Genomic DNA, 576716 nt, shown 5'->3' with positions numbered 1-576716 from the left:
GCCTTTCATTACCTGGCCCTTCCTACCTTTCCAGCCTTTTTTCAGTTTACTCCCTTTTATCCACTATAATTCATCATCTTTGGTATCTTGGTGGTTTGTCTCATACAACATCCCATCTCCTGGTTCTTTGCCCTTGTTACCTCCTATAGCCCATCCTGGACAGCTCCTCCTCCTCGCTTCTGCCTCTTAGCTTCCCTGGCTTGCTACAAGACTTAGTAGTTGAAACCTCACCTTTTTGCCAGCGTGTGTTCCTGATCCCCCTGCTGCTAATGCCTTTCTTCTGAGATTATCTCCCATATTCTTTCTCCAAATATCTTCTATGTATATAGTTATTTCATTTGTCTTCTCCATTACAGTATGAGCTCCTTGAGGTCAAGGTAGTGTTTTTGCCTTTGCATGTATTCCCAGTGCTTATCATAGTAGTAAGTGAAAAACAAATTCTTTTTGATGATAGAGTGTTGCTCATGAGAGGTGATGAGGGTAAGAGAGCAAGCATTTTTTAAGCATTTACTATGTGCCAGGAACTTTGCTTAGCACTTTATAAATATTATCTCATAGCAGTCCTTTGACATGAGTGCTGTTATTATCCCTGTTCTACAGGTGCCACAGACAGAAGTTAAGTGACTTGTTCAAGGTAACAACACAAGTCTAAAGCTGGATTTAAACTCAGATTTTCCTGACTAGAGGTCCAGACATCTATTCACAGTACCCTCTAGCTTTCTCTGATGAGGATCTGAACTTGGGTTGGTAGTCTTGTGAGTGAGGAGAAAGGGATGAAGAGTTGGTAACTGACTGGACATGAGAATGAAGGAGATGGAAGTGTCAGGGATGATTCTAATATTGTGAACATGCTTGACTGAAATAAGGAGGTATACTCAACTAAAATGAGGGGAGATAAATGACTTCTGTTTTGGATATGTTAAGTTTGATATGCCTGTGAAATATGCCTTTTTAAATGTCAGACAAATAATTGGTAGTGCAGTATGTCTAGATATATATGCATAGGATTCTTTTCCAGAGAGGTGATAATCAAACCCATTACAACTGATGAGCTCACCTAGAAGTAAGGAATGCAGAAAGAAAACCAGGACAAAGCCTTGGGGGACAGCAAAGGAGACTAAGAATAGGTTAGACAGGTAGAAAGAGAAGCAGAATAGAACAGGGGCTTTCTTCCCAGGCCAGAGGTGAAATGGTGATGTCTCTAGAGGATGAAGAGAAAATCAGATTCTATCATGCCCTGAGAGAACATTGGAATAGTCAAAGAGAGGTGTTAGGTTCTAGTTCTGGGTCTGATCCTAATTCTGTGTTCAACTTTAGGGAAGGGAATTCACCTTTTGAGAATGCATGTACCTTCTTCTGAAGGCATTGGGCTAGATAATCCCCAACAGTCCTTCCAGCTCTGAACCTTGTGAATGTATGTCCCTAAACTTCTTTACCACCAAGGCTCTTAATACTGAAATGTCTTTCTCTGACCATAATCTGCTGCCCTTTTTATGTCTCCCATTGTTTCATACTCTGCCTGAAACTACTTTTGGCCCTACAAGGAATCTCCAGTAGCTCACTTCCTTGTTTTTTTTTTCTTTACTTCCTTACCTTCTACAATCTTGACCATCTAGTCAGTGATTTAAAAAACATTGCCCTCCACCCTTGGATTCTAACCTATTTTGTCTTCTGCCCTTCCATTTTCCACTACAAATTCAAGTTATCTAATATTAACTGTGACCATTGCAATCAGTCAGTCAATAAACATTAAAGTGCCTACTCTAAGCCAGAGCCTGTGCTAAGCACTAAAGGGATACAAAAAAAGGGAAGAAAGTCTTTAATCTCAAGGAGCTCACAATCTAATGGGAGAGATAACAAGCAAACAAATATATGCAGATAAACTAGATACAGGAAAAACATAAAATAATTAAAAGGGAGAAGTCTCTAGAATTAAGAGGGGCTGGGGAATACTTCCTGTAGAAGATGGGATTTTAACTGGGACTTGAAGGATTCTAGTCAGGAGGCAGAGTTGAAGAGGTAGTACATTCCAGGCATGGGGGACAGCCAGAGAAAACAGAGCCAAGAGAAGGCGAGTCTTGTTCGAGGAACAAGAGGCCACTGTCACTACACCACAATCATATTCATCTCTTCTTGACTCCCTGTGGTATTCCTCATAACAAATGTTCCAGACCTTTTTCTCCTCAGACCTCTAATTCCACTCCCAACCATATGCTTTCTCTCACCATTGACTTGCTAAGAAGACTGAAGGTCATACGTTACGAATCAAAGGATTTAGAGCTTAGAGATCATCTCATATAGCCCTCTAGTGTAAAAAGAAAAAGACTTTATTGATTCCTTTTGCTTTTATATAACAGTCATATCTGACAGTACCATAACTAGGAATTGTTGCACCTGGGCCAATCACTACAAACTCTCACCTACAGCAAAGGGCAGGAAAGAAACTCTCCCTTATTTGAAGGGGGACTGGGTGCTATTCTTAGAGGAAGACAGAGATGCTAGGATACCACAAAGCTACTGCTGAGGACGCTATCCACCCCCAATTAGCTTCCTCTTTGAATCTACCTTAGCACCTAGTTTTCAAAAATAACTAGCTTTTTCTTCACAGTTGGCATCCCCAAAGTAAAATTAGTAGGAAATGGGAAGATAGAGTGGTAACTTTTACAGCCAACAGATGCCTTTAGGCAGTGGTCTGAAAGAGGGATTGAAACCAACTCTTGAAATTCTCAAAGTATCATCTGAGGGCTGGAAGGGACCTCACAAGTCATATGATCATAGATTTACAATTGAATGGGACCTTAAGAGGTCATCTAATCCAAGATTAGGAAACTGAGGCACAGAGAAATTAGGTGAATTGTCCTAGGTCACTCAAGTAATGTAGTTACTTATCCCAACTCCTTGATTTTACACAGAAAGAAAATGAGGCACTAACAAAGGGAAATGACTCGCTCAAGTCATAGAGGAAGCTTTATTCATTCATTTCCTGCTGAAATTGAGGCTGACCTCAAGTAGAATTAAGTGGAGCCCAAATCTCATAGTCTTACAAACTATATGAGCTAGAAAGGACTTCAGAGATCTCTTTATTCAGCCTTCACATTTTATAGCAAAAGAAACAGAAACCTTGAGTTAGTGCCCCATACATCATCTACTCTAAGAGGAGTGGGGTGGCTATGCTTCAGAAACATCGAGACAAGTGAGAAAGCTTTTGACTTCTTGGGGATGCCTCTTCTTCCCCTATCCCTGGGAACTTTTTTTTTTCCTTCAAAGCCTATTTTCCCCCTCAAAATTGTTTAAACTTTTCTGGAGACAGAGGAACATCAGCCCTATTCCACCATACTTGACCCTTCTGTTATGCCTTCTAGGATTCCCTTATGCTGTTAATAAATTGACCAGAAAGTGCCCCCTGTTTCATATTTCAGGAGAAGTAGCTAATCAATAGTCATTCAATCCTTTCAAGCACCCCTTTGCCTCAGATTCCCCCCACCTTCACCCTCATTCTCCTGGAGAGTTTAAGCGGCTTGGAAGGTCAAAGAAAATTCTTAGGGGAGACAGAGGAATTCCCAGAAAATCATGTCTTCTTTACTTACCTTTCCTTTTCTGAAATCCCTTTTTCCACATTCCCTTTCCTATCATAGACTATGCTAAAAGACTGAAGAGAGCTCCTAAGTCAGGGGAAGCATTTCTGAAATGGGGTACATTTTCAGGATCCTTGGTTGTCTTCCCCCCTCACTGAGAAGCCTTCATTAGCAACAATCAGAAACTGGGTTCAGAAAAGTAAAGTGACTTGCCCACCATCACACAAATAGAGTCAGGACTTGAACTCAGACCATTTGAATTCAAATTCAACATTCTTTCCACTGCACCATACAACCTACCCTCTTGGAGCACCTTTTGATAGCTCTTCATATTATAGGATAGGTTATGTTCCTCAGACAAGGTTCAAGCTAACACCCCAAGTTCTAGGTACTCTGTGGGTTCACATCTACTTAAAATTATACCTCATGAGCCCCTATTGATGGGTTTAACTTTAAACAAAAAAACATGATAAGAACAAAGCAAAGAGAGCTAATCGATAACAGGAATGAAAAATTATTGGGTAGAACACCTCAAGTGGGATCTCTCCACAAGGAAAGAGCTAATGACTTTGCTTCTGTCATGATGACATTTAAGGGAAGTGTTTTGAAGGGCCTGTGGTGCATGTGTAGACATTTTATAGCTGCTTTTGGTCTGCGAATCACATGGTGAATAGAAGGCACTTTAACTGGATGCAGATGTATTCAAAAATCCTTAGCTTTCTCCATGTCTCTCTTGCCTAAGTCCTTTGGGCCGCTGTTTGTAATTGGACTCCTTCACTCCAAGTCTCCATTGAGAGAAAAATGTTTTAAGGGTAAGAAGTCTCGAGACTTTCTTCTCATCAAGGTCACATGCCCCCAAGAAGCAGTCCTCAGTCCTTGCCTCTGTGTTTATTCTTTTCCCTTCTAGATGAAGATGGAATCTCTCACCTTATGAGTTTCAAAAGGTCAGGAGAGTAAGCTACAGCAACCTGTGAGTCAGATTCCAGGCCAGGTTTTTCAGCTAGCCCAGCACTGATGGTGGAGGAATAAACTTCAGGAGTAACCTTCTGGACTCAGGCCAGTGGAAGCTGAGATGAGGCTTCATCCAACAGTCATGCTGCATGTGGACATGAACTTGGTGGTGATGCAGCTTAAGGGGTTCAGGGACCCCTAAAGGATTGAAATACAGGACAGGGTCATCTAGAATGAATTCATGGGCTCAAGCATTCTTTAAGTCAAGGTGACAAAAGTCTACTGTAATGCCAGTATGGCAGGCAGACTTCATTAAGGAACTTTCAACTTAACAGGAAGGATGCTAAAGCTTTTACATAGGAAAATTATTGGATTATCTGGCAGATATACAAATTAGGTGACAAGTTACAATCTTGGTCACAGGCATCATTCACTACTGGAAACCAGGGGAAGGGGTTTCTCAGGGGTGTATTTTTGGTCTGTTATGTCTGTAGAAAGATAGCTTTGAGAGCTGATGTCTATAGTTTGACCTCTGGATTGAATATGATAACTTTGGGAATCGATACATGATACTTCTGTGGTTATAAGATAGTCCTGTTTTTACAAGAGAATTTTTTCAGAGGTCATCTTGTTCTTGTGATAGGGAAAGATTGTTTTACTGGGGCCCACTCATGAGTAATGGCAGGGAAAGGTACTTTGTCTTACTGGGTCCCACCCATAAGTAATTGCTAGGCATAGTTTCCTTGGGCTGGAGAGAAAGTTGTCGGGGATAGTGTTCTGAAACTAAGGAGAAATGTAATCCTGGAACTGGGGTTCAAGTCCAAGCACCCAAACACTCTAACATTTCCCTCCTTGAGAAGATGGGTCCCAACATCTTTTGGGATGAGGGATGAAGTTCTCAGTTTCTGAAACTGCTTCATGCTGAGACTGGATGTAGAGCTGTCCTGACTCACTGGATCCCCCTATTCAAGGGGTTGGTGCTTTAGCCAGTATCTGGAACTTGGCTGACACCAGGTCCAGGGGATAATAGGTTGCGGTCTTGGACAGAAGTTGCTACCTGGCCTGAGCAGTCATCTGCAAGTGGAGGGCACTGAACCTAGAGGAGACAAATCTGGCAAGGAGATTAAGCAGACAAGGGCCAGAAAGGAGTAGGAGGAAAATGACCAGAAGTGGGGTGAGTATGGGCTAAGTCCTTCCAACAGGGTTATCTGAAATTTGATTGAGCTGTTGACTTTCAAATCAAGCTACATAATTTTCTTTTCCTCTTAAAATACTGTCAAACTTCCTCACACCATCTGAAACTGACAGTCAAACCTTTATTTATCTTTCCAAATCTTTCAAACCCATTACTCAGACTATTCAACTTTCCTTTATATTTTTACAATAGACAATATAGCTCATAAGTTATTACTCTTCACTAACATACTAACATAACATGCACTGCCTTAAACAAAAGAGGTTCCTGACGTGAACCTCACAACTAAATAGGTGTACATCTTTGTTTCACAAGCTTGTTTTATCCTTTTCTAATTATATTCACTCTGGAAGAAAGAGATACTTCAGAAATTGAATCTTTTACATATATTAAGTCCAAACACTAATTTAACTTTTGCTTAGGCCATGGAATGACTACAAATTCATATCAAAACAACAATATCTCACATACTTACATTGTGCTCATATCTTTTACTGATCACTTGATCTGAACATAGAAATCTGCTATAGAAGGAAAAAAACGGGATCATGTGACATACCAAATATGACAGGATAAAACATCCTTAGCTCTCTCTGAATTCAGATAAGAGTCACAGTTCTACAATCATGCAGTATCAATTCCACATCATAGCCAGACTCAGGAATAGTCAGGTGGGAAACATTTCAAAGGAACATAACAGGGAAACCGAGCTAGGAGGATCACATCTTAGATTAAGGCTAAGATTGTTCTCTCAGATGCAGACCTCTACTTGTTAACAGGTATAGGATCACATTCCCTCTAAGTAGCTTGTGGCATTTCTCTCAGATACTGATTTAATGCAGATAATTATACACAAATTCAAACTCAAAATAAAATTAGTTATGGTCCCAAGAGCCTTTTACCTTAAACAGCAAGTTTCACTAATCACAGCTTAGAGTCAGATACATGGAATAAGCAATAAGAATTTACCAGAACTCACATATATAAGGAATTCCATTTAACATCTTTCCTTCTCAAATTTAAATGTGTCCTGTTGTAAAAACCAATCATTAGAAATCCTTTTTATCTATTGTACATAAATTTGCAACTTCTCAGCAAGCCAAGTTCATCGTTTAGGAACTCATTTAGGAACTCTTTTCCCAGGGCTGATGACCTTGCCCACACAGATGGTTTCCAGGGCCTTGGCAAGTTTACAAAATAAGTGAAATCAACATGGACCCCAGAGAGGGGCTGATCCTGATGCGCCTGCCTGCAGACCCCCAGACATACAGAAGGATACTTCTGAATGGACAGAACTAATCCAGATAAGGCTTTCACCTAATCCCCTCCTTGCCACATACAGTAATCAATTAACAATTTTAGGTTTTAGTGATAAAACAATAATTCCAAATAAATTAGTTAACAATCTTATAACTTTCATAAGTGATAGCCAAATTGTTTTATCTATAACCTCCTCTTTAACAACAGATAAAGGTGGAAATACATAGTTTTCTAAATGGCAATTATAAAACATTATAAGACAGGGTTAGCAGGGCTGATAAAGAAACTTAATGGATTTCACATAACTTTTCCATCATCTTTTTGTTTTGACAAAATTCTGATTAAAAATTGCTTTGTCTAACACCATTTCTGGCTCACAATGGGAAAATCCCAATGTTTATAATATAAGAGAATTTTCCACAATTTAGAAATACAATAATACAAACAGTAAACTTTGGATGATGTTAATTGCATTTCCACATCATCACGTATAAAAATTATTGATAGAAGGTTGGGCTTACCAAGTGCAGAGGGTGGTTGGCTTCTGACCTTGTATTGCCCTGACCCATCCCCTTTTCTCCTCTCCTCACAGTTGTAGAGCCTGGTTGTGGGGGTGGTCCACTCAGGGATTTGGGAAAGGGGGAGAAAGAAGGTGCCCTTCCTCCTTGTGTGGCAGTGGCTAAGGACTGGGGAATGCTGGGAGGTTGTAAAGTCCAGCACCTGAATTAAAGGTCCAGCAGGGGCAATTGAGGAGAGCGATTTGGTGGATAAGGAGGAGGGCCCCTGAAGAATTTATGAGCTTCCTAATAGGGGTTGCTTGGCTTTGGGGAACTTGGAACTTGGAGCAGAAGCTACAGCTCTTGGTGGTGTGGCAGCAAGGACTCAGAGGTTTTGAAAGGAGAGGTTCATCTGCTTGCCTTCAGGGTGCCCAGGGGTCCAGGGCTGTTGCCAGTGGATCCCTTATATAGCTACTATGCCTCCCCACTCCTTCCTTTTGCCAGGGGGAGAGAGTAACTCAAATTCCCTATCATTCTTCAGCAGTTCTTTCCTTAATCTGATCTGGATGAGAAGAGTTAATAATCTGCTAAAATGTTTTTAGCTGTTCTAACTTTTTGCTGCAACTCTAACTCGGTCAGAGACGGGACTACAGAGAGGAGAATCTTAAGAGGTTTCCCCCACTTTTCTTTTTTGAACTTTTACTTAAGTAAACTTCACTTCTGAGACTACTCCTTAAAAACTTTTTTGAAATTGAGAGCTTTAAACCTGCCAGTCAAGATGAGTGGGGCTGTGAAAAAGATCCAGGGATGCCTAGTCCCCTCTCCCCTGTACTGGGGAGCTCAAAGCTTTGTGCCTCTTTTTTAGATCTATGCATTTTCCCACTTTGCTTTAGTGCCAAATAGTATAATAAATTCTGACTTCTCTTAAACATCAAATTAGGAGTGACACATTTCACCTAAAATATGACTAGAATGAATTTAATTACCTTTTGGTTGTGTCCTGGTACACAAAAACTCTTTAAGGTGAGGCAGGAAATGTTAAGTGCTAGTCAACCTGCCTCTCTTTGATCTGAGGGGAAAAGGTTCCCCCTTTCTTTCTTATCTCTTTCTCCATATTCAAAACTTGGCCAGAGTTGGAATGTAGAAAGGGAAAGAGAGAGAGAGAGAGAGAGAGACAGAGAGAGAGAGAAAGAGAGAGAATACCCAACAACTTTCCAAAAGTTTCCAAACCTTTTATCCTTAAACCCCCTATTAACATTGTTCATGCAAATAGATTATACCTTCCTTTCTACCCATGCTCTTCTCATTCCTACATGCTTAAACTTTCTTGCCTTTTCTTCTATCTACTTATCCCTCTAGTGAACTTTGACTAAAGCCCCTTTAAAATTTCACATATTTTATTTCTTTCTAATTCTGACCTGACACTTTTCTTCCCCTCTTTGACTTGCCTTTATCCATCATATAACCTAAACAGTAAAGTATTTTTCTCTCTCCCATTCACCTACTCCTCTGAGGCTGCTGCCATCAGGGAAGGAGAGAGGGAGAGAAAGAGATAGCAGCATTCCAAGGAAAGTTCAGCTGCAGTCTTTGGAAGCTACTCTTGTGCCTGGCTGCATTTTAAACCTTACAGGGTGTCAGATTACACACATGCACTCATTCGAATCACAGAGAGACACAAACACAGAACAGATAAATACAGAGTGATACAGATAATGATAGGGAGAACCCAAAAGCTCAGAGAGGCTGGCCAGAAATCCCCTGCACAAATCAGACATTTTTGCTTGGTTCTTCAGATTGTAACAGAGACCAGGTAAGATGTTGCTTTTTTGAGGTCTTGGAGACCAAGCTCTAAGATAACGTAAGAGCAGATCCCTGGATGTAGGGGGAAATTTGCCCATCTCTTTGCCTACATACCTTAAAGAGAAGGAGAAACCAATAAAGTACCTGTAGCCACTCACCTCAACCAGTGTCCTTGAGAGGGAGAATACCTGCAGATGCTTTCAAAACAAGCTAAACCTGTCAAGAGGGAATTCTGCCAGAGCCTGTTGCAGGCTTGACCCAAAGCCCCTGCAAGCCTTCCTAAGTGCTTGAGGGAAGACCCAACTACAGTGTAAGAGGAGGCTTACCTTGACTTGGAGAATGCTTGAGACCTTCAACTGCTCCCCATACAGGTCACTACAAAAATGGTGCAGTTTAAGGGGTTCAGAGACCTCTCAAGGACTGAAGTACAGGAGAAGGTCATCTGGAATGAATTTATGGACTCAAGCATTCTCTAAGTCAAGGTGGCAAAGGTTTATTGTAATGCAAATATCAACATAAGAGGAATGATGCTAAAGCTTATATAGAAAAAACAGTGGATTATCTGTCAGATATGCTAATTAGGTGATAACTTACAACCTTGGTCACAGGTGTCATTCACTACTGGAAACCAGAGGAAGGAGTTTCTAAGGGGTGAATTTCTGGCCTGTTATGTCTGTAGAAAGATAGCTTTCAGAGCTGATGTCTATAGCTTGACCTCTGGATTGAATATGATAACTTTGGGAATCAATATATGATAATTCTGTGGTTACAAGATAGTCCTGTTTTTAGGAGTTTCTCTTTTTGGATCTCTTTCAGGCAGTGTTCTGTGGATTCCTTGAATACTTATTTTGCCCTCTGGTTCTAGAATCTCAGGGCAGTTTTCCTTGATAATTTCATGAAAAATGATGTCTAGGCTCTTTTTTTGATCATGGCTTTCAGGTAGTCCCATAATTTTTAAATTGTCTCTCCTGGATCTATTTTCCAGGTCAGTTGTTTTTCCAATGAGATATTTCACATGATCTTCCATTTTTTCATTCTTTTGGTTTTGTTTTGTGATTTCTTGGTTTCTCATAAAGTCATTAGCCTCCACCTGTTCCATTCTAATTTTGAAAGAACTATTTTCTTCAGTGAGCTTTTGAATCTCCTTTTCCATTTGGCTAATTCTGCTTTTGAAAGCATTCTTCTCCTCATTGGCTTTTTGAACCTCTTTTGTCAGTTGAGTTAGCCTATTATTCAAGGTGTTATTTTCTTCAGCATTTTTTTGGGTCTCCTTTAGCAGGGTGCTGACCTGCTGTTCATGCTTTGACTGCATGTCTCTCATTTCTCTTCCCAGCTTTTCCTCCACCTCTCTAACTTGATTTTCAAAATTCTTTTTGAGCTCTTCCATGGCCTGAGCCCATTGAGTGGACTGGGATACAGAAGCCTTGACTTCTGTGTCTTTGCCTGATGGTAAGCATTGTTCTTCCTCATCAGAAAGGAAGGGAGGAAATGCCTGTTCACCAAGAAAGTAACCTTCTGTAGTCTTATTTCCCTTTTCTGGGCATTTTCCCAGCCAGTGACTTGACCTCTGAATATTCTCCTCACACCCACCTCGCCTCCTGATCCTCCCAGCCAGTGCTTGGGGTCTGAGATTCAAATGCTGCTTCCCAGCCTCAGGGCTTTGGGCGAGGGCAGGGCTGCTATTCAGTGTGAGATTAAGTTCAGCTGCTCAGGTGGGGGCAGGGCTGCCTCTCAGGCTTAGTTCCCTCAGGGGGTTTATGCAGAGACCTTCAACAATGGATCCAGGCTCCTGCCTGCTTGGGGAGCCCTGGTCTGCCGCTGCCTCAGCTGCTGCCTCCCAAGGGGGCCTGAGTTATGGGGGCACCCCACTCCCCTCTCGACCTGCCAAAGAGACCCTCTCACTGACCCCCGTCACCTGTGGGTGGAGGGACTCGCGCAGCCGCTGGAGATTCCATCCCTGAAGCCTGCTCGGATCTCCTCCTCTTGGTGCCGCACAGCCAAGGCAGGGCTGAGCTCTGCTCCGGGTCTGGTGCATGAGGGACCTTTTGAGTCGGTTTTTCAGGTCTCTCTGGAACAGAAATCTCCACTCTGTTGCTCTGTGGCTTCTGCTGCTCCAGAATTTGTTGGGAGTTCTTCTTTACAGGTATTTTATGGGCTGTGGGTATGGAGCTAGCATATGTGTATCTTTCTACTCCGCCATCTTGGCTCCTCCCCCCTCAACATCACATTTCTACCTAGCCTCAAAACACTGTCCCTGACAGTTTTCTCCCAAGGGACACTATGCCTAGCAATTACTCATGAATAGGTCCTAGTGAGACAAACTTCCTTTCCTGGCAATTACTCATGAGTGCATCCCAGTAAGACAAACTATCTTTCCCCACTACAAGAACAAGCTGACCTCTGTAGAAATTTCTCTTGTATGAACAGGACTATTTTGTACCAGCAGAATTATCATGTATTGATTCCCACTGTTTTTGTACACAGTCCAGATGTCCAGCTATGGACATCAACTCTCAAAGCTATCTTTCTATGGATATTCCCCTTAGAAACCCTTTCTGGTTTCCAGTAGCAAATGATGCCTGTAACTAAGGTTGTATGTTATTACCTAATTAGCATATCTGCCAAATAATCTGCTACTTTTCCTATATAAGCTTTAGCATCATTCCTGTTACGTTGCAAGTTCCCTATGGAGCTGTGCCTGCCATATTGGCATCACAATAAACCTTTGGCAACTGACTTAAAGAATGCTTGAGTTTATGAATTCATTCCAGATGACCCTTTTCTGTACTTCTTGAGGGTTTCCTGAACCTTCCTGTAACCACATCAAAGCTAAAGAGAGGGGTAAAAACTTTAAGGTAAAGGAAAGGTTCCTAGGATAGAAGACAGAGGTGTTCCTAGGAAGGTGGAGCTCTAACACTATTTCCCATCCTCTACTTCCCCCCACCTCTAGCTTGAAGGAACCCCTTTCCTTGCTTATTCCCAGACCTGCTCCATTTCCCTGGGCATCAGAGTTCTGCAAAGGGCTCCCTAAAGAGCCATTCATTGCTCTGAGGGAACTGACTCACCTTGCTCAGGTCTAAATAGCCAACTCTATCCCTAGACCTGGGGAGGTCTTGGACCCCACTAGCCTCTGCCTTTGCTCAAGGATACCCAGGAGACTTTCAAGCAGTTCACCAAATGGAAGCACCATCACTAATTCTTCTTGGCCATAGCTCTGTGTGTGTGTTCGTCCTTCACTGCCAAAGAAGACCATGTCATCAGAGAAATAATGACATGACTTGCACATGACTTTTTTGTGCAGGTCACCAGTCACACTTCTCCTTCAGAGCTATCTGAATCCAGTGACCAGATATTCATCAGGATAACTGGAGATGACCCAGGATGAGGCAATTGAGGTTAAGTGACTTGCCCAAGGTCACACAGCTAGTGAGTATCAAGTATCTGAGGTGAGATTTGAATTCAGGTCCTCCTGACTCCTGCACTGGTGCTCTATCCACTGCAGCACCTAGCTACTCTACCCCACCACTAGATCCTCATGCCTCTGCCTTCTTCTTTAGGAGAACAAAATAGGAAATTGTTAAAAGGTTCTACTCTGGAGAAAAATTCCTATGGGCCTGTAAAAAAAATAATATTCAAGGGAAAACATATCAGATAGCACATACTACTTTCTCTACCTTTAGCTACCCCATTTCTATTGAAAGAGGTCAATACACTTTTCTTCTTTAGGGTCAAGATTGGTCATAACTATAACTCTATGTTTGGCTTTACTGTGGTGTTCTTTTGGTTTGTATGGTTGAAGGTACAGCACTCTTTTCATTCTACCTACCTATTCCCTACCTTGCTGTGGAATTTGGTTTGGTGGCTCCAAGGAAATGAGGAGAGAGATGAAGCTGGGGAAGAGGTCCCTCACTGAACATCTTTGCTTGGACAAGTCACTGAATCTACTTACCCTGCTTCTCAGTGGGCTAGTTAAGTCCAGAAAGTCAGAGGTCCCTGTCAGTGACCAGACATCCTAGACCAAGACTGCATAAAATATTACACTGAAGAGTTTTAATTTGCTCCTTATCCCAAGTTCCAGAGACTGCCTGGATTTATAGTCCCAGGATCAGAGTTTCTGCCTCTTTATCTAATAAGATAGGATTTGAATGGGCACTCCTTTACGTATTTGAAAGGAAAAGCAGTGAAGAGCTAAACAAATATAAATTATATATTTCCTAAAATTTCTGAATCCAGATTGATCCTGTCCCTGGCAGGAGATTTCTGAGGTCAGGAGAGCAGGGTCTATAGCCATGTGAATAGATGGTTTATACATTTCAATATGCATTGTATTCTCCTTCTTAAATACTGTTATTTGCTCATTGATTCTAGGCTAAGTAAACATTGTTTTTAATATCCAAAACAAACTTATCTCCTTCTACTACAGCTGACATCTATGACATGGTCACAAGACTAGCACTCCTTGAAGTATAATCTATTTAAAAGGAGACAGAGTTGAACCAATGGGTGGAGACTCATACTAGAGTTCTCATTGGTCGATTAAAAAATATCTACACATCCCTTGACAAACAAATCAACATGGTCTTGTGACAGCTTGCAAAATCAAGGGATAGAAGGTCCCCGATTCTCTGGTAACCATAGCAAGCATGACATTTACTCAGCATTTCTGCTCCAGCAAGACATACAAACTGCCAGGTTGTGCAGGTCTCAAGAGTGAATGGCAATCAATCAGCACCACTTGGGGTTATTTTACTATTGTTCTCTTGGTTCTGTTTACTTAATTCTGTATCAGCTCATACAAGTCTTCCTGAGTCGTGAAATATCTAACATTCCTCACTCCTTATATTCATATACCATATGTTCAATTTGTTCAAGCCTTCTCCAATTGGTGGGCACCCAATCTGTTTTCAGTTTTTTGCTACCAAAAAAGGTTTCTATGAATAATTTTGGTATTTATGGGCTCTTTCTGTCTTTGAACTCCTTGGGGAACATGATCAGTAGTAGGGTACTGAATTAAAGGTATGAATAATTTAGTAATTTTCCTCATATAGTTCAATATTGCTTTCTAGAATGATTGAATCAATACAAAAATGATAAATATAAGCATTTACTAAGTGCTTACTATGTGCAGGCACTGAACTAAATGATAAGGATACAAATGCAAAAAAAAAAGACATTCTCTGCCCTCAAGGAGCTTACAATCTAATGGGGGAAGATAAAACACAAAAGGAAGCTGAAAAGGGGGAAAAGAGGAGAAGGTACCCAATGAGGGGGGTATCATGGAAAAGTCAGTTAGAATTAGCCAAAGAAGTATGGCCAGGTGAGATATGAAGAGATATCTAAGCTAAGTTCTCTCCTTAAACAGAATTTTGGAGTTCATGGTCCCACCCACCAATTAGAGAGACAGATGGCAATGATAAGGTGAAGACCCAAGGCTGATGGCATCCATTTTTTTTTTGAGACAATTGGGGTTAAGTGACTTTCCCAGGGTCACCCAGTTAGTGTCAACTATCTGAGACCAGATCTGGACTCAGTTCCTACTGACTCCAGAGTCAGTACTCTATCCACTGCAACACAGGCTGATGGGATCTTAAAGGGTGCTGAGGTTACTGGAAGAGTGAGCTTCTTGGGGCATGATCAGAAAAAATTAAAAGTAGTGCAGCCAGGTGAGAAATGAGGAGATATATACAGATCCATCAGTAGTTTATTAGTATGCCTGTCTTCTCCCATCCCCATCAGCACTATATAATCCATGGCACAAGACCCCCTCAAACTCACATTGACCAGGTTCAATCTTAGGGGCTGACCCCTTTGAGGTTTTTTTGTTTGGATCCTGAGTTTCTCTAGATAACTCTTCTTATATAAACAAGATATAACTTATGAAAGGCAGCATGGCATAGGGAGTAGAGAGCTTCCTTCCAAGTCAGGAAGATGTGGGTTCAGATCCTTTATCTGACACATGCTGGTGGCTAGTTGATTACTTTGGGCAAGACATTTGGCTTCTCAATACCTCTGGCAGCTTGCTAAGACTCTAAGGTGCAGATTAGTTTCAGATAAACATTTGGTACAAGGAGTTTCCTTTCAGAGAGTACTGAATGCCACTGAATTCACAAGTTTAGTCCAAAGAAATTGCTTATGTATTGGTTTCCCCAAATGTGGGTAAAAAGGGGTTCACAGATCCATATAAAAACTCAACATACTGGGTTCTGTGTGAGACATTCTTTATCTTTTTAAAAAATTTTTTTTTATTTACGTTTTCAACATTCATTTCCACAAAATTTTGAGTTTCAAATTTTCTCCCCATCTCTCTCCTCTTCCACCCCAAAATGCCAAGCATTCTGATTATCCCTTCCACCAATCTGCCCTCCTTTCTAACACCCCTCCCTTCCCTTATCCTCATCTACTCTTTTGTCCTGTCGGGCAAGATAAATTTCTATACCCCATTACCTGTATTTCTTATTTCCCAGTTGTACACAAGAACAATTCTCAACATTTGTTCCTAAAACTTTGAGCTCTAACTTCTCTTCCTCCCTCCCTCCCTCCCAACTCATCCCTACTGAGAAGGCAAGCAATTCAATAAAGGCTATATATGTGTAGCTTTGCAAATGACTTCCATAATAGTCATGTTATGTGAGACTAACTATATTTCCCTCCATCTTATCCTGCCCCTCATTTCTTCTGTTCTCTCTTTTGACCTTGTCCCTCCCCAAGAGTGTTTGCTTCTAATTGCTCCCTCCTCCCATTTGCCCTCCCTTCCATCATCCCGCCCACCCTGCTTATCCCCTTTTCCCCTACTTTCCTGTAGTGTAAGATAGGTTTTCATACCAAATTGAGTGTGCATGTTATTCCTTTCTTGAGCCAAATGTGATGAGGGTAGCTTCATTTTTTCCCTCTCACCTACCCCCTTTTCCCCTCCTTTTTCTTGTCTCTTTTAAGAGAGATAATTTGCCCCATTATATTTCTCCCTTTCTCCATTCTTTATTTTATCCTGTAGAAGATTGTAACATTACTTCACAAGAGCAGCTATTACTCTTATAGGTTTTTGAGGTGTATGTATTTGGTGAACTCCTAAAACTATGTCTCATGAGGTCCCACTAATGTGTTTCCCATTCATTGTAATCTAGCAAATACAGTTAGCTCAGAGCAAAGCATTGTTACTAAGATGAGAGATTAACAACAACAGACATAAAACATTCTTGCTAAACCTGGGGCATACTCTCTCATAAATACACACACCTATGGCAGTACACTCACCTCTGTTGTGCAGGGCGGGGGTGGGGGGTTCATCTGGGTTTTCTGCATCTTCATTTCTTCAAAGGTCAGTTCAAATCTGTTAGGGATAAATAATCCCTTGAATCTATGGTCTACTTCTGTTACCAAGGAATCATGCTTCTTGAAACTGCCTCCTTCTTTGAGTCCCTTTATCTCTTTATACGTGTTGAATTAGAAAATATTTACCTTAACATAGTAAAGTACAGAAACAAGGGTTTCTTTAACTGGAAATAGTATATATGTTTGTGTGGTTAATTATTTTAATGTGATTAAAGATCATCCAACACTTATTAATGGGCCTGCCCATTAAGGGAAGTTTTTTGGAAGGTCCACACGTTTTGTTAATGAGACACTGGTTCTCTAGGGTTGTGATGCCCTCTGGCTCTAAAAAAATGTATAAATACTCTGAGGGTGAGGTTTTACTTTGGGGCTTACTGACTGGAAGTGTTTGTTTGGCCAAATGAGTCTCTGGGAAGCCACCAGATGTTGGTTCTTCCCTCTCTGGTAACTATGGTCAAGAAGTTGCATCTGTCTGTTGATTTATGATGTATGTGTTGCTTACTTCAAACAGTTTGGAAGCGCTATCTGTTGATTTAGATTTCTCTGTAAAGTTCAGGGTGCTTTTTCCCCTGAACTAAGTGAATGATACATGTGCTTGATTAAAGCGATTGTTGACCCCTCAAAAGTTGCTTTCCTTTTACAAATGCAGATCTAAGAACCTGTGATAGCAGGCTCCCCTGTGTATGTTGGGGTACTTGCTTTTACATTGACTTGGTACCAAACTCTTCAATTTTCTTTTAAGAGTCAACCAGGGGTGTGGCCAGTCTTTTGTACAGATAATGGATAGGCTTCCCTTCTAATTTAGTCAAGGAACTTTGTTGAACTTGGTAAGGCCAACACCAGGTATAGTGTCATCTTAATAGTAAGTTTAACACTTCATATTTGCCCTTTACTATCTATGACTATGGCAGCTAAGTGGTGCAGTGGATAGTGCCAGGTTGGGATTCAGAAAAAGTTGAGTTCAAATCTGGCCTCAGACACTTACTAGCCATGTGACCCAAGGCAAGTTACTTAACTCTGTTTGCCTCAGTTTCTTCATCTATAAAATGAGCTGGAGAAGGAAATGGCAAACCACTACAGAATCTTTGCCAAGAAAACTCCACATGGGGTCACAAAAAGTCAGACAGGATTGAAACAACTGAATAACAACACTTATGACTATATTCTGACCTCAAGGTTTACTCAAAGATCAACTCTCCTACAGATACAAAGGATTCAGAATAACTCATGAACTGACTGAGAAATACACTGAATACTTAAATAGCCCAGCAACTAAACAGACACATGCACGCATGCACACACACAATATTGAACCTGATATTGCCATTGGAATGACACCTTTATATTCTAATGAAATCCGTCTATCACACAGGAATGTACATAATTTCCCCTCAAGACTCATAGTGCTACTTAGTGATTAATATTTCTCCTGGAGGGTAAACATACTCTGGGAATTTCTGAATAAGTAAACTTTTTTATTTGCTTGGATCTATCCAAGTAACTCTGCTCAGGAACTAAATTAATTCTTTTCTTTTTTCCAAGGAGTACAATATTTCAAGAAATTGTCTCTCTGGAGAATGTCTAGCATCAAAACTCAAATCAAGAACTCTCAAAATTGAGATTCTCCCTCAGGCAGCTCCCAGATATGGGACTCTCCTCTCTCCACTGAGTGGGCACACACATTTCTGCTTTTGCCTTTTGCTTCAGTGGGAAAGTTTCAGTGTCAGAGTTGTTGCCATCTGTTAAGCTGGGACATCTCATTCTCTGGGATCTCTCCTTTCAGATTCTGTGCATTGACATCATCTGCTTCTGCGTGTGAGAGGAGAGAGAAATCTCTTTCCACCTTTGCTGTACTCTGGAAGAAGGCAACAGGGGGAAAATGATAAGTAAAGACATTAGACACTAATTCTATAGACCAAAAGAAAAGAAATCAGATCTGAAGTCAGTCAATCATCAGGAGAAAGCACCAGTCAGTCATAAACTGTGAGTCAGTAAACATTTATTAAGCACCTACTATGTGCTAAGCATAGAGGATACAAAGGCAAAAGACAGTCCTTGCTCTCCAGGAGCTTATAGTTTAATAAGGGAGAGAAGATTGGAACAACTACATATAAACTACGTATTCTATAGTGGTTTGCCAAATTTATGCATGATAAATGGAAAATAATCAACAGAGGGAAGGTAAGAAAATTAAGGGGAATCAGGAAAGGCTTCCGGTAAATGACAGGATATTAGCTGGGACCTGAAGAAAGACAGGGAATCTAGGAGGTGGAACCCAACTAGTACCACACCAGTGGACATGCTCAGATTTCACAGAAAAGTATAGCTTAGATGCCTCTAAATAAGCGGGTATGTTTCAATAATCTCAAATTGGTTGAGGGAACTTATTTAGATTTTACTTATAGCTACTTCTTTCTGTTATCATCTTGACCAATTTGACAGATATGAGGTGATACTTACAGAGTTGTTTGAATTTGTATTTCTGTTAATTGCAATTTGGAACATTTTTATATGACTGATGATTATTTACATTTCTTCCTTTGAAAACTGTCCCAACCAAACTCTCCAGCCTCATTATACTTCCTCTCTGGTTCGATATAATCCTTATATTCAAATATATTCTGGCTTTCTCTTGGTTCTTCACATATGATACTCCATTTCTCATCTTATGTCTTTATACTGGCTATTCTCCTTGTCTAGAGTGCAATTCCTCTTCCTGTCTACTTCAAAAATGTTTCTTCCTTCAAGATGTAGCTTATGCATCACCTTCTACATAAAGTAATTTCTGATCTCTTCATTTGCTAATGCCCTCCTTCTCAGACTACTTTGTATTTTATCTGTATAGACACATATGTATATGTATGAGTGCATATGTGTACACTGTTGCCTCTATTATTAAGATATAAGATCTTTTCAAGGAGAGACTGTTCCATTCATTATAATTGTACCCCCAGCACATAGCATGATGCCAAGAACATAGTAGGCACTTAATAAATACTTGTTGATTGATTAAGTAAATGCAAAATTTATACAAAATAAATACAAATTATTTAGAAAACCTTCTGGTAATTTGGATAGAGACCTAGCCTTGGAGCCAGGAAGGTCTGGGTTCAAGTCTCTTTTATATATACTAGACAAGTTACTTAACCTCTTAGTGCTTCAAAGAAATTCTAAGAGTATAAATTGCAGAATAGTCCCAGATCTTCATTGACAGACTAAGTTTTCTCACAGGGAAGCTTCCTATGCTGATGAAACTGCAGGTCCAGACAAAAAAAAAAGGTAATTTTGGGGAGAGAACACTAAAAACTGGGGTCATCAGAAAAGACTTTTAGGAGGTAGCGCCTGAGTAGAACCTTAAATGGAACTAGAGATTCCAGGAGGCAGAGGTAAAGTAGAAATTTCCTGGCTCATTTTTTTTTTCCCTTTCAGATCTTATTTATAGTATCCCCCAAAGTTCTTTTTTTGCCCTTTTCTTTTAAAAAATTACTTATTTGGTATTTTATTTTTCCCCTGCCCTTTTCTTTAATCTTCCAATATTAACTCCCTTGGTGATTTCATCTAATACAATGGCTTCAGTTAATAGTTCTATGCAGATCTCTCCTAAATCTATAACTCCAATACTGATCTCTCTCTTCTGACATCTCCTCTGAGCTCCATTTATTTCCATTCGCCTGATAAACAGCTCCACCTAGATATCCTGCCAGCATCTTAAATTTAATATATCCAAATAAATCATCTTTACAAAATCTTCTCCTCCTTACAGCTCTATTTATCTTTTTAAAAGTGAATTATAGTCAATTTAAATCATTTTTTTCAATTAATGAGAATTTGCCTTCTTTTTCTCACCTACCTCCATTGAAAAAATAAAGGGGAAAAAAAAACCCAAACTGTTGTAACAACCATACTACCCTAAACATGCCCATCTTGTCTTGTCCCATTTTTCTTACTGGCATCACTATACTTTTTCTTTTTAAATTAGTTTTTACTGGCTTTTTTTTTTTACATTACCAAGATTTTCCCCCTCATTCATTCCCTTCTCCTCTCTCAGAAAGTCATTCTATATAACAAGACAGATTTTTAAAGGAAAAAATAGAAGAAAAAATAAGCAGAACTGATCAACATACTGAAAAAGCCTGAAAATAAGTGCTATGTACCACAATCATGGAGTGATCCCACCATGGAGTGGGATCGGAATGCCTTTTAACCATGTAATTCTTTGTAACTTTGCAACATTAACTTCTTTTGGTGATTGTTCTTTCTGTTTTCATTTTTGTAGAAATTACGTATATTTTCTTGACTCTGCTTACTACAGTCTGCATCAATTCATGTAGATCTTTCCATTCTTCTCTGGCTTCATCATATTCATCATTTCTTACAGCACAGTAATGTTCCATTATAATAATGTACCATAATTTATGTAGACGTCCGTCAACTGATGAGCATCCACTTTGTTTCTAATTCTTTGCTATCACAAAAAGTACCACTATAAATTTTGGTGTACAAGGGGATTTTCTCCTTGTCAATGCTTCCTTGGGGTATACACCTAGCAATGGAATCTCAAAAGGTACAGACATTTTAATTGCATAATTCCAAATTACTTTCTAAAATGGAAACAGTGATCCACCTCAACATCATCCAACTAGTGCTGTTTCCAGTCTAGACCTTTAGGATGATAACTGGATACAAAGTGTTTTCCCATCTGACTTCTTTCCTTCTTAACCTAGGTAGGTGCATTAATTTTGCCTGTGGAGAAGTTACACTTGCCATGTAAATGAACTACTATACTTTTTTTCAAAACAACCCTGTAAAGTAGGGTTAAGACAAATAGTATTGCCCGTATTTGAGAAGAGGAAACTAAGAGGTTACAAAACTTCTCCTGGGTCACAAAGCAAAAACCCAACCCCAGAAGTCCAGTGCGGTCGTGGTACCATTTTTAAACTTTTAACCCACGGTAAGATTTCACTAGTATAGGGAAAGCCTGCAGGGTAAACTGCTTCTGGTGAAGCAGATCTACATTTGCTCAACAAAATGGATTCTAAGAGATGCCCGGGGCTCTGAGGGGTTAAATGACTTGCTCAAGGTCACACAGCAAGTATCTCCGGTCAGAGGCCAGACTTAAAACCAGATCTCGCCTCTGAGGCCACAGCTCTCTACCCACCACTCCATGGAGCAAGATGCTGGCACAAAATTATACTTAATTCAAATTAAATCCAAAAAGCTTTTATTTAGCACCTCTGCGCAAGAGACTGTGATGCAGACACTGAAGAAAAACAGCCCCTGTCCTCAAGGAGCGAAGGCTGTTTATGGGACTGAATTAAAAATACCTTCCATTTCTTAGCAGTAGAGCCCCACGTTCCCATAGACCTGAACGATCGCCAAGACTGAGGGCAAGTGGCACCTAAGGAAAGAAGTGGGGGGCTTGCAGGTGCGGCCCCAAGCTGGTAACTTGGGACTGATGGCGGCGAGGGCCGGGAGAGGGAGCTTCGCCCTGGGACTAGGGGCAAGTACTCAGACTGGCGGGGCCTGGAAGAGGAAGAGTTAAAGTTGGACGGTGTAGACACAAGGCAAAACGCGAGAGTGAGGTGGGCGCTCAGGTTTAGGCTCCGGCAGCCAGAGCACGGAAAACGACGCAATCCAGCACTACGGAGTCCTCCGAGAGCCCACGCTCCTCTCGCCTCAACTCCTTCCTGCCTTTCTAGCCGGGAGCACGCTAATCTCAATGGTGAATCCGAACTGGGCCGGACTCCGCCAAACTCCACCCGCCTTGCCCTCAGGCACGTGACTCAACACTCGCCTATCAGAAGGACGGAGTTCGAGTGCAGGCGTGACCGGAGGAGGCTCTCATTGGCTGATTCCGGGGGAAGGCGGGGCCAGGGAGCAGCGGGTGGGGGTGGGGCTCCCAAGGGGAAGTGAGTGGCGGCGGCTGGGATTACGTGCAGTGGTGGTGGCTGCAGCGGCTCCGAGTCTTCTGGGCGCCGAGTGGAAGCGACGGACACCAGGCTTGGCCTCGGTACTTGCCCAGCATACGGCCCGGACATGGATCCCGCCAGCCAAGGTAACCGAGGCGGGAGGAGAGCAGTGACGGAGCCGCTGACTGACTGACCGACCGACCGACTGACGGACCGACAGGCCGCCCGGCCCCGCCTCTGGGCCAGCCTACCCCCTCCGGGCTCCGCCCCCAGCCCCCTGGGCCCTTGAGTCCTCTCCGCCCTCGGGGGTACCCGCCCCTCACCTTAGTTCTCTCTGTCCTGTTATCCCTGTGGCTTCCTGGCACGTATGCCGTCCATCCCCCCATATGTACGTGTCCATGGTATCCCCAGTCCCCTCGTATGTGCCCTTCGGTGCCCCCCACCTTTTCTTTGGTCGACCCCCCCATTTCCTTCTAGACCCACCCCCAGCCTCCCCTGGTCTCTCCTATTGGGTTACCCCCCGAAACCCACCCCTCCGTATCGGATGGGGATCCACCAGTCATCCCTTGGTCATCTCCCCGTGTCGTGTCATCCCATTTCTTCTAGCTCTTACTTCTCTTCTCTAGTCCGACTGCCCGCCTTCCCCCTCCCCCAAAAAACTTTCAGAATAGAAGAGAACGCTGTTTTTGGAATTAGAGGACTTTTTTTTTCATGCTGCTTCTTTGTTTTAAGAAACTACCGGGAACATTTTCTAGGACCCTCTTTGGTTGTTTCCCTTCTTTTCCTACCTTGCACAGCCCTCCCTCACTCAAATCAAGAGTCAGCTGCAAGTCATGTCGTCATCTTGATGTCATGGTCTTCTTCCGGAGCAAGGACAAACTCACAGTAACAACTCTTTTCCTACCTCGTACCCTCCGTGGGGATCTCCGTGCAATCTCTCAGCAACTTTACCGCCGCCCCTTTCCGGAGTCTTCGCTTCTCCCCCACCCCACCCCGTATCTCTGGGAGGGGCCCTTTAGTCATTTCCTTCATCTTCATTCAGCAAATATTTATTAACTGAGGAACCATATTCAGTGCTGCCTACCCTCCTTTTCATCACCCTTTGTCCTGCCCCCAATTCTCTCAGGTCACCCACCCCATAATGTCTTCATCTTCTTCAGTCTTCTTCTCAAAGCTTTCTCCTACATTTTGCGTTTGTCATAGACCTCTCTTGCCTATTTCTTAGTATTTTTAATTTCCTTCCCTTCCTTAGTTCTGTCCAGCCTTGAATCTCTTTCAGCTCTCCTTACACAGTCTTACAAACCTTAGTATCCTTACTCTTCCAAACCTCCTTCCATGTAAACTTCTCCAACTTTAATTGCTGCACTTCCAGACTCCTCATTGCCCTCACCTGTTCCTCCACTTTTTCAATCCATTTTCATGCTTCTTTCCCAGACATCTCCCACACAGGAATTTTCTGCCTTCCTCAACACTCCCCTTTCTTCTCTCACTGATATTTGAGGGATCTAGTGTAGGTGTGTCTGTCTAGTAGGTACTCACCTTACGGAATCAGATTCTAGGGCCAGCATCCAGGATGCTGTTGAATAATCACCTTGAATTTCACCTTCATTGTGCTATTCCCCCCCTACTCAAGTCCTCAGTGGCCTACCTTACATCTGTTGTCAATGTGAGTGTCTGGTGTTACCTAATCAGGAGTAGGAGGAGATGGCAGTTGGCAAATCAGGTAGGTCAAGTTGTAATACTGACACACCTAATCAAGTCTGTTTCAGAAAAAGCTCCTTCAGTGGTATTTCAGTGGCCTGGTAAAAGGAATGTGATAAGAAATATGCATCATTAAGGCTTGGGATAAAATAATTTCAGGGATTTCAGAATAAAAAAATGTTTTGCATTTTGACAGATATGAACTTTGAATTGTTTACAGTATCACTGGGTTTAGGTTGCTTGTTTTTAGTTTGACATCTGTTTTTATTTCAGTGGAAATTTTTATAATTTGGTGGTGACTGTTGTAGGGAAAGGATTTCTTGGTTTCTATTTTTTTAATTGTTGCATATCTCCCCAGGGTATGGTTTTCTAAAATAAAATTGATGGGTAACAATTGCAGCAAAATTCAGGCATTCATTTACCTTAATGGATACCACAGCAGGTAAAAATGATTAAGCAAAAAATATGAATTAAATAGAATTTAAATTCAGAATCACTATTTTTCAAAAGACATTTTTCATTCAACAGTTACCTCCTGAGAACCTATGCCTGGGGCTCAGGACCCAAAGTTAATTGCTGCTAAGGATGTATAGATGAATAATATGTTCCCTGTCCTTAAGATTCTTAGAGTCTTCTGTAAGTTTTGTTTTTAAAAGAAATGCCTTTTTTATTTTAAATTTTTAATGATATACATTGAGTGTGGTAGGAAAAGGTTTTGTTATTAAATTGTAATGTTTTAATGTAATATTAAGCAATGATGTTCTAAGAAGTGAAATAAGCTATATTTCTGTGGTATCATCTAGATTCCTGGAGTATAAAGGGCAGAGGAGTATATGCTAAGAAGCGTGGACAGATCTCATTCATTGCAAGAAGTTTAAACTTAATATGGAAAGTAGTATAGCCCATGGATGTAGTCAGTCAACAATTAGCATTCATTTAGCCCTTGCTTTGTGCCAGGCACTGTGCTAAGCACTAGGGACACAAACAAAGACAAAAAACACTGTCCATATAAGTAATTAACGCAAGATATATACAGAGTAAATGGAAAGTAATCTGAGAGGGAAAGGCACTAGCAGCTGGTGGACTAGACCTCCTAAAGAAAGTCAGACTTGAGCTGAATCTTGAAGCCAGAGAAAGTAAGTCAGTGCAAAGGTACAGAGTTGGGAGTATTGTATGTGAGGAACAGCAGGAAGACCAAAGAGAACCTGGAAAGGGAGCACAGTGTAAGAGGACTTTGAATGAGAAATAGAATGCTTTACATTTGATGCTGGAGGAGGAACCACTGGAATTTACTGAGTAAGGTGTTGGCATGCCCAGACCTTTGTTTTAGGAAAAGCACTTTGACATCTGAGTGGAGGATGAATTGGAGTGGGAGACACTTGAGGCAAGGAGACCAATTAAAAAGCCTAGATAAGTGAGTTGTGATCAGTACTAAAGTGGAGGCTGTGTGAGTGAAGAAAAAAGGGCATGCTATCACATATGAAAGCTGTAGTGAAGGGAGAAATGTTAAGATTTGACAACAATTAGATATGTGAGTTGAGTGAGAGTGAAGAATTGGATAACTCTGAAGTTGTGAGTCTGGGTGTCTGGGAAGACTGGTAGAGCCCTTGATGGTAATAGGGTAGTTTGGAAGAGGGGATGGTTTTGAGGGAAAGATAATGATTTCTGTTTTGGACATAAGGAATTTGAGATGCCAATAGGATATCTGGTAGGAGAGTTCAGAAGGCAGTTAATGCTTTGGAATGTAACAAAGGAGAGAGACTTGGACTGGACATGTAGATCTGTATAGAGATGGTAATTGCTGATGATCTCACCAAGTGAAATAACGTACAACAAGGGTTCTTTTTTTTTTAAGTTTAAAAAAGTGTGCTTTTATCTTTGTCCAGATACTATCAGTTCTTTCTCTGCAGGTGGATATCATTTTTCAGCATAAGTCCATCCAAATTGTCTTGTATCACTGTATTGTTGAGAATAACTAAGTCATTCACAGTTGATCATCATACGGTATTGCTGTTCCTGTATACAATTTTGTCCTGGTTCTGCTCATTTCACTTTGCATCAGTTCATGTAAGACTTAACAAGTTTTTCTGAGAGCATCTTGTTCATCATTTCTTATAGCACAATATAATTCCATCACAATCATATGCCACAATTTGTTTCACAACTGATGGACAACCCTTTAATTTCTGATTCTTTGCCACCACAAAAAGAGCTGCTATTAGTTTTGGGGGGAATGCATATAAGTCATTTTTGTTTTTTATCTCTTTAGGATACAGACTTAGAATACCACTTAGTAGTGGTATTGCTAGGTCAAAGGGTATGCACAGTTTTATAGCCCTTTGTACATATAGAACAAGGGTTCTTTACCTTTTTTTTGTCATGAATTAGTTTGGCAGTTTTGCGAAGCCTAATGACCCCTACTCAGAATAATGGTTTTCAAATACAGAAAATAAAATATTAAAGGTGGCAAAAAAACTCAATTATATTAGAATACAGCTATCAAAATATTTTTAAAAATCACGGACTCCAGATTAAGAACCTTTGGTGTAAAAGGAGAAGAGAAGAGGACCCAGGACAGAGCCTTGGGGGACCTCCATAGTTAATGGATGCAACATGGATGAAGAATGAGCAAAGGAGGCAGAATGAGCATTCAGACAGATAGGAGGTGAAATAGGAGAGAGAAATGACATGAAAACCCAGGGAGGAGAGTGGATTTAGAAGGAAATGATCAGCAGTTTTAAATGCTGCAAAGAGATCAAGAAGGAGGAAGATTGAGAAAAAGTCATTTGATTTGACAAAATCATTGGTAACTTTGAAGAGAATGGTTTGTCACTTCTTCCACTTTCTGCCAACATAATGCCCAGTGAAATCCCCGAATATAGGACATAACATGATGCCTGAGCTAATAGGATTTAGTTTTGCTGACACCCTGCAATGGTTGGTATCATTTGCAGGTGCTTTTTGCATATAATTATGTGCCTTGGTAGAGGAGTTTCATGGAATGGGAAGCTGGGAGTGCTTACTGTCATATGAACATCCTTTATTTTAAACAAACTAAAAACCCTACTAAAATATGCTGCCTTGTTTGTAGTGAGGATTTTACCATCTCAAAAGTTAGAATTTTCACAAGGAAGACCAAAGCTCAGAGTGTTTTTGCCTCATGCTTGCCTTTTTGAAACTCAATAACACAACTGATGTTAGTTCCCATTTGGTCTTTTCCCTAGCCTTCCCCAACCCCATTTCTCCCACCTTCCCTTTTCTTCAGGGAGATCTTTGTTATCTGAAGATCATACCATAGTGGTTAATTTGTTTTCCCTCATCCTATTTTTTCTAACTGACAGATATCAACCTGAATTCTCCTAACAAAGGTCTGCTATCAGATACCATGACAGATGTGCCTGTGGATACAGGGACTGCCAGGACTTCCATTCCTGAGGGCCTGACAGAGGCAGAGGAAGAAGAACTCAGATCTGAACTCACTAAGGTGACAAAGTGTTTTCTTTGCTCAAAATTAATCACAGCCTTCTTTCTTTAAAGTTTATAAGAGGAAAGAGTGTTGTAGTATACTTATAAAATGTCACATGATGAGAAACCATACTGTAATTGAAATCTTCTGAGGATGCTCATTCTAGCCATAGTTGTCCGTTATTGTTACACCTGGTAATAGCCCATGTTTTTGTGATGTTTTACCATTTACAGAGTACTATACTCAAAACAATTTTTGAGGTACATAGTACGGATATTACTCTTCCTATTTTATAGATCAGGAGACTGAAGCTCAGAGAGATATGACTTGTGCATAGTCACAGCTGGTAGCTGAATTGGGGACCTCAGTTTGCCTTTCTTTCAGCAGCCCCACACTGCCTCTTGAAGCCAGTGATTTGATAGACCTGACAATAGTGTTGGGTGTATATCCTTTACCTCGATGGCTTTTTGTTGTGGTTTTGAATTTGATGATGAGTTAGCATGGCAAGAGACAATTGTTTAAATCTTGAACACCACTAAAGGAAGGCAAGGCAGTCACCTTAAAGGTTTTTCCTTTCTTTTTCCCCCCGAATTAGTCCTGTGATTTCTTTCTTTTAGAGAACTTATGGTGAGGAATCTCCTTCCATCAATTCAGAACTACAACTTTTCTGCAACTGAGAATCTTAGACTCTGAGAGAGAAGTTAAGTGACTTGCCAGAACCACAGAGCCAGTATATTTGAAAGATGGGACTTGAATGTAGGTCTTCCTAACTCCGAGACTGGCTCTCTAGCTACTGTGTTAGGCAGCTCTTAGAGATTGTTAAAGAACTTGTTATTAATAAGCTTTTTTCAACAAGATTCAGGATCTGTTGGTATAATTTACGCATATTAACTACTAAAATGATATTTTACTATTTCCATTGAACTTTTTGTGATATGAGGTTAAAACTGGTAAGCTTAAGATGGTAGGATACAGAAAAGGAAACTCACTTAATATTTTGGCAGGCTCATTGTAATTAAACGTGTTAGTATAAAGTTGCTCAGGTTACAGTATGTTTTATCCCATACTAAAACAAGGGACAGAGGTGGTTGCAGTACTTTTGCTGTGTCTTAAGGAATATCTTTAAGACCAAAGATATTTTGGTATTTGGAATCCAACTTCAGGGTTGAGTAAACTGTGATAAGGTGCATAAACTTCAAACATCAGTATATCAGATTTCATATTGCTGAGGAAAATACAACAATTGTTTGTGGAATTGATATTTTTCATTTTGTTCAGAATGCATTAAGGAGTTTATAAGCCAAATACCAAGGCTCTGCTCATATTGGGATTATTGGGTGAAGGAGTTTTAATGTCACTTGGAAACCCCAGTTTGAGTGATATAGATAATTAGAAAACATACCATAAGCCCTCTTAGTATACTGGCAGTGCCCTTATCAGTCTGCATGTATTTTCAGTATTCTGATTCTTAGGGTTTCATAGTCTTTTCTCTAATATGGATTTCTGAATATTCTGCAAAACTTCTATTTCTAGGTCTTCTAGTAACATGGAAAAACTTCCTTGTTGCTATTATTAAAACTGCATCTAGATTTGTAAATGAGAAGTTAGTCTGTAAACAGAATTATTTCTCTTTGACCTTTTTCATGGAAAGTCATGACCTTCTTGATGCAGCTTCCTCTTGGCTTTGACTCACAGCGTGAAAGTTAGAACAGTGGCAAGATTTTGTTGCCAGATGTTCAGATGACAACTGGTAGGTTGGTATTATTATACTTGTTAGCCTTATATGATCATGTGAATTTCAGCAAATTGTTTTTTCATAATAATTTTTTAATTAATTATTTTTGTTTTCATATCATGTACATTTTCCAGTGCATCCCTTATACCTGCTCTCCAGAAACAGAGTGGCATAGTGGATAAAGAGCTGGCCTTGGAGTCAGGAAGACTTGGGTTCAAGTCCCACCTTTGACTTATATAGGTTATGTGATCCTGGCAAATGACTTAACCTTGGAAGTGTTCTAGACAACTTTCTAAAACAGCAGTTTTTAACTTAGGGTCTGTGAACCAGTTTTTTGGGGTTTTTTAATATTGTGAGAACTATTACAATATATAAAATTGGTTTTCTTTGTAAATTTACATATTTTAGGTACCTAAAAACATTACTCTGAGAAGGGGACTACAAGTTTCACCAGACTGCTAAATGTACATAACAAAAATGATGAAGAGCTGTTCAAAAACTATAAATTTCAGAAAAGGGATCAGAAAAGAGGTAGTTTCCTCATCTGGAAGTCCCCTATATCAGTGAAATCATTGGTCCAGTGCCTATCACTATTCCTCTTGTTACCTCTCAGAGAATTACGTTGTTAAAACAGTAATGAGGAATTAAGCACAACATGGAATGGACTTAAGGCTCTGTTATAGGGAGGTAGAATCAAGGATAATTTTTAGAGAAAAGAGTTTTTAAAAACAGTAAAGCACATTAGACCTGTGCCATTGCAAAAGTCTTACTTAAATTAAGGAGGTAAGGCTTTGTAGCCAGTAAGGGTATTAAAATATATAACTATAATGCATTTTAAATATTGAGTTCCAAGCTTAGGATGAATATTTTTGTTTTTAGGGGCCAGTGTATTGAATAGATTGAGTTAGTCTTTACTGTAGACGCAGAGACAATGTGGTATAGCAGAAAGTGCAGCAAATTTGAGGTCAAGAGAATTGGGTTCAAATCACTGATTAGTGGTGACCTTGGGCAAGTCCTTCAGTCTTTCTGAATTTCAGTCTCCTCATCTTCCTACCTGACAAAGTTCTTATGAGGAAAAAATTTTGTAAAGCTTAAAGTGCAATAGAAATATGAGTTTTGATAATTGATCATAACATTTTTATTATTTTGAAGGTGGAAGAAGAAATTGTGACGTTACGGCAAGTCCTGGCAGCAAAAGAAAGACACTGTGGTGAGCTGAAGAGGAAGCTGGGCCTGACTCCTTTGGATGGACTGAAGCAGAATCTTTCAAAGAGCTGGCATGATGTGCAGGTCTCCAACGCGTAGGTTTCCCCTTGACTCACTTCACTTTTAGGGGCAGCTACCTTTCTGAAATGTGCTCAGGAACTGGCCATTTCTGCCTTTTTGTCACAGTATTAACACACAGAGTGTTAAATTTTTAAAAGTTTGTTAGGGATGGGTGCTGGAGTTTAGGAAATATTTTAATTATTCAAATATGGAGCTGATAACTTTCCATAATTTTGTTTTTAAAGGTAGAAGAACTAACTAGATTTTCATGTAGAAATTGCGAAAGAGAATGACTTTCAGGAATTCAAAATCCAGGATACTAATTTATTTTCCCACAGGGATTGAGTTTTTGGTGGCACATATGGTATGATACATATTGAAATGCATACAATTCCTCAACATAAGAACTTAGTCACATAAATTTGGAATCCCCAACCCAATAACTATTCTGGTCTTCTAAAATACATACCTATTTTGGCCTGTCAGACTAAGGCAGTTCATTTGAAGAACTACAGATTTTCGAAGAAGGTGGAGAGTAGGAAAGTAGTCCTGACTTTTCATTATAGAATTCATTGTTCTAATTTCTCAGTTCCTGTTATAACCAATGAGGGTGGTCAGGAGCAAGGAGAGAATGTACTGTGTGAACCAGGATTCCCCTTATTTAAGAAACTATAGCCCTATGCAGAAACTGGCACTTCACATGAACCATTGCACCACAAAGCAGTTCTAGTACCTGAGAATTGCACTGCTTTAAATACAGGTGTGTAAGTCGTCAGGTGCATGTGGTTTTAAGGCTTGTTACTAACCATCAGTTCTTCTCTTGCCTGTTTCTCCCCAAATATCTATAGGTGAGCCTCATTATTTAATAATAACAATATATACTCAACATGTTAGAACTGAAAAGGAATTTATCACTTCTTCCAGAGCCTTAATCTGGTTTCACGTGACATTTTAGTTCAAGATCACACAGCATATGCTAAATAGCCAAATATCACTAAAGATAAAGGATAGAACTATTGCGTTTTGCATGAAGAGGATACCAGACTGTGAGTGGGTATTTTCTAATAATCTCTGATTCTTTGCTTTTTTTCTGCTATTTTATATGCAATTTCAAACCCAATTTGGAATCTTGATTTAGAAATTCACCACCAGAATTTCTGTTTCTAGCTATGTGAAAACATCTGAGAAACTTGGAGAGTGGAATGAGAAAGTGACACAGTCTGACCTGTGAGTTCACCTGGCCTGTCAGCACCACTCTACCTCCTTATTCTTCCTGTCCTGTGCTTCTCTTTCAGGTGTCAGGGAGGGCTCTCTGTGTGCTTGGGGTAAACTTTGATGACTAATTGGGTATTTTTTCTCTCTCAATTATCAGTAAAATGAAACCAATCTTGACTTTCACAAATCAAGGTGCAGTAGCTATAAGAAATTTCACTCAGTTACCAGACCACACTTAAAGCTTCATTTTACTTTGCTCTTAAGTATAATTGGATGACATGATCATGATAATTAAAGTACTCTAGCTTCTCAGAACATTTTCCCCTTGCCTGGTTGTTTAGCAAACACATATTAAATGCCTACTTTGTATGGATTGTTATGTGGGATAGTAGGGAAGAGCCAAAGTTTAGATAAAATCTAGTCACTGGTGGACCTTATGGAGTGATTATAGTGTGCAATCTGGTACTTTGGCTGTGGCTAATCTGTTCTTACATATGACTTGGAGGCTTAGTGAGATGTCGCTTAAGGTCATTGGGAAAAGTGTTAATATCATGTGGGAAAAGAAAATAGCATGTGGAAACTTAGATCTTAGGGGCAGAAACTGAATAAGTTACTCATACAGGACAGTTACTTCTTTACTCAGAGATCCTTTTATTTGGTGTTTTCTACAAAGTCAATAAAGATACAAGTGAAGCTGCAATGTAGCTAGAATATTTTTTGAAGAGAGGAATGGCAGGAAGTACTTTTGAAGTGTTTACTCAGCAGGACTTTTCCAGGTCTTGTTTTGAAGGAAGTATGACTGTAGTCATCAGAGAACATGAGCAGAAAATTCTTGTGTTTGTGCTCAACATAGCAGAGTACTGCTTAACTAGAAGGTGAGGAAAGTCCATCTTGAGCTCAGCTTGACTACAGCTTGTACTTTGATTTTCTCATAGGAGCTGTGTCTTATTGTCCTGGTGTTTTGGATCTCACAACCTGGGTGTGTGCTGGTAGAGTACCAAGTCTGTGCTCAAGCAGTACTCCATCAGTATTGGTGCTTTGCCTTAGGACTTGCAGTGGAAGTGTTAATGTCATGTTAAAGGCTCTGGGATCCAAGGTGTTTTGGATATAAGACAAATTTATCATGCAGACAATCTGAAAAGGATTAAACTTAAATTAGATTAGTTTAGGTAGTTGTCATATTCCTAGAGGTAGGACTGGGGCCCTAATATATCTAGTGAAACCATGGCTGGGCAGGGGAGGGAAAATCTCCATTTGGAGAAATCAAAATTGGAGTCTAGGGAAGCATAAAATGAATAGGTAGTATAGTGGATAGAAAATTGGAAGTGGAGTCAGGAAGACCTGAGTTTGAATTCTGCCCTAAACACTTATCTGTGTGAACCTGGGCAAGTCACTTAATCTCACTAAGCCTTAGTTTCCTCATCTGCAAAATAGGTTATTATATATCTCCATATACCTCTGTCTACCTATCTGTGTGTGTGTGTGTGTGTGTGTGTGTGTGTGTGTGTGTGTGTATATATGTGTATATGTATATATACACATTATATATAAAATAGGTTACTAATAGCACTTCCCTCAGTAGTAGCAGAAATAATATAAATGTTATCTATTATGGATGAGGTGTGCACGAATAGAGAAGCAAGCTGGGAAGGTCAGTACTGAAAAAGAAGGGAAGACTCATGCAGTGTTGGAGAGCCATCTATTTGTTTGACTTAACCTGTCTCCTTAAAACTTTTGGGCTTTTACGGTGATTGCCTTTGTTCCCTTACCCTAAGCTGACATGTTGGTGAAGCTGGCTGTCTTCAGATTCAGCTGTTCTTGGTAAGGCTCTGGGTTCAGACATAGCTTAATTGAGAGTGGACACTTAGAGGGCAAGACAGACTTTGTACCATTTGAAGGTATTTCTAAGGTTATTATTAATAATTACCACAAAATCATCCTTTTTCTCTAGTAGCTCAAAATACTTAGAAATCTTATTTTTTACTTTGAGACAAATAGTAGTTAAGTTGAATTGGTCTTTGTGTAGGGAAATAAGGGTAGAGAAATTAGAGTTGGCATCTCCCAACCCTTTAGTAACACAGCTGTGGAAATCAAGAGTAAGATAGAAATCCTAATGTAATGAAAAATTTTAAATACAAAATAGTAATAAAGGATTAAGAAAATTTAGCTAAGTTGATGTCAGTTAACTGGAGAAATTTAGGAAATTTGACTTCTGAATTTCCCATATCAAAATGAAGAAATCCAAGTGTGTGTTGTCCAAAACTGATAATTGATAAGATTATATGTTTTACTGGAAGTACTGTGTCATGGTAGGCTTGGGATTTTGGGGGGAGAGCAGCTGTATCTTGTAATATTTCACTAAGACATATTCCAGTGGGAAAAGAATGTTAATTTAATATTTTAGTTATGTCTGGGAGTGGGGGGGAGGGGTAGCTTGGTATCTTAAAGGATAGATGTTCCTGTTATGTATGAATTAATTACTAATTCCTGATGATGGAGAGAGTTATAAAGGTGATTTCAAAACCCAGAATTTGCTGCTAGAATATAGAAGGAAAATATGCCCCCTGGAGTTGGATCTGTTTGAAACATTGATGTTTGCTACCCAGTAATAATACTTGGAAGTACCTAGTTGATGCCTTCATTAGGTCACTTATAGTTGGGGAAAGATTAAATTGCCCTAGTTAAGCTTAAATGTCTATATCCATTATTTATTTAGTTATAGGGAAAGTGGTTGCCAGGAGTATTGGTACCATCTTTTCTAACATCCATGTATTTGTAGATATCTTTCGGCAAGCAACACATTGGAGGACTGGAATGAGAAATTAACCCATTCAGAAGCGTGAGTGTCTGAAACTTTAGTGCAAAGTATTTTATGTTTTTATATTGGGTTAAAAAAACTTTTATATAATTAAAAGTTTCTGTTCTTACCTAATTACTTCATTTGATTCAAATTATTTGCCCACTTGGGGAAGATATGTTCTATTATTTATGGAACATAACATAGCTATGGGTTACCTCACCCTCAGTAGTTTCCTACTTCATTTGGTTATAGGGTGGGGATGATGAAGACCCTGAGTCACAAGCTGATTTGCAGTCTAGATTGGTGATGACGGGAGTGACCACCCTTTAATAGAAGTCAGTGAATGTTGTGGGATCAGTAAACTTCTAGTTGTACATACCCGCCGACTCCCCTCCCTACTTCGTTCTCCTCTCCTTTCTCCCCTCCCTATCTCCCTAGATGAGCAATGCATAGGAGTGATACTGGGAACCAGTGGCCAACCTAAAGAGAAGGGAAAATGGAAGAAGAATAAGATCAGGAAATAGCAGAGGGAGGGAAAAGTGCATATGTTGGGGAGGGTAGAATGCTGCCAGCTTCACAGATGCCACTCAGTGGCACCAGTGTCTCAGAGTATCTACCCTTGGTACAGACCCTTTATTTTCAGTTCCCACAGGCAAGAAGAGGGCTAAGATAAAGAAACTAGCTCCTGTGCCTTATTTTAAGAGAGTATGAAAACAAAGGATTCCCCCTCCCCCTCTCCTGTTTATCTTTTGCTTGGACACCACTATTTGTGGTTTTAACGCTAGAAGGATGAAGCAAGTCAATTGACAGAGAAATTTTATTACAATTTTTTTTTTAATTTTCATCCTGTTTCTATTTTCTTTGCCTTGTGTATCTTTAAAAAATGCATCACATCATGAATATGAGTTGCTACTTCACAATATTCTTAAATTCTGATTTTTTTTTTTTAAACTCAAGATGATCCTCAAGCTCATCTTATAAGTAGTAGCTGTACTCCTGTTTAGAATTGTTCTTTTCAAGATATTCTTCTGCCATTGTTGCCTGGGTGAAGAAGGCTTTCCTTTTTGAATTGTTTCACTCTTCTCACTTGTCACATTTTGTTTAGCACAAATATAGATGGGATTATGTAAGGCTTTCCTCTTAAAGCCCCCATTTATTAAGTTTAGAATGTTAATATGTAGTTTTATATACTTTTTTCTTTTAAAGAAAAATCAAGTTTGAAGAGTAGGCCTTGTTTTGAATTTCTGAAACTAAATTTTGCAAGTGGTTTGTTCATGGAGTCGGTCTTGCTAAGCTCCTTTTGATTTAAAAAACAGATTTTTAACAGTTATCAATTGGTGTTAGATTAAAAGTAATTGTGACTCTAAGTCTGTAAATAAACGTGTTTTCCCTTCAAAGAATTTGTACCGATTTCAGATTTAGAACTGTAATAAAATAAAAATGTAAGATGTAACTAAACATCGTTGATTAATCTAGGAAAAAAGAATTGCCAGATTTGGAAAAGCTAAAGAAACAGACAGGGAACATCCTTACTTTTTTGCCAATAGATAGGGTTCTGGATAGCGAGTGCCAGGTTCTTCTGAGCAGAGCCTTGCCCTAATCAGTTAGTGCCAGCACCTCTCCATAGATGTAATAACATATTTTGTTATGGGACTTGCATTTCTGTGGTAAGGAACCTTTTGAATTTTGCATGCACTTGAGATTGTAAGGGTGGCAGCATAGAACTGGCTTACTGTTGAGGTAGAGAATGGAAGATAGACCCAAATCACTTGACTGAAACAAATGAAGACTGCAGTGTAATTGTTAAGAGGGTGATGCTAAAAGAGATCCCTTTCAGACGTATGGTAGTTTATAAAACAGTTTTACAGTATTTTCTTTGTCTTATGGAGCATTTTATCTGAATTACTCAGCTTTTTTGAGTATTTGAGTAAAAGAATCCATTCAATTCAGTTGCCTCATATTAAAGATTATACTATCTTGGATGAAGAAATGTTTCTGTACAGGCATTTACTTGTATCTGTCACTTATTATTTGACCTTGGGGAAGTAACAAACTCTCAGAGCCTTAATTTTCTCATTGATAAAATGAAAGGCTTGGACTGGATGAGCTCTAAAGTCCCTTTAAGTTCTAAGATGTAGTAACTTCTATTACTAAAAAAAAAAAAAAGTACAGTCTCCTTGGGCCCGTGAGGGTATTAAAGCAAATTCCAGAGCTTGGTCAAATCTAATATGTTGATGTTATGGTTATTACAACATTTTGTTTTTGAAGCATTCTTGACTCTCAGAGATGTTACAGTCATGCATTAGATTCAGTATGAGGAGGACATTTTGAAGAGTCCATTTTTTCCAAAGCCTGGTAATGTATATTGGATTCTTACCAGTTGTTGAAGTCTGAGAGTGGAATTTTCTTGCCAAGATTTTAGGTGGTTGATTTTTTCCCGTTACTAGAAAGAACTTGTTAGCAATAACATGGATATCATGACCATTTCTTTGATTCAGTGTTTATTAAGCTCCTTTTATGCTACATATGGGGCTCTGTACTAGGGGACATATTAATAGCTGACATTTATACAGCATTTTAAGGTTTGCTGATGCTTTCTATAGATTATCCCATTTGATCTTCACTACATCTCTGGCGTAAGTGCTATTTTTACAGATGAGGCGACGGAGGATAAGTGATTTTCCACAGTCATACAATAAATAAGTAGAAGAGAAGGAGTTAAAACCCAGGTTTCTCTGACTTTAAGGAAGATCATATGTAACAAAATAAAACATAGCTTAAGTATATGACAGGTACAGAAAATGAGTACACAGTGCTCTGAAAAGACCAGTCTGAGAAGGCTCATATAATCTAGAGAGGGATCAGGGCAAACTAACCAAAAAATAAACAAATAAATAATTTTCTCATTTACTTCAAACCCCGGAGTGTTCAGATCAGCCTAGAAGTGAATTGTCCGCTACTGCCTATCCACTCCCCAATCTACTAGCATTCATAGAGTACCACTTTTGTACTGAGAATTGTTCTGACAGTTTGGGGGGAAACATTCTCAAAGAGCATTGTAGTTGGGGTAAGATGATTTAATACACAGGAATCGACTGCAGAACACTACAAGACACTAAATAATAAAGTATAAGCTTGTGTGATACAGATAGTAAAAGATCAATATGACTTAGCATAATCAGGGAGGAGCAGGATTTGAATTTGACCTAGAAAGGTGGATAAGATTTAAGTAAAAAGGAGTGGGATGTTAATAGTATGAAGTGTAGTTGCTAGGGTGAGAATGAGAATGGAGTGAGTGGTCAGGAGACAGTGAGGATCTTGGCCAGATTAGAATAAGGATGTCATGTTGGAAATACTCAGAAATTAGGTTGGCCAGTTTGGATGGCATTAGATTGTGGTGGTCCTTGGAGGCCAGCTTGAAGAGTTTGAATTTCTAGATGGTGAGGAGCCATTGAAGGATTTTGATCAAGGGAGTAATAAATGATGAAAAAGTATTTAAGGAAGATTAATTTCTGAAATGATACTGCAGTAGGAAATAAGGGAAGTCTTTTATTTTGGAACTTTAACCAAATGACTTAACAGTCTGATTGTGATCTTATTAGAGAGTACTGTTAGACACGTGTGTGAACTAACATAATATTATTAATAAAGTATTAGCTTCCTACAGAATGGATCTCTCAGAAGAGGTTAAATCTTGTTTGTTTCAGAGTGATTTTAGTCTTAAGATATATTCAACTTCACCAAAGATTTCTCTCATTTGTCCCTAGATGACATGACTGTAAAATGTAGGCCTTGCTATCATGGTTCTTGATACTACAGTATAGACTACATGGCTTCGAGTTGTTTCTCAAGGCTCCGTATGGGTAAATCTTAATTTTTTTGTTTGTGATGATTGCTAAATAAGGTGGGGCAGTTCAAGGTTCTAACTCTGACTTGGGTACTTTCTTCTCTGGAATATTTATTGACTATAACTTGGCCATTAAATTTTGTGCTAGTATCAAATTTCTTATCTCAAATAATGAAAATAACTTCAAAAGTTGTTGTATCTGCTTAGTGGCTGTTGGTGGAAAGCAAGGGACTAAAGCACAGGAATCTACCTCAGTGTTAGATTCGAGATGAATCTCTATAAACAGTGGTATTTGAAATGATAGTGTTAAAATTGAACTCTGTACAGGTCTCAAAGGGAAATTATGAAAATAATACAAGGAATTCTTATGTTTGAGGTGACATAGAGGGAGAAAAAACTTCTGAACACTGAAAATGTGTGCATTTAGACCACAGATGGCAGAAAAATGGATTTGTTCTGGATCTTTGCTATTAACTGCCCTTTGCATACTGTCATAAGACTGATGTACTCTCATGATGAGAATTTTGAATTAAGGTAGTGGTGAATATTAGCTTAATGTTTCTTAAGTGTGGCTGAAAGTAACTTTGAGAACTTTCCTAGCTCTTGCCTTCAAACTGGTAGTCATCTTCCTGTCCTGTTGTCATTTCCATAATGGTCCCTGTCATTCTAGCTCTGTTATCCAGATCTTTTATTCTTCCTCAGTGATGAAAGCTTGATTCAGCATCCTTGAGGAAAGGGGAAAATGAGTATGAGTAGTAGGAGAGAAGGAATGTGAGCAAGATAAATCCAAATTTAACTTGGTTACATGCTTTTGAAAAAAATGTGGTTTAATACTGCTTATGAGCACTTAACAGGTGAGGCTGCTCCCCTTTCTTAGGAGCACCTTAAAAAGGGCCCCATGTGGAAGTGCAGGAGAAGCTTTTCTGTGGCACCACCACTAACTTACTTGAATCTTTCCTTTGGGCAACGTTTTCCAGAATGTAGGGATTCTTTTTCCTTGGCTGGTGGGTGGAAGTTTTCTCATTCTTGTTTGGTTGGTTTAACTTATTTTTCTTCTGTCTAGTTACAAGAAGACTCAGGAAACTCTCTCCCAGGCAGGACAGAAGACTTCAGCTGCCCTATCCAATGTGGGCTCTGCTATCAGCAGGAAACTTGGAGATATGAGGTAGGACCTCTTTCCTTTGAAATGTCAGTAATCTTTGGCCTTGAGTTTCTGTTAGGGAAGAGTTAGAGAGACTTAATTGTAACTTTGTGACTTATCAAAGTATGGTGGCTTGTAATTGGATCCTGAAATGGAAAAGCCTATGGAGAACAGTATCCCCAAACTCACCATGGTGTCCAGTGATCTCAGCTCCCTATTCCTTTTTCCTTCTGCCTGATTTTTATCATAGTGCTTAACAGCACGTCTGTTTAAGTGCCCCAAGACAGAAGGGAAGTTAGGAAATTAGTATATTTTGGTCTTTGATAGCCACACCAGGTTTGGTGGTGGTAAGGTAATAGATAATCTTAGAATAGACTCATAACTATTAAGAGTTGGGTGCAGAGTAATTTAGGAGATCATCTAGCCCAATTAGCTCTTTTTAGAGATGGGAAAACTGAAAGATTTAAAGATTTGCTCAGGGTTACATAGCAAGTTAATGGCAGAAATTGATTCTAACAGCTCTAAAGCCTCTTTTTTGGGTTTTTTTGGGATTTTATTTCCCTATATTTCACCCTTCATCACCAGATAATTGAGATTTGGCTCATGATGTTTTTTATAGAGTACTAATGGCAGTATGCATGCAGGATATACTATAAATTCATATGTGATGTTAGTATCTGACTTTGACAACAGTACACATATGGAATATTCTCACAAAAAAGTTCATCCTTATGGTTAGCTTCTATAGTATGATTTTTTTTCTTTTATCAATTTGATTTTCTGAATTTTACGTGTTAATGAGAGTTGCTAAACCTTAAGTTTTGTGGAGGTCAGAATCAGTATTTTAATTAATCAACATCTGATGGAATTTTAGATTTTGTAAAAAGAATTTGACTTTGTGGTAGATCTGTTTCATGATGAATTATCTAAATATTTAGATCCATGAGTATTTTTAAAACCTAAACTTACCATAGGAAAGCTGTAATGTCTCTGTATTTGAATCTTTTGTGTAAATCCAAGTTTTAATCTATTTTTTTCCTTTACCTGAGATTTATTTTGCCTCAGAGCTGTCCAGTTCATAGACTAGACAGCTGTGAGCAGAGAAAGTTCTTAGTGGGGAAACAAACACAAAGTAAGATTGTCCTAGGGATGTTTCTTCATATTTGCTTGATGTATTCCCAGCATGTTAAAACAGGAGCATTCAGTGTATCTTTCAGCCAAAGTTTGTAGTTGACTTTCCCACCTAGTGAAAAGTGTTCCTTTAAAGCAAGTGTTGCTATATTTTTGCTTCCCTCTGAGGAAAGGGAGACAACATAGTATGTTTACTAGTATTTCTAACTAATTGGTTACAAACATTACCTTTTCCATGGTTTGTGTGGGTATGAGAAATCATTTGGAAGAGCTTCAGCAGAAAAGGGCTTTGCTTCCCCTGAAAAAAAGCTAACAGTAATCTTCAGTAAACGGATGTATACCACACCTATATAGCAAACTCTGGAGGTGTTTTGTGCAAGTTCTTGTAACAAGTTTCATTTGAAATTACACTGGACAGTTCCTTCATCGAAGCTGCACTTTTGGGGACTCCTCCTTCCCTCCTTGGGCCTGTGGGGAGCTCAGGTGGTAAGCACTGGTAGTAATCTCTGATCACATGCTGCTGGTTAGTATCACATTCTCATTTTTCTTATAATTTGTCATTCAGAGATTAATTTTTTTAAAATAACATGCTTTGAGCCATTTTGGGAATGTACTTTCTCAGAATGATGCCACTTGTTGGTCATGCTTTACCTTGAAATACTTTCTTTAGGGCTTAAGAAATAGCTAAGAAGTTCTGGAAAATGACAAATGTTTGACAGGCGTGACTTATAAATCACTTTTATTTCCAAATATATCCTTCACTCTACTGAGTGAATTACAAAGAATTAAAAAGAAAAGCAGTTCAGCAAAACTAACGACACATCAACTGAGTCTGATACTGTATATAATGTATTCATGGTTCCTTCTCTTTCCCCCACACCAACCTCTGCAGTGGCTTAATTTCTTTAGGCATCTTTTGAGAAAAGATAGTTCACTTGTTGTGCAACAATTTTAGCTTGAGATCTTCAGGCCAATATTGATTTTTATCTTGCAAATGAGAAAGTATGACAGTTTTCTTTTTTAATTTTTGACTTATTAACATGTGGAACTTCACCCAGCTTATATAAAACTAGATAGCTCTCCAATTCCATCAAATTATCCTGAATGGAAATTGGGTCAAGATTGACTGAAATTTTAATGCAACTTCCAGCAAACTAAGTAAGATTCATAGGACTGAGTGATCCTTTTTTGGTTAAGGTATATATAATAAACATTTTTCCTTACTGGAAAGACTTAACATGGTCCTGTTTCTAGTTCTCTATATTTGCAAGGGGAATTGAATCTCCTTTGTATTCCTGATGTTGGAGCTAAGAAGATTTATTCAGGTTCTGGAACTCTGTACAATTCACCATTATTGAAACTGAAAGTTAAATTTTGAAAATGATGAGAAGACTTCCATTTATGAGAATTGTGATTCATTGTCCCCCAGTGCATGTGATCTTAGATTATGGGGAGTGTAGTTACTTGCCTGCAGTGGAGAGATTTCCTTTGAATGACTAAAGTACTCAGTATTTCTTTACACTAATCTGCCACTTTTTCCACTCTGTCTTGCTGTTCTGTGTGTGTCTGTGTCCTGGGCAAGAAGCAGGTAGGGAGTTGGAAGTTGAAGCTAAGTCTCCTTGAATTCATTGCTTTCCCCTTTTAATATAAGAGAACCAAATTCTGTTTTCCATTTGGCTGATGAGATTTAAGGTAACTAAAGAAATTTATATTTTTTTTGCAGATCTCCTATAGCTATACTTCTGTCAAGGTCTCCTTAACGTAGACTATACTTGGTTATAGTTCCCAAGTGAACTTTCCAGTGGCCTCCATTTAATTTAATTAACTGTGTATGCCTAAGAGTTCCTTCCCTGAAAGTTCTTAGTACACTTTTAAAGTACACTCGCATTCTTTTTTCTTAGATAAACTGGCTGAAGCAAGATCCTTGACTCCATTCATGAGTTTTAACCTAGAGTTGCACCATTCCTTGACAGTATAAATAGATTCAAGCAGGATTTAGATAAATCTATGGGTAGGGGTAGGTAGTTCCATACAGGATTGGTATGGTATGAAATTTCAACATTAATTGTAAATCTTTTGTGGGCATTGTCACAGAAAGTAAATATGTAGCTTTTCAAAGATATGTCCCCTGGTGCTTCTATCCAAGTTAGAATCCTGAGTGTTTAGAACCGTTGTTCTGACTTAGTCTTATATTTCTAATGTTCTTAAATCATTTCATCATTGCAGTAAGAAACCTCTGGTAACTTCCTCATGTGATCTCCAGATTGTTGAGAGTTAGAAGGGCATTAATTTTAGAATATTTAGTCAAATTATGAGGATGAATGATTCTTGGTCATGAAGTGTTTGAAAAAAGAATCTTAGAAGCTTATCTGATGGTGTCCACAATGGATTGTAAAATCTTAGTACAAATTTGAAAATGTACATTTTAACCAAGCCAATTAATTCTCTGCTTCTCATTTCTCACTGACTTGCTCAGTGTACTGTGATGTTCAAGTGGCTGAAAAAAACACTTCAGATTATTGATACAATGCATCCTTTCTCATAAACCATTAAATGGTGGAAAACTGTCAACTGCACAGGTACATATTGAGTATGCCTGAAATGCCCTTTAATTATCGTGGAAATTTTGAACATCACAGGGTCAAACACAGCATGTATGGAGGTCAAATTGCTTCATAGTTTGTATCTTTGTTACTTTTTATGCTGTTTTGGTGGTTGTTCCAGATAATGGTTATGAATGCATATGCATTTCTTGAAAATGACTGTTTTATGGTATTAAAGATAAACTGTACAAAAAGATCAAAATACCATGTGTGCTGCATGAATATAGCTATGCATTCAGTTTGGATCTGCTATTTTTCTTACTGAATATAGACTATAAGGAGTTAATCCTTAAGCTAGTACTTCAGTAGTTTGGGATCAGGAGTCTAGTATGGTATTCTGTGGTATAATTATGCACCTTCACATGAGAACATCAGTGATTAAAACACTCAGGTTTTGGAGAGGTAGTATTTATTTGTTGAAGCTCACAATGAGTTTGCACACAAGGGCTGTTGGGCTTGTTAGCCTCTTTTTAAGCTTATAAGAGCAAAGGGAGGTATTAGCTTAGAGGCAAAAATTTTTTGTAAGTGGCTTCCTTGAGAGAGGGGTGGTGGGGAGTGGCTTTGTGAAACAGAGGGGCTATTGACTGAGCAAGTCTGGGTAGCTGGATTTCCTTGCCTAACTTTGTATTTTTTTTTCTTTCTTCCTGCTGCCAATTATTTTGTGTTTTTTAGGGCTCATCCCTTCTCGCATTCCTTTAGGTAAGACTAACCCATCATAATATAAGATGAAAGGTTTTCTCCAGAAAGCAGGATAAGACTGACAATCAGTTCTAGCTGGCCAGTATTCTCAGAAAGTCAGGGCAGAGAGAGACAGAGAGTGTGAGGTGCGATGTGTCCTAAACAGTCCTAAACTCTGCCACTCTGTTATTCTACCTCAGCAATGTTTTTAGGAGGATTTTCATAATTCTTAGAATTTGTGCCATTTTCTCCTTAATTATAACTTGAGATGTTGTGGTCAGTACTAATGCAGTGGAAGCTGTTGGTCTTATATACCTTATACCCGTTGAATACTTTTCTCCTCTTTTGAAAAGCAGCTCAATTCAACAAACATTTAAGTGCCTACTATTTGCAGTGGGTAAGATGTAAAAATGAAAGACAAGACAATACATTCCCTGCCTTTCAGGAGCTTACAGTTCAATGAAAGGGATATAATAGGTACACTAAGTGTGTTCTGAGGTAGATTATGATAAGCACAAAGGAGAAGTACAAAATTCCATAAGAGAACATGAGGAGGGAGGGAACATTCTGAGTTGGATGAATCAGGGTGAACTTCATAGATGAGGTAGCACAAGAGCCTATCAATGAAAGCTTTCAGTAGGTGGAGATGTGGAACAGACATGCATTCTCCCTTTCCTTGCTTGTATTCCCTGGAGTAAGTTTTGTCTTGTATGGCTGTCTTCATCAAAATTAAACAGACATTTATCAAGGAAGTTGGTATCTTTTTATACTGACAAAAGCAAACCTTGAAGGCTCTAGCTGCGTTGTAGATAAATCTTAAGTAGCATTTCATTTATCTTGGTCATTGTTTATGGGAAATATCTTTGAGTTAATAGTATACCCTATCTTGAAAAGACACTTTTTCATGTGGAAGAGTGATGCTGATGCTTTTAACTATCTCATCATCTGGTTAGTAATATACTTTTCTTTTAAATCACTGCTGACTCCTAATTTTTCCAAAAGGTGTTGTGCCTTTTTTTTTTCAAATTAAGTTGCATAGTGCTTAGGAGTTCTTTCTACACTGGGACATAGAAAAGATCCAGTCAGATATTACTCTTACTGCTAGCATTCTATGTTGGAAAGAAAAGTGAACTTAAACAAAGAAAAACGAGTTTGCTATTTGTGCCTAATTTCTCCCTTATATTTTGATATCCCAGTTATAAATACAAAACACTGTGGGTTTGAACATTTTGACCTATTTAGCTATATGTTCAAGTTCTTTTTTGCCACAGCTTTATTTGAACTGTTATAGAAAATCAATTAAGGAAATATTTAGATTATTTATATCAGAAGATTTGGGAAGTTGTTAGTTTTTTCTCACAACAGTCTTCTCTAATTGGACTCCTCGAATACTATCACATTCTTCTCAACAGCCCTCCGCAGTCCCAGAGGGAAGTGGTAAAGGAATAGATTGCACGGAATCAAACACAAAGAGAGATAGTTTGATATCAACCAAAATATTTTCATTACCATTGTGGAAGGAACTCTTAATACACATCTGTAACTGACAACTCCATCAAGTTGTGTAACAATAATCAAGAGGCATCTCCTTATGCATTCTTTATGGCAGGATTTTTTTGAACTCATATTTAATATCCCGTAAATGTTAGGAACCTCTAATTTCTATCTGAATTTCATATTAACTCTTACTTCCTTCTTTGCTTTTATAATGCTTCCAAGTAGCAGCTACTCCATTCGTCATTCAATAAGTATGCCAGCTATGAGGTAATGTATAAACGATCTCAATTACTCACCAAGAGTATGGGTATTTGTGTAGAATGTATACAAAGGGATTGGGGATATAGGAATAGAGACTTTTTCCTCTGTTGCTTATCTTTAAAAATTGCTTGCCTTTCCACCATTTCTCATGATTTTCAGTCTTCTTCACTTGTAAAACCAATGACCAGGTTTTTTTAGCTCCCTAAAATTTCACAATGTAAAAAGATCTTCCTTGGGTTGTTAAGAAAGAGCCTACTGGTTGGGTATGAGGTTCTTAATGAAATCTCTAGAGAAAATTATTCTCCTGGCAAACAGTGCTGCAATATTGTACTTGTAAAAGGACCCTAAGGACCCCTAACTAGCAGCCTAGCTTGTTAGATTAATGGGGTAATAGTCTTCCACACCAAAGAGCTATTTCCTGTAGACCTTTCTTTGTCTAGATACTGTAGCTTTCTGCTAGGAAGGTCAGAAATGGTAACCCAAATATTTTGGCTTCAGGTGGCACCAAAACTATTTACATGGAATTGTTTTATCTGCGTCTGGATGGGAGGCCTGGGAATATTTTAAAATCCCTATAAACATAATCTGCTTATCTTTGCATTAAAAAACTATATTGAGTATTCTCTACTGGTCCTGGATCTAACTTACAGTAAACTTCTCTTTATATTTTAAACTTGTGGCAGCTAGTGAAATCTGGTTCACATCCTGAATTTCCTGTAAGCCAGCTGTTGCCCTGAGAGGTCATAGACATATTTGTATCTAAATGTTCCAGGTGGAGGAGGTGATGTACTCATTTGAAGAAAATAGGACTGTGTAAATAAGTTCACATTGGAGCAATTTGGCTGGCCTGTTCTCTTCATCTCTTCTCTTCATCTCTTCTCTTTTATCTTTCTTTACTCATTATCAGCAGCTCTTTTTTTCTATTATTTAAGTAGTTTTTGTGAAAGATGAAGAACCTACAGCTTTGAATTCCTATTATCTTGATTCTGTTTAGTAAGTTGGGATACAAATACATACTCAGTATAAAGGAAAAACATACTTGTTGGTAGCCTCCTAATCTGCCGCTAAACTCAAACGACAGTTGTCATCTATAAAGATAATCTCCATTTAAAGATTAGGTTGTACATTATTGGTGTGAACTTCATCAAAGAACCCTTTTGTTTTCTGGATCAGTTGTAGTTTACAGTTGCATTATACCTTTACTTGACACAGTCCACAATGTGCTAAATATCTACTGAGAACAGTAGGGTACTGCTCAGCACTGGGGACACAAAGAAGAAGCGAAACTTAGTTCCTGTCCTCAAGGAATTTAGAATCTAAAGGAGAGAGGGAAAAAATCTGTACATAAATAACTAAGATGCAAAGGAGAGAGCCAGAGTGTTAGAAATTTATGAGATCATTTCTTCATCTTATCATATTGTTGTTGGGTGGAAAGAACATTTGAAGAAGTCACTGATGATTCATTTCAGTTTAGCAAACTTTGATTAAATGGCTGCCAAATGTGAAGCACTATCCAAGGTTCTGGAGATACAGAGAGAAAAATGAATTGCTTCTCCCAGAAAGTAGCCTACATTGTATTGGGAGGAAATGGGGTGGAGGATACAACAGGTATACAAGTAAACAAAACAGTACAAAATAGTTTTAAGACAGAAAATGCTAATAATCAGGGGCACCAGAAAAGCCTCTCATGGAATAGCTGACACTTATGCTGAGCTTTGAAGGGATGATCTAAGTATTATTTGGGTAGAGATAAGAAGGGAATGCATTCCAGACATGTAGCAGAAATAAGCTAAGATCAGAGAGGTGGGAAATAACAGCAGCAGTGGAGAGTTCTGGCCAAATTGATCATGTTTTTAATTGAGGCCTCTCTCCAGAGGCAGTTTTTCCAGGTGAAGGAGTATATGTACAGCCACTTGTTCCTTAGCATTGATATCCCCTTTGTCTCTTTAAAGGAATTCTGCAACCTTCAAATCTTTTGAAGATCGAGTTGGGACCATTAAGGTAGTGGTACTTATAACTAATTTACTATTTTCCAATTTGTGATTAAGTACAGCCACTTAAGAGAGAAGTTTAATCTAAAAAAGAGACTCAGGACCTATCCTGAGTACCTTTTTTAAATGTATCTATTTGAAAAATTAAATACTTTTATTATGAATTTAATTATCAATACAAACATTTCAACATATAAATAACAAGATTATATTTTAAACATTGAACTTCTTATATGTAGAGTTTGTTGTTAAATCATATGTTAAACTTAATGAATAGGAATATTGTCCTGTTTATGTCCTTTTGAACTTATTTCCTTCTGAACTTGTTTTATTGATTCTTTTTTCTTTCTTTTTTTTCCCTTCTGTTAATTCCCATTAATATCTTTCTTCCTTCCCCTTTTCCTTCAACATCTACCTTTTAACAAATGAGTATAATCAGTAAAACCAATCAACACATTGGCCATGTCTGAAAATGTACAGCTGCTTTTGGCTCTTCTGTTGCAGTCTGCCTTCTCTCTGGAAGGATGGCATAGTTAGTTACTTGTCTTTTTAAGTCAGGACTGGTCATTGCATTGACCAGAGTTCTTAGAAAATATATCCACTTTAGACCTACTACTCTTATATGCTTTTTCCTATGTTTCTTCCCCTTTGCAGTCCAAAGTTGTTGGTGGCAGAGAGAATGGCAGCGACAACCTTCCTTCACCAACAGGAAGCAGCGATAAACCTCTGCAGGATCATGCTCCTTTCTAGACCCCTTTCGAGCTTTACTCTGTAACAGAACGAGTTCAAGAACCCTCTCAACTCGTCATGAGCAACTCTGCAGAAAAAAACAATATAATTATAATTCAAACCAGGAAATGGACAGAGTCCAGTTTTGAAAATTCATATCCATACGTATATAGACATTTGCTGCTGGATTTGAGTAAAATAGAGAACAAAAAAGTTTTGTACACAGATATTTTACACTAAAGTTTATAGATAAAATGTATCACTGTGCTATTCTTCCTGGGGGGTGCATTTAAATGGACAGAACTTCCTCTTTGGGTATAGAAGGCAAAGCATGAACTCCCATTTGGAAAACACTAATAGCTTAGCTGAATGCCCAAATAGATTTCTGTTTGGGAATAGAAAGAAGTATAATTATGAAACAAACTTTTTGAAAATGTCATTTCTTTTCTCCCTTCCCTCAATTTCTGACAGTTCCTAGAAGTAACCTAAAAGATTCTAACTAGCTTGATTATTTTTTTTCCCAAAAAAATGATCACCAGGATGTGAAACTGTCCATTTTTCTGTGCCTTCCAGAAAGAAGACTCTAATTAGCAGCTGCCTGGTTGTTACACTAATGCTCAAGCTTTAACAAAACGAAAATCTTTATTTTTTAAATGCAGTGGACTTTTCAAAAATCAAAACGAAGCAAAGCAGCTTTAGCCTCGTATTAAGGAAATATTATCTTGGAACTCTGAAGCCGAAATGCAAGCCTTACATCACCTTATGCTTTACTTGTTTATAATCTTTTTATATAAAGAAATTGAGGGTTCTAAAGCTGAGTTTTGAGCACTGTGTGGTTTTGCATTTAACCCTCATGGCAGCATGCCTGTGCCAGTTTGTGTGTTTATTTAGCTCATTCCTTAACTTCATTTGAGTGTATGAAACTTGCTTCTCTGTTCTCCTCTGAATTGCTGCAGCAGCTCCTATCAGGTTCCTGCTTTTAGCTAATCAGCTCAAAGGCTTCTAGACAGTAAGGTGAGAGATAAACCTGTCTTAAGCAACTTTAAAGTGACAACAGCTCATCCCCATCCTATCAGCTATTCTACTTCTGAATAAGCCCAAATGATTGTACATTATTGGGCAGTAAATCTGAACCTGCCATTGTTTACAGTAGATAAAAATTCAGAAAATAGATTTAATGAGAAGTAGGACTGGACTCTTCCCCCAAGACAGGCTGGAAATAGGAGTTGATTTGAATTAGCAGGAATCTGTCTTGGGATTTTGTTAACTTCTAATATTACTATTTCTTAGAAGCTCTAAGACTTTTTTCCGTTTTTAAACTGATGCCAGTTGGCATTATTTCTTATGGCAATTGGCCTGCCTGATGTGAGGCATGATTTTGAGGGTAAAGTTTTGTGCCTTATTGGCTCTCAGCAGTGGGATTAAAATCTGTTTGCTTGTGAACATATCAATAAAATCTCGATGGCTGAAGGAATGCTCCCTCTAGCCCAAGGTGACCCTATTTTGTTCAGCCTTAATGTTTTCCCTACTCTAGAGAAGCAAGATCTGATACACCAGTATCTGCTTATCAATCCTAGGGGCTGCATTCCATGCAATATTAGCAGGCAAATGCAGTAGGAAATACACTGTGTAGTGTCCTTTTATCAGGTTTTATGATTTTGGGCTAAAATTGTTGGGAATGGCAAGAAGAAGGAAGATGAAGGGGTGGGAATTGATCTTTCTTCTCCTTAAACTGGCTATTGGGTATTTGTCAATAAATTATTCCTTTCAGGGTAAAAAAAAAATTTGAGTTTATATGATAAGTTTTTTAAATTGTCTTACGGAGAAGATTTGAATTTCTGAACTGTTAGCAGAAATAGTAATGATTGATTGTCCAACTTTTTTGTGTTATTGTTATGAAGGATAAAATCTTCTTGTGGACAGTACAGCTTCAAATGTAACTAGGTCATTCAGTTGAAGATTTAGTGAATAGTTCTTAAATATGGTTCTTTTAAGACATTAGGAATATTTTATTATTACTATTACCAATAATAGATGACATGTTTTATGGTAATTTAAAGTTTGAAAAGTTCACAATGTATTTTCTCAACTGAGTTTTGCAACAACTTGGACCCAAACTGACATGCCTTTGTAACTTTCTCCTAATGTATAAGTTCATTCAGATGCAAGATGAATGGCCCCAAATAGTTCATACTATTAAGGAATAAGACTCAAAGAATTGCATAGTTGGAAGAGACTTCAGCAACCTTATAGTCCAACCAGTACCTGAAAAGGAATCCCACAACGTAGCCAGTTAAGTGGTCATCCAACTTTTGGTTGATAGGATGATCTTTTAGGTTCCTTCCAGCTCTAAATCTCATAATTTTACAGTCCTATAATGCCACAGAGCTTCCACTAGATTGCTTCTCCTAAAGTTGCTTTTCCTCTTTTACTGGGATTGAAGATGGATGTGTTAAAGGGAGGGCCCAGAAATCTGACTTTTTCTGAACAGTAGCTCCTAGAATTATAGAATCTGAGTTGTAAAGGACCTCAGGTGATAGCTGACAAGTGGTTCTCCAGCCTGTGCCTGAAGATCTCTAGGGAAAGGGGTCCCACCACCTCTCAAGGTAGCCTCTTTCACTTTGGGGCAGCTATCGTAGTTAGGAAATTTTTCCTGACATTAAACCTAAATTTGCCTCTTTGCAAATTCTACCTATTGCTTCTAGATCTGCCCTCAGGGACCAAACAGTACAAGTCTAATCTCTCCTTCACGTGACAACCCTTCAAGTACTCTAAAAAAAAAAAAAAAAGCTATCATACTCCATCTTTTCTTTAGTAAACTGAACATGCCTATTCCTTTAACTGGTCTGCGTATATCATAGAGTCAAGACCTTTCATCACTCTGATTGCCCTCCTCTGGACATTTTCCAGCTAATAAAAGTTCTTAAATGGTAATGCTCAGGACTGAACATAGTGCTCCAGAGAGGACTCACAAAGGTAGATCATAGCAGGATTATTGCTTCCCTATTCCTGAAAGCTAGGTCCTTAATGCAGCCCATTCCCATTAGCTTAACTGCCACACCATACTGCTGACTCATTTAAATTGTAGTCCACTAAAACTCCTTCTTCAGAATTTATCCATATTTCTCCCATTTTATACTTGTGAATTTGAGTTTTTGTACTCAAGTGCAAAACTTTACATTTATCACTACTGAATTTCATCTTACTATATTTAGTCCAATGCTCTAGCCTTCAAAATTCTTTTAGAGGCTGTCATCCACTGTTCTATTTCTTCCAGTTTTGTATGAGCCACAAATTTGAAAGAATATCATTTATGCCTTTAACCAAATCATTGAGATAAATGTTAAATGGTACAGGGCTACTGGGTACAAATCCCTGGGGTGCTTAGGATTCTATGATTCTATAAAATGATGTAACTTCAACTTATTTTTGAGACCTCCTTACAGTGACATTGAACCATTAACAATTATTCTTTGGAATTACTTGATCATATTAATGTCTAATCTAGTTTCTCCACAAGAATAGTATACTACATAAGAAAATTTTGTTAGAATCCACATAAACTGTCCCAAACATACCCCTTTATCTACCAGTTTAGTAATCCTAATTTCTTTTTTAAGGTGAGCAGTTAGGGTGAAGGAAATAGCATAGTTGCAGCACACGCAGACATACATATTAGGCTACAGAACTGAAGAGAATTATGTATAGTATCTGATTGACTAAGATGAAAGGAAAGGAACAAGTATTTAAGCTCTTGCTATGTGCCAGGCACTATGCTAAGGACTTCATAAATATTTCATTTGATCCTCACAATAACCCTGAAAAGTAGTCACTTTTATTGTCCCCATTTTACAATTAAGGAAACTGAGGCAGATAGAAGTGTTTACACAGGTTCACACTACAGACTGGATTTGTTTGAACTCAGGTCTTCCTGATTACACTTATTGCATGCAAATCTCTGAGCTAAGTGCATGGGCTACTAATAGAAAAGCTGAGGCAGTCCCCATTATCAAAGAGCTAACATGGGGGAGGAACTTCATATATCAAGCTCAAAAGTCAAGCGATCAAAAAGCTGAGACAATATCCCAGTAGAGGAGCATTTTTTTTTTGTAAGTGGTATTTTGTTTTTCCAATTACATGGAAAGATAGTTTTCATTAATTTTTTATAAGATTTTGAGTATCAAATTTTTCTCCCCCCCCAAAGTGGCAAGCAATCTCATAATAGATTTACAGGCGCAATCACATTAAAAATGTAATTCCACATTACTCATGTTGTAAAAGAAGAAACTGAAGGAAAGAAAAAAAGTGAAAATAGCATGCTTCGATCAGCATTCAGACTATAGTTCTTTCTCTGAATGTCGACAGCATCTGACATGAGTCTTTTGGAATTATCTTGGATCATCATATTGCTGAGAAGAACTAAGTCTATCATAGATGATTATCAAACAATGTTGCTGTTACTGTGTACAATGTTCTCTTGGTTCTGCTCATTTCACTCAGCATCAGTTCATGTGAGTCTTTAGAGGAGCATTTCTTTGCACAAAAGATAACAGCAGTAAAAGTCTTCAAGGGACAGCAGTAGGATCTGCATCTGTCTGTGAATGGATCTTAAAGCTACATCAACTGCCAGAAGGAAATAATATAAACACCAGCTGGCTCAGTTGTATAAGATCCTTGCCTATATTTTCTGGAAGTCTATTTCCAAACAACTTGGTTAATGGAGTTTACAAATGAGATAGTATGAGTGAAAACTCTAACTACTTAGAATCACTGCTCTTGCTGTTTTAACTAATGCTTTGAACCTTTCCGTATGGCTCCAGTAGTGTTCAAATTACTTGGGACAAAACAAAATAATTATACTGATATAAAATAAATCATGCATCTTTATTTTTTTAATATGCAATATGTCCTTTTGCTGAAATAATTTGTTTTGTGCAACTGAGCACTGACTTTACAAGATTGACATTCTAATTCATTATCAAACCATACTTTTATCACATTGGTTATTAAGCTTACCTTTGACAAACATCATTTTCCAAGTCTAGTCTTGATTATAGCCCATAATTTCAGTGAGGTTTAAATCAAGGCAATTCTCACACTACTAATGCATGTTAATTCTATCTCCTGGATAAATTTTTTAATCTTTTGTGAAATGTGGCATGATGCATGGACCTTTTACAGTTTTTGTAAATATTTGCAGTATTTATGTTCATTTAGGAATTTCTGTAATTCCAGGACAATTCTGCTTTTCAGTATATCAATATATTTACAAAAGTTCATCAATCACTCATTGGGGAAGACTTCCAGGTTCACAGTAAATAAAAAATTCCAAAACTTTTTTTTTCGTGAATGTTTTATAGTCTGATGAAGATGCCCAGATCTTATAGGCTCACTTGGACTTCTGACAGCTGTTTTAGAATAGCTTTGAATGAAAAAAAGATAAGTCTCATCAGTAAAAATTACTTATTTTCCAATTTTTAGTACTCCAGTCTTTAAATTGCCTTTCCTATGACATTTTTTTTTTACTTTGTATCAGTGGTTAGCTTTTTTTTTTAAAACTGGTTTTGATGTTCTCCCAACTTCAAGAAGCTGATAACTATAATCAGTAACTATCTCTCCAGCTGCCAGGTCCTTCTGAAGATCTTTGATTGTTTTCTGAGGATTAATTAGGCTGTTTTACAGCAAGTCTGTCAGCTTATTGGCATGTTTTGTTTTCAACTAAACTTTCCTTTGTGTTTTAGTGCAACTGATCCTGTTTAACTGTGTAGGCTTTAATGATCCTTAAAAGACTTACTTCCCTATATGAACAATTACCAATATTTTTTACAGTCACTGAATTGCTCTTACATTTTTTGCACATGTCTTCAGCACAACATCCATTCTTTAAAACCACAGAAATAACATGACAAAAGAGGGCAATGAAACATGTTCAGCACCTTTGACCACTGACCAGAAGACTAAAAGTAGAGAATCCAGTTCAATCTGGTTTCATTTGGTCAAGGTCAGGCTTGAGTCAGCCTAGTGTTAGTAGAAGCAAAGGCTTGAGCTTTATTTGTCCCAAGTAATTTGCAAACTGCTGCTTTTTTTTGACTTGCATAATAATAACTGAAGTCGCTCTGATGGTGAAATTGAGCCTGCTGGGGTGAACGAAGTCCAGAAGTCATATAAGTAGACGACAAATAACGTACGGAGCTTATTCTCAATTAGCATATATAAACACATCCTAAAAATGTTGTTCTTGAACAAGCAAAGGAAGAAAAGTGCTAAGTAGACCCAAAGTGCGTAAATTACAAGGGAATTCACTGAGGTATTTACATTTAACTTAAAATTTTTTTTACAGTAATTCATAGTTGAAACTTGACTGGTCAGCTTCTGACTTCTTGCTGAGGGTACCAAGTGATTACCTCTGTTTATTGCAAATTCCGAGGTCTGTCCTTCCAAACCCTAAACACCATACTACACCTTCCAACTATGGTGGGATTAGAAGAGGAGTATGATTTACCTTATCTCTTAGGATGAGCTCATCCAGTCTAACCCCTCCATGCTACAGAATGAGGAAACAGGCTAAATGACTTTCCACTCATCCTTGACATGCATTTGCCTCATTGCCACCTGATGAAATAATCTTCAAAGCCCAGCTCACATCTCCACCAAGCCCTGATCTGAAAGCATTCACTCCAAATTTTCCTGGAGGACTTATTTGGCTCTTTCCTCTTCCCTATAGATTTTACTTTGTGTTACACTTCTGCTAGTGGGGATTCTTTTTCATCCTTTCCTTGAGCAGACACAGACCCTGAAAGTTGCTTAACAAACGTCTGCTAAATTAAGTGGCTCAAGGATACACAGAAAGTAAAAACCATCTGTAAACATTCCAGATGCCAAGAATGGCCATTTGCTCATTCATAAGCTTTATTTCCAGAGGCTTGAATGGTTCAATGAGGGAAAAGCAAACAAACAAAAACTCCTATAATTTAGGGGGGCGGGGCGGGCACCTGACCACCTCCTTCCCAGCTCTGACATTTAATGGCTGGGACCTTTGTCAAGTCAACTCGGAACCTCAATTTCCTCCTTTGTAAAACGAGGCCACCCTCCCTCCCCAACCCCTGCCCCAGGCTGTCGGGAGGAAAGAGCCCAGAAAACCTTTAGAAAGGTTATCACCGTTCGGATCTAATCTCCAGCTCCGAGCGCACCGGACCCCGCCATGGGGCTCGAGCCGAGATCCGTGTCAGACGCCAGGGAAGATGCGCCTCCGGCCTCTCCCAGTCACCTGCTCCGGAGGGCAGGGCCGGCCCGAGCCCCGCCGCGAACCCGACCAGGCCAGCCCGAGGCACGTCCACGTGGAAGAAGGTGCCGCGATCCCGCCCAGAAGGACGGCCTCCGCCCCGCTTCTGCCGGGGGCCGCAAGCTGCTGACCCACCACCGCAGGCTGCTGCCTACCGGTTCGTGGCCGCAGAAGTGGAAAGACTCCTTTCTTCTTCCCAGAAACTAGGAGTTGAAGGAAGACACAGAGACGCCGGTGCCGGGTCGGGAAAGAAGACCTCCCCAGGGACGCTCAGCCGCGCGCCCCGCCCCCTTTCCCACGCCCAGCCAAACTCCTCTCGGCGTGCGCGCGCCCACCCGCAGCCTCGTTTCTCCTCTTCCCCCTCCTCCCAGACTCACGCCGCGCGCTCTCGAGTGGGGGATGGGGGGGAGGGTCTTTGGGGACGCGCACGCAGGGCAGCGTGTTGCGTGAGCGCGCGCGACTCCTCTTCCTCCGGCCCGTCACCCCGCCCCCTTCACCCCTACCTCTACCGCCGCCGCCGCTCCCGCGCCCTCTGCCGCCGCCGCCGCCGCTGCCGCTACCGCCGCCGCCCAGGCTCTCCCGAGGGAGCGGTCACCGGCTGTGGAGACAGTGCGGCGCAGGCCCAGCACCGGGCGCGGAGCCGGAGGCACACACGGACGAGCCGAGCCGAGCCGGCCGGCCAGCTTTAGCCGGGGCAGGTAAGCGTCTGAGGAGAGAGACCGGGCCAGGCCTCCTGTTCCTGGCGCCAGTGCCGGCGCCCAGGCCCGGCTTCTCGCTCTCCTCCTTCACGCACGGCCCGCCAGCCTGGGGGCCGCGGAAGGCCAAGATGGAGCCACGGGCGGCGGGGGTGGGGAGAGGAGATGGTGCCGCAGCGTCGCCGCCGCCGCCGCCACGGGAGAGGGGGAAGGGCGGGGAGCCGGGGCAGCTGAGGCCGAGGGAGCCTGGGGCGTGGAGACCCCCGCGGCAGGGACTGGGGGTGAAGAGAGAAGGGCCGGAGGGGAGGGCTCTGTCGGGCCCCGGGCGGACTTAGGAACCGGCCGGGAGGGCTGGACACCGGCACAGGCACTGGGCGGAGCTCCGGGTCTAAGGTACGGGGACACCCACTTGGAGGGACGTGGAAATGAGGAACCTGAGCCGGGAGACACTGGGGGCAGGGACACGGCGCGGAGGAGAGGGGGGAGGGGATGCGGGGCGGAGAACCGGAGGGGAATCCGGGAGGGGATGGGATAGTTGAGCCTGAGCAGTGAGTGGTGAAGAGGGAATTTGTACGGTGGTGGGAGAAACGAGGAGGAGGAGCCCTAAGCTGGGAGGGTCCGCGAGGAGAGGCTGGGTGGTGGGCACCCTGGGGGAAAGGGGGTTAATGGAAGTTGTGAAAGAGGGGTATGGAAATGGGGGCATGAAGGGAACCTGTGGAACCTTATGGGGAAAGCGTCAGCTTTCTGGGGACGATTCTGTTGTGAAATAGTAACAGGCCTGGGAATTAGAAGATTGAGATGTAGAGCTAGGCCTTGGGAAGAGTTCATGAAGAAGGGAGGGAGGTGATTTCTTGGATTTGGTCACTCATTGGTCCTTTGTTGATATTGCATTAGTGAGGTAGGTATCTTGACAAATGGTTTGGGAGATAGGGAGGTATTTTCCCTAGGGAATTTGGGTGCTAAGACTTTTTGACTAAAAGGAATATGTCATTCCGCTAGTCTCCTTGAATACTAGGCCCCTATAACGTTAATCGTATATTTTTTTTTTTTCAAATTGGAGTTTAGTTTATAAAGTGCATTGCTTCATGGAAAATGACAAGCTGCAGGGGTTCCAGATTGCTTTTACTTGCCTAATTCTACTGTTTTATCGGGTTTGTTGGGTTTTTTTTTAAGAGTTTGGGTATCTGGAATTATTGAGGATGGAGAATATCTGTAATATATTAAAAGTATTTTTTCCAGTTTTCAGATGGAAGGGTTTGTCTTCATTCCAACAATATGCCTCAAAACAAAATAGCAACTGAAAGAATTGGTGAAGTGGAACTGAAAAATCTAATGCCTTTTCTATTTTGTCTATATGTATATAGGCACACATATTTGAACATGTTGTTATCTCAGAAAAAAAGTGAGAGTAATGGATGCCCTAAACAGATTCTGAAATGGAAAAAGGGTTAGACATCCTGTCTTAGCAGTTTGGAGTTAGTAAAACACCAGTTTAGGTATATTATGTAGATTTTGATTTAAGGGAACCTGACTTGGTTAATATAGCTGACTTCAGAGCCCCTGAGACTTGGGATAAAGGCTTCTGAGCCTTCTAGATGTGTGAAGTCACTTACCTTCTCAATGCCCTAGGCAACTTTCAAAGACTGTAATTGCCTATGCCAGTGAAATCACAGTTCTATTCTCTCCCTGTCCCTGTCCTTATGTTGTAGCATTATTTAGTGTCTTTTAAAAAAAAATTTATAGTCTTTAGTGTTGGAAATTCATCCTCTCAATTAAACATGTATTAACTTTCTAAGTAAATTTTAAAATGTAAGAGTTTTAGTGATTCAGAATATATCCAGACTTGTAAAGAATCCATAGTTTTGACTATGTGGGGAGCTCCTTTTACCAACCCTTCTATGACTACATCTTCTATGCCATACTATGTCTAAAAGTATCTTCAAAGTATCAAACATCTATGACTGTCTATATTAGTACCGTTGTTTTCAACAAGCTTGTTCATTCTTTTCAGGACTAACAAATGTTCATTGGAGACAAAATTGAGTTAAATAAGTGGAGGGAGACGATCCTTAAGAGATGCTTCGGGGTCAAATCTCTTTAACCACATAAGGAAAGACATGAAATGTCAGACTTGAAAAGGAAATTAGAAGTAAATGTTTCATTTTCATTTTACATTAAGTGCTTTTGTCTATCTTTGAACTTGAGCTGTCCGGGCAGCTAGGTGGTGCCGTGGATAGAGCACCAGTGCAGGAGTCAGGAGGACCTGAGTTCAAATCTCACCTCAGATACTTGATACTCACTAGCTGTGTGACCTTGGGCAAGTCACTTAACCCCAATTGCCTCATCCTGGGTCATCTCCAGTCATCCTGATGAATATCTGGTCACTGGATTCAGATGGCTCTGAAGGAGAAGTGAGGCTGCTGACCTGCACAACCCTCCCTCACTCAAAACAAAGTCAAGTGCAAGTCATGTCATTATATCTCTGATGGCATGGTCTTCTTTGGTGACAAAGGATGAATATGAACACACATAAGTTTAAGCTGCTAATTAGATATTTTAACTAGTAGAGCATGGTGTTATAGGTGTTCTGTTAGATTTCTTAGGTATCTCAGAGGTAACAAAATTTGTCTGTTAGAAACTAATTTAGCAGCAAGACCTTGACTGTTACTGTCCATTATCATGTTCTATTTATATTTCTCACGAAGGTGGAAAAATTTTACCCCATGTAGAAAGCTAATTGAAATTAGGTTAGTTTGTGTTAATTACTTTGCTGGTATATATTTGAATATTAGACACATGTAATCTTTCACCTGGAAGATAAAAATAAGAAACCTTAACTTCAGATTTTCTGGAACTATTTAAATTAGTATACATAGAAGACTGGTTGCTCATTAATGGATTCAATATCATCTTTCATCTCTGTCAATACTCTGGGAGATGAGGAAGAATGGTGTAGCATTGTGGGATTAGGTTCCAAACTAAGCTGAAAGTCTGTAGGAGAGCCGATTACGTTTGACCTTCCATGTGGGTATGAGTCTTCAGCTGACAGAAAGGACATATTTATTTAGTCTCAACATTGTCATCACTGCTGAAACCAACAATGAATGATGAGACAGGGCCATCAACAAGAACTGCACAGCCAATCCACCAACTTAATTAGGATGCTAACTGCAATACAGTACTGTTGAACTTGGTGACAGAAGAGTTTCTGGACAGCTCCTGTATGGTCTGTTTTAAATAAGGCTATAGCAGGTGGAGTTGGTGGAAGAACACTATTAAGATTTGATGAAGGAAAACTATACACCATAGGTTGGCGTATGGGAAGCAATAATACAGAAGAACTAACTTAAATAACAGAGCTGGGATAGCCTCTTCATCAGAAAATCAGCCAAATATATTTGCTAATCCCTTATTTGTGTATAGTTACATACTAGATACTGTCAGAGTGAACCAGTCCTTTCCTTGCTTTCAGAAGACTTATACAACCTATGGGATAAGAAGGGAGCCACCCACAAATAACAAATTTTTCAGATATACCCAGTGTTAAAAGGGATAATGGGTCAAGAATCACATTTTTGTTGTCATACTTATAAGAAAATGTCAAAACACTTTAGAATTCTTGTCTTTAAATAATACATAGAATCATTAACAATTATAGAATCATTAACAATTAAAATATTGGTGTTTCAGTGGAATATTTTGTAAATCTATCTGGTTCCTTATTAGTGCCTGTTTTTAAAAATATTCTGAAAAGAATTGCTAAACATTCCAGATAATCATAAAGAAGACTTGTTTAACATAGTTCTCCTCAGAGTGAGTTTGGAGCGCATTAGCATTTGTGGAAACATATTAAGCAATGGTGTTTATAAACCCACAGCCACAAAATCCTTATTAGATGATCTTCTGAACCCTGGAATACTACAAAGCCATTTCATTAAAATTCACAGTAAGGCAAAAACTTGGACTAACCATCCACACTAGAAAGAACAAAGTGGATGAAAAATGCATATGACCCAAATCGTAACATGCAGCAGTCTCTTAGAGAAATGCTGCAGCTGGATTATGAACTGGGCTTAGAATTGAGCAGGAGGAGGAAACTAGGTCGGGTTTCAGAAATGTGTGGTGCTTTCAGTAATCCGACTGCTTCCTCCTAACCCATCTGTTTAACAGCCTACAAATGATAATATATAGTTATAAATACTGGGGAATAGTAATCTCAGAAGAATAACAATTGATGGAAAAATGCATTATAAGCTTAAGTAGGTTGTAGAGAGTTAGCAGTGATGGTTTGGACTGAGGTATAGTATAGTATTAAAGATATTGAGGATTTGTATGCTTGGGAAAAGAAGTGTGCCGGCCATATACTGAGAATGAAACAGTGGTTGAACAGTTTGAATGATAATCTTGATATATTAACACAAGGAAAATCTGAGATATATTGAATATATAAATCCTTTATGGAAGATTTATGGCAAAACACTAACAAAAAGCACAGAGTTCAGGGACTTTTAGAAGTATTAGAATAGCTAGACTAAGTAACCATGCCAATAAAATTATAGCTTTTTCAAAATAAAGTGAGTGGAAAGCATATAGGCCTTAAGTCTGTATTGTAACCATCTTCTAAATGAGTCTGAACTCCACAGTGGTTAGTTCCTGTTGAAATTCATTTTGAGGAAATAATGCAGAAATTTTGACTTCCTGGTTAGCAGCAATTCTGATAAGAACATAATTACGCAATGACTTCTCTTGGAGAAAATGAACAATTTCTTTATATATATCAGCCTAAAAAGTTGTTACCAACAGGGTACTCTAGGCAGTGTAGTCTGTAGATATCTAAAAACATTACATTATACAGTATTCTTTACATGTCAAAATGTAGTCCAGGGATGTCTGTGTAGCCCCTGAAACCCTTTTGGGAATTTGCAAGGTCAAAACTATTTTCATAATAACACGAAGATATTTTATTTTCCAATATGATAAATATTGGTAGGTAAAACCCACTTAAATAAAAGCTTGGGGGAGGGGGGGCGGTGTTTTTCAGTAGAATACAAAGGGATCCTAACACCAAAAAGTTTGAGAACTGTCATTCTAGATAGAGGTTCCCTAAGGGGGAGATGCTGCAGAGGGTGCTAGAACAATGAGGGGGGGGTGGTTGTAGCCTCAGGTGCAATTGGGGGGTGTTGAATAAAAATAAAGGTTCAGTGGAAGCATAAGGAAAGAAGAGAACTTTGAAAAACCATTCATAATTTATCTGTTGTGTAACAGAGTTAAAGTTGGGTTGATTACATTATTTTCCAAATAAACACACAAAATACAAGTTATATCTGATCAGTGGTCAAGTGCACTGATAGGTCTTAACAAGCAAGTTAATAATGTGTTGCCCACTGTCAGGAAGTCCAACATGCCTCCGTAGGAATATGTGCATGTAAATGACTTGTTTTACATTTTGATACTAATTGTATCATCAAAATTTCAATGCAGGAAAACTCCACAAATTTACCATAAATCATTAAATATAAGATACATCATTTAAAAACATTTTTTAAATGATGCAAATTTAAAAAAAGAAAAACATTAAAGGGTTAAAGAAAGTAGATTTCCAGGGGAGCTCTGAATAATTTTTTTTTTTTTAGAAGAGGGTGGTAGGCCAAATAAGTTTGGAAACCTCTGTTCTAGGAGATTCTTAGTCATTTATGTTCTTGAGCCTTATTTTCCTCTGAAGCTGTTAATACCCCTGAGTTTTACTGTAGAACTTTGTGTCCTGCTATTCATGTTTCTTCTGAGGAAGCATTTTATGATTAAATTTTGTTCAGGCATAGCTATACTTTTTTCTTTTCATGCTTACTGGCTTTATCCTCATTAGGGGCATATTTATTTATAATATTTGATAGTAAGCACTGAAATCTTATCAGTTGAGGTATGAGAGATGAGAATAGACTAAATTAATATCTCTAGTACTCACAACAACCTTTTGAAATGGATAAAAGTAAATAATATCTCCCATTTTACATTTGAGGGAAACTGAGGCTCAGAGAGTGACTTGACCAGCTAATAAATGTCTCACTTGGGTTTTAATCAGTCCTGTTTTCCAAGTCCATTACTCTTTCTGTCCTACTAAGCCATTTGTGAAGAAAACAAGCTTAGTACATATGATGTCTATATTTCCCCCCCATTTTCATTATAGTAATAGTTCTGGTAGCAATTATGATCACGTCAGTAATTGAAATTGCTTCATAGAACTTCATATTGTGACTTGACACTTTCTCTGCATATTTAACAAAAACATGATCTTCCCAGTAATGAAATCACTTATCCTCTAAAGTATTTACTACTTAAAAAAAATTGGAGGTAACTATAGTAAAATGGAAAGAGCATTGGATTTAGTGTCTGAGAACCATTTGGATACCTGCTTTGCTACTTAGTAACCTCATGCTTTTGGGCAAATAAATCACCTAACTTCTTTGGACAACTGTTTCTTGAATGCAAAATGAAGGAGCTGCAGTTGAATTAAGTGATTTCTAAGGGGTCCTCTAGCTCTTAATCCTGTGGTCTTGAAAATAATCAGTAAGTTAAAAATAGCATTACATTAATTTGATATTTGCTTCTATGACAATGTATGTGCTACTATTCACGATCTGTTGAAATTTTCTTGGCAAAGATACTGAAGTAATTTGCCACTTTCTTCTCCAGCTCATTTTACAGATGAGGAAACTGAGGCAAACAGGATTAAATGATTTGCCCAGGATCACATAGCTAGTAAGTGTCTGAGACCAGATTTGAACTTAAACCTTCCTGACTCCATTCCTAGGACTCTATCCACTGTATCACCTAGCTGCCCAAATACGAGTTAAGGGTATTAGTAATGTCTTCATTTCAGTTGTATAACTATAACGTTCATTTGTTAACAATTCCTTTACATAGTGCTGTTCAGATGGCTTAATTTTTAAGAAGTTTGGATGATTTTTGTTAGTTTAATGTACCTGTGTTTGATGGTGGCTTAGGAGGCTAGGTATTCTATACTTGGTTTTGACCAAGTTTTAGAAGTGGAAAGTATGCTAGAGGTTGTTCTCATTTTAAAGATAAACAAGAAGCACAAAGCCCAGAATGGTCATGTGCTTCAGTCAGCATCAGCGTTGTCAACTTAGGAACAGTTCTCCTTCTACTGTATCACACACTGCTTCCATGAATGATTAGGGTCTTTTTAATGATCCTGGGAAGAACATAAAGGTAAACACAAGCTGGACTTTCAGGATTTTAGACCTTGGAATTGAAGTTCAGGGTCCACCCCAGAAAGGGAAAAAGCTATCTTCTGTGGCCTTGTTGTCTGTGAAAAGAATATTTCTCCTTGTTTTCCCTTTTTAATCCTATCAAATTGGAACTCAGAACTTTTCTAAAAAACCATTTGTGTCATAAGGAGCTTTAGTGTGTGAATGATGAAGCTATGTCATCAAGTGTGTTCATTATTAAAAATGATTGGCAATTAGTTATTTACAAGCTTTGCAGTTGAATGAAGCCTTAATTTAAAGATTGATTAATAATAGCTAGCATGTATATAATACCACCTATGTTCCAGGCACTGTCCAAGCCTTTTGCAAGTATTATCTCAGTTGTTCTTCACAGTAACTGTAGAAGATTAAGTCCTGTTATTAGCCCCATTTTACTGTTAAAGAAACTGAAACAGAGGTTAAGTGATTTGCCCAAGTATCTAAGTCTGGATTTCAACTTTCTCACTCCAAGTCCAATATCTTATCTATTGTATCACATAACTGCCTAAATTAGATTATGGCACAGGTCTTTAAAACCTAAATGATTTCCTCTGTTTCAGGTTTTTTGTGGTTTTTTGGCATAGTAGTTAGTTAATGTGAAATGTTGATTCATAAACTCATAAGATTTTTAGAGTAAACCCAGCATTATTGCTTCTAGGACTGTATCCCCAAGAGATCATAAAAATGGGAAAGGGTCCCACATGTACAAAAATATTTATAGCAGCACTCTTTGTGGTGGCCAAGAACTGGAAATCAAGGGGATGCCCATCAATTGGGGAATGGCTGAATAAATTATGGTATATGAATGTAATGGAATACTATTGCGCTATAAGAAACGATGAACAGGAAGACTTCAGAGAGGCCTGGAAAGACTTACATGATCTGATGCTGGGTGAAAGGAGCAGAACCAGGAGAACTTTGTGCACAGCAATGACCGCAGTGTGTGAGAGTTTTTTCTGGTGGACTTGGAACTTTGTAGCAATGCAAGGACTTAAAAAAAAAATTCCCAATAGTCTTCTAAGGCAGACCAGAGAAACACATCCAGAGAAAGATCTATGGAATTCAATTACAGAATGTAACAGATCATTTTTTATGTGTGTATTGCATTTTGGTTTGTTAGATAATTTCTCCCATTCATTTTAATTCTTCTACACAGCATGACTTTAGTGAAAGTGTATTTAATGGGAATGTGTGTGTAGAACCTATATAGGATTGTATGCTGTCTTGGGAGGGAGGGGGTATGGAGGGAAAAGTAATAATCTAAATTGTATGGTAGTGATTGTGCAACACTGAAAACAAATAAAATTAATGTAAAAAAAAAAGATTTTAGAGTAAGAAAGAATATTAGAGGCCTTACCATAATTAATCCTACTGGCTCATTTTACAGCCAAAAAACTAAAACTCCGAGAGCTTAAGTAGCTTAACCCAGTATCACACAGAAACTAGCACTAGAGCCCAGTCAGTCTTAACTCCAAATCTAGTGCTTTCTGCACTCCTCAAATTATAACTTTTGTTAAATAAAACCTAACCAACACAGCTTTAAAATAGTCATATCACTGTCAAAAGGGAGTCCTAGCTGCAGAGGTGAATCATATGGGTAATAATGGAATTCAAGTCTTTGATGAAGAATGTTTAAAGAAAAGTGAAATGACTTTTAAATTTGAATATTTAAGGAAAAACCAAATCTTTCAGAGCAAAACCAGATATTCCTTCAATATTCTGTACTCTTGCTGTCAAAGTAATTGACATTAATGTCTTATGTAATGGAAATATTTAATATTGTTCTAGTTAATATAACGAAACTTAGTTAAGCTGCTTTCTGAGAAAGCAGCTTTTTAAATGTTGACAGTAGAAAAGGAAATTTTTCCTCTCCCAAACAGGAAGAGCAGTTGTCTAATAGTGTATTGACCTTGAAGCCAAGAAGAGCTAGATTCAAATCCTGCTTCAGAAATTTTTTGCCTTATATGACCCTCTGGGCAAGGTATTTCTTTGGATCTCAGTTTCCTCATCTGTAAAATAATAGCACCTCCTTCACATGGTTAGTATGAGGATCAAATGAGATAATGTAAATCACTTTTGTAAACCTTGAAGTGCTATGTAAATGTATGATTTTTTTTTGATGGCTCATTGAAAAAATCCTTCACTAAGAAGTTATATTTCTGTGAAAGGATTATGTACAAAAACAGTTGCTAATAGCTTGAATTTAAAAACAAGAAAGTACCTAGAGCCAATAAAATATTATCTCTCACAAAGCTGACCCTTCCCAATGAAGGGGACAAGGAATGTTGGAAAATACATAATATATCTAATATGGAGGGTGTGGAATTATAAATTACATGCTTAGATATTGACTTTCGAGAGCTGTTTTCATAGTAAAATAGGTACAATAAAACTTAATTTTTCCTTGAGTGCAGAGACATAAAAATTAATTTCTGTATTTAATATACATATATGCATATAATACCTAAAAGCCTATTATTTCTTTTTTTTTTTAAGGTATTTATTTATTTATTATTTTATTTAACTTTTAACATTCATTTTAACAAAATTTTGGGTTCCAAATTTTCTTCCCTTTTGTCCCCTCCCCGCCCAAACACCGAGCATTCTAATTGCCCCTAGCACCAATCTGCCTCTCTCTTCTATCATCCCTCTCTGCCCTTGTCTCCATCTTCTCTTTTGTCCTGTAGGGACAGATAACTTTCTATACCCCTTTCTTGTATTTCTTATCCCCTAGTAAGCCTATTATTTCTAACAAAAAGTTTTGCCATGTATTTTGACATATTAGTCTTAGAAACTATATTTTTGTGCACATAATACCCAAAAGCCTATTATTTATAATAGAAAGTTTTACCATTTATTTCATTTTGATAAATTAGTCTATGGACTATATTTTAAAGGGTATTAATGATAGATATGGTGGAAAGAGCACTGGTCTTGAATCAGGAGAGTTATGCCACTTGTGTGACATTCTGGTGATGCCATTTATTAACTATATAACATTGAACCTTTCTGAACCTTTGTTTCTTCATCTTTAAAATAATATTTTAGTTACACAGTCCACCTTATAGAGTTGTGAGAATCAAAGTATATGTGTAAAAGTTCTTTATAATTCCAAAGTGTTGTGTAAAGGTTAAGTTACAATTGTCATCACAATCCTTTAATGTCTTTATCATTAGTATTATTTGCAAGAGTACTCTTGATGTGATAATTATCTGTATATATCTGTATGATAATTACATTACATTAATTTACCTTTATAGGACATTTTATAGCTCAGCTTCATTTATAAGATTAGAATTAGAAATAGGTCTGAGAAGAGTTGTTTGATCAGTTATGTTTTTTTCTTATTCTGGGAACTGTCCAGCATGAAATAATGATAACATTTCATCCTTACACTAGTCTTCTGTGTGTCTTCCTGTTCTGATTTAACTGAGAGGAGTGATTTGTTTTTTTGTTGTTGTTGTTGTTGTTGTTACTGGGAGCTCAGCATTTATGTGTTATGAGTTATGTTTTTATAATACTTCAAACTTTATGAATTTCTTTAAATTGCAAAAGAAAAAGTTTCAGTGGAAGATCTTGGGATGAGATCAATAGCAAATGTTAATATTTTCTGATCTTGTTGACTGAATTGGCTACTTATCACAGTGAGTATAGGTTCTGTGTCCCTAAGGAAGAGTTTGTTGTGTTCTTGAGATTTAGGTGCATTTGGAATAATTAATTAGGACATTAGTGTTTGTACACCTAATCATAAGTTAGTTTTTTAATCTTTCATTTAGCTCTAAGTTGATCTTATGTACTCAAGAAAGACAAGCTATATATGATAAATACCTTCAGTTTCATGATAGTCTTTTTTTCTGTTCTGTGTATATGCAAATAATCATTCTAATTTGTTACTTTAAGACTAAAAACTAATTTTTAAAAATCTGTTACATAGAATAAAGGATTTATTGGTAGTAGACTTTGCATTGCAGTTGTTCTATAGGAACAAGTTAGGCAACAAGCGAAAGATGACCTCTGGTGTAAACTACATCTATATTTCTTTGAATAAAAAAAGCTTTAAAAAGTGTACCCAGTTATCTAATACTGTTTCTGTTTTGATACTATTTTAGTTATTTGGGATTTGATTATTAATATTGTCATTTTTTTTTTTTGAAACTGCAAGTCCTTCCAACTCCCTCTTGACATGTTGTCTTTTTAGAAATTTTGTCTATAATAAGCAGACTATCTTGATGGGTGAAAGATGGGTCAGTGTCTTAGTTTAAAATATTTTAGCTAAGGAAGAAAAGTTATAGGTTCCATGATGTAACCACTTGTGAATTTCAAATCTTTATTCACCTGAATGTTGTACTTTTTTTCTGAAATGAAACTGACAGAAGCCCTATTTTCCTTGTTTCTAATTCTAGGTAGTCTTCAAAGTTTTAAAGTGCTGTGTGATCTACTTACTCTAAATTACCTGTACCATATCAGAACTGCATCCATGAAAATCTGAAAAAACATTGATGTATGTATGCACTATGCTGCTCAGTGTCAGCTAATTTTTTTTTTCACTTTCATACATCACACTTATTCAGTTGGTCAGTTCCCAGATTTGCCTTCTGATTACTGTTCTGAATCCTGTTTTCTTCTTTTTAAATATTATTTTTATTTTTCAGCATTCACTCCCATAAGATTTTGAGTTCCAAATTTTCACCCCTCCCCCCACCTCAAGATAACATGCAGTCTGATATAGGCTCTACATATACATTCATCTTAATTCACATTGGTCATGTTGTTAAAAAAAAAAAAAGAATTTAGAACCAATGGGAAGAACCATGAGAAAGAAGAAACAAAAAAAGAAGCAAATCGTATGCTTTGATCTGCATTTAGACTCCATAGTTCTTTTTCTGGATGTGGATAGCATTTTCCATCATGAGTCTTTTGGAGTTGTCTTAGATTTTTGCATTATTAAAAAGAGCTAAGTCTATCAAAGTTAGTCATCACACAATGTTGCTGTTACTGTGTACAATATTCTGGTTCTGCTCACTTCACTCAGTGTCAATTAGTTCATATATAACTTTATGTTTCTTAAAGAAATATTAGCCTTCTTTATAATGCAAAGTCTTGTCATTTCCCAATTAAACTTATTTATGACATAGCAATAGCAGCTTGTGTTTACCTTTGCGTTCTTCCCAGGACTATTAAAAAGAAAGATGATATGATTAATTGTTTTAGTGTTTAATTTATAAATATAAAGGTTGTTGGGGTTTTGGAGGTTTTGTTTTGTTTTTAAAAAAAGATATGCCTCATTTTACATGAGTCAGGTCCATGCGCATTTATTAAGTGTCTCCTGTGTGTCAGGCTCTGTGCTAAGTTCTGGGAATACAAAGAGAGGTCAAAAACAGCCTCTGCTCTCAAGAGGTTCACAGTCTGAATGGGGAAGGCAGGATGCAAACAACTATGTACAAACAAGATAAATAGGCAGGATCAATTGGAGATAATCTCAAAGCAGTAATATTAGAGAGTCCAGGAAAGGCTTCTTGCAGAAGGGAGGACTTTAACTAAGATTTGAAAAAAGGCAGGAAGCAGAGATGAAGAAGAGAGAATCCCAGGCATAGGGAAAAGCCAGCAACAATATGCCAAGTCTGGGGATGGAACATCTTGTGTGAGGAACATCAAGGATGCCAGCATTACTGGATCACAATGTATGTGGAGGGGAATAAGAATAAGAAGGGACCAGGTTATAAAGCACTTTAAAAGCCATGGGGAAGATTTTATTTAGTCCTCAAAGTAATGAGTAACTGGAATTGATTGAATTAGGAAGTGGCATGCCCAGACCAGTACTTTAAGAAGATCAGTTTGACAGTTCAGTGGAGGGTAGACTGGAGTAAGGAAAAACTTGAGGCAAGAAGACCAACTAATAAGCTATTGCAATAGTCCAAGCATAAGCTTGCACCATGGTGGTGGCAGTGTAATACCCATGTTTCTGGAAAACTTTTGTAAAAGTTAAATTTTTATAAGTCGAATTATATTTTAATAAACTCTAGGGGCTTGCAATATAAAGGAAACTTATGGATCTTTCTGTATAACAAAGAACACCTTAATAATTTATCTGTTTTAAAGTTTCAGTTTTCACAGACTTAGAACCACAGAATGTCATGACTGGAAGAGGCCTTAGAGACTATCTAGGTCAATCTGATGAGATCCAAAGAGTTTAAGTGATTTGCCATAACTAGAAAGTTGTAGGCTTGTTAATGGAATGAAGTTGGCAATAATATAGTGAATCCACAAAAGGATTTTTGAATGAAATGTCAGATTAGTTATTATGTATAGAAAATTTATTAACATCTTTTTAAATAGTAAGGTGGAAATAAAGTTTGTAAAATGCTTGGCAACAGTTGAAGTGTTTTAGCAACTCTTTCATAATCTTCTTTAACTCTAATCTTGTGCTCTGTCTGAGAGAGGTTGTTAAACTAATGTAAACATAAGCCCAGCTATAAAAGTTGAATTAATGAAATCCAAATTATTCATTCTTAGATATAGAGAAGGGGAGAAGAGGCATTTACTAAGTGCCTACAGTGTGCCAGGCCCTGTGTCAAATGTTCTACAAATGTTATCTCAGTTGATCTTTTTTTCTTTTTAAAATTATATTTTTCCAATCATTAAAAATCTGTCTTATCTCCCACCTAGACCTTCCCTCCTCTAATTGAGAATGAAGAAAAACAAAATCCTTATTACAAACATGTATAATAAAGGTAGAGAAATGTTCACATTTGCCATGGCCAAAAAAATTAAATGTCTCATTCTTCACATTACCTCTGTATCTGAAGGAATATGTGTCATCATTGGTCATCCCTTTGGAATCATGATTGATCATTGCAATGATTAAAGTTCATAATTCTTTTAAAGTTGTCTTTATCATATTGTTGTCATTGTATGTGTTGTTTTGTTTCAGTTCACTTCATTCCCCATCAGTTCATACATGTCTCCGAAGGTTTCTCTAAAATGATCCTTTTCATAATTTCTCACAAATCAATAGTATTCTGTCATATTTATATGCCCTAACTTGTTTAGTTACTCCTCACTTTATGAGCATCCTCTTAGATTCCTACTCTTTATCAACTTAAAAAAAAAGTATACATATTTTTGCATATCCCTAGAGTTTTGTTTTGCTTAGAACTAATCCCTCCCTTGGTCTTTTATTTAGTCAACTCAATCCTGTCCAATTTTCCATGACCCCATTTGGGGTTTTCTTAACAAAGAACCTGGAGTGGTTTACTGTTCCCTCCTCCAGCTCATTTTACAGATGGCAAAAAGGGTTAAGTGACCTGCCCAGGGTCACATAGCTGGTAAGTGTCTGAGGCCACATTTGAACTCAAGAAGATGAATTTTCCTGACTTCAGGCCCAGGATTCTATCCACTGTGCCACCTAACTGCCCCTCCCTTTTCCCTTTGTACTTTTCCCTCCTGTTTCTTTGTTGAGTCAGTTATTTGTTTGTGTGCATATTCTTCTGTCCTTTGACCAGTTCAGATGAGAGTGAGATTGACTTATCAGCCTTTCTGCATCTGTTTTGTTTCTGTGGATGTCTGTCTAGTTGCACATTGATTGTGTGAGATAATTACCCCCTCCTCCCAATATTTTTCTTTCCTTTTCTTTCTGTTCTTCTATTAAGACGTTACAGACCTGAATCTATCTACCAGGACAGACCCAGGAACTTTATCAATACAATTACAAAACACTTAACACAAATAAAGGCAGATCTAAGCAATTGGTAAAATATTAATTGCTTGTGCGTAGGCTGAGCTAGTAAAATAAAAATAACAATTCTACCTAAATTTAATTTACTTATTGGGTGCCACACCAATCACACTACCAGAAAATGATTTTATAAAGTTAGAAAAAATGGTAAAAATAATTCATCTAGAATAATAAAAGTTCAAGAATGTCAAGGGAATTAATAGGAAAAAAATGTAAAGAAACGTGGTAATTATGAAAACAATCTGATACTGGCTAAGAAATAGAGTGATGGATCAATAGAATAGATTGGGTACACAGTACACAGTAATAAATGACCATAGTAATCTACTGTTTGATAAACCCAAAGACCCAAACTTTGGGGACAAGGACTTAACAATTTGACAAAAACTGCTGGGAAAACTGGAAAACAGTATGACAGAAACTAGGTATAGACCAGGAACTTATACCATATACCAAGATAAGGTCAAAATGGGTACATGATTTAGACCTAAAGGGTGTTACCTTAGACAAATTAGGAAAGCAAGGAATAGGTTACTTGTCAGATCTATGGAGAAGGGAAGAATTTATGACCAAACATAGAATTACAAGATGTAAAATGGATAACTTTGATTATATTAAATTTAAAAGGTTTTGCACAAACAAAACCAATGCAACTAAGGTTAGAAGGGAAGCAAAAAGCTGGGAAACAATTTTTATAGCAAGTATCTCTGATAGAGGCCTCATTTCTCAAAATATAGAGAACTGAGTTAAATTTATAAGAATATAAATCATTCCTCAATTGATAAAGGGTCAAAGGATAAACAAGCAATTTTTAGACAAGTCAAAGCTATCTATAGTCATATGAAAAAATGCCCTAAATTACTATTAATTAGAGAAATGCAAATTAAAACAACTCTAAGGCACCATCTGACACCTATAAGATTGGCAAATATGACAGAAAAGGAAAATGATAAATATTGGTAAGGATGTTGTGGGTGGAGTTGTGAACTGATCCAGCCATTCTCGAGAATAATTTGGAGCTATGCCTAAAGGACTATAAAACTTTATACTCTTTGATTCAGCAATGCTACTACTAGGTCTGTATGCTAAGGAGATAAGGTGGGGTGAGGGGAATTATTTGTATCAACTCTTTTTGTGCTGGCAAAGAATTGGAAATTGAAGGGATGTCCATCAACTGGGGAATTGGCAGAACAAGTTGTGACGTGATTTTGATGAAATATTATTGTAATATAAGAAATGATGGACAGGGTGAGTTCAGAAAAACCTAGTAAGAATTATATGAACAGATGCAAAGTGAAGTGAGCAGAACCAGGAAAATTATATGCAATAACAACAATTTGTGTGATAATCAACTGTGAATGACAACTAGTCTCAGCAATACAGTGATTCAAGACAATTCCAAAGGATTCATGATGAAAAATGTTATCTCCAGAGAAAGAAATGGTAGAGGCTGAAATCAGATCGAAATAGTTTTTCTCTTTATTCTTTTCATTGTTTTTTATATATGTTTTCTTTTACAACATGACTTATTATGAAAATGTTTTAAATGATAACATATTTATCAAATTGCTTACCATGGTTGGGGGAGGGGAGCTGGGAGGGAGGGACAGAATTAGAACTCAAAGGTTTTGAGTTTTGGTTTTTGGTTTTTTTTAAGAATGTTAAAATTGTACATGAAATTAGGGAAAATATTTTTCAAAAATAAAAAGATATTTCATGATAAAAGCAAAGACATTATAGACCCACTCCCATGACTTGTCTAATTAAGCACCCTGACTCCTAATGATGTTAGGAGTCAAAGAGGGATATATGTTGTCATCTTTTTTAGTCCTTTTTTTTACTGATTATGTTTCCCTTCTTACGTTTCTCTTAATTCTTGTGTTTCTTTTTTTCTAAATAATTTTTATTAATGTTTTCTCTTTTTTGTATCGCTATAGAATGTCTCCCTTTCCCCTTCCCTAGAGCCCATATGAAAAACAGTGGGGAATTTTTTTATTTTTATTTTTTTAGAAAAGAAGACTAAATCATCCTATCAATGAATACATTGAGAAAGCTGGAAAAAATTGCAAAGTGTAATACTTATGCATCTCCCATCTCCACGAAGAGGTAGTTTAGCAGTATTCTCATTTCTCTTCATTTGAGTCCCTCTTGAGCTTCACAATTTTGTTCACATTTACTTTCGATTTTTTGATGTGTTATTTTTCTTTCCATTTACACTGTTGTAGTTATTGTGTATAGCATATTGTGTATAACATTGTTTTTTTGGTTCTGCTTACTTCACTTCATATAAATGTTTCCATGCTCTTCTGTAGTCATTACACACATTGTATGTTCCATACAACTCAGTATTCCATTACATTCATGTACTGTAATTTTTTAGCCATTTCCCTGTTGATGGGCATCTACTTTGTTCCCAATTTTTAGCTATCACAAAAGTGTTGATATAAATATTTTATAGTATATGAAGACTTTTTTTATCATTGGCTTCCTTGGGTTATAAAAGACCAATAATGAAGCCTCTGGCTCAAAGGGTATGGACATTTTAGTCACATTATTTGCCTAATTCCAAATTACTTTCCAAAATGGTTGTACTGTTGCATAGCTCCGTCAACAATGTATTAGTGTCCCTACCTTGTCCTTTTTTTTTATTTTTGCCAATTTGCAGGTGTGTGGTTGAGACCTTATTTGTTTTGATTTGTATTTCCCTTAGTGATTTGGAACATTTTTTTTCATGTGATTGTGAATTCTTTTCAGTTCTTTTGAATTGTTCATATCCTTTGATTGTTTGATCTATTGAGGAATGGCTATTAGTTTTATATATACATACATATATTCGTGTATATTTATTGCTTGTATTGGGTACTAAGCCCTTATGAGAGAAACTTGATGAAAAATTTTTTCCTCCATTTTACAACTTTCCTTCCTATCTTAGATGCATTATTAATGTTGTTTGTGCAGAAACTTTTCAGTTTCAGGTAATCAAAGTTAAATAGTTTATCTTTTATGGTTGCCTGTATCTCTTGTTTAGTTAAGATCTCTTCTTACCCAAAACTATGAAAAGTGCATAATCTCTTCTAAGTTTTTTTAATAGTATGATTGTTAATATTAAGGTTAAATTTCCATTTAGAATATATCGTGTTGTGTTGTAAGGTGTTCATTCAAAGCCTAATTTCTGCCATCTTGCTTTCCAGTTTTCCAGACACTTTTTAATCAAATAGGGGGTTTTTCCCAAAGTAACTTACGTTTTCCATTTTATTGTATTCTACTGTTTCTGAACCTCCTTAATCTAGTCTCTTCCGTGGATCTGTGTCTATTTTTTAACCAATACCAGAGGGTTTTGATGATTGCTGCTTTATAATATAGTTTGAGGTCTGAAAGTTTTATTCCTCTTTCATCTTCTTTTCATCATTTCCCTTGATATTATGGTTCTTTTGTTTTTACAAATTTTGTTTTAACAAACTCTGTAAAGTATCCTCTTGGTAATTTAATTGTATAGCATTTAATGTGTAAATTAATTTTGGTAGCATTGTCATTTTTATTATAATAGCATAACATAGCCATGAGCACTGAGAGTTATTCTTTATTTCTTTGAATACTTTATAATTGAAGCTATACAAGTCTTTTGTGTGCTTTGGGATATTGATCCCCAGATATTTTATTCATTTTGTAGTTATTTGGACTGGGATTTCCCTTTCTATCATTGTTTCTTGTGTTTTGTTATTAGGCTGTTGATTTTTAAGGATTTACTTGTAGTTTGCACTGGTAAATTCAGTTAATGGCTTTGCCATTAATTATCCCAGTTAATATCTTTGTTGATTCCTTGGGGTTTTCCGAGTAAACCATTATGTCATCAGCAAACAGGGATAGTTTTATCTCATTTTTACCTATCTTTATTCCTTTTATTTCTCTCTCTTGTTAGTTTTGCTAACATTTCCAGAACTATTTCTAATAATAGTGAGATGAGTAGACATCCTTGCTTCATTCCTTTATTTATTGGAAACAGTTCTAGAGTATCCTCATTACATATGATGCTTGCTTTTGTGTTTCTTTACAATTCAAGAATTCTTGGAAATCCTCTTTTTCATTAAAAGTCCATTTTCCTCACTAAGCTCTCCACTCCTTCAGATTTGTGTAAATTATGTATGATCCTGACTGTGGCTTCTCAGTACTTGAAATTCTTTCTTTCTGGCTGTTTGCAGTTTTTTTTTCTTTGACTTGAAAGCTCTAGATTTTGCCTATAATGTTGCTGGGAATTTTCATTTTGTTTTGTTCAAGGAGATAACCAATAGAGTCTATTTTCACTTTGTTCCCTGGTTCTAAGAAACTTGGGTAATTTTCTTTTCTTTTAAGATATCTTTACAATGTGATATCTAAGCTTTTTTCTTTTTTTTTTTGGTCATGGTATTCAGGTAGTCCAGTGATTCTTAAGTTTTTTCTTCCCAGTCTTTTTCCAGATCACTTGTTTTTGCTATGAGATACCTTTTTTGTTTGTTGTTTCAGTCTTTTGACTTTGTTTTAATATTTCTTTATGTCTCATAGAATAATTGACTTCTATTTGGTCCATTCTGATTTTCAAGGAGGTTGTTGTCTGGGCAGAGTTTTATATTTCTTGTGCCAAGCAGTTAATTCCCTTTCTGGTTCTTTCTTCAGTAACTCATTTCTTTTCCATTTGTTTCTCTAGTGTTCTCATTTCATTTATTTAAAAAATAAATAAATCTCTTAACACTTGCTTCATCTCTTCCAGGAATTCTACTTGAATTTGTGTCCAAGCTGTGGTTTTTATTTGAGACTTTGCTTATAGATGTTATGGAGTCATTTTCTCTAACTAGGTTTGTGCCTTAAGCATCCCTGTCACTGTAGTATCATTTTGTGGTGAAATTCTTTTTTTTTTTTTTTCCTCATTCTTCTACCCTCCTTTCTGAATTTAAGTTTGAATTTTAGGGCCAGGATCTATGTATTTCTGGAGGGAAGATCTGGGCTGGTCCTATTGCTACTGTTTGGGGACATTGAATATTGTATTACTCTAGGCTCTCAAGGACAGTTCAGGCTGAGGGACCAAGCTTTCGGTGTTCCCAAACTAGGCGGATCCAGTATAAAGTGTAATCATGGCCCACCCTCTCCATCTCTCATCTGACCTCTCTAAATTCCTGATCTGTGTTTGAGTGTGACTGCTAGTGGACTCAGCCACTATTTTTTTTTCTCCCAAAGCAGCAGCATTTATTGAGATGACAGAGTACAAAAAGTAGTTGAAAATCCCCTGTCCTAAGCCTAGGGTCTAATCTTCCACAAATACACACAGTTTCACTGAGGAAAGAGGAGACACATGCATAAAGTACTGGGAGAAAGACATTTCATACCTCTAGCATTACAGCATTCCATAGTCTTTCTCTTCCTATGCTGTTCCACTGTAGACAGTGTTTCTAATGGACAGGTCACTGTTTAGTGGGCTGAAAGAAAAAAAGAAAGAAAAGAAACCATGTTTCAGTCTGTACTTTTGAGTTCATCACCTTCTCTATTTGGATGTGAATAATATGTTTCATATGAGTCTTTTGGAATTGTGGTTCATCATTTTGATGATCAGAGTTCTCTAGCTAGACTTTTAAAGTTGGTTATGATATTGTTGCTGTTGCGTAAACTGTTCTCCTGATTCTTCCCACCTCATGCTACATCAGTTTATGCATCTTGTTTTTCTGAAAACATCCTCATTTCTTACAGCACAATGGTATTCTAACACCTTATGCCATTACTTGTTCAGCCATTCTCCAATTGATGAGTACCTCTTCAGTTTCTGTTTCTTTGTCTTCGTTAGGGATGTACATAATTGAAAACCCAAAGAAAGCTGAAACACTTTCTCAAGTAAGTGACTTAAAGAAATAGTCCTGAGTAATCTCCTACCTGAACACAAAGAGCTTGTTGAAGAAGCACCATTTTGTTTCTAGGAATCCTTCTTCCTCTGCCCAGAGTAGGTAAAGACAAAAGGACCCTCACACTAACAATAGGGAGGTGAGGTGGAAAGGAGAGGATGGAATTTGAAAGCCTAAGTGGAGGACTGGTACCTTATTGGGGCACACATGGAAGATCCAAGTAGCTTCTTGGAATGTTTGGGGCAACACATGGAGGACTTTGGTATAGAAAGGTTATCCATGTTAGACTGTAAATGACCCTAGCATCTTTTGAACTTGTGGGTTCGTATAAATTGTTAAAGAGTTGTATTTCTTGTAATTATGCCTAATAAAATCTAACTTTCTACACTTACCCACATATTTGCAAGTGAGGATTTGTATCAAGCTTCTTTCTGGGGGGACTAGTGATAAAGATTCCCCAGGTTTCTGCACAAGCACTCAAGCCACATTAAATAAAAACAAAACCCCAGGAAATAATGTCCCTACTTGTAGTGGTGCTTTGGCACAAGGGTTATTTGCATGTGAAGTATTCTTTTTTAAAGATATTTTACTGTCCTCAGTTTATTTTTAATCTTAGAAAAATAACCATATGTAACACACACATGTATATATATCTTCAGTTTCCTCATAAAATTGTCCTGTTTGATATTGTGTTATATTAGAAAGAGTCTGAGGTTTGGAGTCAGAGGAGAAAGAGTTTGAATCCCTGATCCAGTGATTCCCTTGAGGCAAATCACTAACCTTCCCTGGACCTGTTTTGTAAAATGAATGGGTTAGACTAATCTCTAAGGTATCTACCAGTTCTAAATCTAAGGTCATATGACCTAAACTTCATCTATCCTTAATATTTCTAAGTATTAACATAAAAGTACACTTTTAAATGTGAAAAAGCAGGATTAGGGAGGAGGTGGAAGGAGGATCTTTTAAGCAAAAAAAGTCTTCAGAAAAAAAGCTTTTATGAAAAATTCCATTTTATCTGAGCTTTCATATTAAGAAGCATATTCTTCTGACATTTCTTTCTTTTTTGTACAGAACTAGAGTAAAGCCTTGATGAGTTGTAATTCTTTTTTATTATAATATTCTAGTTAACTGGATTTTCTGACTGGATAGGGGAAGATAAATATATTATAGCATTTTATATTCTCCATGTCAACTTGTCTACAGTATATGTTCAGGTTTTTTAGAATCCTGAAATGTTAGAGCTGGAGTGGCTCCTATCCTCTTTTTGTATGCCTGTTTTTTTTATGCATTTGTAATCTCTCCCTTCCACTGCCCCCCTCAAACAAAAAATATATATAAACTCAATCCTCATGATAAACATGATACTTAGTTGATATGATGTGTATAAAGATCCAGGTCTCTAATGATTTAGAGTGGTGTTCTTTTAACTATACTACTCTGCTTTTCAAGAAATGGAACTGAATCTATTCAGATTCTTTGACATACCTTGGAAGTAACTTTTAAAGAAAAAATCCTTTATAAGTATGTTTTCTTGTCCTTTGCCTCTCTCATGAAAGTGCAATAATTAATTGAAATTTCTGCATGGTTCTGTTTATGAAGGTTCTGTTTCCATGTTGCTCTGTGGTATTATGCACATTTAATAGAGAAAGCAACATTCACATTTCTTAAATATGTACAGTTACTTTTAGTTTTCAACATTCACTTCCATAAGTTTTAAATTTTCTCTACCTCCTTCTTCCCCCTCCCCAAAATGGCTGCAATCTGATATAGGCTCTACATATACATTCTTATTAAACACATTTTGACATTAGTCATGTTGTATGGAAGATTTAGAACAAATGGGAGGAACCACAAGAAAGAAAAAACAAAAAAGAGATCAAATAGTATGCTTCAATCTAAATTCAGACTCCATATTTCTTTCTCTGAATGTGGATGGTGTTTTCCATCATGAGTCTTTTGGAGTTGTTTTAGGTCCTTGCATTGCCGAGAAGTGCTAAGTCTTATCAAAGTCAGTCATCCCATAATGTGGCTGTTACTATGCACAATGTTCTCCTGCTTCTGCTCACTTCGCTCGGGATTAGTTCATATAATTCTTTCCAGGTTTTTCTGAAGTCAGCCTGCTCGTCATTTCTTACAGCACCATAGTACTCCATTATATTCATATACCACAACTTATTCAGACATTCCCCAGTTGATGAGCATCCCCTCAGTTTCCAATTCTTAGCCACCACAAAAAGAGCTGCTATAAATATTTTTGTGCATGTGTGTCCATTTCCTTTTTGTATGATCTCTTTGGAATACAGCCCTAGAAGTGGTGTTGCTGAATCAAAGGAAATGCATATTTTTATAGCTTTTTGAGTATAGTTTCAGATTGTTCTCCAGAATGGTTGGATCAGCTGACAGCTCCACTAACAATGAATTAGTATTCTAATTTTCCCACATTTTCAGCATTTATAGTTTTGTCATGGTAGGTGTGATATCATACCTCAGAGTTGATTTGACTTGCATTTCTCTAATCAATAGTGATTTAGAGCATTTTTTTATGTGACTATAGATAGCTCTAATTTCTTTCCATGAAAACTTCCTGTTCATATCCTTTGACCATTTATCAATTGGGGAATGATTTGTATTCTTATAAATTTGACTCAGTTCTATATATATTTTAGAAATGAGGCCTTTATCAGAGACAGGTTGTAAAAATTCACAGTTTTCTTCCTTGGTAATCTTGTTTGCATTGGCTTTGTTTGTGCAAAAACTTTTCAATTCAGTGTAATCAAAATTATCCATTTTGTATTTCATAATGTTCTCTATCTTTTGTTTGGTCATATGTTTCTCTATTCTCCATAAATCTGACAAATACACTATCCCTTCCTCCCCTAATTTGTTTAAGGTATCAACCTTCATACCTAGATTGTGTACTCATTTGGACTTTATTCTTGTGCCTGATGTGGGACATTGGTCTATGCCTAGTTTCTGCCACACTGTTTCCTTGTTTTCCCAGTTTGACTTTTGTCAAATAGTGAGTTCTTATCCGAGAAGCTGGGATTGCTATAGTCATATTCACTCCTGTGAAGTTTTCTTGACAAAGATACTGGAATGGTTTGCCATTTCCTTCACCAGTGGATTAAGGCAAACAGAGGTTAAGTGACTTACCAGGGTCACATAGCTAGTAAGTGTCTGAGGTTAGATTTGAACTCAGGTCTTCCTAACTCCAGACGCAGCACTCTATCCACCAAGCTACCTCTTTGGCTCCAGAAAGATGAACACATTTCCTCGACTCTTTATTTTGCCTGCTATAGACAGCTGACCAAAACATATGAATGTGGTAGAACTTGTGGTATAAACTCTCATTATTCCTGCCTTTCATAAATTGAAGTAATTCTTTCCTACCTTATAAATAAACTAGATGTGTGTTCACACTTTGATCCCTGTGCTTCAGGTCATATCTTGCTCCTTTTTTTTAGTCATTTTCATTCTGTGTTCTAAGGTTGCCAAAGGGAATGTCATGACTGATATTTTTCAGTCATGTGTCCATTCAGGCTTTGATTGTAGCTGGTAGTTAAGAAGATAATTCTTCTTCTTTGTTTGTATTATACTTACAATGACTTTGTTTCATACTATTGTAAGCTCTATTCTCTTTTGTCTTCAGAAATAGGATAATTTTGTCTATGGCTCCATCTTGCAACAGATTATCTGTAAACTGTCTTCAAACCTGTTACCAGTGTTATTCTCTTGTTGTGATTCTTTAGCCAGTACATAATATTATAGCTGCTTTTTACCTAGATGTGGTTCATTCAGTCTTCCTAGGTCAGGTACTCTTTGGCCACTTTGTGCTCTTATTCCATTCTATGTTCCAGTTCCATCAGCTTTTTTAAGTTTACTGGAGGTAAATACAGTTACTTGACAACTAGATGTCATTTTTTCTCTGGGCAGGGAGATTGAATTTAGTTGTCTTTCTGAAAAGACTATTAACTGATACCTGAAGAGGGGTTTCTTCAAACAACTATGTACAAACAGTATTTACGAGATAAATTGAAGATAATCTCAGAGGAAAGACAGTAGTATTAAGAGGGACTGGGAAAGAATACTTGGCAGAAGTTGAGGATTTGGGAAGAAAGACGATGAGGTGAATATGTTGAGTTTAAGATGTGTAATGGAGGGGCAGAGCCAAGATAGAGGAGTACAGCACTGGCCCCAAATACAGCCAAATACCTGTAAAAAATGGCTCTAAACAAATTTTGGAGATGCAGAACCCATGGAATGATGGAGTGAAGCAAATCTCCAGCCTAAGACAACCTGGAAGGTCACCAGGAACTATACTGCACAACACAGCAGGCAGGGTGCAGTCCAGTGTGCGCCATGCCGGCACAGACAGGACCTGAGCAGGCCCTTGGTGAGACTGAATCTCTCATACTTGTGGCAGTTTCCAGACTTCAGGACCCCAAAATGCTGAGGGCAAATTGGAAGGCCAGTAGAAAAAGCCTGTGGGACCAGTGTGGGAGAGTGGAGTGGTCCGACCCCAGCTCCAGGGTGGCAGAGGGGGAAGGTGGTGGAGGAATCCGCAATAGCCACAGCAACTGTGTCTGTAGCTCCAGGCCCACAGATTGGGGGGAATCGAGTGGCTGACAGTACACCTGCCACCTCCACTGGAAGCAGCAATCTACCTTAACAAAGAGCTCAAAAGTCAAGTAAATGACTGGGGAAATGAGCAAAAACTGAAAAAAGAATCAGACTATAGAATCTTGCTTTGGTGACCAGGAAGACCAAAACATGCAAACAGAAGACAACAGAGTCAAAGCTCCTCCATCCAAAGCCTCCAAGAAAATTATGAATTGGTCTTAGGCCATGGAAGAGCTCAAAAAGGATTTTGAAAATCAAGTAAGAGAAGTAGAACAAAAATTTGGAAGAAAATTAAGAAAAACAAGTCAACTGCTTGCTAAAGGGACCCAAAAAAAAATGCTGAAGAAAATACCACCTTTAAAAAGACTAACCCAAATTTCAAAAGAGATCCAAAAAGCCAATGAAGAGAAGAATTCCCTAAAAAGCATAATTGACCAGATGGAAAAGGAGATCTAAAAGCTCACTGAAGAAAATAATTCCTTAAAGATTAGAGTGGAGTAGATGGAAGCTAATGACTATATGAAAAATCAAAAAATTATAAAACAAAACTAAAGGAATGAAAAAAATAGCAGACAATGTGAAATATCTCATTGGAAAAACAACTGACTTGGAAAATAGATTCAGGAAAGACAATTTAAAAATTATGGGACTACTTGAAAGCCATGATCAAAAAAAAAAGAACAGATATCATCTTTTAAGAAATTATCAAGGAAAACTGCCCTAATGTTCTAGAACCAGAGGGTAAAATAAATATTGGAAGAATCCACCGATCACCTCCTGAAAGAGGTCACAAAAGGAAAACTCCTAGGAATATGGAGTTTTATAGGAATATAGCCAAATTCAAGAGCTCCCAGGTCTAGGAGAAAATAAAGCAACCAGAAAAAAACAATTTGAGTGTTGTGGAAACACAATCAGGATAACGCAGTATCTAGCAGCTTCTACATTAAGGGATGGCAGGGCTTGGAATATGACATTTCAGAGGTCCAAGGAGCTAGGATGAAAACCAAGAATCACTTACCCAGCAAAACTGAGTATAATACTTCAGGGGAAAAAATGGTCATTTAGTGAAATAGAAGATTTTCAAGCATTCTTGATGAAAAGACCAGAGCTGAATAGGAAATTTGATTTTCAAACACAAGAATCAAGAGAAGCATGAAGAGGTCAATGGGAAAGAGAAATCATAAGGGATTTACTAAAGTTGAACTGTTTACATTCCTACATGGAAAGATAATATTTATAACTTGAGACTTTTCTCGGTACTAGGGATTATATACATATAGACAGAGGGCAACAGGGTGAGTTGAATAGGAAGGGATGATACCTAAAAAAATAAAATTAAGGGGTAAGAGGCATATATTGGGAGGAAAAAGGAAAAAATAGAATGGGACAAATTATCTCTCACATAAAAGAGTCAAGAAAAAGCTTTTTCAGTGGAAGGAAGAGCAGGAAAGTGAGCCCTACTATCATCACATTTGGCTTAAGGAGGGAATAACATGCATACTCAATTTGCTATGAAACTCTATTTTACACTACAGGAAAGTAGGGGAGAAAGAGATAAGCAGGAGGTGGGGGGGATGATAGAAGGGAAGGCAAATGGGAGGAGAGTGTAATTAGAAGCTAATACTTTTGAGGAGGGATAGGATCAAAAGAGAGAATAGAATAAATGGTCAGGATAGGATGGAGGAAACTATAATTAGTCTTCCACAACATGACTTTTAGGAAGTCTTTTGCATACCTACACATGTATAACTTATCGAATTGCTTGCCTTCTCAGTGGGGATAGGTGAGGAGGGAGGAAAGGAGAGAAGTTGGAACTCAAAGGTTTAGAAACGAATGTTAAAAAATTGTTTTTACATGCAATTGGGAAATAAGATATACAGGCAGTGAGGTATAGAAATCTATCTTGCCCTCCAAGAAAATAGAGGGGATAAGGATAAGAGAAGGGAGGGGAGATTGGGGGAAGGGGTAATCAAAATGCATGCTGTCTTGGGGTGGGCAGAGGAGAGAGATGGGGAGAAAATTTGAAATTCAGAATCTTATGGAAATGAATGTTGAAAACTAAAAATAAATAAGTTAGAATTTTTTTTAAAAAGATGTATAAAGGACAGCCAGCTCAAAATGTTCAGTAAGCAATTGGGGATGCAAGGCTAGACATCAAGAGAGAATTTAGGACTGAGCACAATGCCTAGCTCATAGTAAAGTGCTCAATAACTTTATTATCCAAGAATCATCTACAGATGATGATACTGATAATTGAATCCATAGGAGCTAAAACTGAAGAAATTAAAGTATAGGGGAAGAAGAGGAATCAGAACAGCACTGGTTATCCAGTTGTTCTCCCGCACACACACACACACACACACACACACAGTTAGTGAGTGTCACCCAACTGAAGATCTAGCAAAGGACACTGAGAATTCAAACAGGTAGGAGAAGAACCAGAAGAGAGCAGTGTCTTGAAAAACTTAGAGAGATAGTAGTATCAAAAAGAGGGTGATCAACAGTGTCAAGGGCTGCTAAGAGGTCAAGAAGGATGAGAAATGAGAACAGACCGTAACAGACAGTAACAATATGGTTACTCTTTATGGTAGAAGCTTTTAAAGTTGGTGTTACACATTATTAAGTAGGTCTAAGAAGTAAAAGAAAAATCTTATTTGAGTGATTTTAAGAGTAATGAGCCCTTTGGGCTGGAGTATATAGGATGTTAATGTGTGAGTAAAGCAGTTGTTTGATTGATCACAGTACCTAAGATAGATTCTAGATTTATGATCCCACTTAGCCCTTACTTAAATATTTTTGAAGCATTTTAAAAATAAAATAAAATCACCATCCTTTAAGCTAATTTTTCATATATGCTCTTTCCTTCTGTGTTGCTAGCTAGCTATTTTGTGCTTACTTCATTTAATTTGACCTTTTCCCATACTTTATGAGTATGGTCAAATTTAGAGTTTTTGTATTTAGACCATTTGCTTCTAAAAAGGAAGGTCCACAATAGTTTTCAGATAACATACTAGTGCTCTGCACTTTAATCTCTAAGGGCATGTTTCCTGCTCATTAGAAAAACCAGTATTCTCTATGTAATCAATACTGGATCTAAATCAAAGGAGTCAAATTCATGGCCTCCAGAAGGAAGGAGGCTAAAATGTAATTGGAATGTGTTTAATAAAATAAAATTCTAAAAAAGAGCAATATAATGTTAATTTTGTGGCTTTCTAGGTCACTGTACAGCAAGGAGGGGTCTGTTTCCATTTGAATTTGACACTGCTGGAAGGAAGGACTAGAGAGAGGGAGGAATTAAGCATTTATTAATATGGTACAATTACTTTATCCTGAATTACAGAGCATATGACAGGAGGGGCATTGCTCTGTTGCTCAGTTTTAGAGGTTATCAGTTGACTGATAGGACCAATAAGGATACTTCTTTCCCAGTGTGATTTGAGAGAATGCTTTGAGAGAATCCTCAGTTGTCACCTGTTCAAATGGAAATTATGCTGTTGATCTTCTCCAGCTGTTTCTCAAGTTCTACAGGCCTAGCCTTTGAAAGCTCTGTGAAATCACTACCACTTTTTGAATCTTCCTGTTCTTCAGCATTCATTAGCACAGTGAATTGATCTTTTGGTCCAGTAATATGCAAGGCACTGAATTTCTTCTCAAACTCATCCAACTTTGGCCACATTACCCTTGTCTAAAGACCAGTTTGTGACTTCTCTAGCAGGATAACCAACCTTGTAGTGAGATACTTGTTATGGGATTTCAAGGCACTAGCAATCGCTTTTTGGATTTTTTGGTATGATCTGGGCAAATACTGCCTAGTCAAAATTTTCAAAATAAACTTTCATTCAGCTATCTTGGAACTCTTCACTAACCCTGGTGACACACAGCTCTTGTCTGAAAACAGCCAGAAGAGTGTACTGGAGTTTACATTCCAATTAGGGGAGACAAACAGAAAAGGGGGCTAAAAACAAGTGGGAAGGATAAAAGTACTCAACACTGGTTTTAAAGTCTGAAAGTCAGAAGTAGAGATGGGGAGGGGAGGCGGAGAATTAAAGCTAGTTGGCCTGGGCCTCTTCACAAAATGGAGGTCCCAGAAGAAACTCACCAGTGGGAGAAGAGAAATGACATGGCCTAGGGATATTTCAGGATAAAGTCACAGAGATGGTCAAATGTTCAAGGTTGAGGGACCCCAGACACTGAAGCTTGTGACAGCAGCCGAAGCATGGTCTTGAAGTCCAGAAGTCAAGAGCACAGTTTGGAGACGAATGAAAAAAGGGATGTGCTTTTTGGATTAAATAGCACAGAATGCTTGTGTGTGACTAATACAGGTGATAACAGTGCTCTGCTCAAAGTGGTCTCTAGAGTCATGATCCCATTAAGCTCTTGTTTTAAACATTTTTAAAGCACTTAAAAATAAAAAAGTAGGCGTGGAATATGATATTCCAGAAACCAAAGGAACTAGGACTAAAACCAAGAATCACCTACCCAGCAAAACTGAGTATAATACTTCAGGGGAAAAAAGGGTCTTTCAATGAAATAGAGGACTTTCAAGCATTCTTGATGAAGAGACCAGAGCAGGGTGGGGAGGATGATGGAAGGGAGAGCAATGGGAGAAGGGAGCAATTAGAAGTCAACACTCTTGGGGAGGGACAGGGTCAAAAGAGAAAGCAGAAGAAATGGGGGGCAGGATAGGATGGAGGGAAATATAGTTAGTCTTACACAACATGACTGTTGATGGAAGTCATTTGTAAAACAACGCAGATATGGCCTGTATTGAATTGCTTGCCTTCCCAAAGGGGATGGGTGGGGAGGGAGGAAGAGAAGTTGGAACTTAAAGTTTTAGGAACAACTGTTGAGTATTGTTCTTGCATACAACTAGGAAATGAGAAATACAGGTAATGGGGTAAAGAAAGTTATCTTGCCCTACAAGACAAAAGAGAAGATGGGGATAAGGGAAGGAAGGGATGTTAGAAGGGAGGGCAGATTGGTGATAGGGGTAATTTGAATGCTCGGCGTTTTGGGGTGGGGGAGGGGAGAAATGGGGAGAAAATTTGGAACCCAAAATTTTGTGTAAATGAATGTTGAAAACTTAAATAAATTTAAATTTAAAAAAAGATTCTCAAATAAATAATTTTCAGTGCCTCTTCTTGCCACTATTCATTTACATTTTGAATGCTTTTTTGTTAATCTTGTACACCTGTGTACACTGTGTCCACAATGTTGCACCTGGATATCACATATCACATTGTTCTCACTGCACTGGCTGAAGGGTTTACATGGTTTATCTTGCTTTCCATTCAGCAGTGTATGTATCCAGAACTAGGAGTCCTTTGAGTTGTTTGCCAGTGAGACTAGTTTTACATTTTGGACTATATATCTAAAGGAAAAACTGAAGGTGAAGTTTTACTGTTATTGAATATGGATTATTTTAAACTTTAGCCTGGAGAGATATTTAATAAACATTTCATTCTGCAATATTTTGTATAGATTTGTTCTTATGTCCAATGTGGTAGATGAGTTACCTTTCAAATATGTAATCACTACCATTTTATTATGAAATGAATAAATTAATTTTTTAGTCTGGATACTGTTATGCTATTCTGGAAAAAAAGCAGTAACTGATATCATGAGAACAAGGTATGCTATGTATGCTACATTTGTAGAATATATTAATGTACTTTTTACATGTGTTGAATCTATGTGAGCAGTTTTTTGTAAAATTATGTATTTGGCTTGGATAAATGAGAATTGTTATAGAAAACTATCAGCGTTTGTTTTGCTATTCTAAGTTTGCTCAAAAGTTCAATGTGAGTAATAACCGTTGCAGTTAGAGATTTGTGTTTGAATAATACTTGAATAGTTGTCTAGCCTGCTTTTTCTAAGGGCTAAGGCAATGTTAATATGTTACTTATTTTATTGCTAGTTTCATGGCAGCTTTCATAAATTTAGGCCTAGTTACACTGTATAAAGCTGAGGAATTAGTATTTTGACAAGCTCTCCAAATGCTAAGAAATACATTTCAATGGGAGCATTTTTTGTGGTATCAAAGAATTGGAAACAAAGTAGTTGTCCATCAGTTGGGGAATGGTTATACAAATCATGGCACATAAATTCTTTCTGTGCTATAAGAAATGAATATGATGAATATAGAAAAGTGTGGAAAGATTTACATAAATTGAGGGAAAGCCAAGAAAACAAGAACAGTTTAAACGGAAAGAACAAATGTTGTGAAATTACAAAGAACAAAAAAGACTTCGAAGAAAAGATGAGATGATTCTTACCTTCCAGGAGGTCGATGCTTGTGGTGCACTGCAAATATTTCCATCCTTTTTAATGTATTTTTATTATTATTTTTCTTTAAAAATAGTATTTGTTAAGTGGAATTGCTGTCTGGGGAGAGATACTGGAGAAATTTTGGCAGTGTAAAAAGATATCAAAAAATGTACATCACCTACATTTCCCATATCTCCCTTCCCAACCCTGGTCCCAAAAATTCATTCTTTATATAACAAGACCACCCAGTTTCTGTATTTTGTATTGTTTACCAAAAGAATTCTAATTATGCATTTTTTGGGAGTTACTTTAGTAAAAAGCTCTGAAAAGGATATCCACAACTGGATCAAGCCTGCTTCTGTTTTCCAGTGTTATTGTTCTGATGAGTTGCCATTAAGACAGAAACTTAATTATCATAGATTCAAGTTATTAGAAATGAGCATTCATTCCTTATGTTAAGAAAAAATTATGTCATTGAGAAGAGATCTGAAGTATTTCTGAAGATCATTTTAGCTCAATGTTTAAACATTTATTAGATTCATGAAAAAAATTAATTAATCTCAAACCTATTAAACCTGTTTTTATGATTGAGAAGGTAATTGTTTTTATTGTTGCTCCGGGGGTTACAAGGCATTACTTAATGCTCATTTTTTTCCCCTTGAATTCTCCACTTTTTTAATACTGTATTTGTGGTTGATTCTACCTTGAGTCACTTCTTTATCTAGGAAATAGTATAGATAATGAATGCACTTTTGTTTAGTAATAATGCCACAATGGAAAAATTAATTCATGTCAAAATATCACATTCCCTTTATAATATATTTCCCCAGGAGATTGGTCAACTCCTGAGGGATAGCATCTGTTCTTCTTAACCCAGCATAGTGCCTTGCAATGGTGTTTCACATACTAGACACCTAATACATACTGGATTAAAATGAATTGACTTTGTAAATCTTGGTCTAGGTACCTAGTACCTCATTTCCTAAATGCGACACTGAATTCTTTGTAGTTGGTTAATGTATTCAGAAAGCCATCATCGAAGTGGTTCAGAAAATTGACTTGTAGACATATTGTAAGAATCCTTCTGTTCTTTGGATGTATTTCGCTCATGTGACATGGGCATTTGATTGATTAGCTTTGGTTCCATTGACTGAGAATGGCTGAGATTTTATGTTTACCTGCTGCTAATTTTCTGCTTACTTCTCAATCGTAGTGTTGAAATAGAGGAAGTTCAAAATTATTGGATAGAACTTTAGGAGCTACAGGCTGAGACAGTGGTATTGCAAAGTATCAAAATAAAACCACCTTTTTATGTTGCTTTGTGATTCTCAAATCCACTTTTCATTTATATGGTTTTAAAAAACTGGAAAGGCAAGAATAATAACGTTCTTGTTTTCTTTGTAAATTTCCATCATGATTATTAGTATAATGCTTAGCACACAATTACATAAACTCCCCCCCAAAAACTATTATTGACTAAGTGATGGTTATTAACCTTTATGTTGAGTCTTTTGTGTGTTATACTGGTTTTGGTTTCAGATTTTTTTTCTCATTTTGTTTTTGGTTAAAGAAAAGTGATTACCTTTTTAAAAAGTACTTGTCACTCTGTTGTGTTTTAACTCATCCACATTCATTTTGTTATGATTTTTATTCTTGAGAATAAAATGGTGGCAAAGGGAACATTTTGAGGGGGACTTTATTTTGTATAGTTTTTTTTCCCAAAAAATAAAAGAACATTTTTTTTAAGGAAAAGATAATTGGATGGTATTAATATAGTGAAACATGGTGCAGCATGTGTGCTTTATAGATTGAAATAGTTATACCATCTTCCTTCACCCACCCACCCCTGTTTTCTACTACATTCATGTTAGTTGTTGCTCAATTACAATGTCAACCAACAAACTATAGGGTTAGTTTATAAACCAAAAACTGTTTCTTATTAGATCACAATTAATAATCTCCTGTAAATTACTGAAGAAATAAACTAGGTGATTTCATTACAATGATTGTTGTCTTTCGTTTTCAAAGAGGACCAAAGTGAAGTTCTTTCATTATTATAGGGAACTTCCAGATGAGGAAACTCCCTCTACCAATGCAAGTCTGCATGTTGTCTGTAACTTACAATCTTAGAAAGTTTCCTAGAGCACTGAGAGATTTGTTCAGGCTCAGATAGTCAGTCTGTATCACAGGCTGAACTTGAACCCAGGTCTTGCTGATTCTGAGCCCAGCTGTCTCTGTCCGTCTCCTATGCCATGATACTACTTAAAGTACTGAAAATTTCCATTATTCATCACTCATTCATTTAGCAAACATTTATTAAGCATGTACTATGTGCCATTTACTGTGCTAAAACACTGGGGATACAAATATGAAAAAATATCCCATATCTTCAAGGAGCTTACAGTCTAATGAAGAAAGACAATACACAAAAAATAAGCTAAAATAGGAAATGGAGAGAGAGAGGAAGGGGAGGGGGACATGGTAGGAAAGAGAAAAAGTCCCAAAAGTAGTACAGCCATAGTATATAAGAAATTAAAAATCAGATTCTTCCAAAGAATTTTTTAAAAATAGATTTTCTAATATTAATTACCCTATTCAGACCTCTAGTTGTTTTTTTTGAACACTTTAAAATAGTACCTAATATTTCAACCAGTTAGCAGGCATATATTTAGTGGGGATGGCAAGAAAGAGGGGCAAGGGAAGCTGGTAAAGATTACAGGTTGTCTTTTGGACATGTTCACTTTGAAATGACTGGGAAATCCAAGAAACAGTAATTCTGGGCAGGAAATTGAGAGAGACTATAGGTAAATAATTTGTTGTTCTTCAGTTGATTCAGTCATGTCTTAATCTTCATGACCCCTGTTGGGTTTTATTGGCAAAGATACTGGAGTGGTTTGCCATTTCCTTCTCCAGTTCATTTTACAAATGACAAACTGGCAAACATGATTTGCGTAGTGTCATACAGCTGTCTGAGTGTAGATTTGAACTCAGGTCTTCCTGACTCCAGGCCCATTCTTCCGGACTTCTTAGCTGCCCAGGTAGATAATTAGATCCTGGGAATCATGAGCAGACATGATAATTGAACCCATAGGAGCTAATCACTGAGGAGAGAAGAGAATTCAGAGTAGTCATAAAAACTGAGAAAGAACAGAATATTCTAGAGAAGGTGGTTAATATCAAATGATGCAGAGAAGGCAAAAACAACGAGGTCAGAAAGAGATCTGGCAAATGAGATCATTGGTAACTTTGTAGAGAGCATTTTTAGTTGAAAGATCAAGTCAGAAGCCAGAGTTTTTGAGAAGTGAGAGGAGATGAATAACTGAATTGTCTAAATTAGTTTAGGTTTTTGGTGTGGATTTTAACATTTAATTGCCATAACCAGATCTTGAGATAGTTTTTGATAAAAATTTTCTATGTTCAGCAGTTTTTCTACATTGTTGAGATAATTATAGTAACCTTCAGTACTATGATGAAAAAATAATCTTAGCCTTCAAGGAGCTTACATTGAGAAAGGAAAAATGGATTCCTGAGTATGAATTGCATAAGTATTTTTGGGAACAGTGGACTTAAAGGATCCTGTTATATGATGCTTTTGACTTAAGAGGTGGAAGCAAGGTTTAAATGTACATCCTCAAAAGATCACTGAACATTAGCATTTAAATAAGTGAAATTGTTCACAGGAGTCTGAGATCAAATACTAAATCAATGAAGAGTTATTGTACACACAGAGATGCAATCTGTTTGACCAGTTAGTCTGAAATAGCTAAATTTAAGATAAATATTAAAAATACTTAAATTTGTCACTTAAGTGAATGTCACAGTTTTAAAAAAGCACAGTTCTGCCTTAGGAATTTTTAAATGAAAAAATGTTATTTAGGTTTTTAGAAAATGTTTGTCTATGTGTGTGTGATAACCTCTGTGTGTCCTTCCTCTAAAAAAATTATTACTAGTAAAAATGTTTGAAGAATTTGAATTTTCTTCAGATTAATTTCATTCTTGCCCTGGTACAAGACGGCTTCATCTTTACCACTCCACTGAAATTGCTTTTGATAAAATTCACCAGTCTAATTTCTTGGTCAAGTTCTAGCCACCAAGAAAAAGTGGATCATATACCGTTTTAGAGAGCAAATGGATAGTGCTTTTGATGGCAGCCTACCCTTTTCTTGTTAGATTGGGGAGAAGGGAATCCAGTTCATGGAACAGTTCTTTCCCTTCCCCCACCCCCACAGTCTTTCATTTATTTATTTGTTTGTTTGTTTATTGTTTGCAACATTCAATTCCACAAGCTTTTGAGTTTTAAATTTTCTCCCCCTTCCTCCCCTCCCCAAGACGTCATGCAATCTGATATAGACTCTACATATACATTCATATTAGTCATGTATTTTATGACTAATGTTTTATTATGTATTAGTCACATTTTCACATTAGTCATGTTGTAAAGAATAACCAATGGAATGAACCATGAGAAAGAAGAAGCGAAACAAAACAAAAAAGAGAGCAAATAATATCCTTCAGTCTGCATTTAGACTCCATAATTCTTTCTCTGGATATAGATAGCATTTTCTATCATGAGCCTTTTGGTCTTAGAACCTTGCATTGTTGAGAAGAGCCAAGTCTATCAAAGTTAGTCATTGCACAATGTGACTGTAACTGTGTACAGTGTTCTCCTGGTTCTGCTCCCCTCATTCAGCATCAGTTCATATAAGTCTTTACAGGTTTTTCTGAAGTCTGCCTGCTCATCATTTCTTTTAGCACAATAGTATTCCATTATATTCACATACCACAGCTTGTTCAGCCATTCCTCAGTTGATGGGCAAACCCTCAGTTTCCAATTCTTTGCCACCACAAAGTACATGTGGGTCCTTTTCCCATTTGTATGATCTCTTTGGGATACATTCCTGGAAGTGGTATTGCTGGGTCACAGGTTATGCACATTTTTATAGCACTCAGGGCATAGTTCATGGACCAATTCTTAAAGACTTAGTCTGTGCAGAAGGGCTAGCAAGATAAACTCCGAATGAGTACATGACTTAGATATAGAAAAGAAATTACTTTTAAAATCTTTGGATAGAAGAGGACATGACCAAACAAGAGACAGAGTAGCTCACAGAAGGTACAATGGACAATTTAAATTACATAAAATTTTAAAAAGATTTGCTCAAACAAAACCAATGCAGTTAAAAGAGAAACAAATAACTTGTTTAGACAACATAATTCCAAACTGCTTTCCAGAATGACTAGACCATTTCACAGCTGCACAAACAGTGCATTAAAGTACCTGCTTTCTCACAGCGCCTCCAGCATTTGTCATTTTCCTTTTTTGGGTCAATTTTGGTTTTGTTTTTACTTTCTCAGTGGGGAAGGGAGGAAAGGGAAAAAAACGTAAATTTTTGTTGAATAAAAAAAATTTTTTTTAAAGAATTAGCATCTACCCCGCTATACCACTGATATAGGCTTGTACCCCACAAAGAGATCAAAGCAGAATGAAAGGGCCCTCCTATGTGTACAAAAAATGTGTAGTAGCTTTTCTTTTTGTAAAGAACCGAAAACTAAGGGATAAGTTTCTGAGGGAAGGAAGGCATGATAGTGATGTCTAAGAAATCCCAAACCAGTGTTAGCTGATAGTGAGTGTGGTGTTTAAAAAAAAAAAAAAGAGGGAAAAGTTAATTTCAAAGTGACATGGAAAAATGTATATGAACTAATGCACAGTGAAGTGAGCAGAACCAGAAGAAAAATTTACACTGTAATAGTAACATCAATATTATAAAAATAAACAATTTTAAAGCTTATGTGAACTGATGAAAAATGAAATGAGTAGAACCAGGAGAATAATTTCTAGAACAGCAGCACTAAAAATAACCAACTTTGAAAGGTATAAGAACACTGATCAGTGCAGTGACGATCTGTGATTCCGAAGGACCAATGATGAAGCATGCTGTTGACTTCCCAACAAAGTTAATGAAATTTTTAAGAAATTAAGTGGTAAGAAAAAATAATTAGTCATCCAAAGTATAATAGGCTGCCTTAGGAGATCCTTCTCATTGGAAATCTTTAGTCAGAGTCTGTTTGAAGACTTATCTGATACCTTGTGGAGATTCTTGCCAGTGAGATCCCATGGAACGCTGAAGTCGTGTGATTCTTTGAAAACTGAGTACAGAGAAGTAACAAAACAGAAATGCAGCTGTAGATGTATCTCACCTAATGTTTCTTGGGCTTTAAAAACATGTTAGATTACTTGTTCCTAGAACACTATTTCATTCCATAGGAGTACAGTTATATGGGTAGTGGGCTAAATTACTTTTCAGTACATTATTGCAACTTCAAAGTAAGGTTTGTTTATAATATATTAAATGAATGCTTTTGTGATGTTGATCAGACCAGCCCTGGATACAGCATGCTGATGCATAGGATACTATGTAACCTATGCGGAGGATTAACTATGTAGTAACAGAACAGCACATAGTATTTGCCACAACAATGTTTAGGAAGAGTGTGACTTCAAAATTACCTAGGCATTTCAGATTACAGTTGATTCAGTATTCAAAGTTCAGCAGATTTTTTAAAATTATTAAATGCTTACAGGTACTAAAAGAGCAGTCATTTCTAACAGGGAAAATTGGGAGCCTACTTCATGGAAGGGAGGTACATTCTAAGCATAGAAAACATTGAATAAAGACAGAAAAAAGACAGGTGTAAGAAATAAATAGAAAATAATTCACTTTGTCTGGAGTATAGAATGTATGAAAGAGTAGTAGTATGAGATGAGGCTGGAAAGATTTAGTAGTACCAGGTTATAGAGAGCATTGAATACCATAAAAAGTTCTGATTTTATTTAAGCTATAGGAAGCCATTGAAGGACTTTGAGCAGAATAGTGAAATAACGAGGTCTGTGCATGAAGATTAGTCCAATAGCAAGAGAGGTTGGAGAAGGGGTGAAAATAGATCTGGAAAAAGACGTGTTATGAGGCTATTGTAATAGTCCAGGTAAGTGGATAGTAATGAAGACATGTATATAATAAGTGAAAGTGGCATTGAGAATGCCAGTTTAAGAGACAAGGAGATTGTTTTCCAGTCTCACCTCTGACATGCTAGCTGTGTGACACTGTAGATCACTTTCTCCTAGATATTCTCATTTCTCTAGGTTTTCATGCTGCTACTCACTTCTGGTTCTCCTATCTGATTCTCCCCTCTCAGCCTCCTTTGCTGAATCTTTATCTAATTCTGTATCTGAGGCTTTTTTCTTGACCCTCTTTTCTCTCTCTACCAGAGGTTCTTAACCTGGAGTCTGTGAATATGTGTGTATGTATCTCTCTACAGACACACTTACATAATAGTATTTCGATATAATTGGCTTCTTTTGTTTGTTTTGTTTATGTTTTAATTTTAAAACATTCTGAAAAGGGGTCTGTAGACTTGAGTAGACTGCCAAAGGGATCCATGATGCAAAAATGTTAACACCTGTTTCATATCATCATTCTTGATGGTCTCATTAACTCATATAGGTTTGATTATCATCTTTTTGCAGTTAAGTTCTATATACCCAACCCTAACTTCTCTCCTAAATTCCCCATCACACATCACTGATGTCTTTTGAATATCTCAAACTAGATGTTCTGTAAGTGTCTGATCAACATGTTTAAAACAACTCATTGTCATTCCCACTAAACCTTTTCCTTTTCCATACTTTTCTTTTGAGAGCATCACTACCTTGCTAGTCATCCATTCTTACAACTTTGGAGTTATACCCAATTCTTTTCTTGCTCTAACTCCACATTTCTATTCTGTTCCCAGCTCTTTGTCATTTCTGGCCCTTCATTCTACTCACATAGCCACCACAACTGTTACAGTCATTATTTCACATCATTCCTATTATGTTAGACTTTTAAATTATTTTTTTCCAATTACATGTAAAAACAATTTTTAACATTCATTTTTTTAAATGTTAAGTTCCAGATTCTCTACCTCCCTCCTATCCCCTCTCCTTGAAAAAGCAAGCTATTTGATATAGATCATACATGTGCAGTCATTGCATTAGACTTTTTATTGGTCTCCCTGCCTCAAGCCTTTCCCCACCCTGAGCCCTCCTCCACTCAGCTACTAAAGTGATTTTTCTAAAGCACAGATCTGACAATGTTTAAATGCCCTCCCACCCCCCACCCCCACCAACTCAGTGGCTCCCTGTCACTTCAGGGACCAAATATATAATCCTGTTTGGGATTTAAAGTCCTTCACAACCTGTCTCCCTTCATACTTTCCTGTTCTTATACTTTGATCCAATGACATTGGCCTTCAAGACTCTTGTCAGATCCTGGCTTTTACAGGAAGTCTTACTCATTTCCCACTCCATTGCCTTCCTTGAAATTACCTTCTATTTGTACTGTCTATAGCTTAGATGTATGGTTATTTACATGTTTTCTCCCCCATTGGAAGATAAGTTCCTTTAGGGCAGAGACCATTTTTTCCCCTTTCTTGATATCCTTAGTATTTAGCACAGTGCCTTGCACATAATTAACACTGACTACTCTATACCAATGAAATAACAGATTTAGTTTCCCCCAAATGCAATGAGGTAGTGGCAGTGGAAATTAGGAACAATAGAGGATGGCAAAAAGATAATGCAGAAATAGTGTTTATAGGATTTTGTTGTTGTTTCAGTCATGTCTGACTCCTCATGAACTCTTTGGGGGTTTTGTTGGAAAAGATACTGGAGTGGTTTGCCATTTCCTATTCCAGCTCATTTCAGAGATGAGGCAACTGAGACAAACAAGGTTAAACAACTTTCCCAGAGTCACACAACTATTGTCTGAGGCCAGATTTGAACTCAGAAAAGTGAGTCTTCCTGACTCTAGGTTCAGTACTCTATCCACTGTGCCATTTAGCTGCCTCAAATAGGATTTAATAACTGGTCATGAGAAGTGAAAGACACAAGAGTTTCAAAACATGAGACAAAGATATGATTGTACTGTTTCATTAACAGAAATAGTAAAATCAAAAAATGGAGCAAAAAGTTTTTTGGGAAGATGTTATGAATGATTTTCTGACATGTTGGATTTGAGATGCTATCAGGCAGAGCTTGTTTGTATAGGCATTTGGAGGTGCAGAATCTGAGTTTACCTGCTAAAAAAGGTGATGCTGTGGGCATAAATGATATCACTCAGGGAGAGAATATAGAAAGAGAAGACAGAGGACAGAACCTTGGAAAACATCCAATTTAAAGAATCAGGAAGAGGAACCAGAGCAGTTGTGGTTTGAAAGGTTGGATAAGTACAAGGAAAGTGAAGTTGAGGAAGAAGCATATCTCAAAAGGGTGAGTAATTCAACCATGTTAAATGTTCTGGCAAGGTAAGGGGAGAATGAGGACCAACCAATTCAATTGCCTTTGAATTTGGCAGTTTAGTCATTGGTAAGATTTAGGGTGGGGTGGGGGAGGTGTAGAGGAGCTAAAGAATAGTTATAGTATATTGAAATTCATAAGAAACTTTAGAGGAAAAGGTGGCTCGGGATATGACAGATTCCTAATATAGTGAGAGGGGGTCAAGGAAAGTGGCTACGAATTTCATTCAAATGATGAAGATGGCAGCCAGTTGGTAAGAAATATAAGAAAGAATGTAAGCCACCACCCCCTATTTTGGGGGGCAAGAAGTATTTTTAATTTTGTCTTTGGTATCTCCCAGGGTTAACACACTTCCTTGAATGTAGTTGATGCTTACTAAATGCTTGTTAGGTTGGAATCAGTAATGTGACTGCAGTTTAGAAGGACTAAATGAATCTTTTTTGTTTAAAGGCATTCCTAGATGGAAAGACAGATGCTAGTAGAGGGGACAATAGAGATACTTGATGAAGCTTTTTAGAGGAGGGAAGAGAATGGATCAGAAACAGAGAAGCAAGGGTTAATTAACCTAAGCATGAATAAGCATACTTCTCTTTTGAAACAGAAAAGAATAAGTCCATGATGCTACTAAGTTTGGAGAAAGGAAATTGAAGAACTTCCTGTCTGGGGCCTTAATCTCTTATTAAATAGGAGGTTAGGTAATCTTTTCTAAGTGTTTAGGGGGCGAGGTATGGTTAGGGGTTTGAGCAGGGATTAGGCACAAGTAATATGACAAGTAAGAGGGTAGTAATCAGTGAGTGTAGAATAGAAAAAAATATTCAATGGGAAAAGATCCAGGTTAAGGTTATGTACCATGAATTTGTAATTTAGTCATTTTTTTCCTTAGGAACAAAGACCATTTTGTTTTTAAAGCAATAGTGAATAAAGAACTTGCCTGAGAGTCCTGAAAACCTGGCTTCATGCCTTACTACTGACATATACACACTGGCTGTATGACCCTGAGCAAGGCAGTTAACCTCTCAGTGCATCAATAATTCATTGACTGAAATAATGGTAATAATAACAACTGGCACATATGCATATATACGTGTGTGTGTGTGTGTGTGTTTGCAGTTGCAAAGCACTTTACAGCTGAGGAACTGAGGCATACAGAGGTAAAGTGACTTGCCCAAGGTCAGACAGCTATTAAGTGTCTGAAGGCCTGGGTTGAACTTGGGTCTTTCTGACGTAAGGAAATAAATGTACATCACTTTACTACTCTTAGCCTATCTAAAGCTTAATTTAAGTTCAGGGCTATGAGAATTTTGTGCCATCCAAAGAGTTAAACAGATACAAACTAATTTTACTGTATGTTGTATTCTTATCTCAAATATTAGATTCAAGTAACTTATGATTTCTTAAAATTTTAGATATACCAGAGTAAATACAAGTTTCTTATGAAAAAGAGGGAACTGCAAAATAATCAGCTTTAATGCTGAGTGTTTGTAGTTTGATATCTAGACTTCATATTATTTTTGTTATCATAGGAGAAAACCCATTTCTACCAACTTTTTGCAGTAGTTGGAATTTTAATCTTAAAAGTGAGCTTTGGACATGACTCTCTTACACTCTTTCAAATGACTTGGATGATTTCATAGTGTTGTATTTTTTAAAAAATGTTTTGCAGATTAGCATAAAATGGCAGACCAGAGACAGCGTTCACTTTCTACCTCTGGAGAATCATTGTACCATGTTCTTGGGTTGGACAAGAATGCAACCTCAGATGATATAAAAAAATCATATAGGTAAGAACATTTTAGCTTTTGGAAATTCACATAGATGTCCATATAATGCTGATCATTATGTTTAGGTCTAGATTTAGTCAGTTACAATATTTATAGGAAAAGGCTCTTTCTTCAGATGATGAAGTTTTCTTTAAAAAACAATTTGTAACTTAAAAGTGACACACTTATTTTGATTTTGTATTTCCAGTTATAAAAGTATTTATTTCCTAGTATATTTAAAATTTATGTTCTTACATTTTCTTAAGGGGAAAGTAGTACCTTGCAGAATTTTGCTCCTTATCAAATGGCAAAACTATTGATTTCTGAAGCAATACTTTAGAAAGAAAAGTGTGAATATATTTAGAGACCTTCCTTTTAGCCTTTGTGATATATACAGTGCTTGGAGAAGAGGAACATGGACACTTACATTTTCAAACATGACCAGTATTTTGATTTTTTTAACTGTACTTACTTGTTTCAGGGGAGGGACAACAGGAAGAGTTACTTGGGAAGTGTCAGTGCTCTTTTTAAAAAAGAGTATCAGTAAAACATTGAAAAAAAACTTGAAAAAAATATTCCATCTATACTTTTAACAGCATGGCCATTTTAGTAGCCTTCTTTTAAAAAATATATTCTTTCATGCAGCCTCTTTTTTCATATATTTTATTTATGAAAATTTTGTTTTCACTCAGTTCTTTTCAGTGGAAAATAAATAATCTCACTGCTGATTAGGTGATAGTAGTACTCATAGCCATAGTAGTAGAAGCAGAAAATAGGACTTCTTTTTTCATCCCTGGTAAGTAAAAAATACATAACTCGTCTGTCTGTGAGGATGTATGTACTGATTGACCACCAAACTATTGATCTGTGTCACTTGTTTTTATACATTTTATTTTATACATTTTATTTATCTCAACCACTCCCAACTTCCTTGGGAACCCTTATGGGAAGATTCTTTAAAACATTTGAACTCGCCACATAAATAGCCATTGTAGTATTCTCTGAAGTGTTAGAATAGTCAGTGGCAAGCAAATATAAATTGCATGATGTAAAAAGTTTTTGTAGGTTTGGTTGTTTTTTTTAATATTCAGTAAATTAAATGGAACACTAGAGGTCAGTAGTAGGCTTTGTAGGTTTCTTAGAGAAGTCTCCCAGTATTTGGTAACACAGACGTTTTTTGGCATTGTTGTTATAAGTAAATTTTATATAAGTGAAACAAAGTATATACAACAAGGTAAACATGCAGCTGATCTTGAGCATGCTTAGATTTGTCATTATAGGAAGGTTTCTATGTCCCAATTGTTTTTCTTCTCTAAGAATAGAAGTACAGATGCAAATGGATGAGACCATAAAATGAAAAAGTTTTTCCTGTATTGACTATTGTGCCACATGGATGAATTGAAAAGTGAAAGAGCAAGGAACTAAATTTAAATGGACAAAAATCTTTTTGTTTGCAGGAAACTTGCATTGAAATACCATCCTGACAAGAATCCAGATAACCCAGAAGCTGCAGACAAGTTTAAAGAGATCAACAACGCACATGCAATATTGACTGATGCCACAAAACGAAACATATATGACAAGTATGGTTCTTTGGGCCTTTATGTAGCTGAGCAGTTTGGGGAGGAGAACGTGAATACCTATTTTGTGCTATCCAGCTGGTGGGCAAAGGTGAGCGGAAAATGCCTCCTTTAAAAGTATCAGAGACTCTTCTGTTCAGGGTGTTGTTTGAGTTTTTCTAAGATTTCTAAGAGTTATGCAGTGTTGTGTTTTGTTGTAATAGCTAGTTCAAAAACATTGGATTGCAAAAATTTTATAAACAGTTATTTAAACAGTATAAAAATTGCACTCAAATGTAAATGGAAGATCAGAGAAAAGGAAACAGAACGCTATATCATCCTTTCAAAATGTTTATTGACATTTTTTGATTTTATATCTCTTCTCTTTTCCAGTTTATTCCTGCCCTCATTCAGAAAATCATTCCTTATAACAAAGAATGAAAGAGGGAAGGAAAAAACTTTCGAGCAAAACTAACCAACACGTTAACTGCTTCCAGGCATGCAATATCCTTCACCTCTGCAGAGAGAGGAGAGAAGTGCATTTTCAAATGTCTTCTTTGGGCCCAAGCTTGAGTATTTTCATTGACTGGGAGACCATATGTGTGGAATATTGCATCTATTGTCAGATTCAGTTGATGCTTTGGTTAGTTTTACTGATTGTTTTTATATTTTATTTCCTATTTTTGTTACTAAAGGATGGCTCTTTGGGTAGGAGAGAGGGATTTATTAGTATTGAGAGTGATCTCAAAACAATATATTTCTTAAATATTTCAAAATAAAGGAACCAATCCCCTCCCCCTAAAAAAAAAACCCCCAAAACAACTGTAACTATCCTAAATATTAACTCTTTGTCCAGTGACCAGCTACACTATCTCAGGAGTGCTGGATTTGAAGTCAAATCCCAGCTAGTCCTTGTTGCCTTGGTGACCTCAGGCAAATCTAATTTCTTTGAACCTCTGTTAATCTCTATAATAAAGGATTGGGCCAAATGACTTCTAAAGTCTCTTTTAGCCAAGAAACTATCATCCTAAGATAGATATTCTCATCATAAAAGAAATTAGAGGCCTTTTCAAAGGAAGTTACTGCTAAATGGAAGCATGGTTCAGATATCCTCTTTGGAGGGACAAAAGAATTGACAAAGTTGGTTTCTTTGTGTATCTGAAGACAATAAGAAGCAAAATTTTATGGAGTAGTTGGTCATTTTTTTGGTGTTCATGGTAAACATAAACAAAAACCAAAATGGAAGTAATTTTAGTTTAGAGGCTCATCTCTTATGAAGGATAAAGGCCTAGAGAATTTCTGTGAAGAACTTTGACAAGATCCTTTAAACCAGATCAGCATTTTGATACTCAGTAACTTTAATGCCAAGGTAGACACAAGGAAAAATGGTGAAAATAGTTTTAAAAACAAGTCTCAGTTTTGTTAAAGGAAGGAGACCTAAGATCTATAGATTATTCAGAAATCTTACACCTTTGTATCATGAATACCTTTTTTCAGATGAGAATCAGAAGGTCCTGGAGAGCAACCATATTAATGATAGCAACCGCCACTTTTGGTACTTTAAAATTTGCAAAATGCTTTTCTTAGGTGATCTTATTTGATCTTCACATCCTATCACAGATGGTTATCCCTATTTTATATCTGGGTAAATTCAGTCTCAGTGAGATTAAATGACTTGCCCATCCATGGTCATGTAGCTAGAAAGTTTGCAATGCAAGATGCAAATTAAGATGCCTCCCAGTCCCACTTCCACTATGTCATTCTGCCTTTCAAAAATGCAATTGACTGTCCATACAGACTGAAAACTGGAAATAGAAAAAGAAGTGGAATTTGATTATCACTCTTTCCTCCAAAAATTAACCAAAGTAAAACAGTCGTAACAACCCTTTTCTTCTCTACATTCCACTTTTGATGATCTTATCAATTCCTATCAGTTCAGTTTTCCTCTCTATGCAGGACACTTTCAGTTCTGTACATCCAGTCCACTTCCCTCTCCTGGGCTCCATTGTCGAATCACAAAGTCAGCACATCCAAAACAAAACTCATTGTCTTTCCCCCTAAAGCCACCCATCCTCCTGCCTCCGGTGACCTCTATAGGTCCATTTCAATTCAAACTCTATGACTTTACAATACTTATTTCTGTCATAATATACTATCATCACTACTTTCAGTGGTCTGAGTTTTCAACTCAATCCTTAACTTTTTTTTCTTTCACTCTTATGTACAGCTGGATGTCAAGTCTTATCATTTCCACCTCCATAGCATTTCTTCCACCTATCTCCTTCTTTCTACTCACATAGACCTTGCCGTAATTCAGGCTACCATTACCTCTTGCCTGACACTATAATAGATTCCTTCTTGGTACCCACGTCAGATCTATCACTTCCTATCCCCCATGCTTGGAATGCCTTCCCTTCTTGTTTTTGCTTCTTAGAATTCCTTTCAAGACTCTTCCACAGTGCCTTTCTTTATCCTTATACTTTGTGCTTACACTGTGATGGTGATACCCTTGCTTTTTTAGTCACTCACATGTGTTGCACCATTGCAATCTATGGAAATTTCTGTTGTCTAGCCATAATCTGCTATCGTAACATCACAGATTTGCAGATTTAAGGAAAGGGACCTTAGAAGCCATCTAACCCCAAACTCCTCATTTAGCTTTCCTTTTGACTGACTCCTGCTCCAGACTCACTTTCCACCCTGCAAAGTCTTGAACAATTCATTTAACTAGCTCAGTTTTTCATTGTTCTTTAATTGTTTATTCCCTTGTCCTCTCATCACTTAGCCCTTTCTATACCTCAGCCTTGCCTTTTTCCTATTATCCATCTTCTCTGCTGCTGTTCATATGTTGCTGAATACTACTAAAAGAAGTTATAAAGTCATGGGGATGGAAATCCACCGCATTTTTGTTACCATTCTCACATGGGTCCTTACTACTTACTGTGTGCTATATACTCTACTCAAAAGCGTTTTTAAACTTACTCTTCTTTTTATTCAATCTGCCTACCTTACCCTCTGCTGTCCTGCCAGCAAAACCTCATCTGACTGAAAAATTTAAGGCTCTCCATTATCAGCTCTTTCTCCCCACTTCTGATCACCTCAGTATCATCTCCCATTTTCTCCTCCAGGGAGAAGATGAAGTGTCCCTTCTTTCTCACACCAACTCTTCTCTCCTCCCTCTCCCCCAGTATGTTCCCTTAATCCCAAACCTTCCTGTATCCTCCAGGAATGTGCTCTTTCAGTCATCACTTCTCTAATTTACAGCTTCTCCTTATCCTCTGGTTCTATCCCTGATGCCTCCAAATATACCCACTTGCCTCCATCCTCAGGAAGAATGTACTACCATTCCCCCAAGCTATTACTCAATAGCTATTTCTCTTTTACAGCCAAACTTCTCGAAAAAGCTATCTGCCCTCATTAACTCTCTACTCTTTCACTTCCCACCCATTTCTCAGCACCTTGCAGTCTGACTTTCCTACACTCAACTAAAGTTGTTCTCTCCAAGGTCATCAATAGTCTCTTTATTGCCTTTTCTCTGTCTTCATCCTTCATGAAGCCTCTGCAGTTTAGCCTACCACTTTCCTCCTGCTCCCTCAGTCATCATAATACTGCTTTGTTAGGATTCTCTTCCTACTTGTCGTACCAGTCTTTCTTCATCTGCTTTTCAGGTTCATGATTGATATTTATCCCTATCCATGAATATGTATCTCAGGGCCCTGTCCTGGGCCTTTTTTTCTCCCTTTATACTTTCTTGGTGATCTTACAAGCTTCCATGGATTTCAGCTATAATCTCTATTCTATTGATACCCAAACCTGCACAGCCTTAATTTCTTTTCTGAGCTCTGGTCCCACATCTCCAACTGCCTGTTCAATATCTCCACCTAGATGTATTCTTTAAGCGCATATGTCAATAGATACAGACCAATATGCCTTCTTTTCATCTTTATGACAGTGATGTATATGATACATTCACAGTATAATAAGAGAGAAACAGAATGGCTTTTGCATATTATTCTCTACAACATATTACATCTTTTCAGCCACAAGTAAATGATGCAGCAAATAAATACAAGATCCTACAATGTATTGGTTGATTGCAAAAGAAGAAGTAAGTATTTGGCTCACTAGAGCAAGACCTAGCCTTAAAGGCTCTTTCCCAACAAGAAAAGTCAAGTGTATGTTTTGAGATCCTATAAAATTCCTTGTCACTTACTGTTCAAGACAGTGACATGCATTAGGATGGCTAGCCCAGTGAGTTAGTAGATCAGTACATCAATTAGCAAGCATTTATTAAGTATCTGCTACGTTCCAGGTACTATGCCAGGCACTATGAATACAGACACAAAAATGAAAACCATCTCTGTCCTCAGAGGGGGAAGATATGTACATATATAAATAAACACAAGGTATATACACGATACATTCTGAGGGAAAGGCAACTTGAGGGATCAAGATAGCTCTCATATAGAAGATGGTATTTGAGTTGGTCTTTGAAAGAAACTTAGGATTCTGAGGGATAAAGTAAGTACATTCCAGGCATAGAGAACAGCCAGTGCAAAAGCATGGTGTTGAGAGATGAAATGCTATATATGAGGAACTGTAAGAAGGTCAGTATGACTGGATCACATTGTTTATGAGAATAACATGGAATAAGACTGAAAATGTAGGTTGAGGCCAGGTTGTAAAGGGTTTTAAATGTCCTTTTAAAAATTGGTTTTATATTTAATTCTGGATATAATAGGGAGCCACTGAAGATTATTGGGTGGAGGGAAAAACATGGTTAGATTTGCACTTTAGGAAAAAATAATTTGACAGATGTATAAAGAATGGATTGCAGTGAGGAGAGAGACTTGGAACAGGCAGGCTTAATAGGAGTTTATTGCAGTTGTTTAGGCATTGCAAATGGACAAATGAATTAATTAACAGAATTGAATTGGTGGAAAAAAATTGCTTTGGGGAAATGCCATTATATTTTTACAGTCCCAGGCTGCATCCCAGTGCAAATATCCATCTTTAGCATAAATGTTCTCATAGTCGTGCTCTATGACACCAACTCTTTGGAAACATCACTGTTTTTAAGTTACTGATAAACCAAAGGGCAATGAATAGACATAGTGGCCATACACTCGAGCATCATTGCACTGGTAGCTACATTCAAGGAGTGACGTGAGTGATGTCAAGTTGGAAAAATGAGGATCAAATGTACAGCTTAAGTGCTCTGCTAATATATACAAAATGTTGAAAAAGACCTTAAGAAAGGTCTTCAGCATATTGGCCTTGTTTTCTGAGGAGGATTTCTGGGACAACACGGAAAATCCACAAAATGAGATGGCATGGATGGGTTGTCCTCTGTGCTGCTGAATGAAATTAACTGTTAGTCTGATAGCCTTTCCTTCAGCGAGACTTGAGTTTTTCCCAGTATAAAACTGAGTCACCATTTTGTCACCCAAAACTAAACAGTCATTGTGCTGGGCACTGTCATTCTTGAAGGAAATATTTTTTTTTGGTATATTATGAGTGAATTTTGAGTCAGACATCAGCAGTTACTCTCATTTTGATATGAGCTTTGTTTTAATTTCTTGTCTTGTCTTTGGGATTCTTTTTATCATTTTTTATAATAACTTGAGAGTTACCGTGCAGTAATGGTATCATGGGTGATTTTTCCATTTTTGTCCTATCTTTATGATTGTCTTATATCTTAAATGCCATTTTTTTCAAGTACATTAAACTCTTGTCTCTTGTGAGATGGGAATATATGTTAAATCTGATAACTGAAACAACTCACAATCTCTTCCTTTTACCTAGGCCCTATTTTTATTTTGTGGGATCATTACTGCATGCTACTGTTGCTGCTGTCTGTGCTGCTGCTTTAACTGCTGCTGTGGAAAGTGTAAACCTAAACCTCCTGAAGGTGATGACCAAGAATACTACGTCTCCCCAGAGGACTTGGAGGCACAGTTACAGTCTGATGAGAGGGGTAAGTGTCTCTAACACTTAACAGCCCATGAAATAGATACAGCCTCCAGTGTGTGCGTGGGTAATAGCTAGAATGATCCCTGAACCAGTGTTGAACTATCTTGTCAAACAGGAGGGCATTGATACTGTGCTTGGAGTGTTTTTGGTGGAAGCTGGGACGTTTGAGGTGTGAACATGGAAATTTGAGGTAAAAATAGAAACAAGAATGACCAGATTTACATAATTGTCTCCCACCCATTGACTCTGTAGTAATAGTAGAATTGTGGGGTTGAAAATTTGGAGACTGGTGGTGGTTGGGAGGGACGGAGAAGGTGGACTTCAGTAATGGGTAGCTAAAAAAATCTCAAGAAATTTAAAAAAGTGTATTGGGGTGGGGACAATTGACAGTTTTTTTGGTCTCAGAGCAACAATGTTACTATGATATGTCATAGTAACTTGTTAAAATGATCATTCTATTCCATTTCCTAATAAAGGGAATGGAGTGTTTCTGGTTAGGAATTTAGTTGACATATAACAAAAGCTATATGTATGTACCTTTGTTCTCTTAGTGCAATAAAGTATGTGTGTTTTCCCCTTTTTCAGAGGCTACAGACACACCTATTGTGATACAACCAGCATCAGCCACAGAGACCACCCAGCTCACAACTGACTCCCACCCCAGCTACCATACTGATGGATTTAACTAAGTTAAGAAAACACTGTAATTAGAATGGATAAATCAGTACCTGGCCAATCAACATTAGAATCATGAACAGTAGAAATAGAGATCGGGGAGGGAACAACTCCTGCCACAGGGAAAGGGCAGACACTGACCTGCCAAGAATATTTTGTAATCCCTTCCGCCTTTTCTGTCACCTTCAGTGTCGTATCTTGATGATACATGAAGTGCTGTAGCATGCAGTATTTAAAGCAGTTTAGCTACGGTCTTCCTTTCTTCTTTATTTTTTAATCGCATGTATGGGGTTATGTTTTACGTATGTCTGTGTTGTAAATGTATCGAGGAGTTACTGAATTAAGTGAATATTGGGAGCAATCTGCACTCTAAGCAGTGGTACCAGCCTAAATATATTTTTCAACCCACAAATTTAAGTGCGAATTGCTCTGAAGCCACTTTTGCTTCCATACAATTTAGCTCTGAGGACCTTTAAAAAAATAGGAGGGGGAATTCATCATTCTCAACCAAGAGTACTTGTTCACATTCCCTGGTACCTGTGTTAAAGCCAGTGTATGACTTAGGACAAAATGGAAGGATACTTCCAGATAGGAATTTTATCCTCCCTTATTAGTTTTTGACCTTCGTGTACTGGCTTACTCTTTGACACTTCCCTTTTTTCTTAAGCCCCAGAAATGATGAACAGCTCCTTGCCCAGATACCTTTGTTTTGGTCCCAACTCTCTTACTCCTCTATATGACCTTGGGCAAGTCACTAAACCTCTGAGCCCTAGTTTGCTTATCAGTAAAATAAGGAGGTTAGATTACATGACCTCTAAGGTCCCTTCCAGATTCTTTGATTATAAAGGAATTTGGAAATATGAAAATGACTCTTCAGAAAACATAATCCCTGTGTTTATGTGGTATATAGTTTGTACCTGATCTCTTCAGCGTTGTTTACGTACATCATTGTGAGTTTTTTTCCTCCTCAGGTAAATTTATTGTGGAAATGAAAAAGATTTCCTTTTTTATATTGAAACCAAATCATGTTTGCACAGTGTTTAAAACTGGTTTTCTTATCTAAAATTTACTTTAAGGTTCTTCTGTTATCCCAGCAGTTACTCTACAGTGTAATTAATCATTGTCATGTTTTTCTTACTTTTATTTGCATGTAACAGATCCCATACTAAGGAAGATTCAGGGTGTTTGGGTTGCAATGGTTGCTTCCTCCTACCTCCCCACCTCAGTAGGTATTATGAGGATAGGTAGGACAGGGCAGTAGAGGAAATAACTGTCAGAATAACTCTCAGCTTCCAAGCACGTACCCTGGAGTTAGATGCACGCTGTATTCATTACCTTGCATTCTTTTACTCTGTTTCAAATTTGTTCTCCCTTGCCCCCTCTTTCTTGCCTCTTGTTTGACATTCCTCCAGTCATCATTCCCATCTGAGAACCTCTTCAGCAATTAATTTAAAGTAACCAGTCTTTTTCTGATTTAGATTCTAGTGTTGAAGGCACACAGAATTTCTTCTGTAAGACTTGATATAGGAGACCCCTTCAAAGACATTATAAATTGTAGTATTGGCAAATAATCACCTGGAAAGTTACCCTAGCCTAACTTTGCCTCTGTTCAAGTGATATTAGATTTCTAAAGAGACTAGTTGGTAGGTCTGCCAAGTCAGTCTAAATTTTTTCTTAAAAGCTCTTTGATCAAGAATGGTAATAGACAAATTATAGTATCCAATATAAGTTGTAATGGTGCTCTTTACTAAGGCCCATCACATAAACCTTTAGCCTTTCCTTTGTCCCTTTTGCTTTCATTCTGTTTTTCTTTCTCCCTTACTCTGTTTTGACTTAACCCTGCCATAAACATGTTGAGTATCTGTGAAGGTATCATGTCATTGCTCCCATTTTGAAACTGTATAAAGCAAATAACTGTTCTTTAGGCTGAGTTCATAGGTTAAAGAAAAGCCTGTTCAGTAAGCCTTGTCAGCTAAAAACAAGACTGATAGAATTTAGAATAGACAACATTCATTTCTACTTTGGCCTAAGAATTGGGTGTCCCACAAACAAAATCATAAATTATCCTTCTCAATTCCTGTTTCTTAATTGTTTGGCCCTAATGTTTCATTAACAAAGAACTTCATATGATGAATAATACTATGCCATATAATTATTGATCTTATTACATTTTCATGTGGATTTTCTTTTATGTAGGGAGTAGATTTCCTATCCCTACTTCTTACTAGACATTTTAATTGATGCCATTTTCAGGAAGTATCTAAGGAATTCTCTATGTGAAGTGAATGTAATAAGTTTTTTTAGTTACATGCCTGGTATGTGCTAAATTAGAGAACCCTGGGCTTCCTTTCTCCCCAGGAGCTTGATTTAAAAGAACCATTGTAGTAATTGCCCTTGTTGAATCTGTGAAGCCTTTTTAAATTGGAGGGTGGTGGCATTTTTTTGTTTCTTTGTTGGTTTCTCATTTTTCTTTCTTAATGTCCTTAATAGATAAAGCTGAAACTTTCTCCAACATTATGTAGAATTTGGGGCAAGGTAAACCTGACTTTTTTTTCCTCAACTAGGACTTGCCAAAAATCAACTCTTGTTTTACCCATGAGCTTACTGGGCCTTTTGGCAGATCTGAGGAACTAGATCTAAGATTGAATGATAATCTTTATACGTGGCGTGATGTTGTAATGATTGTCACAACACTATCAGGAGGAGAATTCTGATCAGGACATTTTTCCCATTCATGCTTGCCCCCATATTTCTCTCTAAATTTTCCTTCCTTATTAGGAGAGAGGCCTAATAAAAAGCTCCAACCTTGCATTTAAAAGTAACAATAGCTGGTAAGAGGCACAGACTTTCTTCTAAGGGTGTATAAACCTGACCGATACTGTATTTGGAACTGGTTTGCAGAACATGGTTGTTGCCTGTTAATAACTCCACTGACATTACTCCCTAAGGGAAGCAATTGAAAGTAGCAGGAGAAATATATGACATCTAGCTTTGTGGGCAGCATTAAATGGTCATAGATAATTCCGTTGACACTGAAAGAGGAATAATGCTTGAATGAATCTATATTCTAATCATGAATTACATTTCACCTTTTTTCAAACCCTAAATCTCTGTTACAAGAGTTGGAAATTCCATTTTGATAGCTTCATATTTCATGCACTCTGAAAATAAAGGAGCATAATGGGACAACAAAGTGATCTGTGCCGTTAAAATTATAATTGAGCTTGAAATCCAAGTTGGTAACAAGTATGTATGGTTTTAAATTTGTGTTTTCAAATAGAATGCTTTAGAAGTGATTTTCTTCCAGAACTGCCAAAAACAAAGTTCATAGTAGGAAACTGCCCCGTTTTAAGTGATGATGGTGCTAGCACTACAAAGGAAGTGGATTTCTTTGAGCCCAGGGATTGGCAGTAATGAGGAGAAAGCACTTTTCGTTTATTTTGTTTAAAAATATTACTAACAACTTGGAATATGCTCCAGAATGGCTTCCTCCTTCTCTCAAGCCTTTCTGCCTATTGGAAACTGAACCATTGTAGTTCATAATAAGGAGACTTATCTGGTAACCTGTGTTTCTAGATCCATGGGTCTGGATTTAGTAAACTAATGTTATCCTTTTTAAAATGTTATTGGTATCTTTTGTTTGTATACTTTCATTTCTAAATACTTTCTTCTCTCCCCCAATATTCTTAATAGCCCTAAGAGGGCTGTAGAAGACTCAAAAGCTTCTTATCTATGTGTGTCAAAGTGTGAGTAGTTTGCCAGATTTATGTTCAGTGTATGAATATTGCTTAAAAATACAAAATTTTTCCCAGGGTTGGAGGCATGTCTGAAGAAATATCTGGCCAAATTTTTTTTTCCTTGCAAAAGATTTTAAGGAAACAATGGCTTCCACACTTCAACATTGTGTGCCAAGATTCTCCCAGCATCCCTGAGCTCAGAATCATCATGGATGGAGTGATGTTCTGGGATGGAGACTGGGATATTGAATGAGGAGGAGCCTATTAGACTTGCTGAATATTTGGTTCGAAATCCTGAAACTTTGACCTTGGAGCCAATATTTTTGTGTACATCTCTCCAGTATCACTTTTGGGTTCTCACTTCTTTATTTTTAAAAAGTTTCCTTCTTAGTCACAGTTACCTAGGTGCTTCCTCAGGTTTGGGTATATCTTTATGAAATTTTAAAAACTATATCTTCCCATTATCTACCCCTTTATGGTAAAAGTCAACAGGGATGAAGTCAGATCTGAGAAGATGCAAATTTGACCTCTCTCTCCCTCCATACACACACACACGAAATTTTTGAGATAATTTGCTCATAGGATATCCCTAAAGTAATAGTATTTAATTTTTTTAAATTATTTTCTCTAATTCTATCATCTCATAAATAGTACAAGGTGAAAGACCACTTTTCTTATATAAAGAGTGCTGAAGTTGATGCACCTGATATTAGTCTCATTCCTTTTACAGCAGTAATCACATTGCTTTTAGGAAAACCTTGAAGAAAATTGTTCAGAAAGTAAACTAAATGACTTTTGCATCTGATAAAAACAATATTTTAGAGTTTGGTTTTTGTTTGTATTTTGTTTTGATATGATACATAGCAAAATGTCAGATTCTCCATTTATAAGATTTGTGAACATCTTGATAACAATGATCATGTTTTCTATTTCTGCACAGGAATTTTTTTAACCCATTTGCAGTCTTACTTTTGAGCTTTGTAATGTTTATAAAATGTTTCAGATATTTGCGTTCATTGTGTTATTTAATTTTTCTTAAACTCTCTGAAATCAGATGAATACATCTAGCAGTACAAAGTAGGCCCCACTAGAACAAAATCAGTTACCTGGCCAGAGAGCAGATTGAAGCCTTGGAAATACATAGAAGTTTAATGATGGTAATAAAACATATTTTCCCTTAAAGACAACTTTTATCAATAATCATATCTTATTGCAAAACCCATCTGACTGTTTTTCCTTGCTTTTCTAAGATTGAACTCTTTTTACCCAGAGGCATTGCTTTTGTGTATTTGGGCTTCCTACAATTTAGACTCTTTGTGAGGCTTGAAACCTGACTAGGACCCTAGCCTTTCAGAGCTTCACTAAAATTTGCTCAGAAGCCTCATGAAACCCACATATCTTTCAGACTTGGGAAAGGGAACTGAACATTGTTGCCTCAGTTCTGAAAGGGCATGCCACCCATTGAAACAAAAATGTGGAAAGGATAAAAAGCTTTCCTAGCATTTCAGTCCCTAAAGAAGAGAGGGTATTCTGTGCTCAAGAAGTTGAACTATATTTGTCTATAGTCAATCCAGCTCAATTTTTAATAAACTTTTATGTTAGAAAATGTAAAATCACTTAAAAATAAAAGATCAATGTGCCACCAACTGTGTGACTAGGATTTATGCTTAATACTGAGAGGGGAAATCAAATTGACCTGCTTACAGGATGAAGGGTAATACTTAGAATGAAAGGTGCTTCTCTCCTATGTCATTTATCTGAAGATGTGTTGCTTTCATTGTAGATTGAGTTGTCTTTCCTTGTGGTTTTGTGCTCAACAGTGGCTTCATTTGATGTTTTACATCCAGCTTTAAACCCTCTTAACCTCCCTTGGACCAAAATTTCTAAGCGTAAGGTTTCATTTAAATGGGGACAATTCAAACTTTTTTGTTTGTTTGTTTTTGAGGCAGTCAGGGTTAAGTGATTTGCCCAGGGTCACACAACTAGTAAGTGTCTGAGATGGGATTTGAACTCAGGTCCTCCCGACTCCAGGGTCAGGGCTCTGTCCACTGTGTCGCCTAGCTGCCCTGACAATTCAAACTGAACAAGAATTCTGGATGGTAAGTGCAGGGAGCTCCTAGAATGATGGAGTTGAGAGGCTGGACATAAAAAATTATTTTTATTCAACTTCTAACATTGAGAACTATGAACGCAAAACACAGAAACTCCTTAATTGCAATTCAGGGTCCTGTGGTACTTGCAAGAAATGAATACATTTTCATGTCTTTGAAAAAGCAAGACTCAAAATCACATGCTGTAAGTGAGATTGTGATATTGTGTATCTTTGTCATGTATGTACATATGTGTATATGTATATGTTTATACAACAGGCATGTCAGTACTGTTGCTGTTAAGTAGCGAAGCAACAATGAAATTTGATTCTAACATGACTTCTTCAAACTTTTGATTTGACAAATGGAAGCTAGGACAGTGTCCTTAGACTGTTTATTCTAACTTCAAGAAAAGAAGAAAAATTAGATTTCTGTGAAACAGCTATACACGTGTCAATCCTGTTGTGTAAATAGAATGTTTGAGTGAGAGAAATCCATGTCAGACTGGAGAGCCCCTGCTGTTAGTTTACATGTAGATTGCTTGGGCTTCCTAGTATTAGAATAGATGCATCCCAGGACAGGAGATGCTCAGGTCCATCTTTTTCACTATATAGTCTAGCCACTTATTCTGCTTACAGGGAGAAACTACTATTTGGAGTGTATTTGGTAGACTTTTAAGAACTGGAAATGAGTTGCATTGGGCACAATACTAATAATTATCACTTTTGACACCATTCTTTTGGTCAGGAGCACAAAATAGCTTCAAGGCCTTGGAGGTTCCTCTCCTGATGTGAACACATTCACGCACAAAGCACATTTGAGTTATAAGTGAATTGCTGTCTGGGTCCAGAAGATATGAAGTATAGGGGAGATTAGAGGGCTTCCCTTCCCCCAATTATTCCTCTTTCTCCCTTACCTCAAATATAAAAACCAGTTTTTCTTGGCGCAGTCCATGAATCATTTAACTTGTCACCTTAATAAAAGCACATGGCATTTCTTTGTGATTTGGGTGGGATGTCCAGATAACCCTGGTTCTTCCATCTCCTTTTTATCCAATGCCCCAACTTTGGGGAAGAGACTAGGTAAGGGAAATGGATGTTACATGATCTTTTACATTTACATCCCAAAACTGTAGGGAGGACAGGGTTCTTACAAGACAGGCTCTGAAACAAATTAATAGTGACAGGAACAAGTTTTGCTTTCGAGTTTTATTTCAGTTCTAGGTGTGGGGAAAATGATTTGTGAAAAAAAAAAAAAACAACCCAAGTATAAATGCATCTGAAAAGCAATTATATATATAGACATATATTTTGTTATGTTACTAAAGGACCATAATTTGAATTGTATGTAAGTAGATGTGGCTGTCAGAACTTTGTGGATTGTTACACTTGATACTACTGAGCTCCTGTACATACGTAAGGTTAAAGCCGAAGGACTTATTTTATGGTTTAGCATGGTAATTTATGTATTGTATGTCTGAATATCCACTAAAATAAAGATTGCTAAATTATCTATCTGAAACTACTGTTGTAAAATAAATGTTTTCAATGCATATCAGTTAGTGTTTGGTCTTTGTTTAAAACTGGCTTTATTGGACATAAAGCTTCTGTTGTAGCTGAAATCAGATGGCACAGTCCCTTACATGTAATAGATAATTAGTAAATGTTGAACGAATTATAGGGTGGGCATCCTCCAGTTTCTGCCCTGTTAAATGTCCCAGGCCTATTAGCCTATGCCCTTGGATATGTGGAAATGATCTTGCAAGTTAATAATAATAACTTACATTTACGTAGTGCTTTGGTTTACAAAGTGCACAGCTTTTTACATTTCAGTGAGACCAAACTGACTATAAGGCACCCTAGATACCATGGTTTAATATCTAATTAGTTTAATTCAACAGATTTGCCAAATGCCACTTATATACAAGGCTCTGTTGTTAGGATGATATAATGATGATAGAACCACAAAGAAAGGATATAGACCTTGCCCTCAATGTACTTACAAACTAATAGAGCAGGGGTACAATACACAGAAATAGTTATGGTATTAGGCAGAATTAATGAGCCTAGGGGTAAAGAAGTCTAGATAAAATGATATGAAATTTTAGGTGGCATCCATCACTCAGCAGTCTAGAGCAGCTTCACATTAAAGTAGGCTTTAGAATTGAACCTTGAAGGTAGGGAAGTATTTTAGGGTGAGACAGACCATTTTGGGTACAAAGAGTAGCATGAACAGAAAGTGTAAATTAAACATGGGAGAGAGATGAGTGTCCAGTTTTGCTGAAATAAAGAGCAAGTGAAGGAATAACATGAAATTAGGTTGGAGGACCTTAGATGATAGGATAAAGAGTTTGTACCATATAGACATGAAGTAGTCACTAAAGATTTTTGAGTGAAAAGGTGATGTGATGAAAGCCATGCATCAGGAAGGATATTTGGGCTGCAGGAAAGGATAAGAAAAAGCTTATGGGGTGTGTGTGTTAGATACAAGGGCAGTATTAGGAAAAATAGTGCCACTGCTTACAGTAAATGGAACAAGGATAGTGGTCAATGAACTATTCTACTGTAGCATTTTTTTTGTGTCTCTACCAAAGAGAAAGTCTTAAGTCTGGAAAGGATGGGGAGGAATAATGAATGGAACTGAAACTCAGGAAGGTAACTGATAAAGACTGAGCACCTATCTGCAACAAACAAGTTTGAGTCCCTGGGCCTAAATGGATCATATATATACCTGGGTGTTTAAACCTAGCTAATGTTTGCTAAAAAGCTATGGGTGATCTTTAAAAAATTGCTGAGGCTCATAGGAGTAAATAGGGTCCTTTTTCCACCCCAGAAAAGTGTGAGGGTGTCTCTGTCCAAACGGTGGAATATTATTTGGATTTCTGGAAAAATTACAGGACTTTGTTAAAAGAATTCAATTCAGTCAACATTTAGAAGGTCACTGCACTGGTTACATCAAGAATAGGTCATGTCAAACCTCATTTTTGTCTTTGGAAAGCGTAAAGTTGCAGGTATAGTATAAGTGGATTTCAGTGAAGGTTGTATCCCTGGGGCAAGATGGCTGTGTGAACTAGGTGGAAAAGAAATCCCATTTAAAGTTGCTGTCGACAGAAAATATTTGGAAGTCTACCTGCCCAAACAAACCCAGGGATTATATGAACACAATTTCAAAACTTTGCACAAATAAAGTCAGATCTAAATAACTGGAAAAACAGTTCCTCGTGGATATGCTGAGCTATTAAAATAAAAATAACAATTCTAACCCAGCAAAACTGAGTATAATACTTAAGGGGGGGGAAATGGTCATTCAGTGAAACAGAGGACTTCCATGCATTCTTGATGAAAAGACCAGAACTGAACAGAAAATTTGACTTTCAAACACAATCAAAAAAGGCATGAAAAGGTAAATAGAAAAGAGAAATAAAGGACTTTCAAAAGTTGAACTGTTTATATTCCTACATGGAAAGATAATATTTGTAACTCTTGAGACTTTTCTCAGTATTTGGGTAGTTGAAAGGATTATACACACACACACACACACACACACACACACACAGACATATATATATATATATATATATATATATATATATATATATATATATATATATATATATATATATATATATATATATATACACATAGAGAGACAGAGGCAGAGCACAGGGTGAGTTGAATAAGAAGGGATGATACCTAAAAAAATAAAAGTAAGGGGTGAGAGGAATATGTTGGGAGGAGAAATGGAATGGGACAAATCTCATAAAAGGCAAGAAAAAGCTTTTTCAATGGAGGAGAAAAGGGAGGTGAGAGGGGGAAAGTGAAGCTTACTCTTCACATTTGGCTTAAGGAGGAAATATGCTCACTCAGTTTGGTATGAAAATCTCTTACACTACAGGAAAGTAGGGGAGAAGGGGACAAGTTGGGTGGGGGGGATGATAGAAAGGAGGGGAAAATGGGTGGAGGGAGTAATTAGAAGTAAACACTTGGGGAGAGACAAGGTCAAAAGAGAAAATAGAATAAGTGGGGGCAGAATAGGATGGAAGGAAATATAGTCTTACACAACATAACTATTATGGAAATCTTTTGCAAAGCTACACATGTATAGCCTATATTGAATTGCTTGTCTTCTCAGTGGGGATGGGTGGAGAGGGAGGAAGGGAGAGAAGTTGGAACTCAAAGTTTTAGGAATGAATATTGAGAATTGTTTTTGCACACAACTGGGAAATAAGAGATACAAGTAATGGGGTATAGAAATCTATCTTGTCCTATAAGAAAAGAGAGAAGATGGGGATAAGGGAAGGGAGGAGTGTGATAGAAGGGAGGGCAGATTGAGGGAAGGGATAATCGGAATGTAAGGCATTATGGGGTGGGGGGAGGGAAATGGGGAGAAAACTGGGAACTCAAAATTTTGTTAAAATAAATGTTGAAAACTAAAATAAATTTTTAGAAAATGACAATTCTATCTAAATTAATTTACTTATTCACTGCCATGCCAATCAAACAACCAAAAAATTATAGAGCTAGAAAAAATAATAACATTCACGTAAGAACAAAAGGTCCAGAATATCAAAGGAATTGATGAAAAGAAATGCTAACGAAGGTGGCCTAGCCATACCAGTTCTTAAATTGTTTTATAAAGTAGTAATCGTCAAAACTACTTGGTACTGGCTAAGAAATAGATGGGTAGATCAGTGGAATGGGCTAGGTACACAAGACAGTAGTCAAGGATTATAGCAATCTACTGTTTGATAAGCCCAAAGATATCAGTTTCTGGAATAAGAACTCACTCTTTGACAAAACTGCTGGGAAAACTATAAAATAGTATGGCAGAAACTGGTCATAGGCCAACATCTGACACTATACCAAAATAAAATCCAAATGGATACATGATTTAGATGTAAAAACTGATACTATCAACAAATTGGGGAGTAAGGACTAATTTATCTGTCAGATTTATGGGAAATGGAGGAATTTGTGACCAAACAAGAGACAGGGAACATTATGAAAGGCAAAATGGATAATTTTGATTACATTAAATTGAAAAGTTTTTGCACAAAGCCAATGCAATCAAGATTACATAGGAAGCAGAAAACTGGGAAAGAATTTTTATAGCTAGGGTCTCTGATAAAGGTGGCATTTCTAAAATATATTTAGAATATATTTATATCAAATTTACAAGAGTACAACTCATTGCCGATTGATAAATGGTCAAAGGATATGAACAGGCAGTTTTCAGAGGAAGAAATTAAAGCTATAGTTATATGAAAAAATGCTCTAAATCACTATTGATTAGACAGATGCAAATCAAAACAACTCTGAGGTATCCCATCACACCTTTAGATTGACGAACATGACAAAACAAGAAAATGATAAATGTTAGAGAAGATGCAGGAAAATTAGAATACTAATTCATTGTTAATGGAGTTGTGAGTTGATCCAACCATTCTGGAGAGCAATTTGGAACTGTGCCCAAAGGGCTAAAAAAATGTGCATATCCTTTGACCCAGCAGTACCACTTCTAGGGCTGTATCCCAAAGAGATCATAAAAATGAGAAAAGGACCCATGTGTACAAAAACATTTATAGCAACTCTTTTTATGGTGGCTAAGAACTGGAAATTGGGAGGATGCCCATTCGTTGGGGAATGACTGAACAAGTGGTATATGAATGTAATGGAATATTATTGTGTTATAAGAAATGATGAACAGGTAGACTTCAGAAAAACCTGGAAAGACTTATATGAACTAATCCTGAGTGAAATGAGCAGAACCAGGAGAACATTGTACACAGTAACAGCCACATTGTGCAATGTGTGTAATACAAGGGAGGGCAGATTGAGGGAAGGGGTAATCAGAATTTGCTGGGTTAGAACTGTGCGATGACTTTGATAGACTTAGCCCTTCTCAGCAGTGCAAGGACTTAAAACAATTTCAAAGGACTCATGATGCAAAATGCCATCCACATCCAGAGAATGAACCATGGAGTCTGAATGCAGAGCGAAGCAGACTATTTTGTTTCATTTTGTTATTTTTTTCTCATGGTTCATCCCATTTGTTCTAATTCCTCTACACTACATGACTAATGTGAAAATATGTTTAATAGGAATGTATGTGTAGAGCCTATATCAGATTGGATGCAGTCTTGGGGAGGGAGAAGGGAAGGGAAAGAGTAGGAGAAAATTTAAAACTTAAGGAAGTGAATGTTGAAAACTAAAAATAAATAAACTTTAAAAATTAAAAAAAGAAAAAGAAGTAGTTCAATTACCAGACCAGAAAGTAATGATTAATGAATTTATCTAACTTAAAAGAAGATCTAGTACCTCAGGAATCTGGCTTTACCTTCTGCTATTCATTTCTAACAACAGGACAGTATGGTTATCACTCACTAATAGCACAGTGTTGTAAGAGCTAACAATGGATGGCTAGAACAATGGGTCATAAGATGAAATGTAATAAGAATAAATGCGAAGGCTTACACATAGATTCAGAATCAGATTGTAAGCTCAGAATGAGGAAGATGTGGCCTGAAAATAATACATGTGAAAAAATTTTTTTTATATTTCACATGCATGCTCAGTTGTGTCTGACCCTTTGTGACCCCATTTAGGGTTTTCATGGCCAAGATACTGGAGAGGCTTGCCATTTTCTTCTCCAGTTCATTTTAGATGAAGAGTTGAGGCAAACAGGGGTAAGTGATTTGCCTAGTATCACACAGCTAAGTGTCTAAGGCCTGATTTGAATCTACAAAGATGAGTTCCCTGATTCCATGCCTGGCACCCTATCCACTGCACCACCTAGCTGCCCTTGTATATCTTTAGTGAACTATATTTTCAGTATGAGTCAGTAGTGTAATATTGCAGTTTTTAAAAGGGGAGGGGGAGTAATTTGATGTTAGGTTGAATTAATTAATAAATCTAGTGTCCAAACTAAGAGAGGTCACAGTTCCACTTCACTCTACACTGGGGGGCACATTTTAGGAAGGACATTAATAGAGTAGAATACATCCAGAAGGGATACAGCCAAGGTGATGTAGATACTGGAAACCACGCCATATGAGAATCAGTTAAGAAACTAGAGACATTAGCCTGTGAAGAGAAGACTTGGGAATGAGAGCTATGAAAAAAAGGGATGTAATTGTTATCTTCAAGTATTAGAGAGGTTGTCATTTGAAAGAGGAATTGAACTGATTCTTGGACTGAGAGACAACTAAGATCTATGAGTAGAAGTTACAAAGAGACAGATTTTGCCTCAGTGTAGATTCAGAGCTAAAAGGGATCTTGGATATCATGTGGTCCAATTCCCTCATTTAAAAGACGAGGAACAGGCCTAGCATATATCCTGATGATTAGATCTACCCCAAAATGAAATGAGATGCCTTAAGAAGTAATGAGCTCCCCCTCACTGGTGGAAGACTAAGTGCAGTTTGAATGACAGTTTGATGATGATTCATCCAACAAGCAATTATTAAGTGCCAACTATGGACAGGGCTAAAACAGTGAGACAATTTAAGAGATTAGAATGAACCAGGTGAGAGATAACGAATGCCTGAACTGGGATGTTTGTAGTAGAAGTGGAAAGGAATAGATAAATTCTAAATGATCTTTGGTAAAGAAATGACTAAACTCCCAATTCTGGGTGATAAGCCCATACTATAAGAAAAAGTATATCTAAAAACAAAAGTAAGCAGACAATACAGATATAAAGTAAGAATGCCCAAACTCCCCACTATTTTTTAATATAGTGCTGGAAATGCAACAGTGATAAGTCAATAAAAAGAAATAAAAGGCATAAATGTCTGCAAAGAGGAGACAAAACTATCTCTATTTGCTGATGATAAGGTATCGTTGGAAAATACCAGGGGATCAAGGGGAAAGGGAAAACACAAAAGCTTCAGCAAAGTAGTAATCTACAAAATGAATCCTCTAAAATCAACTGCATTTCTATATAATAATAAAATCTAATATATTGCTAATGCATTAATGTAATGCTACATCTAATATGCTAATACATTGCTGGTGAAGCTGTGAAATGAACGGTTCAACCATTTTGGAAAACAATTTAGAATTATGCAAATAAGGTGACTAAAACACCCATACTCTTTGAAACAGAGACTCTATTACTGGGCTTATACCCCCATGGAAGACATAGATAAGAATAAAATTCTTATAAATACCCAAACAAGTATAGCAGCACATTTTTGTGATAGTTTAGAACTGGAAGCAAAGTCTGGGAGTGATTGTTGTGTTTTAATTATCTTAAAAGAGGAATGGAAGGAGAGAGTAAGAGTAATGCACTAGAAGGAGGGAGGAAAATAAAGGTTAGGGAAAATCATCTCATAATCAGGGTGTGCAAAGACATCTACAGAAATAAGGAGAAAGGATGAGGAGAGCAGCTGACACCTGAACCTCATTCTCATCTGAACTGGTCAAAAGACACACACATTTGGATATAGAAATAAATATATTTCACTCAACAGGGAAATGAGAGGGAAAGGAGAGAAAGAAACAGGGGCAATTAGAGAAGATGTAAATCAGGGAAGGGATTAGTCCCAATGAGAACAAACCCTAAAAATGTACAAAAATATTGATAGCTTTTTGAGTGACAATGAGAATCTGAGGAGGTACCCCAAACAACTTATACTATATAAATATAGTAGAATTATATTGTGTTATAAGAAATGATGAAAGAGATGGTTTAAGAGAAACCCAGAAAGGCTTTTATGAACCAATGCAGAATTAAATGAACAGAACGAGGAAAATAATTTATACAACAATAAATAACTCTGAAACAATTAGAAACTCTGTTCAGGACAATGACCAGCCATGATTCCAGAGGACTAATAGTGAAACATGTTATCCATCTCCTGATAAAGAGATGAAAGACTCAGAGTGAAAACTGCATACTCTTTGATCCAGCAAAACCATTTCTAGAGCTGTATCCCAAAGAGATCATAAAAATAGGGAAAGGACCCACATGTACAAAAACATTTATAGCAGCTCTTCTTGCGGTGGCCAAGAAGTGGAAATTGGGGGAATGCCCATCCATCAGGGAATGACTGAACAAGTTGTGGTATATGAATGTAATGGAATGCAACTGTGCTCTAAGAAATGATGAGCAGGTAGATTTCAGTAAAACCTGGAAAGGCTTATATGAACTGATGGTGAATGAAGTGAGCAGAACCAGGAGAACATTGCACACAGTAACAGCCACATTGTGCGATGACTGACTTTGATAGACTTAGCTCTTGTCAGTAATGCAAGGACCTAAGACAACTCCAAAAGACTCATGATAGAAAAATGCTATCCACATCTGGAGAAAGAACTTTGGAGTCTGAATGCAGATGAAAGCAGACTATTTGCCTTCCTTTACTTTTGTTGGGGTTTTTTGTTAGTTTCTTCTTTCTCATGGTTCCTCCCATTAGTTCTAATTTTTCTTTACATCATGATTAATGTGAAAATATATTTAATATGAATAAGTAGAGCCAATATCAGATTGTGCACCATGTTGGGGAGGGAGGAGGAGAAAATTTAAAATTCAAAATCTTATGGAAGTGAATGTTGAAAACTAAAAATAAATGAATAGTGTGTATGTGTGTGTGTCTCACAGTGAAGAATGAGACATTTTTGGATACAGCCAATGCAGAATTTTTGTTTGTTTGTTTGATTATATGTGTTTGTAACAGAGGTTTTGTTTTTCTTTCATTTTTAGTTGTAGCAGGGGGTACAAGAAAAGGCAAATTTTTGCTGATTGAAATAATTTTTTTAAAAGAAGTGGAACTGATTGTGGTGGCATGAGCTAGCTATTGGCAAAATCAAGTAAAAAGTGTCTTTCCTCTTCTGGACATGGGTTCTGGTACCAACCCTTCTGGTTCTCAAAGGCTATTTATTATTTGTACAACAAAGCCAGCAGCTTCAAGATCTCTAAACTCAGAGAGGAAAAGAAAAATAAAAGTAAAAAAAACCCAAATAAACAAAACCTCTTCATTTTTATGAAGAATAAAAGTCAGGGAATAGGTCATAAATCTGGTAGTACAATTCAGTGGTTAGTGAATTTAGATCTTACTTGGACAATTTCAAGGACGGAATTTTCTACTGTGCTTCCTTCCCAAAGGTCTCTGTATTTTGAGCCTTCTGTTTCAAGCTTTATAAATCTTGGCTCCAATAACAACGTACCCATCATATAGATGAAGAAGTCAGAGATCCAGAAGAATAGAGGTCATGAGGAAATCTAAGTAAAAACTTCTTCATGGGGCAATTGCTTAAATGTTTGAACAGAGACCTGTATGTGTAATATGAAAAATATTCTTCCCATAGGTTAGGCTTTAGAATTAGTTGAGGCTGCCTGCCAGCCTGATCTCTATGGCCCAAAGGGCTCCTTGGTAACATGAGAATGTTCTGGAGAAACTAATGCAAGAAACACCCACCCTAGGGACGGATACTCAGGGTCTGCATTTAGCACAACTGACAAGCTAGTCCACAACCCACTTCTCCCCTCTCCCAAAACCTGTCACTATTCCCTTGTGCCACACAAATGGGATAAACAAGACAAGTCTCGGTTCTTCAGGGCTCCTGTTGGCCGTGAAGAAGGAGGTTTTTCTTGGTGGCTTTATTTTTTTTCCTCATCCTTGAGATATCTCTGAAAATTGATTACAGCTCATTTCCTCCAGACTGCCACATCATGGACACACTGGAGAGGCAGCTCATCTGGACCATCTGCTTGGAGATGTTCTCCAAGCCCGTTGTCATCCTCCCCTGCCAGCACAACCTGTGTCGGAAGTGTGCCAATGACATATTCCAGGTGAGCTGTAGCCCTGCAGACTCATTGACTGCTATAGATTCTGTCTTCTGCCCTCCTCTCCCCTCCTCCTCTCCCTCCCCTATTATTCCCTGGGATCCTGAGCAGACCAAGCAGAGGACAGTCAGAGAGAGAGGTACACACCAATCCTAAACTACCTTTGTTTCTCAAGTGACCTCCCTGGTCACCTTCACCCAGGCAAATGTGTTCTGAGTGGGAGGGAGGGTTATACCTCTGGGGCAAGCAGGGAGAAGGCTGCTAGAACTTGCAAACAGTAGGCCACTGAATGAGAACACCAAGAAACACTGCCAGTAAAAGGTTGCTGGAAGTTTTTGATCTGGACCTTGGGGCTAAGGAAAATAGCTTTGTGGATGCGTTTTCTCAAATGATCAAATGAGATAATATTTACAAAGACCTCAGCACAGCGTTTGTACATAGTAGGCACTCAAGTTCTTGAGAAAGGACCTTTTCATCAGACAATTTGCAGGAGCCATGGCTCTTAATGATCATAACCCTAAAATCACTGGAAATGGAAGCAGAACTGGATTTGGCGTCCAAAGACCTCAGTTCTAATCCAGATTCTTGTCTGAGGCAAGGTAGTTGTGTGACCTGAGCCAAGTTATTTTTTACCCTCTTTGAGAGTAAATTTCCCAAACAAAAAACCGGGAGGTTGAACTAATTAATCTCTAAGAACTCTTCCAACTCTAAATCCTGTGATCTTAAGAAAGATTTTGGAAGTCACATGTTATTTAATTTCTGAGAGATCTTGCCCAGTAGCACTCAGACCATGAAGAAAGAGGCTCTTGGCTATTTGGTATCTGGACATACTGCATGTCATTCTAACTGGGCAGGGTCTTGGGACCAGACAAGGGCAGGTGGCCAAAGGCATAGATGATGTACATAGATGTGCTTGCCATCCCCTTCCTCAAGAAGCAATATCTGTCACTTGCCCATCCAGATTAAATATCCTGTGTCCACAGTTGCTGATGTGCCCCATGAATCCTCCTGGTAAAAATACCCATGTCCCCAGTGCCTGCTTGTCTCCAGATTCTTCTCCAGGTCCATCAGCATCACCTTCTCAACCAGTACTCCTGCTTAACTTCCTGAGTTTCAGCCTTCTGTCACCAAGTTGGAACCCACCCAGGGGCAAAGATTCCTCCTTCCAACATAGAGCAGAATGAGGAACTTTTTTTAAAAAAATATCTCAAAGATCACCAATTCACAGAAAACTACCAAGCAAAAAGCAACTTGGTATAGGGACTTTTAGAGAGAGGAAAAATAAAAATTCTCCTTGCCTAGCTGGTACTTAGAGTAGAAAGGATTCTTAGAGTCCATCTAGTATACTGTCTTCATTTTATAAAGAAATTGAGCTCCCCAAATAATATTTTATATTCACATATTATTTTAAGATTTATAACTCTTTTCTCATAACCCTGTGAGGTAGACAGTACGAATATTGGTATCTCCATTTTACATATGAGGAAACCGAGACCCAGAAAACTGAAGTTACTTGCCCTGGATCACATGATATAGATGGCATAGCCAGGACAGAAATTCAGGTCTCCTGATTCTCAGGCTAGCGCAAGTCAACCAGCATTTTCTTAAATGCCTATGTGACAGGCACTGTGATAAATGATGAGAATATTTTTTTTAAAAGGCAAAAAAAAACCCAGTCCTTGCTCTCAAGTTCATTGTCTAATGCAGGAGACAGCATGCAAACTACGTACAAACAAGTTATATATACAGGAAAAATTGGAAATAATCAACAGAGAGAATTTACTAAGATCAAGGAAGACTGGGAAAGGCCTCTTCAAGGACACATGACTTTAGCTAAAACTTGAAGAAGGAAGCCAAGGAATCTAGGAGGTGGAAATGTGGGGAGTTCCAAACATAGGGGACAGCCAATGAAAATGCTCAGAGTAGAGAGATGGAGTCATATTTGAGAATCAGCAGAGGCCAGAGTCACTGGATTGCAGAGTACGTGGAAGGGAATAAAGTATAAGAAGACTGAAAAGGTAAGAAGGGATTATATTAAGACGGGCTTTAAAAGTCAAAAGGGTATTATAATTGAACCTGAAGGTAACAAAGAGTTGATTAAATAGTGGGATAACACAGTCAGATTTGAGCTTTAGGAAGATCACTTTGACAGCTGAGTGAAAGATGTACTGGAATACAGAGATGCATGAGGTAACGAGACAAACCAGCAGGCTATTGCATTGGTCCAGATAAGAGGTCCTGTTCCAGGATGGTTATAAGTGACAGAGGAGAGAAGGGGAAGTATATGAGAGATATTATTATTAAGGTAGAAAGGACAAGTCTTAAAAGCTAATTTAGGGAGTGAGAGAGCTTGAAGAATTGATGATGACGTCTAGATTGTGAGCCTGGGTGACTAAGAAGGATGGTGGTACTCTTGATAATAATTAGGAACTTAGGAAGAAGAGAGGATTTGGAAGGAAAGATAATGAGTTCAGTTTTGGACATGTTGAATTTAGGATATGTATGGGATATCCACTTCAAGACGTCTAACAGGCAGGTGGAGATGTGAGACTGGAGGTTAAAAAGAGGTTAGATCTAGACAAGGAGATTTGATAGTTATCTGTATAGAGAAGATTGAAATCGTGGACCTGATAGCTCACTAAGAAAATAATAGAGGAAGAAAAGAAGGGGTCCCAGAACAGAGCCTTTGAAAAGATTGTTCAGTAAATAAATTGCAAACTCTATTCAATAAACACAACTGTAGATGAGTTTTAAAAACAAAACAAAACATTCTTTGTTGTAGTGGCTGGAAATAGAGGTTGGGGTGGGAGACGGTGGGAAAATATCTGGAAAAAGCTGAACCATCACCCCATCTGGTGGTCATGTGCTGCTACTGCAATACAAAAGCAACCACCTTTCCTTAGCGATGCTCATAAAGCAGTTACCAGAACATTGGTACCTGAAGCTCCTCATCCCGCCTTGGAAACACTGTAAGGACCAAAATCACAGAATTTCAGAACTAGAAGAAACTTCAGTGTAATCTTGTTCAACCTATATCCAAATAAAATCCCACCTACAAATTTTCAACGAGTGGAATCTACCCACTATACTACCTAAGCAACCAGGTCACTCACTGGCTGTGTGACCTCACAAATCACATTAACTCTCTATTCCTCAGTTTTCTCATCTGTAAAATGGAGGTAATAATAAGATCACCTATTTCCCAGGCTTATTGTGAGGGCAAAGTGAGATGATTTTTGTAAAGCACTTGACAAACCATAAAGGTCTAAATAAATGCTAGTTAGTATTATTATTTAGTAGCCATTCAGTGCCTGCTTGAAGACCCCCTCCCCTTACCAAAGAATCAGAAACCCACTACCTTCCTAGATAGTGCCTTCCATTCACGGACAGCTCAAATTAAAAAAAAAAAAAGCCTTTCCTTATTTACATAAAGCCTAAATCTAACTCTCTGCAACTTTTACTTCTATATGGTTTTGCTCTCTGGTGCCAAAGGAATCCCTCTTCCATAGCAGGATTCTTCAAATGCTTGAAAAACAGCTAAAATGTCTATCACATACCCTCCCCTCAACCCTCTTCAGGAAAAACATGACCAGTTCCTCTGACTAGTCCTAGCCTCCCTCCTCTGGGCACTCCCCATCTGCTCTAAGTCCTTCAAAATTAGCCGTGTTGATGACCCTAGGGACCATAGACACCACCCTTTGCCCACCCCCACCCCCTAGGAGGCCTCTCTCTGGAAGAGTCTCGAAATACTGGATCCGAGGAAGTGTGATTGACATGGACTTTGAAGAAGGATCCTAAGCGTAGGTGTCCCATATATTTCCCTTTCAGTCCCGAGGGACCACGCTGGGCTCCAGCGGAAGATTCCGCTATCCATCCTGCCGCCACGAGGTGGTCCTCGACAGGCACGAGGTATATGGACTCCAGAGGAACCTGCTGGTGGAAAACATCATCGACATCTACAAACAGGAGTCTGCCAGGTACTACCTTAGGGCCTAGACCTCCCCAATATATGACGCCTCCCCCCTGACCCCTAACCAGAAGTCCTTGCTATAAGACTTCATTCCCCTGGGCATACAGAGCTGAGCCCAGAGAGGGCCGCAGTCTCGAGGTCCCCTGAGGCTAGGTCCCCGCCTGACTCCCCTGTCCCTTACCTACCGTCAGCCCCAAGCCGCTGCTGAAACCCGAGTGTCCCACCTGCGAGGAGCATGAGGATGAAAAGATCAACATCCTACTGCGTCACGTGCCGCGTGCCCACTTGCTCCCTGTGCAAGGTGTTTGGGGAGCACCAGGCCTGCCGAGTGGCCCCCCTCTCTGACGTGTAAGAACAGCACAAGGTGCTCAGTACCTCGGGACTGGGGCGGGAAGAGGAGTTGGGGGAGCGGGGCAGAAAAGGAAAGAGCAGGTCCTGAGCTCCTCCCTTTCCCTGTCCAGGCGGAGCTGACTGAATCCGAACCCTGGTGGCCTCCAATGAGCGGATCCAAGCGCTGATAGCCGAGCTGCAGAACACTTGCCGGAATGTGGAGGTGCAGAGAGGGTCTAGGGGGGCAGAGTGCACCTATGGGTTGTGGTTGTCCCCTAGAGGACAAGTGACTTTATCAGAATGTGTGAAATCTCCTAGGAGGTCTAGTCCAACCTTTTCTCTCGCTTAAGAATTCTCTCTGTAACATCTCCAAATGTTCATCCAGCCTCCATTTGATGAGGAACTCACTCCTTCCAGAGGCAACTCGTCCCACTTTGGAATTCTAATTATTAGGATGTTTCTTTTTCATATTGAGCCGAAATTTGTCTCTGAATATTTGGGAGAAATGGAGAAATTTGGGAGCTGGAGTCTGAGTGATTTGGGAAGCCTCCATAAGAGTAGTTATGAAAGCCACTTTACTTATGAAAGGGATGACCTAGGTTAGGTGCTCGAAAGGGACTGCTTTTCATGTAGCATCCTGGAAACCCAGACCCCAAAAGAAATGGATCTTGAGGGATTTGGGATTTGATTTATAAGGTGCTCTCTTCTCTAAGCCCAGGGTTGTTCTGGAGGCGTTGGTGGTCCAAGGATAGGAGGTCAGTCCCTCCTTAGTCCCCTCATCTTTCTGCCTCCCATATAGCCTCTGTTCCTTTCTTGTCACTCTCCCTTATCCTTCAGTCAGCGCCTTCTTGTCCTTTCTTTCGTCACTGTCCCCGTGTCTCTCTCCCACTCCTCCCTTTCCCACCCTTTTCTCCTAGAAAAAGTCCTGAGCCCTCCCCTTTCTAGAGATTAAATTTTCTTAGGATAGGAAAGGAAATGACTAGATTTTGAGCCTGATTTTGAGCTGTCTGTATTTGTACAGGGATGGTTGGCAAGGCTGAAGGAATGTGTGCAACTCCAGAGGCTAACTTTAGAAAAGGAAAGTCGGAGGGCAGCTAAGTGGTTTATAGTGTACAGGCCCTTTAATCAGGAGGACCTGAGTTCAAATGTGACCATATACACTTAGTAGCTGTGTGACCCTGGGCAAGTCAACCCCTATTACCTTAAAAAAAAAAAAGAAAGAAAAGAGAAGTAGGAAACATATGACCTGCAGTAAGGGAATTGAGGAGGACCTTAGGGAGAAACTGAGCTGAATCCTGACATCTGGAAGGAGAGTGACTGAATCTGTTGGGTTCAAAAGGAAAACACTGAAGAAACCCTGGGAAACATGAAGAAGCCAGCTCAGAGACATTGCTTTGGGACTACAGCATATCTGTAATCATTTTGCTTTCTTGATCATTTGGTATAGAACAAAGGTGGGAAATCTGGGGTTTCTAGGCCACATGGGGCCTCCAAGGTCCTTGGATGCAATCTTCTGACTGAGTCCAAGTTTTACAGAACAAATTTGTTCTGTAAAGTTTGAATTCAGTCAGAAGGCCTCACTTGAGGACCTAGAGGGTCACATGGGGCCTCAAGGTCCCAGGGTTCCCACCCCTGCTATAGAGTGAGGAACTTTTTATTATTTTTATGCAAGTTTTGGTCTAACAAAAAAAAATTTTTTACTTTAAGAGAGAAAAAAATCACTTGGGAGAGCCCCATTCCTAGATGGGGGAGGGGGATTGGAGATTTGGGAGTCCCTACTGAGAGCAGCTCAGCCCTGGTTGGGCAGGTTTTAGCCCTGGTTGGGAGATTCTGATAACTGCTGTCAGAGTTGAGAGGAAGAAGTCGAGGGATCATCAAGTGTGGTGGGAGGTTAGGAGAACCTCAGTCCTGGAGGAGGGGTTGAAGAGCCTTGGTCCTGGGGGAAAGGGTTGAAGGGAATCCAGGTCCTGGTGTGGGGAGGATTGGGGCATATCCAGCACTAGCAGGGAGGCAGGAGGGCTCAGGATTTCGAGGCTGAAGTCTACTCTGATTGCTTTGCCCTCATTTCCTAACAAATGACCTAGTGGAGGAACCGCTGGAGGCAGCGGTGGTAGCCTCCTCAGAAGAGGGGGACTGCGCTGCAGCGGCAGAGGAATCTGGAGTAGGCGAGGACCTGGAAGAGGAGGTAGCCGCAGCGTTTGCGTCGGGAGCCGAGGCCCCTGAAGAGGCTGGAGTTGGGACACTGCAGTCCCAGGGGGCAGCCCAGGAGGAAGACTTGGAACCGAGAAGCGGGAGGCCGGTAAGGTGTTAGAGGGCGTGGCCTCCCTCTGGGTTTTGGACAGAATCCCCGGGACTTTGATATCTGAGTCTAGTAAAAGTCCTTAAATCTTCTTGCCAGGATGGAGAGGAGACCGGAGGGGAACCTGAGGCTGGCGGAGCTATTAGTGCGAAACTCCAGGACAGCGAATGCCCCTCAACTCCAGGCCGCATCCCAGTACCACCTCCCCGGACTCCCCGGGCCGAATCCCCCAACCCGGGTCTGTGCGGGGCTGAGACCTCGGGGAGCGAAGGGACCGGCAGTACTGGCAGAGGCCGGAACAGCGGAGATGGGACAGGAACACCTGGGTGCAGTCAGGTCAGTGAGACCGAAGACGGATTTCCCTTAGAGATCCCACCTCCTATCCCTCTAGGAATCTTAGTGTAGAATCCAGGAGGATTCTCCGCCCCCCCCCCCCAACCCCCCGGGAGAGAGGATGAGGCGTGAACCCGGCAAAGAGGTGGAAGAGGAGAAAGGGATAGGTGAAACGGTTGCTTAAGTGTCTCTTTTTCTGACTCTTCCGTTCTTCACTTGCAGAATACAGACGTGCAGGCCTTTGAAGGGTCAGAGAAGGAAGCAGGGGAGCCTCAGGGTTTTGTCTCGGGTCACTCCTTACTCTCCAGCCCCTAGTTACTGAAGTGCTGACGGAAGGGCGGGACTTTCTTAGGTCACTGCCTCCCCTAACCTAGTCCTGGGGCTGCCGCGATCCTGGGGGAGCTTGAGCTCTTCACATATTTCTTTCGGGCTCCGTGCTGTACACTATCAAAAAAAAGTTTCTTCCCGCCCTCTCCTGGATGCCTGGAGCTCAAAACTTCGTGACCATTTGCAAATTGGGTTTGGGAAGAGAGCTGTCCTTTCTCGGGTCGGGGAGCAGGAGGTTGGACTAAATGGCCTATATGCAGTCTCCTGCTAGACAATACCCCCTTTCCGAAATACTGAACTAGTCCCAAGAGTTGGGGATCCCAGTGTTGGTCGCCATTTCCCAGAGCAGGTGGCGTATGGGGAAAATGGGGAAATTCGCCGCTGAAGCAGAGAGTAAGTTACTAAGACTAAGAGAGACGTTCTCCGGGTAGCGGAGAGAGGACGCGGACACAGACACAGAGGGGTAGTTTCCCTCAATAAACCAGAGACTTCAATTTTGCTTTAAACTTGGCTGTTTTAAAAGGTCGTGGAACTCTCAGGGTCCCGGCAGCCACTCCTGCCCCAACCTCTGTCCTTTGACTTGTCTACTTCCAGCTCCCCCCATCTCCACCCGCCACCCTGCAGGTACCCCTCCTTCTTAGTCCCTTGGTCTCGTAGCCTCACTAGCCCACTCTCTCTAGCAAGCGCTGGTTGTTCCGCGCACGGCTGCGCATCCTCTCTTCCCTTGCGCGGTCCAGAATCTCCCGCAGCAGGTGGAAGGGCAGATCCAGGGCGTTGGGGATCCTCTCTCGCTGCTTCCAACTTGGAGGGGTGCGAATCGACCTCCCCTGCTCGCCAGTGGAGTCCATAAGTTGTCTCCAAGTTCCCAAATGGTCTGGGCTCAGTACACGGACTTCCCAAGCACTGGGCAACGGGAAGCAGGTTTTTGGGGGCAGGAACAGGAGCGCGGTCACAGCCAAAGTTATTGTCACGATCCGAAGCCTCCGCAAGGCCATGGCCTGCAATACACGTGTTCTCAGTGCTTTGCTACCCTTGAGGCCCGACTTCTATCCCTAGCTCTTCCTGGATATCAGTCCTCTCCCAACTCACAACCTTAGAGATAGACTTCTGGGCCCACCCCAGCACTAGATCTTCTGTCCTGGCCCATCCTGGATTTCCCTTTCTCCCTCTCCTTCCCCAACCTTCAACTCCATGCCAGATCACTGGACCCTAAATATGGTCGGCTTTGATTGTACTGAAACAGAGGGAGATGGGTCTTGGATTGCAGGGCTGGGTTGGAATGGATCTAAAGAAATGTATTACAAAGCCGGGAGTGGGTCAGGGTCCCCTCATTCCCCACCCCAATCCCTCCCTGCTGTCCTGAGACACTCACGGAAGCCGTGCAGCGCAACTCAGGATCGGTCGGAGCTGGGGTAGGGGCAGAGCGCAGCTGCTCGGATACCGAGGGTACGGGAACATTTATTTATATTCCCCGCGGGTGACCACAACACGTGACAGGGCAGTGGAGGCGGGGCTGGGAGGAGCCGGAGAAGTGGCAGGAGCTGTCCTTGGTGCTGACGAAGGAGGAGGGCGGGTGTGCTGGGGCTGCAGTAGCCTGGGACTCAGACCGGAAACTTGTATTCACATTTAGTGTCAGTCTGAGCGCTTAGCGTGGGCGTAGTCTGTCCCTGGGCTCCTAAGTATGTCCGTGTTTGTATTTCGTGCTTCTTGCTGCATGAATGTCCTATGCACCTCCATATGGCTGTATGTCAAACGTGCCCATTTGCACTTATCTCATACATAATGCCTCTACGTGTCTTCATAGATCTATTCACATGTATTGTAAATATCTATCTATGTAATATCTTATATCAGAAGGACATTGTAATGGCTAGCCTCATTAGCCTCAGTCTAAGATTCAGTGACTGACGCTATGAGATTTGAGGAGCACTAGAAAGATCAATTATTTTCTTCTAAAAATTTCGCTTCATCCAACTAGGGTTCCTCACCTTTGCTTTTACATCAACCAAGACATGGATTGGGTGAATTTGTTCCCTACATTACCCTCTGCCCCTACTCTTCTACCTTTCTCTTCATCAGACGCATGCAAAGAAATCCAAAGTGTACATACACTACTGTCCTTGACCAACGTGTCCCCATAATTGGTAGCTGCCCCTTTTTATCTCAGAAGGGACTTAAAGGTTGAGGAAATGGAGATGAATTACATCAGTCAGAAAGATATTCCTTGGCAAAGGCTGGAGGTGCACCTCAGAAATTCCAAGCCTAAACGCAAGTCTTGGATTTCCCTTCCTCCTTCTTCTCCCACTCGGACCCTGAAGGATGTTGTGGGGAGATGGCCCCAAAGTATATCCCTGGGATGCCATGTGGTTCAAGTTTCTTTTTTTTTTTAATTTTTTAGAGTATTTATTTATTTTTAGTTTTCAACATTCATTTACACAAAATTTTGAGCTCCAAATTTTCTCCCCATCTCTCCCTCCCCCCACCCCATAACGCCTTGCATTCTGATTACCACTTCCCTCAAAATGCCCTCCCTTCTATCACACCCCTCCCTTCCCTTATCCCCATCTTCTCTCTTTTCTTGTAGGGCAAGATAGATTTCTATACCCCATTACCTGTATTTTTTATTTCCCAGTAGTATGCAAAAACAATTTCTTTCTAATACTTTGAATTCCAACTTCTTTCCCTTCCTCCCTCACCACCCATCCCCACTGAGAAGGCAAGCAATTCAATATAGGCTATGTATGTGTAGTCTTGCAAAAGACTTCTATAATAGTCATGTTGTGTAAGACTAACTATATTTCCCTCCATCCTATCCTGCCCCCATTTCTTCTATTCTCTCTTTTGACCTTGTCCCTCCTCGAAAGTGTTTACTTCTATTTACTCCTTTCTCCCATTTGCCCCCCCTTCTATCATTCCCCTCACTCCACTTGTCCCCTTCTCCCCTACTTTCCTGTAGTGTAAGAAAGATTTTCATACCAAATTGAGTAAGTATATTATTCCCTCCTTAAGCCAAATGTGAAGAGAGTAAGCTTCACTTTTTCCCCTCTCACCTCCCCCTTTTCTCCTCCATTGAAAAAGCTTTTTCTTGCCCCTTTTATGAGTGATAATTTGCCCCATTCCATTTCTCCCTTTCTCCTCCCAATTTATTCCTCTTTCATCCCTTAATTTTATTTTTTTAGATATCATCCCTTCTTATTCAGCTCAGCTTGTGCTATCTGTGTGTGTGTGTGTGTATAATCCCTCCAACTACCCAAATACTGAGAAAAGTTTGAAGAGTTACAAATATTATCTTTCCATGTAGGAATGCAAACAGTTCAACTTTAGAAAGTCCTTTATGATTTCTCTTTCCTGTTTACTTTTTCATGCTTCTCTTGTGTTTGAAAGTCAAACTTTCTACTCAGTTTTGGTGTTTTCATCAAGAATGCTTGAAAGTCCTCTATATCATTGAATGACCATTTTTCCCCCTGAAGTATTATACTCAGTTTTGTTGGGTAGGTGGTTTTAATCCCAGTTCCTCTGACTTCTGGAATATCATATTCTAAGCCCTTCAATTCTTTAATGTAGAAGCTGCCAGATCCTGGGTTATTCTGATTGTATTTCCACAATACTTGAATTGTTTCTTTCTAGCTGCTTGCAATATTTTCTCCTTGACCTGGGAACTCTGGAATTTGGCCACAATGTTCCTAGGAGTTTCTCTTTTTGGATATCTTTCAGGAGGTTATTGGTGGATTCTTTCAATATTTATTTTGCCCTCTGGTTCTAGAATATCAGGGCAGTTTTCCTTGATAATTTCATGAAAGATGATGTATAGGCTCTTTTTTAGGTCATGGCTTTCAGGTAGTCCCATAACTTTTAAATTGTCTCTCCTGGATCTATTTTCCAGGTCAGTTGTTTTTCCAATGAGATATTTCACATTATCTTCCATTTTTTTCATTCTTTTGGTTTTGTTTTATAATTTCTTGGTTTCTCATAATCATTAGCTTCCATTTGTTCCATTCTAATTTTTAAAAAACTATTTGCTTCAGTGAGCTTTTGAACCTCCTTTTCAATTTGGCAAATTCTGCTTTTTAAAGCATTCTTCTCCTCATTGGTTTTTTGGACCTCTTTTGCCAATTGAATTAGCCTATTTTTAAAGGTGTTATTTTCTTCAGCATTTTTTGGGGTATCCTTTAGCAAATTGTTGACTCACTTTTCATTATTTTCTTGCAGCACTCTCATTTCTCTTCCCAATTTTCCTCCACTTTTCTTACTTTATTTTCAAAATCCTTTTTGAGCTCTTCCATGGCCTGAGACCATTGAATATTTTTTTTAGAGGCCTCTGATCATAAGCATTGTTCTTCCTCATCTGAAAGGATGGAAGAAAATACCTGTTCACCTAGAAAGTAACCTTCTATAGTCTTATTTTTTTCCCCTTTCTTGGGCATTTCCCAGACAGTTACTTGACTTTTGAGTCCTCTGTCAAGAGGGAGGTATACTCTGGGGACCTGTAAGTTCTCAGTTCCTCCAAGGAATTTACTCCTCTCCTGGCTTGCACTCTGGTCTGGGAGCTACCAAAACTTTTCTGCCTAGGATTTGCAAGTAGAATTCCCTTTCCAGAGCTTCCATCAGCTTCACCATGCCAGCCAGCACTCTTCCTCATCCCTAGACTGCTACTCAGGACTGAGACCCAGATCAGCTGCTCAATTTCCCCAGGGGCTTTAGGCTGAGGGCTCCAAAAATGAATGCTGCTGCTGTTGCTGCTGCCACTGTCACCGCTGCCTGGGGCTGGGGTTAGGGGAGGACCCTGCTCCCTTCTCACCCAGGAGAAAAAGCTTTTTCACTGACCTTTGAAGTGTCTTTGGTGTTTGTGGGTAGAGGGATCTGAGAACTGCCACTGCTGCTGAGGATTCTGCCCCAGAGGCCTGTTCTGGTCCTGTCCCTGCTGAGTCCCATGGCTGAGGCTGGGCTGGGCTCTGTGGGCTGCATTCCATTCCACGCTCCGTGCTATAGACCTTTCCTGTTGGACTTCTAGGCTACCTTGGGTTGGAAATCTCTTTCACTCGGTCGTTTTGTGGCTTCTGCTGCTCTAGAATTTGTTTAGAGTCATTTTTACAGGTTTTTTATGGGTTGTGTGGGAAGAGCTAGAGTATGTGCATCTTTCTACTCTGCCATCTTGGCTTTGCTCCCTGCATGGTTCAAGTTTCTAAGGTGAGGATCAATCACTGGGGAGGGTGGTAGATGTTTTCAGGGACTTATTTTTTACTCAGGGTCATAGTAGCCAACAAATCTCAGTTTCTCCAAATGATCAGGTCATTGCATCAATTCCTGCTGCCTCTGGGAAGACAAACACCCTCCTGGTCCTTCCTCCCACTGTCCCCCAAAGTCTGGTGATCAGTAGCTTTGAGTGTAGATTCTGGGATTCGAGGTCTGGAGAAGGCACCTCATGGGCTGACGAACCTGAGATTGACCCTGAGATTCACCATTCTCAGGTTAGACAGTCCTAGATGCACCTTCCATTGCTTTCAAACCACTCTCTGGTAAGAGAGACAGACCGATGAGGAGGCTTTAGATGCAAATCTCATTCCTGCCTCCACTAGGGACTCCAGTTTGAGTGGAGATCCAAGAACTGGCCCTGAGGATGTGAATCCAATGGAGTTCATGTTCTGAAGTATGAGCCCTTTTAAGTTCCAGAAAATGGTGGTGAGATCCTCAGCCTAACCAGGAATTATTTCAATAGCACACAAAATCCTTGAGGGAAGGGACTGTGTGATTTAAAAAAAAAATGTTTTCCTAGAACCTAACACAGTTCCTTATACATAATAAATTTGCTTAATTGAACTGAAGTGAATTCCAGGTTCACTGGGAACTGGAGAATCACCTATAATTGGATAATCCCCATCATCAAATTGGGCAGTAAAGATTTGGTTTAAAAAAAAATCACAGAGCTGAGGGAAAAAAAGGTTCTGGAACATGAATTCCTGGGGCTTCTCTGTCCTTTGCTGTCTTTTCCACCTTTCCAATTCCCCCTCTTTGTTACTACCCCACCTTCTTTCCTCTGATTTAGAAGCATCCAGTGGTGCAGTTATAGTATTGGACCTGGAGTCAGGAAGACCTGAGTTCAAATTCAGCCTCAGGATATGTGGCCCTGGGGAAAATCACTAAACCTCTGTTTGCTTCAATTTCCTTAACTGTGAAGTGGAGCTAACCATAGCACTTGTTTCCCATGATTGTAGTGAGGATAAAACAAAATAATATTAGTGCAGTGCCTGGCCCATTGTCGGTGCTGTATAAACGCTTATTCCCTTTCTTTCTTCCTCTTGCTTCACTCTTGACCTACCCATCCACTTTTCAATCCCTTCCCCAATCTGGGAGTTCAAGGGCCTCGTTGATGCCCAGGGCTCAGTTTGAGGGGAGGGGTTGGGGAAGACATGTTTAAAGTGTCCAACACAAAGCACGAGGTCTTTGGTTGGTGGTCTACAACACTCCCAAGAGCACCTGAGCCAGATTAAAATGTAATTTGGAAATATTTAGCAAATAAGTAAAAATGCAATAAAACATTTCTAATTATTATATTTTAAAACCAAGTCAATAAGTGGCCTTATGTTGGTTTAGTGGCACCATTGCTACCTGAGTTCAATCCCATTGCTCTGAGGGACTGCCATTACTTCTCTCTCTGAGGAAACTGCCCAAAGTCAGGGTGCCCAGGATCTTATTTCCAGGGTGGGTACTATTTCCTCTCCCCCTCCCCCACATAAGGGCAATCATTCCCTAATCTAAATCTCTAATCCTAACCTCTCTACTCCTCTCCACCCCCACTCCTCCCACTCTCTCTTTCAAGCTAATTTTGTTCTCCCCTGCCTATCCACAAGGTGAATCCATCTAAATGTCCTTCCACATCTCAACTCAACATGTCCCAAACTGAACATCAACTTTCTCCCCACCCCAAACCTGAACGAACTGTATGCTGTCAACAACCCTTTCCTTTCTGGAGTGAAGACACCTGTCTTCCTGCCACCACAGACTGGAGCTCCTGGGGAGACAGATATCCTACAGAACTAAGGATGGGACTTATTCAAAGATTATATTCCTGACCCCATTGAGAACATATACATTCCTCCCCCCTGGCCCTGGGAAAGGCAGGGATACACTGTAGTGTGTCTGTGTCAGATTACTAGTAGAGGCAATTAATTATTGGGGGAAAGATGGAAAATATCCAATCAGAAGCCATGGCACAAAATTAGATTAATGGTGTAGGATGAGGGAAGAAATGCCATTGGGATAGAAATCAGGGCACATGAGTCCTAGTAGACTCTTGGCACAAATCATTACCCTACATTCTCCTTAAGTTTCTTAATAAGGTAAATGGGCATTCTGTAGCTTAGATTTGTAGGACGCTTTTGGCATACTAGGCATTCTAACTATATCAGCCCTTTTGATTCACTACAACCCTGCTTGAATATTAGTAGTGCAAATATCGTCGCCATTGTATGAATGAGGAAATGGATGATTATAGCCATGCAGCTAGCATAAGGTGAGGCTAAGATTTGAATCTGTTTTCTGACTTTAAAACTCAGTAGTTTACCTTCTACTTGATTATTTTTATTTTATTTTTAATTTATGGACTAAAACAAGCATTTCCAGAACATAATACAATAAAAATGATCATTGCACATGAAACCGCAAATCTACTATGTACAACCTACTGTTCCTTTCAAATATACAACAAAATTCTCAGGTAAATTTCTTTTTTTTCCTCCTTCCCCCCCAGAGATAGCTACTGTTGGAGCCAAATAGGTAAAGACACACACACACGCACACACACACACATGCATGCACACACTCACACATGCACACTCATGTATGCAAATATATATGTAAATGTATATATGTAAATATATGTATATGTAAATATGTATGGATGCAGATAGAGTCTTTCTTCATAGATCCTTTATAGTTAATTTGGATATTTATAATATTCAAAATAACTAATTCAAAGTAGTTCTTAAAACAGTATTGCTGTCACAGTATACAACATTCTCTTGGTTACTTCATTGTTCAGTGAGATCACATATGGAAGCACTTTGAAGACCTGAAGGTACTATATAAGTACCTATTACTGTTATTATTCTTACTGCTATCTCATTGTCATCTTTTTCCATGGAATTCAATCAGAAATGGCCTTAGACAAGTTGATATACTACTATTTCTTTAAATTCAATAATTGATACATTTTCATAGATTTTAAGGACTTTCATCGTTATTATTACTCACTGCTGTACCAATAGGGATCTTGGTGAATAGTAAACTGAGCATTTAGTGGAGAAGATTTGAGTTCAAATCTTGCCTTGATAATAGTTGTATGACCCTGGGTAAGTCAATTAACATTATCTAGACGCTTCAGGCAGCTTCCTGGCACTTAAATATGAAGTCACAGAACTGCATTGGTGGACAGAGTTCTCATCACAGGAGAATAACAGATCTTTTCTGTTTTCTCACATTATTGTAGCATCCACCCATCCTTTCTTACACTTCCATGGACTAGAAGAAATGTTTCTGAGCTTAGTTCAAATAACAGGGAAAAGTGGCATTGTCTGCTGCCAATAAATTACATTGAAACTGTGGCTACAACTCTTAGACCTCGACTCAGGGTAGGCGTGGCCAGCTCAGGGTTGCCTGCATGGCTAGACTATTATTTCAAATATCTGGGGTATCACTTCATGTTAACAGCATAGAATTTAGCATTTATTGTTTTTGTTTCTAACTTCAAGTCTTTCAGACTTTTTCTTTAGGAGGGAAAGAGAGTAAATGCCACCCCTGTAGGCCAGGCTACCTGCTAAAGCTTGTAGGACAATCTCTCTCTCCTGGGTTTGGCCTCTGGAGACCACAGTTTGGTTCATCTGTATGAAAAACAATTTAAATATTAGGCTAGGAATATAATGAGAGGCAGGTATTTAGAACAGTTCCTGTCAAGCCCAGGAAGGTTTCTTCTATGGCCTCCTATAGCACTGGGGGTGGGGGGTGGGGTGGTGATAGGGGTGGGGAAATGGAGGAAGGGAAAGGGCGGGAAATGTTAAGGCTCACTCAAGGAAGTACAGATAGAGATGGGGATTGGAAGCTAGGGTCCCAATCAGAACCTAGGTGTTAAGATTTCTGACCCCAAATTCTCATGGAAAAATGGGAGCCTTCACTTTGTGAATGATATATTTCTTTGAGCCCTTTACAACATGAGACCGCCTCACAGAAAGGCTCAAGCACTGAGGTCAGAAAGCCTACAGAATTCACTTTCATGGTGTTCCTCCCCTCTCCTCCTCTTACTTTCTTCACAGGAAAACCCCGAGACCTAGAAATATAGGGCATTATTGGAAATGGAAATCTATCTGGTCTATGTTCTACAGAACCCACCACCTCAGCCTTGACCTCACTACACCCCTGAAAAAGTTTCTTGATGTTAATGGAATGGAACGGAGGGAAATTAGGGTAAATAAAGAGGAGTGGGGTCTTGGCTTACCTCTTCTGAAGTGCCTTGAACTGGATCAATGGGGATCCTAGGCCCAAACCAGAGCCTCTTCATCCTGCTACAACTGTTCCTGCCCCTAGACCCTTCTTTCATCAAAAGGAAAGATTTGGCTCCCAGAATTCTCCACTTCTGCCACTAATCTGAAAAGTACCCTGGACCCACGTCACAGAGGAAAGGGGCATGAGGAAGGGACTCACCATCTTTCTGTATCTGGCTCAGCCTCTCTACCTCTCTTGTGTCTGTGTGTCTGACTGGCTCTCTGGAGTTCATGTCCTGCCCTTCTTCTGCCTCTCCCACTCTTTTATGGCCCCCACTACTGCACTTGGTAGCAAGATGCCGACCGAGCTTCAGGCTTCCTGTCCCAGCCCCGCCCAACCCCCAACCCCACCCTGGGCAGTTTCCATGACACAGCCCAGGCCTGATGCAGCAGAGGCCCTGGCTGAAGGCAGAAGAGGACTATGATACAAAGACTTGCCCATTCTGGAAACTGAGGGCCAGGAGTAGGAGGAAGCAGCTCTCCAGAGCCTTATTATTTTGGGAGGAAAGGCAATTATTTCTGAGACTTCCCTCCAATCCCTCCCAACTCCCACACTCACATCAGAGACACTGGAGTCAGTGTTAGCTGTTGTACCATTGGGCCAACGAGGAGGACAAGCTTTGAAGGCTTTTATAAGAGCACCAAGGTACACAAAAATAAAAGATACCCCCAAAGTGTGACAATTGAAATGTTTAAAAATGCTTTTCTAAGATTTTTCTGTGCCATTGCACTCAAGACTGAGAAAAGTTCATAAAGGCCTTTGGACAGAGGCTGCATGACTGACTACTTATCTGGGATATGGTAGAATTTCCATTTGGGCATGGACAGAACAGATTTCTCTGTACCTGATAATTCATCTTCTGATTCTGTACTTTTGCACAATCTGCCTCTTAAAGTCCTTAATGGTTAGTTTATGTGGTATCTCCTATGCTAGGACTTCCTGGTTTCCCAGTTGTAAGCACTTCTATTTACAGATTACTTTGCATTTGCTTATCTGGAGTTGAGGCTAGAAGGTTGGCCATGGCCCTGGGAAGTCCTGGGTTCAAGTCTTTCAAGTCTTAAGTCTGACTTCTGACACACAACAATATTTAATGTCTCAGTGCTCCAGGCACTTCTTGAAGACTGTAAGTGGGTGAAAAGATGCTGACCTGCATTGTAGAGGAAGTTCCTCACTCAGAATTTATACTAGTGAAATTACAGGTCCAGTCCCCATCTTTGGTCTGGAAGAAGGGACTTGGTTCATCTTCATTTTCCTATTCCCAACACTGGCATAATGCAAGCCCTTAAATGCTTGCTGGATTGAATCAAAAGCCTGCTCTGAGCTCCCTCCTAGATACCGTATTAAATGTAATTTCCAATGTCATAGCTGGTATCAAGTTCAGCACATAACTGAAAGGTTCTCTACCTGCTAAATTCAAGATTTCCTTTGAGCTTGAATCCAAGCTGTGGGACTACCCAGAGAGGGACGAAGTAAGTAAGAATGCAAAGGGGAACCTGGGAGCAAAGGGGACACCTTAACTGGTGTCACACAGCAATTAGCAAATTGATTTTTCCTCCAGTTCTCTCATCTCTAGTCCTGGGGTGGGGGGATAGGGAGGGAAGAAGAAAGGGTCATGAGAGACCTGAAGTAAACTGCTTGTGGATTCCAGAAAGAAGAAACCAGGCACCTGGATCACTAGGGCGAAAAGGGCAGCAAACCAGCAGAGGCTTATCCAGTGTATGTTAAAATTGTATCTTGTTCTGGTCACCTTGACCACCATGCCCTTCTAGTTAGTACAGTAAGTTTTAGCAAGAAATAAGATTGCAAAGAGGAACCTGGAAGTCAAACCGTTCCAAAGATCAAAGGAGCAGAATTTTAAAATTATATCATATATTAACTAAAATTTACATCCTATTAGTATGTGCCAAATCATAAGAAACCATCTAGGCAATGCTTGTCAAGGTTTCTGCTCTTATGATATGAAAATTCCAGACAAAATCCAGATCTCCATAGTTCCAGACCAGCAGAACACCAAAAAATGTGGTGATGACTTTGAAGTTTTACTTATATCTTTGAGATGATCTGAATATGTTAATAAATGAACCCCAAGGTGGCACAGATAGGAATTCGTGTTTCCCAAAAAAACCCCTATAAAAATGAGACCTCAAACTCCTGCGTTCCCAAGCACTCTTCCCTCTCCATCAGGTTCATGCTTCAATCCATGGTGATGGCAGTGATGCTCTTTGCCTCTGATCCTCCCAGTCCTCTTCCCCATGCAGCCTTTTTTCACTATCCCACTCCCTATCCTCACAAAACCCTCTGCTTCTGTAACACTTTTCAACGCCTGTCTTTGTGAATTACTAGTGTGATTGATGCCTCATTTCCACTGTGGTCTTTCCTGGTGAGTATCCAAAGAACCATGGCCATGCCTGCCAGAACCAGAACCATGTGACTGCCCCTATTTCATCATTTCATAAATCAATTCAAAGGGGTCCACAAGCCTTTGACTTGCCTTACTTTTGGAGAAATGAGAGGCCAATTCTAGTTATGGAAGTGAAAAATATGCAAGCACGTAATTTGTCTCAGGGCTCAAGGCACACGACCAACCTATAAGCCCTCCCTGAGTCTCATCATGTCCTTCCTGAAACAGTGGAGGGGGCAGGGAAAAAGACACTGTCTTCATTTTAGATGAAAAAAACAGACCCAGAGTGGCCCAAGTGACTCACTCTGGTGTGAAGCTCCTTTGTGGTGGAGCTGGCTGAGGTGGGGAGGAAGCTGGCCATATGGCCACAGAATGAGAAATAACGATGGTCCCAGGTGGGAGGTCAAGGTTTCAGTATGTTACCAGTTCAACTCCTATGTCTGGGCTCTGCCTCACTCCACAAAAGGAGATCTTTATCTCCTTTCTGAACCGGGCTGCTTCCCCCCGCCTTCCCCCGACACTATGGTCATTGCTGTAGGAGAGGGGGATGGTCAGGAGGGAAGGGTGCAGGCCTCAATCCCCCTCACACCCACACCATTTTCCGCTGTGGTTGCCTGAAGTTGCTGTAAACAAATTAGAACACTGAGGGCTGAGGAAAAAAGTCAGTTCCAAGCTCTTACAAGCTGGAGTGGGGCATGAGTATAGTCAGTCCTGCTGATTACACCAGACAGGAGATACAAAGACAAAAGAACCATCCTCATCTTCAAGGGGCTTACTATCTATAAGGGGGCCTGTTTCCTTTGTAAAAATGTAGTTGGAGTCCATAGTTTCTAAGGTCTCTTCCAACTCTAAATCCATTATCCTGAGTATATACAAACAAGTATAAGATAGAGTATGATAGGAGAAAAGGAGAGCTTTCAAAAAGAAAATTAACGAGAGAGAGAACTTTGAACTAGGAGATGAAGGAAGGCTTCCTGCAGCAGTTGGCATGTGGGCTAGGTCTTGAAGGGGAGTCCAATACTCAGACAGACAGACATATATATATGTACTATACATGGTCCATGGACTTACATGGACAGTGAGGTGGGAGACGGCAACATGAAATGTGGTAATAGCCGGTAGAGAATTTCAACTATAATGTATTCAAAGAGGAGTACCATGTGAGGGTGTGGAGTTGGACTGGAGTTAAGTTGTAAGGGACAATAAATGCCTGATATTTAATGCAACAAATATTTATTAAGTTCTCTCAAGGTACCACGTAGATAACAGGGTTACAAAAGAAAAGTAGAACTCTGTCTTAAGGAACTTAGGAGTATTTTCTTTCCTAAAGTAAATAGGAGATGATGGAAGGCTCCTCTGACATCTGAAGCCTTCAGTCTGGCTCAGGGGTGGGGAACCTGTGGCCTCAAGACCACATATGGCCTTTGAGGTCCTTGGGTGTGGCCTTTGGACTGAGTCCAACTTTTACAGAACAAATGCTTTTATAAAGGGGATTTGTTCTGTGAAGTTTGGATCCAGTCAAGGGGCTGCACTTGAGGACCTAGAGGGCCACATGGGGCCTTGAGGCTGGAGGTTCCCTACCCCTGGTCTCCCTCCCCAGTCTTGTTACACAATGCATCCCTCTACAAATTCAACATTCCTGTCAAACCAGCCTTTCCACTGTTCCTCGTATATATATGGCATCCCACTTTTCACTTCTTTGGAGCAGCTGCTTCCCGTGCATGCCCTGCCCCCCTTCCTCACTTTTGCTTCTTGGATCCCCAGGTTTTCTGTAAAGTGCAGCTCAAAGGCCTTTCTTTAATGCCTGTGATTGCTAGTTCCCCTTCCAAATGACTTTAAATCACTGTGTATTTTATTTGTATAATACAGATTACATTTACAGCATATAGAATGTGTGTAACAGTTGTATACGTATATTTGTATATCATATATAAATGTGTATATAAACGCTCATTATATATAAATGCATAATTTGTATCATACACTTGTACAATACAAAATCATCATGGACGCTGTTTCTCCCACAGAATGTAAACTTGAAGGCAGAGACTATTTCATTTATTTGCCAGGGAGGCCCCAGCAACTAGTTGACAGTAGGTCCTTAATGAAATATTTGGGTTGAGAGAATGAATGAATGCTTTCAAGCAGGGAGACATGTCAGGACTTGGGCATTCAAACTACCTTGGCAACTATGTGGAAGACAGACTGGAAAGGGTGGATTGAGGGTAGGGAGACTAGTCAAAAGACAACGTAAACTGGGGTGGTGGCCCTAAGAGGGGAAGGCTTTGATGTGAAGGATAGTGGAGACCAAGAGCAGCACCCCTACTTGCACTCCAGTCAATAGAATAAGGTGTCTTTAGTTCCTACCTCCCCAATTTCTTTGGGGTTTGCACTGGGATGGCTCCATAGGAACTGGGTGGGGAAAATAAGTGTGGACATAGTGTGACTCCTCAGCCAAACTCAATTGTAGGGGCCAGGTTGCTTAAGAAGCAAGACTGGACCCACTAACCTGGCTACAATGCGCTGCACCCACTGCCCAGAGCAGCTCCAAGCAGCTCCAGTCCTGCTGCCATGACCTGCTGTCCAATGTATGTCTTGGACATAAAATGATAGCCCAGTTCAAACCTCTCTAATGAGTATCACGATTACCAAATCTCAGGGACATGTGGGCTCTCTAGCTCTGTTACTAAAGGAAAGGTTGAGGCCCAGGGAAAGGCAGAGACTGCAGTCTGAGGCTAAATCATGGAGACAGAAATTTGGCTGTTGTTCCTAGCACACGGCTTTCTCTTTAGTCTAGGCTTGTGAGGCTTTAGTAAGGTCTTAGGGAGCTGGAGGACTTCTGTTATCCATTCTCACAGGGACTCTGACTTTGGTGCTCAATAAAAGCAGGATGGGTCCAGACTCGATTGACAGGGGTGAACAGGCTCCTTTGTGGAGGCTGGGGGCAGAGGACACAGTGGGCCTCGGTACCTGGCCTGAGGGGCTGCCCTGCCCTCCTTCTTCCTTCCTCCAACCCCTATGTTTACTGTTTCCCAGTTTCACCACCCCCACCCCCACCCCTCCACACCCACCCACCTACGCATGCACAAACCCCTATGCTGTAGGCAGGAAAGACAATTGCAACCACATCATGTGAGTTTTTAGTGGAGGAGGAGGCTTTTGGTGTAGCAGACATTAGGGGGCTGCTGAGGCTTGAATTCTACACAGGATGGGTGCTGTATGTCCTGCTCCCTCCTGTTTTGGGCAGGACAGGCAATGGTGCCACGCTGCCTACGAAGAGGCTTCACAACTGTTGCAAAACAGCAGATGTGAGAGTGCCAATGGCTGTGACCCACGTCAGCCTCAAGCACTGATGGCGCTTATTCTCTCTCTCTCCCCCAGGTTCCTCTGGGCTCCCAGGTTAAGCTGTGGCTAGGCCAGCGCACTAGCTGGGAGGGCACTTGGTCCTTTCCATGCCCTGACTCCTTCCCCTACTTCAAGGACCAAGATTGGGGTTAGAGTGTCAGGAGTCCACTGTGCTAATCCTATTAGCAACTTCAATTTGGCTAATATTTTTGTTTCATTTTTTTAATAAAACTTATGGAATAAATTATATCGGCAAAGCTAAATCAAAATAAATTAATCTCTTCTCTCTCCACTGATACCCCAGGAGCCTGAGTTCAGGTCCTTCCACAGCCCTCTCTGCCCTGCCTGCCCAAGCCTGTTTTGGAGGCTCTGGAAGACTTGCCCAGGCAGAGAAGGGTGAAAGAAAGCAAGGCAGGCTATGTGTGCTAAGTCCCAACTAGTTCTTCCTCGTCACTCCAGTCAGGCGGGGCATCTGTCCCAAAGTAGCGGTCTCCAAAATTTCCTGCCCAGAGAAAGGAAAGAATGTTGTGATGGGGATATTCTCCAGGCTCGTTCTGAGTAAAATGAGACGGATCAGATGGTGTGGGCTCTAGTTAGCTGGGTTCTGATAACTGGGCCCAGAATGTGAGCTTCTTGCCCAAACTGACCCATTCTCTAGGACTCCTGGGACCCAGGACTTCTCCCAAGATCACTCTCTGTCAAAAGCACAGGAAATGACACTGCTGTCTGAGCATTCAGGGTCAAAACTAGCTTTTAAAATGTCACATGAAGATCTGTCCCTTGTCCACCAATACTGATGCAGACAATTCTGAGAGGCCCAGAATGGGAAAGTGACTCACCTAAACTAAAGTTAGAGGCAGAACTGGAACTAAACCCCCAGCCTTCTAACTTTCACTCCAGACAGGGCCCTTGCCACTACACTATCCTGCTAGAATCTGCTGCTGACATCTGTGCCCACCAGAAGTCTCCTCCTGTCCAACAAGAACGCTCCTGCCCTCTTCCTCCCACCACTAGTTCTTGGAGGGTAGGATTAAAAGGTGTTCAGAAACTCTAGCTGCTCCTCCACAGCATAGGGAATATTTTTTTTAAATCACATGATGCACTTCAAGGGGTAGCAAGGTGGGGCAGTGAATAGAGGGCAGGGTCTGGAGTCAGGAGAACCAGAATTCAAATAAAGCCTCAAACACTTTCTAGCTATGTGACCCTGGGCAAGTCACTTAACCCTGTTTGTCTGTAAAATGAGCTGAAGGAAATGGCACACTACTCCAGTATCTTTGCCAAGAAAATCCCAAACAGGGTCACAAAGAGTCAGACATGGCCAAAATGACTGGACAATAACATGTGCTCCAAGCCCCATAAAAGTGGTTTGTGGATTACTGACCCTCCAGGTCTACCTTCATTGAAGTCACAGCTGGAAGCCAGGTGTGTTTCCCTATCCAAGCCCTTTCATCAAGGGTGAGCCCACCCGGGGAGATTCAAGTTGGATTGGAAGATGGAGGACTTTGGACTGTTGAGACAAGGGCACTCACCAATGCCAGGGATAATTCGGAAAAGGTCATTCACTTTTTTATCCACAGCTGTGGTGATGATCTTCACCCGTGGGAAGGCATATGCCACCGAGTGGACACCCATCTCAGCCATAAGCAATGAGAGCAGGAAGATTTTGTCTTCTGGAACATCGTGATCCTGGGGGCAGAAGGCAATGTAGGGGAGCAGAGAGAATGCCAGACTTGGAGTCAGAAACCTGGGTCCACCTGCTGACCCTGCCACTTATTATCTATACAACCTCAAATAGTCGCATAAACTTCTCTTGGCCTCAGTTTCCTTCTCTATAAGATCTGAAGGGTTGGATGAGGTGATTGCTAAGGTCAATTCTAGGTCTAAATCCCATGATCCTAACTGCCTGATCCCACAGGCACACAGGTTGTAGGAAAATAACGTAAAACACTTCTGCATTCTGGGAGGAATCCTGTGTCCCACTGTCAGTTCTAAGTGACAAGCCCATGTCCAGGCTCATCAGAAATGCAGCAGCCCATGAGGCAGAGATGCTGCCTACTCCTGTAGCCCTGTTTGCCACTGTCCCATTTTCCTCCTTCACTCACCAACAGCACTCTCACTGCCATCATGGCTGCTGCACCAGTAGACACCGTGCAATCCATCAGGATCACGTGGTCCTGGCTGATGTCCTTGGGGAGTCGAAGGTAATGCAGCTGGGGAGCAATGAGAGAAGGCTGGGGTCAGAACTGACTGGAGAGTGGGAACTGCTGCTTTGGTCTATGTAAAGTCTCATCCCCATTCCCTTTGCCAGGAGCCAATGTACTGGCCTCGGGCCTTATTGTGCATTCAAGAGTCACCCCAAAGGCACCCACCCTCCTGGATGTAACACCTAGGGTGCCAACCCAATGCCATCCCAATGACCCCTGAAATGGTGGGGCTTCCCTGTGTCCTCACCTCTGGCTCTCCAGTGAGTTGGTTGGTCTGGATGAGAATAGTGCCAATCCGGACATCTTTGCACACAGCCCGCAGAGCTGGTTCCATGGTCTCCCCAGCCCTTAGGATGGACACCCCTGTGATCTGCCCCCAGAGCAGAAGAAAGGAGGGAGTCATTCAGTCCAAGGGCTCTGCTCATATTCCAAGAACCTATTTAGTTCTTGTCATATATTTGTTGGGTTAGTAGCCATTATGGTCATTCTTTCCCTAACCCCCAACATGCCCCAACTCACCTGCTTCCCAGCATAAGTTTTTCCTTCATAGTCCTGCCCCTGAGGTGTCTGGACAGTGCAGCCCTAAACAAAAGGAGAACGAGAGGGATGGCATTAGACCAGGCATAATCTAGCTGCCCCACAAGGACCTAAGCTTCCCCACCTGGCCAATACCTCCTCCCTGAAGCCATGTTGGAGACATAGCTTCCTTGCCATGGGAAATTAGGTGTTCTTGAGTTTGTGCTGCAGTACATGGGAACTCTCAGCCAAGCCTCCATTACTTGCCGAGTTCCAGCCTCTGGGTTTCTTCCCATCAAACCCAAACCCTGGAGCACAAGGGCTCCTCACCTGAAAGGGCAGGAAGGAGAGAGCATGTTCAATGAGAAGCCTCATAAGTCGCTTTGAATAGAATATAAACTCATCCCGACTGGTCTCCTTATCCCTGGAGAAGAAAACACAGGTTAAGTTTAGGAAGGAGTAGGGGCAGGAAAGAGAGGGCAAATGGCATCACTTCTGACCCAGGGACAGGAGCTAACATAAGCATAGAATAGGAAGTTAATAAATGTTAAATTTAAATGAACACTGACAAATAGCTACTGAATATACTGTCCAGTAGTCAGACCAGCTCAGGACCTACATCCACTTCAGAGCCTTATCTCCTGGAACGTTTCCTGGTGGTGTTGGGGTAATGTCCAGTTACTAGGCTGGAGAGGGGGCAGAGACAAATTCCACTGCAGGCAGGAAGGATCTGACATAAGTACAGTTAGGACTGGCCTCTGAAGGATACAGGATGGTTCTAGTCTAGCCAGTGTCAGAGAAACTCAGAGCTGGAACATCAGAGACCATCCAGTCCAACACATATCCTCTCAAGAAGCAAATTCCAGTTTTATTTCATATTACTCCCATGATTCCTGCACTCTCAGTTTCAAACTGACCATCTCTCCTCCATGCCTTTGTGTGACTCCTGTCCCCAGTTTAGAATGCAATCTCCCCACCCCACCCCCTTCATCTTGCAGGAACCATAGTTTCCTTGAAAGCACGTCTTCAGTGCCAAATCTTACACAAGGCCTTTCTTGAGTCCCCAGTCACTGTCACTCTTTCCCTTTGGAAACATTACACTACTCTGAACATACTTGTTTATACGAGTATCCCCTTCTCCCCAGAAGAACGCATGCTCTTTAGGGCGGAGATTGTTTCCCTTCTTGTCTTGTCTTTGAAGATTCAGCACTTAAATCAGGGCTTTGTACACAGTAAATAATTAATACATGTTTGTTGAATTGAAGCAAGTCTCTGACAGATGGTTACTGTCTAAAGATTTTACAGTGGACTCCACTTCAAGGAAGATCTAATTATTCACAAGTCTTTCTATCACATCAAATTGAAATCTGCTTCTGAATATTTTAGAAGAAATGCCCTGGGGGGAGGCCCCACAAAAAACCCCAAAAGCTCTGTACTCACAGTAAAACTAGATACAACTTCACTCAAGCCAAGGGATTAGACTGCTTGAAAGTGAGAAAGTGAGAAAGCTCTAGAATAAAGGCTGTGGCTTTGAAAGTCACCTAATTCAACAAATACCATAAATTGGTGCTGACGTGCCCTATATTGTTTGGGTAGCATCTTAGAGATGAAGACCTCAAGGTGATCAAGGGAACAGTTCTATCCCAGGAATCATACCAGCTATTCCTGAATACCTGATGATGGTGTGCATCCCCCTCACTTGGGGGGTGCTCTTCAGTACACTAAGGGTCCTGGGGAGAGGGTGGCACTGGTGGGCTGAGGCCAATGCTGCCCTAGAAATCAAGAGAAAAAAATGGTCACGAAGGTCCATCAAAGGAGAGGCAAACCACATCATCACAAAGCCACAAGAAAGGACAAGAGGGAAACTGTTCCCAAATTATTCACCCCAGTCATAAAGACTTGATCGGTCCTTCTAGGGTGATGCAGCAGAGGCAGTAAGGGTATGTGGTGTATGGGGATATAATACACATGAAAGCTGACTCTTGTAGGCCAGGAAGCGAGTAAGCCTTCTTTCACCCAAATGATTTCATTAGAACTATCTAAGACTTTCTGGCCCCATGTTGAAACCCAGTCATCTGAACACGAATTAGTTAGAAACATGACAGGTTAGAAATAGAAACTATGAGCATGTTCCTTTGGAGGTAGCAGGGAAGGCATATGTCTCAGCTGGAAATTGAGGGGCCTCGGGACTATAACCTTAGATGCTAACAGAGTCAAAATCTCCAACTTCACTGCAGACTGGAATGGGGCAGCTACATTCTGACACACAACCCTGAAAGTTGTGAAACACTTATTAAGCTTGAAGGACAGAAAGTCCAGTGGGCAAAGGCCATTTACACTGGCTACTCGGTCCATTTCCATTCAGAAAAAGCAATGTAGCCAAGAGTATTCATTAAAGGCCAAATCCATAGAAAATGCATCCTCAAACCCTCTAGAGCAGGGCTTATCTTTCAGAGAGGACTGAAGGTCCTGTCATTCCAAGTCCACACAGGGAGTGTTGTGCTGCTATCTGATCTATATCAGGCTCTCATGTGGCAGAGATTGATACCATTTCCTTTCTCTGGAGCCCCATGGGAAGGGAAGACCAAGTACTCACCAGATACAATAAGCAGAGCCCCAGCTACCTGCTATACACTGGGAGAGACACCGAGGCCAAGGGGTTGGGGTTAATGAACACACAAGCCAATCATCAAGCAGCAAATCATTAGGCAAGAAGCAACGAGGGGAGACGGTGGGAACATCCAACTTGGACATACCAATCTCACCCTTCTTGGCGAAGCAGATGCAAATCACAATAGCGTTTAGTATTTGACAATAAAACCCCTCTGACAGGCAGCCCCTCTAAGGCTTTCCGACAATCTCACCATGCTATGGAGCATCTCTGCCTTTTATTTGACTAATCCATGGGATTAAAGTTATCTCTTTCCTGAGCTCTGCTCAAATATAAGCATGTCTGTATCTGCTTTCTAGGTGAGGAAGCCCTCATGAGGGGGAGAAAGTGACAGTGAATCAGCTCTAAGTCTGAAAATAATCCCTTCATGGAGGCCAAAAGGCAAGAATTTAGAAGTTGTTCCTGGAGCAGGCAGGAAAAATGGTCAAATAGTAAAAACTGAGCAGTAATGAATGGTGGGGGAAGGGGGAAAGGGGAGAAGAACAGGAGATAAACGTGTATCATAAAGACCAGGAAACAGTCTGCTCTCAATGGCACATTCTCCACTAAGCAGGGCTGATCCAAATGACAAAGCTGGTCAACTCTGACAGTGTCATGTCTCCCAAAAAGGCTTGTGAGAGCTTCAGTCTCCTAGAAAATTTATTATGAAACAGAGAAAACACCTCAGTGGGCCAGGAAGTAAGTTGAACTTGGTTTGTGAAAAATATAGCAGCTTTTTCTGCCCTCTCTGAACGGCCTCCCTCTCCGCCCAAGAAGCAGGTTTCTTTAACACTCTCCTCCTTCGGGCTCAAACAGAAATGATTAATCACAGACTTAGAAGTCTTAGCTTCTTGAACAAAGCTGCTTTGATTTGGCCCAGAAGTTTCCTGAAGCCAAAAGGACCAAAGCAGCAACAGGTCAAGGCTAGAAAGGGCCAGATGAGTTGAGGTACTAACCAGGAAGACAGGAACCTATATTTCATACCCTCATTAAAAAAACAAACAAAAAACAACTGAATGACAGATAGCAAAAAAAAAAAAAAAAAAAAAAAAACTAAACACTAAAAAAACCCTACCCTGCAGAGGTTAGTGACCTGCCTAGACTATCACAGGCAGAAGGTGTCATCACAACCTGGGACCAAGCAAGCATGGGATGGGGAGACTTAAACCTCAAAGAGACAAAACAGTCTTGTTCCTGATTCTGAAAACATCAGGGACGATTTTGTTGTTCAGTTTTTGATCTAATTACTTCTCTGGGATCAAATTCAGCAGTGTCTGCACACACTTCTCTTGGGAATGAATCACAATTCACGTCCCCTCATCTTTGGAAAAAGAATGGCAGAGAGGACGCATCTGAACAAGAGATGTGGCACTGGGGAAGTGGTGATGGTAGGTCTGTCAGAGGTGCTCTAACTGCCTCTAATCATAGAGAGCAGCCCTTCCCTTCTCTGTCTACACAGGCTGGTGAGTTCATCCCTTTTCCAAACAAATCAAACTGCCATCGTGTTTTCCAAAAAGAACTATAAGCACTCAGATGATTCAGGGGCTCCTATAGTTCAAAACCGTGTCCTATCTGATAGGCTGATGTTGGCAAGAACAACCAGGCTCACCTACTGCCCCATGCTAGGATGGAAATGTTAGATAGCATGGCTGGGCACAGCTGGCAATCCCATCATGTGAGCTGTTGTGGGCTTCTATACAAACAAACAGTGGTGATGGAAGTATGGGAATAATCAGTAGAGTCCTATCTGGCTCCTGGCTCAGGTCCTAGGTTGTTTGCCTGCATAGCATCTTAAAAAAAAAAAAAGATCCTGGAGAAGGTGCTGCAGACTGTTCCCGGGAGTATGCCCTCAGTGTCCTAACGTGGGTCCTGTGCCCATGCATAAGCACACGCACACACGAAACCCCACATGCAAATGAACCCAGTCAAGGAGAGGAGAGGGATGGTGGCCCCAACTACCAAGCTAACACAATTAGTATCAGAATCAAAAGAGTGCAACTTTTTCCTCACATATCCCAGCGAAGCTTCCTCTGTTCACCAGATTGAAGATTATGTTCAGGGAAGGAACAAGGCAGGAAACACATAGAGTTCATTCAAAAACAATAACAACAACAACAAGAGAACAAAAAGAAAACTATTTAGTTAAGGCCTTAGGGGTCACTCCCAGGAGGGGTTTACGCTGCTGGTCACATGGCCCAGGTCCTTACAGAGGCCCCTGTCTTGGTTTCACCAGATCAGCCTTTGTTTACTTCCTTAATGGGCTGCACTTTAGGCTGAACTGCTACAGAGTCCCAAGAAGCCACAGAATCCAGGGATCTTCCAAAGTCCAGGTGCCGCAAGTCTAAGCTAAGTGTCAGATCTCAGACAAGAGGAAAACCCAGAGGTATACTGGATTTAGGAGTTAGCCTGTCGTTGGCTTCCATGTGTACAAAGACAGACAATGAAGGTCATGGAGTAATAAGGACACTCTTCAGGGTCACCAGATAGATGTTTACCCAAGCAAAGTCAGCTTCTACAGACCATCCCACCCATCCCAGGCCTTCCCCATCTAAAGATGGAGCAGAGATTGGGCTACTTCTGACCTCACTGTTTCCCAATCATTATGCTCTGACACATGGCAAAGTGACCCCAGATTTGTCAATACACTGAATTCTTCTGTTACTTTGGCCATATTTTAACAAGAAAGATGGAGGTAGGAAGCATGGTAGAGGAGAGAGGATACTTGTGTGAGGATAGAGGAGCGAGATGTTTCTACAGATGACAAGATCAGAGCTTCGATGAACTAATAAACAAGATGGTACACAGAAGAAGGGAGAGAGAGGAGCACATTCCTAATCCATTCATTGAAAGTGAGAGAAGCTAGGAAATTCTATAGTCCAGATCATGAGTCCTATGTCCCTGCAGACTGTCCACTGATGCCTCAGCCTGGTAATGTGTCTGCAAGGGGCCCTGGAAGGAACTTCTCCAAAGTACAATAATCATATTTCCTGTGTCTGAAGAAGGTACTTGGGGCCTCCTGCCACCACTTCCTGGTGGCTGACCAATGAATGGAAAATTCAGCAGGCTGTTCTCAGGCGCTCTCTAAAAGTTGAAACCTTGGAAACTATTTTCATTTTTTTTTTCTTTTGCAGAACAAAAACTTCAAAAGGAAACAAAGAACAAATAAAATAAAATCTGAGAGGTGACCAATTCTCAGAAAATGCCTCATAAAGGCACTGTGCAGTTTTACAGGAAGCAGACCAGAGGCAAAGCTAAGCAGATGAAACAAGGATAAAACATGCGAGAGGCATTTCAAATACAAAGTGGCTCTTATGGCTGACATTTCCATCACTAAACTATACCATCAGTGTGGATTTTGATATCTAAAACATGGCTCCCCTCTAAGGAGGATTATGCTTTGGACTGCAAACTTGAGGACTGTGAGTTCTATAACTACTGAGACACTAAATCAGTGCATTTTCTAGATCAAAATAAATGCTAAGATTGTAACTATGAAAGTAAGGGGCAATACGGCTATCAGTTATCTTAGCACACACCTTTCACAGTAATGGGCTTTTGCTGCTATAAACTGTGGGGCAGCATGATCGAGTTCCAAGCTAATTTCAAGATTTGAATTCTAAATGTATTCCAAAGTCTTAAAGCTTTCTCCAGTTGTGCAGAGAAAGTACACTCCCAGAAATGGACACTCCCAAGGTGAACATCCCCAGTGATTCTGAAATGATAACTATTTCTCCACTTACAACTGCGTTTTTCAGGAAAACAAGTGGCCCTGGGGGATAGTCAATGAGAACAGATGCCCCTCAGCGCTTTGTTTGTTTCAGCAATAATTGACCCAAGCCTTTTCTATTTGCTGTTATTGTTGCTTAAACACAGAGCTTCAGTTTAAATTCACTAATGAGATTTTCTCCAGGAGGTCTATGAGACATATTCCACAGATAGCTAAGGAACCAGCTCCAAATGGGGGTATGTGAACAGGGCAGGTTGGTCCTTTCTCTGAGATCTTCAGGAACTCTACTGCCCAGTATGCTCTGCTATCTGGGCTATGGTTTAATTCTTTGGGTTGGCTAAGAAAGAGCTAGTGGGGATGCAAGTAGGTTCACCGTATCTGTTTGGTCCCCATCTGGCTACTCTTCCCTTGGATCTGTGACAGACAGTCAGTCCTAATAGAGAGAGTCTATCACAGTAAGTGGGGAAGGAGTTGCAGGCCAGTAATTTATTTTAACTTCAAGTATTTGCTACAAAAAAGAATTACAAGAAATTCATTATTTTTTTTTTCATAAAGCTTGAAAAAAATTACTTTTACTCTTAAAAATGTCTTAGCTCTGAAATCAGGCTTCAATCCTCAAAGCTCTGCCATGAAACAGCCAAAATTTTCTAAAAAGGAGACAGCTCAGAGCTCCTGAAGAGAGACACCTCATGTTCACAATCTTTGAGAGCAAAATGTATATTCTGCCAATGTAACAGGATCCAGAAGGGGAAAATTCCAATTTGTCCTTTTTCTCATGTGCACAACTGACTTTTTAAAAACAAAGCATGAGCTTGTGCTCCAACTCCAAAGGACCAAATCCACACATGTGGGAAAAACCCAAACAAACAAAAATCTGCTTGGCTCTTTGAAAAGCTGAGAGCTCATCCCCAACTGAGCCTTTAGAAGCTGGTAGACATGTCAGAGAATAATGGCAGCATGGGAGCCAGGAGCCCTGAATCCCAGGCCTCGCTCAGTCAATGGCTCACTGGGCAGCCATGAGCAAATCATGTTCCCTTCCTGACCTTCTGTTTCTTCCTCTGTGAATTCAGATGCCTGGACTGGACGCTCAGAGACCTGACCACTAGATGATTCTATCAAAGAATAACATCAACCAGGAAAATCTGGCTCATTCAGAGACAGATCTCGATTATGTTGGCCTTCCCTAACAGCTCAAGCCAAGGTATTGGAAATGCCTCACTTGTTGCAGACAGGACAACATTAAAATTCTTACCTGACGCTGAGTTCACGCTGTGGCAGCAACACAGAAAGACAAAATGCAATTGGGGTTACACATCATTAATAGCAACATAGGCATTATTTTGCTTTTCAAACACAGAGAAAAACACAACTGAATGTCACTCCACCTTCATTACATCACTCATATATAACTTTTCCCAATTATGAAGGTTTGGGCTTTTTTGGTCCATACTGCAAAAGCATAGCTAAGGGGAGGCAAATTTTAGGGACTGGGAACCATCTGTCTAGCATGAGTGGAAAGGGAGAGTTGGCTACTGGCTGGGTGGAGACCTTTTCTGTCCTGTGTCACCAAGTGAACAGCCTGGGCATCCAGACCTCCCAGTTCTAGTTTCTCCTGCCCTGTTACATGTCTTCTGATGAGACAGCAGGACTCAGGCTAGGAGATGACTCTGATTTCTCCAGAAGCAGCAAAGGTCTAACACAATGTCCTGCAACTGCTTGTGGGCAGCCAGGGAACCTATCTCAGAATCTAGTCAACCCTGAACACAGGGAGGGGTCAATTCTACGAGGCAAAACATAACTCACTGTTTAGTACAAAGCACAAAGCGACTCCCATCATCCATTGCTGAGGGTGCAAACTATGGTGGCTAGCTCAGAAAATGTTTGTGCTACAAATAACCTCAAGGTAATAACCTCAAGGTAGAAAGAATGCATCAAAAGGCATGAAGAAATCCAGTAAAATTACTCTCATGTGGTTACTTGTGGATGGCCTGGTCCCAGTATGCTTGGAAGACTCTGAAGTGACTGTTTGGAATTCCCTAAATTTAATGTTAAATTTTATTAATTTGACACTAAGGATCTAGGATCATTTAGGCAGGTGAAGAGGAAGTGGGGAGGGGGAAAAGTGAGGATAGATCTGGCAGATGTTCACATTAAAACAGGCACCTCAAAGACGTCAGTAACCTTTTCCACAGATTCTAGAACAATGGACACCCACCATGACTAAAATTTAAGTGAAGCCTGGTAATAAACAAAGGGATGGACTACGTGAACATGGAAGACCTTGGAGGCAGTGTGGCACAGTGGAAAGAATGGCCTCCATTCAGTCAGGAGAGACTACCAAGATCTCTCTTCAGGTCCTGCCTCTGACATTTACTAGCCATGTGGCCAGGAACAAAACACTTTCTCTTTCTGGGCTTCAGTCTCCTCATCTAAAAGGTGAAGATGATAATAACTGTAATACTTACCTCATAGGGATGTTGGGAGAATCAAATGAGAAAATGTATGTAAAGGGCTTTGCCAATCTTAAAATGCTATATGTCTGCGTCAGTGATCATGATAATGACTCAATATGATATATGTACAGGATTATTAAAGGTCCAGATAGCTTTGGGGCCCAGAAAGAAATACTCTTTTAGCCCCATTTCTCTGAGCAACCAAAATTACTAATCACAGAGATGAGACATTTGTGTGCCAGTAGGCAGGTATAACCAGAAAACTATGTTACCGTATTATTAGCCAGGATATAGTTTCAGAGGGTTCACAAAATGCTCCATCTAGTACAAAGAATTAATAGACAAAAAAAAGTACCTCCCATTCATTCTTGAGAAGATTTTTTAAAATTGGGGTTTTCTTTGAATAACATTTACTTAACATGATAAAATAATGATATAAAAATAAGCAAATTCTGGGAGATGTTATTTTTCTCAACTTATGAAGAAGTCAAGTCACTCTCCACTATCTTTGGGAGGCACAGATCCTCATGAGCAGAGCATACCTTTGAGCACCTAACACGCCAGAGACAGGGAACCGTGGGTGTAGGGAGAACCATGATGCTCAAGTTTTTTGGAAGGTTCATCTATTGTTTTAGGACCTGGACAGTGAAAATAAACAAACGGCAAATCCAGCAGAACCAAGATCTTCTTGGTACACCTTGATAACATGATGGCACATAAGGTGAAGAAGTTGGAGAGAAGGTAGTGAAGACCTGGCTCTGCCCTTGCATTCCCTCCATTTCCACACAGAATGGAGGAAAGGTACAATTCTCAGGCTATGAGAAGTGAGGAAGACAACTGTGGAGATGGGATGGGGGCAAAGAAGGGGCCAGGATTCCACCCTCATACAGGTCTGAAACAATGGATGAGGCAGCTCACCATGCCCAAGGCTCAAGCCTCTGTTTTTAACCGAGTGCCTTCTCTTGACCCATTTGGCTTACTCAGAACTTACCTCTTCCAGCTGGCTGTGGACATGCTGAACAATCAGATCAATGGCCACGGTATTTCCACTCCCTTTGGGGTCAAGAGGAAAAAAAAAAGAGGTATGCTTAGTTACAAAGTATTTTTAAGCACAGGGACTAGAAATCTTTTCAGAGAAAAACTTTTATTACCTCCCTACCCTCCCTCACCACTCATTTCCCATCTGCTGCTGAAATGACTGCAAGAAACAGTTTCTTTTGAGGTGGGGGGAGGTATCAAGCAGAAATGATTCTTGGGCAATGACTATGCAAATTCAAAAAGTTTTACTAGCTGCTAATTGGAGGTTTCTATTGCTCTAGCTCTGGGATGAAAGGGACTGCCTGGCTAAAATGACTGAGGTAATTTCTACTTAAAAAAAGAACAAGGGCTCCCTGCTCTGTCATTCACTCTCCTCTTCCTTACCTAAATAAAGCACCTGGAAATAACACAACTAACTTCTGACCTTGTGTGAGTCCCAGAAGGACCACAGCAGCCAGCAGAGAGTCAGGCAACTGCACAGTTCCACTGAGAAGAGGTACATGAACCATGGTTTCTAGTTGAAGAAAGCACTAGTGGCTATCCTTCTCAATCTTCTGTCTTCTACTTTAAGGGCAAACAATGTGGCAACTGGAATTTCTCTACAGGGATTTGAATGACACATCCTTCAAAAGGGGACAGGGATGTTTTTCATACATAGAGGCAGCAAGATAATTGAGAATGCAATCACCTACCATTCATCTGATCAATAAAAAAATTAACCACTGAACAATTACTCTTCCATAAGAAGGCACTTGGAACAGATGGCCCAAATAAAAGTCCAAGAAGAGGGAGAGGAGATGAGAGAAGAGTTGCCAGAGGGCTGGGAGATATGAATGAGATAAGTCCTGGAATCTAGAGCTACTATAGCACTTTGTACAGACAGACAAAGGAAAAAGCAGAAGGACAGGGAAGCTTGGCATATATGATAGACTCAATTGCTACTCTCTCAGGAGCACAAGTAGGAGGCAAGTGGTACAGAGTAGGAGAATGATTCCTGATCAGAAAGAAATGAGGAGAGGAAGGGCTGAGATTATAAGCAAGTAGCCCAATGGCGGAACACCAGAAATAGTTTCCATAGCAGCCACAGTCCTTCCCTAATCTTTGGGGCATGCTGGGGATGCACTAACTTCTTTCTTCCAACCCACACCCCACCTTGCATTTGAACTGGCTCACCTCGGGGAACCACAATGTCTGCAAGCCTCATCGTGGGCTGGATGTACTGGTCAAAGGCTGGTTTGACAAACTTGTTGTACTGCTTGATGACCCCCTCAATGTCCCGGCCCCTCTCACTGATATCTCTTCGAAGCCGTCGCACTAGGCGGATGTCCGAGTCTGTGTCCACAAAGATCTTCATATCTAAGAGCTAAAGCAAGAGACTTTCCTGAGGGATAGCTCACTGGGACTGCCCACTCAGAGTGGCCGTATAAACATAGCTATGTATGAACAATGACCGAGAATTCATTCTTTCTGGTCCAACAAGGTTAATCACTAATAGAATGACCTGGTATTGCAGGTCAGAAGGCCCTGGGCATTCCTAAGGCAAGTTCTTCCAACGCTCATCTCGGGTAGCAAAAGTTAGCCTTACAAGTGCTGATGTTAGCAATCCTAGAAGTCACTCTCAGAAGAGGATGGGAGTACCCCAAAGCTTCATTTCCCCCTTACTTTCTATCTATGAGTCATACCCCCTGACTGTAGTGGAACCTCCCATTTACTTCTCTGCATGATATTAGTGCTACAGCCTGAAAGCAGGTCCTTAGAAAAGCTCCTTCACAAACTACCTCATCAAAATCCTTCTGGCTCGCCTGACTGTCAGAGCAGTCATACAGATGGGCGCTGGCCACTTTCCATGAAGACTGATGCCTTGCTTGAGCTTCCTATAGAAAGCTCTCAGGTAACTCTCCTCACCCTCCTCCATAGACACCGAAGGCTCTCAGCTACTTGACCCCAGGGTATGAGAACCCTACACCTGTTTTCCAGACTGATGCCCACCTCACACTCACCTCCAAGAGCTGCTTGTCTGCAAACGCCATGATTCCCTCAAAGATGATCACATTGGCCCCATACAGAGTTTTCTGCAAGATAATCACAAACCTGTCTGAGAATTTCTCCATCAGCTACAGGAAGAAGCCAAAAAGAAAATAAAAAGAAGAACACCACTGCCAGCACCCTAGGTGAAGGCTCTCAATCATCAAATTCACTGAAAAGGCAAATCAAAATGCTGGTTAAGTCCATGCAACAACTATCTAACCCATTTCTTTCTGGGGCCCTGAAACAAGTAGGAGGCAGAACTACTGGGCAGAGGTTTGGGGAACCCAGCTGTGACTGATGTTCTGTTCTAATCCTCCCCCCAAAAAAGTTCACAAGGCAACTAGGTTCATTTGGCTATGGTGAAACAGTTCTCAAGAAGGGCGTTAGGGAAATATACTGCTTTCTGTCTGAAATGAGCAAGAATGCCAAACATGACCAGGGAGTGGGGGTTAGATGGAAGCACCAAGAATCAGAGAGTGCATCCCTTGCTTCACTGGCACATCGACAACAGGAAGTTTATGCCATAAGCTCTCCTGCCAGAGGAAAAAGGTCTTATGTGGCCATGATCAGCTCTCCCTCCAGGAATTCCAAAGGACGTCTGCCTATTTCATTTCAGATCTTAGACAAGGTGCCCTGTTAATCCTTGGCAATTCTATCTGTTCTTAGGAAGGATCCTATCCTTGCTCCTGAGCTCTAGGTCCAGGATCCTACACAGCTGTACCATACAGGGGACTCTACTCCCCCAGAGTTATTAATAATAACACACAGATTCTCGGGAAATCCTGTTATGTCTTTGACAAAAACACCACTGCAGGAATTAGCCTGATCCTTAAACCTGCCTCAGTTCCACCTCCTATCCTCTAAAGTCTTTAACAGAGTCTGAGTCAGAAAGGACTACAGAGGACCATCCTGTATAATTTGTCACTGAACAGGAATCTCCTACAATTCCCCCAGAAGGAACCAACTAGCTTCCACTTGAAAACTTTCAGTGAGGAGGAACCAGGCATTTCCTAAAGTGATCCATTCTATTCCTACCCCCACCTTGGACAGCTACACCTGACAGGAGCTTCTTTCCTGGACCAAGATTAAATCTGCCCTTAAACCTGTGCCTGAGCAGGAGTCTCTCCTACAGCACCTGTGACTTTTGGAGATGATGAGGTCTAAGATAGCAAGGGGAACATCTTCCTATTCCACAAAGACTTATTTTTCTCTCAGAAAAATAGGACTGGCTGTTTCACAAACAAGAATGTACTTCCTTAATCCAGAGCTCTGCTAAAGTCTCAGGCAGAACTGGAAGTAGAAATAACCAACAAAGCTCTCTAGACAGTCCTGTAGCCCAAGACCCTCATGTGGAATCTGACAGTGGTATGGTGTTTTTAAATGGTTTCAGTGCATGAGGTACAGAGAGGTACCCAGAGGTCACTAAGTAACACTGAGAAGTGCTTGGAGAGAAGTGAGACAGTGTCTAAGGGAGATTCAACGACTCCCCACAACATACTTTACTCCCCCCACCCTTTTCTTCTTGCAGCACACAGGACCTCAGACAAGTCAGGAAAGGCTACATTAATGTCAAGAGTGTAAATGGAGTTGGGAAACTCTGACATCTTCTTCAGCAGCCTCTGGGCCCCAATGCCAACTATACCCAGTCTTTTTTCCGGCTGTGTGTGGTAAAGTCATAGATGGGAATCTTCACGCTCTTCCCCTGTTTCAGTTTCTTGAGGGTACAAACGATGAGATCAAAATCAAAGGCATCAGGGTGGTCGAAATTGAAGTCATTGTTGGCTGCCTGTTCCTGCTGCTGCTTGGTAAGCACCTGTCACAGAGAAGCCCAGGGTTAAAACTGAGGAGGGAGGATGAATCTCTGCCCTCGGCACACTTGGGTGACTTCTCTCAGGAGACAAATCAGATATTGTGGAAAAAACCCTTTATTTAGGGCTTCGGCTGAGGAAGAGGGAAAAGTATTTGAAAGGTCTTTTCATAGGACATTATAAGGATAATAATAACAACACTTACTGGGTACCAGGCATTGTGCTTTATAATTATCTTACTTGATCCTCACAACAACCCTAAGAGATAGGTGTTATTATTAGCCACACTTTACAGATGAGGAAACTGAGGCAAAGAGACATTAAGTGACTTGCCCAAAGTCATACTGCTAGGAGCTAAGGCAGGATTCAAACTCAGGTCTTCCTGACACCACGTCTAGCATTCTATCCATTGTATCACCTAGATGCCCTTCTTTCTAATGAAAGATTGAGCAGTAAGCCCAAGTCTCCCAAGAAAGGCATCTTCTATTAGCTGTTTACTTGGTTAGTGCAGGGCAGGGGGAGAGCAGGCATAATCCACCCCTGGGCAAAGAATCTTGCCAGGAAGCAAATGAGGAGACTGGGCCAGTGCCCATCATTCCTGAGAGGGCAAGCAGAGTAAGACTGATATATTAAGCCTGCTGTTTATACTCTCCAAGACTGAGAGGCCCCTCTGCCCCTCCTGAGCAGAGGTAGAGGTCTCTCATCACAGCAGGCTGAGGGCATGTACCTATCTGACAACTACACTTGGCTAATATGGTCACCTTACTGCCCACAGCAATCAGCCACAGTTGTGTGTGAGTCCAGACAAAGATACATGCAAGTGTGCACTATAAGCACATGGCAAAGTGACACTATGAAACAGGCTTCCTAGAGTGGAACAGTGGGAAGTCACAGAAAGGGGGATGGAGCCTCTAAGAAATCAGAGCAGTCCATGGAGAAAACTACAAAGCTAGACATTTAGAGAGTTGTAACTGACTTGGAATGGAGAGAAATCAGTAGAAATACAAATCAAATATACAAATGAAGTGCTCAGAAAACCCAACAAAATGAGAGAACACAGTTTAACATGGTTTCCTTTCTAGACTCTCTTCTATCCCCTGCCTCCACATCTTTTCAGATGATGTTACCTTATCTCCTCAGTTCCCAAACACATAGCAACAGTCATTCTTTTCTCTCTAGTTAACCCAAGGCCTTGACTCTTTTCTCAACATCATGTAACTAGAAGTAAATCACAAACTCGCTATGTGTTTGATTCTTTACCAAGAAAGCAGATTGATCAGTTCGAGCCTATTTAATGGGGTTGTACACGGCTTACCTTGTAGAAGGAATCCATGGACAGCAGGACTACCCAGGGGACATCCAAAGCTTCAATAATCATTCTGGCCACAGTGGTTTTCCCAGAGGCACTACCTCCGCCCAGGCCTGTCAGGGAGAAGGGTAGGTGATAAGGAAGGAATGAGTCTTATTTTTTTTTAAATTAAATTATTTTATTTGTTTTCAGTGTTCGACAATCACTTCCATATACCTTAGATTTTTTTTTTCCCTCCCTTCCCCTCATTTCCCACTCACTCACTGAGATGGTGTACAATTTTTTATAGGTTCTACACATTCATTCCTATTAAATACATATTGCACAGAAGAATTAAAATGAATGGGAGAAACCATAAAACAAAACAAAAGAAAATGTTCTGCTTCTGTCTGAGATTTAATTCCATAGTTCTTCCTCTGGATGTGGAAGGCATTTTGCCTCAAGAGTCCACTGGAAATTTTTTAAGTCCTTCCATTGCAATGAAGTACTAAGTCTACCAGAAAGATTCCTCACACACTCTGGTTGTTGCTGTGTACAAAGTTCTCCTGGTTCTGCTCCTTTCACTCAGCATCAGTTCATATAAGTCTTTCCAGACCTCTCTGAAGTCTTCCTGTTCATTGTTTTCATAACACAATAGTATTCCATTACATTCATATACCACAACTTGTTCAACCATTCCCAAGCCTTATTTCTTTAACTGAATCTTCACCCCTTAGTTCAATGTCCAAAAAATGCCACAGCTCTTAGGAGATGTGGCATAACTTCATTTTATTACCCTTGAACATAAAACGAGTCTAAGACGTCAATTTCTCAGGGTAGCTCAAACAGAAGTGAAATAAGGTTCCCATATCATAAGGACTTTGAAACCAGAGAGCAAAAAGTCAATGTTGTTTGGATGAATAAATAAACAGGAATTAAGACTGGATCCGATTTTCAACAATCACAGGATCTCAACTCTTTTCTTCAGTATACCACAGGACTACCCTATTACCAACAGGGCTGGAGAATAGACTCACTCATGGGAGGTTCTTGGCATTTGGGGGTTAACCAAAGAGAAGATGGTCTTCTGTTAAAGACTAGATAGTGATCCTTATATGAAACAGAACTCTCAAACAAATCAGAATGCAGGTCCAACACACATTTAAAGTTCCAGGCCATGACCACGTGGCCAGAGCAAAGGCCACTTTTTAAGTCTGCCAGAAGCATTTGAGACTTACCAATGACAAAAGCTTCCTTTGACTGTGTCCCATGTTCATTATACCAGGGAGGCCGCCCGGCTGTGTAGATTGTCCTTTTGCTGGTCCGCAACAGGGGTGGCTCTGATTTACACTGGCTAGTGGTCCGTTTCCGTGGTGATCGGCCTGTGCCCACAGGAGGAAGAAGTCTGTCTAGAGACTCAGCACTACTGTTATCAAGAAAAAAAAGACAGGAGAATTCAGATGAAGAATCACTGCAAAGGACTGGGAGGAAGTCTCCTTTCCACACTTTGATACTTGGCAAAAGTTTCTGAGAAACAGAGGTCAATTGTATTCAATCGGATTTCATTTGGCATTTCTCTAACCCTTAAAGATACCAATAACCTTTATTAACCATTCTTCCTGCCTACAACCTTATTTAATAGTCTAGTTTGGGTAAATTCACTTTCTAGGTAAAGAATCTGAGTCATAGGGAGTTATAGATTTGCTCACAATTATACGGAATGAGAAATTAAGGCCCCTGTTTAGAGATGTGAGAATAGATAGCACTATATCCAGGAACTAAAGAGATTAGGCAATATCTTAGAATCATAGATCTAATAACGATAAGAAGCACCTTTGAGGTCATTCGATTTAACTCCCTCATTTTACAGATGAGGAAACTGAGGCCCAGAGAGATTTCCCAGGTCCACTCTAAGTCTAAACCTCTTTCTATTATACAATACTGATTGCTAGAAAGATATACAGTGACTAGTGGTGGAGACAGGCTCCTGGATGGGAAGGGAAATCACAATGGATAAGACTTCCTCACATTCACTTCCTCTGCTATAGACTAGGTTAGAACAGAGGAGAAAAGTTTTAGTCCCTCTTTTCAATACCAGGTTAGCAGTGTGACCTTGGGTTAGTCACTTAAACTCTCTGGACCTCAGTTTCCCCATCTACAAAATGAGGTTAATAGTCTGCCAACTTGAGAGCAGGAGAATGAATATCTCTCCTGAAGTCACTTCCAGCTATAGGAAAAGTTATCTAGCACCGACTTCGCCAAACTTGGTCTTAACAGCTGGCTTGCCTTCTGTTAGCCACTGGGCAACATGTAATGTGATGACCACTACAAAAAATGCAATTAAGAAAATTATGGTAACAGTCACAGAATAAACATCTTTGTCCCAGCTAAGTCACCACCACTATTTTCACGACCCAGAGACATTTCTTCCCAAGGCTGTGTTAGGGTCTGTTTAGAGCAGACTACAATGAAACTGCTTGTGAAGCAGCCTGAGTACAAGCCACCAAAAGGAAAAGGATGTAGCAGAAGTGCCTTGGCTGCCTGGAGATGGACAAGTCTGAGTCTAGCTCTGACCTCCTGACTTTGTCAGAGAGGCACAGCTACAAGCCAGAAGATTAAAACGATCAGCAATTCAGCCTGGGCTTGAGTAACACCAGTTCTGCACGTCCACCTGTCCTTCCCTCCCTCCCTCCGGACAGCACAGGCCCAGAGAGAATGAAGCACTTCCACTGGGCGTGGCACTCTGGACCAAGTACCCTTCTCCCTTCCCTCCATCCCACTGGCTTCCCTTCCCCACAGCACTACCCACCTACAAAGGACTCTATAAAGAGGGTTAGATTGGCTCTACATTAAGTTCCCTTCAGGTTCCCCTTTTCTCCCTCCCCTCATCATCTTAGTTGCCTGCAACTGGAATTAGAGCTTTGACTTTTTCAGGCCTTCACCCTCCCTAGGAGGCTATCTGCTTAGCTCTTCCTTCTATACTTCATTCAGTGACAGACAGAATAGTTTTATTTTGAACTTCTAGGGACTCATCTTTGAGTAGTAAATGTCATGTAACATAGGAAAGTAGTCCTTCTCCAGGCTGAGCGGACAGGGCTCTGACCTCCGAGCTAGGAGATGATGTACTAGTGCTATGATTTTGAAGGACGACTGCTCAGCTGGACCCTGGGGACAGCCCAAGCTGCTTGTTTTGAAATGTCCGTGTTCCCAGAGGCCCACGCTGAGAGCAGACAAAAAATGAGACGGAGAGACATAGTGGGCTAGGATGGGAGTCTGGGTTCCTCAGAAATCGGTGAGTAAAACAGAGATGTCATCACACCTTACTATTCACCTAAAACATACTTGGAGTTAGGTTTAAAAGCTAAGAGACAAGATAGAAAATTTAGATTCAAAGTCTAGGTGGCACTAAAAATATCCATCAATAATATCTGATGAGAAAAGCCCTCTGCCCCATCTCCTTAGAGACAAAAACAAAACTAACCATTCTATCACAGAGAAAATGGATGAGCAAAATCAGAACAATTAGCCAATATATTTTGGTCTGTTCAACCTCTGGTGCCTCTGAGGCAGCAATTAACTGGCAAGCACCATTCCCAAAGGAAGGCTGACATCAGTGTGAGGCTGGGACACAAACAAAGATGTGCTGATGCAAAGATGATTGAAGAGTAGATATTTTGTAACCAAAAAGCAAGCTTGTTGACTTCACCATTTTCCAAACACAAGAAGAAAAAAATAAAATTTCTTCCCCTAAATGGGTTAAGGGCAAGGGAAAGAGAGACACAGGATGGAAGTGAGCTGATGAGCTGGGTAACTTGCAATACTGATCAAAGACTTACTTGCCGTGGGCAAGCCACCATCTTAGTCTTAGAAACTATGAGCCATTGTTATAGACTATTACTCTACTGAATACCGAATCACAGAATCTCCCTCTTGGACAGGATTTCAGAAGTCATCTACTACAATTCCACACCTGAACAAGAATCCTCTCCACAACACAAGAGGCAGATGATCACTGAACTTTTCCTTGAAGACCTGTGAGAGAGAATCCATTACCTCCCAAGGCAACTGACTCTACTTTGGGATAGCTCTAATTGTCAGGAAGATTTTTCCTTGCCTAGACCCTGCATTTGTCCCTTCATGGCTTCCACCCATTGTTCCTAATTCTGCCCTCTGAGGCCAAGCAAACAAGGCTAAACCTTATTCTACTTGACAATTCTTGAAATAGTTGAAAACAACTATTATATTCCAGCTAAGTTTTTTAATGGAGAGATAAAAATGTCTCAAACCTATGGACTGCATAGTGCTCTGCATATAATAGGCCCATAATCAATAAATGATTAATTTCAATTTGTTGAACCTTTTCCAGATAAGAGGATAGTTAACTCCATTTCCATAAGAGTTTGCTTAGCATGTTAAGAGCATAGAAATTATTAACCTTTTCATCTCAAAATCTGTAGAAATTATCCATATTTTAGCTTCTTGACAAAGGATGACAATGAAGGTATTTCAAATATGAGTAATAAAGTCTGGCCTGTCAAAGGAGACAGGCAGGTTGGCTCTATCAGTATATGGTGAATGACCCCACACCAAATCTTTACTGCAGTTATGAAGACAGGTTAGGTCACTGTGCTTATTGGTTGGTGTAGCTGCTTTTCTTTGTTATAAAGGTTTATTGAGGGAAAGAGAATGGGATTATGTTGAGAAATGATGGGGGTAAAGGGCATCAATATCTCAGTAGCTATCTTATTTATTTTTATGGAGTGGGGTTTTATGAAGCATCAATATCCAAGGGTGCTTCACTAAATCAAAGTGGTATCACTCACTTTGTCAATAATGGATCTTCTTTCACAAAATCACAGAACAAAAAAACCATAAGGAAGCTCAGAGGTCCCAAGCTATACTGGAATAGGAAACCTCTCTATAACAGCCCTGACTAATGATCATCCAAACTATCTGAAGACTTCCAGTGACAGGGAATTTGCCATCCATTTCCTTTTTAGCCTGATTTAATTGGAAGGAAGCTTTTAAAAATATCTAAAATCTATCCCTTTGAAGCTTACACCAATGACTCCAAGTTCTTCTTCTAGGTGATACAATGGCTAGAGTGCTGGGGTGGGCCTTGTTGTTGTGTTCATCCTTCATTTTCAAAGAAGACCATACCATCAGAGAAATAATGACATGACTTGCACTTGACTTTGTTTGGAGTGACAAAGGGCTGTGCAGGTCAGCAGCCTCACTTCTCCTCCTGAGCCATCTGAATCTGGTGACCAGATATTCATCAGGATGACTGGAGATGACCCAGGATGGAATGGGAGACCTTGGCTTTTTTAGGCTAGGCCTTTTGATGTATCCACTTAGAAGGAGAAAATGTCCATTGAGTGAATAGGTATGGGTTGGGCCTAGAGTCAGGAGGACTTGAGTTCAAATCTGGCCTTGGACACTTACTAGATATGTGACCCTGGGCAAATCACTTAATCCTGTTTGCCTCAGTTTCCTCATCTGGAAAGTGAGCAGAAGGAAATGGCAAACCACTCCAACATTTTTACCAAGAAAACCCCAAATGGTGTCAAAAAGAGTCAGACATGACTGAAAACATCTAAACAACAATTTATGTTTCCCTTAAACCTTTTCTTCAAATGAAATATCTTCAATTCCTTCAAGTAATTCTGCCATAGTGTAATCTCCATATCTCTCATTATCTGGATCTCTCTCAGGTTTTCAGCTGTCCTATCTAAAATGTGGTGGCTCAGATATTTACTAGCTGTATGACCCTGAGCAAGTCACGCTGTTTGCCTCAGTACCCTCATCTGTCAAGTGAGTTGGAGAAGAAAATGGCAAACCACTCTAGTTTCTTTGACAAAAAGACTCCAAAAGGAATCATGAAGTAGACTTGATTGAAAATGGTTAAACAACAAATAACCAGAACTAATAATCCAGAAATAATCCAATCTAGATGTGCTACAGCCAGGGCAGAATACAGCAAGATTTACCTCTTTACAGGGTCCTTCATTTTGGATACGTTATTAATGCCACCAAGGACCACATTAACTTCTTTGGGTTTCCGTGTCATAATGGTGACTTATATTAAGGTTAAAGTCCATGGAGATCTCCAGAACTTTTGCAATGAGTTTTTGTCCAGTCACAACTTTCACATCCTATACCTGTGCAATTGATTTTGCAAGTGTAGGATTTGACAATTATACTTATTTCATCTTTTATTAGTTTTACTCCATAGTTCCAACCTGTTGAGGTCTGACTGTGATCCGGTGTGCCAGCCATTCTCCCCAGCTTTGTGCCACCTACAAATCTGATAATCATGCCATCTGTGCCTTCATCCAAGTCACTAAAGAAAAATGTGTAAAAGTATGGCACCAACACTCCACCAGAGAACTTCCTTCTCCAAGGTGATGTAGACCCACTTATGGCTTTCAGTTAATTATTCACTAGTTTCAAACAAACCTAACTGTATCATTATCTAGACTATGCTTCTCCCATCTTGCCAACAAGGAAGAAAAGACTGACTTTGTCAAATGTTTTGCTGAAATACAGGAAGACTATATACAAAAGGGGTGGGAAACCTGTGGCCTCAAGGCCAATAAAAGGATTTGTTCTGCAAAGTTTGGGTTCAATCAAAGGGCTATACTATGGAACCTACAGGGCCACATGTGGCCTTGAGGCTGAAGATTCCCTACCTCTGCTCTACAGCATTCGTCTAAGGTAGCTAGGTAGTATAGTGGATGTAGCATTGGGCCTGGAGTCTGCAAAACCTGCCTCAGATACTTCCTTAGCTGTGTGACCCTAGGTAAGTCACTTAACCTCTGCCTACCTGTTTCCTCATGTATAAAATAGGGATAGTAATAGTCTCTACTTTCCAGGGTTGTTGGGAAGGAAATTTTGGAAACCTTAAAGAACTATATACATATTACCTATTATTATTACCCTCACTGTGGAAATTTGATTTTTAGTGTAGGCAACACCTGGGGTAGGGCCTACCTCCAAATCACACCACCTCAGGAAGCACAAATTGAAACAAGGTCTTCCTTACATCAAACAGCATTCTAACCACTCTAAAAGACTGCCTCTAAATGAAGTCTAGTAATCTTATCAAAATAGGAAATGAGATGAGTATGGTGAAACCTGTTTTTGATGACATCCTAATGGTTCTTTTTTAGGGATCATCCTTTCCCTTTCTAAATGCTTACAAACACAGACAGAGTGTAGAGTAATTCCTGATAACCAATGGGGTGTACACTGGATTTGGAGTAAGAGGCCCTGGGTTCAAATCTTTGTTCTACTATTTTCTAGCTGTGTGACCTTGGTCATGTCATTTCTTTAATTCCCTCATCCAGGGTGGTGAATGATTCGTCCAAAGTCTTCCCAATTACTGCCTCACAATCCAAGAAAAACACTGACTCAGAAACACTGGTTAGCAAGGTCTTCCTTTCAGCCTCTACTTCATTAATCTGTTATTACTATTACTGTTACTATTATCACTGAAACACACCCAGTGAGATGACTGCATTCCCTTTTTCAGTGGCATCTGCTTGAATTTCACTAGTTAATGTGGCCAATTTAAAGATTTAATTTCCCCAAAATACAAATGTTATAGTTAACTGAGTATTAAGAGTGCAATAGGAAAAAAACCTCTTTGCTCATCTGAAAAACCAACTATTCTTTAAGTCAACCACCAAATCAAGGGGTTTGTTTTTATTCACAAACAAGTTTTGTGGTAATCTCCCTCTTATTTCCTTATCCTAATGAGCTTCTCTTAATCTCCATCCTATGTTTCCTCTCAAGGACTTTCCCAATAGTGGTCCATCTTGATGATACTTTGTAAAGATGAATGGTGGTGGTCTGACTTGAAATCTGTCAGCCTTCCACAACTGAATAGGAAAAATGAGGTAAGCCAATGACAGCCAGAAAGCCATCTCTAGTCAGAGACTTGCAAATGTCCAAAATCTTAGTCCTATTATTCTGACTACCAAATTTGCCCTGGGCTTCTCTCCTCTTCCCTCCCTACACGAGATACCATGTTTTCTTGTGCCCTCAGATAACAAAGCTCGGCCTAATCTACTCACCAGGGGAAAAGTTTCCCCTTCTGTGGAAAAATGACATGAGGATCTTTTCTTACCCTCATTTATACTTCTGCAAAGATGCTTCTGCCCCTGGAAAAGAAGCTACATACAAAAACCAAACAAGCAATGCCAGCCACAAGAATAATCTGCAATTAACAACAATTGGCAATGAAAATAAACCACCCCTGTCTTGGAGAGTCAGGGGATCTTTCCCTGGCCGCTGCCTGTTTGTTTGTGGATTTCCATAGATACATTCACAGCAGCAGATCCTTCTGGCCAGCACTGCGATTGAAGGTTTGCTCTGAAGCCAACCACAATAATAACAATGAAATGACTGAAACTCACCTGCCTTCAGCACCCAGGGCCCAGCACCCTGATATCCTGATCCCGGGGTAGCCAGGAGGGCTGCTCATTCCCCAACTTGTAGCAATGACAGGACTATGGCATGGATGGAGCAAGATGCTCCAAGTAGAACTGTATCTATCTGATGTCTGACTCCTCCGTTAGGTGCCAGAGGATTGACTTCTAAGACCTACAGTATTCTGAGCTTGGAACAACAGTTTGCCACAAGAAAACTGCAGAGGTTCTGAGCTGACTAGGCTGCACCTCCATGACTGGCTACTCTAAAGGTGAGTCTTGAGGGAATGATTCAGGAACCTGGAGTGACAGAGGAAGGTGGGAATTTGGATTTTCTTTAAGGTGCAATTCAATGTTTCTGATGTGCTAGATGTAAGGGCAATAGGACCTATGTAGGAAAAAGCCAGTACGTGCTGCTCTGACTTCAATGTCCCGCAGACGCCAACAGGCATAAGAGGATAACTTAGCTAAGAGATTATGTTCATTACTTGATATTAATAGCACTGACTGACTTTGGTTTAAAAAAAAAAAAAGACTAGCCCAACAACAAAGCAGCAGCACCTCACAGAGCTGCCCCTCTGGCTGTGACCAGCCCAAAATTCCTGGCTCGGGGGGGGGGGGGGGGGGGGGGGGTCCCCTCACCCACCACAGGTCCTGCTCTGACACTTGCTCTGGTGTCTGCCTCTAAGCAGTTCCAGCAGACATACTCATTTTCTGGGAAAGAGACAAGACCAAGGAGCCTAATGTAGTCCTAGCCCTAGCATTTCCAGGAAGGGTCTAGGGGTCTGAATCCCACCTGGTGAGGCAGCCCATTTCCTTAAGCTCTGCCCCACCCTTCTGAAGCTGGAGCAGGAAAAGCGGCATTAGCACCAGAAGACCAAAACGGGAGAACATCAGCCCCCAGGGCTCCCTCCCTCTGACTCTATTCCTCCCCTCTGCTCGCTCCAGTGCCTTAGGCAGGAACAGCCATCAGAACCAATGTTAGTAGTGCCAGCACTGCCCCCACCCAGGGGCACTCTCTGTCAGCTCCTCCCTCTCTCCAAGGTGCCTCTAACCAGGAACAAACAAACATGTAACTCTACACTCTGCGATCAGGCAGTATGGCAGCTAAGAATAACTCTTGCCCTCTCTCTCCATCTCTTCTCCCTCCCTGCATTTTGCTCTCCTCAGCCATCCTGGTGCCAAGGGAACTAAGTCTGCAAGGCTAAATTAGAGGCAGCAGCTAAGCTCTCCCAGAGTCTAGCACATATGTAGCCCAGAGGGCCACACTGCTGAGTGACAAGTCTTTCCTTCAGCACTCAGATTTAAATGGCAGAAACTGGGCAGAAGGTACCTGGAGGTTCTGGCTGGAATGGGCCTCCAGCAAGTGCCAAGAGGAACATGAGTTTTCCTTTGACCCCTATTAACAACAGTCATTTTTACTGAAGCCTTTTATGATTTCTGGATACCCCTCCTTACCCTGTCAGCCCTACAACCACTGAATTGAACCCCACTCTCACTGTCAGATGGTAAGCACCATTCTGTCCTGGTGATCCCTTGCCTCTATTGGCCAGGATCATTAGAAATTTTTCAATGACTCCAGGTTTGGCTTCCTTATAGTGAACTTTTCATTTACCTCCCTGGAGTCATTATGGATTCTCATTCTGCTTATTTTACTCTGCATCCATTTACACAACCCTCCTCATGTTTTTCTGAATTCCTCATAATCACTTCTTACTGCACAATAATATTTCATTAAATTCACTATTCGGTCACTCCCTAATCAGTGGGCACCTACTTTATTTCTAGCTCTTTGTTACCATGAAAGTGCTGCCATGAATATTTTGGTACATATTGGAACTTTGTTTCCATCTCTGAATTTACTGTACATTATATATAGTTATCTGTGTTTGTATCTTAGCCCTCTTCTAGTCTTGAAAGTCCATGAGTGGCAAGAAAGCTCTATTAGCTAAACTTTGTATCTCACACAGCCCCAGCACAAAGTACTTCTTAACTGCTGACTGAACGGAAGATGAATGAATGAAACCAGGGAACCAGGGTTTTCATCATTCCTGGCTTCTGGTGTCTTAGCATGAGGAGACAGTGATATACCAAGACAAGATGAAGCCAGAAGTTTGGCTGAAGTGTGGCAACAGGATTACTTTACTAGATGCAAATGAATGGCTATAGAAGCTTCACAGCCTAAGCATTCATTCATTCACTCAATATGTATTTATTTGTAAGCACTTCTTATGTGCAAGACATGTTAAGCTGTTGGGAATAAAAAGATGAAGGTTGAATAGTTCCTGTCTTTAAGATGCTTAATTTCTATCAGAGGAGATGACCTATAAATATACGAATAATAAAAATACCTACAAAGTGGGTGGAGGGGGAGAGCAAGAAAGAATCCTTCAAAAAAAGGCACCTACGGTGAATCCAGTCTACCAACAAACACTTTTTAAGTGCTTGCTATGTGACAGATAGGGAGCCGAGTGCTGGGGATACAATCAAAGGCCAAAACAGGACCTGCCCTCAAAAAGCTCACATTCCCATTGAGAAGACAAACATGAAAATATTCAGGCACATACAAGGTACAGAGTACCCATCCAGAGAAGATGGGAAGGCACTAATGGAAGCTAGGAATTCTGAGTATCAGAGGTGAGCAGGAGCTCTCCTGGCACAATGAGCTGTCAATGTGTGGTTCAGGTGAGAGGTGAACTGACATGGATGGGGAAGAGCAAGCGGGCTGCCTTGGCTGGAATGTAATGTGTGCAACAAGAGTCATATGAAATCAGTCTAGAAAGACAGGTAGGAACCAGATTGTGAGGCGCCTTAAATACCAAAGGCAAGAGTCTGTACTTTATCCTCACCATCGGGATCTCTTGAGTAGAGGAATGACTTGTCAGGTATGTGCTTTAGGAATATCAATTTGGCAGCTGTGTAAAAAATGGAATGGAGAGGGAAGGTCAGTTAGGAGGCTACTGCATTCAATAGTCCAGACAAGAGGCAATGACTATCTATGGTAGGGGCTGTGTGAATGGTGAGAAGGGGGAAACTATAAAAAATGCCTGAGAGGTAGAGGAACTGACTGAAAATGAGGAATAAGTGAGAATGAAGAATCAAGCATAACTCAAAGGCTGTGAACCTGGCTGACTGAAAGGATGGCACTGCCCTCAACAGAAATAAGACAATTTAGGAAGGAAAGACAATGAGTTCCATTTTGAAAAGGTGAATTTGATTCCCCTACAGGGCATCTAGTTGGAGATGTTGGTAGCTGATGATGCAGAGCTGAAGATCAGAAAAAATTATAAGACTGGAGATACATAGATATAGACACTGTTATAGAGATATGTGCTGATATATAAAGATATAGATATATTGTGCATAGAACTAAATCTATATATATGGAAGTTTTCTAAGCAGAGATGACAGTTGAACCCATGAGAGCTGATAAGATCTCTAAGAGAGTGTAGAGAGAGAAAAGGAGAGGGCTCAGTTGGTGGACACTTTAGGGGACACTCACAGGGGATGGGATATGAATCATGATCCAACAAAAAAGACTGAAGAGTGGCTAGATAGGAGGACAATCTAGGTCAAAGTGTCACACAAAATCAAGAAGGATAAAGAATATAGGAGGTGAGAGTGGAGGTCAAGAGCTGTAGAGAGGTCAAGAAAAATAACTTAAGAAAAGCCAATGGATTTAACAGTTGAGATTATTGGTAGCCACGGATAGAGCATTTCCACTGAGTAATGATGTCCGGAGACAGACAGGAATAAGTTGAAAAGTAAGTGAAAAACGAAATAGAGGCAAATAGTACAGATGACATTCTAGGAGTGTGGCTATCAGAGTGTAAAGGCAAGTAGGATCTTTTGCTATTTTTGTTTCAGTATAAAGTGTCTCTGATTGAATCTTGCCTTAATCAACCAAGAGTCTTTACTAGGAGTAAAGTACAGAAACAGAGTTTCTTAAATTAGAAACAGTATATGTATTTGTATTGCTAATTATTTTTAATGCAAGTGAAGATCTTCCCCATCCATTAATGGGCCTGGAAGATTTGTGGGAAGGCTCACACCTTTTGTTAATGAGGCACTCAAGGGGTATGATGCCCTCTGGCTTTATTTTGGCCAGATGAGACTCTGGGAAGCCACTAAGGGGCCCTGAGCTTTGAAAACCCAGATATTGGTGCTTCTCTGGTAACTATGGTCAGACAGTTAGATTTGTCTGTTGATCTGTCAGACATTTGGAAACATGTCTGCTGACATATGATTTCTCCATATTTTCTCTGAAGTTCAGGGTGCTTTTTCCCCTGAAGTAAGTGAATGATACATGTGCTTGATTAAAGTGATTGTTGATCCCTCTTAAATTGCCTTTCCTTTTATAAATGGAGATCTAAGAACCTGTGATAGCAGGCCCCACTTTGTACATCAGGGAGCTTACTGTTACACAGAGGCAAAGAGCTATCAAGGGATAGGTGATAGCCTTTAAAGATGAGGGAGACCCAGGCACGGTTTTTCAGCAGCAGGGAAGGAGCCAATAGAAAGAGTTTGAAGATTAAAAAGGAGGAAATAATTGAAAAGGTAAACTGTTACAGTAGACAGAATCAAGGGCATAAATAGGCAGGCCAGCTTTGTGAGAAGGGCCATCTCTTTGTCAGAGAGTGGAGCAAAGAAAGACAGAGCTGGGGATGATCTCTAGGGATTCTGAGTTATAGAATAGGGAAAAGGAAGCTTATGAAGAAAGTCTTCTATTTACTCAGTAAAAAACCATGAAGTAAAATCCTTTGCTAAGTGGAAGGGGTGAGATAGAAGGCCTGAGGAGAGAAGACCCTTGAATAGACACTGTCAGGGCTACGCCGAGTGAGAGACAGTCAATTAGGGGAGAATAAAAGTATAATGGAGAACCAAATAAGAAAGAATAAAAGACTGCCCTAGAGTAGTGACGGCCTAGTAGAAATTAATTAACATAAATTCCGTGGTAGATTCAGTTAACAGCAAAAGAACAGGAATGAAGGCAGATATTGGGGTAAATCAGAATTAGGGCTTGGCAAGTCTCAGTGACAAAAGGACAAGTGAATAAGAGGTTCTAGAACTGATGACAGTGATATAATTGAAATGGTTAGCTTTAAGTTCAAGATTGGGAAAGATGAAAAGTAAAGCTATAGCAGGAATAATGGCCCGGAAGAGCTCAGGGAGGGTTGGGGAACCTACAGCCTTGAGGCTACGTGTGGCCCTCTAGGTCCTCAAGTGTGGCCCTTGAGGCCAAAGGTTCCTCACCCCTAAGCCTGAGAAGGACGGATGAACAGGAAGTCACAGACAAGATGAAAAGGCATAAGAGAAGTGAAAAGGAGGTGTGGATGGAAAGAAAATAACCCATTGAAAAAGAATTCTCTCCATTTCTCTTGAAACTTTAACTTGTGTTTTAGTGACTCATTCACAAACACTGGACTAAGCTTACAGCAGCATTAGGAGCGTAGCCTCCCTTATTCCCAGCTTGATTCCTCAGACATCCACATCACTGCCCCTTTGGACCCCAACTCTCAAGAATGTAGATCTCACCTGCACCGAGGAAGGATGGACCCGGAACTTCTGCAAAGAGACACTTTCAAGGTTTCCTTCTCAAGGTGGGAAATAATGCCTATGGTTAGGGATGGATAGGCAGAATCGAAAGGTTTCAGAAGCTATGTTCTTTTTGCACTACTCTGGGGTCTGTTACTATATTTTTATTTGGAAAAAAATTTTCTTCCTTATCACTAGAAGCCTCCATGAGGAATCTCAAGGACTGCCTTTCTCAGGAAGATATCCCAAAAAAAGTGAAGCAGAATGGTTTGTAAAACTTAAAGTGTTACATACATTTATGGTTGTCATTATTATTAACAACAACAATAATTAGCAGTTTAATGGACCAAATCTTTAACTGATTTAAATTTGTTGCTGGTTAGGAATTCCATACTTTCTCAATCCCTTGGTAGTTTAAAAAAAAACACCCTACCATAACCTTTCTTTCTTTCTTTTTGACACTGACTTGTAATTTCATGGCAGTAAAGAAATCCCAGTAAGGAAACTCCCTCTACCAGTGTAGCTTGGGCTTAGTCACCTGGAGGCACTGAGAGGTTAAGGTACTTTCCCAGGATCACAGCTGTAAGTACCAAAAGTAGGACTTTCTGACTCAGTGGGTGCTTCTCTATCTAGGTCACCCCTCTCTACCATCACTTTTTTCTTTTTTTTGGAGGGGAGGGCAAGGCAATCGGGATTAAATGACTTGCCTAAGGTCACTAACAAGTATCTAAGGCCACATTTGAACTCAGGTCTTCCAGGCTGGTGCTCCATCTTCTGTGCCACCTGGCTGCCCCTAGTATCACTTTTCACAAAGCATAATCCACATATAAAGAAAGCTATTAACTTTTACTCACTCATCAAACACAAAGTCTTTTCTAATGCTAAACTTTTAAATATTGACTAAGATACTTCTGGTCAGTTACACTAAATGACAAGCAGCATAGCTGCCAGGGACACTTGGGCTCAGATCTTGCTCCTAACAACATACTAGCTATGACCTAGGGCAAGCCAGCAGCTCTCTAAGACTCTAAGTGATAAAGGGGCCTCCCATCTGTATAGATGGTAGGAGTTTCCTTCTCCAGGAATTCTCTTTATCAGTGAAATCACAGGACTAGTCCCTATTTCGATTTCAGCTATACAGTGTTCAGCACCCCATAAAGAGATAGCCAAATATCTCAATGCAAGCAAAAACTGGCCCCAATTTTTCCCATATCTATACTCAATAGAGCTATGGCTAATAGGAAGAAATTAAATGCAAATATGCAAAAGCAGTGTTGGAAGAACTGGTTGTCTTTGCCCCTCTAGCTTTCTTGTCTTCTCCATCCCCCCTTTCCTGTCTGCCAATTAAAGAGATCCACAGACTGAGTCCAGACTCAGTATCCCAAGGGACAGACAAATTTCAGTCACTGGAAGACTTAACTGAACAAGCGTTGGTTTCTTTTTCCTGAAATGACAAGCAAGGCAGAGGACACTTGACCTGATTTTTCTTTCTTTCCTTTTTCTTTTTTTTGTCTCTCCTTTTCCAACTTCTTTTACTGATTTGGCCAATAAAAATAATTATGTTCCTTGTGGTTGTTTTGGCATATGATATCTTCTGAATATCTCATAGTATAATGAAACGTTTTTGGTATGGATAATACTGCTTTATAGATCATAGAAGCAAATATATTTTTTCCCAAAAACAAAATTTTCTGCTTTGAAATTTTAAGTTTCTCAATTAGGAGCCTTGGATAAGCAGTTCTCAGCTACTTTAAGGAATTTGCAAAGTTCAAAGGGATATCAAATTGCTCCCTCTGGTGGCTGAAGTCTGTGAAGCTAAAAACTCTTCTCAAAGTGGCACCCAAACTTCCACTTAACTTTCAATGTTTTCCCAGAAAGTCCCACCCTAGATGACTAAATAGCTGGGGTGAAATAGACTCACTTCTCCTGGCAAAAAGAACAACTGACTTTAACCCCGCCCTCAAACTCCAAAGCCAGTGCCCCAGGCACTAAGCATCAGCAGGCTTGGATGTCATCTCAGGGATGGTACAAATTTAAACAGAAAATGCCTTCCTTCCAGCTTCCTGTCAAGCCTCCGTACAACCTCCGAAATCCCTTAATAATGGTACCTACATTGCCCTGAAAGAGCCAAACCACTTCCTGCCTGGGGCCATGCTTTTTGCCCCAAATGCCAGTCTGTGATTCTCCTCAGCCATCTTCTGGCCAAGCCACTGGCTGTGTGCCCTTCCCCTTTTCTAGTTCTTATTCTGAGAACAATAACGAAACCAATACTACCATTGCTTCTAGAAAAGTGGTGTCAATCAACCGCCCTATACCTAGACACCACCCCCACTATGTGTTCTTATCCCCATTAGAAAGTAAGCTTTTGGAGAATGGGGAGCTAAATGGCCAAGTGGATAGAGAGCTGGACCTGAAATCAGGAAGACTCATCTTCCTGGGTTCAAATCAGGCCTCAGACATTTAGCTGTGTGACCCTGGGCAAGTCACTTAACCTTGTTTGCCTCAGTTTCCTCATCTATAAAATGATCTGGAGAAGGAAATGGCAAACCACTCCAGTATCTCAGCCAAGAAAATCTCAAATGGGGTAACAAAGAGTTGAACATGACACAAAAAAATGACACAAAAAATTTTTGACAGGGGCAGTCTCTTTTCTACAAGTTGTGTAACCAATGCTTCACACAGTTACTGGCACATAATATGAGCTTAGTAAATAAAAATATTCATTCATTTCTGTACTTAAAAAGTACACTTATTGGCATTGAGAGTAATATATATATATATATCCTTTTGATTCATGATCTTTAAACTAAAAGTCAACAAAAATAAAGCACATATTTTCACCTTTAAATATGACAATGCTATGAATGTTCACAAAATGCCCAACCAGCCAGAGAGGGTCTTAGAATCCACACACTCTATCTAATCTAGATGATGGTTTTTGTGGCATTCTAGTCTTCCACTCTCTGAAAATAAACTGATTAAATTGACAATTCCTGCCATATCTTTTAGAGAAAATGACATTCTTAAATAGCTGGGAAGTTATTTCTCAGAAATTTGAATTGGAGAGGAACAGAACAGGAAGATGTCTCCATTAGGTAAGAGTCATTTAAGGTACCTGAAATGGAAGGATTCAATAAGGATGATAGTAATTGGTCTTCAGTCTCTACTAAGTAGGATTCTAGCCTACAAACACACAGAAACCACCACAACCAGGAGTATAGGGCCTGATTTTCTATAGTAAGACAGAAGAAGCTTCTTCGTTCTGGATTCTACTTCATAGAATCCCAGACCTAGATGAGACATAAGAGGTCATCTGGTCAAACCCAAACCTGAATAGAATTTCCCTCTCAAGGCTGCCCCATAATATCCCTCACAGTAGTCATACAGCTTTTTTTTTTAATTAAAAAAATCTTTCCTGAAGCATACCATTCTGCATTTGCTGAACTTTGTTTTGACGTTTTTCCTTTAAGAACCTGAATCTATCTGACTCTCTGTACCTTTTTTCCTCCTTTTTGCTTCTGAGGAATATTTTTTCCCATGATAGCACTTCAGACAGCTGAAGACAGGTATCATGGTCCCCTATATATTCTTGTAGTGCTGTCTACAGATTAAGAACATCTGTTCAGTATTTCAAATTAATATTTTTGAATTCTCACACTGAAATGAGGGGTTCTAAAAAAGTTGCATGTCAATAACCCTGGCATCTATGACACTCATTCAAATGGAATGTTCTCAGAACTTAGAAACTCAAACAACTGCAAGCAAAGAAATACAGTTCGATGTTTAGAAAGGTTGGCATGGGGACTGGGCAACTGTTAAGGAAATTATGAATCCAGAACTCAGACCCTATACTTGACAAAAATAATAAATGTTTCCTCAGGTCATGAAGAGATGGAACCAGATGAGCATACCCAATTCTGAGGAAAGCAAACTTTAGAATGCATGGAGTTCAAAGGGGGCTAGTCCAAGGAGAATTGCTAGGTACATACAATAGGCACATGTCCCAGCTGGAAGATGCCCACCGTGGGCAGCTGACCCAGAACATCATAAAGGGGCATGTCTGAGTGTGCTCATGCCAGAGCACGGGAGCATGCCCGAAACTGAAGGGAAATCAGAAGAAGGGTACAGCGTGGGGATCTTAACCTTTTTTGGGGTCCTCTATGGCAATTTGGTGAAGTCTGTGGACCCTTTCTCAGAATGTTTGTTCTCACATTTATAACTGAAGGAAATGAGAAATTTCAGCTGGAAGTTGGAGAACAGAAAGATGTAATTTTCCCCTCTATCCAAGTTCAAGGATCCTCAGAAATCTATCGACGGACTACTGAGGGGTAACCTCAGGTTAAGAACCCCTGGAATTTGGGGCAAGGGCAGTACCTGGGTGTGGAGGGACTAAAGGGAGCTATGGGGGGAGAGGGGCAGGTGACATGAGGGAGGGGAAAGAAGGCACGTCTGTGGGGCGGGGAAGCAGAAAACAAAGGGAAAGTGTCGGGGAAGGGGGGCGCAGACGGTATAAGTACGTGAGAAAGGAGGGGGCAAAGACGGGGGGCGGGAAGGCGAACAGAAAGGGGAGCGTATGGGGGCCGGGGGGGGGGGAAGAGAAGCAGCTCCCCCAAGCCCGCCGCCAGCTGCATCCTTCCCTCCCCCCACCTCTCCCCTGGCACATGGTGATGCTCAGGGACAGGAAGGGCCACGGAGAACACGTGGAGCGGCGGACTGGGGGCTCCTCCGCCGGGGCCAGGGCGCCCTCTCCCGGGAGCCGGGCTCCGCACGCGCCTACCCGGAAGGGGCGAGGGCCTCCGCTCGGTGCACTCCTGGCCTCGGCCCCCGCCCAGGTTACCTGGCCTCGCACCGCGCCTCGCTCTCCACCCCGTCTTCCCGCTCATCTAGTCCTGGGGGGGCTTCCTCCGTGGGGGGTGTCGGGGAGGCGGCGGCCGAGAGGGCCAGCGCCAGTGCCGTCGCCATAGCGCCTCCAGATTCGTAAAGTGGCCGGAGCCGAGTCCCGGGCCGGGGCCGGGAGGAGGAGGACACAGACACAGTAGGATGAGCGGCGGCAGCGGTACGGAGAGAAGCGCTCTCACAAGGACTTCTGGGAGTTGTGGTTCCGCGGTCTTGCTTTGACTTTGGAGAGCAAGGACGGTGAGAACTACAAGTCCACTGGGGCTATCTGGCGGGGTCTCCGATGCATCTTGGGAGCTGTAGTCCTTGCAGGAGGCGACAAGCCCATCGATTGGGGATGTCTCCTGAGCGCTGACCTTAAGGACTCGAGTGCAGGGCGGGGAACCCCTTCTGCATAATTCTCCATGCCCTTCGTTGCTATTTCTCGCTTCAGCTGTGCACTCTTCCCGGAAGTTTTGCTGATCCAGGCCCCTTTTACTGTCCTCTCCGTCCTTCGGTTTTCGCTGAGCACCGTCTGGATCTCTCCTCTAACCTCATTACACTTTGTCTTGTATTATAATTTATCTTCAGGTCATTTCATTGTCACTTCCCTATCAGGTTCAGTCCCTGCTTCGAGTAGAAAGTGAGCTGCTTGAACACAGTTTTTCATCTTTATAACCCCCTCCCTCACCAGTGCCCACCATAACACTGCACGGAGTAAGAGCTTTACTTTAATAAAAGGTAGTTAAATCGAAGTCATTGTCCTGTCGAGATACTTCCAAAGGAAATTGTAAGTTCTCTCCACCCAAAACTCTTCTTGGGCACGTGACGCGACCGACTGTCCCTTACCCCCCACCTTCCCCTTGACTCTCAATCCTCTGCGGGCTCTAGGCTGAGGAGCTAAGTGGAAAGTGGGTAGTTTCTAGACCTGGTGAGAAGCAGCAGGAGCCCGAATTGCACCGAAGACGCTCAGCATCCGATGATGCTGAAAGCACCTCACTTCTCCAGACTTGTCTTCGCCCGTCACCCCCTTCATGAAAGAAAAGTTAGTACAGAGACTGCTGGAACTTCACGTCGTTCCTCCACCGACCCTTTAACCATGGTAAATTCTAAGAAAAGTTCGTTCCAAGCAAGCCCAGTGACTAAGGCTGCAGCTTAGAAATGAGCCGAATGTGGGGCGAGGAAGGAGTAAGACTGAAGCCAAAAAGGTACCGGAGCTATAATGGTGTTAGAGGCAAATTCGGAATGACGGAGGAATACAGGCTGAGGGCCAGGCTCTGGTCAGTTTTGAGCAATTCTGATTGAAAGCACACAGTAGGCAGGAACTAATCCAGTAGTATACATGATAGCCCTCTTAAAACCTCCCTCGGGTCACAGTTAGGGTTCAAAGTAATGAATGAAACTGTACCTGAAGCAAAGAAGCCCTCATAAATGACGGTTCTTGTGATACCAACTCAAAAACCTGTGGTTCCACAATGACTTCAGAATAAAATGATTCTGGCGTTCAAAGCCTTCTTCTTCTATAATCCTGCTCCATCTTATTTTTGCAACTTGTTCTTCTTTACGCATTCTATACGGTATTCTAGCCAAACTGGATTTGCAGATCATTCCCTGTCTTGCATATTCAATTTTCCTTTTCACGGGGCCCCCTTCTCAGCCCGCAAATCTTGCTGCGGTCTCCCCTATTATCTCTACCACCATCCCAAACGATCCCTCGACCCTGACAAGGTCATTCTTTCAAGCTATCATCTTCTCTCCTCTCCTTCATAGAGAAATTTTTAGTCTACATCCTTACCTCGATCCCTTGCAAAGTAGTTTCTATCCCCATTTTACAGAAATGACTCTCCCAAGGACCACTGCTATACTGCTTCAATCCCCCACCGCCTTTTTTAGTCCTTGAATTTCTTTTGGCATTTCATACTATGGACCATTTCCTCTTTCTTGAGATCTATTTCTTTGGCTTGGTTGATATTACACACCCATGGTTCTGCTACTTCTCTGCTTCTTGCCTTTCCTGAGGGTTCCTCATTCTCCTATCCCAAAAATGTCAATGTCCTCTAATATTGTTTTTCATCATTTTCTCTGCACAGTCTAAACTCTACCTTGATGATCTCATTTATCCCCAGGGCTTTCAAGTATCTTTACTATGCTGATGACTCCTAAATCTGTCTTCCCCTCCAGCCTCTTCCCAGAGCTCCAGTCCCATGTTTCAAAGTTCCTGTGATACATGGCCACCAAATAATACCATTCCCTTAACTCAGTAGGTCCTAAACTGAACTGGAAGGTAGTATGGTGTAGCAGAAAGAGCCTGGGACTTCGAGTCAGGAGAGACTTGGATTCAAACCCCTCCTCCAACCTTATTCTTTAACCTCTGTGGCTTGGTTAGCTTATCTGTAAAGTGGAAACAGCAATACCCATAGTACCTGCCTACCTCATAGAGTTGTTGTAAGGATCAAATATAAAGTGCTCTATAAATGACAACTGTTATTTCTTCATATTACTAGAATGTTAGGTTTTTGAGAGCTGGATCTGTGTTCAGTGTATTTTGGTACCCCTAGCACCTCGTGTAGTGCATCACACATGAGAGACACTTCATAAATGCCTGTTATATGACATCTGCATTGCATCTATGACAGAAAGTCTTCACCCACATTTCTCTCAAAGAAATTCTTTTCCTTAAGGCACCCTTGTGACTAATAAAGCCTTTCTTATCTACCCAGTTATACATGATTCCTCTCTCCTTGAATCTCTTTAAAAACAAACTTTATCTTAAATGTGCACTTAATCATACTCTAACCTGTGTCATAGTTATTTATGTATCTCCATTCATTCATTAAGAAACATAAAGCCCCTGGTACCTCCAAAGAATGTGCCTTAAGGCACTAGCAGGGAATAGGGGAGGAAAGGGGAAAATGAAAATGAACACAAAACTGGGTCCCTGTAGTCAAGGTTCTTAAGTACTAGAAAGGGGATAGGCCCAGAATAGTAATTCTACTACACATATACAGTAAAGGTACTAGAGTTGCAAAACAAAGCAGTATTTGATATAGGAGAAAGAGTGACACCAAGGAGGGGAATTAGGAGTTGGGGGGTCCAGAGAAAGCTTCATCCATATGTAATGCCCCACTGCACTTCACACTGTAAGGCCCTTGAGGTCAGGCTTTGTCTATGGCATTTTTGTTTTCCCAGCGATTCTGGGTCTTCAGAAGAATCCAAAGGTAAGGTAAGTGTTGGGGAACCATCCCAGAACTTGCATTCAGAGCTCCTTCCCCCTCCCCTTTCCCAAGGTCACATATCCAGAGGAGGTGCTTCAGACTCCAGAGCCATTCAGCCTTCCTCAGTTCCGGTTGGTGAAGAAGATGTGTGTTTCCGGGCCCACCTCTGACCCTCCCCACACCTGAACAACAAACTCACTCGCACCCAAGTCATGAAAAAGAATCAATAAACATTTATCTGATACGGTCGTTTTCGTACATACAAGAATCGACTTCCAGCCCGGTCCTCGCTGGCCCCGGGCTTTACAGCATGTACCCTCCGGCCGGGGGAGCCTTACCAACTTTCTCCCCAGCTCGCCGGTGATTAAGGAGGGCACCGATCATCACGCTTGGGGGAGGGGCTCAGCCTCGGGTAGGTCGCCGTTAAAACGCCTCTCGCAAATAAACACTTTGTAGATATAATATATATGTATATATGTGGTTACAAGGGATAAATTGAAACTTTTTTTTTTCCAAAATGCACTTATGTCTAAGAATGGGCGTAAAAACCAAACAAAGCCCAAAGGGAGAGGACGCTGTGATGGGCTGGGACAGGCGGGCAAGTCCAGGAGTTCTCTCCCAACCTGCTCCAACTGGTGAATCTGAATCGGCGGTGATGGGGTTGGAGGAGAGGCGAAAGCCAGACCTCTTCTAAGGCCAGCCCTCCCAGTCCCAAAATGACTCCAGTAGTAAGGATCAGAGGCTATTTGGGGAGAGTGAGGAATCTGTGAAAGGGCAGATTTCAGAGCCCTCTTGGAAGGCTGAGGCAAATGTATTGCCCCGCCTCCACCGCCTCTGCACGTGCAAATAAAGTGCATCCTTTTCTTTTTTACCTTGAAATTTTGCCCGTCCTTCCTATCATACCCAACTCTGCCCTTCCCCCACCCGATCTCCCTTTTCCTGTGCAAGCGCTGGCCCTCCTCTCTGCATACACACACACACCCATCTCCCTACCACTGAGGGCTGGATTTGGGTGCCCCAGCAAGGTCAGAGGTAGATCTGGAGAAGGTGGCCTTGAATATGTCAGCGGCAGCGAGAAACTGTGTGTGTGTTTTGGGGATAGGGACATCTTGAGTCCAGAACTCGGTGGCTGCCCCTTCTGGGGGGAGGGGAAGCAGGGAAAAATCACATGTTGGGGTGGGGGTGCAGGGCAGTGGCTGCAGCACTCAAGACCTCACTAACCTGCAGTTATTCCAGATGTGATCTAGACTTGCCCATCCTTACCAAAGCCAGTGGAACCCACACACCCAATTTACCCAGGGGAGAGTAAAGTGCTAAATCCAAGTTAACAGGGACCCGTCTTGCTCTGGAGTTCAACGCTCCACCCCAGGGATTCCTTGGTGAGGACCAGTGACCACCTGGTCTCCTAAAAGAATATTAATTGAAAGATTAAGGCCAGAGACCTCCTCTTTCCCATTCATGGCAACTACCTCTGCTACCCTCTCCACATACACCTCTGACACCCATAAACTTCTATTCCCAGAAGACCCAGGATTGGGAGAAAATAGCTAAAGGGTGAGAGAAGACAACCTGAGAGTAGAAGAAATGGTGTGTGCATGGAACATAGCACATACCATCTCTACTCTGCCACTAGCCTTCTTCTAGACTTGATCATCTAAGCAAAGTGACCCCTTCTGATACCTCAAAGAGCTCAGTGCTAGGTTGTTCCCCTTCACCTCCTCACCCCCTATTTTCTCTGTACCCCTCAGCACTTGGTCTTTCTCTCTTTTAACTATCAATTTCCTCTTGTTTGTATCTTTAAATCAATTCCTGTGTTTTCCCTCAGACTGGGGACCTCCTGATGGAAGAGACCAGTGTCTCCCCTCTCATTCCAAGGTAAAGCAGAGGGAAGGGCCCAACTCCTCTAAGACCACCACCATATAGGGTTAACCCCCCCAATGTATCTGGCCCTAAAACCCTAGCCTAGGACATGGAAAGCAATGAGTATCCCAGCCCTAGGTTCCCTACTCCCCTTTTATCCCTGCCCCCAGGGGACAGCATCAACCTTGGTCTTGGTTATACACTACTCAGAGGCAACTGGGTCAAATGAAGGGTAAAAAGGCTCAGAGGGGAAATTATCTTTGTGAGGTGTATCCCTGAGCCCAGCCTCCCCATGAGGGTCTGTGGGCAGGAAACTACCCTGACTATGTTTGCCTCCCCCATGGACCTGTGCTGGGTGGACCCTGCCCTGAAGGCTCTTTTAGGGGGTTGGAGAGATGGCAGCCATGGCCTGAGTCACTAGACACTCAGGCCCTTGGCTGAGTTTCAGTAGCTGGAGAGGGAGGGGAAAGTGGTCCTGGACCTGCCACTGTGATCCAAATTCTCAACTTCTGAGGTTCAGGGAAGTATTGGCTCCCCCAGGGTACAGTCGGTACCAGGAAACCCTTAGCACCAAAGTGTCAAAGATTAGACGATTTATAGTATAAAAAGGATATAAAACCATTTGTTACTTGTGAAGACAACTGGCTTTCTCACAATATCTAGGAGACACACACTGGGCAAATATAAAAATTCACATCATGGACTGAAGCTCCTGCAAATGGGTCCTTGGGGACAACTGGGGGAGCAGAGATCCCTTCCCCAACCAGCCCACTTACAGCAGCCCTTTCATGTCTTTAGCTTCATCCAAATCCTCCCTCAGCTTTAAGAGCCTTTCTTCTCTTTTGATAGGGGAAGGGGTAGGGTGTTAAAGGGAAGACCCAGTGATAAATTGGGTCATAATTACGTCTATTATCTGCATTAATGGAGGGGAGTGTGGCACAGATAATCCATAACAGCAAATAATCTAAAAACAATTTGTGTTTGGGAAGGCAGTGTAAGCTTCTGTGTATGTCCTGGACTGAATTTCCTTTTTCATTCTGTCTGGCTCCTCATCTCAAGTGACCTTTCCTATGTAGACTCACACTGACTCCTGGGAGAAAGAGGGAGAAAAGCCAACCTTGACTTCTACAAACTGGCTAGTCCACAGCTACCACTTCCTTGTGGGTCTCACCTTGCCTTGACCAGTCTCCATCATAAGCATGTGATATAATGGAAAAAGTGCTGGGTTTGGAGTCAGAGCACCTTGGTTTAAAGGTCAGCTCTACCACCTTGGGGACTTTAGCTTTGTGGGGTCTCAGTTTCTTAAATGTAAAACAAGGAGGCTGGACAAAATGACCTCTAAGGTCACTTTCAGTACTAAAGCTATAACACAATGAGATTAGAACTCCTTCCGATTTCCTAAAGATCCACATTCAATCCTCTTTTGCTGCCTCCAGCTCTCTACCTAGCTCTTTTCCCCATTAAAGCTGGAGATAAAAGGCCCCAAAGGAGATTCTGGAATGAGCCAGATGGGGGTGGGGGAAATGGTCAAAGGCAAGGTTACAGTGGATACTAAGTACTTACTGGGGAGGACATGTTGGAGACAATTCCTGGAGGAAAGCTTACCTCCCACTATTTTCAAGAAATAAGAATTTATTAACCATCTCAGTAGTGCTAGGCACTCTCATCTTGAGGATACTCACCCTCCCACTACCCACAAAGTAGATGCCACATACTATCTGATTGCAGCCTAAGGAGTCTGAAACCTGTCCTGGAGGTTATTCTACAAGAGGGAGCAGGTCAGCAGCTGTGGGCCCTTCCTATCATCAGCATTCCTGGATCTGTCATTACTTATGAACTCTATTTTCTAGTCTCTGAGGCAGCAACCAGTTTGGGCACCATGGTGTAGTGAAGGGGAAAAATAGCTCAGTATATAGAGTCAGGCTTGGAGTCTAGCAAACTCACTTCATCTCTCTGGGCCTCGGTTTCTCATGTCAAAATGAGGGAACTGGACAAGATGATCTCAAAGACTCCCTTACAGTTCTAAATCCTATGGTACTATGACTGAAGAAAACTGGTAAAGGTCAAGAGCAGAGAGAGCAATGGGGCCTTGCTCAATTGGGCTATGTCCTCCACTCACTATCAGAATCAGTCATGTGTGTGACTGTCACACCCAGAACCTCATTTTTAAAAGAGAGGGGATGTGGAGCCCTGTACTACAGGGTGCCAGTGCTACAGGGATGTTTACCTTCCCTAGCTTTTGGCAATCTTCCCTCAGCTCTACCAAGCGACCAGAGAAGTAAACACTCAGAGATAAAGGAAGATAGATGGGTAAGTCTTCTAAGTGCACAAGGGAAGGGAATGACAGAAAGTGTTTTTAAGAATGCTCATATCTGCCTCTCCACCCCACACCAATATTAGTCAGCCCTTCAATCTTAGTGTCACTATCATGCCCTCTAGTGGAGGGAAGTAGAGGGACATAGAAGAGAGAAACGAGATAGGAACAAGGATGAGGAGATACAAAGGGACTGTCTAGGATATAAGGGACCTATCCAGAAAAGAGGCCTCAAGAGGGTTCAGGCTTACAGTGCTGAGAGGAAGAAAAGCCACAGATCTAGGCTGATCATTCCTAGGTCATTCAAATCTCTTCCCAAGAAATTATAAGCAACCCTTGACAGAAACACTAATGCCACAAGGGTACAAAAGGGGAGCTCTTCGCAGAACAGGATGAGCATCTGTCCTATCCAGAGGCTGAGAAATCAGAAATGTGAATGTAGGGCCAGTAGATATATTAAAATCCAGCCCTTATCATTCTTCAACTAAAGCTGAAATCTGTCCCCTCCTCCCAGCAGGGAGAGCTGAGAACCCAGGTGGCATTCCCTTTTCTTCCCCAATATAGCCTACACCTCCAGAACAAAGTTCTTTCCCTTCAGTTCTTAGAAATACCGGTATCCCCAAAGTCAGTTTACCCCTGGGGATGTGGGAAGAGGAGGGAGGTTTTCCTAGGGCCTCCACACAGGATCACTCTCAAACAATTTTCAAGCATCCAAAGTCTTGACTCTGAGAGATCATTTAGACACGAACCTCTCTCACTCCATCTCCCATATCCTCATTGTACAACAGCCGAAGACCCTCAAGACCAAGTATCTGATCAGACCTCATCCTTCTCTTAGAAAATCTTGCTGCTACACGCTAAGGAACCCCCATCCCTATTGCACTTTCTTCTCCCTTTCAACACCAACTGGTCCCCTCCTCAACCTGAGCACACTACAACCCAGGTGTGTGTGTGTGTGTGTGTGTGTTTGTGTGTGTGTGTATGTGTGTGTATTTACCTGTGCACACCAACTGGCCCCCTTCCCCAACCTGAGTACACTGCAACCCAGGCAAGCATGTGTATGACATGACTATGCATGTGGATGGACTAACTGACAAAACCTTAGATGGGCTGCCACAGCCTCTCTCAGTTAAACAAGGCTAAGGAACAGGTCCCTGGGAGTGGTTTTCTTCTTCCTTCCAAAGGAATGGCCAGGGAGATAAGGAGAAGGATAGGAAAGCCAAAGAACGAGGGATGGGAGATCGGAGCCAGCTCCCTCCTCCCCTCCCTTCTCCTCTCCCTGGCCTGTAAACTCAGTACCCAGACAGTCTGAGAGGCAGTCTGGCCTCCCCAGCCCCCACCCTCACCCCCAGCCCCAACCTCTGCTCACTTCTCAGGCACCTTACTGGCTCCCGATTTCCGGCTGGGCACCACTCGGTTCCCCTTGTCTCGACCACCCAAGGGCCAATCGTCCTGGGGCTTGGGGGAAGTCTTTGTGGGGGGGCCCTCAGAGGGCCGTTCCTTGGGTTTTCGGCCCCGTTTCTTTCCACTTGATGTGCTTTTCTTCTTCTCCTTGGCAGAGAGCTGCTCCCTGCTCTTGGGTTTGGGAGGGGAATCTGCTGAGGTTCGGAACCAGTTCTAATGAGAGAAGAAAGCACCCAGTGAAGCCCAGGGGATTCAGGAGAGATCATTCCTCCTGTCTAGAATAGCTAAAATGTTAGCTTTTCCTTAAGTCTTGGTTCTCAATCTCACTATAACTATATGACAGACTCCCTCCCCCCATCCTTCCCAGAGACACAAACCCAGCCTTTCCTTCCACCCACTCCTGACTCCAGGGGGACCAGGCTAGGAACCCTTGTTGCTAGGATTGTTCCAAAGGAGTTTTGGTTAACATTCCATGGTCCTCACCTCTGAATGTGTCTTGATGATGTGGTATTTAACACCGCTTTCAGAACTGAACTCCTTCTGACACAGGAGGCATCGATACTTCCCCACCAAGTGGTCTCCCTGAAGTACACAGAGCTGGGTTCGCAATCCCCCAAGCCCTCCACCCTGACCCTGTCTCACAAGGCCTCAGAATATGCTGACAAGCAGTTCTGGAATCTTCAAACCCAAACAAAGGCAGGCAACACTAACATCCATTCTCCACCCCACCCTCAACACACACATACAAATATTCCTCTCCTCCCACAGGGGCTCAAGCAACTGAGAGGCTGCGGCCCCAGGAGCAACGAAGTATGTATGCCTCAAAAGCCCTGTGTAGTAGGTCATCTCTCAGAAAAAAGACACAATAAGCCCCTTAACAGCGGCCTTCCATTAAAATAAGCCAAATAAGATTTGACATTTATTGGCTCATCCAGTTCTTCTGTGATGTTTCCTCAAGTCCCAGCAAGAGACCCTAACCAAGGGGAAGATTTTCTACTACTCTGAATTAACAGAGAGGGCATCACTTCCTTTGAGCTGAAGGGATTATTCCCTCCATGTGAACCCCTCCTCTCTCACTGTAGCCCAGCAACTTCTGCACAAGGAGAGGTTTACCACTGCTAAGGTCCCTTCCCACAAACAGAATTCTGGGTGAGGGAAAAGAAGACTGACCTTGGTGCAGTTGGCCAGGTGGGCTTTCAGCCCAGATACACTAGAATAGATGGCTTCACAGCACTGGGAGGGAAACAGAAAGACAGAGAAAGAGGAGGATCAGGGGATGTTGCTGCTTTGTTGTGTATAACAGTCCCCTCCTTGGGAACCAGTATCCCTGCTCAGGTAACTAAGGGGATAAGACGAGATGGCTTCAATAACTTTAGGACTCTATGAGCCTAAGAATGAGCCTGACCCCACAAAAGTATCCATAGACACATGATCATTCCACACCGTCTTGCCTCCCCATGAGAAAGAGTTATAGCAGAGAGTTTACTGGACCTATGTCCAAAAAGGGAGCAGGGGGTTGCGGGTTGGGGTGGAGAGCTTGGGAATCTCAGGGCAAATCCCCAGACCTGAACCCCTTCTATGACCTCTTCTACCTGGGCAGTCTGAATGCCTGCTTGCTCAGTGATCAAGGAAACTAGATTGAGACTCATCTACTCCTAAAGCTTCAGGACAGCTTCTTCCCATCAATGAGTTTGTTTTAAGTCAGGGCAGCAGATACAGGCAGGCCCTTCCCACGGAAGGTCTTAGGGTTAGGGTTCTTTCTTCCTTTTCTTTCCCTTTCTTCCCCTTCCCCAGCTTCCCCAGCACCTATTATCCTTACGTTATTAGGGCAGTTGACATGACCTCTCTCCTTCACTTCATTCTTCCACGTCTCCAGCAGCTGGGGATTCAGTGTTGGGAGTCCTGGCCGAGTGTAATTAAGCTGCCAAACAATGTGTGTGATGGACGACAGGACAGCCTTCCCCACACACTGGCTTTCTTTGTAATGGGGGTAGGAGAGCACCAGGTAATCTGTGGCCGATCCCCTTACCTCCTCCCTCAAACCCCATTCTGTTCAATCATACTCTCTATGTCATTTACTAACCTGGAACCACCATGGTACAGAAAAAAGCCATGCAAGAGGAAATGGAAGGCATTCTTTACAGCTATAGCCTGCACTCCAAGGGCCATCCCCACCCCCCCCAAGGAGAGTCTATACAAAACAGCAGAATAAACACTAAAAATAAACTGTGTAACCCCTACTGGGAACAGAAAGAGTTAAGTTAGATGCTAAGGAGGTGTGAGGTAGATGTAGCAATGGGTGCCCCAAAGAGGCAATGGGACAACTTGTCTGGAAACCCAGTCCTTTCGGAGATAAGGGTGGACATGACTTTTGAAGTCACCTGTCAGGGCAGTCATGTGGTCACTATCTTCAAGAAGGTAACTAGAGAGCATAAATGACCAGCCCCAAATTACTTAGCCCTTCCCTCACCCTCTTGGTTTCAGGTACAAGGTCATCCTTCATCCGCCGCTTGGTCCAGTCCCGAGCTAGCTCATCCTCTGCAATCTCCTGGAGATGGAATACTGCCACCTGCGCAGACGTCCGGCGAATCCGGCCACTAGGTGTCCGTTCCATGTCCATCTCAACATCCGGCTCAGGAGGTTTTCCCACAGGTTCCTCAGGAGGCTATGCAAGAAGAGGTAGTAAGATAACATTTTGTGAAAGGTATTGCATTTCTGGGAGTATATCAGGGAAATGTACATATATAGCTAAGCAGAAGAGGAAAAAGGGTATCTTACCGGGGTAGGATGCTCTGAGCGGAGGTGGTAGTCATGGCCAGCCTTGGATTTGTAGGTCTTACCACAGTGAGGACAGGTGAACACAGGACTGTCCAGATCACATGGCTGCTTCCCACAGCGTCTCTGGTGGTACTGGTACCCCATGAGACTGGAGAAGGCAGCTGCACAGCCCTGTAGGTACAACATTCATTGCAGCATTCATTAAGAGCCAGGAGATCCTATCCAGGGTTAGCCCCAATCACTCTGGGAAGAAGGACCAGAGCCACAGAGTCCCACCTGCTGTCCATTTCATAATGGGAAACAGAGTCAGATATAAACTGAAAAATCCTTTTAAAGACAGACATTGTCCACTGTCTCTTTCAAGCTGACCAGAACAAGTTACCTGCTTGGAGTCCCTCCCCAAACGAGTGATCTCAAACACAAGGGACACTGGGGATGAGAAGCATGACCTCTGGAGACTTTGGGGTGGGGAATGGAAACTGACCTCATTGGGACACTTGAGCTTCCCCATCTGCTTCAGAACCTTCCTCAAACGCTCCCGTTCCTCTTGTTCATCCAACTCTGAGGGCTCCACATCTGTCAGGGGCTGAGGCTAGGGCCAGACAGGGTCAAAGCTAGAGTTAGCATCCTACAAAGGACTCTTCCCTTTAATATACATATACACTTTTACTATCTTCCCCATATATATACTTCTTCCTATTCCAACTCATACATGCATTTAACATGCCTCTGTCCTTACACCACTTCCATACCTCAGTCCCCTCCAAACTACACACACACACACACACACACACACGCACACGTACACACATGCACACACACACACACACAGAGGCCTGTCCTATGCATACACACTCTTCCACCATCCCTAGAATCACATCCTCCTTCTTACTAGTAATCAAGTTTATCTAATGTAAATGCCAAGGAGGGGTAAGATGATTCACCAGCCAGTCTCAGGCAGAGGGTTGCAGGTGGGGAGTGAGTCAATGGGTCAGAGGGCTGAGAGGGCAGTATATTGGCATAAGGAGAGAGATAAGGACCAAGGAGGGGGGCAGTCATACCTTGCTGCTGTGTTCTGCCATGGTATGGTAGTTGAGTCCTGCTTTTGACTTGAACTGTTTCTTGCAGTGCTGACACTTGAGCGCATCCTGCAGCTGGACAGCCCCCCATCCCCACTCCCAGTCAGGCATGGGGACAGGGGACAAGAGGAGAAAAGATTCACTCCCTCCTTCATTGTCTCCCTTCCTTCCTTTCTTCAGATCCTGGGCAGAATGAGCTCCAGGCAAACAAGAAGCAGCTTTCTTGACTCTAGGACACCTGGGTCCTACTGCATCCTCAGCCCTGGACCCCAGGGGCTAACCTCATCCTTACCTTCTGACAAACATCCATGTGCTTTTTGAGGCCTACAATGGTTTTCCTAGTGATGACTCCACAGGTGGGACAGACGACCTCACCCTTCTCATGGAGGATTCTTTGCCACTGTTCTTCTGGGCTCCCTGGAGGGCAAGAAGTAAGGGTTGTGGAGAGAAAGGGATAAGAGAGGGCCTTGGACAGGAGAGAAAGCCCACACATGGCACTAATCTTCACACTCCAGAAAGCCTGCACTCAAATAATGATGTGTACTGGTTTTCTGCTCAAAGATAAATCTATGTCTTGCTCACCCCCATCTGGTTTCACCTCAGAACCTGCCTGCCCAAAATCGTTCTCTTTCCTCATTTATAAGACCATGGGAGGCTACATTTTGAGACTATCTGTACCCCCAAGACCCAGCACAGTTCTTGGGGCTGTCCTGGGACTCTTAACCCCTCCCTGCCTTTTCCCCAGACTGTCAGAGAAGATAGTGTCATAAATAGCATCAAGAGCTGGACTTGGTGTCAGAAAAATCTGTGTATGAAACCTATCAATCACACACCCTGTGTTGTGTGGGACAAGTCATTTAGCCTCTGTGACCTTCAGTTTCTTTAGATAATCCCAGGTTCACTGTGGGGATCAAATGTTTGTCAAGTGCTTTGAAAATCTTAATAAAATTGTGAGCTATTATTGGGACAGGAATCAGTCCTTTCTTTGGCATTACTCTTTCCTAAGCTGGGGGAATTCCTTCCACCTACTCACCTGTGCTCAGGTGAGGTGTGGCTACAGATACCACCTCTTTCTTCACATTAGCTGCCAACACCTTTTTCCTCCCCTCCTCAGCACTGCTGCTAGCTTCCAACTTCTTGGCACGGTGGGCCTTGGCCTTGTCCTCTGCCTTGGCAAGACCTGGAAGGGATAGAATGTCACTAACAGACCCACTATCATATCGTGCCCCAGTCCCAAGTCCCTTTTGGATGCACCAAGATCTACATTCATCCCTCCAGGCCCTACCAGAGGCTTCAGGGAGATACTAAAGGTTTCTCAGGAAAACAAAGAGCCCCATAAACATCCCCTCCAGTCTGGTTCCCCAGAAACAGTCAGCAGACAGGGCAGGCAGCTTACTTGATTTCTCTACTATGCCAACCCAAAGGGCTTTACCTTTGATATTTCTGAGGTCGTGAGTACCATTTCAACACTGAGCCTCAGGGACTTTCCCAGAACTCTAACCCAAGGGCCTCACACCTGAGGGACACTTTCACATTATATATATGGATAAATATAAGCTAAGCTACGAGAACATCTGACACAAAATTTGACCTTACTAAGTAGCTATATATATATATATATATATATATATGTACATATATATACATACATATATATGAAGGAAAATGAATCATATTACAAAAAAGTTTCTTTAGCTCAAAGGACTAAAAAGCTGGAAGAGACCATAAAAATCATTCAGTTCAATCTCCTCGTTTGACAGATGAACAATCTTCTCACAGCATTCTCTTTTCCACCTTCCAACTTACCATATAATGTTGAATATTCTAGTTATGTGTGCAAAACTAAATGATTCATATGCTAACCAGGCAGCAAGCTCCATGAGAGCATAGACTGCTTAGCTCAATTTTGCATCTCTCTCATAATGTAACACAAGTTTTATACATAGTAGAAGGTTTGAGTTATGGTTTATAAGGTTGTTTTATACACACACACACACACTCACATATATATGAATCTCCATAGGGTACAACTCATATCCATTACAGTAGAAATTAGATCATGTATTAATTAGAATTAATTTGTCCCCAGCAGATAATTGGTCAAAAGAAGAGAAGTTCTGAAAAGATGAATTACAAATTCTTGACAATCATATGAATGACTGATACAAATCACTCATAACAAATGTAAACTAAACATCTCAGGTTTCACTTTATATCCAACAAATTGGTAAAGATGATAAAAATAAAATAGTCATTGATGGAGGGCTATAAGAAAGAAAGACAGGCACACCAACACACAATTGTTGGAGTTATAATGGTCTGTTTTCCATTCTGAAAAACAATTTGGAATTATGAAAGAAGTGTCACTAAAATATTCATATCTTTTAATATTGCAATTCCGCTACCAAGCATAGGTTCCAAGGAAGTCAAAGACAGAAAGACCCCACATCCACCAAAATATGTATATATATTACAATGCCTCTTCTTCCCTTCATAGCCAAATGCCTAGAAAAATGTCTCTATTTATTTCCTGTCTCCCCTTTTCTCGATCACTTCACTTTTTAACTCTTTGCAACCTAGAAGTCATTTTCTATCCTTCATTCTCACTCATCTGACATATTCACTCAGTTTCCAAGTCTTATCAATCCTACTTCCACAGTAGCTCTTGTATATGTTCCTTTCTGTCTATTCACACTACAACCATATGAATCCAGGTCTCATTTCCTCTCATCTGGCCCACTTGCAATATCCTTCTAAATGACTTCATTGAAGTCTACCTTCCCACTTTCAAATTCATACAACTGCCAAAATGATATTCCTAGAACACAAGTCTGACCATGTCATTCTTCCCCTCCTCAATGCCCTAACACTGTCAACAAACTTTGGTACCTTCCTGTTACCTTAGGATAAAATACAAACTCCTCTGACATTTAAAGTCTTTCATAATCTGGCTCCAGCCTCCCTTTTCAGGCTTATTGTACATTACCCTACTTCATATACTCTATTTTAGAGAAACTAGCCTTGATACATCCATAATATTCCATGTCTCACCTCTCTGGCTCTTGCATCATCCAGGCCTGGAATGCTCTTTGCTTTCTACCTCACAGAATCCCTGGTTCCCTTTAAGATTCAAGTACCCTCTTCTATAAGAGGCCTAACATGATCTTCATAGTTGCTAGTACCTTCCCACATTCTCCAGATGTTACTTTGTATATATTTTGTTCTGACGTGTCCATGTTGTTTCCCTAATAAAATATAAACTCCTCGAGGGCAAAGACTGTGTTGGTTTTTGTCCTTTTTAGCCCTAGTACCTACCATATAGTAAGTACATAATAAATGCTTGTTGAATACATGAATGAATAGTAGCATTTTTGTGATAGCAAAAAATAAAAAACAAAGGAGGCGCCTATTAATTGTAGAAAAGCTAAACAAATTGTGGCATGTTAATATAATAGAATATTACTGTGCTATGGAGATCAACAACAAAATATTTATAGCAGCACTTTTTGTAGTACCAAAGAACAGGAACATAATAGATGCATATCAACTGAACAATGGATAAATAAACCCTGATACACAAATGTAATGGAATATTACTGTGTTGTAAGAACTTCTGAATATACAGAAACATTAGAAGTCTTACATGAACTGTTACAAAGTAAAGGAAGGAGAACCAGGAAAACTATACACATAATCACAGGAAATATGGAAATGGAAATATTCAAAAAAACAAAGTTAACACTGTATTTATTATGATCAAGCTTGGCTCTAAAGAAGTGAAATAATCAATCCATTCCTTTTGGCAGAGGCAAGGGATTATGGGTGTATAACATCGTATATATTGTCAGATTCAATTGATGGTCCAGTAGTGTTGCTGAATTACTTTTTTTTTCTCTTGGAAGGACATAATTGTAAATGAAAGTGATGTAAAAATAAAAGATTTTTTTTCTTATGACAGATATGGGTAATTCAGAGAAATATATAATGTAGATAGAGTGAAGAACCAGGGCCACAATATATACAATGATTACCCTAATGTACATGGAAAGATCACAAAGAAGGCAGTTGCATTCTAAATAGCTGTAATGAATAATCTTGGTTCTGGAGAACAGATAATGAAATATTCCTCCTATAAAAGGGCTATAAGTGCAAGATAGTAGTGAATACACTGTCAAACAAGGTCACAGTGTATATTAGCGTCACCTAACTTTTCTTTGTTATAAGGCACAGTTCAATAGTGGAAGAAGGGAGTGAGGAGCAAAGGGAGAAGGGAATATGTCTAAAAGCAAATGATATAAAAACAAAAGGCATTAATCAAACTATATAAAATTAGTTTGGTCATTTGTTAATCAGAATAAAGCTGCCCATTTTTTATTTAGAGTATTACTGGCAATTTGGGGATGGTCATTTGCAGTTTCAGAACCCAAGTTTCATGACAACTGAAAATCACTGACTCGGAAGACTCCTAGAAATTCAATTCAAGTATGTTGTTACTTGCTTCAGAATTAACGAACCTAAGGCAGGCAGGAGAACTCAGCTCAAACAAACAAACAAACAAAAAACCCTCCTAAAATAATCTCTGGAATTTTATTCAGTCTCAAGTCTCATTACCAATATTATAGCATAAACTCGGATTATAATCACCTTGGATCATCAAAACTTCCTAGAAGGCCACATCTATTCGCTTCCCCTCTATTTCATTTTTCATTCTGTTGTCAGACTAATTATACTTATAAGTAAATCCTGTCATGTCATCTCTTTGCCCCAAAATTTTCAACTCCTAGCTTTTTTTTTTTTTTTTGGTTGGGGAAGCTTGGTACAGTACAAAGAGCACTGAGTTTGATGTCAGACAACCCAGGCTCACATCCTGACTCTACCACTTACTGCCTTATGAACCTTCAGCAAATTAATTCTCTAGGCCCCAGTTTCCCGAACTATAAAATGAGAGGGTTGAACTAGATTAATTCTAAGGTTCCACGTGACTCTGAATCATTTTATGATCCCGCTGCATACGGAATAAATCAAACTCCTTGGTTCAGCATTTAAGACTTTCTGCAATCTGGCACCAGCCCACCTTCCCAGTTTTCTCTAATATGATTTTGCCTTCTACATGTTACACTTCAGCCAAAACAGCCTATTCTCTATTGCCCAACCACACCCTGCAACCTCCCACCTCAATGCCTTGGCCTGAGCTCTTCCCTATGTTTGCAATGTCCTTCCTTTGCCTCATAACCCCATGAATTACTACCCAATTTTTAATGCCCAACTCAAATGCCAGGTCCCCTCCACGAAGCCTTCTTTGAATCTCCTCATCAGTAATGACCTTCCCCCTTGGATCTTCCTCAGGGAACCATTTGTTTTGTATCTTTCTAATATGCTTATCAATGTCATATTTTGTATTATGGTCACCAGTGTTTGTGACATCCCCTTACTAGACTGTAAGCTCTGTGAATATAGGCACCCAGCCTACTTAAACTTTCTATCTCCCCAGACTTAGGACAATGCTTTGTCCTCAGTATGAATGACTTTAATAAATATTTACTGTATCATTCATAAAAATCTAAATAGGACCTTGATGTTCCTAATTAGTCTCCTAGAGTATTAAGTTATACACACTTGAGTCTTTATAGCAATATGAGAATAACTGGGTACAGTATTATAGTAATGGATATATCTGACAAGTGCCATAATGGGACCAGGAAGGCACAAAGGTACCATGCTCCTGGCATAACCTAAATCAGGAATTCTGGCACCTGAGTCAACATCAATTAAGCAGGAAATTGGAGTAAGGTAAGGAAGGTGTAAGGTATGGCCACTCAGACAGATCTAGCACATGTGAAGTGAGGATGAGTGAAGAACTAGAAGGCCAGGGTATTCAAAAGAGGAAGAAGTTAGAATGCTAAAAACTGTAAGCTAGGTTCTGAATTCAGAAGAAGGAATAACCATAACCATCTTGTTGCTGTTCATAAGTGACAGCAACAAGAATCTAGATAGGATTGTGAGATCATAAATTTAGAGTTAAAAGAGATCTCAGGGGCCAACTTATCCAATCATCTCATTTAACAGAGAAACTGAGGCCCCAAAACATAAATGACTTGCCTAAGATCACAAAGGTAATAACTGATGCAGAGGGAAAAAACACCTGATTTTGAGTCAGAGGATCCACGTGCAAATTCTGCCTCTGACACCTGGATGACCTTGGGTTCAGTTTCCTATCTATAAAATAAAGGAATTGGGTGAGATGGTGTTTACCATCCCTTTTAGCTCTAAATTTATAATTCTATGATCCCAAGAGACTGAGGTCAAATTGAAAGCCACAGTCTTGAGACTCCAGTTTCAATGTTCTTTCCCTTATACCACACTGCCTCTTTACTGACTAAACTTACTACTACTCTACAACCTTTCCCCCTAAGCCCTATGCCTCCCTTCTCTCCTCAGTTTTATATTTCCCTTTGCTGACACAGACATAGACTTAGCCTCTCCCTCATTTCTCACCACTTTTACAATGGTATCACCTACTGCCTTGGACAATCAAGTATGCAGCAATGGGAATGGGTTGCTAAGAGAGACTGTGGATGTTCTTTCCCTAGAGACCAATAAAGCTTTTAAAAGAGATACCATTCTGAATGGGACTGTTTAAATTGGGCCTTACTTGAAGGCCAAGGGAATTAAGGAATTCTAAAGGTCCTGTACTCCCAGGGACTCCACAGTCTATAATTAGGTATTCCTTCTGATCATTGTTGAGCCCATTGTGAAGTATTTCCAATCTGGAACTCTTATACTCTTGTTGGCAAAGCTTCCATGAGCACAAGATCAATCCACATGAAAATAAGGCATCAAAGTAAGCTAAGTTTGAAGAGACTTGTCACCAGGTGAGCCACAAGGTGATGAATTTTGGGGACCACAATTCTCAAACGACCATCTTGGAAGTTGTGGAGATGGTCTAATAGGTTGGTTCCAGGAGTATTCTCATCTATGAAAACACAGATCCAAGAAGTACTAAACTAAACAGAACTCCCTAGAAATCCAATCATCATTTCACCATCATTCAAATCATTCACTGGCATAGATGTAATTTCCTGTTCCTATATTTCCCACTTGCCTCCTCCATCCAGTGACACTGGCCCCCTTGTTGTCCCTCACACATATGACACTCCATCTCCTGACTCCAGGTAGTTTCACTGGCTCTCCCCCATGCCTGGAATGCTCTCTCTCATCATCTCTCCCTTCTGACTTCCATGGCTTTCTTCAAGTCCCAGCTGAAGTCCCACCTTCTGCAAGAAGCCTTTCCAGTCTTTGGTAATCTCAGTGCCTTCTTTCTAAGCCAACTCTCAATTCATCCTATATATATCTTTTTTACATAGTTGTTTGCATGTTGTCTCTCCTCCAATAGAGCTCCTCTTGAGCAAGAACTTATTCTTTGCCTACCTTTGTAACCCCAGTGCTTAACATGTGCCAACAGAGGCTTAATAAATGCTAGCTGACTGACCATCTTCTAAAGCCTTAATAATGGAAATAATATTGAACATGTTGAAAAAGAAGGAAACATAGAATTCAAACAAAAGAGATTCTGACCAACTCTAACTCCGAAGGAGAATGCATTCCTCTGTTGTTAAGTTTTCTGATAGTTTCCACAAGAGACACAGTAAAGAATCATTTCTAGTCTTGGCTCTATCACACTGGGCAGTTAGAACTAGTCCAGGGGTGGGAAACCTGTGACTTCGAGGCCACATGTGGCCCTCTAGGTCCTCAAGTGCAGACCTTCAACTGAATCTGAATGTCACTTCTGGCTACACGTGAGAATCCAGAGGGTCACATGTGGCCTTGAGGCTGCAGGTTCCCTACCCCTGGTGTTCACTTTTCTGCCAAGGTCCATGTCTTTCCTGATAAGAATGAGATGAGATCTTTATTTCAGACTATTCAAAAAATATAGCTTTCCTGTGAAGTCTGCCTATAAAACATTCTACTTTCATGCGTTGAAAAAAAAACATTCACTGAACGTCCACTGTGTGTGAGGTCCTGCTCCCTTATATTTTATCAGGAAAATGACAGGCATGAAAATAACCAAAGGACAAGGAACTCGTGCTAAATGCCACACAACGGTATTAATCTGAGACGAATTAAGGTGCTAGGGTCAGGACTAGAGCTAACGTGTCTTGAGTCTAAGACCAAAGGCCTAACTTGCTGTGGAGTATCAGGCAAAATTAAGACACCACTAATAGGCCTCAGTGCCCCCATCTCTTAGATGACTGGATCATACCAGATCATGTCAAAGGTCCATCTATAATATCCATATAAAAGTCCATCAAAGGTTCTCAAAAGGTGTGCTATGAATTAACCTTGTAATTAATTGCATATACCTGCATGAATCTCCTAGCTTTTCTCATGGCGTTGCAACCTTTCACGCTCAGTATACACTGACTGGATGTCACCTGAGGGTATGGCACATTAAACTTGAATTTATACTGGGCTTCACTGGCTGGGGTGGGAGTTGACATCATGAAGTCTAGTCTTGCCATCAAGCCCCTCCCCCTCATCTTGGTGATTCTCCTCCTTACCCTAAACTTGTTGTCCCTTGCCCTCCTGCTATGACATAGGACCCCCAAGCCTATGTGGCTCAAACAGACTTCAAAAAAGCAGCCTTGGGAAAGGGGAGTAAAGGCCCCAGGACCCAGGGATCCCTGGGCTGTAAGGGAATGGGCAGCAGGTGAGGTGGTTAGTTCTCTGAAGAGGGAAGGAAATATCTGCCCATACTGCTGCCTAAATACAACCACAGTGGTCCTGTGCTAGTTCTGGCTCCACTTCCCAGCAACTCCATTGGGAAAAGATCCTAGAATTCTATTTCAAATTTGGAGAGGATTGGGATGGAAAAAGGGGAGATCAGAACTTTCTGAAATCACATCCATTTCTACTCAGGTTCTGGGAGGAGTTCCTGGGGTCTCCCATTTGCCTGGGGGTGAAGAGTTCATTTATTCACTACTACCACTTATTAAACCTGTATTATGTGTAAAGAATGGTGCTAGGCCTTGGGGAAGAGTCCTTACCTTTAAGACCAAAGGTCCCTGAGATCGATGGCTGCTCCCCAGTGAACTTCTTAGGCGTTTTTTGTTTCCTTCCTGACTCAAGGGAGAGAAAACAAGAAGACCAAATCTGGTCAAATAACCATAGAGAAAAGGGTTAACGTCTAGTGCCACCCCTCATCTAAGTAGTCTAGGGACCTCTCCCCATCCCAAGGACCATTCTTATCCAGTTATATTAATGCCAGGAATGGTACAGAGAATGGTATAGACTCCAACCCCTCCACTCCTACTGCAAAGGCGGATGTGAAGATAGATGAAGGTATGGGGGCTCTGAGGTGTTCCCCCTTGCTCATCCTGGGCTCTAATCTTACTGTGCTTGGATCGTTCAGGATCCTCTTCTGGGGGTGATACTGGGCCTGTGGGCTCTTTGCTGCCTGTAGCCTTGTTAGAAGGTGAAGCACCGGCATCCGCTGCAGTCATATGGAAGTCCTTATTCTCACATGTGTCTAGGGCACACTCTCCATTTTCTGGGTGCAGATCTGCTTCTTTCTCCAACTTTGCCTGTTTTGGATGGATGGGGCAAGTATCCAAACCCTCAGCAGTCCTGGAAGTCATATACACAGTGACATGGGGGAGTGGGACTGGAGCCTTAAAGCAGCTATCCCACTTATCCATCCCAACCTGTAGCTAAGGTATGGCCTCTCTCCCCATCCAAAGCAGGACCCCAACCCAGCTGAGAAGTTGGGAGAGACAGATACAGACATATCTCTCTGGACCCCATATGTACCTCTTCTTACCACTGCTCCTTCCCACAGTTCTTTGCACTTTGCTCTCTGGCTTGTTCATCGACAACACTTTGCTGGGTGATGCTGATTTGCTGATTGGAATAGGCTTGCTGACAAGGACAGGTTTGCTGGATGGGAAGGGCTTATTGATTTGGATGGGCTTGCTGGGTGGGAAAGGCTTGCTAGGCAGGATAGGTTTGCTTACTTGCACAGGCTTGCTAGGCAGGACGGATTTGCTGACCGGGACCAGCTTAGTGACTGGGACAGGCTTGGTGACTGGGACGGTCTTGGTGACTGGGACGGTCTTAGTGACTGGGACAGGCTTGGTGACTGGGACAGGCTTGGTGACTGGCACAGGCTTGGTGACTGGGGCCGCCTTGGTGACTGAGACTGGTTTGCTGACTGGGACAGGTTTGCTGACTGGGACAGGTTTGCTGACTGGGACCGGCTTGCTGACTTGGACCAGCTTGCTGACTGGGACTGACTTGGCGACTGGGATCGGCTTAGTGATTGGAATCGGCTTGCTGACCGGAACTGGCTTGCTAACCGGAACTGGCTTGCTAACCGGAACTGGTTTAGTGATGGGGACTGGTTTGCTAACTGGGATTGGTTTGGTGACTGGGACTGGCTTAGTGACTGGAACTGGCTTATTGGTCTGTACTGGCTTCCCAGGGGGTGCAGCTTTAGGCAGGGGAAAAGGCCTGCTGGCTGGGACAGGCTGGTCCATGTGATTCCACAGTCTGTGCTTCTCTAGCTGAGTCTTAGAGGTGAAGGCAGCTTCACAGTAGGGGCATGGGTATGTCAGCTTCTCAGAGATGGCACCCTGAAGAAGAAGGAGCAGACAGAGTCACATGTTCCCAGGGATGACAGGATCACAGAAACAGTGCAGGTCCTGTAGATTGTGCTCCCAGTTGGTCTAATGCAGCCCCCAAGTTCCTTCTCCCCAAATCCTGAATAACACATGAGAAGTAGAGAAATACAAGGAAAGTCCCATTCTTTGACCTTTCCTTTCTGCTCCCAACTCCTGTGGCTCTTTTTTGTTCCCCCAGAAAATGAACAAAGCAATAAGACACATGGGCAAAGAAGAACAACAGAAGAACTTGGGCTAAACTTGAAAAGGGCAGAAAAAGAAAGCATGTGAGATACCTGGCACCCCTCTGCTATCATTCATCTCCCACACAGCTCGACACAGAGCCCATACACAGCAGACACATGGGGCACGTTTAGAGAGGTGTTCAACATAATATACATAGAGCCACACACACACACCTGCTATATGCCATCCTGTCCATTTCCATGGCACCAGAGGCAAAAACGCCACCCTGACTACATTCATTTAGTCATTCAGTGAATATTATTCAACACCTAATGTGTGCAGAGCCTTATGCAAGGCACTGAGACACAGAAATGACGAAAACATAATCCCTGCCTTTAGTCTAGTAGAAGAACTAAGACATGGATACATAACTAGAAGACAAGGTACAATGTTAATGTGCTACAAGAGAGTGATACAGGGATTGAAAGGAGGAAGAGACTGAGTCTGGTTAGGGAGATCTGGAAAGACTTCCTAGAGAGGGTGGCCTTGAAGGACAGGTAGAAATCAGACAGATGCTGGCAGTCCGGGAGAAACACTGGGAGCAAAGGCATGGGGAATAGAAAATGGGAGCCTTGAGTGCTCATGTAAAGGCTGGAAAGGGTAAGGAAGAAAGGAAGAGGCAGGATATTTGGTTGTGGGGACAGGGACATCTAAGAAACATCAACAGATTTCTCCAAAGGACTTCAGGATTCCTGAGGGGCTGGAAGGAGGGAAAGAGAAAGAAGAGATTGATTCTGCTTCTAAGAGGAAGAGGCTAACAGCTAGCAAAGACAACAAGGCCAGAAAGCTTCTTAGGCACCATAACTTGGGCCAAGGTGCAGAGATGACTCAAAAATACTGATGTCTTAACCTGGAAGTACTCATTCTAGTAGCTAAATAAGGAATAAGAGAGGTCACAGGGCACCCCTTTCTGGATTCCTGAGGAGGATCAGCAAAAGCAATTCCTGAAGCCAGGCACGGCGACAGGGCAGGAAAGAGAAGGAAGACAGTCGTGGGGATTTTGGGGGAGGAGCAACTAAAGCGATGCCAGAATGGAGGCCTGGAGATGGGGAAGAAAGAGAATGAGGAGCAGTCCTGGGACCAGCCGCAAACAGGGTCTGCTCAATATAGGGGTCGTCCCTGGAAGTGAGATCATGTACCACTGAGAACCACGTCCTCTAGGCCTGGTTGTTACACATACATTTCTGACCTACAGAAACATTTACAATGTATGAAGAAACACAGACTATTTGGAAACATGCAAGCATCCAAAACAAATATATTTTGATTTGTACAATGCACCAACCCCCAACCTCCTGGCAAAAAAAAACAAACCAAAAAACAAAAAAACACCCAAAACAATTCAGACAGACAATGGGCATGCGTGCATGTGTGCATATCCCCCGTAGGTGTAATGCTTCATAAATTTAGAACTGAGATTTTAAGCCCAAAAGTCCTCAAAGCCTCCCTACTTCGTCCCTCCTCCCTCATTTTCATTAGTTTCTCTTCTTATTCTTCCTAAATCCTCAACACCATTTGCTTTGAGAAGACTTATAATATACCTTTTAGCAGGCCCCACTATCCAGCCAATGGTCTTACCCCCTGGCAACGCTGATAATGGTACTTGAGTCCATAAATACTTGGGAATTCCAGCCAGCACCCTGAGTTTGGACACTTCACCCGAGAGTGGGCTTTGAACTCATCCTTCCATTGGTTCATCAAGGAGAGCTGGGGTAGAAAAGAGATGAAATATCCAGAAGTTTAGATTGTGTCTTACTGAAACTTTGCCCCAAGCACGGTGCATGGATTTGCACACAGCAAGCACTTACTGTCTGCTGAATGAAATTAAGTCCAGGTGAGCTTCCACTTTCCCATTTGATAACAGGGACATCAGTTACCTCACATACTTTTCTTCCCTCTTCAAATTTACCCCCAATCAGCCCTTTTCCTTTCTCTTTATTCACATATTTGATTTCTTTATTCATTCTTAGGGGGAACAAGAAAACTAAACCATACTTGACCTACTTCCCTTTCGAGAAAAAATAATGACAGGATGCCCCCTCAACCAGGATGGGGTTCACTAGCCATCCCCCCCACAACCCCAGTCCTCTTCACTGTACCAAATAAGCCCTGGGCAGGTAAGAGGCCATTTTAGGTATGTGGCTCTGCCAAGGCCCCTTGCCTTAGAACCCCAAGGACCTTAACTGGCTAAAACTTCAAAGTCCATTTGGTTTAAAAAGATTTTATTCAGTCATTTCTCAGTTGTGTCTGACTACTCATAACCCCAATTGAGGTTTTTTTGGCAAAGATACTATACTGCCTCACCATTTCCTTCTCCAGCTCATTTTATAGATAAGGAAACTGAGGCAAATAGTGTTAAGTGACTTGTCCAGGGTAACACAGCTAGTAAGTGTCTAAGATCAGATTTGAACTTACAAAAATGAATATTACTGACTCCAGGTACAGCACTCTTATCCACTGTGCTGCCTAGCTGGTTCTTTAAACAGATAACTTAAAAATTAAAAGGAGGCAGCAGGGTACAATGGAAAGCGCACTGTATCTGGAGTCAAAAGTAGTTAGGTTCAAATCCTGCTTCTAATGCTTACTACCTGTGTGACCTTCAGTAAGTCACTTCACTTTCCTAGGCCTTAGTTAATTCATTTGTAAAATGAAAGAGTGACACTAGATGGCTTCTAAGGCTCTTTCCAACTCTAGATCTATGATCCTAATAATAGCTAGCAGTGATAAAGCACTTGAAAATCTGTACAGTACTTCACAAATATTATCTCATTTTATCCTCACAACAACTCTGGGAGTTGGTGCTATTATTATCGCTATTTTATAGACAAGGAAACTGAGGCAGACAAATGATAAGGATAAGTGACTTGTCTAAGGTCATATGGCTAGTAAGTGCCTGAGGCCAGACTGGAATTCCTGCCTCCAAGCTCAGGGTTCTATCCACTCTAGCAGCTATCTTTTCTTAAGGGACACAGATAGCCTCCATTGTTGGGGGATGAAAGAAGGCAGAGGTGTTTTCACTCTGTCTAAAAAGAACCTTGGATTGGCAGCATCCTGGACAGTGGAGGGTCAGACACAGGGTTAGATAAGGCTTGCCAGGGAGCCAGAGCAGTGATAACAGTTTTATGTCAGAAGGGTAAGGGAAGGAAAGAGCAGAGACAGGGTTTCATGTTGGGGAGAAGCTCACAGGAATGTCCCTCAGTGCCTGGTTCTCGACCTTTGGCCGTCCTTTCTTCCTGCCCTCCATCTTGTCACTGGTAGAATTTCCTGTGAATAAAGCAGAGGCAAGGATTGTTGAACCTGGGAATGGAGGAGATGCTCTCTGCCCTCCCTCCACCTCCAACAATGAGAAGTTTCTGCTCAAAACTGAAACAGGGCAATCATGTCCTCAGAAGGGTAGAATTTATTCTCTTAACAATTCCTGTGCACTTTTCTGGTAATGAAACTAATGCCTTGGATCTAAGGTTACTATATTATGATATATGTATCTTAGATGCATCTATTTATTCCCATGTTCTCTCCTCCATCAGAATGTAAGCTTCTTGATGGCAGGGACTATTTTTGTCCTTTTTGTATCTCTAGCACTTAGCACAGTGACTGACATATAATAAGTGCTTATTACCAGTTAAAATATTGAAGGGAATATGGGAAAACAGGTATATTAATACAGAATGGGTGAAGCTGTAAACTGCTCTACACATTCTGGAAAGCATTTTAGAACTGTGTGCCCCCAAAGTCACTAAACTGTGCATAGCCTCTTTGACTCAGCAATACCACTACCAGACCTATACACCAAAGAGACCAAATAAAGAGGAAAAAGAGCCACATAAACAAAAATATTCCTAGCAGTTCTCTTTGTAGCAACAAAGAACTGGAAGCTAAGGAGGTGCCCACTAAGTGGGAATGTCTGAACAAATTATGTTATATGAATGAAATGTAATACCACTATGCCATAATAAATGATGAATCATAAGCTATTCCCTAACAGATAAGTGGTCAAATGATATGAACAAAGTTCTCAAAAGAAGAATTTCAAACTATTAACAACCAAGTGAAAGAATGCTCTGATCACTAATAATAAAAATGTGAATCAAAAACCTTTAAGGCTTTACCTCACACTCAACAAATAGTCAAAGATGAAAAAAAGATGGCAATACTCAATGTTAGAGGTCGTGGGAAAACAGACATACTACTGTACTGTTGTTGGGCCTGTGAATCAGTGTGACCATTTTGGAATTACACAGAATGAATAAAATTTCTATACCTTTTGTCCCAGAGATTCTACTAATAGGTTTATATTCCAAGGAAGTCTTTGACAAGAATTAAAATCCCCATAAACATCAAAATATTTAAAAGCAGCATCATTTGAGGAATAGCTAAATAAATTGTGGTACATAGAATAACACAATGCTTAAAAACAAATATGATAAATACAGAGAAGCATTGAAAGACTTACATGAACTGATGCAGAGTGAAGTAAGCAGAGGCAAGAAAACAATACACACAATGACCTCAGCAACATAAATGGAAGGAACAACAACTGCCAAACAATCAAAAGTGAATGTTGCAAAATTACAAAGAATAAACATAACCCCAAAGAAGAGATGAGAAATCACCCCTCCCAGATACTTCTTTGAACAGGCAGGACAGATGTGGAACATTTCAAACTTTCTTAATATATTAATCAGTTTTACTGATTTTTTTTTCCTTCTTCCTCTTTTTCTTTTTCTTAAAAAAATAACTTGTTATATGGGATGGCTCTAAAGATACTGGATGAAATTATAATGAAATAAAAACAAAATATTAATAAAATACATTTTAATAAAAGAAATAATGAAAGGCACAGAAACAGTGAAATTTGGGAAGACTCATATAAACTGATACAGAGTAAAGCAAACAGAACCAGAACAATTTATACACTAATAACATTGTAAAAACAAACAACTTTGAAACACTTAAGACCTCTGATCACCAAAACAACCAACAATGATTCCAGAGGATGGATGATGAAACATACTACCCTCCTCTTGACAGAGAGGTAATAGACTCAGTATACTGAATTAAACATATTTTTTGGACATGGCCAATATGGGAATTTCTTTTACTTGACTATGCATATTTGTTATAAGTTCTTTTCTTTTTCCTTATTAATATGGAGGAGGGTTAGGAAGGAGAGAAAATAGATTTTTGCTAACTGTATAGCATCTAATTTTAAAAAATACTTTTTGATTGACTGACAGTATATCAGAAGTAGGGAGAACAGCCAGGACAGATCCATATCATCCCATGGTTAACCTAGTTACAAATATTTCTCAATTAACCCATGCTCCTGACAGAAAACTGGTCACAGATACTGTGTGTGTGTGTGTGTGTGTGTGTGTGTGTGTGCGTGTGTGTGTGTTGAGGCTCATACTCTGCTGGGTTTTGCTAAGAATCTGGTACAAAATCTCATATTCTAGCAGAAATGTCTCTGGAATCACCTTGGTCCAACTTGGGTCCAAAAGAACTGGTTTGTCTTTTTATTTTTTGGCTGATTTTCACTTCTGACTAGGTTTCACTTATTCTCTGATCTCACAGACTACAATCTGAAGGGGTCAGTCTCAAAAGTCAGACCTTGCCAGTGGACAGTACACATAGAGATAAATCTACACCCCAACTGTCTAAACGTTAAACAAAACCTTTTTGAGTCAGACTCCCAGGCTTTGAGTGGAGGTTCCAGGACACTGTAGAAGCCTAGCCTGGCTCCAGCAAACCACACTCCTAGCTGTTCCTGAGGAAACAGTACAGAAGTCTGTCAATGATCAAAGTATTCTTACCAAGTTTAGGAGGCTCATGGGAGGCAGGGAGCTGACTTTCTATCCTCTCTCCATCCTTCCCCAAACCACCCTTACTTGGTCCTGCAAGCCGTCGGCTTCCTCCATATGGGTCACCCATCTCTGCAAGTCAAGTACAGATGGGTAAGAAAATTCATCAAGCCTATAAGGAAATATGTAGGGGTGGGTGGGGCAGGGGAAGACAGAGGTACAGGGAATAGGAAGATTAGGGGAGGGGAAGGCAGAACTGGGGAGAACTTAAGTACCGGGGAGAGGAATGAGAGGGAGCAGGATCAGCAGAATTAACTACAGTAGTTATCCTGTCTTAAATAAACTTTATATATATTGTACAAATGCAGCTTTTAAATACTTTATCAAGTCATCATTTGCTTTATAAATGAGATTTACCATAGCATTTCTTTGATTAATGAATTCTTTCACACATAGACTTATACATGCTATGTAAAGCAAGGCTCACATGCTGCACCCCATCCCCTCTGCCTCCCCCCAAGTTAGCTTCATTTCTAGGCATGGCCAAGAATTCTTTATTTTCTATTTATAACAAATGCTTCTAAAGAAAAAGCTTTCCCTTAGGACTCCCCAGTCACATTGGAGTGGAGGCAACAAGATGAACCTCTGATAACTTCTGTAACCATCTTACACCCTCACCCCCCCCCCCCCCCGCCCCGCATCAATTCTAGCCTTGATGACTGGAAGTGTCTATTGACTAGTGTCAACATGCACAAAAAGATATCAAATACCGGGGCAAAGGACATCATCTGCTAGAGTGGAACAAGAGGAGGAGAACCCAGATGAGGGCTCCTGACATGAACAGAGACAACTAATAGTGAGGTAATCCTTTTTTTATCTGTTCATCTAGGTGCACAGGTGGGGAACCTTTGGCCTCAAAGCCACATGTGGCCCTCTAGGTCCTCAAGTGCAGCCTTTGGACTGAATCCAAACTTCACTGAACAAATCCCTTTAATAAAATGATTTGTTCTCACTGAACAAATCCCTTTAATAATATGATTTGTTCTATGAAGTTTGGACTTAGTCAAAAGGCCTAACCCAAGGACCTACAGAGCCATGTGTGGCCTCAAGGTTGCAAGTTCCCCACCCCTGAAGAGTAAAGCCTGTCATCCTCCAAAATGCTGAGCCCTCAAGAATGGTGTCTGTCCTGCAGGTTTCATCAGCCACTTTAGGGCTCAGGCCAATGGTTGATGCTCGAGCAAACTTCCTAAGCAGGCAGATAAGGCTAGGGTAAGGAGGATATGAAAACAGCCTTCTCTCCCCAGGCAAAATTAAGAAACCTTGATAAGGGGCTCCATGGAAAATATTCTCTGAGACATAGATAACAGGAGCAGGAGATGAGAAGGAAATATACTGCATATGCCAAGCCAAAGACCTCCATTAGCCAACATCCTCATGGATCTATAAGCTGATCAGTCTAGATTTTCCCTATATATTCTTTCCTGCTGAGGTAGGACTGTCTTCTTACAGAATCCTAAATGTTGCAAGGATCTCAAAAACTATCTACAGCAGCTCACACCTGAATAAGAATTTCTTCCACACCATGCCCAAATCAGGAACCATCCACTTCCCAAGGCAGTCTATTCTATTGGACAGCTATAATATTTTAGGAAGTAAACTTTTATATCAAACCTAAACTTACCTCTTTGAAATATCTAGACATTGTTCCTAGTTCTGTCCTATGAGGTTTCCCATCAAAAATTAAAATCATATAGAAGAAGTGGAGAAAGATGATCAAGGAATTTCACTATCTGGCCATGGAGCAGAGTCAAACCAAGTTGGGATTTAAGGATCAAATAGGTAATTGTCAGATTTAGGAAGGCAGGAGAAACCAAAGGCAAAGGCAAGAGTTGAGGATTCCTATAAACTGGCTCAATGAAGCATCAAAAAATGTGCTGAATCAAGCAACTAGAATTTAAGTGCATATAGTGTTCTAGGCATTGTGCTGGGAGCTGAGGAGAAAAAGACAAAAATAAAATGGTCTCTATCCTCAAGGGCTTATATTCTATCACAAAAGAAGGGTACATATCTAAGTATAAACAAAAGAAATACCAGGTAATTGATAGGGGAAGGGAGATCTCCCTTGCAGCAAGGGAGATAAGGAAAGACTTCACATAGGAGGTAATATCTGAAATGAATTTGGAAGGAAACTAGGGATTCTAAGATTTGGAGGTGAGGAAGGAGAGAATTCCAGGCACAAAGGTCAACAAATGTAGGGGCACAAAGGTGGGAGATAAAGATCATGTTAGAGGAAAAATAAGAGATCATTCTGACAGAAAACACATGAAGGGGTGTAATATATAAAAAAGCTAAACAGATAGGATGGGGTTAGATTGTTTTTTCTCTCTTCCTCTCTCACAAAAATGCTACTTATGAACAAATATTTATAAACTGCCTACCATGAATCAGGCACTATGGTGGGTGCTCAGGATAGGAACTGGATCTATGATTTCATTCATACAGAATGAAACACACATACACACACATCCCCTTCTCTAAAACTTTAAACTTACAGAAGTGCCCAAGGCAGTTAAGCACTTGGCCCAGCATCATATATCCAATATATGTCAGAGATAAAGACTTAAATCCAGTCTTCCTGGAGTGTAGCCCAACTCTACCCACTATGCTATGGCATGCTATCATGCTGAGAATTTTTTAAAAAGCCCCTGACCTCAAGGACCTTATATTCTATTAGGGAAAACAACAAATATAACATTATATGTATATATGTATATATACACACACAATATATATACTGACAGTTCTCATTTGATATAAATGGACCACTCCACAGACTTCTACAGAAAACAAATTTGCCTGAAGATACGAGGAAAGGAGGGGAAGGAGGCAAGAAGGAGGCAGGCACATGGTTCAAGGATACATGGCGGGGGCCAGAGACAGAATCAAGAGCAGGAAAAGGAACAGAGGTAAGAGCCCGGCCTAAATGTTGTTCAACAGAGCAACAAGGGGCCTGAGGCAGAGCGCAGGAGATGCCCCTCAGCAGACTGAGACAAAGTTTTCTTCTCTCCTACCAGACTCAAGGTCTCAAGCCAAGTCGCCATCCTGTCGGTTCATCAGTCTCTCCACACATCCTTTCTTCTGCTTTCACTTGGAGGGTTTTTGGTTTGTTTGGTGTTAGGATATTTGGTTAGGTTTTTAGGCTTTGTTTTGTTTTTTTTCATGGGGCAGTGGGAAGCTACTGAGCACCAAGTGGAGGGACAGGAGGAGGGAAAGAGAAAGAGAGAGAGAGGAAAAAAGAAAGAGAGAGACAAAGAGAAAGAGAGAGAGAGAGGGAGACAGAGGGAGGGAGAGGGAGATAGAGAAACAGAGACACTAGCAAATAAATACGAAGTAATTTCAGGGGAGAAGGAAGGTACTAACAATTGAGAATCTCCAGAAAGCCTCCAGATAGGAGGTGGTACTGAAACTCAACAGAAAAGGGAATCAAGGATTCTATGAGGCAGACCTGAGAAGGCAGTACATTCCATGCCTATGGTTGGGAGATCAAATGTTAAGTGTAAGGAACTGCAAGAAAGATAGTTTGGCTGGACCACAGAGTGCCTAAAGGGAAGTGATACAGGGCTTAGCCTAGAAAGGTAGAGGGGAGTCTGTGAAGGGTTTTAAATGCCCAACAAAAGAGTTTCGTATTGCTCAGAAAATGTCCTGTGGCCAATGGCTGGTGAATTCATACACCTGGGTTTGAAATACCCCCAGAAGGCATCCTCCCTCTACTTCTGTCCCGGGAAGGTATTTAATGCACTTTAAACTGTGAAAGAATATTCCCAGACTACAGATAACTGCTTCTCTGACAAGTTCTTTCCTCTCCTTTCTCTATTATCTCACTCCTTTCTGGCTTCCTAGAAACATATCCAGAGAGATAGATAGACACACATACATACATTTCTACATCTAGATATCTCCTCTTCACCCTACCATCCCCTCAAGCTTCTTTCCTTTCACAGCCAAATTCCTTGGGGGAAATAGCTGTCTAAATTACCTACATTTTTTTCACCTTTTACTCACTATTTTCAACCCCTTACAATACAGCTTCTGATACCAACACTTGTATGATACTTTTCTCTCCAATGTCACCAATGGTCTCTTTATTATTAATCCTAAGGACATCTTCAAAGTTTATTCTCCTTGACCTCCCTTCAACATTCAACACTGCAGGCCAACCTTTCCTCCTATATATACTCTTCTCCCTCCGTTTTTAGGACATTGCTTTCTCCTATTTATTTTCCTCCCTGTCTGTCTGCTGCTACACAGTTTCTTCTGCAAAATTCCCATGTCTGATCCTCTTTGTGGGGGTGCATCCCAGGGCTCTAAACAGGGCACACTCTTCTCTTATGTGTATACTCTTTCTCTTAGTGATCTCATCAGCTCCCATGGGTTTAATTATCATCTCTATGTAGATGACTTCCAAATGTACACAGTCCAGCCTTCATCTCTCTTTAAGTCTCACATCTCCAACTGCCAGCTGGACCTAAGCATCTCAAAACTGAAATGTTGAAAACTGAATTCATTGTCCTTCCCCTTAAACTCACCTTTCTTCCTAACAGATATTTCTGTCAGAGTTTCTATTCATCCAGGTTTGGAACCTCAGAGTCATCCTCAATTTTTAATTCTTTCTTACTCCCCATCCCCACTTGGTTGACAGTTCCTTCAAATACATGTCTATAACATTTATAACACTTGTTCTTTCTCCCTACTCACACAACCTACCCTATTTCAGGCCCTCATTGTCTCTGGTCTAGACTACTTCACATTGGTCCCCCTGCACAAAGCCTCTCCCTGATCCAGTCTACCCTCTAAACAGCTGCCAAATTGATATTCTAGAGCCAATTTTTTTGTCTCTATCTCTTTATGCTCTTAAAAATTACTAAGAATTCTCCCCCAAGGTCTTTTATGGGTTATATCTATTGATAATTATCCTATTAGAAATTAAAACATTTTAGTATTATTATGAAAAATAGTTTTGATCGCAAAGACCTCCCTTTACAAAGGGTCTTAAAGATCCCCAAGGGGCCTCAGATCACATTTTGATAACTACTGCTCAAAGCACTGGTCTGATCATATCACCCCTCTGCTGAAGAATTTTCAATTGCTCTCAGCTGCCTTTAAAATAAAATACACACATATGTTTGGTATTTAAAGCCCTTTACAGTTTAGTTCTAACTAATCTTCCCAGACTGATTGCATATGATTCTTCATTGCACCTTCTTTGTTCCAGCCAACCTGACCTATTTGATGTTCTCCATATATGACATCCTATCTCCTGCCTCTTAGAAGACTTCCCAAACTAAGAACATTCTCCCTCCTTGCTCCTCCTCTTCTTGGTATGCCAAGGTTCTTTCAAAGTTCTGCTCAAGGACAACCTCCTATGGGAGGCATTTCCCATTTCTTCCACTCATTACTGTGCCCCAGTCATCTATACTGATTTATGAATATGTTGAATCCCCCCAGTGGAGTGTAGACTTCTTAAGGGCAAGAGACATTCCTTTTGTCATTTTATTCCCCTGTGCCCAACAACATATCTCGCAAACAGCAGGCATTTAATAAATGTTGAATTGAAACTAACCTAAGTCCTGAATGCTGAACCAGTTATTATTTGCTACACTAAATTTCTGAGTACACGTTACCCTCCCCAAACCTGGGAAGCAACTTTCCTTTCAGCTAGGCCAGATTTACTCAATTCTCCCAAAACGTTATGGGATAGGTAAATCAGGAGTTCTTAACCTTTTTTGCATCATGGAAACCTAGTAAAGCCTATGGACTCCTTCACAGACTGCTATTTTTAAGCGTCAAATTAAATACATTGAATTACAAAGCAAACCAGTTCTATTGAAACATAGTTGTCAATATATGTGCATATATACATTTTTTTAAAAAATTAATTATTTAGACTAATAGACCCCAGGGTAAGAACTCCTGAACTAGATGATCTCCCAGGTCTCTTCCAACTCTAACATCCATAACTTAATTCAATTTATATCTCACCTGTCTTTTCTCAAACTTATCTACTTCATACTTTGGCAGTCTAATTTTCACTCAGAAAAACACTTCTCACCATACATTCCTCAAAGCTATTAGACCTGTTCCCTTCTCCCAGCTCAGCCTCTTTCCTCCTTCCCCCAAAGGACTCAGCCCAAGTAAGAATATAACAAAGGAATAAAGAAACAAAGTAATTACCAGGACAAACCCAGGAAAAGCTTTTGTCTTTGGAGAACCAACCTCTTTCACTTCGCAAATCTACAGGTACAGACAGTACAACATGAAGATTGGAGCACAGGCTAGGTATTACACTTATTCATTTCCAAATCCCCTTGTTCAAGGCCCAAATTTTTAGAGGCTCTATTTTCTCTAAATGACTTCTCAGAAGGTAGAGACAAATTTACTGAGTTTCCCTCTCTCCTGCTGACCCCTCTGACGATTACAACTTCAGGTCAGGTAACTACCTTCTAGAAAGAGGCTCAGGCCAAAGCCAGGTATGGATGATTATAATTTTTACTGCAGACTTCAAAGACAGAAGCTTAAAGGGAAACGTGTTTGTGTTTTTGTATGTTGAAAGGCAGATGACCCCATCTAGTCAAGAGGCCAAGCTTCAGATCTGTATATATGTTCTTCATTCCCTGTCAAGGGGGGGCATCAAAGGAACAGAAACCTGCTAAGGAAAGTTGTCACTGCTGCGTTAATTCAATGATACCTGCTGTTTTTTTCTTCTCTATTTCTCACACCCCACCCCACCTCCATATGAAACCAATATGAATCAACCCAGAAGGCACTGGTGGTATCACAGAAAGTGCACTGGCCTGGATTCAAATCCTGCCTCTGACCCATACTGGCCAAATGACCACAGACTAAAACTCTCAAGGTCTTAATTTCTTTAACTGTAAAATGGGAATAACTGGAGTACCTACTTCACAGGGTGAGGATCAGATGAGATTAATACACATAAAGTATTATGCAAATCATAAACCTATATAAACATAAGCTATCGTTATTATAAACTGAGTAGGAGTTCTGCCTTGGATTGGTTTAGGAAGGCCAACCATACAATCTCAGGACTAGGGAAGACCCAAGAATTCAGGATTAGACACAAGAAGACTGCAGGACTCACACAGTAACATCATAGGGGTGGGAGAGATTTTCTACATTCACCCACTTCATTAGGGTAGAGACAGCCCTCTGTCCCTTTGCATCTCCCCTCCAAAAGTCCATTTCACAGGGAACTGGGAAAAGAGGAACATTTGCACCCAAAGAAAAAAATCCCATCAAAATTCGTAACAAATATATCCTCTTAATAAAAAAAATTCACAACCCAGGAAACTCACATAACCAAACAAAGGCAGAGCAACCCAGAACACCATTTCATGGAAACAAACCAAGAGCAGGAAGTTTTACTTCAGTCCTAGGGTCACAGCAAAGAGAAATGGCTCAAGAAAGCTTGAAGGGGGAAAAAAAGATGGCCAGCCACGATGTTTTGTGGAGAATCTGGAAACATCCGAGGGGGCAGAGCTGAGTGGGGGGATTGGGAAGGTGAAGGGAGATGGGCCATCGGGAATAGGCAAAGTTGGGGCCTGGGGTGGGGTAGGAGGGTCAGGCAGGACTGGGGTGGTGTGTAGGGAAGCGATTGGCCAACTCCAGCAAAGAGGATCAATGTCTCCCGATATTCATGGCCATCACAATTCCACCAGATCCTCCCCTTCTCCTACCTAGCGTTGGTCGGATTTCATTTTTCTAACCGAGAGCGCAGCGGCCTCCCAACCCCAACCCTGCGGGGGGCCACAGTGAGCAGGTCCCACACCCACCTGTCACCTGCCTGACCCTCCCCCTCCGCCCTGTGAGTGGCCTCCTAGCACTGGGGGGAAAGCGGCCAGGAAGGTGGAGGAAGTGGGGTGCACGGGGGGGCCTGATCGTCTTCCCCAATAAGCCCCCCACCCATGCCCCGCGCCCCTCACCCCGCCCCGGCCGGCCTGTCCCGTCTAGTCCTGTCCTGTCCCGCGCTGGCGGGCGGTGAGCCGGAAGGGGCCGGATTACAGGGAGGCCGGGCCGGACAGACCGGGCCGAGCCGGAGGGGGAGGGGGGACAGCTCCAAACTCGGGGAGGGAGGGGGGGCGCAAAGCAAGCCGAAGGCAGCGAAGCAAAATGGCGACTTTTTCTGTAGGAGGAGAAGGAAGGAAAACAGCGCGAAGGCGCGGGAGGCCGAGCGAGCGGCCGCACCCCCGGCCGGGGGTCTGCAGCGCCCCCCGGCCCCCCTGGCCCCGGGCGGCCCCGCCCCCCGGCCTGTGCTGGCTCCGGGGCCTGGGGGCAAGGGGGCGCGGGGCCCGGGCGGGGCGCGGAGGGCTGCCCGGAGGGGGAGGCCCCGGGGGGCTGGGGCCGGGGCCGGGGCCGGGGGCGGGCGGGCAGGCAGGCGGGCGCGCTTACCTCCGGCCCGGCTCGGCTGGGCTCGGCGCGGCGCGGCGCGGCGCGGCTCGGCACGGCTCCCCCGGGCCGGCGCAGGCTGCGCGCCGCGCTGGGCTCATGCGCGCTCCCTCCCCCTCCTACCTTTGACAGTTTTACAGTCCGGGGGGGGTGGGGCGGGGGGACGGGGGAAGCAACTTGCAACTCTCGCGTTATTCTTGCAGCCCCGCACAGTCTCCCAGGGAAATGGGGATCGACTACGGGGCTGGGGGAGGCCTCAGCCCCAGGCTACTGTTTCGCCCCCATCCGCGGAGCGCACGCGGACTCCTCAGTCTGGGCTCCGGGAACTCCAGGGTCCGTCCCTCTTGACCTGGCCGAGGAGGCCAGCTTGTGCCCCCATCCTCCCATCAGTCAAGGGGAGATCGATACCGCCCTGGGTGCGGGAGAAAATGCAATTGCCCCCCTTAAACCTTCCCGAAGGGTGGGGACGAGGTGGCCTGCTGTTAGATAGAGGGTGACCAGGCCAGCACCAGCGGGAGCCTCCTCCTTGCGGTCCAAGCCTCGTTTGTCTAACAAACCCTCCGAAACTCCGAGCCTCGGTGGAAGAGCAGACCTCTGTCCAGGTTGGGGCAGTTTGAGGTCACTCGGGAACCTGAGGACTCCTAGGGATCTGGGGTCCATTGCCCCGGGCCCCGCTGGGCTCAGGATTGTGAAAGCCATAGCAGGAGCTGACAGAAAAGGACTCAGACATTTGAGCTTCCAGTCCAGTGGTGTAGACCCCTCAAATACATTCTGCAGAGGAAAGGGGGAGAACCCATTTGGGGGAAGAGTGTCTACTAGAAGGGGGTGTCTCGGTTGGACACTCAAATTTCCCCGTTGATTGGCCATCTCTGCCTTTTTATCGTGGGATCATAGATCTAGAGCAGGAAGCCATCTCCAAAGCCATCTAGTCCAACTCTTTCACATCAGAGAGGAATAAACAGATCCAGGGAATTTAAAGGTTATAGACAAAATCATAAGCAGTATTTGAAAACAGAGACCTAGTTGAGAGATGGTATAGAGAAAGAAAAAGTTTAGCAAAAATGGATATGCTGGGTGAGAGTGAGAAATCAAAGATAATACTGAGGTTGCAAATCTGGATATCTGGGAGTATGGTGGTACCGTCAACAGAGTTAGGTCAGTTTGGGAAATGGGTAATGATGGGTGTGGGGGTTGAGAAGAGTTTTGTTTTGGAAGTTGCCCTTGGTTTAAGATGTTTATGGGGCATGCACATGGAAATGTCTTTTAGGCACTTGGTAATTTATGAATAGAGTTCCCTAGAGAGAGGAGGCCTGGATGTATAGATTTGAGAATTGTCAGCACAGATAATCATTAAACCCATGTAAACTGATGAGATCACCAAGAGTTCAGAAAGAGAAAAGGAGAGGGTCCAGAACAATCTTGGGATACACCCAATGTTAGTGGATGGGATGTGGATGATGATCTAGCAAAGGAGGCTGAGAGAGGTGAAAGAATTTGGAAGAGGATGATCACATGTCAAATGCTGCAAAGAGATTGCAAAGGATATAGAGTGAGAAAAGATCATTAGAGTAAGCAATAAGAGATCATTGGTAACTTTGGACAGCTCAGTTTCAGTTGAATGATGAAGTAGTGTGCCAGATTATAAAGGGTTGAAATGAGAATAGAAGAAGAAATGGAGGCATTGAGTATAGATGGCTTTTTTTAGGGGGAGGGGTGGAATTTGCCTTAAAAATGGAGAAATATATGATGATCTCATCAGATCTTCTTAAACTTCCCTGTGAGATCAGCAGAGCAGGAATAATTATCCCCATTTTACATATGAGAAAAATGAAGTCCAGAGATGCTAAGTGACTTGCTCATAGTCATAAAGCCAATTAATTTCAGAAGCAGGAATATACTTGTGTTCTCCTTACTCCTAATTTGGTGCTTTTTCTATTACACTACAGGGCTACCTTCTCTGTGAGCTAACACTTTCTACCCACACCACTGACTGCAGATATAACTAAAGTTGGCCTCCTGGAGCTTTGTCCTAGACTTGAACAATGGAGGGATTGGAGTGCAGGAGGACAGGCTTCCCCCAAGTATAGCTGGGCCATCCCAAGTGACACACCCAGGGTGATATTGTCTTTGTCCCGGGGAGCTGTCTCCCTTTAGGCTACCGTACTCATCTCCTGCTGTCTCCTACTTTCTACTGTCCTCCCTTCCCATACTCTCCCTTGGAGGGTAGGATGGGGAGGATCACATCAGATCTCTGGTTTGACCACTAAAGAGATAGCCATCTCTTTTCTCAGCTCAACTGTTGTCTACATAGTCAGAAACCTTAGTTATCCATCTCACATGCTTCATGAACTAAAGCATTGACATTCCCCTAATTTTCCTATAAAAAATAAGAGTCTGTCTGTACCTCCTGTTCCCTTGGGTCCTGTGTCCCTAGGTCTCTTCCTCTCAACTAAATTTGCCTTAGGGTGTTGTTTTTGGGGAAGAAAAGTGTGTCCCAAAATATCTTCCAGAAAATAAATACCCCATGGAGTCAGTCAGTCAACAAGCATTTATTGAGTGCTTACTACGTGCCAGTCATCATGCTAAACAATGATGGAGATACTAAGAAAAGTAAGATTAGTTCCTACCCTCAAGGAGTTTACGTTACAAGGGCAGAGACAATGTAAGTAAGTGGTTTCATACAAAATATATAGAGTATCTGAAAGGTTATCAGAGAGAGAGAGAGAGCGCGCAGCAGCAGCTCGGGAGGGGAGGGAGGGCAGAGATTAAGAAACACCAGCTACAGAAGATCTGATCTGAGTCTTGAAGAAAGCCAGGGAAACGAAAAGGTGGAGGTGAAAGGGAAGAGCATCTAACAATGGAGAACAACCAGTGCAAACACATTAAGATGGAAGATAGAATGTTGTATGGTAGGCCAATGGAGCTAGATCATCGAATTTGTGGAAGGGGTGAAGTATGAGACTCTTTCCTCACTGGTGGGGATCTATGCCCTGCACCTGTTTGAGGGGTAAGGAAGAGTTGTTGAGAGTAGAAGAAAAGAGAGATAAGATCAATTGAATCTTTTCAGGATTTTGGTTTCCAGCTTTGAGAGAGCAATCATTCTTCAGGTTGCTGAGGGGAGAGAAAGACTGGAAAAAAGCTGACATGAGAGGAGCTGGTAGCTTCACTAGAGATTTCAGGGGAATTTCCTCATGGGTGAGATCTGTGACTCTCTGCAGTTAGTTGAGCTGATTTACCTTAGTCATAGTGGGAAAGTTCCTTTGTTCTATATTGTCTCATACGTAACTTTCTTTCATTTCTATTTTCCTTTCAACTTATATAACTAGGTTTCTTTGTTATTTGCTATGTTTGTACTCGTTGTAGAATTGGTGTTTGGTGGGAAGGGGGTCAAGCCTTGTGTATAAAGCTTGGAGGCTCCTTTCCCCATTAATGAATAGCAATCAGTTTAGCTTAAAGTTACTTCTCTTAGACCAACAATATTTAAGGGAGCAGATTGTGTGTGTGTGTGTGTGTGTGTGTGTGTGTGTGTGTACCAGTATCTTCTCTCAGAGGAAAATGGCCAGCCTCTGAGTCCAACCTCCAACTTCCCCTCCTGCCAGGATATAAAGTCTCCTTTGGAGAAGGGTGGGGAAGGAGATGATAGAAATGTCTGTTCTTGTCTTCCTGCAAGCCAGATTGAGACAGCCACACATTACAATGATAAAAAGTAGGAATGAATGAAAAGGTAGGAAAGTGCCATGTTATAAAGAGCTTTAAGAGCAAAAAGTAATTTCTATATAATAGGAACTGGACCTGTGATCCTATTGGTATAGGGAATTCCCAGATGAGGAAATTCCCTCTACCAGTTCAGGTCAGATCTTGTCTTTTATAGTCTTAGAGTGTTGCCCAGAACACTAAAAAGATAAATGATTTACTTGCCCAGGATCACACGAGTCAGTGTCAGACCTAAGATTTGAAACCAGGTTTTACTGATTTCAAGGCCAACTTGTTATGCATTACAGTACTCTGCCTCTTTACGTTCTAGTTAATGTTGACATATATTCTGTGTTTCCTCCAGCTGGCTCACAGTGCCTAGCTAGGCTTGATGGGAACAAAAGTTGCTTTCAATGAGCCCACATGGACTGCATAGGGGAAAGAAATCATGCCAGGATTTAAAATGGGCACTCATAAACCACATCCAGATAATTGAAAATTGACCATAATATGATCTTTAGGTGACCTCTAAAGATCTCTTCCAGTTCTAACTTCCATGACTTGGTGTGCAAAGACCATAGCTAGATTACAACATTAAATTCAATTCTGGATTGTCTGGGTATGGATCATGAGCATCCATTTTAAGATCCTAACATGATGTTGAAGGAAAAATAGAAATACTGTATTCTGCATGTTAGGTACATCTTCCAGAAACATGTTTAAAAGTCAAAACATTATTTAATAATTCAACATTATCATTCTTTGTATCTTTAACATTATTCTTCACAATGTCTCATATATATATACACACGTATACACATACACACAAATACACATACACACACACACATATCTCCTTCTATCCTCTAACACAGCCATCATCTTAGGCTACACTTCACTCAGGCCTGTTCTGTTGCATTAGCCTTCTGGTTGATCTCCCTGCCTCAAGTCTCTCCCCACTCATCCTCTCAGCTGCCAAAATGACCTCCCTAAAGGATAGGTTATTTCCCTACTCAATAAACTGCAGTAGCTCCCTATTTCTTCCAAGATTAAATATCAAATCATCAGTTTGGCTTTTAAAGCCCTTCATTAACCGACCCCTTCCTGCCTTTCTAGTCTTCTTATGCTTTCTTCTCTGTCACAAACTCTACCATTCTATCCAACTGGTCCTGCAGTTCTTCACACATGACACTCCATTTCCCAACACAGTGCCTTTTCACTGACTGTCCTTGCCTGGATTTCTTCCCCTCCTGTATTTTTTGGCTCCCTTCAAGACAAAACTATCTTCTGCAAGAAGACTTTCCTGGTAGCCCCTACAGCTAAGACCTTCCCTCTGAGATTACACGTAATTTACTCAGTATATATCTTATATATACATAGTTGTGTGTATGTTACCTTTCCTATTAGGAGATGTGCTTCTTGAGGAGGAAAGATTCGGCTACTTCGGGTGTGTATTTTAACCCAGAGCTCAGGAATGAGTAAAAGAATTGCTGAGAGTCATCATGGTACCAGCTAAAGTTAAATAAGAATGAATTTATGAACTTAATCAGCTCTCAGTAGCATTGTAAAGGTGGTAGGGAGGACAGGAGGGAAAGAATGAACCTCACAGAATACCATTTTGTCACTTCCACAGTGCTACTCTCCACCTCTGTGAGAAAGGCTTTCTGTTTCTTTGTGTCTCTGTATTTCCTTGTGTATAGTTCTGTGTGTGCAATGTCTGTATGTGCTATATATGCTGCAGGGGCAGCTAGGTGGTACAGTGGCTAGAGCACCAGTGCAGGAGTCAGGAGAAGTGAGTTCAAATCTCACCTCAGACACTCGACACTCACTTAACCCCAATTGCCTCATCCTGGGTCATCTCTAGTCATCTTGATGAATATCTGGTCACTGGATTCAGATGGCTCTGGAAGAGAAGTGAGGCTGGTGACCTGCATAGCCTTCCCTCACTCAAAACAAAGTCAGTGCAAGTCATGTCATTATTTCTCTGATGGCATGGTCTTCTTTGGCAACAAAGGATGAACAAGCATATGCTACAATCAAATTCAGGAATAAATGAATATGATTAGATTACAATATTGTACATACTTCATGTGTTAGACCTAGAAAATCTGAATTGAAAATGATTGCAGTAGTACTATATGGATTATTTTAAAAATTTATTTTATGTAATCATGCTCAATGAACATTATATATATGTTTGTATATATTATATGTGTGTATATATATATATATATATGTATGAACATATATATAAAACAATGTGAGCTTCCTGAGGGCAGGGATTTTTTTTTTTTTGCCTTTGTGTCTATACCTAAAGCTTCACACAATGCCTGGGACATAGTAAGCATTTAGTAAGTGATTGCTGGCTTAATTCAATCATTTCTAGCTTACAAAAAGAAATGTCTAAAACTGACACAGTCTCCTCATGACCTTGGATTTCTCTCTATCCCTAAACAATTTGATATAACATTTATAGAAACCTTGAAAAAGGGAAAAATTTAGAATATGTTAAAATATAGTTTGGGATTGTCATTCCAGAACAATAGGTACTTAATCTTCAACCAGAGCTATCTAATTTCTTCCTTTGCAACTCTTGTACCCCTAAAAAGGTTACTTTCCTAAGAGCAGCATCTGAGTGTCTTCTCTTTAAGGGATGGGAAAGTCAATGATTTTTCACTAGAGAAATGTTTCTCCTACATTAGCCTTTTTCTTGACCTCTTACACGTTTTCCTAAAGGTAAAAAAGTCTGGCAAGGGTTATAGGCTGGAGAAAATGTTATTTATTAATATTTTCAGTTGAACTAAAAAAGATGTTTGAAGTGTGCTTCCACAAGGTGTGTTCTGTGTGGCAAGGGTTTAGTTACTGAAGATGTGAGAGGCCAACAGGTAGATCACAGGATTGGGGGCTTTCTCTTCCAGTGGAATGGAAAAGCCCTCGGTATCTCTTCTACACACTCTCCACTCTCAGCAAATTTAGAGGAGGGGGAAAAAGAGGAAAGGAGAAGAGACAACCAGCATTTATTAAGCACCTATTGTGTACCAGAACTGTCTGAGGACCTGCCAGATCTAAAGACAAAAATTAAACAGCCCCAGCTCTCAAGGAACTTTACAATTTATAACAGAAGAAAACAAGTATTATATAAGTAGATACAAAATATATACAAAGTAAATACAAGGTAATTTGGGTAAGTGGGTGGAGGGAGGAAGGAAAGCGATAGGAACAAACATTTATTAGGCATCTACTATGTTCAGTCACTGTGCTAACCATTTTACAAATATTATCTCATTTGGGAAAGGTGTGAATTGCAATATCAGGAGAAATCTCTGTTAGGTGGTAGCTTGTAAACTGAACTTTGAAGGAAGCTTGAGATTCTAAGAGGCAAAGGCAAGAAGAGTGTGAATCTGGGGGGTGGAGGATAGCCTGTGCAAAGACTTGAGGAGATGGAGTATCTCTTATGAGGAATGATAAGAAAGACAGGTGTGCTTGAAGGAAAGAACAGTGTAACCGATTTTGAAACGTAGGTTGGAGCTAAAGGAATTTAAAGGACAAAGGACATTTGATTCTAGAGGCAATAGGAAGGAATTTAGAGGGAAAGGAGTCAGGAGTTGATTAGGAGACACAAGTCTCTACTCTGTTGGAAGGAGTGGCAGAGCAGGAGACATGAAATCTTGGGGTCCCCTGTGAAGCAAAACTTTGCAGTTTCTATAGCTTGGACATTCAGAGGTCTCAGCCCCAGGAAAATGGCCATCCATTTGGGAGGAAGTTGAGTGAGGAGATCTAAGTATCTTCAGGTTAGGAACCAGATCTTCACTAACACTTCTTTTCTTCCAGTCTGAATGAAATATAAGCAACATATTCCTTCACCTCAACACCTTGAAAATAATTCAAGTTAAAATAGCTCTGAGGTACTACCTCACATCTATCAGTTTGGGTAATATGACAGAAAATAGAAATGACAAATGTTGGGGGGATGTGGGAAATTTTGGGACATTAATGCACTGTTGGTGGAGTTATAAATGGATCCAACCATTCCGGGGAGTAATTTGGAACTATGCCCAAAGGGCTAAAAAACTGTGCATATTTTTTGACCACTACTAGGCCTGTAGTCCAAAGAGTTATAAAAAAAGGGGAGGGGAGATTTATATGTATGAAAATATGTCTAGCACCTTTTTGTATGTATGTGGTGGCAAAGAATTGGAAATGAAAATGCCTCTCAACTGGAGAATGACTGAACAAGTTGTGGTTGGTATATGATTGTGATGGAATACTACTGTAGTATAAGAAATGATGAGAAGGATGATATCAGAATATCATGATATCACATACATGAACTGATGTTGAATGAAGTGAGCAGAACCAGGAGAACATTGTATATAGTAACAGCAATATCATACAATGATCAACTGTGAATGACTTAGCTATTCTCTGCAATATAATAATCCAAAACAATTCCAAAGGATTTATGATGAAAAATGCTATCCACCTTCAGAGAAAGAGCTGATGGAGTCTGAATACAGATGAAAGCATACTTTTTTTTAAAAAAAACTTTATTTTTCTTGGGGGATATTTTTTGGTTACTATTTTCTTTCACAACATTACTAATATGAAAATAGGTTTTACATGACTGCACATATCAAATTGCTTGCCTTCTCAAGGATGAGGGAGGAGAAGGAGAGAGAAAAAGAATTTCAAGCAAAATTTTTAAAAAATGAATGTTTTTACATGTAGTTGGAAAAAACTAAAATTTAAAAAAATTTTAACGAGAAAATAATTAAATTTCAGAAAGGAAGATTTTATATTAGTAACCTCTCTGTCTTTTCATTACTTTAGGGAAGGGATTCTTAATCTTCTTTTTTTGACTCCTTTGGCAGTTTGCTGAAATCTTATGGACTCTAATGCTTTTAAATGTGCAAGAGAAAATACGTAGAATTATAAAGGAAATTATGTTGAAACACAATTATCAATTTTTTAAAAAATTTAGTTCATGGACTCTAAAGAACTCCTACTCTGGTACTTTTGTGTTTACCAGACTGTATCACTTCTTCTCTCCAGCTTAAAAAGTTGAGCATGAATGTTCTCTGAATCTGTCCCACACTTTACCACAATGACTTTATCTACTTCAATCCCCAACCCTCCTACTCCCTCCCCTCCCACCTCTAACCCCTATTCAGGAACTCATCCCTACCCCTAGTCCCTGGAGTCTATTCATTCATCCCTTTCCAGGGAAGTAGTACAAACCACTCAAGCTCCATTAGACACTGAAAAAAAAGTATTCAATTCAACCAACACTTATTAAGCATCTACTGCGTGCCTTTATTAAATGCACTTAGTTCTTCTCTGGACTGAAGATAACAAAGTTAAAAAACAATTGTAATCCTTCAGCAGTATAGAAACAACAGAGCTTACCGCTTAGCAAAAAATATTTAAAATAGGAAACTAAGAATCACAGAACCTTAGATTTAGAGGCAGAATGAAGAGATCAATTAGATTATGAGCTGGGATATGAACTGCTTGTCCCTCCCCTCCCTCTTTCACATGATAGCCTTCCTAGCAGCCCAGGTTCTGTCTTCCACTTTCTTTTCCCCTTTTTGCCCAAAAGTAGTTTGTGCTGGTTATTAGGGCCCTTTTTGGTATTTGCTCAGCACAAAAATTTCTACATGGAAGGTGGGGCACATGTAAAGGAGCAAAGACAGAAGCAGACAGAAGAGGGACAATCTGTAATTTAGACTATGTGAAGGGGAGCAGTACATAAGAGTAAAATTGGAAGGGCAGAGTGGAGCTAGACTATGAAAGGCCTTGAATGCTAGGCAAAGGAGTTTGTATTTTATCCTACAGATGACAATGAGTTGTAGCTGTCCAGAACAGATGATCATAGATTTTTGAGCTGGAAGGGATTTAGAGGCCATGGTCATCCTCTCATTTTACAGGTGAAGAAAGATATTAAATGACTTGTCTAAGCTCTCATGTTGCTGAGAGGTTCAAGTCAGCACAAGTCCAATACTGTTTCCATCATTCCCTGTCTACTCACACCCTTCTTCCAAAGCCATCTTCAGTTTGAGAAGATGTTCTCCCAATCCAGAGGTTGGGTAACTGCATGGAACAGTATGTGGCTAGGGAGGGGAAAGAGGCCAGAAAGGGAAGCTTAGTGGTTGAACCACTCTGAAGAGATACAGGGGTTGGGACTGAAGACTTGACTCTGACTTGGGAAGGGAGTGGGGATGTGCAAAGGGGTGTAAAAATGGAGGGTGGGATCCTAAGAGGAGTAGAAAGGATGTGGTACTATCGCCACCTAGTGGTCTGAATAGCTTGCTGGTCTGACCAGGTCACTCGAAACCACAGGCTGCTGCATGAGGGTCTACAGCAGGGTCTGATTATTCTTGGGGCAACCAGAATCTAGGGATTCATCAACATCCTTTCCATATTCTTCTGAGCATTTGGTCACTGTAAATTACCTGAAGCAAATTTTCTCACCCTCTAAAAGCCCAGTTGCAAACCCTGGAACCTTAGGCAAGTCATGTCACTTTTCTTGGCCTCAGTTTCCTCAATTGTTAAACAAGAGGGTTGGACTGAATGACTTTTAAGATCCCTTCCAGCTCTGAATCTCTAATCTGGTGGGTTTTTTTTTTCTTTTTCAGTTCCTTTTCTGGCACTGAGATACTCAATACCTTGTAACACTTATGCTAATTACTCCTCTCACACACCAGGACTCATAGAGCCAGAAGGGATCAGCAGAAAGCATATAACTCCCCATTGCCACTTTCAGGGCCTTGCACTTCCAGCATCAGTCAACATCCTTCCTTTTATCTGATGCACCCCTCTCCTGTTCCTTGCTGCTATAATCTGCTTACCTTTGGATTACTCATATACCTTTCCCAGTAACTTAAGCATTTGGATAATAGTCTTCTGCTCCATTCCAACCCCTGCTATCATCTTCTGTCATTTCATTGAACACAATGATGACTTTTCCAATTCCTTGGCTTCTCAGTTCCTGAACTCCATCAATTCCAGTGATCTCAATCTCCATGTAGCTACCCATCATCACTTGAAATTGCTCCACCTCCAAGATACTGAACGATGAAATTCCTTTATTTGATCTCAAGCTTGAATTCTTTTACCTCTCCCTCCTAAACCTGCTCTTTGTCTTAATCAGGATGCTCTGGTCCTTTTATATCAACCTTTCTTCCTAGTCATTTACTCCTCTTCACAGTCTTAACAAGGGATGGGGAACCTGTGGCCTCAAGGCCAGATGTGACTTTCTAGGTCCTCAGGTGTGGCCTTTTGATTGAGTTCAAGTTTTACAGAACAAATCCTTTTCTTCAGGGGATTTGTTCTGTGAAGTCTGGATTTAGTCAAAGGGCCACACTTGAGGACCTAGAGGGTCACATCTGGCCTTGAGGCCAAAGGTTCCCCATCCCTGGAACTCTATGGTTGGCAATTTTGACAAAGACACTGGCCTGCTCCCTTGAATTTCTGGTTCCCCTTTTTCCTCCTGGCACACAGAGGCACAACCCTAGGTTATCTTCCAGCATTTATGATGTCTCTTCTTTATTCCAAGCAGTTCAGCATGTTAGGAGGAAGTCAGTGTGCTGCTTAGATCCACCAAAAGTCATGTTCTCTGACCTCCCTTGAGCCCTCCCTACTGACTGCAATCCTATTTATCTGTGATTGTCTTCATATTACCCAGTCACAGCATCTGTTCCAAAACTTCTACTCTCTACTCACGCACCCATTTGTACCTGTACCCTTTTCCCCCAGCATAACCTTTTTGCTTTATTGAGAATATTTAGACCTCCTGTACTGGGCTCCCTCATCTCTCTTCTCTAGTTCAAAACTACCTGTCCAGCCTCTCTTCATTCTTTTGGTTCAGAGGTTGAGGTGACTTTTCAGCAAGACTTCCACTGTCACTTGCACCTTCCTCTTATGCCAAGCAGCGTGGCACAGTCTAAGAAGTGCTGGATTTGCAGACAAAGGACCTGGATTCAAAGACTGGATCTTTCACTTTATACCTATGTGACATTGGACAAGTCACATAGTTCTCTGAGTCTCAGTTCCTCTGTAAGATGAGGGCATTGGACAAGATTGTTTCTGGGGGCCCTTCTGGCTCTAAATCTATGATCCTATGATTCCATTCTCAGAGAGGCAATGGACTTGGAAGAAAAGGATCTGAGTTAAAGTACTGGTGCCGCTACTTACTAACTCTGTGACCTTGGTCAAGTCTTCAAGAACTTCTTCCTTATCTTATTTGTAAATCATAAGGGTAATAATATGTGTGCCGACTTCAACAAGATTTTTATGAGAACTATAAAGAGTTGTGTAACTGGGAGCCATTGTTATTACTATTATTTCCCTTGAGACCTTGTCCTATTAATCATTCCCTTTTTTTATTCTTCAATCTCTCTCTCTCTCTCTCTCTCTCTGCTGCCTCCTTCTCCGTTGCCTATAAACATTTCGAGATGTCTCCTAATGTACAAAACAACTTCTAGAAAAGCATAATCTATCCCCACTACTTACTCCTCCTTACTTACACCCACTCATTCCTTAATCCCCTGTCATCTGGCTTCTGCCCCACCACTGCTGAAACTGATTTCTCCAAGGTCCTCAGTGATCTCTTAATTGCAAAATCCAGTGGTCCTGGCCATCCGTCATCCTCCTCGACCTCACTTCTTTTCATCATTGAACATGACTGAGTTGATCTGTTCTGTATGAGTGGCTTTAGAGACGCTGTTTTTTCCTGATTCTTTTCTTATCTGCCTGATTTCTTTCTCAGTCCTCTTCAGTGGTTCATATTCCTCTCTGCTTTCTCCTCCCCCTTCCCAGGTTCTGTCTTCAGTCTGATTGTCTTCTTGATTTATGTCTCCTCTCTCATGAGTTTTATCCACTACAATGGCTTCAGCTGTCACCTCTACAGATGCCTACCAAATTCACCCCTAAAATCTCTCCTGATCTCAGTTCCCCCAACTGCCTGGTAGACATCTCTATCAGGGGTACCTTAAATTCAATATATCCAAAAGTGAACTCATCCTCCTCCTTCCTAAACCTTCCTGTTTTCCACACCACTATCTTTCTTTAGTGCATTACCATCCACCCAATCTTCATCCAGATTTATAATCTTGGGGTCATCTTTGACAGTCCCCATTCCTTTATTCTCCAAATCCAATCACTTAATGAGTCCTAGTAAGTTTATTTCCATAATCTCTTTAATCTTTCCCCTTATCTCCATTCACATTTCCACCACCCAAACCTAAATCTTCTTTAACTTTTACCTAGACTACCAGAATAGCTAGATTATTGGAATAACCTACTTAACTAGTTTGTGTGCCTTCAGCCTCTTCCTTCTCCAATCCATCCTTTTCATGGCTGCCAAATGCACAAACTTGCCAGTGCTATGCCCTAACTCAGGAAGCATGGCTATGTAATAAAGTATAAACTCCCTACTTGCACATTTAAGGCCTTCCAGAATCTGAATGCAGCCCTATTTCACTCTGCCATTTTAGCCAAACTAGACCTCTCGATAATTTCCAATCTCACCCTACATTCTCCAACAACCTTGCATTCTTGAAAGCTGTCTTTCATGCTGGGAATGGGCCCCATCTTCACTACCTCCACCTCTCCTCTTCATTCAAGATTTAATGCCACCACTTCTATGAAGTCTTCCCTGAGCTCTCTAGTGGAAAGCAGAAAGTAGTGGAAAGCTCCCTCCTTTAATATTTCTTATGTCTTATTTGTCCAGATGTCCCCTTGACTCAAAACCCATCTATCTTGTACCATACTTTTCTGTACACTTGTCATTTTCCTCAAGTGGAGTGTAAGGTCCTTCAGGGTCTTGTCTGTATTTCTTGTCTGTATCTTCATTATTTCACACAGTTCCTTGCACATAGTAAATGCTTAGTATATGAATTACACTGGATTCCACAGTTTTCCTTTGGCACCTGTATCACCAACTGAACAGTCACTTAAGAATCAGGTTTTATTTCATATCTTTACATCAAGTGTATAAAAAATGAGACAGAAACAGAGACAAAAACAGAGACAGAGAGAACCAACAATGGTACATGGCACAGTGACTGGGCAGGGGAAGAGGGAGATGCTTGGGTTCATATATTGCTCCAGGGACAACAGGAACCAGCATTGTGCAGTGAATTGAAAGAGTGCTGGATTTAGAGTCAGAGGACTTGGGTTCAAATCCTGGCTCTGCCACTTACTAATGATATGGCCATGGGCAAGTTGCTTAACATGTCTGGGCTTCCATTTTCTCAATTGTATAATGAGGGAGTTAAATTAAATCCTATGACTATGTTATTGCATTTTTAAGGGCTCATTTTCCAGGGACAAATCAGGTTAGGGGTTAGGGTTTGAGGAAATATGTCAGGGTAAGTGCGGGAGGGGATAATTCCTCTTCTGCTTGTAGGGATCTTAAATTCCCTCTTAATTTATTCTCTGGGCCTAGGGATGATCACTTCTGACACCTTGAAGGGGCAACAGTAGTTTTCACTGCCAAGAACAGAATTGGACATATTGTTGGGAGAAAGGATAGGAGCTGCCTAGGTACAGTCTGCCAAAGCTGGCTTTCTCCCCATACCTACTACACCATCATCTAGGTTAGGTCTGTGAAATAGATATGGTGGGGGAGGGGCTAGATGGAAAAGCCCCTGGCTGTCTGTTCCTGAGATTTTTCTAAAGGGGTTTAGAATAGGAAGACTAGAGTGGAATGAGCAGGACTTAGACTGGGGAGGGTAGCTAATTACCTCTATCTCTTCAGTGCATTTTCCAGCTGAGCAGACCCAGCTCCAACTCTGTGATCTGCTATAATCCAACTTTATACTGCCCAGTCTGGTCTTCAGATGGCACTATCATGCTCTAGGGTCACTGCCAGTGATTGAAAGGGTCCCAGCCCCCAAAGACAACAGCAGCTCTGCTCAAGGGATTGATCAAATTCTAAACAAATAGCCACCCCTTAGCATATGTACTGTAGTGCAGGGACATCTGCAACCACTCCAAAATGGGACTTTTACAGCCAATCAGATGCTATAAACTTAACACCTCAGAGCAGAGCTGGTCTCAGCAAAGCTCTGTGTAAACTGAATTCATTTGATTTCCCAGGGGAGCTCTGGGAGTCCCACTGGAAAAGGAAATATCTCCATTGGTGGGTCACACCTGTTCAGAGACTGATCAGGAAGGTCTCTGGGAGGAGAAACTTGGGAATAGGGAGAATGAAGCTGAGAGGAACAAAGAATCCCAAGTATTAATGAGACAAACAGGGAGGATGTGGCCTAAGGAGGGGGAAATAAATAAATGGATGGGGGTGGGGTAGAAACTGGTTGCTGAGCAGCCAGTCTCTCCAGTATGCCTCCCTGTGGCTCAAGTCCTGGTGTTGGGGTATGAGAGAGAAACAGCCATGGGGGAAGGAGTAGTAGAATCAGCCTCTGTGCCTGGGCATTTCCCAGGACTTTACAGATGGGAAAGGGTCACCAATATTGGGGAGAAAGGCTATAAATAGACATCTTGTCTAGGGAAATCACAGACAGGAACTAGTGCATCAAATACTCCTGGAACCGTGCCCCTCCTGTCCAAACAGATGTCAATGTGTGCTATAGGTGGCACAAGAGTTTAGGAGGGGTAAAATTCCAGAATCTTTGTTGCAGGAGGAGCCAGTGCTAGATGTATGTCTTCTTTCCCTTCTCTGCCCACTCCCCAACTTTGGGTTTCGGATTCCAACCCTAATGGGGCTGGATTCCCTGGATTCTGTCAGGATGTAAGAAGACTGAGTCTCTTGTTGCCAGAAGATGTCCTGGAGGTCCTGCAACCTGTGACCAGCTGGATAAAGGCAGACCTCTAACCTCAGGATAAAGTTGTGTGTATTCTGGAGGGGAGTGGCCACACAAGCTTCAGCCTCTGGTTCATCACTGCCTGCTGGTCTGGAAACTGCTGTTTAATTCCTCATCTGACCCAGCAGTCTGTCATTCTTTTTAGTCCAGGTCAGCCATCACAGTGCTGGGGTCTCACCCACATCCCTTGAAGGAGTGGAGCTAGGAGATGTTTCCAAAGGAAGCTATAGAAGACAAATAAGGAAGAAAAAGGAGTTAGGGAAGTGTGGCAGGTTGTGAACAAATAGAGATTTGTGCCTCTCAGTTGTTTTCTGAAAGTCTCACCTGAACATCTAAAACTTTCAGGACAGCAGCTTTAGGAAATTCTGCCTGATGTCTACACTCAATCTTTTCTTCCCATGAGAACCCAGCTCATGAGTAGATGCTCTCTGGCTCTGGTCCTGACTGTGCTAACCCTCAGTCTTTTCTTCCCAGTCAGAGATTTCAGCTCCTCGACAGAAACCATCTCTCATAACCATAGAATGTCAAAACTGAAAAGATTTTAGAGATTATCTACTCCAACTATCTCATTTTATAGATGAGGGACTGTGACAAATGAAGACATTTGTCAAAGATAATAAGCAAGTCAGTCTCACTCTGAATCTCCTAGGCACCGTCCCTCCCTAGGTTTCTTATCTTAACCCTCTTCCCAAAGCAGCCTGACATAACTGTACCCCACCAAGTTCCTCCTGCCAGGCCACATTTGGCAGGGGTGGGGTGGGGAGAATATCCCAAGGCTCAGGTCTAGTGTCTTCAGAGCCCATGAGGTCTTTTTCCCTACCTCCTTTCCCCCACCCTATAGCTCCTGATGGTCAGAGGCCTCACCTTGGCTCAGCAGGTGCAAGTTCCGGACTTCTTCCCGTACCTGCAGCTGCAGGACCTGCTGCAGCACCTCCTGCCTCTGGGCCTCCTGTAGCAGCCCCATGCGCTGAAGCTTTTCTGCATTCAACCGAAGCAATGCCCGACCTAGGTATACCCAGACAGGCCATGGCTGGGGTGAACACAGATACAGAAACACAGAAACGCACTGGGAGACATGGGGAGAGGTCAAAGCTAGAGCGGCGGACAATCACACAGGCACATGCTGTGGTGACAGTTAGAAGGAAGCATAAACATACACAACATCAGGCCTGGGGAGCGTGGAGATACATCACCCTCTAATTTAGGCTACAGTAAGGGATACATACCCAGGCATAAAGGTCTCGTATACATACACTCATGGATGTAGCTAACAGACATTCACACACACACACACACACACACACACACACACACACACACACACACACACAAACAGAGCCAAACACAGACATATTTGGGCATAAGCACAGTCCCACAAACCCACACAAAACACTTTAATTTCCCAATCTCCCAGCGCACCAGTGATAGCATGGTGGGAGAAGGCTTCCACGTAGATGAGGTAGTTGTGGGGACAATGCTTCTTCAACCACTTGCAGACATCCTGCTGGCTCCACAGGACCACCGGCCGCATCAGGCCACCCAGTGTGGGGCTGGTGTGGTAGAACCCATAATGGTCATAGTGCCGGCCCTGTAGCAGGAAGGGTGCTGGATAGACCCAAGGAAGGACTTCCTAGCCATAAAAGTAGGGAAACAGTGGGATAGGTAACTGGGGAGGTAGGTGGATAGACAGAGAAAATGGGCCAATTGTGTAGTGGAAGAGACTGAAGTTATACATAAGAATGAATTGGGAGACTTTGGGAGAAGGTGGGACATTGGAGGGATCTGGGTGAAGGTCTGGGGAGGGAGGGTCTTACCTGCTGTGTTTCAGTGCCTGGCTGCTGTAGGAGCTTGACTGTCCTGCCCCCTGCAGCTCGTTGGCTTCGACTATCATGCCAAGTGAGGCTGGAGCCTGGTGCGCGCTGGAGCCGGCAGGGAAGGTTTTCAGCAGATACAGTGTGCTCCAAAAGACTCCGACAGAAGCTGAAATGTGCAGCAGCTATGGGGGCACAAGGAGGGATGGGGTATAGAGATGACAGGGTTTGAGGATATTCGGCAGGACTTAAACGCAGATCCTAAACCTATTCCCCTCCCCTGCCCTACCAAAGCCAGAAAAAGCTAGGATTCCTGAGTCCCAGACAAGGGGTATGCTGGTAAATGCTTAACAGCTTGTTATCTGGGGAAAAATTTTACCCACAACACACTTTTAAGTTTAATCTGCATTATTAACATTTTCTCCATCACTTTCTTGAGTCTAGACAAGTAACAAAACAATAAATTAAGCCTGGATTTTTTTTTTTTTTTTAGCATTTGAGGATTTCTGAGACATAAATACACTGAAAATGTAACAGTTTGACGAGCTAGTAAGAGCTAGCTCTGGTGTGCCTCTGCTCCCTTATCTACCCCTTCTTCATACTGTGTCTCAGTTTCCCCTACAACTTCAGTAAATGGGTGTTTTTTTATTCTACTTCTTTTTCTTCTTCCCTTCCTTCACCTTTCTTTCCTTCCTTCCATCCTTCCATCCTCCCTTCCTTAATTCAAGAGGCGTTCATTGGGTGCTAGGTGATGGAGTACAAGCCCAACATTTCTCATTCCTGAGAGAGTAGGCAGTTCCAGAACACCCATTACATAGATAACAACTCTGAGTCATGCAAAGATGGACTGAAAATTAAGGGATACGTAGTGTGAAAAAGAAAACAGTCTAGGGGTGGGAGAGGGAGAATAGAAAGCATGATATCTGTCTTCAAATATGTGAAGGGCAATAGTGTTGAAGAAAAATTAGATTTATTTTCATGGAATCATAAAAGTAATTGAGTTCAACCCATACCTAAATAGGAATCCTCTCTACATTCTAAAGCATACTAAAAAGACAGAATGGTCATCCAGACTTTACTTAAAGACCTCTGGTGATAAAGAGTTTACTATCTACTGAGGAAATCCATTCCATTTTTGGACAGATCTGATAATTAGGAAGTTTTCCCTTGTATCTATCCAAGATCTGTCTCCTTATAACATCCACACAATGCTTTTAGTCTTATCCTCTGGGGCTGAGCAGAACAAGTTTGCCTCTGCTTCCTTACATGAGTCCTTCAAAGACAGCTTTCAAGAATCCCTACATTTTTTCTTTTCTAAGGTAAATAGTTTCAGTTCTTTCAACTGATCCTCCAGAAGAGTTGTTTTAAATCCTATCAACATCCTGATCACTATCCTTTGGATACACTCCAGTTTGCCTATGTCCTTCCTAAACTGTGGGGTTTGGCACTGAACACAGTATTGCAGATATAGTCTGACCAGGGTAGAGGACAATGGCACTGTCACCTTACTCAGTCTTGGCACACTACTCTTATTAATGCAGTCTAATATTGCATCTGGTGAGTGTGTGTGTGTGTGTGTGTGTGTGCGTGTGCACACGTGTGCACTTGGTCACAACATTAATTCTTGTTAAATTTGTAGTCTACTTGCAAGCCCAGATATTTTTCACATGACTGTTACATAGTCATACCTCTTCTATTCTACATTTATCTAGTTAATATCTTTGGAACTAAGTCAGGACTTATATTTATTCCTGTTAAATTTCACCTTAATATATTCAGTGCATTGTTCCATCTTGCATATATTTTGAAATCCCCATTCTATTGCCTAGCACTTTACCAATCCCTCTGGCTTTGTGGCATTCACAAATCTGAAAGCAGACATTCATGTCTTCATCCAAGTTTCTGATCAAAATGTAGTACAGAATAGATTCAAAGATAGATTTCTGGGTCACTCTACTAAAAACCTCCCTCCAGGTTCACATCAATGCATTGACTGATTGTTGGGTTCAGTCATTCAAATAGCTTGAGATCCACCTAATCATTCCATGATCTAGTCACCATCTCTATTTTGACCACAAGGATATTAGAAGAAACTCTGTCAAATGCCTTGTTGAAATCCAGAGTTAATGTACAGAATTAATTAACACAGAATTCCTCTCATAAGTCTATCATGTTGAGTAGCTCTGTCAAAAGAAGAGATGAGCATGACTTTTTCTTAGTGAATTAATGCATGATCACATTCCTCATATGGACTGCATCATCAAATCAAGTAAGTAGGGGGCATTATTATCATGTTCAGAAAAGGCAGCAAGGGAAGTCTGGGATGGATAAGGCCAAAGGCCTAAAGCTGCCAAATAGTAAATGTTGGCCTTTTATAACATCAGCTGAGAGCAATGGAAAGAATACTGTACTTGGAACAAAGGTGTAGTTTCAATTTTTAGCTTCAATATCTACTGTGTAGCTTTGGGAAAGTGATTCTGAGCCTCAGCTCCCTCATCTGTAAAATGGGGACAATCACTTACTACAAACTCTAGGTTTAATATGAGTAAGGCACTTATAAAGTGTTAAAGTGTTGTAGAAATTTGAGCAATTTATTTCTTTTAAATTATCAATAGATTACTTTGTAAGAGGTGCTGGACTGAATTTAATATTCTCCACTGAACAAACTGTTAGTCAAATAGGCATACTTAAAAAAAAAAAACTTTTATGACTGTGATATAGGGAAAAGATTTGAAGTCAAAGGATTTGAGGTTAAATCCTCTCTCTACTCCTTGCTATTACCTCAGTGACCTTTGGCAAGTCACTTAACCTTTTGTGACTTGCTTCCTTATCTGTAATATTTTACAGAGGGAGACTGGGGAAGAGATAATCTCTAAATTCTCTGCCAGTTCTAAATCCTGTAATCTCCTAGGACATTGGTCATAAGTCAGTTTTGATCAGCAACCTCCTAATGACAAGTCTATGCCCTATCATTGGCTGCCAAGGCACTGGCCCCTTGGCTACACACTGTGGTTTAACCTCCTCTTGGACAGGTTTAAATGGAACAGGACCTATCTCTCAGTGCTCAGGAAGCATCCCTTTAATAACACATTCTATCATTTTGCCAAGAATAAAAGTCAAGTTCACTGGTCTGCTGTTGGAAGAAGCCATTTTCTTCTCATTTTCAAAAATGATTAGTACATTTGCCCATCTCCAGTTTAATAGCATCTTCCTCATTCTTTTCCAAAGATTTCTGATAGCAGCTCAGTAATAATGTTTATCATGTCTTTCCAGACCCTGAAATAGAGTTTGTCTAGGCCAGGTGCCTTGAACTCACTAAAGCCAACTATGTAGTTGCTTTCTCAACACTGCCTCACTTATCTTTCATTACATTTTCCCAGTAAATGTTTTGATTCTGTCCTTGCCAGTCCAAAGAGCATTCTTCTTGGTCGAGGAAACAGAAGCAAAATAGGAGTTGTGTATTTCTGCCTGTTGTGCATTTACTATCATTCTTTTCCTGCTTTTGCTCTTGCCCCTGTTGCGGCAAGATGAGGCAGCTGGTGATTCAGTGGACAGAGAACTGGACCTAGAGTCAGGAAGGGCGTGAGTTCAAATCTGCCTTCAGACACTTACTAGGTAGGTGATCCTGGACTTTGTGACTTAGTTTCCTCAACTGTAAAATGGGGATAATAACAGCATCTACCTCCTAGGGTTGTTGTGAAGATCAAATGAAATAATATTTGTAAAAAGCACTTAGTGAAGTGCATGACACTTAGGAGATGATACATAAATGTCTATTCCCTTCACCAATCAAGTTTTTAAAAGTACCCTCCTCCTTCAATTTCATTTAGCATTTAGCAAAGCCTTAGCTTTAGTGTTGCCGGTATTGTTCTTAAAGGAATATGCCATTTTTTTTCCTATTTATCTCCAGTTACCTGCCCTTTCTTCTCTTTTTTTCTGTCTTATGCACAGATCGTCCCAAAGGGCTTAGCGTACTTTACTTTTAATAAACTCTTTAAATGCCAATCAATTAATATCAATATTAATTTCTATTAATAAGATAATGAATTAAAATTAATGAAATATAAATAAATTATTCCATAAGCTTATTAAAATTTAAACTGCGCTAACACTTTTGGGATACCCTATATATAGATCTTAAAAAAAAACTAAGATGGTCAGTACATTCCCTGTGCATCTATACTTGTTTCTTTAGAAAGCTTCCTCCTTTCTTCCTTATTATAGAATGATTCATTTGTGTTTTCAGATTTTTTTTCAAGAGATTCCTATGCCTTCTGTGCTAACTTCTCCTATATGAATTTAGGTTATAGGATTTTATGCATTCTTTCTCTGAACTCTCTGAAACTAATTCTCCCAAAATCTGAAGGAGGGGGGGATGTTACACTATAGTTGGTGATCTTATCCTTATCTGTGTTGTACTTTAAAATGTCACGGCAACTGCTTTCCAAGGTTCCTTTCTATTTCACCAAGCAGTTTTTTCCTTTGTGGTCAAAATCAGATGCACAACAGTGGAACCATCAGATTGGCAAAGGTGACAAAAAAAAAAGAAAGAAAATGAGAAATGTTGGAGAGGCAACCAGAAAACAGGCAAACTGAGGTACCATTGGTAGAACTGTGAATTGGTCCTAGCCATTCTGGAAAGCAATTTGGAATTATACCTCCCAAAGTGACTAAACTCTGCATGCCCTTTGACCCAATGACATCACTTCTAAGCTTCTCCCCCCCCCCCCCCAAGAGATCAAAGAAGGAAGAAAAAGTCTTATGTGTACAAAAATATTTACAGCAGCTTGCTCTATTTTTGATGGCAAAGAACTGGAAAGAAACTGGAAGGGTGTGTCCATCAACTGGGGAATGGCTGAACAAATTATGGCATATAAATGTTATGGGGTACTATTGTTCTGTAAGGAATAATGAAGTGGGGGCAGTTAGGTGGTGCAGTGGATGGAGCACTGGCCCTGAAGTCAGGGGACTTGAGTTCAAGTCCAGCCACAGACACTTATCAGCTATGTGACCCTGGGCAATTAACCCCAATTACCTCAAAAAAAAAAAAAAAAAGGAAGGAAGGAAGAAAAGAAATATAGAAGTGGACTGTTCCAAGATACCAGAGATAACTTGTTTGAACTGATGCAGAGTGAAGTAAGCTGAACCAGGAGAACAATTTATACTGCAACATCAATATTATAAATACAAATAACCTAAGAACTCTGATCATCGTGGCAATCAGCCATATTTAAAAGCTGCCCAGCTCATGACTGAGAGGTAATGGATTAATGTGCAGAATAAGAAACACATTTTTTTATATGGTCAGTATGGGATTTGTTTTGCTTGACTATGCTTATATGATGCAAGGGTTTTGTTGGGGGATGGGTTTAGTAGGAGGGAGAAAAAAATAAATGTTTGATAACTGAAGAAAATGTCAGTATGTAATAATGCAAAGTGAAAAAGTAGGAGTACTGTTCATATCCAGATTTTATCCTTTTGGGACATATGTATGCATGTGTGTGTGTCTGTGTAATACTTACACACATATACACAGTGGCATGTACAATAAAGGACAGAATTAAGAGAAATGGCAGTTAGGTGGCACAGAGGATAGAGTGCTGTGTCTGAAGTCTGGAAGGCTCCTCTTCCTGAATTCAAATCTAGTCTCAAATACTTCCTATCCCTGTAACCCCTGGGCAAGTCACTTAACCCTATCTGCCTCAGTTTCCTCATCCATAAAACAAACTGAAGAGGGAAATGGCAAACTACTCCAGTGTCTCTGTCAAGAAATTCCCAAATGTGGTCACAAAGTCAGAAATGACTGAACAATAACAAAAAGAGCAACGAATGAAAGTAGTGTTCTACTTGATTTAAGGGGGAAAAAAAGTAGTGCTGTTCCAAATTAAAATAGGCTGCCTTAATAGGTACTGAGCTTCCCATCATTGGAAGTGTTTCAGGAAAGGACTGGGTGATTACTTGTCAGGGATATTGTACAAGGATGTTAATGTTCAGGTATGGATTGGGCTAGGTGATCTTTAACGTCCCTTCCAACTCAAAGACTTGAGATTCTGAAAAGGGTTATTACAGGACTCCCCCTTCCTTCAAAAAAATCCAGTCTTGCCCCCCACCCTCTTTTTGACCATTTTATAGGGACTTGGGGGTTGTGCTTTTCCCCCGGGTCTGGGCAGTGATTCAGAGAGTTTCAAGGCTGAAGAGAAGAGGTGCCTTAAAAGTTCTTTGACTCATATAGATATAATCAGTTCATAAATCTTCCTTCTAAGTCCCAGCACCTCCCAAGAGCAGCAGTATGTTCAGTTCCAGGGTGCTGTTACTTCGGAGGAACCTAAGGTCTTGCTGTGAACATAAAGCCCTAGATTTCCATTCAGTGGCAGGTCAGTAGTATACAAAATGCAAGAAGTGTGACTCTCCTCAATTTACAGGTGGGGAAACTGAGGCTCAGCTTTCCCCCCCTCCTTGATAAATACAACTCTTCAATCTCAGAGGACCTTTAGATATAGGACTCTTTATGGATACTGCCCCTGGGATTCAATCCAACACTTTGTCTTGCTTGGACCCTCTGCCCTTTGGAAAACTAACCAAATCACTCATGACATCTGAGCCCAGAACACTTACCCTTGAGGTAGCTGCCATTGGCTAATGGTGGGGGAGGGAGAAAAGAGAAAATGGCTCATGAGGGAACACAGGATGACAGAGTCCATCTGCTGTGCCTCTATCTGAGCTCCTTTCAGACCAATTCTGTCTGACCTGACACAGGGGACATTCATTTCTCTCCCATGGTTCCCTGTCTGACATTATGCAGGAAGCATAGAATAGAGAGGCCTGACAGAGACCAAATCCTGTAATAAACTAATAGGGGACCCTGGTGAGGAGGCGATCAGGTCCAAAGCCTTCTTTGAATATCCCCTTTCCTTTAGCTTTGAGGGCCAGAACTTTGCTGATGATTTATTTGGGGTGTATTGTGGTACTGCGTGTGTGTGTGTGCGCGCTATATGTGTGGGAGAGATGAGAGAAAGAAAAGTTGGGTTCTTGATCATTCTAACCCTCCAGTGACAAGATTGAAATTACTTTAAGTACTCCCATGACTAGGGAGTCCTTGGGAACTCAATGGGGGGAATTGGGTCTGGGCTACTGGACTTCCCAAGCCTGAAAAGGGGTTTGGAATATAATCATCCTGCTCCAGTACCCTCCCTCCCTAGGGAAACCTGTCTGACACCCTGGCGTCTCTTCCCACCTGGCATCTGGACCTACCTGCCTTCTGAGCCTTCCTAGCACCTCCCCTTATTTCCTGCTTTTCCCTTTTGGAGGCAGAGGGGCAGGGCTACCCCTTCTCACTCCCCACCAAACTGGGCTAAAGACTTTCACAAATGCAGTCAGAATGGAAGGCAGAGGTCCTAGACTCCCCACTCACCAGACCTTTCTGCATCCGGGCTCCCTTGGGAAGGAGGAGAGGAAAAGTGAAGGTAAATCATAGGAGGGCCTTCCTCTAAGGAATGAAAGTGGCCTTAATCCCCGGTCTTTCCTCCCTTCCTCTCAGCTCTGACATCTGCAAAATGCTGCTAACCCAAGCCCTCCTCATCTTGGGTATGTGAGTGGGAAGAGAGGTGTATAATTTTCCCTATAAGAGGAACTGCATTCGTAAGAGAGGGGGCTGAATCTCTACAAGGGTCAATATCCCTGAGAGAGGCAAGTGTCCCTTAGAGAGGTATCGCCCTTGAAGGAGAAGAGAATTCTTCGGACAGCCGATGTCCCTAAAGAGGGTCCCCCGGGACAGAGGGTGTGGGTTGTCCCCCTCTCCATTTCCTTCCTTCCTTCCCGGGGGATCGGCCCAGGGCTAGGAACAACAGGAAGATGGGAAATCAAAGACAGCTCCGCCTTCCTCCCCCCACCCCCCACTACAAAGGCGACTGATTTGTCGTTGCTTCTTTTCTCTCTTTCCTCCCCTCCCCTTTGCTGGGGGAATTGGGAGAGCTGTCACGGAGGAGTCACCCCAACCCTTCAGGAGAGAGAGGGCTTGTCTCCTTAGCATTGGCTTTAGAATTGAGAAGGGCTGGAAATCCCTACCTCAGACATCCCGCAACCATTTCCCTTCTTGGTTCCCATAAGACCTCAGCCCAGAACCCATTCGAATTGGGCTGAAAATGGTCCTCAGGCTAGAGCTCTTCTCCCCAAGTCCCTTCCCCCTCTCTAACCCGGCTGCGCATCGCGGCGCAAGAAACCATAAATTGGGGCTGAGGCGGAGTTGGGGCTAACCCTGGACCCGGTTTGCTTCTTCCCTACTGTGCTGTAGCTTTATTAGCTGAATGGGAACCTCCTGCCCATCAGCTCTAAACCCTGGTCTCCTTTGCCAGCTTAGCCCCTTTTTCTTGAACCCTCTCCTGACCTTGGCCCCAATGCCCTTCTTAGCCGCCCCCCACCCCCACCCTCGGCTTCCCGATGCCCAGCCCCTGCCAGGTCTCACCGTCCACATCTCTGCGCTCTCCGAAGCTCGTCCTCACCGCCCCAGCGCGGCCTCTCGGAGGGCTCAGCTTGGACCTCAGCTCCGTGAACATGGGGCATCCGCGCCGCTGGGGGAAATCAGAGAGACTCGGGATGGAGGCGTGGACACGGGCTCGGGGTCCCGCCCCGGCTCCGATTCGGGCTCCGGCTCTGGCCCGGACCCGGCTCCCAGTCAGCGCCTAGTCGGAGGTTCTCACACACACAACCACATACATACATACACACACACACACACACACACACACACACTCACTTCACACACCCCTCTTCGGGAAGTGCAGAGGGGCGGGGAATGTGTCACAGAGAGGGAACGTATCTGCTGGTCTAGCCGTGTGTCTTTCGGTGTATGCGTGTGCATGTGTGTGCTCGAGTATGCCTAAGCTTACCGGGTCGAGGTTTTTTTACAGCCGCCCCCGCTGTCTAGCTGCCCAGGTCTCTTAGGGTCCGCCCCCAGATCTGCCAGCCCCGCCCTGCTTCCCCGGCCCCCCGGTGGGTGGGGAATACTAGCTATGAAGGTAAATGACCCAAGGTTCTTCCCTGGGTGTGACCCCCTTTACCTCTCCCACCCTTTAGGGTTTCGGTGTGTGTGTGTGGGGGGGAGGAAGACACCCTCCACTGCTACCCTGCTACCCCTCTTCCTTCCCTCCCCCTCCTCCCCGCTGCCCTCTTCCCCCCCCCCCCCCCCGGGCTCCCCTCGGGACAAATAGTCACCGGAAACAGCGGCCTCGGAGGGTCGGCGCAGCTCCTCACTCCCAGTCCTTACTGGCACATGTGTGTGTGGACCATCTATGTTTTACGCCTCTCGACGTCCAGCTGTCTATGTTAGAATCTCATTTGCAATGTGTGTGTGTGTGTGTGTGTGTGTGTGTGTGTGTGTGTGTCCAGATCTGGGTTTATGTGTATCTGTATTCTTTTTTCATATTTGTATCCCTACCAGTGCCTTGTAGATTACTAGGTATTTGCCAAATGAATGAATGCATGAATATTGGTTGTGTTTACCTGTGCATATGTGTGTGCTTTACCTGTTTTCAAATCTGTTCTGTGGCTGTCTCCAGGTCCCTGTGATTTTATGTCTGAACTTCCCCCACTCCCATCACACACTGATGTGTTTTTTAATGTGTTGAATTTGTGTGGTAGCCATCCTACCAAAGTGGCTGAAGAATTTTAGGAGTGGAAGAGTGAGAAAAGACACTTTTTCTCTTCCTTTCCTCCCTCCTCATTGTAAGGCTCCAGACCCCTCATTAAAAATAATATATCCTTTACCATCACTTTGGGATTGAAGGACAAAGAAACAGACTAGAGCTGTTTTCTGCTCCTATTTCATTGCAGTATTTGTGCAGTATTTTGGGATTCTAGCCCCAGCCTTACAGGAGGGAGGGGATCATATCCCCCGTGGGGTCAGGTACATATGGATCTTGAAAGCAAATATGTTTTTCTTTGACCAAAGGTGTCTACAATAGCTGTCAGCTCTCAATTTTACCAGGGTTAGGGACTGACAACATATACAAGACAGTGGATAATCCACAAATCATATCTTCTTTTATTTGAAAGTCATCACAGAATATATCTTTCCCTCAGTATATTTACTTTCCTAATTCAGTTTGCTGTAGGCTTGCTTCTTAAAGGTCTAGGTCAAATTGATGGGGGAGGGAAGGAAGGTTAATTGGACTAACTGCTTTTTAGAGATCTAAGAGGGACTTGAGGGTACCTGGAGGAGCCATTGAGTCACTGAGCTTTTCAAGATGAATTGAATTTTCCTAAAAAGCAGAAGCCACAGCTTGGAGGGGGTGTGGTGGGTGGGGAATGAGGGTGGGGTAAGGCCATATGGAGTCCCATATGGTAGTTTAACTACTAGCTTTTGGGGGATGGGACCTGGTATCCAGAAAAGGGGTGCATTTGGGAGGGTATTAAGGAAGAGAATAAAAGAATTTTTCGTTGGGGGGGGAGTCTATGAGTCCTGGTTCTCTGCCTCAAAGTGCTCAGGATGGGTGGGAATTTCCCATGATTTATAGTTTTGTTTCTGGGTTTCTAACTTTTTTCTTTTTCTCTTTTTTTGGAGGATTATGCCCTAAGAAGGCTTGGTATCCCCCCGGGAAATCTCCCTAATACCATAGATTAGGGATTCTCACCTATTCCAGTTGTCATTTTCTTGGGCAGAAGAAAAGTAGCTGAAAACTATTCCTGTTCTGGTCTGAGAATTAATTTAGGTGATTTGAGATCTTGTTAGCCCAAAGCTTAACCCACTCTTCCCTCACCACCAATGTTATTCCATTGTACTAAGCTTTGGTTGTAGCAACATCACCCATGATTAGTGTGGACACTGTACTTAGGTTAGAAAAATTATAATTTTCCTATCTGTAAAATGAGGGGTGGGATCAAATGACGTCTAAGATTCCCTTTAGCTCTAAATCCTATGGTTTTAGGATGAACATTGAACCTGCCCAGTAATAACAACTTGAATGTACAATTAAGGTCCAGAGAGAAATAACATACCCCAGATCCCACCACAGAGCTGCAAACTCAGATCCTCTGCTTCCAAATTCCATGTTGTTGTTATTTTTTCACTGTCTACACAACACTGCCTTTAATTCAATTAATGACACTAGCTGTGACATGAGTCTTGCTCTGGCTCTAAGATCAGACCTGTCTTGTGGATTTGTACCTAGGAGCTCATCACAGGACCATTCAAGGGAAAACCTGGGAAGGAGGCTGTGGAGATTCAGTTTGGATGCCCCAAATGGGCAAGATGTATATAGCATATATGGGCACATTTGGACATAGATCCATATGGATACCCCCTCACATACATACACTCACTCACATGCATGCATTCACATTATCCAAAATGTATATACACAGCATGTAGAAAACACATGCACAGATATTCACACATATAGACACAAATTCATAAATTCACAAGCACACATTTACCCAGATACATAGACAGATACAGGTGCCCCTTTCTCTGCCTCCACTCCCCAGAACATATTACTGCTGACAGGCTGAGAGGCATTATTCACTCTCCTTTGTATCCTCATGGGCCATGGGCCAAAGCAGGATTTAAAGATTATGTCAGGTCATGGGGTTCCAGCCCAATCTGTGCTATTAGATGCAAGGAAATCTGGGTGACTTCCGGCTTCAGTCACTCCTCCCTGCCCCCAAAGGACTCAAGGCAAACACATAAAGAACATTTGACTTCTCCAAGGGGGAAAGGAAATGGTGGTAGAGAATGGACCCAAGGACAAAGACTTAATTGATTGAGCATCGAGTGCCCAGGGTGATAATGGTCATTTTAGGGTTGCTTCTAGTCTGAGCAGACCCAAACATAGACACAAGCATGGAGATCTGTGTGGCCTGAGATATGCTTTGTAACAAGTTGAATACTCCTCATTCCCCTAACTTCCTCTCCCTTTCCTGGTATTCACCAGTTTGTAGGCTCAAGGAGAATTAGTGGGATTTGTCAACACTGAAGCAGGGAAATTGGGGGAGGGGAAGGGAGTCTCTTGGACAAAGTCCCCCAGGAGAACAAGGCAGCTGTGTGATTGGGGTAGAGGAAGGGAAGGGATGTGGGGTGGGAGTAGGGGTGAGGAGTGGAGGGGGTCAAAAGAAGGAAGGGATGTGGGAGTAGAAAAGTGTTATTTATGAACGAGGTTTTTGTTACATAGTCCAATTCCTCAGTGGCCAGAGGAGCAGGGTTGAACTCCTAAAACTTGCTACCTCTGCTTGAAGAAGGAGCCCCTTATGGACATGTTGTCTCCCCTCCCCACCCCCATCCCTACCAAATTTGCAAAGGCTCCACTATATGTCTAGGAATTTGGAATCAGAATTTGAACCTCTGGTCACATTGGGTGGTGGGGGTATGAATGAGAGACCATATTGGGTGATGCTCCCCAGCCATACAATGCCCATTTAATTGTCAAGCTTGCTGACAAGTTGAAGAATATGTGTTAAAAATATTTTTACCATGACATAAGGGTTGAAATCTTGGGTACTCCCTACTGAAATATGGCCCTGTAAAATGTAATTTAGTACTTGACCTCTTCATTTATTCTTTTTCATTTTAGGTGAAGGAATTGGAGACTCTAACTGTTTATGTTTTGAAAGGTTAGGAGACTAAGCCCATGTCAGATTTTGTTTCCTCTACCCAGGATCATTGAGTCTATAATCTTTCAGCACCTTTCTTTTCATAGGTGGGTTGTAGAAATCTTTTTCATGTAATCTATGTATCTCTGTTTTATTTATTTTTTTGTATTAATATAATTTTTCAATGATTCTTCACACACACACACACACACACACACACACACACACACCCCAACTCTCTGTTATAACAAAAGTTGGATTAAAATAAAACCAACACACTGGCCATGTCTGATAGCATATACCTCATTCTGTACTTCCTTATTGCATTGATTAGAGTTCTTAAGTTTTTCAGTATTGCTTTCTTTTCCATATTGCAATCACAACCTTACTTTCAGAGACAAAGCTTGCAAAGGCAATTGCAAAACTTCCTTCCCTGGAAGGAGATGCTTCCATATACCCTATGCTGAAAGGCAAAGAAAGGAGAGAGACTAAGGGTCCCTATCCCCTATTCTGTTAGTAGGATTAAAATACAAAGGATCTTGTCTTGAGGACTGACACACTAACATCAACTCTCCTGGAGGAAGGAATAGAAGACTTTGTTATATTGTTAAACAAATGGACGAGTGTTTGAACTTATTTACACTGTATCCTACCATGACCTTAGGGAGAATGTTTCCTTCAACCATATCCTAGCCTCTCTTATTCTATGGTATTCTTGTCCTTGCTGTACCATACATATCCCGCAAAGGAACTACCCAATGGCCTCCAAGTGTTTCTTTTTTCTTGATCTTTAATTATTTCCAGGGTATCAAGGTCTGCTTGTTCACTGGTACCAGGATGTCCATTGAATTTCTCTCATTATCACTACATGACCTCTTTTTCCACTTGTACATATCCCTGATAATGTTGTGCAAGCAAGTTATCATTGTAACCACGTTGCAATGTACTTAGGTCTACCATAATCCTCCCATCACCCTGTGGGTCATCTGCAATTTTCATACCTCTCATCATGACATCCCAGAACTAGCTATCAAATAGTATCACTTGAGGAACATTAGTATGAAACATTTTTACAATGATATAAGTGTTGAGACCTTGGGCATTCCCTTGTGAGGCTGAAATATGACCCTGTGAAAAGGAGATTTAGTACTTGGCCTCTGCATTTATTCTTTTCAATTTTAGGTAAAAGGATTGGGGACTCTGAACTAAAGGTCAGGGTCTTTGCCAGATTTTGCAGCCAAGTAAGTAGCAATGCCTCAAGAAGCAAGAAGTGATCTTCAGGATCCAGACCAGTAGTAGTTGAAACGTGAACTTGTAGGAACTCATGTTAAGTAAAAACTGTGCTAATTGTGAGTCTGCTCATCCCAGAGATCAAGTTATAGGGGAAAGTGTGTCCAGGAGATATTGGGTGGGGGGAGAGGGAATATTTGTACTCTAATTATTATTTTATCTTTGAAATAAGTATTCCTTTTTAAATGTTAATTGATGTTAAGTGGCTAAGTGGAACTGAGGTGCTGGTTACTAACACCTAACTGTGGGAGGGATAGGGCTGATGGGAACTTGAGTTAATAGCATTAGATGAGATACCCTTAAACAACTCAGGGACTTAATGGGAGATCTCTCTGGCCTGTCTCTGAGAGAGTGAGCCAGAGTTATTTGGGACAACTGAAAACCAAATAAACCAAATAACCCTACAGAATGTGACTGTTAGTATGTGCCACTTTCCCCTTTAAGAGGTTATTGTGCTATGTCGTGCATCAGATAAAGTACTGGGCCTAGAATTAGAGGAAGACTCAACTTCCTGAATTCAAATCTGACTTCAGACAACTTAAAAATGACTGAACAACAAAATAAAATTTAAAAACCTCCCAGGATTATCATGAGGATCAAATAATTGTAAAGCACTTAGCACAGTGCCCTCACACATAGTAAGTGCTATATAGATGTTAGCTATTATAATGTTTAAAAATTCACTTTGTTTTCCTAGGTGGATAATAAAACTGATCTCTTATATTATTATGGATTTTACTGAGGAGGAAGACTTTGTATCATACCATGGTTTTGTTTTTTTGGTTTTTTTTTTTCAATGGGACAAGAAGTTTGCTCCTAGGGAAAGCACTGATAACCCATAAAAATGACAGCATATATCAACAGAACAATGAGAACGGAATGGGAAACAATTTACAAGTGCACTACAGGTAGTTAAGCTTCAGAGCAATAAGAAGCAGTTTTTGCATGGCTGCTAATTAGTTATTTTCCCTTTTGACTGGCCTTGTTTGATCAACTAGACAAGTTTGGGCTTTCTGTCAACTGCAGAAGCTTCTCTTGTCGGGCCTCTCCTGTCGGTGCCATAACTACAACCACTCATACTGTTATCATTCAGTAGTTTTTCAGTCACGTCTGACTCTTCATGACCCCATCTGGGATTTCCTTAGCAAAGATTCTGGAGTGATTTGCCATTTCCTTCTCCAGCTTATTTTAGAGATGATTAAACTGAGACAAACAGGGTGAAGTGACTTGCTCAGGGTCACACAGCTGGTAAGCCAGATTTCAACTCAGGAAGATGAATCTTCCTGACAGCAGACCTGGCATTCTATCTACTGTGCCATCTAGTTGCCCACCACCAGTGTTTTTCCGAATGCTCCTCTTTGCAAATGACATTATAGTCATTGAACTGAGGCCTGAAACACTACATTGTATCCATGTTGGGCAAAATGTATTATATTGATGGAGTGTGATGAGAGTAGACACAAGTTTCATGCTGATCATAGGAACGTAGATTTTGAGCCAGAAGAAATTTTAGAGGCTATCATGGGCACATAGCTAGTAGGAGTCAGAGGCAGGATTTGAACTCAGGTCTTCCTGACTCCAGGGCCAGTATTCTATCCACTATACTACTGTGCTGTCTCAAATGTGTCAAGAATGAGGGAAACCTATCAACGTTGATCCACAAAGGATTTCTAGAAGAGGTGGGATGATAGTGCTGGGGGTCTTGAAGGGCATGGAGACAGGACTGTGGCAGGGAAGCCATCTCATTTCTCACTGGGCTGCACTCTTGTGCTTCTTGGGAATCTCATTATTCTGAAAAGATGGAATCAACCTTTAAACCTCCTTTGTACACTCAGCCTCTGGGGTTCCTCTTTCCCTCTAACTGCAGAGCGTGGAGAGTAGACAGTGGAGTCTGCCTACTTCCTCTATTTAAGAAAGGGCTCCCAGGGTAGCCATCTCATTATTTTCTGCTCCTGGATTCCCCTACATCACGCCCCTTCCCTTTTCAGCATTTGTGTGTGTGTGTGTGTGTGTGTGTGTGTGTGTGTGTGTGTGTGGTCTTTCCTTGTCAGATTGTAAGCTCCTTGAGGACAAGAACTGTTTTTTTCTTTCTTTGTATTTCTAGCCATTAGTACAATCAATGACTTACAGCACATAGCAGGTGCTTAAGAAATGTTTGGGCAGCTAGGTAGCACAGTGCATAGAGTGCCAGACCTGGAGTCAGGAAGATTCATCTTCCTGAGTTCAAATCTGACCTCGGACACTTACTAGCTGTGTGACCCTGGGCAAGTCATTTAACCCTGTTTGTCTCAGCTTCCTCATCTGCAAAATGAACTGGAGAAGGAATGGCAAACCACTCCATTTATCATTTATCTTTGCCAAGAAAGTCCTGAAGATGATCAGATATGGCTGAACAACAACAAAGAAATGTTTAACTATTGACTCTTTCAAACTGTGTGAACAATCTAAGATAAGTTAAGTGACTTGCTCTGGGTTGCACAGCTGGTATCTAAGACATGATTCACCCAGGCCTATGATAATTATACTTACATAATGAGGATCAGTACATATGCAAAGTACCATCGATATAGGCCTCCTCTCCACCCTGACCTCATGGAAGAGACTGAGGAGCTGCTTCTGGGAGAGTTGAAATGATGTTTAATAATATTGCCTTGGAGAGACTTTGGAGCATGCATAGACATCCTGTAACTGTCTTGGTCTGCTAACAAAGTGGTGAACAGAAGCCTTTCCATTGAGCTGCATAGCTGCAACTGTGGGGAGGGTAAGAAGGGAGATGAGGGAGCACTAGCTAAACAGAGCCAAAGTCTTTCTCTCTGGGCGCTCTTTCTTGGTGGATCTCAGTTCCTGGTTTGACTTTCAGTGATGGAATCTACTAAACTGTGAGGTTCTTGAGAGCAGGGAATATCCTTTGTCTTTCTTTGAATCCTTAGCGCTTAAGACAGCATCTGGTACTTAGTAGTTATTTAATAAATATTTATTGACTGCCTGACTGATAGTGTCCAATAAAGTTCTATTAAGGGGAAAGGTCTTAGGTTCTCTCCCTTTGAGGCTAGCATGTAGCCTTATGAAAACGAGATTTATTGCTCTGTCTCAGTGTTTGTTATTTCATTTCAGGTGGAAGAACTGGAGGGTCTAACCTTGTGAGTTTTAAAAGGTCAGAAGAATAAGCCATCCAGGTGTCTGGGATACTGAGGAATGTGGAGAATCCAGGGAGCTCACAGTCCATTTTATGCCAGATTTGGAAGGCAACCCAACATTAAGGAGCATCTTTCAGGACCCAGCTTAGCTATAGCTGAGACAAGGATTTATCTGAAAGTCATACCACATCTAGAGAAGAAAACACCTCTAACCCCTCAGGGTATCCCTAGATCCCTGAGGGGGAGACGTAGGTTGTGAGATGATGAGTCAGAGCATGCTTGCTATACATGCTACCCCCAAAGAGGTAGTTTCTTTTTACAGCTCTGATACCCTACAGAGAGGCTCCTCTTGACTCCAGAACCAGTCATCTTTTATGCCACTCACTTCAGTGTAGGGGACAGTGGATTTATCTAGAGTTGCTCAGTCACCCACATCCCTTAGCAAAATTCCAGAGCACATATATCCACAGAAAGAAGCCAGACTACATGCCCAGCTCTATGGAAAGCTACATTCCATTTCCTCACTACAATTATTTGATTTATCACTTATAATGAAGGATTTGTAGTGACTCCTCATGCTTTAGAGTTCTTGGACTGAAGTCTAGGCAAGGTACTTCTGTCTCCTGTGACCTCTGTTTTAGTAATAAAAATAGCCCACCTTTAAGGGATTATTTAGGAGCTACCACTTTTGCTTGCACAGGAAGATGATAAAGAGAGAATTTCACTCTGAGACACAGCAAGAATCAGGGACAATGAAGGATTTGGGGAGGGATGGTGGATAGAGGTGGAATTTGGCAACATAAGAATGTATATTTGGGCCAAGAGGACATTTTCTTTTTCTTGGCCAGAAAAGTCCCAAATGGAAAGGGGAATATCACTCACAGTGAAGCCCCAGTTCATTCTCTGTGAAGGTTTTCTGACTTCCCCAGATCTCCTACTTTGGATACCACAGTCCAAAATTCCACAGTCCTCCTAGCCTATGTAAGGATAAAATTCTTTTTTTCATTAATTCCATAAAATCTCTCATATCTCTCTCCTTCCTCTCTATTCCCATTGCCACTATGCCAGGGCAAAGCTTCATTGCCACTTTCCCAGACTAACTATGAAATCAAATGTCTTCACTCTCTTCCCTTCAATATTTATACTTTATACTGATACCAGACTAATCTTGTCTATGTGTAGATCTGTTCACACCTGCTAACAACAACAAAATCACCCTTATTACCTATGGAGTAAAGTTAAAATGTCTTTGCCAACCATTCAAGGCCCTCTACAGTTTTGTGGTATCCTACCTTTCCAATTTTATCTCAAATTGCTTTCTTCTATGTACTGTAGGCTCTGATTAAATTGAACTGTTTGTGGTACATGACCTATACCTCTGTGGTTTGCTCATACTATTCCATATATCTTTAATGCTCTCCTCAATTTTTACCTATTGGATTCCTTCTTGTTGTGGTTCAGTTGTGTACAACTCTTGGTGACCCCATTTGAGGTTTTGTTGGCAGAGATACTGGAGTGGTTTGCCATTTACATCTCCAGCTTGTTTTACAGATGAGGAAACTGAGGCAGACGGAGTTAAGTGACGTTCTCAGGGTCATACAGCTAGTAAATATCTGAGGCCAGATTTGAACTCATGAAGATGAGGTCCAACACTCTATCCACTATGATACCTAGCTGTCTTTTTCTTTAAAATCCAAATAAAATGCTACTTCCTTTACAATAGCCTTTCTCTTCTCTGACCTCAGGATAATACTTTTTGATAGATCATAAGAAAATAGATCACTGGATCAAAGGATCATAGAATTACAGATATAGAACAGGAAATGACCTTAGAAGACATCAGCTTGTAAAGATTCAACACTTTCATTTTATGGATGAAGAAAATGAGGCAAACAGAGGTTAAGTGACTTGCCCAGGATCACACAGCTAATATATGAGGCAGAGTTTTCACCCAGGTCATCCTGATTCCAAGACTAGTGTCCTGTCTGCTACATTATGCTGGCTCTCAATATACACTTGATTTATATCATAGTTATCTTCTCATGTGATAACTACCAGACCCTAAACTCCATTAGGTCTGTAACATTTAGCTAAAATATCTCAGTACCTGATATAATGGGGAATTAAGCCAATGAGAGCCCAGTGTATATGGATTAGCTAATCATGGTAGGTTGTTCTGAGCAATTTCAGTGTTGTTACTTGCTGCTAATCTATCATAGGGAGGCTGGTGATTTTTCTTTGGGCCATGAGTGATTGAGAAGCTGGTGCTGTGACCTGAAGGAGTCTTCTGAGTGACTGAGGAGCTAGAAGAAACAAGGATACAGGAGAGGCTGAGGCAGAACCAAGTGTGTCTTCACTGAGCAGACAACTTCTCTTCCCTGGAGGCTTTCAAGCAAGGAGGATTGGTATGAGCCATCAGGTGAGGACAGGGGTTACCTTATCTCCCAACCTGGCTGCCATGTGTCCCTAAGGACATTGTACATGTTTCTTTTGTGCTGTTTCTCTCCTGATCTCAGGTGAATGAGAATTCTGAGATGGGAGTGCCCAGGTGCCCATGGAGACGGGGAGATCTTTCAAAGCCACCTGAGGTCTCGCTAACTGGCCTTGCAAAGTTAGTAGCAGCAGCCAAATAACCTTTACCCAGACCATCAAAGGACTGACCTGTCACCTGAGACACTGAGTCTTGCAAGCAGGTAACCTAGTTTGACAAGGGAGAGATTTACCATTTGAAGACATCATCCCTGGAAGCAAACTTGGTGGGATTTTGTGAAGGAAAAAAAAGGACTCTCAGGCCCAGGAATATTGAAATACTCCTACTTTCCACATGTTCTGTACACATACATCTTACCACCTTTGTACATTAAATTTCAAAGCACTCTCCCCAGGGACTGTGTGTGTGTGTGTGTGTGTGTGTGTGTGTGTGTGTGTGTGCGCGCGCGTTCCTCCTGGTTTGAGAAAGAGGGTTTTACACTTACTGGTTTTCCTATAACTTACTATGCTTACTAGTTGTGTGACCCTGGACAAGTTATCTAACCTCTTTTTGCTTCAGTTTCCTCATCTATAAAATGGGTCTAAAAATAGCACCTACCTCTCAGGGTTTGTTGTAAGGATCAAATGAGATAATAATGGTAAAGTGCTTAGCACACTGTCTGACACATATGTAAGCATGCTATAAATGTCATCCATGATCATTATTACCTTCTCAATAAATTCCTTTTGTAAAAAACTAACTGACGTCAGCTGGTTATTATTGGAGAGACGTCAACCCATTAATTGCTATTTGGGAGCACACCAGATGGAAGCTTGACAGTGATAGAAATCACAGCCCTTACGGGAGATGCCACCTTCTGGGGACCAAGTCTAATACTGTTTGGGAGAGTGAGTCCAGATAGAATGCTGCACTAATGAAGAGCTCTATACACAGTTGGTGGTTAACAACTGTTAGCTACGTGGTCTAAAGGGTAGAACCCTGGATCTGGAATCCAGAAGACCTGAGTTTAAATTCCACTTCAGATGCTTGCTACCTGTGTACCTCTGGATAAGTCACTTAACTGCTATCTGCCTCAGTTTCTGAATCAGTAAAATAGGGATACTAATAATAATACCTATCTCTGAAGGTTGCTGTGAGGGTCAAATGACATAATATTTATAAAGTGCCTTGAAACATAAAATGTCAGGTAAATGCTATTATTAATAAATATTTGTTGAATTGAATCCCACTGTAAACAAGGGTTTTAAAAAAAATGTTACTAGTAAACTAGAGGAAAAATAAAACACAACAAAATATGATGTGAGACACAGTCAAATCCTCATATACAACAATTCTTCCATTTAACTGCTTGGGGCACCAAAGTCTAACATCCTCCTTGCCAATCCTGAGTGCATTACTCAGTATTATCCAGAGCACTGACTTTGCAGTCAGAGGGCTTGTACTCTCATTCTGGTTTGTTTAACATCTCTGGGCCTCAGTTCCTTCATGTACAAAATGTCTACATGAATGACCATTTATTAAGTCCTTATTTATGTGCCAAGGTATATGCTGAGTACTGGTGACACAAAATAAAATAAAGGGGGTTGGATTAGGTCACAGGTAACAAATGTGTGGCCTGTAGCCCACATGTAGCCCAACAACATTTCTCAATGTGGCTGGAAGCAGAGATTAAAATGTTACTGGGAAATATTTTAAAAAATTAATAAAAATATGATAAAACACAGATACTATTACATTTTAAAACTAAGTGAGCATGTTGCCCACTGGGATTCTTATACATGGACTGACGTCTCTCATTTCTATCTGAGTTTGACATCTCTGGGCTAGTTAATCTCTAAATTCTCTTTGTGCTTTAAATTAATGATCTTTCTATGTCCCGTTTCTGTCTGAGTTCAGAGGAGAAATTGTCAGTGGAAATAATGATCATGAGAGCATTTATTTAGATCTGGAAGAGAATTTAAAGGCCTTCTTGTCCAATTTCTTCTGAACAAATGAGGAAACAGAGGTTGAGAGAGTGGAAGTGACTTACCCCAAGTCACGTAGACCTTCAGTAGCAAAGGCAGGATTTGATCCCGTGCTCTTATCTCCAAATCCAGTGATCTTTCTACTGCATTAAAGTGTGGAGAGATGCTCATCTGTTGAGCTGAGTTTTATTCTTCTCTAGTGGTTATACTCTATATCACCATAAACTTGGCAGACATTCAGATATCACTTCTTCCTCTCCTCCTTTGAAGTAAAGGCCACCAAAGTGTAAGCATGAAAAAAAAAGCCAGGAGAAAAAGTAATTTCTTCATGTCACATGGGGAGAAAGGATTGTTGGAATCAGAGGACATGGATCCAAATCCTGATTGTCTGACTTTGGGCAATCTAATTTATGTGCAAGTTTGTACAAGTCACTCAACCTTTCTGATCCTCACTCCTCTCATATTCAATTCAAAAATCATTTATTAAGTTCCTACTGTGTACCAGACACTGGGCTAAGTGCTGAGGATACAAAAAGAGGCTTCTAATCTCAAAGAGCTTACAATTTAATGGGGGAGACAACATGCAAACAAATATATACAAACCAAGATATGCACAGGGTAAGTAGGAAATAATTAATGAAAGGAAAGCACTAGATTTAAGAGGGGTCAGGAAAGGCTTCTTGTAAAAGGTAAGATTTTAGTTGGGACTTAAAGGAAGCCAGGGGGGTCAATAGTTGGAGTGGAAGAGGAAGAGCATAGAGGACCACCAGAAAAAATGCCCAGAGTTGAGGGATGGAGTGTCTTGTTCATAGAACAGCCAGCCAGGAGATCAAAGAATATGTATTGGGGGGTAAAGTGTAAGAAGACTGGAAAGGTATAAGGGGGTTAGGTTATGAAGGGTTTTGAATGATAAACAGCATTTTGTATTTGTTCCTGGAGAAAATAGGGAGCCACTGGAGTTTATTGAGGGTCATATAATGTGCAGTTGAACTAACTCCTCTACAGGGTCAGTGTGAAGGAAGCACTCTGTAAACCCTTAATGTGCTATAGAAATATGAGCTCCTCTTCTCTCTCCAGCCCATACAACTCTGGTAATCCAACTGGGTCTCTAGAAAAGAAGAAAGTGATGTATATGTATAGTGAAATGAATATTAGATGAAGTCAAAAAATCTGCTTTTAATTGAGTCCTCATTACTGATGCTGAGTTGTATGGTTTGGGGCAAATAAGTTAAGCCTCTATCCTTCAACCTAGCTCCCTATTTCTTCCTGGTTCTTCCAAGCCCAAGGGTAAGAATTCTGCCTTGGAATGTTACTTCTCCGAGGAGAGGTATAGGTGATCAGATTTCCAAATCAGGCGCAGTTTCCTTCCATACAAGATTTAAGGACAATACTCTGGCTGAGGGAAATGAGGAGGTAGAGACTGAACTCAGGTAGTTTTTGTCAAAAGAAAGTAAGTTTCCAGGTGCTCAGGACAATTGAGATATCTTAAGGCGGATAGGAGCTGGGTGTCAAGCCACCATTCCCCAAGGGGTATCCTAGATTCTCTGAATCTGAAGATCTAAAGGGGATGTAAAGTCCTTAAAAGTATGGATTGTCTCACTGTTTCAGGCAGAACTAAAAAGGTGACTCATCAATCAGTCAATTAATGGGTGTTTATTACATGCCTATATGCCAAGCACTGTAAGCACAGGGGATATAAATATAAAAATGAGGTAGTCCTTGTGCTTCCTTTGAATCTTTGAATTCAGTGAGGCTGAGATTTTCCTCATGGACTTTGGAAATTCATGATACTCCCTCGTCTTCAAGATATCTCAGATGTCCTGGGCACGAAGGAACTATCCTTCCTTTGGATAAAACCCCCCAAAATTGAAGAGTAGTCCTGTCAACCGTAGATATAGTCCAGCTCTGAGTGAACTCTGTGATTTTTTTTCCCCACTTAATATTATTTTATTTTTTCCAATTATATGTGGACAGTTTTCAACATTCACTTTTATAAGAGCTTGAGTTCCAAATTTTTTTCTCCCTCTCCCCCTTCCCAAGATGGCAAGCAATCCGATGTAGGCTATACATGTACAGTCTTATTAGAGATATTTCCACATAAGTCATGGTGTTAAAGGAGGAATCAGAACAAAAGGGAAAAACCACAAGAAAGAACAAAAAAGAGAAAATAGTATGCTTTGATCCGCATTCAGACTCCATAGTTCTTCCTCTGGATGTGGACAGCATTGTCCATTATGAATCTTTTGGAATGTCTTAGACCCTTGTATTGCTGAAAAGATCTAAGTCTATCAATGTTGGTCATTGAACAGTATTGCTGTTACTATGCACAGTGCTCACTTCACACAGCACCACGAACTCTGATTGTTTTTGGGAGAATAATGTTGTCTATATCTCACTTATACCTAATTCTAGGTAAATTAGAATTTCATAGTCAGACTCCTAGGGAAGTTCTGTGAGGGAAGGTCCAAGGCAGGAAGGTAAACCAGCCACAATATAAACCTCCAAGGAGGTGAAGATCCTTCAAGTTTCCTTGGTCTAAGTATAGATACCCCATGTACCATAGTTTCTCAAATTTCTGGGTCTCTTTACAGTAACTCCTAGAAATGATTGAGGCCATCCCAAAGAACTTTGGTTCACGTGGAGTTATGTGATATTTATTGTATTAGAAATTAAAATGTCTTCATATAATTATAAAAATAGTTTTGACTCCATGGACCCTCCTGAGAATTGCTGCTGTAAACCCTATGCTGCAAAGAGAAGGTCTAAATATTTCAAAAGAAGGTTTGTTAAGTCAATGATAAAACAAAATAACATGTGACTATGATCTTCAGAATATGTAGTATCTAAATCTCTGAATTCAGAAAGGTTTGGTTGGCAAATTTTAGGGACTCCATTCTCTATTTTCTATTTGCATCCTCAACTTTTGCCTCAATCCTGTTTTAGAAGCCTTGGGAGAGCAGCCCTTCCTTATCTGATCCCAGGGCTTCCTCCCAGGAAGAGGGAGAGATCTCTTTATCCTGGTGGAGTAGCTTGGTCTCTCTTGGAAGACCCTCTCTCTTTCTAGGGTTCTGGCTCTATACATTTTAGTCTTATTTTTTTTTTTTTTTACCGTAGTCTCATTCCTATTCTATGTCCCTGTGGCTTTACCCTGAGGGGCTGCTGCCACACCTACACGCTCCCACAGCCAGGAAGTGACGGTCTCCCTTTTTGTTGCCTAAACATGCCCACAAGTTTCTGAGGCCAATTTTTTGCCAGGGAAAACAGAGAAGAGTTGATGACTGACAGGTCCTAAAGTTAATGAACGTTCAGCCCTTCCCACTTCCACAAATTGGCCCTGTGGGAGGGACTCCTGTGAGTTTGAGGAGTGAATACTAGGAATATGCTAGAGTCAGCTCAAACCTCTCAAAGAGAGAGCTAAATGTTAAATTTTCTCTGTGTGTATTTCACCTCAGAAATTAGTCAGTGTTACAAATCAGGGTTTGAGCTATTGCTTTGTTGATTGTCTAGACTTAAGGAAGTGATGGAGAAATTGTTAGATGAAGAGTAAACTTATTAGTTTGCCATATGTCCATTTTTCCAGAGAGCCGGTTTTTAAGCATTTACTCCTATACCCCTGGGTGATGTGTATGGGGTGGTGATGATGGTATTAGTAGAAGAGTTCATAGTTTCAGGCCCTCCAACTTCTTCCCTCAGAAGGGGCTATCAGAGCAGGGTACCTAACAAGGCACCTGGGGCATTTCCTGTGTGATCTTGGACAAGTCTCTTCCAGATGAGTGGATTGATAGTTATGTAGGTCATATACTTGCCACAAGTCTGGGCCAAGGAGTTATAAGGAGAAAATGGTAGCATGCTGGTAGGTATAGAGATACTCATGTGTATATGAGCAGGAATGTGGAATATAAGGAAGTATGGGGGAAGTTTGACTCAGGGGATGTTGCCCCTCCATTCTGATCATTTTCTCTTTCCCTTCTACTGGTTCTGAGGTCTGGTGGCTGAGACATCAATTAGACCATACTGAATGACCTCACTCTAGTCTTCCTTCCACTCCTGAATGTCTCAGGACAGGAGCAGAAGATCTCTATGTCATAGGATCCATCTAGCAGTGGCTACAAGAGCTGGGGAACCCTGAGAAGGGGATAAATTAGAAGCTGGTGTGTATGGGAAGGGACATGTTAACCTGTCTAGAAGAGTCCTGGCTATCAGAACCCCAGAACCACACCGGGATAAAGTGAAATTTAAAGGAGATAAAAGAACAAGTACACAACTGAGAGATGGCTTGGAAAGGTCTTTGGTACAAAATGTTCTGTTCAGCATTCAAAGCCCTTTATAATTTAGCCCTCTCCTATCTTTCCAGTCTTCTTACACTTTATTTCCCAGTACATATTCTTCAATCCTGTGACATTGGCCTCCTAGCTGTTCCATGAAGATGACACTCCATCTCTCAGTTCTGGGCATTTTCTCAGCTGTCCTCCATGCCTGGAATGTTCTTCCTTCACTCTAACTACTAAGTTCTCTGGCTTTCTTTAAGTCTCAGTTAAAATCTCACCTTCTACAGGAAACCTTTCCTAACCTTTCTTATCTCCAGGGCCTCCCCTCTATTAGCCATTTCCTATTTTTCCTGTAACAGAGCTTGCTTTGTATGTATTTCTTTGCATGTTGTCTCCCCCTTAGATTATAAGCTTCTTGAGAGTAGGGACATAACTCAAAATTATACAAGACTCCTCAACAGAGGTATAGTTGTGTGCCCCAGTGAGACTTTAGCAAAGCTGAAAGGTAAGGATGGGTAAAAATACAGAAAAATGTATGGTAAAGTCTTTAAATGCAAAATTAACATTCCACATCTTTGGAAAGTTCAGATGCTTGAACAGCACAGTTGCATATGAAAAGCAGGGTGGCTAGGTGGCGCTATGGCGCACAGATTGCCATGCTTTCTGTCAGGAAGCTATACCTTCCTGAGTTCAAATCTGACCGCAGATACTTACTAGCTGGGTGATCCTAGGCATGTGCTGAACCCGTTTGCCTCAGTTTCCTCATTTGTAAAATGAACTAGACAAAGAAATGGCAAACCACTCCATTGTCTTTGTCAAGAAAACTCCAAATGGGGTCTGGAAGAGTTGGACATGACTACAATAACTGAACAACAACAAAATTCTCCTCATTCCTCCTGCCAGAAGCTCATGGTTGTTGTATTATATAAGATAATAATTGTAACACAATAGTGCCTGATACATAAAAGTGCTATATAATGTTAACTATTATTATGTACTCTCATTTCTTTTCCAATTTGTATGACAGATTCTTCTCAATCTCCTTTGCTGGATCACTGTCCATGTACTCTCCCCTGCACCCCTGAACCCCACCTCAAGGTACCATGTACCATCTTCATTTCTGTGCCAAAGTCAAATATTCTTAACTTTTTTGGGGGGGGAGGGACATTTTTGGCAGTCTGGTGAAGCTACAGATCCAATCTCAGAATAATTTTTTTTAATGTATAAAATATAATACATACAATTGCAAAGTAAAAAAATTATAGTGAAGTTATAATCAAAATATTTCTAAAAACCCAAGCTCTTAGTTCCCAGGTTAAAAGCCCCTCTTGTAGGTGATCTCATCAGCTTCTCATGGATTCAAATGTCATCTCTGAATGTCTGCCCAATCTACATATCTAGCCTACATCTCTTTCTTCAGTTCCAATCTTACATCACCAACTCCCTGCTGGACATATTTGCCTTGCCTGGATGCCCTGTAGGCATCTCATACTCAACATGTTCACAACAGAATTTCACAATCCTCCTTAAGCCCACCCTTCTTCTTAACTTCCATGAAGGCACCACAATCCTTTCAATCAGGTTTCCAAACTATGTTGGGCATCATCCTTGACCCTCAGGTCTTCCTTAACCCCTATATCCAATGAACTGCTAAATGTTATTGGTCTAACCTTCACATCTCTCACATCCTTCCCTTTCATTCATAGTCAGTCTTGGGTAAAATACAATCTCCTTCCTTTAGTCTGCAGAGTCCTTCCAAAGCCTCTTCTCAGACTTACAATCCTGCCTTTCAGCCACACTGACCTACTGGTCATTCCTCTGAAGCCTGTCTCCTCTCCTTGCCTTTGTGCACTGGAGACTTCTCCCCTCACCTTTGCTTTTTGGGCTCCTTCGCTATTTCCGTATCTCGGCTCCAGGCTAATGCCCTGACCACGGACTTTTCTGGTTCCTCGGTGCCACCCCCTGAATTATTCTGTATTTATTAGCCTGTCACTTTCCCCAGGGTGGCACGGAAGCCACTTGACTTGACGGTACGCATGATTTCATTTTTGTCACTCTATCTACAGGTCCTAGCAGAATACCTGGCAATTTTAGCAAGTGCTAAATCAAAGCTTCTTGAACGAACTGAATTGTGTTTTCGTGCGTCCGTGTTCACGAGCTGGGAGCTTTGTGTCTTTACGTTACGTGTATCGTATCCGTGGGCGGAGCCAGGTAGGAAGAGCGTGGGCAGCTTTATGCGGGGAGGGGGAGAAGCTGTGTACCTGCGCGCATGTGCACAAAAGGCGCTCCCACATTCCCACGCTCCCGGCGACCTCCCCAGAACGGATCTCCTACGCATGCGTAGACACCTACCACTTAGGGCCCTCGCTGTTTTGACACCGTCGGGCCGGAAGGCTAGGGAAAAAGTGCTTCCTGTCAACCTCCAGAGAGGAAGAGGAGGGGTGGGGCGTCGCAACGGAGACGTTCTACACTTCCGGGTTTCGGGTGACGTACTTCCTCCTCCTCAGGTCCGAGGTTCTGCGACATCTCAGTCTCGGAGGAGTACTTTGGGGTGTCCCCCTTGGCTTCCCCGGAGATCCCCGGCTTTCCCGCTACCAGCAGACACCATGAACAAGAAGAAGAAGCCGTTCTTGGGAATGCCCGCGCCCCTTGGCTATGTGCCGGGGCTGGGCCGCGGGTGAGCGGGGACTGCAGCAGAGCCGAGGCCGGGGCCCGAACGAGAGCGAGACGGCCTTGGGCCGGTGGAAGCTGCGTCCCTCATCGCTCCTCCGCCCTCTGGTCGTCCGCCCGTGCCCTCGGGGGAGGGGTGGGGAGCGGTGGAGGCTGCTCTGGGGGGGCTGGTCTGTCACACACACACACACACACACACACACACACACACACACACACACACACTTTCCCCACCCCATACTTATCGTCCTTTCTATTCTCTTTTCTCTCTGTCTCTCCTCATCCTATTTATCCCTCCCCTGTCTTCCTCTCTCTTCATTCCCTCCGATTCCCCAGCAGGCCTTGATCTTCAGTTCGCTCTCCTTACCCATCTTTATCCAAACAAGTACTGCCTCCTAATAGTGACCACCGTTCAGTACTAAGTAAGCCGCGGGGTTTGCCAAAGACTTCTCTTGCAACCCTGCTGTGACTGATGCAAGAATACATCCCCTACGTCTTACAAGTCGGATACCTGGGGTTTAGGGAGATTAGATGCTTTGCCACCTGAGCCAGGAAGTGTCACTGCAGGGATTTTCAATTTCGGGATTCCTGATTCAGCCCAGGGCTCCTTCTGGGAAACCCCACTGCCTTACGTTCAAGCTCTCTTTCTTGATCCTGGATTGGACAGATTGTAACATTTCATCTTTCCTACCTGTAGCTCATCTTTCGTCTGTCTTAATTGATCCAGTTAGGGGAAAAAACTGAACACAATGTCCTTTCAGCAATAGACCAGAGATTTCATCTTCCTATACAGTTTAAAGCATTTAAGTTTTGTTTTGAGAATACAGCAATGCTTAATTTCCGTTGAAATAGCACTGTGGCATGTTGAAATTACTTTTTCCTCCCCATAAATTTCCCTTTACTAGAGAAATAAAAGTGTTTAGGAGTATGCTAGAAAAACAGAGGAGGGAAATGGGTGTAAGGGTAAGGTAGATGAAATGACATTTTGCTCCCTTATCTTCCCTAGCTTACTTCATGTCTGTTAAACCCCACCTTCTACAAGATAACTTTCTTTCCCAGTTGTCCTGAATATTAGTGTTTTTCCTCTCAGATTTTCTCCATTTTGTATATAGTTGTTTGCATGTTATCTCCCATCATTAGGAGTCCTTGCTCCTTGAGGGTAGAGACTGTTTTTGCCTCTGTCTCTGTATCCCCACTGCTCAGCATCCTGCAGCATAGCACCTAATGAGTATTTTTTGACTTGATTGAAATCTGTTAAGAAGTAATATGGCTTCATGGATAGAGGCTTCACTTGGATTAAAACCCTGCCTCTTATACTTATTAGGTGTGTGACGGTCCAAATCAGTTAACCTTTCTGAACCATGGCTTCTTCAAATACAAAGTGGAAAGAGTAAGAGATGTACATACCTCACAGGATTATTTTGGGTCTGAAATGAGACAACGTGTAAATCACTTTGCAAACTTTAAATCTTTATATAAGTGTCATATATTGATATTAAACAAATATCTTAAACATTTGTGGAGAGTGATCATATATCAGTAGCTGAATCCATGCCATTTCCTGCAGAGCCACTGGTTTTACCACCCGGTCAGATATTGGGCCTGCTCGTGATGCCAACGACCCAGTGGATGATCGACATGCTCCACCAGGCAAGAGGACTGTAGGGGACCAGATGAAGAAAAACCAGGCTGCAGATGATGATGATGAAGATTTGAATGACACTAATTATGATGAGGTGATAACATGTATTGGGCCTTTCATGGACTTTTCCCTAGGAAAGAGGCTCTTTAAACTACCCCTACTGTTATACTGCATCTATGCTAGACAATAATCTATGTGGTTGATTTATTTTTTATGTTTTAGCTATTTATGAGACTGTTAAGGTGAGAAAGGGTAAGAATAAATTGAAATGTTGGTGTAACTGTTGTATCTCTACATGAGAGATCATTTATGTTCAACTATATCAGAATAACAAGTAAAAAGCAAGAAAATTGTATTAACGTAGCATCTTGACTTTAAGAAAATTATTGTTATGTTTTGTTTTATGTTATCTACCTTTCCCAGTGTATTCCTCCATCCTGCCCTGAGTTGTCCCTTACAATGAATAATAAAAAAGGGGAGGAGAAAGTTGAGTAAAACTCATGAATGTATCACTGATTTGGTAATCCCTTCTGCGAAGAAGGGAGATGAATTCTCCTATCTGTATCTGTTCCTTGAGACCAAGGGCATTTTGTCTTGAATGTGAGTGATAATGAACACTTACAAGTTTGATTACTGGTATTTTTTTTTATATTTTGTTATATTTCATATATATATATGCTTTCTGATTAGTGAAGAGAAATAATTTAGATCCATGATCTCCTCTAGGTAGACCTTTCCTTCATCTGATTAGACTCCATTCTATCCATACCTTGTCATCTTATGCTAAACTTCTCTCTGGAGTATCTCTCCAATGCCCTGGAGACATTCCTCTTTTTTGTTGAGTATTTCTTAGATACTAGTTCACCACTTAAGGAGTCCATCAGTTATTCTTCTTAAAATTTGACCATGTCACCTTTTTTTCTAGTTGTGTGTCCTTGATAACATTTTTTACACCACTATTTGAACATAAGTCATCATTAGTAAGATGCATCTGACCTATTTACACTCTTCATGTGTTTTTTTATTATTCTTTGGGTTCCCTGTATTTTTGACTTTGAGATTGTGGTATTCTGTGATTCATAACTGTATAATAATTCTTTTCTAAATTAAGGTTTTATTCTTTAAAATATTCTATAGTACACACCTTTTCTGAAAATATTGAAGAGACAGTTTTACTTAGGATTATGTTGACAAGAAGTGGTTATCCTTTCTTCTGTTGATGTCATTCTTATTGAAGGAATAAATTAATTTAGAAATTATTTCTTTGGTTCTTAGTTTAATGGTTATGCTGGGAGTCTTTTCTCAAGTGGTCCTTATGAAAAAGATGATGAGGAAGCAGATGCTATTTATGCTGCACTGGACAAAAGGATGGATGAAAGAAGAAAAGAAAGAAGGTAAAGACAACTTTTGCTCCATACTTTTTAGTTTATTTAGTTTATTTAATTTCTGAGAACAGCTCGATATTTAGTGGTAGTGTCTGCTTAGATCACAAATCTAAAACTGAAAGAATGTCAGGGGCCATCTCGTCCTATATCTTTCCTTTTGAGAAGTGGAGAAATTGAGGCTGAGAGAAGTTAAGTGGCATGCCCAAGGTCACACAGGAAGGATCAGAGGTGGTATTTGAACCCAGGTCCTCTGAATCCATTGTTCCTTTCAGTGTTCTATAAATGCTTGCAGGGGACTTACCAAGAAACTGTTATGTTCTTGGAGCCTGAGTAGAGGAGTCAGAAAGTCTTGAGTTCTGCATTTGGCTATGCCAAAAATTTGCATTGATATTTTGAACAAGTTATTGTGCCTCAAATTTCACACCACAGAAGTAACCACAATATTTAAGATGTGATCTAATTAGGACAAGTTCCAATGAGACTGTCACCTTTCTAATTTTAACTACTGAACTTATGGTTCTACCAAAACCCCTAGTTGTTTTTTGGACCAACTTCTTTATAGCCAAATCATTTATATCTTGTACTGGTGAAGACTTTTTTTTTTAAGTTCTTTGAAGTTGTTTAACCTTCTATTTTATTAAATTCAGATCAGAATTTCTTTTGAAGATCATTTTGGATTCTTTGTCATCCACTATTAGCTCTCTACCTCCCAACTTTTATTCATTCGAAAATTTGATAAGCTTGCCATCTTTGCTTTTTTACAAGTCATTGATAAAAATGTTAAAACCAGTGTTAAAGACAAGAGACCTCCTTTCACTATTGGCAGTCAGTAGTTAATGATTATTCTTTTGTATCTGACTGTTCATTCATTTCTGAATGCATCTAACTATTATGATCTAGCCCAACACTTCTTAGACTGTGGGGTTGAGAAAAATTTGGCAATAGTAAAAGGTTTCTGAAAGCACAATGACCAAAAATTAATTTGTTCTCATTTCTTCTCATTATTTCTCTTGAAAGTCTTGATTTTTAAAAAGAATTTCAGTATTATGTTTCATAGTTCTATAAAATAATCTTTTAGTAGTTTGACTGGTATGGCATTGAATAAGTAAATTAATATAGGTAGTATTACATCTTTATTATATTTGTTCACTTTTCGTATTTCCAGTTATTTAGATCTGTCTTTATTTCTGTTAACAGTTGTTTGTGGTTACATTTATATGGTTCTTATACATTCAACGGTAGTTTCATGAAGTTTCTCTTTCTGTTCCTTCCTACTGAGTTATATTGGTATTTTAAGGAAATGCTGATGATTTGTGTGGGTTTATTTTATGCCCTGCAAGTTTGCTCAAGTTATTGTTTTCTGTATTTTATAAAAATAGAATAGACTTAAGTCTCAGCTGTGCATGGCACCTTTACAGAAATTGGTTATGTCTGAGAACATGAGGATAAAAAATTCACAAAAGATGCAGAAAAGTTATATATATCCTCTACTGATCACAATAAAATAAAAATTCTGTTAATAAAGGGCCACAGAAAAACATATTAAAAATCAACTGGATACTAAATAACTTAAGCTTAAAGAATTGTTTGGTCAAAGGAACAAATCACTGAAATGATAGATAACTTCATTAAAGATAATTATAACAATGACATAACATTCCATATTTTGGGGGATGCAGAAAAAAGCAGTCTTTGGGGGAAAATTTATGTTTCTAAATTTTTTTTTTTAACAAAAAAGAAAAAACAGATCAATGAATTGGGAATGCAGTTAAAAGTACTAGAAAGCCAACAAATTAAAAAGTCCCAGTTAAACACCAGACTAGAAACCCTGAAAATTAAAGAGGAAATTAACAAAATTGAAAGCAAAAAAGCTTCACCTTTTTATTAGTAAATAAAATAGTAGCTTTTTTAAAGCCCAGTAAATTAGACAAATCATTAACCATTTTGATTAGAAAAAGAGAACCAGATTATCAGTATCAAAAATGAAAAGTGAGAATTCACAGCAAATGTTGAAGAAATAAAAGACATTATTAGAAACTATTTTACCCAAGTACATGCCAACAAAACCAGCAACTTAAAATGAAAAAAAAATGAGTTTTTGTAAAAGTATAACATACCCATATTAATAGAACCAGAAATAGGGTATTTAATTCTGTTTCAGAGAAAGACATTGAAAAAACCATAAGTGAACTTTCAAAAGAAAAAATCTCCAGGACCAAACAGATTTACAAATGGATTCTGTTAAATATTCAAAGAATAGTTAATTCCAATATTACATATTTTGGTGTAAAAAAAAAAACGAAGGGATTCCATCAAATTCCTAATATGACACAGATATGGCTTTGATAAATAAACCAGGGAGAATCAAAAAAGAAAGAAAATTATAAACTAATATCCCTAATGAACATAGATGTAAAAAATTTAATATAAAACATCAGTAAGAAGCTAGAGCAGTTTAATACAAAGATTATATTCTTTGACTAGGGTTGGGTTAATATTATGAAAACTATAAATAACTTCACCAAGTTTAGAGAACAAAATCAACAAAAATCATGATTTTTCACATCAATATATTAATAGATGTAAAAAGAGCTTTTGACACCCATTTTTGTTAAAAACATTAGAAAACACAAGAATACAGGGACCTTTCCTTCAAATAATAAATAGCATATATCTAAAACCAAGAGCTGCCAATATTTGCAACAGAGATAAACTGGAATCCTTTCTAATAAATTCAAGGGTGAAGAAAAAATGCCCATTGTTACCACTTCATTTTGACATAGTACTAGAAATTCTGACTGTGGCAATAAAAGAAAAAAAGAAATTGAAAGGATAGTAAGATAAAGAAGTAATAAAATTATCACTTCTTGCAGATGATATACTTAAAGAACCTTAAGGAGTCAACTAATAATTAAATAATCAATGACTTTAGCAAATTTATAGGATATAAAATAAATTCCCTACTCCTTCAACGAAGAGAGGGAGGTACATTTTCTCAACTCTTTTCAAGGGCCAGGCTTAGTCATTATTATTATACAGTGATCAATTCATTATTTTGTTATATGACTTATTTTCATGATGCCATGCTGTCTCTTTGTGATCACTTCTTTCTTTTCTAGATATTTATTAACCATATCTATAATAATTCATAATTTTTACAGAAATCAAAAGTCAAGCTCATTGGCCTACTCTCCCATTTTTTGAAGACTGGGATGCCATTGTTTTCCTCCGATTCAGTTGCCCAGTGTTTTGAGAGACTAGTTACAGTAGCTCAGTAATCCTGACTGTCAGGTTTTTTTTTAAGTACTCTGATGTCATTCATCTGGTCCTGGTGACTTGAACTCATTTAAAGCATCTAATGCTCTCTTTCTGTCTCTCTACTTATTATGAGTATGAACTTCCTATTAGCCATTTTTGTTTTATCCTTTCAGTGCCAAGATCATTCTTATTGGTAGAGAAAATAAGCAAAATAAAAGTTGAGCAAAGGAATTTTTTATTTCCCCACTCTCCCCGAGCAATGGTCCTTTTATCTTCATCTTTTCCCCAATACTTAGAAAACATTTTCATTTTTGTTGTTTTTAATTTTTCTCACCAGCCTTCTTAGCTCATTCTGAATTTTGATTGCCCTGCCACTGTTTTTATAGGACTGCCCCATGTTTTTGTGTTTATACTTTTATTATTAGCCCACTCATCCATCTTCTGTATACGTCTTAAAAAAAAAAATCTACCTAGGGTCACACAGCTAGTAAGTGTCCAAGGCCAGCTTTGAACTTGGGAAAATGAGTCTTCTTGACTCCAGGCCCAGTACTCTATACACTGTGTCACCTAGCTGCCCCTTGGCACATAATAGGTGTTTAATTGATGCTTATTGATTGATTTGTTTGGAGTCCTGTTTTCTGTGTTCATATCTGCCACACACTATTTCATCTTGGGCAAATCACTTAAGTTTCCATAGTTCCTTTTCTGTGAAATAAGGGCATTGAACTTTTTCAGTTTTGTCAAGGTCTCTGCCAGTTCCAGAGCTATGGTCTTATCTAAGTGTCTTTCATGTGCTGATTAGGGTGGAACCTGTGTGGAATTCTGCATGAGAGAGAGAGAGAGAGAGAGTGAGTGAGAGAGTGTGTGTGTGTGTGTGTGTGTGTGTGTGTGTGTGTGTGTGTGTGTGTGTGTGTGTGTGTGTGTGTGTGTGTGTGTGTGTGTGTGTGTGTGTGTGTGTGTGTGTGTGTGTGTGTGTGTGTGTGTGTGTGTGTGTGTGCTTGTTTGTTCAATTTCCAGTGAGTCTGGCAACAGCAGCAAACCTCAGCCACTTCAGTGTCCAGGAGTACTTAGACAAAAATGGCACCAACACCCTCCTGCCTCCTCCCTGCTACTTCAGTTTCATTTCTTTCAGCTCTTTCTCCTTAGCAGTAGTTCTCCAAGTTCAAAAGGAAAAAGTCCACAGACATGATCAGAACATACATATTTTATAAATATGTACTCTGGTAAATTATCAATAGCAAATTATTAATAATATTAATAAACCATTACTTGTGTAATTATATATTAATATAATTAATAACATTTATTGGATAATTTATACAGTAACAGCAAAATTGTAAAAATAGTCAACTTTGAAAGATTGGTGACTGATCAACACAATAGCCAGTCCCATTTCCAAAGGACTCATGATGAAGCATGCTATCCATCCCCAGATACAGAACTGATAGACAGTACAGATTGAATTGTATTTTATCCTCTTTTTTTTAAAGTATTTTTTTTAAAAAAAGGTATGGCTAATAAAGAAATGTGTTTTGTGTGACCATACATATTTGTAATAGGTTTTATTTTTCTTGTCTTCTCACTGGGTGTGGGAAAAGAGAGAATTTGGAACTAAAAGTAAATTAAAATTTTAAAAATAGTAAAAAAAGAAAATCTAAGTAAAAGAATTTCCCATATATCCAGATTGGTCTTTTTAGACAATCCTGTCTTATCTTCTTAACAGACTTCTCTTTATGTTTTCAGGATTTTATTCTTGAGCGTTTTTCATTCCTCCTGTAGAGGTCTTACTTGTTCTGTAGAATTTCAGTCCATGAGATTCTGCCTTTCCTTTCTCTGAACTTTTTAAAAGTTGTTCTTTCAGAATCTGGAGGGCATGTCAAGCTATGCTCGGTTTGGTTCTTTGTCACAGATTCAAAGATTGAGTGACTCCTCCCCAAGGTTCCCATCAGTTCTGTTCCAGCCACCAGTTCTGTTTCTTGGTGAGAATCAGGTCCAAAAAGGACATTCCCCTCATTATTCTTCCACCTTCTGAAGCATAAACTTATTAAGGTAAATCTAGAAAATATTAATTGCTCTACTTGAGCCAAGAGGAAGCTCCACCAGATTTCCATTTAATTGAAGTTCTCCATCACTGCCTTAACATGCCTGTCTGTCAATCTTGAGTTCTTTTTCCCTTATCTGTTGTTCCGTTTTTGACCAGGTGATACGTAGTATAATCTGTTGATAATAATAACTTTGTTTCTGCTGATGTTCATCTTCACTCAGTACTCTCCACCATGCTTCCCTTCTTTGATTCCTGATTTCCTTGAATTGAATCTTAATATATAATGCTACTTTACCCTTACCTCTTTTTTTTTTTTTTACCTATTTTATTTCTTTTGATAAATATATATATATTCTTCCAGACTTATATCATGGTCATGGGTCATGACCCATTGAGGGTCAGTAATAGTACTTTGATGTCAAATTTTCCTCCTGGAATTAAGCTTCCTTATTCATTACACACACTTATATATATATTTGTGTTTAGATGGGATGGTTAGGTAGAGGGAGGTTAGGTAGAGGGAATGTTGAGCCTGAGCTCGTCTTCCTGAGTTCAGTTATGGCCTCAGCTGCTAGCTTTATGACTCTAGGTAGGTTACTTAACCCTGTTTGCCTCAATTTCCTCATCTCTAAAATGAGCTGGAGAAGGAAATGGCAAACTGTTATTTTTGTCAAGAAAACTCCAAATGGGCTTACAAAGAGTCGGACACCACTGAAACAATTGAACAACCAAAAAATTATACATATTTGTGTTTAATTTTTCATATTTTAATAGTCCCTTAAAGATTGCAGAGGACTTTATATGCATTTTTTGTTTGATCCTCTTAACCCATTGAAGTTGACACTATCATCATCCCCATTTGACAAATGGGAAACTAAGGCTCAGAGAGGCTAAGAGTTTTGCTTGGGGTCGTCTGTGTAACTAGGACATGTCTCAGATGGAATTCAAATTCAGGTCTTTCTGATTGCAGTTCAGTGCTCTGTTCACTCCACTATAATGCCTCTCTAGAGACCTTTAGGTATATAGACATCTGAGGACCATAGTTGACTCCTTGCTTGGATCTTTTTTCTTTTCAGTTTCTGGATGTGCTACAGCTGTGTTGTAGCTTCTCTCTGGCATCTGCTTTGGTGTGTATACATTGGCATATTTCTCCCTCCCTTTATAAGTCTTTTTAAAAAATTTTATTTGTTGGATTTTGGGCATATGTGTTCCTACTGACTTATTTTATGTCTTCCTTCTCTGGCCAAGAGTCTGTCATTCTTATATTGTACGCTGTTGTGCAGAAATCCAAATCTCATTTTTAAATCCAAACCTATCTTTCTTTCCAGAAGCCTTTATCATCTTCAAGTTTCTTTCCCAAGTTTATAATTCTAGTCCTCTGAAGCCAAACAGAATAAGTCTAATTAAAATCCTTTAAATATTTGAAGAGTACAGTTATTCATAGTTTTACTCTCCCCCTCCCCCAGATAAATATTAATTTATTTTTCTCTTGGTTTATCTTTCATTAATGCTTTAGAGTTCTGGCTAAATCATTTTTTTTGGGAAGCTCCACTTGTTTTCATTGTGAAGTTATTTTCTTCTTCTGTATTTACCTATTGGGTTTCTCTTAATGCATAGTAATTCTTCAGTGGATTTATAATTTTCTTCTGTTTATTCATATTTTTTCTGATTTTTCAACTTTTATTTAAGAAAAAAAAAATCCACCAGGAACCTCCCCTTCCTCTAATGCCACAGTGCCTACCCTAATTCCAGGCAGGATTGTGCCAACAAAACTCAAAAGAAAACAGGAGAGAAAGAGTTTCTTTCCCTTCTTAAATCCAAAAGTCTATGAGAATGCAGCAGCTTCCAGGATCCATCCCAACACCATTCCCCAATGAAAGGTCCCATCTCCCAAGCAGGAATGAGGGAATGCTATGGATGGGAAGAAGACCAAGGGGAGAGACACCCCTCCCCCCCAGCCCAACTTCCAAGGCAGGAAAGCATTCCAGAGTTTCAGTCTTTGGCATCATCATCTCAGACATCATTTTGGAATAGTGGGGAGCAGGGTGGTGCCAGCTTGGGTCATAGGTCATGTTTCCTTGCTGTGCCAGAGGTGCCCAGAGGCAGAATTCTTGAATGGTAGCATGGTGGATGTCTTCAGCACCGTACAGATTCCCTTGGTCAGCAATCAACTCCTTAACAGGAGTCTTAGCCTTCTGCTCTGTAGGGACACTGTTTGCTGCCCCATATTCCAGCTCCCAGTTCAAGTCTTCTTCAGAGTTCCCACAATCCTGCATCTCATCTTCTTTAGGATGGTCACTCTCTACTTGAGTGGGCACATTCTGGGCCCCACAGGCTAGTTTAGGTCTCCATCTCATGATCCCATCCTCATCTCCCTCCTTCTTTGATAGGAGTGGTCAGACATAGCCAAGCTGACTGCCTCTGGGCCTCCTTCTGAGGCTCTAGCTCTGACTGGGGCAGATTTTGCCTCAGCTTGGGCTTCAGTGTCGATGTATCATCCTTGTCCTTAGCCCTCCCCTCTCCCCCGCTCCCCACACTCTGTTTACTTGCATTTTTAATCTCAGTTTTTGGATTGGGACTTTATGCTAGGTCTTGGTCACTTTGGTCCAGATGCTGCGGCTGACCTGCCTACAGTTGTGGATGGGATGACTTTCCAGCTCACATTCACTTCCTTCTTCAGCCCTGACCTGGAATAGATTGGTTAGTTTGGGGCTGAGATAAGGTTCTGCCCTCTGCTTTAGTCTCCTTATGGCTCAGCTTGGATATTAGTCTTGGCTCTCAGTTCCTTATCCTTGCACAGTCTTTCTGGGAGTTGGATCTGTCCTCTGCTGAGGATCTGATAGGCCCCTACCAGGTGTCCTTAAGGTGCCTCTGCCTCAGTTCTATCTCCTTAATTCCCCTAGCACAACCACCAAATAAGGGGGATAGTGCCATTTGCCTGGAAGTTCTCTTCTCTCCTCTAGTTCATCCCCCCCGTTCCCCCTTCCAGTCAGACTCAGTTCACTGAATCCATATGCTGCCACTTACTTGTTTCCCTAGACAATTGCTACTTTTCTTGTTTCCCTGCATGGTTCCTACTTGGGAGATGGCTGGCTTTAGATCATTTGGATGACTCTTAAGTTGTTTCAGTCTCCATATACAATGACTTACTCAGAACTGACTTTTCCCCCCCATATGTTGATTCCAACAGGCCAGGGCTGAGACTTTGACAACTTTAGGCCCTCTTTACTGGTGATTATTGGATATAGGACCTTCTGACTATGCCTGCAAAGAGTATTCAGAGGCTGCTGGATGCCTTTTTGTGCAGTCTTGGTTTGGATGGAGGAGCTTAATGGTATTTGTCTTTTTTTTTTTTGATCATTTCATCTGGTTTTCCTTTAAAGTTTTGCTGGGAATGTTTTTCAAGGGAGACTTTTCATCTTGTCATCTTTTTCTATTACTTGCTTCTTTGCTCATGGTTAAACATTCAAATCCATCAACCAGTTCTTTCATGAGGCATTTTGATACCCCTCAGTCAGCAAGTGTTTATTAAATGTCTGCTATGTGCTATGTACTGTGCCAGATGCTGAGGATATGAGTACAAAGAATGAAGCAATCCCTATTCACAAAGAGCTTGATGTCTAATGGGGGAATCAAGCACATATAAAAACATATATAGCCAAAATGTAAAGTGAATATCTATATCTGTGTGTGTATATATGTGTGTGTATGTGTATATATATACATGTGTGTGTATGTGTGTGTATATACACACATATGTATACACACAGAGTATTTAAATACAAAGTAGTTTGGGAATGAAGGCATTAGCAGTTGGGAGGATCAGAAAATGCTTTATGCACAAGATTGTGTTTCATTTATATCTTGAAGAGAGGGCCTCTGTGAAGTGAAGGTAGTCAGTTTCCTTTCTGAAAATGTAGTGTCCAAAATGGGACATGATATTCTAGGTATCATCTGAAATGAAGAGAATACAATGTGGTTCTGTTATCTCCCTTATTCTTGGTGATATATTTCTATTAATATAGTCTAAGATTAAATAAGGGTTTTTTTTTGGCTGCTGTGTCACACTGAGCCTACTGTCCATTAAAACTCAGGTCTTTTTCATGTGAACTGATTTTTAGTTATGAATTGCTTTCAAGTATTCCATCCTGTATTTTATACAGGTGATTTTTTTTTTTAAGCTCAAATGTTGGGTTTTGCATTTGTCATTAAATTTCATCTCATCCGACATTGCCCATCCTTCTGACGTTTTGTCAAGATAATTCTGTTATCTAGTGTGTCAGCTATTCCTCCTATCTGTGTGATCTGAAGATTTGAAAAACATGCCATCTATTGCTTCATTGAAGACACTGATAAAAATGTTGAACAGTACAGGGCTTTGGACAGTATCTTGGAGAAAGAAGGCAAAGTTATTGAGGGGAAAAAATGACTTGGGAATGTGAAGTAGGAATTTTTCATTGTACAATTTTTCAGAATAAAATTTAACTCTATCCACTTGTAGCTGCTTTTTAACTTAGTCAAACTCCCTTTTCCTCCCTGGACCAGAACTTTGATATTTAATATCATAGATATCATAATAACATAGATATAATTTAGTAAGTGAAGAACTTCTACCAATTATGTTCTAAGTGGCCTTTGTATACTGAAAAATTACTTGACTTGCCTACGGTCACATAGCTGTCTTTAAGCTTTTTAAAAACCTTGTTCATATGACAGTCTCTTGTTTAACTTTTTGGGTTAATGTCATTTTTTTGTTTCCTCTTATTCTTAAAGGCAGTTTATAAGTTTCCACTGTATACTGAGTGAGGTTCTGCTGCTGGGAAAAGCCTATATTAGACAGGAACACTTAATTACTTAGGAAGAGTGGAAAAACTAGATAGAACATAAATTTTGAGAAATGGGTCAGTGCAACTGTGATGCATATTTAATTAGCATGATTTGAGAAGCAGTGCAGTTTACCGCCTTGGAGAAGGGAAGGTGTTGAGTAGAAAAGGTTGGAGAAGGTGGAGAGTTCTTCCTGAACTGCATCTTTATAATATCATTTAATGGTTTGAAGTATTTTGAATTCCTAGAACATTAGCTACATCTGTCTTTAGTTGTTAATATGAGAACATGTTTCAAAAACTTATGCTTGTTCCCGATAGTTTCTTTGCTGAACATAATGTAAACAAGTTTAACAAACATCATTTATGGATACAGTAAACTTTTGATTTTCTTTGCTAATAGAAAAATGCAGGAGTACAAATAATTTAAAAATTAGTGTGCTAGCATCCTAGGATTCTAGTAGTCAGGTTTCTAAGATTCTAGTATGTTACTTTTTGCCTTATTTGTAATACTGCATCACTTCATTAGCAAAGATAATTAAATAATTGCATCTGGAAATGAATAATGTTTGTTACTATAAAGCATTCCTCATTTTTATTAGATGCAGAGCCTAAGAAATTGTTCCTGTGTGGACGGATGTTTGAAAAGTATTGTAAAGCTCAGGTATCCTTGTAGAACGAAGACCTAATATTTTTGTAAATGTTTCTTTTTCTAGGGAACAGAGGGAAAAAGAAGAAATTGAAAAATACCGTATGGAACGTCCTAAAATTCAGCAGCAATTCTCAGATCTGAAAGTAAGCAAACTGTTTAGCAAGCCAATTCTAGTGCTTTGATTTTGGCATAGAACTAGTGTGACTATCATCTATTGTTTGATTTATTCAGAATAATGAGAAGGTGGGGGTTTCCTACTTAAAAAAAAAAGGAATCTGCGAACTCAATGCAGATTGAGGCATGCTTTTTTCACTTTATTTTTCTTACTTTTTTTGCAGCATGGCTAATGCAGAAATATATTTTGCATGATGTCATATCTATAGTTAATACATTGTTTGCCTTCTCTGGGTGGGAGAGGGCCTGGAGGAAGGGAGAACCTTTGGAACTCAAAATTTTAAAAAATGAATGTTAAAACAAAACTACAAAAATATGTAAGTGAATGCTTGCTGATGGATAACTGAAAAAAATCTGTAGCCAAATACAACCAAAAAAAAATTCAGACCCTTCTTTAAACTCTTTCTATAAGATGTTCCAGTTGAACACAAATCAGTTTGCTTCCTAAGATATGCTATTTGGGCTCTTAAATAGGGTTTTTTCAGTTTTGTGGAATGATGAGTTAGTTGCTAGTGAAGTAGAAACTGTGCCTTCACAAAACTATGCTAATGTTAACGTCTTTTTCAGTTAAGGGCATAAATTTGTATGCTTTAGATTTTAGTTTATGAATATGGACTTTTTTAACTAAGTGTTAATTAACTCCACTAAATTCCTCCATCATTGTGTGGATATTACATTGGTTCTTAGATGCTATTATGCCAGTGAAGCACGGACTGGGGAAATCCTGCCAAGATGCAAAGGCTTCTAATATAGACCTGTGATGGATCACATCTACTGCAGACTAGCTACATTATATCACTAGATTGGCCACAGGGTTGATGTTTTTTTAAGCTTTTGAAGATTGTGTAGGAGAAATTGTGATATGCATTGGTAGAGAAAGAGCACCTATCCTACTAGAACTAGAAACACTTGAAAAATTGAAGTATTAACTGAAGTGACTGATTCTTTTTTCCCAGAGAAAGTTGGCAGAAGTTACAGAAGAAGAGTGGCTCAGTATTCCTGAAGTTGGTGATGCTAGAAACAAACGCCAGCGGAATCCACGATATGAGAAACTTACCCCTGTTCCTGACAGTTTCTTTGCTAAACATTTACAGACTGGAGAGAATCACACTTCAGTAGATCCCCGACAAACAGTAAGACTCCATATGAATAAAAACTCTTCTTTTTTTCACATCTAACCGAACAATTTGGGGTGTTTATGATGAAGTCTTGAGAAAATCATAAGTTATTTCTGGTGATAAGCAAATGTAGTGGTCATATAAACTACATGACTGCTTGTGACTTAACCTGAAAGACTTCGCAAAGTAAGGTACTTCAACTCATAGATTTTCTTTTCATTCTTTTTCTTTTAGCAATTTGGAGGTCTTAATACACCCTACCCCGGAGGATTAAATACTCCATATCCAGGTGGAATGACACCTGGGCTGATGACACCTGGAACAGGTGAATTGGACATGAGGAAGATTGGCCAAGCCAGGAACACTTTGATGGATATGCGATTGAGCCAGGTATGTAGAATATATAGTCCATTCCAGGGAACATGGGTTTTTACGTCAATGCTATCCTCACTGTCCCACCCCCAAGTTGATGACAATTTTTATTATTAATTGTTCTTTGAGCTAAAGTTGCATACTCTCTCTCTGCAGATTTTTGCAGCGAATCACCAGGATTTGGGATTTTTTTTCCCCCAGGAATCCATTAAGTAGAGGTTTTCAGTTTTATTTGTCTCACATTTACATTTGCAGGTGTCTGATTCTGTGAGTGGGCAGACTGTGGTGGATCCCAAGGGTTATCTCACAGATTTGAATTCTATGATTCCGACACATGGAGGAGATATCAAGTAAGTTATTTTAGGAGAATAGTATGGCTAGGATGATATGTTAAATTACTATAATTGTAAGTATTTCACTCATGTTGTGATAATATCAGATCAGCATGCCAAACACTTTGATGCCTTCTGGCTTTTTGTTTTCTTTTAAATATTTGCATAGAGGCAGCATGAAAGGGAACTGACCTCAAAGCTAGGAAAGCTTGGGTTCAAGTCTTGCCTTTGACCCATGCTGGCGTGTGATCTTGGCAAGTCACTTAACTGTTTAATGCTCTAGGCCAGTGGTATCAAAATCAAATAGAAACAGATCTTTGGATGGGAAGGATGCTTATATTAAGTTAAAAGCCACAAATTAACATTATGTTGTATTTTTATTCTTTAAAACATTTTCCAATTACATTTTAATCTGATTTGGGCTTGAGTTGGCCATTTATGCTTTAGGCAGCCCTCTTAAGATTATGAGTTTCTGAGGTGGTGCCAGACTGCATTGATAAGAGGGAGTTTACTCACTTGGGAATTCCCTGTAACCACTGAAATCACAGATGTGTTTCCCATCCCTAAGTATTTGCATCCCCATGTGTGTCCCAAACTTATTTGGTTGTATTATGCTACTGCATTCACAGTCTTGTTTTGAAGAGCCAGCAAATAATTTAGATTCTTTGATGTGCTATACTGTATATATCTTAATGTGTCTTATTGAGGTGCAAGGATCCTTTGTAACTGTATGAACCTGGGGATGCTGCTTTATGCATTTATGATGTCGATTATGACAGCATGAAAAGTTGAGCAGTATGAATTTTCTTGTCTTCCTAGTGACATTAAAAAGGCGCGTTTACTTCTAAAATCTGTGAGAGAGACAAATCCCCATCATCCTCCAGCATGGATTGCTTCAGCCCGCTTGGAAGAAGTCACTGGAAAACTGCAAGTAGCCAGAAACCTCATTATGAAAGGGACAGAAATGTGTCCAAAGGTAAGACATGTTGGGGGCACCTTTTTTCTCCTCTGTTTTAATAATTGTAAATTTATTGAAAATAGTGACTTTTTTTCAGTGGAATTTGTGATTGTAAGAATCTGTGTTATGTTCTAGCATCTAAGGAGAGAGATACTCAAATTAGGACAATGACCTTTAGATATTAAAATCCATCTCAAATAGGTGAGAGCAGAAAAGGTTTTTCCATCTGAACTGAAGATTGAATCACCATTGTGGCTTGTATTTCCTTTTCATCTTAGTAGATAGTAAAAGATTTACTGTGTGATCTAGTGAACTTAAAAATAATTTCGCACTAGTAATTAGGAAAAAAGTAACCCTACTGCCTCAGCCCTCCCCTATTACCTTATATTAAAATAATTATATGCAATATGTTGCCTGCACATTTTCTAGAAGGGATTAAGAGGCAGAAATAGAATGCCAAAAACCTTTATTGTGACATTTTTTTTAAAAAAACAAAATATCATTATGATGGCCATTGTCTTATTCAGTGGATTCAGTGAAGGTCAAATTGTGTCCATTATATAGACCAATGATTTTTAAAGTTTTCTTGTTTTTGTTCCCCATCCATATGTGTCTCTACTTATAAATTATATTCATGTGCTAATATACAAGTAATTATGTGCATTGTAAAATTTATACACAAATAGAAATTTAAGAAGGATGAGATACAGATAGGTAAGCATTTAAGTGACTACTTTGTGCCAGACATTGTGCTAAGTGCTGGGGATACAGTTATAAGCAAGTAAGACAGTCCCTACCCTGAAGGACCTTACATTTTATTTATTTATTTTTTAACTCTGGGATACTGTATTTTTTTTAAAGTGAATTATTTTATTTGTTTTCACTGTTCCAACAATCACTTCCATATATCTTAGATTTTTTTCCACTCCCTCCTCTTTATTCCCCCCTCCCTCTCTACTTCCTCCCTGAGGTGGTGTGTAATCTTATATAGGTTCTACATGTACATTCCTGTTTGATGCATGTCACATAGAAGAATTGAAATGAATGAGAGAAACCATAAAACATAATACAAAGGAAAATGGTCTTTTTCTATCTGCAATCCAATTCTATAGTTCTTCCTCTGGATGTGGAAGGCATTTTGCCTCAGGAGTCCATTGGAAATTTTTTAAGTCCTTACATTGCAACGAAGTACTAAGTCTACCAGAAAAATTCGTCACACGCTGTGGTTGTTGCTGTGTACAAAGTTCTCCTGATTCTGCTCCTTTCACTCAGCATCAGTTCATATAAGTCTTTCCAGGCTTCTCTGAAGTCTTCCTGTTTCTTGTTTCTCATAGCGCAATAGTATTGCGTTACATTCGTATACCACAACTTGTTTAGCTATTTCCCAATTGATGGGCATCCCCTTGATTACCAATTTTAAGTTGCTATAAATATTTTTATACATGTGGGACCCTTTCCCATTTCTATGATCACTTTGGGATAGAGTCCCAGAAGTGATATTGCTGGGTCAAAGGGTATGCACATTTTTGTAACCCTTTGGGCATAGTTCTAAAGGGAGCTTACATTTTAATGGGGAAATAAAACACATAAAATAATGCTGGAAAACTGACTGAGTTGGGAGGAGGTGGTTGGGGAACTTTATAGGAGGGATAAAGAGAGAGAAGGGTACTCATAGCATAGTGAGAGATTGCTAAGAAATGGCCTGGCGACTTGGGCCCTTGCAAGCCACAATGAAATTATATTTGATTCTAGAGGTTATAAAACATCACAGGAGTTTATAAAGGAGGGAATGATAAGAGTTAGACCAGTGGTCTAGGAAAATCACTTTGGCAGCTATGTGGAGGATGGATTGGAGTGGGTAGAGACTTGAGGAAGGGAGACCACATAGAAGACTATCACAGGAGTCTATATAAGAGATGATGAGGGCCTGAACTGGGATGATGTCTTTGTGAGGGAGGAAAAAGGGACTTGGGAAAGATGTGGAGGTAGAACCAACAAGATTTGGCATCTGATTGATTAGATACTTGGATGTGTAGTGAAAGTGAAGTCGCAGGTGACAATAAGGTTGTAAACACCAGGATGATTGGAAGAATGGTACTGTGCTTGGTGGGGAAGTTTGGAAGAGGATTAGATTGGAGGGTAAAGATAATGTAATGATGTCTATGAATCAGTTCACAAATCTATCTATGTTTGCTCAACAGCGTAACTCACACTTTCCATTCTCAAATGAAAAGAAGGAAGGGCCAGCTCTTAACAGACATTACTCTAAGTACTGAGTTCATCCTCTGGGGGCACCTGCTGTAGCCACAGATAATCTGGGGGGCAGGAATAGGGATGGAATTTTCCCAGTGGCACTTTTGTAGCTGCATTGGGTTGCAGTTAGCTTAGATTTTAACTGCCCTTAGGGTTTAAAGCCAGGCTCAGAAGTGGGAGCGGTTGCAAACTTGCACTGAATTGGGGGGAGGTATATGTGTTGGAGAACAATGACAGGTGTAACTGTGTGGGAGACAAACTGTTGCAGCAAGGGTGGAATTTGATCTATCTTCTCAACCCATGATTGGTTGCTCAAGCAATGATCCTTCAGGGGACCCTGGCCCTTATTTTGGAGACCATTAATAGAGGGTACCTTCATCACTGTAACACACAAAGTTAACATGGTGATTAGCCATATTCCAAAATACTAGCAAAGACCTTTTTTGTGCATATATGACACAAAATTTGTACAATTGAATTTTTCTAATAAGATTGTGATCTTAAGAGCTCAGGACCTTCCTGTTTTAACAGTCTTTACTTCTGAGAAGCCGCTTGAACTTTCTTACCGTTTTCAGATACCACATATTTGTTCTTGCTATCTGCTCCACAGAGTGAAGATGTATGGTTAGAAGCAGCCCGTCTACAGCCTGGTGATACGGCAAAGGCAGTGGTTGCCCAGGCTGTTCGTCACCTCCCACAGTCTGTCCGGATTTATATCCGAGCAGCAGAGCTAGAAACAGACATCCGAGCAAAGAAGCGTGTTCTTAGGAAAGGTGAGACCTTCTTTAAAAAGAAGGACAATTACTGTCTAAAGAGTAAACTTTGGAGTCTTTAAAGATAATTGTATTATTTGGATCTTGGCATTTTTCTTTTTTCTGATTATTTTAGTCCTTACTCTAAGTAGATAGCTCATCCCTGTTAGGTTTTCTGTTTAATGAGGAACTGTTTGGCCTTGGCAATCTGTGAAACAAAAAAATTACAAAATAACCTTTAGTCTTGTATTGTCCCTTTCTTTTTCGCCAGTAACAAGTGTCAACGTGGACGAAAGGGGGCGGAAGGTATTGCTACTTTGAACATGAGATTTTTGTTCAGTGGCTAATGAGTGAACGTATACCAACAGGAGTAATTGAGTTATATCTTGACATGATATCACAAGACAAAAGGAAGTTGCAGCTAAATGGAAAGGGAATAGACAGTGTTTTTTGGAGAAACAAAAGAATCGACAGTTTATTTTATCGTGTATCCAAAGACAAATGTGATGAGACATTTGGTTATCTTCTGTTTAATAATGATTATGATAAATATTTGCAGAGATAATTTTCAGCTTATGTGCAATACCTGCTTTAGATGGCTATGAAGTAGAGAAATTCTTTGAAGAACTTGATAGCCAAAGACATAGAAAAAATATCAGGTTGTCAGTATCATAAAAAGGCTATTGAAAAAGCAATAACTGCCGACCCCATTCCTATTTTCCCAACTGTATAAAAATTTTACAAAAATAATCTTGTATGCCTGCACATTGAGAGCATTCTTGATACAGATATTAGAAGTGAACAAGCTGACTTATACACAGAAAGGTTCTGTGTGGAGGATACAAGAAACCACTGTGCTTATTGTTTGTTGACCATAAAAAAGCATTTGATTCAGTAGAACAAAATACATCTTAAGGTCTTTCCTGCAACATGCAACTTAACTCACATGCTTATATCAGAGGTATACAAGATTACTCCAGAGAGGTTAGAAAGGATGAAGATTGAGAAAAGTCTCAGGAGATTTGACAATTGAGAGATCATTTGGTAACTTTGGAGAAAGCAGTTTCAGTTTAATGATGAGGTCAGAAGATAGACTGTTTAGAATAGAATGAGAGAGGCACTAAGTGTTACATGCCTTTTTTGAGAAGTTTAGTATTAGGAGAGGAGAAATAGATACAGGACCATAGTTAATGGGAATTACAGGATCTAATGAGGATTTTTGGAGCATGGGGGAAAACATTGGCGTGTTTTGTAGACCAGTGGTGTCAAACTCAAATAGAAATAGATACTTAGTGGTCATATATTGACTTAAAAAACCTTTAAATTAACCTTATAATTTATTGTATTTTTATTTGTTTTGTTAAATATTTCTTGATTTTTTTTCCCTTTTGTAAATTTATTTGTTTTCCATTTTCAACAATCACTTCCATAAGTTTTAAATTTTCTCACCCTCCCTTGGCACTCCCTCCCTAAGAGGGCATGCAATCTTATATGGGTTCTTATTAAACACAGTTTCACATTAGTCATGTTGCATAGAAGAATTAAAACGAATGGGAGAAACCATGAGAAAAACCAAAATAAAACATAAGAGAAAATAGTCTGCTTCATTCCGTGTTCCGATTCCAGTTCTTTCTCTGGATGTGAGTGGATCGATTACTTATCAATCTGTTTTAGGCCCATTGGTTCGCTCCATGTTAGTTGAGAGTGTTGAGTTTGATGCTTCTTGTAGACCACAGGATTGGGAGTAGGCATGTTTCCTCAGGCCTCCCAGGACACTACAACGCTGTGGGATGTCATCAAAGAATGACCTTGAACCTTCTAATCACCTGTTTTTCTCTCATCCACTGATGTTCTTCTTGGTCATCCTTAATGGTTCCATATTCCTGTCCCCTTATTCTTCCTTTCCTGTGGATACTGAACTTCTCACTGGTAAAGAACAACTCCCTATTCCCAGCCTGACCTGTCTGTTCCATCATTCCTATCTAACTCAATCCTATCCCCACAATGTCCCACTCCAGCTCAGCCTGCTCTTTTTTACTAGGCCCTCTGGAATGTCCTTTCTATAATTAAACAAGCTTCCTTTCATTTTAAACATTTTTCTCCTTCTATTTTCAAGCACTCACTGAGACCTGTCTTGTTGTGGACAGCAGTGTCCATGGCTATTCTTTTCATTATTGGTTATACTTTTTCTCATAACCCCCAATTCTGGACCTAATGAGCAAGTCATAATACTTCTTGCTATCCTTCAGTACTTCTAGACACTCCCTTTACTCCCTTTACCACTCATCAAGCTTTCCATCTTTGAGATTTATACTTTTTCTTTTACATCCACCTAAAATTGTCTCCCATTGTCTCCTCCTTCACTTCAGTATTTGTTAAAGAGTGAACCTTCTGCTTGCCAAGGCCAACTCTTTGCGTGCACCCTTGATTTTATCCTCCCCCATTTTTTTTTTAACTCTTTGTTTATTAGAGAAGTTTAACTAATCCCTAACAGTTGCCACAATACAGAGGCTAAAAGTGCTCAGGAACCATGTTGGCCAATACCCAGTTAACCATGGACAAGTAGGTGAGCATCAGTTTAGAGTAAAAACCCTTTTAGGAAACATTGTAAGGATCACAGAAGGCTGTAAGCAGTCATTTCACAAAACAGTCCCAAACAATTGAGTTTGAGCACAATGCTTGGCATGTAGTAGGCACTTAACAAATGCTTGTTAATTAAGTGTTTGAAAACGAACCTGTGGTAAGTTTGACCAAAAGAAGCATCCCCAAAACATTTGTATTTCATGCAAGAATTGTAGATAGCATTTATATAGAGCTTTAAGGTTGGCGGAACACTTTACATAGATTATTTCATTCAATCTTCACAGTGAGCTTTTGAGGTAGGAAGACACCTATATTACAAATCTGCTGTTGTTTCTGTAGTGATTTATTTACATCACAGTGCTAGTGGTACTACCACTAGGCCTAGAGGAAATGGAAATAGATGGCTTCTGCAAAAATGAAATTTGGAACAACAGCTGAATTTGGCCACATATGTTCGGATAACATCTTAAATCGAGGAACTTAGTGATTAATCTTTAGGACATTTTAAAGAAGAAGATCACCTTTCTAATCTTCTGATACTTTAGTCCCCAAAACATAATCTTTGATTCAGTGACCCTGCCTCCTGGCAAACAAAACGTTCCATGTCTTGGTTCCTGGCAATTTCTCTAGCTGTGTCCCAGGACTGGAATGCTTTCCGTCCTCTGCTCTGACTCTGTCCCATTCATTTTCACAGTGAATTTGGTGAAGGGCATGTAATGTTTAGGTGGTTACCCTACTGTTCATGGGAGAATTAGAGCAGTAAATTTCCTGAATGCATTTAATGCATTTACATGTATAAGGTGGCAGTATCTTTGAGACATTGTTTGGATAATTATTTTTCAAGGTAATATCTTGAATTTGTTATCTTGGGATACTGTGGACTGTGTAGCAAAAGCAAGGTAGATTTCTGTTCTGTCATCCACTCTCTCTTATCTTTAATCTCTTCTAATTTATTGATTCTCTTATCTCTTCTTTGGGGCCAGGCATGGTCATTATATTTTTACATCATTCATTTTTGATTGTTTTGTTGTTCTTTTCATTTACATTGTTATCATTGTGCTTGGGTCTTGGTTCTACCTACTATTATATTAGTTCATATAAACTTTCCCATGCTTCTCTGAATCCTTCATATTGTTTCTTATTGTATAGTAATATTCTATTACATAGGATCATAAGTTTAGAACATGAAAGGGGCTTAGTGTTTATTCAGTCCAGCCTACTGACGTTACTGATGAGGAAACAGATACAAAGAGGTTGAGTGATTTGCCCAGGGTCACCCAGTAAAGTGTTTGAGATAGAATTTGCACTCAGGACTTTGATACAAGAACAGTATCCTCTCCCCTATTACATTCATGTACCACAGTTTGTTTAGCGGTGCTACAGTAAAAGGAAAACCCATCTTTTTAAATATCATTATGCTTCTGATAGTGTTATATGACTATGTGTCATAGAATACTATGGTTTCTGAAGAATTGAAGTTGAGTGTCAACCAAAGGGCAATGGAAGAGGTATGTGTCAGGTGTGACCAAATTGCAGTATATTACAAATTGGCAATTATGATGGAGAAATAACTTAAAGGATGTCATCAAAGAAATATATAATTGAAAAAGAAGGATAACTGGTCATGGATAATCTGTATCTTCCGTTAGTATCTTTGTTATGTCAAGAGAATTTGAGGAAAATCTCCCTTGATAAGCTTTATTGGAGTACTGGAGTTCTCATAAAAATTTTCATCTATTTCTTATTTTTCATCACCTGGCTCTCAGCTTCATGTACTGATATTTATCCATTTCATGCCAAAGTGCAATGAAAAACTGATGACCCGGGGTGTTCAGCTGTGGCTATTTAAAATCACCTCATTGTGGTTTCTGATAATTTTATGACTTATTCTGGTTGCCAGAAGAAATCTGTATTTCGTGTGATCTCTGGTCTCCTAAATTCTTATTGGCATCGTGCTTGTTTTTGTATGTTTTCCTTTGCTGAAGTCTGGTTTCATTACTGTAATCTCACTTACTCATTGGAGGATTCTGAGCCAGCAACTCTTTATAGTGAGGCCACAAGCAGAAGACTAGCATCTGTCTTGGGTTATAGAAATGGACTGCTTATCTTTGCAACCAGGAAAACAGTTTACTGATGAATAACACATCATGCTATTAGCAATTAGCATTATTCATTTAGAAAAGCTCTACTGATTCTCCTGATGCACTGAATGTGATGAAGGGCAATTAATGTATGTGTGGATACTTTACTATTCACTAGAGAACTAAAGCAGCAAATTTCCTGAATACATTTTTGATTGGTTTTACATATGCAGGGTGGCAGAATCTCTTTGGGGCATTGTTAGCATAATTATATTTCAAGGTCATCAGAAGGCATGTCTTGAATAGTTGTTTGTTAGCTTGGGATGCTCTGAACGGTGCAACAAAAGCAAGTCTGTTGACAGCATGTTTTCTGTAAGGAGGAGAGAATGCTTGGACAACATTAAGCTGAAAACCCCTTGGTGAAATTGAAAGAATATTGAGTTACCAAAATGACACTTAGATTTCAACTACTTGTTGTTAGTATTGGCCTAACATGTACCTTTTGTTTTCTTTTTAGTGTTTCTGAAATCAGCATTCTTCTGACTTTTTTTTGGGTGACTTAAAGACAAATTGCTTTTGAGAAAGCTAGATTATTATCCATTAAGCTGTCTGTGAATACTTAAAATAAAGTTGCATTTTGGGGGTCTGACTTAGAGAATTGAAATAGTGGTGCTTAGGCAGGGACCTACTGTTCAATCTATGGATTAGAGAGTGCACTGGGTTTAAGGTTTTGGGAAAGACAAGAAAGAAAGAAAGGAAGGAGGGAAGGAATCTAGCCAGTAAACCCCATGTTAACTGGGCATTCTCCGGCCATCCAAATTTACCTTACTTTGGAGAGGAGAAGGAATGGGGGGGACAGAAGGGAGAGAATGAGCTGAGTTACCCAGCTAACTGGGTGCCCATTCAGGCAGCTTGGTCTACTCACAGGTTGTGTTTGTCCTTTGTTTTTGAAGAAGACCATGACATCAGAGAAATGATGACATGACTTGTACTTGACTTTGTTTTGAGTGAGGGAGGGTTGTGCAAGGTTACCAACCTCACTTTCTCCTCTTGAGCCATCACCTATTGCAGTAGTTTCAATGGGAAGTGATGGGGACTTGAATTAGGGCTGTGACTCAGAGAAGAGAGAAGACAGATGTGAGAGGTGTTGTGGAAGTAGAATTAAAAAGATTTGGCTATTGATTGGTTGTGTAGAGAGGTAAGAGAAGAGTCAAGGATGATTCCAAGGCTCCGAATCTGTGATGGCTTATGGTCTCTTTTGGAACAGGCCTTCTGTTGTCCCAGGAGACTAGAGGCCAGTGCCTGAGCTGATTTAGAGTTCTTTCAATAAATGCATGTTTTGTGTCATGTGCATAGAGGTAAGAAAGGCACAGAGGTAGATACAAAGAACTTTATCCTTGAGGCCTGAACCTTACCTGAATCATATTTTGCAGACCATTAGATTATTATGTTTTGCCTTACTACCTTAATCTTCATTGCCATGTTATTTTGGATCTAAGATCATAGGTATAGATATATTAATATTAGTAATAGCTTATATTTGCATAATATTTTAAGATTTGCAGAGTGCTTTGCATGTTATTTCATTTGATCCTCTCCTGTGAGGTAGGCATTATTGTATTCATTACCATTTTGCATAAGAGGAAACTGAGGTTGAGAAGTTAAATGATTTATCTAGAGTCATATAGCTAGTGTTTGAGGTGGGATTTGAACCCAGGTCTGTCTGACTGTAAGGCACTTTATATCCACTAAACTATGTTGCCTCTAATTCAATAGGAAAGATAAACTTTGTGCACTTAATGAATGCTTATTGAATTGTTAGGCTGTATTTGGGTTCTAGTCTCCTGACTAGTACTATTTTTCACTAAGTTTACTGCTTTGAGAATATTATTTCCTTTCTCTGAACTTCTTTTTTTTTTTACCTTCTTCTATAAAATGAAGGATTGTGGCTAGATGGTCTCTAATTCCTTCCTAGCTTTGAGTCTACCAAAAAGTTACTTCATTTACTGTGGTCATAAGTTCCTTAAATTTTCATTAGATACTCTTCAGAGGTGTACAGCAGTGGTGATGTGTTTCACTGTTAAAAAATGTGTCACACACCTTGTTCAGAACAGATACATATGGAATTATGCTTTGCTATAGCAAATGTGTAAACAACATCTTCAGTAGCAAGCAGGTAGTGGTGTTTGATTTATGCCAAATGGTCTCTAGCTTTGTTATTTAAAATATATATTAAAATTAAAATAGACTCTTTATAGCGTTGATTGATTTGAGAAAGGTCGAAAACTGATGAGAATGTCTATGAGGTCTTCAGCAAATTCAGATGGTGAATTTGTTTCTTTGTGCTCCAAAGTAATTTCATTTGAAACTATTTGAATAAGAATGGGTTAATGCATAGTTTACATACATCATGCAGCTTTGGCGGGTATAGAATTTCTAATTTTTTCTTCTAGCATATCATTTGGTTTCACTTTAAAAAAAATCCCCCAACAAAACAAACCCCAAAAGGAAGAGGGCTTTTTTTCTTCCTTTGGGGATGGCTGGCTTTTGATGTTTTAAATGGGTAAATTTGTAACCTTGTTTGACTGTGGTCCTAGAGGAGGTGCTACTTTATCATGTTGGCAGTAGCATTTGTAGTTCACGTAAATCTCCTCTCTGTACCCCTTTTCCCATGACTCGGTTTCTCATTTTATCTCTTCTAGCTCTTGAACATGTTCCAAATTCTGTTCGCTTGTGGAAAGCAGCTGTGGAGTTAGAAGAGCCAGAAGATGCTAGAATAATGCTTAGCCGAGCTGTGGAATGCTGCCCCACTAGTGTGGAGGTAAGTCATTGAAGTTATTTTCAGGTAGCTACTTCAGGTTTGGACTGTGCTTCAGACATAGGTTGGAAGTTTGGAATCTTGGGAATAAATTCTGCTCTGAACCTTTGTTAGTTTTATTGTATTCATTTTATCTGGGTAGTGTGCCAATGTGGCATTTTTTGCTTACCTGATGAGCAAAAATGGTCACTTTGTATTTTCTGACCCAAGTGAGCATTTCCTTTAAATTGTACTTCTGTTTACATTCAGTATTTTGTTTATTCCTCTTGGGCTGGTATAGTAGTTGGGAGGAGAAAAGTGGCAAGATAGAAATAATAGGATATGTCTGCACAGTCTAGCATAGAGTCATCTGTGTTCTAAAAGCTGTTAAGTCTCTAGGTTTTTAAAGCTTTTTTCCCTTTCATTGTTTAATGCTGTGATTCTTAATCTTGTGGAGGCTGCCACTAGCATATCTCTTAGCTTGATCATCTCATTAGCTTGCTGATGCAGTGCCTGCACAAAGTCTAGCATTAATATGGTTAGCCCAGGAGAAAATGGGTAATGTAAAGAGGGGAGGAACCAGGTTGTCTAAGGAAGGGTGAACCAGTCTAGGTCAGAAATGAAGCAGGTTTAAACTCTTGTATCAGTCTATAGTGGGATCAGGTTCATGAGTAGGCATTGTATTTTCAGCCTTGGTGAGATGTAGAGATCCTGGCTTTTTTTTTTTTTAAGAGTAGATTTAATAATAATATCACAGAATCATTGACTTGTTTAGTCTAGTTATTGGAAAAATTGGCCTGGAATTCTGTTTGAATTTTTAAAATGCTTACTGAAAAACTTATGAATAAGTTGGTAGTGAAGAGAAGGTTTCATTTAGTAATTGTTGCTATAAGAAAAATCAACCAATTCATTTTTAAAGTCAAGAGCTTGTTTGAATTTTCATATACAACTTGTGTCTAAAGAGAAATTTGCTTAAGTGGTAGTAGCATTCCCTAGGTCCTTTTAGGTGACACACATTCATATTTAATCACCAACTAGGTTGACACTGCCGCTTTGAGCACCGTCTCCTTTGGCATAGTAATTTGTCTCACTGTCTGGGATGCCTTTCTGTGTAGCTTTGGCTTGCTTTGGCACGGCTGGAGACCTATGAGAATGCCCGAAAAGTCTTAAACAAAGCACGTGAGAACATTCCCACAGATCGGCACATCTGGATTACTGCAGCGAAACTAGAGGAAGCCAATGGAAATACTCAGATGGTGGAGAAAATCATTGACAGAGCCATCACATCACTCAGAGCAAATGGTGTAGAAATCAACAGAGAGCAATGGATTCAGGTGATGACTGATACCTGCCTTGTCTTAAATGCCTACAGTATAGAATCAAATATTTTTAAATGTTTTAAAACTAAAATAAATATTGGAAACATAAATATTGGGGGAAAACAACCAACATGTTTCGATGAGAGGAATCTTACAGAAGATGAGTAATGAGCATTTGTGTACTTTTAGCAATAGTGAAGCATAGCTGCTTAGGCATAAATATATCAGATAAGATTTTATATTTGCCATATGTGGTAACACCTAGCTTTTAATTCTTTCACAATAACCATTTTGCTTAAGCTTTTTGAGTATAGATTTCTGAAGAATTTACATTGTACGTTTATGAGACTGGTTGCAGTTTTCCAGTGGAAATAAAAAATGACCTCTGATTAAAAGGTGGATGGTTCTAGAAAAAATGTGCCATAATGAAGAAGCTTCTATATTGGAAAAATTTCTGTCATCCTTAGAAGAATCTTTGACCTGGAGAGAACACCTTGCTCAGAGTTAGGCTCTGCAGTATTTACAGTTAACATCCTATGTCTGTATTTAGGATGCTGAAGAGTGTGATAAAGCTGGGAGTGTGGCGACCTGCCAGGCTGTTATGCGTGCAGTCATTGGAATTGGAATTGAGGAGGAAGATCGAAAACATACCTGGATGGAGGATGCAGATAGTGTGAGTCTGGTATATATATAATTCTGTGTGTGTGTTGGGGTATGTGTGACAGTTCACTTCAGTGAATTTTACTTAATAAATACTATATGCTAGGTATTAGCAAAATAAACAAACATGAAACAAAATGAAACAGTCCTAGCCCTCTGACTAGTCCAGCCATCTTACGTTCTAATGGGGGAAAACAACATGAATAACAAACAATTGAGTGCAAAGCAGAGGAACTACTAAAAATTGGGGGTCATCAGAAAAGGCTGTGGCTAAGAGGGCACATTTGAATAGAGTCTGGTAGGAAGCTAGACAGACTAGTCACTCAGTTTTTACCCCTTCTCTCCATTATTTTTGAAGGCATATTAAGCAAACAAATCTACAGTGCTTTGAATTCATGGGGTAAAATGACTTTGTGGGTGTTGGACTATTGATATGGCTACAATGGCTATAGCAGAGGAAGGATTAATTACAGTTCTGTTTTATATAGTAAGACACCTTGACAATTGATAACATACTCAAAATTTATCTGCATACATATATTATCTCCTCCCTATTGTAAGTTCCTTGAGAGGATTCAAATCTTATTTATCTTTGTATTTCCCTTGTCTGTTGAATATAGATGCTTAGTAAATGTTTTTGAATTAACAAATGACAATATTTAATCAATTGATTATTCATAGAGAATAAGAAGACATGCTATTTAGAAGCAGCTTTGTAATTGAATCACAAGTAGCTCAGTGTCAAATGAGCAAGAATTGTCTATTCACTGAAGTAGAGAGCAAGTAATCATGACCATAAAGACTTCACCAAATTTGTATTTTCTTCCCTAACTGTTCAGAGCCATATTTTTTTCCTCTGAACTTAGAGCCAGTCCTCTCTGTTTAGCTATTCTCCTTTTTATTTTTACTTACTTGGTGGCAGTCTGTTTAAATGTGACTAACATATGATGGAGACGTTTATGCTATTTTAGATTGTTCCTCTAAACAACTTTGTCTTTCACAAATAACTCATCAATATACCTTTTTTCTTTTTTTTTAAAATTAAATTATTTTATTTGCTTTCAGTGTTCTACAATCACTTCCATATGTCTTAGATTTTTTTCCCCTTCCTCCCCACATCCTCCCTGAGATGGCATACAATTTTATATAGGTTCTACACATACATTCCTATTACAGTATACCTATTTTCCAAGCAACTCCTATCAGAAAGAATAAAATCTAAAGCCTTTTCTTTGCTGAAGGGTAGAAAGTTCTTTGTACTGCTTTCCATAGTACCAAGGACTAACTCTGTTCACCTCTTGGACAAAAATATACTAGGCAGTGATTGAGAAATTTAACTTTTCACTGTTATTTTGTCTGCATGGAAATGATTATATATTCTTTCCCTGGATTCTTTTTAGTTTATCAAATATTCATTAAGTGTCTCCTATGTGCAAGGCCCCAGACAAGACTGGTGATACTGACATAAAAGATGATGTTTTCCTTACTCCAAAAATTTACAGCCTAGTAAGGAGAGAGGCACATGCAACTATGATACAGATTACAATAGAAACTTAGTGTATAGGAGGTGTCAGATAAAGTAGCATGAATGATTTAAAGAGGGAAGGATCACTTATAGTCGAAACTATCAGAAAATGTTTTGTGCAAAAGGTGCTGCCGGATTTGGGTCTTGACAAACAATGAATTGTCTAGTTTGTCTAGTATTGTGTCCTTTTTCATCCTGATAGCTCTGCCTCACTGCGTACTAGAAGTTTTGTGGTAGGTCTGACATTGCTGCTTTCTAGGCTGGTCAAAAGTACATAGTCTAGCTATGTTACTCATGAAGGAATCCCTCTCATTTTGGTTGCTATTTTTTTTCATAATTGATACTGTACTTATTAATTGAGAATTGATGATAATTCATACTCTTTAAGAAGTTGATTAGAAACTTGGGAAATGGCTTTTAGACTGGTTTCTGTAGATTTCAAGTTTAGTCACTCCCACATCATTTTGTCTGTATTGTACTTCACAAGTAATATTTCTTTTGCTTGTCTTGTGCTTGACTCTCTCCTTGGTACATAAGTGTGTTAGCTTTTTGTGAGAAGGGCAATTTATGCCTTTTAGAACCTGGTATTTAGCTGTAACACTGGTTATTTCTGTAACTATAGTCTTCTATCATTCTACCTCTCTCTTTACCTCTTCTAAATCTGTTTTTTGTCTTCATTAAGACCTCTAAGTTCCTCTGTCCTTCAGTACTTTCCCAACTTGCTCTGACCTCATTTTCTTCTCTCTTTGACCTCAACCCAGTAGTTAGCCATTTCTTCTCTATCTTATCCTTGGCTCTTGAATTCCTGACCCCTTTAACCTAGTGCTACTTTTCTCTTGCCAAACCTTAGCCCTGGATTATGCCCAACTTTCACTTCTGCTCCTGTTTGTGAGCCACTGAACACAGTTGGAAAACGTTTTACAACTGCCAAATGGGTTCATTACAAATTTATGTTATCTAACCTCAACTGAGCCCTCACTGCAGTAAGGCAGTCCTTTTGTTTCCCCCCAGTGGATTCCCTATATCTACAGAAGCTATTCTAAACCTTCTTTTCCTTCCTTAGGGAGGGAACCTCCCAAACCTCCCCACTCTCAGCTGAGAATATTGCTTCTTACTTTGCTGAGAAAATTGAGACTGTTTGATATAGTGACCATATGATAACTTTCTCTTTTCTCATTCTTTTTATTTCAGTCCCTTAATAGCATGTCATCTCTCTATCCCCCTTTCAGTCTCTAACAAAGAAGTGCCCTTTCTCCTAGCCAACGTCTCCTGGTCATTCTCCGCCCCCCTTCCCAGCCCCACCAGTGTCCAGGATCCTATTCCTCCCTGTCTTCTCCAGCACCTTGCATCTTTAGTCATCTTCCTTCACCCTTCCCCACTCTAATCCCTCATATCTTCAATTTCTCCCTGTTTTTTAAAACATTTTAAGATTTAAATTTATTTATTTTTAGTTTTCAACATTCATTTCCACAAGATTTTGAGTTCTAAATTTTCTCCCCATCTTCCCCCCCACCCCAAAATAGCATGCATTCTGATTACCCTTTCCTCAGTCTGTCCTCCTTTCTATCATCCACCCTCTTAGCCTCTTCCCCTTTACTTTCTTGAAGGGCAAGATATATTTTGATACCCCATTGCCTATATATCTTTATTTCCCAGTTGTATGTAAAAACAATTTTTTAGCATTTGAGTTCCAAATTCTCTTCCTTCTTCCCTCCCCACCCACCCCCATTGAGAAGGCAAGCAATTCAATATAGGTTATACATGTGTAGTTATGCAAAATATCTCCAGTGAAGCACTTCATAATGTTCTCTATCTCTTGTTTGGTTAAAAATTTCTCCATTCTACATAAATCTGACAAATACACTATTTCTTGCTCCCCTGATTTGTTTATAGTATCAGTCTTTATGCCTAGATCATGTATCCATTTGGACTTTATTCTTGTGTACAGTGTCAGGCATTGATCTATGCCCAGTTTCTGCCACACTGTTATCCAGTTTTCCCAGAAATTTTTGTCATACAGTGAGTTCTTATACCAGAAGCTGGAGTCCTTGCGTTTATCAGGCAGTAGATTGCTATATTCATTGACTATTGTGTTGTGAGTACCTAACCTATTCCACTGGTCTACCCCTCTATTTCTTAGCCAATACCAAGTGGTTTTGATGATTGCTGCTTTATAATACAGTTTGAGATCTGGTAGGACTATGGCCTCCCACTTTTTGAACATGGAGCCTTTCTTGTTGAGGGTAAGGTTCTTTCCATGGCTGTTAGATAGTTTTTACTCTGAGCATCTTGATAATGCACTAGAATTTAAGAAAAACACCCTTATCATTCTGTGCACCAGCATAGTGCATCCTGGGTCATCTCCAGTCATCCTGATGAATATCTGGTCATTGGATCCAGATGGCTGTGGAGGAGAAGTGAGGCTGGTGACCTTGGATAGGCCTCCCTCACTCAAAACAAAGTCAAGTGCAAGTCATGTCATCATTTCTCTGATGGCATAGTCTTCTTCGGCAGTGAAGGACAAAAACAACAACAAAACTGCCTTTCCTACGTATTGCTGCCAAAGTAATTTTCTTGTAAACACAGATCTGATTTTGTGACTTTCCTGCTCAATCAACTCTAATGGCTTCCTGTTATAAAGAGTTATAAACTGTTCTGTTTAACTTAAATCCTTATACTTTCTAGGCTTAACCTTTCTTTCTAGTTTCATTGAGTATTACCCCCACTTCTACCTTCTGTAGTCTAGCCAAACTAGCCTTCTCTGTGATTCTCATACATAGTGTTCCATCTCTCAAATCCATGCATTTGCAATCTTACATACCTGGGATGTATGTACTCCCTCCTTAGTAGCACTTCAAGGTCTCTCACTTCAAACATTGTCTCCTACATAATGCCTTCCTCATTTCTCAACCTTTTGTGCCACCCCTCCCAAACTACTTTGTATTTTTTCATTTTACATTTGCCATAAATAGAGTGCCCTGAAAATCTTAGTACAGGTGTAAGATTTACTAAGAAGGAAGGAATCAAGCATTTACTAAGGTTTATTTATTATGTCAGGCATTCAATTAGTACTTTACAAATATTATCTCCTTTGATCCTCACAGCAACTCTAGGAGGTAAATACTGTTACTGTCCCCATTTTATAGTTGAGGAAATGGGGACAGATGGGTTAGGACTTGCCCCTGGTCATGTGGGTAATAAATGTTTGTGGCTTGAATTGAACTCAGGTCTTCTTAACTCCAGGTCCAGAGGTCTATCCACTATAGCATTTAGCTACCTGAATAGAGTAATGCTACTAAAATTTAAAACTGCACTAAAACTTGTGGGATACCCTGTATACTTTTAAAAATTTGTACTGTCTCTCTCATTAGACTGTCACCTCCTTTTGAGTTTTTGTTTAATTCTTTGTACATGTATCTCCAGCACCTGTTACAGTGTTTGGCACATAGTAGGCGCTTAATAAATATTTATCAGTTGATTTCTTAATAATATTTTTTGAATTGCAATCAGTCATTAATTACCTACAATGTGTCAGTTACTGTGCCAGGCACCAGAGAAAGAAAAACAAAAGTGAAGCAATATTATAAGGGATTGCCTTCTGTGAGGGGAAGGGTTATGTTGGAAAATATAGATGATTGAAAAACAAAAGAAATCAGTAAAAATTTACTTTAAAAAACTGTTCTCTTAAGGTGCTTATAATCTTATAAGCTGGGGGATACAACATGAGCATGCATGCATGTGTGTGTGCATGCATGCGTGTGTGTGTATAAAATAATAGATGTGAAGTCTTTTTGGTAGGAGGGCATTGGCAGCTGGGAGGACCAGGAAAGGCTTCATATAAAAGGTAATATTTGAGCCATGTTGAAGGAATCTAGAGATTCTAAAGAGGTGGAAGTGAGGAAGTCGTGAATTGCAGGCATGGATAGCTAATGCAAAATCATGGAGTTAGGAGATGGAGTGTTGTATGAGGAATGGTAAGAAAGCCACTTTCACTGGACCAAAGTGTATGTGAAGGGAAGTAATGGGTAAAGAGACTAGAAAGGTAGATTGGGATCAGGTTGTGAAAAATTGTAGATACCTATAATCAGAGCTGTTTAAGTTTGATCTCAAAGGCAATAGGGAGTCACTGGAGTTTATTGAGTAGGGGAGTGACATGGTCAGATTTATATTTTAAGAGAATCACTTTGGCAACCTTGTAGAGGATGGATTGGAGTGGAGAGAAACTTTTGCTGGGGAGAGTAGTAGTAGTAATCCAGGTGAGAGGTAACGAAGGTCTGAACTAGAGTAGTGGTTGTGTGAATGGAGGACAGATTCAGAAGGTATGTTAGAGATAGAAACAAGATTTGGCAACTGATTGGATTTGATTGTGTGTAGTGAGTGAGGGTGAGGAGTCAAGAGTGACTGGAGGAATGGTGGTGCCCCAAAACAGAAATGCAGAAGTTTGGGAGAAGGATGGAGTTTGAGAAAATTATGAGTTTGTTTTAGATACATATGGGACATTCAAATAGACAGTGATGGTACACAAGTGGAGCTCAGGAGGATAGACTAGAGGTGCATATATATATGTGGAAGTCATTTTTATAGAAATTATAATTAAAACAATGTGAACTGATGAAGTCAGAGAGAGAGAGAGAGAGAGAAAAAACACCTGTAGCAGATAGTTAATGTTTTATATTCTACTTAAAATTGTTAGCAAGCAGCAGTACCAACCAGAAACAGAAAGCCCCATATGTTTCTTGTTTGGTTTTCAATTTCTTATATGATATTTCCTCTGTCTTGGATTATAACATTTAATTGTGATCAACTAATATTATGCAATTCCTAGTAAATATCATTACCAGGGAATCACAACTGTACAGGGATGAATCATTCCATCTGTTCCCATTGGAGAATATTCTGATGCCTATTTTTATCTATTTTTCCCTCCTGTGTAGTGTGTTGCCCACAATGCACTGGAGTGTGCCCGAGCTATTTATGCCTATGCTCTGCAAGTTTTCCCTAGCAAGAAGAGTGTGTGGTTGCGAGCTGCTTACTTTGAGAAGAATCATGGGACCAGGTATGTTGTGGGATGGCCAGTATCTTTCATTCAGATGGGAGTAAATCCATAAGAACAGTTTTAATTTCTGATTTGAGTAGCAGCTGCATTAAAATCTCTTAAGAGAGCATTAGCTCTGTGCTGTATGGTTAAAGTCTGAACCTTTGTTTGGAGTGATTTATGGGGGAAAAGGTGCTCATAAGGCAGGTTATGATGAGGATAAAAAAGTCTTTTATAACTCTTTGTTGGCCAACTACTTTGTAGTCTTGCTTGTTAATCTTTACAACCATTGTGTACAACATTATCATCATTTTTCAGGTGGAGAAATTGAAACACTAAGAGACAAATATCACCCACTTATTTTAGTGGCAGGTCCAGAGTTAGAATGCACAGCTTGAGAATTTTAACTGTCCCTGAGCTGTGAGGCTTTTTATTTTGTCAGTGAGGTGTTTAGAATATTGGATGCAGAGGAAATTATGATAAATTGCTTATTAGAATGGATAGAAGAGTAAAGGTGCTGAGAGATCTTCAGACAATTGAATTGGGCTTTTAACAATGTGGGAGGGTGAGTCATTTGGTATTAGAATCATATGCTTTTCATTTAAATTTGGTTAGTTCTGATTTTTGGCTAATGCTTGTGCTCTGAGGAGGTCCTGGATAATTTTTAATTGTCTCTTTAATTGAAAAAATATTTGAGGTTTTGTTTATTGGATATAAGCTCTGATTAAATTAAGTGTTGCAATTTCTTAAATGTTTAACTCTTGAGGGTGTTAGCACACAAACACATACTCTTGCTAGTGTTTGTTAATGTTTACTCTGTATGATATGCATCTGACATTGCTTGAATCTGGGTTGACCCTAGTGTCAAATTGTTTAAAAGCTTGGATTTTCTTTCTCTCTTTTTTTAAGGTTGTTAATTCTTTTTTTTCCAAGGCATTTCTCCATGTAAAATCCCTAAAGTGATAATTTTAGAGTGATCAGCTACCACTCCGCAAGGAGATATATATATATATATATATATATATATATATTTGCAATCCTTTAATTCCCATTTTACTATTGTCCAGAAGCTAATGATGTAAAGGAATGAGAAATCTTGAACTGTTCTTTAGGGTTTGGATGGTGTGTGCATAGGACCACAAAACTTCAGCTAATCCTTATGGCCTTAGAAGGTTTTACAGTGGGTCACTGGACTTTGTGTGCACTGTATTCACCTTCAATCCCTATAGTTTGGTGCATGGGCCTGGAACTGTAGAATCTGAAGAGCTGGAAGTAAACTTAAGAGGTCATCTAGTGTAATTCATAGCTAAATAGGAAGTTCCTCCAAAACATTCTCAATAGTGATTGTCTAACCTCTGCTTCCCACTTTATTTTTTCTTCTAGACCTGTGATTTCATTGGTGTAGGGAGCTCCCCTGAGAAAACCCCTGTTCACCTCCCTAACCACCATGTACATCAGCAGCTATTCTTGAGTCTATGGTCTTGAGGCGGTAGATGGCACAGTTGATAGAGCACTGGGCCAGTAGTCAGGAAAACTCAAGTTTCCGTGTGATCCTACTTAGGGCAAGCACTTGGCCTTTGTCTCTTTCAGTTTCCTCATTTATAAAATGGAGATAATTGGATAAAGTGTAACAAAATATGTAAAGTGCTTTGCAAACTTCAAAGCACTACAGAAATGTTAACTATTCTAATTTTTACTAAGAATGTTTGTCAGAGGGTCAAGGAGCTTTGTTGTAAGGAGTTCTATTGGTGGGGAAGGGGGAATCATTTAGAAGTGACAGTGGTGTTTTTAAAAAACCTCAATAAAATCTATTTTTTAAAGGATCAGGGAGCCTTGAAATGTAACTACAAGCTCAACCATTAATTAACTTTTCTAAAATAATATGGTATTTTCTTCTTTTCCTGTTGGAAGTATAAACTCAACTATAATTTTTTTTTATCACTGGTATCCAGACTGTTTTCAGTAATTCAAGGTGAAAACGCCTGGCTTAGCACCATATCCTATGAGAATTATTGCTTCAGTGAGTAGGCCCTTTCCAAGACACACAAGCTATAAAAGGAGTCTCTCCTGAAGTTGCTTTTATCATAGAGTGCTAGTTAAACAATGAGGTGCTTTGTAGAACCTTATTGTGAAGTTGGTTTTAGGATTTTTATTGGCAAAAAGAGTTTCCCGAATCCTCCCCGTTGTAAAACTTGATGAATCATTTATAGTTTTGGACTTTGAAACAATAATATATTTACAACAGCAGACGATAGTGGAAGTTAGCACACTTGCTTCCACAAGTTTATGGCCACAAGTCTGAGTAACTACAACCCCCTGTTGTCTTGTAGGGAATCCCTTGAAGCACTCCTGCAGAGAGCAGTGGCCCACTGCCCAAAGGCTGAGGTGCTGTGGCTTATGGGTGCCAAGTCCAAGTGGTTGGCGGGAGACGTGCCTGCTGCGAGAAGCATCTTGGCCTTGGCTTTCCAGGTGGATATAACTGTCATTAACACAAGCAGGAGAAATGTCAAGGCCTGAGAGAATTTGAACATGAGAATAGCAAAGCCTCTTAGAGAATGTGTCACCTACTCTTTTCCCAGGACCATTTGATTGCTCAGGAAAGGATTAGTCCCTGCATTGACAGTAGATCTGAAGCAGGAGGAGGGAATGAAGGCCAGAATGTACCAGACTACATTCTTAAGTCAAATAGAAATGATATTTGGGTGCTTTGTTCTCAATATCTTATCTCCCTTCCATTAATGAAAATAACCAAGAGGTGATGGGATAGGCTGAAAATTAGGGTATGAGATGTTATATATATATAATTTGAAAGAATTTCAGAGTTTTGGGGTATTAGCTTAGCAGAAAGGGCAAAAGGTAAGGTCTGCTTCATCCTACATAGCTACATATTGATTTATCTGCATTGGTGCCTTCCGAGTCTCTCAGGTCTCTTAGTTAAGTTTGACTCCTGCTGCTTGGTTCAAAATTTTCTTTCAAAAATGCGAAATTTGTTGCAGCTTGTGGCACCTTAAACCTCAAGTCATCACACCTCAAACTTACACTATCTAATGTGGACCTCAGTAGAACTGTTCTGCAGCTTTGTGGACAGACATCTTTATCAGAGAAGTTGTCAAAGAAATTCCAGTTCCACATCTGAAATAGATAGCAACTTCTAGAACTACACTCTCGCAATGTGAATTGAAAATAGTGCAGACCAACTTGAGAAGGTGACCATGAAAATATGTTATAGTGAATGGTTCTTTGTGTAAGAGGCTCTGACTTCTGTGCTGCTAAATTTTAATGGGACGTAAGATACCAAGAAACTCATTCATTGCTCTGAGTTTAATACAAAATCATAATAAATTACCCTACATATGGTTAATATTAGCTAGCTTTGGTTGCATTCAAATCTTTATTCATTTTACTTTTTTGTTGCTCATTTTTAATACACCCTAACAACTTTGGCATTAACCAAATACATTATTTTAAAAATTGATGCTTCCTCAGTTTCTTAGATAACTGCCCTTAGTTGAATATCCCTTAATCTCTTACAGTTGTTCTAACTTTCCTACTAGAGACATGTAAAATTACTTCAGTGCTCTGTATTAATTAGGTGGATAGGGTGAAGGTAGGAAAGGGGAGGGAAGGAATATAACAGTACTTTTATAATCCCAAATAAGATAATGCAGAAGTATTTGTATTTGACTTGAGAGTGCATTATCCTTTTTTTAAATAACTGATTTACATTTATATATATATATATATATATATATATATATATATATATATATATATATATATATATATATTTTGATCTGAGTCCATTCCCTTGATTGAACATAGATTTAAAACAGGGAGAAGCAGTCTAGAATTTTTCTGGTTAGCAGAAGGATATTAGCCTTGATTATTTAGTTTTGTCATTGGTAATGTGTACTTGAGTAATCAAGGATTGGCCATATATATTTATTGCCTCTAAATAATATTACTAATGTAGGGGAGGAGGGAGGAGCAGGTGGGGATTACATAGTATATACTTATAGTATACCCAGTGGGCATGATTTTGTGATTTCCTCTTACACTGTGAGGTAGCTTAGAAATTTTAATTAGGCAAGAAATAAATGTGATAAACTGTATGTGCTTTGCTTGTTTTTCTTATAGGCCAACCCCAATAGTGAAGAGATCTGGTTGGCTGCTGTGAAACTTGAGTCGGAGAACAATGAATATGAGCGGGCCAGGAGGCTGTTGGCCAAGGCTCGGAGCAGTGCTCCCACTGCAAGGGTAAACAAGGGAAGGGAAGGAAGATTGTCCTGACCATGCTTAGTAGGTGCCCTCTGGGATTGGGTTTTGTGAGGAGGCCCTGGAGAATTCTGTTCAGGCAAATCAGGGTTGGGGGTTGAGGGCATCTGGGATTCTGTTAAATATATTGGAAAATATCTTCTTATTCTTATTCTACTACTACTGGTTTTCTTGGGGAGGAACAGTGCCATTTTTTGAACAAAGCTGTTCTAGTTTACTTAGCACACAGGTGGGTTAGGCTTTTTTCCTTAGGCTCTAGTATTATTATAGTACAAAGCTTGTGTGGGTCCAGCGGACTCTGTCCTTGGTTTTGTTTTGTTCAGCATTGTTCTCATTTTGATGAGAAGCAGTTGATGTGGTAAAAAAAGGCAGTTATCTGTGAAGTCAGGCGACTTGGGGGGGAGGGGCGGGGAGGTGTCTCAATTGTCATTCTTACACTTAGCAGCTTTGTTGCACTGGGTAAGTCACTTTATTTCCCTTGATTTTCCTGTGAATAAAATGGGAATGTTATTTATCCTAATTATTTCACATTGTGATGGTGTAGAAAGCACTTTGTAAACCTTAGAATATTATAGCTTGTCCTTATAGTTTTGGGAAGTTTCAAGCTTTAACCTTTTAAAATAGCACTAAGACTTTTGGGACTCCTTGTATAGCAAGATGGCCTGGCTTTGTGAGTTCATTGGTGCAGAGAACTCCCTCTGCCAATGAATGTCATTACCTTCTCTGAAACTTACAGTCTTAGAGAGTTGCCTGGGGCAGGGCTTCTTAAACTTTTTCTACTTGCAACCTTTTTGTCATTGTCTGGCCTGAAGGTTTGCTTTCAGAATCAAGGTTGCAGTGAAGTTGCATGATGCAACACGGACAAGGACAGCCAGAAACACCTTGAATTCATTATGCTTTTGATTTTGAATTAATTTTTGGTCATTGTGCATTCAGAAACCTTTTACGGTTGCCAGTTTTTTTTGCCACACCATATGGTGTCACAACTCGCAGTTTAAGAAGCACTGATGGGTAGTTAGAGGTTGTGACTGGCCCAGAGTCATATAGCCAGTATGTGAGAAGTGGGACCTGAACCCAGGGCTTCCTGGCTGCAAGGCCAGCTTCACTGTGCCTCTCATTCAAAATATAACAAAGCAGAACCACATACACCAAAAAACTCCTCACTATATAGATATAAATTATTATTATGAAGATATGACATAATAGTACTTCTTCATCCTATTTGCAGTGACACAAAAAATGGGAAGGTAAGCTCATTATGCTTAAATGGCAGAATCAGAATCTGAAAGTAACTCAATAGACTAGAATTCTGAACAAAATCTAATAAGATAAAATTAAATAGGGGACAAAAGTACTGTCCTACTCTGAGATTTTAAAATCAATTGCATAAGTATGCGTTGAGCAGACTGTAGCTGGAAAGCAGTTCATGTGAAAAAGGATCTGGAGGTTTTAAGGAATTTCATGCTCAATATGGGTTAACATGACAAGACTACCAGTAAAGCTGATATCTTTGAGTGTGTTAATAGAAATATAGTGCCCAGGGGGGAAGTAGTCTATCCTGATCAAACCTTTCCTCCATTTATTCAGGGCTGTCCAGAGAAATGTAAACAGGATGGTAAGGGAATTCAAAATTTGATCATAGGTAAATTTTGGCTGATTATGATGAAAAAGTTTCTGATGACTAGAGTTGTTTGAAAGTGCAAAGAGCTGGCTTTAGAAGTAGTGAATTCCTACTTACTTTGCAATCTTCATTTGAAATTGAGTATTAAAGATGTTGAAGAGGAGATTCACGGTTCATACATGGATTGGACCAAATGATCTCTGAGGTCCCTTTGTTACTCAAGTATTTTATGATTTTTTATGTTTGGGGGAAGGCAGAGGACCGTCTTTTATGTATATACGTATTATTACTGAAAGCTGATTATATAGAAGTTTTCATACCATTCTTTGCAGACAATATGACAGTTCTAGTAACGGTGAAACAGTGATGCCTTTTATTGTAATTTCTTACCATTTGATGGTTTTGACTTTTATGAAGCTTCTGTCTTTTCATGGCAAAAAGAAAATGCCAATAAATTGATTTGTGATTAATAAGTGAGTGATAAAACCCACTCTGTCCTTGCTCAGGTGTTCATGAAATCAGTGAAGCTTGAGTGGGTGCTGGGGAACATTGCGGCTGCTCAAGATCTGTGTGAAGAAGCTTTGAAGCACTATGAAGATTTTCCCAAACTGTGGATGATGAAAGGACAGATTGAGGAGCAGGAGGAACTGACTGAAAAAGCCCGGGAAGCCTATAACCAGGGGGTAGGGGAGCTCTGATTCAAACTGTTCATCATTCATTGAATGACTCTTCTGGCTTTCACTCTCAAAGTGGTGGTCTTTATTAGTGAATTAGCTATTGATCTTTATTAATAGGCAGAATGATAAGGCCCCAGGGATTAGCATTTAGTCACTTAGTCACTAAGTAAAATGACTTGACCAAGATTATTGAATGTTCCCTTCTTAATTCCATTATATATCTGTAAACCTTGTAAATTCCTTTGAGAGCTATGAATATAAATCATAATGTTAACTTTACAGTAGCACAAATGAAACTTTTTAAGAGTTTAGATTTGAAAAGAAGTCCAGATTTATATAACACATTTGGTTTTCTATACTGCCTATTACATGCTTTGTTGTTGGTGCCTGTGGGGATATACATTAAAAATTTCCTTTTCCAGTCATTCTGGTTTTGACTGAACATTGAAAAGGTAGGATATTCATAGGTGACATGAAAAGCCTGCCACCCCCCCAAAAGAAAAAAGTGAGAGACAGATTACAAATTTCTTTTGAAGCTTGTTTAGTTCTGTTTCTCAGTTCTGTGTAGGAGGTGGTATTAATTTCCTGATTTCTACTTTCTCTTCAAACTTTTTGTTTTGGGAAATAGTTGAAGAAGTGTCCTCATTCTACACCCCTATGGCTTTTACTTTCAAGACTGGAGGAAAAGGTTGGACAGCTAACCAGAGCAAGAGCCATTTTGGAGAAATCTCGTTTGAAGAATCCAAAGAACCCTGATTTGTGGTGAGTCACAGTCTTATTTAACATGTGCCTTTGAACTTCTGCTTGTAGAAAGGCTCTACAAAATGAGGGCTTCTTAACTATCCCTTGTGAGGAGCTTCTTCCTTCATGGTCACTTCCTTTTTTTGATAGCCTGGCTTTTTCTGGAGTGGTTGAATTTTTATGTATGTATATGCTTCAAGTGGCTATGAGTGCTAATTACTTTGTGTTTCTTCTGGCCATGCTCAGTATCCTGAGTGAAAAGTAATCCTTAGTGACTAGGCCTGTCATTTTTCAGTGTTATCTTCCCTTTTTTATTTTAATAATGTTGAGGAATTCAGGTTTCAACCTTCTGTTGGCAGCTATTAAAATTGTCTATTTTATATCAAAGAATGGTAATGGCACAGGCACATCAGAATCTTTTCCATTACTCTTTACAAAAGCATTATTCAAGGTATAGTGGAACTATTAGTGATCTAGGTACCTTACAGCTTCTACTACTATTGTTTAGTAAGTCTAAAACCTTGGTCTTTCCTGTAGAGCTCTTTTGAAGCTACTGGGTTAGTAATTGGGTTAGTTGCTTAATTTTGATTGGTTATTATTTATGACTTCAGGTTAGAATCTGTGAGATTAGAATACCGAGCTGGACTGAAGAACATTGCCAATACACTCATGGCAAAGGCTCTGCAGGAATGTCCCAACTCAGGTAAGGAACAAGTTTCTCTAGTATAGCTATCCTACCTTGGTGGACAGCAATAGATCTTGAAGAATCCAAGATTCAAATTCATATTTAATTAAAAGCTGTTGTATTTGAACTGCTTAGAGTTTGGGTCACTTGAACCTACTTGACTAAGCCCCAAATTCAGAAAGTTAACTGGGTAGACATAGATAAGTCTAATTAGTAGAACTAAGAGTCATATGCTGATTACTGTTTCAGAGAGCAAATATTCTTATCTGTATAGGTTACAGAAGATTTTGTGAATCAAATGTTTGCCACTTAGTAGCTAACACTGAGTACACTGAGGTTTACAGAGTACTTTGTATACATTGTTATTTGCTCCTTAGAACAGTCCTGGAATTTCAGTACTATGATGTTGTCTGTATTTAACAGATGAGGAAATAGTCACTTAGAGAAGTTAAAATAATTTGTCCATGGCTACATAGCCAGTAAATATTAGAGGTGGGATATCAGTCCTTCAGTCATCAGCCAGTTATTATTTATTAAGCACCTTCTACGTGCCTGGCGTTGTGGTAAGAGCTAAGGATATAAAGAAAAAAGGAATATTCCCTGATGCGCACGCACACAGACACAGAGACAGACAGACAGACAGCAGACACACGCACACACACACACACCCCTGGGTAGTAGGTCATTTTGAAGAGTTTGGCACTAGCAGATGGAGGGATCAAGAAATTCTTCCTGAAGATGTGGCATTTGAGCTGACTTTTGATGTAACAAGTAATTCTAAGAGGTGGTGAGGAGGGAATGCAAGTTGCAGGCAGCCAATGTAGACTGTGGTGGCAGGGATGGAATGTTGTAGAATATTGAAAAGACCAAGGCTACGAAGGTCGATGGGACCAGGTTGTAAAGGGCTTTAAAATGACAAGCACAGGAGTTTATATTTGATCTGAAAGGCAGTAGGGAGCCATTGAAGTTTATGGAGTAGAGAACTGTGATGGTCAGACTTGTGCTTTAGGAAACTGTCCAGGGTATGGACTGGATTGAGAAGAAACTTTATTAAGGGAGCAAATTGGGAGATTTTTGTGATAATTTAGTTGAGAAGCCTAGGGATGGTGGCTATGTGATTAGGAGGAAGGGTAAGAAACACTATGTGGCGTGAATGAGAATGAGGAATTGAGGCTGACACTGAGATTGTGAACTTGGGTTACTGGAAGGATAGTGGTACCTTTAGCAGAAATAAGGAAGATTGGAAGAGCAGTGGGAGCAGTGAGGAGAAAGACAAAGACCTCTGTTTTGTACAAATTGAGTTTGGGGTGCATATGGAAAATCAATTTGAAATGTTCAATGAAGGCAGTTGATGATATGTTAGAACTCAGGAGAGGGACTATGGTTGGATATATAAATCTGGGAATTATCTGCAGAGATAATTAAATCCATAGAAACTGATGAGGTTACCATGTGAGAGAATATAGAGAAAGAAGAGAATAGGGCCCAGGATTTTTAGCCTTGGAGAATAACCACTTGGAGAATATCTCAGGTCATAATATGGATGATGAATGAGCAAAGGAGGCTAAGAAGGAGTTTTCTAACAGAAGGAGAACCAACGGAGAGCAATGTCATGAAACCTAGAGAGGAGAAAATAACTAAGAGAAAAAGATAGTCAATAATGTTAAATGCTGCAGAAAGGTCAGAATGGATGAGGGTTGAGAAAAAGCCGTCAAATTGGGTAATTAAAAGATTATTGGTAATTTTGGAGAGAACTGTTTTGGTTGAACAATATGGTTTTAAGCCAGATTGCAAAAAGCTAATGACTTAAGTTAGAAGAGAGAAATTGGAGTCACCAAGTGTAGGCAGCTTTATATAGGAGTTTGGCCAAGAAGGGGAAAGAGGTATAGGATGATAGCTTAGGGGAATGATAGAGGACTACTGAAGGTTTTTTTTGGGATGGGGAAGACTTGGATGTGTTTGTAGCCAAATGGGGAGGAACCAGTAGGTAGGGAGAGCTGGAAGAGTAGAATATGGTGAAGATAATGAGGGCAGTTTGCTGGAGAGGATTAGGACAGAGTAGGATCAAAGGTGAAGGTAGAGGCGTAGGACTTGGCAAGGAAACCTCAGTGTCAGAGATTGGGAGAATGAAGGAGAGAATGAACATACAGATAATGAATGAATTTCAGTGATGCCTTCACTATACCCCACTGTTTTACCCACCAATATCAAAATGTGTGGACAAGGGAAGAGAAAGCTGAACATTTGCTTTAGATTTGATATAATTTTCCCAGGGAGGTATGATTTTTGTTCTTTTGGTGTTTCCTTAGTGCCAGGGATAAAATGGTAGAAAATGTAGAGTCACCTGTCTTAAAACTATCTACAGACACATATAGTTGTCAGTTCTCTTACTGTTCAGCCTTTATCTAGTAATCAATGAGTTGACCTACTGCTGTAGACATGAGCTACAACCTTCTTGCTGTGATTGAAGTTAGAAGACAGACACAAAGCAGCAACTAAATGAAAGGATGCTTTCAGATTCATCTCAGTGAGGCAAATAAAAACGTTGATGAAATTGGTTTCATCTTGTGCCCAAAGGCAACAAGAAACATTTAAGCTTGGTCATCTATTGTAAGTAATAGACCACCATGAGGTTAATTGGAACTTTTACACTGACATCTGTTGTGGAGCATGAAAAGAGAAAAATTCTGTGAAGAACTTAACAGGCGTCAGCATATGCCTTCTATGGGCTTTGGAATGAAATAGCGCAGACGGAGGATAGAAAATGTTTGAAAATGTATTCGAGGATCAAGAAATGAAAGAGAGGTCAAAGACTTGCAGATTATGAAGCTTTGTACCTGAACATTCTCTACACTTCAGTAAGAGTTGGAAGGCATTGGACATGATGAGTGAGCATCAACATGAAAATGAAATTGACTGTGTCTTAACGGATATGAAGCAACTGGTTATAAATGTAGCAGTATCTTAGAATCAACTGTCTATATGTGATCAGATTATTATCTAGTTATAGCAGAGGTCAAAATAAATACTAAATTGGGAGAAAAGATAAAATTAGAAGATACTGCATGTGTAACCTTTGGTAAATCACTTAACTTTCCTGGGGCTCAGTTTCTTCATCTCTAAATTGAGGCCATTTGGATTACAAATAACTCTAACCTGACCCTTTTAAACATGTTACAAATTGTAAGAAATTTAAAATAAATAACAATAAAGACATTGTTACCATTTGTTAGAGAAGTATAATTGATACAAAACAATTACTAGAGTATGGAGTTGGAAAGAGCCAAGAAATTTCCTCAGCCTGCAAACACAGCCTCCTTGCCAAGCAGAGACATGGCAGCCAAGGGCAGCATTCCTTTAAAAGATAAGTCCATTTGCAAAATATTTGAGGGGAGCATGTTGGAAGATTTTGTATTATATCATCTCACCAAACAATGAAAGGCAATTCAGAAAACTATTCTGCAGAGAACTTAGATCACACTGACAACATTTATACATGAAGTTGGAAGTAGAACGGTACATACATATAAAAAGGAACATATTGGCAACATTTTTGATAGCATTTTTTCTAATTACATGTAAAGATAATTTTAATATTTGTTTTTTAAAAATGTTGAGTTCCAAATTATTTCACTGCCTTCATTCACATCCCTTCCTAAGATGGCAAGCAATTTGATATAGGTTATATATGTGTAGTTACATAAAACATTTCCATATTAGTCATGTTATGAAAGAAGAAATAGCCCAAAAGAAAAGAACTATGAAAAAAATAAAGTGAAAGTAGCATGCTTCAATCTTCATTCAGACCCCGTAGTTCTTTCTCTGGATGTGGATAGCATTTTCCATCATGAGTCCTTTGGGATTGTCTTGGATCTTTGTATTGCTGAGATGAGCTGAGTTGTTCCTAACTGATTGTTGCACAATGTTACTGATACCTTGTATAATGTTCTCCTGGTTCTGCTCACTTTACTTTGCATCAGTTCATGTAAACTTTTCCAAGTTTTTCTGAAATCTACCTGCACAGTAGTATTCCATTACATTCATATACTACAACTTGTTCAGCCATTCCACAAATGATGGGCATCCCCTCAGTTTCTAATTCTTAAGATGCCACTATAAAAAGAGCTACTGTAAATATTTTTCTACATGTTGATCTTTTTCCCTTCTTTGTGATCTCTTTGGGATACTGATCTAGTAGTGCTGTTGCTGTCAAATAATTTGCACAGTTTGATTGCATTTTGGGCATAGTTCCAAATTGCTCTTTCTCTTTAAAATGGTTGAATCAATTCACAACTCTACCAGCAGTATTTTAATGTCCCAGTTTTCCCACATCCTCTCCAACATTTATCATTTCCCTTTTCTATCATATTTGAGATTGGCATTGTTATTGATTTGTTTTCATAAGTGACGCTAGTAGAACAATTATATTTAGATTTATTCCTTCAATCTCTGATATATTTGGAGGAGTAGTAATGGTATTGAAAAAATGTGTATGTTAGTTAGTAAAGTGTTTGGTTCTGATCAAATGCAGAAAAACATCCATGCTAGAGGCATTACATTTTTAAAGGTAGTAACATCTTCTTTAAAGATATTTAAAAGAGGGAGGAAAAAAAGATATTTTAAAAAGGGAAAAAAATATCCATTTCCAAAAGAGTAGAAAAGATTTCTAATGATGCTTTAATCAAAAAAGACAAAGACGATTGCTAATGATCAATTTATTATTTATAATAATGATCTATGTATGTGGTGCAGTGGATAGAGCACTGGGCTTGGAATCAGGAAGACTCAACTTCGTGCGTTCAAATCTGGCTTTAGACACTTACCAGCTGTGGGATGCTGGGCAAGTCACTTCACTCTGTTTGCTTTAGTTTCCTCATCTGTAAAATGAGCAGGAGAAGAAAATGGCAAACCGCTCCAGTGTCTTTGCCAAGAAAACCCAAATAGGATCACAAAGTGTCAGACACAGCTGAAATGACTCAGCAACAAATACATCAGTAGTATCCTTTATGAAAACATGAGAAATAAACAGGTACACTTCATGTATCTGTTTATGATTTTCTAAAGCCGATGTCTTTAGAGTCCTACAAATGATTGGTATAGAAAGTACAAGATTATAGGGTCATAGATTTGGAGCTGGAGGCCATCAAGTCCAGTCTCCTCATTTTATAGATGAATAAACTGAAGCATAGAGCAATTAAGAAAGTTACTAGGGTCATATAGCTAGTAAATATCCGAGGAATTATCCACATTCAGTACTATAGTCAATATACCATACTTTCTCAGGATCTCACTGGGTTGATTTTTTAGAATAGTATTTGTTTTGGTAGAGTAAAAATAGATCCTTGAATGCTTTTTTTCACACAAAGTGTGAAACATTAAACATGAAATACAAAAATCAATGACAGATAAGCCCACAAAGGTAAATTTGTTCTTGTGAACTGCTGGATATTGAAATTAAAAGCGAGACCTACACTCATACAGGGTGTTCATTACTGTTATAGAATATGTCTTTATAGAGTTCAAAAAAAAGGGCTTCCATATTGATGACAAGGTTCTCCAAATGTTCATATGTGAAAAGGAAATACTAATTGCATTGAAACACCACAAAACCTCTTCATCGAGATAAAGAGCCATGTGAAAAAAGTAGGTTTAACCATATATACTGGAAAAGCAAAGTGGATGAAAAATGTTGCATATAGGATTACACACTTAAGAATAGCCAGCTTGTTTAGTTAATCTATTGCTATGTATTATATGATTATATGACATATAATTATATAATCATATGATTTCATGGATGTGTACTCCAAGGGATTGGTTGTCAGGGCCCAGAATTGAAAAGAAAGAAGTGATTAGGAAATTCCATGGTAGTTCTGATTATTATAAATTGATCACTGCTATGAGAGACCATTTTTCTGATACTTGTATTTTCCCAGTGGGGCTAAGTCTCGGCAAATCATGGAACATGATGATCTTGGAAGTATCAGAATTAGAAGTAACCCAGATGGCAATAGAGAGATGCATGAAGGACATAAGTAGTCTATAACGTGTAATAAGTGTTGATTATGCACAAGAGGTGGTATGAAAAATATTATTGAGGACATGAATGACTGGAAAATAAAGGTAGGCTGATGAAACAGTGAGAATGAGAGACAGCACATAAGCAACCTGAGTAATACCCCAGAGATATTAAAACAACCAGAGAAAGACCTCAACATAAAGTCTGGCTCCCCTGTGATGAGTTTATGGAAAGACATAGAGAAAACGTACATAGGAGGCAGAGCCAAGATGGCAGAGTGTTAGAAAGTGGTGTGGTGAGTTCTCCTCCACAGACTTCTCCAAACAGTTCTAGAAGTGCACCAGATCAAGACCTGATGGGGAAATTCAGAAGGTCACAGTGAGATTGCAGGTTGGCATAGGGAAACAGGGAGGTCTGCGGACACCAGAAATAAGTTTGGCTAGAATCAAGCCATGCTGTGAGCACTCCATGGCACAGGGCAAGAGGAGGTTCCTGCCCATACTGAACACATATACCTGAGTGCTCTGATGGGGACAGGTTCAAATGAGCAGGTTTGTTGCTCACTACGTACTTCCATGTCACAGATATACAGGACAGACTGAGACGGGAGCCTGTGTGGGGAGTAACATCCCTAAATAAGAACACCTTGATCAGTGTATGAAGAAAAAAGGAAGTTTGGAAGACAGCAACAGAGTGTGTGGCTAAGTCTTCAGAACTAGCCCAGTCTGCAAAGGAATAACCAGAACAGGAAACCCATACCAAAGGGGATCCTACATTATGGTCATTCTATCAATTGATCTTTCCAGGCAGCTGATAGGGGCTGAGTCTGGCAGCAGACTGCTATTGCTTAGACCCAGATGCAGGTCAGGAACTTACAGAATTCATAACAGGGTCATAGCTCTCAGATTTTCCCAAAATCAAACCACTTTGTGAGTGCTGAAAGTTTGCAGGTCCTCGGACTGTCACTGAGACCTTGGAATAACGTAACACTCCATACCCCAGGAAAAAAGCAACAGGACTAGCTCAGACCTTCCCGCTAGAAGAATGGGCAAACAAAAAAAGAACCCCACCATAATAAGTTGTTATGGTGTCAGGGACACTCAGGACTCAAATGTAGAAGAGAATGATTCCAAAAATATCTACAAGTAGTGTCTCAGAGAAAAGCACAACTTGGGCTCAAACTCAACTTAGAGGTTCTTTTTTTTTTAAGTGTAAATTGTTTTTATAAATATAGTAGGAGTGCTTGAGGAAAAAATTGGAAAAGAAATGAGAGCTACAGAAGAAAGAATTGGAAAGGGAATTAACAGCATGGCACAAGAATTACAAAACCTTGTCCAAGCAACAAATTCCCTGAAAATTCATGTGGACCAAATATAAACCAATGATTTTATGAGACAACAAGAAATATTAAAACAAAGTTGAAAGACTGAAAAAAAATAGTAAAACATGTAAGGTATTTGTAGAGCAAGAACAAATGACCTGAAACTGATTGAGGGAAAATGTTTAAAAATAATTGAATTATTTCACTGTCACAACGAAAAAAAAAGAGTCTAAGACGTTACATTTCAAGAAGTCTTTACAGAAACCTGCTCAGATCCCCCTAGAAGTCAGTGGAAATAGAAAGAATCTACTACTCACCTCTTGAGAGAAAACTCTGAATGATAAATCCCAGGAACAGCATAACCAAGATTCAGAATGGTGGAACAGAGTAAACATGTAATGTGCAGTAGCGAATGATCACAGCAATCTTGTATTTGACAAATGTAAAGATTTAAGCTTTAGGGACAAAAATTCATTATTTAGTAAAAAAAAAAATGTTGGGAAAACTGGAAAACATTCTGGCAGAAATTAGTATAGATCAATATCTTACATAATTTGCCAAGATAAAATTAAAATGGCTACATGACCTAGATAAATGGAGATATCAGTAAATTAGAAGAACATGGAACATATTACCCATCAGACTGATGGATAGAAGAAGAATTTATGAATAAATAAGAGAGAGTACTTGGAGATGTAAAATGGATAATTTTGATTACATATTATTATAGAGGTTTTGTACAAATAAAACTAATGTAGCCAAGATTAGAAGGAAAGTAGAAAATTTGGCAATTTTTGTGGATAAAGGTCTCATATTTCAACTATTTAAAGAACTTTATCAAATTTATAAGAACATGAGCCATTCTTCAAAGGATATGATCAGTCATATTTGGATGAAGAAATCAAAGCTGTGTATAGTCAGAAAAAAATGCTCTTTAAGTCTTTATTGATTAGAGAAATGCAAATTAAAACAACTTTGATTACAGAGCCAAGGTGACAGAGTTAAGACAGGGTCTTGCTTGAGCTCTTCCCCAGACACTCCTCCAAATACCTTTTTGAAGGAGTGACTAAACAAATTCTAAAGCAGCAGAACCCATGAAAAGACAGAGTGAAACAAATTCCCAAGCACAAGACAATGTTGAAGATTTCTTGCACCAGGGTGAATGAGGAGCATAGTATAGCACAGCCCCAGCAACAGCAAACCAAGAGCAGGCTTTAGGAGTACTTGAATCATCAGCAGCAGCAGCTGCTTCCAGAGCTCTCAGCCCAGAGACGTTAAAGGAGTTGAACAGCTGATCAGAAGGAGATTCTAGCATTTTGCTAGCATTGAAGGAGGACTCTGTTTGTTTGCCCATCCTTGGATCTGGGCCATAGTCTTGAGTTTCAGTTCCAGGGCAGGGAGGAGTACTAACATAGTACTTAGAGCTTGCAACCACAGTGAAGTGGAGATCCTTATAACAGTTCCAGGGCCGAAAAGAGTGCTTGTGGTCGCTCACGGACCAGAGTACAGGCCAGGAGAGTAGTAAACACCTCTTCTTAGTTCATACCACCCTGGAAGAACAGAAAACTTACAGCTCCATACAAGTAAGTCTGAAGCTTGGGACATTTTGCCCTCCATCCTGGAAGCACAGTTCTACTTTAGCAAAGAGTTAAAAATCAACTAATAGAGTAGGAAAATGAGCAAATAATGGGAAAAAAAACTGTTGAAAGTGACTTTGGTGACATGGAAGATCAAAACACACTCAGAAGAAGACAACAAAATCAAAGCTGTGATTTGGTCTCAGGCCATGGGAGAGCTCAACACAGATTTTAAAAAGTAAGAGAGGTGGAGGAAAAATTGGGAAGAGAAATGAGAGCGATGCAAGAAAATCATGAAAAACAAGTCAACAGCCTGCTAAAGGAGACACAAAACATACTGAAGAAAATAACACCTTAAAAAATACTAGGCCTATAAGAAATGATGAACAAGAAGATTTCAGAGAGGCCTGGAAGGACTCATATGACCTGATGCTGAGTGAAAGGAGCAGAACCAGGAGAACTTTGTGCACAGCAACGACCAGAGTGTGCGAGAGTTTTTTCTGGTAGACTTGGAATTTTGTAATAACGCAAAAACTTCTTATAAAAAAAAAAAAATCCCAAAGGTGGTTCTCAAGGCAAAATGCCTTCCACACTCAGAGAAAGAAATATGGAAGTCATTCACAAAATGTAGCAGATCATGTTTGTGTATGTGTATGTGTTTGTGTATCATGTTTTGATTTGTTATATGATTTCTTTCATTTATCTTAGTCTGACTACATAGCATGACTATAGTGAAAATATACTCAATAGGAAAGTATATGTAGAACCTATACAGAATTGTATGCAGTCGTGGGGAGGGAGGGGGGTAGTGGGGGGTATGTGTGGGGGGGATAAAATCTCAATTGTATGGCAGTGATTGTTAAACATTAAAAAATAATAATAAAAAAAATAAATTAAAAAAAAAATACTAGGCCTAATGGTAAATGAGCTCCAAAAAGCCAGTGAGGAGAATATCTTAAAAAGCAGAATTGGCCAAATAGAAAAGGTCCAAAAACTCACTGAAGAAAATAATTTCTTCAAAATTAGAATGGTGCAAATGGAAGTTAATGGCTTTATGAGAAATCCAAGAAACAATAAAACAAAACCAGAATGAAAAAAATAGAAGACAATGTGAAATATCTCATTGGAAAAACCACTGACCTGGAAAATGAATCCAGGAGAGATAATTTAAAAATTATTGGACTTCCTGAAAGTCATGTTCAAAAAAAAAGGAGCCTAGACATCATCTTTCAAGAAATTGCTGGAAAGGAATTGGAAATTACAAGGAAAACTGCTCTGATATTCCAGAACCAGAGGATAAAATAGAAATTGAAAGAATCTACCAGTCATCCTCTGAAAGAGATCCCAAAATGAAAAATGAATACTATAGCCACATTCCGGAATTCCCAGATCAAGGAGAAAATATTACAGACAGCCAGAAAGAAACAATTTAATATCATGGATCCACAGTCAAGATAACACAAGGTTTAGTAGCTTCCACATTAAAAGATTGGAGGGCTTGAAATATTTATATTCCAGAGGGCAAAGAAGCTAGGATTACAACCAAGAATCACCTACCCAGAAAAACTGAGTATAATCCTTCAGGGGGGAAATGGACATTTAATTAGATAGAGAACTTTCAAGCATTCTTAATGAAAAGACCAGAGCTGAATAGAAAATTTGACTTTCAAATACAAGACTCAAGAGAAGCATAAAAAAGTAAACAGGAATGGGAAATCTTAAGGGACTTAATAACTTTAAACTGTTTATGTTCCTACATGGGAAGATATTTGGAACTCTTAAGACTTCTCTTTATTAGGAGAGTTAGAAGGAGTATATATAGACAGAGGGAACAGGTGTGAGTTGAATATGAAGGGATGATATCTAAAAAAAAAAATTAAAGGATGAGAGAGGAATGTATGGGAGAAAGAAAGGGAGAGGTAGAATGTGTAAATTATCTGATATAAAAGGCAAGAGAAAACTTTAACAGTGGAGGGGAAGAGGTGAGGGGGAATGAGTGAACCTTACTCATCAGAGTTGGCTCAAAGAAGGAATAACATACACATCCCAGTTGGGTAGAGAAATCTATTTTACCCTACAGGAAAGTAGGAGGGGAAAGGGATAAAAGAAGGGGGTGTGTGTGATAGAAGGGAGGGCAAGTGGGGGAGGGGGTAATCAGATGCAAAATACTTGAACAGGTAAAAGAGAGAATAAAATAAATGGGGGATGGGAATGGAAGGAAATACAGTTAGCATCTATTACTGTGAAAAAAATTTTAAAGCAAGTTTCTGTCATTAAGGCCTCATTTCTTGAATGTGTAGAGAACTGAGTCAAACTTCTAAAAATAAGATCATTCCCCCATAATGATCAAAGGATATAATTAGTTTTCATATGAAATAAAGCTATCTATAGCCATATGAAAAAAATAACTCACTATTGGTTGGAGAAATGCAAATTAAACAGTTCTGAGGTACTACCTCATACCGATTAGATTGACTAGCAAAACAGAAAAGGTAAATGATAAATGTTGGAGGGTATATGTGAAAAATGAAACTTTAATGCACTGTTTAGAGTTATGAACTGATTCAATTCTTTAGAACATTCTTTAGAGCAATTTGGAACTATGCCCAAAGAGAAACCGTGCATACCTTTTGACCTAGCAATAACACTACTAGTTCTGTATCCCCAAAGAGATAAAAAATCAAAAATGAAAAAGACCTATATGTACAAAAATATTTATAGCAGCTGTATTCTGGGGGTAAAGAATTAGAACTTGAGTGGAAGCCCATCAGTTGGGGAATGACTGATCAAGTTGTGCTATGTGTTTATGATGGAATGCCACAGTACTGTAAGAATTGATGAGCAGGATGCTCTCAGAAAAACCTGATAAGACTTGCATGAGCAAAATGAAATGTACTATGTACAGAGTAACAGTGATATTGAAAGATGATCAACTGTGAATGACTTAGCTATTCTTAGCAATACAACGACCCAAGACAACTCTGAAGGACTTAGGATGAAAATGCTGTCCATCCCCAGTGAAAGAACTGATGGTCTTTGAATACAGTTTTGAAGCATTTTTTTTTAACTTTATTTTTCTTGAGGTTTTTTTGTCTATTTTTTTTCACAACATGATTATTATGGATATATTTTGTATGACTGCACAGGTATAACCTATATCGAATTGCTTGCCTTCTCAATGAGCAGAGCTGGGGAGAGAGAAAGGGAGAGAATTTGGAACTCAAAGTTTTTAAAATGAACATTAAAAATTGTTTTTACATGTAACTGGGGAAAATAAAATACTAAGTAAAAGCTTAAAAAAGCAACTTTGAAATATCACCTATCAGATAGGTTAAAGTGATAGAAGGGGAAAATGACATGTCAGAAGGGATGTGGAAAAATTGGGACACTAATTGGGATATGGTTGGTCAAACTGTGAATTGATCCAGTCTTTTTGGAGAACAATTTGGAATTACACTCAAAGAGTGTATACCCATACTCTGTATACCCATTGACCCAGCAATACCACTGTTAGGTTTGTTTCCCAGTGTGACCAGGGAAGGAACCTAAGTGTTCTAAAATATTTATAGTAGCTTTCTTTGTGGTGGCAAAGAACTAGAAATTGAAGGAATGCCCATTAATTGGGCAATGACTAAACAAGTTGTAGTATATGATTGCAATGGAATACTGCTGTGCTGTAAGAAGTGATGAGCAGGTTGATTTTAGAAACACATGGAAAGATTTGCATGGGATAATGAAGAGTGAGATGAGCAGAACCAAGAGAACTTGGTATACAGTTAATAACAATATTGTTGGAAGAATAACTGTGAATGACTAAGTTATTCTAAGTATCATAAATATTCAAATCAACTGCACAGGACCCATGAAGGAAGATGCTATCCACCTCCAGCGAAAGAACTGATAAATAGAAGTATTCATAGTGTGATTTAACATACATATCCATATCTCTGTAACTATCTGTCCATCTCCCCATGTTAAATCGTAGTCTTTATTACTGGGTGGGGAGGGAGGAAGGGAGACAGTTCAGAACTAGAGGAGTGCCACAGAAATCTCAGATCCTTCAGTGTCAAAGTAGAATTCTCTACTTGCAGAACTACGCAGTTGGGCTCATGTTGCGTTAAGTGTCTTTGGGTGAAATTATTCATGTTCACATAACACTTTAAACTTTACAGAGCATACTTTTACATATTGTACATTGGCATACAGTGTAGTAAAACAAATGTTGTATTTGGAGCCAGAAAACATGGGTTTGTATCCTAGTTTTGCTTCTTACTAACTCTGTGGCTCTGCATAAGTTGCTTAGTCTCACTTTGTCCCTGTTTCCTTGAATTCCTTACCAGCCCTGAACCTTATGATCCTAAAATGAGGAAACTGACACTTAAAACTGTTTAAGTGATTTATGTGCTCTAGGTCATACAGTTAGTGTCAGAACTGAGATTTAAACCCCCAAATTCTTTAGTCAGTGCTCTCTACTATATTGTAGTACATTGTTTATACTGAAGATTTTGTTTTCATACTGTTTTGTTTTCATATTTTGTTTTAAATGACCGAGATTGTCTTTGTCACTTGCTAAGGTGATACTTTTGAAATAATTTCTTAGCCTCAGGAAGGGAAAATAGGATGATTTCATGTTGTCTTGAATTTATATAATTTCCTGTCAACAGAAAGGAATTTTTCTTTGAAATAAACTTTAAACTTCTAAATTGTACCTGACATCTCCTCTGTCTTAACATGTTGGATCCTTTTCCAAATCATTCCCTCTGATTGTAGGTGTCCCTCTGGGTATGATCTCATCTCCCATGGATTTACTTATCTCTGTGTTGATGATTCTCAGTTCTACCTATGCTGCCCCAAACTCTGTGCTGACTTTCAGTCTTTCATCTCCAACTGATTTTAAGACATGTCCAAAATGGAACTTGTTGTCTTTCTCCCTAAACTCCTTCTGTCCCCTTCTACCTTCCATATTACTGTAGATGGAAAAGCCATCCTTCTATTCCTTTGGGCTTACGACCTAGGAGTCATCTTGGATTCCTCACTTTCTTACCCCCCATATCCAATTGATGCCAAGATCTATCAATTTCACCTTTGCAACGTCTGTTGAATAAGCTCCTTCCTCTCCTCTGACACTACTAGCACTCTGATAAAGGCCCTCAACACCCTATACCTTTATTGTTTCGATAGCCTGTTGTTGGGTCTGCCTGCCTCAAGTCTCTCCCAACTCCAATGCATTCAGCTACTAATGATGTTCGTAAAGCTCAGGTCATGACCTCCACCTTCAGGGCCTCTCTGCTGCCCCCACCAATAAACTCCAACGGCTTCCTAGGCTCTCCAAGATCAAATACAAAATGCTCTATTTGGCATTTCAAAACCCTTCTATCCCACTCCTATCATACAATGGTAGTAGAGTGTCTTCTTACACCTTACTCCTGGACATGTACTCTTTTGATTTAATGACTCTGACTTCCTGGCTGTTCTAGGAATGAGACAATCCATCTTTCAGTTCTGGGCATTTTCCCTGGCTGTCTGCTATGTCTGGAATGCTCTTCCTCTTCTGCCTTGACTGTTGGCCTTCCTTGTTTCCTTTAAGTCCTAACTAAAATCGCATCTTTTACTGAAAGCTTTCACCAGCCCCTCTTAATTCTAATGCCTCCCTTCTGTTAATTATTTCCTATTTTCTTACATATAGTTTGTGTGTGTGTGTGTGTGTGTGTGTGTGTGTGTGTGTGTGTGTATTGCATACTGTCTGTCCCATTAGATTGTAAGCTCCTTGAGGGTACAGACTAATTTTTGCCTCTTTTTATGGTGTAACAGTTTGCCTGTCTCATAGTAGGCACTTAATAAATGTTTGTTGATTGGTTGGTGTTGCTTGCATAAGCATGCCAGATTGTTACATACATCAGCAATTCAGAGGGTTCGAAATTTTAGGATCAAGTACATTTACTTGTGAATTTCTGGCTGGGGAATATTATATTTATTTTAAATGGACTTTTTTTATGAAACTCTTTTCAGATTAGGAGTTGGATCCCTGAGATGACCAATGGTTGTAATTCTTTTTGTTTGAATTTTAGGCATCCTGTGGTCAGAAGCAATTTTCCTTGAGGCAAGACCCCAGAGGAAGACCAAGAGTGTGGATGCCCTGAAGAAGTGTGAGCATGACCCCCATGTCCTGCTGGCTGTAGCTAAGTGAGTAACTCTTCCTTTTATATATTTATCTGCTATGTGGCCATATTAAGAGAGCCATAACTTTCAGGAATAAAGAGGTGATAGTCTCCTTATGGTGAGACTACATCTGAAAAACTGTGTTTAGTTCTTTGCGTCATATTTTAGAAAGGACATTGGTAGAAGTCTGTAAAACATTCCAAAGGTGACAATTGGATTGTTGAAGGGCTTCAAACTTATGGCATTGAAAGATAAGTAGGAAGAACTGGTGTTCTTTTGCCTTAAGAAGAAAGGGCTAGTTGTTGTTGTCTTAGCATCCCAGTTTACCGATTCTTTTTTTTTTTTCTTTATTTTTCTTTAACAATTCTTGCAGTTATGTAGTTGGAGAGTGAATAAGGTTTTTTTTTTCCAGATACAGAATAGGAGATTAAGAACTTTAGTCCCAAAAATTTCATATGTACATGAAATAGTGGGCTTGTTGGTATTTATGGACAGCATTGGTTTTCTTCCAAGAAATTTCTGTTTTTAATGCAGCATAAGTTTCAAGTTTATGCCATTGGAGGGTAGCTAGGGGGACCTGGGGTTATTTAGCCTAAAGAAGAAAGGGCCAAGGAGGAGGGGAACATGATACCTGTCTTTAATTATATCAAGGCTGTCATGTAGAAGAGGGATTAGATTTGCTTTGCTTGGCCCTAGTGTACAAAACTAGGTGGAAGTTGGAAAAGACAAATTTAGGCTTAATGTCAAGGGAAAAGTGCCTGTAACAGTAAAAACTATCCCAAAGTGGAATGACCTGCTTTAGTGGATAGTGGGTATCCCCTCATTGGAGGTCTTCAGACACCGTTTTTTGGATGACTACTTGTCCGGTATGTTCATATTAGTGATTTGGGGTGGTGGTGGTGATATGAATTAGATTAGATGATTGATGAGATCCCTTCTAACTCAAGATTGTAGATTATTAGAATCTGCCTGCTCATTTAGAGAGATGTGTGCTCTGTTGTGGGGCTTTATTTTTAATATGTAATTTTGGTAATCTTTTGCAGACCACGTCATCTAATCAGATAATGATTTTTTGTTAATCATCCTTGGACGGTTATAGGCATTTTAGTTTCACAAGTTCCTTGTGAAAATTCTTCAATTTCTCTTTAAGTTACTCTCTGAGTGTGGCTATTTTTCTCTTTTATCTTTAGTCCTCATCCTTTGTGATCAGACCGTGATAAAAATGATTCAGAGTTGCCATAGTCTCATGACTCAGGCCTTTTATTTTTATTAAGTTACGGTTATGTGGAAAAACGTTTCTTCTAAGTGTTTTTTCATTACCTCCTCCCCAAAATGTACATGGAATATGTTTTCTGATTCGGTCTTTTCTCATGTCATAGGAAGGCTGTACTTTTTCTTCAGGGGGTTTGGCTGGTTTTTCCCTGACTAAAGCTCCTTAGGCATCTTAGAAGCACAACTCTGGTTGTCTAGTAGTCTGTGAATAAAATCTTCTCAAAGGATCTCCGATTCTCTTTTAAAGTTTCTCTTTTATTAGGGGGTCAGTTGGTTACCTTATCCTACTCCACTATTCCTTCTAGTAGTACAGCTGCTGTTACTTTGCCCATTTAATTTTCTGAGATACAGGCTTGGTTACAATATACATAAAGCTTCTTACAAGACTTTGTCTAGAAAACTTTTGAGTGGTGAGTAACTCTTCAGCACAGATATACTTGTTTCCATTATGTTGGTGGCCTATATTCTTCCTAGGAGATACTCATTTGTCATAAATTTGATCCTAGCCTCTCGTGTGCTTGATATAACTTACTTGACAGACTGAAGTAGCATATACTGATGTTGAAATAGGCTTGATGAAAATTCCCCTTTTCCCCTTTCTTCCTTTTAGTGTATTTAAAAACTGGTCAGGTCCTATTTATTTGAACTTAAGTTTTCTTTGGTAAAGTTTGCCCCCTGCTCCCTCCTGGCCCTCACAGTGACTTTCTAATGGCTTCTATTCCAGAGCATGACTGACTTTGGTTTGCAGTTAACAGAGCCAACTACTCTATTGCTCATTTTTCTCTTTAGTGCCAAAAGCATTTAATACATGAGGACTGGAAATTAGTGTCCAGCTCTTTCACAATCTCTTGCAAGCCAAAGCAAATGAGGCCCCACAGGCTCTAGTGGCTTTAGCACTATGGGCTGCCAGAGGATTGACAGATAATGTGACAAGTTCAGTTTAGTCAGCAAAGGAAAAGACTTTTTCCAGACCCGCTTTTGGTCCATCTTGTCCCTCTTTAGTTATACAACTAAATCCAGCTCATGTGCTTCTACCACCTCTAATGATTTTCATATATGACAGTCTGATAGGGATAAGTAGAACAGTGTTGTAAAAGGCTTTGGTTAAAGTAAATAAGTTACTCCTAGCTGTTCCCATGCTGGTATTTTGTATCTCTATTATCAGGGTTCATGCTGTTTAAATCACAGTTTATCTAACACTAAGCAATTAACAGAACCATAAGGCTTAAAAAACAATCATGTTATCAGGCCATGGAATTATACCATTTAGTAACTTGTACCAGCCAAAACAGTCACCTTATTCATAAGGAATTGACTGGCATCATTGAGCCCTGTTTGATGTGCAGAAACCAAGCCCATAAAATATTTGCACAGCGGTAGCTATAGCCAGAGAGGGAAAATTAAATTAGACCTGCCCTGGACATGGATATAACTGTAGTGGTCCCCCATCTGACTTGGGGTAGTGGCTTTAAGGTTCCCACTGAATTTTCTTTGATGTGGTGTCCCTTTGAACCCGTGTCTAACTTGACTGTAGTGCGTTCTGATCTTGATTTGTAACTGGTTGTGGTTTAATCTGGAGACTGAATTTTTGAATTTTAGCAGATATAATTCAAACTACCTTTTGTTGTCTTTGACACCCCACTTTACCAATTCCTTTTCATTTTTTTCTCCTTTGTTTTTCTTTGCAACTTTTGTAGTTATGTGGTTGGGTGACAAATAGGGTTTTGCAGGTACAGAACAGGAGATAAAGAAAATCCCTTGAGAACTTCAGTCTCAAAGATTTAATAAATGTGATTTGCTTGTTGGTATTAATATACATCAGCTTTCTTCCAAGGAAATTTCTGTCTTTAATGGAGTAAGTGCTCATGGCCTTGTTTTAAAACTGGGCAAGGCAGGAACATCCAGGAAGTCCCTTAATTGAGGTTAATTAACACGAAAATTTCTTTCTTTTCCTTGATAATATCATGAATTTAATGCAGTTAGGAGTATTCACTTTTGTATTTTCATTGTCTGACCCATGGGAAAATGACCATTCATTAGGATTTGAAAATCTGGCTCTTGTGTTTTGAGAAAGATTGTCTAGACACAGTGAAGAATTTTCTGAAAATTATGGTTGTTAACCCAGAGAGATTGCAGATTCCCCTATTTTTAAAAATAAAGCTAGCTTTTTTCTGTCTCGGAGCTTGTAATACTCTCTCCTGCTTGGAGCACATAACCCTGTTGGGCCTATACCACCTTGTGGTCACCAAATGAGTATATGTTGGAAATGATGTCCAGCTTACTCTTACTTCTTTCTGTTCTCTGCCGTAGACTGTTCTGGAGTGAACGTAAGATCACCAAGGCCAGGGAGTGGTTCCACCGAACAGTAAAGATTGACTCAGACCTGGGGGATGCCTGGGCTTTCTTCTACAAATTTGAATTACAACATGGTACAGAGGTAAGGAAACTTTTTTAATGACAGTTTCTAGATTACTACTTTACTCTGCAGTTCCTCCTTTATATCTTCCCATTTCCCTTCTCTATAGCCTGAGGTGAAAGGAAGAAGTAATTTGAGATTGTGTAATAGGAGGGCACTAGAGTACTTAAAGTTGGGAGATCTGGGCTGTGGTCCTGGTTCTGCTTTGTGACCTTGGGCAAATCATTTAATCTCTCCACCTTTGTTTTCTCTTCTGTAAAATGAGAGAATCTAGAGGATCTCTGAGGTCCTGTCTTTCTCTTTAACATTCTGTGATTTGGGGTGTCTTATGAATACTACTTGAATTTACCCAAGGCTGAACTTCTGAACAACCTTCCCCTCAGTAATATGAGCTCTTGCCTTCTAAGTACCAGTTCTTAGAGGCTACTAATTAGATCATTATTTTCTTTCTTTTTTATTTTAATGAGAGAAAAGGAGTGACTTTCTATAGTAATGATTGAAATTTAAAATATAAAATGTTTTACATATATGAGTACATCTAATATCCTACCTAGCAGTCTGTTTTGAATCTATATCTGTTTTTCAGCAATAGACTCCAAAACTAGACAAATCATTCTAAATAGTTAAAAAGTAAGTTACAAGCAGTTTTGGACTGATAATAACCTGTTAAATGATGGTTGAGGAATCTCTCAAAAAATAAAAAAATCTGAGGACTATATTGTAAGCTGGGGATTCTTAATCTTGGGTCTAACTTTTATAAAAAAAATTTTAAATTAAATTTAAATATTTTCATTTTGCATTAAAATATTTTAAAATAGCTGTTTCAGTTATACTGAAATATCCTTTGTAATCCTATGTATTTTATTTTATGCATTTAAAAAAAATTCTGGGAAGGGATCCATAGGTTTCACTAGACTTCTGAAGAGGTCCTTGACACAAAAAAGGTTAAGAACTCTTTGGTGCAAAAGTTGGAAATTCTGAGGCTATTAATTTGTGACCTGGATCTATGGGTAATAGTAATAGTATAGCATCCTAATGTGAAGTATATTGGGTCCTAACTAGGTTTAAGTTTTCTTTGCCCTAAGCACTGGGGGTGCTTTTTGAGAAGAATGAGTTAGGCTGCTTAGTAGTGGCTTGGTCACCCACAGGAGTTGTGCAGTTGGGACATATTACAGCATGTGGTGGAGTTACTGGCCTGTGTTTTTTCTAGTCATTTTGAATTCCTCTCTGCTGAGCTTCTGTCTACCTTAGGAAAGGTAAGCTACACTAGATATTTTTCCAGGACAGCAAATTGTACACTACCGTCATTACAAGAAGAGTATTAGAAAAAAACTTACTGTCTGACATGAACCTCAAGTAGTTGACTATAAACTCCTTTAGCTAAAAAAAGCTCAGCTTTTCTCTTCCTGTTAAATACTCTTCTAAAATCTGTCTTGGGAGGGGTCTCTTTCTAGAAATGGATCCCCAGGGAGGGGATAGTGTGGGAAAAGGAAGCAAGCATTTATTAAGCACCTACAATGTGCTACGGACTGTACTAAGCTTTTTACAGATATTATCTGTAGACGCTATTATTATTATTTCCGTTTTACAGTTGAGAAAACTGAGGCAGACAGTTTAAGTCACTTGTCCAGAGTCACACAGCTAGTAAGTGTCAGAGGCTGAATTTAAACTCAAGTCGTCCTGATTATAGGCCCACCATCCTATCCCACTGTGTCACCTTTGGAGAGGGGTTAGTGTGATCCCTCCCCAAAAGAAATCATCTCAGACATCCTTGTGTTTGTGACAGAAGAACCGGTCAATACAAGGTAGCCCAGGCTGTGTTAAGAATCATAAGTGTTAAGAAATCCCTGAAAGAGTAGACATGGATTTTCCTCTCTCCCACCTGCCACTTGCCCATTGTACTGTGTGCTGGTGAAGAAAATGTTTGATTTCAGGAATAAACAGTAGATTCAATTCTGTCATCCACACATTGATTATCCTATTTTCTGTGGTGAATTTTTAATCCCAAATGACTTCTTTCCACCTAATACTTGCCTGGGCTGTTTACACATATGCTTAGGTGATTTGAATTTAGGGAAGGTAGACTTTTGATTCAACCTGAGCTAAATATAAATGAATAATTGGCTCAGCTTCCAAATGCATTCCCCCCACACATCCCCCATTCCTCCCAAATTACAAAATGAAATGAAACATGTATTCCAAAGCTGACTGTAAAGGACTTTAGGATTATTTGCTCTGTTATATTATTCTTGCTTCAGTTGCCCTTCATTATAGTGGATGACCATGTGCTAATTGTCAGACTGAAAATAAATAAGACTAAACTTGAGCACATCTCTTTACTCTGTCACTGATTAACATTTGATCTCCTTGTTGCTGGAAGCTCATTGTCCCTTAATTATACAACACAGCCTTTATGAACTGAAATGTCATATGCCTTGGCTTCTTGTGCTGGGGTTTGGGATAGAGTAAATATGTGGGGACCTTGGAGCTGATACACACCAGATGAAAGTAGATAGATGCTTGCTTAAAGTGCTGTTTTGGTTTCCTCCTCTAGGAGCAGCAGGAAGAGGTCAAGAAGCGCTGTGAGAATGCAGAGCCCCGCCATGGGGAACTGTGGTGTGAAGTGTCCAAGGACATTGAGAATTGGCAGAAAAAGATTGGGGAGATCCTTGTGCTTGTAGCAGCCAAGATTAAAAACACCTTCTAGCTGTTGCTGTATCCATTCCTGTCACTGCCCTGAAGAAAGTATCATCGTCTTGTTATCCAAGGTGCAGAAGGAGGGAGGTAAAGGAAGGCCTCCCAGTAGCCGTGCTGCAGATGCTTTTCAGATGAACTGTGCATACCATGAGGACTGGTCTTTGAGACACTAGAATTTTGAGTGCTGATGTGCTGGGCAAGCAATCTCTTTAAGAGGGTTGGCTTGCTCTTTAAATTTAATTAAACCTTTTTTTTAAAAACATCTATGTGTCAGGTTTAGTAACCTATCATTTGTTATTTTCACTAGGCTATTCTGCTTCCATTTCCAATTTTTTGGGTTTGTCCAGCCCTGAATTTTCTCTAGAGAAGTTTGTCATAGACATCTGAAGTTCACCATAGGTAGATATGGACTGAGAAACTGTCACTCATCAAGACTGTGGAGAACTCATTGGGGAAAAAAACAAACAAACAATGTTGGCTATGTTATTTGAATCTTTAAATTAATGTTTGGGAGAAAATAGCGTTTCCCTTTTTGTATTCCTTACTTAGAATTAGATTCACTGTAATTTGCTTTAATACAAAGTAAGTACAGCCTGCATGAGAAAAGTGTGTGTGTGTGTGTGTATGTATGTGTGTGTGTAAGTGTAAGAGAGAGAGTGCACACTCAAGAGAGCATATAGTTATTTCATTCATTTAGCAAATATAATGCCAACTCTGACATATTAAAGTATGTTGCTTCAAAGAGCTATAATAAAAAGTGGTTAGGTGTTCAGTGAATTGTGTGCATGGTTTCCCTCCAGGGATTATATGAGGATACAAGTTTCTAGCTACAGTTCAAGGTAACAGTTCCTTGGTCCCTCTAGATCTGGAACAGAAGAAAAAGGGAAGCTAAGTCCTATTGATGTCTACCTTTCTTGGAAAGTCTCTTCTAGTGCTATCAGACATGGCTTGGGTATATTCTTTTCCCATCAGCAAGAGGATTTTTTCAGGTGATCTTTTTACTTGTAATCAGCATTTACCCAGAAGAAATGCCTTGCCCTCATTGCTGAACATACAAAATACGTTACCTGAGAGGACTGAATCTTTTTCATTATGTACGTTGGGATGATAAACAATAATTCTGTCTGGAGTAAAGAAAGGAGTAGTAGTGTAGTGTTTTGGGACATTTGGAGACTCTGACCTCTGGACTCTGTATCTTATGAACTATACAGAAAATACAGAAGCATTGAAACTAATCAGTTTTGTAACTCTCCTGTGTTTCTGTATGAAACTGCTCTATGACATTGAAAAGTACAGACAACCCGGTTTAGGGGAATGTAAAGAGAGAAGCTAATTTAGGGTTGAGAATTTCATCCTGATTTTACATTTCTCATTTTGCCAGGATACTAAAGCTGCTGGGAAAGTCAAGTTATCTTGATTGAAGTGTCTTTAGTTTACCAAGAAAATTTTTTGATAGGATAAAGAAAGGAAAGACTTAAGATGTGAAATTGATTTTGCACACCAGTGGCAAGTTGCTAGGGAGAATTGCCAGTCACACATTGTCCTGAGAAATGAGGATTCCTTCCTGGGGAGGCTTATCATGTGAGGAAAGTACTACTTGTGATGTTATTTTCAAAAAACCTTATTAGTAAAACTTGAGGGATGTGATTACAAATGATAGCTGACTCGCCCCCAACCTTCTTAACTCTGCAAAAGCAAAATCCCCAACTGCACTGTTTTCCATGGAAAAGTAATCTACTTATTTCTTCAAGGATGAGTTAAATGTGAGTGAATGATCATTTTTCAACAAACTTATTAAACTTTTAGTACATGAAGCATTGCACTAGACATTGAGACCCCTTATCCTAATCTATATGCACAGTTTTATATATGGAAATCCAAAAGCCAGTTTAATCACCAGCTCTTTACCAGTCTACATTGTGTTACTTTGGGGAGCTAGGTAAGAAAAATACATTGTTATATAAAATAATTTATGTGATCAAAGGCCATAATTAGTCCTTGTTGATTATGTAGATTTAACTCCATGAATGAGCAGGTTGATGTTTTTCATTCCAATTGCATATATATAGAGAGAGCATAGGAGTAAGAGTTACATCTATTGGATAGTCTATTTCTAAGTGCTTTGTAATTCTTTCCTTCCTCCCAATGTCGAGATGATTTAATCCGTGATGATTTAATACGTAGGGAGTGGTAGTATATACTTCCAGGTTTCACTTATGTTTTCATTTCATTTAGAAATATCCTTTCCTCTCTGGAGGCCCTGTGCACACACACCACCAAGTGTACATTAAGTGATTATAGAGATAAATTTACAGAAACAAAGAAATCCATAGTTGAGGGGAAAGCCTCCTGTTTCCTCAGGTGATGACCCACAGCAGGGTACTTGGTGAGAAAATTATTCAGATCTGTTCCACACTGCACATGGTTCATTTAAGATGTGTCCTGTGTGTTCCCTCTCTACTCCCCCAAATCACATTTGAATTTCCTTTTTAGCATTTAGTTCTGTTTTCATAAAAAATATTGAAACAGTTAAACTACATACACTGTTCTGATTACTTGCTATTGACTTTTGAAATGACCAGTTTCTAGAAACAATGGAAAACTGAACTTTTAACTTCAAATGTTAGCTCCAAAAATAAAGGCAAGTTCAGTCCTACAGATTCTTTTCTGCTGTTCTCTCTGTTTAGACTGTTGAACTCTCTTGCTTTCCCTCCATCTAGCCTGCTCTGGGCTCTATTCACTAGTATATAAGCTCAAGGTTAACCCTAGCCTGAAATGGTAACTGAAGGAAAGGATGAGTACTATAGGTGATCCAAGGAAAAAGAAAAGATGTACAACAGCTGAGATACTTCCTTCTCTGACAGACTATATACTCTTGCTGAGAAATACATAGCTTCCTGAAGAGTACACAACTTCCAGTCTGAAACCTGGTGTTTGCAATTGCTCATAGAACTTATAGCTAGTGGGATTACTTTTCCAACTCCCCCATAAGTCCCTAAAAGTGGATAATCCATAGATCTGGAAGAAAGAATCAGGTGCTGCCTTGAATTCGGACCCCTGATGTATTTTTTGTCTGATGAGGTAAAGTCATTTGTCTCTGCTTAGTTATCCTTTATAAATTCAGAGATTCCTAGAAAATTAGATTAGGAAAGGGACTTTTAAGATATTGTCTTAGTCCACTCATTTTACAAAGGTGGAAACAGCCCCTGAAATAGGCTAGGAACCCTGGTTCCATGAAGGAAATTACTGTTTGTGCTCTGGAGCTAGTTTCAGTTCCAGGTTGTCCTTGGTTTACCACCCACTTGATTTAAAGGGTTATGTGCAGGAGAAAAAAAGGGGGAGGGGAATAGGACATAGCTTTTGTGGAATATTTGGAGAAGGAAAGTTGCTTGAGGTGGAATGAAGCTTTTTCCTATGTCCCTTGAAGTACCACTCTTAAGACTCCTCTGTTTCAGAAAAATGGAAACAAGTACTCTGTTTGGTGTTAGCTATTTCTGTGCACTCCCGGACAGGTCTTTCATCATGGCCTTTTTAATGTAACCTGGAGAAATGAAGTCTCCATGATAAGCAAGCCAAGTGACCACTTCCCCACCCCCACTTATTTTGGAGGAGTGGGTGTCTGCCAGGAATTAGGTGCAGGCCAGCCTCTGGCCTGGAATTCTGGATTCTGTGGAGAAGGAAAGTGTTCCCTGGTTGGCAACAAACTTCTCCCATAGTGGTCTCTGGAAGTCCCCGCGTCAGGGAGCTGGGTCAGAGCTGCTAGGACATGACAGGACTGGATGGTGTCAGGTCACATTCACATTGTCTGGCATTGGTTGCTTTGGGAAGCTGAGAAATTCTCGCTTTGCTTTGCTTTCTTGTAATCAGCAGAAAATGAGTCTTTTGGGAGAAAGCTTTCCATTGAGTTATAGGGGATGAAATGCATAAAAGCCCAATCTTTCTTAATAGGAGATAAGAAACAGCCATTTTACAGAACCCCAGAGCAGCAGTAGCAGCCAGGATAGCAGGAATATGACCCTTATGGTTTTTCCGAGAAAATTAGGGCTGAATAGCACCTCAGTCAGAGAGCCACGGGACACAGGCCTCTGATTTCACTGTCCTGGAAGCCCTCCGCAAGTCAAGTCGCAGGTCTCATAAGAAAGGGAAGAAAGCAGAACTTGTCTTTGAGCTTGTGATCCAGGCCAGGCAGAAAGTTACCCCAGGAAGCCCGGTCCTCATTCATTTCCCAAGCTCCCCATGCCGCTGGGCTCTTGGAATGGTTGTTACTAGCGCTCTCTAAGCTTGAGCTTTTCTCTGGTTGGTGGTGACCCGCATGCGGCAACTGACCCTGGGAAATTTAACTTTGGGTTTCGGCCTCAAGAGTGCTTCACGGCTCTGACCTTCCCGACTCAAGGTTATTTGTTCTTGATAAGTTAGTTCGGGGCGCTGCGGAGGTAGCGAGAGCCTCACGGAGTTGGCCTTTGCTGGGATGATCATAGGTTTGTGCGACTGAGTTCCTTCTGCTTCCAGTCAGACCAAGTTAAAGACGGCTTGGGATCTTTCCTACCTTCGCTGAACTCACACCGAGCCGTCAGACCAACACGTCGCTTGTAATTTGTTTTTTCCTTTTGACCGATAAGAAGTTTAATCAAGGACCGAAGGCCCTCTGGAGGGGTTCTTGGCTGAGGGAGGCGGTGCAGAAGGCTGGTTAATTGATCATCTGCCTGAAAGACTTGATGAGACAGGATATGAAGAGGCGGAGAGGGGAGGACTGGCAGTTCCGAAGTGCTCCCCTCTCCTCCCCTTCCCTTCCCTCCCCTTTTCGCTCCCTCCCTCTCGATCCCCATATCGCCTGGTGGAGCCAACTTCAAATGCAGAGCCTTGGGCACTTTTAGGGAGTCTGGCAGTCATCAACCCAAGGGGGATCGACTGAGCTGCAGGACTTCAGCTTGAAGGGGAGGCTGGGACAGGGACCCCCTGCTGAGCACGGTCCTCCGGGGACCATGCTTCGAGGCTGCTCTGCCTGAGTGGGGGGCCCTGAGGGGGACCCGGCTCATAGAGAGCCCAATGGTGAGCGGGGACCCCATCTGAGGTTTGGGGGTGGTGAAGGCCCTGGAATAGGTCTTGAAGGAAAGGGGCTGGGTTGAGGTTGGGGAATCAGGCTAATAGATTCAAGTAGGAGGAGGAAGAAAACCATGACTGGAGGGTCTGGAAAAAAGGACCTCTAGCTGGAACTTGGGACATGCTGCCTGGAAAAGTGTACCCTGTATGAGGTTTGGGAATTCAGAGCCCTTATAAGCACTCCAGGTTTTATATGTTTGAGGCTAAAGTATACTTCTTGGTGGACCGATCCCAAAAAACAGATTTGAGGAAATTGGGGCTAATTGGGAGAAATAGACTGCCTTTAATACTAGTCAGTTTTTAATTTCCTTTCCTGTTCCCCTTCGGGAAACTCCCTGCAATGATTCCTGTAACCCAGCAGGAGCCCCAGGGCCCCTTTCCTGGCTAACAAATTGGCTTGTGGAAGGTCTTGCTGGGGAGGAGAGGGGGTTGGGTACAGACTCAGACCCTCTCTGGGACTGGATCCTCTGGGCTTCAGAGCACAGTACAAACAGTGTACATTGAAGCCTGCTGGACTGAGAGGGAGAATCTAAAGTGCCTCCAGACTGTAGGGATGCATGTGTCTATATGTCTGTGTTGAGGTGTTAGGGAGTACATTATTTGGGTATACAGAGAAGAGGCCTCAAAGAACCAGACTTACACCCTTGGAATCTACTGGAGTTGCCCCTAACTTCTAACTGCCCCCTCTGGGTAGGTTGAACAAAGAACCAGGACCTGGCTGTGTATCCTTTGCCCTCTCCTCTATGTAACAGGTTCTCAAGGTCTAGTGTCCCTCCTGAAAGAAGCCTGTTCTATCTAACAGGCTAGAGCCTCAGTAGGATCTCACTGAGCACAAAGACTGCACATCAAAGGTCACCTTATCTAGCACTTTGCTTTCAGGAAGCATTTCAATATTCCCCCCCCCCCCCCCCCCCCCATCCCTGGGCAGATCGCCTGTTCTTCCCTACTTTCTTCTGGGAAACTTTGTCTAATTGTCCTAACATGGTTTCTCCAGAGGATCTGAATGCACTTGTGTGGTTGAAAAGGGTTTAACTTCTCTATGGAGGACCAGAAACATCCACTCATCCACTAACTCATTTCCACTGACCAAATCTTTCCTACCTACCTGCCCTCTCATTCACTCAAAAATGTTCCTTTGCTGTTATCCAAACTACTACTCTACTCACCCACTTGCTGCCTGTGCTCTTAAAATGTGTCCTGGAGAAGCCTGAGGAGACCCATTTAGATCCTAATAATAACCTTCCTGATCCCTAATTTCAACTCAACTCCTCCTTGGGGAGAATGTGACCTTCAATACTTGTAATCACTGAAAAGTTGAGGCACTGATAAGCTGGGAGACTAGTTTAGAAGGGACTCAGAAGAAACATGCTTCTCAGATGTTCTGGCTTTGGAGGTGGAGTGTTGGGAGGGGATCCTGGGGAGCCAATTATTCTATTTGGCCCTGAAGTGCACCCCATCTCCATTTTTCAAGCTGTGGCAGTCTGGTGTAGCATGGGCACTTCACAGGGTTCGGGTTATCCATACTCCAATCTACCTTTGGAGTATCCTTTATGAGTTTCTCAGCATGTTTCCAATTTTTATTCTGTAGTCCAGGAAGGCTGGTATCTTATGTCAGTCCATAAGTAATAATAATAAGTGAATCGTGGAGAGGCAACTGAATAGCATCTTAGCAGAGGACTCAGCTGGATCCCACATTTGGGAACAGAGAGAATAATGACTGGGGGAGAGAGGCTCCATGGCAGCTGAAGAACACATCCATGGATGTATACTCACATACATTCCTGGTTGCTGTAGTGACCTCTTGCACTTACCAGACAGTAAAGAGAAGCAAGTGACTTCATCACTGCCACCGTCCAAATTCAGAGCTGCAGGGTATGGGGGGTTGTCACTGTGAATTTTCAGGAGGTGGATGGGAGGGTGCAGGATGCTATGACTGGGGAGGTATGCCTGAGTGAAACGTGACTATTATGTGCCTGGACGTGGTGAGATGGGCCACTGGCGGTGCTGGGTCCCACCTGGAGAGATGGAGGGTGGTGGTGGTAGGGGGTGAGGTCAGAAAAGTGGCGAGTTCTTCCAGGTGGCTGGTGCTGGGGGCTGGCTCACGGCCTCTATGAACCCCGAGACCCCGCTTCCACCCAGGTGCTTGCCAAGCCCGCTTTCTGTGTGCTGCTCCTGGCTATCCTGGGCTCGGCTCTAGGGCGCTCGGGCAGGCGCAGGGGCTGCAACGTGCCCGACGTGCTTCGGCATTACCGTGCGGTCATCTTCGAAGAGTTGCAGGCGGTGGTGAGGGGAGACCCCGTCGGGACTGGCTTTTTGTGGGGAGGGCCGTGGGGGGTGGGAGCAGTACCTGCGGCCGGGGGGCTGGGCTGGGAATGAGATGGGGGGAGTAGCAGGAACACTCTATCCAGGCCTGTTGGGAATGGGGCGAGGGTCACTCCCCAAGTTCCTTCTTTGATTTTATCCAGAAAAGCTTGACGGGCCCCGGGGCTCTCAGGCGCCGCGGACGAGGGCGAGCGGGAGGCGCCTCCTGCCGGGCAGAAAAGGTAACTGGATGGACCCCTTCTCGGAGAATGGTTCTTGCCCCACCCCGTCTGTTTGAAAGGCGCTGGGACTCTTCCCGGACTGGGGCCGGAATGCGGGAGCAGGGGTGGAGCAGGGTAGACGGGGGCGAAACTAGACCTCTGGAGCTCCAGCCTTTTTCTCCTTCCCCCCAGGAGCACCGCATCTTGATGTCTATCTCATCCATGGGACGGGCTCTGCGCAAGGCAGTGACAAGGACCGGGGCCGGACCCGCACGCCGCCGCGGAGCCCTGGAGAAGGCTGTGTGGACAGTGGCCATGCACACTGAAGCAGTGACTCGAGAGTACTGCGGAACTCTGCATCAGGTCCGTCCCCGCCCCTCCCTCCCAACCCAGGAGGGACCTTCTCCACTCAGAGCAGAGGTCACAGTTAACTTGTGAGGAACCTTCTTGTCCCTCAAAGGGTCATCTGGACAGGGATCCCTCACGGCTTTGCCCGCGATTTTTCCGGAGAACAGCGGTGTGGGGCTGCATGTAGGACAGGGATGAGGGCTGGGAGAAGGGGGGCACCAGGGGGTCCCGCTGACCCTCTCCTTGTCACTGTCCCCACTGTCAGCGAAGCCAGAAGAGGTTGAGCCAGGAGTGGCAGGAGCGGAAGCCGGGTCCGGCGATGGAGCCAGAGCTGAACCTGGAACCGGCCCTTGCCCCGGGTCGGAGTCGGGGTCGGGGCCAGAGACGGCGTCTGTTGGGAGCCGTGGAACACTTGGCTGCCTGTTGGGAGAAATTGTTTTCTCTGCGCTCCCTGGCTTCGGCCTCCGGGAGCTACTAGGGGGAAACAAGAGGATGGGGGTGGGGAGGTCCGTGGTGTGCCCTCTTCCGTGCCCCGGCTTCAGTCTCTAGGGATTTCTGGGCTGGAGAAAGGGGAAGGGTCGGCCCTATGTCTTCCCCCTACCATGTCCTCCCTTCTACCAAAGTTCTCCATAAGTGGCTAGATGTGTGGGCTGGGAGGATGGAAAGGAAAATTCCCTCTTTCTTCACTTCGGCGCCAGGGAGTCCTGGGGCGGAGGAGGGAAGAGGGTGGGGGCCGGCTTTAAGGCTAAACAGGCCTTTTTTTACGCTTCACCATCCGCCTCTGTGCTCCCTCAGTTAAGTTCTCCCACTGAGGTGGGGTGAAGGTGGAGGGATGGAGAATCGCAGAAGCAGTCTAGTGTCCGTCAAACTATTAGCAATTTACGCTTTTGTATATTACCAGAATGCAGGCAGGGATGCGAGGGAGGGGTGGGGGTGGGGTGGTTCGGGGAAGTTGAGGCAGTGTGATGACGGTGCTAAAAATCATATTTGGGGGATTGACATATTTAAATGCACTTTTCTAACACTACACTGAAGACTTTTCTGGACCAACACCCTTCAGAACCCATTGCTGAGGCTGAACCTATTTACTGTCTGGCACTGGCCCAGCCCAGCCAGCTACCCTCCCCAAAGACCAGGCCCTTCCTTGGCAAGGGCCATATTCCCCCCTCTGAGACCTCAGGGTTGGGTGGATGGCTGGACTTAGGAGGGTCTCGGGAGGGGTGATTATAAAGAACATTGGTGATTATAAAGAACGAAGTGCCGGGCTTACAAACACAAGGCAGGAGTTGGGGCTTCTGGGACAATTTGAAGAAAATGAAGAATAACCTCTCTCAGGCCCTTCAGCTTGTTAACTTGATAAATGTTCTATGTACTTTCTTTCCCCACTACAACAGTCCTTTTCCTGTTCCACCTGTCCATAGAAATACCAAGAGAAAACAGGTCTGTAGCTGTGACTGTCTGCCAGAGTGTGGGCCTATCAGGCCCTGGTTTCCAGCTACTTCTTTGAAAATCCTTCCTCCTCATCACCTCTGGGAAATAAATGGTATTTAGCCATGATACCCGGATGTCACTGGGGTGGTAATTACATCAGACTGGAATGGACCTATCCCAGGACTCACTTTTCTGGGCATTAATTTTCCTGAACCCTGACTTGCTCAGGTATTCATCTGCCCAGGTACCAGCCCTTCCAGACATTAATGTATCTAGTGGGAGCCCCTGAGCTGGAAAAGTATATATATCTCAATTTCATGGTCGGGGAATGACTGACCTAACTTGATTTAGCAGTCCAGTTTATTCTATCTCATAGAGAAGGCAGTCAGGCCCTTACAGTTCTGTTGAAAGGAAGTAGAAGGATTAGGGGGCCTTAGTCATGGTCTGCTCACAAAGAGGTCACTCCAAACCTGATCAGCTCTCCTCTCTAGTTCTTCACTGTTACTCCTATGAGGGGGATAATTTTCAACCAGATGGATCAAGAGACCTGCTGTCCTTAGAGGCTATTTGTGGGTGTGATCTGGAACTAAGAATGGGTAGAACAGCTAGGGGGACACTTTCCGCTCAGTCTCTCTGTCCTAGAATCAGATTCTAGATTTGGACCATGCTACAGCTTAGGCATTTCCCAAGTCTGATCTGTGTTCACACCATCTCTGGATTGACCTGAGCCTCCTTGTGACACTCCTGCCATGCCCCATCCCCTCATTTCCCCCATCCCAGATTTCTGTGTTAAGCTTAGTCACAGGATGTGGACTGCCTATTAGTATCTCTGCTTCTAGAATCCCAAGGGAAAAGGGTTCTTCTTCTTCAAACATATATATCAGTACCTCTCCTGAGTTCCATGGGAGGGAGATTCCTGCCTTCTGTTATCCCCTTCTCATTTCAGCCTTGTTCCAAGTCTCTTCTCTTTCTATGCTTGTCTTGTCTTTCTGGTAAGGAGATACAGTGACTTTTGCAGCAGGGGAGAGCTGAACCCTAAACCCTTTCCCCTAGAAGGCAAGTGGCCTGATATTAATGATATTCAGTGAGGTTTTCCGGGCATAAAGCCTCCTAATTCCCAGAAACAGGTAGCGTTGTCCTACAGGGCATTGGGCATTAATTATCATTCCGAATCCGTTTCCCCATTCCAGGCAAATTGGTTTAATGAGGTCCCTTAACAATCCAGGAAAATTTAGCAATCCCTCTAATAGGAAGTCTTCCCTAAGCCAAAAGATCTTGGGCCAGGCTTAGCTAGATAGAATCTTTCTTAGACCAGCTCACCTGAGTGATGCTCTCTTGGGTGGGGCTCATCTGGGTCCCACAGCAACTTCTGAGAGAGGTCTGCATAATCCTTCTTTGGTCCATTTCATTCCACTCCAACTTCTTTGGACCTAGACCAGAACATCCTCCCTGCTGTTTCTAGTCCCAGAGGTCCGAGGAAGCAGGAGGGATATTTTGATTTAGTGCTGATTCTGATATATTATACAGTGTATTTTCTGGTCCATAGCTACATGTGGTGAGACCACCAGGGGTCAGTATGACCTGGGTGGGCAAGATGTCCCCCAGGGCCCAGTTCTTTCCCCACAAAGCCTCATCTCCCACTGGCTCTTCTTTCTCAAGTCTTGGCTATGTTAGTAGCCAGCAGGGGGCAGACTTAGGTCATATTGGGCACTCCCTCCTTTAGGAGGCTCTGGAAGATGCCTGACTCAGAGAATCCAAGAACTCCTCGCTTTCAGATCCTACGTCTACCCTTTGGCCCTTTGCAGACTTCAGGCTCCTTCCTGACCCTAGTCTTTATCTCCCCCACCCCCTTTCCCCATTCCTTCCAGGTCTCCTTTCCCTCCCAGCTGCATTTGTGGGAAGAGGATTGGACAGATGGAGAAGGTGGGACCCCTCCCAATGAGGGACATTCTGATGGGAATGGAGTTGAGAGATTGCCACATTTAACTATGATGTAGTGAGGTGTTTTTCCAAATTAAAACTCCCTGAATTTATGTGGGTAATACATCAATTAGGGAAAGGAGGTTGCACAGGGGCTGGTCTGACTTCCAAGTATTTATGGAACCACAGAATTTGAGAGTTGGAAGGGCCTCCTCATTGGCCATCTAGTCCAACTCATACCTGGAAGGAAATCTCACTATACCATACCCAATAAGTGGACTTGAAGACCTCCATTGAAGGGGAACCCTCCCCTTCTTGAGGTAGCTCACTCCACTTTTGAATAGATCTAATTGTTAGGAGGTTTTTTCTGACATCAAGCTTACATTATCTTTGAAACTTCCACCTTTTGCTCATTTCTGTCATCTAGGGCCAAGCAGAACAAGTTTGTCCCTTCTACTATGTAATAGCCCATCACCCTTTCCCAGTTAAGATTTGAAGATGATTTCTGCATTCACTAGGTCTCCCTTGTAGACTCAGTACAAGGTCAGGGGAAATTTACAGGCAGCCAGGCTTGCCATGGAAGGGGTTATGACTCACAGAATTCTGTTTCCTCACCCCCCCCCCCCCGAACCAAAGGGATTTCCAGGCCCATTTCCCAAGGGGGAGTGTGTTTGCAAGTATGTTCATATGTGCCTATCTGTGCATAGCCATTTCTGTATTCAACTCAACAAACATTTACTGATGATTATCTATGTGCTGAGCCTTGCAGGGCACAATTCTGAGTGCTGTGGAAGTGACAAAAGAGTAAGAGGTAATTTATTTGTGAGGTGATTTGTTGTGCTGTATCTAAGTTCCTTGTCTACTTCCATGAGTGGGTCCATTATCTTTTGGGTCTGAGTGCTCCCACCTCCCAATGGGGAGGGCCACAACCTTTTCATCCTGGATGATTCTTGTCCATACATACTCCATGACTTCTATCCAAGTGGATAGAGGATTTCCTCTGGTTCTTTTGATAGATAGCAGTACAGTGTTCGGATTCTCCTCCTGTTGCTCCTCACTACAGTGACTGTCCTGGTTCATTTTCAGATCATGTATTTCTTTGATGATGCCTCATATGTTACTTCTCAAACAAATAATAGTTGATAGTACGGTTCCTTTATATGTCTCCATTGGTCTTTTAGATGGTCTGCACTTTTTATTCTTCTGAGTGTGCTGTTCCATAATTCACAATTAGATGGTGAAAGGAAGGGGAAAATCATTTAAATAAGCACCTGCTGCTATGTGTTAGGCACTATGCTAAGTGCTGTACAAATAACACCTCCTATGATCCTTATAATAATCCTGTGAGTTATGTTCTGTTATTGTCCACATTTTTCAGATGAATGAACTGAGGCAGAAAGACGTTAAGTGACTTGGTCAGGATCACAGAGCTTGTGTCTGAATTCAGATTTGAACTTAGGTCTTCCTGCCTCTAGGCCCAATGCTCTGACCACTGTGCCACCTGCTGCCTCTATTATTGTTGAAAAAAATGGACTTTTGCGGCAGCTTGTGCTCATGAAAAGGTCAGAACAACTTCCCAAATGTGACTAAGCTGATCTTCCTTTTCTTTATGGGGCCATCACCCTCTGTATGAACTGATTCTTTCCCATCCTGCAAGATCCCATTAGCCTTGGTCCTTCTCCTAATCCCTACTCTATGACCCTTTGATTAGAGGGTGGAGTTCTGCTCTAAAATCTCCATTTAACTATGGAGCTCAGCTCAGACATCTCTTCATTCTTCATCTAGCTGCTCTGTTTTGGGCTTCTCTGGCTTCTCCACTGTTCCCCCCACTAGTCACCCCCTTTCATCCTTTTGTGTGTTGTCTTCCCCTCCCTAGATTGTAAACTCCTTGAAAGCAGCATCTTTCTTTTATCATATTTGTATTCCTAGTGCTTAGCACAGTATCTTGCACATGATAGATGCTTAATAAATGTTTATTGATTATTGACTGATGAGCTAACTCTTTGATCTGCTTATCCAACTGCATGCCACAATCTGGGTAATATGCATTTTTTCATTCACTGGGTTTTTCCATTGTGAAGGACTAGATGGATATCTTTCAAGTAACCATGAACCTCACTGAGGAGACCCTGTAGTGTTCTGGGACTCATTGTGATCATTATAATATCATGTGCAAACAGGAACATCTGTAGACTCTTACCTCATGTAGCCAATCCCTGTTCTATCTGGACTTTCACAGAACATCCTCCATGGCCCTAGAGAACAAATGTCTTCCCATTTTGTGCCTTGCTTTATGTTAATTTTCAGAGGATCATTAAACAAATTTGTCTTTGTTTATGTTTGTCATGGATGTTTGCATGATCTTAACACTCAAGAGGAACCTTTAAGGCAACATTTCATCCTACCTAGCCAAATACTTTTTTTGGAATCAATAAATAACAAACACAGAAAGATTTTGCATTCTTGATCTCTCAATTAGTTCTATGACTGTGAAGATGTGGTCTATTATAGAAAATCACATGCACAAGCCCATTTATTCCCTTCTCATGTTTTCACAAAGAATAACTTCAAAGATGATTACCATAATTTTATAGAGATGGAACAATAAGTATATTGGTCGGTAGGCACCAATATCTTCTTAATTGATTTTTTAAAAGTAATCTGGACTTTTTGATTAAAACAAAATTATCTTTCTTTTCACAATATCTTCAAAGCTGATCCTTGATTGGATATAAAAATGTGTTTTGTCTAGCACAATTTTTCCTCTATGGATTTGGTCAGGTCTAGCTCCTCTTTCTAATTGCATCTTCTTCACATCATTTCTACTTCCTCAAATAGCATGTTGAGGAGTCCAAAAGTGGTGGTTCCATTGCCATCAATAACAGGTATATTCTACTTCACATTTATTTTTTCTCCTTCTTTGTATATGAATTCTCTTGGGAATATATGGCTTAGTTGAGTACCACACCAAGCTTTCCATAGCAGTTTTCTTCTTTCCTGATTTTTCTTTTTTGGTGAGGTGGTACTGAATATAATCTGACATTGTGTGTAATGTTTTGCAAGTGAACTTATTCTCTAAGTATTTCTTGCTCTTTGCTTGGCAAGGAGATCTAGTATTTGCTATTTAAAACAGTTTCTTCACTTTTTTGACATCCTCATTGTGGCAATTTTTCATAGGATGAAATTTCTCTAAGAAATGGTGATAGGTACAGCAGTTAGCATCTTTACTTTGGTCTATTTCCTATTTTTTTGAGCCAACAACTTATACAAATTAGAATTGTTTTGATCACTTATTATGTGATTTCTTTATTGTCTCATTTTTGATCTTGTGTTTTTTTTCTAATTTGATATTTACCTTGCCCTTCACACTAACTACTCAATGATCTGAGTGCACACAGGCAGCTAATTTGTAAATAACTCCCACATCAGTAAGTGGTGGTTTCCTATCCATTAAATTATCAATAATTTAATTTAGTGATAATGCCTTTTCTCACTAGATTCATTGCTTCCCGATTATCTTCTCAAAGAAAATGTTTGTGATATACAGATATAAGACTTACGAGTAATCAGCATATCTTTGGTCACTCTCATTTCTTAAGCCTTACCCATATTTCTCAGCAAAGTTTTTGATATTTTTCCCTTGGCATTGAAAATCACCAAGTTCTAAATATCAAGGTATACATGGTCTTGATTTAGAGAATACTGTCATGTTATTTGTAGAATTCTTCTATTTCTTCATCCTCTGCCACAGATGTTGGCATGTAAGCTGCAGTTGTCCTCAAGGTGGCTTTTTTGGTTAAGCTCAAGATGAGGACTGCATGGTGACATGATGAAGTACCCTGTGAAGTGATGTTTGTTGTTGCCTTGGGAGCATGTTGGGGACATGTTGAAACTAACTTTCACAACTCTTTTATAGGGTCTGCTGAGGAGAATCCATGAGCCAGTCTTCCATGGGCTATAACTTATTTGCCTTCTAGACATTTGTAGGGAGAATATCAACATGGATGTGATTAGTAGTTGTGATCAGTAATTCATCCACTTGGTAAAGATCTCCCATTTAGATGATCCATGGTTAAATTAATATTTGCAGATGGTTAAAAAATTATATGATTCTTAGCATCCTGTCTCCTTTTCTGTCACAATCCTGGAGAAACTGTAGAAATAGAAAGGAACTAAAAAGGACTAAAGATTATGTTGCATTTTTGTCTGTTTTGTGGAGTGCTGTGTTGAAATAATCATAACCCCTCTAGGCTGTTCCTTTGGAAGAATATACATCTTTTATCTCCCCCTTTAGATTTTAAGGGGACCTGTTTAAAATTTAAAAAAAAAATTTTTTTTGACCTTATGTTGTATAGTGCTAAGGACTATGCTTGGAACATAGTAGAAGTTTAGTAATGTTTGTTAACTGACTTTGGCATTTACCTAATGTCCCTGAGTCTCATATCTATCTTTGAGATTATATATAAAGCTTTTCCAGCTTAATAGGGCTTCATAGAACATAGGGTTCTAGATTTTCCTAATGAAGTTTTAAAAATGGGTAGAACTTCCCCTCCCCCTGACCCCAAGTCTTCCATGAAACCAGGATAAATTCTGATTGTATGAAAGTAAACCTGAGATTATAGAAAGGACCAATGAGTTTGCTCTAGAGAGCCAAAGGGAATCTATTCTCAAATCAGAAGAGTGGAGGATGTTGGAGTAGGAAGACATCATTCTCTTCTGTGACCATGAAGCTGAAAACTTCCAGCCTAGTGAGGATCATGAAACCTATGATACATTTTGGGAACTTTATTTAAAGGTTAAACAAAAGTCTTACGTGATATCCAGGCTGGAAATGGATGGTTTTCTTTTAATGGCTTTCCTTTGATTCGATATTTATGAAGTTATATATTCTCTAGAAAACCCTCCTTGAGATTGATATAGTATGAGAAAGAGAGGAGAAGGGGAGAGGGAGCAGATATTAGAACTGGGCCTCTCATTATAGTGCAGGCTCAGAAGAAAGGGAGCAAGAGAAACAGGGACTGGCTGAAGCAGATCTCTGAATCCATACAGCCAGGGAGATTCAAAGGGCATGGAGGTCAGAAGATGTGGTGTCTCAAATTGAAGTTCAGGATCTGAAAATGTTTAGCGATTGATGAAAATCCTGGGGTCAGGGCAAGAATCCTTTAGACTGTCTCTAAGGATATGCTGGAATCCATAGGAAGTTGAGCCAGATCACCAAAACCTGAGGTCTGGGGGAAGGTGGCATTTCACAGTAATCCTGCTCTCACTGAGCTCACAGGCCAATAGGAACAATTAGACATGCACACAAATATCTGTAATACAAGGAAATATGTGATAAGGACTATAACAGAGGGACAGAATGTTATAGGAGTCCAGAGAAGGAAGAAGGCACTGCCAACTTGGGGGTGGGTGGGAAAAGCTTCATGGAGGAGGTGTAACTTTAGTTAGACCTTGGAGAACCAGGGATGGGGGAAGGGTAAGGAGAAGGAGGAAATCCATTCTAGCCTAGAGTGCAAGCAAAGCAAGCCTGGAAAAGCACCCTAACCTTTGGGGGATAGTTTGTCTGTAGAATAAGACCCCCTGGAGGAAGAACAGTATAATATAAGGCTAGAATGGTAGGATAGAGGAGGGATCATCAAGGACCTTGAATGCCAGGCTGAGGAGTGAGGTGCTTGTTTGGGAACAGGGAGTCATTGAACACTTGTGGACAGGGAAATGCTGTCCAGTCAGTCATCATTCTCTAAATATCTATTGATAGCCCATGATAGGCTAAAATATAAAGAGTCACATATTCAACACTGAAGGAGATACAAAGATGGATAAGATAGGATCCCTGCTCACAGGGAGCTCAGTTTAGTAGTGATATCTATATATTAGGAAGATTATATTGGCAACTATATGAAGGATGAAGTGGAAAGGGGAGAGGCAGGAGGCAGCTACTGCAGTAATCTAAGTGAGGAAAGAAATAGTTCTCAGCCAATGTCCTGACAATAGGAACGGAGAAGAAGGGGTAGAATCCTATGCATAGGTTTTGCTTCCTCTCCTGTGTCCTAAAAGGCCTGGTCCTCCATCCCCATCACTATTCTTAGGCTCTGAGTCACCCTCTCCATATAGGACTTAATAACTAATCAGGTGTGGGGGTATTAAGAAGAGGAAATTATCAAAGATGACCCTGAGGTTTTGAACTTGGATGATTAGAAGGATGATGATACCCTTAACAGAAGGTGGAAAGTTGGGAGGGGGGGAGCATCTTTTGGGGAGGATGTTTTTGGGTGGCATGATGTTTGTGTGTGTATTCCTTGGGTGTGACTGTATGTTCATCTCTCTGTCCCTGTGTGTATGTGTGCATTCTCATGTGGAGTGATCATGGGAAAAAAAGAGGGAAGGGGAGGGGCCTTGGAAGGACAAAGCCAAAGATGGAATGAGATCCAGGGAGAACCTCTAGGGCTTTAGGTGGATTCAGCGCAAAAACAACCGGAAAAAGGAAACGGGCGAAAAGAGGAAACAGAAATAACTCAGAGCGGCCCTGGGCCATCTCAGGGATAGGAAGCTGCTTCCTCCATCTCTGGGAGGGTCTAGTTTCCTAATCCTCTTCTTCTTTTAACTAAGTCTAGTTACTTTGTACTCACAGGTTCTGGTGCCCCAGGGTTAGCTGGGGAAGAGACTGGGGTTGGTCTGAGCCGTGCCATGGTCATAGTGAGAGGAATCATCAGATCTAAAGAAAGTTCCTCAGAGAGCTTAAAAAAGGGGAAAAAACTCCAATTCATCAAAGTTAACCAATGCATCTGATGTGTCTGATAGGAAATACTCTAATTCCTATTTCTGCAATGAAAGGGAGATGCTTTGATAGGGGTTGATTGCTACCCTCCAATATACACCCCATCTAGAAGGTTTAACACCTCTTCTCCATGCCCCCAAACAGGGTCTTGTGCCCTCCCTCTATTCACAGGGTCTTGTTCTCTAAAGGATATTATGCACCCCCTCCACATCACAGACTTTGGCTACCCTTCTCCCACAGGATCTGGTTCTCCCCCCTCCCCCCTGCTTAGAGTATCTGGTCTTCCTCCCATTCACAAGGTCCATCCCTCCCTCCCCATTTTTAGGGTTTAGTCCCAGGAATCTCAGTCATGGGACAGGGCAGAATGTGGCCCCTTGTCAACCTATTTCTCTGGTTCCAAGGGAGGGTGGTTGTCAAGACTGATGCTACTCCCCCACCCCACTCCCAGCCCAGCCTGAGGCCGTTGAGTATCTCTGTGAAGTGTCAAATGCAAAGACACAGTGTCAAAGGCTCCAGCAACTCTTGCTTCTCCTTCTGGAGTGACACCGCATAGAAGGTTCCCCTGGGGGAATCTTCCTCTTATCTGCCACATTTGTATCTCTGTCATGCTTAGGAAATAGTGGGGCTTGCACTGGAATGACACCTATCTATACATTATCATGTGCCATGAAAATGCTATCCAGTCTGGGTGAATCCCTGAGGTAGGGGGCAAAAATCCAGCTTCCATCCCTCCTTTTCTCCCTTCCTCCCTCCCTCTTTCTTTCCTCCAAGGCTTGGGGACACAACCCAAATCTCAGGCCCTTTTTAAAGGTCTTCACTTCTAAGTTAATGGGAGGACAGTGGGAGGGCACAGGTAATGTCAAACAAATAACTTCATGTTTATTTTTGTGTGGGGACATTGTTGGTTACTCTTCTACAGGCTAATCCTCTGATTGTGCTCAGGTATAATCAATTGTGTTTGCTTTCTGAATATATACTAACTCTATAGTATCCACCTTTAGAGGGCCCAGGGTGACAGAGTGGTTTCTCTCTATAATTCTCAACAGGGACCCTTTGACTGAAGTCCCTGTAAAGATAGGGGTATCTTTTGTGACCTTTGGGGATGAACTGGATGACTAATTGTTTTCTTTTTCTTTTTTTCTGGATGATGGGAAGAGCTATCTGTGACATTGTGTGATGACATTTCCTTCCTCTCTCCAGGGGAGAGGTAGGGACAGAGTTTAATTAATGATTGAGTCAGTGGGGAACATATGTGTGGAGAATGAGAGGTGGATACTTAAAGTCTTCCCCATTGGCTAATATTGGGTGCCGTTTTCTTCAATAGACAAATGAGTGCTGTCTGGGGCTTTTACTAGGATGGTGTTGGTGGTGGTGGTGAGAGTTTTTAAAGTCATGGTTGGTTAGAACTCCACAATGGACCAGTGAGACTGAGGTGAGCCGTAGAGTTCTCCAACTTACATTGGGGTTTTTTCTTTCATTCTTTGTGTATAGCCTTGGGTGGAAAGAATATTAGACTTGGAGTCAGAGAACCTGGATTTGAATCCTGGTTCTGCTACATATTAGCTGTCTGCTATAGGGCAAGTCGAATAACACCTCTGTTTCCTCATCTGTAAAATGGTACTAATGATAAGCACATCATGAATCAAGTGAGGCAAAACACAGGGAGACATATTCTTAACACAGATTGTTGGCACTGTCCTACACAAAGTCCAAATACATGAGTAAATCCCTATAAATAATAAGGTTTTCTAGATATTCCTATGTGCAGTTATTGTTGCTCTGTTCTCAGTAAACTCTCAAAGAATTATAGCACCTGTTTTATAAAATCCACGACCGCTCAAGAGATTGGTTCCCACAGGAAGCAACTAGATGGCGCCATAGTGCACTGACCTGGAGTCACAAAGGCTTGAGTTCAAATCCAGCCTCAGATACTTCCTAGCTGTCTGATCCTGGGCAAATCACTTAGCCTCACTTTGTCTTGATTTCCACAATGGCAAAATGAGGAACCATAATAGCACCAACTTCTCAAGGTTATTATGAGGATCTGATGAGATAATATTTGTAAAAGTGCTTTGAAAACTGTAAAGTGCTATAGAAATGTTAACTATTATTATTTTTATTATTATCATCTACAGAGGAAGAACCAACTAGAAAAGGAATGTCTGTTGACCAGAATATGACCCGCAGTTAGATGGATAACCCACAGAGTTAATCCATTATATGTGGGATAGGTATTGAAGATGGTTAATAAGTTGGTCCTAGCACAGAGGCAGCTTGATGGTGCAGCGGATAGAGCACTGGGCCTGGAGTCACATTCCTGAGTTCAAATCTAGACTCAGACACTTACTAGCAGTATGACCCTGGGCAAGCAACATAACCCTGTTTGCCTTCGTTTACTCAACTGAACTGGAGAAGGAAATGGCAAATAGTATCTCTGCCAAGAAAATACCACAAAGGGGTTACAGAGAGTTGGACACAACTGAAAAAGGACTGTATAACAACTAAACTTTGAACTGAGTTGGAGGAAGAGAGTGGATTAGATTATATAGCTATCAGTGGCCTTAAACTGCTCACTGACTCCAACGTACTTTTTAAGAAGCACTGATATTTTCCTCGTGATGCACCATATGGACCTACGATGTCTGAAGGATCACAATTGTGGGTGACCTGAAGAGTGCAAATAGGACAAAGTGTATTACCAACAATGACTTATTAATAAGAAATGGCATGGAAGATGTCATCAAGGTCATCTTAATGTGATCAGAAAAGGAGGGGAGCTGGTCATGTGTCAAGAGCTTGGTTTAATAAATAATCCAATGGGCTTACATTAGTTATCTAGAAAATATTAAAAAGCCTAGAGGAAGGTCTCCATTCATTAGGTGAATCCTCTATGGAGGATTTCTGGAAGTACATAAATGACGATTGTGCAGGATGAGAAGACATGAATAGACAGATATAATATTTATTAAGTTCTTACTATAGTTGTACAAATATAAGCAAGCAAAGTAGTCACTGACTTCATGGGGCTGATATTTTATATTTATATATTTAGTTGGAAGATAACCTATAACTAGAAGATGGAGAGCAGGGGGCATGGTACTATTCTTCTTAAAAATTTAATTAATTTGTTTTCAGTTTTCAACAATTATTTCCACAAGTTTTACGTTTTCTCCCACTAGCCCCTGAGATGGCGTGCAATCTTATATAGGTTCTACACGTACATTCTTATTAAACACATGTTCACATTAGTCATGTTTCATGGAAGAATTAAAATGAATGGGAGAAACCATGAGAAAAACTAAAATAAAACAAAACATAACACAAGAGAAAATATTCTTCATTCTTCATTCCAATTCCATAGTTCTCTGGATGTGGAAGGCATTTTGCATAGAGTCCTTTGGGAATGTTTAAGTCTTTGTATTGCTGTGAAGGGCTAAGTCTATCAGAAACAGTCCTTGCACTGTGGCTGTTACTGTGTACAGTGTTCTCCTGGTTCTGCTCCTTTCACTCAGCATCAGTTCATATAAGTCTTTCCAGGTTTTTCTGAAGTCTGCCTTCATATACCACAACTTGTTCAGTCATTGAGTCATCATGATCTGGAGCTCACTGGTTATAGTCCAAATTTATAGTGGAGAAGTGTTGGAGACGAAGGCTAGAGGAGAAGCAGAAATGCTCAGAGCCAGTGGAAGGGAAGTGAGTTGCCATCTCCATTGGTAAAGAGAATGCCCACATTAATGAGGTCATTGATCCATTCTTCAATACCTACCTTACAGGGCTGAGGTGAGGAAAGTTCTTTGTAAACCTTAAGGAAATTGTACATGGTGGTACATGCCTATAGTCTCTGGTACTGGTGAGGCTGAGGCTGGTAGTCTGTTTGAACCAAGCAACTGAGTTACAGTAGAATTAAAGCTGACTAGGTGTCCTCACTAAGTCCGGCACCAATACAGTGAGTCCTGGGAGCAAGAATGGATTAGGGGACCAGGCTGCCTAAGGTGAGGTCAACCAGGCCAGGTCATAATGGAACATTTAACAGGTCCAAGCTTTCATGCCAAACAGCAGTGGGGTTAGTCCTGTGAGTATCTGCAGCATTTCCAACTTGCGAGAGGTAGAGAGATAGAGGCTTAACTCTTCTCACTCCTCCAAAACCAAATAAAAAAACCACACAAGACCTAGCCACAAACAAATAGACGGGGGGAAAAAAATCTCTTTAGAAAAACTAAAAATGAGTTATTTTATGGTTATTATCATAAATACTTGAAGATCAGAAGCATGGATACTTCTGTACACTATGCTTTCCTTTGTGGTTAAATCCTCTTTAAAACATGAGTGGCCTAAATCATGTGGAGAAGCAGTTGCTGAAAGAGAGTGGTGGTGAAAAGAGTGTGTCCTACAATGGTAGCAGTGGCACAAACTGATGACAAAGCAGCCACAGATAGAGTATGGCAGGTCTCTTGAGCCCAGGGAGCTCAGGGCCAAAGTGGCCAGCTAGAGTGACAGACTGGTGCTCAGGAGCTGGTACCCCAGTTCTGAAGGGTAGTGATTGTACGGCCCACCAATAGTTTTCTTTAGGGACAAATGCTTCCCTTTAGAAGAAGGAGTACTTCAGTGAGCCTAAGGCCAGGAATTCTCTTATAGTCCCCTCTCTTGTTATCCTACTAGATCAGGGGTTGGGGAGAATGGGGAAAAATCTTAACATTGGCTCATCCCATGAGTGTCTTTCCTCCCCCACAGTCCTCATGCCTCAGTTTCTCCCTTGCAGCAGCTTCTACTTGGGATGAAGTCAAAGAAGAGCCTTGAATATTTCCCTCACCATTCAGATGTGTGTTTGTTTGTATGTGTGTGGCAGAACTCAAAGAATTGTGTGTGTGGGTTGGGAGGATGTCTTCCTACTCTATACAGATTAAGAGAAAATTATCCCCTCCCCAACCCCATGAGGGGAATGTAGTGGGGAGAAAATAGGTCAATCTCAGCATGTCTTCTTCAGGAGCCACTGCTGGATTTTTTAGACCTCAGGTTTGTGCCCTTGAACTTGGCCTGAAGCTGCTCAACAGCTGTCTGCAGCTGCAACTCTCCCCCCAAGACTGCCCTCACATCTGGCCAGGCCCTGTTCTGCCAGGGACCCTCACTTCCCTCCCAGCTCCTGGCTGTGATCAAAGGCTGAGTGGGGGTTACCACCCCCTCCCCACACTCCTTAAAGGTTCAAAAAGAAACCACAGGGTCTCAGGGGGGCCCTGAGGAGGCCTCAGGATCAGAAGCTTTGCGTTGTATTGGACATATGTTGGCAGGAATGGGGGATAGGGCACTTTGGGGAGGGGCACAGAGATGAAACTATGTACCACATGTGGCTGAGCCCCTAAACCCTTACGATCCTGTGGATGAGGTGGTGGTAGTTGCAGTGAAGAGGGAGAGTAGGGGCATGTGCTGGCTATTGAGAAGTCCTCTTGCATATTCTCCTTCCTCCAACCTCATGAGTTTCTTCTTGTAGTGACTAAAGTGGTTCTTAACTCTGCTTTGTTTGTATACTTGGTAAGGGTGGAACAAGGAGGTGTTCTGACTGGTAGGGGAGAGGAGCTGGGGATAACAGTGGTGTAAGAAAGCATGTCTTATGGATCCTTTGAGGGGAAAGAGGAATATATGAGTTTAAGTCCCCAAACTCCTGGTATGAGGGTATAGGATTTTCTACCTAGCCTTTTCCTGCTTTTCTTGACTCAGTAGGGTGTGTGTGTGTATGTGTGTGTGTGTGTGTGTGTGTGTGTGTGTGTGTGTGTGTGTGTGTGAATGGGGATGTAGTAGGGATGATTCCTTGATCTGGGGACTCTAGTGTTTTCCTTTGTTACCAGATTCTCATGCCCTTTTAAATCTAGAGATGCTTAATTTTCACCTGTTGGTGTACACACATATACTAACTTCAACAGGTCCCTAATCCTGATCCTCAAACTCTCAGTTATCTCAAAACAGGGCCCCCAGAGGTTATTTTCCCCAAATTTGCTTGTAAATGTGTGTATAGTATACTTCAGGTGTATGTATATTTGATGCTTCCAGGTGTGTATTAAAGACAAGGGCCTCAGGGAAACCTTTCTGGATGTCTTAGCTCAATCTAGTTCCTGTTAGTTGGGAAGTCTTTACTACCATGTTACTTACAGCCAACGTCCTCTCTCTAGCTGCAGTTTCATTCAGCTCCTTTCTTCGGTCTTGACCTCATGTAGATGGAGAGAAGAACTTGTGAAAAATTAGACCTAAAGGACAACTTTCCAAGGATTCCAGTTTTGCCTTGGAGTCTACCCATAGGACTTTTCACCAATCCTGATCACTGTCCCTCCACCTCTGCCACTCCAAATACTTTTTGCTGCTACTTATGTCCTTATACTCTTCACAAAAGAGTGTATTTTTAGCATTTTTTCACAAGGGGAAAAAGAGAACATGTGAATTCAGAAAGAGTCTAGGGAAATATCATTTAAATGCTCAAGTCAATAACTCAGTCAAATGTTTATTAAGAACCTACCATGTGCCAGTCCCAGGTTAGTTAGTACTTAAACATTCTAAGCTGGGTATAATTCTCTAGATTGGGTTTACCCTGTCTCCACCACAGATAATGGTGTTTTCCATCCCAAAGATACCTTAAATGTGTTGATCTACCGCACAATTCCATTTAACTCCTCAGCCAATCAGGAAATATCCTTATTGAATGATGGATTTGGGAATGTTCCTTATAAATTCCCATTTAATCACTTGCTATCTAGATTCCTCTTCAACCCCAGAAATTTCAAGGGAAAATGAGGAAATATAAGATATGTACAGAGAATGCTCTTTTTACTACAACTTGGAATAGGAAAATTCAGAACACAAGTGACCTTGTTCACAAAAGTTCACAAAAGACATTTCATTATATCTTAGAATATCTGTGGGCTTTTTCTTTTCCAGACTGGCTTTTGGGGAAACCCCTAAGCTTAGGAAGTAAGACATTCCCCAACTGATTCGTCCCTGGGCCCTTTAATTTAGTTGGTACACATGCCAGGTATGTGGCTCAAGGTCCCTATAGGAAGAAAGTGTTTAGAGCTGCAGCAGATGAAATAATTCAAAGGAACTCCTGCTTCTAATAACTCCTATGATAGAGAGAAACAGATACCTGTTTTGGACTATGTAGGAAGACCTAGCATATCCATAGTCCACTAGCCATTCCCAGGAACAATTCCATGCAAAGAAGTGTCAATTCTGAGTTCTGGGCCTGGTACCTATGGGACAGCACCCACTTAGAGGTGTGCTTGGTCCAGGATAAACGTGCAGAAAACTGAGTTCTCCATGGGGCAAAGCACCTGAATATTGAGTGTTTCTCTAGGCTGAGCATGGGAAAGGGAGATCCACTGAGGGGCAATGATGCCTGCCACCTCCTTTTTACAACTTGAACTAATGTTTAAACTTCTGGTGCATAATTCAGTAGGAAGCAGGACTGGTTAAGGCTAAGGAGGCATAGGGACAGGTTTTATGAAGGGTTGACTAATTTACCCAGAAGTGGCTGCTTCTTTCCTCTAAGGCTCTGGGCCTAGCTAGGGCTTTTCTGAGGAGTACAGGGCCATAATGAAATCCAGTGTCCTATATACTCTTGTTCCTGGAGTTCCAGCCCTCTCCCTCCTCAGCCAGAAGCAAGTCCTCATGTCCCAGCCTGTGACGCAGCAAATTAGCTGTAGAGTGCTGTATTTGGTAACGAAGACCCTTACTTGAGATCTTTTCCCAGTGAGAAGGGAATAGCAGTGGTCTAACTTCTGGTACAGGGTCCTTCTTGCCTGTCCCTGGAAGCCTTAGGGAGCCTTTGTCTTGCTGTGAAGTTGAAACTGTCAGAACTGCATTGGTCCTCAATTTCTAAGAAGCAGGACCGAAAATTTGAAATTCTGAGTATGAGGCAACTTTGAAGTACATTTCCTTGATAACTCAAGAGACAAATATATAACAGAATTAACTTCTAACCCCTGCTCACACCTCTTCATCCTTATACCATCCAAATCCATAGGGAGTTGCTGGATAAAGGTTCAGCATAAACATGGCAGTGGTGGGGGGTGGGGGTGGAGGAGGACATCTCAGAACCCCATTAAAAATATTTTAACAGTTTGTTTGGGCTAGGCACAGCAGAGAGCCAAAGGGAACAAAACCCAGAAGTTTATAACCCACAGAAATATCAAAGGCAGAGACATGGAAAGATAGAGAACTAGATATACTAAGAAATAGAGAAATGGAGAGATAGAGAGATACTAATCCAGAGACAAAAGCAGACTAGTGGAGAGATGGAGACAGGCAGTGTGACAGAGACAGAAATGGAGAAATGGGGGAGAGGGAGGGCAAGCCTGGAGGGGTTCTTGGTTGGGACCAGTTGTGTAACTTTCCGCATGTTGAGGCTCTGGGACCCCCCATGTGCTGAGCCGAGGGAGAGAGAAGCCGGAGGCTTTGAAGGCTGTTCTCCCCACTCCCGTTCTCATGGCCTCTAGCTTTGTAGCCACTGAGCCTTTGATGGGATGAGGCAGGAACATCTGGAAAGAGAAGGACTTAGGCAAACACAATTCCCTGGGCTCAAGAAACAAAAAAGTTAATCCTGATTTTGCCACTTGTGTGTTCCCCCACCCTGCTGCTCCCCAACCAGCTGCCTCCCTGACTAGGGTTTCATCTTCCTCCCTCACCCACCCCCTGGGGTCCCATTCCTTCCTGCCTCAGCTGAGTTCCCAGGGTGGCAGAAAAGGGAGGGATGCCAATAATGAGGGGCTCTGAGGAGGGCCATCCCCCTCTCGACTTGGAGACCAGCTGCCCCCGTGCGGTCAGCTTGGTACCATTGGTTTAAGGATCCTGTGACCTCCTTTTCTCCAGTGCTTCTCTTACCTTACCCTTCTGCCTCTGGGTTTCTGTTCACCTTTCACAACAGGAATTTTTATCACCAATGTCAGTTGAAGGGTGCCTGAGGCAATAGGGATTGGGAATTATAGAGGTGATGGAAGCAGAGAGGAATATAGGGGAGATGGTGGGAAGTCTTGTGGGCTTGGGGAGGCAGTGATTGGGACTTGTGAGGGGAGGTGATAGGGTGGCTGGAGTTTATATAAGGAAGTGACCAAGGATATGATGGAGTTAGGAAAGAGAGAAGGAAGTGATAGAGTGATAAAGCTATGATGAAGAGATGACATTAAGGCAGCAAACAATAGATTGTTAGTGCCATGGAAGGTAGCAACAATATCTCTGTGACTGACTCCCGAAAAACATAACAAATAAATCTTGCCCTGGGGATAAGTGGATATCAATGCCTAAACTAGAGTTTAGCACAGTACTTGGCATATAGTAAACACTTAATAAATGTTTGTTGATCGATTGATTAACAAGGCATTAACTGGTCAGTCTGAAAATGTGAGGTCAAGGTCTATTTGCTGTGGGATAAAAGTCAGGTCAAGGTCTGTTGGTACGGTGGCTATATCACAAGTCAAGGTTAGGTCAGGATTTGTCAGTGGAGAAATAAGGGTCAAGCAAGGGTTAGTTAGGGCTAGATCTGTAAGGCAGGCAGCAAAGTGACTCAGTTGATATAGTGCTAGGCCTGGACTCAGGAACATTCTTATTCCTGAGTTCAAATCTGATCCTAGGCATTTACTGCTGTATCACCCTAGGCAAGTCACTTAACCCTGTTTGCCTCAGTTTCCTCATCTGTGAAATGACCTGGAGAAGGAAATGGCAAGTTTGCCAAGAAAACCTCAAATGGGGTTATGGAGAGTTGGACACGACTGAAAAAAGGGAACTGTAAGGCCAGGCTATTGGATCTATAAGAACCCCTAGGGAATTCTTCTTGGTCAGTAATCACCGGCATCCATAGAACCATGCTTTTCTTCTAGCATCTTTTCCAATCTGGAAACTTTTTTCTACTTACATCCAGAGATGCTAGAAAATCAGGCAGAACACATGTTAGGATATTTTGGAAAAAAATAGTCTTACCCTCCTTGGCCATTACATGGGGATTTGTCTGTTCTAAACCCTGACATACTGTTCCCAGTCTCCCTGTCCGGCTTCTGTTCTTCTGTGTCTCCTTGTACCCAGTTTGTGCCCTAGATCTCAAACTCTGCCCTTTTTCTTTGTGCCCTTTGCCTCTAAAAGTCTCTGGACTTTTAGACACTGGCAGAAGTTCACCTGCTTAGACTTTGAATCAGCCTGATACTTTTTTTTCTGGTACATCAATTTCACCTTGTATAGTTATACTACTCCTATTTCTTTTATAGTTATGCTGATTCTGCCCTGTTTGTCATGACCTTTGGACCATATATTGTGTTCTGCTGCTCTGTTCCAATTCTTGGTCCAGGCTTTCCCCCTAGACTCGGATGTTTTCTGGTCCTAGGGGTTTCCAGGTTGAACCTTGTCATCCCAGGTTATATCAGTTTACCAAAGTGAAAGGATGCAGGAGGAAATAGTCTGGAGAGGGCATCTACCCTCATCTGTCTGGTCTTGCCAGAGGCATCTGGATTTTTGGTCACTTACTACCCAGGCCCTGGGTTGCTTGGGATAGCATCCCATCACTGGTCATCAGAGCTGAACAGTGCTTAGGCTAGACTAAGTTGGGCTCAGGGTGACCTCCCTGTGCTCTGGCTAAGTGGCATGAGATGCTTATGTCCAGCCATTATTACTGACAGATGCTTAAGGTTTGCTGTCTTCTCTAGATGTCTTATTATCTGTGACATAGTTTAGGAGCAGCATGTCTCTCCTCCTGCCTGTGGAGGAGGTGGTCAGCCAGGTGTCTCCTTTTCTGAGAGTCCTAGCAGCAGACCAGAGAATGGGATGGGATGGAGGATGATTTAGCTAAGGTGACATATATGTTCAGGTTTGGAGTTGGCCTTTTAGAAAGCCATATTCAGAGACAAACAATAAATACAGTAAATCAACAGTCCCAGATTGAAGCAAGGGTGTTACTGTTCCAGGTGGGGACTAAATGGAGACAAATACTTCCCCCCCCCCATCCTCCACACTCTTTATAAGGGAGACAGTAAATATCCTGACGGGGGCCAGGTGCTGCTCTGTAGAACTAGGTAACATTGTCTGAGTGTGTATGTGAGAGAGAGGCAGTCAGGCAGATTGTGTCCTCCGGAGGACAGTCCTGCATCCTTCCTCAGCTAAGTCCCTCCTTCCTCCCCCCTGCAGGAAAAAGCTGAACTTTGTAAGTATAGAAACAAACAACAGGGACCTGGGTCCTTGGGTCCTTGGAAAAACCTGCCACCAGGGCCACCTGCTCAGGGAAGCAGTCAGTCTGTCTCTTATCTCTCATGCAGAGAGGAAGCAGCTGCTCTGCCCTCTGAGGTCAAGGCTGAGGAGAATGTTTGGGGCTCAGCTCCCTAAGCCTGTGGAACCCTAGGAGAAGGTCCTAAGGGAATATTTGCCATGTCCTCTACTAGGGGGGAAGGAGATGGGCTTTGTTTCAGGAGTGGGAGGCAGGGATATTGTATCCCCAGGTGCAGCCATAAAGACAATGGACTGCAGTCAGACATCTCCCTTCCCCCCAACCCCCTTTCATTGGATAGGCTTCTAGGGGTAGGGGACAGGGGGAACGATGGTTTGTATTTATATAGTCCTTTAAGGGTTGCAAAATATTTTACAAAAATTATCTCATTTAATCCTCACAATAATCTTGGGAGGTAGGTGTTATTATCATCCCCATTTTTACAGATGAGGAAACCAAGAAATAGAAGTTAAATGACTTGCCAAGGGTCACACAGCTAGTAAGTAATTCAGCTTTTCCTGATTCCAAGTGTAACAACCCATACATTGAGTCACCTAGCTGCCCCTACTGCTATAGGACCCAGTCTTTTGTGTCAAAGGAAACCCTCAGTCTGATCTTAATTATCCATTCATATTGAGAGACATTTCTTTGGCTTTCCCTCCAGTACCCACTGCAAACTTTGCTAAGTATAAGTTCTGTTTTGTGGCTAACCTGAGTTCTTTTTGGTCTAGTTTCAATCCTTTTCTTTTGCTTTAGTCCTGATTGATGATGGAGACCTAGTCCCTATACCTTTGCAATTACCCGTCAATTAATTAGTATCGATTAGCCGTCAATCAATAGGCCCATTACTTTCCATATCTGAGGAGGAGAACACAGGCCAACTCCTCCTGTCCCCTCCCTCTCTGGGACCATGCTGTTGTATGCCTCTCCATCTCCCCCACAGGACTGCCTTCACTCAGGCTCTCATACGCCCCTTTGTAGCTGCTCGGGCTAATTGCCAGCAGCAGGTTTAGTGAGTTTCCGCACCAGTCTGGAGTCCCAGCCCTGCTACCCCAGTCCTTCCTTGCTTTGTCCCCTTGCTTGCACACTCTGTGAGAATTCCCAGGCCCAGGCAACAATATCTTAGCCCCTTGGTTTATAGAGACATCACCAGTTATGCCAGTGCTGACCAGACCAGAGTGGGTCTGCTTCCCTAGCTAACCCACTAGTGCCCTCAACTCTTAGTGATCTGTTTGTAGGTTTTCTGTGGCTAAGACAGACTGTATTAGCCTCAACTTCAGGGACCCAAATAAGAGGTAAAAAGTATAGATATGCCCCACTGAAGTGATTACCTGATATTGGGGATTCTCTCTTTCACTATTTCTGGTTATTGTCCCCATAAATTGAGAGCTCTCTGTATAACCTCCCTAAATGATCATAGCTGGTCATGTCCATTTCGAATCAGGGTTTTGTGAGCTCATGCACTTTCTTGGCTTTTTGTGCCTCAGTTTCCCTGTTGACCCCACTCACCCATCCCACGCACTGGATAAATGGAGATAAATAGACTGGGGTGGGATCCAAACTCAGGCTTAGGACAGACCGAGGCTGTGTCATTGAGTCATTCAGGCAGTCCAGGAAAAGGTTAGTTCAGCCTGATGCCTACTCTAGGCTCCAGCCATATATGTTCATAGTCTCTGAGTGATGTGGCTGTCAGCTATGAGTCTGAGCTTTTTGCTTCACTGAGGTTCCCTCCTGCTCTGGGTCAGCCTGGGTTGTGCCAGGCTGGGCAGGGTTGGGCTGAGGGTACGGCCTGCTTGGTTATGTTGTTGGGGGAGGAGAAGAGAGGCTGGTACTGGGGGTGGCTGTGGGAGGGGAGGGGAGTTAGGGTGGGTGGGAGCCAGCTGTGGGGTGTTTGTCAAGGAACTCGGAGTGGAGTGCGTGGCTGAGATAAGCCCAAGAATGCCCGGGCGCTTAAGCCGGCTTCCTGCCGCTTCCGCCCCCTCCTCGGGCGCCTGCTCCTGGTCGTCTAATTTCCTCCCTCGGCAGCCTAGGCCGCTTCCTGTTTTCTCGATGGGGGTTGGGCTGACTGGTCTGCCTGGCTGGTGGGGCGGATGGGAATTGGAGGGAGAGGGAGCTATGGGGGACAGAGCACCTGCCCTACCCACTGATGATTCTAGAGGAGCTGAAGCTTGGAATGAGGGTTACTGTGGTCTGGGTCCTAAAAATGGTGTATAACCCACCCTACAACAGGCCCTTCCTGTGCTCTCTGGGACCTCAGGCCTAATGACTAAGCAGGTAATGTAACAAAGATCCTGGGGACTGAGATTTAATGTGGCACTGAGGTCAACTTCTCTCAGGCCCCCAGTCCTTGATAGGGCTCAATCCCAGCACCAAGCCTACTGGCTGGGGTAAGTGAATGAGGTCTTACTAGGTCAAGAGGGTTAAAAACCCTTAGAGGGAGTCCAACCAGGTGTTTTTCAAGGTTGGGACAGCCTAGTACTGGCCAAAGGGAAACAGGTGTAGAAGAGGCTTTTGCACAGGCTTGAGGGAAGGAGGTAGGGGAGGGAGCAAGAGGACCGTGGGGGAGGGGTTGTAAAGGAGGGGGTGCAAAATCCGGGTGTTTTGTACTCTACTCTGGGGCCAAGATTCCATAGTGGAGCCCAGTGTTTGTCCAGAGCCTCCCTGCTGAGGTTGGGGGGAGAGTGGTCAGGGGGAGAGGAAGTTAAAGCAGCAACTGAAACAACAATGAGAAGGAAACTGGGCTCATAAATCAGAGACCCCTGGGACACCTCCCTCCCATAGGGTCTACTTTCAATTATTGATGCTGCTAAGGGGCATTCACTCAGATAATCCAAAATGGTGGGTGATCCAAAAGCAATAGATTTTATTATATTAATTCCATTCTCTTTGCCCTTGGAATGCAGAATAAAATCATTGATTTTTCCTCCAGAGGATCTGAGTTCTATTTGGCTTAGACTGAAGTCTAAAGAAGGAAGCATTGCCTAGGTATGGGGGGGTAGGGCGGGAAAGGAAGGAACCTAGGTGAAATGTAGACCAGAGTGAATAGTAACCCTAGAAAATGGAAAATTGAGGCTTGTAGGAGCAGGGGGAAGGAGGGAGATAGGGTGAGAGAGGTATCCTAAATCTCTACTGATAAACTCATAGTTTATAGGTTTTAGAACTAGAAGGAATCTTAGAGACCATCCAGACTCACTCCTTTTGACAGATGGAAACTAAGGCCCAGAATGAGAAAGCCACTTACTCAAGGTTAATGGCAGAGTAGGGATTTGAACTCAGGTCCTCTGACTTCTAGATCAATACTTTTGCACTGCTGCCTTTTTTGGGAAAATAATATAATGTGTAATCTTTTCCATTATTTTGGAATTTTCCACTTTTTTCTTTTTGGAGATATTTGAGTTCATTTAGAATTGTGTCACTTTTAGCATGGATTTCTTCTATTTATGTGTTTGATGAGATCCATCTACTTTTCCTGAATTTATTTTATTAAATGTCATTCCTACTTCCTCATTATAACATACTGTGTACTGTAATGTTAGTGAATAAGTGTAGTGGTTCCATTGCCATAAATTATATGAATAGATCAATGGCAGTCTGATCCATTTTGTATCTATATGTTGCCCTCTCAGTATTATCTCTAAATGCTCTTGGAGTAAATAGGCTTAGTTGAGTCTTACACTTTCAATAGTTTTATTTTTTCCTTTTTTGCTTTTCAGTATTTTGTGAAGTGATGCTCCTTATAATCTTCTGTTATCCTTATCTGTAATGTTTTGTCAGTTTACTTGTACTCTAAATTACTGTTGCCCTTGGCTTCTGTGTTTCTCTGCTTGGCAAGAAATCATGTTTTCTGAATGAAATGGTTTCTGGGATCTTTTGGCCTCTGTGTTGTGGCAACTGTTTAGTAAATGTTAAATTTATCTTAGAAGTAGTGATTGCCAGAGTCAGTATCTCTATTTTTATCCATTTCTAATTTTTCAGAATCTGTTACTTAGATATGTAGCATTGAGGCAATTGTGTTTGCATGTAAATCTTTTCATCTTTATTTTTTCTTAGTTTTGATTTGCTTTAACCAGTCAGTGACTGGACTGAAAATGTACAGTAGATTCTGAAATGACTATCACAGTACTAAACATTTGTTTCCTGTCTGTTAAAAGTTATTTTTATTAACTTCTTGTTTTGTTTGGTGTTTAACATGACTGATATTGTTTAAACAATTTTGCTAATGCTTATGAATTTAGATGCTAAGGCATTTGGATCATATATATATTTGAAATTCATATTGATTTGTTATCTATGGTTCCTTTCAATGCAAAATGTTACTGCTCATTCATGTCTGACTTTTCATGACTATTTTTTTTTTTTTGCAAAGACACTGGCATGGTTTGCCATTTCCTTCTTTAGCTCATTTTTTACAGATGAGAAACTGAGGCAAACAGGGTTAAGTGATTTGCTCAGCGTCACACAGCTAGTAACTGTCTGAAGCCATATTTGACTTCAGGAAGACACATCTTCCTGACTCCAGGTCAGGCACTCTCTCCACTGAGCCACCTAGCTGCCCCACTCAGCACAAAATAGTTTCCTTGTTTATCCTTTTTTTGTTTCAAAGGTTTGTTTTTGCTTTGTCTAATAGCATCATTGTAATGTCTGCTTTGTTGGATTTAACTGATACATAGTAAATTTTTTTCTATTCCCTCATTTTTATTCTGTGTAAGTCTTTGTTTTTTTAAAAATGTGTTTCTTATAAGCAACAGATTATGGACTTTTGTTTTCTTACCCAAACTGCCACTCTTTTTCATTTCATTGGATTGTTTAATCCATTTATATTTAAAGTTATGAGAGGTTTATATTTTTCTACATTTGTCTTTAACATTGATTTTTTTTTCAATTTGGGATTTCTTCCCCTTTTCCTCTGCAAACATTCTTGTGTACAGTGGTCTATGCCCAGTTTCTGCCACACTGTTTTCCAGTTTTCCCAGAAATTTTTGTCATACAGTGAGTTCTTATACCAGAAGCTGGGGTCCTTGCGTTTATCAGGCAATAGATTGCTATATTCATTGACTATTGTGTCTTGAGTACCTAACCTATTCCACTGATCTACCCTCAAATGGTTTTGATAATTGCTGCTTTATAATACAGTTTGAGATCTGGTAGGGCTATGGCCTCCCACTTTTTGAACATAGAGCCTTTCTTGTTGGGGGTAAGGTTCATTCCATGGCTGTTAGACAGTTTTTACTCTGAGCATTTTGATAATGCACTAGAATTTAAGAAAAGCACCCTTATCATTCTGTGCACCAGCATAGTGCATCCTGGGTCATCTCCAGTCATCCTGATGAATATCTGGTTACTGGATTCAGATGACTCTGGAGGAGAAGTGAGGCTGGTGACGTGCACAGCCCTCCCTCACTCAAAACAAAGTCAAGTGCAAGTCATGTCATCACTTCTTTGATGGCAGAGTCTTCTTCAGTAACAAAGGACAAACATGACAACAACAACAAACATAGTACTGTGTCTCTTCTGGTATTTGAGTTTAGCTGCTTTAAGGAAATTTTATTCCCACTGGCTCTTTTCCCCTCACTTACAAGCCTCTGCCTCTTTTGTTACCCCTTTCCCTAGATTTGCAGTTTTGCTTATTAGTTCCTTTTTCTTTATTGATTTTATCCAGTTATTTAATATTTTCCCTCTTTTTTCTTCTCTCAGTTAAATAGTCAAAGAGAATCTCCTTCCTTCTCTTCCTCTTCAACTTGTTTTGTTAGCTTTTTGAAGGTTGTTTTTTATACCTTTTCTGAAAAGGATTTATTTCTTTCATTTTCTTCATTTATCTTCCCTTTCTGTGTAATCTATACTTTTGTTCTTTGATTGCTTATACATATGTATCCCTTTTTTATTCTCTGTATTCCTTATGGAATTAAAACTTTTGAGGGATCTATTTTGGGTTCTTCTAGTTATTACATTGTAGATCTTGCTCCTTGGCTTCTTTTTTCTGTTGTGCCTCACTCTTAGAAATACCAATTCCTCTAGGTGATAGAGAAGATGTTATTTCATGACAGGAATATTCCTATGTCCCTGATTGTTCAGTTAATTATTGACCATTGCCCTCCCATTTGGTCATATTTTCCCCATATGCCTTGAAATCTCTTCCTTGGGTCCATGCCTTTTCTTTCTTCAGAGTGTCAGTTGTCTCTAGGAACTCTGACACTTCTCTCCTGAGTGAGGATGAGTGGTATCTATTTTATTATAATCAAATCCTTATGGATTATACCCATTGTAAGGGCCCTATCTCCCTTTATAGAATATTTTTCTCCTTCTATAGGAATGTTATTCGGTGGAACCCCATTTCTTTTGCTGTTTTAAGTCCCTTCCTTTGCTTTCTTGCCCATTATCCTGTAGGCTTTCTCTTTTTTTCTGAGGAGCTAGAGGAAGTATTTTCCCTTTATTCTTGGCTTTTGGCTTGATTAGGATATATTACATATTGCTTTCTACCTTCTTCTTCCCCTCATCCCTTTTATTCACCTTCTCACCCTGTAATTTAGTCCCATGAAAACAAACAAAGAAGGACTCACCTGTAGATGGGGTGTGATGTTTGGTCCATGACTTTTCAGTTCTCTTTCTCCACCATCACTTTTAGCTGACTTCTGCTTTCATCCTTGTTTTTTCTGTACTTTTAAAAAGAAATCTCTTAATGTTTTCTCTGTTGTTACTTGGTTATTGTTGTGAACCATGGTTGATATGTGTGTTTGTGTATGTGTATGCGTGTTTACCCTTTTTTGTATTTACGTTGTTTAGGGTGTTTGCGAAACAAAAATTTTGTTCAGATCTGCTTTTATTTCTAGAAATGCTTCAAAAACCTCCTTCCCCTCATTAGTGGTTAGGCTCAGATTTGCAGGCTATTTCACCTTAAGCTGCGTCTTATGCTTTTTTGCCCTTTAGAACACATTATTCCATTCCTTCTTGTGGTTTCTGGTGGATGAAGAATAGTCTTGTGTCATTCACGTTGCTTTCCCTTATAATTGATGATCTTTCTTCTGATCACTTGCAGAATTTATTGTTTGTCAGTGCACTTGCTGAATTTAACCATTACATGTTTTGGAGTTTACTGAACAGGGTTTTTTTGTTTTGTTTTGTTTCTGGAGGTGATCTATTTAGTTGGTACCTTATTTTCTGTGTTCAGAAGTGCTGGGAAGCTTATTGTAGTATTTCTTACATTGTAGTATTCACGTTTTTTCTGACTTGTGTTCTTCCTTAAGTTGTCTCTATATATCCTGTTTTGCTTCTATAAAGGTCACATTTTCTTTTAATATTATTGCTTTTGGCTTCTTTTCTTCCATATTTTCCTTTACTTCCATGTATTTGTATTCTTAACCTGTCATCCTCTCTTTTGTTTCTGTGGTGGGATTTGCTAGTACTATGGATTAAAATTTTTCTATTCTTCCAATTATTTATGCTATGTGGACCATACATTCTGCTTTCCCAACTTATTTCTCTTTTAAACAATTTAGGAGCATCCTGTTATGGTTCTATGCTCTCTTGGGAATCTGTAGGGTCTTCTTCTTCATCAGGGATCAATTAATTTTCCTTTGCTTATTTATAGATGCCTGAATTCTTTTATCTGATTGGGGAGGACGTATTTCCTTTTGCTGCTGATAGATTCCCTGTTCATTTATCTATTTATGCTTAAGGCATTAATTAAATTTTCTTCCTCTTAAGATCTTTTATCATTTTAGTCTTTTTCCCCTTTATTTTTCCTTATTACTCATTTTCTGGCTCCCTCCTTTTAATGGTGGTTTCCTGGGGCTAGATCTCCAACCTTGGTCTCTGCCCCAAGTGACTTTGAGGGTGATAAAACTGACCCTAGCTGGATACTGGATACTTTCTTTCAGGCTTAGTGAAGTGCCACACAGTACTCTTTCCTCCCTAACATAAACAAACACATTTCCTGTCCTTTTTCTCTGTTCTTCATTTTTTTCTGGTCAAAGGTTACCATGCTGCTTTTGAAGCCAGGCACCAAAGGTACAAGTGAATTAAAATGGATTATAACACATAGGCAATGTCATGGGGTTGGTTGAAGAGAATCAGTTTTACTCCATGGGGCTTGGATCAAACCTTAAGCCAATTCAGAATCCTGTATTCCAATAGCAGTACAGTCTCATGGTGAAGCAGCTCTACCCAAAGCCCTGAGAAGCAAGATTTTTTTTATTCTTCTATCCCTTGACTAGAGGTTGGCCTTGAATTTCAAAAGGTCGGGAGATTTGAACTTCTCATTGGCATTGGTAGCTGTGGCCTCATTGTATTACTTTTGATACTTTCTAGTTCCTCCCTCTTACCTTTACGAGGGAGGTAGCACTGTTAACCAGTATATAGGGGTACTATGTAGTTGGAAAAAAAGATCAGCCAGGTAGACATATGACTACTTCTGATTGCCTGAGGGCTTGGTGTAGATTGTAAAACTTGCCAATAGGAGAATCATAGAAAGATTAAGAAGCTGGACAGAGTCAAGTCTTCAGAGAAAAGGAAGCTTGAAAATAAAATGGAGTTTAATGGGAGGTTAGAAGATCCTGTGCTTGGATTGTCTCTGGAAGAAAACAGCAAGCAAATGATGTGGCAGGAGCTTAATACTCATTCAACTCCCTAATACATGGTTTGGGGTTCATATTGACTTGAATTAATGTTTTGAGTCTCTATTCCCTCTGAATGTCTTCTCTATGGCCAGCTGCTATGTTAATCATGTAATATCACATTGCAATAACTTAAAAAAATTTCTTTATAGTTACTACCCTGGCCCCTCCTGCCTAGAGAGGTTGCCAATCTTTTTGCCATTGGCTTAAGATCCTACTGATTGCGTTCCTTCAAAACTCTGGAGTCCCCTGAACCCCAGTTCTATTTAACCACTTAACAATCTGATTAGCTTTTACAAAGGAATACTTATCTCAAAAGCATAGCAAAAACCAACATGCAAATATTCCCTCCCAACATCTAGGGGCATAGTCTTCTCCTGACTCCCACTTGAGTCTTTGAGGAGGGAAGGAAAATTAGATTCCTAGCTTAACTCAGTTCTGATACAGCTTAGTCCAGCTGAGTTCCAAGCCCAAAGACCACTTTGGACCTGAATTCTGGACACCCTGCCTTCTCTGATGGGCAAACAGCAATACCTGGCTTGGAATGTTACCCCCAAGGTCACTATATCCTGAGTCTCCATTGAGATTCCACCTCTAGCACCTAGAATTGAAAAGAACCAATGAAGCAGAACAAAACCCTAAGCCCATTTCTTAGGGTAATGGGGCCTAAAAGGGGGGAGAGTGTAATTCTTCTCCTTTGCATCTCATTTCATAGTGCCTGTGCTGTAGATAAACAAGACTTTCACCCCCTGGATGGCACCAGAGGAAAGACCATCCTGGTCTGGTCATTTTAAAGATGTAGACTGTTCTGGCTATATAATCACTGGAAAAGAGGGTGTTACTGCCCAAGTGGTAAAGTTATATGCAGAATATCTCTTCCCAGAAGCAGACCCAGGCATCTCTCACATAGGTGCCTCCATGTGAGGTGATCTGGGCTTGCACAAAACAAAGCCCCATGACAATAGAAACAAAAGGCAAAACTGGGAACATGCATTAACTGTAAACACTTTTAATACCCCTGCCCTTCCTCCCCAAATTCCCATGATCCAAACCAAACTATTCCTCTTCCTTCCAGTCTCCTAGGGATGAAAGGTTTGATTCCAGTCTAGTACTGGCTCCATAGTCAGCAGGCATGGATGAAGACATCTAGGATTAGGAAGAAGCAATTGAATCAAGTTCCAGAGTTTGCCATTGGCAGAAATAGGGAGAGAAACATCAATGAGTATAGTAATGGTATCTCAGTGATCAAAAGTCTGGTATCTTAGAACAGGAGAGAAAGACTTTGGTGCCTGAAACCTTCTTCAGAGAGGGGATCCATGAACTTAAAAGCCCTTCTCCCTTCTGTTTCTTGCTTCTTCCAGGTTTTCCCAGCACTGCTTTTTAAAACTTTCACCTTAAAACAAAACAAAACTCTCACTTAGAAATGTCCCAAATATGTGTGATCTCTCATGTTTTCCTAGGACATATAAAGTCTCTATGGTCTGAAAACCTTGTGGGAATCAATTAATCACCAAACATTTATCAAGTATTTGTTGTATGCTAGGCACGGTACTAGGATTTGAGAATACAGAGATAAAAATGCAATAGTCTTTGCTCTTAAGGGGCTTACAGTATATCAGGGGAAAACATGTACCTAGTACATATATATACCTAGTACATATATGAGTGTGAGACTGGAGTTCTATCACCTCCCCAGTTATTCAATTAACAGAGTAAATGAGGTAGTAAGGAACTTTCCTATCCTTATCACAATAAAAGATCAACTATCTCAGTGGTGGTAGACTCCAGATTCTGAGGGAATTACTCTTTGTAAGAGGTGGAAGGAGATAGCAGAGTTTTTATCTCTCCTTTTGTCCATTGACTACATCATTAGACAGAAGGGACCAGTAGTAGACAAGGCATCCTGTTGAATGCCAAGAGATATTATAAGGACAATCATCTGAAACAGAGGAGACCAGGTCTCAGAGCAGAGATAAACATCTAGGACAAACATGAATACATACATAATATATGAACAAATACATAAAAAATGGATACAAAAGACTACTGGAGGGAGAAAGCAGCATCAAGGAGTATGACCTCTTGCACCAAAGAAGAATGCTGGTCATGGACTCAGTATGTGATTTCTATTAACTAGCTGAATTGTATGTGTTTTCCCTTTGGACTCATGTGTTCTACATGTGTTATGGTATTTTAAGTTTGATCATACTCTCTCTACAAACCTTGTTTGTACAAGAGGAGAATACATCCCTGATTTGAGGATGGGGGGAGGATTGCTTTTGTAATGACTTTTATTTTGCTATGCCCTTCAAAGTAAATACCTTTTGTGAAAGCTAATACCTTTTGTCCAGCAATTGTTATTGGAAAATACACTGGTAGGGGCTAATGAATGAGACAGTACCAGAAGCCCAGTCCTACAGAGTTACCTGTAGTTCCTAGAGAAGAGTTGCAGTCAAGGCTCTTTGGGAACACAAACACTGAGTTGAGTACGAAGCCCCAAAGTGGGATGCTACATAAATATACAAAACAAGTTTTTGCAAGGAGAGAACTGGCAGCTGGGGAGACCAGGAAAGGATTCATGTAGAAGGTAGGACTTGAGGGAATGTGGCAGACATCTGGAGAGTCTCTCTTCATATGAATCCCAACTCCCGTGTTTGGGAGTAAGTTGATAGAGTTAATATACTGGGAGCCACTTCTGCATTAATTTCTTTAACATTGATCTTTTGTAACACCACAGCAGTATTTCTGGAGAGGCAGTGTGTTCTACCAGATACAGCACTGGAATAGACACTAGGGTTTCTAGGTTCAAATCCTGGATCTTACAATAACTAACTTTATAATTCCACCAGCCTCCACTTCTTGGCAAATGACTCGTAAATCCATATATCTAGTCCCAATCTCTTTTCTTAGTTTCAGTCCTGCATGATGTTTCCTGAACATTTTGAACTGAATATTCCCAAAACATCTCAATTTCAGCATGTCCAAAACTAAACTAATTTTTTTGCTCCCCAACCCTCACTTCCCAACTTCCCTATTTTGTTAAAGGTGCCACCAGTTTTCTAGTCTACCCTGTCTATAAGCTTGGTATTATTGTCTATTTCTCAGTCTCCCTCACTCCACATATGTAATTGATTGTCAAGTATTGCTGTTTTTACCTTTGTGACATCTCTTAAATTCTACCCTTTCTTTCTATTCAGATGGCTACAACCTTAGGTCAAGCTGCAAAACAACATGCCTGGATATATTGCAATAGTCTCCTAATTGGTGTCCCAGCCTCTCTCTGTTCTAATTCATCCTTCTCAATGCTGCCAAAGGGTTTTTCTTTGAGTGTCCATCTGACAATGTGCTCTCCTATTAAATAAACTCCATGGCTTCTCTATTGCCCCTAGGACCAAATACTGTGCTTTTAAAGCCCTTCACAACCTGGTTTCATCATATCTTTCTAGCCTCATTGGATATCACTCCCCTACCACACTCTGGATGGTACAGTGGTTAGGTGCCAGACCTGGAGTCAGAAAGACTCATCTTCCTGAGTTCAAATCTGGCCTCAAACACTTACTAGCTGTATGACCCTGGTCAAGTCACTTAACCTTGTTTACCTCAGTTTCCTCATCTGTAAAATGAGCTGGAGAAGGGAATGGCAAACCACTCCAGTATCTTTGCTGAGGAAACCCCAAATGGGGTCATGAAGAGTCAGACACTACTGAAAAATGACTCAGCAGTTTTCTCTAAGTTCCTTATAGATGCTACTTCACCTCCAGTATCCATAACTTTGAACTGGCTCTCCCTCATGCCTTGAATGTATACTTTTCTCACCTTTGTCTCATAGAATCCATACCTTCCTTCAAGATGCAGCTTAAACATAATTTTCTCAGTCAAGCCTTTCTGGATCCCCTTAACTTCTAGGTCCTTCAGTCTCAGCAGTTTTCTCATCTTCTGCTAGAAGCTATTCCCAGTTTTACTTGGTCTTTGTGTCTTTCTTCTGAGACTGTCTCCAGTTTTATTCTATCCATATCTTGTTTATACGAATCTGCTTACATGTTGTCTCCCTTTTGAGACTATGAGCTCCTTAAGGAGCAGGGATTTTTTTTTTTAACTTTCTTTGCAGCCCTCTCTCTGATTGGCTGGTTCCTTGTAGAGTCCAGGGGTGGGCAACCTGCTGCCTCTAGATCACATGTGGCACTTTAGGGCCTCAAGTTCAGCCCTTCCATTGAATCCAAACTTCACTGAACAAATCCTTTTGGTTATTTGTTTATATTCCCAGCATGTAGTGCAGTGCCCCAGAACATAGTAGGTGCTTAACAAGTGCTTTTTGATTGATAATCTTGCTCTGGGCAAATTGATTCACCTCTTTGAATCTCAATTTCCTCATCTGTTACAATGTGGTACTACATTCCCCACGGGGTTATTAGAGGGAAAGTACTTAAAGTTGCTGTTGTTGTTTCTCTTTTTTTTCCTTTTAAATAAATTGCAGAAATTCTGGGCTTTTGAAAGCAAGGAGTAGAGGGAGGAAGAAAAGATGGCAGGAGAGGCTATAGCTGTTGCCTCTGGAGAACACCAATGGGGGCCAGTGATCAGTGTGCCGGTGAAATTGTAATCGGAAATCGCTATGTTGCTCAGGGGTGAAGTGAGTAAGGTTTAAAACATATCGGGTGATTGGGAGCAGGGGGAGGGGGGAGGGAGAGCATTTAAAACTGAAAATAAAGTTGAATTTTTAAAAAGATTCTGAGTATAATTAGAATTATGGGAAAAACCTCAGCAGATTTCCTACTTTGGACAGATCCCATTATGATCTGATCCCTAGCCAGGGGAATTCCACCCCAAGGGTATAAGACTGTTGCTTTACCCATAACATGGGGGTTGAGAGATCAGTTGGGTTTGATTCTTAAGGTGCCATGATGTGCTTTTTCAGAAGGGCAGGAAGGAACCCTTGGTGTTTTTTCCCCCTTTAAATCTTGCCCTCTCCCTGTCGGGGGATTGTGTTGCTGGCAACATAGCTCCCTTGCCTAGGAAGGGTCAGTGACTTGGACTCATTCTCATGGTCCACAAATTGCGTGGGGCCAATTCCAGCAGGCAGAGAGGGAGAGGTCAATGTGGGGCAAGATGGGATCAGTTCTTGGAAGGAGTGACTAGGCTACAGAAGAAGGAGATAAATGTCTTGTACAGGGAGCCAGAACACCTGGATTGTATTCTTGACTAGGCCCTGAGTCATAGCTAATGTTAAGGCCATGACTTCCCTTCTCTGGGCCTCCTGGCCTTGCTTCAGAGATAGGAGAGAAACAGCCAACCTTCAGGGGAGCTGGGGCTGGAGCCAGGGTGGAGGCAGGCCTGGAGGCTGGACACAGCCTGGGAAAGGGGTAGGAGCCCCTGGCCCCTTCCTGGCCCTGGCTTAAGCATTGTACTGCTCTCTGGGTCCTGATGGAATGCAGAACCCTGACCCTTTAGGGTGGCAGACAGTGCACGAGAGACTGGTTAGATTGGAGGGTGTGGCCATAAGGGCAGCAGTCAAGAAAAGGCTCAGGAGACAGAGGGAGGGAGGAGATGACCTTTGCTGAGATTCAGAAAATTGCCAGGGATAAGTTTTGGGGATATCTGTTGCCTGCCCCATTTCTGGCCCCCCCCCTCCCCAGCTTCCCTATCCCCAGCTTACTCTTCTCAGAGTTAAGCCCTGGGAGACTCCCCTCTATCACCAAATCAACACTGTCCCTTTAAGCGGTTCTTTACAGCAAAACATTCTTACAGAATTAATCAAATACATGTAACTATGTCACTTAGAGGGGGAAGGAGAGGCAATTGGAAGAGCCTGATATTAAAACCAGCTGCCTTCCCTTCTCTCTCCCCACCCCCTCTGTCCGTTAATAGTTTCTCAATGGGAGCCAGCGAGTAAGCTAGGAGAGAACCAGGACTGCTTTCATGCCCCTTCTCTGATCCCATTTCAGCTTTAAGGGATTCTGGAGTGATACAAAAGGCTACACAGAGAAGGGCTGGGGGCTGGGGGACTGGTGAGGTCTTTCCTCCCAGACCCTCCTCTGTCATGGTGTAGCTACAACCATTCTAGTTTGTCTAGGGAGGACTTCCGGGATCCCAGACTCTGCCAGGTGGCAGGCACCAGGTTACAAGATGCTAAAGACCTTGCTCATGGGCTCAGCTCCATGGAGGATCCTGACCCATAGTCCTCTAGCTCCGTACCCCAACCCTCAACTTCGGTTTTCCCTCCAGACCCACCATATCTGGGGATGGGGAACTTAATTTCTCCAGGAACAGACACTTTTTTTTTTGGCCAAGCTGGGGATGGGTGTGGCATGGGTGACCCCTGAGGGAATGGAGTGAGAATTGTTCTCTCCTCCCACAGTTATATTAGCAGAGGATCAGTGAACAATTCAATCCAGAGTCTTGGGTTCTACAGATCTAGATCATCTTCCATGGGGAATTCCAGCTCCTCCAGAGAGCCTGGCCCTGGGAATTTGCCTTTTATCCTCAAGCTTTTACCTTTCTCTACTTTCTAAATCTTTCCAGATTCCTATAACCCCCATTCTGAGACTGTTGCCACCCTGTACCTCCCAGCCTGCTTGATTGCTTGAATTCTAAGATTTTCCTCTCCAGACTCCACATTCCATTTTCCTCTTCTGTTATTGCCAATGTCATTGGGTACCCAATGCTGGCACCCACTCTCTCTTCCTTTCTCCCACTGTCTCTCCTCATTTCATACTACAAAAGGGCATTTTTAGAGGGTAATTAAGTGTATAACTAAAAAGAAAAGTATACAGTTGTAGATTAAGTACCTGTTAAACTTTCCAAACTATTCTGTCTTCTATGCCCTAAACCTAATTGGTCTAATACCATGGAATCCAGGTATCTCATGGTCCCCCAAGAGAATGACAACTTCCATCCCAGAGCATCCTTTGCCAGTTTGGGATTGGTCCAGCTAGAAGCTCCAGATAGAACCTATTGGTTCATTCTATAATTCTTGTTTCACTCTCAGTCAATAGGGGAGTTTTATAATTTTAAGTGCTCCTTTGCATTCCTTTTGAATTCCTAGCTATCTAGCATCCCAAAGGAAAACCAAACAGGTAAAGAAAGATTTCCCATCATTTCCCAAAACAGGACACAACATTCAGCATGCACAGAAGAGTTCTTAAGTCACAGAATCACAGAATCCCCAAATGGGATGATTTTGCTGTCTGGGGGTGGGAGGGCAGGTCTGAAGGCAATGGGGGAGGAGGGAAATGGGATGGTCTAGGGGCCAGGCAGGGTCTGAACTGTCTGCTCTGGCATGGTGAAACTGCCTTTATCCTAGCCCTGGCCCCAGCAGCCTGGCTCCGTTCCCAGACAAAGGACCCAAGCCAGCTCCAGCTGGGTAGGAGCAAGCGACTATGTGTGTCTAATTGTGAGAGTGTGTGACTGTTTCTGACATGCATGTGTGACTTACTGTGAAAGTGTGTGATTATGTATTTATTGATGTTTGTGTATTTGACTGTGAGTATATAAATATTTGAAGTGATTATATTTGGCTATGAGAATGTAATAGTCTGATACTGTGCGACTGTAAGAGTAATGGGCTGTGTGACTTGGAGACCAAGAGAGTACATGACATTGTGTGTGTGTCTATGACTTCAAGCATGTGTTTTGATGTATCTGTTCCCTGCCTAAGTGTGTACTAGTTGTGGTGATAAATAGACTTTGCCCAATTAGAGGCAGGATTTGGATTTTACTTTGGGAGTATGTAAATCTCTTTTCCCAGCCCCCCATGAGGGAGGGACATAGTCTGGTGTGGGCCAAAAAGGGAGCTGAGACGATGCTACTAAACATCTGTCCACATCTGGCTACTGTTGCCAGGGAGGAGTCTTTTAGCTTCCCCTCCCCTTCTAACATCTTTTTCTTTTAAAATTTTATTTATTTTATTTTTAATTTATGAAATAAAGCAAGCATTTCCATAACATAGTAGAATTATAAAAAAAGACCATTGCTGACGAAACTGCAAATCTATTATGTACAACTCGCTATTCCTTTTAAATATATAATAGTTATGTAAATTTATTTTTTTTCTTCCTTCCCTCTTTTCTCCTCCTTAGAAATGGCTGCCATTAGACATAAATGTGTGTGTGTGTATATAAAACCATTCTATACATACTTCCATTTATCAGTTCTTTCTCTGGATGCATAAGTATTTGTAGCTAACTTGGGTATTTATAACAGTCAAAATGACTTAGTTGCTCAAAGTTCTTCCTAAACAATATTGCTGTTGCTGTCCACATTGATATCTTGCTGTCTTTCTCTGAGAGCTGCCAGTACCAGGGACTCACCCTGCACCATCATAGCATATCTCTCTGTCCTTGTCTGTTTCTTTAAAGGGAAGTTTGGAGGTTTTCTGTGAATTCCAGTTATTCAGCCCACATCTTTCTTACATCTTCTCTGAGTCCTAAGGGGTGGTCTCAAACAGGCACTTTCTGGAGGGATTGTGATGTTTGTCTTGGTCTATCATTTTGAGGAGGGCTTTGGGTGGAGGATCAGAACTTAGTGTTCTCCAACCTCCCCCTCATTCCCTAACAACTGGGGAATCATCCAGCTATATGGCTAATGCCCCTCTTCCCTCCCAGATTCTTTTACCTCTTCCATGGTTCCTCTGGTTAAACTCATAGTCTGTGGGAATTAGAGCTATGGTCCCTAGAGATCCTTGGGACTCCCTTGGTTGAAATTTGCCTACTTGTGAAAGAAATGTGGTAGTCTCTCTAGTCAGATGCTCTGCAGCTCTTAGGTTATTCTCAGAAAAATTAAGGAATTGTTCTGTTTTCCTGAGCCTGCAAATATGAGTGAGGTTTACATGTTCTCCAACCCCACTTCCCTGAGTCCAGATTCCCCACCCCACTTCTACCCCAGCTCCCCAGTTCAGCTCATTGCTGGGCCTAGCTTGTGAGGATGGCTGAGAAAAACCTAGGATAGCTGTACCACCTACCAGTGCTAATAGGGGTTGTCAGTCCATTTCCTAGACTTAAGAGTATGTCCATCTGTCTCTCCACCTGCCTGTTTACCTGTCTTTCCCTTCCCCTCTTTCTACATTGATTTCACCTTATTTCTTTCACTTTCTAATTCCCTTTTCTCTATAATTCGTGTGTCTCTCTGTTTCTTTCTGTCTCTGTCCCTGTTTCCCTTTGGGTTTCCAGGAATCAGGAGAGGGCTTCAGGTATAGACATGTTGTAGGACTGCTCTTCCTCAGTCCATCAGTGCCACACCCCACCCCCAACCCAGCTGGGGTTTGTGTGAGACATGCTGTTTTAATATGGGGTGATGTCATCATGTTCTCCATAATGCCATAAAAAAAAACAGAACATCTATAAAAACATAGTCTGACATACATTTAAAAATAATCAGATGCACACACAAACACACAGACCCCCATCATCATAGTCACACAGATATACATTTATACTGTCACAGTCACTAGGGAGACAGGCTCACTCCATCATGGTAATAAGTCACAATCACACATAGATGAATGCCATCACACAAGTATCACCATCTTATACAAATGAATACACACACAGATTCATATTCACATGTTTGGACTTAACTATGAGAACCACATTCATACACAGAGACTCCACACCATTATAATCTTACACACACACACACACACACACACACACACACACACGCACACGTACACGCACACACACTAGAGAGAGAGAGAGAGAGAGAGAGAGAGAGAGAAAGAGGATGAGAAAGAGAGAGAGAGAAGCATACAGCATCTGGATCATAAAATCACAGTCATAGATACACCAATACAGGCACACAGACTCAAACTCACATGTACAAACACTATCTGACTCTTTCTCTCTCTCTCTCTGTGTCTCTTTCTCTGTCTCTGTCTCTGCCTCTCTCTCTCTCTCTCTCTCTCTCTCTCTCTCTCTCTCTCTCTCTCTCTCTCTCTCTCTCTCTCTCTCTCCTGTCTGTCTCTCTGCCTCAGTCTCTGAATATTTGTCTCACACACACGGATTCATATCACCAATCTCACAGACTCTGCCCCTCCCCCCATCCTCCTTTATACTTACATATATAGACTCATGCACACACTGCCTCAGGCCATCATAGCCATTTTCTGCTTCTCTGTCTCTGTTCCACCCTCCTCCCCACACATACACATAAGCATAAAGTGTCAAAATAATATTCATTCCCCCCCTTCACTTTCCTCCCCTTATCCTATCCACTCCCACACCTGTGACTAGCCAAAGGGAAGGAGTGAGGACTTGCAGGTACACATGAGCCCCTGGTATTCTAGTGCTCAGGTAGGACCTGAGGGATGTAGTGCTTCTCCATCCCTCCTGATGTACTGTGGTAGGACTGGATTCAGAGCTTTGTGGTGATTACGGAGTATCACCGACCTACTGTTGCTTTGAAATGAGAGAAAAAGGGCTGGGGCATTTGGTGATAACCTTTCAGGGTAATGGCAAAAAACACATAGAAATAAAAGGAAGCATGTGGGCTTGATAGGGTTGGTGTCCCATCACCCCTGGTGTAAGATGTCAAAGCTGGGGCTCTTTAACTCTCAGAATTCAGAGTCAAGCTTAACTACCTATATCTTTTTTATCCCTTGAGTATTAGTAAAGGCTCTGGCATCTTGATAAGGGAACAGTAAGTAGAGCACTGGACATGTATTTAGGAAGTCCCAAGTTCAAATCTAGCCACAAACACTAGCTGTGTGACCCTTGTCAAGTCACTTAACTGCTGTTTTCCTTGTTTTTTTATCTGTAAAATGAGATAATAATTGTACTTACCTCCTAGAGTTGTTATGAGGATAAAATGAGATCACACTGTAAAATGCTGGTGCATAGTAGGTTCTTAATAAATGCTTGCTTCATTCCTCCTTTCCTTGACTTGAGGGGAGGTGGTGGAGAAATTCTGCTTACTTCGTTGAGTGATTCTTTAGCAATATGAATGGAGTATCTGAGAACCCGTTCATGTCATCAAGACTGGTGGACAGTCATCTTGGGATTGTAGAATGGTTGAATGAGCTTAACCCAGAGGTTAGTGAATCCCAAATTATCAAAGTGCTGTTCTGATGGGGAAGATGATGTGCTTGTTTGGTATCTAAGAGAGATGCAGATCTAAAGTGAATAATGAATGAATATGGATTACATTACGTCCCAGAAACTTCAATCAAGCATTAGGTTACAAATCTTAAGTGGTTTCCAGTGTGGGACTGGGGGACTTTCTATTATATACACTTCTTATGCACCCTGGTGCATCATTTCTAAATTTGCATATTTGATTTTCTCTTGGAAATAAACCTTAGAAAATATACATTTGTATTTTGGAATGTATTGAAACAAAATCAGTGTGGGGTGGAGATCGAAGTGGGAGCTGGAAAATTATACCAAGATATAGAAGGTATCAGCAGGACAAAGCAGGGAGGGATTGGGGTAGCTCTCTGAGACCAAAGAGCCAAGCTGACTCATGGAACCACAGGAGGTCCTGGGAGTTCACTCCTTGATTTGGGGTTCAGTGATCAGAGAAATTTAGAGAGTAGCAAAAGATGAGAACTCTTGCTCCAGGGCACATGTCCCTTGGACTAATTTCAAGAAGGATCTGGGATCCCTAGGGGGTTGACTAGGTTTTATTGATAAATAAACACTTTTAAGGCAATATTTTTAAGTATTGGGATTCAAAGAGATAGGCACATCTAACCAGAAGAGATTCAGGAAAAAAAATTTACCTTCTAGATTTATAAAAGGCAATTCTAACTTAGGATAGAATATTAAATTCAGAACCCAGCCTGACTGGGGTAGACATCTTTTCTGTATAGACTATAGGGTTAGTTACAAACCATTACATGGAATTATGGGTGGGGCACAACAAACCTTCCGGAAATTCATTGATTGGCTGAGAGGGAGCTGGGACTGTAAAAAGATAAAGTAGCTTGATTTAGAGAGCCTGGGTGACTGAAACCCAAGAAGGCACTGGATTGAAAAGTGTTGGTACTGAGATAACATATTTAGGGCTGGAAGAGAACTATGGTGTAATATATTTTGCCTTTATTTTATAGATGGGAAATTGAGGTCAAGAAAAATTATATGACTTAACCAAGGCTACACAAGTAATACTTAGGTTATGGCAGATTTAAATTTAGGTCCTTTGATTCCAGACTCAGTGTTCTTCCGCCTGTACTATACTGCCCATAAGTATCTCTAATTTTATATGTGTATATGTATGTGTGTATATATGTATATATATATACACATACTATATATGTGAGATATAAGTATATGGCATGCATACAAGAGCTTATATACATATGTATACATAGACATTCTTAAATTCAAATGATTACATGTATACAAATATTTAGTACATACACATATATGCACTCTATTTATCTATATATATGAAATTTGTATATGCACACATATTATATGTTGTGTGTAATATTTGGTCCAGACTTCATGATTTCACCACTGTAAGGAAATCTCAGTGTAGAAGTTCCTTCCACAGATATAGACCTGTCACTCTGTAATTTGTTTTTGTTTTCAGTTCTGAATTCTCTCTCTCCCTCCTACCCCTCTACCACCCATTGAGAATGCAAGAAATATGATACCCATTATACATATTCAGTCATGCAAGACATATTTCCACCTTAGCCATGTCGCACGAGAAAAAAAGCAAGAAAATGAAAGAAAATATGCTTCAATCTGAACTCAGAGTTCATTAGTTCTCTCTCTGGAGATGGGTAGCATTTTCCATCATGAATTCTTTGAAACTGTCATGGATCATTGCATTGGTCAGAGTAGCTATGTCTTTCACAGCTGATTATCGATGCAATATTTCTGTGACTGTGTACAGTGCTCTCCTAATTCTGCTCAATTCACTTTGCATTAGCTCATATATGTCTTCCCAGGTTTCTCTGAAACTTCCCAGTTCATCATTTCTTAGAACACCACAGTATTCCATTACAATCATATGCTACAACTTGTTTAGCCACTACCTAATTGATGGGTATCCCCTCACTTTCCAATTCTTTGCTATCATGAAAGAGCTGCTATAAATATTTTCGTACATATGGATCCTTTTCCTCTTTCTTTGATCTCTTTTGGAATATAGACCTCATTGTGGTATTGCTAGGTCAAAGTGTATATACAGTTTAATAGCTTTTTGGACATAGTTCCAAATAGCTTTTCAGAATGGCTGGACCCGTTCACGGCTCCACAGTCTGTCCAACAATTTATCGTTTTCCTTTTCTGTCATGTCAACCAATCTGATGGGTGTAGGGTGATACCTCAGAGTTGTTTTAATTTGCATTTCTCTAATTATTAGTGATTTAGAATTTTTTGATTTGACTATTGATAGCTTCGATTTCTTTTGAAAACTGCCTGCTTATATCCTTTGACCATTTATCAACTGAGGATTGGCTTTTATTTTTATAAATTTGGCTCTGTTCTCTATATATCTGAGAAATAAGCCCCTTACTTAAGAAACTTGCTATAACCCCATCCCCACCCTCAGTTTCCTGCTTTTCTTCTAATTGTGGCCGCATTGGTTTTGTTTGTGTAAAACTTTTTTAATTTATTGTAATCATAATTTTATATTTTACCTCCTGTGATCCTCTCTATCTCTTATTTGGTCATGAAATCTTCCCTTTTCCATAAATCTGACAAGTAATCTTTTCCTTGCTTTCCTAATTTGTTTATGATATGAGACAGGTAGCCTCCCAAGTATTTTATATTGTTTGCAGTTATTTAAAATGAAATTTCTCTTTCTACCTCTTCCTTCTGGGTTTTGTTGGTAATATATAACCACTCTGTAATTTAGAGTTTTAGAGGGCTGTCTAGGGCACTGAGAATTTAAGTGACTTTCCCATAGTCATATAGCTAGTATGTATCAGAGACCGGAACTAGAACTAGGTCTGTGATTTACTTGGTGGCATAGGGCATAAGCACTGGACTTGGAGTCAGAAAGACCTGTTCTCTAATGCTACCTCAGACACTTACTAGCTGTGAGACTCTGGGCAACTCACGTAACCTTTCTTAGTCTAAGTTTCCTCATCCACAAAATAGGGAATAAAGCTAGCCTCTATTTCACAGGTTGTAAACATCACAATCAAGTGAGATAATTTATGTAAAGTATTTTCTAAACTTCAAAATGCTATATAAAATGCATGGCATACAATAATATGTACACATATTACTTAAATGTCCCTAGCATAGTCTAATATTCCCAAAAGCATATTATTTTCCCCTTTGTAAATAAATGGTAAAAAAACAAACCTTCACTATTATGATGTTTAGTCTGTGCAGAATGTGATGAAGAAAAGTGGGAAGGGATGCCAGAAGGTTTAAGTGATTATTGCAATGGTAGGAAAAGCAGGGAAGGTAGTGAGGTATAAGTGAGCAAATCTCTGGGTAGATTGAGGAGGCTTGGTTCTTCAATCTAGGGTTTAGAAAATAGAGAAATAGTAAAAGAAAAAAACTTCTGAAGCTGATAACAAGGTCCTCTGGACTGGCTCCAAGGAATTGAAATCCCTGGTGAAGCTGACTAGTATCAGTGAGTCCCAAGGCTGGCTCTTTTACAGGAAACCATTACAAAACTACTGACAGTGATTTCCAAAAAAAAATCACGGAGAATGGGGGAAGTGACACCAGGCTGGGTAGGAGTAAATTAATTTTTTATAGTTTTAAAAAATTATTTATTTTTAATTTTCAGCATTCACTTTTACAAGATTGTGAGTTTTAAATTTTTCCCCTCCTTCTCCTCCACTCTTCCCAAGATGGCATGCAATCTGATATGGCCTATACATGTACAATCATATTAAACGTATTTCCACATTGGTCATATTGTTAAAGAAGCAGCAGAACAGAAGGGGAAAACCTCGAGAAAGAAAAAAAAAAGAAGAGAGAGAATAGTATGCTTCGACTTGCATTCAGACTCCATAGTTCTTTCTCTGGATGTGGATGGAGTTTTTGATCATGAGTCTTTTGGAATTGTTTTAGATTGTTGTATTGTTGAGAAGAGCTAAGTCTATCAAAATTAATCATTGAACAATGTTACTGTTACAGTGTACATTGTTCTCCTGGTTCTACTCACTTTACTCAGCACCAATTCACATAAGCCCTTTCAGGGTTTTTCTGAAGTCTGCCTGCTCATCATTTCTTATAGCACAATGGTATTTCATTACATTCATATACCACAATTTGTTCAGTCATTCCCCAATTGATGGACATCCTCTCAACCTCCAATTTTTTTTTGAAACTTTATTTATTTTTAGTTTTCAACAAGATTTTGAGTTCCAAATTTTCCCCCTATCTCTCCCCTCCCCCCACTCCATGAGCCTCCAATTATTTGCTACCACAAAAAGAGCTGCTATAAATATTTTTGCACATATAAGTCCTTTTCTCTTTTTAAAGATCACTTCAGGATATAAACCTAGTAGTGGTATTGCTGAATCAAAGGGTATGCACAGTTTTACAGTCTTTTGGGCATAGTTATAAATTGTTCTCCAGAATGGTTGGATCAGTTTACAACTTCACCAACAGTGCATTAGTGTTCTAATTTTCCCACATCTTCTCCCACATTTATCATTTTCCTGTTTTGTCATTTTAGGTGATCTGATAAGCATGATGTGGTACCTCAGAGTTATTTTAATTTGCATTTTTCTAATCAATAGCGATTTAGAGCATTTATTCATATGACTATAGATAGCTTTAATTTCCTCATCTGAAAGCTGCCTGTTCATATTCTTTGACCATTTATTAGTTGGATAACCACTTGTATTCTTGTAAATTTGACTCAGTTCTCTCTATTTTTTTTTTAGAAATAAGATCTTTATCAGAGACATTGGCTGTAAAAATTATTTCCCAACTTTCTGCTTCCCTTCTAATATTGGTTACATTGAGCCATTGAATTTTATGTCCTTATAAAATTCTAGAATATACTATTAAAAAGATAGTTTATAAACCCTTTAAAAATAAAATATTATCAATATGAGCAAGTATGGTTTCATTAAGACAAACCACGTTGTGACAAAACAAGAAACAGAGAAGTTCATGGGAGGCAAAATGGACAATTTTGATTATATAAAATTGAATGTTTTTGTACAAATAAAACCAATGCAGATAAAATTAGAAGAGAAGTGAAGAATTTTGGGGGGAAATGTTTGCAGCAAGTTTCTCTTTTAAAGATCTCATTTCTAAGATGCATAGAGAACTCATTCAAATTTATAAGAATAAGACTCATTCCCCAGTGGACAAATGGTCAAAGGGTATGAGAAGACAAATCCAAGCTATCAATAGCCATATTAAAAAAAAGTTCAAAGTCACTAATAATTAGGGAAATGCAAATGAATATAACTCAGAGATATAAATTCATACCCATCAGGTTGGTAAAGTTGACAAAAAGGGAAAATGACAAATTGCTGGATGGGCTGTGGGAAAACAGGTATATTAATCCACCATTGTGGGACTTTGAATGGGTCCAGTCATTCTGGAAAGCTATTTGGAACTATGTCTAAAAAGCTACTAAACTGTGTATATACACTTTGACCTAACAGTACTAGTTTTATACCCCAGGGACATCAAAGAAAGAGGAAAAGGACCCATATGTACTAAATTACTTATGACAGCTCTTTCAATGGTGGCAAAGAATTGGAAAATGAGGGGATGCCCATCAGTTGGGTAATGGTTTAAAAACTTAGAGGATATGAATGTGATAGAATGCTAATGTACTCTAAGAAATGATGAGGGGGGTTGTTTTAGAAAAACCTGGGAAGACTTATATTAACTGATGCAAAGTGAAGTGAGCAGAACCAGAATAACAATTTTTATACTAGCAACGACAAAAACAACCTTGAAAGAATTAGCAACTTTGATCAACACAATGGAGTCAACTACAATTCTAGAGAACTCATGACTCACACAGAGTGCCGATCGAAGCATACATACACTTATATCTTATATAATATACGTATATATGGTTAATATTGGGAATATGCTTTGCTTGACCTTACATATTTGTAACTAGTTTTGTTTTTCTTGCTTTCTCCATGAGTGGGGGAGGGGAGGTGGGAAGAAGAAAATTTGGAGCTGAAAATAAAATAAAAAACACTCAGACAAATCATGTCAGACTAACTACATTTCCTTTTTTGGAACAAATTGTTAGGCTATTAGATCAGATGAATGTTGTAGATATATACACACAAAAATATAAACATATATGTGTATATATACATACACACATACATGAAATATGGTTCAGGTGATAATACAGGTAGATAAGGATTAGAATTGGTAGGCTGGAGAGATCCAAAAAATATTGATTCATGGATTCATATCATCTTGGAGGAAGGTTTCTACTCATGGACTCCAGGGTCTGGCTTTAGCCCTGTTCTCATCAACATTTTTATTAATTATTTAGATGAAGACCTAAATAAGAAATTTATCAGATTGTCATATGAAACAGTTTCTAGAAGGCATAGCTAATATGTTGGCTAACTGAGGCAGATCTTGACAGGTTGGAATAAAGGGCCAAATATAATAAAATGAAATTTAATAGGGACAAATGTAAAGTCCCATACTTGGGTTCAAAAATCAACTATACACATAAAGATTGGGGACATGATGGTCAGGCTGGAAAATAGATGGACTTCTGGGTGAACTGAAAGCTCAATACTAGTCAGCAGCATCAAGTGATAGCCAAAATAACCAAGGTAGTCTTAGGTAGCATTTCTAGAGACATAGTGACCATGTTAAGGGAGGTGACAGTTTAGCCATTCTCTGCTAGTTGGACAGTATCTAGGGCAGAGGGGGCCAAACTCAGAGTCCTTGGGTTGCATGGTGCAGCAAAACTCCTAAGTGTCCTAAACCAGATTAAATTGGGAAATGTTTAACAAATACACATGCACTATAACATAGAGTTAACTTAAGGTTTCCTAAGTCAATGTGTAGCCCACAGAGATCCATTTCTATTTGAATTTATCACAATATTTAGAATATTTTGCCCTGTTTTTGGAGCCACATTTTAGGAAGTACATGAGAAGAGGGCAATACATATGGAAAAGGGACCAAAAAGATGTTTAGAATGGAGAAAACTTAATGGGGGTATAATTGATCCCATTAAGCATTTTAACAGCTGCTAAGAAGAGGGATTGGACTTATTTTGCTTGGCCCCAGAACATAGAACCAGAAGCAGTGGGAAGAAATTTCATGGAAGCAAATTTCAGTTGATTATAAGGGAAAATTTCCTAACAACTGGAAATAGGCTGCCTCAAAGGATAGTGAACTTCCTGCCAACAGGAAACTAGATGAGCACTCATGGAAGATTTTGTGAAAGCGGAGCCATAATATGCGGAATGATAGGATCTGGGTCCAAGTTGAGTAAGCAGGAAAGTAGAAGAAACCTATGGTATGACCACTCTTGGTCATGGTTGAGATAGAGGCAAAGGTCATAGGCATTGAGGAGGTTGAAAAACTTGTAGGTCAGACACTTTGAAGGGGGTGGAAGACCACATCATATACTTAGCTTACAGGGGAGGAGAGAGAGGGACCTGGAGGTCTATAGATGACAGCAACAAGAATGTGGTCATGATCAAGTGAATTTTGAAGGTGGGAAGATGGTTACTGAGAGATGCTTGGGAAATACCTGGCAGTGGAGGGCAGGAAATCCACCAACTCTTTTTTTGACTTTGTATGTCAGTCTTGGAGGTTTCAGGAGAAGTGATATCTTCAGAAGAAAGTTAGGTTTCAATTAGTACCCCAGGATATAAGGAACTTGAGAGGAAGATAAGTATTTTTAAAACATGTATATACATACACATATTATATTATATATCTACTATATATGGAGAGAGAGAGAGAGAGAGAGAGAGAGAGAGAGAGAGTTGTGATTCTGTGAAAAATAGACACAGAGCCAGGGAAACATATTGTGGGCTAGAGAAAGACAGATCTGCTTTAGAGGCAGAAACAAAAAATTGTTGTGTGTTGCTCATTACCCAAAGCAATAGATAGATAGGGGCACAGAGATAGAGAGGAATCAAGAACAGGATATGAGATTGACAGGAAAGACAGAGAGGAAGCTGCCACCCTTGGGCCCCAAGCGAACTTTGCTGACTCAATATTGGATCTGTGGTACTAGGAAAAATTACCTTTTCCCTCAGGTGGCCAGGCCCAATCTCAACCCCATTATCCTGGCCCTGCCAACTTAAGATGGGCAGGCTATGAGTAGGTAGGAGGGTACTGCTGGCCGGGGTTGCTCATATATATATATAACAGTTTGCTATGGATTTTCACAGTCCCAGTTGATGGGGGCCCCACAAGCTTGCAATAAAAACACAGACACATGAACCATATTGAAAAGGCTGAGGTGGTTTATTCAGTACACTCTCATGACCTTGGCCCTAATTACTTAGGAGCCCAAGTCCTCTGTGAATGTTGTTGACAATAGGGAGCAGAGATCCTCCAGATGCTATAGAGAAATTGCCTCCAAGGCTGAACCAATGCTTTGGGGATGCTGGAACATAACCTGCCTAGCTTTGCAATACACATACTCTGAGGTGGTCTGGATAGGCTGAGCTGTTCAGCCTTGAGGTTATTCTACTCCCAATGTGCTAACAGGTTTTTGCCCTAGGTTCCTTTTCCTTTTTTTAAAACAATTTTTTTCTTAATATAAAACTGACCTTGCTACATCAATGCTTCTGATCTGGGGGAACATCCCCAGAAAGAAAAATAGTTTTTAAAAGTTTGATAATAAAAAATTAAATATCATATTATATATAAAAAAGTTTACTAAAAATAAGTCTTATCATCCAATGAAAACATCTCTGGTGGAGTAGACAATGTTTCAGTAATGTGTAGAAAATTGTGACCCTGGAGTGAGGCATCAAACAACTTCTGTAAACAAAGCGACCCAATATTTTCCAAAACCACAGGCCTAACCTGTATATAAAACAGGCCTTGCAAAGAGCTGCTTACCCACCTGTGGCAGGTGAGTAACAGTGAATAAAAGACAGCTGTCATGAGTCCCTATCTGGCTTGTTCTCCCTCGGCTAGGTGAATCTGGGAGATAGAGTTGAAACATCGGGGCTGGGTATCTTGACTCTTTACAAGGTGGGTGCCCGTTACACAGTATGAATATGTATGTGTACAGGGGTTGTCTATATCCCTGGCTTTGGAAAGAAGACATACATTTATGCTATATAGGTATGTAGTATAACAGTGACTGGAGCACATACAAAAGAAGAAGAAGCGCTATGTGTCTTATGAATTACTCTAAATAGTATTGATGGCTCCTGACTATGATGGGGCGCTGTCTCGAAGAGGAAGGCAGGAGGGGCTTCAGGACAGCAGAGGCCCGAGGCGGCTGTCGATTTGGAGTTAGCCGCTAATGCAGGGGCTGTAGTAGACCGCACTGCTGGCGTCAGACAGCGCAGATATCAAACTGCTCTCCTCGCAGGACAGGGTCCTAGGGGTTAGCTTGGCCAGAGACACGTGGTACGCGAGCCCGGGCACTTCTGGCCGAGTCCTGCTCGTGTTTAGATATTGGTCAAACTCATTGCGGTCCACGTCGGTCCACAGCTCAGCCGAACTCAGCTGTTCCACGCCATCCAGGTGGTGTACCTCAGGAGGGGGAGAAAGCTGACCCAAATGAGGGGACAGGCCACTGGCCCGGGGGCCGGCGGGACCCGAAGGACCGCACAGCTGGCTATAGTAGAGGCCTGGCGGGGGCGGGGGGGCGGTCCTTAGGGCCTCGGCCAGGTGTGCTGGAGCCGGGGGTTGCCCGTAGGGGCCCCCCAGGTCGCGAGCCAGCGCCTTGTCAGGGGCGTAGTCCAACTGTGGCGGGTAGGGCGAGCGGAAGCCTAGGAGACCGCAGTCATCCTGCATATGCGGAGGGAAGAAAGCTGGCTCGCTGGGCTCCAGCACGTCTAGCGGGGACATCTCGGGCGTGGGCAGCCCGAAGTTGTCCAGCTCGGCGCCCAGCGGGTGCAGTTCCCTGAAGTGATTGAGGGGGGGTGGCTGCTGGTGGCCCGGGACCCCCGAGTGTGTTGCGGCAAAGCCCTCGGCGCCAGCGCCAGCGCCGCAGCTGGAACCGTTAGGTGGCTGCGAGAGGCCGTGCAGCAGGAGACTTGGCTCCAGTCGCCGGGTTTTCTTGGCCTGCTTCTTCCTCCGGGGGCGGTATTTGTAGTTGGGGTGATCCTGCAGGTGCTGGATACGCAGCCGCTCCGCCTCCTCCACGAAGGGACGCTTCTCGGCCGTGGTCAGGGCTTTCCATGCCTGGCCTAGGGGCCGGGGGAAAGATGGTTAGCGCCCAAGGCTGGGCGTCGGAAAGGGAGGAGAGGGGACAATAAGGGGCAGGGAGCAGCTCCTGAGGACCAGATCTCCACGATCCAGTCTTCGTGGCCCTTCAGGGTACCCGAGTAATACGACCTGTGTCAGGGGATGAAACTCAGATCCTCTCGGTGAACTCCTACACGCAGAGGACTGAGGTGGGTCCTGGCTCGTGGGGGAGACAGGCACTAGCCTACCCTCTTCCCCACACCCCCCACAGAGACAGCTCAGAGGCCAGGAGTGGGGGCAGAGGCTGAGGTGTAGTACACTGCCTTCCTTAGAACTCAAGGAGTGTAAAGGAACATGGACTAGGGAGCGCCTGTCTAAGGTGCCCAGGACTTGGATCAAAGTATGTTAAGGGGGCCAGAGCGTAGGGATCTCTCCTTACCCAGACCTCTTTCCTCTCGGTTAACGTCTTCTGTCTCCGTCCCTAATCTACAAACCCCCTTCCTCCGCCCTCCTCGATCCTGTTCCTTTTGTGCTGTCCTTTTCCTAGTCCCATTCGTCTGGCCTGGTCCAGTGCCTTTAGACTTTACCACTCTCCTGATCTCTTCCCTCTCTCTTCCTTGGTCCCTACTCCCTTTCCCCATTGCAATCTCCCTCTTCTAATACTGTTTTCTCCTCCCTTCCCCATTCTCTTCCCCCCTACAGATACTCCTCTTTAATTTCTGGTCCTCTTCCTCTGTCCTGGCTCCCCTCTGAAGCGGTCCGCTTTCCCCAAACTCTACACAGTCTCTGTCCCCTTTACCCATCTTCGGCTTACCCAGCATTTTGCTGAGGACTGCGTTGTGTAGATCAGGGTTCTGTTGCGCCAGTCGCTTGCGCTCGTCTTTGGCCCAGACCATGAAGGCGTTCATGGGCCGGCGGATGCGAGAATCGTCACTCTGTTTGCTCTCAACACGACCCGGTGGTGGGCTGTAGCCATAGCGGGGCTCTGGACTAGGTTCGGGGCTTGGCGGGGAGGCGGGCGCCCCCGGAGCTCCCTGGCGGAAGGCGAAGCCGGGTCCGGGGCCCGGGCTGGGCGTCCGGGCAGGCGCGGCTGCTGCTGCGGTCAGCGCTGGACTCGAACCGCAGAAGGCTGCGGCGGCGGCGGCTGCGCGCCCGGGGGGCTCAGCTGCGGGCTCGGGCCCCGGGGCCCATGAACAGTCGCGCCGGGCCTGCGGAACGTCCTCTGCCCCGTAGACGGGTGGCGATCTATGCATTCCAGCTGGACGGGACCTGGAGGCAGAACTGAGCCACGGGGAGAACTCGAGGCCACGTACGGCAGCGGGTGGAGAGACTGAACGATTCGGCCGGCGGGGATGCGAGGGGGCGGCTGGCAAAGCAGACTTTGGGCTCCGGCCGAGCTGGAGGGGCCAGATATAGGGACCCGGACCAATCAGCGCAGGGGAAGGGGGGGAAGAGGGCCGGAGTCCCGGCCTCAGGAAAAGAGGTGGATGCGTGGGGGGAGCTTGGGCTGTCCCCTCTCGTGAGTTTGCTTTTCTCTCTCTTAGGGGTCTTGTTCGGGGGTATCCTCCTGTCACCTCTTCATCTGAATCCCACCCACCCTTCAGTCTTCAGTGACAACCGCCACCACCACCCCTTACAGAAGAGAGAACTTTGCTAGGCGGGGGAGGATTGTATGGGGGTGCATAGCTTTTCTCCTCTGCTTCCTTCCCCAATCCCTTCTCCCTCCAAGCCTAGGATAGGGTAACATAAGCAGATCTAAATTCATATTCACAACAGCAAGCATTTCTATCCAGGACTCGGACCCAGACCCAGTTAATTCGGCTGCCCTTTCCAGAGCCTTCTTTCTGCCACACCTCACAGATAGATAGCGTTGGTCATTCCCCACCTCTTATGTTATGGTCTTGCAGGAATCACCCCCACCCCCACCCCCCACTCCAGAACTTCGAGCTTCATCCCTTTCCCTCAAATCGGTAAAGTCCTTCTTGAAGTCTAACCTGAATCTCTTTTCACATAATCCTGTGAGAGGTATCTGAAGCACATTTGAATTTTGAGGGAAGAAAAGAGCTTGAGGAGGAGGGCTTCAGATTTTGGGCTTCAGCAAAGTGAATAACCTCACTCGCCACTCTTAGAGTTCCAGGCCAGAGCCATACTGCAATCTCCATCCCTCAGATGCCAGTAATTTAGCGCGGAGAACGACTCCCAGCGGGATGGTAACACTTTCCCTCCTATTTACCTACCCTCCCTCCCCAAGTCATTCTCCTTTGTTCTCACCTCTTCACCTCTGTGCAAAATCTCCGCTATTTGCTTCCGACGCTTCCTTCTGGTAGGAATTTGGGGAGAGGGTAAAGTTTGGCCTGAGGGTTTTTGGGCCTGGGAGACAGAAAAAGAGATTCCGGTACAGACAGACTAGAAAGTGAAAGAGTCTGGATTATTAGGAAACTGAGGGAAAATGGGTAAAAAGAACTGGCCTTGCACCTGCAGTGGGAGCTCGGGGTGCCAGGCAGAGGCTCTGGAGTGGGATCTTTGACTACCCCTATTTGCCTCGGAAAATGACCCAGGTCTCTTACCTAGTTTGGACGTTGGTGTCAGAAGGAAGGAAAGAAGTTAGGTGAAGGAACGAATTCCTGGTGGTTTGGAGGATGAGGTCGGAACCACCTCCTCCCGGGGGGCACGAGGGTCGAGGGGAGCTGGCGAGGCGAAAGTATGGATGAGATTACCCAGAAGGGTCAAGGACCATGGTCTTTTGACCTTCTACTCTGTCTGTGGCAGGGTGAGGATGTGGCAGGAAACATTGGACCCCTGGCTTCTTGGGTGTCACTTTCCCTGGGACACCAATTTTCTAGTGTGACAAAGTCTAATCTTAGTTGAGCCAGGTGTGCTTTAGCCCCTGTTCCTCTGCCTTCCCCCTTCGCGGGAGACTCCTACCCACAATCCCAAGTCTGTTGGGAGAGAAGCCTGGGGCTGTGGTTGAGGACTTGTGGGTGAGGTGCTGGGGAAGGAGGGGGATAGAGAGAGATGGGCCTAGGTCCGGGAGGTGGGACCCGGGGGAGTAAACTCAAAGGAAGGGGTCTGTGGAAGGGGACCACTGGGAGAAGGCCTCGGGGAGATGGCCTGGGGGAAGGCGCCCAGCGAGGGTCAAGCAGGCGCTGCCCTGGGCGGAAGCTCTGGCTGTTCCAGGCCAGAGATAAGATCCTTGTCTGTGACCTCTCCCACCACCTTCCCCGGCAGGGCTGGCGTCCGCCGGGCTGGCCAGCAGCCCGGCCGCAACCCTCGCCGGACTGACTGACGGGCTGACCGACAGGCGGGTCCTCTTGGGTTTCCCTCAGATTCCCTCTCCCGCCTTCTCCCCCGCCTCCCAGACCCCAAGGGGTGGGAGCTGAGGGAAAGGGAATTTCGACTAGAGCCCCAGATTCGGAGACTTAACTGGTTCCAAACATCTGAGTCCAGGCTTGGCAAGGCCTATAGGATTTGGGGTGGGTGGGGGGAGACGCCCTCTCCTTCAGACAGTTTTCCAAGGCTGGGGGATGGAAGGTGGAGAGGCGGAGTCTCAAAGTCTTAGTAACTGGGATAAGTAAATAAGCAGAGTCCTGGAGATGGAAGGGGCTTCTTCTCCTCCTTAGGAGCTATGTCCACACCCTGTAGAGTCCTCTGTATCCTCCAGGGATGATGTCCGAATCCTCCAATCCTAGCACACCCTTCTGCCCCACATCCTCCCTCCCTCCAGGACAGCAATGTCTTAATCCCCCACCCAACATCCTCCCTCTATCCTTCTTAGGGTGATGTCCCTGGACCCCCCTCAACTGTGCTGGGATGGGTCCTATTTCTCTCAATAAAGCTTCAAGTGAAGGAAGACTCGAACTGTAGGTTAGCCCCGCACTCCCAGCATCTTTCTGCCCTGAAGCATTCCTCTGAGGACCACACCGAGGGGATGCTCTGCAAGCCTCTGAATCAACAAGCTTGCCTATATTTAGGGAGCAGACGGAATGCAGAAGAAGAAATCTTCCTGACCCCTTACAAAACACTGCACTTTCCCACTGGGGACACCGTCCTCCTCTTTCTGTGACACTACAACTCCTAAGCTGCCCAGGGAAAGGGGGGGGGGGCGCGAGGGGAGGCGGTGCCTCTGGTCAGGTGTCACTTGGGGTCTTCTAGGAGTGATTTAAAGGGGAGGCTGTGCACAAACTCGGGAGGCAGCAGTCTGATTTTCACCTGGCCCCAGGCTGTCCCAGTCACAGGGAATAGTCCCTTCCTTCCCACTTCCCCTTTCTTTCTTCCAACCCTCGCCCACCGCAGCCATAGAGAAAACATTACAAAATCAGAAACTTTTTTGGATTATTCACTCTTTTGGATTTTCCAAATGTGGCTGGCACTCCCTGCTTTTAGTGTAGGTGCTTGAGGGTATGTTGTGACTCTCGCCAGTCGCAGCACTTACCTGCTAAAGTGTTTTGTCTCGTGTGATTCTGTATCTAGAATGTAAAGTTTTGCCCTTCGACGACCTGGTCAGCACCCTCTTTCCACCAATCCCCTCATTCCTAGTACAGTTTTGAATATGTGCTTAATATATGATTATTGACCCGACGAATACAAAACAGGGATAGTTTATTCAAACTGATGCAAATCAAAGTGGGGAAGGGGCTTTGCCGTCTATGCCCACTGTCCAGTTTAACCATAACTCCTTTACCCCCTCCCCCAAACCTGAGGCTGGAGTCTCTTGATCCCCTTCTATTCCAAGCACTTGAGGTGTCGCACAGAATAGAAGGATCGAGTTTCCAGGAACTATTTTCAGATTCGTCAGCCTGGTTTGCATTCTGGTTTCAGGCCGAAGGAAGAGCAGCGGTAGGAGAGAGCGAGGGAAGGAGGTTGAGCCGGAGCCAAATTCCCGGGAAAGTAAAAGAGACTGAGCCGTGGAGGGCTGAAGTCTGGGGGCCTAGCGGATGGAAGGTGGGAGGTAGGACCGACCCTGTGACACATTTACTCTCCTGCAGTGCTCACACATTGTCACCCTCCTCTGCCTGCTTGTCTGGTGTTGGTCGAAGTTGGGCTATGGCCTTCCCTGTCCCAGGTTCAGCTTCAGGGCTGAGCTCACCTTTTCCTTCATAAGCCTGAGTGTCCTTGCTCCAGTGATGGCATTCTCCTCCCATCTACTCTAATTGTACCTATCCCCGAAGGCAGTGACTGCCCTATTCTACCGTGACTACTCCTTCTCCTTGAACTAAATAAATTTAGCTCTCACTGTCTGACCAACAGTGGATTATTTTCACTGTTCCATGAAAGTCTGAGTTTCTGAAGGCAAGGGAGGACTTCTGTCTCCTCTGACCATCCCCTATTCCAATGAGTTCCCCATGCCCTCCAGTTTGGGCAGATGTTGTGGAGGTAGATTTGTCTGACTTAACAAAGGAACCAAAGGGGTTGGGAGGAGAGGACTTCTTCCAACTATCCCGTAGTGATGGGCTTAGGCAAGAAAATGTGGAGCTACTCTTTCCTTGGGGGCAGTCATCATGGTCTGAGTCTCTTGGCCTGGCCTGGCCCTCAGGACCCTGGTCAGCAGCAGAACAGTTACTAGTTCTAAGGGAGAGAAGAGAGGGCCTCCTCATACCGCCTCCCAGGAAGCCTTCTTACATCTGGGACAGATTTTCTGTTCCTGCTTGTCCTGCCATAGTCCTCACCATGCCCAGAGTTATTCTCAAGCACCATTACCTCACCATCCTCTCCTCCCCAGCTCTGGCTTTAGTCTCCTCCTGTCTGGCACCAGCTGCTGACCCTCTTGGGCTTGAGCCTGTACTCTCAGGTGTTCATTTACTTCCCCCTCCCCAGTTCTGATGGGGCTTTGGTTAGAAAGCAGGTGGTCACTTTCTCTTTTGTAAAAAAAAATATCCCAGCATGTTTGGTGAGGGACATCAGGTCTTAGATTCCTGGAACCTATTTTTCTGCTCTTACCAAGAGTTCTTGGATCATTTAGGGCTTGACCATGGGGCTGTCTGATAGAGATTGTGTGTCACCTTGGTTCTCTTCTGTCTTATATTAAATGGCAGAGTCTAGGTTGGGCTCAGAGTTGGTATGTAGGGGCTAGGGAACAGCTCTCTCTGAGTCATTTCTAATATAATGAGGGTGGTGGACAGGAACTGTTTGGACCATTGCTCCTCATCTCTTTAGGACCTTATCTGGATGCTTTTTCTCCCTTGAGAGGGCTTTCCCTCACTTGAACCTTTCTGGGGACTTGAACCACGGCTGTTGGGGCAGGGATTCCTTACCCTAGGACTTGGGTACCATCTAGAAAGGAGAAATTCTCAATCTTCAAAACTAGGAGAAGTTGAAACAGAAGATCTTTAAGGGCCTTTAGCATTGACATTCTCTGGTTTTATGCGTCTTATTTTCTTCGTCTCTGATTGGGCCAGCTGGGGGAGGGAGAATAGTCACTGATGGCTCCACTGGGATGGTATATCTCTGATTCTCCTTTGGAGTAGCTAGGAAAAAGTCCCAATGACTGGGTGCAAAGCCTCCCAGCCTCAGCCTCTGTCCCAACCCCTGTGGCCTTCCTGGATAGGACAGAGCTCTGATTCCTGCTCTGCTAGGCAGTGGGGAGAGGCAAGTAGGGACCTCCCAGGCACTGCAGTCGGTGTGGGGCAGGGACCTCACAAGCTCTAAGCTGGGGCGGGGTGTGTGTGGGGGGGTGAGACCTCACAGGATCCGGGAATCGGGGCTTCCACCAGTTTCCTCCTCTCGTCATTGCCTTAGCTTTGAGAAACTGCAAAGCTGGGACCAATTATCCCAGAGTCCCAGCCTAGGCTGCTTCTGGATCCCCAGTCCCAGGTCTTTCATAAGCACCTCCCCAGGCCCATGGGGGTGGAATGGGAAAGACTAAAAAGAGGATTGGTGATGTGTCCTGGGGGCAAAGAGTGAGCTCAGGTTTGTAGCATTTCTGAGGATCCTGCGTACCCTAAATCAGACACTGGGCTCCCCTAGTCTGTATAGAATGCTGCTCAGTGCCAGGGGCTGGGGGTGGGAGAAAGGGCTAGTGGATTGTGGACTAGAGATAATCTAGCTATAAATTGCACAGATTATCTTTATCATGTATTTAGGGAATGTAGGGTGGAGAAATCTGATGGTCACTTGGCCCAGCTTCACTTGATTGCAGACTCAGACTTGGATGAAGAAATGCTGACTAAGTTTATCTGAAGGGAGAGGAGGGCTTTTGTCTCCTCTGACCACCCTCCTAGCCCAGTAGACACACCAAGCACCCTGCCCTCCTCCATCCTCCCCAGACTGGGCAGATGCTGTGGAGGAGATGGATTGGTCAGAGAGTTTATCTCTATTTTGCTTCTGTTGAGTGGTCCTTAGTCAACTGTCATTTAATCCTGGGCATCTTATTTCAGTGGATCTGTGACTGAATTTCTGTTGATCCTTCCTCCACTAGAACAAAGACCTTCCTTACCCTCTTGTCCTCTCAGAATCATAGAATCTCAGAGTTGAATGAGCTTATCAGTATGTCATCAAAAGATCATCCAGCTTCTATTTGGACACCTCAAGTCACAGGGAACTCACTACATCCAGAGACAAACTTTTGGATGGCTCTCATTGTTAGAAAGTTTATAGTGAGTCATAACCGCCTCTATATTTCTGCCCTTTGCTCCCAATTCTGCCCTTCAGGGCCAAACAGAACAAATTCAATTCTTCTTCCACATATAAACCTTTGAAATAGTTGAAGACATCCAGTCTCCTTTTCTCCAGATTGAATATTCTGAATTTCTTCAACAAATCTTTAAACAGCTTGGTCTCTAGTTGATTCATTCTGGTAATTCTGAGAATATGAATTTTGTCTTTCCTAAAATGTAGTGCCCAGGACCATATATGCTATTCCAGGTCTGACCAGAGCAGAAGTCAACTTTCTTTCAATCATGTTCAAGTCTCTATGACCCGCTTTGGGGTTTTCTTGATAAAGATACTAGAATGGACTGCCATTTGCTTCTTCAGCTCATTTTATAGATAAGGGAACTAAGGGAAACAGGGTGAGTGAGTTGCTCAGGGCTACACAGCTAGTAAGTGTTTGAGGTTAGATTTGAACCCAAGCCTTCCTGACCCCAGGCCCAGTGCTTTAACCACTACATGACCTCACGGCTCTACAGAGGTCAACACCTCTAGTTTATCACTCCTCTGGATCTGGACATTATGTCAAGTTAGCTTTTTTGGCACACTGCTGATTCATATTGAACTTGAAGTCCATTAACCCCCTTTCCCCCATCTCCCGGGTCATTTCAGTTCAGTTCAATGCAAGAAACATTTTTAAAAAGTGCTTCCTGTGCACAAAGCCCTATGTTGAATGTTGAGGATTCAAAGGTAAAAACGAAAAGTGAAGACAGTTCCTAACCTCAAGTAGTTACTTTCTTCCTGGAGGATATAGCATGTAAATAGGTAAATAAATACAAGGTAATTTTGAGGAGGGGGCCTTCAAAAAAACAACAATTTGTATTTACATAGTGTTTCATAGTTTGCAAATTGCTTTATAGAGAAATCATCTCATTGGATCTTGATAGGCATGTTTGTTCTTCCTTTTCAAAGAGGACCATGACATCAGGCAGATGATGACATGACTTGCAGCTGACTTTGTTTTGAGTGAGGGAGGGCTGTGCATGGTCACTAACCTCACTTTCCCTGCCAAGGTCATCTTGGTCCAGTGGCCCAATATCAATCAGGATGACTAGAGATGGCTTAGGATGCAACAGGAGATCCTGGCTCTTTTAGGCTAAGGTCCCTGATGTCATGGTCCTCTTCAAAATGAAGGACAAACACAACCTGTGAAGATCTTGACAACAGCTCTGAGAGGTAGGTAAGGATTAACCATGGGCATCCTGAGTCAACCTGAGCCCAGCCCCAGTAATCTATTCACCAGGCCACCTAACTGTCTAAATACATAGAATATAGAAGAATAAAGCTCAGCATTCTGAAGGCCTGCCCTGTGAAGGTTGTCTTCTTGTAAACTATTGTTTTAAGTAGTAACGCATAGCTAACATTTACATGGTACTTTAAAGTTTGCAAAGTGCTTTTTCTATACTGCCTACTTTGCCATCCTCTTTTTGTGCAGTTGATTTTTGTGAACCATGGACTAGGATTTATCTATGCTAAATTTCATCTCTATGGATTTGACTCAGTAGATTCTTCTGCATAGTTAATCCTCGGGTTTTCTCCCAACTAGGCTGCCTAACTCATTGGTGTTCAAGGGATGCAACTTTATCATCCTTAACTGGGCAAATGTTGTAAGGAAATCTATTCCCTCCACCCTTCCCCATCTGGTCCCAGCTTCCAAGTCAATGAAAGAATAGCTTTTGAATTGTCTACTCTGCATTCCCCACCCCAATCAGAAGCTTCTCTTTTAGTGTAGTGGCTAAAGATTCCTGGTGTTTCATTCATAGATTTCTATCTTGAAATCCTGGAATTTCAGTTGTGGAAGAAGAGTGGATTGTTTGTCAGTTGTGAACTTTGAAAGGGGGTGGTTGGTCTACTGTATGTCAGGTTGACTTATTTTAATTTTTGAGGTGATGGGGAGATGTATGTGACTTCTTCTTTCCATTCCATCCCATTGCAGAGGGAGGGAAAATGCCTACTTAGTTGAATGATTCCAGATTTGTCTTTGCATAGGTGGTCCCTGCATAACTGGAATGCACTCCTTGCTTACCACTGTCTTAGAATGTCTAGCTTCTTTCAGAAGTCCCCCACTCCTCCATCTCCCACCTGAAACACGTTGTACACTTTTACATATGCTGTATATTTCCAAGTTGTTTCCCTTTAGCTGAATGCATGTAAGCTTATGGAGGCTAGAACTATTCTTTTTATGACTCTAGGTGGCAGAATAAATAAAATACTGGGCTTGGAGTCAGGAAGACCAGAGTTCAAATGTAGACTCGGACACTACCATGTGTCTTTGGGCAAGTCACTTATCTTTTGTTTGCCTTAGTTTCCTCATCTGTAAAATGGGAATAATAATAGCACCTACCTCCCAGGGTTGTTGTGAGGGAAAAAAATGAAATTATATTTGTAAAGTGCTTAGCACAGTGTCTGGTACATATTAAGCACTACATAAGTATTAATTATTATTAATATTTCTATCAACTAGCCTGGTGATTTGGCCATAAGTAGGTACATTCTTGCTGTATTAAATGGAATGAAACTCAAAATGAGCAAAGTCGAATTTTGATGAGAAAGTTGACATTCTCATCTAAGGACCATGAGAGAAGCAAATGTCCCAGGCCTAGAGGGAAAGAAAGTAGGCTAAGCTTGGTCTTGGGAAGAATATCAGTATGGAATAACTTGGAAACTACTTTCCCCCTAGTCTTTTATTCCCATATCTAGTGACCTTATTCTGGAACATTATTTCAGAATCTGTATATTTTCTTTTCCCTTGAAAATAAATCCTAGAAACATACTCTTGTGGTATGAAGTATGTGGGAAAGAAGGAAGTAGGTGTTGGAATGGAGCTACAAAAAGTACTGCTAGAACGGCTTAGCATTAAAAAAATCAGGACAGGGAATTAGGGATGGGGGACAGGCTCAGAGTATTTTGCAATACATTACGTAGTCTAATGGACTAGATCCTGTAATTAATGAATCGAAAGCCTCGGTCTGAATCCTTCACAGGATGAATTATTGGGAAAGGGATGATGAAGAGAGGGGGCCTCTAAGAACTTACTGATGCTTCAGAACCAGGAAGTAATTCTGAGTTTGACATAATGAATAGAATGCTGGACTGAGGGTTAAGAAGGCCACAGGTTCAAATAGAAACTTTGACACTAGCTGTTAAACCAGGGGCAAGTCATTTAACTTCTCTAAAACTTGGTTTTCTCATGTGTAAAATAGCAATGAAAATAATATGGTAGAACCTACCGCAGAGGTAGCTAGGACTTTGCTTGGAGTCAGAATGATCTGAGTTTGAATCCCACTTCAGACACTTACTAGCTGTGTGACCCTGAGCAAGTCACTTACCCTTTATCTGCCTCAGTTTCCTCATCTGCAAGATGAGGAATTATAATGGCACCTACTTCCTAGGATTGTTGTGATGATCAAATGAGATAATATTCATAAAGAGCTTAACCCAGTGCCTGGAACATAGTTGGCACTTAATAAATGCTTGTTTTCTTCTCTTATTCTTTTCCTTTCTACTTCCTTCTGCCCTACTTCTTTTCTTCCCCTTCCTTCCTCACTCCATCTTTTTCTCCCTCCCTTCCTTCCCTCCTTCCTTCCTCCTGCCCTCCTTCTCTCCTTCTCTTCCTTTCTCACAGGGTTGTTGTGAAGTTCAAATGAGGTAATGTATGTAAAATGCTTTGTAAGTTTGAAAGCCGTATCCAAATATCAGCTGTCCATGGTAGAGTGGATAGAGAGCTGGCCTTGGCACTAGATCCTATAATTAATGAATCTAAAGCCTAAGACTGGGTTTAAACCATACACATACACACACACACACACACACACACGCACATGCACACACACACACACACACATGCACATGCACACACACACACACACACACACACACACAAAGTGGGTCTCCTTGTCTCCCTGATTCCAAGTCCAGTGTTTTATGTACTCTGCTGCCTAGGGTAAAAAAAAATTAGTTCTAGCCTCCATTAAATTGGGTTTAAATCTCACATCTGAAACATACTGAGTACATGACTCTGGAGAAATCACTTAAACTTAATTCTTTAAGACTAAATTTCAGAGAAGGTGCTGAATTAATAGAGATGATTTCCTCTTTTGGGAGTCCTTTATTACCAATGAGATCACTGATGGGAGTATTCAGTGTTTAGAGGACTAACACCTCTGGTGGGAGGGCTGCCAATCCCTTTTCAGGGCTACTCATCCACTTTTCACTTTTGGTGTCCACCTGATTCACCCAACTCTTACCTGTGTAGCTCCAAGAAGCTGTAGCCTGTGTAGCAGTCACACCCTGGAAAAAAACACCTCTCAAGCATGCTAAACCAGATTGAGGGTGACCAAGAGACCCCAAACCTGATGGTGAGTTAGGAGGATGTTTACCTCAAGTATGTGAAGACCCCAGGAGAATGGGTAGATAAGAACAATTTGTACCAATGATTATGAAGGTGGTTGAAAGGTGCTTAGAGCTTGGTCAGATATCATAGACACCAAGGTCATTTATTGCATCCCAGGCCATCACCAGTCATCTTAATTTTTGTCCTGCCACTGGACTTCAATGGCTTTGGAAGTGAGAATGAAGGTGATGACTTTGCACAATTCTACCTCACTTAAATCCAATTCATGAGTAAGTCAAGATATCACCCTGTGATGTCATTGCTCCTCTTTGAAAATGAAGGATGGGGGCAGAGCCAAGATGGTGGAGTAGAAGTAGGGACATGCCTGAGCTCTTCCCCCACACCCCTCAAAATACCTGTAAAAAATTACTCTAAACAAATTCTAGAGAAGCAGAAGTCACAAGAAGACAAAGTGAAACAGATTTCCAGCCCAAGACAATCTGGAAGGCCAAAAGAAAGGGTCTATTGCACTGGCCTCAGAGTGGAGTGCAGCCAAGCATGAGCTGTACCAGCACAGACAGGACTGGAGCAGGCCTCAGGGCACTGAATCACTGGCAGCTGTAGCAGTTTCCAAACTTCTCAACCCACAAATGCCAAACAGCTTTAAAGGTCAGTGGGAAAGCTCTCTCACCTGGGTCAGAGAGGAACGTGGTCTGGCCTCAACCCCAGCCCTAGCCACTGCTGCAGCAGTGTCTTCTTCTGGAGCTCTTGGCCTATGGATGGTAGGGGAATACAGTGGCAGATCTGTTGCAGTCCTGGGTGGTGGTTCTGGAGTGAGGAGGAGCACTGGTGTGGCAGAACTGATGGTGGCTGTGGGGAGAGAATAGTAATTATAGATCCAGGGCAGAAAAGAGTGCTTGTGGTTGCTCACTGACCAGAGTACAGGCCAGGAGAGGAGTAAACACTTCTTCTTTGATCATACCACTTTGGAGGAATTGAGAATTTACAGATCCCTAAAAATATCTCTGAAAACAGCTGTACAAAACCCCTGAAACTTGGGGCAGTACAACCTTCATTTAACAAAGAACTCAAAAGTCAAGTAATTGGCTGGGAAAATGACCAAAAGGGGGGGGGGGGAAATAAGACTATAGAAAGTTACTTTCTTTGTGAAAAGGTATTTTCTTCTGTTCTTGAGAATGAGGAGGATCAAAGTATACAACCAGAGGAAGACAGCAAGGTCAAGGCTTCTACATTCAAAGCCTCCAAGAAAAATATGAAATGGTCTCAGGCTATGGAAGAGCTCAAAAAAGATATTGAAAATCAAGTAAGAGAAGTAGAGGAAAAATTGGGAAGAGAAATAAGAGCGATGCAAGAAAATCATGAAAAATGAATCAACAGCTTGCTAAAGGAGACCCAGAAAAAATGCTGAAGAAAATTATACCTTAAAAAATAGACTAACTCAAATGGCAAAAGAGGTCCAAAAAGTCAATGAGAAGAAGAATACCTTAAAAAGCAGAATTGGCCAAATGGAAAATGAGGATCAAAAGCTCATTAAAGAAAATAATTTCATAAAAATTAGAATGGAGCAAATGGAAGCTAATGACTTTATGAAACATCAAGAAATTATAAAACAGAACCAAAAGAACGAAAAAATAGAAGACAATGTGAAGTATCTCATTAGAAAAACAACTGACCTGGGAAATAGATCCAGGAGAGATAATTTAAAAGCTATTAGTCTACCTGAAAACCATGATCAAAAAAAGAGCCTAGACATCATCTTCCCAGAAATTATTTCAAGAAAACTGCCCTGATATTTTAGAACCAGAGGGTAAATTAGAAATGGAAAGAATTCATCGATCACCTCCTGAAAGATATCCTGAAAGGAAAACTCCTAGGAATATTGTAGTCAAATTTCAAAGTTCCCAGGTCAAGGACAAAATATTACAAGCAGCCAGAAAGAAACAATTCAAGTATTATGGAAACACAATCAGGATAACACAGGATTTAGCAGCTTCTATATTAAGGGATCAAAGGGCTTGGAATATGATATTCTGGAGGTCAGAGGAGCTAAATTAAAACCAAGAATGACCTACCCAGCAAAAATTAGTATCATACTTCAGAAGAAAAATGGAATTTAGGTTAAATAGAGAACTTTCAACCATTCTTGCTGAAAAGACCAGGGCTGAAAAGAAAATTTGACTTTCAGATACAAGAATCAAGAGAAACATGAAAAAAGTAAACAGGAAAGAGAAGCCATAAGGGACTCATTAAAGTTGAACTGTTTATATTCCTGCATGGAAAGATGGTATGGTATATCTCTCATGAGACCTTTCTTAGTATTAGGTAGTTAGAGGGAATACATACATATATACATATATATATATGTGTGTGCATTATGTATGTGTAGGTACTTGTGCATGTATGTATATGTATATATAGCCAAATATGTGTGTTGTATGTATGCGTATATATACATATATGTCTATATGGAGAGAGAGAGCATTCAGACACACAGAAGGCACAGGGTGACCTAAATATGAAGGAAGGATACCTAAAAAATAAAATTAAATGTTGAGAGGAATGTACTGGGAGAAAGAGAAAGGGAGAACTACAATGTAGTAAATCATCTCACACAAAAGAGGCAAGAAAGAGCTTTTACAATGGAGGGGAAGAAGGGGAAAGGGAGGGGGAATAAATGAGTCTTACTCTCATCAGATTTGGCTTAAGGAGGGAATATCACACACTCAGTTGAGTATGGAAATTTATCTTACCCTTCAGAAAGGTGGGGGTGGGGAAGAGGATAGGAGAGGGAGCATAATAGAAGGGACAGCAGATTTGGAGAAGGGGTAATCAAATGTAAACACTATTGTGGGGGGACAGGTCAAGGGAGAGAATGGAATAAATGGAGGGCAGGACAGGATAGAGGAAAATATGGTTAGTCTTTTGCCACATGACTGTTAGGGAAGTGTTTTACATGCCTACACATGTATGACCTATATCAAATTGCTTACTTTCTCAACGAGGGGGGGTGGGGAGGGAGGAAGGGGGAGAATGTGGAACTCAAAGCTTTAAAAATGAATGTTAAAAATTGTTTTTGCATGCAACTGGGAAATAAGTTGTACAGGGAATGGGATATAGAAATTTATCTTGTCCTACAGGAAAACAGAGAGGAAGGGGATGGGAGAAGGGAGGGGGATAGAAGGGAGGGCAGATTGGGGAAAGGGGTGGTTGGGGTACATGCTGTCCTGGGGTGGGAGGAGGGGAGAGATGGGGAGAAAATTTGGAATTCAAAATCTTGTGGAAGTGAATGTTGAAAACTGAAAATAAATTAATTATATATAAAAAAGAATAATAAAAAAAAAAAGAAAATTAAGGACAAAACAACAATATTATCAATGAGATCATAGGAACAGTCCCTATCTCTATCCCTATTTCTTCTTGTTCCATAGGTAGCATGTGTTCTGGTATGTGATACATGACCAGCCTCTTTCCTCTTTCAAGGGGAAAGCCAATATCCATCCTTCCCCTGAATAGTGGGATTCTCCTGTAACTTCTGCCACACTGGGCTGCCTACTATTCCACCCTATCAATGAGTTGCCATGCAGAGAGGAAGGGACTAAGTGAGGGCTCTGGGCCTGCCCTTGGTGGGTCAAAAGTATTGAACATGCATGCTTACAAAATTGCCTAGCACTGCTCATAGGTAGACTGGCTGGAGGAAAGGAGCTAAGATTGCTGGGTCTGTGTTTTTTATTTTATGTTCTATTCTAGGCTGTGCTTTGCCATGTTATGGCCACTGGGTCCTGGACTGGGCCTTCTAATTTTCTGGCTCTCTCCTTTGTGTTACAGGCTAGATTTTCTGGGCTATGGGCATGGAAGTAAACAGGCACTTTGGATAAGGAAGGATCATGGGGAATTTCAGTTTTGCTTTCTCTGTGTGCTAGTGATGAGGGACAGAAGTCATGCTCATAATCAGAAACTTTCTCACCAGATTCTGTATGTGTGTGTGTGTGTGTGTGTGTGTGTGTGTGTGTGTGTGTGTGTGTGTGATATGATGTTTGAGGCTATGAAACACTGTGTTGCACATTTTATGTTGTGTTAAGGGTAGAGGTGCTTTCTTTGGACCATGAATGTTTTACAGGGAGCTCTAGCTGTGTAATGGAGGATGGATGTTGTAGTAGGTATTGCAGGATGTGGTTGTGTATTGTCCTGGGGGTCATGTTGGACTGTGGCTGTGTTGAGTGGGGCCTTACTGCCCATGAGTACATTGTCAGAGTCCCATGCTAGGTCAAGCTGAGTGTTACTAATGGAGTAGGTGGGGATTTTCATGTTTGGAGACTCCTTTGAGGCTGCCTGGCTCAGGGTTTCCATGATACTCCCTTGGGCCAGGAAACATCAGGAAGAGCCGGAAGGAAGACTGCTGAACAGCCTTGGAGGGACCTGGCCCAGAGTCCAGCAACCCAGCAGTGAGAAGGTGGGGAAAGGCTCATTCTGTTCAGAAATAGAGGAAAGAGGAGGAAGGTGCTGGGTGCTCCATGTGCTGTTCTCTCTGCCCTAGCAGGGCCTTTGGGAAATATTTTGCTATTGCTATTCTAGTTCCAACATTTTAGAAAATAATCTGCCATCTTGGCTCTGCTTTCAAGGGGCTCGGTTTGGAAAAATCATGAGATTGCTTTAGGTCGCAATTCAGAAAATTAATATATAATCAAGCTAGTACAGTGTAGTGGATAGAATTGTTGTTCAGTTGTACCCAACTACTCCTGACCCCATTTGGAGTTTTCTTGGCAGAGATGTTGGTGTGCTTTGCCATTTCCTTCTCCAGCTCATTTTACAGATGAAGAAACAACCAAACAGGGTTAAGTGTCTTGCCCAGGGTCACACAGCTAGTAAGTGTTTGAGACCAGATTTGAAATCAGGAAGATAAAGCTTCCTTATTCTAGGCCTGCTGCTCTATTCACTGTGCCACCTTGCTGCCTAGTAGATAGGATAGGGGTTCTTAACCTGAGAGTTTATAAACTTGGTTTAAAAAAATGTTTTTTTACTATTACAATATAATTGGTTTCCTTTGTAATCCTACATGTATTTAAAATCATTTTTTTCAAGAAGGGATTCCTATGTTTCGGTAGACTACCACAGGGGCATATGACAGAAAAAAGGTTAAGAACTTCTGGAACAGAGTGCTAAACTGAGTCAAGAAGGCCTGGATTCAAATCTTGCTTCAGATCTGCTACTGTGTGAATCTGGGCAAGTCACTTAACCTTTGTGAATCTCAATTTCCTCGGCTGTAAAATGGGGGCAACATAGCAGGGATTTTGTGAGGCTTACATGGGATAATATATTTAAGCACTTTTTGAAGCTCTGGGTCAATGTCAGCCATTATCATTCTTAATCTTGGGTCCCTAGTCCTCAAGAAGGTTACCTTGTTTTCCCTGTAGGGATGCCTTTATTCTAACCTTTACCCTAGACATAACTACCTTTCTATCAGTGCCTGATTCTGCCTCTGTCTATTCTTGGTCTGTAAATGTGTCCATTTTCATAAATTTCCTTTACAGATCTATGTATCTGTGCTTGTACATATGTCTCACGGTGCCTGTCTGTACATGTACATGTGCAGATGATTCCCTGGATCTATGCATTTGTTTCTTTTTGCATCTCTCTATCTTTGTGTCTATCTATGTCTGCCCTCCTTCTACCTTCACATCTGTGACCATAAACATATCTGTGTCTCTTCTTGTGCTTATCCCTGTGTGTCTCCTTGTTTTTCTATCTATATTTCTGTTTCTGTGCATGTGCACATCAGGATAGAGGTCTGATGGGAAGGCCTTGGCACAGACACACATATCCACAGAATCTGAGAGTTGCAAGCAAAGATGTGCACATCTGAGAGAACCAATTATTAAATTTTCAGTGCCTGCATTTACATCTTGAAAATTGGCAAGCACTACAAATTAGGGTTTGATTTATTGTTTTGTTGGTAGTTTAGCCTTAAGAAGTGATGGAGAAAGTGTTAATAACTCAGATTAAAATTAAGTGTGTCTGGTATACTTCCCCTCCCCCCAGCCAGTTGTTAAACATTTACCAACATATTCCTAGATGAAATAGACTTCAGCAGCCCTTTCATCCAACCCATTTATACAAGAAAGGAATTCTTCATTCCTCTGCTTGAAGATTTCCAAGGAGAGGGAACCTACTAATTCCACTCACTTTGGAGTTTAATAGAAATAGAGTGGGAGGAGTAATCCAGATAAAGTTAAGTATCTGTCATCTACACTGAAAGTATCTTGCATGTACATATTAGAAAGTAATTCCCTTGAGAGCAGAGTTTCTGTTTTGCTTTTTCTTAGTGTTCTCAGCACTTAGTATCATATTAGACACTGCTTGTTGATTGATTAGTTAATTGATTTTATTGCTGGAGAAGTGCATCAGTATAGAAGGTGGGACATATTTATTATGGAAAGTATGAATGGAGTTGAGTTTTGAATAGGGTTCGAAGTCAGTGGAGGGTCATGGATTAGAGTATGGAAGGGAGAGATAGGCTGGTGAATGCCTATTCCATAGTACCACTCATGACTGACCTTCACACATGTTCCCAATCTTGACTTCTAGTGAGGATGATAATTTAATCTGGACTGCCAACATCCTTTGACATACTGCACCTAATATGTTTATGGGGAATTAAGCTCCCTCCCCGCCCTTGCCTACAACTCCATGGTTGGGAGGTTAGGAAGGGGAGCAGTTCCCTGCTCCACTGCCCCCTTGGGGCCCTGGCTCCCTGCCCAATGGTAGGGTGGGAGTGGAATGGGGTAGGGGCCGCCAGGATGGCTGGCAGGCATCCCCTGGGAGTCAGGAGCAGGAGGCTCAATGTTTCTGGGAATTGTGTGTAGGGAGGGGAAGAAGGGGGGAGTAGTAAGTAGTGAGCTCAGGCCCCAGTCCTCCTGGGATGTCCATTCCCAGACTGGGGATGGGGTGGGGGGGGACACACAACCCCTATAGTTCATCCTCTCCTTCCCTCTGCCTCCTTGTTGCTGCTTAGACTCTCCACTCCTGGTAGATGAACAAAGGGCAGTTCTTAAAGCCCATTTCCATCCATTGTCTCATTTGATCCCCAGGAGAGCCCTGGGACTCAGGCAGGGCAGGTATTATTTATTATTCCACTTGCTTAGCGAGCTGTTTGGAAGTAGAGCTCAAACTAGTGCCCACATCCCTTAACTCCCAGCCCATGGCTCTTCCCCTATAAGATGCTAACAGATGATGATGACGACAATAACAATTAAAGTAATGATAAGCATAACCTACATTTCTACAAGATTCCCAGGATCAGACAGCTCTTCCTATAAAACACCCATGGGAGGTTGGTAACATGAATATTACTGTCCTCCCTTTCCAAAAGAGGAAACAGGTTCAGAAAAGCTGATGACTTGTCCAGGATCACACAGCTAACTAATCTGAGAGTTGGAGTGGAACCCAGGACTCCTGATTATAGGTCGGTGCTTTTCCCACCATACTATGTTTGTTTTCCAGGCCATGCTTTTCTTTGACCCTGGCAGGACAGACCCACTGGTGTGGGAAGCCCTTGGTATGAGGCGAGCAATCATGGCCCTGAGTTTCATGGGCACAGATCATACACATAGCGCTGGACAGGAAGACCCATTCCCCAGCCACACCCTGAAGGGTGGAAAGGCACCATGATCCAAGGCCAGAGTGACAATTTTAAATGCAAAGTAAATTTGCCTGACATTCAAGGGAAGAAGAAAGTCACCAGGGTTAGGCACAGACTGGCAGTGGTGGACTGGGGGTGGGGTTCGCTCAGCAGAGGGAAGAGAAGAGGGATCCATGCTAAGGGAAGGGGTGATGATGGTGCTGAAACTTTGGAAAGGATTGTGAAGACAAGGGTGGGTATTCTATTAATGGTGAGGGGTGTGTATGTGTGTGCATGCGTGCGTGCGTGTGTGTGTTTTAAACCCTATAGTCAAGCCCAAGATCAGCCTGGTGGAAGGACGTAAAGGCAAGTATGGCGGAGGTGACTTTGTGCCTACAGGGCCTGGTGTGCAACCTGTGAGCGGCTGAGATTTCTGCTCTTGGGAGGGAAGTAGTAGCTTCTCACCTCCCCCAACTCAGGGACCACGGGAAGTGTGGCCTGGGGGGGACTCGTGTGTGAGAGTTCAGCAGCCCAGTGCTTCCCACCACTTCCCGCAGAGGCTTTATCTGCAGCCCAGCCCTCCCTCCCAGCTCCCTAGCCAGAAGGGAAGCGCCTGAAGCCAGTCTGCTGGGGTCAAGGGCAGGGAGGGGGTGGGGAATGGATGGTCGGCCTGGGACACAAATAGAAAAATAAATGACTTGAGCTTCCTATTTTTCACTGGATTTTTTTTTTTGAGAGAGAGGGGAGAAGAGAGAGAGAGAGAGAGAGAGAGAGACCCAGATGATGATGACCCATAGGCCAAAGGTAAGACCTAGCCCCTACCCTGTTAATTTAATTTAAACCACTGATCAGCCTTGTGGCTCCGGTCCAAGGAAGCCTGGGCATGTCCAGTAGGTTAGAACACAGGTTTGACATGGGGTCTGGTGGATTCTCCCTTCTCTGTGACTCAACATCCATATCCTTCAATGGTGCAGCTTGGAGACAACCTTGTCTTTCAGAAAGTCCTTGGTATGAGGTGAGCAGTCATGGTCCTGAGTTTCATGGGCACAGATCATATGGGAAAAAAAAGCAACCCAAGATAACATTCATACGCTCCCATGTTGAGGGCAGAGGGAAACTGACCATAATGAGCTTGGGCAGGAAGATTTCTTGGAAGAACCAAGTTTTGATGGATCTTAGTGAAGGTCTATACTGACCCTTCTAAAACACTGCAAGAGAGAACTTCCAGATGAGAAGGCTAGGAGCTGTAGGGAGCTAGGGCTAGAGGGTTGGGCTGGGCTGAGGTCATGGGAATGGCTAGATCTGCTGGCCCTGAAGGTCCTCCTGAGGATTCCTGCCTCAGCAGGTTGGCCTCTGGAGAGGACAGGGTTTGGTTTCCTTTTCAACTTGGAGGTGGTGGGGGGAGGGGGAGAGGACTGACTGAAGCTCTAGGGTCCACAGTCAGGCAAGGCCTCAACTGTTCGCTAAAACATGGGACAGCCCTTATTTTCTTCTTAGAATAAAAGCCAAGGTGGGAGTCCAGAGGATGGGGGTTTTGAGGAGTTAGAGGCATGAGACTTCACAGAAATCTGGGAGATGGATTTTTCAAGGAGTTTGGAGGATGGGACAGTTCTTAGAGGAATCTAGGAACCATAAGTTCTTAAAATCTGGGAAGATGGAAATTTTTCAGTGGGAGACGAAGGATGGGGAGATTTTGGGAAGATAGGGGAGTGGTTTATAGAGGAGTCTGCAAAATAGATCTCTTCAAAGAAATGAAGGGGTTAGATGTATAGGACCACAGGTCTGAGAGTTGGAGAGCTAGCAGAAGTTTGCTGGGGTGCTAGGAGACTCTTAATTCTTAGGTATCAGGATTGTTTGGTGTCTGTGGAGTTTTAGGGTATACCTGAGTGGAGTCTCAGGTGGAAAGTGAAGTTCCACCACAGGGAGAAATAAGCAGAGTGGAATCCATTCCATTCTAGTTCTTTGAGGACCAGGTCTCATTCTCCCCCAGACTTTAACCTTCTTTGGGTCCCTGACCCTCAGCAAAGGAATAGGGGAGTTGTCTTTTCTTGGAGTCTGACTCAGGGACTGAGGGTGTGACCTTCCTTGCAAGATTCATATTATCATCTTTCTCTTATGCTCCTCATTCCAGCCCTGTCAAACTCCAAAGTGTAAAAGCACATTTCCAGTCAGCTCTCAATTATCCAAGGACAGATTTTCAGAAACAAAATTCAATTGTAGGCTGGCTTTCCTGTACTTTCAGGCTTGGAAGTCTGATTCACTGGTATATTTGTCTGACCTACTCAGGTCAAGGAAGTGAAACCTGCTGCCTCAGACAATCAAAGAATGTCTTCCAGATTCCAGGAGAGAAAAAAATTTTGGATTATCAGCATGTTATAGTAGGGGAAAAATACTGGAACTGGAATCAGAGGACTTGTTTTCAAATATCCCTTCTACTAATTTGCTGTGGGACTCTGGGTTAAGTCACTAATCTTCCCTGAGCCTCATTTTCTCCAGCTATAGAGTGAAAAGATTGGATTAAATGATCCCTAAAAGTACCTTCTAGCACCAAACCCTATGATCTCAGTCTAGGAATTTTCCTCAACATGGTACCTCATCATTCCTTTGGGAGTTAGACAGCTTCCTGGGGATTCAGACAAGAATGCAGGAAGGAGATGGGGGAGGGAGAGAGAAGGTGTGACAGTCAGAGTTTGGGACCCCATCTCCCCCCACCATCAGTAACCAGATGCTGAGTAGTTCTTGGACACCCCATGAATGAGCAATGGTGAGCTGGGACTGCAAACATCTCGTGTATTCGCCTACAAGACAGGAGTGGAGGATATGTGTGTGTATCCCTTCCCAACAGCAGTGCTTCCCAGATTCCCCATATCTTTTCAGTACTTGGCCATGATGTCATCTCTCAGTAATTCTTTAGAAAGGTCAGGGAGGAAAGAAAAGCTAAGTGATCAGGTGGGAGAGAGAGTGTCTGGAATTGAGGGATGGTGGTGGAGGTGTAAGGAAGATTTGGTTGTTCCTGTTTTCTACCCAGACTCTGGAAGGAATGAATAAGGAAGGTCCTCTCCTTTCACCTTGGCCACTTTTACCCTTTATGTGGCTCAACACTGCCACCTGAAGGTCTTTGCTAATTACTGCCCTAAAGGGCACCCCATGGGTCACTCCTGCCCCCTCCCCTTCTGGGGATCCCAAAACTCTAGCACTTACAGAGATCCCTCTGAGCACAGCCACTTCTGTGAACTCGAATCCTGCTATTCTAGCCCCATGCTCCCAACTCCTGCCTCAGCTTGAAGGCCACCTTATCCTTTGGGAGAAAGAGGCAGGCCCTCCCATCAGTTGTTACTATGAACCTTTGGTCCTAACTACCCATGTGGGGAAACTGGGCAAGTTTCATATTCATTTTTCCTGATCTCCTTGGCCTCCCCACAGCAATTACAGATCTCTTCTCTCATTAATTCCATCTTACGCTCCCACTCCTCTCTACCCTCTTTCAGAGAGGATTCTTATCTACTTAGAAGAAAATGAATCCACTTGAAATGAACTTTTTCACTGCAGTGGCCGTAGATCTCATCTCATCTCACCTACTTTCTTTTCCTCTGGTTTCAGAGAATGAGGTTATTCTCACTTTCTTTAAATTTAACTCTTTCCACCTTCATTTCTGATGATTCCTCTCATGTCCTCTGGCATCTTGCTCCACCAATTCCCTGCCCATCCCCCTCTTTCATCTCTTTTCAATGGCATTTTTTTCCCAATTACATATAAAGACAATTTTTAACATTCATTTTTTTTAAATAAAATTTTTGAGTTCCAAATTTCTCCCTCCCTTTTGCCCTCCCTCATCTCGAAGATGGCTAGCAATTTGATATAGGTTATATATGTGCAATCATGTAAAACACATTTCCATATTAGTCATGTTGTCTTTATCTTTTACGTTCAATCTTTTTCTTTCCAATGACTCCTAACCCCACTGTCTACAAACTCGATCAAGTACTGCGATTCCTAAATACCTTCCTTCTCCTCCTTTCATTCTTTTGAACTCCTGTCTTGTACTGCATCATGGATTCATTTATACTCATATTTCACCTTCCTTATTTCTCCCTCACTTGTAAACTGACTGCTGTTTGGATTTCATTCTCATTCAAATAAAATTGTCCTCTCCAAGGTCACCAATCACTCTGGACTCCCACATCTCAAGTTATTTTTCCAACCTTATCCTCCTTGACTTTTCAGCCTCTTTAAACAATGTTGTTCACTTTGTCCTTCTCAATTAATCCCTTCTTCCCTGGAAGAAAGACACTGTGCCACTGTCCTGAGAGGCTACATTCTCCTAGCTCACCTCCTATCTCACTGACCTTGTCTGTTTCCTTTTTCTGGCTTCTCCTTATCCTTGCAACCCCTAAATTCTAGAGTTGCCCCCAGGCTCCGTCCTTGATCATTGTGATGTAGCAGCAAAACCTTGAATTTGGAAACAAAAAGACTTGGGTTTTAAGTCCTAATTCTGGCACCGTGAGTCTGGGCAACTAAAGTAAGTTTTCAGAGTCTCAGCTAATTACTTTGCAAAATAATACTTGTATTAACCACCATATAGGGGCATTGAAAAGAAAGTGCTTTGTGTACTGCTGTTCCTTGAACAGTGTGGAACCATGGTCCATCTCCCATCTCCAAGCCTTTGAGTTAGCTGTTCCCTTTACCTGGAATGCTCTTCCTCTTTACATTGACCTCTTTGTTCTTTGGCTTCCTTTAAAACACAGCTTAAATCTCACCTTCTACATTGGGACTTTGCCAGTCTCCCTAACTGCTGTTGCCTTCCTCTCTTAGATTACTTTCCAGCTACTCTATGCATATCTTTTATGGAGTCAGAGACTGTTTCTGCCTTTTGTTGTGTTTCCAGCACTTAGCATGGTTACCTTGCTCTTAAAAAATGTCTGCCTCAGTTTCCTCATCTGTAAAATAGGGATAATAATAGCATCGACCTCCTAACGTTGCTGTGAGAGAAAATGAGAATTCTTTTTCACTCATAGTATTTTATTTATTCCAATTACATGTCAGGATAGTTTTCAACATTCACTTTTATAAGATTTTGAGTTCCAAATTTTTTTTCCCTTCCTCCCTCCACTCCATCCTCCCCAAGACAGCAAGCAATCTATACATGTACAATTATATTAAACATATTTCCATATTAGCCTTGTTGTGAAAGAATAATCAGAACAAAAGGGGAAAACCATGAGAAAGAAAAAAGAGAGAAAATAGTATGAATTCAGACACCACAGTTCTTTCACTGGATATGAATAACATTTTCTATCATGAGATTTTTGGAATTGTCTTGGATCATTGTATTGCTAAGTCTATTCAAATTCATCATCACACAGTGTGGCTGTTACTGTGTACAACGTTCTCCTGGTTCTGCTCACTTCACTCGGCATCAGGTCATACAAGTCTTTCCAGGTTTTTCTGAAGTCTGCCTGCTCATCATTTCTTATAGCACAATAGTATCCCATTACATTCATATACCACAACTTGTTCAGCCATTCCTCAATGGATGGGCATCCCCGCAACCACAAAAAAAACAACCATAAAAAGAGCTGCTATAAATATATTTTTGTACATATGGGTCCTTTTCCATCTTTATTATATCTTTGGGATACAGTGGACTGCTGTGCTTTTAGGGCACAGTTCCAAATTGCTCAAAATGATAATATTTGTAAAGTGTTTTGCAAACCTTAAAGTACCTCATGAATACTGGCAATTATTATCGCCTGATTGATGGAACTGCCTTGGCAAAATCACACAGGCAGTAAACATCAGAAGGTATATTTTGAACCCAAATCCTCTTATTCTTGAGTTAATAGGCTTTTTTCACTGTATGATGCAGCCTACTTAACAAATGCTTGTAGACTGACTGGAACTCCTACAAATGCAGACTGGCAGACAACTTCTAGTCTTCAAGAGTTACTTATACAAATCATCCCTATTTTATATATGAGAAAACTGAGGCTCCAAGAGGCTAAATGCCTTTCTCAGGGTCCAATAAGCATAAGAGACAAGACTGGATTCTAAGCTTCCTGACTCCCAAGTCCTACATTTTTTTTCACTGAAGTATATGGTTTCTCCAGAGCTTTCAAATTTTTCAAGAGGTGCAGAAAAGATCATTGATAACAATAACTGGGGCAGTCAGGTGGTGCAGTGAATAAAGCACCTACCCTGGAGTCAGGAGAACCTGAGTTCAAATCGAGCCTCAAACACTTGATACTTATTAGCTGTGTGACCTTGGGCAAGTCACTTAACCCCAATTGCCTCGCCTTCCCTCTCCAAAAAAAAAAAAAAAAAAGATAATTGTCGGGGAAGTGGATACCTAACTTTCTTTTTTCCTTCTGGTCATTATGGGTAGTTTAGGATTATAAGGTCAGAGATGTAGAGTTGGAAAAGATTTCAGAAGTCATGTAGTCCAACACTTATTTTAGAGATGAGGAAACTGGCCAGAGAAAATATATAACTTGTAAAAGATTGCGCAATAAGTGGCAGAGCCAGGATTTAAATTTAGGTCCCCTTACTCCAACACTATCAGTTTACTTCCCACTGTCTCATGATTATTCCTGGGCCTCTGCAATACACCTGTGACCCTAACCTCCTAAAATGGCTGATGATATCTGATGGAATTCACCACCCTGGGAAATCAATGTCCTAATGCTAACATAAATAATAATACTAGTAATAAATAATAATGATAACAATAATTACTCATTTAAATAGTACTTTAGGCTTTGCAGTGTGTTTTGCATAATTAATCAGGTAATTGTGCAGAATATTTCAAATATGTTTTCTATCATATCTGTTATGTAGATTCAGAAAGATAAGTCCAAACTTTGAGGAAACATAGTAGGCACTTGTTTATTTACTTAGAGAACCCTTGAGATTTAATTAAAATTAATTGAAACAATTAGCAACTTCAATAAAATAAGAGGACCTAAAATAAACTCACAAAATCATCAGCCTTTCTGCATATTATTAATAAAGTCTAGCAGAAGATATAAAAAAAGGAAATTTCATTCAAAATAACTACAAAAATTACTATGCTGTAAGAGACAATTAGCGGGCTGATGTGAGAAATAGATGGAAAAACTTGCATGAAATGATGAAAAGTGAAATGAGCAGAACCGAGAGAGTGTTGTATGTAGTAACAGTAATATTGTTAACGACAAATTATTCTAAGCATTGTAAATTCTCAAATCAACTACAAAGAACCTATGAAGGAAGATGCTATCTACCTCCAGAGAAAGAACTGATAAAAAGAAGTATGCATAGCATGATTTTACATATATTTATAAATCTTTGTCAAATAGTGGACTTCTCCAGTTCAGGGTGGGGAGGGAAAGAGACTGTTCAAAACCTAAAATATGACAAAAAACCCCACAAAACTAAATTTAAAAGATGAAAGAAAAACAAGAATGTCAGCACCTTGAGGGCATGACTTGTGTTTCTGTCCTTTTATCTCCAATGACTAGTACACTGTCTGTAATAGAGCGTTAAATAAATGCCTGGCAAATTAAAGCCCTCTGTTCTAAATAAAATGGCATGTTCTCTGTCTCCAAAAGAAAGCCTCCAAACAAAAAAAACCCTAAAAAATTGAAACTATATCTGTACATATTGTATATTTTTTTACAGAAATGAAGAATAAAATAATTGGAGAAATATTGTCTGTGGTTGAACTGTGGCAATATAGTGAAAATTATGATATTACATTAATTAAATTACTTATTCAGTTCCACTCCAGTTGAACTACAAGAAATTTCCTTATAGAACTAGACAAAATGAAGACCAAATTTATCTGGACGTTTGGTTGGTTGGTTGGTTGGTTGTTGTCCTCCGTTCCCGAAGAGGACCAAAATGACATCACTATGATGAAGTCAAGTTTCAATGTGTCCGACTGTGGCTGATCAGACCAATACAAGCTTGGAATGCTCTACCACAAATTGGGCACAGACAGTCTGTGTGAACATTTGGGGTAGATACTCTAAATTTGTGCATCCTATGTTTCCTTTGAGCTGTTTGAATTCTGCTTTGCTCATACAGCACAGCCTACCATCTGGATAAACAAAAGGCTAAGATATAATCTTAGATATATCTCAAGGGATATACTGATAAAAAGTAAGAATGAAGGGGGTTTGGCAATAGTATTTAAGGCAGAAATCATCAAAACTATCTGCTACTGATTAGAAAACAAAATAGTTGACTAAGACTCAGAAACAATGAATATCATACCTTATTGTTTGATAAACTCAAAGTCATGATCAGCAGAAAGTCTAATTTGACAACATTTTCTGTCAAAATTGGAAAGCAGTCTGGAAGAAATTATGATTAGATTCACAGTTTTCTCCATTACTCTAAAAGAATATGTGACCAAAATATAACAGTTCATATTATTAAAAACAAAACAGAAAAAGTGGAAGAGAAGGCTACCATGGCTAGGGGATGAATTATTAAAAATATTTTTCTATTGATATCTTTTTATGAGTGGAGGTTAACAGAATAAATCAAGTTATCCCATACCACCTAAAGTGAATGATATGAGGACACAATTTGATACATTTTCCTGGTTAAGAACACAGCTCTATTTTTTGAGCATTTGGATACTTTAGTAGTTTGTGGCTAAACTGGATTTAATGTCAGTCAAACAAGCATTTATTAAGTGCTTACTATGTGTCAGGCACTGTACTAACCAACATGGATACAAAGAAGGGCAAAAAATAATACTATTCTCATGGAGTTCACAGTCTTATACGCACACACATACATACATACATACATACATATATATATATATACATATATATATATACATATATATATATATATATGTATATATATATATGTGTGTGTGTGTGTGTGTGTGTGTGTGTGTTGGATAGATATTTCCCCCTGGAGGAATTTCACACTCAGAATGTCCTTAACAAAGAAAGGAATGTTTTGTGTACCATCAGAGTACTTTGTTATATATTTGATTAGGAAAACCCAGAGTCCAACATCCTAATTTTTCTGAGGAGGAAACTAAAACCCAGAATTGATTTCCCCTGAAATTCAAAACTGACTTCCTGTGTTTGATTTTGGGGGATGCCCAACCTGAAAGGTGGGCAGCAATGTTTGGAGGAAAAAGAGGAGCACAGCGGTTTGTAGCAGTGATTAGGTCACTCCTAGGGGACCCACTGCTGGGTACCCAGGCCTTTCCCCCAGGGCAATCGCTACACTCTAGGATCAGAAAATGGAATTATGTAGTTGGCATAATTATTTAATTGGCATATTAATTATGTAATTGGTATAGGGTGGAGGTTGGGATTGTCAGCATGTTCAGTTCGCTCAATGATTGAGATTGAGCATATCTGTGTTACTCCATTTCCAAATCCAGAGCTCTTTTGTATTTATTTCCTTGGATGAAATGTTTCATTTCTTTCCCCTCAGTTAAGTGGGAGTGATTACTTAGCAAGTTTGTGATTAATGTAGCAACAGGATTCCAGGCCTATCCTGTGCTGCTGTTCTCAAAGAACTTGACATGACTGCAATGGATTATAGATTACACTACATATTGCTACCCTGAAAGTGGTTGTTCAGTTATTTCAGTCGTGTTTGACAGTGACCCCATTTGGAGTTTTTTTGGCAAAGATCATGGAGTGGTTTGCCATTTCCTTCTCTAGTTCATTTTACAAATGAGGAAACTGAGGCAAACAGGGTTAAGTGACTTGCCCAGGCTCACATAGCTAGTAAGTGTCTGAGGCCAGATTTGAACTCAGGAAGATGAAGCTTTGAAATGTTAGGCTTGTAGCTCTATCCACTGGACCACCTAGCTGCCCTGGAAGACCATGAGAAATTGTTTTTCCCATGACAACCTTAGTTGTTTTTAAGCAGACCAATGGAAAACTATTGCCCAATCTTATGTAACTACAACCTGTGAACATATTACTTATTCACAGAATATTCAATTGCTACCAAATCTATATTATCCCTCATCTGTCTTTTTGTCTTTTCAGTTTTCAGACAAAAACTATATACAATGTAGAGATTTTGCCCAGGGTAGAGAAGAACCTGAATATGGTACCTATATCTATGTCTATAGTCTGGCTGTTGAAATAATTCCTGCACTACAAGAAATGTAAAATACCTTAGCTAAACAGGAAAACAGAGTATTGAATCAATTCTTAAACTAATGAGAGCCTGATTTCAAAGACTGTTTGCTTCGTTTTTTAATATTTCTTTTATTTTTGTTACATTTGAACTCCAACTGTTTCCCTCCCGTCCTTCCCACCCTGCACTAGAGAAGACCATCATCTGATACAGATGTGAAACTGTGCAATACATAGCTCCATATATCATTTCTTTCTCTGGAGATGGATAGCATCTTCCTTCTTAGCCTTTGGAGTTGATTTGAATATTCATATAATTCAGAATAGCTTAGTCACTCACATGTACTTTTCAAACACTAATGGCTATTACTGTATACAACATTCTTTTGGTTCTGCTTGCTTTACTCTTCATTATTTCATGTAAGTCTTTCCATGTTTTCCTAAAATCAACCGGCTCATCATTTCTTATATAATATTCCATCACAATCATATGCCACAACTTATTCAGCCATTCCCCAATTGATAAGCAACCCCTCAATTTGCCACCACAAAGAGAGCCACTATAAATATAAACATATAGGTTCTTTTCCTTTTTCCCTGGTCACTTGGAAAACAGGCCTAATAGTGGCATTGTTGGGTCAAAGGATATACACGGTTTTATAATTCTTTGGGCATAATTCCAGCTCTCTTTTCAAAATGGCTGGATCAGTTCATGGTTTCACCAATAGTGTATCAATGTCCCAATTTTCCCCCATCCTCTCCAACATTTATCATTTTCCCCTTCTACCACTGTAGCCAATCTGATAGTTGTGAGATGATATCTTAAAGTTTTTAAAAATTTGCATTCCTCTAATCGATAATTATTTACAGCATTTTAAAGTATTTTGATAGTTTTGATTTCATCTTCTAAAAACTACCTGTTCATATCCTTTGACCATTTTTCAACTGGGGAATGACGCGTTTATAAATTTGACAAAGTTCTCTATATATTTGAGATGTGAGGCCTTTGTCTGAGAAACTGTCCAACATGACCTCTCTCCAATTTTCTTCTTTCCTATTAATCTTAGCAATGTTGGTTTTATTTGTATAACCCCTTTTTAATTTAATGTAATCAAAATTATCCATTTTTCATCTCACAATATTCTCTCTCTTGCTTACTCATTAATACTTCTCCTATCTAAAAGTCTGCTAGGTAATACGTTCCATGTTCTTCTAATTTACTTATAACATCTCCCTTTATGTCTAGGTTATGTATCCATTTGGATTTTATCTTGGTAAATGGTATAAGATATTATATTATTATTATATTATTTATTAGTCTATCTCTAGTTTCTGCCAGACTGCTTTCCAGTTTTCCCAACAATTTTTACTTTAGTGGATTCTTATCCTGAAAGCTTAAATCTTTATATTTGTCAAATCCAAAGTTTTATTATACTTGATTTCACTGATTTACCACTCTATTTCTTAGTCAGTACCAGATAATTACTGCCTTATAATACAGCTTAAGACCTGGCACTAATAGACCTCCTTCTTTACCATTTTTACATTGATTACTGTGATATTCTTGATCTTTTGTTCTTCTAAATGAATTTTATTATTTTTCTAGCTCAGTAAAGTTTTAAATCATAATTGGGATGGCACTGAATAAGTAAATCAATTTAGGTAGAGTTGTCATTTATATTATATTATTGTATTATCATTATATATTTATTAGTATATTATTATAACATATTATTAATATATAACATACGTATTATATCAGCTCACCCATGAACAATGACTATGTCTCCAATTATTTAAATCTGACTTTGTCTGTATAGAAAGTGTTTTATAATTATGTTCATATAGTTCCTGGGTTTGTCCTGGCAGGTATACTCCCAGATATTTTAAATGGTTTATGGTTATTTTAAATGAATTATTTCTTACTATCTCTTCTTGCAGGGTTTTATAGGTGATATATAGAAATGCTGATGATTGAGGTGGTTTTATTTTATATTCTGCTACTTTGCTAAGGGTTTATTCTTTTGGATTTCGATTCCCAGTTTGATCCCAAATATTCCTGGAAGTAAGGAATTGTTTGCCCTTGATTGATCTATGGTATTTCTGAGTCTGAGGGACAGGATTATAGATTTAGAGCTGAAAGGGAACTCAGAAGTTACCTAATTCTCTGGTAGGCCTACTGACCTCCCTGGCTTCCTTCAAGTCCCAACTAAAATCCCCTTTTTACTGGAAGACTTTCCCTGTCCCTCTTAATTCTAGTGTCTTTTCCTCTGTTAATTACTTCCTATTTATCCTGTATATAGTTTGCTTGTATATATTTGTTTGCTCACAGTTCCCCCCTTAGATTGTAAGCTCTTTGAGGGCAGTTATTACCTTTTGCGTCTTTTTGTATCCCAAGGATTTAGCATAGGGCCTGGCACATAGTAGGTGCTTAACAAAGTTTGATTGATTTCAATCGCCCCATTTTACAAATGAGAAAACTGGGGCCCAGAGAGAGTTTCCCTAAGGTCACAAAGTTAGAAATTGGCAGAGGAAAAACAACTCAGATCTTCTGACTCCAAAGTTAGTATTTTTTCAACTGTACCAAAATGTAATGGGATTGGGCTGGAAGGGGAGGGGGTAAATTATTCTGCCTGGAAGGTTTTAGAAACAAAGGTAAATAAAGGACTGGGAATCACCCTGGACTGTCAGGCAGAGATAAAAGGAAGGCTGGATACTTTAATGTAGTTCTGGGAGACTAAGGGAATCACAATAGGACAAAGATTTTCATCTTGATAGGACAGACTGATAACCTTGGAAGTCTTCCATTTTCTACAGATTACATCCCTCTGTAGGAATCCTTGCAATTCTATTCTTAATAGTTCTTTTTAAATGTATCTTTTTTCACTTGAACAACTTCTTGAAAAGCAAACCCTAATCGTCTTGGGGGGTGTCAGCTGGCAGAAGTGGAGAAGAAAAAGAGGAAACAGAAGTTTCAGAATTCAAGGATAAAAACAAAACCCAGAAATTTGAGGTTGATCTAGAACAGAGAAAATTGAGACTGAGATCCGGAAAAATTTGGGGCTTGAGAATCCATCTTGAGGAGCTTTAGTTCCTGTTGCAATGACTCATACCCTGTCCTAGATGTGAGATGAGTAACTGGGGGTTCCTGACTGTAGGATTATTCATATTTCCAAACCTGAGCTGTGCATCTTTCCCCAACATCATCAGTTCCATTCCTTAACCATCCTATTTATCCACCTCATCACTCAGGCTTTAAACTACAGTATTCTCTGCCTTTTCTCTATTCTCTCTCTTCTGGTCCAGTGCAATCAGTGGCCAAGGCTTGTCCTGTTTTCCGAAATATCCTAAGGTCTGTGTCTTTCTTTCTATTCCCAAAGCCCCCCTCCAAGTCCAGGCCTAGACCAGTTGTTCCATCAGCTTCTCAGCTTGCTTTCCTGCTTTGGGCCTCTCACCAACCCCGAAAAGGCTGCCAGACGGATCCCCTCCTCCAAAGAGCCCTTAGAGATAAAAAATCCAAACCCTTTAATGTGCCATTCTCTTCTTCCCCAGCCTTCCAACTACTGCCTGGCTCTAATTTGGGGGGCAGCTACGTGGTGCAGTGGATAGAGCACCAGTGCAGGAGTCAGGAGAGCCTGAGTTCAAATCTCACCTCAGACACTTGACACTCACTAGCTGTGTGACCTTGGGCAAGTCACTTAACCCCAACTGCCTCATCCTAGGTCATCTCCAGTCATTCTGATGCATATCTTGTCATTGGATCCAGATGGCTCTGGAGGAGAAGTGAGGCTGGTGACCTGCACAGTCCTCCCTCACTCAAAACAAAGTCAAGTGCAAGCCATGTCATCATTTCTCTGATGGCGTGGTCTTCTTCAGCTCTAATTCACTTTTCCAGCCTCATCTCTCAGTCCTCATGACTAACATGTGCGTAACGCATTTCTCCCAGCTCCTGCACAACTTAGCTTCACTCCAGCCCTTCACACTTCGCGTTTTCACTCTTTTGCTGGGACCTCGCCACAGACTGAGAGCTCCGGGCTGGGGATGCCGATGGGCTGGGGGGTGGGTAACGCGAGGGTGACGTGCTGTGCCCCCAGACCAGGCCGGCGTCCGCGTCACGGCGAGCTCCGGGAGCGGCTGGAGGGGCGGGGATCCTCACCCCTTCTCTTTCCCCAGCCTGCCTTTCTTCCTCCCCTCACCTTCTGGTCCTGTTTCGCCCCTTTCACCTCCCCACGTCTCCACTCTCAAGGCCCCCTTTCTAAGAGAAGTTCTGTGCCACCATCTCCCTCCCAAAGTCGCACCGCCAGCCCACCCAGGAGGTAAAGATTCCACAGCCTCAGTGCGTTCCCACGAGTTAAAGTTCCCACTAAGGAAGCTTCTCCGAGTGAATTGTGGGGCTTGGAGTCTTCCCGTGATGCGGAGAGGCCACAGACGGCGGGTCAGAGACTACGCTTCCCACAACGCCGTGCGAGGGAGAGTTCGCTTGGTAGACGCGAACCTGGGGCGGGGCAGGCACGGAAACTACACGTCCCAGGATGCAGCGCGGCGGAGCCGCCGAGCCTGAGGCGTTTGAACGGCTGCTCTCCCGCCTGGTTGCTCTCGGGCAGCGGCGGCTGCGTGGTGGTTGCGGGGAGCTGGGGGCGGGACAGGACGAGCAGCTGAGGGCCCGGATTGCGGCAGCGGGAGGAGGAGCCCCGGGCCAGGCGGTGCGGCGGCGGTGGCGGCGGCAGCAGGGACAGGGCCTGAGCGAGCCGCCCACGGGAAGATGATGGGGAAGGAGGAGGAGATCGTGCGGATCGCCAAGCGGCTGGACAAGATGGTGACCAAGAAGAGCACGGTGAGGTCACGGTCCCCGCGCGCCTCCAGACTCCCCGAAATTGCCCCCCGAAACCTCCCCCATTCCTTCCAGAGATATCCCTCCACGGAGAGTCCGGCCAGCCACGACTCCCCTGAGGGACCCCTCTCGAGGACCCCAAGATTTCTCTCATGCCCTGCAGGGTACCTCAGACACCCTGTCCCATTTTCTGGATGTCCCTGAGATCCTTTTAGAGACTTCCCTAAGAGACCTTGAGAGACGCCTTCCCCGGCCCCCTCTCCCCATGCGCCCCAAACCAGATCAGAGCTGAACTTTGTGACTTCACCATAGAAATACCCCTTAGAAATCTCCCAGGCCGTTACTTCTCCCAGAAACCCTGAGACAGAAGTCACCGAGATAGCCACCCTTGACATCCCCAGAGACTCCACTCAGAGACCCTCTGATGGCCACCAGCGACCTCCCCCAGAGACCCTCTGATAGCCACCAGCGACCTCCCCCAGAGGCTCCACTCAGAGACCCTCTGATAGCCACCAGCGACCTCCCCCAGAGACCCTCTGATAGCCACCAGCGACCTCCCCCAGAGACCCTCTGATAGCCACCAACGACCTCCCCCAGAGGCTCCACTCAGAGACCCTCTGATAGCCACCAGCGACCTCCCTCAGAGACTCCACTCAGAGACCCTCTGATAGCCACCAGCGACCTCCCCCAGAGGCTCCACTCAGAGACCCTCTGATAGCCACCAGCGACCTCCCCCAGAGGCTCCACTCAGAGACCCTCTGATAGCCACCAGCGACCTCCCCCAGAGACCCTCTGATAGCCACCAGCGACCTCCCCCAGAGGCTCCACTCAGAGACCCTCTGATAGCCACCAGCGACCTCCCCCAGAGGCTCCACTCAGAGACCCTCTGATAGCCACCAGCGACCTCGCCCAGAGGCTCCACTCAGAGACCCTCTGATAGCCACCAGCGACCTCCCCCAGAGACCCTCTGATAGCCACCAGCGACCTCCCCCAGAGGCTCCACTCAGAGACCCTCTGATAGCCACCAGCGACCTCCCCCAGAGGCTCCACTCAGAGACCCTCTGATAGCCACCAGCGACCTCCCCCAGAGACTCCACTCAGACTCTGTGCTGGCCACCAGGGACATGCTCCAGAGATTTCCGCTCAGACACCCTTTCTCAGGGCTTCTGCTTACAGACTCTCTGATAGATATGCATGTCACCCTGGACCCCTCAAATTCCCCTCTATTTAAAAGTTCCTTACGGAACCTCAGATTCCTGTGAGACCTTGGGAGCTCTCCCCCTCAGATTCCTCAAACCCCTCTCCAAATTCCCCTCAAAGATTACTAGCTTCAATCCATAGACATTGAAGTATCTGCTTTGTGCCACGCACTATGCTAAGCTTTCTTTCCTAGAGACCCCCCAACAGAGGGTACTCAGATTTACAGGCACCAGCAAGGGACCCTTCTTCCCACTCCTCACTACTCTACTACCCGCTACTTGTGTGACCTTGACCAAGTCTCTTCTTGTTGCAATCGGTTTCCTAAAATGAAAGCAGTTGGTCTAGATGATCTCACAGAGTTCTAAATCCTGGATCCAGGTATTGGGCTGTTTCTCTGAGATCTTTGCTATAGGTCTTCCTGCTACAGCTGCCCCTGTCTTAGTTTCCTTAACTGTAAAGTGAGGATGATAACACTGACCCTTGGGTTTGTTGTGGTCAAAGTACTTTTTAGCATTTTGTAGGGCTACCTTATAGAGCTGATGTAAGGGTCAAATCAAATAAGATAATATATGCAGACTTTAAAATGCCATATATGTGTTAGCTATAATTGTGGCTATTATTTGTAAGCATTGAAGTACTATAGAAATATGATAAATTATTATTGTTTCTGCCTTGAGTCTTTTCCTAGAGCTATACTCAGACCACAGCTAAAACTGAGACTTGTAATCCCTGCCCTATACTTCCCATACCACCACAAAATTAAGCTTTTCTATTCAAGGGTCAGTAAGACCCTGATCAGAGACACTAACTTTGGAGGTAGTTTATAGGTCTGCAGATTGCGGACCTGAGTTTGAATCCTGCAGCTTTACTAGCTATGTGAATCTGGGAAAGTCACTTTACTTCTCTGTCTTCAGTTTCTTCATCTACAAAATAAGGGGCTTGGACTAGTTGATATTCTACTGTGAATTCTTTGATCTTATAACTGTCCTTTCAGAGGTCACTTAAGAACCTATAAATACTCCTGCTTAATAAATATACAGTATTTTTTTTCCACCGACACTATGATCCTTAATTCTTTAACTCCCTTTCTCCCCAGCTTTTGGCCCTTGTTTATCTCATCTGAGGCTCCCCTGGCCTCACTGAGAGGCAACCTCCATCCCATATGACTCTATGTTTGTGTCTATTATCTTCCCTTAAAGGCTCTTTCTTGGGAGCTGTCCACAAACTCTATCTTTCAGATTCTCACATTTTTAAAAAGCCTTATTTTTATTGATTTGATTTAATTTTTGTATTAATATCACCTCCATTTCCTCATACATTCCTATCCCCTCTCCTATTCAGTGAACCATCTCTTGTAACAAAGAATAAAAAAAGAGAAAAAGCAGTTCAGCAAAACCAACACGTGAACTGTGTCTGACAGTATATGGAATATTCCACAATCATAGTCCTCTTTCTCCGCAAAGAAGAGAGGAAAACACAGTTTTCCTAACCCTTCTTGGGAACCAGGCTTGGTCATTATAATTATATACTGTTTGGTTTCCTCTTTTGTTCTCTCCATTTACGTTACTGTAGTCAGTGTCTCACAAACATTTGTTAAAAATCTTGGGTTTGCTGAGAACTATGCTGAGTGCTGAGTGAGATGGAGAATTTAGATAAGACATGGAGCTTGCCATTCTGAAATTTTTCTAGTACATACACAAATAGCATTAAAATTATGTAAGTTCATAAGAGAACTACAGAGCAAGTGTGATACATCTTCTTAGGGGTGGGGGGAGGGAAAGATTATTCTTGAATAGTGGGATCAGGAAAGGCTTAATGGAAGAGATGACTTTTAAGTCTTAAGGGAGAACAACAGGGATAGGGAGCATCAAAAGCATAGGGGGTAGTGTGTCAGTTTGGGCAGTATTTGGAAGAGAGTACTATGGAAGGTTTCACATTCCAGGGCTAAGGAGTTTGAATTTTACTGAGTAGGCAGTGGGATTTTATGCAAAAGTGTGATATAACTACATTTATGCATAAGAGAGATAAATCTGGCAGATGTATGAAGGATGATTTGGAGGGAGAATGTGTATGTGGGAAGGACTGTTAGGAGGCTGTTAACAGCAGTCCAGGCTAGTAGTAATGAAGACCTGCACTAGGGCCATGGTAGTGGAAATAATATGAGAGATGCTTTGGAAGTAGAGTTGACAGGTTTTGACAACTAATTGTATGGGAGGTTGGGATAAGGGAGAGAGAAAAGCCAAAGATGACTCCAGAATTTATGAACATGGGTGTTTGGATGAATGGTGATATCACTGATAGAAATAGGAAAGTCAGAAGGGAGAGAATGTTTCTAGGGGAAAGCTAAGTTCAGTTTTGGACATATTGAGTTTGAGGTGACGAGAATATCCAAGAGGAAAGTATTATGTAGTTGGAAATATGAATGTAGAACTTGGAAGAGAAGTCACAGCCAGAGGTACAGATTTGGTGATATTGAGGTGATAATTAAAACTTAAGAAAACGAATGAGACTGCCTAGAGTGATATTATAGAGACAATTATATCTTGAAGAACATCAAAATTAAGGGATGAGAAAGAACCCATTAAAAGAGAAACTCAGGTTGCCTCTTAAAACTAAACCAAGACTTTAGGGACACCTTCTATATTAAGAGCAATAGGAAATCTGGCTCAGGGCAGCTGGGTGGTGCCATGGATAGAGTACTAGGCTTGGAATCAGGAAAACTTAATAAGTTCAAATTCAGCCCCAGATAGTTACTAACCATGTGACCCTGGGCAAGTCACTTAACTCTCTTTACCTCAGTTCCTCATCTGTAAAATGAGCTGGAGAAGGACATGACAAACCATTCTGTTATCTTTGCCAAGAAAACCCCAAGTGGAGTCACAAAGAATCAGACATGACTGAAAATGACTAAAGAACTCTTCACCTTAGAATATTGAGGAAGAAAGTAATTAATAGCGCCAGAAGCTGCAGAGTTCAAAGACGATGAGGACTTAGAAAAGGCCTTTGGGTTTTGCTTTGGAGGTTGTTGGCAACCTTTGAGAGATGTTTCAGTAGAGTGGTTTGGAATGGAAGAGAGATTGAAAAGGGATGAGGAGTGAGTGGGTGGTAAGGTATTTTAAACATCAAGTATATACTATATTTTAAAAAAGCTCAGGAGTGAAAAGGAAAAATGAAGTGGGATAGTAGCTTGATGGAATAGAAGGGTTGAGGAAAGACTTTTTTAAGACTGAGGATATTTGATTATGGTATTTAGAGTAGGAAGGGACCCTAGAAATTATCTAGTTCAGCTCTCTCATTTTACAGATGAGAAAATGGTTGTATAGAGAGGCTGAGCTGCCCAGAGTAACACGGGTAGTAAAGAGCAGAGCCAGGATTCAGACCTAGCTCCTCTGACTTCCAAGAGTCCTATCTTGCAGTATCTGAAGAAAAAGGAAAGAAGAAGGGATGATTGGTAGAGCAAAGTCCTAGTGGAGCCAGGAAGCCATGTTTTCCCCTCAGAAATCACTGTATTCTGTTTGAGCCTGTGTGTGGACATGTTGTAAGCCCTGTGAAGGCAAGGTCCGTTTTCACTTTTGTCTTCATATGCCCAGCACCCAGCATGGTACCCAGCACCCAGGAGGTACTTAATAAATGTCTATTGATTGATGTTCTAAAGGACCCACGGTAGAGAGTTTATTAGTCTTGTCTAAGATTAGGGATCCTTTTTCCTCTGAGAGAAGAGGAATAGTGAATGTGATAATGCTGAGAGTCTAGGGGAACTGAGGGAGCATCCATTGCTTGTCTTGGTCTTTATAGTTAAGTAAGAGGCCAAGTTATCTGTTGTGCATGAGTGTGTTGGGGCTGAAGAGTGAGGTGACTGGTGGTAGAACTGGACATAGGTCCTTGAGGATAGAGGAAAAGGTTTGCAAAAATTACTTTGTTGAATGAGCTGGGGAATCCCAGAGAGCTGACTGGAGGAGGGATTGCTGAACAGCAGTAGCTTATGCTACATACCATCTATTTATAGTGGGCAAATCAGTATGGTTTCAATTTAGCAAATATTGATTAAGCACACAGTGTTTAATCACTTTTTTTTTCAGTGATACTCAACAGTTCGGGAGTAGAAGCAGTTAAACTAGATGATGGAAGTTACCCAGAGTTGAAGATTAACGGGTTAGGAATAATAATAGGTCATATAAGAAGAGGTATTCTGATGTACTGGTAGTAAATCATTAACATAACTTATTTTGCAGTCACTTGGGTCTGAGAGGTTGTTTCCTTCTCCTTGATTGTGTCCCTTTCTACCTCTGTTCTTATTCCTTTCCATGACCACCTTTCTGGAAGGTGGGGATGGGTACTAAAATACTGTGATTAGGCATTTCATATTCTTTTTTCAGAAAAAGTATTGGAAGAGAAGCATTCTCCTAAATGAATTCTTTTTTTCTCTGAGACTTGTGAAATCTCTCCCACTCGGTTTTTCTTTGTCCAGGTCCCTCTCCTGAAGGCTGTTGGTGAGAGGGAACAGCAGAAGGGGTGAAATCTCCACTTCAATTAGATATATATTTTGAGGTGTGTGTTTGATTTTTACATTACAACTGAAGGCCAGCATACATTAGGAAAAAGATCATATCGGGGCCAAGTTGTTCCTCACTATTCAAAGTTCGGTTTGGGAGTGGAGCAAGTCTTCCCCATAATTCAGCTGTGTGATAATGAGAGTCAACATGGTATACTGTACGAGAAGAAAACTGAGAATCAGGAGTTGAGGATGCTAGTCTTAGCTCTCTCACTCAATACCTATGTTGCCTTAGGTAAGTAAATCAACCTCTCTCTTCTAGTAATCACTTTCCAATAATATTTTCCCTGCTAACTGACAGGGTTTTTTAAGATGAAGAAATAATTGATGTGTAAGTGCTCTAAAATATTAAAAGCTCTATACAGATGTAAGGCATTTATAATGAATCCTTCAATATTTGGAGAGTAGTTCATGGAAGAAACTCCAGATTTGGTTTTCGAGGGTAGAAAAAGGGGAGAAAATGCATATTTGTCTTGGCAATGATCCTCAACCTAGATTGTTATAGGTAGTGAATTTTTCAAGGTCAGAAAATGGCAATATAGAGTGGTTTGAATAGTTTCTTCTCAGAATCACAGATTGTTACAGTTCAAAGAGCTGTTGGAGATCATCTAAGAGGGCCAAATCCCCTCCTTTTGTTGATGAAAAAGCAGCTTCAGAGAGGCCATAGGATCATAGATTTGGAACTGGAAGGGACTTTAGGTTTTTTTTTTTTAACCTGTGAGGAAACTTAGATTCTCAGAGGTGAAGTGATTTACTAAGGCACACAGAGTAGCAGAACTAAGATTTGAACCCAGGTTATCTGACTCCATATACGCCATATTCTTTCTAGTTTACCGCACTGTTGTGTCTTTATTGATTTTCTAATGTATATCCTGTACACGAGTCAAGTACACTAATGTTGTTGGACTATTAAAAGAGAATTTGGAGCTTACCAACCAATTTTGGATTATAGCAACGAGAATTTCCTCCTTTGCTGCAGTATGTATGTTATGTCACGTATAGGAGCAAAATCAGGAAGAATTGGTTGATGTAGGCATAAGTGGGCTGGTCTTGAGGAACAGCAGGGTCTTCTAGGCTGACTAGTAAAAGCTGAGGAAGGAGTAAGATAAAGTAGTAATTGTTCTCTCTCAGAAGGTGAGAAAGAAAATCCAAAGGCTTTTTGTTGGTGTCATTTTAGATGTTATATTTTGAAATTGTGTAGCCATTTCAGGAGGACGGCCTTAGATTAAATTTGTGAAAAAAAACAAATGAAACCAAGACCAAACAGAACAAAAGATCCTCTGCATAGGCTTTATGTAGTCTGCAAAATAAAGAGGCCAAGTGACAGAGAGAGGACCCAGGTCTTCTGATCCTAGTCTAGCATTCTTTTTCACTACTGTTCTCTCCCTTCACTTTTAAAAGCTTCCTTTGGATCATAGAGAATATGAGAGCTGGATTTAATCAACTTGTGATTTTAGATTTTTGGAAAGATTAAAGGGAAGTGTACTTTGAAACACAGTAAAAGCCATTTCAGGTACGATTCTGTTAGTTTCCAGAGTATTGAATTGCAGATGTGTGTTTGTGTTTGGGCCTCTGATTCTGATTTTAGTTTGGCCCATGGCCTCTGTCCTACAGGATGGTGTTGGCAGTTGGTTCTGTTGCTGGAATGAATTGGAAAGTCTGTTTTGCAGAGAAGAGAGTGGGGAAGAAGCATAGACATTTGAGGCTGATTCCCACCACTTTAATTATAGTTACTTCAAGACTTGGATTCCACATGGCTTCTTTGTGACATCTATTTTTAATAAGCTGTTAAACTTTTAGGCTAGAAAGAACTGTTTTATGGTGGGGAAAAAGACTTGAAGTCCAGAATGGAGATTAACATACATTTGGTGATGTAGCGAGCTATAGTTCTTATGTAAATAGATACTTCTGGACTAGAATATTGCAGAGATGGGGTTTTGCTTATTTTGTCCTTTGTCACCTGGTATGAAATTTTCTTGGTAGGGTGTTCAGAATTTTTAAAATCTCTGCTGCCTAGATTTTAAGATTTAGCAGTAGAATTGTCACTTACTGAAAGTGGGTCAAAAAAGTAAAATCTTCTCTGAGAAACAGAGAGAGAGAGAGAGAGAGAGAGTCCAGAAGTTGTTTTATTCATCTCTGCTTCTAGAATTACATTTTCGAAACTGGACAGGTAACATTTTTGAGAGCAACTTCCAAGGGAGGAGATTGTACATCTTACTGGGTTTATAACTAAGTACAAAGGCCTGAGCACAAAGTGGCCTGGGAAAATATAGTGACAAAATTTTTTTTTATTACTATTTATTTGGAGGATAGTGTGCTTTATGATTGTTTGGTGTTCTTCCACTTCGTTGATTTTTCTGTAGTCCAGAATAACAGTGTGCTTTTCTGAACCACACCAAAGTGTAGATTCAGTACCTTGAGAATATAAATCCTCTCAATGTTTTGGGTAATTGATTAGATTAGATTATTGATAAGGTGGTTACTAGTTAGAAAAATATAAGGAAGACTTTTCTTTGGTCTGATTGAGGACTGAACAATTAGAAATTTAATAAATGTCTTGTGTTTTGGTCTGTTGAATAATCAAGCTTTCATTATTTTTCTTTTGGCCCTTGTTTGTAGAGGGATATTGCCCCACATTGTAATTCTGGCAGTATTAGATGACTCTGCTAATCACTGCCTTAAATTTAAGTACAGAAAATGATTTGGTGATAATTCTCACGTCCCTTCTGTATCCCACAGGAACTATAGGATATTTATAAGTTTTCTCCTAATACCTACAAGACTCATTATCATGTTATATTTTCACATATTTAGAGCTGGAAGGAATCTATTCCTATCCTCTCTTTTAACAGATGAAGAAACTGAGGCTCGAGAAGTTGGATAGCTTGCCTTAAGTCACATGGGTAGTAGGTAGCAGAGCCCAGATTAGAATGTTGCCCCTCTGCTAAGCCAGAACTCTTTTCCACTGTACAATGTGGGCTCCCTTCTGGATTAAGTTAATTCCTTAGTCTATTCTTTCATAGAGCTATGTTGGAAGAGAGATAGTAATTACCCAGTTTTGTTAATATTTACTTTTTGTTTTTTAGTAAATCCTGTCTTTTCCTTCTTCCTAGGATGGAGCTATAGATCTGCTAAAGGAACTGAAAAGCATGCCAATTACTCTAGATTTGCTTCAGGTAAGTCTTTCTGCCTTCCCACCAGGAAACCGAAAATCTAATTATAGAAAGTTCCTTTTGAGTAAGGTTAATTATTCAATTAGATAAACATTTATTACTCTGTGCAAGCAAAGCTCTGTGCTAAGTGTTGGGGTTATAAAGATGGAAGTTGATAATAGTCTTTTCCTCCAAGAAGCTTTTGTCCAATAAAGTAGGATGTGACACGTACACAAATAAGTATGATATAAGATAGATTGAGACAGGGGCAAACGTGTGGTCTAGACAGAATGCTCTAGGAAAATTTGAGGAGGGAGAGAGAAGTTTTGGGGAAGGCTTCACAAAGGAGGAGGAGGCATCTGAACTAGACTTTGGAGGAAGGAGAAAAAAAGACTTTAGCAAGCAGAAATGAGAGTGAGTTATTAGGAATGAGAGATGATCAGTGATCCAGGATCATAGAATTTAGAGATCAACTAGTCAGCTCTTCATTTTATAGATAAGTAGATTGAGGCCTAAGAAGTTGGGACTTGTCCAAGGTCTCACAGCTGGTAGTTGGGTTTAGAACCAGGTTTCCTGGCTCTGAGCCTGCGCTCATTCTGCTGCATCATTCTGGAGGCTCTGTATATGTGTTAACCTCTATATGATTACCAGCAGTAGTGACTTAAACATTGACCTTAACAAAAGTCACTTAGGCTGAGATGTTCTAAACTCTTGGAGATTTCATCTGTCCTAAGTGTTCGCTCACATACAGTTCTGTGATTTCACAAGAGAAATCGATTTCCTCTTCCTCTCCCCCTTGGTTTTTTTCTCTTGTTACTATTGAATTTTTTGAGTGCATTATTGTAAGAGTTCAAAAATACGGTTGAAGATGGACTAACATCTTTTTCAGATTAGGAAATTAGTTTTTCAAAATCACACAAGAGCTATTGGGAACATTTAGTCAGAAGTGATCTTGAAGCTTTCTGGGGTACCTCTGAGCAGGCTATTGGTCATTAGATCCTTTATGCTGATATAATAATGATAGTAGGCTGAATGAATTGAATGTGAGCCTCAGATTTGAGTCCCTGGCAAAGTGGTTTTACTGAGGTAAGAAGTTTGCATAGCTGGGTTAGACCACTCTAAAAAAAAAATATATATATATGTGTGTGTGTGTGTGTGTGTGTGTGTGTGTGTATGTAAGTATACATATATATGCATACATATACATATAAATATCATTACATATTTCCCAATTTCATGTAAACATTTTTAAGTTATTTTTAGTTATTTAATTATATTTTTATCTAACCAAACAGAAAAATTTTTTAATTATTTAAAAATTTTGAGTTCCGAATACTCTCGCCTCCCACTCCTCCCCCTCCTTGAGAAGGTAAGCAATTTGATACCAATTATACATGTTAAGTCATGCAAAACATTTCCATATTAGCCATATTGCAAAAGAAAAGAGGCAAAATCAAGAAAAATAAAGTAAAAAAGCTTTTTTCTGCATTTAGAGGTCATCAGTTCTCTTTCTGGGATTGAGTAGCATTTTTCATCATGAGTCCTTTGGAATTGTGTGTTAGACCACTCTTTAAAAAAATTTGTGAACAATTTCTCTCTTAAATGTTGATTTGCAGTCTACTCGGATTGGAATGTCTGTGAATGCATTGAGAAAACAGAGTACTGATGATGAAGTTATCTCACTTGCTAAATCTCTCATCAAGTCATGGAAAAAACTGCTGGGTAAGTATCCAGCCTGTGTTTGATTAAATAAGAGCTAAGGCATTTAGTAAGAATAGTAATTCCTTTATTATGGCAAGACAAAAGTCCCTAGCCCCTACCCTAAGGAAGAGAGAGAGGTGACCCACTTCTGGAAAGTGAGCTAACTTTTAGGCCAACAAGGACAAAATTCTCTCTTCCCTTGCTTTTCAAGGTTCTGTACCCCTCTTCAGAGTGGAACATTTTATCATGATCTTACCTGCAGCATGTGATCTACTGTGTCACATTTACTGCTAAGTAAGTTTAAGTGTGGTTGGAGTCTGTTGTTGGGAATAAAGGGACTTCATAGATGAATTAATATGAGCCAGTCAGTGCTGAAAGCAATAGACCCTTTTATTTGGTACGTATAAAGCAAGGACCCAAAGGAAGAGCTATGTGGCTTAACTAGAGACATCTAAGAGAATTGGACATAAGGACAACAAGAGAAGGCAATCTTCTCCTTCAATCTGGGGCCATAACTGACATCTCCAGACTAGGGTTGCTCATCATCTCCCTTACACTGAGACTCTTACCTCCAAAGTGGAAATAGGAAGGGACAGGGAAGGCGTATAATCATCCTTGAGCATCACAGTCCTCAGGCCATGTCAGGAAGAGGTCTGCTGAAAGGCCTGTGTAACCCCAGCGTATGGGTCGTGTGAAGCTCTAACATAGAACTCCCGAGTTCATGTTTCAGGGTAGCTCTGGCAGTTGAGTTGTGGAAAGGTAATGATAATTGTTCAGCCCAGAGGTCATGTCTTCTGAGTAGTGTTAGAGGAAAGGGATAGGTACTGCTCTTGGAAGTGGTCACCCCTGAGGTCACAGTCAAGAGATATACCAATCAGCTAAGAAGCTGAAAGTTTCCAGCCTGGAATAGAAGATTCTAGATAAAGGGTGTTTGAGAGAAGGCATAGGTCAGAAGTAAGGGGTTACCAGGAAGGAACTTAGCTGTTGGACAGAGAAACACTAGACCAGGAGAAAATCTTTGATTTTTCTGATTACGTTTATTCCTAATTATTTTTGATAAATTATTATTCATCTTCTTCACTTAAATCTTCTTCTAAAGCCTCATCTTGGTATGGAAATGATCTCGGCCTCTTGAAGGCTATGTCAACAGAGTGTAAGCCTTGGTGATAGATTATATCCATCCAGGTGAGAAGTAGTCTAGCTAAGTGCACAGAGGCTTATCACCAGAGGGTTGGCCAGTAGGTGAATCTTTTTTTTTTTTTGTCTGTAGCCATTTGTGAAGACTGTCTGTTAAAAGTGTAGGGGTTGCCATTTATGTGGATAGAAGTCCCCATGCTAATGAAATCACAGGTCTTTGAAATGTTAAGCACCTTGAAAACCTTAAAGTGCTATATAAATGCTAGCTAGCTATTAGTCTTATTAGGAAAAATATTGGACATCCTCATGTATTTGTGTATTGGATAACTTCCCTTACATATAGTTCCCAAGTGTTTCATTTAAGAAAGGTGGCTGTAATGTTTTAGTACATGGTGGTATTTAACTCTTACCCTCAAAAAGACTGGGTAGGGATATTTCCATGTGTAAGTTAGACAAAATGAACCTGGTAGAGGATATCAGTAGGGCGAGGAGGAGGGGAATAGGGTGTGGAGGGGGCGTGATTCAGACTGTTTGAGAGTTCAGCTGCCTTAATTGTCAGAATCTGAGCTCAGAATTTCTGAGCATTGGCATTTTGAAAAGTACTTAAGTGGTGATATTGCCGCATTTCTGCTAGGGAATATTATCATTATGCCCTTCAGTTCTGAAATGCAAACCCCTCTCCTCCCAATTCTACCTAGGATTCTCTCATACAAGCACTTACTCTACTTGTTCTATTTTTTAAACTGAACTCTAAAAATGAATAAAGTTGATTGACAAAGAGCTAGATTTACAGGCCTTCTTTGGATGTACCCATAAAGCTATTGTACTGTTTTACCCCTTAGCTAGGGGAGTATGATAAAAGTTCTCTTAATCACTCAGTGTAATTAGCCCAGCTGATGGTGAATAGAAATCATTACTGCTTGTAAAAATACCCTTGTGGGGAAAATTTTCAATTAAAAAGGTCCTGTCTTTTTGTATAGTTTGTGTTTCTCATATCTTCATGTCTGTTTGGTTAAATAAAGAGTTCTTTAATATTAATAGCTTAATCTTCTTTAGCACCTTATGACTTAAGAGTGTTTTTCTCACAGTCTCCTATGAGATGGTTAGTGCAAATATTATTATTTTCATTTTACAGATTGAGAAACTGAGACTCAGAGAGGTTGAGTGATTTAACCATAACCACGCAACAAGTAAGTGGCAGATTTGGGCAGCAAACTCAGGCCTCCTACCTCCAAGTTCAGCGTTCTTTTTGCTGTGTAATGCTAGCCATGCCATCTGTTTTATAAATGTTGAATTACAAAGCATTTATTGGGAGTAACAGCATTTGCAATATAATAGGCATGACCTTTGGCTTATTTATTCCCCATAAGGTGAAAGATCAGTGTTCCATAATGAGACCATGTTTATATTAGCAGTCAAACTGGACGTATTCCAAAGGACTGGCTCTCAGTAGAAGTGTGATTGTAATCAAGACTCCTTGGTTAGTCAGCTGGAGGAGATTTCTTCATCCTTTGGGCCTAGATGAGACCCTCCCTTCTCAGATTGCTGGGTATCTGGCCTTAGTGGCAAGACACACTACTATCTACTGTTACTGCTGTAATGTGATGTAGAGGAAAGAGTGCTAAACTTGGAGTGAAGAGGCTTGGGCTTAAGTCCTGACTCTCTACTGCTTACTGGCTATGTTTTCTTGGTCAAGTCACTTGATCTTTCTTTGCTTAAATTTTCTCATCTGTAAAATGGGAATAAAAATATGTGTACTTCTTATATAGCTGTGAGAAAATTGCTTTGTAAATTGTAAAATATCTAAATGTGAGTTGTTATTACTATCAGTGCATCACAGATCTATGTTTTTATCATATGTGTGTTCCTTATGTTGATGATACTGGCTAAAACTCCTTCACAGTGCTGGTGTGACAAGTTGCTGGGCCTCAAAAAATTCCTCACTCATTGGCCAACATCTTTGCACTTAGCTAGGCTGGTATGTGGACAAAAGATATAAAATAAAATATAAAATCCATTGGTGGGCTTTCTAGTTTAGCAAGACTTATCCGAGCTTGTATTGTGTTGGAAGAACCTTTGAGGACCCAGAGTCATCTCTCTGCCACCATGAAATATTGGAGGAGAGCCTGAGGAGAGTTTATTATTCTTATGATTTTAAAATTGTTTAGAGTCTGCACTTTCATTCTTCCCCAGCAGAATACTCTTGAGAGTATAGCTGAGATCGTCTTGTGTTTTAGGCCAAGGTGCCTATTGATGACCCAAACAGTGTATGTACTCTTTTAACTAGGCTAGTGGAAAAATAGAAAGGATTTGTGGTTTGCTTTCAGATCACTTCTCAATTTAACTATAATTCCATTTGGTCTGCCATTATGTGTGTTTCCATTCTTTCCCTATTGAATTTAGATGCCTCGGAAGATAAAAATGATGAGAAGAAAAGGAACTCTTCCTTGGCAACATCTTCGAAGGATGCCTCAGACACAAAAGATCAAAGGTGAAATTCCAACTGACAGAGATGCACAAGAGAAGTGTAGACTGGGAATCATTCTGATGTGGGAGGGGAGACCAAGGGCATCCTTCTTTTTGACTGTGTCTTTCTTTGTTTTGGGGAGCAGGCCTATATTTCCCCGTCAGTTAAACGTGGATAAGGATCAATGCATTTACTTCAAAGGGATGTTGAAGACTAAAATAATGTCTATAAATTACTTGTAGTTCTTTGAAACGGAAATTATGATGAATGCTGTATTGTATACAAAAAAATTACCAGTCTAACCTAATCTGAAATTTGGATTTTCTCAGCATGATTCTTTTGGGACATGGTCAAATTTCTTATTACCAGGTTGGAGCACATGCCTTTCTTAGGGGCATGGGATTATTTTCAGCTGCACAAAATGCAGAATGTTAGGACTTATTTTTGCTAATCCTACTTTTGTTCTTCAGAAAGCCCTTTTTGGTTTTCGGGCATTGTTGGTTTTCCTATTTGCAAGAAAAACTCTTCTTCATTCATCAACATTTTATGAAATGATCATGGAATTTGGAGTCAGAAGAACTGGCATTGAATCTTGGCTCTCCTGTTTCCTTCCTATATGATCCTGAGCAAGTTATTTTTCCACTCTGAGCCCCAGTTTCTTTATTTGTCAAATGGAAATGATTGGGCTGGTCATTCTCTAAGGCCCCATTAATTTCTAAATCTAAAATACTGGGGAACATGTGTTAGGATGATTCTTTTCACTTGTTCTTACTTTGTTCTATGAGGAATTTTTCCTTTTGGATTCTTAACTATATTTTCTCCCATTGGCTAGGCTTTGTTTTGGCCATTCCATACATACTTGTTTGGCACTGGTGTTTCTCTTTTTTGGTTGTGTGATTAACTTGGATAAAAGTTATCCCACATGCAGCTGCTTGGGAATGATTGGCCTGGCATCGGATGCCCTTGAAAAGTACTTTTCCAGGGCTGAAAGTGATGAGGTTTTCTTTCCTTCCCACTAATGTTATTTCAAATGAGAGCTGTCAGGAAAAGTGACTGTATTTACTACCTCTTTCTCTCTTTGAGTTTTTCCTATTGTCTGAAGAAAAGGAGTCTGTGAAGCTTGGGCATATGACAGATCATCATTGGGGTATCTATAGAGACTACATGAGATCATAGGACATAGAGCTAGAAGGGACTAGACAATTGTCTAGTCCAAACCCTTCATATTACAAAAGAGGAAACTGAGGCCTTTGGTTACCTAGATTATTAATTGTAAAATATGATCTGCAGCTAGCTCATCTGACTTCAGTTTATTATTTTTTTTTAAAAAGCATGCTATCAGAATTTCCCATCGTCTCAGAACTCCGGCCAAAGTTCACTAAGACCATCTCATCCATTACAGATGTCCCCTCCTTTAAGGAAAACAGGATGAGCAAGGATGAATCTACTGGGTTCCAGAGTGATTTGGGGGAGGAACACACTTTGAGTGTGGAGTAGAGCAGAGGATTTGGAACTGCAAAAGGACCTTAGTATCTAGTGCAAATTACTCATTTTATAGATGAGGAAACTAAATTGCCTGGATTATACAAGTGGTTAGTATCAGAGCCAGAATTTGAAATCAAGTCTTCTGATTCCAAATTCAGGGTTTTTTCTACTATACCATACTACTTTATGTTAGACTAATGTTTTGGGGCTGATTTAGGACCTGTCATTTATATAATTGTGAGAAACTAAGTAAATTAGGCATAATCCCAGAAAACTTTCTTAAGGAAAGAAGGAAGGAAGGAGGGAAGGAAACAATATTTGTTAAGCACTTCCTGTGTACCAGGCACTATGCAAAATTTTGAGGTTACAAATACAAGCCAAAATACATCTGTTGCCCTCAAGGATTTTACATTCTTTTGGGGGAAGCCAGTATGCAAAAGGGAGCTGAAAAACAGGTGTGAGAGAAGGTGCAGGATAAAGGTATCTGTTAATAGCACTGAGGTTTTGAAGTCCAGAAGCCAAGGACAAGTCTGGGAAGGAGAGAACGCCAGCCTGACCCCTTGTACAAAATGGAGACTTCTCTAGGAACTCACCAGTAGGTGAAGGAGATGGGCCTAGCAGAGGGATGTTTCAGTATGGAGAAGGGCCAATAGCCATATGTGAATGTTTAAGAGTAAGAAGATCCCAGGCTCTGAGGGAAGTTTTAGAATGACCCAGCATCAGGAGCATGGGTTTGAAGTCTGGAAGCCAAGGATAGGGACAGGTTTGTTGGATCTTTTGCTTTCTTCCTTGAAAAACACACAACTCAGCCACCATAGTATGATGAGGCACCAAATACTAGTCCAGAGATCTGGGTTCTCTGCTTGTATATGGTCAACCTACAGGTTGGCTCAGAGTAGGAGTAAAGTCGCTGGCATTGTAAGGGTCATTTGTTTGGAAACAGTCGAGTCTGACTCCTTGTGACCTCATTTGGGGTTTTCTTGGCAAAGATACTGGAGTGGTCTGCTATTTCCTTTTCCAGCTCATTTTACAGATGATGAAACTGAGGCAAACAGGGTTAAGTGACTTGACCCAGGGTCACACAGCTAGTAAGTGTCTGAGGCCACATTTGAACTCAGATCTTCCTGATTCCAGGCCCAGTATTCTGTCTACTTCAATACAGAGCTGCTCCTACAGGACCAAGAGTCCCTTAGAAATATGACTAGTGTAGGGAGGAACCTTCCCTATTAGAAAGTGATAAGTAACTATTGTCCCCCAGTTCCCTCAGGAGTGATGCTTTTCTCCATACCGGCATCCCATCAAGAGCATACAGTGAGGAAGGTACACTGGTAATGTCTTCCAGCAACATTGGTAAGCTTGTGATTGACAGAGCCTTGCATATAAAATGAATCTTTCCCAAGTGAGAAGTACAAGCTAGTAGAATTTCTTTGTACAGCTTGGTGGATTGAAAAATGTGCTGGACTTGGAGTAAGGAGTTTGGGGCTCAAAATCAGTTCTAACTGACATCTGCTGACCATAGATAAGTCATTTAATCTCTCTGAGACTCATCTGTAAAATGAGGATTCTATTTATTTCACAGGGTTGGATGGAAAGTGCTTTATTTACAAACTGTAAAGTATTTTGAACATCACATAGATGGTAGATAATGTCAGGCACAAAGTGAAATTGTCCTTAGGAATAAATGTGTTCTGTCATAATCTCTAAGCCAGTCTAGGTCATGGGGCACTGTAGACATAGTTGCAGCACTGGAGAGAGTTCTAGACTTCCAGAGATGAGGACCTTGAGGCCCAGATAGCTTTTTGAGGTAGTCTAAACTCGATCAAGATTCAGATGATTTCTTACTGAGTTGGAGGGATGGTAGTTGCTGGGGGGATGGGAGGGAAGACAGGGGTCGTGGGAAAGGAAGACTTAAAATAAAACAACAATAATTTCAGAAGTTAGTGTGGTGCTGGGGAAATGAGCTCATTTTTTACACCTGTGTGTTTTTTGCTTTTCTTTTTTCTTTTTCCCCTTAGGAAGTCCTTCTGTTTCCCTTTAGTACATAGACTTGAATCTATAAATCTCACCTGACTAAATACAGTAACAGCTGCTACGAATGTTTCAAAGGACTTTACATAGGATCTAGTGCTGAATCATAGGATCCACTTTAGACATATGAACTGATAGCTGACCTTGTGGTCTTAGATATCATCCCCTTCTTTTACAGAAGAGGAAACTGAGGACCAGGGGCAGTAAATGACTTACCCAAGTTCACACAGGTAGTAAATACTAGAGCTTCCACTTGAACTCGTGTTTTCTGTCTCAAATCCTCTTCTCTTTCTGGTCACACCATACCACTTACATGTTTTTCCTGTGAATGCTATAGTTCGGGTTTGGAAGATCTGATCTTAAAACAGGGCTTAAATTAGGGGACACTGCAGATACATTATAAACACCTTTCCTTTCTCTCCTTTCCCCCTCTTGGCCCCTCCAGATAATGAGTATCTTACAAGACCAGTCAAATCATGGCTAATTCTTCAATATCCTGTGCAGAAAATATCTAAATTAGTGGATTATGATTTGTGAAATAGGCTAGATCAACAGATTGAAATTCTATATAATTTTCCAGAGAGTTGAAATTCTCTGTAGTTTTCCATGGGAAGTTGAGAAAATAATTTTTAAAATAATTAATTTTTAGTTTTTAACATTCACTTCCATAATATTTTGAATTTTAAATTTTCTTCCCATTCCTCTCTTCCCCCTTCCCCAAGATGGCATGCAATCTGATATAGGCTCTACGTATGCATTCATGTTAAACGTATTTTCCCGTTAGTGAAGAATTAGAAGAATTTCACATTAGAAGAATTAGAACCAATGGGAGGAACCACAGGAAAGAAGAAACAAAAGGAGAGCAAATAGTATGCTTCTCTCTGCATTCAGATTCCAAAGTTCTTTCTCTGGATAGCATGGGAAAAAACAGTTTTTTCTATTAGAGATTTGTGGATATTTATGACATCTGTCAAGATTCTGTGACCAGAACTTCTTGGCATCTGACACAGTTATACTTGAGAATTGGTAAGAGCTCACGAGTTGTTGTTAAGGACAAGACTATGTGACACAGAATTTTCACTATCCAGTCCTTTGGTATACTCTGTCTAAGAGCCAAGGCAGGTTACTTCACAGTCCAACACATAAGATTTCCCCAGGAAGGACTTGCACTACATTGAATGAAAAACACTCACATATAGGGGAAGCCATCCAGGTAACTAGACTCCTTTGAGCCGTACTGTACTGTTACAAGGTAGTTTTGCCTGGATCTTTTGCTTTCTTCCTTGAAAAACACACAACTCATCCACTATAGTATGATGAGGCACCAAATACCAGTCCAGAGATCTGGGTTCTCTGCTTGTATGTGGTAAACCTACAAGTAGACTCAGAGTGGGAGTAAAATCGGTGGCATTGTAAGGGATATTGGCAACAGCCTCCTGCCTTCTAGCCTCATGGGTGAACTGTCTTGTTTTCCTGACTTGTGGTAACATCTTGTTTGGGGGGCAAAAGTATTTCATAAGTCTTATAGGGTTTTTCAGGTAGCTTTCTCTGGTTTGTCTAGCAGAGCTGTTTACCAGTTATTTTACTTTTGTGACATTGTCAATTTTCAGCCCTTTTGCCAAGGGAATCATATAGGCTGAGTGGTATGTTTTTAAAACCTATTTTTTTTGTTTTCCTCTTAAAAATGATCTCATCACTAATCAAGCCATTCTTCTAAATTAGACCTGTTTGACCATGAGAACCTTTTGTTTTGAAAACATCAAAAAAAAAAATTCACAGACTCCCTCCCTCTCCCAAGTAATGCATAATTTAGGGACTTTTTTTGGGCATAATTCCAAATTGCTTTCCAGAATGCCTGGACAAATTCACTCCAACAATTATCTTTCTTTTCATGATCTTTGCCAATCTGATGAAATGAGGTAGGAACTCAATTGCTTTAATTTGCATTTCTCTAATTAGTGATTTGGAGCATTTAAAAAATATGGTTGTTGAAAACTTGGATTTCTTCCTTTGAAAACTAACTACTAATATCCTTTGACTGTATTGAATGGGAATTTTGAACTGGAAATAAATTTGGTGTGCTTTCATTAGTTTTTGGGCAGCTGTGTGGTACAATGGATAGACCACTGGACCAGGGGTCAGAAAGACTCATCTCCCTGAGACACTGAGATCCTCCTTCAGAGACTTACCAGCTGTATGACCCTGGGCAAGTCACTTAACCCTGTTTGCCTTAGTTTCCTCATCTGGAAAATGAGCTGGAGAAGGAAGCAGCGAACCACTCCTGTATCTTTGCCAAGAAAACCCCAGATGAGGTCACAAAGAGCCGGACAAAACTGAAAAACAACTGAACAACAAACAGCTTTAGTTTTTATTTAACTCACTTGCTGTTATTCCTTAAGTCATACATCTCTATTCCATTGAGTTGTCTGTGGTTGTCTCAACCAAAACATTCTGACAAAATTTCTTTTTCAGCTCCAACAAAAAACAAGACCCACCGAGGACTCTGTCCACTCCGAAAATTACCACCTTTCCTCCCATTCCCATCACCTGTGATGCTGTTCGTAATAAATGTCGAGAAATGCTGACAGCAGCCCTTCAGACAGACAGTAAGTGAAGAGAAGTAGATAATTGGAAGATAACTGGAGGGTGTGGCCACAGAAGTTTCCCTAACGTGGGATCCTAAAAATTCCCCATTCCTCCCAAACACAACAGGGAAAGGCCTGAATCCTGAGACGTATGCAGGTAGGAACTCCTCTTCTGGCATTTGGTGACTAAAACCCTTGGATACCCCAGTGAAACATATAAAGGTCTTTATTTCTATAAAGTACTTTGGAGTTCTTGGTTGGAAGCTCCAAATAAAATTTTTATTATAGAGGATCCTACTTTCTGATGTCATGATGCCAAATCCAATTTAAAATGTAATGACTTTGATTATATTTCATTTAAGTACCAAACTGATTAGAAGGGCTGATTATGTTGTGGTCATTTCTGTTCATGACAGATGGAAAGAGTCGAGAGAGGACAACATAACCCTGAGAGAGATCTGGGTTGTGGAAATGGCAAGGAATTAAGAAGTAAATCAGCTACACAGTTTGGCTTTGGCGTCAGCCATAAGTTATGAGCATCACTTTATTTCTGGAAAATGATGGATTAACTCAATTAGCTTCTCACAATGAGAAAGTTATTATTTTTTTTTTTCCCTTCCTGACATTGGTTGTTGTTTAGAACTCTCTTTTGTTTACAGATGACCATATTGCAATTGGTACGGACTGTGAGCATTTATCTGCCCAGATTGAAGAATATATCCTTTGAAAGAAGGAAGCTGAGTTTAGGTGCATACTTGCTCCACAGCCTGGGAGGGAGGCATAGCTTAATTATGTCTTAAGGGAGATGTGATCAATAGCTCAGGCCATTCCTATCTGGAGCCAATAGACTATAAAGTTAGCATCTTATATAAATCTTTTAGTTAATTTAATTTAGTAACACGTTTCTTAAGTTCCTGATATGTTCAGGGCCCAGTGCTTGATGCTGGGATACAAAGATGAAAAATGGACCAGTCCTTATTCTCAAGAGCTTGCAGTCTAAAGGAAGGTCATAGTGGACATAAGATGAATACAGAGAAATATGATGTGAAGTGGAATGTGATATGATCAAAGGAGAGATCCAAACGAACTCTAGGGAAATTTGAGGAGTGAATTGATTAGTTTGGCTGGGAGGAGTGGGGGATGAGGGAGAATGACATTTATTGTGGAGCTTGAAGGAAGAGGATTTCAATAAGTGGAGATAAGGAGACAATGTATTTCGGAAATTGGTGATGGCCTGTGGCAGTGCATGGAGATGAGGACAAGTGCAAAGTGGTGGAATTTAGTTCGTACCCTGTATCTAGTCAGTTGCTCAGGCTTATTGATTCTACATTCCAACATCTCTCTTATCACTCCTCTCACTACCAGCATTTTACCTAGATGGATTTTGGCTGTAGTGTTCCTGGGAGTTTTCATTTGGAGGATAAAATCTGATTGCTCTCCCCCTGGTCTGAACCCTGTGAGTTTTTAACCTGGGTTTGGGTGTGAGCAGCAGTAGACTGGCTACTTGATTCAGTGCCAGTCAGCCAGCTGAGGTCTGCTGCCTTAGACTGACAGAATTATAGACTTCCTTTTGGACTGGCGTTCCTATCCTGGTTATTCTTCTGCAGACTTTAGAGCTGCACTGCTGCTGCTTGCTTCTGAAACTTCTCCTTGTTTGATATACAGTCCAGGATCTGTGCTGAGGGGTACTCTTTACTCCACTCTGAATCTGTGACCCAGAACTGCATAGTGGGTGACAAAAATTTGCTAGTTGGCACCATGAAGGTGCCCTGGGATGGGTCTGGTGTGCCCCAGTATAGGTCTGGTGTGCCCCAGTATAAATCTGGGACCTTCTTTTGTTCTGGTGTACATCCTCTCTCTGTACTCTGTCTCTGACTCTATCCCCAGTGCTCAAAGACTTTTCTGTCTCCATGCTTGCTGATCTGGGCTGGAAAGATGACAACTCTGACTTTGCCTTGAATTTCTTCATCAAGATGTCATCTGTTGTGCTTTATGGATCTGTTTGGAGAAGGTTTAGAGAGGAACTTCCTATCTTGCTACTCCAGCATCTTGGGCTATGCCTCTAGCAGTTCCATTTAAAAGATGCCATAAGTTCCACAAAAGCATTGATTCACCAGTAGACAGAGGGTTGTGAGATTTAGGCCATGGTGTTTCACACCTATTTCTCCATCATCACTTCTGTTTGACTTCTTTCATTCATGGCTCCTTGTATACTTTTAGAATGAAATCTCTTAATGTTCTTTCTGTTGTTATTTTGTTGTTCTTGGTTGCTGCATTTGTCTACCTTTCTTGTATTTCTGTTGTTGGCAGTGTTTGCAAAACAAATAATTTTTTCAGGTCTGGTTTTATTTCTAGAAATGTTTAAAACACCTTTATTGAAGTCTGTCTTTTTTTACTAATGATTATATTCTGATTTGCAGGGTGTATTACCTTTGACTGTATTTTGAATTCCTTTGCTCTTTGGAACATATTATTCTATTCCCTTGTGTGTTTCTGGTGAGTATAGAATAATCTTGTTATTATTCACATTTCCTTTCCTTTATTTTTGAATGTCTTTCGTGTGAACATTTGCAGAATTTGTTGTTTGTTAGTAGAACTGCCACATTTAACCACCGTATGCCTTGAACACTGCAGCAGAGGGCTGCAGTGGAGGTCATCTTTCTATGGGTTCTTTATTTTGGCATTTTGTATTCTGTGTTCAGAAGGTCTGGGTGGTGTTCTTGTATTTATTTCTTCAGGTTTTTTAACATGACTTCTGGGAAACCTGTAATCCTTAAGTTGTCTTTATCCATCCTATCTTTGAGTTCATTATCTTTTGCTTGCATGGAGAGCATGTTTTCTCTTAATGTTTTTGCGTTTGGCTTCTCTTCCAGATTATTCTTCACTCTTTGTATTTGCATTCTCAATTGGTTATTCTCTCTTTTGTTTCTTTGGTGAGACTCGCTGAGACTGTGGACTTGAGTTTTTCTGTTTTTCCAATTATTTCTGCTGTGTAAATCGTAAATTCCATTTTTATAATCCCCATTTTTCTTCCAAACTTGCAGAACATTTTACTCTTTATTCCACGTTCTCTTGGGAATTCACAGGGTACTGTGAGTCATCAGGTCTTGATTCATTTTTCTTTATCTTGCAATGTTTTTCTTAGGTCTTTGGACTGTTTTGGCTAATTTGGAGGCTATATTCTATCCTGTTATTACCCAGCTGGATACTGGACTCTTTCCTTCAGGCTTAGTGGAGTGCCACATACACAGACACACACACACAGACACACACACACACAGACACACACACACACAGACACACACACACACACACACACACAGACACACGCCCCAGTTTCCTCTGTTCCTTGATTCCTAGCTGAGCTCTGTTGTACAGAGCACTGCCACATTGCTGTTCCAATGAATCCATATTGATTTTTGGTTTTCTGTGGCACTGGGGGAGGGAGGGTTTAGAATACAGTTCTGCTGCAAGCCCATGATTCAACTTGAGCAGCCCTTCCATAAGCAGGGTGAGTTGTGGGGTAGAGGGTACTGAGTTAGGGATTAAGGGTTAGATTTCTCTGTGGTTAATTCTCTGGATCCTATCTCATCAGGTGTCCTAGGTGGTGGAGGCAGCTGAAATTGCTTTATCTCTTCCACATGATTCTTATTTTGGAGAGTTTTGAGAGGTCTTGAATCTTTGAAAAGATGTCCTCCATCTTGGTCACATGACTTGGAACTGTAATGTTTAAAGAACTTCACAATCTGGTTCCAGCCTATTTGTCCAGACTGATTTCCCATCATTCCCCCTCGTAGACATGGTGGAGTGGGGTGGTGGTGTGTGTTAATTCTAGACAAATGAGCCTCCTTTCTATTCTCCATACAGAACAATGTAATTCTTGCCTCGTGCCTGGAATGCCCTCTGGCTCTTGTCTGTGCTTCTTCAGATTCCCAGCCCCTTTCAAAGCTCAATTCGGGTGTCCTTCTATTTAGGCATTTCCTAATTCCTTTGTTAGTGCTCTACCTTTTCTTAGAATCACTTTGTATTTGTATTGGACTTACTTTATACTTACTTGTGTCTACTCATGCTATTTTCTTCAGTGGAATGTAAGGTCCTTGAGGACAAGAACTTTGTCCTTGGTGTCTGTGTCCCTAGTGCTTTGCATATAGTGCCTGACACACTGTAGGTGAATAGTAATGCTTGTTAAATTGTCAAATGAAGTACAAAAAATCAGGAAAGCTAGATTGGAGATATTATAGATGACTTTAAATGTTGGGCTTTATCCTGTAGACAATATGGGGCCATGTATGATTTTTGATTTGGAGAGTGACATTGTTAGATATATTTATTAGGAAGATTATTTTGTAGCAGTGTCAAAGATGGATTGTAGAGTCCCATGTTGCTACCTGCTGTTATTCTTTTATATTTAATGTTTTATGAAGTATTGCACATGCAGATAAAATAACTTCCTTCTATAGTTGAATAGAGGTGTTAATGTAGGCTCATTTTCTCTAGACTCACTGAAAACCTCCTCACTGCAATTCCAGTAGCAGACAAGATGATGAGGAAGTCTTAGGAAAACTCACGAGATTCAAACCAGTGATTTAGATGAAGTGTATAGAGCTAGATAATGCTCTGTCTTTACTAGCTTCAACATATTCTATGTATCTGTTGAGTTACATTCAACGAAATCTTCTATATTCCCTAGGGGACCAATAGAGAAAGATAAGGTTGCGCATTTATCTTCTTATTTCCTCACATAAATTCGTTAAATTTTTACATTTTGAAAGTGTTTTGCTTTGTATAGCTTGGAAATGACAAATCATTTGGTATAGCAACATCTATTGAAATGTTCCTTTTGAATTTTTATAAATCAGAATTCTGTCTGGGTGATTATGGGTGGTGGTTCAGTCTGTAATGAGGTTTCAGTTCCAGTACAGTGTATTGGTTGAGTTCTCAAGGATATTTTGAGGTCTGTATTTGTAGTGTGGGAATTTGTAGTTTGTCAGTCCATGAAAGACAGCAAGCTTCTACTGTCTAATTCTAGCCATCAGTTTATGTCTTACTAGGTATTCACACAGTTGGATTCCACCCACTTCCACTCACTGTTCTTAAGTTGTTGTCTAGATCCAGACAGAATGATGGCCCTTTAGTTACTTGAACACAGTTATCATATGCTCCCTAAATCTTCTCTTGTCCAGATTAAACAGTTGGGTCATATAATTTCTACTACTTCCTTATATAGTTTGAACAGATCATTGAATCTAGACTCCTAAAGCTAACTCCTAATTTCTGGTGGAAGTCACTTGGTCCTGAGTTTGCTGTCATCAATTCCTCCTATAGACAGATCCCCATGGCTTGGCTAGTTATTTGACTCTTCCCTGTCCACATTATTACTATTTATTTTCATTATGCTAATATATTGTTATGGTATAGTATACTATTATTATTCTAAATATATTGATGGTTATGAGTATTTGGTATGACAACATCTGTTAAGGGTATTGTTCTTACTTTTGGGGAGGGACAAGGTCAAAAGAGAGAATAGAAGAAATAGTGGCAGGATAGGATGGAGGGAGATATAGTTAGTCTTACACAACATGACTATTATGGAAGTCTTTTGCAAAACTACACACGTATAGCCTATATTGAATTGCTTGCCTTCTCAGTGGGGATGGGTGGGGAGGGAGGAAGGGAGAGAAGTTGGAACTCAAAAGTTTTAGGAACAAATGTTGAGAATTGTTTTTGCATACAACTGGGAAATAAGAAATACAGGCAATGGGGTATAGAAAGTTATCTTGCCCTACAAGAAAAGAGAGAAGATGGGGATAAGGAAAGGGAGGAGTGTTAGAAGGAAGGGCAGATTGGGGGAAGGGATAATCAGAATGCATGGTGTTTTGGGGTGGGGGTGGGGAGAGATGGGGAGAAAATTTGGAACTCAAAATTTTATGGAAATGAATGTTGAAAACTAAAAATAAATAAACAAACATTAAAAAAAAGTATTGTTCTTAACATTTAGGGGTCAGAGTCACGTCTAGGTGATTGCGAACAAAGGTTTTGACTGTGACAAGATTTTGCATTTATTTTTAAGCAGTTTATTTTTTGAATTTTCAAAGATATTTGGACATCTGTGTTTGTAGTGCACCGATCTGCTGTCTGCTAGTTTTTGAGAGATAGTTTGCTTCTGGTGTTTAATTTTGGCCACTTGATTATACCTTTTAGGGCGTTGGTTAAGTGCCCAGGTTTTGAAGCTGGTATCTTGCTTGGCATCTTACTATTTCCTTGTGTCCTGAAATGCCATTTTGAAGGAGTTTGGACTTAGTGACTGATGCATACTTTGCAAGGAAACTGCAGCAATATCATTGCAGGCTACAAAAATTTAACATCTGCTGGATACCTAGAAAAAAATTAAGTGGCCAGAATTACCCATTAGAAGTTTGTTATCCTTTATAACCTAGCAGGCAACAGATCCCCACACTACAAGTTACAGGCACCCAGATGTCTTTGAGAATTTATCACATAAACTTTCCCGGAACCAGTGCAACATCTCAAACAAAAACTTTCCCTCAAATTGCTGATAGAACTACTTATCCCACAGATTTAAGAAGTGTTTTTAATAGATATTATAATACTGGAGTATCATTTCACTTAGTTTGAAGAATATGAGTAACTTTTAAACCATATAGACCTAACAGAAGAACTCAAAACCATGTGGGAGATGACTGAGGTGCTTTGCATTCATAGCATCCTGTTTGCTGCTGGAGTTGTACTAAAAATGCTTTCACTGAACTTACAGAATACTTTTATTTAGTAACAAAAAGTAGGCATTTTATCCAACAAGGCAACTTGTAAAATGTCAAATGTAAAAGAAAAGCAGGATATTGACTTGTCCAAGACTCTTTCTATCTGAGTTCCATTGAAATAGATAAGAATAATGATAGTATATTATTATTATTTTGTGTGGTAGGTAAAGTTGGTCTTGTGTGACTCTTAGATATCTTTTTATGGATAGTTAAACTAATATATGATCATTGAAAACATCGGCAATATTTTTGTCGCCTTCCTTGTTGGCAGAAAGTATAACAGCAGAACCTGAGGGGGATAGAGCATAATTTGTATTATAAACTATTTATTTTTGCTGCGTTTCTTCTGTCGTACGAGTGGACATGTGCTCTCTTTTCTTTTGCTTCTTGACCTTAAACTGGCTTTCCAGAAATGTCTTTACTGCTTGTTTATGGCACATCCTTTCTTCTTCCAGTAAGAGCCTGTTTGGGGTGATGAATTATCTCCTATAACCCTGATGCTGGTGTATAAATAGGTTTATAGAAGATTTTGTTAACATTTTGAATGTCAGATACACCAAAGAGCATTTGGAGATCCTTATTCTAGAAGGCATTGATCCTTTGATTGCTGAGGCAGGAAGTTTCTCTTCACCGTATAAATCCTTAAATATGCTTGTACATATCTACCAAGATGTCAAGAATACAGATATGAAGTACAAAAACCGAGTGAGAAGCCGGATCTCCAACCTGAAGGACTCTAAAAACCCTGACTTGAGAAAGAACGTTTTGTGTGGAGCAATCACACCAGAACAGATTGCTGTGATGACCTCTGAGGTGAGATACTAAACTCTCTCAATTCCACTTTCCCCCCTGGAAGATTGGCCCTATTGCTGTTCACATAAAATAACACTTGATGGTAGATTATCCACAGAGTTCCTATTGCAGTGTAATCAGCCAGGCTCTTAGTTACCGTGAGAATCCTTAGCCAAGTAGGCCTTTCCGCAGCTTTTGGAGAAAAGACCCCGTGAAATTCAGAGAAAGTACTGTAGTGTGAGGTTTTTTTTTTTTGCTGATGTTGGACCATGGAAGTTAAGACAGGCCCAATGAAAGCTAGCACTGTGTCTTCTTTGATAACTCCCAATAGTGCCTAGCCTAGGGCAGTATGAAGATGCTGCTGTTACCATGAATAGCATTGATGTGGTATTTAGAGGAATAATTCAGCATATATTTTTTGAAGTATTGAATACATAGCAGGGGAAGGGAATTACACTTTTTTCCCTTTACCAGTTTTTAAAAAGGGTTTAGGGATGTCTCTTGTTTTAGACCAGTGATGTCAAACTCAAAATAGAAATGGATCTCTGTGGGCCTCACATTGACTTAGAAAACCACCAAGTAACATTATCTGAGCACTTGAGGCTTAGAGTGTGATACCTCTATTCTAGACCATTTTGCTCATAAAGGATAGAAATTAGTAGTAGAAACTTAATTTGTCTTCTTAGGCATCTATTTAAGAGGCAGTGGAATGGCCTAGGGTTTACCCAGGGACAGTTTGTGCTGTTTACCTTTTTGTTTAATCATTGACAGAGATGGAGAAATATAAATAGTATGCTTATAAAATTTAAATATAACACGATGCTAAGAGGGATAGCTAATACATTGGATGACTTCGTTAGGATCCAAAAAACTCTCAGTAGGCTATAGAACAATGATTCCCATCTAATAAGATGAGTTTTAATTGAGATAAATGTGGGATGCTACATTTGGGTTAAAAACAATCAATTATGGGATTGCAGAGGCATGGCTAGATAATCACCAGGCATTTATTAAGCACCAATATATGCTCAACATTGTGTTATATTAAAAAAAGATTTGTGCTACATATAGTGCTATATATATTGTGCTATATAAAAAAAGATTTGGACATTTTAGTGGACCTGTAAATTCAACATCAGTGTGTGACATGGTAGCCAAAAAAAACTAACAGCCTTGGGATATATTAATAGAGGCATCAGTGTCTGTTAGGAGAGAATTGAGAGTCATGTTATAGTCTGTCCTGGGCAGTCTGCGTCTTGGAATCCTGTTCACTTCTGGGAGCCATATTTTAGGAATGACTTTTCAAACTAGGGTTTGTAGAGGAGCATGAACAGAGAACTGAGGCTCTGTTAAAGGAAGTGGTATTGTTTAGACTGAAAAAGGGAAACTAGTACCTGTCTTTAAGTATTTGAAAGGCTCTCACCTGGAATGGGAATTAGAACCATTCTGCTTGACCTCTGAGGGCAGAAGGAGGATCAGCAGGTGAAAGTTGCAAACAGGCATGATTTAGCTCAGTGTAAAGAAAACTCTCTAGCAATTGGAACTATCCAAAAATAAAGGCTACGGGGGTGTCCTTCTTAATGGAGGTTTTGAAACAGAGATTGGATGACCATTTGTCAGTATAATTGTTGACATGATTTGTATTCAAGTATGTTGGATTAGATGACCTTAGTGGGGGAATCCTTTCCAACTCTAAAGTTCATTGTATTTCTCAGACCTTTGTATTTTAAAATTTTTAGTAAAATTTGTAAATATTACTAGGTTGAAAAGGAAAGTAGATCACCTCTTGCTAAAGAGGTGATATACTTAAAATGTAGAAAGAGACATACATTTTCAGGGACAGCATTGCTGGGCTGTATACTTATGAAAAAAGTTTTATTTTTGTTTTTTCTGTTAATTGTTGTTCAATGGGGGAGGTTGGTATTGAGAGGGAGAGATAAATGCATGAAAAAATGAACAGTTTTTTTAAGCAAATGGAAAGAAAAGTCCAATAGTCATTAAAAGTTCATAGCAGTAATTGCTCATCCTGGGTTTAACACTTTAGGAATTGTGTCAAGAATCTCAAAGAGAGTTGTTAAATTCTCAAAGATGTCTCAAAATTAATTTTTAGTCTCTAGATATTTTATAAAACATGTAGCTCTTTGAGAAAGAACAAGAGGAGAGGACATTGTGAAATTAAACAGATGACAATGGATGGTGATTAAAAAGTGGCTGGGAATTGCTCTCTATCCTTCAGTGCTGCTAAGTTGCTACTTGACCCCATTCTGTAGCTCCAGTAGATTTCTGGGTCTCTGCCTTAATGTCCTTTAATAATTTTAGTGTTATCATGTGTTAGACTGCCTTTTCTGAGCAACTTGCTAAATATGCTGATTTCCTCTGTAGATTTTTTATATTCTTTGATCTATAAGGCAGAGAATATAAAGCAAATATTATGAGAAGTATAGGATTATTCACATAGTGAGTAGCCTGATCTTAATAGATGCTTCTTAAGCATGAAGGGTTTTAGAGATCATGCTATGTGAAGACTGATGAAAGTAACTGGTAGTGTTCAGCCTAGAGAGGAGAAGATTTTCAGGGGGTGGGGAACATAATAGTTATCCTTACATATCTGAAGGGCTGTCACTTGGAAGACACATAAACTTGTTCAGTTTGATCCCTGAGGGCACAGCTAGAAACAATGAATGGAAGATGAAGAGAGACGCATTTTGACTTGATTTGGGGAGAACTTTCTAATAATTAAAGCTATCCGGAAGAGCAGTCAGCAGTAAAGAAAGTTGGGAGCTCCCTTTCCCTAGACATCCTTAAGCAGAGGCTGATAGAGGATTTGTGAGTGATGTCAGAAGAGGAGGTTCTTGTTTAGGGCCAGATTAGCTTAGATTACTTCTGAGGTTCCTTCCAACTCTGAGAATCCATGATTCACAGGATTGAGGACAAGATGGCTTTAAGAGATCCCCTTGTCCCATCTTTTGATATTATTGACAAGGAATCTGAGGCCTTAGAGGTTAAGTAACTGACAGATTCAGGATTGCATAGGTAATAATGGGCAGAGACCAGATCCTCTGACTGGAAATCCATTGTTTTTTTTCTGTTATACCACAGCTGCTTCCTCAAAGATCCCCAAATGATCCCTGCTATGTTGTGATCACTCTTGCTGAAATTCATGTGGAGATAACCTTTTCTCTTCCATAAAAGTTAGCATGGTGAATAAATCTATAATGCCCAGGTTTCAGCTAAAAATACTGGGCTTTTTTTGTAACTATATTGTTATCTGTAGCATACAGAAGCATATAACATGCAATTCATTTCATGTTATCAGAACTTGGATTCTAGAGTTGCTTTAAGCACTGATGTTTTTCTTTCCTTACAGGAAATGGCCAGTAACGAACTAAAGGAGATCAGGAAAGCCATGACCAAGGAAGCCATCCGAGAACATCAGATGGCAAAGACAGGGGGCACCCAGACAGATCTTTTTACCTGTGGAAAGTGCAAGAAAAAGAATTGCACTTATACTCAGGTTAGTATCTTCATACTTAGCACAAGTTTTCAAGGCTGTGATTGGGTATGACTCTTGGAACTGAGTGGCAGATGTAAGGGGGAAGGGCCTTGCTACTTTATTGATGGTAAAAGCAATAGATTGTTCTGGCTTTTAAGAATGCAAGTGTGTAATCTAAGCACTTAGATTATTCTAAGCACTTAGGATTTTGATAGCTTTAGTAAAACTGCTCTTATCTGTTTTGCAGGCTTGTAGTCTCCTGTTCAGTTAGAATTTTTTTTCCATTAAAGGATTGGGGGGAAGATCTGTTGTTAGAGTTACAATCAGATCTTGCACTTCCACTCATAGTACTGGTCTATGTCCTTAGGAGGGAAAGGGGAATTGGAGCTTTCAATATGTGCTTTTGGTTTGAAGAAGGGCTAATGAGAGTGTCTGGGTCCTTCCTACCTTTTCTTCTCCTTATCTGATGAGTCCTCAGTCTTGCTGCTCCAGAGAGCTAGCTCATGAGGATACCTTAAAACTCCCTTGCTTTCCTGAGTAGATCCTTTGTTCCTTGTATAGCAGGCACACAGTACCTTCAGTTCAAATTGGTAAAGTGATTATTTTCCATGGTAGTCGATGCTGTCCTTTATGACATAACTTTTTACGTAGAAGTGGTTTATGTGCACGAATACTGTTTTTAGAACCCAGATTATAGCTGAATTGTTGCAGATATCTTGTTGTGTCCAAGATACATAACAGGAGAAGAGAAGAAAAGTAGGGATAAAGATACTGTACCTTTGGACTCTTCAGAGTGAATGTCACACGGTGAAGTGGCTAATGTGAAGTGGCTAATGCAACGATGTCTTGATATGGCTTTGTTTTACTTACAACTTGTATTCAATCAAATTTGAACCTGGTACTCGGGTGAGTCATCTGAAACTTCTAAAAGGGAAAACCTTTATTCCATTCCCCTTCTAGAATTAGGTAGTCTTGTGCCATTTTCCATTCAATTTAATGAACATTTATTACACTTTTAAAATGCCTTCTATTGCCAAGTGTTGTGCTAGGCACAGAGTATACAGATTCAAAAACAAGATGTCCCTGCCCTCACGGAACTTGAGAGATGGTGAAAAGAGCACTGGACTGGGAGTCAGGAGACCTGGGTTCTAGTCCTGGCTCTCCCAATAACTTGGCTGTGTCACCTTGGGCAAGTCACATACCATCTCATGGCTTCATTTTCCTCATCTCTAAAATGTGAGAGTTGGACTAGCTGACTTCTAAGGTGCTTCCAGCTCTAAAATAGTATGATTTTATGATTCAAGTTCTGTGGTTATTTTCTCAGGTGAAACTCTTAGTCTCAAGTAAACTGTGATTCTTTGGTTGGGTGGGGGAGTACATAAATGCCCCATCGTTTTGAAGGTTGGGTGCATTGTAATAGGAAGAGTGTTCAACCAGTAGGGGTGCACATGGAAGAGTGAAGATGCTGGCCGGGGAGGCTAGCACCTGCAGTATGGCCTGCACAAGAGGCCATACTGAGCTCCCTGGTGCAGCGGCAGGAGGGGAGAGAGAGAACCCTCGAACATGGAAGTGGAAGATACTCGTGGTCAAGAGGTTGGGGGAGCCCAAGAGAACATTTGGATTCCAAAGAGATGTTGGGAAGCCCTTGAAAGCACAAAGGTAAGAGACAAGAGTGTCAGGGCAGCAGCTAAGGCAGAGAAGTAAAAATGTAAGCTTATTTCAGGCAGTGTGGAAACTAAAATGTCAGTGTTTGTGCAAGCACTTACAGATTTACTCTCCCTCCTTCCCAAGACAATCTTCTCCTGCCTGTCATTTGTACTTGGAAAATTAACATTTTTTTTCTTCCCCCTAGAGGATTCAGACAGCTTTATTAGTAGTAACTAGGTTGGTTTGGTTTGTGTTACATTGGAATAATTGGTTGCTTATGAGACTTAGTGTTTGAGTGAGAATACTAAATTTACTTATTACCTTGTTCTTTTTTCCAGCAAGAAGCTTGACTCATATGGGTAAAGGAAGGTACAAGAGCCAATGGGCCTTCAGGAGGGAGAAATTTAGGGGTCTCTATCTATCTTCCAGTTCCTAAAATGGAAAGAGATGGCAGTCAGAGAATTTATTCAGATGGGTCTTTGACATAAAAAAAAAAATGCAAATATCAACTCTTTCATCCAGTGAAATGGGAATTTGAGGATATGTTGAATGTCTGACCATGTTCCCAATCTCTTTTCCACATTCCCTGCAGTTCAGATTTAGATTTTAGAACCTATTAAACATGAAAATCCCTCATCTGCACAGAAATTCCCATTAAAAGCTTTTCAGGCCTGAAGTTGGCAGTTAGACCAGCCTGATCATAATATCAAACATTTCTAGCATTACAGAAATATACTGTCTCCTTTTCTTTAGCTATTCCAGAACTCCAGATGATGAAACAAATGTAAGGTTACCCTCAAATAGCATGACTTCTTCAAAGAAAGGATGAATCTTGTCTAGTTGAACTTTCTTGGCATGGAAAGTCTTACTCTCAATAGAAACTAAGCTCACCCCTGTCCCCGGCAGAATGGGAGCAGAGGGTCACTCAGGGACCAGGGCAGATCTGTTTCTGAGCTCAAGGTGGGTAGGTCAGAAGGGGATTGGTACCCAGGGACAGTTGATGTTTTTTCTAGTAGTGATCACAAATATCTTGATTTATGGATCATTTTTCTTCCTGAAGAGCCAAGTACTTTGCAGACATTATCTCTGTGATCCTTTCAGCCTTCCTGTGAGGTGGGAAAAGGCAGGGATCTGAAGTACATTTTACAGTGGGGAACTTGGGCAAAGAGATATCAATCTTCCCCAGGGTAACACAGCAAGCCAGCGGCAAAACCAGGATTAGAAATCCAATTTCCTTTAATTCATTCCCCTCTTGTGCCATAGTTATAGTTTTCTATCTCATGTTAAGTGGAAAGGAAGAGGGTGAAAGTGGTACTGTCTATTAATATTATAACTAAAAATGGAGTAAAGCTTTTTAATAAATTCGTGACCTTCAGTAAAATCTGATCTTCCCTTTAGCATGTGTGACTGGTATTTTGTCCACTGGTGCTTTGGCAGCCCACAGTGATCACCTTGGGGAAATATTGCATGTATAGCATAGAATGTATTGTGATTCTCCTTTCTTTTCTCTCCATTCCCATAGGTTCAGACTCGAAGCTCTGATGAACCTATGACCACCTTTGTTGTCTGCAATGAGTGTGGAAACCGTTGGAAGGTAGGACATATCATTTCATTTATTAAGATCCCAGAGGTGTCTGGGATCATAGGACATGAACTATGTGAATAATCTTCAAACACCTCTTCCCCCACCTCCCAGCTTCCTCAGTAGCAGGGATTGCAGACATGTCCCACCACATCTGGCTCCTCAGAGTCCTTGTCACTGAGGAACAGTAGAGGTCAGTTTCCTAGATGAGGGTGACCAGGCCTCAGGGCTAGGTCCATTCATGTGGGTTTCCCTGTCTCATACATCTGGGTCACTTCATAATAGTATTTTTAAAAATAAATTTTTATTGTTTATCTTTTGTTTTCACATCATCTAAATTTCCCCTTGTATTTATATTAGTATTTGTGTGTGTAGCTTGTCTCAGCTATAAAAGATGACTTTGGTCTCTTTTGCCCATATAGCTAGGGCTAGGGTAGGGTGGGGTGGGGTGGGGTAGGTGAGTATGAGGGAGGGCCAATAATTGAGAGCTGGAAGTCCCCCTAAGAGCCTGGCCCTGAAGGTCAGGGCCCAGTGCTGCTGGCCACCCTTTCCCTTTACGTTGCCCTGGGTTATTAGCTCCACAGTCTAATGGGGATATCTGTCTATCTGATAGTCACTCTATGGCATATATATGCATTTATACATACACAAACATGTATACATATGCACACATATATCTGTCTGTATCTCTACACACACACACACACACGTGCATGCACACACACGCAGACACAGACATACACACACACAGACACAGACACACACCACATTTTGTTTCCTGGGCTGGGTTACATCCTTTTACTGTCATATCCAGAAACTGTGTTCTTGCATTGACATAGACATATGTGTGTTACTCACTCAAATACTCTTTTTCTCATTCTTTTGCATAGATTACAGCCCCAGGTGAAATGCTTTATTCCCTTCCTCTCTTTTCTTCTCCCTGTTGTTACCCAAACCTTGTCCTCCCAGTTCTTATCCTTGAAATACTAGAGCCCATGGTGTGGCAGCTTGGTTTCTCAGGGCTAGCTCACATTTGCAGATTGGCTAATGTCAGATCCAGGAAACTCTAGGCCCTTATCCTGCTCTGATCTGCAGTTTCCAAATGCCCCCCTATTTTTCCAGGTTGTCACCGTTATAGTCAGCTTCTCAGAAAGCAGGCGAGAATTTCATACGTGTAATGAGAGTTGTCCATTCCCAAATGGCAAAGACTGTGCCTTTTTTTTTTCTTCATGCTTTTTGGCCAGTCACCTAGTCAGTTTAAGGTTTGATTAGGAGTTGATCATGTGCCTCTTTTCTCAGCTGTCTCAGCGGTTTCCTCCTGTGGGATGGAGCAGATGTACTGCCCCTAATCAAAGGGATCACTTCTCTGGTACCTGTGGCTCCTTGTGCTGGGGCGTGAATTGTACCAAATCACCCAGTGAACTGTGAAGCTTCCCTCAGGCCTGGACCTGAATACTCTGGCTATGGGGAGACTTTGGATAGGACGGCATTGACATTTTCTTAATTTCTTACAGTTCTGTTGAGACTTTGCAGAATGGGACAGCAACCACTGAGCCAGGATGGGTCCACCCTCACGTTCTCTAGCTTCTAAAGCAGTTCTATGCTGTCATCCCCAAGTTTCCTTTGTCATGAACATATCCAAGAGCAGGGCGCTGCTGTGCTGAAGGCTTAACCTCGACCTCCACATATGCTCCACTGAAATCCATCAGCTGTTAGGGGCTCCCGGAGGGTGAGCAGAGAGTCTGTCCACGCAGCCTGGCCATTTCAATGGTCTCATTCCAGTATGTATCATTATTTGTTTTCTTCCAAGTAATAATAAACATTTTCTTTTTGTCACTTTCTGCCATTACTCTGCCCTTTTGCAATTCCTTGATGTGTCTGAGTCTGTGATTCCAAGAGCTTATAAAGCACCTCATCTGGGGCGCAGTATGTCCTGCAGTCAGGGCATGCCAGCTTTCCTGTTTCTAAGCCTGGACAGGCCCTGCTGCCCCAGTTGTACACCACATCCCAACAAGCTTTGGGCTGAATTCTTGTTAATTCAGAAAAGATTGAATCTCCAGGACTCTTACTGCAATCAGAGTGAATGCGAGGGAACCTGTGTGCTGCAGCCTGGCTGGGTGGCTTGGATTCAAGGAGTCTTATTCTGGGGTCCAAGAAGAGATTCTGTTGGCCCCTTGTACAAGTTCTGTTTGGATAGACCAACCTGGCAGCTGTTCTGGATACTTATTTTGGCCTTTCTGTCCATATGAGAACACATATATCTTGGAGGCCATGCATTATGTGCAGAGGACTTGGGGAATCAGTTTGTCCATTGCTCCTCTGCCACAGAAGTAATATTATAGAAATCTCAAGTATCAGAAATTTCATTTTTCCATCTGTGCTTTTCCCTTCCCTTAAAATCAGAAATGGGTAGTTAGGGACTGGTAGAGCTGGGCAGGTAGGGGTGTGAGAGAGAGTGTGTGTGTGTGTGTGTGTGTGTGTCTGTGTGTGTGTGTCAGAGGAGAAAGGGAGAGATCATACATAGGTAGATTGTTTCATGGGTGGGTGTGTGTGTGTATGTGACAGAGAGAGAGAGGAAGAGATCATACATAGGTAGATTGTTTCATGGGTGTGTGTGTGTGTGTGTGTGTGCGTGTCACAGAGAGAGAGAGAGGAAGAGATCATACATAGGTAGATTGTTTCATTTCCCTTCTGGATTTCCTGCTTTTGTAGAGCCTACATTGGAAAATGCCTCTTTAGTGTGGCAAATGTGGTATGTTATTCGTAATAGAAGTTATCAGAGCTGTGTCCTGAGTAATGTGGTCCTGAAATGCACAGCTCCAAGATTTTTCAAGAGAAGCAACATAGAAGGAAAACTGACATGTGGGGATACTCAGAACCTCCACCAATGTGTTAGAAATTAGACCGTTCTGGGCAGCCTTTGCCTGTGCAACAGTGAGACCACCCGCTCTGTGAGAAAGCTGACATCTCTGCTACTCTTCTTACAACAGGAGGCCCCAAAGCTGCTGCCCAGGACAGGCAGAGTAGCAGTAGCATATGGTGTTAGAAAAGGATCTAGTCATGTGAGCAGACCATGAACATGAGCTGCTAGTGATGGGCTACCTGACAACTTTGCTGAGCTCTGAGGAAGCCCAACAGCTTTCTGTGAATTTGCCAGGCGAGACTGTATAAAGGCTTCATGGGCAGGAGTAGAATCTTACAAAGAATAAAGTATTTAGAATATTCAGGCCCTTCACATGAAACTTACTCAGTTTAATTCAATATCACCTTGGAGATAGTGACCAGGTTCCTTAAGAAAACAAGTGTATTTAAATAACACGAGGAAATTTGCATTGAAAGGCCAAGTTAGAATAGGTTTTGCCACCAGAAGTTGCAGAAAGGCAGGCCGTGTGCCAGTTCCCAAACCCCAATCTCTGGCAGAGAGGAAGCCACAAAAAGGTGGGGATGAGGACAGCAGACTTGTATGGCTGTCCTGAGTATTTCTGCAGTCCCTGTTTGTCCTGGACACCTTCAGGTTCTTATTGCCTGCTCTGGTTTCAGGAAATGAGAGAGCGACTCCTTAACAATGCACTACCTGCATTCATTCTACTCAGTGCTATACTGGTTTCAGAGTTGGAGCTATATGAGGACTTAGTCCTCATGTTGACTTGTTGGCCAGTTCCTGATTTAGGAGCAAGGGCAGTGAATGGTTTTGGTCATCTTGCAAAGTAATGCCTTTTTAATTTTTCCAGTGGCAGATTATCTAGGTGTAGATGATCCAAGTGGCTTGCTTCCCCTCATTTTGTGGTTTGCTTTTGGACCACAGCATTGCTCCAGAATCCAAGCAATGAACAGGCTGGGAGAGGGGGGAAAAACCACCTAATGAATTCACAGGGAGATTGGGAAATGGAGTCCGCCTGAGCCTCAGTGAAGTTTGTGGTTCTCCAGGATCCCGTTTCTTCGATAGCTCTGCAGACTGTAGAGCATAAACCACATCTTGTTCTAGAATGCCAGGGCATCCTAGAAACATCTTTTGGCCAGGAAAAGTCAGATCATCACAAATGGACAGGGTTTATTTGAACAGGGGCACTAGGATGGGGAGCACTTTCCCAGGCCCTAGAAGTTGCCCACACAGTCTCCCAGAGAATGCCTGGAAATGCTGGCAGAATCCAGGAGCAACCCTTTTTTAGCTTGCCCAAGGCTGAGAAGGCTGCTGCCCTTCTCCTGACATATGACACGTAAGCTCTGGTCCTGGAGGAACCATTAATATGAGGAAGTGTCTGGAGTTTCAGCCATTGTGTCAGGCAGGAAATTGGGCTGGAGTTGGCATTTTCCAGCAGCTGTTGTATCCTCGGCAGTTTAGGGCTGGAAGGAAGCTATGGTTTGTGAGCCTGTCACAATTGGCCCAACCTGCATGTGAGGAATATATATGTGTGTGTATATATTTACATGTGTACATATGTATACAAACATGCATGTTTTTGTGTATACACGCATACACACATGAGTATAGATGTACGCATGTATGTATACACACAGGAGAGAGGAGATAGGGTGGCATGGAAAAGAGAAATTGGATGAAATGTTTTTTGGGGTAGCATGGAAATTTTATCAAAACCCAGTATTTCCCAAGCTACTGACCTCTTAGGCCCAGGTTTTTCTGAGGTTTCTGTTGAGTCCCATTTGCCCCCTGAGGTTGGCCTGTGCATGTTTCAGCCTGAGCTACAGGTCAGGCACATAAAAGGTTGTGAAGATTGAGTCAGAATGGGTAGTCCCTGTGCCTATAGGTATAGCTGTTAGGGTCTTCTCTTACCATTGTGCCTTGAAGGAAGCTAATCCATCTTAGGTGATTGAATGGAAGGTCACTGCCACACATTTTGGGTCTTTCTGGCCCAAAGTTTTATAGGGAATGTTAGGCTCTAGCCATCTCATCAGTGATGAGAGATGACTAACACAAATTCTTGCTTCGCCTTGATTGCAGTTAGGAACATGGCTCATCAAATGTTGCTCTGTGTGTGTGTGTGTGTGTGTGTGTGTGTGTGTGTATGTTCTGGGACCTCATTGCTTTAGCAGGGGAGGTTCAGTTATCCTAATGTGGCACGGGCTACAGTGGTAGGCAACGATCTCTCTCCGTCACTGGAAGTCTCTAAGTAGAGGCTGGATTGTAGGTAGGATTCATACTTGGGAGAGCAGTTGACCTCTCAGGTCCTTTTCAGCTCTGAGATTCTCTGATCCTAAGCCTAATATAAATATTTTTTTTTTTTGAGACAACCTCATGAAATTCCACTACAGTACTTTGATGCCTCCTTGTGGCATGAAAATGACCCTGAGTTCTTATGGCTGTGCTGTAAATGGCCCAAGCTCTGGTACCAATAAAAAACTTGGAGTGCTGGTTAAGTAAGACTGTCTGTTGTTCAAGGACCAGCCTGTCACAGTTTAGAGAGGCTCATCACCAGATTATTGGCCAGTGAAGTTAATGGTTTTCCTCAAGCAATGGGCATTTTACAAAGGCAAAAAATGGTGGCACTGCATCATAATGGAAAGAGCCTTGGATTTGGAGTCAGAGGCCCTTAATCTAAATCCTGTTTTTTCCCATTTACTTCGTGTAAGACATACTGGGTTAGTCATACTGGGTTAACTTCTCTGGGCCTGTTTACTCATCTGTAAAATTGGGACTAAATGATCTCTCAGGTCCCTTACAGCTCTCAATCTGTGATCCTTTAAGCGACTGAGATTGTTATCTGAGTGAATGGAAGGAGCACATGCTGATGACATCATAGGTCCCTGAAAGGATGCCCCACCTAGAATGAGGTGATTGAAAAACATTTTTGTAGTTAGAGGGTAGTAGTCCCTGAATCTAAAGTGGACTTTCCCCAACTCCTTCTAATGTCACTCAAAATGTATCTCAGATAATATCTGTAAAGCTCTTAGCACAGAAACTGGAACGTAGTAGGCTCTATATGTTAGCAATTACTATCTCTGAGTTAAAATCAGGCTCAACTAATATTGATAAGGGAAGGGTGACCTACTTGCTCTCCCTCCCCCTCCCACTTGGAAGACATGGCTGATAAGAGCCTTGTTCATGCCAGTTGGGGTATATCAGTTAAGGATCATCTGGGAAGCAGAGCCCCTGATAGAAGAAATATGTTTATGCCGCTCAATACATCCAAAGCTCTGAATGGAGGAAAGTGCTGCTTTTGGACATCTGAACAGAAGCTTGTCAGTCTGCTCCTTGGGGCTTTGTCTTGCCTTATGTGTGTGACTGCTCTGGATCCATCCTCCCTGAACATCTGCAGCCAATCAGGCAGACACCCCGAGTGCTGCGGTGCTTTCTGGGAAATGAAGGATCCTAGTAAAACCTCTAGCTGACTGTCTGTATTGGTCCAGGGTTGTTATAAAATTATATATAAGCCAACTTCATCCTGGACATTCTCTTGCCTTGAGGCCACACTATGTATAACCTAGATAGATGAGAGCCTCTCTTACCCCATTGTAAAAGGCATCTATGAACTGCAGGTAAACTTGCTTTGATAGATAAGGACCAGGAGCAGTATTTCTTTAGGGTGGGACTGGGTCAGGAAACTAATTTAGAGCATTGGAAGGCCTGCCCCCTGGTGGTAGTTGGAAGTAGTGTTGGGAAAGTTAGATTTAGTATGTTAGTGAATAAATGTAGACCTCTTCTGCCCAGGGATTCTAGGCCCAAATCCGAAGGGCTTCTGTGTGTTTGCTTCCATCTTCCTTCCTCACCCCCTACTGTGCCTGCCGTTCCCACCCCCGTAAATACACCAAAGGAGAAAGAAAGAGAAGCTATTTTTGTTTTTGTTTAAAAAATATTTTCCATAAAAACAACATCCTAAATTTGGGGGTGATAAATATTAAAACCATGGTTTTCCCCCCAAAACATACAGGAAAGACTATTGTTTTCACAGCCTGGCAGACTTAGAAATGATATGAAAATACAAAACATACTTGAGAGACCAATAATTTTCTAGGGCTTGATTAGGGGATCAGTGGTTTCTTCCTGGAATGGCTGGCACAGGGGTGGAGAGTTGGGAGTGTTGCTAGAGATAGCCTGAGTTTGAACAAATGGTTTTTACCTTACAAAAATATATCCGTACTTAGAATATATTCCTCATCAAAGACCTTTCTACAGTGACTTGGCTCCTTCCCCTGCAAGTCTGGGAAAGGGGGTGGGGTGCTGTATATTTATAAATTAATGGCCCCGAGGTCTCTTCTTGCCTTACTTCCCCCATAAAAAATCTGCTCAAGTTGTTTCCCCAAGCAAAGTGTTCAGGGTCTATGAGAATCAGGCTCAGAGCTCTAGGGAGGCATCTTCAGAGACCTGGGTTCATCTGGCTCATGGGTTGAATTTCTTTCAGATGGCCTCTCAGAATTTGGCACAGGACTCTAGGCTTGGATTGGAAGGGGAATAAAGTGGACAAGAGCCTGGCTGGCTTCTAGCCTTCTCCTTGTAAGCCAGGTGTGAGACACTACCCATGTGCATTAAAGGGATGGGGGAAGGGAGTCCAGGGCCACAGAGAAGAAGAGGGTGGGTGGGGTTGGGGGTGGGGGTGGGGATGGGAAGACAGGGAGCCTGACTGGAGGCTACTGTGGGGGTGGGGGAAGGAATGCCAAAGCATTTACCCAAAAATGGTTAGTTAGAACTACCCAGTCCCTGCTGACCAGCATGAGAAAGACTTCTCAGCTCAGAGCTTGGGCAGAGCCTCTATTACAGGATCATTCTTCCTCCTCCCCCTTTCTCTGCAATTTTTCTCTGCCTCCCCAGGGCTCTCTCCTTTTTTTATCCAGGGCTTTAAAGAGAACAAATGGGAGGAAGCAGAGAATGGGGATAGACAGTTCCTGTCATTTGGGCATGGCAGGATCTCAAAGCCACAAGAAATACCACTAGGAAACTGAGGTGTGGTGGGGCTACTGTCCTGGGACCTTTGTCTGGGGGAAGACAGCCTTAGCTGGAGTACATGTCTGTCTTCCCTACTTCTTACCAGAATCCTGCTGCTCTAGGGGTGGAACTGGGTGTTGGGTAGTATTACGGGCTTGGTCCTTTTTATTTTTTTTTTAAACTACACTTTAACATGGAAGTGTGGGGGGGAAAGTTAAAGAGAGGGAGGACTTTAGGGCAGCAACCCTCCACATCCCCGAGTTCAGTGTCGCTATCAGCATAGTGCCTGCCTCAGCCAGGGCAATGTAAACTTGACGCTTCTTTATACAGAGATTTAAAAAAATAATACTAAACCTTCCCTTCCTGGGAGGAGGTTATTGGCCAGAAGATGGGACTGGAGGAGGGAGCATAAAGTGACCATTTAAAAAGAAAAGCAGCAGATTCTGCTGGTTACGGCTGTCCTCCTGCCCTACAACACCCTCCACTGCCCCACTCTGCCCTGAATACCCAGTTCTCCGGAGAGCCCCGTGGGTCCCTATGAGGGGGTTCAGTAGTAAAAGAGGCATTGTGGTGTTGTGGAAAGAGCACTGGACTTGGAGTCAGAAGACCTGAGTTCGAGTCTCTGCTCTGCCACCTATTAACATGTAACTTGGGCCAAGTCATGTTAACCTCTTTGAAAGCCTCAGTTTCCTGATCTGTAAAATGGGGAAAATACTTGCAATACCTACCTCCCAAGATTGTTGTGAGGAAAGCACTTTTGTAAACCATAAAGCGCTATAGAAATGGGAGCTGTTGTTATTAACAAGAAGTCAGGCCTGAGGTTGCGAAGATAACTTGGTCCAATACCGTAGTACAGGTAGTGGGCAGTGAGATCAAGGGAGAGGACAAGTCTGTGTGGAAAAGCTCGAGGTTTCTCTAAGAGTGGGGGCACAGGCATAACTGCCCCCTTGGTCCCATTTTCCAAAGTGGCCAGATCTTGTTCCTCCAGGTGCTGGAGGGCTAAGAGTCTAGGTTGCCCTCATCCCTTCCATGGGGAGGGAAGGCTTCCCTAAGACTCAGAGGAGGATCTCGAGGTGCTGAGGAGCAGGGCTTTGTAGAAGGCTGAGTTCAGGAAGCGAGGGTAGGAGTCCCTATGCATGAGGGTGTAGATCTGGAGCTGGGCATCATCAAATGTATTGGATGATGGCTCTTGCATCTTTTTGTTGATGACCTCTCGTACCCTGGAGTCCAGGCTCACCTGAGTATGAGGATCATAGGTGAGCATGCATTCCTGGTACCCTGAGGCTTACCAGTCTTGGGGGTTGGGGCTTACCTTCCCCAGAGGCCACAACACTGGTGGCCCCCTCTCCTTCCCTTCCCTCCCTGGGGTTGGACAGGATCATCCCTTCTAGGGATTCAACCTCACTGGCCTTTCTGTATTTTCCCCCTGCCACCCTCCTGCTGACTCCACACTGGCAAAATGGGGAGATTAATTTTGGACTAGTCAGACCAATGCTTGTCTCCCAGGGAACAGGCAACATTGACGAAGCATCTACCAGATAATGACACAATCCATCCCATCACCCTGGTCCCTCTTTGGGGTAAATACAATGCCAAGCATTAGCGGTGATCTTGGCCCCAAAAGGGTTAACCCTGTCCTGGAGTGGAGGATGGGCTTGGTGACTGTGGGAATGAGATAGAAGAATGAGGGCAGGAGCCTGAGCTGGGGAGGAGAGGGGGACACTGAAGTTACTGAGGTTCTCTGGGGGCCCTAGGCCGCACCTCTTTGGGAGACAGGATGGAAATATAGTCCTCGTAAATAAGCCGAGCCTTCTCATCGATGACTTGCTTGTTGCCTTCTCCCTTGAGCTCCTCACAGGCCAGCCAGAAGAGCATGTTCTCTTCACTGTATTCTGTACGAAGGAACTCCCGGAACACATTGCGGCCAGCAGGATTCTTCATTAGCTTGTCAAAAGATTTTGCCCAGCTCTGGACCTCCTCTTGGCTAGGCTTGACACTGCAAATGTGTAAGTCCACATGGAGGAGATAGACATTTGTGAGGGTATCATCTGACCTTTATTCTCCCATCACCAGCTTTCTCCACTCCCCTCGTTCTCCAAAGCTATTTTGCTTGGAAAATTCTGAAATTCCCTCAGAGCCAAAGTTAAGCTTCCTGACTGCTGAAACTTGCTAATCCTACTGTGAAGTTCCCCAGGGGAGAGAGCTTCCTTCTCCATGATTGTGGGCAAGTAATGGGAGGGAATTACCAAGTTTCACAGTTGGGGATGGTCTCCAGTCTGGTCTCTCTAGAGGTCTTCCAAGCCCGCTGCCGATCTTCATTCCTAATGGTGAGATTGAAAGGTCATACCAGCACCCAGCACACTGACATGGTCACACCCCCCCACCCCCATACCCTTCTCACACAGGAGCACATGTCCTGATATAAGCATGTGGATTCGGACACATGCTTACAGATAGAGGAGCACTAGTGCATAGTTATACATAGACACATTCAAGACATGTTACACATACATACATTCACACTTTTGAGACCCCAACCTAGGCTCATACATCCTCACCTTTTCATATCTTTTATAAGTAAATCTCCAAGCAGGAAGGGGGAAGTTCTGGAACCCAAGACTGAGGAACAACACTTCCATAAGATGTCCCTAGAATTTGGGGTTCCAAGGGAGGAGAAAGAGCATGCCTTTCTGCCTCTGCCACCAGTAGGTTTTGATTGCTTCATCTGGCCTCAGCATGGCTAACCCTTTCTTCCTTAGCCTTCTCTTTCCCCAGGAATAAGACCAGGCCTCAGACACTGAGTGAGACTTTCATTTTCTCTAAGAAGACTTCAACTTATCTAGTCCAGTGATCTTTTCTTTCTTTAGTATTTTGAAGTAGTTATATAACATGGAGTTATAGAATGTCAGACCTGGAAGGGGTTTAGGAGATCTTATAAGTGTAAACTCTCATCTTAGAGATAGATAAAAAAAGATTAACCAAGGAAAGAAGATCACTTGCCTAAGATCACACAGCTAGTAAAGACTAGACCATAGGATGTAGCACTTGACTGTGTCTTACTCTTTCCTTTCAATCTGCAAGATCCGTCTTCATTGACTGTCCCCTAATGATGGTGACAGTTGCCATTCCTGCATCTGTTTCCTCAAGACTGGCAAGTGCCCAAGGACGGGACCCCAATCTGCTCATCCTGTTTTCTCAGAATTATCAGTTCACCAACGGTGAGGATAGAGTCTAACTCCCTTCATGGTGGCAAGAGGGATGAGATGGCTCCAGAAAAGGCTGGATGGCTGCCACTTACAGACTCTTAAGGTCAAATGCTACTGAAGTGTGTTTTAACTACCGCATTAGATTATCTGCTTTCCTGCTCTACTATCAGTCAAGTGACCTGAAGGGTAGGTGCACTGGGGTCAAATCTCAAGATTTTAGTTGAGGTTGTCAGTCTTTGGTTCAAGTTTTAGAGGTTCTACCCAAAGGAAGAGGGATGGCTACCTGTGATTGTAATGACTCACAACCAATAAAGCAGCCACCTCGTAGGTGTTGGAGGGTACCTGCCTAGGAGGTGCTGGTGTCAGGATGGCAGAACACCATTCTAGATATTCATTTGTTAAGGCCACCACACACACACACACACACACACACACACACACACACACACACACACACACACGCAGATGTGCAAACATGTTTATGTACATAAACACTTACCATGAACAGCTGCAGCAGCAGCACCAGCAGAAGCAGCAGGCATTGGGCCGGGAAGGAGCCAGAGGGGCTGGGTCATTTCGGGACATAGATGGGGGCCTGTCTGCCTCCTCAGGCCCTGTATGCTGAAAAACAAAAGTAAGGAGGCCTGGGGCCCTGCCCCAGTGTATGGTTCCCCCCAACCCCAGGGTTGATCCTTCCCAGACTGGGCAGCTCATCTTTCCCACTTTCTTCTTATTCTCTGCATTCCAAAGGTATGTTGTAACCATTTCCCTGAAAGGGCAAATTGAGGTCAAGGTGTTGTTCTCTCACCTGCTTCCCAGCCTCATCAGCTGTCGGCATGAATGGGCTGTATTTGTCCCTAGTGCTCCTTCCACTTTAGGCCCCAATGCCCACACTCTTTGCTTACACGTTCTGGGAAAAATAGAGAAATAGGCTTAGTCCTGAACCTCATTGCTGAACCTTCTTTACTCCTCTTAGAAATAAGGACCTTTGCCTCTACTTCAAGCACAGAATTTCCCCCTTTCAGCTTCTGTTCTTTTTCCGTTCGGGAAAAATGGACATGAGAGGAGAGCTTGGGCTAGATTTGCAGAGAGGGCCACTGCTTCTCCTTTATTAGAGTAAACTCAATCCTAGGCTGGGTTTCCCAATACCCAGCCAAGAATGTGATCAACCTGGCTTCCCAGAGATAAGGAGGAGGCACTTTGGGCTCTGCTGTTTTGGTTATCCCATCATTCCTGCCTTCATTGGTCTGAATAATTCAGAGTGGACTGTACTTGACTCAGGATTGGTTCTGTGGGCGAAGGAAGAGACCACAAAATCCTTTCCCTTCTCCTTCCCCACTCATGACTGTTCTTTAGAAGTGACTTCTGGTTACTCAGCTCAGGTTCCTGACACATCCCTGAGCCTTGAATAACAAGGTGAGGTCCCCAATGTCCTCTCAGTGCTGGTTCTCCCATTTTCCTTTCTCCAGAAGCTAAGATAGGGTGAGTGAAAAGGCAAGATACAAACAGAAAGTAACAATAGAAAGTATGATTAGTAGTAAAAAGAGAGAAGAGAAAGTAATAGATGAGAAGTAGCTGGAAGTTAGAATGCCTACATCACAGTGAGTATTGTGTGTATCAGGAGATAACATATGTGAAACACTTTGGCTATCCATGTCAATTATTATTTTTCAGAAGCACTCCTCACACAACTGAGGGAAATCACTGCAATTGAGGGGGTGTTTTGATTAGAATCTGTTAATTGCAAATCAGAGGCACCTGACTAGCACTAGGTATCAGAAAAAGCTGAAATGCCCCAGAAAAAGGTGGGAAACATCTAAAAAAAAAATCTAGGAAAAAAATTTTGCTTGAAATTCCTTCCTACAATTCCCCTTCCCCCTCAACCCCCTCAAGCCTGAGGCTGTCAGGAAGAGGAAGCAGCAAAAGCCCACACTGGAACAAGGCATCTCAACTTCAGCAGGTAAAGAGAACAAAGGGAGTGTTGTGGATAAAGTGTGAGCTAGTCTCATTATAACAGAAGGTGAGAAGGCTGGAGCAATGTCTGTCTGTCTACTCTTCAGTTTATCACAAAGAATTAAAGGATTGAGAGAGAGATGGGGAGAGAGAGAGAGAGACAGAGAGACAGAGAGATACTTCTGAAGGGTAACACAGTGTGTGAACCTGGCTCTTATGACCTTTCCTGAAGCTGTGCAGACTTGATCACTATCCATTTTTGGTGATTTGTGTAGAGATGAATGATATTGCTAGAAGGACCCTCTAAAACACCACTTGGGATTATGGGGTCCTAAGCAATAGTTAGGACAGAGGTCATACTTTCACCAAGTATGCAGATCAAAGGTAAGAATGATGGCCAGGAATGGATAATATCTAAAGAGGACTGGTAAACAACATATTTTCTTGCAGGTCTGTTCAGGAGGGCTTTACATTCAAACTAGAAAGGGAGCGGGGAAAATGGTTCATATTATTTACCAGGGCAGATAATAATAATATATAACAATCTAGGTGCTTTACAAATATTATCTCATTTGATCCTTTCAGTAACCCTGGCTGGGTGGGTGGGGAAGATAGGTGTTATTATCCTACGTTACAGTTGAGGAAATTGAAGTAAAAATGGTAAGTGACTTGGCTAGGGTCACATAGCTAGTAGGTATCTAAGGCTGGATTTGAACTTGGCTCTTCCTGACTTCAGGCCCAGTACATTATCCACTGCACTACCTTGCTGCCCTAGACAGCATTTGACCTATAGGTATAGTGCAGGATTTAAGGACTAGTCATTTGACAACGTCAAATAAAAGTGACAGCAATAAAACCCACATAAAAATAGGTAAAATAAACATAATGAACTAGAGATGAATGAGAGAGGTATTAGTAAAAGCCTTTCTTTTCTTTTTGGCTGACTTGCTCTGTAGTTTGGTGGTTTGTGGCTCAATGAATAGAATATGGCTATGAAAAGTCATATCTTATTCAAGAGGATCAGACTAGGCAGAGATGAAGGGTCAGTAACTTGCTACTTCAAAGATGTGGAATCCTATGTGAGCATGCATGTGTCTGAGGAGAGGAAGCCTGGTGAAGAACATCTGGGAGCTAATCAAAGGAGGAAGAAGCCAGTGACACAGTCAATACTGCACTACAGGCTACTAGGGCAGCTGGATGGTGCAGATGATGAGCTCCTGACAGAGCACCTAAAGACACGGAGGCAGAATAGAGCTCTGATGGAGGATTTCAATTATTTAGACAATTCATTCAAAAGGGGTTAAGAACTGATTAAGCTCTTCTGTTTGCAGAGTACTATGTGAGGTACTGGAAGAGGTGGTGGTGGTGGTGGTAGTGGGAGTGATAGGTGATTGACAAAGCTTAGAGAAGACAGTGTTCCTGCTCTCAAGAAACTTAAATGTAGGAGGGCAACATAACACAAACATACATAATAGTACATGATAGGTGCATTGGAGAGTTGCAAAGCAGTGTTATATGAGATTTGAGGCAAAAGCATATTTTTTTGAGGCATTAGGGAAAAGCTTCATGGAGGAGGTGGCATTTGAATGGAGTTTTAAAAGATGAGGAAGGAGAGAGGAGGCCAGAGGGCATTCCATAGGTAGGGTAGGTCAGCCCACTAGTGGAGACACAGGAGGAAGGGTTAGAGAAGTAGGAGAAGCAGGAGGGGGAGGCATCTTTGAAGCCAAGGCAGTAATCAACAGTGATGAAATCTGCAAATGGAGATTTCATCTCCTTATTTCTCACCCGGCTGGACTATTTTGGTTCTTCTCTGACTGACATCCCCCCTCCCCGCCCCGGTCAGCTTCCTTCTCCTTCCCCCCACCCACTTTTTAGCTTCCATTTTATATGTAGTTTTCTCCAATTGGCCTGTAAGCTCTTTGAGAGCAGAGTCTTTTTTCATATTTGCATCCCCAGCACTTTGCAAAGTACCTGGCAAATAGTAGATGCTTAATAAATGGACAAAGGACTAGTAGAATGAAAAGAGACCATTGGTATTGGTGATTCTAAGGTCATTGGTAACATTGGAGAGAATATCTTTTGTTGAGTGTGTGTGTGTGTGTGTGTGTGTGTGTGTGTGTGTAAGACAAGTTGTTGAGCAGAGAATGTGTAGTAAGAAAATAGAAGCATCAGGTTTTTTAAAATTTTTTTTGGTTTGTTTTTTTTTTTGAAGAAATTTAGCAGTAAGGGGAGGAGATAGAGGAGCTGGTAGTAGGGTAGAAGGGTCAATGGAAGGCTTTTTAAGGACTGGGGAGACCTGAATATGTTTGGAGGCAAATGGAAAAGGGCCATTAGAAAGGGGAAGACTGAAGATACAAGAATGAGGGGGTCTGACTAAGAAAGCAAGATAAACAAGAATATTGCCTTCTTAAAGCCAAGAGGGATATGGAATGGGTGGTGATGCTGAGAAGTTTTAAGGAATGGAGGAGAATGACTGAGGGAGTTCATGTCAGGCCTCAGTCTTCTCAGTGATGCAGGAAGCTAGGGTTGTGTGTTCTGTGTCTAGGAAGAAGGATAGAATTTGGGGGAAAGGGAAAGGAGAGAAGAAAAGGTTTGCACCAGACATTATGGGGAATTAGATAAAGAACTGGTAAAATTAGAGTAGGGTTTTTGAACAGTAGCCAGGGCCCAGATGAGTTTATATACTATAAATTTGTGATGGGAGAACTCAGTTGAATTTGGGAATTTTCTTAAGTAATACTCAGAGCTGTGTTGGAGAAATCACTGAATCTCAGACATGGAAGGGACCTCAGAAGTCATCCAGTTCAGTTGATACCAGAAGGGATGTTTCCCAAGTTTCCTTGGGAAAACCCAAAACAACATCCTTGACAAATAGTTCCTCTTATGGGTTCAATGATAATTTCCCACAGAGACTACCCCCAAATCTATATAGCCACCCTTAATTTCCTGTGTGCTATCTTGCATCACCCACTTGTCTGCTGGCTGTCTTTGCCTGGATAGCTCATAGGAACCTCAAATTCACCATGTCCAAAATCGAGCTCATTATCCTCTCCTAAATCCACGCCTCTTTCAAACTTCCTAATCTCTGTCATACTCTAGTCATCCAAGTTTATTCTTCTCTTTTTTCCTACTCCCTCCCCCCTCTACCCTCATCCAGTCAGCAGGTACTATCTCCACAACATCTTTCACATTTGTCTCTTCATTTCCCATTTGTTACCCTTGTCTGGACTATTTGAAATAGCTTCCTAACTGGTTTTCCTGCTTCCAGTTTCTTTCTCTCTCCAATTCATCCTCTATAAAGCTGCCAAATGGACATTTCTAAGATACCGATCTGACCATGTGTTCCACATGATGGCTATTGAAATACTTCAAAATGGCTGTCATATCTCCACAAGGCTTCTTTTCTTCAGGCAAAACACCCCTAATTCCTTCAACCAATCCGTGTACCTAATGATCTCCATTTCCTTCACCATCCTGGTCACCTTCCTTTGCATGGGTTCCTGTTTATGGATGTTCTTTCACAAGTGTGGTACCAAGTTCTTGACACTCACTAGCTGTGTGACCTTGGGCAAGTCACTTAACCCCATTTGCCTCATCCTGGATCATCTCCAGTCATCCTGAGGAATATCTGGTCACTGGAATCAGATGGCTCTGGAGGAGAAGTGAGGCTGGTGACCTGCATAGCCCTCCTTCACTCAAAACAAAGTCATGTGCAAGTCATGTCAGTATTTCTCTGATGGCATTGTCTTCTTTGGCAACGAAGGACAAACACACACACCAAGTTCTGAAGACCATAGTCCAAATGTGGTCTGAGTAGGACAGCACTAATCCAGTCATGTGGGATAGGATTTAGAGTCAGAAGGCATGAGTTTGAATCCCACCTTATTTATTAGCTAAGATACCCTGGGCAAGTCATTTGGTCTTTCTGAGCCTTTCTCTTACAAATAAAATTCAGAGTTAGGTCTAGATAATCTTTGAATTCTTTGAATTGGAAGTCCTTTCCAATTCCAAGCAACTTAACTCTAAGATATTGGCCTCTCACTGGCCAGAGCTTGCATCTACTTTTTTGGCTGCCTTATTCCCTTATATTGAGCTTGAGGTCAACTAAAACCTTCAGATTTTTTCCCACAAAGCTGTAGTCTAGACACACTTCCCATATCCCGTAATTATGTAGTTGATTTTTTTAACCCCAATGCAGGACTTTACATTCATTGCAATTACATTTTCTGATTAGATTTAGCCAGTCATTCTAGCTGATTTTCTTTGAATCTTGACTCAAAACTCAAGTATCACATCAACTGCAGATGTTATCTATGCCTTCATGCAAATCAATGATAAAAATACCGAACAGCACTGACAAGGACGAGATCTGGGGGTTCTTTATTTACCACTGACCTTAAAGCTGATATGGATCAATTAAGACCTAACTTTTCTTTAGGTCTGGTTCATCAATCAGTTCTAAATTTACCTAACTGTATTATCTAGCCTATAATTCTCCAGCCTGTCCACAAGTCTTTCTCAAATGCCTTGTTGAAATCTAGGTATCTTATATTTCTATGGCATTCCTATGGACTAGCAGGATAGTAACCCTGTCAAAAGAGGAAATGAGGTTCATCAGCCTTGGCTTGTTTTTACGGAAGCTATTTTGACACTTAGTGATCAGTGTTCTCTCTCTTAGAATTTTGCTGCAAATTGAAGTCTCGGTTTAAGGTCCCCTTTCTTATTTTGTAAATGGTGACATTTGTCTATTCCTAACCGTAGAGTGACACTCCAGTTTTCCATGGGTCTTGAAAGATTATTGACAAAGATAATCACACCTGGAAATTCATTCAGTACTCTAGGATATAGGTCTTTTGATGGTCCTTAGCATGCATTATCAGCCTTAACACATTCTGAATTTTAGCAATCCTGAAACACTTTTTACAGGGTGATATCCCTCTTTTTGTATTCATTCTCATTTATTTATCCTTGCTTATAACAAGATTAAAAAATCTTGGTCAGTGAACTTTCTATGTATTTACTTTAGTGTTCCTAGATAGCTTCCCCTTTCTTCCTTACAGAAATTGTTTGTATCTTTAGAATTGCACTCTTGAGAGCTTTCTACCTCCGAGTACCATGGGAACCTACTTATTCTTTCCCTAAAATGCTTGTAATTCATTCTCCCCAAATTTAGGGTTGTTATTGTTTTGTTTTTCAGTTGTGTGTGACTTTTCATGACCCCATTTAGGGTCTTCTTGGCAAAGATACTGAAGTAGTTTGCCATATCCTTCTCCAACTCACATTACAGATAAGGAAACTGAGGCAAACAGGGTTAAGTGATTAATTTAGGTGGCAATCAGACTATTCCCAAGTTTTCTCTTCTTGTCTATGAAAAATTACTTTCTCCCAAGGTTCGTGCCATTTTTTTAAAACTCTAGCAACTAGTTCTTTCTTATTCGTCAGAATTTAGTCCAGAATAGCAGTTCTAGTCCTTTTCTTCCACATTCTGAAGTATGAAATTATCATTAAGGCATGTCAAGAATATTGCTTTTGGCAGAGAACAACATGCTGGAGTGGAAAGATCACTGGATGGGGATTTGGAAGACCTGGGTTGGGATCCTGCCTCTGCTGCTTACTGTGGGACTTTCTATTCAAGTCACTTGACCTCATTCTGGGGTTTGGTTTACTCATCTGTAAAATGAGGGAAGTACTACTAGATAATTTCTAAGATCCTTTTTTAGTTCTAAATTCTATGAATCTATGTCTGGGGAGTTGTTCCCCCATCCCTACAACTATACCTCCAAGTAAGGTTTGAGATCTCTTTCCCCAACATTCTTGGCCATTTTCTTCTCCTGGCCTAGTCATTAGATGTAAAATCCACAATATCATAAGATAGCATAATAGTGTATCTGTTTCTCCCTCCAAGTTCAGCCTTGACCTAAATCTGAACAATTGGATGGTAAGGATTACTCAGGGCTGAGAATTCACAGATCTAGAATAACAGAAAGTCAAGGGAACAAGGTATTCTCGAGTAAGAGGGAAGGAAAGGAATAATTATTTATATAGTGCCTACTATGTGCCTGGTACTGTGCTAAGCACCTTATAAGTATCTCATTTGATGCTATTAATCTGATAATAGATAATAATAAAATATATAAATATATAAAATAGATATTATATATAATAAAACAGATAATAGTAACGTTGAAATGAAACCATTTCTGGGGAAATGAACTGAGAGGTGAGGATGAATAAGGTACTGGAAGTCACAGTGAACGCAAAGAGCTGGTTTTAATATGAGTAGGAGAAGTGGAAGGATAGGTATGATGCATTTTTGATAGATAGTGAAGTTTAATGTATAATTATTTCAATGTATGTAAGAAGCAGGATGACAAAGTTCATTGACATTAAGGAGGCTGAGGAGTTGAGAAGTCAGGCTGTTGTAGGGGTAATGTAGAGAGGCATGCATAGACAGTAGATCAGGTATGCCAACACAGGCTGCTCAATGTGTGCCCATGGTTATCAGCACGAATATGTGAGGGACAGGAAGACCAAACCTTAATATCAGATTAATCGAGAAAGCTGAGAAAGTGATTGGAAGGCCAACAGATGACAGCAAAATGAAAAGAAGGTGGTATAGATGGATTGCATAGACCTCAGAAAGATGGAGGAAGAATGATCTGAAAGCAACACTAGAAAGCAAGGTGTACGCTCAGCTCTCCTCCTGGCTTTGTCAATCAGTTAGGATGAGTAGGAAAAGTAGCCTCCAGTGTAAAATTACAAGTGATGTGGTATCCTTGGGGGAGATGCATGTGACAGTTAAAGCCAGAAGATGCAAAGATGTTAGTTGAATGTTTGAGTATATAAGGGAATTTGTTGAGAACTGTTGGAGCTTTCTGCTAAAAGCAGAGGAGATAACAAACTCTTAACTTCTCTTGCTGATAATTTCATCTTTCAGAAGATAGAGAAAGCAATAATAGAAACTTTTTATTTTACTAGTTAGTAATGAATAAGAAGGGACAGGATGATGGTATAATGAATAGAGTGCCCTGCCTGGAGTCATGAAGACTCATCTTCCTGGGTTCAAATCTGGCCTCAGAAACTTATTAGCTGTGACCCTGGGCAAGTCACTTAACCTTTGCCTCAGTTTCCTCATCTGTAAAATGAGCTGGAGAAAGAAATAGCAAACCACTCTAGTATTTTTGCCAAGAAAACCCTAAATGGAGTCATGAAGAGTTGAACATGACTGAAAATGACTGATGCACAGGAACCTTGGGGAGACATGGCCAGTTCATCTTAGAGTTAGTAACTGACAGAAAGTAAAGTTTGACCCTATCTGATGAACAACCAAACTTTTGGGAAAGCAGATGTCAAGGAAAAGATAGATAAGACTCTGTGGCCTAAAACTCTCTAAAGGAAGTTGGTCCAAAATGGATCAGATATCTTTAGGATAAAGTTCTGAGAATATAAACACATTATTCCAAAGAGAAATTAAAGGGGGGGCATTTATTAAAGATAGATGTGTGTCCAAAGATTGGGAAATGGCTAAAAAAATTATGACATGAATTAATAGTACTGTGAACTAAGAAATGTCAAATATGAGGAATTCAGAGAAACATGGGAAAATCCATATAAAATGATACACAGCAAAATAAGCAGAACCAAGAGAACAATTTACACAGTGATTACAATATGAGTAAAAAGACCAAGAGGAAGTTAAACTCTGAATAACAGTAACAAAAAAACAACAATAAAGGTCTTAGAGAAGAGGTAGTGAAACATGCTTTTATCATGGCAGAGAGGGGGGATTCTATGAGTACTGATATTTTACACTTTGTCAGTCAAGGTTTGGATATTGAGTATTTTTACTGAATTGTTTTTCTTTGTCACAAAGGAGGGCTTAATCTGAACAGTGGTGGGAAATGACCTTGAGGTCAATTAAAAAAGGCATCAATAAAGCATTAAAAAAAGTAAAAGACTGATGTGGATGTATGGAGAAATCATTGAACAACTTAGATTTTTTAAGACAAGGGCAAGGAATTACAGATGAACACAAACAGTGTCATGAGCCTGTTAAGAAGAGTGTTAGGAATCCAAAATTCAGAACAGGCCAACTGATGGTGGCAATGGATGCCAAACTCAACTAGAAGAGCATTTAAAAAAAGAAAAGCTAAGCTTGGGGCAAGAAAAGATAAAAGAAAACACTTAGGGTAAATGAGTCTATGATAATGGATGACAAGAGAAAAAAACAGAATTGCTTGACTCTATATTCTACCCTGGTCAGATCACATCTGGAGTTTTGTATTCTGTTTGGTGCCCCAGTTTATGTAGGCCACTAATAAGATGGAGAGCATACAGAGGAGAGTAGCCAAGATGGTGAAAGGCATATCACATGAAGATGCTGTTGAGTCATTTCAGTTGTGCTTGATTCTGTGACCTCTTTTGGGATTTTTTTGGTAAAGATGCTGGAGTGGTTTGCTATTTCCTTCTCCAGCTTATTTTACAGATGAGGAAACTGAGGAAAATAGGGTTAAATAACTTGCCCAGGATCACATAGCTAGTAAGTGTCTGAGGAATTCATGAAGATGAGTCTTCCTGATAACAAGTCCAGTGCTCCATCCATTGTGCCATCTAGCTGATCACATGAAGATAGGTTGAAGGAACTGGGGATGCTTGGTTTGGAGAAGAGAGTGGGTAGAAGTATGGCAAGTGTCCAGGTACTTAAAGGCTGTGATACAGAAGAGGGATCAGATGTGTTCTGTTTGGCCCCAAAGAGTAGAACTGGGAGTAACGGATAGAAAAAGCAAAGAGACAAATTTAGGTTTGATATCAGGAAAAACCATCCTACCAATGAAAGGTATCAGAAATAGACTGGGCCTCCTCAGGAGATGGTAGGTTTTCCCCCCTGGAGATCTTCAAGTAAAGGCTAGAATATTATAATGGTACTTGTCAGGAATGTTATAGTGGGGATTCCTTTTGGGTGTGGGCTGGACTAACTGGTAGCTGAGGTACTTTCCAACTCTCAAATTCTTTGATAATTCCTATTTTGCTTCTGTTTTTTCTGACAATGAGAACAATCTTTAGATCATGAAGAAAAATGATGACTTAGGGAACTGATAAGGAAGTAAAGAAATAGGAAGGGAGTGCCAATCTGCCCTCTATGAGTTCAACTCATCAGATCAAGATGAAAGACATTTTAGGGTACCAAAAGGACTTATGGATACTGATCCCTCAAAAGACCTCAAAAGGTGCCAGCGATAACAAATGGGCATCTTCCTATTATGTCACTCTTTTCTTTACTAAAGATTAAAACAAAGAAAATTCCTTTGGTCATCTTTATAATTCTGTCAAAAATAAAACTCAAGTTCAAAGGTCTATCAATGAAAAATCTTAAACTTTTTCAAAATTGGGACATTTACCTGTTTCTTGTCCTGCTGCACTACCGCCACTCCTCACTATTTTCATCCAGAATACGTTTTGCCAGACAGGTCTTATTTCTCTTTTTGATAGGATTACCAGGATGGTAGGTCAGAAGAATGCCATATTATGTTTGGATTTCAGCAAGACATTTGATGAAGTCCTTCATCCTATTCTTGTAGACAAGAGTGAGACATGAGGATTTGATGATGGTGCAATTAGATAAGGTACATTAAAACTTCCCCCCTGTCCCTCCCCCTCCTCAATGGATAGATGTTACAGAATCTTGATCCAAAAAGATCTCAACAGGTTAGAGCAAAGGGTTGTATCTAATAAGGCAAGATTGAATACAGACAAATGTAAGCTTGAGTTTATATTTGTAAACTTTTCAATTTGGGTTGAGAAAAATCAACTGTGCAAGCACAGATTAGGGGCAGTGTGAGCCTACAGATTAAGTGAAAAAGGAGCTGGGGGCTTTAGTGGACTGCAAACTCAATATGAATCAAAAGTAACATGCTAGCCAACCAGTGGTCAGAAGGAGGGAAATGATAGTCTTATAAGACTTTGCCTTGGTCAGGCCCCATTTAGAGTATTCAATTCTGTGTACCACAATTGGAAAAAAGGGACATCAGCAAGCTGGACTCCATCTGTATTAGATAGATGAGTAAGACAAGAAGCCTAGACATGACACTAGATAAGGAATGGCTAAAGGAAGCGGGGAGTGTTTCGCTTTGAGAGGAGAAGATTTAACATGATAGCTGTCTTCTAAGTAGCTGAATTAAATCTGTGCTGCTCAGTCAGAACTTAGGTGCATTAAGTAGAAATTATAGGCAGGCAGGATTCACTTCTTGACAATGAGGTCTGGCCAAAAGTGGAACTGGCCATCTTGAGAAGTAGTAGGTTCATAGTTACCGAAAGTGCACAAATAATAGTGAGTAGGTTTGCTGACTTAGACTTTCTGTATACTTCTGGGTCAATGTTTTGCATGGGATGCTGAGAGTCCCCAAGCCTCCCTCTTCCACCCAAGGTCCTTTTTGTCACCTTCCAGATATTGGATCAGCTTGGAGCCCTGGGGAGAGGGGACCCAGCCACCTGGCATCAGGGACCTCCTTTCCCACCTCTTGGCCAAATCCCTTTCTTTTCTCAATCTCTATGGAACTTTTTTGGTTGGTGACTGGGCCCCCTCATAGTTCCTAGGTGTTGATGTGGATATACTTTATTCAGGAGGACCAGTTATAACTCTAGGCACTGACAGAACCTGAGAATGGGATTGCTGAGCAGCTGCTGCTTTGTATTTCTTTATGGTAAGAGGTCATCTACCTCAAAGAGACTTTCTCAGATTCACCCAGATGAATCTCCAACCTTACTGTTGATCTGACATGCCCCCCCCAATCGATATACCAAGGTTATTATTTGATAAATATAGGTTATAAAGTATACTTTATGTTGCCACCCCTCCCCCTCATCAGCCTGAGATCTCTCTAGAGCTTCTGGGACTATATCTCCACCCTCCCCATGGGTTTGCTCAGTCATTTCTCTGCCGGAAACCCGGAAGAGAGGGTTGTTCCTCTTTCCACGTTTCCTGCTCTCTCAGCCCCTCCTTGATCCTATTTTGGGGAGGGGAGACTGGGGGGGGGGGGGGCGGGGGCGGGGTGGTCACTCATTGGAGAGACCAAGTCATATCAGCCCTAAGGAGGCCGAAGGAGAGTAGGGTCAGGGTGGAAGGGGCCCAGGAATGGGGTTGTCAAAAGTGTTCCCTCCTGGTCTCATTCTGGCCACTCTGCCTCTAGTTCTCAGAGGCTGGAGTGGGGGTGGGGTATGGAGAGAAGAAAGGAGGGGGGCCCAGTTGCTTTTAGTTCACTGTTTCTCAACAGTCCCAGGAAGTTGCTGACCATTTACTATTCTCAAAGGATTGAACCTAAGAAAGTGAGATGGGTTGCCATGCAGATTTATGCATGAGGAGAAATCTTGGTCAGGCATTTTTTCTATAAGATGGGGGAGGCTAGACCAAGGACCTTTTCCCTCACAGGTTTTGAAAAGAGTAGTCAAGGGGATAGATGAAAAGACTTTCCTTCCATCCCGAGGCTCAGGCCTTCTCCCTGTGTCAAGCTTCCAGTCCCTGATAACCCCTCTTCTTCCCTTGACTGGCCCCTGATCACCCTCTCCCCCAGTCATCTGTTTGGCCCATCCTTACCAGGATCCCTGTTTTTTTCACCAGCTACTCCCCTGCTAGTGGAGTTAGAGACATCCGATGCGGGGGCGGGGGCTTGCCAGGTTAGGGGAGGGGCCCTGGGGGCTGGGGCATCCGGATTGCACTACTGTTTCTTTTTAAGGCTCCTCCACAGTGATTCCTAGCCTGGCTCTGCCCTAGGATCTCCCCTCCTAAGGCTCCTAGTTTGCATAATCTCAGCCACATGCTGGCTTTGACTTTTATCTTCCTATCTTTTCTTCTATTATGAGTTCCCCACATCCCTTAAGAATAGGGGCCTGAGAAGGGGACAGATACTTTACACAGAAGATCTCTTTCCAGGTCAATCTGTGGGCTAGGCACAAGGCTCCTTCGGGGTCCTTGGGCATCCCAAGTTTTAATTCTGGGTAGTGACAAGAGGCCAGCCTGGTTCAACACTCAAATGGATGAACCATTTGTTGTTGAATCATTTTTCAGTTGTGTCTGACTCTTTGTGATCCTATGTAGGGCTTTCTTGGCAAAGACACTGCCATTTCTTTTTCCACTTCATTTTACAGATGAGGAAACTGAGGCAAACAGGGTTAAGTGACTTGCCCAGGGTCACATATCTAGTAAGTATCTGAGATTAGATTTGAACTGCGGAAGATGAGTCTTCCTGTGCCACCTAGTTGCCCTGATAATCCATAACACAACCAAAAATGTGTGAACAAGTGAATTCAGAGGCTCATCAGTAGGGAATCCCCGGATGCTCTGGGACAGGGAGGAGAGTCTCAGCCAATCAAATCTCAGATGACCCAATTAATTGGGGCCCTGAAGGGAAACTTTCAGTGGGCTAGACCTGGGTGTGGCCACACCTCCCTAGAGTGGCTCTAGCTTCTGTTTTATCCAGACACCTGTTTTAGAGCAAGGCTTTGAGGGGCAGTCAGAAGGGCTGGGGAGACCTGCAGTCATGTCCTAGCGTAATTGTCTGGGATGCTGGATCCTGCTAGTGGAACAGAGCCATAAAACAAATGTTTGCCCTGATAAGTTGCTCTGAGAAGTAGTTGATATGGTATCTCATCTTCAGTCAGCCTGGGGCTCCAGCTGAGGGACTGATGGGCAAAGTGAGGCAGCCCACTGTGAGTTCTCAGAGTGGTCTGAGTATTCACAAGGAAGGAATGTCTTAATGTAGGACCCTTGAGTCCTGGCGTCCTGGACCCTACTGAGGGACAGAGATTGGGGGAAATATCAGAAACGTTAGGAACACAGAGATATGGGAGCCCAGGTATGCCTCCTGCCAGTGCCCCCCTTGCCTCATTGCTGGGACACAGCTCAGGGAATGAGGTCAACTCCATCTGGGTTCTGGTATTGATGGTCTAGATACCTTGCTGAAAAAGATTGAGTTCTTTGAAGGATGGACAGTGTTCTGGGCAAACTTGGTCAATCCCCCTAGTTCAGATCAGGTACCAAGATTTACCTATTGCTGACTTCCTTGTTCTTTAGGGCTCCTTCTCTCCACTCACCCCACAACCACACTAATTCAGGCCTGCATCACATCTCTTGGACTCTTGCAATAGTTCCATAACTAGTTTCCCTGCCTCCATTTTTTTCTCTTTCCAATCTGTACTCTACAAAGCTGCCATTTTGATATTCTTAAAAGTATATTTGACCATGTCTCTACCCTGCTCAATAAGCTTCACTGGCTCCCTTTTATTTCCAGGATAAAATGCAAACTTCTCTCTTTGGCATTTAAATGCCTTACCTTAATAATTGGTTCCAGACTGTCATCCCAGGCTACATTACTCCCCCTCATACATTTTATATTCTATCCAAATTGGCTTCTTCACTGTTCACTGTGCAAGACATTCCATCACCTGTTTACATGCCTTTGCATAAGCTGTCCCCCTTTCCTGGAATGTCTTCCCTTCTTCCTTGGCATTGGTAGCTCCCTTCAAAGCTCAGCTCCTAAACCTCCTATAAGAGGTTTTCCCAATTCCTCCTTTTGTTACTGCCTCCCCAAATTATTTTTAAATTTATTTCCATATTACACATATGCTTAATATATTAATTGGCTAACCCCCCATTAAAATATAAGCTTTTTGAGGGCAGGGGCTGTTTTATTTTTGTCTCTATCTCCCTGATCTCTAGCACAGAGCTTGGGCCATAGTAGGGATTGCATAAATGCTGGTTGATTTGAAGTGGGGGCAGGGCTGAGCCCAAGTGTTGGACTCCCTACCACGAAAACATATCTACTGTTAGCCCTAGGAAGTGATGGGGCTGGATGTGGAAATATTTGGTGTCTGCCATGATGCTATAGCCCAATGTCCACATCTATCTCTCATTAGCTCTGCTCACCATTCCTCCACCTTCTCCATGTCCCTCATTCATTGTCTTCCTTTCTCCATTTCATTCTTTGATGTTTTGTTTCCCTCTCATCTTCCTTGGTTTCTCATCTTGTTCATGATGTTCTCTTTCCTTCCTAAATCCCCTCTCCATTTCAATTAACCCCTTCATGTGTCCCTCTCATTCCCTGGGATATCTCCTAAATCTCCCTCTCCATCTCTGACCTCTCTCTTAAACTCAAGCTTCTATCTGGGTATCTTGCTGGCATCTCAAACTCACGATTTCCAAAACTAAGCTTATTATCTATTTTCCAAACCAGTTCCTTCCTCTTCCTGTCCCTGTAAATGGCACCATCAACTTCAGTTACCTCACAGTCTTTGACTCCCCCCTCTTCTCCTACATCTAATCGATGGCCAAGTCCTCTTAATTATTCTATCTCAATTTCTCTTGGATTATTTCTCTACTCTCCTTTCCCACTGCATCATCCTAATTCAGGCCTTCTTTACATTTTGTTCCCCAATAAGTTTTCTTGCCATGTTTCCTCCTCAGTCAGTCAGTAAGCATTTAAAGATGTCTACCATGTGTCAGGCACTATGTTAGGTGTTGAAGATACAAAGAAAGGCAAAAGACCGTCCTTGCCCTCAAAAACCTTACAATCCAGTGGAAGTAGACAATAAGTAAACAAATATGTACAAACAAGTTCTATGCAGAAAGATTCCTTGTTGAAGGTTGGATTTTAGTTGGAATTTGAAGCTGAGACAGAGATGAGGAATGAGAGCATTCCAGGCATGGGGAATCCTACTATCACATTACTGATGAGGGAATCTAAGGTTTTTGAACTGGGAGGGACCTTTAGGAATCATCATCCAACTCCTTCACTTTAGAGTTGACAACATGGGAGCCCTAAGATATAAAATAAAGTGACTGTCCAAGGTCATACAAGGTAGTAAGAGACAAGGGCAGATGTGAACATAGGTCTCCTGATTTGGAATCACAGTCAATCCTGAATTGTCATTCAGTGCCTACAGAATAAAATGCAAATTTCTTAACTCACCATTCAAGGCCATCCTGTCTGGCCCCAACTGATCCTTCTAGTCTTCTCTCACTGTACTGCCCTTTCCATACTCTATGCTCCATATGATCTGGACATGTCCTCAATCCCCTCATACACCTTTGTTTGTGCTATTTCCTATGACTAGACTATGTTTCCACTTACTGAAATCCTACCCATCCTTCAAGACCCAATACAACAATATTGTTGTTTAGTCATTTCAAGTGTCTAGCTCTTCATGATCCTATTTGGGGTTTTCTTGGCAAAGATACTGGAGTGGTTTGCCATTTCCTTCTCCAGCTCATTTTACAAATGAGAAAACTGAGGCAAACAGGATTAAGTGACTTGCTCAGGGTCATATTGCTGGTAAGTGTCTGAGGCCAGAATTGAACACAGCTCTATCCAGTGTACCACCTAGCTGCTAACTCAACAATAATAGCTAGCTAATTTTAAGGTTCACAAAGCCCTTTACCTACATTTTCTCATTTGACTTCATGTGAGGTTGGTGCTTCAGATATGATTGCCTCCATTTTGCAGATGTGGAGACTGTTGCTCAGAGTGACTTTTCTATGGTCACAAAACTGGTGTCAGAGGCAGAAACCAAGGTCTCTCAACTTTATGACTTCAAGTCCAGCATGCTTTTGGTTTATCACGCAATCTTTCCAAATGCCACCTTCTCCATGAAGTCTTTTCTGGTTGTCACAACTAATCTCTCTACTCTCTGATTTCATAGAACTGGGATATCATCCATGTTTACCTCCTGCCTTTTATTGTAGTTGTGTCTGTGTGTTATATCTAGAGGCCCAGGGGGCTGTAAGTTCCCCATGCACAGAAGTCCGAGTCTTATCCTCTTGTCTCCTCTCAGGATGTGGGCTCCTGTGGACTGAGTCCATCAGCTCTAGACTGTGACCTCCCTAAGGGAAGGGATTAGGTCTGTTTCTTAGCTGTAACCAGACACTGAGCTCCTGGAATTTAGGGCCCAGCTTTGGGCCCTAATTCTCCTCAAATTGAGCTCCCTAAAGGAAGCACTAAAGCTTTTCCTTCTTCTTTGTTTTCCCCTAAACATGAGCATACCAAGACTGGGTCTGCTCCTTCTAATCCTTCGGTTGGTTAAATGCTTCCTGAGGGTAGAGCCTAGTCTGCTTATTCTCCAAACTTCCTGAGGAGAGGGTCTAGGTCTTTTTTTCTTACCCCCACAAGCTATGAACTCCCTAAAGGCAGAACCTGAGTCTTATTTATTTCTGTCTTAAGTGCTGCAGCAGTAAATGTCTGTTGAACTGAACTGAATTGATCTTAAAGGCAAATCAGTTTTCTGTACTGACACAGATAATTCTAAGCCATCTCTCTTACCTGTCCTTGGGTAGCAAATCACTCCAACTTTTCACTCAAATCAACTCAGGCCCAGACTGGGCTGATGGATAAGTTTAGCCCTTCTTGAGCTCACAGGATGGGGGTGGGGCCTGGATTTAAACTTTTGGTCCAACAATCCTAAAAATACCTCTAACTGTGAAGGGAGACGATATTGCCCTAAGATCTTGATTACAACCTAAGTCTTTTAAGAAAGTTATTATTCACCAGAGGTATTATCATTGGTAGAACCCAACCTCTGGAACCAACGGCTCCATTGGGGAGGGGGAGTTTAGCCAACTGATTGGGCTACTCCTAGACTACTTGGAGCATTCTCTATCAGAAGCCCATAGGACCAAATTGATTCTTTCCTTGAGAATCAAAGAATCTGAGGACTGGAAGGAACTGCAGAAACCATCTTGGCCAATACACAACTGAACAGAAATCCCCTCTATAATATCCTTGACAAGTAACATCTTTGACATCTAGCCCCTTCCTGAAGATCTGGAAAAGAAAACCCACAACCTCCTGAAGTAGCCCATTCTACCTTTGAAGAGCTCTAACCAACAAGATTTTCCTTTTCTTTCGATAGCTTTTCAAATACTTGAAGACAGATATCATTCCCTTCCCACCATCCCAGTCTTCTCCAAGGTAAACATCCATTTCCTTCCAATTAGCCTTGTATGGCTTGGTCTCTAGTTTTGCCACCCTGGATACTCTCTGCACCCACTCAAATTCATCTTTGACCTTTCTAAAATGTGGCACTTGGAACTGAACATATAATACTCATGCAGTAATCTGACTACAGAGGAGAATATGACTATCACCTCCTATATCAATAGTGCTTAAGCTCACAGTTTTTTGGGTTGACATGTCCCTCCCTTGGTGACTTGATTATATTGAGTATTCAGTCCACAAAAACCCCAAGATCTTTTTCATAGGTATTGGTGTCTAACCATGAGTCTTCCATCTTATAACTGTATATAATGCGGTTTCTTTTCCAAATGCAAGGAATGATCTGAAATCCTGGACGTTGTATTAAGGGTCTGACCTGTTGCAGATGGGCTCTGATAGTGGTGAGGATCCAAGGACAGATTTTTTTTCATCTGTCACCTCTATGCCTTGCTCAGTGTTCCTCCCACAAAGTGGAGCAGTGGAGGCTGCTGGCTGAAACCCCAAAGAAGGCCTATCTCTGAAGCTGCAGCAGGGACAGAGGCATCCTCCATCCCAGGTTTGAGGTGGATGTGAATGGGGAGGGAGTCTGCTCTCCACAGTAGGGTTCTCTGAGTGACATCAGCAACCTGATTGGGATCACAATATAACACCATCAACCTGACCACAAAGGGCTCCCTGGGTAAAAATCACTGTTCCACCTGGGTAACAGTACTAATCCAATGATATAACACAATTAACCTAACCACAACGGGTCCCTGGGTAAAAGTACTGACCAGATCATGCAGGGTCCCTGAGTAACCCTTCTGGCCTGGCCAAAAGGTCCTGGCAAATCAGGATGGGAAAATCTCCCCAGAGAATTGCTCTCATACCCAGGGGAGGTTTTGGCTCCAAACAAGGAAAAAGAAAATTCCTAGAGTCAACGATGTCCAAACAAAATCGTAAAATGTGACAGGCCTGGGAGGACTGTCCCCACTGGACTCTGGAAACTGAGTTCCGGCTGGCCTCCGGATACGTGGGTTGGCGTGACTGCCTGATACTGTCCTCAACTGCCCTGGGCTCCTTCCCTATACATAGCTGCCCCCACCCTGCAGGACCCTGAGTTAGGTCTACTCTGCAGGCCACAGACCTTATGCCACAGACCTCTCCCCTGAGAAGGTCTTTTTGTTAATCCCACTTAACCCAACTTTGATCTCCACTTTATTGTATCCCTTTAGCACCTAAGATTAAACTCCTATGTTTTTAGATTGAGGGCTCCCAGAGAGGATCTGTGTAACTTCCCTTCAGCAGCTCTCCCCAAGAGCCTTCCACCCTCATTCAGCCCACACTAGAGTCAAGGGGAAGTTTGTCCCTGTACAGAATTTGTCTCGTGGGGACCTGTGGGTCCCTGCAGGATACTTCTAGCTCCCTCTTTCCAACTTCCCTATTTCTATTGAGGACACCACCACCCTTCAAGTCACCAGGGTTGCAACTTGGCCTCCATTTTTCATTTTCTCTTGTCCCATGTATTTGACCAGTTTCCAAATCTTATTGATTCTACCTCCTCAACATCTTTCTCATCCTTTCCTTTTTCTTCACCACCGTATTTCAGGCTTTTCATTATCTCTCGATTAAACTACTGCAACAGTTTCCTAATTGGTCTCCTGGTCTCCAATCTCCTCTCTGATCCATCCCCCACAGAGATAACAAAGTCATATTCCGAGACCGTAGGTCTGACTGTATCACTCTCCTGCTCAAGAAGCACTAGTGGTTCTAGTGGCTTCTAAAATAAAATCAAACTCCTGTCTGGCATCTAAAGTCCTTCACAACGTGTCTCCTGCCTACCTTACCAGGCTTATTACGTAGTGCTCCCCTTTATGGTCTAGCTGAACTACATTCTTCCTCTTTTTCACAAAGCCTGTCCCATCTCCTTTGTACAGGCTGTGTCCCCCATGTCTGGAATGTGTGTGCTTCCTTCTCATCTCTGCCTCTTCGAATCTGGCTTCCTCCAGGCCTTGGCTCAAGGGCTGCCTCCTCTGTGCGGTCTTTCTTGATCTTTCCCTAACGGGTAGTGCCTCCCTCCCCAATATCCTGGTATTTACTTTATTTTACATAGACATAAGGGGCACATGTGGTATCTCTCAATAGAACAGTAAGCTTCTTTGGGGAAGGGTCAAGACTTGGCACATAACAGGTGCTTTATAAATGCTTTCTTGTTGGTTGGTAGATTTAAGCTATAAGGGATGTTATAAATCTTCTAATGCAGTGACTCCATTTTCCAGATGAGGAAAATGAGGCCCAATGAGGGCCCAATATGACGTGCCCAAGATCACTCAGGTAGGAAGTAAGCAGAGGCACATCCTCTTGAGCCCACATCCTCTTGATTCCATTTCCAACATCCTTTTCATTACACCATGCTGCCTCTTATGTGGACTGAACTGAACAGACTAGGAACAGCTCAAGAGAATTACTTCTTCCACCCCCTCCCCCTTCCCCCCTTCCCCAAGCATCCCCAGTTGGGGGATGGGGCAAAGACAGGGATTCACATTAAAGCAGATACATAGTCCAGCATAATGAGGGTAGTTGAGGAGGGGAGAAGCTTAGAGCACAGAGCGGTTCTGCAAAGAACCCCTGGGGGCTGCCCTGGAAGTGGGGATCCAGGCTCTCAGCTCAGGCCATAAAGGCACTCAAGCTGTAGGCACTGAGTGCAGTCAGAGGAAAGCCCACACTTCCTGCCAGCGGGGAGGGGCACATGTCTTCACAGTAGGGAAATGGATGGGATAGACCCTTAACCTTTTTCCCATCGTGAACGTGGTGCTTCTCCCAGCATATGAAGCTGCACCCCATTCCCCGAGGAGGGAATTATTGGTGCTCTGGACACCCCCACGCCAACTTGGTGGAAACCAAGTGGAGCTCAAGTCTCCTGGAGGTTTTGAACCCCTGCTTTCCGGGAATGGGGAGTAATCTTGCCCTCCTGTCCCACAGGTGGAGGGTTGGAAGGACTGGGACTGGGACATGGGAAGCCCGGAAACCTGGGGCCTCACTGCACCCCTTTTGTGCAATCACTTCCCGACCCAACCGCAGAAAAGGGGAACCTGTGACCAGCATGTAGCAACGCCTGCCCTTCCCTTCCCCGTTGTCCTCCCTCTACCTTGTGCCCCTCCCGTCCCGCTGCAGACCCTCACAGAATCCTTCCCTCTTCCCTGCAGCAGCCCCTCCGCCTTCCCCAGGATCTCCCCATTGCCACTCCAGACCCCCCACTGATCCCTCCCCGCCCCAATGCAGACCCCCCCCCTTCCCTCCTTCTACTGAGGCTCCCACAGGCCTCTCTTCTTTCCCTGCAGACCCCCACAGACTCCTCCCCCTCGGCACTGCAGACCCCCACCGTTACCCTCCTTCTCCTTGCAGACTCCCCCCTCCCCCCGTAACAAACACGCGGGGCACAGCAGCGCGGACGGCAGATGGGCACTCACCATCGGGGCGTCCGCAGCCCGGCCTGCGCTCTTTCCCCGTGGCGGGGGTCTCTAAGTCTTTCTTCGGGGTCTCTTGTGTGTCCCCTCGTACCTCCGTCTGGGGGTGCCTGCGTGTCTCTCAGGGTCTCGGGGTCCGTGCGCTCCTCGGGGTGCGTGTCCCCAGATCTCTCGGGGTTCCTCCGCTTCTTTCAGTCTCAGAGTCTCAGGATCTCGGGATCCCGGGCTCCCCGCGCCGCGGACACAGATTCAGGCTCCGGAGTCGCCCCCGGGGCTGGGGAGGAGGGGGGTGGGGGCTGACTGCGCAGGCGCCAGGGCTGCCACCAGTGACTTCCCAAAAGCGACGGAGCCGAGACTTCCTTACCGCTGGGGGCCCCGCCCGCCCCCGCCCCGCCTCCGCCCCCGTCCCGGCCCCAGCCTAGGACTTCACTTTGCCGCCTCCAGGGTTCCCAGCCCTCCCCCAGGCCTGGCTAACGTGGGTGTGGGTGTGTGAAGGTGTGTGGGTGCAGGGAGGGAGGAGACCCCCCCGAGACTCGCTGGAGGAGCCGGGGCGGAGTGGCAGGAGGAGAAGCGGGGGGAATCCGTGCCCCCCTTCCCTCCCCCCAGGAGAATGGCCCCCGAGATGCGCGTCCTCCCAGCCCCGCATTGCTGCTTCTGGACTAGGGCTGGGAGGGAGAGGGTCCTGAGGCCTGTCGGTCAGCGTCCCCGTCCTTGATCCTGCCTCAGTCTTCCCAGTTCATGTATCCGTGTCCGTGTCTCTGAATCTCTCTGTCCGTATTTCTGCGTCTTCGACTTCAGGATCACGTCTCTGCCTCCGTCCATATTCCTCTCTGTGCCTGCCTCCGTATCTCTTTTCCTGTCTCGGTGCCCATTCATGTCTTCTTATCTTCGTGTCTCTTGTCTCAGTGAGGGGCAGCTCCCACAGGTCTGAGGGGGAAGACGGCTGAAGCTGCCATGTCTGGACTGCCCAGCAGGTGGTGACCGATTCACACGGGAGAACAGTGGGGCTCCAAGGGGTGGTGGAGAGGGGTGCAGTCAGGATCGAATCATTTACCTCACAGGGCTGGAAAAGGTTCTAAGTGCCTCTGTTTCTCCAAGGATAAAAATTTATCCTGGCCCCCGGTCTCTTGTTTGGCAATAGTCAAATATTAAGCTATATGAAATTAACGGTGCTAAGTGCTGCGGATACAAAGAAAGGAGAAAAGCAGTGCCCTAAAAGTGCTCGGAATCTAATGAAATGATTGCTAATAAGGAAATTATATGTCTGGTCTCTGGAGGTGTGTGTGGGTAATTTTGGGTAGGAGCTTATTCCCTCGGTTTTTGGATTAACAAAGCTCCTACCTTCTCCTGTGCCATCTTCTCCTTCTCCTATACCGAATCCATCCCTAGCAGTAAATCTCATCAGATTAAGGTACCTGGACCAAGGTACCTTTAGGCCTAACCACAATGATAGGCAGGTCAATAATTCCTTCCTCCACCTCCTCAATGGTCCTGTTTCTTCATATCCTTTCCTTCTCCCCTGCCCTGGTGGGGCTTAGCATATACCACAGAGTCACAAACTCAAAAAGTGAGACCTGAAAGATCGAACCCAACCCCTTCATTTTACAGATAGACAAATCGAGGCTTGTAGAGGTGAAATTACTTTTCCTGGGTCACAGGAAGAGTCAGAGATAGAACTTTATTATAGAAAGTTCTAGGTGCTAAGGGAAGAGCAGGGATGGGGGAGCTTAGTGCAACAGGGAAGCCTTTTTTTTTTCTCCATCTTATTTGCTCAGCCTGCAGGAAAAATAGGCAGAGAGGATGGGTCGATTAATCCTTCATTTTTTTTCCTTTTCCTTCTGGGAAAACCCCTTAATCCAGGTTGTGAGGTATAATGAATTTCTGGACAGAAAAATGGGAAGCCACTCCTCTCCCAAAAGGGCTAGGAAAGGAATTGGTTAGCCTCTCCGATAAGCGTTTTTTAAAAAGATTCTTTTTACAACTTGAATTTACTTTCTCTTTTTCCCAAGTCTCAGTACCTTTCTCCTCTCCCCTTTCTGCACTCAGTTGAATTCTTACTCATCTTTTAAAGCACAATTTAAATGCTACCTTTTCTATGTCACCTTACCAAATTCTCTAGTTAGCAATGGCCCTTCTGTCTTCACACGCCACAAAAGCATGTTTATTGAGTCCTAGTATAAAACTTTAAGAAATGAACTCATTATCATCTAAACTCCTCAGCTTCTTTGCACATGGTGGGAATAGATGTTTGTTGAGTCGAGTTAGCACTCCATTATGCAGAATATTCAATTACATTTAATGTATGCTTACCAAGTGCCTAATATGTATGCTGGGCACTGGGGATATATAGAGGCAAAAGTACATTATTCTGACTTGGGACCTTGACATTTCTGGATTCTACTGTCTGGACTGTGTTGTGATCTCCAGATCCTCTCTGATGGGAAGAAGGCTTTGGTTCATGTAGGTTCAGAGATGCTTTAATGGGGACAGGCTTACATCTAAGATGTCTCTGAGATGTGAGTACTGGTTCTAGAGGAAGAGGATTTGGGTTTAAACACTGTCTCTGATGATTACTACCTGTATGATTCTGTGTAAGTTACTTATTTTCCTTATCTGTAAAATGAGGATGAGGGCAGACTAGATGGCTTCTGAAGTTCCTTCAAACTCTAGAACTATGACCTTATTATCCTAGTAGTTGGAAGTCTCCAAACAGGGAAGGGTTGTGAAAGTATTAAGGATAGGAAATGGACTTGTGATTTCATTGGCATAGAGAACTTTGAAGTGAGAAAATTTTCTCTGCCAAAGCAGGTGGACAACTCCTCTGTAACTTATAGTTTTGACAGAATTTCCTGGGGCATTTACACGTTGATTTGTCCAATGTCACACAGCCAATGTATGTCAGAAGTGTGACTTGAAATTGGGAGACAGAGCCAAGATGACAGAATAGAGAAAGCTCTATAGTCCAGCTTTCCCAATATTCCCCTCCAAACACCTTTAAAATGATGCCTTGAAATTCAGGTCTTTCTGGCCTGCGGCCACATCTCTATGCATTATAATCTTAACTATTCACCACTGCTGTATCCTAGGCACTCTTCTATCTGCCGTCTTTTGATGACAGTTTCTTTAGTTTCTATTGAGTTGTACGCTCAGTGAACCACCTCAGCTAGTTGTACTCAAATGTATCTCAAGATTGCCATCACAGTCTGGCGGAACTGAAGTTCATCCTTAGATTCTCTTCTGCCTCATTTCAATGCCTTGAAAATCACTTATCCTAGAGTAAAATAGTTTGTGATCCGTATACAGTTGCCTGAACATATCCTGCACTATAGTGGGTCTGAGGGGGGAGAGTCACTGAAGAGCAAAGGATGGACAAGGGCTTTAAACCCTAGGATTAAAATCTTTTGAGAGATCCTCCTCTAGCCCAGTCACTCCCCCCCAACTCTCTCCTCCCCCCCAACTGGCATTTGAAGTTTCTTGGGAACTCCTTTGTCCTCCAGCCAATTTTGTCACTCAGCTCCACCTTGCTCTCCCAGTCCATAATCTATTACCTTGGCTTCACTTTTCTCTTTTCATAGTATGGACCCTCTGGTTAACTAATTCAATTGTGTACTGAGCCCTCTCTTTGATCTCCTTGCCCCCTTGTCCTCATTCATGCCTTGATTAATTTCAACCTGGGTTACCTCACCTGGTTTCTCAGCTCCTACTCACATACAGCTCAGGAAGTCACAACCTAACCAACTGGGTCCATTACACTGATATCAGCTAATTGCTGCAATGGCAATCTTTTTGTTTCTGATTGACTTTCTATTGAACTACAGCCCAAAGGTCTCACCTTCTTTTCAAGTCTCTTCTACTACTTTCTCTCTCTTCCTCTCCTGACATTTACTAGTAAAAAGGTTATCCATTGAGAACTCTCTCTTCTCCCCTAATCCACACCTTAGAATCCCTCTCCACTATTCATCTCTTTTCTCTTTTGCTTCAGCCTCTGAAAATAAAAGAGTATTCTTTTACCAAGTCAACCCTCTTATGCTCTTGATTCCATCTTTTCTATCTCCCCTTGGAAATTCAACTCTCTCAGTCTTTCCTATTCTCTCTTATTTTTGGTCTCTTCTGCTCTACGGGTCCCTCCTGTACTCTCAATATGCTCAGGTTTCCCCATACTAAGAAAAAACACACAAATAAACCAAAAACCAAACCCTGTACATATTCCAAGTGTCTTCTCAAACCTCCTCCACCACTTTCTCCCTTTCCCTCTCCCTCTCTACTTCCCAGCACCCACCACTTACTTTACTAGTAAAAGAGGCTATGCATTGTGAGCTCTGTTATCCCTTAACTACATCTCAGAATCCCTTACCACTATCAATCCATCCTTTCCTCTTGCTTCAGCTTCTGAAAAAAAGAGAACCCTTCTTATCAAGTCAACCCCTCTACTTGCACTCTTGAATTCCTATTCTTTTATTTTCAGTCTTTTATCCACTGGTTCCTCTTCTTCTGTCAATATGACCAGATCTCTCTCCCTTTCTAAAAACCAACCAACCAAAAAACCCTCTGCACATGACTGCCATCTCATTAAGGGGGACCTTGACATTCCCTTAATCATCCAAGATTAACTAAAATTTAATGGTTAATCAAATGGCCATTTCTCAGGGATAAGACTTGACTCTTTTGCATCTTTCAACACCACCGCACACTCCTCTGCTTGGATTCTTTTATCTTCACTTGGCTTGAGACATTGCTCTCTCTTAGAGTTCTTCTTTACTCTCCCCCTCCTTCCCACGCTATCCAATAAGCATGGACACCATCCTCTAAGTCTTCTGTCTTAGGCATGTTTCTTTTTTGCTCTCTTTGACGGTGATTTCATTAGTTCCCATGGGTCTTTTCTATTCAGATGACCCCTGAATCTACATATCTAGCCTTAATCTCTTAAGCTTCAATTCCCCATCACCAACTGGTTGCTAGACATTTCTATCTGGATGTACCACCAGCACTTCCAGTTCAGTATGTGAAAAATGGAACTCATTTCCTCCCAGATCTATCCCTCCTCCATATTTCCCTATTCTTTTTTGGGGTACAATCATCCTTTCGGACTTCTCAACCTTGGATTCCTTCTTGACTCTGCTTTTTTTTTTACACTCATTTATGATCAGTTGTCAAGTCCTATCCAATGTACACCTACAGCTTCTTTCATTTTTTTTAAACTTTCTCTTTTTTTCTATTACACATTTTACCATGATTCAGGCCTTTTCAATTTTTCACTTAGGCTATTGTAATAGGTTATGAATTGTTCTCCCTGCTTCTATTCTGTCCCATAACCAATCTAGCCTCCTACCAAACTGATATTCCCAAAGCATATATCAGTCCCCTATTCAAAACTCTTTAGTGGTTTCCTACTGCCTCTAGGATAAAATACAAAATTCTGAGCTTGACAGTTAAAATTTTCTACTAGATTTATTTTTTCAGTTTGATTTCTGATTTTTCCCCTTCGCATTGTCTCCATTCCAGCAAAACTAGGCCTAATCTATTGTCTCCAAATCTTTACGTTTCCCCCTCTCTTACCCAAATTGCAGCTCAGGTATCACCTACTATATAGAATGCCTTTCACAATCCTTCCTGTTGTTCTCTTTCAACATTACTTTGTCTATATTTATGTTTACTTATTGCCAGGCCTAGAGGCCTGTGTGGGCTACCCGAGTCTTCTTACCTCACCTCCGAGGTCTTCGGTTGGCCAAAACCGGATGCTCATATGAGAGAAAGGACGTTCCAGAGTCGAACAAGGGTTGAGCTTTATTTCAGGGTCTAGGTTACAAGTGCAGGGGGTCTTCCTTAGGAGGAAGAGGGGGAGATTTCCTAAGGAGGCTAAGATCTTAAGGGATTGGAAGTAGAAGTACAAGCGGGGAGAGAGGGGGAGGGGAGAGAGGAAAGAAGAAAGCGGAGCCTACTGTCCTCTTGGCTCCTCACGTGCTAAGAGAGCTTTCAGGCTTCCTCAATCCTACTTAACCTTCAGCCGCATAGTTTTGCATCTGAATACTGTGCTGTTAGGTAACTAGGTGTGCCCAGATCCGGGACCATCTCGAGGGCGGGGAGATCTCTCCCCCATCACGTTTCTCATGGGAAGAGGCGGAATTACTCGAGATAGCTCGGTTCACCTCGATTCCCTGTCGTTTCCTGGAAGGGTCTCGTGAGAGCTCTAAGATTTAGAAGCTCCCACCTTTACCCGCCCGAGACTGTCCACACGGAATTGAGCTTCCAATCCCAACAACTTATCTATATACATATAATTCCCTTCCTAAGGCCCCAACCCAGGAGTATGAAAAAGCCTTTTATTCTTGTATCCATCACCTAGCAGGCCCTTTAATACTTAGCAATTGTTGATCTAGACTTGGGGGCAGAATCTCTTTGGAGAAAATCTCTGGGGTTGTTTCATAACAAATTCCTTGAGTTCGTTAACTTGGTTTCCCCTCTTACTGGAAGCTCCCTGAAGGCAGAACTGTACCTCCCCCTCCTGGGTTCTCCCGAATCCAGAGATCTTCTCCCCAACAATGCTTGCCATTTCCTATTCCCTCCTTTTGTTGTCCTCAGTAGTTATAACAAAGAACCTTTCTCCTTCCCTCTAAACTGAAGGGGCCTTCCAACACTCTTCTCTTTCTAAGTTTGGAAAACAACTGTGGATTTGGATGGGAGCAAAAGGCAGCAGAGGCTTCAGAGAGTGAAGGAGTTGGGCTTTAAAGAACATGAAGACAATCAAGACGCAGAGAAAGAAGAGAATTTGTTGTTGTTGAGCTAGGTGGCTCAGTGTATAGAGTGCTAGGCTTGGAGTCAGGAAGACCTGAGTTCAAATCCAGCCTCATTCCCTCACTAGCAGTGTGACTCTGGGCAAGTCGCTTAACTTCTGTTTGTCTTAATCTATTGGAGAAGGAAATGGCAAACCACTCCAGTATCTTTGGGTCACAAAGAGTCAGATATAACTAAACAACAGCAACAACACAAAACCCCCAAGACACACGGGGAAAGAGAATCTTACTTATTGAATTTTCAAGCTGGAAGGGACCTCCTCTATGCTCTAACTGAAGACCTCCAGTTTTGGGGAATGTGTTCTCTCCTTTGGTACTCATTCACCATTTGGATAGCTCTGATTGTTGGGCTGGAACCTGCCTCTGAAACTCCTACCTGTTGTTCCTAGTTCTGTTCTCTGAGCTTGGCTAAGCAAGTCAAAGTTGTCTTTGACATGGCAGGTCTTCAAATATTTGAAAAGTTATGTTTCTCCTAAGTCTTTTCTTTTTCTGGGCAAATATCTCCAGGTATTTTGACTGATTCTTGTGTAGTATGATCTCGTATTCTCTAACTTATCAGTGCCCTTCCTAAAATGTGGTGCCCAGGACCTAATACCCCAGATGTGCACTGATCACATTAGGACTACATCAGGGTGGAAAAGAGTTGGACTATATGATTTTCCTCATTGGAGACACTCTACTTCTATGAATTTGCTCCAAGATCACGGTAGCCATTTTGACTGCCATCTCATTCTGTTGACTTACATTGAGTTGTTTCCACTAGAACCCTTGATTTTTTTCCCGCACTTGAACTGTTGTATAGAAAAGTTTTCCCCTACTCCTGGATTTGTGTATTTGGTTTTTTGGAACTTGTGTCAGAATTTACATTTATCTCTATTAACCTTCATCTCATTGTGATCCAATCGTTCTAACCTGTGAAGCTCTTTTTTGGATTCTGCCATCCAACCTGTTAGCTCTCTGTTTCATTTCATTTACAAAACTCTTTTGTTTAGCATTCTATGGCACTATTCAAGTCATTAATTATCATATTGGATAGTACAAGGCCCAGGATTGATCGCTAGAGTATTTCTCTTGAGACTTTCCATCCAGAGTCCAGTCATTTGATTCTTTCCAAATTTAGTTTGGGATAGTCATTTAGTCCTTATCTTTCCTCCTTATCCATAAAAATGGTATAAAAGACTTTGTCAGATATTCTCATGAAATCCATGTATTTTTTTTTTTTTTTACAGCATTTCTGATCTAGATTTCAGCAAAGTACTGCCTGGTACCTATATCTATTATGTGTGTCTGTGATCTTATCTGGGCCAAGGAAGCTTGTTTGTGTGGTGGTGAAGCCAGAATATGGGCATATACCTGACCCAGGTACCTAATTTATGGTCACAGAATTAGAGTCTTAGGTATGCCATCAGGGAATACTATGATAGAAGATAAAAGAGTCTCAGGTAGAAAGAATTCTTCTCTCTTGTTTTTTTCTTTTTCTTTTTGGTCCAGATCTTAAAGTGCTGGGGAAAATGATCCCCAGATGAGTCCTCCAGGTCATCTGAACAGTGGCTGAGTGCCTTCTTCTTCCAGAATGGCCTCTACTCGATGTCTCTAGGATAGTGGGAGAAAGAAGTTGGAGAGACAGAAGAAAATAAATGGGGATGGGGAATATAGTAAGTAAAGAATAGGAATGACTAAAGAGAGACAGCTGTTGTTGAGAAGGGTAGGTGTGACTGAGAAGTGACAGTAATAAATGAAGTGGGGAAAGAGAGAATGAGAGAAAGCAGGGATGGCTGAGGCCACAGGACTGACTTTGGAAGATAGGCATGTGGATGAGGAGTTATGGGAATTATTGAAGGGGTAGAAGCGACAAAAGTGATTTGAAGTTACAGGAGCAATCAGAATGCATGAGAAGGGATAGGAACATGTAGGGTGAGACTGGAGAGGCTGAGGGTTAAGAATTAACTAGAAGGGGTTGACCATCAATGACTGGAATAGGTATGACTGAGGGGACAGTAATAACTCTGGGAGAGAAGTGACAGAAGAAGTAGAGCCCCTTCGAAAGACAAGGTGACAATAATGTCTACGGGAGGGAGGGAACAAGAGTTAATTAAGGGGACAGGACTAAGGGGCAATTGGGACAACTGGACAACAGAGAGCCTGAGGGGACAGAAGCGATTGTGGGAATGGGCATGCATTTCCCACCTTCTGATCTTCCTGTCCAAATCAATAAGAAATCTTGGGGTTTAGGAGGAAGTTTGGGGAGAATAGCTTACCCCAGGGAATCCTAGATAATAAAAATCTATGGATAGTTACAAGGCACATCATAAGGCAAAATACACCTCTCTCATAGTCATTTTCTGAATTCTAGTTCATTTCTCCTCTCTGCCTGGTTTTACTGGGGTTGGGGTAGGAAGTCCTGGAGAGATATTACTGGGGATGGCTAAAGGTTGGTCCCTCTTTAAGTAAAAGGAAAACTAGATTTAAGCTAATGAGATTAGGGATAGGATTGTGTTTGTTGGGGTGGGTGGGAGGGAGAGTTCCTTTTTTGCCTCCTGTACAACAGGATTCAATTTACACACTATTTTTCAGGACACTGCCAATTGCATAAATTGAATTATATCATATGCTCTACCTATGTATCCCCTTACCCCCCTTCCTTAAGGACCTCGATCTCCTGCTCCCACCTATAGCATTCCCTCCCAGCTTCCCTGGGGCTTGGGGCACCTCACGTCTGTCCAGACAGTCTGGGATCTTCGTGGGGTTCAGATGAGGAGGCAGGAATATTTCAAGTCGGATTGCTGCCCGGGCTGTTTTCTGCTTGCTAATCAAGTGCTTTATCTCCTCAGCCTGTGGACCCAATACCCCACCACCCAAGAGAGTGTTGCAGACACACATCCTGTGGAGGGGCATCGCCCCACCAAATTCCCTCCAGGTCTGGGACCTTGAATCCTGTACCTGTTTGTTCCAAACCACCCCGTTTCCCCACCCCTCTCCTAACCTTCCAGACTTGAGGCTATCTCAGGGATGGCTGTTGTGAAGAATCTAGGATTCACAACTCCTGGGGTGGTGGGTAAGTAGGCTAACCTTCTTATATCCCCATCCTCCACCCCCAAAGGGTCCTTGGTAATGCCTAAGAAGCTTCCCCTGAAGTGAAAGATCTTTTTTGTTGGTGTCTAACCAGCATCCCTTACCCTCATCCGTGTATATCGGAGTCGTAGCGCTCGGACTCGGCTTCGAGCCTCAGAAGCCTTCAGAACTCCAATGAGGCGGTTCTGCTGTTCTGCTTCTGACTCCGCAGGCAGCTCCCACCGCTGGCAGCCTTGGCTGCTGCTGACACTATCAAATGAATTGTTGGGGAGCATGCCTCTGGAGCCAACGTTCTTGGGTTCCGCGAAAAGCAAGTAGCGCTTTGCTTCGGCTGGAGATAAGGAAGTCAAGTCCTTGCGAAGCAGGGAATCTGGGGACTTTTTCAGAAACGTGGTCATCCCCTGGGCCTTAGGTTCCCCCCATTTGTTTTGGTTCTGTGATGGTGCCCTTGACCTGTCGGCCATGACTTTCTCAGCAGCCTCTGTAGCCATGATGTTCTTCCAGTCTTTGGCTGCATTCTCGGCTGCTGTTTTATCCCCCTGCTTAGATTTGTTTCCTGCCACCGCCTCCTTCTCTGCTGAGGTTTCCTGCTTCGGTGTCTTCATTTCGCTCTCTTTCTTTATGGAAAACGGCTTCTTTGGTTTATTCATCTTATCTGAGTATAGCTGTGCTCCTGGCATCTTCCCGGCTCCTACATCAAAGAATAGGTGGAATAACTTCAGGACTTCTCTACCACTTAGACTTAGAGCAGTTAGGTTATGGAGTTAATAAAGAAAAGACATGGCCTGTCCTTTGGGAGTCCCTGATTTAAAGGAGGAGATTTTTTTTTTTTTTTAGAGGAACTTGCTAACCTTGTGGGTGGCAAAACCTGCCCTTCTTCCTCCCTAGGACACACGGTTTCTACTCCTCATCTTCCTTCCAATTCCTCCTTTCCCTTTTCCTCTCCTGGCTGAACATTGACTAACCCACCTCTCCCATCCCTACTCTTGCTAGAGGGAACCTTTCATCTAACTCTTAGAATCACTGCTGGTATTGCTGTTGTTTAGTGATTTTCAGTTGTGTCTCTTTGTGCCCCCTTTTGTTTTTTTTCTTGGTAAAGATACTGGAGTGGTTTGCTACTTTCTTTTCCAGCTCATTTTACAGATAAGGAAAATGAGGCAAACAGGGTTAAGTGACTTGCCCTGGGTCATACTGCTAGAGTCTTGAATCCCATCAGATTTCCGGCCCAGTTATTCTGTCTACTGCACCATTTGGATTCTCCTCTTAGAATCACTCCCCCTTTCCTAAGTGGGCTAAATTTCCTTAGGTACCCTTGCCTGTGTATCTTAAGGACTCCTGGGCATTTGTCTCCACCTTGTAACAGAAACTTTCTATAAATATTTTTCCCTATTAGAATGTAAGCTCCTCAAGAGTAGGGACTGTCTTCTTCTATTTGCATTCCCTGTTCTTAGCAGCTTAATGCTATTTTATTCATTCAAAACTGAGAAGTTTTTCAAGGATAATTATGAAGAAAGGAGGGTCTGTTTTGAGAAACTTTGGGAGTGAACTGACTGTTGAGTGGAACTATCCTTTTTTCTTCTTCTGGCCTATAGTAATCATAGAAATGTGTGGGTTTTTTTTTTTTTACCAGGTTAATGCTTTGAAACAATGATTTTACTGATTTGGGGAGCTCCTGGTGAGGAACTGCTACCAATACAAATCAGCACCTGCTTGGTGACTTACAGTCTTAGAGAGTTGTCTGGGACATTGGGGAGAGATGGAGTGAGCTGCCCAATGCTGCACAGTTGGTTTGGCAGAGATGGGACTTAACCTATGTCTTCTTGAGTCTGAGGCTCTAATGCTTCTAATAATGTAATATCCATTATGCAGTCTTTCCCCCCTTCTTTTTGGATAAAGGAAAGGATGAACCTCAAAGATCACCACAAGTCTGCTAGTGGTTAAGAAACTTCTTAAATGACTGAAAGTGGCTTTGGGATTATAGGTCCAAATGGACAAAACTCTAATTGGTTGTAGTGATTTTCATAGAAGCTGCATTTTGTTTGGGGTCATATGGGAAGAGGACCTAGGGATGAATCATGTGGTATCCACAAATCAGGGGGGAACTTTATATAGCTTAAGGCTGGGTTATTTAAGTATCAGTGTAGTAGGGAGGCTGAATGTAACAAGACTTTTTTGGGGGGTAGTTGCTAGCACATTGTAGGACTTAATATGCTTGTTGCCTTGATTTTACTTGGCTGTAAGTGTCTCATCAGAATATTAATGGGTGTCAGACAAGTGATATATACCTGGTATACTGTTGATCAAACTGGCTCCATCCAGGGGTGAATGCTGATTATGTGGAAAGAATATATACAGAGAGGGCAGATGGAGTGTGAGGAGCTAAGTCTAAAGGTAGGGTAAGTGTGGGATGTTCCTGGAAGTGTCAATGGATCTGAATTTAGAAGAATTTAAAGCCCTTGGAGGGATTAAGCTGATAGATTTTTGGTAGAAGTTCTTAAATTTTTTCTGTGTCGTGTTCCTTTTTGGCAGTCTGATGAACCCTTCTCACAATAATGAATTCAAATGTGTAAAATAAAGTACATAGTGAGAGAAATTAATGTTATACTACTATATTAATAACTAATAATTAATTGATTCACCCTTTTCTTTCTTTTTTTGGTAAAGGCACAACTCCTGTTAAGGTCAGTCAGTCTCTGAAGGACATGATTGATTGAAGAGATTGCTCTAGCCCTCAAGGAACCGGGTCATCCATCTTGGTCGGGACCCCACCTGACTGTTAGTATGAACAGAATTGAGTCTAGGCAAGCCCTTACTCTGGGGAAAGGAACTCCTGTCCTTGGTCCCCTCCATTAGAGTTTAGGGTGACTCAGGTTGTGAAGGAGAAAACCAGTCAGAGATGTCTGGATGAAAATGGCTTCCCTTGCTCAGATTTTTGAAGGTTGCTGAGTCTCATGATTAGCCCATATTCTTAGCCAGAGGAGCTAAAGACTTTTAATCCACCTCTTCATTAAATGCCCACCAATCAAGGTTGATTTTCACTTGTTAGGGGAATTCCCTTTCAGAAGGAATTTAAGGCATTTCAGGGTCTCCCTTGGTGTCTTTGTTTACTGAGAGATACTATTAGCTATCAATTTACTAATTGCCAGCTAGCCTAATAAATAAATATATTATTAATTACCCAGAAACCCTGTCTTTTGGGATTTTCATTCTTCTCCATAGGGTTATGAGGAAAACCAATTCTATTCAACTATAATTATCACAATAAAAAGGGGGGAGGAGCCAAGATCCCCTGAGCTTTCCCAAATTCCCCTCCAAACAACTTGAAAATAACACCTCAGAACAAATACTGGAGTAGTAGAACCAACAAAACACAGAGGCAAAACAATTTCAAGCCCAAGACAGCTTAGAAGGTTGGTAGGAAAGGTCTTATCTCACTGTGGTTTTGAAAGTAGAGTGAGGTTCAGCACAGGCCATGCCCCAGCAAGCCAGCAGCAGACATTTGGGGTGACTGAATAGGCATCATCAGTGACTTCTGGAGCTCTCAGTCCACAGAGAGTAAGGAAGGGGGTTGGACAACTGGTCAGAAGGAGATTATAGGGCACACTTTTCTGGCAATGGACACAGAGCTCTGTTGCATTGCCTACGTGAGGTTTTAGGTTGTAGTCTCAGGATGAGGAAGAACACTAGCACTCTAGAGCATTTGGAAACAAGGAAGTGGGGACCCTGGTCACAGTTCCAGGACAGAAAAGAGTACTTGTGGTCATTCACAGACCAGAACACAGGCCAGAAAAACTGTGAACACACTTTTCCTTAGATCATATCACCTTGAAAGAACTGAAAACTTTCAGACCTCCAGAACTAGCCCAGAAAATAGCAGCATGAAAAACTTGAATCTTGGACCCTACCCCTTCCACTCTGGGAGCAGTGAACAACTTTAATAGAAAGTTTAAAGTCAAGAAATAAGCAGGAAAATGAGTAAACAACAAAAAAGAACCTGATCATACAAAGGTACTGTGGTGACAAGGGCAGACCAAAACACAAACCCAGAAGAAGACAACAAGGTCAAAACAGCTACATGCAAAGCCTCAAAGGAAAAATATGAATTGGTCCTAGGCCCAAAAAGAATTCTTGGAAGGGCTCCAAAAGGATTTTAAAAAATCAAATAAGAGAGATGGAGGAAAAATTGGGAAAAGAAATGGGAGCAATAGAAGAAAATAATGAAAAAAGAGTCAATAGCTTGGTAAAGGAAGCACAAAAAGTACTGAAGAAAATAATACCTTAAAAAGCAGGATATGAAAAATGGTAAAAGATATAAACAAAATTCACTGAAGAGAAGAACTCCTTAAAAAGAATCAGCCACATGGTAAAAGATGTACAAAAATTCACAGAAGAAAAAAACTCCTTAAAAACTATAATCAGCCAAATGGAAAAGGAGATACAGAAGTTCACTGAGGAAAAAGATTCCTTAAAAATTAGAATTGTGCACATCGAAGCTAATGACTCCATAAGACATTGAGAAACAAAGAAACCAAAAGAAGAAGAAAAGGAGAAAATGTAAAACATCTCATTAGAAAAACAGTCAACCTGAAAAAATAGATCCAGGAGAGGTAATTTAAGAAATATTGGACTACCTGACAGCCATAATTAAAAAAAAAAATCCTAGACATCATCTTTCAAGAAATTATGAAGGAAAACTGCCCTGGTATTCTAGAACCAGAGGGTAAAATAGAAAGTGAAAGAATGCAATGATCACCTCCTGAAAGATAAAATAAAATTAAAATTTCCAGATTCCAGAGCTCCTAGGTCAAGGAGACAATATTGCAAGGAACCAGAAAGAAACAATTAAAATATTATAGAGCCACAATTAGGATAACACTCTATCTAGCAACTTCTACATTAGAGGATCAGAAGGTTTGGGATATGACATTCCAGAGGTCAAAAACACTTAGATTACAACCAAGGATCCTCCTACCCAACAAAACTAAGTATAATCCTTCAGGGGAAAAATGGCTGTTTGACGAAAGAGAGGAGTTTCAAGCATTTCTGATGAAAAGACCAGAGCCAAATAGAAAATTTGACTTTCAAATATAACACTCAAGAGAAGCATAACAACATTAAACAGAAGAGAGAAATCATAAGAAATTCAAAAAGGTTAAATTGTTTACATTCTTACATGGGAAGATGATATTTGTAATTGCTAAAAGCTTTCTCTTTATTAAGACAGTTAGAAAGAATATACGTAGAGGGCACTGAATATGATGGGATGGTATCCAGAAAAATAAAATTAAGGGGTATGAAAGAGGAATGCACTGGGAGATGGGAGAAGGGAGAGGTAGAAGGAGGTAAAATTATCTCAGTTAAAAGAGGCAAGAAAAATTTTTTACAATGGAAAGGGAGATGAGGAAAGTGGGGCAGGGAGCCCTTGACTTACTCTCAGAATTGGCTTGAATAGGGAATACTATACATACTCAGTTGGCTATAGAAATCTATCTTAACCTACAGGGAAGTAGGAGGGGAAGGATATAAGAGAAGGGGGAAAGTTGATAGAAGGGAGGGCAGTTTGGAGGAGGTGGTGGTCATAAGCAAAACACTTTTGAGGAGGAACAGGGTGAAAGATGAGTGAGAGTAGGATAAACGGGGGGGGGGGGAATAGGATGGAGGGAAATACATAGTAATCATAACTGTGAAAAAATTTTTATAGCAAGTTTCTTTTACAGAGAGCTCATTTCTTAAAGAGAATGGAGCCAAACGTATAAGAATACAAGTCACTCCCTAATTGATAAATGGTCAAAAGATACAAAGAGGCAGTTTTCAAACAAAGAAATCAAAGCTATCTATAGTCAAATAAAAAAATAGTCTCAATCACTATTGATTAGAGAAATGCAAAGTAAAACAATTCTGATTGTTTTATATGTATATGTGTATATATATACATATATATGTATATTATATATATAATAGCTATCAGTTTGGCTAGTGTGACAGAAAGAGAAAATGACAAACATAGAGAGGATGTGGGAAAACTGGGATAGTAAAGCACTCTTGCTGGAGTTATGAACTTATCAACCCATCCTGGAGAACAACTTGGAACTGTTAAAGGTTTATAAAATCTTGCAATCTCTTTAACCCAGCAATATCACACTAGGTCTGTATCCCAAAGAGATCAAGAAAAAAGGAAAAGAACCTGTATGTACAAAAATATGAGAGTGATATTCTTGAAGTGCAGGTCTGACCATATCAGACAATAAATCCCCACTCAATAAACTTTAGTGGCTACCTATCACCTCCAGGATCAAATATAAAATCAATTATAAAATCCTCTGTTTGGCTTTTAAAGCTCTTTAGAACTTGCCTGTCCTCCCCTTTCTAGTTTTATATTCTTACATTCCCCCACATATTTTCTGATCCAGTGACACTGGTCTCCTTGCTATTTCTTGAATAAGTCAACTTCATCTTCCTACTTTGAGCATTTTCACTGGCTGTCTCCTGGTCCTGGAATGCTCCCTCTCCTCATCTCTGACTCTTGACTTTCCTGGCTTCTTCAAGTTCACACTAAATTCTCATCTTCTACAAGAAGCATTTTCCAATCCTTAATTCTAGTTCTTTCCCTTTTTTTTTTTTGATTACATCCAATTTATCCCGCATTTAGCTTGTTCATACATATTTATTTCCAAGTAGTCTCCCTTAATAGATTGTGAACTGAGACAGTATTTTGCTTTTTTTTTGTATTTTTAGTTCTTAGAACAGTTCATTGTGCATAGTATGTACTTAATATTGGCTTGTTGACTGACTTTAATGGCTCTCCATTTCAGGATGAGTAAATTATAAACTTTTGATTCTGATATTTCAGACCCTTGATACTTTGCCTGTAACCTATAACTGTATTTCAATTTTATCTAATAATATTTTCTTTCACTCACTCTATCTTACAGGAAATCTGACATTTTCCCTCCTTGCTATCCTTTTCCCATGTCTAAAATGTGCTGCTCTGGATCTTTATTTCTGTTAGATTTATCTAACTGTGAGAGAGGGACATTAAAATCTTCTGTTTTATAATGTTACTATATGTATTTTTGTAATCTGGTTAATTTTTCACTTATTAATTTAGTTGCTATGCCGTTTACAGAATACAAGTTTAGTACTGATACTTGCATGATGTTTATGGTTCTTTTAAGGATGTTATTTTCTTGTTTATCTTTATTCATAATGTGAATTATTTTTGTTTTGTTTGATAGCATATTTGCAACTCCTTTTTTGAGTCACTTGCTACAAAGGAAATTTTGTTTCAGTTTCTATGTTTGACTGCTTTTTAGATGTCTTATAAACTTTTTAGATGTATTTCTTACTCTACTCTGCATCTGCCAGGTTTCCACTCCATAGAATCAGATGCTTTTCCTAAATTAAACTTATCACCTCTAGTCTCATCATCAAACTGTTACCCTTGACTGACACCACCTCCCTCAGCCTCCTGTCTCTTCTGATTAGAGGACTAGACAGTGAATACCAAACTCCTCCCAATGCTTTTTTTATACAGAGCAAAAAGTGGGTTTTTGGGCTCACTCCACTTTGAATTTGCTGCTCTGCCTGGTTTCAATTTGATAGAACAAAGTGCCCCTGACCCAAAAATGTGTCCCCCAACTTTTCCTGCCTCCTTTTGTATATATTGTCTCTCCCCCTCCCCCATTAGATTGTAAATTCCTTAAGGGCAGGGACTGCCTTCCTTTTTATTAATTGTATTGACAGTATCCAATAGCACAGTGCCTGGGACATGTCTGACTCTTCATGACCTTGTGGATCATATCATGTGTGGGGTTTTGTTGGCAAAGATATGGGAATGGTTTGTCATTTTCTTCTCCAGTGGATTAAGGCAAATAGAGGTTAAGTAAATTACCCTGGGTCACACAGCTAGTAAGTCTGAAGCTGGATATGAACTCAAGTCTTTCTGACTCCCGGCCCAGCGTTCTATCCACTGAGCCATTTAGCTGCCTCTGGCACATAGAAGGCACTTAATAAGTGTTTATTGGATTGAATTATTGTATTGGATAAGCAATAGATTGTGAGATTTTGCTTTCTTGTACAACTATTTTATTCAACTGTTTAATTCATTCACTGAAAGTGCTCTCCCTCATCACAATTCTTAGGTTACATTGCCCAGACCTGTCCTTCCTGCTTTGCATTATGTGTGTGTGTGTACATATATACATACCCACTACATATAGGTATTATATTACTATATAATATATAATTATTATATATTATATTATATATTATTATTTCTTCCGTTAGAAATTGTAAACTCATTGAGATCAGTGTCCAATCCAATACCAAGCATTTATTCTGTGTTATATCTGTCTTTGCATTTCCAGCTTCTAGCTAGTACATGCTTTGAGTATAACCAGCACTTTTATATATTAATTGAGTTGAATGAATGATCTTCAGACCATGGAGTTGACTGAGGGAATTGAAACCTAAGATAAATGTGGAGATGGTAAGAGAGTACCTAGTTTGCTTCTATGAGTTCAAGCCATCAGACCTGAATAAATTAGTTATCTCATTTTCAATGCATGGCACTGAAATATTTGACAGATGTGTTTGCTAAGCTTCTCTGAAAAACTATGGAGTGAGTATAGTCGAGATGTCACAGGGCTACAGATGAATATATGCTATCCTTATTTTCAAAAAAGAGGAGATGGAGGTTTCAAACTACATGCCATATACCTTGCCTTTGTGTCCTAGCAAAATGCTATTACTAATGCTAATAAAGTTTAGGAAGACTAAGAAAGGGAATTGGTAATCACTAAAAACTAGCACTGGTTTTGAAGAAAAAAAATCAAGCCAAACTTTTTTGATAGGGTTATTAGACTAGCCATAGACATAATATACAGAGTATATCAGTATGTTAAGGTATATATACTAATATAGATATATATGTATACTACACAGAAGCATATTAGTATATGTAAAAAACAGATTTCATATAAATAATATAAATAAATATGTAGTATGTAAATATTATTTATATAGACTACCATACATAAAAATACTAATATAATAGGTTAAAATTGCACCATGACTTTTGATATACCTGTTTTTGGATTTTATCAAGGGATATAAAATTTTTCTCAATTGCTTCTTACCAATAAGATAAAAGATATATAGACTGACAAGATTATTAAGAAGTGGTTCTTTTCAAGAACCTTTAAAATTCTTCATAACATGTCTCTAGCCTGCTTTTTGAGGCTTATTTTCACATTATTCTCCTTTTGCATACTCTTGTTTCAGCCAAACTGGCCTACTTCCTGTTTTCATCTCCTTCCTCCCACCTCCCACCTCCATGTCTTTGCAAAACTTACCCCCAGGACTAGAATCTATTCCTTCCTCATCATTGTCTCTTAATAAACTTCAAGGGTCAGAGGCTCAGGAAGCAACTTAATGTTGTCTTTTCTGAATTCCTTAGTTGTTAGAGTATGCTTCCTCCTCTGAAAATCACTTATAGATTGGTCTATTTACATGTTGTTTCTCCCTAGCAGAATATAAGCCTATTGAGGTGGGCAGATAGAGCACTGGACCCAGAGTCAGGAAGACCTGAGTTCAAATACAGCCTCAGACACTTACTAGCTGTGTGAACTTGGGCATCACTTAACCCTGTTTGCCTCAGTTCCTCATCTGCAAAATAAGATGGAGATGGAAATAACAAACTACTCCAATATCTTTGCCAAGAAAACCCCAAACGGGGTCATAAAGAATCAAACATGATTGAAACAACTTCGAACATGATTGAAACAACTGAACAACAAACAACAGCAGTGTCTCTAGTGGCAACCACAGTGTCTCATACATAATAAAGTGTTTAATCAATCCTTGCGAGATTGGATTGGAAGCAGTCCCAGACAATGGTGATTAATATAGAGATACACTAGAGAGAGGTCTCAGTGGAGTGCCCCAGGGGCTGTCCTTAACCTTATTCTACACAAGATATTTACTAATGACTGAGATGAAGGCATAAATGGTATAGCAGTTAAATTGTAGAGGAAGAACTAGTATTTTGAATGACATAATCTAAATTAAAAATATCTCAATAGTCTATACTGATGAACTGAATCTAGTAAGATGAAATATAATAAAGTCACACTTTTTTAAAAAAACAAATTAGTTGTATAAGGGTAGGAACAGGGAGGAATGGTGAGACAAAATTTCATGTAAAAAAAGCTGGGGATTTCATCTTAAATACAAGCTAACGTCGGGATGTGGTGGCCAAAAGAGTTGTTGCAATTTTATTATAATAGAAGAAGTGAAGGAAGTAATAATTTCACTGTGTTTAGTCCTGGCAACAGCAACAAAAGCTCCACCACAGCTAGAATTTGCATAGTCCTTTAAGGTTTGCAAAGTGCTTCACATATGTTATGTCATTTGATCCTCACAAAAGCCCAGCGAGGTAGGTAGTCTTATTATCTTCATTTTACAGACGAGGAAACTGATGCCAAGGGGGGTTATATGACATATCATCCAGTAGGTAAGCAAGCATTTGAATAAAATTCTGAATTCAAATAGGGTCTTCCTAACCCCAAATATGGATGTCATATTTTAGGAAGAAAGTTGATGAACTAGCGGACATTTTAGAACAGGGAGACTGGGGTAGTGAGGGACATGGAATAGATGCTAAAGAGGTATCATGAGGGATCTAGGACTCATGCGGGATCTTTCTGAGGGTCAGTAACAAGTACTGAATATGTTTTACCTGGAGAAAAGATGTAGGGAGCTATGAAATTTGTCTTCAACTATTTGAAAGAGGTATTAGACTTGTGTTTCACAGATAAAACACAGGAGGCAGTAGAGGTTTCCGTCTCTAGCCTCTAATAGGTTCACTCTTGATCTGGTCAGACAGGCAGATAGCTTCAGAGGGGTTAATAATCAGCTTTATTCTAGTCTAGTCTTCTCAAACCATTACTGGGAAAACTGGCTCCCACAGCATTCCCTAGTCACCCTTCTCACTGGGGCAGGAGAGAAGGGGTGGTGGGGCAACTACCCTTACATCTCTATGGGGTCAATCAAGACAGGCACACTTGTGCTCTCCCCTAAATCCCCTCAAGCCTCAGTGGGGGCCAGTTGAGGCAAGTACATGCATTCTTCTATTCATTACTTGTGATTTCCACTATTGATTTCTTCTATGGATTCTCCCACAGATTCCCCCCAATCACTGACCAATGCCCACTTGCTTTAATAGGGCAATCACACAAAGAAGGCATCTTGCCAACATTAAGCTCACAGATTACCTTTAGCAATATCGTTATTCTGTGCAAGAATAGTAAATATCAGTTATGTTACTCCCATATCTCATGGTGCAGCCTCAGTAGGACTGTCTGTCACTATGATTCTAAGGACTACTATCTAGGATCCTTGAGACTATTCTGGGAGTCATTATCAAACACCTGGAAACTAGACATTCCCATGGCCATGGATCCTGGGAAACTAACTCGAAGAAGGATAACAAAATCCTCCTTACATACAACTTCTTTTGCTTGGTCTAGGAGAGCAAACCTAGGAGCAATCCGTGGAAATTGTAGGGGTTGGTTTAGGCTTGATATATAGAAAAACTTTCCAATAACCAGAGTGGCTCCAAAGTGGAACGAGGTACCCCAGGAGGTGGTTCTTTTTCACTCTCAGTTTTTCAAGCAAAGGCTGGATGGGCATATTTGTTTGTTACAGTGTAGAAGCAGTCTTCCAATTCAGATTGGATTCTGAAGTCCCTTCCAGCTCTAGGAAGCTGTGATTCAAATTCCTTGTTTAAATTCCACTTATAGTGCTATGTTGTTTGTGAGGAATATAGGCTCCTTGAGCAAACAGCAGAACTCCAGAACTGAAGCAATGTGGGAGCATAGGAGACCTTGCTGCAAGTGTTACTCTGTGTAAATGTCAGGTTACTAGGAGTCAGATGCTTGCTTGGGAAAAGCGGATGGGTAGGGGCTATTTCTTTAAGAGTAAAGTGGGAGATTACTTCCCCTGATTACAGAGAACTCAGGCTCAGGATTCCTATGTCTGTGCAGTCTTCCCGGTCTTTTCCTGTGTTAACACAGGAAATGGAGGAAAGGTCTGAGAGAGAAGAGCAGAAAACCTTGGGGAATTAACTGGGGCAGAAAGCCATCAGGCAGTTCAGCTCTTTTAATTAAAAAAAAAAAAAGCTCTTAGACTGTCCACAGTGATAATGACTGCGGCTGTATTTTCACTTGTATGTGCAACTCAGCACCTTCTCTGAAACTTATAATCTGTAGAGTTTCATAGAATACTGAGAAATTAAGTTACAACCAGGATCACACTAGTAGCATTGTGTCATAGGCAGGGTTTAAGTGCTGGTCTTCAGGGCTCCAAAACTGGCTCTTTATCCACCCTGCCTTGGCGGTGCTCAAGACAAATTCTCTATAAACCTTTGGCTGTTCATACTTTTAATATGCCATCTTTGGCCAACTACCAATGAGTCGATACATTCTTGAAGGAAATGAACCACGTTATTACTGACATTCTAGCTAGAAATGAAACTGGAAGGCAAGAAGAAGTAGAAGTTAAATAGAGACAAAGGAGTTGGTTCCATCCTATGCCAAAAAGCAACAGCAAACAGCATTTCATGGGATACCTGGTCATCTCATTGCAGTGTTCACAGTGAGTGTAAGTAAACAGATCACCCTGAAAGCAGCTTAACTTGTACATAGCCCAATATCAATTGTAGAGGATGAAGATGCAGACATGTTGCGTGAAGAATCTGACAAATTCCTCTAAAGAAAGTCAACATTGACATATGAAGGTAGGGAAAGGTGAGGGCAGTGAAAAACATATTAGAAAATATATTTTAGTACTATAAAACAAAAGATGCTAAAACATTGTGCACAGTTAGAAGTCTGTATGTCGTAAACATTTTCTTCAAAAAGAGTTTGAAAGAGCTGCATATGATGAAACTGGAGCAACCTCACAAAAAGTGAAAGTGGACTACATGTTCACAGCAGGGAATGACTTGGGAGTAATTGTAGAGTCAGCTTTCTGAGCAGTCGGATCATCTGCTTGTTGGAACAAAGGACCAAAATCAATATCAAATTGGAAGAGAGGATAAAAATGAGACTATACTTCCGCCAATCATAGCAACTCTAATTGGACTTGTTTAACTAGCTATTGACTCTGCAAAATGGGAAATTAGTGAAAAATACAATGGGGTTTATCACATACTTAGAAAAAAATTTTTTTTTTGTACTTGGAAAAATTGAACCAATGCAAAACAGTGGCCAAAATGAGGAGGCAGAATGAGCTCAGAAATCACCTCAACCAGCAAACACTTGATGGCTTTATATAGAGAGAGACTGTCAGCCAAGGACAATATGAGTTTAGAATACTAGTTCATTTTCAAAATATTGTGATGGAGGGTGGGGGAAGATTTATGAGCCCTATTATCCTAATAGTGAAAAACAGTGGAGGGTAAATGAGTCCACAGAAAGAGCTTGGCTGGTTGCTCCAGACAGAATCCCCCTTTCCCAAACCAGGGAATTGAACCAGCTGACCTTCAAAGTCATTATCAGCTCTAAATCTAGGTAGAGTATAATATATTACCAATGACGTCTTGTGTAGGAGATTTGGAGCAGACCTGTGATTTTACTGGTTTAGGGAACTTCCAGGTGAGGAAACTCCCTCTACTGGTTAGAAATCCGAATCTTCTCTGAAACTTATAGTTTCACAGAGTTGTTTACATGACATGTCCATGGTCACACAGTTAGTATGTCAGAGGTGGGAGTTGAACCCTCGTCTTCCTGACTCGTTCACCATGCTAGTTCTCTGCTTTCATGTGACAACTGGCATAAAATAATCATCCAAGACAAGTCTGATCAGAAAAAGGAGGAGGGCTAGTCATTTTACAAGAATAAGGAATAACAGTGGCCAACCAGAGTGTCTCTAAATATTCAAAGAATCAGAAGAAAGCTAACAAAGTAATTTCTCCTCCCTATCATTTCATCCCACCCAGCCCCATCATTGTAAGCCCCCCAATAGCAAAGGGGAGAGGGTGTAAAGCGGGGCTAGCAGTATCAGGAAGGGGCAAGAATGTTCAGACTATAAGAAGGGGAGAGAAGGAAATGTGTAAGAAAGTTATTATTACTCCCTTCCTTGTAAGCTTATATGGTTTGGTCCCTATTTTGGAAGGCAGCCTTGGAAGATCTAAGCCTCATAGTTAAGTGTTTTTTTTTTTTTAGGCTAGGATTATGTTTTGTTGTAATTCTACTTATTATATATATAGAATATATATTATATATTTCATTTTAGTTAAGTTCTTGATGCAACAGAATTGCTCCGAATCTTTGATGGTAATTGCCCCAGGAGCCAGTAATGACCACCATGTCTATTTCTCCCCTGGAGCAGAGTACTCTGGCTTTTCTGGGAGCAGTGCCATCTAGTGTCCATAATACAGTCCTACACTTTTTTGGTTGGGCAGCAGAGGATGGGGTTTGCCCTTGGCAGGCTGAAAGGTATTGCATGGTGACTTGGGGAAAGATAATCCCTTGCTGGGAAGCTGCCAGTACTTTGAGACAGATTTCTGGGTGATGTTTGGCTCAGTTGTTTGGACATAGATTGCTTCAATTGCAATGATAATTATTAGACTTCCTTGCTGGACTGAGTGGAAGACTCATTTTAACAGCCATTTGGGGTGGGGGGAGGGTAAAGAGGGTAGGAGAAGTCTTGTTGGAGATTTTTTAAGAAGGGCTTAAGTGAAGGGCTCTAAGTCTGCTTCCAAGGTGCCCTTTCCTGGACAACCCGACAGGTCTGACAGACATGGGACTGGACCTGGCTGTCAAGACAGCAGACTGAATCTGAAGACAGGGTAAGCTGAAGACTCAAAGGATGGAGGGGAAGGCAGTCCTGAACCCATGCAGCTGAGCTCTCCCTGGCCCAAGTAAACTTCCCAGACTTGGCAGTCCAGAGTAAGCCATGGTGTAGATGTGGCCCAGCAATATTACTGCTTCCAAATTCAGGATACAAAAAGAACAGTTTGTGGATTAATAGGATAGATTGGACAACCAACCCCAGCAGTGCCCCAAATTCCACAAAGTGGGGCTCTGATAGGTCTGCCTGGGCCTGTTTCTCCTGTAGGACCAGTTCCTCCCTTTTAGGGTCACAGAGTTGGACAGTGACCCTCCTCATAGGCTTGGAGGGCTGGGCCTGAGACCCTTCCCATGCTTCTATTACCTCAAAGGGAGCATGAGGTTGAGATCAACAGAAGGGGCTGCAATTACTCAGGCTAAGGGCCAGGGTTTGGGAAACAGCAGATCCATAGACATACATTAGAATAAAGGAAACCCTGGTGGAAAGGGACCTGAAATTCTGGCCTCCACCTTGGCTTGGGGTAAGAGGATAGGAACAGGACTTAGCAAGAAGGGGAGGCCTGAAAGAACTATTGGGCTTGCCTTTATCTCTACTCTCTCTTCTAAGTAAGATCTGGAAGGGACCTCAGGTCATTGATTCTAGCTCTCTCATTTTACAAACGAGGAAATGAAAGCTGAGAAAGTTTAAGTGACTTGCTCAGGGTTATGCACCTAGAGTGTGAATCAGAATTTGAACTCAGATCTTTCTGACTTCAGGTCTGAGCTCTATTTACTGCACAGAAAGCACTCAGACAAGAAATCAGGATTTTTCCTCAAACAGACCCATCAGTTCAGTGGGAAGCTCACAGTCTCTTTCCTCTCTGAGGTAGGCAAAGAAATAAGGTTAGAATCCTTTTTTCCCAGAGGGAGGGGGAGGACAAAATGTGGAGATAGAAGCTTGACAGGTGCCTGGAAGATTCCCTTCTCATCTCCTACTAAGTGGGGGCAGATGCAAAGAGAAGGAAGTGCCTGCAATTCATGTAGGGGGTTAGGGGTGGTATTGTGGAGGATGAGGAAGCAGCAGGGCCTCTGAGTCAGGGCGACCTAGGTTTAAATCCCGCTCCTGCCAGGTAATGACTGTGTTGCCCTGGGCAATTCACTCAGCCTTTCTCAGCACCTCACCACCCCCAAACTCCCAAGCAACTCTCTGAGACTATAAATTACAGAGCTTGATGGAGGAAGTTCTTCACCAGAAACTCCCTACACTGATGAAATCTTAGATCAGTTTAAAAAAAAAAAAGAGGAAGTAGCCTTGGGGTTGGTGGATGTTTATTGGTGGTTTGAGAGGCTGGCTTGGGAGCTGGGAGTGCAGCATCTTGAAGGGAGTCAGTGATTGCTGTGTGGGAGCAAAGATTTTCTAAGTCTGTTGGAGAGAGAATGCAGAATTGGGAAAGGCTAGAGATTTAGTGGAGTGTGAATGTGGAGCTTGGGACCCACAGCAGGTCTCTGGGGATTTGGTACAAGTATAGTTATGGGAAGGATAGAGGAAAGGAGCAAGCATTTATTAAATACCTACTATGTGCTAGGTAGGCACTTTGCTAAGTACTTTATAGATATTGAATTTGATCTTCACAGCAACACTCTGAGGTAGGTGCTATTATTATCACATTAGATTGTGAGACCGCTGCCCAGGGTCACACAGTTTATAAGTGTCGGAGGCCCTATTTGATTTTAGGTTTTCCTGACTCTAGGCCCAGTGCTCTATCTGCTGCATCATCTAGTTATAATAAGTGTGGAATAGAGATGGTACATGGGGACAGGGTTATCACCTGGTTGCTAGAGCTCTACCTGCTTCTCCCTACTGCCTCTCCTTCCTGTGAAGTCAATATGGAGTGAGAGATGATGAAAGGCTCTAAGATCAGATTGTATCCAGTACGGTGCATCCAAATCATGCATAGGCTTCTGAGATCTTCTTCGTATCTATTGAAAAAAAGGGTGTTCTAGGGTAGGACCACAGACATGGAGGAGGGGGTGTCAAGGTCACTGACTTATACGGACACATTTGCTTCCAACCAGGGTGCTGGAATCTCAGATAACCCTGTCACTGTGCAAGGGAAGCAGCCATTCAGGGTGGACTGTTTGGTATCCGTGGCAGCAGGAAGACACCAAAAGAGATTTTTGTAGTCAGTCAACTAGCATTTATTAACAGTTGTGTTATAGGAATTATTTTTAAATGCCGGGGATACAAAAAAGGCAAACAATGCCTCTCAAGAAGGGCACTAAGGGGAAGAGAACATGAAAACAGCTATGTGTAAACGGTGTTATATATACACACATAGCTATGTGTTATACACACACACACACACACATATAAATATACCATATATACACATTGTTGTTCAGACATTTCAGTTGTGTCTGACTCTTTGTGATCCCATTTGGGATCTTCTTGGCAAATATACTGGAGTGGTTTTCTATTTGCTTCTCCAGCTCATTTTCCAGATGAGGAAACTGAGGCAAACAGGGTTAAGTGATTTGCCCAGAGTCATACAGCTAGGAAGTGTCTGAGGTCAGATTTGAACTTAGGTCTTCCTGACTTCAGGGCCTGTGCTCTACCCATTGCGCCACCTAGCTGCCCCAACATATATCCATATATGTGGTAAATATGAGATAATCTTATATGGAAGGCACTATGATTAAGGAGAAGTGGGGAAGGCCTCTGTAGAAGGTAGGACTTCAGCTGAGATTTGAAGAAAGCCAGGGGGCAGAGATGAGGAGGGAGGTTCCATACAGGGAGGCCAGTCAGAGAAAAGGCTTGGAGTCAGGAGACTGAGTGTCATGTGAAAAGAATAGCAAAAAAGCCATTGTCACTAGATTACAGAATATTTGGAGGAAAGGCATAAAAAAAAACAACTAGCACAGATTGTCTCATATGAAAGTGACTGGCAGGGAGTGGATTCCCAAGGATGTCGTTTTCAGGAGGATGCTGTAATAGGAAAGATGGATTTATAGGAAGGATGATATTCTGGGGAGCCCAGAGGCATAGAGAAGATGGCATTCAAGTGAGGACCCCTATGTTAGGAAGGATGGGATGTCCATAAGGACTGACCTTTCTAAGCACTTTTGAGGTTACAAGGCACCTCACAACAACTCTGTGAGGCAGGTGCTGTAACTCTTACTATTCCCATTTACTGATTAGGAAAATGAGACTTAGGACGTTAGGTGCTTGTCCAGCATCACATAGCTAGTAAGTTGATTGAAATTGAAAACTCAGACTTTCCTGAATCAAAATCCATCACTCTGTGGCTCTTTGTTGCTTCTCATTAGAGAAGCCAGAGAATAGAAAAGAATGCAGAATTTCTAGAAGGATGAAGTTTAGAAGGGACTCAAAGGAACAGGGATGTCACAAGTGTCCCTGAGATTGAGGGGCAGGGAAAGTTCCTAAGGCCTGTGGGCCTGTGGCTATGGGAATAGGTAAATGGTTTGAGAAGGAATCTGGAGATCTTGGGGGTGTGGACCCTGTGTTATCCACACAGGGTGAACCCTGGGTAAGGGAGGAGAAACCTTGGGCTGAGTCTGGGCTGACATAGTCTGACTTGACCTGTGCTTGGGCATTGTGGAGACCAAGACTCTTCCCTAACCCCTCTCTCCCAGAATCTATGGGGCATAAACTTCTTTCCTGCTGACCCCCAGACCAGTCCCATAGTCCCTTACCTGACCTTTTGTCTTTGCTCTGAAGGGAGCCTCTTCTCTCCTTGGTCAGAGGCTGAGGCTGTTGATACTGTTGACTTGGTTGCCTGGCAACCCCAGCCTTGGCAACTATTCCCTCCCCTCCCCTTTCCTCAATCTTCTAAATCCCTCTCTCTTCCAATCTGCCACTGGTTTCAGTTTGAGGTGGTGGTGGTAACAACATGAAGAGGTATTTGTTTGGGGGGAGGATCTGAAAATCACATTCCTTCTAATACCTGGCCCGATTGCAAGAGATCATTGGATCCTAGATTTAGAGTCAGAAACAAGTCTAGGAGGAAACTGCAGAGAGATCAGATGAATTGTAGTAGCTTACACTGGCAGTGAGTGGCAGAGATGGAGTTTGAACTCAGGTTGCTTGACTCTAAACCCAGCAGTATTTTCACTGTGCTAGGGTGGGCTTGGATCCTGAGGCCTCAGATGTCTCAGACACTCAGGTCCTCAGACATTCAGACAGGTCTCCTAGGAGTCTCCCTTTCTGCCTCCCAAACTTTGTCCCTAGTAGTCAATGGCTGGTTGAGAGGGGCCTGGATGGTCAGTACCAAGAGGTACAGGCAGGGCTATCTGGACAGTATCATGAGTGACTTCCCCTCATCCACAGCCTATCAAACCAATCCAGTCCAACAAATATTTATTAAATGGCTCTTGTGTTCAAGGGACTATTAGGTGCTGGAGATAACAAAGATAAAATGACATGTAGTCCTTGCCCTCAAAAAGCTTACATTCTGTGTAGGGAAACCAGTAGGTAAATATACACGTGATATTTTGAGAAGGAAGGAAACAAATAACTCAGGAGAACAAGAAACATTTCCCAAAGAATGGAACATGCACTGAACCTTGATGATAATAATAGCATTTTTATGTCACCTTAAGTTTTGCAAAGCAGACATATATTAGGTGGCATGGGGGATAGAGTGCTGGGGCTGGAGTCAGGAAGAAATGAATTAAAATGGCCTCAGACACTTCCCAGTTGTGCAACCTAGGGCAAGTCATTTCACCTCTCCTACCTCAGTTTCCTTAACTATAAAATGGAAATAATAGCACCTATGTCTTCCAGGATTGTTGTGGGGATCAAATGAAACGATACCTATGAAGTGCATAGCACAGCACCTGCACATAGTAGACACGGTATAAATGTTTGTTCCCTCTCTTCTCCTCATTTGTCCCACACAATAATCCTTTGAGGTAAAAGCTGTCATTATCCCCATTTTACAGATGAGAAAACTGAGGCTCCAAGAGGGCAATTGACTTGCCCAGAGTCACCCAATCAATGTCTGTTGTAAGGATTTAAACTCAGGTTTTCTTGCCTTCAAGTCCAGCATTTAATTTGCTGTACCACTTAGCAACCTTGTTGCAAACCAGGAATTCCAAGACACTGAAGGCTTTGGAGGCAGCCTGTGTGAACTGTGTGCAGTACCAAGTTTGGGGAAATTAGGCCAGTGTGGCTGGAAAGTAGAATTCATGAATATGAAATGAAATAGTTTGACTCCAGACTATGGAAGGCTTTAAATGTCAGGCTAAGGAGATTGTATTTTATCCTAGAGGAAACAGGGACCCCTGAAAGATGGAGTAGGGTAGTAACATGGCCAGACCAGTATCTTAGGAAGATTTTATAGGCAGCTCCGTGGGGAGTATTTGAGAGAGAAGTGGGATTGAAAACAGAGAAACCAGCTAGGAGGCTATTGCAATAGTCTGGGTAAGAGGAAAAAGAGGTACTTAGAAGTCATTGAACATCAAACAAAGAGGATGGTTTACTTTGGCAGGTCTGAACTAGTAGAGTGATCACGTGAGGGAAGAAAAGGGGACATCCGCAAGAATATTGTGGAGACAGCAATGCAAGGACCTAAAATATTCCCAAAGGACTCTTGAGACAAAATGCCATCCATATCCAGAGAAAGAACTGTAGACTTGGAATGCAGAATGAAGCAGACTATTTTCTCCTATGTTATGTTTTGTTTTATTTTTTCCCATGGTTTCATTTTAATTCTTCTGTGCAACATGACTAATGTGCAAATATGATAATAAGAATGTATGTGTAGAACTCATAGAAGATTGCCTGTTACTTCTGGGAGGGAGATGAGAGGGAGAGGGAGAAAATGTAAAATTTAAGGAAGTGGTTGTTGAAAACTGAAAACAAATTAATTTGAAAAAGAAGAATATTGTGGAGGTAGTATAAACAAAACATTGTAACTCATTGGGTATGGGGATGAGGGAGAGGAAAGAGTCAAGGAAGACTTCATAGCTACAAATGTGGCAGTTGAAGATGGTGGTTACCTTCCATACAAGTAGGGAAGTTTGAGGAGGACTGGGTTTAGGGAGGAAGACAAGGAGTTCTGTTTTGGACATTATGAGTTGGGATATATAGATAAGATGTCTAGCCAACAAGCTGGTGATGTAGGAGAGATCTCTCTCTCTCAGAAGAGAGATTAGAGCTGGACAGGACTGAGGAATTTTTTGTGTAGATGCTAAGTGAATCTCCATACCTAATTCTTTACCAACTCAGGGTCAATTGGTGCCATGTTTCACTAGTCACAAGCCAGACCTACCATTCCTACTCTGCTAATCCTTATTCTGGAGTAATAGCCAACATTTAACTGATACACTCCTAGTCAAGCTACTGGAGACATTTTTCGGTGTCTAACCGCAGCTGGGTTCCCTTCCTGTTGCCTGGAAATTTTTCTACTTTATTCTTTTTGTTTCCTTATCCCTATACTTTCTCGTTTACTTCATAGCCCCAGTTCTACCTTTCACACTACCTTGAACTGACAACATCATCTCCGCTCCTTGACTCTTTAATCCTTCTCAGTGTCTTCACAGGCTCTCCTTCCTTTTCTCTTGTTTCATAGGGTGAGCCATCCCTATCCTTTGCCACAGTTGGATCCCATCACTGTCATCTCCCTCCTGGACACTGATCCAGTCAGCACTAGTACCATCCCATGCATGATGAGTCACAGCAGAAGGCAAACTCAAGGAGAATGTGAAAGGACCAGTATTTTCATGATAAAACTTCCCTGATGGCCTTAGATTGCCTGATACGGCTTCCTGGTCCGGGGCCATTAAAAGTCCCATCCACATGTAGTCAGGGCCTCTCAGACTTGGTGGATGTCTGAGACCACAGGAGTTTCCATTCCCCACCCTTTCTGATGAGTCGTTGACCAGTCACATTTCCAGATGGAGACAAAGGGCACCACATCCAGAGAAACTAAGTGTCATGGTGTGTTAGGCCAAAGTAAACCATCCCCTTTGTTCAGTGTTCAGTGACTTGTATCTCTTTTTTTCCCCAACATTAACAAAGAGGTGCTGGCATTAGAGCCATGCCTATGGTTGCTGTTTAGTCATTTCACTCTTTGTGATCCCATTTGGGGTTTTCTTGGCAAAGATATTGGAGTGGCTTATCTTCAGCTCATTTTATAAGTGAGGAAACTGAGGCAAACAGGGTTAAGTGACTTGTCCAGGGTCACATAGTTAGTAAGTATCTGAAGCTGGATTTGAATTCATGAAGATGAGTTTTTCTGACTCTAAGCTCAGTGTTGTATCCACTGCACCACCTAGATGCCTTTGTGGAATTAGGATAGGCTTGGGTTCAAATCTTTCTTCTGACACTTACTAGTTGTGTGACCAATGACAACTCATATAACCTTTTAGGACTTCAGTTCCATTATCTGTAGAATGGGGAAAATTACGTCTGTAGCACTTACCTTACAATGTTATCGGGAGGATCAAGTGAGATCATATTTGTTAAATATTTTACACAACTTATAATACTATATAAATATTGCCTATTATTATGATTTGATGAGTTTCCTCTAGGACTATCTGTTCTTTTGTTTTATATCTGCACTCCTTCTCTTCTTCTGACCTTGGCAAGTTCTCCCTCTTGTTGCCAGTTTACTCACTAGGGCACTCAGATGGCTCCATCCCAGTCACTGACAAAAGGGAGTCTCTTTGTGTTGGTCCTTCATTGCTGAAGAAGACCATGCCATCAGAAAAGTGATGATATGACTTGCACTTGACTTTGTTTTGAGTGAGAGAGGGCTGTGCAGCCTCACTTCTCCAGAGCCATCTGAATCCAGTGACTTGATATTCTTCAAGATGACTGGAGATGACCCAGGATGCACTGGGAGACCTTGGGCCCTTTAGGCCAAGGCCTTTGCAGGTACTCACTTAGGGTGAGGCAACGCCCATTCATTGAATAGGCCTGTTTAAGAATGAGCCAGGGCATGACCCCTTTAATGAGGTCAAGAAAAAGAAAGACCTCAGGCTGGGAGGGAAACAACAACAGTTACTACTGATAATCACTCCAAAGCTAGGAGGGTCCAGAGGAGCCCTTAGGCAGAGGCCCATTGTTTCAGAGTGTAGTAGGTTTAAGGTTTTGGGAGAGGACAGGACCTGATGAAGGGCCAGTATGATCAGCTACAATGTATCTCTCTCTAGGCAGACATAGCACCAAGTGCCCACTACGGTCTTTTCCACCTCTGTAGCCCAGAGTACTCCATTACCCTTATGAGACAGCTATTAACCCAATTTAAGAGTGTAGTATTATTACTATTTGGGTGCCATTTCAGACAGCTGATTCATACTGAGCACACACAGTCCTCAAGTTTCTTTCATATGAACTACTAGCAAGCCACAACTTCCCCATCTCATTTTTGTGCAGTTTTTTATATTGATGTGAAGACTTTATATTTATTACCAATACATTTCAGCCTATTAGATTTTGTCTATTGTTCTAGAGAGTCAAGATATTTTTGTATTCTCTCTTCCAGTGTGTCATTTGTAATGCTCAGTTTTCTGTAATCTGCTCATTTGAAAAGCATGCCATCTCTTCTATTATCTAAGTTATTGATGAAGATGTTTAACAGGATAGATAAATCCCTACATGTAGGTTGACATTGAACCGTTAATCATGACTTTTTTGTGTCCAGTTATTTAGCCTGGTCTGAATCCACTCAACAATACAATTGAAATTAGGAAAATTCTAATTCTCTATGATACACTGGGTCTGTGGGTTTCAAATGAGCACCAGATGAAAGCATTGAAAGATCAAATTTAATCTGAACCTGTGCTCATTCTGCTGGTGCTTGGCTAGCATCTGTAGTTGGGTGCAGTGGCTCAGAACTTTGTTCACACACTAAAAGGAACAGTGAGCTTGCCCACCGCAAGGAGAGGATTTCTAGCTACTTCTCAGTGAATGGTAACAGAGAATAACCTGTCCACTATGAGAGTCAGGGGGGACATCTAGAAAAGACAATGTGAAAGTGACAACCAACTGAAATGCCAGTAGAGAACAGGACAATGTTATCACCAGAAGCACCACTGCGTTGTCCTGGACACACATCCACCCTGGCCATGTTTGTCCTCTTTGTATGTACCCTAGATGTATATGCCCTGGGCACATACATTTCTCTTGTGTGCTCCTTCATGTATAAGTCTTGGGGGAATGTGTTTTCCAGAGTTCTGTCTTCTATGTATAATCACTCTGTGGTTGGGTGAGTTCTCTATATGTATATCCTTCCCTGGTGGTAGCATTGTAACTTGTTGGAAAGTGAGCTCCTTATGTGTATGGAATGTTCTTTTCTCAACACTTTATTTGCTATGTGGTTTGATTAAATAGCTCTTACTTTGAACTGATGATTACCCTGACTGGCTGGTAAGAACAAACACATTGGTGAAAACTCATGAGTTAGGTTTGGTTGGGTCAATTTGTACCCAAAATGTCCATGGCTGCTTTCTTGGTAATAGCAAAAAAAAAAAAAAAAATCCGGATACAGATCTGATTTTCAACAATTGTGGAATGATTGAACTAATTGTTCTATATTAATGTAGTGGAATGCTACAGGACTGTAAAAAATTACAACTATACAAAAATGGCAATGATGTAGCAGGATGCTAAACTTGCAGTCAGGGAGACCTGGGTTCTAATGCTGCTTCTCTGCTTGGGATAAAGGATAGTTAGTTACTTGCAAAAGCTTCTCTAAGGTTTTATTCTTTGATGGGGAGAGTTCCCATGCTCAAAGAATCACTGATTCTTAAAATGTTCACTTGATGCATGAAAGAGACCAAGAAATATGGAAAGATATGAGGGGATGCAAAGTAAGAAATAAGAAGACTACATTTGAAAAAAATGGCAACTGCTCCAAAACTTTATAAATATACACATGGAAGAGAGGTTGGAATGGGACATAAATAAAGTATCACTATTAGTTTTAAGAGTCTATACTGTGTGATTATTTTTCCTTATTAACCACTAGGTGGTATTGCTGCCCCTAATCTGATCTTGTGCCATGTACTGGGAAGTTCTATACTCCCCTTATGTACCCGACCCAATCCTAGAGGAAGTTCTGGGGAAGTACCAAGTTCTCCATGGTTCTCAGAGCACTGACCACTTTTCTCCCTGATCCCCTCTCCTCCCTCATCATTTCTACAACAGGGTAGCTTTATTCCCACCATTAGTATAAGAAGTCTGGTCAGTGTGGATTTATCCATTAAAAAATAACTTTGAAGCTCTTCCCAAGGGGAAAAACCTTGACTCTTCCATATGTCCTATTATATTTACCTGAGCCCTGATCATAGAATCAGGACATAATGCCTGCTTCAGCCACAGAGAAAGGCAAAGCATGTCACTGCACAAGTTTTTTTCTCATAGGCATTGGATTTGACTCTCATTTGGACTCCTAAATTTTGACATATTGACTCATTGGATTTTGACTTCTCAAATTCTGACTTTTTTACTCATGAATTTTGACTCCTAGATTTTGATTCCCAAATTTCCATTCCTTGATTTTTGACTCTCAAGTCTAGCTTTTGATTCCCAAAGGTTGACTCCAGGATTTTGACTCTTGAGCTTGACAATTTGACTCAACTATTTTGACCCCAGGATTTTGATTTCCTGATTCTGATATTGTGAATCACGAATTTTGACTCCCTGGGTTGTGACTCCCATTTTGCCATTTTGATTCATGAATTTTGATCCCTTCAGATTTTGAGCCCCAAATGTTGACTCCTTGATTTGGACTTTCAAATTCAGACTTTTTGTCTCATGAATTTTTACTCCCTTGATTTTGGCTCCCAAATGTAGACTTTTTGACTCCTTAATTTGATTCCTGAATTTTGACTTCCTGAAATGTGACTCCAAATTTTGACTTTTTGAGTCATGAATTTTGACCACCAAATTTTGATTCCCAAATTTTAACATCTCGATTTTGACTCTCAAATTTAGACTGTTGGGGTTCTTATCCTCCTTGGTCTCTCTGTAGTATCTGATATTTGATTAGTACCTTCAAAATATCTCATACTTTGTTGGCTTCCAAGGTGCTATACTCTTCTTGTTTTCTTCTGTTTCTCTAATCACTTTCCTTACTATGTTCTTCTCCCTGGCAATGCCATTCATCCCCATGGCTTAAACTGTCACCTTTATGAGGATAACTTTCAAAGCTTTATCTGGCCTCTTTTCTGAAGGATCAGATTTTCATTTCTAACTGCCTGTGGGACAGCTTCATTGCTATGTCGTATTGGTACCCATACTTCATGGGTAAAAAAAAAAATACCATATTTGTGATTTAGCTTTTCAGCCTGTTTTTCCTTTTGATATCCCTATTCCTCTCAGAGGTGCCACCATTTACCTAGTCCTTCATGTTTAAAACCTTGGTTTTAGTTTTTACTTTTCTTACTCTCTGTTGTGGTAACATTTCTCTTCCCAGTGCTAAAATCCTCATTATCCAGAATATTGTAATAATGTCCCAACAGTTCTTCTAGCCTCTATTCTCATTGCTACAATCCATTTTTTTCTTACTGCTACCAGAACAGCCTTCCTTTGGCATAGATTTGGTTATGTAATTCTCCTGCTTAAAATCCTTCAACTTTTCCCTTTGGTTGTTGGTCAGACATTTTTCAGTCATATCCAACTCCTTGTGACCCCATTTTTGGTTTTCTTGGCAAAAATACTAAATTGACTTGCTACTTCCTTCTCTGGCTCATTTTACAGATGAGGAGACTGAGGCAAATAGGGTTGAGTGACTTGCCCAGGGTCATATAGAAAGTAGGTATCTGAGGTCAGATTTGAACTCAGGAAGATGAGTCTTCCTAAGGTCTGCCACTCTGTTTGCTGCACCACATGGCAACCCCCTTTCCCTATTTATACTAAATAATATTTGAACACATTAGTCTGACCTTAAAGCCCTCCACAGTTAGGAATCCACCTAACCTTTCCAGTCAGTCTCATACTATTTGAGATTAAGCATAGAGAAGGCAAGAAGGCAGGTTTAGTCAGGGTTGGAGATTATTGGGGGAACAGCGGAAACACTAGGAGGCAAAGGATTCAAGGATGAAATACAGTTCATTGTTGAAAAGATAGAGGCAAGACTGTGAAGAAAAGAAAACAGAGCTAGAGGTAGGGTGGTGAAATGGAGCACAGGGAGGGATTGGAGACTCGAAGCTTCCAATGATGGTGGAGCCAGGATAGAGCAAGAAAAACAGGGATGTGAGAAATATGAAAGGAAAGGAGATTTTGATCAGAGAGGGGAATCCCAGAGTTCAGCAGGTTGCATCAGAGTGATGGTGAAGTCCAGCAGTGTGTCCATTTGAAAATGGAATTCACAAGAACTGAGAAGGTGAGGAACGATAGGGCCAGCATTAGAAGTAGAGTTTCCAGGGAATCAAAAGAAACCAACAAGTTCATCCTTCTGTAAGCTCATCAAGTTGTTTGAAAGCTCCCTTGATCAACTTTTTACATTTACATCAGTTTTAAATATGCCTTTCTGAGGCTTTTACCTTCTTGGTTCTGCCCCCGGGACTAAGCAGAAATATATTTTTTATACCTCTTTCACATTACAGCAGCAATTCAAGTACTTGAATATTGCTGTCATATTCCTTATTTGCCTTCCCTTCTCCCAGTTAAACATACTGTTTCTTCATTATGATCTTCACAACATGAACTGCCAGTTCTCTGACTGTTGTGGCTGCCTTCTTCCAGACAACTGCAGGTTTGTCTCTGTGCTTTCTAAAATATTGTGCCCAGAGTTGAACACAGCACCCTAGCCATGGTCTGACCAAGACACAGGATGGCAAAACCATTAGTTTCCATGTGATGGACATTATGCCTCTTTTAATGGGGCTTAGGTTAGCATTAGCTTTTGGGGCTGTTATGTCACACTATTGACATTCATTGATCTTGTAAAATTCCCAGATTTTTTCTTTTCACACAATCTCTTGTCTAACCACACCTTCTATCCTTGAATTTTTTAAAATAACAAATTTAAAACTTCACATTTATCCCTCATTAAATTAAGTTTTCTTTGATTTAGCCCATCATTATAGCCTGAGGAGATCCTTTTGCTCTTTCTCACTAAATGTGTTAGCTATTCCTCCGAAATTCTTGTAATCTGCAAATTTGACAAGCATAGTTTCTGTGGCTCTACTTGCAATTTTGACAAAGGAAGGGAATAAGCACTTTTATTGTGTCTCCCGTGTGTCAGGCACTGTGCTTAGTGCTTTTACAAATATTTCATTCAGTCCAAGAACCCTTTGAGATAGATGTTGTTATTACCCCAGATTTTGCAATTAGGGGAACTGAGACAAATAGAAATTGAGTAACTTGCTCGAGGTCTCATAGCTACTAAGTGTCCGAGGCCAGATTTGAACTTAGATTTTCTTGGCTCTAGGTCCAGAGTTCTATCCATTGCACATCAGCTGTCTCCAGCTGAAAAAAGTGTATAGCTTCACAGAAAGACAGATCCTTGTACAATTCACTGGAGACTTCTCCAAGTTGATATCTACCCACTTATTCAATTCAATAAATATTTATTTGACACCTATTATGTACTACCCTCTGGATTCAGTTGTGCAATCAGTTCTGAATCTCTCCAACTCTAACCTAGTAGAGTATGACCTTCCACCTTGTACATGAGGGTAGCATGGGAGATCATGAGAAACTTTGCTGACTATACCATGGCTATGGCATTCTGCTGACCTACCATCTTGTAACCCTATATAAAAAAGTAAATAGTCTGACATGATCTGTTCTTAATGAAGCCATGTTGGCTTTTAGTGATTACCGATTCCCTTCTCAAATGCTCAAAAACCATGTGTTCTAGATTTCGTCAGGCACAGAAGAAATCAAACTGACTGATATTCAATACGCTGTCTCTATTCTTTGCTCTTTTTTGAAAATCAGAACATCTACCCTCAGGAATTCTAACATCACCTCTCCTATTCTCCTAAGTCTTTCAAAGATCATAGACAAAGACTGACCAATCACAGCTTGCAACTCCTTTGACACCCTAGTCTAGAATTTTTAAGGGTCCAGTGGCTTGAACTCATGGATGATGGTTAGCAGTTTTTTTATTGTTCCCTTTACGTGCCTTCAGTTGTCATTCTGTGGTTATCATTTTTGTTCTCTCCTTAATCCAAAGATAATTGTTCCTGACAGAAAAAAAGAAAATGAGCCAAATAATAGCTCAGTACTTCAGCCTTCTCATTGGTGTCTCTTATTATTGATTCTTGCACCCCAAGCCAAGGTTCTACTCTTTGATCTTCCCCTTGTTCTCCTCAAATCACTAAAGAACCCATTTTCATTGTTCTTAGCATTCATTGCCACTCTTGGTTCATCTAGGGTCTTAGCACACTTCATATTTCTCAGAGAATCATGCTACTATTTTGTACATGTCCTTAGTTTCCTGTTCTTGCATTTATTTCCAAATCCATGTCTTTTAAAAATCTGAGTTTTAAAGTTACTTCTGGTTAGTAAGAGGAAATAGATGAAGAATTTGGGAAGCAGATCACAGACCTGGCATGGAGATATGATATCTGTACTGGTTGGCAGGAGGCTTCAATTATCCAGACATCTGCTGGTGCTCTCTCTGCCAAAAGCTGAGCAGGTAATAACTTCCCAACTTGCCTTAATGATAATTTCATACTCTAAAGAGTGGAGGAACCAACAAAGGGAAATTCAACTCAGGATCTGATTCTTACTAACAGGGAGGAACTGGTTACTGGAGTGGAAATGTAGGAAACCCTAAAGGGGGAAATATGGGATCCCATCATCAACAATTCTACAGGGAATATCATCACAGGAGACATAGGAAATGCTCAAGAATGAAATCTGAAAGACCCAAAGGGAAGCAATTCCAATGAGGAGGAACAATGGGATTTGATTGGAGAGATCTATGTTGAAGCAAAGGGAACTCAGCAAACTACCTTAGATTCTAGAAGAAGATGTAAAGAAGATGGAGGCAAGGCCAAGTAATAGAAGATGGATATAAGAACATAACATGGTCCTATAAAAATAATACCAGGAGCTCAGATTGAGCTGAGGCTGGTGAAGGCAGCTAAGGGCAGCAAAAAGGGTTGTTTTTTTAAAGCTATATTAAGAGATAAAGAAGATTAGAGAAGGAATAGAATATTTACTGGAGATAGACAGGATGGTGACAACTGAGAATAAAAGTAAAGCAGAGCTGCATCTTTCTTTTCTGTTAAGAAGAGTAATTCCAAGGCAAAGGTCACTTCAGGGTAATGACATTTGCCCTGAAAATGATGATACAAAAATGACTAGTGGGGAGTTGAAATACACAATAAATAATGACATAATAAGAGAGTATCTAGTTGCTTTGATAAATACAGATCCCTTGGTCCAGGTGACCTTCATCTTCTGTACTTGAAAGAATTGACAGATGTGACTGAGGAGCACTGACGATGATTTGAAGATCATGGAAAATAAGAGAGGTACAAAAAGATTGGAGAAGAGTGAATGTTACATTAATTTTCAACACAGGGAAGACAAGAGAACCCATAAACTACAGGTCAATGAACTTGATACTGATTCCTGGAAAAGTTCTAAAAGGAATCATTAAAGAGATAGTTGGTAAACATCTAAGAAATGGAAGCAGTGATTCCTTAGGTTTCCTTAGGAATAATGTTGTTGTTCAGTCATGTCCGACTCTCTGTGGCCTCATTTGCGGTTTTCTTGGCAAAGATGCTGGAGTGGTTTGCCATTTCCTTCTCCAATTTATTTTACAGATGAGGAAATCTAGGCAAAGAGGGTTAAGTGCCTTGCCTAGGATCATGCAGCTAATAAGTATCTGAGGCCAGATTCAAACTTGGGTCTTTCTGACTCCAAGCTTGGTGCTCTATCATAGTGCAACCTAGCTTCCCTCTTTAGGAATAAGTCATGCCAGAATAACATAATTTGTTTTCTTTGACAAAGTTACTAAATTAATAGATGAGTGGGAAATTGTGGATATAATGTACCTAGATTTTACTGAAGCAAGAGAGATGCAATATGGGGTGTGATGGATAGAAAGCTGATCCGGGAGCCAGGAGGACCTTAGTTCATGATTGATGTCTGACACATGATTACTGTGTGATCCTGGATAAGTCATTTAACTTCTAGACCAGAGATGTCAAACATACTGACCATGCCGGTAGGAACTTGACAAAAATGTAATTGGGGAATATTTAACAAAATAAATAAAAGCACAATAAAATATCAATAATATTAATTTGTAGTTTTCTGAGTGAATATACTTCTTACAGGGATCCTCACGTATAGTTTAGTGAATTCTATTTGAGTTTGACACTGCTGTTCTAAACTGTTGGGACTGGAAGCTCAATTCCGTGTGGACAGTCTCGGGCAGGTAAAAGTGGGACTTCTAAATCTTAGAGTCTTACGAGGCCCTCCATGAACAGCGGGGGTTCGAGAAGGTCAGACCGAGCTAGCTCGGCTAGCTCGGGTATTTCCGCCTCTCCCCCGGAGATACCTGATGGGTGGAGTCTCCCTGCCCTCGAGGTCGTCCCGGATTGGAGCACACCTAGTTACCTAACAGCACGGTATTGAGATGCAAACTGTGTGGCTGAAGATTAAGTAGGATTGAGGAAGCCTAAAAGCTCTCTTAGCACGTGTGGAGCCAAAGAGAAAAGTAGGGCTCCGCTTCTTTTCTTTCCTCTCTCCCCTCCCCCTCTCTCCCCGCTTGTACTTCTACTTCCAATCCCTTAAGCTTAGCCTTCTTAGGAAATCTCCCCCTCTTCGTCCTAAGAAAGAAGACTCCCTGCACTTGTAACCGAAACCCTGTAATAAAGCTCAACCCCTGTTTGACTCTGGAACGTCCTTTCTCTCATACGTGCATCCGGCGTGGCCAGCCGAAGACCTGGACAGGTAAGAAAGACTCGGGTAGCCCAATACAGGCCTCTAGGCTTGGCACTAAACAACTCTAGATATGTGCTGACCTACATCAGTATTGGCTTTGGAAATCACAGGCTAGTCCTCACCTTTATGAGAAAGCATTTCATGCTATATTTGTGGGGAAGGTAAGAGGCAGAGACTAGATGATGATATAATTAGAATTGGCTAGATGGCCAGCCTCAAAGAATGGTTGTTAATAGTTCAATGCCAATATGGCAGAAGGTCTCCAATAGAGTTCCTCAGACGTCTGTGCAATTAAACATTTTTTAAATCAATAATTTAAGTAAAACCATAGATGGTATGAGGCTTATAAAATTTTTAGATGACACAAAGCTGGGAGAGCCAGCTGTATTAACTGCATTAAGTCATACAGTCAGAACCCAAAAAAGATATTGACACTCTAGAGCATGGGTTGAATTGAATAAGATAGAATTCAATAATGATAAATTTTAAATCTTATACTTAAAGTCAACCTCACAAGCATAGGTTAGGGGAAGCATGGTTAGTCAGCAGTCTGTCTGAAGCAGATTTTGGAGTTTTGTGGCCAGCAACCTCAGTAAGAGCTAGTGATATGAAACAGTTGCCAAAAAAAAAATGCTAGTGGGATCTTGGGCTATATTAAGAGATTCCTGGCTCCCAGAATGACCCAGGGAGTTGGTAGATTCCACTGCATTCTACCCTCTTCTGGAGGTTCAGTCTTGAGTGCAAAACTAGAGAGCAGACACAGAAGAACAAGGGTAGTAGAGATATCATAAGATCATAGATTTAGAGTTGGCTCCTAAGTCAGGTTCAATCCTCTCATTTTACAGATGAGAAAACTGAGTCCTAGAGAGCTCCATTTCATGTCATATGATGATTGATTGGTTATAGGAACTGGAGATGTTTAGTCTGGAGAAGAGAATATTGAGGATGGGATGAGGGTGGAGGGTGGTATTATAACTGTTATAGTAGGTAAAAGGGCTCTCTGATGGCAGAGGGATTACACTTGTTCTGTTTGATCCCAGAAGGCAAAACCAGGAGCGAGGAACGAATGTTTCAAGGAAGCAAATTTGGGCTTGATATCAGTAGGCATTTCCTCATAATTAGAGCTGTCAAATGGATTGCTCTGAGAGACAGTGAGATTTGAACTTTAGGATCTTTGAGTACAGTAATTATCTGAAGAGGATGGGATGATGAAAATGGAATATTCCCTGATTTACTCAAAGTTGGCTATGAGGAAGGGGCAAAATCTTACCTATGATGTTCGTGGTGTGGTGAGGCTGTCTGGGTTCAGATGGATACTTTATTGAGTTATTATTGGGAAAAGAGATTTTAGGGATGAAAGCAAAAAAAGGTAACCATAATGTAAGATATGGGATAAAACTGTTGAGGGGGTTCTCTCTCTTAAATTGTCTGAAAAATTCCAGAAGAATATACTCACCTTATTCTGTCAAGTGAGTAATCAAAGGTGCTCATGGTGGTGCTCATGGTTTTTTGTCTTGGGATTATACATATGAAATATTAACTCAGATTCCACAGGAGAAAGGGAATAAATTTGCATCATAGAAAGATCATAACAAGGTAACAAAGTCCTTGCTATATATAAATGTATGTATGTATGTATGTATATATGTATTCTGTGGTAAGTAATATTGATTCATTTATATCTCTCAGAGTGAAGTAGGCTAGCACTTGTAGTTACAAAATTAAAAGCAAATTTTTTTGTTAAAAAGCAAAACTCTACCTGTATAGACATAAGAAAGGGTTATGGAGACCTCAAGTTCAGATTTACTTTAAAAAATATATTGACTTTAGCCAATTTTCTAAAAGGCAAAAAAAAAGTCATAAAAAGTAGACATGAATAGTGAACTTAATCTATTGCATTATGTAAAGAAGTCATCATGTATGAACTACCCACTTGTCTATGACAGCTCAGGAACAAGGCATTACACATAGTTTAAATCATGACTGACACATACTTTGGAATCCTTTGAGAAAGTCTTAGCTTTTAAACAATGGTGGAGAATTTTTGAATAACTGGGTCATGAAATGAATCGTGACAGTCACAGTGTAACAGGCCCCCGTAACACCTTTTGAAGAATGAAATTATCATTAAGGCAGGTCCATAATTTATCTGATTTTGACAGCAAATGTCCAGATCTTTACATTATCATGCCTCTGTTCTAAGTTTTGTTTTGTTTTGTTAAGTTTTGGTCTATTTCTTCATTCTGTCCAGTTTATTTTTAATATATTCTTATAACTGTAATAAGGGTTTTTGCTATATATGTCCAGATTATTTAACATGGAGATATCCTGCTTCTGGGAGATTTCATCCTGTGTTCCCTTACCATGTAAATGGCAATGGCCTCTTACCATTGGCTATGTAGCTGGAATGGATCATGTGCTTAAAAGCTTTGAGACTGGGATCCTCACTTTATTTTAAGCTTAGTGTCCAGAGAGCATGAAGTTTAACCCTTACTGCCGTGAACTGAACTGGTGAAGGGGAAGGGCTTCTTACTTCCCCCTCTCTCCTTTTAGGCCTCATGGACCTAAGAAACACACCTGGGATGCTTGTCTTATTCCATTTCATTTGTCCTTTTGAGTTTCAGGTGCACGAGGTAGAATCCCCATTGGACCTGGAATCGAGCCATGGTGACCTTGGAGCCAGGATTCCATATTTTCCCAGCCCTTCAGGGAAGCTCAGAGAAGTGAGGATGCTTGGGATTCAAACCCAAGGGAAGCTTTGGAATTGAAGCTAGGGACTTTGCTATATAGGGACTGAGCTAAGCTTTGAACAGAATCCCTTTCCCCTCTCTAGAGTATTCAGGTAGTTGGGGGGTGGGAGTGGCGGAATTATGCTCAGCATATTAGGAAGTATGTTTTTATATTAGTTATTATACCTTAGAAGTAAATATTTATTTGTAAAAGCAGTAGGGGCAGCTAGGTGGCATAGCAGACAGAGTGTCAGGCTTGAAGTTAGGAAGACCTGAGTTCAAATTCAGTCTCAGACACTTACTAGCTGGGTGACCCTGGGAAAGTCACTTTACCCTATTTGCCTCAGTTTTCTCATCTATAAAATGAGTTGCAGAAGGAAATGACAAATCACTCCACTATCTTTGCCAAGAAAACCCTAAATGGGGTCCCAAAGAGTCAGACATGACTAAAAAGTGACCGAACAAATAAGAACTAATTCAACTCTTAGCAGTTAAATGGAACTGGGATGCAGGGAACCCACCCTTACAATTTGGGAAACACTTCCAATGGGAGGCTAAAATTAATGGCACAGCCTCGATACTCTAAATCCTCTAAGGGCAGTGGACAAAAATAGGAAGGGTTGGAATGTAACATACCTGGTCAGATGAGTCAGTATTACACAACCATATAATTTCTATTTCCCTTCATTGTTCCTTATTTGAATAATGTCATGTTTCCCCTCTCTAGTTGTAGAATTTTTTCTAGTAAGTATATCTAAGATGAGTGCAACCCAACCACCTCTTTTCCTTTTGAATAAGAAATGACTCTTCATGGTCATATTCCAGTTTTGACTTCCATGCCACCAGCATTACCAGTGATATTAAATTTACCTTTTCGCATGAGGATCTCAAATTCTCCTTATTTATCACCCAAATTAAGCATGTGTATTTTGATATCTGGAAGTTATAGGTATAATTACTGCATTTTCCCTTGGGTATTGTCTCCTGTGACTTACTGGTCTTCTGTTATTCCTCTTGTGTTGTACCTTTGACTTTCTATTGTAGTAGACTTGATATCCTCATTGGAAGTTTTCTTCTCCTTCCTTCTTAATTTCAAGTTTTCTTAATTCAAATTCCCCCAAACATGTTTACATGAGCCCTTGTTAGGTACACTCCATGCTTGGCCAAATGTCTATCATTTCTATAAATTAAACCAAGGTCCAGAAGATACTGGGTCCAATTCTGGGTGCCACCATTTAAGGAGGATGTTGCCAAACTGGAGTGTCCTGAAGAAAGCAACCAGGGTGGCAAAGGACCTTGTGTCAGATAAAGATTGGTTCAAGGAAATGAGAATTCTTAACCAGAAGGAAAGACTCAGGGTGAGGGGTGAGGGAGAGCTGTGTTCAAGTATTGGAAGGGTGTCATATGGAGGAGGAAATACATGTGTTTTGTTAGGTCCTAGAGGGCATAACCAGGAGCTGGGGGTGGAATTTGCAAAAAGGCTGCTTTAGGCTCTAATGTCAGGAAGGAAGCATTTCCTTATAACAAGAGCACTCCAAAAGTGGAATGGTCTCTTTTGAGTGGTGGTTCCTCTTCATTGGAGGGCTTTGCAAACGTGCTTGATAATAGCTTGAGTATGGGAAAGTGGGAAATCCCTTTTGTTTATGGGTTATATTAAATGGCCACTGAGGTTTCTTCCAATTCTTGAATTATAGGATTATGTAATTTGGAGGTGTATATCATCATTTCTTAGAGTGCAAAAAGCTTCTTCTTCCTGAAAGGGGGAAGCTTTCCTTCTGCAGAAAGAGAATCAAACCTATTATTTAACTCCAAAAATTCAGTGGTCCTGTTTCTTCCCTTCCTTTGTTTCATATTCTTCTACCTCTCCCACACTCCCAGCCTCCTGAAATAGGGTTTTCCTCTGCCTGTTCATATCCTTTCCCCTTTGTGTTTCTTCCTTGAAGCATTTATTACATTCTTTCATGGAACATTTCATTCTTCTTGATATTCTAGAGAGTAAAGACATATTTCTTTAAGTCTTTCTTTTTTAAAAATCGTTTAAAATGTCTATTTTTAATCATTCTGAACACAAGAAATACCAATAAGCATGAACAGCTACATAAAATTGTGTGAAATTGCAAATGTCTATTATATACCTCTTGCTTTTAAAATTACATATAATAACTAAGCATATTAATTTTCCAGCCATCCTTCTTGTCTGTTTCTCCCTCTAAACTTCCTTCTGTTCACTTCTGTATCATTTTTATTTTCTCATTTTTTTGGGACATCACTATTGCCAACTCTACTTTCTTCTCCAAACAAAAACAAACTCTCCCTCATAACAGAGAAGCATAATCAAGCAAAAATCTATGCATTGGTCATGACCAAAATATCTTTCTTATCCTGTACCTCTAGTTTATCACCTCTCAAACAAGAAGCATGGGAAGCATGCTTTAATACTGATGCTCTGACGTCATGGTTGGTTACGGCATTACTTGGAGTTCCTAAGTCTTTCCCAGTTGGTTTTCCTTACTTTGTTGTAGCAATTGTATAACTTGTTGTCCTACTCACGTTACTCTTTCTAACTTGATACAAATCTTTCTAGGTTTTTTTTAATCCACTTCTTTCATCATTTCTTACAGTGCAATGATATTAGGTAATGGGGCTTTGGCACATGCCCAGACTCCCTAAGAGGGAGGCATCTTTGTGGGTGATGCCTACTTCTGGGACCTACTTCTGGGAGAAGATATCATGTGGTAGCCTACCCTGTGAGTGGGAGCAGCCTCTTGGCATTGGCTGGGTAGTTGGAATTGTCCCCATCTTTAAATCTACTTGATAATGGCACAGTGTCTCCCTCTTTTCAGTGGTATCCAGGGGTAAAAGCCTCATTCATCCACATTGTGGCCACCATGTGCTAAGCTGGATGGGGGAAGGGTCATCTTGTTTTTCTCCTTAGGACCTATGGCCCCAAGAAACAGGTTGTAGGGGAGAGGGGGAAGAGGTTTCACATGTTTGGTTTGTCCTCTTTAGTTCTAAGTGCAGGGAGTGAAGTCAGTCCTTCAAAAGTCAGTTCCACTGATAAAATTTTTCAAATTTTGCATCTAGTGATTTCTCAAGTTTTAAAACACTGATACTTCTGTATTACTGAATCTCATGTTATAATTTATATTAAATTTAACATGGTAAATATAGAGTTCACGTCGCTAGAATGCTGTCTATTTGTTGTTTTTGCATATAAATAGGTCTAGACTGCTTGCTTGATTGTGTGCTACAGTTTATTAGGGTAAAGAAGCATACACCTAAAATCCAAAATTTTCTTTGCTACTTCTCTTAATTGAGCCTTACTTATATTCTTGTCTTTTTGGGTATGTTTGCAATTCTGGTCCGGAATCCTGTTCCCAAACCACCAGTGGCTTGAGCCTCTTAAGTCCAAGTCCCAGCATCTAGAGCTGAAGGTCCATTTCTTAGGGCCACAGGGTCTAAAGGGAGGGGAAAGACTGAACAAATTAATCTGAGAGCATCCTCATCAGCAGAGAAATGCTAATTGAATTCGTGGGAGCTGATGAGATCAGCAAATGAAATAGAAGTGAGGGAGAGGAGAAGAGGAGGAGAACCAGGAGAGAGCAGTGTCATGAAAATCTAGGAAATATCAAAGAAAAGAGAGCGATTGATAGTGTCAAAGGCTGCAGAGAGGTAAAGAAAGATGAGGCCTTAGAAAAGACCATTGGATTTGGTTGTTGAGAGATTATTGGTAACTTTGGAGAGAATAGTTTCAGTTGAATGAAAGGGTCAGAAGTCAGACCACAGAGAGTAAAGATGGAAGGAAAGTGGAGGCAATAAGTGTTGACAGCCTCTCAAGGACTTTAACCACAAAAGGGAGAAGAGATATAGTATAATAGATAATAAGGACAGATAGATCAAGTGAAGGGTTTTTGAGAATGGAGGAGATATGAGTCATAGGGAAGCAACCAGTAGATAGGAGAGATTGAAGATATATGAATGTGGTGTTGCTACAGGAGACAATCTGCTGAGGAAGCTGGGATGTAATTGTGCATGAAGAGGGAAAGGCCACCTCTTCTTGAGAGACAGGAGTAGAGAAGGAAAAAGCAGCAGAAGGGATCTTAGTGAAGTGAGATGAGGAGGCAAGATGTGGCTCTTGATAATTGGTCTCCATTTTTTCAGTGAAAAATTAGATAAGATTTTCAGCTGAGACAGTGGGGAGTGGGAAGAGAACCATGGGAAGTTTGAGGTGATATGGAAAGGTTTAGAAAATCTGCTGCAGTGTGTGAGATAGTGAGTCAAGGGGGAGATATAAAAAGGATGGTCTTGCTGCAGTGAGGGCTCAATTGAGATTATATGCCATAAATGTATAATGGACCTAGTCAGCATAGTTTTGTGATTTTCTCCATCTTCATTTAGTAGCTTATAAATAAAAGTGAAGGCAGGGGGTTATCAGAGTAATCTAAGGCTGAAGCTTGAAGATCTTCAGTAGGACAAAGGGATAAGGAGAGAAGATGACAGTATAGAGTTGAACTGGTTCACCAAGGGATCAAGGGGCAAGTGAAGCCATGGAAGGCTGATGTACTGAGAAGAACTGAGGGAATGGAGGGATCTTTGGTCACAGTGAGCATGATGAACAGGGTTTGAGGTTATAAGGCAGAGGCAGAAGTGAAATGACAACAGGTTATGATTAAATAAAGGAATCTCAGAGTTCATGAACATGGAAGTAGTGCATCTATGGGTGATGGTGAGATCAAAGGTATGACCATCTCTGTGTATAGTTATGGTGGTGTGGAGGATTAGGTCATAGGAAATGAATAAGTTGAGGAACTGGAAGGTTAGTGTTTGAAAGAGTGTCCATATGTATGCTGAAGTTCTTTGGTATGGAGGTAGGATTTGGGAGGAGAGAAAGACTGTGAGGCTTGCACTGAATTCATTGAGGAAGGAAGGAGGTTGGTAGACAGTAGCCCCAGAATCTTGTTTGGATGATAAATATAGATTGAATGAATCTCAAAGGAAGAGAGGTTACTGAATGATGGTGGTAGAGGGAGAGTCTGGAAGTAGCACTGGGGAGCAAATATTCCAATTCACCTATCTGTGAGTTAGGGAAGGATAAAATGTGCAACCAGTGCTGGAAAGGGTAAACCAGGTGAGCTGTGTTATCAGGAGAGAGTCAGGTGTCAGTGAGTACATGAAGAGGGAAGAATGAGGAAAAGAAAAGGTTTAAGATGAAAGTTTGTTATTAGCCTTCTAGAGGAGATGTTCTAGAGAGCACAGTGGAAGATATAGGTTGCATTAGGATGGGATGATGGGGATGGGTTGTGGGGGATGGGAATAAAGGAGAGGTCAGTGGGAGACCAAGAATGGGGTTTGAACAATGTCAACTGGGGGTTTAGGATCACTGGGATGGGGTGGGTATAGTGGGGTGGGAGTATGGGAACCATGATTTCAGGAAGGTTTCAGAAATGCCCAGTGATCTTGGTCCCTTCATTTCCCCTGACCTCAGAGGCAGCACAGCTGAATTCCTGTAGAGAGAAAACCTTTACATTTCTCTTGATTCCTTCATTAGGCAAGGGAACACAACGCAATCAGTGACTTAGAACTAGAAGTGGCCTCAGAGGGCATGTAGTTCACTTTCCTCTTCTTATAGATGAGGAAACTGAGTACCAGAGAAACTGTGACTTGCCCAAGGTCATGCATCTGAATTAGAAAGGATTTGGGGGACTGGTGAGATCTGCCAGTTGGGTATGCTCTTGGTTCCCTACTTTGAGCACCACTGAAAAGTCTGTTAGAGCTCTCTCTCTGAGCATGGCAATCAATGTCTTGTGCAAGCTTCTCTCTGGAGGTGGCTGAGCAGTGTGTGTGTTGGATCTGGGTCAGTAACCCTGGTAACTAGGCAAAGAGGTGCCATATTGTCTCAGGGGTAAGGTGTTGGGTTAGGAGTACAGCCCCTTCTCTGACACTGGATAAAGGCAATGCTAACTGAAAGATGTAATTGGTGTGGCAATGACCACAGTAAGGTCCAAGGTGTATGGCCCCTTCTCTACCTATTCTTTCTCCATCTAGAGGTGTCTCTCTTCATCTCCAGCAATCCCTTTCTAGAGTGGATGACTAAATGAGAAGGAAGGGAAGAAAGAATGAGGTCAGAAATGATGAATTTGGAGTGGAGGGTATGTGTGGGGATGCTGTTACTTGGGAAACTACACTTAGATTCTTGGTTAAGTACCATAGGTGTAGGTGTTTGCGTGTGTATATATGTATCTGTGTTTGAGGGACAAGGTTCCACTCGAGCTGAGTGGCTTTTGGTTGCAGAAACTGTAATTTGCTATTTCCTTATTCCTACAAAGCGTCTCTATCCTATGTGGGGTCAGGTTCAGTAGTGGCATAGAGAGACTGCTCCTCCCCCCAAATTAGTCTGAGACCCTCATTCTGTTCTTAGCCTTAGTCACCCAAGGATCTTGGCCCCTTCACATCCCTTAAGCCCAGAGGCAGGAGAGTGTGGGCTGTCCAGCTGTGTGACTGGGCAGTCACTTGATCTCTTTAGACCTCTGCCTGATTTCTTAAACAGGCCTATTCATTGAATGGGTGTTACCTCACTCTAAGTGAGTACCTGAATAGGCTTTAGACTAAAGGGACCAAGGTCTCCCATTGCATCCTGAGCCATCTCTGGTCATTCTGAGGAATATCTGGTCACTGGATTCAGATGGCTCTGGAGGAGAAATGAGGCTGGTGACCTGCACAGCCCTCCCTCACTCAAAACAAAGTCAAGTGCAAGTCATGTCATCATTTCTCTGATGGCATGGTCTTCGAGAATGAAGGATGAACATAACAACAACCTGGATACCCCTTCCACATTTCAGGTGTCTTGGTTTTCAGATTAATGATGGTGAGGACTCAGGGCTTTCTGCTTCTCTGAGGCAAACTAGCCCCTCCCCAGACAGAAACCTGTAGTCTAAAAGGGGATCTTGATCTGACAATGCTGCTTAGAGGGGAAGAGCTATTATGTCTGTACATGTCTACCAGTACATGCATGGATTCCTGTGCAGGTCTGGCAATGTGTTAATAAATGTATATGTACCCATGTGCATGTATATCTGTATACACACACATGCACATATATTCACGTGCTTGTCCATACGTCTTGTGTCTGCTCACTTATTCGTGTGAATGTGTATATGTCCATGTGGGTATCTTAGCATCTACTCATGTTAATCTCTCTGGGCAGGTATTTGCTCATGGGTCTGTCCACATGCACATCCTGGTAATACAGCAAAGATCAGACAGGGAGAGCCAGTCTGAGGAACAGTCTGCAGTGTATGTGTTAATGTTTTGTATACCCATGATCTCACATGTGTATTAATGTGTTTGTCTCTATCCCTGTGTTGGTCCATGTATCTCTATATACATCTACATGTATGCCGAAATATGTGCCCATGTACTCCTCTCTGTGCCTGTGCTTGCGCATTTGTGTAGGGGAGCCTGTGGTCTCCATCACACTTTTAGTTATTGGCTGAATGACCCAGGGATGCTGATGTGGGTCTCCTAGCAACCCTGTTGGAGAACCTTTCAGAGAAGGGCCCAGGAGAGGAGAGGGAGGGGCCAGGCTCATTTTTTTCTGCAAAGCGTCTTAAAGCTTTGGTTGGGGCAGACAGCTCCATGGTGGTAATGCTGACAAGACCTGGTCGTCATATGTGGGAGGAGGAATTTGAGATGGGTTGACTCCCTATCTGAGGGGAGGGGCTGGATGGCTCTGGTTGAGTCACTTCTGATTGACCACACAACCCTGAACTGTGACTATTAATTCAAACTGCTTCAGCTAGTGTAGGCTACAGCCTAGAGTATTTGAAAGGAAAAAAATCCACCCTTCTTTTACCAAGGGAACTGACTGTTCAGTCAGATGCCGTCTCTGATCCAGAATGCCATTGTGGAACATACTAGAACCATTATTAAGTGCCTTTGGTTCATTTCTAAAAGACTGGGATCTTTTTAGCACTAAACTGTTGAAATTGCCAACCAGATTATATTTCTTCTTTTGAAAAACGGAACACTGTAGTCAAACATCATTAGTGTGGCATTGCAAACCTTGAAACTTCTTTGCTAGGGTGCATTTTGGTAAGATTAATTTATTTTATTCATTATTTTAAATGGGTTTCCATTTCAAAATGGAGAATTATATAAGTGAGAAAGTTTTTTTTTAAAGATATATTTCCAAGTGAATTTTTTTTCAGTTACTGTATATGAACCAAGAAAGATAACTTCGTTTTAGGGGTGTCGTTTTTTTTTGTGTATGTGAATGGATTTTCAGTTTTTCTGATAGTACCAGTGTTTGCAGTTTAATACTCAGTGGAACAGGGATGTTTTGACTTAACTGCAGACAGACAGGAAATATATGTATATATATATATATATATATATATATGTATATATATATCTATACATACATGTATGTGTATAAATATATTTATAGACACATATACATAGTGAAACTCTCCTTATATTAATTATATTAGTGGATAGGATAAAAACAATGAAACATTGTGGCTTTTTCTAAAAAGTTCAGATTTTTTTTTTGTACATGTACAGATTCTAAGTTTTCAAAATAAATGTGTTTAAAGACGAAAAAAAGGAAAAAAATCCTGTCAAGAAGAGGTCTCAGGAAAATGATCTGAGGGAGAGAAATCCCATGGCCCTTGAAAGAGGGTGTGGAGAATTACCCACATAGCACTGGGAGCATTGTTTGGTGTCAGGAACAATGTCCTGATCTGGGATTTGGGCAGTGGAAAGGCCCACCCCAGTGAGGCTAGTTAAAGGCCAGGGTGGGATTGCAGATAGGGGACAGCCAGCTTTATTCTTTTAGATGTCAAATTCCAAAGAAGGTACTAGCATCTTCTTCACCATAACTAGGTCATTCCCACTGAGTGTCTTGGTTTCTTCTTACTAATTTTTTTTCTGGATTGTGTGTCCTATATCAGAGGCAGTGATGGGGGATCTGTGGGGAACTTGGAGAGATAATATGTGACTTCAGAAGGCATTGTGCCTGACTTTTTTTTTTTTTTTTTTTTTTTTTAGTTCTCTTGGGAGTTAGAGAAAGATAAAAAAGTGATAAGGTTCCTGTTTGGAGAGGATGGGAAAATGACAATGGTTAACAGAGAAGGTATGACAACCCAACTTCTGTTTTGTTTCTATTTTCTTTGCCAAAAAGAATAATTTTTGGAGTGGGAAGGATAGAAGAATGGTTAACAGGGAATTAGAACTCCCCATAAGTAATAGAGTGCTTAGTCATCCTCAACGACTATCAGTCATGGAACCTGGACAAAGTACATAGCACCAGATTTGGGGACCTTAGACCTTATGGATCATCTAGTCTAACTCACTCATTTAACAAATGAGGAAACTGAAACAAAGAAAGGTTGTAACTTACAGAAGGTCCCATAGGTAATAAGCAGCAGAGCTGAGTTTCAAACTCAGGAACTTTGATTTCATGCCCTGTGCTTTTTGTGCTGACCAACACTATCTAAAAAGGCCCTGGAAAAGATAGATGGGAATGTTGAGGACCTCTCTGTGATGTTGGGAAAACTGAATGATGGAGGAAGTGCTGCAGGATTGGAGACAGTCAATGTTCTAATTTTTAATAAAAAATAAGAACATATATATTTTTTATATGAGATTATATTTATATATATTTACTTATATATGTACATTTATATTAGAAATATAGTTGAATTATGTTTGCTTATAAATTATCTTTCCTCATTGAAAAATTCAATTTGATTTTTATTTTCAGATCTGTATACTCTACCTTTTCTTGGCCTCTTCCCCCCTTCCTTGAGAAAGCATGAAAAAGAAAACTCCTGTGACACATATATATTTAAGCAAAACAAATTCCTTCATTCTCTATCTAAAAAAAACACCATTGTCTCAATCTATACTAAGTTCATCAGCTCTCTATCAGAGGTTGATAGCGCATTTCCTCATGAGGTCCCTGGAATTGCAACTTGTCATTGTGTTGGGCAGAGTTCTCAAATCTTTCCAAGTTGTTGGTTTTTATAGTATTGTTGTTATTCTTTTTTTTTTAAATTTATTTATTTAACTTCTAACATTCATTTTCACGAAATTTTGGGTTCCAAATTTTCTCCCCATTTGTCCCCTCCCCCCACCGCAAAACACCGAGCATTCTCATTGCCCCCATCACCAATCTGCCTCTCTCTTCTATCATCCCTCCCTTCCCTTGTCCCCATATTCTCTTTTGTCCTGTAGGGCCAGATAACTTTCTATACCCCATTACCTGTATTTCTTATTTCCTAGTACCAAGAACAGTACTTGATGGTTGTTTCTAAAACTTTGAGTTCCAACTTCTCTTCATCCCTCCCTCCCCACCCATTCCCTTTGGAAAGGCAAGCAATTCAATATAGGCCATAACTGTGTAGTTTTGCAAGTTACTTCCGTAATAGTCATGTTGTGTAAGACTAACTATATTTCCCTCCATCCTATCCTGCCCCCCATTGCTTCTGTTCTCTCTTTTGATCCTATCCCTCCCCAAGAGTGTTGACTTCAAATTGCTCCCTCCTCCCATTGCCCTCCCTTCCATCATCCCCCCCACCCTGCTTATCCCCTTCTCCCCCACTTTCCTGTATTGTAAGATAGGTTTTCATACCAAAATGAGTGTGCATTTTTTTTCTTCCTTTAGTCAAATGTAATGAGAGTAAACTTCATGTTTTTCTCTCACCTCCCCTCTTTTTCCCTCCACTAAAAAGTCTTTTGCTTGCCTCTTTTATGAGAGATAATTTGCCCCATTCAGTTTCTCCCTTTCTCCTCCCAATATATTTCTCTCTCACCGCTTAATTTAATTTTTTTAAGATGTGATCCCATCCTATTCCATTCCCCCTGTGTTGTGCGCACGCGCACGCGTGCGTGCAAGCGTGTGTGTGTGTGTGTGTGTGTGTGTGTGTGTGTGTGTGTAATTCCACCAAATTACCCAGATACTGAAAAGTTTCAAGAGTTACAAATATTGTCTTTCCATGTAGGAATGTAAACAGTTCAACTTTAGTAAGTCCCTTATGACTTCTCTTTGCTGTTCACCTTTTCATGCTTCTCTTCATTCTTGTGTTTGAAAGTCAAATTTTCTTTTCAGCTCTGGTCTTTTCATCAAGAATGCTTGAAAGTCCTCTATTTCATTGAAAGACCATTTTTTCCCCTGAAGTATTATACTCAGTTTTGCTGGGTAGGTGCTTCTTGGTTTTAGTCCTAGTTCCTTGGACTTCTGGAATATCATATTCCATGCCCTTCTATCCCTCAATGTAGAAGCTGCTAGATCTTGTGTTATCCTGATTGTATTTCCACAATACTTGAATTGTTTCTTTCTAGTTGCTTGCAATATTTTCTCCTTGACCTGGGAACTCTGGAATTTGGCCACAATGTTCCTAGGAGTTTCTCTTTTTGGATCTCTTTCAGGCAGTGTTCTGTGGATTCCTTGAATACTTATTTTGCCCTCTGGTTCTAGAATCTCAGGGCAGTTTTCCTTGATAATTTCATGAAAGATGATGTCTAGGCTCTTTTTTTGATCATGGCTTTCAGGTAGTCCCATAATTTTTAAATTGTCTCTCCTGCATCTATTTTCCAGGCCAGTTGTTTTTCCAATGAGATATTTCACATTATCTTCCATTTTTTCATTCTTTTGGTTTTGTTTTGTGATTTCTTGGTTTCTCATAAAGTCATTAGCTTCCATCTGTTGCATTCTAATTTTGAAAGAACTATTTTCTTCAGTGAGCTTTTGGACCTCCTTTTCCATTTGGCTAATTCTGCTTTTGAAAGCATTCTTCTCCTCATTGGCTTTTTGAACCTCTTTTGCCAATTGAGTTAGCCTATTTTTCAAGGTGTTATTTTCCTCATCATTTTTTTGGGTCTCCTTTAGCAAGGTGTTGACCTGTTTTTCATGCTTTTCTTGCCTCTCTCTCATTTCTCTTCCCAGTTTTTCCTCCACCTGTCTAACTTGATTTTCAAAATCCTTTTTGAGCTCTTCCATGGCCTGAGCCCATTGAATATTTATTTTGGATGTTTGGGATACAGAAGCCTTGATTTCTATGTCTTTCCCTGATGATAAGCATTGTTCTTCCTCATCCTAAAGGATGGGAGGAGATATCTGTTCCCCAAGAAAGTAACCTTCTATGGTCTTATTTTTTTTTTCCCTTTTCTGGGCATTTTCCCAGCCAGTTACTTGACTTCTGAGTGTCCTCTCCACACCCACCTCACCTCCAGATCCACCCAGCCAGGGCTTGGGATCTGAGATTCAAATGCTGCTTCCCAGCCTCAGGGCTTTCAGCAGGGGCGGGGCTGCTGCTCAGTGTGAGATTAAGTATTGTTGTTATTCTATAAATTGTTCTTCTGGTGCTGCTCACTTCACTGTGCATCAGTCAGTTCATAAAAGTTTTCCCAGATTTCTCTGAAACTGTTGCCCTCATCTTTTCTCAGAGCATAATAGTATTTTATCACATTCATATACCATAACTAGTTCAGTCATTCCCCAAGTGATGGGCATCTGCTCAGTTTCTAATTCTTTGCCTCCACAAAAAGAGCTTCTATAAATACTTCTGTACTTATGGGTTTTTTTCCTCTAAGAAGGGCTATTCTTTAAATTATAGGCCCTGTGGTAAGCTTGACTTTGATTTCAAGCAAAATTCTGAATGTATTTATTAAAGAATCGTTTGTGAGCACTTAGAAAGGGAAAGGGTGTAATAGCTGTGAACCAGGATGGGTTCCCCAAGAAGCCATATTTAACTAACTTCATTTTTTAAAATATATGTGTATATATATATATATATATATATATATATATATATATATATATATATATATATATATACATATATATATATATATGTGTGTGTGTGTGTGTGTGTGTGTGTGTGTGTGTGTGTGTGTATATGTGTATATATATGTGGTTCCTCTACTGGGAGGTAAGGAGAATGTCAAATGTCTGGATTTTAGCAAGGCATTTGACAGCATCTCTCACAATGTAGGATAAAGAGTATGACATGTTGCTTGGAAGTTGGTGCAACAACTGGATCCAAAAAAGGATCTTTCTAGAGAGATGTTTCTGGAATTATTATTTTTCCTTGTCCTTGTCCTGTTTGACATAATTTTATCTGCCCATGACAATATAGGTGGTTTGCTTATCAAATTCATGGAAGAAGAATTAGTAAAGGCTAGCTAATATAGTAGATGAAGGACCAGTATCTAAAAAAAGGTATCAACAAACTAGAATAATTGGTGAAATCTGAACAGATCAAACTTCTGTAAGAATAAACGTAAAGTCCTATGCTTAGAACTCATCACAGTCTATCAGAGTCCCTGTCCCCTGTCCCTAAGTGGGACTGCTGAACAAATATTTCCCATTCACCTCAGACCTCTGCTGTCCATGCACTGTATAGCAATGTCACATAACATCACAAACATAAAAAAAAAGCAACACAACCTCAGCTGTAAGATGCACAATGATAATGAGAGTACCTACTCAGGCAATGAGCTTTGGTAATAAAAGTACCTACCTACAAGGTCTAAGACTCTTTAACTTCCTCTTTGACCCATTCAGAGCACACTAGAGTCAGCCTGAAGTGCTAGTGAGAGATTGTTAAATTTTCAGTGTGAGCTTTTGCACCTCAGAAATCCACAAATGCTACAAACCAGAGCTTGATTTATTGTTTTGTTGACTCTGACTTAATAAAGTGGTGGAAAAATGCTAATAATGCATATTAAAATGAGAAGTGTTTGTCCTGCCTACCTTGTCTGGCCCCTACCCCCATTCCCTAAGAGTTGGTTGTTAAATATCTATCAGCACACCTCTGTCACCAGTATTCCACTATAAAGATGAAGTCATGTGGAAGGAGAGACAGCACTAAAAAAATATAACACGGAATAATAATGGCTTGTATCAAGAAGGATGTTGACAAGAAAAACAAGGAAAAACTGGCATGGCATTGTGGAAAGGGTCTTTGTTGTTTATATTATACCTGAGGCTAAGCCTTTCATTTCTCTGGGCCAAGGGACCATTTTTGTTGTTCAAATCTGGCTAGAGCATGGACTATGATGCTTCCTCTCCAGAGACACTGAATAGAGAACAGTCTAAGCAAGGGCTGCACTTTCAATTCCCAAAGACTGGAGGCTGAAATCTTTAGCCTTGCTACAGGAACACCTTGATCCCGAACCATTGTTGTGTTGTTTTCAGACCTCTTACTTATCAATTTGGTATCGTTATAAAACAGCAAAACAGCTCACTCAAAATCCAGTTTTTTTTTAAAAAAAAAACTTAGCTTGTTGGAGTTGATTTTAGAAAATGAAGCTAGTTTTGAAAGCAACCAACATAACAAAAATAACCTTACAATCGTAGAATGGGGATAGCACGGCTTGTTGTGTTTGTCCTTTGTTTTTGAAAAGAATCATGACATTAGAGAAACGATGACATGACTTGCAGTTGACTTTGATTTGAGTGAGGAAGGATTGTGCAAGGTCACCAGCCTCACTTTCTCCTCCACAGCCATCTTGGTCCAGGGGCCATACATCAATCAGGATGACTGGAGATGACCTAGGATGCAATGGGAGACCCTGCCCCTTTCATTCTAAGGCTTTTTCAAGTTCTCACTTTGAGTGAGGTAATATCCATTCAGTGAATAGGCCTCTTTAAGAAATGAGTCAAGGAATGACCCCTTAAATTAGAAAGAAAAAAGAAAAAAAAATCAAGCTGAGAGGGAAAGACCCTCAGGGTTGCTGTTCCAAAGAAAACATTGACATTTGCTCTAAGCTAGGAGGGCCCAAAACATAGTCATTAAATGGAGCTTGGGCAGGGACCTGTTGTGGTCCAGTTTCTGAGCTTTAGAGTAAACTGGGTTTAAGGAGAAAGAAAGAAAGAAGGAAGGAAGAGAGGAAGGAAGGAAAGAAAGAAATCTATTCAGTAAACCCCAAGTTAACTGGGCAGCTTCTGGCCATCAGATTATACCTCCCTTTGGAGAGGAGAAAGAGAGGGAGAGGGAGAGGAAGAGGGAGAAGGAGAGAGGACAAGCTGAGTTACCCACCTGGCTGGGGTCCCCATTCAGGCAACTTGGTCTACTCACAGGTTAGATGGTCATTGTAATGAATAGGACCTGGGTTTGCTTTTGTTTTGCTTCTGGATTACAGGTTCTATATGAATCAACACAAATAAATTTTTGTGTATTTGTATAATAAATGTCTATGTAGTTGTGAAATTGAGCAGTGTGAGCTGTAAGCAGAAAAAGCTAATGCTAGCTTGTATTGTTTCAGTGGCATCTGATTCTTCATGACCCCATTTGGAGTTTTCTTGGCAAAGATACTGGACTGGTTTGTCATTTCTTTTTCCAGCTCATTTTACAGTTGAGGAAATTGAGGTAAACAGGGTTGAATGACTTGCTCAGGGTTACCCAGATGATGAGTATCTGAGGTTGGACTTGAACTCATGATTCCTAGCCCAGTGCTCTATCTACTTTACCACCTAACTGCCCAGTGCTAGCTTAGGCTCCAGTAATAGAAGATTAGTTACCTTATGTCATCTGCCCTAGTCATCCCACATCTGGAGTATGATGTTCAGATGTAGGTGCTAGATTTTTATGTTACCTGCAGGTTTCACAAATTGGGTCAAGTTTACTCTTTGGAAAGAGAAAGTTTTTCTCTAAGGAAAATTCCAGGGAAATCTCTAAAACAAATCTTAGGTATGGTTCATGTTTAGTTCTCTCCAAATATGAATAACAGGATCCTCTCCAATAAATATGCTCGATGTAGAATATGGGTACTGGTTATGGGATAACTTTATATTTTCTCTGCTACAGAAAATGTTTATGCTATAAAGGAACCAAAGGATTATATGAACAAATATAAGAAAGATAAGAGCATCAATTAGCCCATCACACTCATTAGAGTTTCTGTCCCTTGCCCCTGGGTGGGACTGCTGAACGACTATTTCCCATCCACCTCAGACCTGTGCTGTTCCCGCACTGTATAGCAAGATCATGTAATATTTGCAAACTCTAGTTTGCCTGGCTTGTCATATAATGAATTTGGTTCTTGAGTTGGAAAATTCTTTTTTTTCCTTCAAGAAGCATGCTATTGGAGAAATCTTTTCACTCTAGGATGCTAGTGCTCCACCCGAAAACTCAGACTCAGAGTTACCTGAGACAAAACTCCAAAGCTTGAATAATCTGTGTTCAGCTTTTCTAGTTTCAGGACTGTGCTCAGAAAAGGAAACAGGCAGAAATGGGAAGACAGAAACCCAAAGTCCAGGAATTCCAGCTTCAGGTTCACCACAGGCGGGGCTTGCCTTGTGCTTGACTTCCTACATGTCATTATTTTTCTACTGCTGGTGAGAAGGAGATGAGAAATTCCTTTCCTTCTTGTTTTACAAAATACAACCCTGTCTAATGGGGGAGACAACATACAGATAACAATGTACAAACAAATTATATACAGGAAAAACTGGAAATAGCAGGGGAAGGTACTGGAATTAAGAGGTCAGGAAAGGCTCCCTGTAAAAGGTAGGATTTTATTTGTTACTCAAAGGAAGTCAGGGAAGTCAGAAGTCAGAGATGAGGAAAGAGGGCATTTCAGGCACGGGAATTGTCAATAAAAATGCCTGGATTTGGGATGAAATATCCAGACTTAGATCTGGAAGCCCAGGGGGGAGAAAGCTCTATGAAAAAAATGGAGGTGAGGGAGGTCAAACTGGTTTTACAGCTCACATTTATATACAACAGGGAGGTCTGTTCTTCCAAAAAGAATCTACCCTCCTGGACCTCGGTCAACCACTTGTCAAGAGGTAGCTCTGGTCATTGTAGGCCAATCAGAGAAGTGCCCTTAATCCTTGTAGAGAAGGACGAGGGCATATTTCTAGTTCCATGGGAGGTACTACTTCTGACCAAGGTCTATAACCTGTGATTTCATTGTAATGAGTGTAATCAGGTGAACTCTACCAAGATTTGCTCTGGCTTGTGATCACCTCATAAAGGATGTCCAGCGCTAGGCTACTTCCATTGTCACATGTGTATTTCCCAGAGCTGGGTGCTTTTCAGTGACACATTTGTGCTGGCCCTGTTCTGGTAGGCCACGTGTATTACCTTAGGGTTGAACACTTGGTGCCTTGGGATGACATAGCAATCTATTCACATCCATGATGGCAGCAGTAGGAAGAGATCACATTAATTCCTCCCTCTGTTTTCAACCTTCCTTTCTTATTCTGGAACATATGCCTTGTTACTCTCTTTCTTTGTGAATCTTTCTGGCAAGGACAGTGACTACTTTTATATGGCTACCAGAGCAAACACTCTTCCCTGGTGAACCTGGCATCTAAGGCCCCCAATGCTTCTTCTGCTTTGTGTTTCTTTGCCTGAGTGTAGGTGCCCAAACAACAATCCTGAAATGAATATTTCCACCCTTGAAGGCAGCCTTATGAGTTTGAAAAATTGGAAGTGCCTCTGTTCCTTAGTTACTACAGGCTTCACTTTGGGAAGAGGACCTCAGAGCTACTACAGAGATTCCTGGAGAAGATGACCACCTATAGGAGGAACAGCCTGGCTCCAGGAGCAGCTTGCCAGAAGATGTAACCTTGAGAGAGAGGACAGAGCTGAAATGCAGTGAAATGCCTATTCAACAATCCTTCCAAATGCTTCATGTTTTAAGTAGCAACGTCCCCGCAGGAGAATATTATAGTAGTTATAAATTACTCCTGCATATTTAAGTCCTTGTCAATGTACACTTATGAATCTTTGTGCTAATAGCATTTCTTTTATATGGAGGAAATAAATAGCTGTTCTATAGAATGTATATTATACATTGAGGACCTTCTATTCCTCCTTTTTGAGGAAATCCTACACAGGAATCAAATCTCATCTTAAGTGATTTTTAACTTGGGCTTTGGTATGGGAGTGGAAAGAGCCAGAGGGTTCTCTTCTGTTGAAAAACATGAACCCTTTCTGTGGGCATGGTTCTAGAGCTAGGAGCCCAGAGACAGAGACAGAGACAGAGACAGAAACAGAGAGAGATAGAAAGAGACAGAGAGAGAGAGAGAGAAAGAGACACACAGAGAGATAGGGAGAGAGAGAGGGGAGAGGGAGAGACAGAGAGAGAGACACAGAGAGAGAGAGTGAAAGAGACAGAGATAGAGAGACAGAGAGAGGCAGACAGAGAGAGGCAGACAGACAGAGACAGAGAGAGAGAGAGAGAGAGAGAGAGAGAGAGAGAGAGAGAAAGTACCCCAGCCCAGTCAGCCCAGGAACAATTGTGTGTGATTTCACTATCAAATTGATTGAGGTGACTCATCAGATTGTTCAGACTCTCCCCTGATCAGCTCTTATTACATTAGAAAGGACATTGCCAAGTTGGAGTTCATCCAAAGCAGGATGACCAGGATGGCTGGAGAATTGAAAGGAAAAAAGAAAACAAGCATTTGTTTAGTACCCACTAAGTGCCAGCAACTTGCTAAGTCCTTTACAAATTTGTATCATTCTGATCCTCACAACAACCCTGGGAGGTAGATGATATTATCACCCCTATTTTACAGATGAAGAAACATGGGTAGACAAAAGTTAAGTGACTTGCCCAGGGTCACAGTAGTCATAGGAATCTGAGGCCATATTAGAACTCAGTTCTTCCTGACTCTAGTCAGCATTCTATCCACTCTACCAGACCTTGCTGATTCCATGACATCAGAGGACACGGAGGTCTTTGAGTAAAGGCTAGATGACCACTAGCTAGAGATGTGGAGGGAAAAGTTGACAGGTACATGTTGGACTAAATGTCCCTTCTAACTCAGACTCTGCAATTTTGTAACTTTGAAAGGACTGGGAGAAGAGAAGATTTAGGGGAGACATGATGGCAGCGTTGGGTAACTAAAGGGCAGTCGTGGAAAATGGATTGTGCTTGTTCTATTTTTATCAGAAGATAGAAGTAGGAACAAGGAGGTGGAGGTTTCAGAGAGGGAAACTTTAAATCAATCTAGCGACAAACTTTCTAGCTGGGTGGTGCAATGGATGGAGCATTGGACCTGGAGTTAGGAAGACCTTAGTTCAGATGCTGCTTCAGATACTTACTCTGGCTGGGTGACCTTGGGCAAGTCATTTAACCTCTGTTTGCCTTACTTTCTTCATCTGTAAAATGGAGGAGTAGTGATGTAGAAAGAATTCAGTGAGGGCCGTGACTTGTGTGTCTTTCAGGCTCTTTGCTAGAGGAAGAAAAAGGCAATGGTCTGAGCTCTTGGTCCAGGGACTCTTAATTTTTTTTGAGTATGTACCCTTTTTTGATAGTCTAGTGAAGCCTATGGACCATTTCTGACACTAATGTTTTCAAATGCATAAAATAAAATACATAGGATTACAAAGGAAATTAATTATATTGAAATAGAGGAATCAAAATATTTTAAAAAATAAATTCATGGTCCCCAGGTTAAGAACTCTTGACTAGACTAACTGGGAGGAACCTGGCCTGGGGATAGCTTGGCAAGGAGAGCCCCAGTTTGGGAAACTGGAGAGGTAAGGTCCCAGGAAGATACTCTGTGGTAAATCAAGGGCCTTAGCACTGTAACATTTATTTGAATTAATCTTGTGTTTGTGTGTGTGTGTATGTGCATGTTTGTGTGCGTGTGCGTGTGTGTGCATGTGTGTTTGTGTGTGTGTATGTGTGTGTGTGTGATTATTTATATTTACCTGTGTAAACCATATAAAGTATCCCAAAGGTCTTAGTGCAGACTTTTGAAACACCCTTCATAGTGAAGCCTCCTTGGATGGAGGAAACCGATAAGGCCCCAACAGGGAGTTAGTGATAGGATGGGAGGAACCCTAAGGCTGGAGGCTTCCAGATTGGTTGTGGGTGAGGTGTGGCTTTATAAATAGCCTGGAGAGCTGGAAGTTGGGTGCAGCTAGTATAATGTGTACGTTGGGGTGTGTTCTCTTCTAGAGAAAGTTTACCATTTATGGGCAGAAGGTTTGAAGGAAAGGAAATACATCCTGATTGTACTTGGCCTAAGAAGGTCATTAATGATGGGAAGTGAATAGACGATACCAACACATTTAATTCAGGCCAGCTTAGTTCTATTCTGATTACCTTAATTTTTATTAAAGGTCTGTTGATGTCTTGTTTTTTCTGTCACATTTGTTTCATGATAAACCCTCCACCCCAATGAATTCTCCCTTGTAAACCAAAAGAAAATAATTAAGAAAACTTGATCAACAAAGTGATGACATCTAATGTCATCATTAGGAAACATTCACACCCAGATATCCCCAAATGACTACTTAAAGGAAGGATGTTTTATTTCATATTTTCTGGCATGAAGATTGGTCAATGCAACTAACCTGAGTTCTGATGCCTTTGAATATAGTTTTCATTTACGTTATTGTAATTGTTTTGTATAATGTTCTCTTAGTTCTGCTTTCTTCCCTCTGTCACAGTTCATATAAGCCTTTTATGTTGGTGCTGGGCTTAGTGTGGACAATTGATTGGCTCTGGCCCTCCCTACTACAGCTCAGAACTTCTCTACCAGCCTCATTCTCCCCTGGTAACAAGGATTACAGGCTCACATGATTGGCTATGCTGCCATACTGGCATAGTTCTAAATAGTTTTGATGATTACTGCCTTATAGTATTGCTTGAGATCTAAATGTACTAATTCTAGGAAGACTAGTACCTCTGGTATGAAGACTTGCTGAACCCTTTCAGGGCTGCTCATCCACTTTTGGTGTTTACCTGGCACTCAGTTCTCACCTGTGGCTCCAAAAAGTGGTAGCATTCAAAGCAGCTACATTCTGGTAAACTATCTTGGCAGATGGGTGACTTGGGTGGGGGGTGTCTACTTCAAGCATGTGCAGACTCCCTCCAATGGAATGGGTGAATGAGAACAATTTTGTTCCAGTGACCATGAAGGCAGATGAAGCAGGTACTGTGAAATGCAGCTTAGTCAAGGCATTGAAGATGCCTTACCTTGACTTTTATCTTGCCACTGGACTTCAATGACTTTGGAAGAGAGAGTGAGGGTGATGACTTTGTGCAGCTCTGCCTCACTTCAATCCAAATTCACATACAAGTCAAGACATCATCCCATGATGTCATTGGTCCTCTTATAGAATGAAGGACAAACAATGACAGTAGTGATACTTTGCCTCCTTCATTCTTGCTTTTCTTTGTTATTTTCTTTGAGATTCTGTATTTTTGACCTGTGCCAAATGAATTTTGTTATGATTTTGTCTTGTTCAATAAAGTAAATCCTTGGTAGTCTGATTGGTATAGCACCATATCTGTAAATTGATTTAGGTAGTATAATGATTATTTTATGTTTGAGGTCTAACTGTAAACAATGACTTGCTCTAGTGCCTTATAGCTGTATTCAAGAAAGTCCTGAGTATATATTGCTAGGTTAACTACCAGATTTTATGCATTTTGTAGTTATTTTGAATAACATTTCTCTATTATGTCCTTCTAGATTTTGTTAGTATTGTATAGAAAACTGCCAATAATTTGTTGATTTATAATCATTATTTGATAGTTGTTGATTCATAATAATAATGTTGATAATTTGCTGATTTATTTTGTATCCTGATTTGATATATACTGTCTTGATTTCATGAGTTCAAATATGGCTTCAGACGCTTACTAGCAGTGTGACCCTGAGCAAGTCACTTAACTCTGTTTGCTTCAGTTTCTTCATCCCTAAAATGAGCTGAAGAAGGAAATGGCAAACCATTCTAGTATCTTTGCCAAGAAAACTCTCCCAAAGGGTCAGAGAGTTGAACATGACTGAACAACAACAATAACAAAAACTATAACTGAATTAATAATCTTAATTTACCTCCACTGATTCTCTGGGGTTTTCTAAGTAAGCCATTGTGTCATCTGCACAGAGGAGCAATTTGGTCTCCTTTGCCAATGCTTATATCTTTGATTTCTTTTCTTTGTCTTATTACTGTAGCTGTAGCATTTACAGAGCAATGTAAATAGTGAGTGAGAGGGACCCGCTATTACTTTTTATGCATTCAGATTGTATTATTTGTGAATTTATTCTTTTCCTTTTAAATGAATGTCCTGAAAAATGCATTTTTATTTATTTATTTAGCACTCATTTATTAAGTCCTTCATATGTATAAAGCTTTGTGATAGATCCTGGGGATACAATGATTAAGAAAGAATGGAATTTATATTCAGGATTCCTTGAGGAGTAGGAGCCAGAGTCAGATAGCTATGTTCTGAATTCACATAAGTAGATTTTAAGGTGGGGAGTCTGATGGGTGCAAAGAAAATGCCTTGGCAAAGTGCTCTGGCAAAATCTGAGGAAGGAAAGATAATACTCAATGGATGGGAATGAGGCTTAATGAAAGAAGTGGTTCTGGGATTGAGTTTTGGATTCATATTTTGGAAGGAGAAAAAGGGAAAGAAGTCTGGTGGTAGATACTGGGGTTTATGCATCCACCAGTGACAATGAAAGATTGGGGAACATCAAAGAGCCCACTTGGACCTTTAGATTGATTTAAGAAGCACAAGAGCGTGTGTATGTGTGTGTGTGTGTGTGTGTGTGTGTGTGTGTGTGTGTGTGTGTGAATCTAGTAAAAAGGGAATGGAATTTCATCTTTTGGGTTGGGTTTAGTTCTAGGCAAAGGGAAGTAGGGAGTAGTTCTCTTGCCCACTCACAATTTGACTTCTCTGGACCTGGGCTGGATGGTGATAGAAAGGTTCACACTCTGGGACTTAGGCCTAAGTAGGAAGTACCAGTTTTCTGGATAGGAGTCTTTTTAGAACTGGTCCACAGAGGGCCTTGTCTTTGGCCCAAGGTTTTCTCCTTTCCTTATTTAAAAAAATCCACTGATCTTTATCCTTTTTAGCCTTGGCTAGAAGCACTAAGATTCTTTGACCTTTTACATCATTGAGTCTAATGGGATCCCTGGGTTAGAGAATGGTCATACTAATCCTTGATCCCTCACCTTCATCACTGGAAACCAAATTTAGGCATATGTTCCTCTTTCTTTACCATATTCAAGTCACACTGGCTTAAGCAAGGAACAAGAAAGTATTAGTTTAGAAACAACACATTTTAAGAAAGGGATAAAGAGTAGATATAAAAGATTTCTACTCAGCCTAACTGGGGTAGAAGCCAGGGGTGACTTCCAAAGGAATATTCTATCTTATTCCCCTGAAGTTTCTCTGGCTCCATCCACTTTCAGCATGATTCTCTTCTTGGTCAGGAACCTCCAGCTCTCTTGTGGTCCCCCAAAGATGATGGCATCTTTCTGGAAGTTCTTGGTAACTTCCCCTCAAAGGCTATTTCAAAATCAAGCTCCACCACTCTTGTTAAATAACCTTGACTCCTCTCATATTGAGATGATGGAAACTATTCAGTATGAGCTCCCTATCTTCCATCTTCTCTGCTTCTAAATATGACTTTGCAACCATCTGTTTCCTTCCCTATGCAGGAAAATCACCGCTTTCCCTTTTATCATATCAGATCCATTTAACATTTATTAAGTGCCTGCTTTGCACCAGACACTGTTGCTAAGTGCTGGGAATACAATTAATAAAAGAAAGATAGCTCCTGCCCTCTAGAAGCTTACAATTGATAAGAGGGAGACAAGACACAAAAGGAGGCTGGAAAGCCAGGGGGTGGGTGTGTGAGGGGGAACTGGACACCAGGGTGTACCTAGCCTGGGGGCATCTCATTCCATGGCAGAGTAGCAGATACAAAATGGAGTGAGTTGAGAATCTAGTCTCTTCCTGTATAAAAGAAGTCATAGGAAGGAGTTTGATACTTCACCCTCCAGTCCTCCAGACAGAGAAGAGGCATTCCTTAAGGCTTGAGTTAGCAGTATGGTTGAGTTTAGAAGTGATGAACTTATCCTTATGGAACCCTGCTAACCTGTGACATTGAGTTTGCAGTCCACTACCAACTCTATTGCTATTATTATCTATTGCTATTATTATTATTTACCATTGAAGACACCGAGGCAAACAGGTTAAGTGACTTGCCCAGAGTTAAGCAGTTAAGAGTCTGGAGAATGGATTTGAAATTCAGTTTTCCTGACTTCAGATCCCATGCTTTATTCATTGCACCACCTGCTGCCTCTTGAATAGGCAACCACATTTAAAAAAAAGTCACAGAGAACAGCATTTTAGGAAGGAAGCAGCTTCAGAGACTATGAATTCTGGAAACAGAGAAGAAAACTGAGTATGAATTCAAGAGAAGTATTGTCATTAATAGTCAAGCTGCAGAGAGATGCAAACCCAGGGAGACCAGCTGAGCAACTTCGACCTACCGGTACTTCATGTGAAAAAGATCCATGGGTTTTAGTGGATTGCAAACTCAATAGTGGTCAATAGCTATACATGGCACCTCCAAAACCTAATGAATAATGAAGTTCTAGGAGAGACATTGTGTCCAGAAGGAGGGAAGAGAGAGTCCCACTTTACCCTGCTTTGGTTACACCATCTCTGGAATATTACGCTCACTTCTGGACAAGTACAGTTAGGGATCTTGAGACTATGTCAGACCAGGGTCAGTTGAAGGAAACTGGGAATGCTTAACTTAGAGAAAACCTAAAGGAGATAGGACTGCCACTTCCAGGTGTTTGAAGGGGAAGAGGGATTAGACGTGTTCTCTTTGGTAGAATTAGGAGCAGTAGGTGGGAGCTTTAGAGAAGCAGATTTCAATTTCACATATGGAACATTTTCCTAATAATTAGAGCTGTACCAGTGTAATGGCCTGCCGTAGGTAATGGAGCCCCTTCACGTGAGCGCTTCCAGCGGAGGCTCCAACAACCGCTTGTCTCCTCAGCGTGAAAGCGTCGCATGGGATTTAGTGCTAGACTTTAGAGATATCTAATCCTACTCCCTCGCTTTACAGAGAAGGAAAAAGGTTCAGGAAGGTGGGAGGATTCACCCAGTCACATTGCGGCTAGTCAATGGCAGAGCTGGGATTTAACTCCTAATCCAGAGCTTTTCCTCTATCCTATTCTGTTTCTTCTCTAATGCCTAAGGCACAAAAGGACCTGTAGACACACTCAGGCTCGCTCACTGACAGAGAGCCATATTCACACACAAAAGCATATGCACATACAATGTAGAAAGGTTACAAAGATACCAAGTTATCCTCTCCCTCATTCCCTTTTGGGTCACATTCCCCTTTCTACCTGGATGCTAATTAGTGTCTGATTGGGTAATCCTGGCAAAAACAGGTTTCCATGTAGGACCTCTGTAGGGACCTGGCCAAGGGTGGAGGTCTGTGTTCAACTTACATCCGTGTGTGTGTGTGTGTGTGTGTGTGTGTGTGTGTGTGTAAGCGTAAGCGAGTGTGTGCACTTCTGTAGGTGCACTCAGAGTTAGTATAAATCTAGCCTCAGACAACCCTCAGTCCCTCCCCTTCCTTTTCCCCTTCCCCGAACCTGCCCGAATGGCCCCTCCTCCTCCTGGTCCTGTTCTCCCGTAAACCTCCTGCGCCTGCCCCCTCCCTTCCCCTTCTGCTCTTTTCCTTTCCTCCCTACTCTCCCCTCCCCTCTTCTCCACTCCTCTCTTCCTCTCCCCTCCTTTCCTCTCTTCTTCTCCACGGGTGCAGTTGGCTAGGAGCTGTCTGAGACGTCTGCAGAGCGGCAACGCCGGGAATTGGCCCAGCCTGGTGGGGGAAAGCACTGGCTGCAGGGGAGGTGGGGGCCCTCCCCAGGCGGGACAATCTTCCCCCCCGCCCTGCCTCCGGACCGCTGTCCCCTTTCCTCTTGCTCCCCATTCCTCTTACCTGCCTCCCATTCTTTCCCCATCCTTTCCTAAAGCTGCCTTCTCCTCCCCGCACCCCCCCCCCCCCGTTTTTTTTTTTTTTTTGGCTTCGGCTCTTGACTTACGTTTGCCTGTTCTGGGGGAAGGGCGTTTCTGGATCTGAGCCCACTGGGGGTTTGCTCCCAGGGTGAGAAGTTGGGGGCAGCTGGGCGGTCGGGTGGCTCCGGCTGTCGCAGGATCGGGGCTTGGCCGCGGGGTGGGGGTGACTGGGAGATGTTCGTAGTGTGTCCTGAGTCACTAGAGACAAATAGAATTGGGATTTCTTCTCTGTGTATGTAGAGTGGGGGACACCTCAGGACGATAGGGACGCAGGGATGGGGGCCTCAGGAAGGGCATATTCCCAGGAGTGGCTCCAGTAGGTTAGAATCCTTCCCAATGAGCAGTTACTGTGTGTGCGTTTCTGTGTACCTATGTCTGTCCAGTGTCTGCGTGTCTGCCAGGGCTATAGCCAAGTGTCCCTCTGTATGTATCTGTGTCCACACATGGCTGTTAGTGTGTGTAAGCATGTCACCTGTCTCACTGTTGTTAGGCAGCCTGGTGGAGAAGTGAGGAAGGAGTGTGTCTATGTTGGGGGGTGGGGCTCAGAGAGGTGGTTTGCAGGGGAAGGTCTGGAGCTAGTCACATTTCTTTCCTTGGTTTCTCAGGGCCAGCGTGGGGAAAGTGGGTGGAGAGAGCACCATGGAACCCCTCTTCTTGGCCTCATTGTTGGAGGATTTATATGCAAACCGTCTGTTCAACAACTTCTCCTTCCCAAACGGGAGCGGAGTGCCTCCTCATTGGATCAATGTGACCCAGGACATCTTCCTGCCCATTGGCCTCAGGGTCACCATCGTAGTGGTCTACCTGGCTGTGTTTATAGGGGGTCTGCTGGGGAACTGCCTTGTAATGTATGTCATCATCAGGTAGGTGGGTGCTGGATTCTTCTTAATATGTCATAAATCAGATGTGCCTCTGTCCCTACTTTGATACCTCCTAGTACCCTGCTGATCTGGACAGCTACAAATATAGGGAAGCTATCGCATTGAAGCTGGGATTGCCTGCTAGTCCTAATGGCAATTGCAGGCGATGAGGGAGTAGGGCTCCCTCTAGGGACCAATACATGTCCTTGGTATAATCTGCCCTGTTGACCCCCAGGGGAAAGGAGATAAAGCTATGGATCAAGTTTCTGGCTTTTGGCATTAGAAACCATGAGAAAGGATGTCTGGATCTGAGAAAACTGGTCACTGTGATCCCTGAGGGGGCAAAACAAGGTCTGACGGCCTAGGGGGAAGGCATTCCTGTGGGGTTTAGGTTTCAGCAAGTCCTGGGCCAGTTGAAACTTGCCTAGTTAGAGGGATCAGTGCTCTGTTGGGGAGGAAGGGGAATCATCCAACCCTCCTGTGAGGAATTTAAGGTCAGCCATGCTCCATCCCACAGTGGAAATGGATGGTGTCCTCTCCCAAGGCTAGACCTTGGAGCCCAGTCTTGGGGTGCTTTATGGCTTGGGTCATGAATGCTTCTCTGCCTTCTTCCCCTCGTCACCGCCCCCCCCCCCCCAAGTCCTCCTCTGGCCCATCTTTATTTTTCATCAAGACAATTTAATTCAACACAGATTTACTGAGTCCACCTGTGTGCCTAGCCCTGCACACACACACACACACACACACACAAACTCATGAAAGTCAGTCTGACTGGGAAAACAACATGTATACAAGAAACTGGGCCATAGTGTGTATTGCTTAGTGAGCTGTGGTTTGATCCAGATCTTGAGGGATGGATAGGATAGGGTAGATATAGAAAGGATAGAAGAGAGGTAATTTTTTTTTTTTTTGTGAGAACAACCTGAGCAAAAGTGTGCAGGCAGGATATGAAGCTGACAGTGAGGACATTATATTGTTGGAGGGATGGAGGGCATAGATAATCTGAGAGCTGACATTATTGGTTTGCCTTTCTCAAGAAGGCATCTTTGAATCTTTGGTGCAGCATCACAGGTGCAAATAAAGAGCAAAGAATGCTAGATCTATAGAGTCAGACCCAAGTTCAAATACTATCTCCAGCACTTGTTATATTTATCTTGGGTAGGGCAGTCACCCTTCCTCAAGCCATAGGTGAGTAAGTAATATGTAACATGTGAGTAAGTAATATATAAAATGAGGATAACAGGAGTTGGTGGGGAAAGTATCTTAACTGTAAAAGTACTACAGAAGTAGGAGTTGTGATGATTGATGATGATGATGAGCATTGTAGTACAGTGGATCAGATGCCTGGGATTCATTCTAATCTTTAACTTGTGGTTAGATCAACTCCATGATCTCTGAAATCCCTCTCAATGCTGAGTCATCTAGGTTGATTATCAGAACATAGATAGTTTTAGAGTTATAAAGGATCACATGCCATCATTTTACAGAAAAGGAAGCTGAAGTCCAGTAGGCAAAGTGACCTGCCTAATGTCACAGTGGTAGAGCTGAAATTTGAACGCAAGTCCTCTGACTCCAAATCCAGTGCTTCTTTTACTATTCTTTGTAACCACTAGATGTGGACCCCACTTGTCCTAGATGTCCTTCCCTGTTGACATCATTTGGACAGGCCAGCCTGGAGCCCTCCTGGGAAAGGGATCCACAGCAAAGCATTTTAGAGACTAAGGCTGCTATTTTTGTCTTTTTCATCCTCCCTCAGTGTTGGGATGGAAAAAAAAAACCCAAACCTACATCCTGGGTTTCAATAGACAGGAAAGGTGAAAAGCTCTCCAGAGACATCGAAGCACAAGATTTAAGAGGCCTAGGAAAGCATACTGACAACCTGCCCAGGAGGGTAAAGCTGAGATAGCAAAAGACACATAGTTGATATTCCTTACTGACTGCCGCCCCATTCCCATCAGCATTACTACCGTAATTATCTCTGCTATTACCATCACCATAGCTACCATCTTCACTGCCATCTCTATCTCCACCAGTACTATCCCCACCATTCCTGCTCCCATCACCATGGCTACCACCATCACCATAGCTGCCATTGCTATCACTGCCATCACCACCACTGCTACCACCATGTTGCCATCTAAAACAGTTGTCATCTCTAGCACTCTTATTCATCTGCCAGAATCATCATCTCTATCTCTTTCCTGAATCATCACCTGTATCACCATTATCACTATCATCTTTGCTGTCAACATCACCAAAGTTGCTGTCACCTAACAGTGACGAGCAGTATGGGCCAAGATGGAAAGTGTTATACCCATCGTCTGAGTGACCTTGGAACTTTAAGTCTCTCAGTCTCTTGAAGCCACAGAGTTATTGTTAGGGTTTAGAAGGAATATTGAGGGCTGGGGATAATTGGTCATCTACTCAGGTTCCAAGCATCAGAACACATCCTTCTGAATCACATACACGTGCAGGATTCTTCACTTTGGAGTACAAACTGTAATAGGAAAGCTTAGGCCTGAACTTGCTGGGTTCCCTGAAGTGGCTGGGTCCCTTCTCTGGGGGCAGGTTGAGTGGTCAACCCCTGAGGCTACTGTTCTTCACTCCCTCTTCCACCCACCACATCCCCTTGTTGTCTCTAAGGGAATCTGAAAAGTCTGATGATCATTGTCATGAATTTAAATTTCCCCATGTCTCTGTCTTTCCTCTCTCCCCACCATAGACACACAAAGATGAAGACAGCCACAAATATTTACATCTTTAACTTGGCACTGGCAGATGCCCTGGTCCTTTTGACTCTGCCCTTCCAAGGCACTGATGTCTTCTTGGGCTATTGGCCATTTGGAAATGTGCTGTGCAAGACAGTAATTGCCATCGACTACTACAACATGTTCACCAGCACCTTCACCCTGACTGCCATGAGTGTGGACCGGTACATTGCCATCTGCCACCCAGTCCGGGCCCTGGACATCCGCACACCCAACAAGGCCAAGGCTGTCAATGTTGGCATCTGGGCCCTGGCTTCTCTCATTGGGGTTCCTGTCACTGTCATGGGCTCAGCCCAGATGGATGATGATGATGGTCAGTGCATCTTATGAAGTGGTAGTTCTGGTGGTGGTGGGTAGATCATCAACCCTTTGAGGGCAAACTCATTTCTCTGGGGAAGGATGTCCAGAACCTATCATTTCTCTGGGGAAGACAGACCCATGCAGAGTCTGTATCTTTCTGGGGAAAAGAGACTAGACCCATCATGCCTCTAGAGCAGGAGTTCTTATCATTCTTTTGTATCATAGATACATCGGCAGTCTGACAAAGCCTATAAACTGTTGCTTAGAATAATGTTTTTTAAAGAAATTAATAATTGAAGGAAATGCTAAATTTCAGTTAGAGGTTAGTAAAAATAAAGATGCATTTTTTTCTCATCCAATTTCAATAGCCCTCTTTCCACAGACTCCTTGGTAGTGGACCCAGGTTAAGAATCTCTGTGTTAAAGGAAGTTGATCATACCCATCCAGATGCATTGTTCCACTGTAGGAGGAAATGTGGCACCGTGCAAACATGCTCAATTTGTAGTCAGAGGACCTGGGTTTGAATCTTACGTCTACTGCTTCCTGCCATCATGGCGTAATGAATGGGGGCATTGGACTTACAGTTAGGAAGGGTTCAAATCCTGCCTCAGATACTCACTACCCATATGACTGAGCAAATCAGTATTTTTGCTTGCAAAATGAAAGGGCGTTGTATTCAGTGGCTTCTAGGATCCCTTCTATCTTGAAATCTATGATCCTAGAAGTCATTTAACCTCTCTGGGTCTCCGTTGCTTCTCCTCTTGAATGAAGGAGTTGGACCAGATGACTTCTAAGGTCACCTTCTTACATTATATGATCCTATGACATGGGGGAAGCCAGAGGCATCTAGATCCTTAATTCTTCTGTGGATGGGTGACTAGACCCAATGTCTCTTTGAGGGGTAGCAGACATAACTCTTACATTCCCTTGTAGGGGTGGTGGTGGAGATCTAGTCAGAACCTAGATTGAGAGTGAGGATATTTGGAGGGCTGGGGCTGTTCTGGTTCTCCCATGGGATGGGCCCAGTACCTGGGGCCAGTGGGGAGGCTATGGTTGGCCTGGTCCCCATGCTTGTTTTCTTTCTCTTGACAGAGATCGAGTGCCTGCTGGAGTACCCCACCCCTGAGAATTATTGGCGCTCCGTGTTTGGGATCTGCGTGTTCCTCTTCTCTTTTGTGATCCCTGTCCTCATTATCTCAGCCTGCTACAGCCTTATGATCCGGCGCCTCCGCAGTGTCCGAGTACTCTCTGGCTCAAGGGAGAAGGATCGCAACCTACGGCGTATCACTCGACTTGTCCTAGTGGTAGTGGCTGTGTTTGTGGGGTGCTGGACCCCCATTCAGGTGTTTGTGCTGGCTCAGAGCCAGGGAGTCGAGCCAGCCAGTCGAGCTGCGGTGGCCGTTCTGCACTTCTGCATTGTCCTGGGCTACGCCAACAGTGGCCTGAATCCCATCCTCTATGCTTTCCTGGATGAGAACTTCAAGGCCTGTTTTCGTAAGTTCTGCTGTGCATCCTCCCTACGCCGGGAGCTGCAGGTGTCTGACCGTGTGCGGAGCATTGCCAAGGATGTGGCATTTGCCTGCAAGACTTCAGAAACTGTACCCAGGCCCGCATGACTAGGCGTGGAACTCCCCATAATGCCCACCAGCCCCCAAAGTCCATCCACACCCAACACAGAACTCACGCAGGTAACAGCTCTGTAATGGAGCTGTCTTCAGACTCAGTGTTGGGCAAAAGAAGCAGCTGTGGGGCTGGATACCATCAGGTTGGCTTTATGACTGTGACCTTGAGAGGCCGTGGCCTCAGAGCAGAGGAAGTCCCTGTGGAAACAGACTCAAAATAAGAGCTGTTTCTGTGACTGGTCATAGCTAGACCAAAAATATGCCTTCCTGCTATGGTGCGCAGAGGAGCAATGGGGAGGAAACAACCTGTGCAGGGCGTCTGGCCCTCAGGCCTTAACTCCACTTATGAAAATACACACACACACACACACACACACACACACACACACAGATGTACAGAGACCCACTAAGACATTCACACAGTCCCAGAGACATGGAAACACACACACAGACATCCATCTAAGCACACTCGTGGGGATATATAGACATGAGGACACATGGATGGCTATGATCTTATGGAGGATCTGGTTATTTATTTTTTACCTTCCAGGGCCTGGAGAGAAGAACCTAATGTCTCAGGATAGAAAAGTGCTAGTCATGGTGCTGGGTGTCATTCCGTGTGCTGTCTTTAATGCTGTTCCTTGGGCCTAGCTGCCATAGGATGCCCGATTACGCATCCATAGACCAGGCCCATTCCTCACCTTTACCGTTGAGAGCAGATGAACTTGATGTTCTTTAAGGTTCTCTCCAACTCTGACATTCTCTTATTGTATTTCCCTGTTCTGTCTCCTTTGGGATCCTGGCTGGGGACACCTAGATGGAAGGTCTGGAGCCTAATTGAATGAGGTGACAGAGTAGCCCCGGTGAATAATCCCTGGGGTGTGCCAAAGCTGAGCTAGCTTTGGAAGAGTTCTAGGTGGCCTTTGGGTCGGCCCTGGGGAGTGCTGGCACTTGTTCCCTTTGGCTCAGACTTCCAGTCCTCTACTGTGCCCAGGGCTGAATCAGCCATGAGAGGAAGGAGGAGCACCTTGCTGTTTTCCTGATTCCATGTTACAAGACTTTCTTGGAATGAACAGCAGCCAGCAGGGCACGACAAGCTGAGAGTCAGAATGCCCCTGGGAGCCCTGAACACGCTCTCTAGGTGCACAAACATTTCTCCTTAATGCTCAGACTGTGAGCTGTTGCTGTTTCTTTGTTTGCTGATGCTTTGTTACAGCCACTCTCTACAAACCTTTTTAGTGCATGGGAAAAAAGAGCCCAGGCTTCTGATGTCTGGGCTCCTTTTCATTCACAGGGTGTTCCCCTCACCCATTATACTCTAAAGACTTCTGGGACTAACCTGTGGCTTACCATAGTGTCCAGGCCTACCAGTAATGTTGTCCATCCTTATTGGCAAGGCATAGAAGGGCTCTTATATTTTTAAGCTTGGGTCATATATATTTAGTGTTCTTTCCTCAGCAATGCAAAGGGGGAAATGGTGATGATTTCTCAGTGATGATTTACTTCAGAAGAAGAAAAATTCATCCAGTGCATGGAAGACCCCACACCAAGGTGCTTGGCACATGCTAGATGATTGACTGATTTGAGCTGGATGGGGACTTTCAGAAACCATCTAGTTCAACCCCTTTATTTTACAGATGAGGAAACTGAGGACCAGGGAGGGAAGGGAACTTTAAAGGTATTACTATAGTTGCTTTAGTTGCTAAATTCCTGCAAAGAATGAAGAATCCTGTTCTTTTCTGGGATGGACTGTATACCTCTGGGAAGAGAGACAAAATACTTTAATATTTGTTAACTGTGACTCTCCACACACCCTGAAGTGCTCCCCATGGTTTCAGTATTTTTCTTGCTCTTAAATCTGTAGCCAGAAAGGCAGCTGGCGCCTACTGTGTATTCATTGTTCTCTGATTCGGACCGCCATCGAGGATTTCTCTTTAAATGAATGTAATGGGTGAAAAATAGATCTCCTTTAGGTCTGAGTTGGACTTTGAAATATATCAGGTTGATCCAGGCCATCAGGAACCATGGCCTTGACTATATTTTTGTGATAGGAGGGAGAAGGACTGGGAAAGAACAGAACTGCTTGTGCTGTGGGATGATGTTTTTCTCTCGTTCTCTGCAGATTCATGTCTGTCTCTTCAGCTTTATAATTCTCTATGGTGTCTCTGGGGGCCAATTTCTGAGGTTACTGATGACTAGAACGTGTTAGAAATGGAGCAAAATAAGAAAATAAGTTTATGATGCTGTGCCATTGGGAAGGAGTGGGTGTAGTGAGGGCTGATTGGAGCCAGAGCTGCAGAGACGTTCCTAAGAGCTCCATGAGACTACTATGGCGCCAATAGCATCCTCATCGGTTGTCGTGGTGCTCCAATAAAATTCAGATTAGGCTTTCCACAGTCCTAACTAAATGTGCATCCACAGTTAGTGAAGCTGCTGACACTTTTTCCCTGTAGCTGAACGACTGGATTAATGACAGATTATTTCATTCCCATCATCCTTTCCACTTTACAAAAGCTGCAAGCCTCTGTTTCAAAATGTGTATTTGGGAAGCAGAAAAGCCTCCAGATAAACAACTAAAAAAAATAGTGACATCCTCAGCCCTTCTTCATAAGGAGATGGCGTGTGTCACACTGGGGGATTTAACCAAAGGAACAATAACCTAGGGAGTGATTGGCCACCTCCTAAAATGGTAGTAGCTCCGTGGTAATAAGAATAAGAGCTCCCATATTTATTCAGCTTTAAGTTTTACAAAGCACTTTCCTCACAGCAATGCTTGTGAGTTTATGTAGTATTGTTCCCATTTTACAGATGAGGAAACCAAAACTCAGGGAGGTGAAATGATTTACATGTTGTGACACTACTAAGTGGTAAAACAAGGATTTGAACCCAGGACTTCTAATTCTAAATGAAGACCAATACCTTCTTTTCTTTCTTCCTTTCTCCTTCCCTCTCCCCCTACTTCCCTCCTCCTTTCTTTCCCTCCTTCCCTCCCGCCTTCCTTCCTTCCTTCCTTCCTTCCTTCCTTCCTTCCTTCCTTCCTTCCTTCCCTCCCTCCTTCCCTCCTTTTCCTTTTCTTCCCTCTCTCTCTCTCCTTCCTTCCTCCCTCCTTCCTTCTCTCCCTTCCTTCTTTCTTCCTTCCCTCCTTCTCCTTTCCTTCTCTCCTCTCTCCCTCCCTTCCTTCCTCCTTTCCTCCCTCCCTTCCTCCCTCCCTCCCTTCCTCCCTTCTTCCCTTCCTCCCTTCTTCCCTTCCTCCCTCCTTCCCTTCCTTCCTTCCTGCCTCCCTTCCTCCCTCCCTTCCTTTCTTCTTTTCTTCCTTCCTGCCTTCTTTCCCTCTACTCTCCCTCCCTCCCTTCTTACCTTCCTTTCCCTAGCATAGCATAGTGTATAAGACACTGGTCTTAGAGTTACTCAGTCAATGTCTATTAAGTGCCTACTATGTGCCAGGTGCTGTGCTAAGTGCTGGGGATACAAAAAGAAAGCTTTTGCCCTCAAGGAGCTCGGAGTATAGTGGTTCAAGAGGACCTGAGTTCAAATCCCACCTCAGATACTATTGGAAAGATACAACTCCTCTGTGCCTCAGTTTTCTCATCTGCAAAATGATAGAGCTTGAATTAGATGGCCTCTAAGGTCCCTTCAGCTCTACATCTATGATCCTATGATTTAGCTGACATATCATAGGCATCTGACAGTATCTATGACATTCCCCAACACTATTCCTCACTTCTCTAATGAAAGGAAGAAGGTAAATTGCCTCATTATTTCTTCTCTGGAGCCAATCTTAGTCATTATAATTATACGGCATTCCATTTTATTATATTACTGTTTCCTTTTATGTTATCATTGTGTACTCTTTCTGGTTCTGATTACTGTATTCTGTATCAATTCATACAAGTCTTTGCACGTTCCTCTGAATTCCTCAGATTTGTTGTTTTTTATGGCACGGTGTTATTCCTTTGTGTTCATGTACCACACCGTCTGTTTATCCACTCTTCAGGCAATCAGCACTTTGTAGTTCTTTGCTACCACAAAAGTATTGCTATGAGTATTTTGGTATATATATATATGAGACCTTTCTTTTTTGTCCTTCACCTCCTTGGGGTAAATGCCTGGATATGGAATCTCTGGGTCAAAGGGTACAGTCAGTGCTCTTTCTAGTATACTGTAATGCTTCAACACAGCAATGAAACTTTTGCTGTGTTCATCCTCATGGTGGGAACCCAGGAGTTGTAAGAAAGGACTTTGCATGTGATAAACATGATTATCTGTGTAACTAACAGTATTATGCATGTAATAAACATGTAATAAGCAACATGTACCTTCTTGCTTGCTGCCTTTTCATCACTATTTTCATTATTAGAAACAGTGAAGACTGATTGGAGCCAGAGCTACAGAGATGGTCCCAGGAACTCTACAAGACCAATGTGGTGCCAATAGCATCCTCAGCAGTAGGTGTGGTGCTCCAACAAAATTCAGTCTGGGTTTTCCATAACCTTAAATGTAAATCCATATTTGCTGAAGTTGCTTTAGGGCATATCTCCTTATAGCCCTTCCGTTAAGGTTGACTTTGTGGGGAGGGACTATCCTGAGGTCTTACTCTAGCCCTGGGGTTCACTGAGAACCTGGATGACGATCCTTTGATTAACTGAAAAATCGCTTCCTTGCCAGTGTTTTCTTGGTTTTCTATTTCCTTGGAGCAAGAGCACTGACATTTCCTGTGAGTGATCACAGCTCTCCTTTTTGAGGTTAGATTAGGAGGGAGCTGTAGAATTCAGATGTGTCAGTAACCAGTTTAAGATTGATGTCTTTTAACCCCCAACCACAGGCCTTCCCATTCTCTCTCAAGAGTTTAGTCATTCAGTCAACAAACATCAAGTGCCTACTATGTGCCAGGTACTATGCTAAGTCCTGAGGATAAAAGAAAAGGCAAAATGCAGTCCTTGCTCTCAAAAAGCTCATAGTCTAATGGCAGGGGGAGGAAGAGAGAGAAAATAAATAATTACATACAAACTATATGTGGGAAAAATTGGAAATAATCAATAGAGGGAAGCCATTGGCACTGAGGGAGATTGGAAAAGGCTTCCTATAGAAAGTAAGACTTTGGTTGAGACTCGAAGGAAGCCAGGGAAGTTAGGAGGCAGAAAGGAGGGGGGTGAGCATTTCTGGCACGAGGGACAGTAAGTAAAAATGCCAGGAGTTAGGAGATGAAGCATCTCATTCTAGACAGCCAAGTAGGCCAGCCATCCTGAATCAAGGAGCCTGTGGGTGGGTGGATGTTTATAAGGTGTAAAAAGACTGAGAAGGTATGCTGTGTGTAGTGACAGGTTATAGAGGACTTGGAATATTAAATAGATGATTTTATAGTTTCCACATTTGCAAAATGAGGAGAGTGGGCTCAGCAGCTTCTGAGGTTCTTTTTGGCTCTAGAATAGTGATCTAGAATTCTAGCCATTGAATGGGCTCATATATCTGCCTGGTCAAGGATTTCCTGCAGGGACACCCTTAAAATACCAGCATTCTAAATACACTTAAAAGTCTATGTGTTGAATGAATGAATGGAGGGGGGAGCATTTATTAAGGGCTTACTGTGGTAAAGCACTGTGTGTACTGAAGACACAAATAGAAAAGTTAAGACAGCCCCTCCCTCAGGTGTACATTCTTATGGGGGACACAACACTTGGAGAAAGTTTTAGCTGCAAATCAGATGGAAAAATCCCATGATCTTTAGGGAGCAGAATGGTAATAATACCTCTTCCTAAATGTCATTTCCATTAATAAAATCATATCAGATTCTGATGCTGAGTCACTTGACAGAGTCAAGGACTTTGGTGGCAACTTTCTTTCCTGGCCCTTTGGTAGCTGTGACTACAGAGACTCTAGGATCAATTGTCTAGGCTGTATCTCCCAAGGAATTGTTTCCCAGGTTGATACCTGTGGGCACTGGACTGGAAGCTATTCTAAAGGTTCTTGGGTTCAGGGTCTTAGGGGAGATTGTGGTCAAGGGGTGTTGGCCCTTGTGGCACATGTTGTCTTCTGTGTCTTCCTAAGGCTGCTTTACTGTTCAACTAGACTGGCCCACTGACCCAATACATGACCGTTGATTGACAGTTGGTGGGAATGGCTGATGTCTTTTCACAGGAGTAATCTTATTGGATGATACTTGTGAGGGCTAGACTGGAAGAAGGACTGGTGGTCTGTGGGTGCTGCTAAATGAATTCCCATAGTGCTAGTGCCCTACTCCAGGTCATCCAGTCTCATTGCCTTATATGCAAACTATGTATTCCTGAAGCTTTGTCCTGAATCCTCATCTCTATTCTGATTAGCCCAGCTCCTTCCCAGTCCTACCCCAACCTGGTTCTTCCATCTCTTCTCAGGGTGGGGAATCTGTGGACTCAAGGTCACATGTTGCCCTCTATGTCCTCAAGTGCTGCCCTTTGATTCAATACAAACTTCACAGAACAAATCCCCTTAATAAAAAGATTTGTTCTGCAAAACTTGGGCTCAGTCAACAGGCCACACCTGAGGACCTGGAAGGTCACATGTGACTTCAAGGCTACAGGCTCCCTACCCCCTGTAAACTTTGATCATTCCATTGTGTGCGTGTGTGTGTGTGTGTGTGTGTATGTGTGTGTGTACATGAAGATGTCTCCATTATTCCTCTGGAAGAGAGGAAATTATTCTTCTGGGGGATGGTGATCAGACCTATCATCCTTCTGCTTGAGGGGTTTTTATCCTGAAGATCACTGACCCCAACGGTTCTATGGAAAGATTTTAGGGAGTCAGTGAACTTAGATGGGAAAAAATAAATCTTTATTTTCATTAACCTTTATTTTCCTTTATAATTCTATGTTACGTATTTTAAAAATGTTATTCAGATAAGGCTTCCATAGGCATCACTGGACTGCCAAAAGTTTCTACACCATGAAAATGTTAAAGAAACCCTCCTCTAGGATAGGGTGACCATACCTACCCAACTGCATCATCTCCCAGTGGAAAACAGCATGATATGATAGAAAAGGTGTGAGATTTATAATCAGAACATCTGCCCTGTATTATCCGCTTGACCTTAAAGAAATCACTTAAAACCTCCTCTGGCCTTGGTTTCCTCACCTCTAGAATGAAGACGTTGGACTAGATGGCTCCTGAAGTCCCTTCCAGCTC

At 41.1% G+C, this 576716-nt stretch overlaps 12 protein-coding genes, 2 long non-coding RNA genes and 1 pseudogene across 42 annotated transcripts; 10 read left to right on the top strand and 5 right to left on the bottom strand.

Annotated features, from left to right (window-relative positions):
- The first annotated feature begins 22390 nt into the window (after window positions 1-22390).
- TPD52L2 (TPD52 like 2) lies at window positions 22391-50361 on the top strand. Of its 8 annotated transcripts, XM_072633249.1 has the most exons (10): window positions 22497-22662; window positions 27559-27701; window positions 30571-30719; window positions 31852-31911; window positions 34679-34738; window positions 39610-39711; window positions 44094-44120; window positions 45822-45863; window positions 47810-47858; window positions 48503-49395. In XM_072633249.1, the coding sequence occupies exons 1-10, from the start codon at window positions 22644-22646 to the stop codon at window positions 48596-48598; spliced, it is 747 nt and encodes a 248-aa protein (XP_072489350.1). In that variant the 5' UTR covers window positions 22497-22643; the 3' UTR covers window positions 48599-49395. The 8 variants fall into 8 exon arrangements, with proteins under 8 accessions (XP_072489355.1, XP_072489353.1, XP_072489352.1 ...); XM_072633251.1 differs by lacking the exon at window positions 31852-31911 and having other exon boundaries at window positions 22496-22662; XM_072633250.1 differs by lacking the exon at window positions 34679-34738 and having other exon boundaries at window positions 22498-22662; window positions 48503-50361.
- On the top strand, window positions 50039-58703 carry LOC140518578 (uncharacterized). The gene is made up of 3 exons (XM_072630863.1): window positions 50039-50069; window positions 55728-56557; window positions 58566-58703. Exons 1-2 carry the CDS (start codon window positions 50039-50041, stop codon window positions 56546-56548), a joined length of 852 nt encoding a protein of 283 aa, XP_072486964.1. The 3' UTR covers window positions 56549-56557; window positions 58566-58703.
- Window positions 58704-87123: 28420 nt separating this feature from the next.
- On the top strand, window positions 87124-114985 carry DNAJC5 (DnaJ heat shock protein family (Hsp40) member C5). The gene is made up of 5 exons (XM_072633257.1): window positions 87124-98329; window positions 99303-99420; window positions 100857-101070; window positions 106764-106935; window positions 107517-114985. The coding sequence occupies exons 2-5, from the start codon at window positions 99314-99316 to the stop codon at window positions 107618-107620; spliced, it is 597 nt and encodes a 198-aa protein (XP_072489358.1). The 5' UTR covers window positions 87124-98329; window positions 99303-99313; the 3' UTR covers window positions 107621-114985.
- Window positions 114986-122000: 7015 nt separating this feature from the next.
- On the top strand, window positions 122001-131483 carry LOC140518569 (uncharacterized; annotated as a pseudogene).
- Window positions 131484-144631: 13148 nt separating this feature from the next.
- On the bottom strand, window positions 144632-221212 carry LOC140519813 (uridine-cytidine kinase-like 1). 9 transcript variants are annotated; one of them, XM_072633242.1, is made up of 31 exons: window positions 221133-221212; window positions 212679-212798; window positions 210050-210129; window positions 208444-208572; window positions 205772-206592; window positions 205356-205588; window positions 205009-205080; window positions 196998-197144; window positions 196257-196381; window positions 195947-196039; window positions 195370-195477; window positions 194886-195056; window positions 194578-194772; window positions 193927-194028; window positions 193278-193340; window positions 192591-192689; window positions 192073-192320; window positions 165711-165898; window positions 164500-164606; window positions 163019-163189; window positions 161349-161420; window positions 160522-160711; window positions 159302-159363; window positions 157110-157126; window positions 151154-151252; window positions 149811-149904; window positions 149484-149546; window positions 149212-149334; window positions 148863-148970; window positions 148290-148446; window positions 144632-147262 (listed from the first exon to the last, which is right to left on the bottom strand). In XM_072633242.1, the coding sequence occupies exons 2-31, from the start codon at window positions 212794-212796 to the stop codon at window positions 147186-147188; spliced, it is 4332 nt and encodes a 1443-aa protein (XP_072489343.1). In that variant the 5' UTR covers window positions 212797-212798; window positions 221133-221212; the 3' UTR covers window positions 144632-147185. The 9 variants fall into 9 exon arrangements, with proteins under 9 accessions (XP_072489343.1, XP_072489341.1, XP_072489342.1 ...); XM_072633240.1 differs by lacking the exon at window positions 157110-157126 and adding an exon at window positions 154141-154160; XM_072633241.1 differs by lacking the exons at window positions 157110-157126; window positions 221133-221212 and adding exons at window positions 154141-154160; window positions 220667-220743.
- On the top strand, window positions 173056-175185 carry LOC140519814 (uncharacterized). The gene is made up of 2 exons (XR_011972291.1): window positions 173056-173176; window positions 174875-175185. It is a non-coding gene; the product is annotated as an uncharacterized lncRNA (long non-coding RNA).
- A 13563-nt stretch (window positions 221213-234775) lies between the features above and the next one.
- Window positions 234776-247409, bottom strand: SAMD10 (sterile alpha motif domain containing 10). Of its 5 annotated transcripts, none has more exons than XM_072633239.1 (6): window positions 247344-247409; window positions 246920-247025; window positions 238462-238643; window positions 238067-238235; window positions 237512-237652; window positions 234776-236871 (listed from the first exon to the last, which is right to left on the bottom strand). In XM_072633239.1, exons 2-6 carry the CDS (start codon window positions 247008-247010, stop codon window positions 236849-236851), a joined length of 606 nt encoding a protein of 201 aa, XP_072489340.1. In that variant the 5' UTR covers window positions 247011-247025; window positions 247344-247409; the 3' UTR covers window positions 234776-236848. The 5 variants fall into 5 exon arrangements, with proteins under 5 accessions (XP_072489340.1, XP_072489339.1, XP_072489336.1 ...); XM_072633238.1 differs by having other exon boundaries at window positions 238067-238277; window positions 247344-247400; XM_072633235.1 differs by lacking the exon at window positions 247344-247409 and adding an exon at window positions 247211-247337 and having other exon boundaries at window positions 238067-238277.
- Window positions 247410-255442: 8033 nt separating this feature from the next.
- On the top strand, window positions 255443-258694 carry LOC140519812 (uncharacterized). Its single transcript, XR_011972290.1, has 3 exons — window positions 255443-255484; window positions 257687-257886; window positions 257984-258694. It is a non-coding gene; the product is annotated as an uncharacterized lncRNA (long non-coding RNA).
- A 6705-nt stretch (window positions 258695-265399) lies between these two features.
- PRPF6 (pre-mRNA processing factor 6) lies at window positions 265400-332345 on the top strand. Its single transcript, XM_072633233.1, has 21 exons — window positions 265400-266867; window positions 268428-268596; window positions 269778-269896; window positions 280729-280807; window positions 281795-281971; window positions 282191-282346; window positions 282584-282678; window positions 283480-283636; window positions 286482-286644; window positions 293990-294108; window positions 295200-295418; window positions 295954-296076; window positions 302523-302644; window positions 304954-305092; window positions 306761-306880; window positions 309026-309202; window positions 309825-309958; window positions 310549-310640; window positions 325608-325722; window positions 329281-329407; window positions 331941-332345. Exons 1-21 carry the CDS (start codon window positions 266227-266229, stop codon window positions 332091-332093), a joined length of 3396 nt encoding a protein of 1131 aa, XP_072489334.1. The 5' UTR covers window positions 265400-266226; the 3' UTR covers window positions 332094-332345.
- Window positions 332346-337016: 4671 nt separating this feature from the next.
- C1H20orf204 (chromosome 1 C20orf204 homolog) lies at window positions 337017-340627 on the top strand. The gene is made up of 5 exons (XM_072633234.1): window positions 337017-337132; window positions 339323-339466; window positions 339649-339726; window positions 339898-340068; window positions 340319-340627. The coding sequence occupies exons 1-5, from the start codon at window positions 337130-337132 to the stop codon at window positions 340529-340531; spliced, it is 609 nt and encodes a 202-aa protein (XP_072489335.1). The 5' UTR covers window positions 337017-337129; the 3' UTR covers window positions 340532-340627.
- A 22860-nt stretch (window positions 340628-363487) lies between these two features.
- Window positions 363488-462258, top strand: TCEA2 (transcription elongation factor A2). 6 transcript variants are annotated; one of them, XM_072633226.1, is made up of 10 exons: window positions 363488-363680; window positions 434682-434744; window positions 436337-436442; window positions 439962-440049; window positions 446011-446144; window positions 446783-446839; window positions 453567-453721; window positions 457068-457214; window positions 460363-460434; window positions 461937-462258. In XM_072633226.1, exons 1-10 carry the CDS (start codon window positions 363669-363671, stop codon window positions 461943-461945), a joined length of 843 nt encoding a protein of 280 aa, XP_072489327.1. In that variant the 5' UTR covers window positions 363488-363668; the 3' UTR covers window positions 461946-462258. The 6 variants fall into 6 exon arrangements, with proteins under 6 accessions (XP_072489327.1, XP_072489326.1, XP_072489325.1 ...); XM_072633225.1 differs by having other exon boundaries at window positions 363654-363680; window positions 446783-446844; window positions 453572-453721; XM_072633224.1 differs by lacking the exon at window positions 363488-363680 and adding an exon at window positions 411526-411683.
- SOX18 (SRY-box transcription factor 18) lies at window positions 389339-392777 on the bottom strand. Its single transcript, XM_072633220.1, has 2 exons — window positions 392081-392777; window positions 389339-391268 (listed from the first exon to the last, which is right to left on the bottom strand). Exons 1-2 carry the CDS (start codon window positions 392517-392519, stop codon window positions 390367-390369), a joined length of 1341 nt encoding a protein of 446 aa, XP_072489321.1. The 5' UTR covers window positions 392520-392777; the 3' UTR covers window positions 389339-390366.
- Window positions 462259-467209: 4951 nt separating the features above from the next.
- Window positions 467210-494199, bottom strand: RGS19 (regulator of G protein signaling 19). Of its 5 annotated transcripts, XM_072633228.1 has the most exons (7): window positions 493889-494198; window positions 482859-483031; window positions 472316-472417; window positions 472007-472128; window positions 470548-470622; window positions 470063-470297; window positions 467210-469538 (listed from the first exon to the last, which is right to left on the bottom strand). In XM_072633228.1, the coding sequence occupies exons 3-7, from the start codon at window positions 472343-472345 to the stop codon at window positions 469350-469352; spliced, it is 651 nt and encodes a 216-aa protein (XP_072489329.1). In that variant the 5' UTR covers window positions 472346-472417; window positions 482859-483031; window positions 493889-494198; the 3' UTR covers window positions 467210-469349. The 5 variants fall into 5 exon arrangements, with proteins under 5 accessions (XP_072489329.1, XP_072489331.1, XP_072489330.1 ...); XM_072633230.1 differs by lacking the exon at window positions 472316-472417 and having other exon boundaries at window positions 493889-494199; XM_072633229.1 differs by lacking the exon at window positions 482859-483031 and having other exon boundaries at window positions 493889-494199.
- Window positions 494200-499651: 5452 nt separating this feature from the next.
- Window positions 499652-522384, bottom strand: LKAAEAR1 (LKAAEAR motif containing 1). The gene is made up of 4 exons (XM_072633232.1): window positions 522294-522384; window positions 503853-504439; window positions 503386-503508; window positions 499652-502269 (listed from the first exon to the last, which is right to left on the bottom strand). Exons 2-4 carry the CDS (start codon window positions 504426-504428, stop codon window positions 502213-502215), a joined length of 756 nt encoding a protein of 251 aa, XP_072489333.1. The 5' UTR covers window positions 504429-504439; window positions 522294-522384; the 3' UTR covers window positions 499652-502212.
- Window positions 522385-563605: 41221 nt separating this feature from the next.
- OPRL1 (opioid related nociceptin receptor 1) lies at window positions 563606-573869 on the top strand. The gene is made up of 4 exons (XM_072633219.1): window positions 563606-564096; window positions 564614-564871; window positions 567591-567949; window positions 569029-573869. Exons 2-4 carry the CDS (start codon window positions 564648-564650, stop codon window positions 569550-569552), a joined length of 1107 nt encoding a protein of 368 aa, XP_072489320.1. The 5' UTR covers window positions 563606-564096; window positions 564614-564647; the 3' UTR covers window positions 569553-573869.
- The last annotated feature ends 2847 nt before the right edge of the window (window positions 573870-576716 follow it).

The sequence above is a fragment of the Notamacropus eugenii genome, chromosome 1, assembly GCF_028372415.1.
Source record: "Notamacropus eugenii isolate mMacEug1 chromosome 1, mMacEug1.pri_v2, whole genome shotgun sequence".
Lineage (NCBI taxonomy): Eukaryota > Metazoa > Chordata > Mammalia > Diprotodontia > Macropodidae > Notamacropus > Notamacropus eugenii.
Note: the sequence above shows the minus strand (reverse complement) of the source record. Positions and strands in the feature narration are given on the sequence as shown.

Excerpts from the sequence above, each read along its gene's own strand:
- TPD52L2 (XM_072633249.1), top strand. Across the intron at positions 31,912-34,678 it reads AAAGTGACACAGTCTGACCT|ATATCTTTCGGCAAGCAACA; the intron begins GTGAGTTCACCT and ends ATGTATTTGTAG. Across the intron at positions 45,864-47,809 it reads ATAAGTATGCCAGCTATGAG|GAATTCTGCAACCTTCAAAT; the intron begins GTAATGTATAAA and ends GTCTCTTTAAAG.
- LOC140518578 (XM_072630863.1), top strand. The coding sequence starts at position 50,039 with ATGGCTGAAGGAATGCTCCCTCTAGCCCAAG. Across the intron at positions 50,070-55,727 it reads AATGCTCCCTCTAGCCCAAG|GTTATCACCGTTCGGATCTA; the intron begins GTGACCCTATTT and ends ACCTTTAGAAAG.
- DNAJC5 (XM_072633257.1), top strand. The coding sequence starts at position 99,314 with ATGGCAGACCAGAGACAGCGTTCACTTTCTACCTCTGGAGAATCATTG. Across the intron at positions 101,071-106,763 it reads TATCCAGCTGGTGGGCAAAG|GCCCTATTTTTATTTTGTGG; the intron begins GTGAGCGGAAAA and ends CCTTTTACCTAG. Across the intron at positions 106,936-107,516 it reads GTTACAGTCTGATGAGAGGG|AGGCTACAGACACACCTATT; the intron begins GTAAGTGTCTCT and ends CCCCTTTTTCAG.
- LOC140519813 (XM_072633240.1), bottom strand. The coding sequence starts at position 212,796 with ATGGGTGACCCATATGGAGGAAGCCGACGGCTTGCAGGACCAAGTAAG. Across the intron at positions 206,593-208,443 it reads ATTATCAGCGTTGCCAGGGG|GGTGCCATCTCTGAGAAGCT; the intron begins GTAAGACCATTG and ends CTTCTTCTTCAG. Across the intron at positions 196,040-196,256 it reads ACATGGATGTTTGTCAGAAG|CTGCAGGATGCGCTCAAGTG; the intron begins GTAAGGATGAGG and ends GGGGCTGTCCAG.
- SAMD10 (XM_072633235.1), bottom strand. The coding sequence starts at position 247,315 with ATGCACACGCATACACCGAAAGACACACGGCTAGACCAGCAGATACGT. Across the intron at positions 238,644-246,919 it reads AGAGCGCAGAGATGTGGACG|CTGCTGCACATTTCAGCTTC; the intron begins GTGAGACCTGGC and ends GTGCCCCCATAG. Across the intron at positions 237,653-238,066 it reads CTCCCACCATGCTATCACTG|GTCGGGCATTGCTTCGGTTG; the intron begins GTGCGCTGGGAG and ends GGGTATACCTAG.
- PRPF6 (XM_072633233.1), top strand. The coding sequence starts at position 266,227 with ATGATTTCATTTTTGTCACTCTATCTACAGGTCCTAGCAGAATACCTG. Across the intron at positions 282,679-283,479 it reads ACACATGGAGGAGATATCAA|TGACATTAAAAAGGCGCGTT; the intron begins GTAAGTTATTTT and ends TTGTCTTCCTAG. Across the intron at positions 310,641-325,607 it reads GCAGGAATGTCCCAACTCAG|GCATCCTGTGGTCAGAAGCA; the intron begins GTAAGGAACAAG and ends TTTGAATTTTAG.
- C1H20orf204 (XM_072633234.1), top strand. Across the intron at positions 339,467-339,648 it reads TCGAAGAGTTGCAGGCGGTG|AAAAGCTTGACGGGCCCCGG; the intron begins GTGAGGGGAGAC and ends GATTTTATCCAG. Across the intron at positions 339,727-339,897 it reads CCTCCTGCCGGGCAGAAAAG|GAGCACCGCATCTTGATGTC; the intron begins GTAACTGGATGG and ends CCTTCCCCCCAG.
- SOX18 (XM_072633220.1), bottom strand. The coding sequence starts at position 392,519 with ATGCATAGATCGCCACCCGTCTACGGGGCAGAGGACGTTCCGCAGGCC. Across the intron at positions 391,269-392,080 it reads AGTCCTCAGCAAAATGCTGG|GCCAGGCATGGAAAGCCCTG; the intron begins GTAAGCCGAAGA and ends CCCGGCCCCTAG.
- TCEA2 (XM_072633222.1), top strand. The coding sequence starts at position 425,748 with ATGATGGGGAAGGAGGAGGAGATCGTGCGGATCGCCAAGCGGCTGGAC. Across the intron at positions 453,722-457,067 it reads TTGCTGTGATGACCTCTGAG|GAAATGGCCAGTAACGAACT; the intron begins GTGAGATACTAA and ends CTTTCCTTACAG. Across the intron at positions 457,215-460,362 it reads AGAATTGCACTTATACTCAG|GTTCAGACTCGAAGCTCTGA; the intron begins GTTAGTATCTTC and ends CCATTCCCATAG.
- RGS19 (XM_072633227.1), bottom strand. The coding sequence starts at position 472,272 with ATGGTTACAACATACCTTTGGAATGCAGAGAATAAGAAGAAAGTGGGA. Across the intron at positions 470,623-472,006 it reads TGCTGCTGCAGCTGTTCATG|GAATGAAGATCGGCAGCGGG; the intron begins GTAAGTGTTTAT and ends TCTCACCATTAG. Across the intron at positions 470,298-470,547 it reads ATCCCCAACTGTGAAACTTG|TGTCAAGCCTAGCCAAGAGG; the intron begins GTAATTCCCTCC and ends ACACATTTGCAG.
- LKAAEAR1 (XM_072633232.1), bottom strand. The coding sequence starts at position 504,428 with ATGCCAGGAGCACAGCTATACTCAGATAAGATGAATAAACCAAAGAAG. Across the intron at positions 503,509-503,852 it reads TCCGATATACACGGATGAGG|GCTGAGGAGATAAAGCACTT; the intron begins GTAAGGGATGCT and ends TTGGGTCCACAG. Across the intron at positions 502,270-503,385 it reads ACTGTCTGGACAGACGTGAG|AGACATCGAGTAGAGGCCAT; the intron begins GTGCCCCAAGCC and ends CCACTATCCTAG.
- OPRL1 (XM_072633219.1), top strand. The coding sequence starts at position 564,648 with ATGGAACCCCTCTTCTTGGCCTCATTGTTGGAGGATTTATATGCAAAC. Across the intron at positions 564,872-567,590 it reads GTAATGTATGTCATCATCAG|ACACACAAAGATGAAGACAG; the intron begins GTAGGTGGGTGC and ends TCCCCACCATAG. Across the intron at positions 567,950-569,028 it reads CCAGATGGATGATGATGATG|AGATCGAGTGCCTGCTGGAG; the intron begins GTCAGTGCATCT and ends TTCTCTTGACAG.